At 38.1% G+C, this 532,509-nt stretch overlaps 2 protein-coding genes and 1 pseudogene across 5 annotated transcripts; 2 read left to right on the forward strand and 1 right to left on the reverse strand.

The window, feature by feature from the left end:
• The first annotated feature begins 169,723 nt into the window (after positions 1-169,723).
• On the forward strand, positions 169,724-482,522 carry PDE7B (phosphodiesterase 7B). 4 transcript variants are annotated; one of them, XM_055324719.1, is made up of 13 exons: positions 169,724-170,063; positions 266,329-266,389; positions 406,084-406,167; positions 442,057-442,208; positions 444,197-444,260; positions 446,089-446,184; positions 448,286-448,386; positions 449,824-449,955; positions 465,125-465,216; positions 467,566-467,710; positions 469,606-469,702; positions 474,138-474,218; positions 478,675-482,522. In XM_055324719.1, exons 1-13 carry the CDS (start codon positions 170,043-170,045, stop codon positions 478,908-478,910), a joined length of 1,362 nt encoding a protein of 453 aa, XP_055180694.1. In that variant the 5' UTR covers positions 169,724-170,042; the 3' UTR covers positions 478,911-482,522. The 4 variants fall into 4 exon arrangements, with proteins under 4 accessions (XP_055180694.1, XP_055180696.1, XP_055180695.1 ...); XM_055324721.1 differs by lacking the exon at positions 169,724-170,063 and adding an exon at positions 221,676-221,719; XM_055324720.1 differs by lacking the exon at positions 169,724-170,063 and having other exon boundaries at positions 266,308-266,389.
• A 30,988-nt stretch (positions 482,523-513,510) lies between these two features.
• Positions 513,511-527,641, reverse strand: MTFR2 (mitochondrial fission regulator 2). The gene is made up of 7 exons (XM_055324748.1): positions 527,377-527,641; positions 526,641-526,757; positions 520,827-520,931; positions 520,227-520,339; positions 518,613-518,848; positions 516,901-517,261; positions 513,511-513,911 (listed from the first exon to the last, which is right to left on the reverse strand). Exons 2-7 carry the CDS (start codon positions 526,701-526,703, stop codon positions 513,704-513,706), a joined length of 1,086 nt encoding a protein of 361 aa, XP_055180723.1. The 5' UTR covers positions 526,704-526,757; positions 527,377-527,641; the 3' UTR covers positions 513,511-513,703.
• LOC129509233 (60S ribosomal protein L32-like) lies at positions 520,977-522,474 on the forward strand (annotated as a pseudogene).
• Positions 527,642-532,509: the final 4,868 nt, after the last annotated feature.

The raw sequence follows: 532,509 nt of genomic DNA on the forward strand, positions 1-532,509 counted from the left end.
GATCCTATGGTTCTTGTTTTTTCTCTTGCCGATATGATCAATCACACTGATTGCTTTATGAGTGTTGAACCAGCCTTGCATCCTGGGGATAAATCCCACTCGGTCATGGTGAATAATCTTCTTAATGTATTGTTGGATCCTATTGACTAGTATCTTGTTGAGAATTTTTGCATCTGTGTTCATCAGGGATATTGATCTATAATTGTCATTTTTGGTGGGCTCTTTGTCTGGTTTTGGAATTAAGGTGATGCTGGCCTCATGGAATGAATTTGGAAGTACTCCATCTCTTTCTATCTTTCCCAACAGCTTTAGTAGAATAGGTATGATTTCTTCTTTAAACGTTTGATAGAATTGCCCTGGGAAGCCATCTGGCCCTGGACTCTTGTGTCTTGGGAGGTTTTTGATGACTGCTTCAATTTCCTCACTGGTTACTGGCCTGTTCAGGTTTTCTATGTCTTCCTGTTTCAGTTTTGGTAGTTTGTGGCTTTCCAGAAATGCGTCCATTTCATCTAGATTGCCTAATTTATTGGCATATAGCTATTCATAAAATGTTTTTAAAATCATTTGTATTTCCTTGGTGTTCGCAGTGATCTCTCCTTTCTCATTCATGATTTTATTAATTTGAGTCTTCTCTCCCTTCTTTTTAATAAGGCTGGCTAATGGTTTATCTATCTTATTATTTCTTTCAAAGAACCAACTCCTGGTTTTGTTGATCTGTTCCACAGTTCTTCTGGTCTTGATTTCATTGAGTTCTGCTCGAATCTTTATTAACTGTCTTCTTCTGCTGGGTGTAGGATCTATTTGCTGTTTTTTCTCTAGCTCCTTTATGTGTAAGGTTAGCTTTAGTATTTGAGTTCTTTCCAGTTTTTGAATGGACACTTGTATTGCGATGTATTTCCCCCTCAGGACTGCTTTTGCTGCATCCCAAAGATTTTGAAGGGTTGTATCTTCATTCTCATTAGTTTCCATGAATCTTTTTAATTCTTCCTTAATTTCCTGGTTGACCCTTTCGTCTTTTACCAGGATGGTCCTTAACCTCCACGTGTTTGATGTCCTTCCAAACTTCTTCTTGTGATTGAGTTCTAATTTCAAGGCATTATGGTCTGAGAATACGCAGGGGACGATCCCAGTATTTTGGTATCAGTTCAGACCCGATTTGTGACCCAGTATGTGGTCTATTCTGGAAAAAGTTCCATGTGCACTTGAGAAGAATGTGTATTCAGTTGAGTTTGGATGTAAAGTTCTGTAGATATCTATGAAATCTATCTGGTCCAGTGTATCATTTAAAGCTCTCGTTTCTTTGGAGATGTTGTGTTTAGAAGACCTATCGAGTATAGAAAGCGCTAGATTGAAGTCACCAAGTATAGGTGTATTGTTATCTATGTATGTCTTAACTTTGGTTATTAATTGATTTATATATTTGGCAGCTCCCACATTCAGGGCATATATATTGAGGATTGTTAAGTCCTCTTGTTGGATAGATCCTTTAAGTATGATATAGTGTCCCTCTTCATCTCTCACTACAGTCTTCGGGGTATATTTTAGATTATCTGATATAAGGATGGCTACCCCTGCTTTCTTTTGAGGACCATTTGAATGGTAAATGTTTCTCCAACCTTTTATTTTCAAGTTGTAGGTGTCCTTCTGTCTAAAATGAGTCTCTTGTAGACAGCAAATAGATGGGTCCTGCTTTTTTATCCAGTCTGACACCCTGCGCCTTTTGATGGGGTCATTAAGTCCATTCACATTCAGAGTTACTATTGACAGATATGAGTTTAGTGTCATCATGATATCTATTCAGTCCTTGTTTTTGTGGATTGTTCCACTGAACTTCTTCTTAAAGGGGAATTTTAAGAGTCCCCCTTAAAATTTCTTGCAAAGCTGGTTTGGAGGTCACATATTCTTTCAGTTCCTGCCTGTCTTGGAAGCTCTTTAACTCTCCTTCCATTCTGAATGAGAGCCTTGCTGGATAAAGTATTTCTTGGTTGCATGTTTTTCTCATTTAGGACCCTGAATATATCCTGCCAGCCCTTTCTGGCCTGCCAGGTCTCTGTGGAGAGGTCTGCTGTTACCCTAATACTCCTCCCCATAAAAGTCAGGGATTTCTTGTCTCTTGCTGCTTTAAGGATCTTCTCTTTATCTTTGGAATTTGCAAGCTTAACTATTAAATGTCGAGGTGTTGAACGGTTTTTATTGATTTTAGGGGGGATCCTTGTATTTCCTGGATCTGAATGCCTGTTTCCCTTCCCAGATTAGGAAAGTTTTCAGCTATGATTTGTTCAAATACATATTCTGGCCCTTTGGCCCTTTCGGCGCCCTCGGGAACCCCAATTAAACGTAGTTTTTTCTTCCTCAGGCTGTCATTTCTTTCCCTTAATCTATCCTCATGGTCTTTTAACTGTCTCTTTTTTCCTCAGTTTCCCTCTTTGCCATTAACTTGTCTTCTATGTCACTCACTCGTTCTTCCACCTCGTTAACCCTCGTCGTTAGGACTTCTAGTTTGGATTGCATCTCATTCAATTGATTTTTAATTTCTACCTGATCAGATCTAAATTCTGCAGTCATGAAGTCTCTTGAGTCCTTTATGCTTTTTTCTAGAGCCACCAGTAGCTTTATAATAGTGTTTCTGAATTGGCTTTCTGACATTGAATTGTAATCCAGATTTTGTAACTCTGTGGGAGAGAGGGCTGTTTCTGATTCTTTCTTTTGAGGCGAGGTTTTCCTTCTAGTCATTTTGCTCAGTGCGGAGTGGCCAAAAACAAGTTGTATTGGGAAAAGGAGAAAAAGAGAGGAGAGAAAGAAGGAAAGAAAAAAGAAAAAAAGGAAGAAAAAAGAAAAAAAGAGAGAAGAAAAAGAGAAAGAAAAAGAAAGAAAGGGAAAAAAGGGTGGGGGAAGCAAACAAATCAAAAAGCAAAAAAAAAAAAAAAAAAACCAAAAAACACAAAAAATGAAAAACAAAAACCACGGGGGAGTATCTTCTGATTCTGTAGACTTTAAGTCCCTTGACTTCCCCTGGAACTGGTCCGTCCAGCTGGTCTTCTGGGGGAGGGGCCTGCTCTGCTGATTCTCAGGTGTTAGCACTTGGGGGAGCTGCTCTGCCCCCCGCCTGCTGCAGGGCTCAGCGGGGGTTGTTTACCCCGTGAGGCCCCAGGAGGAACAGCCGCAGTGGCGGGGCCAGCTCTGGAGCCCTGGAGTCAGCTCCCGCAGTAACTACGGGGCTCTCCGTCTGCAGGGCCTGGAGGCTCCGGGGCGGGGCCGCTGATCTGCTCAGCTCGGGGCAGGAGCGTCCTTGCTGTCCTGGGCCCTCCCGGCCTCTGCCTGTCCCGGGGGAGGCCGGATCCTGGGCTGTGTCCCGGCGCCCTGTGCTCCGGGGCCTGCGCTGGTGGATTCGCGCTCCCGCCCTGCAGCTCCCTCCCTGGAGCCGCCGCCCGAGCCCCTCCGAGCTGCTCCGGTCGGTCCCTCCGTGCGAGCTGCAGCCCTTAGGGAGCTCGGCGCACTCTCCCGGGGCGCAGGTGCCTGTTAGTGTCCCCGGGAGCCCGAGGGCATCCCCGCTCTCCCGGGTCCTGCTCCAACTCCCTGCGAGCCCCTTTCCGCCCGGGAAGGTTGGTGCAGCTCCTGCTCCTCCGGGACGGGGCTCTCCTGTCCTGGGGACACTCGCCCCGGCCTCAGCCTGGCTCCTCGCGGGCCCCTCCCCCTCGGGGGCCTTTTGTTTCCTTATTTCTTTTTCCCGGTCTTCCTACCTGATAGAAGCCTGAACTCCTCTCACTGTAGCATTCCAGCTGGTCTCTCTTTACATCTCAGGCCGAATTCGTAGGTTTTCAGGGTGATTTGAAGGTTATCTAGGTAATTTTTGGGGGACAGGTGATTTGGGGACCCTGCTCTTCCGCCGTCTTGCCCCTCCTGAGAATGATAGTTTTCTATGGATATGTTTATTTTGGCCAACTTAATCAGCCTTCTCATTTTGTGTGATTCCCCTTCTCACCAAAAATATCAACTTGGAATAAAAACTTTAGTTTTTTCCCTTTTTAAAAAATTTTTCTGCTTGATTTTTTCAAATCTCATCCTAGAAGACCTGAAAGACATCACAAATTACTACTTAAAGAGATGCTAAATAGGATGTGATATATGATGTATAGTATATGGCAAGAGTTTCATCCCCTGTTGTGACTAAAAATGACCTTTTAGTTTTCTTTTATTAAAAAGAAAAAGGATAAATAACTTTGGCTTACCTTTAAAAAATCTATTATTTTATTTTCATAAAATTTTAAGACTCATAAGGCAAACAGAATAAGTTCTATGAAATAACTGGTCTCAGACAAAATGAAGTTTACTTTTTAAAAAATTAATTAATGAGTTAATTAATCTTTTTAAAGTAGACTTGATCAATTTAAGTTTGTTTCAAGTTTTTATTTAAATTCTAGCTAGTTAACATACACTGTAATATTGGTTTCGAGAGTAGAATTTAGTGATTCATCACTTACATACAACACCCAGTACTCATCACAGCAAGTGCTCTTCCTAATACCCAGCACCCATTTAACCCATCCCCCACCCATCTCCCTCCAATCCTGTTTGTTCTCTATCTCTAAGAGTAACTTGATTTTAGTTGTTAATTACAACACAAAGATTTATTGTCAATGCTGACCTCCCAAAATCATAAGCCAAAGCAATGTAAATAAAAATATAGCTTAGGATATGTAAAAGCCAAAGTTTTTTACATAAGACTTTGACAAAATAGTTTCTTACAGAGTGAGATGATTGGGCTTAAATATAGGTTTAGCAGTTGCAATATTATTATGCGTATGTGTTGGTTCCTCCATCTCTTTCATAGGCCTATATCTGGATAAAAAATTGTTTGAACAAAAAAGAATGAAATATACATGTGTAATATGAAACTGCTTGGTTTTTTGCTGCAAAAATATATAATTCTGAGCCAAATATATGAGGTAAGCATACATGTATTTAATTTTCCACTGTAAGCCGAAAACCACTGTCCTTGTTTTTGATGCTGGTTTAAGTAAGAAACACTCATAAGTGAAAGAAGTTAAAACCACAGCAAAATATTCACTATTTCCCTATAGGGGGCAGGATTCTCTGTTTATACAGAAATCCAGAACTTATTTAAGGCAGAGCACTAGCTGACATCTTGCGTGATGAAGCAAACTTCAACTCAAAGTTATTCATCCCCTCTCAAAGTCAAGTTCTCATTCTGAAAGGAAATCGTGAGAAAGGATCTCTCACACAGTGATGCACTTGGATTGAAAAGGAGAATACTTTCAGTGTTACTCTGAAGTTCTCTGGATGGTTTTCAATATGGCTTGAGACTTGTCCTATGCCCCTTCCCTCTCAAACCCAAGTAGCAATTAAAATATTTCAAAATTTCCTGTTGCAGTATGTTTTTTCTAAAGATATGATTTCTTTAAATTCAAGAATCTTGTCACTTGAAGTGAAGACATGTTCCTGGATCTTAAAAAGACTTGTTCAACTGGATAATATGATAAATGTTTGCTAGGTAGGCTAATTTCTATAGCCATTCTTCATCTTCAAAGCATCCAGCAAAATCTGGCCTAATAATATCTGGAAAATGCTCCTATAATTTCCTTTCAGCTCAAACACTGTTGAGAATGACCCCTCTGTTAAGTCACTGGATTTCTGTATATAGAGGCATAGGTACTCCCTTTCCAGATTTTTACACTATCTTAAATCTATCTTTAGTGAATTGGTCTTTGTTTTTTTTTTTTTTTTTTTGGTGTTGTTATTTTTTAAAAGATTTTATTTATTTATCTGAGAGAGAGTACAAGCTGGCAGAGGGGCAGAGGGAGAAGGAGGAATAGACTCCCCTCTGAGCAGGGAGCCCAACAAGGGGCTCAATCCCAGGATCCCAAAATCATGAGTCTATGGCAGGCTTGCTTAAGCAACTGAGCCACCCAAGTGCCCCCCTGGTCTTTGTTTATTAATAATTTTTATAATATGATCCATATATGTTTTCATTTCACATTCAAGCATTTTTGACACCAGTAGTTCTCTGAAAAGAAATCAGTATATTTTGATGTCAGTGTGAATATAGACTTTGGGTTGGCATCGTCAACACAGTTGCTGACGCAGTGCTTACAAAATAGAACTTCTGTTTTCAGATATGCACATAAACATCAAATGTATCTTGTATTTTACTTGTTTTGAGCAACATTTTGCGGTAGAAAAAATTTTTTAATTTCACTGTCATGTAGAAATCTTACAAATTCTACAGTGTGACATTTATTTGTAAAATTCATTTATCAAACTAGAGAGAAGCTGTTTATTTCCAGTTTATTATACAAAACCTCTTTAGCCTTATGTGACTTATCATCAATATGTCAACATATCATACTGGTTGAGAATGGAACTTTTTCAGTTTTTGTTCAGAATCTCACCTTCACATTTTACTAATCATAATTTTGCCTGCTACCATTAAGTTCTCATCAACCATGCAATTTTTTTCTAGGTTATAAATTATGCTCTTAATAATGCCTAAGTAGAGCAGCCCAGGTGGTTTAGCGCTGCCTTCAGCCCAGGGCCTGATCCTGGAGACCCGGGATCGAGTCCCATGTCAGGCTACTTGCATGGGGCCTGCTTCTCCCTCTGCCTGTGTCTCTGCCTCTTTCTCTCTCTCCTCTCTGTGTCTCTCAATAATAAATAAATAAAATCTTTAAAAAAATAATGCCTAAGTAACTTGCTTTCTGAGCCATTTCATTGAATGTTTTCAACTAAATCTTTTTTTTTTCAACTAAAATCTTTATTCTGTTTGAGATTCAAATTGCTTTTTAAAATAATCAACATCTTTTTTGTCAGATGGCTGTGATTTATAGGTGTCTTTCCAATTTTGCTAGAGTTATTGCTGCTTTTTTGGTTGTTTACCACAGAATGCTCCATACATAAGACAGATTGGATGTAAAACTCATTAAGTAGTTTTTGTCGTAAAGATGAACTTCCTTTGGGTCCCTTGCTGCACTGGTGCAGTGAATTGACTCAGAAGATTGTAATTTCTCATCATTAACCTTATCAAAACTGTCCATAGGCCTAAGTCTAGAACCTTCATTTCCACCTTGTTTGCATCTTTGCATCATCTTCAGACATCACCAGACTTGTCCATCAGACATATTTTTGAAACACTAATGCAAATAAAGTATAAAACAGAAAGGCACAGTAACAAAGTGAGAAAATCCTGAGAAATACTAAAACCTCAAATACAATTTACTTTTACTCTATGTAATCCACATTTTGCTGCATTTAATAGAAGAGCAGGTGGCAGGGGGCAGTTTATTGTTGGTGTGTATAATTGTCTTTAGAATGAAAACTTCCCTTTGATTTTCTGTTACACCAATAAAGCTCATTTGCTTCTAGTCAGTCGGTTGGGCATAAAGGGAGGTGGGAAGGCAATTTGAGAAGAAGAGGTTGATGTCATTCATCCGCCTTCCTTTACTTTGTGCAACAACAGCAGTCATCAGACATCAAAAGCCTTCCCTACCTGACATCAAAATGTGAGAATGGACTCATCCTAATGAACACTATCCCCCTACCCATTTCTGGGAAGGGCTGAAAATTCTGTAACAAAATTGCTAATAAGAATTTTCAGTCATAGCCCATTACATCATGCAGCATATGAAGCTCAAAAACTGATGTTTAATATTTTTTCAATCATTCTTTCACATAGGAGCCCTGGTGATATTTCACAGACCCTAGGATTCTGCAGAATTTTAATGGAGAAAGCCTGTTGAGATAGTCTCACCTACTGTCATGGTTTCACTTATCTTCCTTCACATATATGCCTCCTCTTAGTTCTGGGCATATAAGTTGCTTACTCACTGTTTCCACTTGAACATTTTATAAGTATATCAAACTCAGTATGCTGAAACCCAGATTCATAATGTGTCCCTTCTTCCCTCACCACTCATTTCAAAAAAGAAGATTGTGAGCCACTTCCAGTGTTGCCTGCTTCAACAAATTGACCAATATCCATTAATTGCACACATCAGCAACCTGGATGTCATTCTTTACTCAATCTCTTTAACCTCCATGTTTAATCAATCTCCAATTCATGTTGATTCTCCTTCCTAAATATCATTAAATTGGTCGTTGCTTTTATTCTCCTGTAGTCCAACTATTCTCCTTATCTGGGCTGAATTTTCAGAAGAGACCTTAAGTGATCTCCCTTATCTACTATTAACCAGTCCAATATATTCTTCACTATGTTGCCAATTGGGTGATTTTTAAAATACAAAATCTAATCATTCCTCTTTCTGCTTGAGATTCATTAATAACTATAAGTGCAATGCTCTTAAAATAAAGACCAGAATCCCTAATGAGGCATACAGTGATGTGTGTGATCTGGCCCCTGCTAACCTCACAAGCCTCACCTCTGACATCTCCCTTTTCCTCACTGCATTCCATTCATGCAGACCCTTGAATCTCCTAATCGGAATCTCCTAATCTTTGCACTTGAGGCTCATGCCAGCTTGCCTTTGCCCATGTACCTCTTACTACTACTTCATCTCACTTCTACCCATTCTTAGATCTGAGTTAAAACGTTGTTTCCCAGAGAAGCTGGAAGTTTCTCAGTACTGTGTACTTCTGCCTAATTTCACTTACCACAATTATTCTTTTAAAGATTTATTTATTTATTTATTTATTTGAGAGAGAGACACCGAGCAGAGTAAGGAGGGGCAGAGGGAGAGGGAGAGAGAGAATCTCAAGCAGACTCCCTCCTGAGCCTCCAACTGGAGGTTTGATCTCATGCCCTGAGATCATGACCTGAGTTGAAATCAAGTCAGACACTTAACCAACTGAGTGCACCCCCACTTACCACAATTCTAATTTCATAATTAATCGCACACTTTGTTGGTTATTATCTATCCCCAGTGTGACTCCAAGTTCTCCTAGAAGGCAGAGGATATATTTATTGTTTACTCCCTTATCTCCAGCATTAATACATGTAAAAACAATTGGCGGGATAAATAAGTTAAATGAATGAATGAATGCTTAAATTCACTACTTTGCTTCTTTCATACTATTGCTCTCAACTTCAAGAATAGGATGACTATAAGCATTACATAAAGGAAACCTAATTTTCTATTTTAGTCTTTTAAAAATTAGACTTTTTACAGTAAACAAATTTGTTTTTAACATTTGAAATTTTACCCCACCATCTCTTGTGTGTTGTAAGCTTTATGTGATAAAATACAGCTTCAATACACAGCAAAGTAACAAACAACATGAAATTTTAAGTCATAAAAATATCTGTGGCTTGAATTTATTAGCATGAAAAATCATCCCATTTATTTGTAAGAGCAAATATAAATATTGATTTGAGATTAGCTTTGCAGCTGTTGAGTATTTTGGTGCCCATTAATTATTGTAAGACAGTTTTAAAACGTACAAGAAAAATATGAAGATCATTTTATATTGTTATTTTTCTTACTATTATTTAGGAGATGGCATTTTGAAATCACTGTTTCCTATGAAGAAAAATGCCTAAATATATAGTTTTAATGCATTTGTATGCCAAAATTAATATTTATTCTCTTTTCAGTTTGGATACAAATCAGCATGGACATGAACTTAGCTCTTTTCTCCTGGGATACAAGAACACACTATTTAGATTCAATCAGAACATCCAGATGTAAATGAACTGTTCATCCAGAGTTCACAGGATGTTCACTTTGGCTTCAGTCCTTTCAGACTGGATCTATGTCAAGACTTAAAAAAAAATTAATTAGTAGTTCTGGCAAAATTAAAGAATATTGTTATTCCAGCTTGAAATACTTTAGATTGACTAGTAATTTCAAAAGAAAGGTTGTCGAGATGTGATCAATAATTATTTAAAGTATGAAGCTTAAAAATTAACCTCCTGATGTGGACTATAAGGTTTTATTCCCCCACTATATTATTGAAAAGCAGGGTAGGTATTTATCAGGGACGAATCCAAAATCAAAGGTAGAAAGGAACATGCCTTTTAAGGTCTTTTCTATCCCTCCTTCATCTCCTCTTCCTTTCAATATACTACAGTTCCAAGCTGAGACACTACTATGGCTGTTCATGGCTAGCTCCCTGCTGGTTGCCTGGACATGACTACCTCAGTTGTTGGGGTATTTTGACTAGAACAACCTACTATGGTCATGGGAAGTGTAATGCTTTGTTCTCACTAGTTCCAAGGGCTGAACTAGTGACAATCAAAACAAAGAAAATCCCCCAAAGAATGTCAGATATGCAAATTATTTATTTAAATTACCTGTCTGACTTCACATTCTTCTGGTGGTAATTTAAGATCAACACATTTTTAAAGTTTAGTCTCATCTTTTCCAAATGGCAACTTGTTTTCCAGAAGTTACTAGCCACTATGATTTGAGGCAGTGATAGCCTGGGATTTTCACAGACCCATTGAGCCAAACAGGAGTTTTTTACCCTCTAGTAAAATAAACCTGGATTTGTAAGGCCTGGACCAGAAATTCTTCTACCTTCTATTTAATATGTTTGGATTTGTGCAACACATTCCCTAGAAGCATTCTACCAACTACCCAATGCAATCCTAAGCAGGACAAACATAAAAGAACGTCATGCATTTCTAGGTACATTGTATTTATACAGAAGAAAATAAAAATTAAAAACAAATTTAAAAAATGACTAGAGGAAAAAAACATTACAAAGGAGAACAATGGGGATCCCTGGGTGGCGCAGCGGTTTGGCGCCTGCCTTTGGCCCAGGGCGCGATCCTGGAGACCCGGGATCGAGTCCCACGTTGGGCTCCCGGTGCATGGAGCCTGCTTCTCCCTCTGCCTGTGTCTCTGCCTCTCTCTCTCTCTGTATGACTATCGTAAAAAAAAAAAAAAAAAAAAAAAAAAAAATTAAAAAAAAAATTAAAAAAAAAAAAAAAAACAAAGGAGAACAATGAGAGATGGCCAAATTTCTAGGCCAGAAAATCTTGAAATAATATCTTTAAAGTCAATCAATGTAGAAAAAAAAATCAATCTAGAATTCAATGTCCGACAGAAATATCCCAGTAGTTGAAGGCAAAAAAAAAACCAAAACAAAAAGCCAGAAACATTTTCCAGTTGACAAAAGCTGAAAGTATTAGTTTTCAGTAAATCTATACTACCCAAAATGCTGAGAGGTTTTCAAGCTGAAGAAAAATGATACCAGATAGAACCTTAAATTTGCAGAATACAATGAAGAGAATCAAAAATTATAAATATTTGACTAAATATTAAAGAACATTTTAATATTTTTACTTTTAATACATACATATTTTCATTTCTTTAAGAATGAATTTATTATATAAAGTACTCATTTTAATACATACATATAAATTTTATCAAGAGTATATTGGTAGGTGAATAATTTAAGACACATTCTTAAAATACATATTCCTAAGTATTGTGATTAAGCAAGTAGTCAGTAGATTTCCACAAACCTGATTCAAATCTTTATGTGAACTCCAATCAACAGTGTAGACTCACACAAGCTATTTAATCTCTCTATACCTAAGCCCCTCATTCACAAAATTGGGATTTCAAATTAATCTATCTCCTGCTGCTGTTGTGAGAATTGGGATAATATGAAAACATGTTTAGTAAAATAGCAGGTGATAATAATACTTGTTTTTCTTGTTATTACTATTGTCATTAATTACTGTAGTTTGGAGTCAGGCATGAGCCTGACTTGTTCATCATTTACCAATTGTGTGATTTTAGATAAAGCAGCTAAGATTTCTGAGTCTCCGTTTATTTATATGTACAGTGATAAAACCTTCCAGACAGCAGCTGTGTTGTGCTTTCACTAGAATAATGCAAGTGTTTGTATATAGTAAATGCTTAAAAGATGGAGATTTTTGTTATCTTGATGTCTTCAGTATCTATTGATTTCTCTAGGATGGAGAAAGGAGGGTGTTGGCAATGCAACACCAAGTTGGGTAGGGGTGTGAAAGGGGAAAGGTGTAACTTTCATCATGAAAATAGTTTGTATTTGTCCAGATATATCAGGACAAAGGCATCAAAAGCTATAAGAATATTTTCAAGTTCCCGAAAGCTTCCAAGCGAGCTATAAAGAAGCAAATTACCCAGTAATACTAAATTTTAACAAAAGCAAATGACTTCAAAGACAATCTTAGGATTTTTTAAAATAGGCTTCTAATTATTTTGTAATTATTAATTTATTTACATAATAGGTAAATTTATTCAGTTTTAGTGATGAGCAATATGCTTTATCAACCTATCTTCATTCATTCATTCACATATTCACAGTAACACAGCTGTAAAACTCTCTTGTTATACAAAATAAGTTTAATATTGACTTTAGCTTAAAAATAAGCTAAAGTTATATGAAATTGTATGATTCATTAGATGTTGACTAATAGGAATAAACCTTCTTGCATTTAGAATTTTGTATTTTAATGGTAAAGTTGTAACCTTTTGACCCTGAGAATTAAATAATTTAATGTGTATAAAAATGACTAGATATATCTACAAAAGGTATTTCTTCTAAAAACTGGAGATATTGGGCACCCCGGATGGCTCAGTGGTTTAGTGCCGCTTTCAGCCCAGGGTGTGATCCTGGAGACCCCGGATCAAGTCCCATGTCGGGCTCCCTGCATGGAGCCAGCTTCTCCCTCTGCCTGTGTCTCTGCCTTTCTTTCTCTGTGTCCCTCATGAATAAATAAATAAAATCTTATATAAAAAAAAACCTGGAGATATTTTATTTTATGAATAAGGTTCAATAGATTCCATTCAACTAAATACAAGGAAATTTACACTGGCTTTGTTCTCTTAATGAACATACATATAAAATATGTCATCTGAACTGTAAAATCTACTGGCCTAAAGTTAGCTAGCTGTCTGTCTGATTTTAACCCAGGTAAGAAATGTACAAAATGTGTTGGCTACTCATCGGTGTGTATTGTTTCATAATGAATGAGTGATCTCTGTTGTTTTAGAGAATATATTGGCCAAAGTCCATGCAGCTATTATCAATTAGAGCATAAGGCATTCAGTCTACATTTCTTGTTTCCTAAGACTTAATCATCATAATTTGGTACATACTTGGTGACCATAGGACTTTCTGTGAGGACTAAAAGAAGTAAAAAAAGAACTTTCTCCCACATAAGAAAAGATCTAGTGGTGTGGACTCAAGAGAAAGAGTGAAAATACATATGAAAGAATGCAGAATGCACACTGAGGTCAACCAAGGACAATGGTCAGACTATTAAATGTGGTCTGTTCTGTTCAGACCTGGAATGTAGTGACCCTGCTTATAAAGGTGGACCAGATGCTAAGTACCAAATGATTCTAGGGCTGGTGAAATAAAGAGAGGCATTACCCAAAGAAGTTCATGAGTTCACTGGAAAAATGAGGAAGTAAAACTATTATCGTGAGTGGCCGGGGTCATAGCCAGAACAGATAGAATGTGCTCCAAGACTAAGGATAAAAACATAATTGTGATGGGCTGGGAGAGAAGCCAGGCCTGAAGCCAAGGGATGAAAAAAATAAATGAGGGGAAAGGTAATAAAAAAGTTCGGTGATTGAGGAAGCCAGGTCTGTGAACAAAGCATGTGTACCAAGTCCTTTCCTTCATGCAGTGCCCAGGGAAAGCTCTCTAGGGCTCGAGTGGCCTCTAAGGGCACCACTCTGCCAGGCTACACTGAGCTAAATGTAATTGTGCTGCTTTTTCCTTTGAGTGGGTGCCTTTGTGTACTGTTCATAATTCTCAACAGCTCAATCTTCTTGGTTCCATTCTTGAACTTTCAGTATTCTTATCAACAGGAACATGCCCTTTCCCTCCCTAGCCTCTTAGCATGGTGTCCCAGCATTTCTTGCTGATTTTTAATACTTGATTTACAAACAAAATATCCATCCCAAGCTCCCCCTTCACTACCCACCAAATCAAAAAGCCAAAAATGCGGTATTTCTGAGTCCAAGGAATGTCACAGTCGTCACCCAAAAATGAGGACAATAAGCATACAAATTACAACTCTTTATTTAGAACACAAGTCTGATATTCTTGAACTCATTCAACAAATATTTATCAAGTATCCTCAGATGGTTTCTGTTTTGGGTACATGCCTTGTATAATACCTGTAAGCCTTCTGGGATGTGTGTGCCTCTTCTGTGGCCTTTGGTTGGGAGAGAACACCAAGCTTTTGATTATCCACTTCATGCCAGCTCCCCAAAGGATGTGCTGCAGGCATAGGGTGTGACTTTACTGATTACTTGCTAATTGTGATCCTGCCATTTTTCATTAATGGGTATATTTCCATAAAAAGTTAGCATTCTTGAAATGATATTTTGTAGCTCTACTATGTAGTCTTTTTTCTAATCCCTGATATCAGAAGTTTTTATAACTGACTTTTGAGCTATCCTGCATTCCTTTTTGTTTCCTGGAAATGAATGTGGATTCATTAGTAGATGTTAGGCAAGTGTTACCTCATAAGTCATTTCTGGACTTTCAAGGTGAAATAATACTCCTTTAATAGAGTCTTAGGAAGAAAGAATATTCTTCTCTTCTTTCTTATTCAAAGAGACTCACACTATATTTCATTATTGGTAGAGATTTTTTATATTTAGTACAGCTGTACTGACTTTCCAATGCACTAAGAATATATGTTCATGGGTATTGGCTCTAGAGCAGTGCCTCTCAGACTTGAACGTGCATATAAATTGCCTGGGGATCTTGTGAACACACAAATTCTTCTATTCAGTAGGTCATTGGATTTTATTGAATTTGTGCAGCTCAAGAAGTCCTTTCCTGAATCCTGAACCCATGGACTATCGATCGGTGTTACCAGGAATTTGTTAGAAATGCTGACTTTTAGGTACCACACAGATTTACTTCATCAGAATCTGCATTTAAACAAGTTCTCAAATAATTTGTACATTAAAATCTGAGAAACACCCTGAAAATCACACAGAATTAGCTATGTAGTGGCAAAAGCAAAAGTACAATTACTGTATCCTCTCTGATTATATCTTTACTGTGACCTTCTCAGATTAATCTCTAAGGATGTATCGGAATATGATATCATTCATATCAAGAGAAGCATCCTGTCCATTCCTTTGTGTAATAAATTTTGAAACATTAATGTCATGTGTACTACATATAAATCTATATACCAATGGTTGCAAATTGGTGTGTAAGGGCTAGAACGAAGATATGTTTTGTTGGTCATTTTGTTTGTCCTGCACATGATTTAAAGGCAGTGTTACTGGGCAGATTAATACCTATATTCTTACATAGAACTCACATCTTACATAGGTAGCACACAATTGTCCCCCAGGCATTTGAGTTTGGGATCCTTTAGAGCAATAATTCTCAGTATAAATTGCATAGAACAGTAGTTTGAGAACAATAAGCAAGTATTATTTGAAAAAAAATGTCTCTGTGATCCATTAGGGTTTGATAAACAGAGTGAAACAAAAGTTTTTTTTTGAAAGACATTGCGGAGGCTTTAAGTTATCATGTATAATTTTAATCTTTGCTGCAACATTTCTCAAACTTATATAGTCATGGAACACTTTGTCACAGAGGATCTCAAAGGAGTAAAATTCTGTAGAATGTACTTTAGGCCAGGGGTTTGCCAACTATACCCTACAGACCAAGTTCATGCCATCACCCATTTTTGTACTGCCTATGAGTTACTTAAGCAGTTAAAAACCAAAGAAAATGGGCGCCTGAGTGGCTCAGTTGGTTGTGTCCAACTCTTGATTTCAGCTCAGCTCATGATCTCAGGGTTGTGAGATCAAGCCCCATGTTAGGCTCTGAGCTTAGCATGGCATTTGCTGAAGATTCTCTCTCACTCCCTCTCTTTGCCCCTCTGTGCCTCCCTCTCTGGAAAAACCAAAACCAAACCCAAACCCAAAGAAGAATAATATTTCCTGACAAGTGAACATTATGTGAAATTCAGATTTCAGTTTTCATAACTAAAGTTTTTCTGGGAACAACCACATTCATTTACATATTGCCTATGGCTGTTTTAATGCTACAGTAGCAGAACTGAGCAGTTGAGACAGAAACCACATGTTCTGCAATGATGAAAATGTTTGCAACCTGGCCTTTGTTGCAAAAAATTTGCCAACACCTGCTTTAGATGCTGCTGCTAAAAAGACCTAACCTCTCCATCTATAACAGTACTATATTTTGCTGATGAGTACAGTTGTGCTAAAGATAACATTCCATGGCAAGTCAGTGTTTTCTCACAGACTTTAAAATCAATGTAGACATGTTAAATACCCATTTTATTTAATTCATTTTTATTTTTAAAAGAATTTATTTATTTATTTATTTATTTATTTATTTATTTATTATTTATAGAGTGCAACTGACTGAAAAACCCAGGTTTTAAGAATATTAAGAATTTTAATAAATTAATATTTTTTCCCTTGAGATGCCTGGGTGGCTCTGTCAGTGAAGTGTCTGATTTTTGAGTACAGCTCAGGTCATGATCTCAGGACTGTGAGATCTGGCCCCTCATCAGGTTGGGCTCTGCACTGGGTGTGGAGCCTGCTTAGGATTCTTTCTCCCTCTCCCTGTGCCGCTCCACCCTGCTCACATGCTTTCTCTCCCTCCCTCTCTCTAAAAATATAAAATGAAATAAAATAAAATATTTTTCCTGAGGATTGCCAGGAATAACTTTCATTTTAAAATATATGTAGAGTTTAGATTTGATAGCAAATGTGCAATATCCAGTTATTACAAACTTTACTGAGTGTATCTTCAACTTATTTCTCTATTATAGCAGTTGTCAAATTTTTGATCTGAGGTACCCTTTACACTCTTAAAAGTAACTGAGGATCTCAAAGTTCTTTTATGATCATGCTTCACATTCATCAATAATTATCAGCTTAAATAAATGAAAACTGAGAAATTTAAAAATATTCATTTATTACTCATTTAAGAGTTAATATAAATAGCGCATGCTTAATGGAAAATAAAAGTTTTTCCAAAGAGTGCCATTGTTTGATATAATTTTGTAAATGTCTGTTTTAATAGGAAACAACTAGATTCTTTTCTATTTTTCCATTCCTCTGTTGTGATAGCATAAGCCTTTAAGCCTCTGGAAAACTTCACTGTATACATGTAAAAAAAATGAGAGTTAAAAAGGTAAATAATGTCTTGGAATTATTATGAAAGTACATTTGACATCAAGGACTCTCTGAAGAGGTCACAGGGGCATCTAGGGTTCTCTGTGCCACACTTTAAAAGCTGTTACTCTTTTATAACTGAGAATGAACAGTCATCAGGCACACACATGACACACATTTAATAAAGAGGTAGCACCTATGGCTTCAAATGGTTCCTCTATTGTAGCAGTGATCAACCTTTTTGATCTGAGGAACCCAGTATACTTTAAAAGTTATTGAGAATCTCAATACCCTGCACACAGGTTTACAGTGGTATAAATTATTGATGATCTCCAATTGTAGTATGTTTCAAAGTTTGTATGTGAGCAATCTGATTACTTGTTGAACTCAATTGACTTGCACTAATAGTATTTCAGAATCAGTCTATTTGGAGTGTTAAAGATTGTGTATGAAAATGTATCCAGAGTCCAAACCTGGATGACAGGAAATGACTTTCCTTGCTGACTAGCAATACTGTTGCAACTTCTGTCCCTGCTTTACTCCTCACCAGCCCGGGAAATTTAGAATTTCTTCAGCTCTGACCAACTACTGGGGCTCCCCCAGCCTGGGGCCAGAAGCAGGAACATGATGAAAATAAGGACTTGGGGTAGGTGATCAGAAAAATGATTTTTCTTCTAAGAAATGCAGGAATTTCTTAAGCATTTTTTATCCTATTGCTTTTGGGTTTTGGATCAAACCTTGTCTTCTTGTTTTCTACAAAGCAGAACTCAGTCTTACTGTTTTCTCCATATCCTCCTGTATTTCTTAAGCCTCTCACAACTCAAATTAGCTTAAAGAAAAGATAATTTATTGGTTCACATAACTTAAAAGGTATGAAAGGTAGAGCTAACTTCAGACATATTTAGATGTCATCAGAATTTCTTTTCTCTTTATCTCTCAACTCTACTTTCTCTGTGTTGGCATCATTCCTACTTAAACTGGTCCTTTCCATGCATTGAAAAAGTACTGCCACTAGCATGCATAGTCTTTCTAGAAGGAAAGAGAAGGAGAGAGAATTGCTTTGTTGCCAATGCTAACATCAGTCCCAGATTAAAGGCTGCTAATGCCAGCCCAGTTCACATGCCCATCCCTTAGTGGAAAAGTGGAGTCAGATTCAAAGTTCTCCTCAAACCTCATGCAGTGGGATGGAGGAAGTGCTAAAGGGATTCAGGGGACATAGAAGGGATAAAGTGTGCCCTGCACTTCTTGCTGTTAAATGAAAGCAAGGATATTTTGAAGTTTTCTGAGTATCTTTGCAGTTTTTCTTTAAGATATTTATTTTTTGGAGAGAGAGAGAGAGAGAGCGTGAGCACATGGGCGGCAAGAGGAGCAGGAGAGGGAGAATCTCAAGGAGGCTCCAGGCTCAGCATGGAGGACCTAGGGCTCATTCTATGACCCTGAGATCATGACATGAGCAGAAATCAGGAGTTGGCTGCTTAATCAACTGAGCCACCCAGGTACCCCTCTTTGCAGTTTTTAAATTGTAATTATTAAATTGAGTTTATTTGCTATCATAATTAATTGCTTTGAAGAAAACTGAGAAATAAGATGCCAAATGATAGGTAAGATATAGATTTTGAAATCTCTCTCTCTATTCCTAATCCAGTATTCCTCACCCTGGGCTAGGCATGGCTTCATACTCTGGAAAATATGTCCATTCTGTCTTGATCCTTCCTGAGACTGCTGCTCCCCTGTGTTCTCTCAATGCAGAAACCATTATACCTTTTTTATTGAGGGGAAAACTGAGACGCAGTAAGGCTAAATAATTTGTCCGAGGTCCTGTAAATGGTAGAACTGAATCCTTCTCATCCCAAGCTAGCTATCTTTCCACCATTGGTGTTACCTCTTTACTAAACATCTTGCTACCCAAACAGTCCTAAATGTATTTATTCCTTCACCAGATATTTATTGGTAGACACTGTTCTGAATGCTGAGGATATACAGTGAGCAAAATAGACAAGTCTTTGCTCTCAAGGACTTAATATCCCAGGAGGTAGACAGAAAATAAATGAAGTATCTATGATGTCACATGGCAACAAATACTGGAGAGAAAGTGATGGGAAAAGTGTACTTTTTAATTAGTGTGATTAGGAGCAACATCTCTGAGGTTACACTTGAGCAGGGACCTGAATGAAGCCAGGAAGCATGCCAGAGGGATACTGAAAGGAGGGGAGTCCCAGACAAGAGAACAGGAAGAACAAAGGTTTTTGAGTGTCAATGTTCTTGGCATGTTTGCAGGGAACAGCAAAGAGGCTAGGGGCCTGGAACTAATTTTGGGTAGGGGTGGGTGCAGTAGGGAATTAGGTCAGAGAGGTAGCCAAAGGACACTTTATCCAGAAAGATAGGAGAGATGGAAATTGTTCAACTATAAATTATCCTTTTCTGGAAGAAAAAAATTTATCATATTAAGGTGTTTACCTTGAAAAGATGAAAGAAGAGAATTCTTCATCATTTCTGCCACCAATAAGCAAGTATTCAAGTTTGTATGTTACATCTTTTTACTCTTTTATTCTTTCAGTCAACATTTATTGCTCACTCACTACATTCTAGATTCTTTTGTTTAAAAGATTTTATTTTTTTATTCATGAGAGACACAGACAGAGACAGAGAGAGGCAGAGACACAGGCAGAGGGAGAAGCAGGCTCCCCCACTCCCACCCCGGGGAGCCTGATGCGGGACTCCATCCCAGGGCCCTGGGATCACGCCCTCAGCTGAAGGCAGATGTTCAACCGCTGAGCCACCGAGGCGTTCCTACATTCTAGATTCTGAGCCATATGTTGAAGTTGTGGAAAAGGAAAAAGGTAGTTTTCAGTTCTCCAGGACCTATTGTATGCCATACACAACAAGAAAATGATCAGGCTAACAAGAGCATCTTGCATTGCTGTCCACACATTTTTTTTTTCTCTCCAGAAAGTGGTTTCCACAAGAACTAAGTGGAAGCCTGCCATTTACTGACATGTTGCTACAAATTTTTAAATTAAATGCTCTACTAGCAATGGAACCAGCATGGTAATGGATCCAGCTTACTACTGTTTTAGAAAGGTTTAAAAGCATTTAATTTCCATGTCACATTCATTAAAAATGCATGATGTCATGCACTCTGGGGAGCAATCTGTTTCATAATGTGAAGTAGGACCAACAAAACATGACTCAAAAAGGAAACGAAGGTGACAAGGTACAGAATAACATTAAGTGGTATACATACACCTATCATGAACTTTCCTGGGATTAAGTGTCCTGACAGAGAACAGAGAGCTTAATGGAAACAAACCAGAGAAACAAACTACATTCCATTTTCTCCAGGGAGAGAGAGAGAGAGAGAGAGAGAGAGAGAGAGAGAGAGAAGGGTAAATTAGAATTAAATAAAGATAATGTTATATGCAGAAAACATTTTTAGCATTGGTTTCCTCTGTACTGAAATGAGGAAAACAGCATAAGGAAGGCCAAGTGAGGGGACTGCATAATGAGCCGTGGGATTAGAGAGGATGCAGGTCTGTGGAGTGGCCTCTGCCTCTGCAGTCAGAAGTGCTGCTAGCCAGCTGGCACCCACCCTGCCCAAGGCTCTTTCATGTGCCTAGATTTCAGAATGAGAGAGGAGGGTTGTGGATATGCTCTCTCCCCAATATCCACTCCTCTTCCCTTCCATCTCCTTCCAACTCGTTTACATTTGTACTCACATATTTCATGTGGGTCATGAAAGACGGTTATATACTATGGCTGCAGAGTACTATATTACATTTTTAAGGGCAGAAAAGGGCTACATGTTAAGCTGCCAAGTCAGATCCTTGCCAAAGTGGTCCAAGCTAATGAGAAGGTTTGTAAATTACAGCTAAATGGATGAACTATAGAAAATCAGGAATACCATGGAGAGCTAGCAGATGGAATCACTGGGGGTCACTGGCTCTTTCACTGACATTTCTTCAGCATGATCTTAGATTAATTATTTGAGAATTTAAGCCTTTATGTATTAATGTCTTAAGAATGCCTTTAAATTTCAAGCCAGAACTAGGTCAGCTGTTCTTTAAACTAAAGGACCCATCACAATGTTTTGTGTAATACAATTGGTCAATAAATGACAAAATAAATAGGTAGGCAAATGGCAAATTGTAGAAGTAAGAAATCAGGGCAATTTTATCATTTGGGTCTGGGTTCCTGCCCTGCCTCATCCCCACAGTGAGGAGATTTTGTTAAATTTACAATTTTCCACACATCATGGTATGATTTAATTTTAGCTGGTGCTAACATTGTGTCAGCTGATTCACTGACCAGTTAATAGAAATCAGCTAGTTTTTTAAAATTGTTTTTTCCTTCTTTCTGAAGTTTTTCAAAGTTTTGCTTGCTATGTATTTGCATTGGAGTCAAACAACATAAAAAAATCAAAATCATAGCTCTTTGAGTCTTTGGACTATTTTCAAGCCATAAAACCTTTCATTTCAAAGACTTTCCCATTTTTGCAACTGAAAGCAAGTGACTTTAAGGATCCCTTGCAAAGAAATTCTTAGGAGTGCCTGGTCAGAAAATTAAAGCGGAAAAAGAATTAATTTCTTGGTTATAGTCCTTATAATTGGTTGATCAGAATAAGGCAAAAAAACCAATTTCTTCTAATTGGCCCAAGACATATTTTTACACATATTCATTAAAAAGCACAAAACATTTTTGTGATGGAATGAGTTTGATGAAATGAATGTACTTTTAAAACTAAGTTATTTCTTTAATAACGGTAATTAGAATGGACAGGAGAATAAAAAACATTTTAGTCTTAATTTAAAATTAATTTTAAATGCAGGTTATGGTAACTGCTTGGGATTTACCTGCACATCAGTAGCAAAATTAGACATAAAGCTAATTCCTCTTTCCTCTTGTCTTCTTCTGCTATTTAGTTATGCTCATTCTTAAAAAGAAATGAACTAAATATCTGTTAAATATCTAATGTATATGGAGTTATGCTGTGGTATCTACATTCCTTATTTTCAACCAGTCGAGTTGAAAAGAAAGAAAAACAACCTGTTAGGTAAAATGCAGTTAGTAAAAGCTTTAGTATTGATTTTGTGTTATATTTATTTTTTTTTATTGGTTGTTTTTGTGGCACTCATTATAAGGAATTTGTGTGACTGGGAATTAGTGGTAAGAATGGAATAGACCAAAAGACAAGGGAATAGGGAATAAAAGGAAAAAGAAAGGAAAAAAGGACTATGTTTCTGCATGATATGTGGTGGAGCCCAGTACAAAATGCTGTGGGGTTCCCTCTAAGGTAGGGTTGCCTTCACCTGTTGGAGTCAGGAATGGCATCCACAAAGAAAATGCACCCAAAATGAGTCCTGAGTAAGGGATAAGGTCACTAGGAAGACCATGGTGAGGGTGGGAAGAATGTTACATGCAGGCAGCAGTACCGTCAAGGCCCAGAAGTGAGTGAACAACTCACTGGAGGATGTGCAGGTAGCATACTCAGCAAACGTGTTGAGGGTTATTGGCAGATATTGGCTATAAGGAAAGCTGTGCCAGATGAACCCCTCATAGATCATGCCAGAGACTCTGGAATATAACTAGGTGGTATCAGAAGCCACTGAAGTTTTGTGTAGGATGTGGGAGTGAAGTATTTATGGCATAATCTATTTCCCTTAGAGGGATCCCTTCTGAGGTTTTATAGAAGATTGAAGCAGGGCCATCCTGAAGATGAAGAAACCAATCTGTAAGTGTTAGTCAGCATAAGTTAGGTTATAATGTGGTAGCAAACAATGTCAGTTGTTTAGTGCATTTAAAGGGTGATTTCCACTCTTTCTATAGGCCCTACACAAATCAGTGGGGGCTTTGTTCTATAATGTCATTCAGCGACTCCGGCTCCACCATGTGTTAGTTGCATCATCTGAGACACATGGCTTTTTTTGTTACCAAAACAGGGAAAAAGACAACTGTATGGTTGTGCAATGGCTTTTTTATGTTTGGGGATGAAAATGACACGTGCCATTTCTTCCTGCAGTCATAACTAGTTACATGGTTCAGCTTAAGCATGGGAGGTTGGGAAAATGGGGGAAAGCAGATGGAATGCTTGCTGAGCACCATGGTCTCTGCCACAGTAAGTTCAGGTAAGTAGATGAAAGCTGCTGTGGGCTGAAGAAGAGGCAGGCAGCTGTGAGAGGTCTTAGGGTGTTAGAAACAACAAATGATGAGGTAATGTGGTGGGGAGTGAGAGAGACTGGCACAAATGACTATTGGGTAAATACTAGGTGGTGCCAATATACACAGTTTAGTGAGTAAAACGGGCAGAGGAGTAGGTGTTGGGTAGAGAGTGATAAGAGGTTCTTATTGGCCAGTACTGGCGTCTAGAGAGCCTAATAAAAAAATGTCTAATAGTAACTGCAGGTCTGGAGCTCAAAACAGAGCCAGGTCTAACTATTGATATTTATATGCAATCAGACAAGTACAGCAAGAGATTGAAAATATGCAGATGGATGATTTTTGTAGAGAGAACATAGAATGAGAAGAGGTGAGATCGAAAAATGTTGAATTGTTCATGCAACCTGGAACCACAGTCATCATCCTCAAATTGATTCAGGAAATAGAGGGTCAGAATGTCTGCTTACACAAGACAATAATTAACTGGGTTTTGATGTATGGTTGCAGAGGCTAGAAACACACTGAGAGATTTATTGAGTGAAATATTTATTTGACACCTAAGGAAATAAAGCAAGTGTTCTTCTGAACTCCTGCAGAGATTTACCTTAGATAGTAAAGAGCAACTTGACATAGATTATTAGACACTGGAGGAGTTTATCAAATGAAACAGGTGGAAACACTGATTTTACGTCTTAAATCTCTTTCTCTGGTGCACTGGCTTTCAAACTCTTTCTCAGAGGGGCTTCAGGTGCAAGTGGAAGGGCTGCAGGATGCGAGGCAGGAGCACAGAGGGCCTGTGCTCAACCAGCTCACCCAGCTCTGCCATTACTTGTTTCATATCATAAGACTTCACTTGCGAATCAAAACTTGGCACTACAAACAAACGGAAACAAAAACATTTGTTTCCTCATCTACAATATTAAGAAGCCTTAGTCCTAAGAGGCTTTTATCATTTCTTGGTTGGATTATTTTGTTGTTCCTCCCATCGATTCCCCCTGTCTCATCCTCCCTTTATAACCCACCCCCCTACACTGCTCCCAAAATGACCATTCTCAGGCATAAATCCAATCCTGGCGTTTGCTTCAACAGGCATTTATTGACTTCCTATCCCCTTTAGTGTAATGTTAAACTTCATAGAATGGCACTTAGAAAGCCTTCGTGATTGGCTCGTTCTTGCCTTTCCCCAGCTCTTTTGGCAGGATGTGTCCGTCTGTTTCATGCGCGTCAGCCATAACAAACGATTTGTACTTGCAGTGTCCTGGAGGTCGAGAATGCCTTCTGCTTAGCTAATTCAACTTTTTAGTTTCAGCTTCAGCACAACTTCCCTTTAGAAGCCTCCCTGACACCTGCTAGTCTGGGAGGAGTCTTCCTTTGACACCCTGCAGCAACAAAATACTTCTCTGATAGTGCCTACCCCACATTATAGTATCAATGGATGTGTTGGTTGTCTCCTCACAAGCACCTTGGGGAAAGGGACTGGCTCATCAATTCAGTTCCCTCAGACCTTGGCCCTATACTTGGTTCTTGGCTTTATTATGAACAAGTTCATGAATACCCCTTTGTGGAGATTGTGAAAAGCAGTAGACTTCTATTTATTTGATTCATTTGAAAATATTTGGTCAATGAATCCAGACCAGAGGACATCTTAAGGTTTCATTTGTATTTTTAAAAATTCTTCTTTCTTGTTGTTTTTTATATCTTTAGAATTTAATAGTTCTTGTAAATATAAATTTTAAAATAACATTTTAGAATGTTCGAGAAGACTTTTTAGCTCTTTATATATGATAAAAAATATCATAAAAACGTTATAAAACAAAAATTTGGATAGAAAGCTCTTCTTTAATGGAAAATATCACTGCAGTCTTCCTGTTTCAAATACCTTAAAGCATAGCTTTAGCAGCCCAGCCACACATGTAATAGCACCCATTTTCTGCAAGACGAAGTTGAAACTCCTTAGTCTGATACCCAGTAGTCTGACACTAAATGACTTTTTCAACCACATTTCTCACTAATCCTTGACACAATTCTTTTTGGCCTCACTTAGATCTTTTTCCCCTTATATTTCTATTTATTCTATTTGATTTTTGTTGGATATTTTCAATCTGAAGAGTTATATCTTCTTATTTCTAGAATGTTCTCCATTTTTACATCTTAGAATGTTGTCTGTCCACTCTTGGCTCACACCTTTGGACTTTCTGTGAGGCAGATATTAGAGTTTCTGTAATTCCTAACTTCTTTTTTATATTCTCCATTGCTTTGTCTTTCTCCACCATGCTACAGATATATTCTGTTCTATCTTTGAATTTAAGTATGACTTGTTTTCTGTATAATCTGCTGAAATAAAAAAAATAATGACTATAATTTTGTCTTTTTAGAACTTGTTCTGTAACTTCCTGTTTTTATTTTACAGGTGCAAATTATTCCTTTGTATTTTAAACATCCTTTATTATAAACTCCCTTTCATGTTGTTCTACTGTTGCTAGTTCCTCATGTCCTGTGAATGTCTTTTTCATGTTGAGTGTTCTATTTTAGGGTTTTTGTTTGTGAGTTTTTTTTCAGAGAAAATTATTTTTTCTAGAGACCCAGATAACCACTCTGGGGAGATTTCCACTGGTGTGTCTATCAGTACCTTCAAGAAATACTCATTTTGAATTATTTTTTGTGTTTGTTTTTTAGCCTGGTATTTTCAGAGTGCATTGGTAATGAGAACTCAGTTCCTATTCCCATGGACAGCTTAGTCTTAGGGTTCTAATATAACTGGAAGACTTTTTTACTCACGGGGTGGAGCTCTTGGCTCATTTCCAGTGGCTACCTTGGATACACAGGCAGAGATGTTCTGAATCCTTTGTGGTTTGTGCAGTGGGGAGTTTCTGCTGATTTTCTACAGAGAACCTAGTTCTGATTCCTGCTGTGTACACAGAGACCCACACATGTTGCCCTCCTATCCTAGGTCCCAGCTTTGAATGGCCATGAAGACAACAGGCTTTGAGATTGTAATCTCTTCCTGCATTCTCTCTATATTTCTAGCATGTGGGGATTTCCTTTTTTGCTTTTGAGTTCCACTATATCTTAAAATTTGAAAACACATGTTGTCTTTATTTCTATATGTTTGGAAATGTTGTGTTTAATTGACTGGAAAACTATCTACTACTTTTTAGTATCCAGATATTTACTCTTTGGTTTCTATTGTTCTCTCCACTTTGAACAATCTCTCCAGTTATCTCTGCCTGTTGCAAATTTCTTCTAACCTTCCAGTATTTGAGGGCTTGCTAGAGGTAAGCTCTTCCATGTTTTATGCCCTCCAAGGACCAAATTAACCCCAAATTAGTTCCTTATTGGAACTCCTTTGGCATCCATTTGATACTTAATCATATTCAGTTAAAATTGTTTTCAGGCTATTATTTGTATTCTAATGAGATTATAAAATTTTTGAGATTTAGGGCCTTTTCTTAAGCTTCTTGGATTTCTCCATAGTGATGTATACATATCTGGACATTCAAATAAATACTTCCTAGTGGAAGAATGACGGAAAGAAAACATATGCTAGAATTAATAATAATTTTACAGTATTTTATATTAAAATGTGTAATTTAGATTAAAATAAAAAAGGATCCAAGCCAGTCAGGAAAACAAACAAGATTTTTTTGAATTTCATTTTCTGTTTTCTGCTTACTCATTTTAGTCTTGACTCATGAATTTATAAGGCCAGAGAAATTTCATATAAGGTCCTAGGTTACTGAAGGGGAACAGAAAATTTTATTTCAAGCAGTATAAAATTAATATGATAGATAAAATCTGAAAGGAATGTGTTTGTGCCAACAAAAGTAGCTTCCTTAAACCAGTGGGGGGAAATTGGCAACTTTTGTGGATATCTGTTTAGAATTTGGTCCTGAGTAAATGAACTAACAAGCAGTTGATTCTGAGTTACTTTCACAGGGAAATGTTTCTGAGTTCCAGTTCATAGGAGCTCAGGAAGGTATGGGATGCAAATTACATTCCAACGGGAAGCGGCCAATCAAGCCTTGAACACTTTTGAGGTCTTTGGCTTTGCCTGTGAACATGGGAACACCCAAGGGCACCTTCAAATTAGAAATAACACACTGTTCTAAAGAGTCCTGGATGTGTAATTTGGTAGAAATTTAAGGGATATCTTTTTATAGTAACAGAGTCTATAAAGAAAATAAAATTCAGGTAAGGTTAAGTCCTTTCCAGTCATAAGTGCATGTAAATGAACTTCACCTCTAAATTCAAATACTTTGGGCATTTCCCAACTGCCCCTCCCTCATACTTTGTTGGTAAAATACATGGTACAATATTTTAATTCCAGCCTGATCTTTATAACCTATTGGATGATATCACATCAATAAAAATAATAGCTAACATTTATTGTATAATTGCCTTATGTCATACTATATTCTTATACTTCACAAATATCTCATTTAGTAACTAAATAACTCTATGATGTGGCTATAATTATTATCTTCCATTTGCAGGTGGGAAAACTGAGATACAGAAGGATTCATTAACTTACCCATGTCACAAAGTAGGTAGTTTTAAACTACTTTGGAATTCTTACTGGTCTCCTATCCATGTCACTACTGTAGAAAACATATTCGATTAGGATTCTCTTGGAGAATTTATACTTTATTGTAATTAGAGGGAAAAACTGCAGTGTTGGTTAACTCATTACCACTTATTGCCATCTAAACTCAGCCTCGGGGATCCCTGGGTGGCGCAGCGGTTTGGCGCCTGCCTTTGGCCCAGGGCGCGATCCTGGAGACCCGGGATTGAGTCCCACATTGGGCTCCCTGCATGGAGCCTGCTTCTCCCTCTGCCTGTGTCTCTGCCTCTCTCTCTCTCTCTCTGTGACTATCATAAAAAAAAATAAAAATAAAAAAATAAACTCAGCCTCTTCCTTTTGTGTCATTGTTTGATTATAAATTTCCTTCTAAGACTCTCTGGAAACTTCATTATCACCATGAATCTTGGTTTTAAAAGGATGGGTGCCAGCTACCATCTGTAAGTGGACCTATCTAACTTGGATTAAATGTGAATTAAAAACCAATGACTCCAAAATACATCATTATCTGGCCCGTCATACCTGTGTACCTTATGCTTTCTTCACCCCACACTCTAATACAACTTGTCTTCTTGAAAGCCCTGATAGATCCTCTTGTTGGCTCTCTGGGGGCAGGCTACAATTATGCTGTGTGCCACCTGGAGTCCATGTTTGTAATTTTTTTCCTTAGAGAGTTGTATGCTTTAACATTGACTGGCAAAGAAATGAAGTTTGGAAACTATGACTTCTGAAATGTTTGTGTTTTAATATTTAGAGCAGATTTGTTTAAGGGAAGGATATGGTCAATGCTCTCTTTCCCTGTTTTCAATAAAGGCCTAGATATTGGATTTTATGTTTGTTTAAAACAATATTTTAAACTCAGAGAATTTTGGATACAAAAAAAAAGAAATGAGGTTAACATAAGTAAACTGTTTTAAATTAAATTATCTTAGCTACAGAATATATTACTGGAAAAGATTTTGAAAACTTCTCTAAAGTTCCTTAAATTTTTTTCACCTGTACTCCTTAAGATGGGATGGTGGAAGTGAGATGAACTCTGCTATTTTAAGCTTCCTTTTAGCTTTCTGTTGCTATTATTTATAATTCTACTCCAAATGGAAAATATAGGCCTTTCTAACATTGTATTAAGGGAAGAAGTAACTTTCTGATCTCTATAAATCCAAATATGTGACTATAATGGAAAAATTAAGGATGTTGGTGCCACCAATGCTCTATTCAAACTCTTAGATAAAAGAAGCAGGATACTACATTTTATTAAAATTTCTCAACTTTTGATAAATTACACTTACCTTAAAGAGCTTATAAAAGTACAGATTTCTGGGTTTTCACTTTCTACCCTCCCTTTCTGCCCTGAGATTCTAAGTTTAATTGCTTTGGATGAACCTGATGCATTAAATTTTATTGAATATATGTTTACCACACAGTAACTTTGGAAGACAGTGTGGCAGTTTCTTACAAAACTAAACATACCCCTACCATAAGTTTCAACAATCACCCTCCTTGGTGTTTACCCAAAGGAGTTGACAGCTTACATCAAAGACAAAAGCTGCAGACAGATGTGTATAGCAGCTTTTTTCATAATTGACAAAACTTGGAAGCAATCACAATGGCCTTTCAGAAGGTTAATGGGTAAATGAACTGGTATATCCAGGCAATGAAATATTACTCTACTAAAGAAATGAACTATCAAGCCATGACAAGGCATGGTGTAAACCTAAATGCCTACGACTAAGTGAAAGCAGCCAAGCTGGAAAGGTTACATTCTATATGGTTTGCCTTCTAGAATAGGCAAAACTGTGGCGACAGTAGATCAGTAGCTGCCAGGAGTGAGGATGGGTGTGGGTAGGGATGAATACGCAGAGGGCAGAAAATTTTTAAGGTAGTGAAAAATACTGTATACTGTATGATACCATAAAATAGGGACATATCATTATACCGTTGTCCAAACCGATAGAATGTACAATACTAAGAGTGAACCCTAATCTAAACTATGATCTTTGGGTAATAAGAAGGCGTCAATATAGATTTATCAACTGTAACAAATGTATCACCCTGGGTGGGTGATGGTGATAATGGGGAGCAGCTACAGGAGCAGGAGGCATATGGGAAATCTCTGTACCTTCATCTTAGTTTTACTGTGAACCTAAAACTGCTCTGAAAAATAGTCTTAAAAAGTCTTGGGCAGTTTGGTTGTGTCCAGTTTCTCCATTATTACTAAGATAGCAGAGAATATCCCAGGGCTTATTTGATTTCTGCCCTAAGCCACTTTCCTAAGTTGGGTCTCTAGAGGAAGGTGTCACATTCAAGGCACCCTATGCATTCAGTCCTGACTCTCACCTGGTAACCGTTTCATCTGCTTCAGCCTGAGCTTCAGCTCATTCTTCAGCTCTGCTGGCTTCTCGGTATGGTGCACATAGAACAGCTACATCCTTACCTCCTTCCTCTTGGTGTCATTCACAGCCTATGGAGAGAAGGAGCAGAGAAAGTGCTTGGTAACCAGCCAGGATGTGACTCTGACTTTAGCCCCAGCCTCCAGTCCCATCTTCTGGGCCTAGAAAAAGCCACCTGCAAACCAGGGCAGTCTTGTTAGCTGAGAATAATTTGTACCAGAATAAAGGGCATTTTAAATGAACTTAATTTTTAAAAACATGGGACGAAATTTCATAGTAAACTGTCGATTAAAAATGTGTTTGATTGGAGCTATACTTTATTTTATTTATTTATTTATTTTTTTTTTTTTGAGCTATACTTTAAAAAATGAAATTGAGGGGCACCTAGGTGGCTCAGTTGGTTAAGTGGCTGACTCTTGATTTTGGCTCAGGTCATGATCTCAAGGTTGTGAGCTCAAGCCCTGCCTTAGGCTCTGTGCTGAGCGTGGAGCCTGCTTCGGATTCTCTCTCTCCTTCTTCCGCTTCATGTCCCAAGCATACATGTGCACATGCGTGTGCTCTGTCAAAAAATATACACATATGAAATGAAATTTAAATTTGCAAAGTTTCTTATACTTAAAATAGGGTTTCTAACTGCAACTACACACTAATAATTTGAACAAAGCAGTAAGCATAATTCTTTTAAAATAGTATGACAGCATAATCAACATCCTTCACTTCCTGTTGGATTTCACAGCACAAAGAATCCTCCTTGTGCTATGAGGGCCTTAATTCATTTTTAAGAAATCTTTTTATCTTAAAATCTTGTCTTCCTGATTTTTTTTTCTACAATTAACTGACCTAAGCCTGCCAGATCCTAAGTTGTCAGTGGCATTCAGTACATAAAATCCTGCATCTTCTGCAAGACATGCAACTTTTCTCTGTAATCCATTTATACTGGACTAAATTTACATTGACTTGCCTGCAAAAATCAGCAAAAACAGACCTTCTCTATGTGCTGACTTACTGACTCATAGTTAGGATTAGATTTTGATGTTAAGGAGAAATGTTTGAAAGGAAACTGATCTTTTTAAGTAGTCAGTTCATAGTAAATATTCCATGACCAATGATCTTAATGGGTGGCAATCTTGGAAAGAGCTCTGTGGTGGGAGCCCACACATGACATTATTATTCAGCTTTGCAACTAGCTCTGTGATCTTGGACCACTTACTTGTTCCACAAATATGTATCTGTTACCTACCGATAGGTATAATAGTAGAGATATAAGATGTATACCCTTAGTTCTATATACAAAAATCTGCCCTAATGAAAGAGAGAGAGAGAGAGAGAGAGAGAGAGAGAGAGAGAGAGAGAGAAGGGATCCCACATCAGTACCATGGCAAAACAGGAAGCAGTGTCTCCCTGGAGGAGGAAAGAATAAGCTGAGAGACCCAAAGGATAGGCACTAAATAGACTAAAGCCATTATGGTAGTCACTAGCTATATGAAACTACTGAACCCTAGAAAAAGGCTAGTCTTGGGGTGCCTGGGTGGCTTAGTCGGTTAAGCATCCAACTCTTGATTTTGAGTCAGATCATGATCTCAGGGTCCTGAGACCCACACTGAGTTCCGTGCTCAGCAGGGAGTCTGCTTAAAGATTCTCTGTCCTCTCCCTCTGCCTCTCCCTCCACTCTCTCTTTTTCTCTCTCACTGAAATAAAGAAATAGGGGGGCACCTGGGTCAGTTGAGCATGGGACTCTTGATTTTGGCTCAGGTCATTGGGTTCCATGCTGGCTGTAGAAGCTGCTTGAAATTTTCTCTCTCTCTCTCTGCCTCTGCCCCACCCCTTACTTGCACATGCACTCTCTCTCAAATAAATAAATTTTTAAAAATCTTAAAATAAATAAATAATTATTTAAAAAAAAAGAAAAGAATGGGTAAGCTGAATTGATATGTGCTACATTTCAAAGAATCAATGCCAAAAAAGGAATGTAAAATATCTCAATTTTTATATTGAATGTGATTAAAATGATAATACTTTATGTATCTTAAGTTGAATAAAATACGCTATAAACATTTAAAAACTATATTTTTATGAGATATGAGATATAATGGAATATAATATAGTAAATATAATATATCTAAAATCTATCACTTTATTTACTTGCAGTTGAAGATCAATGCTCACAAAGGTCATTTATTTAGTTGTTTTGTAATGTCAGACAAATTCATGAGAAAGTAATGATGGGATATGAAGGATGAAAAATGAGAACTGCTCATTCTCTTCAAAATTTCCATCATTATATGTATTTTCACAAAAATTATAAATAACTAAAGGTAATCGTTTTGCCTAAAATTCCCAGTCAAGTTTAAGAACCTTTTTGTCTGAATTTCCTAATTCTTAGTGGGAGGTTGAATATTCAAATGGACAATGGGCAGACCATTATGAAAATGGAACTTTGATCCCAGTACTCTGGGATCACAACCTGAGCGAAGGCAGATGCTTAACCAACTGAGCCACCCAGGCAGCCTTAGAGGTCTATATTTCTGATACTTTCTGAGAGTTTAATCAATAACATTGAAGTGGAGCAGAGGAAATGCTCTTCTGTAGACCATATGAAGCACTCTAAAACTGAATTCCAAATGCTCATTCTTGACATTACTCAAATAATGTGCACATTTAACATTCATGATGTACTCAAGGAGCAAAACCCAAGTCATAACAATGATAGATACGATTTGTTGATATTGCTTTAGTCTTAGAAGAAAAGGTTTTGAGGCAATTTCATTCTAAAAGCATTACTGAGTACCTATTATTTTCAATTCATTGCACTTAGCAATGAACATAACAGAGATGCCGAAGCTCTCTTCTTTCTACCAATTCTTCAAAGGAAAGAGCATTTTCATTTTAATCAGGTGACATGATGCATTGCTAATTGTTCATGCCAATTCTCTGATCATTTGTAGTTGCAATATGGAGTCATAAAAGGAATCACAAAACCTTGTGACTTCACTTTTTCTCTAGTTTTATAAGACACCTGCTATAAATGCAAATTAACTTCAAGTAACTCCTGTCTTTTAAAAATCAGATGCGAACTAGTACTTCCCACAACTCTGATAATTGGAATTCTTCCATATGGATCATATAACTTCAGTAATTAAACACATTCTCAGGACACCTGGGTGGCTCAGCGGTTGAACGTTTGCCTTCAGCTCAGGGCATGATCCTGGTCCTGGGATCGAGTCCCACATCAGGCTCCCTGCATGGAGCCTGCTTCTCCCTCTGTTTGTGTCTCTGCCTTTCTCCGTGTGTCTCTCATGAATAAATAAATAAAATAAAATATTTAAAAAAATTAAGTACATTCTCATCTAGAATCTGTATAAAAAAAGAAACTTGTAGATATTTGGGTGGGGGTGGATTAGTGCATATTAGCACATTTTCTATGTCAATTAACTACTTTTAATGTAAATTTAAAAGTTATCAGATAAACAGAAGCATTGAAAAGAGTAAATTCAGAGCATTGTGGGAAGAAGAATAATCTAGTTGATAATTCAAATTAGGATGCCCTTTGGAATCATTGGGAAAGTTTTAAAAATGTACTGATGCCTGGGTCTAACCCCCAGTGATTCTGACTTAGTTGGTCTGTAGTATGGCACAAGCCAGGTGATGCTAATATGCAGCAAAATTTGAGAACCATTGGTCTAGAATCTAGAATCAAGTTTATTACTACTTTGGAGTCATGCCCCTCCTCCAGGCTTTTGGACCCTTTTCTGATTTCATAGGCTTTTAAAACAGTTTTGTGATGTTAACTTCATTTCCCGAGTAGGTATTCCTTCTAGGAAGAGATAGTATTCAGGTGGGAGAAGAATGAATCTCATAAAGGAGAGTGAGTAAAGCAATAGAAGTTTTATTAAGTGAGGATACAGAGAAAGCTCTCAGGTGAGAGGGGTCTGGACAGGGTTGCTAATGTGGGCCCCCACTGACAGTCTTTTATTTAAAACTGACCAGGGAGCCTGTGGCCTTATCATTTTTGTGATGTCCTGGTTTGAGTAAGGACTGGTGATACCATCTTTAATGGCTTCCTTTTGGATCTGGTTAGTCTTTGTTGGTCACAGGTGGCTGTCATTAAAAAAAATCTTCCCTACTCATACCTAGGGCAGGGTGGTCTGGTTTGTTCCCTTATCTCTGGTTTCCTTACATCTCAGCATTTTTGGGATTTTGTTTTGTGTGTCTGATTTCCTGGCTCCCTACCTATCTCTCCCTACTATTATAAATGATTAATTGATTTTAAAGTCAAATCAGGGACAGCTGGGTGGTTTAGTGGTTGAGCATCTGCCTTTGGCTTAGGGCTTAACCCCAGGTCCTGGGATGGAGTCCCACATCACACTCCCCACAGGGAGCCTGCTTCTCCCTCTGTCTATGTCTCTGCCTCTCTTTCTCTCTCTGTCTCTCATGAATAAATAAATAAAATCTTTAAAAATAAATAAATAAATAAAGTCAAATCAGTCTTTGGTGAATCCAAGCTGTGTAAAGTAGTGACCTCCTCTCCTACATCCCCACACCCAAGCAGATTGGCTTTGAATATACCTATGATCATCAAGATTCCAGACCTCCTGAGCTAGCAGGCCAACCCTAGTAACAGAAAAGATAACTGCCACACAAAGTCCATTCCATTTGTCAATCTGCTCCCCCCAAAGTACTACATACTTATTTCTTACATCTGCTTGATCATGCCCATAGTTCTCAATCCTGGTTGTATATTAGAATCACCTGGGAGAAGGATGCCTTGGTGGCTCAGTCTGTTAAGCAATGGATTCTTTATTTCAGCTCAGGTCATGATCTCAGGGTCCTTATATTAATCGATCCCCTGGATTCCATGCTAAGCCTGGAGTCTGCTTAAGAGTCTCTCTTTCCTCCCCTCCCCCCACTTAAAAAAAGACATTAACAGGAAAAGCCAACATGTATAGTTTCTGAATATAAGGGAGATACCCAGGAAAACTGAATAACTTTCTGAAACATCTCTAGCTAAAGAGAGAAACAAGATGTTGGGGTTTTGGGGTAGGAGGAAAGAATGCCAATTATGAAAGTTTGAGGAAATGGGTGGCAAGAAGCAAGGGTAATATTTTTATGCAGATTTATTTTGTTGCTTTCTGCACTGATAAATTCTAGAGATTTAGAGTCATCCTTTTGGCACTGAGAGGGAGACACTCTTATAAATGTAAATATTTCTTATAAAAGGGTAACTTTTATTATTTTCAGAGCTTCTACAATGTCTGCTGTTTCTTGAAAATAATCAGCTTAAAACAATCCTTATACCAAGAAACATATTTTGGAATGGCAAACATTGAGAACCAGTGTCTTAAGGTGTAATAGTCTCATATATTTACCTAAAACATTTATAAATTTGTGGGGTTTTGTTTGTTTTAGCTGATATTCTGAAGCTGCAGAAATGTGGATATGTATATCTTTTTAAACTTTAAGCCAAGGTGGTTTGTTTGATGACAGATATTATTAAAATTCTAAAAATATATATATTAAATAAAACTGCCTGGTAATATACTTACATAGCCCTTACTTTGGCCAGGAGCTCTTCCAACCATTGTCAATATAAATTGACTTATTTACTCTTTCCCCATTTTAGAGATGAGGGAACTTACCCAAGAGCACACACTTAGGGTTAAAGCCAAGATTCAAATGAGCCACTCTGGCTCCAGAGTCAGTAAGCTTAACCACGGTGACCAATGGGTGGGGTTGTTACAACTGCCAGATGCAATGAGGTAGGTAATGTTCTTACACTTCTGTTTTATAGGTAAGGAACTGAGGTACAGAGAAACTTTCCCAGGGCCCCACACCTCATAAGTGGCAGAGTTGGAATTTAAATCAAGCAGCTTGACCTTAAAGTTCATGCTTTGTCAATAATCTAGACTTCTTTCACAAATATTCAACTGATACAGCTTTTCAGAAACTTATGTTACTATATATTAGAATTTGATATTTCAAGTTTCATATGTGCTTCTGGGCTTATTCCTAATATTTTACCCAGGATTTTTACTCTCCTACTACTGCACTAGAGAAGCCAGTTATAAAGGATGATACAGCTGCTTTATCAATTTTAGCTCATGGTCTCAAAATTTCCTTGATTCATGCATATATTTGGCACCATAAGTTCATCAAAGCTTCATGTAAAAAGAAAAAAAGATTCTCCATGCCCCTTCCTAAATCTTTGCTAGTTTGCATAGCCAAAAATCCTTTAATTTCTTTTATTAGTTTGGTATGTCCTTAATTTAGTATTAAAAATCCAGATATCTCCCAGCTATTGGACATTTTCCATTTCAAACTTTTAGAAACTAATTATTCAGAATTTTACAGCAATAACTATGTAAATAGGACACATACACCTCAGCCCTTGGCAAATGGCAAGTGGCCTTGAGAATTGAAACAGTTTCACACTGTGGATTTCCGTCAATGTTGTAAATTTATTGAGCCTAGTCTGTAAAATGAACCAATTCTAGATTTTAAGAGATGGATTTAGAAGTTCCCTATTTCACATTTTAATGTGCAAACAGATCACCAAAGGCCCGCTCTTGTTAAAAAAATGCAAAAATCTGATTTGGGAGGCAAGGGATAAGATGCTGGGTTCCATATTTCTAGCAAGCTCCCAAGTGATGTCGATGCTGCTGGTCTGTGAACCACATTTTGAATATCAAGGACGCTGTGCTAGTAAAGTGGCTTTCTAAAGGAGGAAAACACAGCTTTGATCTGTTGCTAATTTCCATGATATAAGTATTCCCACAATGGCCAAATTCTGTATCATTGAAAACTAAGTTGGGAAGAGACATGCAGCATAATATATACAACAGGCTCTTGAGAGCAGGCATAAGGTCGCTTTAGTACTCCACTGGGTGTATGTGACTTTTAGCATATTCTATATCAAGATTCAAAATAGTAAGGATGCTGTTCCATTCTGCAAAGGTTAGGGAAACAAAGAATGTTATAGGGAAAATGACTAGAGATTAGTTAAAAAGTGTTAAGAATAGGTACAAAGTAATCTAGTTCCAAGGCTTTGGAGCATGTTTAAAGAGTTAAAATCCGTATGGGGCCAATACTGGAGACCTTGACAAAGATTTGATGGTTGTAATTTCACATGCATGGATCAGGAGAACATTCATAGAAAATGAAGTGGGGTAAGAATTGGCAAAATGTCTGATACAAAGAAGGTGAGGGAAACTTTGGCATTCCTGAAGAGTTGGGAATAGGATCATTTTTACAGGGGCTGAACAAAGGCCTCCTGCTTTCACAAATGTTTTATTTTTTGACATGTTTGGAGAATAAAATATTCAGATTAATCAAACATTCAAGTTAACAGAGAGTTGACATAGGTAGCATAAAGAGATATCAATGCTTAAGGAACAGAATACAACAAGTATACAGAACCTAATTTCTTTGTTCTATGATGGAGAAAGGACTTCTAGAACTGTCGTTTCATAGAGCTATCACTTTGAGCACTTTTGGTCTCTAATCTGGTAGAGCTGGAGATGAAGCATGGGAAGTTCCATTCCCCGTGTGCTCTAACAAGATCATGTTCTCATCCCCTTTCCCAAGGCTGCAGTGTAAAGCATCCTAGGAAAACTTATCCCATAGGCAGAACTTCTAATTGGGAGAAAGGCTGTCCTTTGCAATACATTGAGTCTTTAGGAGTCCAGGTTCAGCTTCTGCAAAATGAAGATAATAATAACTTCCTCAGGGATGCCTGGGTGGCTTAGCAGTTGAATGTCTGTCTTTGGCTCAGGGCCTGATCCCAGGGTTCCAGGATCGAGTCCCGCCAAGGGGCTCCCTGTGAGGAGCCTGCTTCTCCCTCTGCCTGTGTGTCTGCCTCTCTCTCTGTCTCTCATGAATAAATAAATAAAATCTTTTAAAAAAATAATAACTACCTCATATGGGTTTTGTGAGGATTAAATAAAATATGGTCAAGACACGTTGGTGCTCAATAAATATAAATTTCTACATTCCAAATAAGTGTGAGCTGTTTGAATGTCTACAAACTTCCTTGCTTCCCCAGCAGAGGGCTTTCCCCAGACCCTCTGACCCCTGCTTTAGTCAGCCAACCAAATGTAAGAGTGCCTTCTTACATTTCTGAGAACTGAATATGGATTTATTTTGAAAAAAAAAATTTCTTTTCTTTCCTGTGTCTTGGAATAAATGTGCTATTTCATTTTCTTAATTTGTACTCTGTTAAGAACCAGAAGAGGGAACTTAAGGTCAGTCAGTCTCTCAGGTTGAGAAACTCTTAAGCTATAAGCCCCAGAATCTTGTCTTTGTCTCTGATTTCAAATGGGCTTGTGGGGAAAAGTGATATAACCATGAGATCACTGTGTTCTTTTAGATGATTTCCTGTTTCCTGTGTATTTAAATACACAGGGAATAATCCCGCTATTAAAATGAGACCCTGTATGTGTGTATGGGCAGAAGTTCAATGAAAAAGGAAGAAAAATATGCTTGCCGAATACCAGATGTAGAATGCATAAATCCTGTCAGAACAAGTGGGGAATAGCTTTATGGCTGATTTGCAAGAAACCTAAGGGAACTGGGAAGTCAGATAGGCATGTGTCAAACAGACTTATTTAAATCATCCACTTCCTCAGCAAAATAAAAGTTTGAGAGGGTTCTGTTTTCTTTTGTGGTTTGAAATTACAGCTGTAGCCTCAGAGGTCCTGCTTGATTGAGGGCTTCTAAGCAAAGAAGTTACGCTACCAAGTTCAGCCTCCCAGCAACAGTGGGATCGCCCAGTGCCTCTAACTGAGGTCTCCAACCTTACCCTGTTTGTACTTTCTGTTCCTTGTCATCTTAGAAACAAATTGCAGTGCAGCTGACCACTGTTTCATGGCCCTCCAGCTTGTTATAGCTAAAAGCTTTTGCCCCTGGAAGAGAATGGTGCCCACTGGTTTACTTCTCAGACAGACCTCAGGTGACATCCCGTAGATCCAGAGCACAGCCCTTAGGCCTGCAGCCTTGGAAACTAGGCAACTCTTTCTTTCCCCAGCCTCATCCTGCTCATAGTTCTTATATTGTCGATGACCCTATATGCTACCAGTTTGTGTTGAGACAAACAAACCTGATTTAAAAACTAGTAACTTGTGTGTGCTCGGTTATAAGATCTATACTAATTTGTAGTAAGAGATAAAACCAGTCACTTTCCAGGTATGAGTTCCTGATGGGTAAGTTTTTAGGAGGCCACCTAATAGTTTGGTAGGGTTTTGGTGTGAATAGATGCAAAAGCAAAGGTGTTTAAGTAGTAACCATCTTCTTTGAGATAGGGTAGCTCCCTAAATTGTTTTTCTTGGGACATTTCTATTTTAAGATATCCTGGTGAATACATTATTCTGCCAAGACTATAGTCAGTAGAATAAAAAAAAATATGGTGCTGTGAAAAGGCCATGGGCTTTGTAGTCAAACAGACTACAGGACTACAGTAAACAGGACCCAGGTCCAAATTATTCCAACTCTACTACTTATGAATGTGTCAACTTGAACATGTGACTATACCTTTCTTGAGCCTCAGTTTCTAAATCTTCCTGTGGAGCATACATATTTAAAGGGCATTTATATAGAACCTAACACAGTTTCTGCTACTTTGGGAAACCCTAGAAAACTCCTAATGCTCATCATTTATCCATCCATTCATCCATGCATTATTTCACTAAATGCCATTTGAACACTTTTTTGTGCCAGCCACTGTTTCTCTTGGTAGAGCTACAAATAAGAGTAAAGTGTGAACTTTGACCTTAGGAAATAGTCTCACTGATTAAAGTGGAGGCATGTATGTATTTAAAGGCATGCATCAGGCACAAAGATGATACGAGGGAAAGTTCAGTTCTCTCTGGTTAGAGTGTGAAGTGTCCGGAAAGCATTAGACGAGGACATGATTCATAAGCTGAGCCTTAAAAACTGAGTGAATTTCCCAGCTAAATGAGGTGGGGTTGGGAAGGTTGGCAATGATGGCAAGGTTGAGCATTTCAGAAAGTACAGAGTATGCAAAAGCCAAGAGACAGAGAAGAGTATGGCACCTTTTGAGAATTACAAATCATTCTGTGTTTAAAAGCATAGGTCGTGGTGGGTATGGGAGGGTATGAATGGCAAGAAAGATGAGTCAGAACCTATCAGAGGCCTAAGGAGGCATGAAGAGGCATAATCTTTTTGTGCTGTGAACCCTTGTGAGCCATGGAAACTTTGTGAGCAGATGTGTGCAGGTCACTCTCCTGCTGATAAAACATTACTACAATAGAAGTGTTTATTAATTAGATATGTATAATTATTTTTTATCCCTTTTGATGATATTTGGAAACATGCCTCACGTGAGAAACAATAAAATAATCAAGTAACATGAAGACACGCTTTGGCTTTCAAAGTTTTTTTTCCAGGGAGGTGGTGGTGGCAGTGGAGGGCTTACATTGTTCTCTGCTCTTGTTTCACTAATGCAACAATCTTGTTAAAAGAGAATGTGCACTGCTTATATTTACTTCTATCTTCTTTACCTTCCTCTTTATTTCAAAAATCCCTTTCTTTAGCAAAACATCAAAAGGACAATAGGGAAAATGACTAAATTTTTGTGCCCAGTCTCTGTGTGGAAGGATCACAAGAGGCAGTTTGGGTTGGGTAAATATTGAGGTAATGGGAATTATGTTGGGTACAAAGCATGCTGGCAACTCAGTCACAGAAATTTGTGATGGGTGGGGAGAAACCCAGATTTGAGGAGATTCAAGAGCTAGGATCCCTGGATTGCCTCAGAGACTGGGCCTGTACTATGTTGCATCTGAAAGCAGGATGTCAAGAGCATAAGCATGAGCATTAGAACCAGCCTGATAGGAGGGCAAAATGTCCGGGAGAAGAATACCAGTTATGCAGCAGTAGGCATAATCCTCTTGGTTTATGGAATCAGTTTCTAATCATGCAGGTAAGAGTTCAAAGCAAGATTGGTGGTCTTGCTAGCAAAATAGTATCTTAGACACAGAAACTAGGTGAGAGCCCCAAAAGCATGGTGGATGGAAGGGAGTAGCAGTTTGGTGGCTACATGAGTGCAGCCTCATCTCTGGCACTCTGAATAAGGGCTCTATTGGCTTAGGTATGATTTCAAATCATAATGGCAGGAACAAGGTTGCTAGCTTCCTTCTTCTGTCAGGTGAAACAGCAACTGAACCAAAAGCAAATTATGATGTGTGGGTCTCAGCAGAAATTACACCTGGGGAGCATTGTTTTCTAGTAGTAAAAAAACTGGAAAAAAAAAAGTCTGTCACAGGGAATGTTTCTAAAGTTCCATGCTTTCCTGTATGTTTCAGAATGGCCCTTAGCAGTATGAAATACATTTCTGTCAGTTTTGAACTTTGGAAAAACTTCTGTAATTTTTTAAAAGTGCAGTTCCATTGAGGGACAAAGAATTTTTCAGAGTTAATACTACCAAATCACAAGATGGGGCTGGAGATGGGGGTGGTAAGTGGGCTGTGTGTGTGTGTGTGTGTGTGTGTGTGTGTTGAGGGGGAGAGAGAGCCAGAGATAAAGAGAGACAAAGAGAGAGACAGAGAAAGAAAGGGAGAGGGAGAGAGAGAACATGAAGGCTTTATAAGGTAAAGTGTTGAATGCTACATATCCTGTTGGCTGTGGACCCCAGAATATGTATGGTGAAATTTATTGGAACAAAATTTACATATTTATGAAAAGGATGCAGTTTAGAAAAAAATAGCTAGTTATGCTAGCATCCTTTTTCTTTGTTGATGTTGCAATGTTATATAAACCCTGAATCTCCCACATTTCCAGCTCTTATCTAGAAGTATGTACCACCTGTGTTGGGAGGAAGACGATGAATGAAACTGAGGAAGTAAATGGTAGGAAGTATCCTGAAAGAAACCAACTAGATATGTTCAAGTCAGCAGGTTCCAAGAAAAGTTAATGTAGCAATTTGAGAATTGTGTAAAGAAAGTTCTGACATATTTTTTCTCGCATGTTTTTCCCTCTTCCACCAGAACCTATAGTGATTACATCACTTCTCTTGACCTCTTCCTCTTCTCCAACTTGTTGCTTTAGAGGCTATGTGAGGTCATTGTCCCTGCAGGTGGAGCCAACAGAAAAGCAAGCAGTGATTTTGTGGTGAGCTTAGAGATATATCTATACTCTGGGAAGTTGTGGGGTGGAGGGTGGGGAGGGGCAAAGGATATATGTATTAGCTATCCATTGCTTCATTATAAATATACCAAGGGCAGACTGGGTGGTCAGTGATTTAGCACCAACCTTTGGCCTGGGGCGTGATCCTGGAATCCCGGGATCAAGTCCCACATCGGGCTCCCTGCGTGGAGCCTGCTCCTCCCTCTGCCTGTGTCTCTGCCTCTCTCTCTGTCCCTCAAGAATAAATAAATAAAATCTAAAATAAATAAATAAATAAATCAAAATTTAGCAGCTTAAAACAAACATTTAAAATCTCACACAATCTGATAGTCAGGAATGCAAGAACGGTTTAGATTGATTATCAAAGGATTAGAAGATAAAGCTAATTAATTTTATATGCTATTTTTACAACTTATTAATTACTGCTGCTAATTATTTAATTTCTGCCTTCTGCTTTTCATTTGTAAAATGAAGTAATTATTGTGTCTGTCTTACAGGATTGTAGTGATGACTACGTGATTTAATAATTTGAAAGACTTAGAACAGTGCTTGGTACAGAGTGTTAGATATTATTTTTTTTCTTTGCAGTTTTATACCTTTATTTGACAATCAGTGGCTAGTTCTTATCCACATTAATTGTAGATTTTTGAAAGTTGTGACAAATACATAGGTTAAAATATATGGAGCTCATTTGGTGAATCTTCATCCAATGTCTTTTGGACAACCGCACACAGATATGGTATGGAACATTCCTTATTCCTTTGGGGCAATCACCAAGCACTCTTGTGCTGTTAACACACATGATTTTACTGCATCTTTACAATATCACTGGAGGATAAGTATTATTACTATTTTCATGCAGCAGATGAAGTTTGGTAAGAGGTCATATTTACATAGCTAATAAGATTAGGAGTCAAGATTTTTTTAAATTTTTATATTTATTTATGATAGGCATACACACAGAGAGAGAGAGAGGCAGAGACATAGGCAGAGGGAGAAGCAGCCTCCATGCACTGGGAGCCCGATGTGGGATTCAATCCCGAATCTCCAGGATCGCGCCCTGGGCCAAAGGCAGGCGCTAAACCGCTGCGCCACCCAGGGTTCTCAAGAGTCAAGATTTAAACCCAGGTCTGTGTAATTCTGGAGTAGAGATTGGCAAATTAAGAATGTTTTTACACTTTTGGCTGTTAAAGAAAATGGAATAGGGACGCCTGGGTGGCTCTGTGGTTGAGCATCTGCCTTTGGCTCATGGCGTGATCCCGGAGTCTCAGGATCGAGTGCCGCATGAGGTTTCCCTCGAGGAGCCTGATTTTCCCTCTGTCTATGTCTGTCTCTCTTTCTGTGTCTCACATGAATAAATAAATAAAATATTTTTTAAAATAAAAAATAAATAAAATGAGATAGGGACTGTATGTGACTTTCAAAGTTCTAATATTTACATCTCGGCCTTTACACGTGTTTGCTGACTGATACTTTAGAGCCACTTTTCCTTCTATATTCTCAAACCAGCTTGCCTCCTGGAAATTGGATGCCTATTTTAACTGATAGAATAATTCACTTTTTCATTTACTCAACAGATATTTATTGACCATTGGATATGTGTGAGGCATCTATATAGATGCTCGGTCAGAAAAATAAATGAGATAAGGATATTGTATTAAGAAACTTATAGTAACATAGGGAATTCAGAGAGAACATTGATAATTGTGGGACATTATAACAGATATTCCAGTCCAATATCACAGGGTTTTGTGAAAGCATGTAGAAAGGACCATGAATATAGTATTCAGGGCTCAGATATGCCTGCTAGAAGAACTAATAGTTAAGATAAGTTCTGACATTTTAGTTTAAAAGTGTGTGTATTGGGTTGCCTGGGTTGCCCAATGGTTAGCATCTACCTTCTGCTCAGGGCATGATCCCAGGGTCCTGGGATCGAGTTCCACTTCAGGTTCCCTGCAGGGAGCCTGCTTTTCCCTCTGCCTATGTTTCGGCTTCTCTGTGTCTCTCATGAATAAATAAATAATTTTTAAGTGGGTATATTGTATTCTAGATATATGGAGCGGCAAAAGGTATAAAGGCCCAAAGACAAAAAAAGAAATAAAAAGAAAAATAAAGAAAAAGGTGAGAATTTGAGAAGCTACAGCTATGGTTGAAGTTTACTGTATGAGGGGAGAAGATAGAGGGGGTGCATGGCTGGAGATAAGACTAGACAGGAAGGCAGGGTTTGAAGCACAAATATCTTCCATATTATACTAAAGTTTTTGGCACTTATCTGGGATTATGAACATGGTCAGGCTATGGGACTGTTGGAAACTTTAAGCAGGAAAGGTATATTTAAATTTGCATTTTGGAATGATCCTTCTAAAAGCAGCATGGAAAATTTAGTTGAGGGAGTCAAGAGTGAAGGCAGGGCTTATAACCAGGAGTAAAAGAGACTCAATTTACCCTCCTACCTTAATCAGCTGTAAAACTGAACAAAACATATAAAAGTAATTCTTTTCAGACATTGTATAATAGTCAGCAAAAGACTGAATCCTGAAGGAAGGGAAATAAGGTGAGTCCTACAATTGCATAGGATTCCTTCCTGGAGGCACATTCCACACTACAAAGAAGAGAGGGAGATTCCAAGAAGGGAACAGTTATTACATAATTGAAGAGATAGAGCTTGATGTATAGGAAATTTGAAATGTCTTTAAATGGTGATTCAAACGTCTTCAGAGTAAGGAAATACATAGAAAAAGAGTGCCAGAAATATACAAAGTCCCAGAAGTCTTTGAAAATATTAAGACATGCATAAATAAGGTGAAACTTTATAAGGTTGAGCAAAGAACAACTAGGAGATTGTGAGTGGAACAGGCTTCCATAAGTCACACAAGCCTGGGAATCATTTGCATTATCACCAAATAAAATGGAGAGCTCTTATTAATCACTTGGGGTATGTTATAAAGACTCCAGAAACTGCTATACTTTACTACTAGTTTCCATTATTCCTGAAGTAAATTTTCCTCTAGACTTCCCCAAACAAAACTTTTTTTTCCCCAAACAAAACTTAAAACAAGCCTCAAAAATATCTAAATATATATATATTAGGAATGAAAAAAATATCAGTGATAAATTATCTAAGTTTATTAGAGTCTTCACTATAAGAAGCTAGAAAAAGAAGAGAAATTAAGGACAGGAAAATAATAAAAAAGGTAAGAGAAGAAATTAAAAAAATACAAAGCAAGCAATGAGAAAATTCATGAAGTTCTAAGCTGGGTCTTTGACAACATCAATAAAATTGATAAATATCTAGCTAAGTTGATGAAGGAAAAAAAGGGAAGACACAAATTACCAATGTCAGGAATTAAAGAGTAGACATCACTACAGATCCTATAGACTTTAACTGAATGATAAGGGAACATTATTTTAAAAATTTATGATAGCAAAAATATATTGTTGTGGTAAGTATCCAGTAGCCATTTAACAAAAGCCAGCATAACAACAACACAAACAAATCATTTATTAAGGAATTTCATGTGTCAGGTCCTGGTTTGGCAAGATAGAAACAAATGGAGACCAACCAAACGAGAAAAACAGACTATTTATTCAGAGCTAGCTATACCAAGGGAGTCAGCCACTGTCAATTGCATTTTTTTAGGGGACAGAGGGGCAGATGGAGAGGGAGAGAGAATCTTAAGTAGGTTCCATCCCAGCACAGAGCCCAACATGGGGTTTGATCTCACAACCCTGAGGTCATGACCTAAATTGAAATCAAGAGTCAGATGCTTAACGTCTAAGCCATCCAGGTGCCCCACTGTCAATGGTTTTGGCAGATACTCAGTTACAGGCAGAGGAGTGGGAAATCATTATAGATGAACTATTGGAACTTCATCAAGATAAGAAGCTTTTGCACAGCAAAGGATACAGTCAACAAAACTAAAACACAACCTACAGAATGTGAGAAGATATTTGCAAATAACATATCAGATAAAGGGCTAGTTTCCAAGATCTATAAAGAACTTATTAAACTCAACACCAAAGAAACAAACAATCCAATCATGAAATGGGCAAAAGACATGAAGAGAAATCTCACAGAGGAAGACATAGACATGGCCAACACGCACATGAGAAAATGCTCCGCATCACTTGCCATCAGGGAAATACAAATCAAAACCACAATGAGATACCACCTCACACCAGTGAGAATGGGGAAAATTAACAAGGCAGGAAACCACAAATGTAGGAGAGGATGCGGAGAAAAGGGAACCCTCTTACACTGTTGGTGGGAATGTGAACTGGTGCAGCCACTCTGGAAAACTGTGTGGAGGTTCCTCAAAGAGTGAAAAATAGATCTGCCCTATGACCCAGCAATTGCACTGTTGGGGATTTACCCCAAGGATACAGATGCAATGAAATGCCGGGACACCTGCACCCCGATGTTTCTAGCAGCAATGACCACAATAGCCAAACTGTGGAAGGAGCCTCGGTGCCCATCGAAAGATGAATGGATAAAGAAGATGTGGTCTATGTATACAATGGAATATTACTCAGCCATTAGAAACGACAAATACCCACCATTTGCTTCAATGTGGATGGAACTGGAGGGTATTATGCCGAGTGAAATGAGTCAATCGGAGAAGGACAAACATATGGTCTCATTCATTTGGGGAATATAAATAATAGTGAAAGGGAATAGAAGGGAAGGGAGAAGGAATGGGTAGGAAATATCAGAAAGGGAGAAGGAACATGAAGACTCCTAACTCTTGGAAACGAACTAGGGGTGGTGGAAGGGGAGGAGGGTGGGGGATGGGGGTAAATGGGTGACAGGCACTGAGGGGGGCACTTGACGGGATGAGCACTGGGTGTTATTCTGTATGTTGGCAAGTTGAACACCAATAAAAATAAGTTTATTATTAAAAAAAAAGAAAAAAGATTTTGCTTCATGTCCATCTTAATTGGAAGCAGTAGCCCAGCTACCTAGAAGCAGAGCATCTATGTGATTGGTTAGGAGTGCAAGTTTGGCTTTCTCTGGTTGGTCCTAAGTTAGAAGTGGTGACAAAAATAAAGGAAACTGTCAGTTATTGATCAAGTCCTGTCCATTTGGGGCTGGTCATGAAGTAATTGTTTAACTTCCTGGATTATTACTAAAAACTTCCTACAAGTCTGAATTATAGCAGGCTCACTTCCTGGACTATTTATTATAGATAAGGGGGTTGGTTTTATAGCCAGGTTGTGGGTCAAAGTTCTGTTTTTATATATGATCTGGCCATCATTTATATATTCAGTCTCTCAGTAATAAATAATATAGAGACACACCCTTCAATCTGATAGTATAATGAAAACAGTGATTAATCATAACTGGGAGTATCTGAAGAGGCTTTATAGTGATGGCATATTTGAGATTAATCTTGAAGCCTAAGTAAAAGGAAGATGAAAAGAAATTGCTACCTGAGATTACAACATTTTCAAAGAAACAAGCAGGTAGGGTATGATGAGTTCAGAAAGCAGTGACCTTTTAAAGAAGCTTGAGCATAAGAGGGTGGGGGCAGAAGATGAGCTAGGAAAGAACTGTTGGAACCAAAGTGTAATGGACTTGAATGCTGTCCTAAACATAATCTTGTGGACCCCAGGGGAGAGAGGAATGCTTTCAAGCCATAGTTATAAAATTAGATTTTAGTTTAAGTAATTTATGTATATTTCTGTTTTAGTAATTTATGTATATTTTCTGAAATATATAGGGGGTATGTCAGGAAATATACATGGCGTATGTGTATTATATATATATGGGGTATGTGTATATACATGGGGTATGTATATATACATGTACAGAAAGTATACATGGGGTATGTCAGGAAACTGGAAGTTTGTACACAAGCTAGGATGATATTTTATAAATTGGAAGAAATGGCCGTGAAGAACTTCAGCTGGGCGGGGGCAGGCGATGTGTATAGCAGAGGGCATATAGAGATGATCAGGGCAGCATCTTGGACACAGAATGAGTGCTCCATAATTGCATATGTTTTTGAGTGAATAGATGGAATATCTAGGAAGAATCGATTGGAGATTTGGTGAATGTTTGGATGTTAAAACCTAAGGATAGAAAAGACTCAAGAACTATTAAAGTTTTTAGCTTCAATGCTGATTATGCAGCAATGCCATGGGCCAAAGTATAAAAAATAGGGAGCTTGACACTTTATGGATGAAGATGCCAAGTTCAACTTTAGACACGCCTTTATAAACTTGGATAGTTATTGGCAATGTGGTGTGGAGGCAGGGGTGGGGGGTTGGGTCACTGGTAGCACATTAAGGAGTAGTTGCAATCATATGAAGAGGTATAATTGGTCAGAAAGACCTTTGAAAGCTGGAGAAGGAGATCTAATTCTTGAATAAATACACTGATTTTCAAGCAGTAGATGGAAGAGGAGGTATTAGTATTTGTCAACAGTTTATAAACTGTCCTTGTGCTCCTTCTTTGGTATTTTCCCTTTCAATTGCTTTATGCCATTTATCTTTTTGGAGGTAGGATGATGAACAGAGCACTTTTAAGAAAAACTGCAGAAATCAGTTTATGTGGAGTGTACAGAATTCTGAGGATCTGACTCTGAAGCATGGACCTCATGTGGGCAAATGGTCTGTGGCATGAAGGGACCTGAGTTGGAACCGAAGCTCTCTTAATTTATGTGCCCTTGACTGTATTACTTCTTTGAGCCACATATTAAGGTTAATTACTGCCACCTTAAGGAGTTTTATGGTTAAATGAGATAATTCTGTATAATAAATGTAAGGTGCCTACTGATACCTAGCACATAGTTTGTGCTCAATAAATAAAAGGTGCTATGACTATAAAAAGAGCTAGAAGAGTAACACTAGAGAAAAGTTGTAAGTATAATTTGTATTTTGTATACCAAATTGTTTATATCGTAGAGATAATTATGGGGACTTAATTTTTTTTTTCTCTTAGCTCTTCACACTTCAGGAAGAAGTATTTTGCGAGGCACCTGAGTGGCTTAGCTGTTAAGCATACAACTTGATTTCTGCTCAGGTCATGATCTCAGGGTCATGACTCCACATTCAGTGCAGAGTCTGCTTGAGATTCTCTCTCTCCCTCTCCTCTACACCTTCCCCTGCTCTCTCTCCCTTTCTAAGTAAATAAATAAACTTTTTTTCTTTTAAAGAAAGAAGTATTTTGCTTCAATAAAATCAATTTTGCTCTTTCCAAAGAAGGATGAAAAAAAAAACCTTCCAAAATAGCATTTTATTATTTCTTTGGTTCAATATATATACTTATCTTCACTCAAAATTACTCTTAGGATTATCTCTTAATATGGCACTTCTAGGTAACAAGAATTTATTGGATGTCCATCATGTGTCAGGTACTGTGCTGGGCATCAGAATACAAAGATGAATAAGGCTGCTTCTCTTGAGAAATTCATTCATTCAATAAAATATTTATTTACCACCTGCTAACGGGCATGTGCTTATTTGATGGTGGAAATGCAGCAGAGAATAAAAACACACAGAGACTCCGAGCTTTGGCAGGCTACATTTAAGTGAAGGGAGAGGCAAGAAAACAATAAGCAGGTAAAGAAAGAAGATAAATGTCCATGGCACTTAATAAAGAAAAGAATAAAGAATAATAGGTACAGAGTGACTGGAAGAGGCATGTATGGCCCAATGGTCTCTTTGGGGCTAGGGTGGGGTGAAGTGGAGGAACATGACAGCAATAATAAAAAAAACTGGATTATGAATTATTGAATTATGAAAGCGACTATTACAGTAGTTGGGGACAAGGGAAATATAGACATAACAAAAAAAAAAACAGTCCAGAGTGAGGGGGAAGCTATAAATGCTTTAGAAATAAATTACTTTGGAATAAAATTTTAGTCATTTTTAGGGGCTTTTATATGTTCATGTCTCTCACTTTACCCTCATTCTTCAACTGGGGTTAAAACTTAAGAGAGGAAAAAAAAATCAGCTTTCTTAGATTCTCCCAAATATTCACTTTCAGTAAGCATCTTTTAAAAAATTTCTTAATTTAATTAAGGGGAGGGGGCTTGAACTCTTGACCCTGAGATCAAAGCCTGAGATTGAGTCGAATGCTCAACCAACCAGCTACCCACGCACCCCCACTTTGGGTAAACATCTTGATTGCAAATTAAACTCAGGGATATTGGATATAATTTTTGTTATAAGCAATATTTTTATATCAGTGAATCTCCAATTAAATAGGTTTTCATAATATGTCTTTAAAGTCAAAGCTGAAGATCTTTAAGTTTTTCTTCGTTATCTAAATAGCATGTAGAATCAAAGGCAGTACTTAAAGTCATAGGGCTTTGGAATTAGAAAGGACCATTTTGTCTAAGTCACTCTTATTTTGCAGAAGGTGGGCTGGAAAGAAGGAAAGGAATGCAAAATAAAAGAAATGAAAAATGAAAAAAAGGGTAATTGGCAGAACAAGAACAGAAACCATGGTTTCTGGATCACTGGATCACCAAATCCAGTGACTATATTTCCAATTTTCTTATCCATTTAATAACCAAGTGCTTCCAATGTGCCAGGCACTATATTAGGCTCTGGGTACCTAGATAAGTAACAAGCTCATTGCAGGAAATTATTCTCTCATTCCCTAGGACTTTGTAGATTGCCAAAAGTTGTCTCAAGTAAGCAAATTTTAAGTTATAACCTCTCAAATAAAATAGGCACTATACAGAAAATGCCAAATTGATACATGAAAACAAGTCCTTGAACATGCTTATTCTTTATCCATCTGCATTAAGATTTTTTAAACTGTATTTTAATAGAGAAGGCTTTTGTATTGAGTTTAAATCTAGACTCAGAAACTTATAGTTTCTGACCTAGGAAAAGTTGCTGAGCTTTAGTTTCTAGTGGCAAATCATGACAAAAGTCACCAGCCCAATGCTAGGAACATATATTAGAGACTCAATGAACATTTACCTTTTATTTTGCTTTGTAATTTTATAATTTCTCACAAGAAGAAAATATGCATATAGAAAAGTATTTTCAAGATAGAACAGTAGGATCTGATTTATTAATTCATGCAGTGACATTTACTGAATATGACTTAATCTGACATTTAATTTTTTGCAAATATTATTACTCAGTTATTTGGGTTAATATGGTGATAAATAACTTTCTGTTATTGGAAACTGATTGTATTTGATTGGTTTATCTGAATTCCTAAACTTCTTTTAACTTTACCAAACGTGGACTAATTTTATTTGTATTTCATCACTATTATGACTGTAAAGGCCAAGTAACAGCAGAACAAAAATTACATTCTTCATGTATTTCTTTTCTCTTTTACACTTTCTTTTCTGGCCACAGAATATACTAAAAATAAGAACATTGATTTAATTATCTATGAAGCATTAGGTAGCCATTTGCAATAGAAAATCTATTTTTAGGGGCATCTGGGTGGCTCAGTTCATGATCTCAAGGCTGTGAGACTGAGCCCTGCATAGGGCTCCATGCTCTTGGGGCATCTGTTTGGGATTCTCTCCCTCTCCCTTTGCCCCTCCTCTGTTGGCTGGCTTGCTCTCTCTCTTGAATAAATAAAAAAAGAAAGGAAAGAAAATCTGGCTTTTGATCTTAGTTCTTATCCTTATTAAATATGTTATTTTATACAAATGACTATATTGTTAGGCTTCAGTAGTCTCCTCTATAACATGTGGATATTAACACCTGCCATAGGATTGATAGGAGAATTAAATGAATAATATCTCTAAAGCATAGTAACTGGCATGTAGAAAGTATTTAATAACTGCTTTCTATTTTTTACATCTCATTAGGTATTTGCTTCCTAAACAACTTTGATCTCCAAGAGTTAATTGCTACCTTCTGTTGATGTAGTTAAACTTTGATGAACATTTGAGATCTTATCTATCATTTATCACCTGGACAATGAGTATAGAGTAAGATTCAAATATTGTCCAGATTCTACATTTTATTTTATTTATTTCTTAAAAGATTTTATTTATGTATTTGAGAGAGAGAGTGTGAGTGCATGCATACAAGTTAGGGCGAGGGACAGCAGGAGAAGCAGACTCCGCAAGGAACAGGGAGCCCAATATGGGGCTCAATCCTGGGACCCTGAGGTCATGACCCAAGCCGGAGGCAGCTGCTTAACCAACTGAGCCACCCAGATTCTATATTTTAGAGGCTGTCAATTAAGAATCCCCTTATCTGCCACAGATTTAATACTTTTAAATGCCACATACCTTATGAGTGTTTGGTTTCTCTAAGGAACAATAAATATAAGGGAAGGGAGAAGAAATGTGTGAGAAATATCAGAAAGGGAGACAGAACATAAAGACTCCTAACTCTGGGAAATGAACTAGAGGTGGTGGAGGGGGAGGAGGGCGGGGGGTGGGGGTGAATGGGTGACGGGCACTGAGGGGGACACTTGACGGGATGAGCACTGGGTGTTATTCTGTATGTTGGTAAATTGAACACCAATAAAAATTAATTTATAAAATTTTAAAAAATAAATAAATTAATTAATTAATGAAGTATAAACCTTGACCTCAAAAGGAACAAAAACCACAATAATTAGAACACACATGGAAAGAATGATGCATATACCTCTTTTTCTTTCCCTATTTATCCTCCCATTCCCACTCCTGAAACTCTTCCACTCTGCCCTCTGAAGTTCACAGTCACTCATAAAAAAGTATTTTCTATATTCTCAATCTTTCTCTAATGGAAGCTTAGCTCTCATCTGACATGGCTTCCTCCACAGGCTTCTCAAGAACAAACTCTTTTCTCTCTATATCCCTGGCCCATAGATCTTAATGCTAAGGAAGATATCCATTTTGCTTCTCATTGCCACACTGTCCAATATGTCAGCCACTAGTCACAAGTGGCTATTTAAATTTAAATTCATTAAAATTAAATAATATTAATTTAATTCAGTTCCTCAGTTCTACTAGCCACATTTTTTTAAAGATTTATTTATTTTTGTTTTAGAGAGAGGGAGAGGAAGGGCAGAGGGAGAGGGAAAGAATCCTCAAGTAGATTTCCCACTGAATGTGGAAGCTGACATGGGGCTTAATCCCAGAATCCTGAGATTATGACCTGAGTCGAAATCAAGAGTCTGATGTTTAACCAACTGAGCCACCCAGGCACCCCAATTAGTCACATTTCAAGTGCTCAATAGCCACTTGTGGCTAGTGGTTACTATATTGGACAGAACAGATATAGGACATTTTCATCAATGCACAAAGTTGTATGGAAGCACTATTCTAGATTATTCTTTTAGCTTCCTTTCCCAAATCCCTAGCTTTTAATTTTATCAGCCTGTTCCATGCAGTGCTCTAACCTTGTGACAGTCATCTACATGTTATTCATTCTTTTTTTAGGAGGCAGCCCTAGACACTTTCAGACTCTACCTAAATGATCCTCCCCATGTGGTGGCATCTCAATTTCTTGATATCTTCTCCCCCAAATATTTTACTCTTTTTTTCTAATTTAGTGACCCTATTCCCATGGTCACACCCTAGAATTTATGTAACCTTCTACCTGTAACCTGTAACCTTCTACCCATAATATCAGCTTTCAACATCTCATTCTCTAACATTGCAACTCATTCTCCTTATTTCCCCTTCTTTAAACAGCTTAGGTTTCATGGCTCATCATTACATCCATTCCTTGTACATACTGTCAAGTTTCTTGCCCTGCTCTCACATTATATTATTCACCTGGTAAAACCCTACCCTGGAAAAATTCAATTCTGCCTCTTCTGAACCTATATTCTCCAAGATTAATACAGCTGAGGAATAACTACAATCCTGTTGACCAGTCTCACTTTAAATTTATTCACTATTCTTGGTCAATATTCCTTATCCTTTTACTAAACTCCTTCCCCATCCTCGTCCTCAGCTGGTGGCCTTCCGTCTGTCTCTTACCATTGTGAAATCAATCAGAAGAGAACTTTCATATTCATCCAATTAAGAAAGAAATCCCTCCCCTGATCTCATTTCTCCTCTTCAACTATCTGCTCATTGTCTTAACAGATAAACATTATAAAACTCTCTGTATTCTTTCTTCCTTTTAGCCATTCCACTTCTCCCTTTCTCTCTAGAACCATCTCCAAACAGGTTTTTGTCTCTATCTTCTTACTAAAATTTCTTTTATCACTGTCACCATGTATACCATATTGCTAAATCTAATGGTAGAGTCCCAGTTCTCATCTGACTTATCAGTAACATTTGCAAAGCTCATTACTTCCTGCTTTTAAAAATACTTTCTTTTACTTGGTTTCTCAGAAACCACTTTCTTTGGGGTTTCTCCTACATCACTGGCTACTTCTACTCTGTCTCCTGTGCTTGTTCCTTCTCATCTGTCTAACTTCTGAATGCTCTAACATCCTTTAGTTAGGTGTTAGTCTGTATAGGGCTTCCTTTTTAAATTTACATTACCCTTGGTAATTTCTTCCAGCCTCCTAGTTTTACATGCTATCTATACTCTCTCTCTCATCTTCAGAACCAAACCTTCTCTCAAGCCCCCAACGTTTCTAATTACTTACTTAATATCCTCACTTGGCATTTTTAAATTAATGCATTGCAAACTGACTTTCAGATTTCCTTCACCAGGTATCAACCTGTTGCCATCTCTCTACCTTACTAAATGCTGACTCCATTTTTTCAGGCACTTGGGTAAAAACTTTTATCCTTGATCTATTTCTTATACCTGACGTTTAATCTATAAGCAAATCTTTTTTCCATTTTCAAAATATATTGGAATCTTTTTCTTCACCACCTTCACTGCTTCCAGGTAGTTTAGCATCATCTCTCGCTTAGATGGAATAATAGGCACATAATCAGTCTCCTACTTCTATACTTACCATTGTACTGTCTATTCTCAAAAGAGCAGTCAGAGTGATGGTAGTAAAACATAAGTCAAATCATATGTATTTTCTCTCCCCCCAAATTCTCATCTGGTTTCCCATCATTCTCAGAGTAAAAGTCAAAGTCTTTATCGTGGTGTAAAGTGTTCCCTAGAGTCTGTCCACTTAAACTCTTTGGTTTTACCTCCGTTATTCTGTAACTCATACTGGCCACCTGCCATTTCTCTCACACACCAGGCAAGCTCCTTTCTGAGGGCCTTTGCACTTGCTGCTTCTTCTGCCTAAAATTGTTTTCTGTCACATGGATGCCAAGCTTACTCCTTCACCATTTTCATTGAAGGTTTCCTGACCACTTTATTTGAAATCGCAAAGTTCTCTCCAACCCCCAGCATCTTCCAATTTCCTTCTTTTTTTTTACATATTTTTCCTATATCTATCTATCTATCTATCTATCTATCTACCTATCATCTATCATCTATATTTTCCCACTGAAAGAAAATGGAGTTTTTTCCTTTGCTTTACTAAGTGCCTGAAACATAGTGTGTGTATATATATATATATATATATATTTCTTAGTATATATATTTCATAGTATATATATTTCATTTCATATATATTTATGTAGTGAATAAGAAGTGTTTTCTATAGCACTTGTACAATATATTTTTCTTTTAAAAATTGAGATGTTTTGTTTCTAAGTCTTTTTCTTTTCTCCTATTTTTTAGTTTCATTTTTAAGTTTGTATTTAAATTCTAGTTAGTTAATATATAGTGTAATATAAGTTTCAAGAGTACAATTTAGCATTTACTGTGCCTATTTCTTTTTAAACTCATTTTAATTATTTAGATAATAATAATAGAGTTATAAAGGTCAAAAATGGAGTGGGAAGATATATTTAAAACCACCTGTTACACCCCAAAAGCAAACAAACAAAAAGCATACAGAATTATTTTTACAAATGTCAAAAACAAACCATTCTGCTAAGAAAAAAAGAGGAAAATCACCTGAGGCTAGAGAAGAAAAAGTACATTAGAGTGGGAGCTAAAGCTAAGTGCCTAATGAATGGCAAGGCAGCACCAAATTAGGCAATAAGGTCTGGGGTTTCAGTGTCTGCTCTGGAGGAGGAGCTGAATGTATGCTGGAGGAAGTAAAGGGCCAGAGGGGAACCACCAGGGTAAAGCTGGGGGTGGAGTGTTATAAGGAGGGGATTGCTGAATTAGATCCACTCAATGAAGAGGAAGAATCACCATGGACTGAAGCCTGGCCCACATCGCTTATATGGGGTTCAAAATTGCACAATTTGTGTCGAGCAGAATCCCCAAGGCTCTAATTTAAGCCCAAGTTTGGAGCCATGAAACCCAGAGGGCCAGACTGTGGCCCATCAAAATCATGGTAGTGGTTGCCTCTAGGGAGAGGGAGGTGGGAGGGTTGTGGTCGAAAAGAACTTCAACTGTATCTGTAGTATTTGTTGGAGGGGAGAAAAGCAAATATGAGAAAATGTTACCAATTTGCAGCTGCTGTTGAAAACATGGGTGATTTTCTCTTATTCTATATATATTTTAGTCATTATTTTAATATATATTTTTAAGGATTTTATTTATGTGTTTCAGAGAGAGAAAGCAGGAGCAGGGGGAGGACAGAGGAAGAGGGAGAGCAGGCTCCCCGCTGAGCACGGAGGTTGCTATAGGGTTTGTCCCAGGACCCCAAGATCCTGACCTGAGCTGAAGACAGCCACTTAACTGACTGAGCCACACAAGTGCCCCAATATAATGTTTTTAATATAATTAGTTTTAACAGGAAAAAGTTTTAAAAGAAGTTGAATAGCTTCTCTAGCCTTTTTATGATGATTCTAGTGGCTTAGCTCTGTTTCTTATACATTTCATTTGGTAACATCAGAAGTGATTAAAGGAAAGAGTAAATTCCAACTTACATATATATATACACATATTTTTCTGTTTCTTGTAGGTTGTAAAAGTACTATTATTAAAAAAGTTATTAAAAGTATTAAAAAGTACTCTTAGGATAAAAGTAAAAAAAATATATCAAATCTAATTGTTTCTTTTGGTTCCCTTGATCAATTGTGATAGCACCAACTTGGAAGGAACTCAAACCCACAGGACTTCCCATGCAATTCACATCATATGGCATTTATAGTGAATGAGAATTGAAGCCAAAAGAAGCACTTAAATAGCCCTGGATGTTTACCTATGATTGTCAAGTAGACTTTATGTTGGATGTGTGGTTGTGTGTGTGTGTGTATGTGTGTTGCTTTAAGTTAAAAATTCTGAACATTTAGTTCAAGAAGTAATCCAAAATTTGTTCTTACTTAATGAAAGTTGCTCAAGTGCAAATCTAGAACATTTATTTGCTCTAAATCTTCCTGAAAATTTCGATTAGATATAATAATTTGTGCTGTTAATCCATATTAATATTCTGTACAAAAGGCAATATGTTTCTGATAGCAAATGGCCTCTCTGCTAACACTTCTGCATGAAAAGAGTCTTACACTTTTTTGAATGCTAACTTGGAATAAGAGCAGCTTTATTATTCTGCCTCATATATTCAGCCTCTGTGTGCTTTCAGATGGGACTCCTTAAATCTCACCTTAAAAGAAAAGTCTCTGGTCTTCAGAAGAAAAGAGTATTTCCTTTGAGAAATAATTCTACACTCAAAGTGTCATTTTAAAAAATATGATTTGAATCATCCTGTTGCATCCCTGTTCATTTTTTGTTTTGGCTCATGGTATATTTGAAAGCTGCTAAATAGATCTTACTCAAATTTTCCAAAAACAATTCTTTATTGGAAAAAGACCAAGAATCAGAAACATAAATATTTGGACTCAAAAACGTTCTTTAACATTTTAAGAATTTGATGAAACTAGATGTTTAAAATAAATTTTTTCTTTTATGGATTGAACTAACTTTCCATTATAATTACTTGACATATAATACATGTTTTAAAATGTTTAATTTTTATAAATATGACCTGCTTGGATCTTACATCCAATCTTGGAACCTGTGACCTGGGATGACAGTATGACAATACTCCTATTACTCTATCACTTACTACATTAAAATTATGTGAACGTTAATGCCTGCAGAGCACTTTGAGATATTCAGAATAAAAGAAGTTCATTAATTCCAGATTTGTGATCAAAGATGGGAATCTTTTAGAAGGGAATGACAATCAGGAAAGCCAGGAGATAGAATTAGAAGAAGCATTTTAACCAAGGGGTGATGAAGGAAGTTATGAAAGTACAAACATAGAGAAAAAAATATAAACAAAGATCTGAATCCAACATGATCCCTAGCATAGTATATCCAGGAGTGGTAATAACAGCTGATCACATTTTAAAATTCATATTCTTACCTGTCATAATTATGCTTGAAAATCATGCAGGGTACTAATAATACAGTACCAGAGACAGGCTTGAGGTATATGCCATTCTTCTAGAAATTTCAAAGGAAGAGTGTATAGCTTTCATGAGCGGAGGATGAGGCATGTATGCTAGTTTTCAGGCTGCCACGATTAAGCAAGATGATTATATTAATGAAAAAAGGACTCAATTAGAAATGTGCCCTTTGAGAGGAATTAAATCACCTTAATGAATATAATTAACTTTTGCACTGAATTAATCAAGGTTGAACTCTAACCTATAACCCCAGATGACTTGCTTGAATTCTGTCTTTGTCTGAAAACCAAATTTTGGAGCTTAGTTTTCGCATGGATCCATTATCCTGGTGTTTCCAAAACTTATCTAGTCAGCAGGAATGACTAGCTTAACAAAAAGATACAGCTTCATGACCTCTACCCCAGACCATGAATTCACAATCTCTAAAGTGGACTTTGGGGAGGGGAGGGGCAAGATGGCGGAGGAGTAGGGTCCCCAAATCACCTGTCCCCAACAAATTACCTAGATAACCTTCAAACCATCCTGAAAATCTACGAATTCGGCCTGAGATGTAAAGAGAGACCAGCTGGAACGCTACAGTGAGAAAAGTCCGCGCTTCTATCAAGGTAGGAAGACGGGGAAAAAGAGATAAAGGAACAAAAGGCCTCCGAGGGGGAGGGGCCCCGGAGGAGCCGGGCTGAGGCCGGGGCGAGTGTCCCCAGGACAGGAAAGCCCCGTCCCGGAGGAGGAGGAGCTGCACCAACCTTCCCGGGCGGGCGGAAAGGGGCTCGCAGGGAGTTGGAGCAGGACCCAGGAGGGCGGGGATGCCCTCGGGCTCCCGGGGACACTAACAGACACCTGCGCCCCGGGAGAGTGCGCCGAGCTCCCTAAGGGCTGCAGCGCGCACTGCGGGACCCACCGGAGCAGCTCGGAGGGGCTCGGGAGCGGCTCCAGGGAGGGAGCTGCGGGGCGGGAGCGCAAATCCAACAACACAGGCCCCGGAGCACAGGGCGCCGGGACACAGCCCAGGATCCGGCCTCCCCCCGGGACAGGCAGAGGCCGGGAGGGCCCAGGACAGCGAGGACGCTCCTGCCCCGAGCTGAGCAGATCAGCGGCCCCGCCCCGGAGCCTCCAGGCCCTGCGGACGGAGAGCCGAGAGCCCCGAGCCCCGTAGTTCCTGCGGAGGCTGAATCCAGGCTTCCAGAGTTGCCATAGCAACTGCCGCTGTTCCTCCTGGGGCCCCACGGGGTAAACAACCCCCGCTGAGCCCTGCAGCAGGCAGGGGCAGAGCAGCTCCCCCAAGTGCTAACACCTGAGAATCAGCACAGCAGGCCCCTCCCCCAGAAGACCAGCTGGACGGACCAGTTCCAGGGGAAGTCAAGGGACTTAAACTCTACAGAAATACTCCCCCGTGTTTTTTTTTTCTTTTCTTTTTTCTTTTCTTTTTGATTTCTGATTGCTTCCCCCACCCCCTTTTTTTTTCACCTTTCTTTCTTTTTCTTTCCCTTTTTCTTCTCTTCTTTCCTTTTTCTTTTCTTTTTCTTTTTCTCTTTTCTTTCCTTCTCTCTCTTTCTCTCATTCTCCCAATACAACTTGTTTTTGGCCACTCCGCACTGAGCAAAATGACTAGAAGGAAAACCTCACCTCAAAAGAAAGAATCAGAAACAGCCCTCTCTCCCACAGAGCTACAAAATCTGGATTACACTTCAATGTCAGAAAGCCAATTCAGAAGCACTATTATACAGCTACTGGTGGCTCTAGAAAAAAGCATTAAGGACTCACGAGACTTCATGACTGCAGAATTTAGATCCAATCAGGCAGAAATTAAAAATCAACTGAATGAGATGCAATCCAAACTAGAAGTCCTAACGACGAGGGTTAACGAGGTGGAAGAACGAGTGAGTGACATAGAAGACAAGTTAATGGCAAAGAGGGAAACTGAGGAAAAAAGAGATAAACAATTAAAGAACCATGAAGACAGATTAAGGGAAATAAATGACACTCTAAGGAAGAAAAATCTACGTTTAATTGGGGTTCCCGAGGGCGCCGAAAGGGACAGAGGGCCAGAATATGTATTTGAACAAATCCTAGCTGAAAACTTTCCCAATCTGGGAAGGGAAACAGGCATTCAGATCCAGGAAATAGAGAGATCCCCCCCTAAAATCAATAAAAACTGTTCAACACCTCGACATCTAATAGTGAAGCTTGCAAATTCCAAAGATAAAGAGAAGATCCTTAAAGCAGCAAGAGACAAGAAGTCCCTGACTTTCATGGGGAGGAATATTAGGGTAACAGCAGACCTCTCCACAGAGACCTGGCAGGCCAGAAAGGGCTGGCAGGATATATTCAGGGTCCTAAATGAGAAGAACATGCAACCAAGAATACTTTATCCAGCAAGGCTCTCATTCAAAATGGAAGGAGAGATAAAGAGCTTCCAAGACAGGCAGGAACTGAAAGAATATGTGACCTCCAAACCAGCTCTGCAAGAAATTTTAAGGGGGACTCTTAAAATTCCCCTTTAAGAAGAAGTTCAGTGGAACAATCCACAAAAACAAGGACTAAATAGATATCATGATGACACTAAACTCATATCTGTCAATAGTAACTCTGAACGTGAACGGGCTTAATGACCCCATCAAAAGGCGCAGGGTTTCAGACTGGATAAAAAAGCAGGACCCATCTATTTGCTGTCTACAAGAGACTCATTTTAGACAGAAGGACACCTACAACCTGAAAATAAAAGGTTGGAGAACCATTTACCATTCAAATGGTTCTCAAAAGAAAGCAGGGGTAGCCATCCTTATATCAGATAAACTAAAATTCACTCCGAAGACAGTAGTGAGAGACGAAGAGGGACACTATATCATACTTAAAGGATCTATCCAACAAGAGGACTTAACAATCCTCAATATATATGCCCCGAATGTGGGAGCTGCCAAATACTTAAACGAATTATTAACCAAAGTAAAGAAATACTTAGATAATAATACACTTATACTTGGTGACTTCAATCTAGCTCTCTCTACCCTTGATAGGTCTTCTAAACACAACATCTCCAAAGAAACGAGAGCTTTAAATGATACACTGGACCAGATAGATTTCACAGATATCTACAGAACTTTACATCCAAACTCAACTGAATACACATTCTTCTCAAGTGCACATGGAACTTTTTCCAGAATAGACCACATACTGGGTCACAAATCGGGTCTGAACCGATACCAAAAGATTGGGATCGTCCCCTGCATATTCTCAGACCATAACGCCTTGAAATTAGAACTCAATCACAAGAAGAAGTTTGGAAGGACCTCAAACACGTGGAGGTTAAGGACCATCCTGCTAAAAGATAAAAGGGTCAACCAGGAAATTAAGGAAGAATTAAAAAGATTCATGGAAACTAATGAGAATGAAGATACAACTGTTCAAAATCTTTGGGATGCAGCAAAAGCAGTCCTGAGGGGGAAATACATCGCAATACAAGCATCCATTCAAAAACTGGAAAGAACTCAAATACAAAAGCTAACCTTACACATAAAGGAGCTAGAGAAGAAGCAGCAAATCGACCCGACGCCCAGCAGAAGAAGAGAGTTAATTAAAATTCGAGCAGAACTCAACGAAATTGAGACCAGAAGAACTGTGGAACAGATCAATAGAACCAGGAGTTGGTTCTTTGAAAGAATTAATAAGATAGATAAACCATTAGCCAACCTTATTAAAAAGAAGAGAGAGAAGACTCAAATTAATAAAATCATGAATGAGAAAGGAGAGATCACTACCAACACCAAGGAAATACAAACGATTTTAAAAACATATTATGAACAGCTCTACGCCAATAAATTAGGCAATCTAGAAGAAATGGACGCATTCCTGGAAAGCCACAAACTACCAAAACTGGAGCAGGAAGAAATAGAAAACCTGAACAGGCCAATAACCAGGGAGGAAATTGAAGCAGTCATCAAAAACCTCCCAAGACACAAGAGTCCAGGGCCAGATGGCTTCCCAGGGGAATTCTATCAAACGTTTAAAGAAGAAATCATACCTATTCTACTAAAGCTGTTTGGAAAGATAGAAAGAGATGGAGTACTTCCAAACTCATTCTATGAGGCCAGCATCACCTTAATTCCAAAACCAGACAAAGACCCCACCAAAAAGGAGAATTACAGACCAATATCCCTGATGAACATGGATGCAAAAATTCTCAACAAGATACTAGCCAATAGGATCCAACAACACATTAAGAAAATTATTCACCATGACCAAGTAGGATTTATCCCCGGGATGCAAGGCTGGTTCAACACTCGTAAAACAATCAATGTGATTCATCATATCAGCAAGAGAAAAACCAAGAACCATATGATCCTCTCATTAGATGCAGAGAAAGCATTTGACAAAATACAGCATCCATTCCTGATTAAAACTCTTCAGAGTGTAGGGATAGAGGGAACTTTCCTCGATATCTTAAAAGCCATCTACGAAAAGCCCACAGCAAATATCATTCTCAATGGGGAAGCACTGGGAGCCTTTCCCCTAAGATCAGGAACCAGACAGGGATGTCCACTCTCACCACTGCTATTCAACATAGTATTGGAAGTCCTAGCCTCAGCAATCAGACAACAAAAAGACATTAAAGGCATTCAAATTGGCAAGGAAGAAGTCAAACTCTCCCTCTTCGCCGATGACATGATACTCTACATAGAAAACCCAAAAGCCTCCACCCCAAGATTGCTAGAACTCATACAGCAATTTGGTAGCGTGGCAGGATACAAAATCAATGCCCAGAAATCAATGGCATTCCTATACACTAACAATGAGACTGAAGAAAGAGAAATTAAGGAGTCAATCCCATTTACAATTGCACCCAAAAGCATAAGATACCTAGGAATAAACCTAACCAAAGAGGTAAAGGATCTATACCCTAAAAACTATAGAACACTTCTGAAAGAAATTGAGGAAGACACAAAGAGATGGAAAAACATTCCATGCTCATGGATTGGCAGAATTAATATTGTGAAAATGTCAATGCTACCCAGGGCAATTTACACGTTCAATGCAATCCCTATCAAAATACCATGGACTTTTTTCAGAGACTTAGAACAAATTATTTTAAGATTTGTGTGGAATCAGAAAAGACCCCGAATAGCCAGGGGAATTTTAAAAAAGAAAACCAGAGCCGGGGGCATCACAATGCCAGATTTCAGGTTGTACTACAAAGCTGTGGTCATCAAGACAGTGTGGTACTGGCACAAAAACAGACACATAGACCAATGGAACAGAATAGAGAATCCAGAAATGGACCCTGAACTTTATGGTCAACTAATATTCGACAAAGGAGGAAAGACGATCCACTGGAAGAAAGACAGTCTCTTCAATAAATGGTGCTGGGAAAATTGGTCATCCACACGCAGAAGAATGAAACTAGACCACTCTCTTGCACCATACACAAAGATAAACTCAAAATGGATGAAAGATTTAAATGTGAGACAAGACTCCATCAAAATCCTAGAGGAGAACACAGGCAACACCCTTTTTGAACTTGGCCACAGTAACTTCTTGCAAGATACATCCACGAAAACAAAAGAAACAAAAGCAAAAATGAACTATTGGGACTTCATCAAGATAAGAAGCTTTTGCACAGCAAAGGATACAGTCAACAAAACTCAAAGACAACCTACAGAATGGGAGAAGATATTTGCAAATAACATATCAGATAAAGGGCTAGTTTCCAAAATCTATAAAGAACTTATTAAACTCAACACCAAAGAAACAAACAATCCAATCATGAAATGGGCAAAAGACATGAAGAGAAATCTCACAGAGGAAGACATAGACATGGCCAACATGCACATGAGAAAATGCTCTGCATCACTTGCCATCAGGGAAATACAAATCAAAACCACAATGAGATACCACCTCACACCAGTGAGAATGGGGAAAATTAACAAGGCAGGAAACAACAAATGTTGGAGAGGATGCGGAGAAAAGGGAACCCTCTTACACTGTTGGTGGGAATGTGAACTGGTGCAGCCACTCTGGAAAACTGTGTGGAGGTTCCTCAAAGAATTAAAAATAGACCTGCCCTACGACCCAGCAATTGCACTGTTAGGGATTTACCCCGAAGATTCAGATGCAATGAAACGCCGGGGCACCTGCACCCCGATGTTTCTAGCAGCCATGTCCACAATAGCCAAACTGTGGAAGGAGCCTCGGTGCCCATCGAAAGATGAATGGATAAAGAAGATGTGGTTTATGTATACAATGGAATATTACTCAGCCATTAGAAACAACAAATACCCACCATTTGCTTCAACGTGGATGGAACTGGAGGGTATTATGCTGAGTGAAGTAAGTCAATCGGAGAAGGACAAACAGTGTATGTTCTCACTTATTTGGGGAATATGAATAATAGTGAAGGGGAATATAAGGGAAGGGAGAAGAAATGTGTGGGAGATATCAGAAAGGGACACAGAACATAAAGACTTCTAACTCTGGGAAATGAACTAGGGGTGGTGGAAGGGGAGGAGGGCGGGGGGTGGGGGTGAATGGGTGACGGGCACGGAGGGGGACACTTGACGGGATGAGCACTGGGTGTTATTCTGTATGTTGGCAAATTGAACACCAATAAAAATTAATTTATAAAAAAAAAAAAAAAAAATAAAGTGGACTTTGGGAATCTGGCTTGCTTTTGTACTCTCCAAGTGTTCAAGAACCCTTTTATGATGGAGATATGCCTCAAATATCAAAAAAAAATTTCAGAACTTTACATAATTTATTAACAGTTGATATCTGAAATAGCAATAAAATCTATCAATTATTTTGTATGTGCTGTGTGCCAGATACTGATGTGAATTTTTTTCCATATGCATATTAACATTTCTAGGGGTCATTATCCCCATTTTACAAACTAGAAGGTAAATAGCAGAGCAGGTCTGTTGCTTGCCCAAGGTCTTAGAGGAAGTAAGACACAGAGCTGGGATTCTAACTCCAGAATTTGTGAGCCTTTTAAAACAGCATGGATGTAATTTCTGATTCTCCATACATTGTCCTGACCTTGTGTATTAGATTTGGTTCTGGCATATTTAGTTAAGAAGAGTTTCATATTTATTTACAAAAAGTTCCAAAAGTGTTTGAGAAGAAACATGGTATGTTTTTAGGAAGCTGATATTAAAGAAAATGTCCAGTGGTAGACTTCTCTCTCTTTGCCTGCTTTCTACTCTTGTTTGCATACCGGCTAGGTTTTGGTCCATACCCAACAGGGCAGATGGCTGTAGGAGGTATATCCTGACTATGGGAGAGCAAGTTCACTATAGATAATAACCACTTGGCCTTTTCCACAACTATCTAGAGCTCTGAAAATTGGGAGGTTTGAGACCTTCCTAGTTTCTGGCCCATACCTTTAGGTTCCCATGTTTGTGGCCCATGAGTAAAGTATGTAAAGTACCTGCAAATTTGATGTAATCTATGTTGTATTGCAACGAACCACAAACCAAGAATTTCCTACTGTGGGTCTCTTATACAAAGGCAATGCTATGATTAAAAATCCTATAGGGGAGATCCCTGGGTGGCTCAGAGGTTTGGCGCCTGCCTTCAGCCCAGGGCGTGATCCTGGAGTCCCGGGATTGAGTCCCACTTCGGGCTCCCTGCATGGAGCCTGCTTCTCCCACTGCCTGTGTCTCTGCCTCTCTCTCTCTCTCTCTCTCATGAATAAATAAAATCTTAAAAATAAATAAATAAATAAATAAATAAATAAATAAATAAATAATAAAAATCCTATAGGAAATAAATCGGGCTGCATAGAAGCAAGAAAATATACTCATCTTTTAAATATAAATGTGTTAAAATGTTAAAGCAGAAAGGGAAATAAAAAAAAAATCAGGGAGCACCTGGGTGGCTTAGTTAATTAAACATCTGCCTTCAGCTCTGGCTGTGATCCTAGGGTCCTGGGATCGAGCCAGGCATCGGATTCCTTGCTCACAGGAGAGACTGCTTCTTCCTCTCTCTCTGCCTACCACTTCCCCTTCTTGTTCTCTCTCTCTCTCTCTCTCTCTCTCTCTCTGTCAAATAAATAAGATATTTAAAAAGGAAAAATTCAGGAACATTGAAATGAATGAATGATGTTTGCTCACAAAGGAAGGGCATTGGGATCCCTGGGTGGCGCAGCGGTTTAGCGCCTGCCTTTGGCCCAGGGCGCGATCCTGGAGACGCGGGATCGAATCCCATGTCGGGCTCCCGGTGCATGGAGCCTGCCTGTGTCTCTGCCTCTCTTTCTCTCTCTGTGTGTGACTATCATAAATAAATAAAGATAAAAAAAATCTATTTAAAAAAAAAGGAAAGGCATTGTTCTGTTTGCATCAGGCTTTTGGTTCCTAGGATCATCCTGCATATATGTTGAACTTCATTCTTTCTATTTTTATCTTTCTGCTGCATGCTGTGCACCCAGTAGAGATGGAAAATTATGTGCATTAGTTTGGAGAATGAAGATGCTTTTCTGGCAACCTGGCCGAGTGCTGGGAGAGCATCTTTCAGATTCACTTGTGCCACTCTTGAAGTAGTCAAACAAACTGCATACAAGCTGGGTGTTTACAGTTTGAGGCCACAGACAAGGGAAAATATTTTGACTAATGTGTGCTGACGTCAATGGCTTAAGTCCCAGTCAGTTGAAGTACTCTTGTTGCTTAACAAATGCCTGCCCACTTTGTAGTTCAGCTTAGGAAATGCTGACAGTTGTATTATAGGTTGTATTGGAAAGCAAGACTCTATCATAGAAGCAAAAAGTCCTTCGGAGAGTAAGCACATTGTGTGTGGTTAACTTACATATGTCTTTCATGCAAATGTGTGTATCTATTTAAATACTTATGGAATATTGATATCACAAATATCTATGTGAGAGAGGAACAAAAGTAGCATTTAGATTGTAGCCTGGCTGTGGGGCATATATAAAATAGAGATTCACTTGACCTGCCTCCAAGCTATCAGTGCAAAGTTTGTTTTTCTTAGTCAAACTTTTGTATCAAATAAAAGTTCAGTGTTTGGAAAGAATAAAGAACTCTCCTTTCTCTGGCCTTCTTCCACATCCTGAACTAGTCTTTGGTAATATTTCTTCTCTAGGGATCTGTACTCTGGCATCATTTGAATTGTAGAGCAGAACAATTCTGCTTAAAATGCCCAAGAATAGAATGATAAAGTTGAAAATGTCAACATTTCAGAAATAGATGCAAACATTCACTTCTCCACACTCATAGTTAAAATTAGCAAAATAAATGAAAACCATTGGTTTTCATTTTGTTTCTTTTCAAGAAACTTAACCACTGCATAGGGATGCAAAGATGTTTAGAGATACATTTATAGTACAAGTCAAATATGATAAAAAATATAAAAATATTTAAGAATATATAATAGGGATTACAGAAGATAAATACCTTATCTTAGGAAGGCTCCATTTCCATGGATGAGATACTCTAGAAACTTTCCAACAATATACTGGAAAGCTGGATAGAATATGACAAATTTCTTCTTAAATGCACAGTTGGTCATGCAAGAAAGTAAGGTAACTTTCCACAGAGCAAAAAATTAAAGAGGAAGTTTGAAATTAGAAAGATAAACTGACACTCAACATACTTTCCTATGCTGGGAAAATAAACCAGTCTCAGTAACCCCAAAGTCTTGGATTTTAGTGGATGCATATATGTAAGCAGTCAAGACTTTAGGACTGTCCAAGGCAAAAGGTATCCCTGCAGAAAGCCAAAATCCTCCAAAATCTATGTATTGAGTCAGCAAAATGGTGGATTGCCAAAACAAAAACATTTGGACTATTAATAAAGGCAAAAGAGAAAGAAACTTGTTTGTCTTCACATGGAGTATGCATGGGTGAAAATCCCCTTCTAAAATTTGGTAACAGCAGGCTTGTTCTTGTCAGGCAATTTGGAAACCCCAAATGGAGGCATTTACTTTAGGCAGTACTTAGCCGGCAGTGTCCCAAAGTTTCTGATAGAAAAACAAAATCTAACCAGTTCTTGAAGAAATACACCTACAATTTAGGCCTCCCAGGATTCATTCATATAGATAAAAGCCCATAAAAAACATGACTTAGCAATACAAAGGCAAGCTTACCCAGAGAAACAACCAACCTTGAGCTTGTTTAGCAAAATTTGACTCCAAAGACTTTGGATATTGTATTTACTATGTCTAAAATCTAAATGTGTTAAAATACTTTAGTAAAAGATATAGGGATTTAATAACATTAGAAAGGGAAATGGTATGATAAAAAAGACTGACATACGTAAGAACCAAATAGAACTTCTAGAAATTAAAAAAAATAATTATTATTGAAATTAATTCTCCACTGAGTAGGTTAAACAGATAAGATCTAGTTGAAGAGAGAATTAATGAAATGTAAGATCAATTTAAATAGTTTTTCCAGCATGCACCAGAAAGAAATGGAGACATAGAAACCTTGGAAGAGAGATTAAGGGACACACACACAAAAAATAAATAATTTGGTGCAATAAACTCCTCAGTATTTCAGAAAGTGGGAATTTAGGACAGGCAATGAGAGACTGTAATCCTTAATTTAGAAAGCAGAACAAATTCCAAAGAGGACAAGCTAAAAGAAGTGCATATATCTAAAAGTCATATCATACTGAATTATTATGATAAATTATGCAGAATATCAGAAACAAAAATAAAATCTTAGGCAGTCGGAAAGATAAGATAAATTGGGGCACCTAGGTGGCTCAGTCAGTTAAGTACCTGACTCGTGGATGTGGCTCAGGTCCTGATCTCAGATTCCTGATCTCAAGGTTGCGAGATTGAGCTCCATGTCAGACACTGTGCTCAGTATAGAGTCTGCTTACGACATTCTCTCCCTCTGCCCCTCCCCTGCACGCTCTTTCTTTAAAATTAATAAATAAATCTTTAAAAAAAAGGAAAGACAAGAGATTATTTATAAAAGATTGACAATTAGACCAAGGCCTGACTTCTCAATAGCAATAATGGAAGCCAGAAAATTGTGTAAAAATATCTTTCAACTTTTGAAAAGAAAAAGCTACCACCTTATATTAGTATGTTCAGAAAACTAACTTTCAGAATTGAAGGGCTGTCTATGACATTTTCAGATAAACTCAAACTGAAAGTTAATTACTAACAACTTCTATAATTAACATTCCTCTGAAAAAGGAAAAATAATTCCGGAGGAAAAGTCTAAGATGCAAGAAGAGGAAACAAAGAAATCTTCTAAACTTGTGGCAAGGCTAAATAAACATATTCTAAAATATATAATTTTGGAAGGTAAGGAAAAGACAAGATAACTATGGTAGGCAGAACCCTTGAAAATGCCCATGTCCTAATATTTGGAAATGTTACATTATATGGCAAAGGGAGATTTAGGTTGCAGAAAGGATTAAGGTTTCTGATCAGCTGACTTTATTTTTTTTTCTATTTTTTTATTTATTTTTTATTTTTTTTATAAATTTATTTTTTATTGGAGTTCAATTTGCCAACATATAGAATAGCACCCAGTGCTCATCCCATCAAGTGCCCCCCTCAGTGCCCATAACCCATTCACCCCCACCCCCTGCCCACCTCCCCTTCTACCACCCCTAGTTCATTTCCCAGAGTTAAGAGTCTCTCATGTTCTGTCTCCCTTTCTGATATTTCCCACTCATTTTTTCGAGGAGGCTGTTTCTTTTTTTTTTTTTAACTTAATTTAATTTAAACCCAATTAATTAACGTATAGTGTATTATACTTTCAGAGGTAGAATTCAGGGATTCACCAGTTGGAGAGAACAGCAGTGCTCCTGACATCACCTGCCCTCCTTCGTGCCAGTCCCCGTTATCCCCTCCCCCCTCCCCTCCAGCAACCCTGTTTGTTTCCTATGATTAAGAGTCTGTATTTCCTGCCTCTGTTTTCATCTTATTTGTTTTTCCTTCCCTTCACAGATGTTCATCTGCTTTGCTTCTTTTTTTTATAAATTAATTTTTATTGGTGTTCAATTTACCAACATACAGAATAACACCCAGTGCTCATCCCGTCAAGTGTCCCCCTTAGTGCCCGTCACCCATTCACCCCCACCCCCCGCCCTCCTCCCGTTCCACCATCCCTAGTTCATTTCCCAGAGTTAGAAGTCTTTATGTTCTGTCTCCCTTTCTTGATCAGCTGACTTTAAAAGAGATTATCCTGGATTACCTCTGTGGCCTAATGTAATCAGAAAAGTTTTTAAAGGTGAAAGAGAAAAAAAAAAGAAAAAAAATGAAGGTGAAAGAGAAGAGAGTCCGTTTTGAGATGTAACGGTAGATAAAGAGTGAGAGTAATGTAGGACTTGGCCAGCCATTTCTAGCTTTGAACACAGGAAAGAGCCATGCACCAAGGAATAAAGAAAGGGTGGCCTCTAGAAGCTGAAAAAAGCAAAGAAAGGAAAGCCATTCACAGCCTATAGAGGGGGATACATGTCTGCTGAAATCTTGATTTTAGTCTGGTGGGATCTGTGTCAGACTAATGCTCTATAGAATTTAAATGATATGATTTTGTGTAGGCTGCTAAGCTTGGGATAATTTGTTACAACAGCAATAGAAAACTAATACAGATACCAATATGTAAAGGAAGGGAGTAAGGCATTTGAAGCTAAACTATTTTAAAATGTCCTTTTTTGGTAGGAAAGTAGAAATACTGATTAATTTACTTAATGAACTGTGCATATTACACTTTTGTGACCACCACTGAATGAATAGCTAGGATATATAACTTTCTAACCACTGAAGGAAAAATGTAATAAAAAATTCTACAAATTCTAAGAGATTATTGATAGAGAAAACAAAAACAGAAAAAAAGATGAAATGGAAATTACAAAATAAGGTGGTAGAAATAATTTCAAGTGCATCAGTAGTGATAATAAGAATATAAATAGATCAAACTCATCAGCTAAAAATGATTGCCAAATTGAATGAAAATGTAGAGTCTAGCTATAGCTATTTACAAGTGATGTATCTAAAGCATAAACAAAAAGATTGAGAATAGGACTCCTGGGTGGCTCAGCAGTTGAGCATCTGCCTTCGGCTCAGGGTGTGGCTCAGGGCATGATCCTGGAGTCCTGGGATCGAGTCCTGCATTGGGCTCCGCACAGGGAGTCTGCTTCTCTCTCTGCCTGTGTCTCATGAATAAATAAATAAAATCTTAAAAAAAAATTAAGAATAAAATTAAAGAAAAAAGCATACTTCGAAAATACTAATAAAAGCATGTTGTTGGTTAGCTATATTAAAATCAGATCAAGCATCTGAAGGTAAAAAATTATAGGTTCAAAGAGAATCACCACATAATGATTAAAAATATAATCTAAATAAATACATGATCATTTCAAGCTTTTACATACCTAATAACAAACCCTTGGAACTTCCAAAGCAAGCCTTGGCAAATTTCAAAGAAAAATGAAGAACTTCATCATCATACTAGGAAGTTTTAACAGATTTCTTAATGATTGATAATTCAAACAGTAAAATTAAATAACTTGAACGACATAGTTAATAAGCTTGATTTCTAGAAAAGCCAATAGTCCCCAATAAGGCAATACATAGTATTCTTAATCACATCTTAGATATTTATAAGATGTTATCATTTACTTTCATTAATAAATCATAATAAATATAAAAGATTATATTACAGAGACTTGATTACCTAATCAATCAAATTGATAATCAATAATGGAGACAAATAAACCTATTCATTTGGAAACAAAAATTTAAGAATTTGTAATTAATTTGTGAGTTAAAAAACAGATCATAATGGAATTTAAGAAACATTTAGAACTGTACATTGTTATACCACTAAATTATAAAAATTTTGAGAGCTAGAGAACTAAATGATTGCATTGGAAAAGAAGAAAGGCTGAATATTAATGAGATAAACATTTAAATTAAGAAATTTTATGGCAGTCGGGTGGCTCAGCGGTTTAGTGCCGTCTTCAGCCCAGGGCCTGATCCTGGAGACCCGGGATGGAGTCCCACACCTGCTCCCTGCATGGAGCCTGCTTCTCCCTCTGCCTGTGTCTCTGTCTCCCTCTTTCTCTCTTTAGTATTTTTCTAAATAAATTAAAAAATAAAAAACCTTAAAAAAAGAAATTTTAAAAAGACCAATGGAAATTACCAAGAGAAGTTGAATTAATAAAGGTAAGACCATAAACCAATTCAGTATGTGACAAAGAATTGGAAAACAACACCAAAGCTCTTTTTGTAAAAAAGACTGATAAACAGACAAAACTGCAATAAATTTGAGCAAAGGAAAAAAGAAATAGAAGGCACAAATAAACAATATTAAAAATTAAAAGTGCAACATAACTACAAAAATAGCAAAGATTTACCCTCTCATAATATGATACAACCTTATGTCAATGCTTAAGAATTAGAAAAAAATCCCTAGAAAGATAAAATTACAAAATCAACACAAGTACAAATGAAAGACCTAGATGGAATTAAAATTAATATAGAAACTGAAATCGCTCATGCAACAGAGATTCACTGAATACTCACTAGGTTGTTTTCTTTCCCTAGAAATACACCTGCCTTCCAGTTAGGTTGAAGCCACAAGTCTGGTGTTAAGCAGTGGAATAAGGATAAGAATGAGTATAATCCCAAGACTGTCCTTCAAAATCTTTTTTTAAGGTTCTCCTGGCTTGCTTTCACTTGCAGCTGAAGGTAAAGAAATTTTAGATGGTGTGCCATGCAATAGAAAAAAATGGAAGAAAGCTATCCAGGATAGGTGCTAGACCAACCTCCAACTGCTTACACTAATGCTGAATAGAAGAAACCTATGAGGGAAGCATTTGAAATTTAGAGAATATTTTGAATAGTTGTTGTTATAATCCCCTCCATTGCAAAACACACATCCCAGATAATTACACAGGCAACTTCAACCAAATGTCAAGGGACACCTAATTCCAATCTTACATAAGTTATTCTAGAGAATAGAAAGAGGAAAAAAGGCTAAAATAACCTTAATACCAACACTTGATGAAAACAGTATGAGAAAGGAATAAGATTTATGAAACAGAGAAATGCTACATGAAATATTTGCAAATTGAATTCAACAAAAATAGATTTGTATTATATACATATGCAAAAAATCATTCATCATTTAGCAAATACTTTTGAGCTAATATGTAACAAGCAGCAGCATAACAATTTTAGATACATCCGAGAATAGACAAAAATATCTACACTTACAAGCTTACATTCTAACAGAAGAAAATAAATGAGAATCTGTAAAAAATAGAGTCCCTAGTATCATCCTTGAATGAGACAGCGTTTGTCTTAATGCTGCCCAAGATTGCCTTAGTTTTGTAAAACTACATCTTACTAATGACTCATACTGAGTTATCATTAAAGGGAGTTCCCCCACCTTTGTTTTGAATGAACTGTTATCACACCTCTTTACAATTAACTTATTATGACATATGTTGGATATATAAAGCATCAAAAAAGAATAAAATAGTGAATACCCAGATATCCACCCTCAGCTTAAAAAAATAGAGCTGTACATTCAGTTGGACCACTTGTGTACTCTTCTCTCTCCGATAATGTTTCCTTCCCTGCACAGAGAGCTACCACTAACCTAAGTTTGTTTCCATTTTTGCTATGTTTATATGTATTTTTAAGCATTAGAAAGTATTGTTTTATAGCCTATATAAATGTTTGTGGGATGTAACAAATATTTATCTAAAGGGTTTAGCATTAGATGGTAGATAAATCTGGAAAAGTGATTCACAAATTTGGCAAAACCAAAAAACAAAGGAATAGCAACTCTTTACTGCTTACAAAAAACACACCAAAAAAAAAAAAAACACACCAAAAACAAGAGGACTTTATATATTTAATTGAAATCACAACCATCATAATATAATAAGCATAATAGCAATTACCTGCAGAGTGCCCACTCAGGTCAGCATCTTCTCTAAACCCTTTGTGTGGATTCTTTTATTTAATCTTCACAATGACATTAGTCTTCTTAATGACTTGCAAAAGAGGTTTTTTGTTTTTCTTTTTTGTTTTGTTTTGGTTTTTGGTTTTTGGTGTTTTTTTTTTTGCAAATTAGTGAATTCTAAATTGTAAAGATCATGTAAATATTTGTAGGTTCCTAAGTATTTTATAATTCATTAGGATAAATGACATTATTGTCTTTAACATTTCATTTTCTGTTGTTGTTGCTGATTTTTATTGATGTAATGGATTTCTCAACTGATTTATACCGCCATCTATTGAACTCTCTAACCAATTCTATTAACTCTGGTAATTCTTTTGATAATTCTTGGGTTTTCTAAGAATGTAAGTATATTTTCTGTAAAACTGGAAGTTATGGTTCTTTATAATCTGTACATTTTTCTTCTTTATTCTTACTGGGATGACTAGTGCCTCTAGTTAAACATTTTTTTTAAGATGTATTTATTTATTATTTGAGAGACAGAGAGTATGATGGGGAGGGGCAGAAGGAGTGGGAAAGAGAATCTCAATCAGACTCTTTGCTGAATGCAGAGCCAGTTTCCAGGCTCCATATCATGACTCTGAGCTCATAACCTCAATGAAATTAAGAGGTTGGATGCTTAACTGACTGAGCCACCCAGACACCTCTCCAGTTAAACTTTTAGTAGAAACAATGATAAGGGGTATATTAGTTTGCTGGGGCTGCCGTAACAAAGTACCACAAACAGAGTGGCTTAAAGAACAGAAATTTATTATCTTACATTTCTGAATGTCAGAAGTCTGAAATCAAGGCATTGACAAGGTTGGTTGTAAACCAAGATTCCAGTCTTCTCCCTGGTTTACATGTCTGTCTCCAAATTTCCCCTTTTGATGAGCATATCAGTCATATTGGATTAGGATCTACCCAAATGGGCTCATTTTATTTTTATATTTATTTTTTATTTTTATTTTTTTTAAGTAGAACCAAGCCCAGAGTGAAGCCCAGTGTGGGGCTTGAACTCACAACCCTGATATCAAGACCTGAGCTGAGATCACAAGTCAGACGCTTAAGCAGCTGAGCCACCCAGAGGGCCCCCTTGTGGACTCATTTTAACTTCCTTCTGTAGGGACCCTATCTCTATATAAGGTCACATTCTGAAGTGCTGTAGGTTAAAAGTTCAATATATGAACTTTGGAGGGAAGAAGGAAACAATTCAGCTCTTAATAGTAGCCTTGTCTTATTCCTGATTTTAAAAGGAATATCAGTAACATTCAATTTTAAGTACATTTTAAAAATAAATGTTATCAGGTTAAGGAAGTTCCCTTTATTCTTATATATTTATTAAGGCTTTTCCCCCATACACATTCTTTTACTTCCACCTCAGAGCCAGAATGTGAAAGTGGGTCACGGGACTCTAGCACTCTTGAGATGACCACTATCCTAGGCTGGATCTCTATGTTAAACCCCTAGTTGACTAAAAATTAAGGTTCAAGAGATATTTACCTGGGAAATACCAATAAGAAGCAGCGGTAGAGTTTTGAATTTTAGACAAAACAATCGGAGAAGGACAAAATTATAGTCTCATTCATTTGGGGAATATAAAAAATAGAGAAAGGGAATAAAGGGGAAAGGAGAAAAAATAAGTGGGAAATATCAGAAAGGAAGACAGAACATGAAAGACTCCTAACTCTGGGAAACGAACTAGGGGTGGTGGAAGGGGTGGGGGTGGGGGTGACTGGGTGGCGGGTACTGAGGTGGGCACTTGACGGGATGAGCACTGGGTGTTATTCTGTATGTTGACAAATTGAACACCAATGAATTTTAGACAAAATAAAATGAAAGTAAACAGCACTAAAATGAGATAGAGAGTAATTTTATCATATCAAGTTATGACTCAGAATGATATAAATTATGAACTGTAATTTAGCATCAGACTATTAAACAAGTAGAAATTGCGAGAAACAAAATTGTTCAGCAGATTCTAACATACCTGTCTCAGCTTTTGGCAGATTCAATAGAATAAAGAATAACAGGGCATTTGAATAATTAATAAGTTTATATGATATATTGTTTCTGCAAGGCATATAGAAGATTAGTACCATTAACATCATAAACAAGGGCAATTTTGTTTCTCAGTAGCATATTTCTTTGATTACTACAAATTTGTAATATATCTTGAAATGTACTGACTTTATAAAGGCCACATCATTACCAATGAAAAGAGATAAGATTATTTTATAAATGATTCTGGGAAATTGCCTTTTAGAAAAAAATCAAATTGGACTCTCAACTTATATTACAAAACAAAATTAATTCCAGAATTGTTTAAAGACTTAAATGCAACAAACAAACAAACAAAATACAAAAGGCAACAAATATGAGTGGCAAATGGTTAAACATGATATGGCAACAGTTTTACAAATTGATAAAAAGCAAATATCCCACTAAAAACATAGATAATTCAAATAAGAAACACAAAATCCATTAAATAGAAAGGAGCTAAGCTCACTAGTAAGAAAAATATGCATACAAAGTTCTATTTTTTTTCCTCTGTCAGTATAAGAAATATGAGTAATACTTTTAATTCAGACAAGATTATAGTGATGTGACTATTTCTCACATTGCTGCCAGAAGTAGAAATTGTGCATCATTTCTAGAAAGCAAGCTTTAAAAAAGTCATACTTTTGACTCACTGTGAATCCAGCCCAAAGAAACAATTAAAAAACTATACCAAGAATTATCCATAAGACCTTTTTAAATTTTTATTTATAAATGAAAACTAGGAATAAACCTCTATTTGCAATAATAGAACAGCTGATAAGTACATTATAAAATCACACAATGGAACTTTTAGACTACTATTTAGTAACACAGAAAAATGTTTACAAAATAGCATTTAGGGGATCCCTGGGTGGCTCAGTGGTTTAGCGCCTGCCTCTGGCCCAGGGTGTGATCCTGGAGTCCAGGGATCGAGTCCCACATAGGGCTCCCTGTGTGGAGCCTGCTTCTCCCTTTGCCTGTGTCTCTGTGTCTCTGTCTCTCTCTGTGTCTCTCATGAATAAATAAATAAAATCTTTTAAAAAAATAGCATTTAGTGGAAGAAAAGCAGGATACACCTGCTTTCTATGGTATATACAGTAGAACCTTGGCATTTAAAAATGGAGCATTTGATTATTTAACATTCGCCTATTTGTGATGAATTTCTATGGTCTGTGGCGAGTATTATATTTTCACCTGGAGAAACTGCATATGAGAGATTGCAAATTCTTTTCTAGTCAATGTTTGTTTATATGTCTCTATATCCATCAATTCACTTTTTTTTATAGGACTCTAGAAAGACAGTCCTAAATTCTTTGATATCAGCATACTCGACATATGTGACTATTTAACAGATTTTGTTTTTCCTCAGGTCATTATCACCCATACCCACCATCCCTTTTCCCCATCCTTTTACCCAACTATTTACTGGATCCTACAGGACAGAGGTACATGTGCTGAGTTGGATACAGAGCACTTGATTGACAGAACTTGTTATGAATGTAAGAGGCCTCTGATGGCATTGTGCCCCAGCACCAGGTCAGTAAGGATGTGGCTGGTTGGGCTACAGGCAGGCAGCTGTCCCTGTGGAGTACACTATTTTAAAGCACAGCAACAAGAGGAATAAAAGAACACTCCAAAGCTTTCTTTGACTCATTATTCCAAATTCATTGTGGTTAATAGATCTCAGACTTGTATCAGAAAAACTTGTATCCATTATTTATAAATAATTGATTTGGATGAAATTGAGGTCAGAAACACTTTAAATGCTGCATGAGTACACAATCCCTACCAGCTAGCTAGCCTCCCTAACCCCCTCCTCATCTTTCAGGCCTCACTGGAATGCCATATCCTCCGAAGAGCTTCCCTGGACACCCAAGAAGTTATTTTCCCTTCTCACTCTCTCTCATAGCACCCTATTCTTTATCACAACACTGATTTGGAGATCAAACAACTTGCATTCAAACCCTGTCCCATGGTGTGACTCCGGGCAAAATATTTGACTCTGTAAGCTTCAGCTTTCTGGCCTATAATACCTATCCCAGAGAGAAATTGGTAAGAATACATGAGATCATTTATTTAAAGTACTTGATATGGTTCGTGGTGCCTGGTAAGCATTTAAGCAATGTAATCCATTCCTATAATAAGAATTTATAAATATGGGTTTACATGCACACTTATTTGCTTAAAATATTATCTCCATAAAGGCTGGGGTAATGTCAACTTTATTTTCTATTTTATACTCTCTGCACCTAGCATACTACTTAGCACCCCAGATGATACAAAATAAATGAGAGAATGAATGAGCCATATTGGAATGAAACTGCTTTAAATCCTAGGACAAACCATTTGTGTAAGATGAAATCTTTCTTGTTTTTGTTCATGAGTTTTCAGGTTCATCTCTTACATCTCTTATGTATTCATTCAGATGCAAAATGTGCATAAAATGAAGAAAGGGCCAGACATATTGTGATTACTTTGGTGGTTCCTGGCTTCTGCCATGGTGTCTTGGACAGACCTATTCTGGGAATTTGAAGCTGGGATAGATATATGGTCTTATGAATTCTGTCCATTTATAAGAATGTAAAACATGGGTTTTCTGAAAAATGACCCTAGGAGACATTAGGACTGAATGACTAGGAGGCATTAAAACCAAAAGAGCAACTGAACATAAGATTAACATTGTTAAAGTAGGGTCATAGAATGCACTTAAATATTTCGTTTGTATTTTTTCTCATGATCAACTTAATATAAACTCATTTAGAAAATATAGGAAGAATACACATGTAAAGAGAAAGAAAATATCACAGATACCTTCCTACCCAGAACCAACTAGTGTTCATCTTTTGGCATATTAATTTGCTTTATGTCTAGAAAAAAAGATGTTTAGCACTGAGAAACCCCTTAAGATTCACCTAAGGCTCACTCTAAGTCAGGTTTCCTGTCTCCCTGCCTGTCAACATTTATTTCTCAGCATCATAGGAAGTTGAATTTGTAAAGAGTTTGAACCGCCCCCCCACCTCAATTAGAACCTACTAGTAGTTGGTTGCCTAAATCAAAATCCTAACCACTTATAGCAAACCAAAGCAAACCAACCAAACATCCTGCTCATCCTGCCATGCACTTTATGCATCAAAGTGATCCATGAGAATTGCTGCCCAATTTATGTCTAAAATAGTAAATCTTTAGGTTAAAGCACTGCAGACAAATTTAGCTATATTTCTTCCTACAATTACATGATATTTCATGAATAAGTAACAAATACTTTGATCAAAACCCAGTGTTTAATAGGTTGGCAATTGGGACAAGATGATTTTACAAGATGTAAGATAAAGTGATTGTGGTAAATAAGGATGGGTAATACAGGAAATTATCCCCTTCCCCCTAAAGAAATTATTCCCATACCAGTAGTGATTACAGGAGTAAAAAATTAAAAATGATAATTTAAGAAATAAATAATTAATGTTTTATAATAAAAATTGGTTAAATAAATAATTGCATTTTGATAAAATGCAATGATGTTAATGAATATTTGGTAGCATGGAGATATAATCATATTTAAATCAAAAAGCTATAATAAAATATGTGCAGTATAATTCTATCTGTGGAAAAATATATTTTTACTCATAAAAGAGACTGAAAGGGTATACAAATGTTAAGCAGGTTTATCTGTGGGTGATGGGATCATGGTGATTTTACCATTCACGTGGATTCACATGGGATTATTTGTGCTTTTTAATATTAATATTTTCTAAATTTTCAACAATGAATATATATTTCAGCAGATTATCCTATCTAGATAACCTGATTTTTTTTAAAAAGATTTTATTTACTTGTTCATGAGAGACACAGAGAGAGAGGCAGAGATGTAGGCAGAGGGAGAAGCAGGCTCCCTGTGAGAAGCCTGATGTGGGACTCAGTCCCAGGACCTCAGGATAATGACCTGAGTCAAAGGCAGACACTCAACCACTTAGCCACCTAAGTGCCCAGATAATCTGATATTTTGAACTCAGATAAACCATCAGACATTCTTAACCTGGAGTACTTGGGCTCCATGGGTAGATGTCAAAGCATTTGTTAACCCCTTGAAACATTCTGTACAATGTTACATATTACATGTGTGTTTGTGTATATATTGTTCTTAGAAGAGGATCCATATCTTTCACCAAATTCTCACACTGTTATGTGGCTCCCAAGGCCTAAAGAAAACTACTTTCCAGTAACCTGTTTTGTTTTTTTCAAAATATATTTTATTTATTTATTCATGAGAGACACAGAGAAAGGCAGAGACGTAGACAGATGGAGAAGCAGGCTCCATGCAGGAAGCCTGATGTGGGACTTGATCCCGGGACTCCAGGATCACGCCCTGGGCCAAAGGCAGACGCTCAACCACTGAGCCACCCAGGCGTCCCTCAGTAACCTGTTCTAAATCCTGTTCAAAGTAGATGTCTCCACAATTCTCATTTCAGAGATGCTGAATTTATATCAATTCTTTGCATTAGCAGGCCTTTTACATTAAATTTTAGTCTTCTATGTACATTTGGAACACAACAGAATATTCATGGGAGTAAATAAAATTAGCATCTGCTCAAAACTAAAGCACAAAAGCTAAGTTATTTACTGTGTGATAAGACCTGTATCATACTATCAAAATTCTCTAATATAGTATACCCTGACCCCTTTAAATGTAAGAATAGAAATTTCATATTATAGGTAAATAGTGTAATTACTTGTTCATTTATAAATCCTTTTCATTAAATGCATTTTGAAGTACTACCTATTAAGGAAGAATTGAACTGTACTGTTTCTTGATCCTTATTTAAATAATTACATGACATAGATTTTTTTACTCTGTGAGTCTTCAAATGGTCTTTAGCCAAAATCCTAAACTGATCTTTAGAAATGTATTTATATTTTCCTCTTGTGAATGGAGATAGGGAGGTACTCATAACTGCTTGTGCTTTTTGCTCATGGAAACTAATATCTTATAGGGCAATGCCCACATGACCAGCATACTTGAAATGCTAAAGAATGTTAGTTTGGTTTTTATTCAAAAATTTTCTTGAAATATGTTTTCTCTTTGTTCCTACTCTTTCATTTTGGATAACTGTATACACAGACTCACATTTCTTTCATTCATTAACTGAAGAATTACACTCTGGCTACAAAAATACTAAGTTATAAGGAGAAAGAAGTGGATTCATTTTCATTTTCAATTTATTACTCAATAAAATTGTTATTTCTCATTTGGAACAGATAGAGAATTTGTGGCTCTTTTGAAATACCAGCCTGCAGCCTCACTTCTGTCCAGAGAACAGTACAGGCTTTTTGAGTTTGGTCCTATAAAGTGTTTTGTTTATTTGCTTTTTAATTCCAGGGTTGATTTTGCAGTCTTTATATATACTGTTTGATGGTGAGCATTGAAAATTTGGCTCCATAGTCTTTGGGGAAGAAGACTTTTGGTGGTTCTCCTTTTTAAAAAGTTCTTTACAATCCACAGCAGCCAGTTTGCATTTTGAAGACTTTTGCCTGAAACTGTGACATTTTGTGGATTTTTGAACATTGCAATGTCCCTGTTACTAACCCCCTGATAGAGGATGGTGCTGCCATGCTGTAGCACACTTATTTCTTGCTTCTTTTTGGTGATTGACCCAGACCTATCACATACACTACTGGAGTTTTTCTTATAAATCTTTAACGATTAAAGATTAAGAATTCAGTTATAAATGATGTCTTTCTAAGAAGTACTCCCTCGGGTCTAAAATAAGAATTATTATTAGAGTATTCTAATTGGGCCACTTATATAGGAATAGTAAGGCACAAACCAAGGATCTGATAACATATATCAGAACAAGATACCTCTGGAAATTTTCGGTGTTTGAAGGAATAATATTCAAGAGAAGAAATAGTTCAATTTTCCAACTTTTTTATTTTTAACTTTTCCCTAAACTTTAAACTATTGAAAATCTGAAACACAGGGAATGAGAATCAATGGATGGGAGAAGGCATCTATTTGGTTAACATGTCCCATTATACATTAACTATAGTTTTCAACTATTGATGTTCAGTAGATACAAAATTATTATTATGCTCACAATAAAATAAAATCAATATCATGTTATAATCATAACACATATCAATAATCAGTATCTTAATAGTAATAAAATTGTTATAATGTTCAATATCATGCGATATTATAAAAATCTTCAAATAGAAACCTCTTGTCTCTTTTTTATAGACTCATGAACCATGGAAATCTTCATGAATACTTTGTCCCTCCACATCCTGAATATCCCAGACTTTTCTAAGTGAATTCCATCTAACATGAGAATATTTATCCTTGATTTTCACAATCAGTTGATTTCCCAGGAACCACCATTTCTCCATAGTTTCAATACAGAGCACATGCCCAATCTTCATTCATTTTGTTAACACAATGACTTCAATACTAGTCTCGGTTTTTCTTCCAACTCTCTAGTCTTACCTCTATGATCTTTATAAAAACCAAGTTCCATTTCCATTCACTTTAGCTATTCTATTTATAATCATAACTTAAATCTCATCATTTATAACTACTTTGCTGCTAATATCTCAAACTCTAACATTTCCCTTTTTCCCTACAAATTTTATTTTCCTGCTCCATCTATTTCCTCACTTCTACTAATCAATCAGTATCTCTCTTTCCTATTTCAGGTTCCCAATGATCCTCCCATCTTCTAGCTTAGTGCCTCTCAAACTTTAAAATATATCAGAATCACTTGTTGAAAAAGCCTGTGGACATCCTCCTGGAGTTTCTGATTCCATTGGTCTGAGACAGGGCCTGAGAATTTGGATTTCTAACAAGTTCCTGATGATGCTGATGCTGTCAATCTGGGAACTCATTGAACCACTGTTCCTGTTCAGTAACAAAACTCTTTTTCTATTAGAGAAATAAGTGGCTAAGATTCAGAATACCAATACAGCATTTTTCACAGAGCTAGAACAAACACTCCTAAAACTTTTATGGAACTATAAAAGGCTCTGAATAGCTAAAGTAACCTTGAAAAAGCAAAGCAAAGCTGGATGCATCACAATTCTGGGCTTTAAGTTATATTTCAAAGCTGTAGTGATCAAGAATATGGTAATAATGGCATGGAAATAGACACATAGATCAAGAGAACAGAATAGAAAACCCAGAAGTGAACCAACAACTATATATGGCCAATTAATCTTCAGCAAATCAGGAAAGAACATCCGACGGGAAAAAAGACAGTCTTCAAACAAGTGGCATTGGAAAATTGGACAGCAACATGCAAAAGAGTGAAATTGAACCACTTTCTTATACCAAACACAAAGATAAATTCAAAATGGATTAAAGACCTAAATGTGAGACCTGAAACCATAAAAATCCTAGAGAAGAACACAGGCAGTAACCTTTTTGACATTGGCTCTAGCAACTTCTTTCCAGATATGTCTCCTGAGGCAAGGTAAATAAAAACTATTGAGACTTCATCAAACCAAAAAGCTTTTGCATAGTGAAGGAAACAATCAACAATAGTAAAAAACTGACAGAATGGGAGAAGATACTTGCAAATAACATATCTGATAAAGGGTTAGTATCCAAAATATAAAAGAACTTATAAAACTCAACACCCAAAAAACAAATAATTCAATTAAACATGAGCAGAAAACGTGAATAAACATTTTTCCAAAGAAGAAATACATTTTTCGAAAGAGGCCAATAGATACGTGAAAATATGCTCAACATCACTTACTATAAGGGAAATACAAATCAAAACTACAATGAGATATCACCTCACACCCGTCAGAATGGCTAAAATCAGCAACACAAGAAACATCATGTGTTGGCAAGGGTGCAGAGAAAGGGGAACCCTCTTGCGCTGTTGGTGGGAATGCAAACTGATGCAGCCACTTTGGAAAAGAGTATGAAGGTTCCTTAAAAAGTTAAAAATAGAACTACCTGGGTGGCTCAGTCAGTTAAGTGTCTGACCCTTTATTTTAGCTCAGGTCATGATCTCACAGTTGTGAGATCATACTCCAAGATGGGCTCCACACTGGGCATTGAACCTGCTTAAGATTCTTTCTCCCTCTCCCTCTCCCTCTGTCCCTCACTCACCTCTCTGTCTCTGAAAAACAAACAAACAAATGAGAAACCAAAAACTGCCCTATGATTCAGCCATAAAAAAGAATGAAATCTTGGCATTTGGAATGATGTGCTTAGAGCTAGAGAGTATTATGCTAAGTGAAATAAGTCAGTCAGAAAAAGACAAATATCATATGATTTCACTCAATTGTGGAATTTAAGAAACAAAACAAATGAGCAAATGAGGGAAAAAAGAGAGAGAGGCAAACCAAGAAATAGTTGTCTTAACTACAGAGAGTTGATGGTTACCAGAGGGGAGATGGGTGGGGGGATGAGTTAAATAGGTGATGGGGATTAAGGAGTGCACTTGTTAACTCGACTTACCTTTTTTGTGTTATATTATGGTCTCATTCTACTTTGGCTCATTTCTTGCTTACATTCTAATCAAACCAGGATAATCACTATTTCTGAATGTTGTCTTTATTACTGATGTTTTCTCTATCTGGGATTCCTTCCCTTTTTATTCATTGAAATCCTATGATTTACAGCCCATATCATCTGTCTTTTTTTCTTGGAAGTCTTTTCTCATTCGCTCTGATTTGTTGTAATCTCTTCCACTTTTAAATCTCCATAGATACTGTTTGACTTCTGCTACTCTCATTGCATTTGTATGTATCAATGATAAAATTTTATTTTTAAAACTAGAACAGAGAAGAAGAATGACAATTCCTAATGTTGGCAAGGGTGAGGGAAGGGAAAGTCTCAAACACTGTTGGTAGGAATTTTCAGAGTATAATTTGGCAACATGTATCAAAACCTTAAAAAAACCTTAAAAAGTCTTTGCATAACAATTTCCATTTCTATTATGTTTTTCCCTAAGGAAACAGCCAGAAATATATATATAATATATATATAATATATATAATTATAATTATATATATTATATATATAATATCACATATTACAGCATTTTTTACAAAACAAAAACACATTATAAAAACCTAAGTGTCTAGCAATATAGTTTTAGTTCAGCAAACTTTGGAATATCATAACAGAAGAGAATAAAGCCAAAAGAATCTCTTAAAAGAATACTTATGTAATAAAATATTCTCAGTATGAAAAAAAGACACAAAACAATTTTCCAGTATAATGCCATTATTTCAGAGAGTAAATATTCTAGAAAACACATATGTTTAAAAAACATCACAAAGTTATGGACCAAAATGTTAATGGTGTTGTGGGATTGTGACTGATATAAATTTTTTAAATGTTGTGTTTCCTATATTTTCCAAATTTTATATTTTTTTAGTGTAAGGAAAATTGATGCTAACATTTAAAATAGACTGTGGTATGCAACCCAGATTCTGCTTCCTCTCCCAGTGGTCTCATCTATTAGGAACTAAGCGGTCATATCCCTGCTACTCAAGGAGCTCTAGGCTGTTTGCTCCCAGCTGAAAGCTTCTACTCCAGCAATTGCCCTTCACTGAAAAAAAAAAGCTGCCACTGAAGAGAGTTGCCTCTACCAAGGTCACACCCCCTTGGGAAAGTATGCTTGCAATGACTGTAGATGTAGGGCTCCGTGGCCTTCCTCCCTTGTCCCAGCCTGAGAGAATGCTACAGGATGATCCAGCACCAGAGCTCCCTGTGTACTTAGCCAAGGCCTTTGTTGAAACTGTTCTGTAGCCCACCTTTTCCCTCTGCTCATTCCTGCTTCCTTTGCTCCCTCCACAGCTGTCAATTCTGAGAGCACACCATAATTAACTTTCTAGTTGGAAATTTTCATTTCAGGGTCTTCTTTCTAGGGTCTTTCTTTCTAAACCAACCTAGAACATCTACTACTGTTCAATGGGTGCTTTACATCTATTACTCCATGAAAGTCTTGCAATAAGAATTTTTGGGTAATTAATAGCAATATTTTGCAAAAAGAGAAAATTATGTTCAAAATATTTATGTAATTTGCGCAAAGCCACACTGTTACTAAATGTCATGGCCAAATTGAAAGCAGGTATGTTTGGGTATATGGGGCACCTGGGTGGCTCAATCGATTAAGCCACAGACTTTTGGTTTCTACTCAGGTCATGATCTCAGGGTTGAGAGATGCGGGTCTGGCCTCTAGCTCCATGCTCAGAGTGGAGTCGTCCTATGATGCCTTTCTCTGCCTCTCTGGCTGGTGCCCTCTCTCTCAAATAAATAAATCGAAAGGAAGGAAGGAAGGAAGGAAGGAAGGAAGGAAGGAAGGAAGGAAGGAAGGAAGGAAGGAAAGAAGGAAAGAAAGAAGAAAGAAAAGAAAGTTTGGGTGTAAAGACCATGCTTTTTGCAGTAAGCCAAATAGCTCTTTCTAGTCAGCCTTATGTTTCCTTATTTTTGTGCTTTTCTTGTTCTCTCTGGTAGATGGTAAATTCTTTAGCTGCAGGGATTTTGTCTTATCTTTGAATCCCCTGTAGGGTATTTCATGGTACCTTGCACATAATAAGTGCTCCATGTTTGTGAAATTGACTTGAGCTAGTCAAAGTTTAAAATGTAATTTTACTATTGTGCCCTAAAAAATGGATTCCCTTGGAGGAAAAGAAAATGGTAAAATATAATTGTAATTCAATTTGTTTCATGAAATAATTTCCCATAAAAAAGTGATACCAATGTTTTTCTCCTCCTTCCTCAGTATTAGATAACAAAATTCTATTTTCCAGAACTTTGCTTTTAATTACCAAAGTAAGGAAATCAGTGACGTGTAATACACTTACGTTGAACTTTGCTGGCAAATATCAGTTTTTACCTTATATCTCTGATTCAGACTTCTATAAAATCTAAGTTCTTTGGGAATAGAATCTACTAAAAGTAGAGAAATGTAACAAGAAAATTAGCTTGTTTTTAACAGAAAACTTGAAAGTGTATTAACAGAATTGAAATTTGGGTAGCCGCAGACAGAAATGTTTAGATGAGGTTTCTGTCCGGCATCTATTAGAATTTGCAATTGCAAGTTAAATGTTTCTTAAAAAGAAAATCTGCCAGATTTCTTATTTTTAAAATACAAATGAAGTGAATGTATTAATGATAGATTAAGTTTTTAAGAATAAATAGTATTAGATCCAGGTTTTGGTTTGGAAAAATAAACTGCAAAAGCACAGTAGAGAAAGTTTTCCTATTGAATAAAGATTCTTGTTCTTATATTACTAGAGAATCCATGTGACAGGGTATTTCTAACACAAAATAAAAGTCAGTTAAGTTAAACATCATTAATGCTGTAGGGTTTGGCAAAAATCATAATGAATCTATAGAGTGCATTATTGGTGACTGATGCAAAATATTTTATAAAAGTGACCAATACAGCAGCCTGGATACTCTACTAGTAGATTAAATACACAGCTACATAGGTGGGATGAAATCATCAGGTTCCATCACAACCATGAGCGGTTCAAACACTGTGAGCCCTAAATGCCACAATTGAGAATTTGTCATTTTGATTGATTACTCATTTTCTATTAAGATACATATCTCCCTACGAGGATAATAGTTAGCCATTCTTTAGTATTTTAATTTAGATTTACTCTAGATGTTCTCTAAAAGTTTCCCAATAAAATATAAGCAACCATCTCTAAGCCTAGAAAATCACTATATTGATTGTATTTTCCCCTGGACTCCAATTCTACCTTTAGAATAGAAATATTTTGGTCTTTGAAAAAACCTCCATACCCTTTCCCCCATTATAAAGTGCCAATAGGGGCCAAAAGGGGCCTTCTGAATACCTAAGTATTTATGTTGAAATTATTTATGAGCTATTATTTACTAACAAACTCCAAATGCTTTCAAAGAACCATAATTTGATTGCCCCCATTCTGTTCTCAGCCACACCCTGATAGCAGCTTTCTTTCTAGCTCTAAAATGAGATTGATGTCTTCTTGAAAAAGCTTATAAATTTTGAAATATCCATTTTATTACGTCAGTGGAAACTTCATAAATTAGTGGACCATTTAGACTAATAAATGTGTTCTTGTAAGATTGCAAATATCATCAGTCAAGAATAATTTTATAATCACTTTACCATAGCATAAATTATTTTCAGCAATTGGTTTATCTGAATTCCTACCTGAGATAATCCACTGAAAAAATGAGGTTCTAAATTTGAGAGAAAGAGACCACAGAGGATCGGAAGGCACAAAGATGTGGGAAATTCTTAGGGTAGCATGAAAACTGGGACTGGAGTTGAGAAAAAAACACAAAGTGGCGGCACATCAGCCTCTTGTTTCGAAATTTTGTCTAAGATGGGTTTTAATTAAGGTGAGAGAAATTCCAACATTTATCTCTTCTTGCTCTTTGCTCTCTACTTTTTTCTGCCCCTTCCTAAACTTACCCAGGACAAGTGTGCTTCTACCAATAGGATACTTGAACTAAGCCTGCTTTTACTAGAAATAAATCTAAATTACATTACCGGTTCACTGATTTTTGCAACCTGGCTCACAGTTATGGTACCCACTTTTGAGAAGAGATATCTTCACAAATCTGAACAACAAACACCTAGGAAATATTTTCAACAAATTGATTTCTAAGTTAGACTCATAGTTACAGACACCATTTTAACTGGAGAAAGTACCTACTAAAGTCAGCTGCCCATCAGATGATTTAAATAATTGTCTCTACTGAGCAAGTAGAAAAGAATGGTGAGCTCATCCATTTTATAGGCAGAGCATCCCCATGGGGCAGGGTGGGCCAAGTAAAGAGGAAAATGTGAGCTGTAAATATTTAATAATTATTTAGTGTATAAAAACTTTAGCCATGGAGATATTTTCTCAATTTAAAATTGTGTCTTTTATTGGAGTTTCAATGATGGGTATGCATTTGGGGATAAAAGGCACAAAATGTACAGACAGAAAATGAAATGAAACAAGGAAAACATGGCTCAACACACTCAGAAAAGCTACTTGGCAGCATTCTGTGAACTTTAAAAAGTATGTTTTGTTCATTGGCCTTGGTGGCTCTTTCACCTTGTTCCCTTGTCAATATTACCTGCCCCTCCCCCCCAAAAAAAGCCTCCTTTTATTTTTCTTAGAAGGCTATTTTTCCTAAGAGAATTCTGTACTTTATTTCCTCATTCCAGCATCTTTCTAGGGAGGATAGAGCATAAGAATGGTGAGTTTTTTTCTATACAAGTCATTAACAGTATTAGAACGACAGCAGATAAAGTCAGTGGGAGTCTTCCTTTATGATATGAACTCTGTCAAGGTCATGATTTCAGGCAAAGTCTATGGTTAGTGCAGAAAGGTTCAGAAACTTAACCATGACACTAGAGCATATGGAAACTGAAACTTCCGAAGGAAACTTTCCACTTCAATATTTGGCAAAGGAAATGAGACTGAGACAAGAACAAGAATTAGATCATGACACATGTTACTTGGCAAAAGAGGAAGTCAAAGAAAATACAATAAAGAAAAGCCTAAGAGACAAAACGTTGGCGTCACTTTTGTACCTAGGACTCCCCTTCTTTTAACTGGCTTCCAAGCTAGTTTTTTTTTATTATTCTTACATTCTTACTGTCTTTATGTTCTTCTATACTTCATAGTTAATGAAACTTATGTTGAAAGCCAGTTAGTTATCTGTTTTTCAAGGGAGTTCTTTCCCCAATTGTAGAGCTCTGTCTGATATTCTTGTTACTTTTCATATTCTTATTTAGTGTTTTTTGATTTAAGAAATTGACTAGTTTCCTAAGGCAATCTATTGTCTTATTTCCAGTTTTCAACTGTACTCAATTTTTGGATTATTCAAAAGAAGGAATATTTTGTTTCCTTGTTGGTGCTTTTCAAAGTATATATAACAAATATCTAAAAACACCAAAAACTAATGTAACATGTAACATATTAGCTTGGTAAATCTGTAAGTAAGAAACTGGAATGCAAAGTCACACTGCTGTTAAGGAGCAGAACTGAGTTTTGAACCCAGGTGGTCTTATTTCCCTCATGTTCATCTTGGAAAACATTTACTGAGAATATGATAGGTACAAAATACTGTAGCATGTACACTAATAGCTGTAACAGCCAACAAGTATTTGAAAAGATGAACATGACCATGATCAATGAAAGTGAAGCTAGTATGCCCTTTAATTTTTTTTTTTTTCAGTTAAAAATGTTTGGGGGAATGCTTGTGTGGCTCAGTCAGTTAAGTGTCTGACTCTTGGTTTTGGCTCAGGTCATGATCTCAAGGTTGTGAAATTGGGCCCTAGGTTGGGCTCCATACTGAGCATGGAGTATGCTTAAGATTCTCTCTCCCTCTCCCTCTCCTTCTGCCCCTCCCCCATGCTCATGCACACTCTGTCTTTCTCTCTCTCAAATAAATAAATAACATCTTAAAATTTTTTTTCATTATATTTAGTGGGGAAAGAAGAATTCTGATATAAATCTCAGAAACCCATTTGAGGGAGAGAAGTTTTGAATTGCTCTTTGCAGTCTGAAAAGGACAGTGACAAGCAGAGACTGGGGAAGGACATTCAGATGGGATAGCATAAGTAGAGGTCTGGACGCTGAGACTGTGGGTGGAATAGGGCTAAAAGGTGAAATTTCCCACATAATTAAGATTGAGGATGTAGGAAGAAGGCAGGATTTAGAAAGAGATACATGCAGAAATATAACCTGTAGCCAGATGGTGGAGAGCCTTGAATACTAAACCAAAGAGACTTGGATTCATTCCATATGCAGCCTGGACCTAGTAAAGATTATTAGACATATGTTATGTATCGGATGAATTATAGAATGAGATCTCTTGCAGAAAATTGTAGGATTACCTGGAGAGGAGGAAAAACCTTGGGGGAAAGCAAACCAGTTAGGAAACAAGTGGGAGTCTTCTACCAAAGAGAAAATATCTCCAAAATAGGGTCAACAAGCTTTGGCCAGTGATTTATTAAGGCAACAAATGGGAAGGAGAAATAAGAGATAAGCTCACATTTTGTACTCTGAATAGTGGAGAAGGTGCCTTTCTTATTGAGAGGGGACACAGGAGAAAAGGTTTGAAAAGAAAGATGTGTTAAGATCAGGAGTTTTTGTGAAAATGTGGAGCCTATAATAAATTTTCTACTTTTCAATTGTAATAATCAGCTCCACACAGTTTGGGTCTCTTTATTATATATATATGAAATATATAATTTTTTATTTATTTTTTAATTTCACCATAATTAATGCACAGTATTAATTCCAGGTCTAAGGGATCCCTGGGTGGCGCAGCGGTTTAGCGCCTGCCTTTGGCCCAGGGCGCGATCCTGGAGACCGGGGATCGAATCCCACGTCGGGCTCCCAGTGCATGGGGCCTGCTTCTCCCTCTGCCTGTGTCTCTGCCTCTCTCTCTCTCTCTCTGTGTGTGTGTGACTATCATAAATACATTAGAAAAATTAAAAAAATAATTCCAGGTCTAAGATACAGTGATTCAACAATTCTGTACATTACTCAGTGTTCATCATGATAAGTGTACTTTACTCCCCTTCACCCATTTTTTCCATCCACCCACTCACCACCCCTTGGGCAACCACTGGTTTGTTCTCTATATTTAAGAGTCTGTTGTTTTGTTTTTCTTTTTTTCCCTTGTTTGTTTTGTTTCTTAGATTCCACGTATGAATGGAATTATACGGTATTTGTGTTTCTCTGATTGACTTATTTCATTTAGCCTTATACCCTCTAGATCCATCCATTTATTGCAAATAGTAAGATTTCATTCTTTTTTTGTGGCTAATATTCCATATATATATTTATATATAATCTTTTCTGAGATATATAATATTATATATTGTATTATTATTATTATAGCCCATATTATATAAGCCTTCATAATGTTTGTGTGAACTGGAGCTTTGGCTACCAGCTTAGCATGTAAATTTGCTCATCATTATATCAGAAATCTCTATGATAATCCAGATCATCTTTTGCTGTTTTCATTGATCATTCTATCATTTCTAAAATACAAGCAATATTTCTGTCAGGTATTGACATAAATTTGAAATTATTAATAAGTAGGATTAATAGTTGGATGATTTTGAAGTGTAATAACATTTTAGTATAAAGAAGATATTTTTAGATATGAAACTTATATTTTACTTTCACATTAATCTTATGAAAGATCTAGTAACAGTTGTCTATGCATCATATATTACATCAAAAACTTTGCAGTTCTAGATTTAATGCTTTCTAACAAATAGATCTTTTGATTATGCTAGCAATATTCTATTCAAATGCTTCAGGGGATTTTATTTCTACATGTATGTCTGTATATTTTTGTACTTTTAATCATTTTTAAACTGTTGTTAATCTTGGAACTTCCTAAGATCTGGTCCATATTTTTGACATCTTTAAAGGACGCGGCACACCATTTACAGAGTACATTTTTCCTTTAAAAATTTGTGATACAAGTTTTATAGATGTATTGGGTTTATTTCTTCCTATCTTGGTTTAAAATTATCCTGTAATTTAAAGCGTATTTAGAGTCACACATCCCCTCCTTACCTAAGCTCAGTGGATGCCTGCCGTGTTGCTTCTCACCACAGCAGAAGTCTAGGGTTTTAGTCTCTGGAGAGGACTCTGAACTCCAGGATGCCATGCACATACACTGGCCTTAACTCTAACCCTAAATCTGATCCTAACTCTACCCCTAACCACCAACCTCTAACTCTAACCATTACCATAGCCCTATCCCTAAACCTAACGACTTGGAGAGATCTCTGACACAAGGCACATACTCTCACCCTAACTCTAACTCCAACTCTAACCCTAGATGTGAGAAAGAGAGTTCCTGAATACTCAATCAGAAAAGCTGAGAAACAGCCTAATTGTCCTGGAGAAGATTCAATAAAATAAAATAAAATTTTCCTGTATTTATGTTTATATATATTTGGCTTATGATAATTATGATGCATTTATAATGTGTGTCATAGATCTTTTTTGCCAATGAGTCTTCAATAAGTTATTCTGTAAAAGGAACTTAATTTTTATGTCCTTTAAGATGCTATCTATCTTTATGTGTCTAACCGATCAAGAAACTGAATCCAAGACAAAGGAACATTCTCCAGGAAATTAGTCAGATAATCCTGGCAATTGTTTTATAGATTGTATTATTGTGGAAATAATGTGCCGCTTTTTCCTACCAGGTCTTTAACCTGGCTCTTCTCTAAGCCCCAAAATTATGCATCCTGCCCCATTGACTTCAGGTTTGGCAATATACTTTGAGTCAGTGAAATATATGTAGAAGTAATATGATACATTTCCAAGCAGAATCCTAGAAGTAATTGCCTGGTTATACCATCATTTTTGTCCTCTCCTCTTCTAGAATAGCATATTACAGTGGGGCTATACCTTCTGCCTTGACCTCAAAATAAAGTACTCTTGGAGCAAAAGTGAATGAAATATAAACCTGTATTTTGGGGAGCAACTGAGATTTGCGGGTTATTTGTTAACTACCATATACACCTTAAACTGACTAATCCAAATAACTTTCTACATTCCTGATTCTTATTATCTATTCTTCATTTTGGTGCTGTTGTTTCCTTCTACATGTTTCCTATGTAAATATTAGTATGTTTTTATTAAAAGGTATAATACTATGAAATAATTATAAATGTCAAAAAATCCTTATTTTGTTTCACAGTGTATTGTGAACATTAAGCCAGATTGCTAAATATATATTTGTGTCTTTACTGATTAAATATTGTCCTCTTGATAGAAGGTAGTATAGAGTAGTGGTTAAGGATATGATACGTTCTACAGGACAAAATTTTCTGGGTTCAGGTCACTAGCTGTGTGACGGACTATAAGTAAGATATTTAATTTATTTGTGATCTAACATAACAGACTTATTTGCCTCATGATACAGTAAACCAATCTCTTACAATTGAATAATTTTTCAGTGTTTTTCTAAGAACATGTTGAATAGCATCGCTGGCACCATCTTTTCCCTCATCCTCACTTCTGTCTTACCCCAATTTCTTACAAACCAGATTATTTTAGTTTTGAAATATCTCTTTTATTTTTCCTTATATCTAGTATTACTGATACCAAATTATATGATCATTTAAATGTATGTAAAAGAGCATGAAGCATTTTATAAGATAACAACTACTCTTGACTTAATAAAAACTCAGGAAATGAGTGAAAAAGGAAGCATTACTAACCTCAGGAAGACTCTGGCAACATATCTCCTACTTGTGAAACATTAATGATATTTTCATTAAAGTAAATGATGGATCCAAGGTACCATCTGTTATGCCAGTACTACATCTAAGAAGCACCTCTTTTGGAAAATAGGTAAATTCAACTGTCTGAAATACCCTGAGCTGTGAATAAAATGGTCTTCAGAGGGTTCTCAGAACTCCCTCCTGATATACTCCATTTTGCCCTTTATACTATCAGTTAACCACTATAATACCTTTTTGACTATATGATAATACTAGTTAAGTGATCCATTTACATTTAATGCCCCAAATCTGACTGGCCATTAAGGATTTTCTATACATCAATAAGCATGTGTTGGCTTGCTTTCCCTACCCCAGATGAGGAGGCTGGATTAAGTGAGCCATGCAACAAGGTTCCCTTGGCCCCAGAACAAAAGCAGAATTGCCTCTTGCCTACAACTATGGATGTATGGATTGAGGGGAGAGGAGAGGCAGTATCGAACTGAATCCCAGAGATGGGTCTAATGGTGGAAGCCAGGGAACCATGCTTGTTTGTTCTTTACCTCTGCAAAGGCCCAGAGTTGCTGCATCAGTTGAGAGGAACACCAGGTAAAGAATGAAGGAGAGAAGGAGGGTTGCTAGAGTTTGCTACTTGGCCAAGGGGAGTCCAATCCAAGGCCAGTTCTTTTACAGGGCAATTTCAAATTCACTCAGTAGCTTTTCTGTGATTTCAAATGTACATGCATCTCAGATATACTCAGTCTTTTTGATTCATTGCTTGCCCATATTAAAATATTACAGGGAATATGAGTGAACACCAGAAAAGGTAATTAAAGAAGCACTTTAGCTACTCTGATGGATATTTTGAAAGCAGGAAGATAAACATGCATTACTAATCAACATTTTCAGAAGTGTTGCCAGTGGAAAGATATGAAATTCAAAACAAAAATGGGATACTATTTGATGAGTCAAAGTAGAAATATTTTCTTAAATGTTACTTTGTGTAAGCAGAGAAATGTTAAGCCTGGTACTGTCATACAAATAACTTTGGCCTCGAAAAGCCAGACAGGCTTTGTAGATTTGAAGATATGTTGACTCGTGCTACAGATCCCATCATCACCTACATGCAGATCTTAGCACCGAATCTCAAGGCGGTATGCCCAGTAGAGAATTTCTGGAACATGTGTCCATTGGTGCTGCAACGATATTTTGTTATGTAACTCAGCTGGCATGATCAAGCACAGAGCATGGAGGTTTGCAGAGCAACGGTTCTATGCTTCTATGCTATGAACACTCCACATCATTCAACCAATCAATCTACAGATAGATACGGAGCATCTGACATATGGATGGGGACTGAACTCATGCAAGTTTACCTAATATAATGTTTTAAAGAAAAACAAAAATATAGCTTTAGGTTTTGAGATTGGACTGCAGATGGTAGGAAAAAAAGAAAATTGTTGGGAAGACACAGAGTTACAAATAGGAATAATTAACTCAACTTCTAACTAAATTATAATCTTTATATGCAAGTAAAGATTCAATATGTAGGAAGTATTTGAGATTCAATATTGTAGATAGAGATCATATAAGTTCAAATAAAAAAAGCAATGGTTTAATTCCTTTTATTGTACAATCAAGGGCCATTCTACATTTGCAAGATACAAAGCAATTTTATACTTTACATGAATCTTTTTAAAGACAGAATTTGGCTTGACTCTGTGTGTAATGTGATATTTTACAGCTCTGTCTTTGAACAGAACTAAATTTCTTAGGTGGCATGTTTGACTTAACTATGAGTACATTTGTTATAACTCCAGGGATCTTTTCCAAATCATTTTTCTTTAGTTCTTGTATTGAAGGTTCCTGTAGACTCAAAGGCCTAAACTCAGTTTAACTCAGTTCATCAGAGCCAAGGGAAATCTGCCACTAATAACACAGTAAACACAGGGCACTAGAAGGGATTCTGGCTGAGAATATTCCTCCCGTGGGGGAGGACAGAGTCTATATCAATTATGATGGCAACTGTTTGTGAAAAAGCAACACTTTTATAACATTACCATTTAAAAAAAATCAAATTTCATAGCTGTCTACACATTCTGGATTATTTATAGGACAGAGAAGATTTAGTAAACAGCCATCTAATCCCAAATCATAAACATGTATCAGATAATTCTACAAATTTCTTACCTGCCTTCTACAAGTTTTTCTGATTTATCTTTGAATTTGTTGGAAACTCAATATTGGAAAGAAACAATGTCAGACATCTCTTTATTTTTACTGTCCTAGAATTGCAAAACTTAGCAAACAAAAGGTATGTTCCTATTGCCTCAACACATCATACTAAAAAAATCCACTGAGAAACTACCTATCACTAAGGAAAATCTTCTGTTTTCTTTTGCTTTATTTTAGGTTTTAAAATGTACCCAGGATTTTGGGGACATCTAGATGGCTCAATTGGTTAATTGTCTGTTTCTGGCTCGTGTCATGATTTCTCAGGATACTGGGATTGAGCCAGGTGTCATGCTCTGCTCATCAGGAAGTCTGCTTCTTCCTCTCCCTCTCCCTCTGTTTTCTCTCTCTCAAATAAATAAATAAAAATAAAATATACCCAGGATTTTATTTTTTTTTTCAGGTATGCTGAGGCCAACAGATCAGTGCATGATTGTCATGGAAAAGATAGTTTGAAATGCACAGTTCCAGGAAGGTTCTGTGGGCACACCACTCCAAATACCAAGGGAAGAACCAAGTCAGGAGGCAGAAGTGAGGGGAAAGAAAGTATGAATGAGAGACTTTGCTGTGGTTTTTGCAGGAAGGAAGGGAAGAAGCAGAGTAAAGCAAGCTGAGCAAGTTTAAAATTGGGTAGTTTGAATAATTTTAGCTAAACCTGAGCTACCGGAGTGGTTCCTGGTTGTCCAGTACTTTCAACCTGGAGGTGATTTACAGCAAGAGGCACCAAATCCCAGGATTCTAACACAAGGAAGCAGGTGGGGTTATAAATTTGGGATTGGTTGGTTTGTATATCAAAGATATGCTCAAGTGTGTTATCTCTAAGAATTAACTAGTCCTGGGAGGGGCAGTCTTTCCCCAGTCAGCAAGGCCCCGATTCCAGAGAATCAAGGATACAGAACATAAGAAAACATAGCTAATCTACCTCATTATCAGAGCAATGAGTAACCTATTAGGAGCTTCAACCCTTGAAAAATTCATTGATTAATATAAATAGAAAGTAGGTGCTAAATTCATTAATATAGTGGGATTTTTTATATATTTAATTTTCTACTCATTGTGCTCAGTATGTTTAAAAAATAGAAATTCGATCCAGACAAGCCTTACCTGTTCAACAGATATTCTCCTTATGTCACCACATCTCTGTGTCTTTCCTATAATTAGAGTTCCTCTCAAAACCATCTTTCTGATGACATTTAGTCAGTTATGGGCTAGACAGGTGTATTTAAGATTATACTTCATCTCTTGATACATGATACAAGAGGAAACCAGAGAAAGTTTTGAGAAAATAAAAAGTAGTCATAGAACAACTTTAGGTAGCAAAAGTTTATGATACAGTTGAGAATCTCTCTTAGCCATCTCTAGGATTTTAATCTTATAATTTCACTGGTCCCCTTATGGGTACAGTAAGTTTAGTGAAATTTTGTGTATGACCAAAAAGAAGCAATTCATTCCCTCAAAGCCAATTTTTTACTTATGCCCAATTACTTTTTTATTTTTTATTTTCATTTTAATATTAAAAATTTCTCCAGAATCTTATTGTTCTGTTTCTGCTATACAAATCTGTCTTTCATTGCTAGTTGCCTTAAATTATTATTATTATTTTCAATGTATTTATTTTTTAGTGAGAGAGAGTCATGCGAGTAGAGGGGTGGAGAGGGGCAGAGGGAGAGAGATAATCTCAAGCAGGCTTCATGCCTAGCATGAGCCCCTGGGAGGTAGCACTAGATCCCTTTTTTTGCACTATAGAGTTTGAGAAAATGTTAAGTCTCAGAGTAACTTTGAACATTTTAGTCTGTTGATCTTACCAAAAGCCATAAATTAATATTTTTTATTTATTAAAAATATTAAAAGTATTCATTCTTAATTTTTAGACTTAAAATTTTAGAACAAAATCAAACTAATTTGGGGGCAATTGGAATGCAAAATATTAAGAATGTTTACTAAATAGATGGTTATACAATTTCCATTAAATTTATATGTGAGTTACTCTCTCATGCAAGTCAGCTTTTTAAAAATGCTGCTTAAAGCAAAATAAATAAATACAACTCTGTAATTCTTTTCCTATAAAGGAAAGAGTAAACGTAAATGAAGTGATGCTTTGTGCATGTGTTTGTCCTAGCAATTTTAAAATGTCATTGTATTTTGTTCATGGATGCCTATTGAAGCTGTAAATGTAAATCCCATTTTTCTGGGGAGGAGCAGTTGTCCAGGAAGCACAATGTTATTTTGTCACATGTTCTGACATAAAACTCATCACTTTTTCCCAACACAGGTCATAAAAATATTCTATGATTTTATGCAGCCTACTAGTGAAATTATTTTTCTTAAACTTATACTTGCTAAAAGTGAGCCTTGGTCTTGGGCAAGTTCTGTTAGGAATGTGCAAACACAAAGTGCAACCACTTAAAATGTCTAAGATGATAACTATGCTTGTAAAATTTTCTTGTCCTAAAAAAGAACAGTTACCATTTAAAGTATGTATCCTGAGCATTCTCTCTTTAAAGACTATCATTAAACATTTTATCTTAGGTGCCAGGAGATTAGAGTTTTTAATGATCTTTTTGCCAAATCCTCATGTGTCAAAATCTGAATTTAGGCATATATTGGGAGCATAAATTGGTATTTTTAGACAAAGCCATAACTGATCCTTCTAATACTAACAATCTAGATATTTTGCTGTGCAGTTTGGGTCTTACATTTATGCTGTAGTTGATAAACACCTACCTGAAATTCAGCCAGGAGTATGTAAACAATTGAGAATATTATTAATATGAATAATAACACAGTTCCTTCCATAAGAATTCAATATCCACATTTTTCAAAGAGTTGTTGCCTAATATGGGCTAGAATCTCCTTATAGAGTGCTTTCAGCACAAACAAAACCAGCAGCTCTCAAGGATTTCACAGTCTAGCGAGAGAAAACTTTCCCCATTAAAATAGCATACTTTTTGAGTACCTACTATATGCCAGTTATTATCATGAGTACCTCTAAATTTGCTCACCTGATCCTCACAATAACTTGACTTTGACTAGGGGTTTCCATTCCCTCAAACGTGCTTGCTCTTTGGTCCTTGGAAACTCCCATTTATCCTTTAGAATCTTGCTGAGATGGTTCCTCTTGCATCTCTACATGTTTATCTATTACATAAATCATGTTGAACTAGAATTTCATGTTAATCTCTCTCTAGTGCAATGGTAAGATGCTTTGAGGAACAGGATTTCTCCTGTTTTGTTCAAGTAATACCCCACATTAGTGCACTGGATGAACCACTCAAATCTTCAAAGTTTAGCCAGTTGATATATTTCATATCTGTTTTCATCCTTACTGGCAGCACCTGAGTTCAACATCTAAACACACATTTCCTTCTAGGAAGCTTCTCTGATGTCCCAGGCTGATAAAGATTTGCCTTTGTCTGTATCTTTCTTAATGTTTATTGCAATCTTCTGAAATCACTCTTTTTGCTCTCTGCCTCCTCCACCAGACAGTAGGTTAAGAGCTAAGTCTCATTCGACTGTCTCTAACTGGATACTAAACAAAATCTGTGGGCACTCTATGAGAGCTTATCAACCGAAATCTTTCTTCTTACTCTACTCTCTACTCTACTTAAAAAAAAAAAGATTTTATTTATTTGTTCATGAGAGACACAGAATGAGAGAGAGGGGCAGAGACACAGGCAGAGGGAGAAGCAGGCTCCATGAAGGGAGCCCGATGTGGGACTTGATCCCGGGTCTCCAGGATCACGCCCTGGGCTGAAGGCAGTGCTAAACCGCTGATCCCCCCAGGCACCCCTGCCTGGCTTCTTTCACTCATTTTAATACCTATGAGATTCATCTATGTTTTCATATGTGGAAGTAGGACTTTGTATTGCTGGGTAGTATTTCATTGTGTGAATATACCATAGTTTCTTTAATCACTCACCTACTGAGGATGTTTGTGTTTTATCACTGTGTATTTTGTCTTAAAGTCTACTTTGTCTGATACTAATATAGCCACATTTTAACTACTTTGTGAAAAGAAAGCCAACCTCATCTTTAATGTTTATGCAGTTATTTAGCCTTTTTGGGATGCTGCATTCTCTCTTTTAGATCCAAGTTTTATTGGGATATATTTTCTTTTGGCCTTATAATCATCCTTCAGAATTTCTGGCTATGCAGTTGGCTGGTGGAAAATTTGCTCAGCTTTCATTTATCTGAAAACATCTTTATTTCATCCTGTTTTTTTAAAAAAAGATTTTATTTATTTATTTATGAGAGACAGAGACATAGGCAGAGGGAGAAGCAGGCTCCTCATAGGGAGCCTCTATCGCAAAACCCCGGGATCATGCCCCCACGTCGAAGACAAGCCTCAACCACTGAGTCACCCAGGCGTCCCTATTTCATCCTGTTTTGAAGAAAAGTTTCCCAGATATTGAATTCTCTATTGGCAGTTTTTTTCTTCTGGAACTTTGAAGATGTAATTTCATTGTTTTATGGGCTCCATTTTTTCCTAATGAAAATATGCAATAAATCTATCTCTTTCCCTTACATGTAATGTGTCCTTTTTTCCTTTGGCAGCTTTATTGGATAGTAAGCCAATTATTATTAATTATTTACCATATTTTCCTTTAATTTTTGAACATATTTGTAAAAGCAGCTTTAACTTTTTTATCAAGTTCATTATCTTGTTAGTCTTGGGTTAATTTCTGTCGTCTTTTTTTTTCCCCCTTGATTATGGGTCACTGTTTCTTTGTATACCTTAGGAATTGTTTATTGAACACTGGACATTAGAAAGAAGTAATACACCTTAGATATTCTAGATTCTGTTCTTTTCTCTATGAAGAATGTTCATTGTTATATTAAACAGGAATTCACTCATTTTGAACTCACATAGGGTTTGGTTTAATTCTAAGTCTGTTGTGATACAGTCCAGACCTCCTTCAGGAACCTGCAGAGGACCTCCACATAGAATTCTAAGATATTTCTTTCTTTTCCAATGTCAAACTTCATAGATTCCACCGCTTATGCTGTTTCATTTTCTTAATTTGACTTCCTTGATTCCTGATGGGTTATGCTAGGACCCGGTGTAGCAATTAAGAAATTATCGCTTAAGCAGAGATTCAGGGAAATAATGGGGCTGAGCCACCCAGGTGCCCCGATAACTTTTCTTTTAAAAGGGAAAATAATGAAGGATGGGAACAAGAAGGTAACAAAATCTACATAACTTGACAAAAAAGAAGTCTTTTGGGAGAGGAAGAATTAATATTTTCAACCTATGGAGCAAGTCGGAATCAGGTAAATTTATTAAATAAGAGATCCTTGTAGGAATTATGTGCTCCAGGACTGGTAAAAGTGATTTGTAATTAACAAATAAATTATGTGTAAGTAAATTTATATTATTAAATTTCTTAAAAGTACATAAATTGGTTTGTTTCAAATAATTTGAAGATCTATTTAAACATTTAAGATATTCTCTCAAATATCATTTTGTGTATGCCCTGTGTGTGTCTGTGTGTGTGTGTAAAGACCTTATTCCACAAAGAATGAAAAGGTACTGTGTAAACAAGCAAGTTGTGTTGAGATTTTCTCTTATCTAAGAATAATGGACCAAATGTTAAAAATGTAAAAATCATGAATATCACCCCTATTCCTAGACTGTAGACTCTCACTATTCTATAATACTGAAATAGAATATAGAATCTCTTCTCATTGAAGAAATATGTGTTCAAAACTCTTTTGAAGTGGCAAGAAATCTTCCTCTTACAGCATCCCCCAAGAAAAGTTTGGTATTCTTTGGACATAAGGAGAATTATTTAAAATTTTCAAGACACATGAAAACTCATGATAGGAACATACAGATTTAGAGTGTGCCAATGGAAGTAATTTTATATTTGGAAATATTATTTAGTCCCTTTCATGTGTTTTTTCCCCTGGCAATACATGAAAGCTAATATTAATATTCAGGCAATTCCTTAGTGGTTGGATAGCTAGCAATCACACTCAGAATGTTCTAAGTAGAAAAAAGTTCTATAGAAAGTTATTCATTGTAAATATTTTATTAGGAAGTTTTATTGGAAAATGAATAGCCAATACTTGTTTCGTTTTTGCACAAAATATTTTCACATACACTATTGCAATGAATCAGCATGCCAGGATGAGATTTTGTGGACTCATTTTGCATACTAAAACTTAAGTTAAATTGTCCATGATCAAATAAATAGTAAGAGTCTGAGCCAGAAACCACAGGCAGGTTTTCTGACTCCAATAGATAGGAATTCCAATTGGCAAAACAATCATATAAATAAAAACATAATGCTAACTATTAGCATATTCTTTAAGATTCTTCTTTCAAGCAGTGGACATTTTGGCCAAGTGGGAAAAAATAGGGAGAAATTTTATTTGGTTATGAAAGAAATGAAACATATTTATAAAAATAATTATATAGAATTTCTATAATTAAAAATAGCTGAAATGAAAAATACTCTGGATGGGCTATATACAAGGCACATTTCATCAGTTTTCAAAAACCAGTAATGTAGAGACTATCTTAAACAGAAAGAGAAAAAAGATATATTACATATAGGGGAACAAAAATAAGAGTAATCATGGAATAGAATATAAACCAGAAAGCTGCAGAGTAATATCTTTAATGTAATGAAAGAAAAAAGGAAATTGTCAGCCTAGAATTCTACATCTAGTTAAAATGCCCTTATTAGGCAACATAAAAGCATTTTAACACAAACAAAAGCTGAGAGAATGTGACACTCTTCTTCAGGTTAAGGAAGTGATACCAGATGGAAACTTGGATCTATAGAAAGGAATGAACCTCAGAAATATAAATATGTAAATAAATAATACCTTCTTCCCTTTTCTTGCCTCCTTTAAAATGCAATGGACTGTTTACATTAAAAATAATAAATCTGTATTAGAGGTTAAGGTATATGAAAATAATACTACAAAAGACAAGAGGATAGAAACAGAAATATATCTCACATGGAGGGGTATAATATTTGATAGCAGATCATGAAAATCAAAGGTTGAATATTGTAATCTCTTGAATAACCACCTACAAAATAAAGCAGTGAAGTAGAGCTAATAATCTAATACAGGATAAAATGAAATACTGAAAATATTCAATTAATTGAAAATAGAAGGAACAAAGAAAAATGGGACCTTTGGCTAATAACCACACTAAAAGATGGTTTTCATTCTTAGTCATCAGGAGAATGTAAATTTTTTAAAAGACTTTTTATTTATTTATTCACGAGAGATGCAGAGAGAGAAGCAGAGACATAGGCAGAGAGAGAAGCAGGCTTCTCACAGGAAGCCCGATGTAGGACTTGATCCCCAGATCCTGAGATCATGCCCTGAGCTGAAGGTAGATGCTCAACCACTGAGCCACCCACGTGTCCCAGGAGAATGTAAATTAATATCACAATGACATACCACCACACATCCCCCTGGAATGGCTAAAACTTAGGGGAAAAAATATCAACACAGATGTTTAAGAGATATGGCACAATCAGAACTCTCATTCATTACTGGTCTAAGTGTAAATTTTTACGACCACCTTGGAGAACTCTCTGGTAGTCTGTTATAAAGCTAAATAAAACCTGCTATATGACCACGTCAAAGTATTTACCCAAAACTTCAGTCTACTAAGTGACTTATTTGAGAATATTCATAGCACTTTATTTACAATAGCCAAACTGGAAACAACTCAAATGTCTATCATTAGGGAAATGGATAAAGATTTTCTGGTATATTCATATAATGAAATAATTGCAATAAATGCAGCCAACTTTGATACATGCAATAACGTGGATGAATCTTGAAGTCATTACAGTGAACCAAAGAGCCCAGATTCAAGAGTCTGTCTTCTGTGATTCCACTTAAATATAATTCTACCACAAGCAAAACTAGAGTGATAGGAAGCCTACCAGTTTTATCCTGGGGCTGAGAAAAGGGAGGTATGGAATTGAGTGCAAAATAGCAGGAGGGAACCTGGTGATGTGATGGACATGTTCCATAATTTGGTTTGAGTAGTGTTACATGAATGCTACATTTGTCAAATTCATCAAGTGACACATAAATGAGCACATTTTATTGATATAAAAATCATACTTCAATAAAGTTGATTTAAAAAAATCATAATACAATAGAATGTTTCATAATAAAAATGTATATAAATTAATATTCTGTATTAGCTAATATTGCCATTTATTATTTGACTCTCAAACTGCCTATCTGGAAGAAATCTACATTTATCCGAGGCAGTTAGTATCTTTAACTTTCTCTTTCCCTAGCAGTCCCTCACCAAAATACTAATGAATAAATATCTTTCAAAGTTTCATGTTAGTTACAAATAAAGTCACCACTTTCCCCAAGGGTCTTGGACAGTGACAGTTACGTGTTGTTGTGCCCAAGATTATGTATCCGAGAAGGAGCCAACACCGATGCAAGTACACGAGGGTTTTTTGTTTGTTTGTTTGTTTGTTTTTTTATTTATGATAGTCACAGAGAGAGAGAGAGGCAGAGACACAGGCAGAGGGAGAAGCAGGCTCCAAGCACCGGGAGCCCGACGTGGGATTCGATCCCGGGTCTCCAGGATCGCACCCTGGGCCAAAGGCAGGCGCCAAACCGCTGCGCCACCCAGGGATCCCTACACGAGGGTGTCTTAACAAGCTGGAGCTTGGGTCCAAGTGCACCCGACACAGCGGAGCAGGGACTTGGACCCGGAGGCTAAGAAGCGTAGCAGTTTTATAGGGGCCAGTGGCCAATGAGATTGTAACACACACAGAAAGTTGCACAGTCATGTCGGTCCACACGCAGGTGGCCAATTGAATTACATCTTACCCTATAGCGACCCTTTGAACTAGCCTATCACTCTGGTCAGAATTGGCGTGCAGGTTTGGTGAGCAAAAGGCAGGGTTTACATTCTTATGAGCCGGTTTCCGGTAAGCGTGTGCTCAGCGGCTTGACTAGGGTGGGGAGTGCCTTAAGCAATAACCAGGTCATGTAGGGGTCATACAGGAGATGGCGGGTGTAGCACAAAATGGAGTTAGTCCTGCTCTGCTTGTCCAGGGATAGGGGATTTTTGTTAGATTCCTTGGGTCTCACAATGTGTGGCATGAAGAAATTGTACTTAACAATTGTCAACTTGCAGCTTTTCAGACTATTTACAATGCATGGAGAGATGGCAATGAAATTTGCTGGAATTTGCCTTCTTGAGATAAGTCTGATCCGCTTCATGGTATATAGTAAGTATCATAATTGTTTGGCAGCTGAGTTTGAAATAGGACAGATGTAATGAATCACTGAGGTATCAACAAGGCACCTTGGCTCAGTGGTTGAGTATCTGCCTTCAGCTAGGTCGTGATCCCAGGGTCCTGGGATTGAGTCCCATCATCAGGCTCCCCTTTTAGGGAGCCTGCTTCTCCCTCTGCTTGTGTCTCTGCCTCTCTCTATGTCTCTCATGAATAAATAAATAAAATCTTTAAAAAAAATCAGTCAGGTATAAAGAGGTTGCACATTTAATTTGAAAGTAAATAAAAAAAATCGAACAGATCATTTTGTTTGCATGTGACTCTCTAGAAGTAAACATAGTTTGTTGTTGTAGACAACAGAGAAATACTAAAGGACCTGTTTGTCTGCAAGTATTTCTTATTTCTGCCCTCTGGTTTTGATTACTAATTAAGGGCCACTGAGTCTCATTATTTCGCTCCATTCCTCTCATCTGTATCAATAGGAAGCATGGAAAGTAGTGACTGAATTCATGTTTGAGAACAATAAAAATGTTTAACGATAAAAATGTTTAATTCATACTTGACAACAGTAAAGGAGTTTAATTGAAACTTTTCTCATTGGCACCAAACAAGCTATTAGACTTGTGATCAAAGAGTGAAATTTAATCATCAGAAATTTATTTTGTTCCCTTTCACAGGCACTAAGTAAGAGGTACCAAAGAACCAGAGGTCAGTTCATCTGTATTTTCCTTTCTCTACTAACTATTCAACTCTCTGACCCCTAAAATAGGTAGTTGATTTTATTCTTGAAGGACTTTCACTTTTATAATTCTTTGACTACATGAAATTGTTATGTAGAGTAGAAGAAAAGTAATACCAAAAATATTACCACTTATTGAGCATCCAAAAGTATTTTCCACCCAGCAATTGCACTGCTGGGAATTTACCCCAAAGATGCAGATGCAATGAAACGACGGGACACCTGCACCCCGATGTTTCTAGCAGCAATCCACAATAGCCAAACTGTGGAAGGAGCCTCGGTGCCCATCGAAAGATGAATGGATAAAGAAGATGTGGTTTATGTATACAATGGAATATTCCTCAGCCATTAGAAACGACAAATACCCACCATTTGCTTCAACGTGGATGGAACTGGAGGGTATTATGCTGAGTGAAGTAAGTCAATCGGAGAAGGACAAACAGTGTATGTTCTCACTCATTTGGGGAATATGAATAATAGTGAAAGGGAATATAAGGGAAGGGAGAAGAAATGTGTGGGAAATATCAGAAAGGGAGACAGAACATAAAGACTCCTAACTCTGGGAAACGAACTAGGGGTGGTGGAGGGGGAGGAGGGCGGGGGGTGGGGGTGAATGGGTGACGGGCACTGAGGGGGACACTTGAAGGGATGAGCACTGGGTGTTATTCTGTATGTTGGTAAATTGAACACCAATAAAATATAAATTTATTATTAAAAAAAACAAAAGTATTTTCCAATATGCACATTTGATGCAAATTTACTTAGAGAATTTATTACATTTTCTAAACAAATTTTATTCAGACATTTTAAAATATAGGTAGATAGTTAATTTGAATATCTAAAATGTGATCCATGACATTGGAATCATTTAAAACTAAGTTGATACTGATTACATTTTAGGGAAAAGCTAGCATATAGTTATAATAATTTCCATTAATACCATTGAATTATATAAGAGTATGAAAAACATAGGCATGTTACTTTTGTTTTTATTTCAGAGCATACTTCTATACCATTGAGTAAATAATAATCTTATGTTTCTTTGTGGTAATCAGAAAAAAATGCAGACTACTCTTATTTATGCTGATTTAATTGCCATATTTACATATTTCCTTTTGATTGGCTCATACATCTGTTCTTAATGTTTCTATGAAAATTATATTAAAACCACAAAGTCAAGGTTTTGATGAGTAGCTCAGAAGCAACCCAAATACAATATAAACATTAGAACATAATGCTTCTCATGGCTAGTGATGGGCAGGGCCATTTTTCATGGGGGCTGCAGAGCCAAAGAAGCCAAAAATTAGAAATATGTCAGCCTCCAAGGTTAAGATTTTTTTAAAAAGCTAAATGCTTCCAAATGTGCAAGTTTACCCAAAGTTATTTTGATTTTATTCTGTTCCTATACTAGGAGTAAAAGCTTCCAAAGATGGATTAACACTTTCTTGTGAAAATTCTAAATCATCTTAGGAAATACCAGATCAAAAATCCTGTTTAAAAATATGGAGTGGTAATGACAATCTTGCGTGTGAGGAACACAAAAATACAAAGGCATCTAGTGAGCTATTCAATGAACACATAACAAACAACATGTTAGATATCACGAATATATATTTCACCATATTTTGAATCTAGACTCATTTGAGTGGATTGTATAAATTTAAGAAGCATTGAACAAAGGAAAGGTATAAATCAGAAATTATAGATAGCACTGATTATTTAATCAGGAATATAAATTTGTCATTTGTCTTTTTTGCAGTGACTCAAGTACTTGTCCCATGTGGACATGAAAATGTTGTCTGTTAGCTTCTTTGGCCTTTGTCTTCACATCACTAATATGTAGCAACTCATATCATTAATATGTAGCAACTCAACTAGTCAGGCACAACGGACTCAAATACCATTATTCTATTATCCTGAGATATGTAATCTAAATAAGAAAAATGAACCAGATGACATCTCAATGTCACTTTCAATGATAAGATTCTTGGTCGTTATTGTTTGATTTTGTTTTGTTTCAATATTGAGACCAAATCATAAGGAATGTAAGCACCAAATAGACAGAAAATTTAATATTCAATAGGAAGGCATTACTCCCTAGTCATCTTTCTTCCATTCCTCTCCTTCAATAAGTTAAATCAAGTAAGAAAAGATAAAAGGGAAATAAAATTCTTTCTTTTTCAGTTCTAACTGCCTCTCTTTTCCTATTTAACATGACCAGTATTAGATAACTGAAATTTTTCAAAAATTCATAAAGAAAGATGTAGTTGTATAAAATGGCTCCACCACTTTGGAGAACATTTTGGCTTAATAGCAAATATCTCCAAAACATTACATTGAGGGGGAGAAAAAAGTGGCAGGGAGATACACTTGGTATGATATCATTTTTATGGTTGAAAAACATTTGAAGTTACATCATTCTTTTACTGGATACATACAGATATAAGAATAAAAATATGCATGTAACAATAAACATGAAATCAGAAGTGTTTATGTTAGGGGAAGGAGGAAAGAGAATAATATCCAGAGATAGATGGACACAAAAATATTTGATTATATTGGTAACATTAATTTATTTATTTTTTTACTAATTGTAGGTTTGGGGATGTGTATTACAGCACCCTTTGCCCTTTGGCATTTCTGAAATATTCCACAATAAAGTTTAAAGAAAGCAAGATTACTCAGCTTGACACTAAAGAAGTGATTTGGTTTTTTATGTGGAGCATGAGAACCAGCTATTTTCTGCTTCTATAAACAGAATTGGAAATTTAGGTTAAATATAAGGCTAACTTTCTCAGGTTAATGAATTCTTAAATATTACCATAGATTGCAAAGAAAGGTTTATGTGGCTCCTTTTGATCTTCTTAATAGACTGGGCTTTTATCTCTCTCCAGGAGCTTGGGTGGCCCTGGCTTAAAGTGGACTCATCACTTACTTCCATCTGACTTTTCACTTCTTACTATAAGATGGCAATAGTTTAAGATGAAGAAGGAGAGAAGGGAGGAAGGAACATTTATGAGTATACATATCAGAGATTAGAGCCCCCAAAGTAGGCCAAATAATAAACATCACAGAGAAATAGTCTCTCCTTTCATTTTTGTCCTTTTTGATTAGAAACAATTTCTAAGCAAATCAGACATATCTTCAGTATCTTTTCATTCAATGTTTTAAATTAATTTTTTATTTGTATAGGGGGTCTCCTGGGAAAGGACCTTTAAAATATCTCCAAATATTTAGCCCAATGATGGAGTCAGTTGGGAAGGTCTTGATCTTCTGGTCTTTCATTTCATTTATTTTCTTTTTTCTTTTTCTTTGGGTGGGGCATGTAAAAGGTGGTTTTATTAAAGCATAGGGACAGGACCCATGGGCAGAAAGAGTTGCTGCCCCGAGGTTGTTAGGGGTGGCTGATTATACACTTGGGAATTGGGGTAAGTAAGGAAAAGGGAAGTTTCAAAAGGATTTTCATAAGTTAAAGTAGACTCACAGGATACTGGAGGCTTTGCTATTGTCAAGTTAAGGTCTTTTTAACTTCTAGCAAGCATTAACATGAAGATAGTTGGGAGCTTCCTGGAGGAACATTACACTCTGTCCACTTCAACTATCTGTCAGTGGGCAGCAGGTTAATAAGGACACTTAATTGTATCTACATTTCCTTCTGGAAGCTAGGTTGTTGATAAAAATGCTTTGCTCTTGTAAATAACTAAGATGTTTGTAAACTGAGGGAGACTCATGTCTCCCATTTCTATGTCCAACTAAAATTGTTGCAGACCGTGCGTGATCATTACTTCCTTTATTGAGATGAGATTTAACATGATCCTACATCTGGAAATGGGACATAGATTGGACTTTTTACATTATGGTGTTTCTGGATGAGGGATGATATTCACAGACTCCATTTTCTAACTGTAGAAAGAATGAAGTTTTCTTCAATACCATTTATTAATTGTTAGTGTTTAAATTTATGCTTTGCTGTGACATTCCTGAAACACTGCTACTTCTGCTCCATGTGCAGAAATCAATCTGCATGTTTACATAAATGGAGTGAAATTTGGTTTATTTCTTTCCTCCTGAATATTCCTTTCCTAGGGCTGCTAGGGAACCAGTTAGAAAAAATAGGAATCATGAGTCCAAAGCTTTTTACATTGATCCCTTACATAGACACACTCCCCAGAGAATCACCTTTGTCAACTTTGATCAAGAAACAATGCAAAGTCCATGACTACCAGGATTTTTGTCTGTTTTGCTCACTACTATATGCCTGGTGCCTAGAATACTACCTGGTACAGAGGTGGCATTCAAAACATATTTGTTGACTGAGTGAATGGATTATGATGTTTTCATGCATGAATTCTTTCTACAGATTCCGGGAGATTTCCTTATTTCTATAAGTGTAAGGAGTTTAATAGATCTTTTTATTCTCACTAAATATAGCAAAAGTAGTTTTGGCCTCTCAGTAATAAATGTTGGTAGAATAAGTGTTTAACCTAAATGTTTTGTGGTGAATATTTTTTTAATGTTGGTGGAGTTTGGAGAATCCAGGATTGCTTGTCATATAATTCCAGTTATTTCTACGGTAGTATGAATTGCCATTTACATATGTATTACACACACACACACACACATCTGCTAGGGAGGAAAATAACATATACCTCCAGAATGGTTTACTCATCTATAAAACCTAGCTAACAATATCCATCCTGGCTCACTCCAAAGGCTGTGGTAAAAATCAAGTGGAATTATGAATTCTAAAATATGTAATTTTCTTTTGAAAATTGTAAAATATCAAGTGCTAGTCACTGTAACATACATTTTTATGTAATTTCATTGGGAAAGAGTTGTAAATAATGAGTTCACAAACTTTATTTAAAAAATTAAGCAAATAAATTTAATCACAATTTTTTGTTTGCCTTTATCATCATATGTTTTAAAAAATGACCCATTTCAATTATAATTAAAGAGATAACAAGCTTAATTTTTGACACCCAATTTGAATTTAGTAAAAGGCAGAGCTTATTCATACTCTTAAACCTATTCCACAGGTTGAAATAATGATCTTCACAAATTAGTTAAAATGTTCAGAAAAAGTCTGTATGTTCCAAAGCCTGTGTATTCAAGGATTGTCTACTTTACTAACAAATACATATTTCCCTACAATGCATTGTCATCACAGATAAATTAAATTTATGGTTGACATACTTCTCAACTATAAACATTTTGCCTGACTCATTAGGACACAATATATGTCTCTATTTCTGACTAGAAAATATGGGCATAATAATTCTGTTCAGTAAGGCTGGAATTTAATTTAACCAATGTTAATTGTTCTCAGGAACACACATAAATTTGTATTTGCAGGAGAGTTATGTTATATATATGTATATTTATATATTATATAATATATATGTATAAATATATATAGATTTGCATCAAAATATTAGGTTTTTAGCTATTTATTTTGTCAAAATACCATTTTTTAAAATTGTATTTATTTATTTATTCATGAGAGACACAGAGAGAGAGAGAGAGAGAGAGAGAGAGGCAGAATCATAGGCAGAGGGAGAAGCAGACTTCTCGCAGGGAACCCAATGTGGGACTCAATCCCTGACCCCAGGATCATGTTCTGAGCCCACGGCAGATACTCAACTGCTGAGCCGCCCAGACGTCCCAAAATAACATATTTTGAAGAGTACCTATCACTCTGCTAACTAATGCTTAATTATTCATTAGTGGAAAATCCTGTATAGCCTGTGTTTTTGTATTTGCATTTTAAAGCAATAATATTTGGTTGCAAAATAACTCAAACTATGAAACTCCACTAAGTATTCTCATTAATACATACTCATATTTTGGACATAATAAATATAGTTAATTCTAAAATCATCCCAGTGCTGTTAACATTTGTTGAGCATACAGAACTAGGATTGGGAACTACTGACTTCTGCAAGCACAAGATGAGAAATTTGCTTTAGAAAATCTGTCTTCTATTTCTTTATTCAACCTGAATCAAAAGTATGGTAGCAAGACAAAGATTTTTTTTTCCCCTGTGGTGATTTCATTGCAATTTTAATGTTTTAAAACTGTCTGAAACAATTTCCCTTGAAATTAATATAAATTGGCAAATGTGTAAAAATCTCTACATGTTTTGTTTTTTCTCCTTCAGAGCACAGTATTTCACAGCAGTTGAGTTCTTGGAATTGTAAAAAGTATATAATTCTTTTTAAAACAGTAAAAACAGAAGACTGTGTATATAGAAATGGTTCTACTAAGCCCATTAAGAAACAGTGTTACCTTTTTCTCAGAACTAATAAACAAACTAGCTGTGATTACAATTACTGGATGTAATCTTGGCAGATTTGAAGACAAATATTTTCCCAAAAGCATAGAAATAAGCATACCCAAATGTTTTCTTTCCAGCAGGAAAGAATGAAAAAAAGCTACATTCTGTAAACTTAAGTATACAGTGTTCAACTAGATTAATGTGTATTTCAGAAAATAATCTTGAAGTAATTTTTTTATTATTTAAAATAATTCACTTCCATAAGTTGAATTTATTTATATCTTTTTATTTGTTTATTAAACATTAAAAGACTTCATATTAACATTACCACAAATATTTAGCCAAGAATGCCAGATGCTGATTATAGGCCTATGACAGAAAATGTGGCATATTTCCAATCAGATGCCTCTACTGTATCCAAAACAGAGCATTTAAAAATATAGTGCTTCTCTGCTAAAGGATGGTTAAATCCCTAAATGAGCATATTTGAGAGAATGCAGTCTACACATTGTCTCATTGTAGCTAAAGCAATAGACCAGAACATTAACATAAAATGGAAAAGCAAGGATGTCTCTGGATGATGTGGCATTATTGAAGACAAGAGAGCCTGTAGTCATACGTATACAAACTCAAATACAACTCACATGCAGTATAACAATAGCTAACAGTTTTGAGTACTTACTCCGTCTAGGCTAAGTGATTTACATAGGCTAGCACATTTAATCCTCACAATCCTATAAACCAGGAACTATTCTTATCACCATGTTAGAGATAAAAGGAAAAAACTGTGGCACACGAGGTAGCCCCATTATATGTCCAAAGTCTTAAAAGCATTTTGAGTTCTGAGCCCATGATTTTACATCCCCGTGTTATGCAATGCTATCTCACATACATACATATTCTGATACAGAGACTAAAGATTCCAGCCAGACAATCCTAACATCAGATTAGGCATATATTACTCAGGAAGCAACACATCAAATGTGATATCACAAAGTTGATTGAGTGGCCTTTGTCATAACCCCCTTTTTGTCTTTTGCTTAATCATTACTGTGCCTAGAGCTGGCATTTATCACGTATTTATTTTTACCTTCGATAGATAAAACCCCATGACTTCAGAGTCAGTTCCACCAAGAAAGTATCTAAGCAAGAATAGAAAGGAGGAGGAAGTTGGAGGAGAGAGGAGTATCTCAGGTAGACCATAGACAGAAAGGATCTTAGAGAGAGAACATGACTTTTTTTTTTTTTAAACATTTTCAATTGTTTACTCATGTTACCAAAAGAACTGCAGTCTGATTTAAAAATGGGCAGAGGATCCAAATAGACATTTTTCCAAAGAAGACACACAAATGGCCAAGAGACACATGAGAAGATGCTCAAGGTCACTAAACACCAGGGAAATACAAGTCAAAACCACAGTGAGGTAGTACCTTATACCAGTTAGAATGGCTAAAATTAAAATGACAAGAGATAACAAGTGTTGGTGAGAATGTGGAGTAAACAAAACTCTTGTGCACTGTTGGTGGGAGTGTAAATTGGTGCAGTCCTTGTGGAAAACAGTGTATGGAGTTTCCTCAAAAAATTAAAAATAGAAGTACAATATAATCCAATTTTCACTACTGGGTATTTACCCAAACAAACAATACAAAAACATGAATTCAAAAAGATAATGCATCCCTATGTTTATAGTAGCATTATTTACAATAGCCAAGATATGGAAACAACCTGAGTCCATCAATAGATGAATAGATAAGGAAAATCATATATATATATGATTTTAATATATATATAAGTATTATGCAGCTATAAAAGGGGTGAGATCATATTATTTGAAACAATGTGGATGTACCTAGAAGGTACATTTAACTAAGTCATATAACTCAGACTGAGTTATAACTTATAAAGACAAATACCATATGATTTCCACATAAGTGAAATCTAAAAAAAAAAAAGAAGAAGAAGAATAAATAAACAGCAGAATTAGACCTATAAATACAGAGAACAAACTGATGGTTGTCAGAGGGAAAGAAGGATGGGGATTGGGCAAAATGATTGAAGGGGAGAGGGAGATAGAGACTTTCAGTTATGGAATGAATTAGTCACGGGAATAAAAGGCAGAGCATAAGGAATGCAGTCAATGACACTGTAAGAGCAATGTAACAGGACAGATGGTAGCTACACTTGTGGTGAATATAGCATGATGTGTGAACTTGTCAGATCACTAAGTCATACGCCTAAAATTAATATATCATTGTAAGTCAACTATATTAAAAAAATTCATCTCTTCTTGCAAAACAAAAGCAAAAAAAAAATGCACCAGATACACATATCAACATTTTTCTTCTATGACTTCAGCCTACTTCCACTCCACCAAAGGAGAAAAAAAAAACAATTCTGACTGGATTCACAGAAAATGACATCATAACATACTATAAGACTGAAGGAGGTATCATCTTCTCTGTGCCCAAATATTTCTTCTCTATTTCTTGTATGAGACAAGCAACCATCATTGAACATGCCATGAACCAAATCAAAATATATGTCAGCTTTCACTAGAAATGGCAAATATAGTAAAACTTGGATTTTTCCAGCAATATTTTTCTTTAAGTAATGGATATGTCCATTGGATCACATAATGAGGGAAGTAGTGAGCAAAATCTAACAGGTAAGCAGAGGCCAGATCATGTAGGACCATGGAAATCATGATAAGGATAGATCTTTTTAAAAATCAGCAAAAAAATCACCATTTCACAACCTCTTAACATAATGCACCAAGGTCACTTTTGTGCTATTTCTGCCAAAAATGTATAACTGTATAACCTGAGTTTATGAGGAAACATCAGACAATGCCAAAGTGGGAGACATCCTGCAAAGTAAATGACCTATATTCTTCAGAAGTAGCAAGATCACTAGAGCCATAAAAGACTAAGAAACTGTATGAGATTAAAGGCACAAACAACTAAATGTAAATTGTGGTTCTGGATTGGATCCTGGATCCATACCTTTGGTGGTTATATAAAAAAGAATGTGCTTATTTTTAAGAAACAGAATGAAGTATTTAGGAGCAAAGTGTCATTATTTCTCTAAGTTATTCTCAAATCAGAAAAATTATGCACACATACACGTACATACATGATAAAGTTCTGGAATATAGGTGAGGTCTGGAGCTGACAACCAAGAAAGAATTCTTGAGACGCCTTTGGTGCAAAATGGTGGTTTTATTAAAGCACGGGAACAAGACTCGTGGGCAGGAGTTGCTGCTGCCCCAGGCCTGTGAGGGGTGGCTGATTATATGCTTGGGAGGTGGGAGGGGTTTGAAGATAGGGCACTCAGTAAGGAATTTTGGAAGCAAGGTTTCCAGGACCTTGAGGGGGCTGGTTATTGTTGGGAAAAGGTCATTTATTACCATCTAATAAAACCTGAGTCATGAGACCCTTCAGATGTATATCAGTGGGCCATGTGCTTGGATGATTATTGCCAACATGTATCTCGGGGGTTTAGAGATAAATGGAAATTTCTAAAGGAATTTTTATACGTTAAAGTAGACTTCCAGGCTCCCAGAGATCAGGCTAAGGTTGGCTTTTGCCCTTAGCAAAGTATGAACACCAAGGCCGTTGAGTCTGTAGAGGAAGGTCCCTCTGCCTGTTTCAAGGACTTGTCAATGTGCTGCCCCAAGCTCCTGCCTTGTCCTCAGCTAGCCGTGTTCCCCCATCATAGAGAGAAAGCAATATGATAAAATATTAATTTGGGGAATCTGAGTGATTCCCCCAAAGAGAATTCTTTGTTTTACTTTTGTGATTTTTCTTAAGATTCATGCTATTTATTTCAACCTAAATTGAGACCATCTTTAACACTACTTGTGTGGAGTGTGTGTGTGTCTGCGTTATTTTATTTATATATATTAATTTTTGAAATCAAAATTGAAAGAAAAGTTAAAACACAGATTAAATTTTCCTTTCCATCCTAGTGTCTCAGTTTTAGTTTTCTCTTTGGATTTTTTTTCCCCTCTTGGTTCTCTGTTATACAACATGACTTCACTCCATATCCTTTCCACAGAACTGAGTTGCCCTTGAAAATTCTCACAAAATAAACAAATCCAAATGCAATCAAATAACCCTAATATCCATGAAAGACATACAATAGATCCACATTTTACATTGAGGCTAAAATTGAACTTGAATACATTATAGTCAAAACTATCCTAGAACAACCTTTAAATATCCTATTAAGTAGGGGCTCATTGATTCATATAGTCATTCTTATGCACGGTAAATTTTGACAACCACTGAGCTGAACAAAAGGAACAAAATAAAAATTTACATATAAATGAGCATTCAGATAACTGCCCTTGATTATCAAATCTTGAGCAGTCTTCGGGTGGGGACGGGGGTGAAAGAACGATTTTAAGTGGTTCTGCTTGCTGTGGAGTTGATTCCATTTGGTTTCATGTTAAGCTTCTAAAAACATAATATATGCAAGTAGATTTGTTTGTTGTCAGGATTAAACAGGAGTAGAACAAATAAATTGTACTTCCAACTATGATGAAGGAGCTGGTATCAGTAGGCCTTTCACCATTAGCAACTAGAAAATGAGAAAATATATATGAAATCACTGCTTTTAGACATTGAAAAGAAAAGCAGTGCAAAACTGCAATCCCTGAGGAAAGGGAATAAATGAGCTGTGCAATTATACCAGCTTCCTGCCTGGTGTCACGCTCTAGACTGCGGCTCAGGGACGGGTTGCCTAGACGGAGCACACTAGTCTCCCTGAGCCAAGGAAACACAGGTGAGAATGGAGAGCCAGTGAGGTAGCTGGGATTTGTAGGGCAAATTGCTGGAGAGACATGAGCTGTGCTGAGAAGGAATTCCAGAAATCTGAATAGGAATCCCCTTGAATCTTTGGCTGAATAGCAAGCAGTGTAGATGCAGGTTGAAATTCTGAAGTGAGACAAAGCATAATACTAGGAAAGAACACATCCTAAAGAGTTGAGGACTGAACTCCTACAGCTAGAGGAGCAGGAAGACCTTTGTGTTCTGACCTGCCACGTGAAAGCAATGCAGATTCAATAGAGAAGGGCTATGCCTTAGGAGTAGGGTACATCCAGTTCCAAAGAAAAGGTGACCTTTGACCTACCTAAGCAACAGGGCTGGAAAGAAACTCTACCACAAGTAATTTGACTGTCTATGGGAACAAACCCCAGCACTCTAGTAAGAAAGTCAGTAATATCCAGATAGTCAACAATGAAGCATCTATAATGTCCAGTGTATAATAAAAAAATTACCAAATATAGGGAAATGTGGCCCATAACCAAAATAAAAATTATTCAATAAAAATAGATGCAGAAATAACATGGATGACAAAATTAGTAGACTGTGTCTTTATGAAAGCTATTATAAAAATACTCAAAGATTTAAAGGGGGAAAAAAGAAGATAAAAGAAAATGATAAATCTCAATAGGGAAATTAAAGCTCAATAAAAAAAGAATATATTACAGATAAAAAAATTGCAATATCAAAAATTAAAACTCATAGAGTGCCTGGGTGACTCAGTTGGTTAAGCATCTGCCTTTGGCTCAGGTCTTGATCCTGGGGTCCCTGGATCGAGCCCCTTATCGGGCTCAGTGGGGAGTCTGCTTCTCCCTCTGCCTCTCCCACCACTTGTGTTCTCTGTCTCCCTGCTCACTCTCTCTCAAATAAATAAATAAATAAATAAACAAATAAATAAAATCTTTTTAATACAAAATAAATAAATAAAACATGTAAACCCTTCTACAAGTCAATGATAATAAGATGAACAACCCAATAAAAATAGATAAATTACTTGAATTGGTACTTCATAGAGAAAGATACATTAATTTTTTTAAAGATTTTATTTATTTATTCATGAGAGATACACACAGAGAGAGGCAGAGGGAGGAGCAGACTCCATGCTGGAAGCCCGATGTGGGACTCGATTCCGGAACTCCCGGATCACGCCCTGGGCTGAAGGCAGGCGCTCAAACGCCGAGCTACCCAGGCATCCCGCATGTAAAATTATGAGTACATGAAAAAGTCCTCAGTTTCACTAATTTTCAGTGCAGTAAATTAAAACCACAGTAAGAAACAGGAGAGCTAGGTTTTGTTCTCACAGAGTTGAAGCATGAATCTCACAAAGGAGAGTGAGTAAAGTTTGTTAAGCAAGGATACAGAAAAAGCTCTAGGGAATGAGAGGGGTCCCAACAGGGTTGCCACTGGGGACTTATAGAGTTGGTCTTTTATTGAAAGCTAACCAGGGAACCTAAGTCCTCTTAACATCTCTATTGATACCACCATTGAGTAAGGACTCAGAGGACTGCTTTGAGTAAGGAGTCATTAAAATGATAACACTTTCAATTGCTTATTTCCTTTTTGGTGTCCTGGTAATCTTTGTTGGTCACAAGTAGCTATTATAACAAGACCCCACCTCTGACATCTAGGGTAGGATGTCTAGTTTGTTTATCTCTGGTTTTCTTTCCATCTCCACATTTTTAAGATTTTTGTGAACCTGATTCTCTGGCCCCTTACCTATCTCTCCCTACCCTGACTGTCTCTTACTCAGTAAGACACCACAATGAACCCACTGAAATGGTCCAAATTAAAAAGATGGATAATACCAAATGTTGGAGGAGGTGTGGAGTAACTGAAATTTTTGTATATGCCGGTACATGCTGTACATGCTGTGGTATTGTTCCACAAGCCCCCCCAGTTCTGACCCCTGGCACACATACTATAGCTCCTTCTGCTGATTTGGATAGAGGGAAGAGGCATGGGGGCCACATCAAACTTCCAGGAGGAATCTTTCAAACTATTCTCCCCACTCCTTCAATATCCAAGATTCCACAGTGATCTCTGGGATGTGTTCGTCATGCCCTATAGCCTACACATGGAATCATTGAGGCACTGAACATATGGTGCTCCTCAGAGGTGCCAAGGTTGGCATGACATTTAAAGCTGTGCACTTTGACAACCAGTCCTGGAGGCCAAGGTGCATGCTATCCTCCATAATCTCCCGCACATGCTTTACTCCCTCTCTGACTCCCAGAGACACCCTTCTTCTCCTCTTACAGGCACTTCCTTCCAGAAGACTCCTATATGGTAACAGGGGTCAGGCAAGAAGTTTCTTAACATAAGGTGAATTTAGGATCCTGCTAAAGAAATTTTTTAAATGTCATTAAAAGTAAAACAGTAGGAGATAATGTTTAGCCAGCTTAATAAAGCACACTCTTCAACCATGTTTATAATTACCACTGAAGTATGAACCATATATATAAAAAAAAATGGTAAAATGGTAAAATGGCATATAACCAGTTTGGAAATGAATCTAGCAGTTTCTCATAAATTTAGTCATATATTTGCCCTATGACCCAGCAATCATACATTTGGACACTTGCCCAAGATACATGTTTTCTTGCGTGTATACAAAAAGATGTACAAAAATGTTCCAAGCAGGTTAATTCATAAATAACTAAAAACTAGAAATAATCCAAATACCCACATACAGAAGAAAGGATAAAGGAACTGGCGTATATTTATACAACATATTGATAAAAAGACCTAACTACTCATATATGCAACAATATGAATAAACTTCAAAAAATTATGCTGAACGAAAGAAGCCAGACATGAATACATACTGTATGATTCTGGTAGTCAATGACTGAGGGTATCAGAATAGTAGTACCTCTGGGTGAAATAGTAGTAGTACCTCTGCCCTCTGAGTAGTATCACTGGGCTCTTGTGATTGACTATGTACTCAAGGGTTAAAGTTACTAAAATCAGAAAACTCAAAACGATCCATAGGATATTATGCATAACTATTACTCAAGTTCACCTGCATGTCAAGTTAAACTGTCTCCTACCAGGCTGAATTCCTAATATATCAAAAAAATTTTCAGCACTTGCAAAAAGCTAAGCAAATCCGGGGGAGTTATCTAGCCTGAATTCTCATTTGTTGGGCAGCTTTATGTATAGTAAGATTCCTCTTGTGGTGGTTGTATATTTGACACTGAGAATTGGATTCAGAGCCTATCTTCATGTTCTGCTTCCCTGGGCTACAATGTCCACCTGGTCTGTGAGGGGCTGATAGTGCTGTCAAACCTCGCAATCACTCATACTGCCTACAGGTGTCTGTAATGTCTGTTGAATTCATTATGAATGAATGACTTTACCATACATTCATTAATCAATGAATGAAATCGACTCCTAGGACAATAAACAAAAATTGCAGTGCCCCAATTAATTATAGCAAGAGAAAGAAAACAAAACAAAAAACCTCCAATTTTTAAAAGAACAAAAACAAACACAAAAAAAGGCAAAAAGAGAAAAAAAGAAAAAGCAAATAAAAAACCAGAAAGAGAAACAAGATAATGAGAAGGAAAATGCACAACCACAGGCATGCTTTATGAAGCATATAATATCCCCTCAATCTCTATTATTACAAGATGCCTTTGAACACAAGTTGCACTGAATTTTTTTAAAACCCGTAACTCTGTTATTCACATTAAGAAACAATTTAAGTCTTTGGAACACACTGCTTTCATTCAGAAAATTCTCTCAACGGCACAGGAAAATTCTCTCAATAGCACAGATCTTTCTGCAAAAAATCAAGTTAATTAATAATCTAGTGAGTTAAAAATATATTTAAATCATAGCTTTATGTCCTCTTTTAAGCTGTCTAGAAAGCCATGTTTTTTGGAGGTGGCTACAGCTGTGAACTTTTTTAAATTCTTGATTCAAACATTTAAATTGTTTGTAATATTTGTATATCCTGTAGCTACTCCACACAGTAACATGGAGAATATTCTTACAGAATGCCTTCTGACCAAACTTATTATGAACTGGGTATTTGCTATTTTATTATTTTTTAAAAAAATTTTTAAAGATTTATTTTTTTAGTATATGTGCTGCCGAAGCGAGCACAAAGATTTATTTTTAAAGATTTTATTTCTTTATTCATGAGAGACAGAGAGAGAGGCAGACACAAGGCAGAGGGAGAAGCAGGCTCCCTGTGCAGAGCCTGGCGTAGGACTCCATCCCAGGACCCCGGGATTACCCATTTAGCCAAAGGCAACTGCTCAACCACTGAGGCACCCAGGTGTCCCTATTTATTTTAGAGAGAGGGGGAGAGAGAGAGAGAGATCAGAGGGGCAGAGAGAATCTTTAAGCTGACTCCCCACTAAGCAAGTAGGCTGCCTGGAGGCTCGGTACTGTGACCCTGAGATCACCACCTGTGCCAAAACGAAGCGTCCAACACTCAACCAGCTGAACTACCCAGGAGCTCCGGGTATTTCCTATGACAAAAAAAAAAAAAAAAAAAAAAAGACTGAATTTACTAAGTGGGATATTTCCTTTAGGAAAAAGGATAAATCACTTTCTGAAGGTCCTTGGTCCTTGTTGTTTGTTGTTTTGTTTTGTTTTTTCACTTTCCGACATCCCAATGACCCTGAAGTGTGGTCTTCTTTCTGTTTTGTTCTGTTACTCACATTTACAATTTTATCTGATAGTTTTGCATTCATTTATAGATCCACTTAGCTATCGATGCTCATACCTTCTCCCTTTCATTTGTTTATGAATCTGTCAAATAGTTACTGAGTGTTTACTGTTGTAAATACTGGTGACACAGCTGTGAACAAGACAGATGTAGTCCCACTCCGATGGAGCGTAGAGCATCTTGTCACACAAACAATTATACAAATGATGACTTAATTACAAAGAGGACCAATGTCATGAAGAAAAACCTGGTCGCATATGGAAATGTCATTAATCAAGTTCTCATCTAACGCCAGGAATTAGTTTAAATTTTACAGGTATGCTATTTTCAGGTCTAGTTACTTTGTGACAGCAGTGTCATTTTTTTAGTCCCAGGCCATCTGCTGGTGTTGAACAGTACTATAATGATTTGATACTTTTGCCCAAAGTAGAAATGGTTTGTATTGTTTGGATTACAAATATTATAATTTGATTTAAAATTTCATCTATCATTTTTTAGTTTGTTTTTCCAATAATTAAGTACAAAGTTAATTCTTATTTTCTGAATCAAAAAAAAGTCCACAGATAAAATACATCGTTATTAAATGCTAATGACATCTTGAAAGATAAGAAGTTTTGACCTTCTGAAAATTGTGTTTATTCATTCTTTAGGAGAAACAATGAAAAAACTTAGTGCTTTATTGTGCAAGATGCTAGGGATTGATATCATTCTGCATTCTATAACAATTAAATAATCTAAATGTTTCCTTATCAAACAACATATTATTCTTCCAAGTTTTGTTTGATTCTTTTAGCTACAATCTTACCGGCAGTGCAATTGTTACTTAATTTGCTTGACATTATTGACTTAGTCATATAACTATATTGCTAACCTATAATGCTATATAGCTGATACTCCTTAATTCAAAATAATTTAATAAATAAATATCAGAAAACAAGATTTTATTTAAAAAACTGTCTCAAACACGTGAATATTTTTCTTTACTTTCAATATCTTAGCAATTTCTACAGATCTATATATGACAATGAACTGTCTTGCTACACCTTATCTGAACATTCAAAACAATGACAAATCTTGAATGTCATTGCTGAGCTATGCCTATATTAGTTGTTTTAAGTTGGATTTAATAGATTTCAACAGTCATGTTCATTATATAGTGATATTTTAGAGAAAGACCTAAAGCCAAAAGTAATCCCAATTTTGAAGTACCCCAATATAGAAATTTATTTTGGAAAACTTAATAATGGCATTATCTTTATGTTGTACATTTCCTAATTGAAGAAAAACTAGCTAAGCTTTTTCAAGAAAATAAGTTAGTCATTGTATTAGTCTAGTCGGGCCACTATAACAAAATATCATAGACTGGGTGACTTAAACAACAAAAATTTATTTGTTCATAGTCCTAGAGAAGAGAAATCTAAGTCAAGGTGCTGGTTAGTGTTGGTGTCTGGTGAAGACTCCCCCCTGGACTTGCAGACAGCCTCTTTCTTGCTAGGTGCTGTTCTTTGGCATGTGTAGATGGAGAGAGAGTGAGCTCTTTGATGGCTCTTCTTTTAAGTACACTAATCCTATTGGATCAGGGTCCCACTCCTATGACCTTGTATACCGTTAATCACTTCCTTAAAGGTTCCATCTTCAAATATAGCCACACTGGGAGTTAGGGCTCCCATATGTAAATTTGGGTGGATGGCAAACATTTAGCTCATAGTAGTCATGAAAATGTCAGTTTCAATTAACTCCAAAATCAGTAATGCATTGCTTTACTTAACAAGAACGAAGCAACTTTTGATTCTCAAAGCTGGGGTTCTCATCAGTAACCCAGATTTGGATCAAACAAATAATTTCATGTTCAAGATGTTATCTAAAAATGATAGAAACTGTATATCAGAATAATATATCAGCAGAAGCTTATCTTGTTAGCAGTACTTATAAAAAGATATTTTAGTACCTTTCAGTGCAATACCCAATATATTAGGGATTGTTATTAGAGGAGGTATAACGATGAGATAGCAGTAAACCATATTGTAATAGATATACTTCACTCACTGCTCTGCAGGAAAAGCAAAAATAAAAAATTAGCACTGCATAAAAAATTAGCATTTCTGGGACACTTGGGTGGTTCAGTGGCTGAGCATCTGCCTTCGGCTCAGGTCATGATCCCAGGATCTGGTGATCAAGTCCCACGTCGGGCTCCCCAAGGATCCTGCTTCTCCTTCTGTCTATGTCTCTGCCTCTTTCTTTGTATCCCTCATGAATGAATAAATAAAAATTTTTAAAAATAATAAAAAATTAGCACTTCCAAAATGAAGGAGTGATTTGAAGCAATGTTATAGATATAGCAAAATAAAACTTGTTAAACTAGGAAACACAGGATTTGGCATGAATAGGTTTAGGTTCCTAATCATTTCCACTTTCACTTTAGCTACAGAGCTCTGGCATATCTGCCATGGGATACATCGCTGAGGATGCAGAGCCTCAAAAAGTGATGTCTAAACATGGACAACTCAGATGTCCAAACATGGAAGACATAAACAAGCCTGAAAAATACTGTCCTCAAAGAAATTAGAACTACAAAGAGATGCTTTCCAAAGTTGAAATTTCTATGGTGGAATAAGCACCTCATTCATGGAAATGGTAACTTCTTAGAATGGGTACAAAAAAAAAAAAGAGCAACTGTGTACATCTGGATGGCTGCTTGGTTTTCAGTGCAAAAGTTCTGATGTTTGTTTTTTTTTTAACCAAGAGATCAGAAAGACCCTTTCAGTTCTGATGGAGCACTCACCTGTTTGTGTGTGTGCACATTCTATGTGTAGCTCGGTTCTATAACCTGACACAGAGTCATAGAGCTCTCTTGGGAAGGCAGGAGGACAAGAAAAGATACAAAGAGGAGCCAAGGAGAATGTCTCCTGACAAGTAGAACATCAGTCAAGGTGCCATTCAGTGGGATTTTACAGGGCATGTTGGCACAGGGCCAAATTAGGTGGATAATTTAGGCATCAAAGGGACAAAAACCACATGGATAAAGTAGTTAAAGTTGAGTTTAAAGAATGAGACAAGATGCTTGCTGATGAAATATTTTCTGATAGGTAAAACATATTAAGAATTGGGGCTTTAGGGATCCCTGGGTGGCGCAGCGGTTTAGCGCCTGCCTTTGGCCCGGGGTGTGATCCTGGAGGCCTGGGATCGAATCCCACATCGGACTCCCGGTGCATGGAGCCTGCTTCCCCCTCTGCCTATGTCTCTGCGTCAATCTCTCTCTCTCTCTCTCTCTCTCTCTCTCTCTGACTATCATAAATAAATAAAAAGATTGGGGCTTTAGGGTTTTGTTTATTGATACCCATTGTGAGGTGAAGTGTTTCCATGATTTAGATCACTAATCTGATAAAATGTTAGTGACGGAGATAGTGTTTGGCTTTTTTTGGTTTGTTTTTTATTTTTATTTATTTTTTCAAGATTTTATTTGTTCATGAGAGATAGAGAGAGAGAGAGAGGCAGAGATATAGGCAGAGGAACCTGATGTGGGACTCAATCCTAGAACCCTGGGATCACGACCTGAGCCGAAGGCAGATGCTCAACCACTGAGCCACCCAGGTGCCTCCTGGTTTGTTTTTTCAGTGAGGTAGATCTGGAAAAATGAGAGCTGCAGCAAAGCCATTAGCAATTTAGCACCCAAATATCAGTTTTTGAGTAAAAGAAATAAAGTTCTAAACTTTATTTAATTATTAACCAAATTGTAAGTTATAAGAATTTTATTATACATGAAAAAGTGTCTCATTTTTCCTGACCAGAAAGTCATAAAAGTGAATAAATCCAAAGGAGTCTTAAAAAAAAATACTCACTCATACTGCTTGCATGTCATATAATATAATTTATTTAAAATTTTAGAATAGTTAACCTGGTTATGGAATGTTGCAAAGTTTATAAGAAACTCAGTTTCTTATAAAGAAAGGAAAGATGAAACTCATAAAACAAGGCAGATGTAAAGCAGCCACCTACACCATGCTTGTCACATAATAGTTTCCCTCTAAAGATTTGTTGACACATTGAATACCTGGCTTGAAGGCCATAAAATAGCACAGCATAAATTTTTTATGAGGGTGCTTTGTAAATATCTTGCATTTACCTTCAAAATGTAGCTTTTGCTATATTCTGTGACTGACTATTTTGTTATAGCTAACAGGTATGACCTTGAGTTATTAACTTTGCTTTGCTTTGCTTTCTATATTTTTTGTTAAATCTTTATAAGGAATAACATGAGAATATAATGTTTACATTTGGCATCCTCTAATTCCATCCTACATTCAGAGAGTGGAGAAAGAGCAACAGAAAATTTCATGTAGTATGTCTCAGCTCAAAGCCAGAACCTGACTGAGTTCAGAACTATGCTGGGGGTTGGGGGACACCTGGATGGCTCAGTGGTTGAATGTCTGTCTTTGGCTCAGGTTGTAACCCCGAGGTCCTGGGATTGAGTTCCATATCAGGGTCCCCACAGGGAGTCTGCTTCTCCCTCTGCCTGTGTCTCTGCCTCTCTCTGTGTGTCTCATGAGTAAATAAATAAATAAAATCTTTAAAAAAAAAAAAAGAACTATGCTGGGGAATGACAGAAAGGTCAAAGCTGGGTGGGAGGACAAATGAGAAAGAAAGATAATAGATTTGTAGATCTTCGTGAAGAAACCTATAAGACCTCAGGCTTTAGGTCATGACTCTACCACTCTACCTAAATGAGCCTCAGTTTCTTCATTTATAAAGTGGGGTTGATAATTTGAAGATTAGAAGCAATGTGATTAAGTTCTAAAATACAGTAGGGGCTCAAAAAAGGTTACCATTATTCCAAAAACTTTTAGTTACATAAAAATATAATAAATGTCATTCAGGAATCTTAGAAGATTCTAGGTAGATTATAGTCTAAACTCTACACCCAAAGCCTATCCATGCAGAAATGCAATGGGGCCAAGGAACGTTGGGAACTGTTGAGGTCTTTAGCATTAAGGAAACAGTGAGGAATGTTCTCCCACAGGATTTGAGGAGCTTGAGAGAAAACTCTTGCCCCCAGTGCTGAGACTCAGATCCAAACAGCTGGTTCCCTAGACCTGTGATATCAGCACCCACTCAACTGATTCTCACCTCAGTTTAGCAAGTCACTGCTACCTTCAGGCAGCCTAGTCCAGACCCCGCCTATGTTTTGCACTTTGGGGGCACGCCTTTCCACTGGGAAAGTGTGGGGCTGGGAAGAGTAGAGTACAGAACGTAGAGGCAGGTTCTCAGCCCTCTAGCATGCTTATTCTCCCAGTCCCACCATACCTGGCTTTCCCCACCCCCAAACTCCTCCTCCATGGACTGCAGAGCTCCTGAGTTTGTTGAAAAGACTCAATAAAGATTCTCATTATTGGTGCCCTAAATCCCTCTTTGGCTGCCAGCCATCCTCTAACTCTGTAGAGTTGGAACATTTGCAGTCTCCATCTAGATGATTAGTATAAACATGGAAATTTGGTTAGGTGCCCACTCCACAGATTTAGGCAGGACCCTTACCAATGGGTCAAGCCCACATTTCCACCTCCAGCGGATACGTGTAATGCTTGCTCCCTAATTTAGAAAACCTGAACTTTTAGTTTAAGTGGTTTGGTGGTAGGGCTGGAGCTGACTCATGGGCAGCCTGCTCTGGAGTCCACATTCCTATTTGGCCAGACCACTTCCCCTGGTTTGGGGGGGGAGGGGAAATAGGGGGATGGGGCTAGAATGGTAGGTTAGAGTTGGATAGTATCAAGTCTTAAAGCTAAACTAGGGAATCTTACCATGTAAGCAGTGGAAAATCAGAGAGGTGAAACAAAGAAGTTTTTGAGGAAAATTAATCTGTAGACAAAATGCAGAACTGACTAGAAGGAAGAGATTGAAAGACAGAGGGAATGCCTAGGAGAATATTACCTTAATCCAGGTGTAGCAGTGTGGGGACTCAGCCTGGGACATAATATCAGGAATGAAAAAAAAAAGTGTTAGATGTCAGTCAGGAAACATTGACACAACCTGGTGACAGATTGAAAGGAAAAGCAATGATTCTGGTTTTGAGACTACATAATAAGAAGAATTAGTCAAAACAAATACACAAACAACAACAAAACCCCCAAAGGTAACTAAGAAGTCAGTTAATAAATCATTTGGTCAGAACCAAAATTTTATATTCCTCAACTTAAATGTCCTCTTTGCTTGTTGTCTTCAGTTTAAACATTGCTGTTTACACTTTATACTAAATGATCCTGATATGATTGTTTCTCTCATTTTACCATTTCTCAAATATATATTTACATATAGGCTTATTAATGGGCAGAATTGGTGTGCTTGCCCTGTCCGCCATCTCTCTGTAAGTAAAAGCACAAAAAGGGATTCTGGAGATTAAAATTAAGAACAAGAATTCTCCTTTTTGAACTCTTATTATGTATCCACCTCTGTGCCAAGTTTCTTATATGTTTTATCTATGGGTATCTAAATACCCATAACAACTCTATGAGATAGGTTTCTTTATTATTCCATTCTATAGGGAAGAAGGAAGAGGTTTGGAAGGGCATAGGAACTTACTCAAGGTCTTAGAGCCCAAAGGGGTAAGGCCAACATTGTATCTTTTGACTGTCTCCTCCAGAGCCCACACTCTTAGCCACTATTGATCATGGTGTTTAATAACTGATTCTAAATTCATTTGAAAAAATATTCTAACTGGGAGGAGAAATGAGGAAAATTCTGACATTCTTTTTCACACACTGGCTTATTTATGCTATAATTTACCTGTCAAATAGGAATGTTTCCATGGTTTTCTTTAAGACTTATATGTGATCTGAAGACCATTACCACAATTTAATGCACTAGAACATGGCTACAACATATTTCCAAGAAAGAGAATTTGGTATGATTGAGAAAGTATTGAACTCCATCCAATGATTCATTATTTTTAATCCAGGTAAACACAAAGTAATTTCAAGGTGTAAACTCATGAACAGAAAGAATGTCAGTGTATTACAGTATACCTCATAAAGAGGTCTGACTGTATAAACAGTAAACAACTATTTTATGCCAAATTAATGAGAGAAGAGGTTAAAAAATGGGTACATAAATCAGAAATTGAAGTGTCTAGTGGTCAGTAATTTTAGTATGTTCATATTTTATTTGTCAGTACTCTCTCATAAGTGATTTTCAAATAAGCAAACACACATTAAAGGAGAAGCTAATTTGATTCATTTGCGAGGCAGAGTCAGTGAATTTCCTTATGCTGGTCCTTTTTGCACTTTCAGTGGAACAAACAGTGCAATTTTATCCCTTCTGTTTTTAGAGCAGCAGCTGTAAAAGTAATTAATGGCTAAAGAAACTCCAGCACGTCCTGCAGAAGGCCATTCTGCATTCAGCACAAGCTGTGGACCCAAAGTGGCCACCTCTTGTGCTTCTGGACCCCGAGGAAGTATCCTGGTACATGCTGGAAGACTCCTGCCTCAATCTGAGAGTCTCCTCTGCACCCCCATTAATTTTGGCCGTTGACACCTGTAAGAAAAACTTGTGTCAATAGATGTTTTCATACTACTTCAAATGATGACTTTGGTGGATAGTCAAAATTCTTTTAACCTCCTCAAGTTGACAATGATGACCACAGACTTCCTATATGTAATGAGTAAAGAAATGAGAGCAGTCGTACATTTTACATAAGTAAGTGCATTTCCCCCTGATATTTTTTCTCTTCCTTTTTCATCTCTACTTTTTTCATTTTGTTTCTCCACCTTTCTTCCAAATACATTTGTGCAAAAAACATGCCTGTGGTTAGGTAATGTCAGGTATAATGAGGAAGCCTGCCATGTGTTCCATCTGCATAGTCAGTGGACGCTATGTGGGATTGAAACCAGATGAGCTGGCTTCCAGGTCTTGGCAAGGCTCTTGCTACCTGTGATCCCAAGTAAATTGCTTGACCCTCTGGATTCTCAGTTTTCTGATCTAAGAAATAAGGATAACAATACTTGCCTGGTTTACTTCACAGTGTCCTTGAGAGGTAATCAGTGTGAAAGCACTTTTAAAGTACGATGGTTCCATACAAACATAAGAAATGATGGTGTTGATTTTGACAGACAAGGCTTTCCATAACAGTGGTGAGACTGAAGAGTTAGCCTGGGATTCCTTTGTTCCATCTCATTGAGTCACCTAAAAACACTGAGGTAAGGACTTCAGACTGTATTGTCCCTGGTGGGCTGGGAGAACACGGGTTTTTCCCTCCTGTTTCTGCCCCAGAGCTGAGCCATTCTGTATCTCCAGAGGATGTTATTGATCTTAAGAATGGTCAGGAGGCTCCCTTCATTCTGCCCAGCTTTGCTGCTGCTCCTCTGAAATGCTCTGCAAAGTGATGTTAAATTGTTATGGCTGTTGCCCCACCCTTGGGAGAATGCCCAGGGGATGTGGACCGCCCCCAGGCAGCCCACAGGAAGCTGGACCAGAAAGTGCAGAGTCACCGTGCACCCAAGCGCCAGCGCGCAGATCTTTTCTCCACTACGTGCATTTTCAGTGCACCCTCTTGCAAATGCCCGATATTGGACATTTCAAGAAGTTGGGAAAATGTCCTGTTAAGTCTTTTACTCACCATTAAGAAGGTAAGATAACATGTATCCACCTGGAACTGGATAAAATTGGTAGAAATTGTGACTGGACTGTAGACCTGGGACCTAAGGTTATTCTGACCATGGCCAAATAAAAACATTAAAAATTGAAAATGGCATTTAAGATATTTGTGAAGATTCATTTTAGGTTTATTTTTCCCCCTCTCTTACCCAGACTTGAGTATAAGAAGAATTAAAGAATTTTATAAAAACAATAAAAATACATCTGCTAAACTGATAAATGTGCTCATTTCACAAAAATGTCTTAATTTTTATGTTGAACCTAAAACAACAGTTCTCAAACTTCTTGGTCTCAGGACATTTTTAAATTCATAAATTATTTAGGACCCCAAAGAGCTTTTGTTTACAGGGATTATATCAATAAACTATTTACTGTATTAAAAGAAGTTTTTAAAATATTTATTAATTCAAAATTAATAGAAACAGGTTCATTACTTGTTAATATCAAAGCAATGGTGTCAGGACATTTTTAAATTCATAAATTATTTAGGACCCCAAAGAGCTTTTGTTTACAGGGATTATATCAATAAACTATTTACTGTATTAAAAGAAGTTTTTAAAATATTTATTAATTCAAAATTAATAGAAACAGGTTCATTACTTGTTAATATCAAAGCAATGGTGTCATATGTCATATAGTTACTAAAGACCTATATTGTTAATTCATGAGGAAGTGAAAGGAAGAAAGGCAAATCACCTCTTAAAATTGCTTTTTGATAACCACTTGGAGAACTTACTCTCCAATATTTAGATCTCCAAAAAAAGTGTAAGGATCTACAGTATGTTATTTGAAATTTTTAAAAGTTAGTTTCACCAATCTGAAAAAAATACATTTGTATTGTTAAAATTGTGGGCAATGAGTTTGAATCCTCATCCTGCCACTTACTGCTTGAATGACATTAGACAAGATATTTAAGCTTTCCATACTCAGGGACCTCATCTGTAAAATAAAGATGGTAAAAATATACCTAGTTGTGATGAACAAATGACCTTATACATGTGTATGAGTCACAATTTCCCAGAGAAACAGAACCAATAGGATGTATATGTATATATGTGTGTATAAGTCTATGGGTGTGTATATATACATACATATTATTATATCTTATAATATGATAAATTATATTTAATAAAACATGTTATATAATAGATAATAGATAAATATTTTATATTATATTATAAAAAATATATTTTATATCAGGGGAGAGAGGGAGGGAAAGAAAGAGGGAGAGAAACTTATTTTAAGGAATTGGCTCATGTGATTATGGAGGCTAGAGAATCCAAAATCTGCAGGGTGTACCAATAAGCTAGAGACTGAGGGAAGAACCACTGATGAAGTTCAAGTTTGAAGGCCATCTGCATTGAGGTGGTCAGACTTTTGTTCTACTCAGTCCTTCAGCTGATGGGATGAAGCCCACTCATGTTATAAAGGATGCTATGTTATTCTGAGTCCACCCACTTAAGTGTTGATTTAAAAAAAAATGAATTCAAAAAACTCTCCAGGGATATCCAGAATAGTGTTTGCTCACATATTTAGCTAAGTACCATAGCCAGCCTAGCTGATGCATAAAATTAACCATTACAGTATATTAAGCACTTTGTTTTCTTTTCCTTTGTTTTGTTCCTTAAATTCTACAAAAGAGTGAAATCGTATGGTATTTGTCTTTCTCTAACTTATTTCACTTAGCATAATACCCTCCAGGTCCATCCATATTGTTAAAAATGGCAAGATCTCATTCCTTTATATGGCTGAGTAAAATTACATTGTGTGTGTGTGTGTGTGTGTGTGTGTGTGTGTGTGTATGCTGCTTCTTCTTTATCCATTAATCTGTGGATGGACACTTTGATTGCTTCCATATCTTGACTGTTGTAAATAATGCTGCAATAAACATAGAGAGGCATATGTCTTTCCAAATTAGTGTTTTTGTTTTCTCTTGGTAAATACCCAGTAGTAGAATTATTGAAGCATATGGCATTTATTTTTTTTATTTTTTTATTTTTTTAAATTTTTTTAAATTTATTTATTTATGATAGTCACAGAGAGAGAGAGAGAGAGGCAGAGACACAGGCAGAGGGAGAAGCAGGCTCCGTGCACCGGGAGCCCGATATGGGATTTGATCCCGGGTCTCCAGGATAGCGCCCTGAGCCAAAGGCAGGCGCCAAACCGCTGCGCCACCCAGGGATCCCAAGCATATGGCATTTCTATTTTTAATTTTTTGAGGAATCTCCATACTGCTTTCTACAGCGGCTGCCCCAATTTGCATTCCCACCAAGAGTGCGCAAAAGTTCCTTTTTCTCTACATCTCCTCCAACACTTGTTATTTCTTGACTTTTTTATTTTAGCTATTCTGACAGGTGTAAGAATGTGATTTTGATTTGCATTTTCCTGATGATTAGTAATGTTGAACATCTTTTCATGTGCATGTTGGCCATTTGTATATCTTCTTTGGGAAAATGTCTATTCAGGTCCTCTGCCTATTTTTTAATTGGACTATTTGGAATTTTTTTTTATTTGACTTGTGTAAGTTCTTTATCTATTTTGGACATTAACCCCTTATTGGGTATAGCATTTGCAAATATCTTCTCCACTCAGTACATTGCCATTATTTTGTTGTAGTCATAATAGCTTACTCATGCTTTTGTTTTCCTTGCCCACGGATACATACCTAGAAAAATGTTTCTATGACCAATATCAAAGAAATTACTGCCTGTGTTCTCTTCTAGGAGTTTTATGGTTTTTGATCTCACATTTGGGTATTTAATCCATTTTGAGTTTATTTATGTGTATGGTGTTAGAAAGTAGTCCAGTTTTATTCTTTTATATGTTGCTGTCCAGTTTTCCCAGCACCATTTGTTGAAGAGACGTCTTATTCCCACTATATATCCTTGCCTCCTTTGCCATAGATCAACTGCCCATATAAACTTGGATATATTTCTGGGCTCTCTATTCTATTGATCTTTGTGTCTATTTTTGGGTCAGTACTATACTGTTTTGATTATTACAACTTTGTAATATATCTTGAAATCTGGGATTGTGATACCTCCAGCTCTCTTCCTCTGTACTGTATGTTGTACTTTGAAAAGTGCCTGACATAAACAAACTCTCAACAAATGTTAGCTACTATATATTGTTAATATTGTGTTGAATGTATTGTTTGATTTTAGATATTGTAGCATGAAAAATAAAGTAATGCATTAAAAAATTTTGTAAAGAGATGAAAAACCAAAACTCATATGAGAATATATTTTTATGTCAGTGTACAAGAAGATTCAGAAAAATTAATGATATAAATATATGTAGCCCAGAAATAGCGCTTAATATACATAGTGATATATGATAAAAGTTGACATCATAAATCATTGTGGAAGTTGACTCAATTATTCAGTAAGTAGTGTTTAAAAGTATTTAATTATTTGTTTAAAAATCACTTTGTATCATCACTTTATTCCAAATGCAACACAAATTTCAGGATTGGTTCCTAGGATTTAGAAATGAGATGCTGAAAAGACACACACACACAAATTCAAGAAATAATACAGATTCATCTATAGATAAATATTTAGCTTATTCCTTAGCAGGATTTCCTTAGCTTAGAAATCATTAAAGAAATTACAAAACATCAATATTGATTACATTTAAATTCCCAGTGTTAAAGATAACTGAGAAATATAATATACTATTATAGAATATATAATAGTATATTTCAAATATGATGAGCTTGTACAAATTAAGAGCAGTCTAAGACTCCAGGAGAAAAAAATAGCAAAGGGATCATATAATACTCTTAGCTTCTTTGGAGTCAGATGGATGAAAGAAGTACAAGTTACTTATTATACTGGAAAGATATGTAGGATTCCTGGGAATGTGAAGTTAAAGGAAAAAAATACAGTCCATTTGGATCTCACAATCCAAAATAGATTGAGCTGAATTGAAATAGCGGCTTGGCTCCAAAACCAATTATAACAATTGTTCAGTTGGTGAAGGAAACCTCTTTGTTTACCTTGCCTTTGTACTTCATAAAAACCAAACCTGATTAGATGTTTTGGTAACACTACATGGGTAAAAGAAGTTGATTTATGGGAACACATTTTGGAGAAGATTTATAACACCAATAAATAAAAAGTGGATTTGTTCTAGACTTTCTATTGTGTTAACTCCTATGCAGTGACTTATTTAAAATGTTTCTTTTTTAAATAATAATAAATTTATTTTTTATTGGTGTTCAATTTGCCAACATACAGAATAACACCCAGTGCTCATCCCATCACGAGTTTCAACCCTAATTCTCCCTTCCCCTTCTTTGGGTGAGATTTTATGGTCTCTCAACTATGGTCCTTTTCAGGACCATGATCCCATGACTGATGAAGACTCACCTACAATGCCATGCCTCTCAAAAGTGCACCACACACCCCTATGTCTCAACAACCACATAGAAGAGCAATTGCCTTGTAGGATTAATTGGTACTTTTTAAAAAGTGTTTGAAGATGGAGCCAAATTCCTGTTTCCAGAAGATGACTTGAACAGGTTGACTCTTATCTCTGGTTGCTCCAGACCAGTATAAAAAAACTCTGGCTTGATTCATGGAGATTGGCTTAGGCTGCTGGGCAAAAGAGCCAAGTCCTGATCCTGATCATTGCATAAGAGCCTGTGTGTGGTCTCATAGAGAACACTTGGCCAGGAGTCAGGAAATCAGAGATCTGCTCCTGGTCCAGTTTTGAGGACAAGTGGCAGGGCCAGCTTTGTTGGACTCTACTGGGGCTTGCATGCCTCTAGCCTTCAAATTTCAGTACTCCTTAAAAAAGCAAGACCTTTGAATCCACACATTTTTTGGGTTGAATTTCCAATCAACTTAGATTTACCTCTCTGGAACTCAATTTTCTCATTGATAAAATGGAGAAACAACTTATACCATGCCACCTAAATGCTGACTGAAAGAAATAATGTACATAGCATTGTACCATATAGATATGGCACTGTGCTTTCCTTATAATAATCTCTCTCAGATTATTCTCTCTCCTTCCTCTTAGAGATTATTTTACCACCTTGTTTCCTAACAAGCCCACTTTTAATTAATTTTCAGAAAAGATCATGTAAATCCAACTTGTGTATTATTGGCTAATAAGACATAATAAGTGCTCCTCCCCAAGTTTACTGGCATTTTGGAAAGGAAAAATGAGAAATTATAGCTGTAATAATCCTATCAAGGCAGCAAGGGGAGACCAATAGGGATAGTGTCTGGAGATTCAGAAGAAACTATCCAGGAAATCTTAACATAAAACATTTTGACTCAATCTTTTGTTTTAAACCTTCTAAAATTTAAATTGCCAGTATTTTGAAATAGGTAGTATATAAAGATCATTATCAGTCACATCTAACTGTGGTTTAGCTTTTCAGATCCCTTTTCAGAAGGGAAAACTTTAATCTGCTTGTGTTAGGGGGAGCAGGATGCTTGTCATATAACCTGGATATTTAAGGAATTAAGAAAGAAAAGATAAAGGAGAGAAAACCTTCACATAATTCATACTTGTACCCAGAATTGTAAGAGATTACTGGTATAAATAAGTACTTTTGCATAAAGTAGTTAAAAATGTTAATGTATGGTATTTTTATTTACTATTCTTTATTTTGAAATTTTCCATTCAAAGGTACATTTCAAATAATAGTCTTTATCATCATTATGGTCTCCCAGTAATTGTAAATACCCAGAGAAAGTCACATGTTTCCTTCCTGTTGAACTGTTACTCTACAAATCATAATATTTTCCTAGGATTTTTACTGTGTAAAATTTCATTGCAGTATTTGTGGTAAACTCTATTGTGTATGATATTACATGATAACAGCAATGCCTAGTGCCTAAAAGTTATAATGACCAGCTATTCTGTGGTCAGTAGGAGGAAATTATATAACATTAGTTGCCAATATGCTGTTAAGGGAAAAGTCTTCACATTGCTCCAGCCTACCTCCTGCCCCTGTCATTTACCACTAATAGTAGGTTTTGCAAATAGGTTGAGGGTAAGTGGCCCCTGGAGTACTATTCTCTGTACCCCCAAACCATGCCCAACCCTTCTGCTTGGTTATTTCCACTTGGTTATAAATCAGTGGTGGGCAAGTTTTCGTGTTTTTAATTCCCACGCATTTACTCTGTTCTATCACAATCTAGGTGTGTCTAGTACTCTCAATCTAGGCACTTTCATTATTTCTTTATTTATATAAAGCATTTTTTAAAAGAATAATTTGACCTAAGATACAGGTCATCTTGGACTTTCTTATCGTGTTTGTTTTGTTAGTGGTGTTTTTGTTATTTTCCTTTCTCAAGTATTTGCTATCTAAATTAAAAGGGACAGCAGCAATGGTCACTACTTCCATGTCTCCTTGAGCTTTACCTTTCACATTCACTTCCCTTTCACAAGTAATTGGCTTTCAAATAAGGTCTCTACTAATCTTCAGTGTAGGAGGCAGCCACTCATCCAGGGAGACCAGGCCCAGTCCCTCCATCAGCCTGTGCTGGCCACGTGCTTGCCCTGACCCTGTGTCTGGCTTGGGTTGCCCATGATTATGGCTCTTGCTGGCAGCTCAGTGGCCCATGGGTCAGAAAGCAGAAAAGGAATTTAGAATTACAGGGGGAAATGATGCTTAAAAAGGCAACAGTTTACTGATGTCTATTTTTTTTCCACTCTAAGATATTTTCATACAGTTTGTCCTCTATTTCCATCAAGTATGGTTGGTTGCACTTCTTAAGGAACTTTATTTCATTATGTAGTGAGTCTTGGGGAAATAATCCAAGAAGACTCTAAGAGAAAATATATCCATAGCTTTCTTTACTAAACATGGGACAGAACAGATACTGAGGATGTGAATTTTGAAATTTTTTTTAAATATAAGGAATAATATATTTTGCTTAGTTAATATGTTATTAAGCACATTATATTATTCCTTTAGTTCATGTTAATCAGTCATTTATATTCATTTTGTGTGTTCCTCTGAGTAGCGAATTTCTTCAAGTTCAATGCTTGAAAGGCTATGAAATGAACAGCGACAAAATAATTATGCCCATTGTTTTTATCACTACTTGATTTTTTAAAAACAGCCAATAATTTATCTAGTTTATAGAGTACCACGTGTAATTATTGGATCTAATATTTCCAATAATGAAAACTTTAAAACAGAAATTCTGTCCTTTACACTCTTCAAAGTGAATTCTTTATTGCCTTCCCTTTCCTCAAATATCAAGTTTTATCAGTAGTGATGCATTTTCTCGTGTGTTTCTTACCCTACCAGGCTTGATCCAGTCAGATTCACACACCTGAGATGAACCCCAGGCCCCCGGCAGCTATGAAATCATTCAGGAATGTAGACTTATAAGTAAGCAATTAAAGCAGGCTCTGGAGTCCTCTAAGGCATGTGGCAGTCATACTGGGCAACAGGTGATATATTTTCCGTCATTCCTTCCCCTTGTCCCAGATATCTTCTCTTAAAATAGATAACATGTTTTATTCTACCAAGTGTGTGTGTGTGTATGTGTGTGTGTGTATACATACATATATATATATATATATATATATATATATATATTACCTCTTCTTTCCTAGTGCTTTAATATACATAGGCAGGGAATAAACAATAACTAAATAAGAAATTTTAACTACTCATTATAATACACCACTGATTATATAATTTTGTAATATAATTCCTATTTAGGCTCCTGGGGACTTTGGATCCCCTATTTCTCCAGCCCTTCTTCCTTCACACTTTATGATGACTATTTACTCTATTATCTTTTTTTTTTCCTTCAGGCTTTCAAAGTATTTCTGTGTGGTCATTATCAAAACTCCAGAGCCACTTGTGTACTTGTTCAACATGTTCCTGATCCTCATTCTCCACTCACTGCCAACTGAATTGGATTCTCTGAAAGAGGGACCTAGAAATATGCCTTTTGAACAAGTACCTCTCTTCTCCCCAGGTGGTTCTAATGCATGTGAAAGTTAGAAAACAGGTCTTCTAGCATCACCTGCAACACAGTTATCTTTCAGTTATGACTCTTTTTTTTTTTTTGGTATTTTCTTCTTTTTTTTAGTGTCAATTCCTCCATTTTCTTGTTTTTCCCCTATTTATTGACTTATTTTTTTATTTAGGTATTACATCTTTTCTCCTCCAAATTTTTATTTAGATTCTCATTAGTTAACATATAGTGTAATATTAGTTTCAGGTGTAGAATTTAGTGATTCATCACTTGTATACAATATTCAATGCTCATCACAAGTGCCCTCCCTAATACCCATCACCTACTTAAACCATCCCACCACCCACCTCCCTTCCAGAAACCCTCAGTTCTCTATAGTTAAGAGTCTGTTTTTATGGTTTGTCTTTCTTTTTTTCACCCCATGTTCATCTGTTTTGTTTCTTAAATGTCATGTATGAGTGAAAACATGTGGTATTTGTCCTTCTCTAACTGGCTTATTTTGCTTAGCACAAGACTCTTAAGCTCTACCCACATCATTGCAAATAGTAAGATTTCATTCTTTTTTATGAAAGGATGCTCAGCACCATTCACCATCAAGGAAATACAAATCAAAACTACAACGAGATACCATCTCACACTAGTCAGAATGAACAACACAAGAAACAACAGGTGTTGGTGAGGATGTGGAAAAAAGGGAAACCTCTCACACTATTGGTGGAAATGCAAACTGGTGCACCCACTCTGGAAAACAGTATTGAGGTTCCTTATAAAGTTAAAAATAGAGCTACACTACAGTCCAGCAATTGCTCTACTAGATATTTCAAAGGATATAAAAGTACTGGTTTGAAGGGATACATGAACCCTGATGTCTATAGCAACATTATCAACAACAGCCAAATTATAGAAAGAGGCCAAGTGTCCATTGACTGATAAATGGATAAAGAGGATGTGTACATATATTCTATGGAATATTATTCAGCCAATTCCTCCATTTTCAAGAGGATTTGTGAGCCAGTATGAAGCAGTATTGCTTCATTCTGCCCACCAAATCTATATCTAGCCCTAGACTTTATCAATATCAACTTTCTGATTCAACAGAAAGATTCAGATCTGTCCTTCATCACTTAATACCATTTTATCTTATTTTTAAAAAAAATATTTTCTTTATTCATGGGGGACACACAGAGAGAGGCAGAGACATAGGCAGAGGAAGAAGCAGACTCTGCAGGGAGCCTGATGTGGGACTCAATCCAGAGACTCTGGGATCACACCCTGAGCTGAAGGCAGACTCAACCGCTGAGCCACCCAGGTGTCCCATTTAATACCATTTTAAAGAAGGTCTCCAGTATTCCATGGCTAGTATCACACCATTGGGTAGATCATTCTTTAGCATCATGAAGGTCTAAGTCATGTTGTGACATTAAATTGGACATAACTGAAATAACAAAAACAACAAAAACCCAATTCATACTTGCCAAGTTTCTCCTTTTCATGTCCATTTCTAAATTCTCCAGGCCATACAAGAGCTCTACATTCTGTCCTATGTCCCTTTCTCACTCTGACTTTCTGACACTCTCTTCATTCTTGTATTATTCATACATAGGAAACAGAATAGTGTCACACACGTGATCTGTATTCTATAAATTTAGTTATTATCATTATTAATACACTTTAAAACTACATGCAAGTAATATCTTGGGTAATATGCATCTTTAATGCATATTAGAGATGAAATGTGAAAGCCCAAAACCTATTTAATTGATTTATTGACATGCTTGTCCTATCCTCTGGAGCTCTCTGGGGACCCTGGTTTAGGCTTAACACCCTAGGTATACTTAGTTCTCACAGCTTAAGGAGGATTTCCCTGACCTTTTTCCAATGTTTTAACCCAAACCCTGAGGGCTTCTTAAAAGAGAGGACCAAACATTGTATGTCCTTGTGAGTGTTTTCAGTCTAGTATGGCTAACCTCCTTGAGATCATGAAAACATTTTTTTCTTTGATTCATTTTATCTAAATGTCTTGGACAGTTCCATAAATGGGTTTGTTGATAATAACTGTGAATGTGTTTTCTTTTAAACTATCTCTGATGAGTGTCTGGTGGCTTTAGAAATAGAAGTTTTTGCATATTAGTATGGGGTGTTAAAACCTGAAGGTTAAAAGGATGAGTCTGACTTTGAATGACCTTACCGTAGTAACGTGTGTGAAAAGTCTTATGTTCAACAAAAGTTTTATATTTGATAGGTTCACAAAAAGACTTTTACCACCCAGGGCAAGCTTTTGGAAGGACACAGGCTTATATTTCCATAGTGTCAATCCCAAGTCCATAAAGTTTCCAGATTTTCCAAAAGGATAGATCTATATTTTAGAGGTGTTGGGTAGGTGTAGCAGAAGGGTCATGGTTTATCATATGACAGGGCAAGACTCTTTGGTATCTGGCCTGACCAAAAGTAATTTTTAAAAATATTTTATTTATTTATTCTTGAGAGACACACAGAGAGAGGCAGAGATAGGCAGAGGGAGAAGCAGGCTCCCTGCAGGGAACCCAATGTGGGACTCAGTCCCTGGATTCAGGATCATGCCCTGAGCTGAAGGCAGATGCTCAACCACTGAGCCACCAAGGCATCCCCCAAAAATAATTTTTGAAGGGGACCTCTCTTTGCCATGTCACTTTTCAGTTTTTTCTCAAAACTATCTTTAAAGATTGCACTTTGTAGGCAACAAAGTGGGCTGCCAGTGAGGAGACCCCAGACCCTGAGCTGACTTCTGGCAGAAGAACTCATAAAAGGAACACAATGATCCCTTGATCTGAAAGAGTTGGTAGAAGAATTTAGAGAGTGTCAAGAACTACTTTTACCTAGGACAATTATCTGAGAACAATGATTAAGCCCCTGTGGACCTCACACAGTGAAGTGTACTTAATATTTACTCAATATGGTTTTCAAAAATAAATCAGCGACTGAATGAGCAATTTTGTTTATGTTAAATATCTGACCAGGACATAGGGCTCTATTCCTGAGCCAGACCAGGAGAGGAGGTTCTCAATCTGAGTTAGCAACCTCACAATATTCAGGGTCTTTAAATACCATCTTGAGTTTGACCAACAATTCCAGGAAGTAACTAGTAAACATTTCCCTGCCCCACCCAGCACATTAACCATGCCAAGGACAGTTTTGTGAAGCAGTGTTGACTACAACCCCCAACTTCAGGCAGTCAGTGGAGAAGCCTGCAGCTGAAGCCCCAGATTCATCTGAATATGAGCTAAGATACTAGCCAGGGCCTTGTCTGTCTTGCCCTTGAAAACATACCCAAGAAACAACTTGGTTAGGAATGCTGCCACTTGGAGGTGGGAGTGGGCTTGGTCCCAGGCTGAATTGAAGCTTTTCCTTAATGAGACGAAGGGCCCACATCTTGAGGATGGGAGTCTTCTCTTCAGGTTGACAGAACAGCATTCTCAGTGCACTGTCCTTACTGTCCTTACAGAATTGCCTTAGGCTGTTTGTGCTTGTGAAGAAAGACAAGTCTTAGCAGTGGTTGAGAAAAGAGGCCTTATACCATCTCAAAGTTTCTACAAGACAATTTTCCTGAGGACAAGACGAGAGAAATTGGAGAGCTAGACCTATGGTCCTTGACTCCATTCTTAGAAGTGGAATCCATTCTATAATTGATGACTATAAAACATCAATGTTATATATTCCAATGGCAAAAAGTCACCTTTCTGAGGAGTTTGGGGCATTCGGGATACTTCTGCCATGTGTTAACATTCCTCCCCTTCTAGTCTATTATTTCCAGGCTTACATATCAATGAATGAATTTATTATTTAAGGTTCCAGTTGAAGTGGGAAGGCAGGAATGTAAATGGGTAAGGGAGGTGAAGAGCAATCAACAGCTATATGATCCTTTGGGGGTTGGTAGGAGCTGGACCACAGAATGGAATGGGAAGTATTGAATGAAGCTCGATCTTGTACACAACAGTTACTGTGAGAGGAAGCCCGGAAGTAGACAGCTAGCATGTAGGCTATCAGAGAAACCAGGTCTGCTGAGAAGATATGTCTAAGAGAAAACTATTGCTTTACCAGAAGCTTTGACCAGAAATGGATGCTGAGGTGTCAATGTAAAACATACATGGAATCATTGGAGAATCTGTGGAAAGATCAGAATGAAAGAGGAGATATTGGGAAGCTCCTTTGAGAGCTGGGAGTAGGAAACAGTCGATTGGTATAGAGATTTTTAAAAACAGCTATTACCCCTTTCAAGAATTACTAATAATTGGGGCTCCTGGGTGGCTCAGTGATTGAGCATCTGCCTTTGGCTCAGGTTGTGATCCCAGGGTCCTGGGATCGAGTCCTGCATCGGGGTGCCCACAGGGAGCCTGCTTTTCCCTCTGCCTATGTCTCTACCCCTCTCTGTGCCTCTCTTTCCATATCTCTCATGAATAAATTTTTTAAAAAAGAATGACTAATAACTATTATATGAGGCAATGCTTGTGAACCATGCCATAACAAGAGTTGAAGAAATTGCCTGCTCAAAAGTCAAATGTCTAAAGTAAATATAATTTTGGAAAGAAAATGTTTTTGGGATGTCTGGGTTGCTCAGTGGTTGAGCGTCTGCCTTTGGCCAGGGTGGTGATCCCTGGGTGCTGGGATTGAGTCTCACATCAGGCTCCCCATGGGGAGTCTGCTTCTCCCTTTGCCTATGTCTCTGCCTCTCTCTATGTGTCTCTCATGAACAAATAAATAAATAAAATCTTTTTTTTAAAAAAAGAAAGAAAATGTATTTTATGAAGAAAATACAAAGTATGTGTGTGTTTTTTTTAAAACATTTATGAAATTAGCACTCATAGACCTTTTTTCCTCACACTGACTTATCATACTTAACTATTTAAAATTCAAAAAGAAATAGGTATATTTTTGTGTGTACAACTACCTAGAGTTGCATCTCTAAGTACTCTCCCCAATCCCTAACACACAAACACATGACTAATAACAGAGTTATTGTTTTGTAAAAGTTTGATGGTTTTTACTTCTTGGAAATTGGGTGTTACCAGTTTGTTCATTGCCTTTCTGGGAAATGAGGTCCACCTTCTATAGATGGAAATACTGTCAAAGTATCTTTTACATCGCTAAAAGGCTCAAGGGAGAAAATATATTTTATAACTGACAAAAGGTTAGAATCAGTCCTTAGTGCTTGCTTGGTAGTTTAAATTAAAACTTAAAACAGGGACACCTGGTGGCCTGGTGGTTGAGCAACTGCCTTAAGCTCAGGGCATGATCCCAGAGTCCTGGGATCGAGTACCACACAGGAAGCTTGCTTCTCCCTCTGCCTGTGTCTCTGCCTCTCTCTCTGTATTTTTCATGAATAAATAAATAAAATCTTAAAAAAAGAAACTTTAAAACTTAAAAAAAAATCTTAAAACATATCTAGTGACCATGTTGTTCTAATTAAAATACATTAACACTAATTCTAATTTCCACTGTGAATAGCCATACAAATGTAGCTCATCAAAAGAAAGAATATACGGATTCCATATAAATGTTGTCACTATCACTGTTTTTATTTTAAGTGGAAGATGCAGAATATAAGTGCAAATAAGATGCTATTTCTACTTTCAGCATCAATCCTTCTCAACATCAATATTTTTTTCTAGAAACCCTTGAAGAACTCCTGTGTTTCTCCATCACTCTCCACACCATTCCTAATTAGCTCCTCTGAAAGTTGACCGTTCATTTCTCCCCAGCCACACTGTGGTAACTGCAGAGGCTACCAGATTAAAGGATCCTGTCTCTTCTTTGACCCCTAGGGCAACCTAGGCTCTCCTTTGGTGTGTTGAGCTTGAATCCAAATACAGTACAAGAAAAACCCTCTCATGGCAGAAGCTGTGGAATGTAATTTTGGAAGGTATAGGCAGCCATATTGTCTGCCATACATGGAAAACTCCTCGACAGTGGAAAAGATTAAGATTGGCTTCCAAAGAAGAGCAAGGACAGGACATGGAGGAATAGTCCTATCAATATACAAGCTCCTGGCTCCACTTCTTTCTCTGGATCACTGCCTTTCCTGAGATTTGGTTACTTCAACTTTCTTGAGTTACCTAAAACAATAAATGCCACTTGTTCTACATGAGTATTGCTTGGGTTATTAGTCATTTAAATAAGGAGTCCTATTCAGATAATTTGGCCAGCTCCGTGGTGTGAATATGGAAACAAGTCTTGGGACAGATTATCTGAATGAACAGTAATTAGAAACACCAGTCCATAGCCACATGTATCCATGGCATGATGGATAAATGGGTTATCCCATTGGCCACAACCCTCAAATAGGGACTTTAAAATATGTTGCAAATTCTTTGACATTAAACCCTTCTTTCATAAGATGGGATACAATTTACTCTCCATTTGAATATAGACCCAACACAGTGACTTGTTTCTAACAAGTAAAATATGGAAGAAATGATGTTACATGACTTCTGAGATTAGGTCTTAAAATGAATAGTTTCCACCTCGCTTTCTCTTTTGTGGATCACTTCCTCTGGGAGAATGTAGACTCCATATTATGTATACAATCAGCCAGTGCTGAAAGAGGCCCACATGGAGAGGGACTGCTGCCCATACCTGGTACCAACCTGCCAGCCACATAAACAAACCATCTTCAAAATGGATCCCTCAGTGCCAGTTAAACCCTCAGATAACTACAGCTCTGATCAATGTCTTGACTGCAACCCTCATAGGAGACCTTGTACCAGAGCCACCCAGAGGAGCCATTTCTGAATTCTTGACCCACAAAGATAATAAAATGTTAAAAAAAGATAGTAAAATGTTTATTGTTGTTTTAAGTCATTACAGATATGGAAAATTTGTTACACAGCAATGGATAACTAATACTATGTCTAAGATTGAAGAGAATTCTTCTGTAGGGGTGAGTAAATCAGCTTCAATAGTAAGTGATGACAGAAGATCCCAAAATAGGTAACCCAGTCATAGAAATAAGCGGAGGTCATAATTTAGAAGTTGGGTCTCCTTAAATTAGGGTTCCTGGTAGAAAAATACAAAAATAGATCACCTACTATAAAAAAAATAAAGATAAAAAATTTTTTAAATGGTAGTTCAAATGCATAGTTTTAAGGTCAAACATATTTAGATCCAAATCTTGGCTCCATTAGTTTCTGTTTGAAGCTATTATTTGTCCATATTTTTTAGGGTAGTTTCAGGCTTACAAAAATGTTACAAAAATTATCAAGACTTTCAGTGGATCCTTCAGCTAGCTTCCCTAAATGTTAACCTTTTAGTATTAAAAAACTAGCATAAGAACATAGCATAGTAGAAATAGAGCAGAACAAATTAGAAAAAACTGTCCTAATATCAAATCTATCAATCATTTTTCTCATGACTGGCTGGAATCTCAATTTATATTCATAAAATGTATTGTATATTGTGCCAACTTGTTCTGCTCCTTCTTCTTTTTCTTGGTTCTACTTTTCCAGGGCATCTGGGTCTTTTTCTTCCTGCTGTGTCAAATTATTCTTTCCCAATGCAAATTAATGTATCCAAGCTTATTTCTCTCTTCAAAAGATGCAAGCATGAGCAAAGAAATCAGGGTGAAATTTCTCAATCTTAGTTTCTCAATATTTTAGCAAACAAATTTCCAAAATGAATGATTCTTGTCCACCACACCCACACCAAGAAAATTTGAGAAATTGATCGTGAATTTCTCAGAAAAATAATCACTTAAGAAAAGTGCAAGATACCACAAATTATCAATATATGTATCTTTTCAAGAAAACATTCCGTTTCATCTTATGACACAAAGGAATCTGTTTTTCAGAACTTGAACTTAAAAGCAGAAAAAATGAATCATTTAAGCTAAATCCAGCCATATTTGTATGTTGGGTTGTGCAGCTATCTTTTCCATCCTGAATGTCAGCTCCATGAAGACAGGAGCTATGTATAACTCCGTTCTGGGTCCTCTGTATCTCACATAGTGACTTGCATAGGAACTTTAATATGATAAAGAAGTTTCCTCAAAGTTTTACATTTTTCAGCAACTGATTCAAAAGTTGAATACACATTCTCTAAGACATCTATCTCAGAAAGGAAAAAAATTCTTTATAAAGAGTCACTGAATATTCATAAGTAAAGCTCAGCTGTCAGGTACATGAGCAGACTTTTCTACCAATATGACAGTGGGACCCCTTGGTGGCCCAGGCCATCCCCAGAAGCTCTTACCCTTCCATGTTACCTGAAGGCCCTGCGATGCAGCTTATCCCTGGGTAGCTGGTCTTCACAGCTGACTGCAGATTAGAACCTAGCCACATCCCTGGAATTGCTGCACCAAAGGGGAGTTAATGGCTCTCTCTCTACTTAAAACAGAAATTCGTGCTAATTATTGAGGAGAAATAAAAAACAAACAACAGACCTAGTGACATCAGTCACGGTCCAAATTCAGTTTCCCGAATTTGTGACTGAGAAAGAGCTTCCCGCACCTCCCAGCCTCCGTTCCAGCTTGCACTGCGCTCTGCTTGGTGGGTTCCTACCTAGGTTTGCAAGGTATGGAAGTGCATTCCTGCTTAGCGGGCATAGCACAAGGCAGCATCCACAAGGAATAAAGGTTTCATAAATAGTTGTTGAAATAGTAAGTGAATGAACCATTTGGCTACTTTTTTTACCCGTCTGGCTGGGGGTGGTTGCCATAAAAACACAATTAGAGTAAAGGAGTGAAGTGGGGGGTAGGGTGCTAGGGAATAAATGTAGTTGGGAGGGAGCAGAGAAGGAGACACAAGGCCAATCACTGACACTGTAAATGCAAAACCTTCTCAGTGGGAGTCTGACTTTCCCACATAGTAATTATGTGCCATATTGTGTACATCCTCCATAGCTTATTTCTCAAAACATATTTGTGGCTACATTTTTGCCTATGCTATTTTCATAAGATGTGTTCTACATAAATGGCCAAGAGCAGCCAAAAGAAAACCCACCGATTCCTGTTTTGTTTGTTTTTCTCTTTGCTAATAAAGGCAAGATTTAAGATAACTAACTACCTTTCCTCTGTAGAAGAGAATGATTTTATAAATTCTTCAGCTAGTCTCCAAGTAATTTGCTTTGACTTCAGTGGAGTTAAAAGCCCGAAGAACGGTTCTATTTTGTATGTGTGTGGTTACTGCTTTCTTGGCACTCATGGAGGATATTTTTGACTCTCTCTTTGCTGACATGAGCTATAGAGTGCAGTTAAGAAAACCTTCTGAGTGAAAACAAACAAAAACTCACCAGAACAAATTAGGGACAGGGGAACTTGGAAGGAGTGCAAGAGTTGTGAAACCATCAGAACATCAGGATTTAGGATGCTCCTTTAAAGTTTCTAGAATTTCTGAGAACACTCTTCGGGAAGTGTTTTGTTTTCACAGGAAAGTTGCTCCATGCCTGACAGATCAGAGAAGGCTGTAGCGTGAAGACTGGAGACTGTGAAAACATTTTCAGCAAAAGCCAATCTGGTAGCAAAAGTCTAAAAATTGTACTTTCACAGTGAGTGCTGTCAAAATATGCAAAACTTTCTTGTCCTTATCTATCATATGAAATTAGAAATTATTTAAGGCAATTGACACTTCTATTTCCTCCCCCCCCCCAAAAAAAATCCATTTTGCAGAGTTCTGGTGTATCAGTGCATGATTGTTTCAGATTATCGTTTCAGCTGCAATATGCTGTCATATCAAAGCTTGCCTGATTTTTGTTCATTCATTAGGTAAGTCTTTACTGAACTCTTATCAAAGAAGATAGCCATGGCCAACTTAATTAAGAGGCAGATTTATTTTTTTAATTGAGATATAATTGACATGTATAACATTGTATTAGTTTTAGGTATACAACATAATGCCTTGATAATTGTTTATATTTCAAAATGACTACCACAGTAAGTTTAGTTAACATCCATCACCACACACAGAAACAATGTTTTTGCGTGTTGAGAACTTTTAAGGTCTACTCTCTTATCAACTTTCAAACATATAATAGAGTTTTGTTAACTATAGTCACCATGCTGGACATTACACTCCCAGATTTAAATTTTTATCCAGTAACCATAGTGTAGAAACTTAATGAGGCCTATGCAACTCTAATTCCACCATTAATTTGTATCTGAAAGAACAAGCGGGATATATTTTAGTGTATCAGATAACCTGAGTATTAGCCATTTAGAATATGAAATAGGACTTACAGAAGTTGCAAAGATTTTGAAGTCACAGAGGGACACAATCAGATGCGTGAAAGCATATCTCGTATTTCTGGATTAGCTGCATTTTTATGCATGTCAGGTGAAATTTCAGAGGAAAAGGAAAAAGAATTTCAGCCATCAGTTTACATGAATAGCAGGGTTCAACCAATCTAAGTAGTCCCTGTCAGGCTGTGCCAGAATGCCCTTAGATAATCAAGTGTGGCTTTTTGGTACAGAATTATTATCCCAATAATAATTGAAACAAGCCCATTTGTGCTGTTGCACAGCACAACCTTTGGTGCTTTAACTTTCCCTTTCTTCCCTTAGAAGGCAGATCTGTGGCATACTGGAAAGGCACATGCTTTGTGGCCAGCCATGTCTGGATTTGAGTCCTGTTCTGATGCATACCAGCCAGTGTGTGATTTGTGTGTGTTTCATAGCTTCTGAGCCTCTGATTTCTACTGCATAAATGAGCCTGGTGATGCTCACTTCATGGAGTGAAAGGAGCTTAGATAACACACTAGCCGCAGAGCCAGGGTTTAATTCCTACTGGCTAATATTTTTGCAGAGACATCAAGGCCATTTCTTGTTAACCAAATGAACCAATTGGCGTCATGAGCCAGAGATCCCTCAGCAACTGGTTAGCACTAATTATAAACTCTTTTAAAATTAGTACTATCAGCATATAGTTAGGCAGTTACTAGCCACTAATTCTTTCCCACTTTCACATTTCATAACTGTGGTCTGTTTAGAGCAGTGATTGAAAAACAAAAAGAACTTCAGAATTTGTAAAGAAGCTTTATGTTGCTTTATTGGTTTCAGAAAAGGACAGTGAGTACTGTTCTAAGAAAAAAACACAGACACTTTTGAAAGTACTAGAAGTGCATTGAGTAGGGAAAGGGTAGAAGCACAGGAAAAAGTACATTATTTTAAAATACTTTTAAATCATATTAAAAGCCACATGCTAAGCTTTGTGGTTGGTTGGCTTTTTTGTTTTGTGATGTTTTTTTTTTTTTTTTTTTTTTTTTTTTTTTTTTTTTTTTTTGTCACTGTTTGCCACTGAGTGACTGCTAGGGTTTGTCTTTTCATTTGGTCCATGGAGACCCAGCTCCTGCCATTTTAGGAGTGAGGTGCATTAAGCTCCCATCTGTTGGATTCATTCTACCTCTTAAACTTATGTAGATAACAGATCAAATATTTTGTAATCTAAAGTAACTCAGTGGAAATTCTGGATAAGCATGACACTTGAAGCCCCCATTATCTCTAGCTGCTTCCCTCAGGCCATAAACATGCTAAATTCATCCCGTCCTAAGGTAACTTGATGATGACTTGGCATCCCCACTAAGTTGCTGCTGCTGCGGCCAAGAGCATGTAATCCTCTCTGACTGTACCCATTTTCTCCACTCCTATTCATATTCAACCTTCTGAACTTCCTGCCACTCTCTTGAAATTGTCCCTATCCAGCTAGAGGAAGGAGCTGCTTGCTTGGGGCTCATCATAGACTTAAGAGAGGGGACCATCCCAGAGCCCCCCACAGGGGTCTACCTTCTTCAAAGCTAATATTACAGGAACAGCCCTCTGCAAGCCCCACCAGTGGTCCCGCCATTACCAACCTTTTCCGGTGGAGGTAGGAAGCAGCAGGAGTTGAAGGGAGCTAGGGGATGGGAGCAGGAGTCATCCAAAGGACAAACGACCCATACCTGGAAGTCACTTGTTACCATGATCAAAAACAAACAAAAAAACAAAAAACAAAACCACTGGCCATTTGTCATCAAAGTCTGTATTTCTTCTCTGGAAATTCATTTGTATTTTAAATGTTCTATTTAAAATACAGATTTCTCTGGGGTACCTGGGTGGCTCAGTAGTTGAGCATCTGCTTTAGGCTCAGGTCATGATCCTGGGGTCCTGGGATCAAGTCTTACATGAGGCTCCCTAGGGGGAGCCTGCTTCTCCCTCTGCTTATGTCTCTGCCTCTCTCTGTATCTTTCATGAATAAATAAATGAAATCTTAAAAGAAAATAAAAATAAATGCTCTAAATCTCAAATTACCTGAGTTCCTTAAAGGTATAATGATCATATTCTCTTAGTTTCAATGAACAGATAAATTTGTTTGCTTTATGATGGCACTTGGGTTTTCGTTTGAAAAATTCAGAGGAAGAGCCCCTCTGACTTTCGTTCACTTCCTAATTACACTAATTTTATTTGATTGATAGATTAGGCTCCGGGGGAAAGAGAAAGCAGGGGCAGAGAGACCACAATGCAATCCCTTATTCTCAGCTCCAGACAGCACAGGAAATCCTCAATTAAATTGTACCACTTCCCTCAGCACTCAATAAAACACATGCATTATATTTAGTATCTTTCAACTCATTTATAATAATGATTTTATGTGAAATGGTGCAACAAACTCATTCCTTCTAGACCTTCTTTTTATTATTATTGCAAAATAATGCGTGCTTCTTGCAAAAAAAATCAAAAGTGGAGGGGAATAAATCATTAAAATTTAAAGTTTCCTTCTGTCTCCCTAAGGTTTTCATTAGAAAGCTTCCTGAAACAGTTGCTTTCAGTTTCAGGAGGTAGATAAGAGAACATCTCCTTACAGCAAGGAAACTATGCATTTCATATTGTGCTGGGGCTTCTTGACACTACAAGAAAGGAAATAAGATTCCTCTGGCCCACATAGGACGCAGATGCAGCAGCATAGCATCTCAGAGAGGGAGGAAATCTGGCTGTGGGTATGCTATAGAATTTTTTCTTCTGATGCAAGGTCTGACTGAGAACAATGTCTGCCTTGTACATACCCTCTCGGGAAGGGTTGACTGGACCCTGACAATTAGTAGCTTGGCACATAGCATTCTGAATTGGTGGCCCAATAAGGATCTGGAATGGGTTTTCCTTCTACCTCCACGCCCTGGCCTAGGCTGCCATAACGTTACAAGAGGAAGAACCCTTTGCTCTGGAAGGAGCTATCCACGGCCAAGCGGCACACCACCTAGAGGCCTGGTTGGAGCACAGCCATAGGGACTTGATTCTGTGGTGAGCATCTGAAAAGAACCATCTCCACCTCCAGGACCTGCTCAGCCTACTGTGAAGAGACAGACCAGTCCCATCTAGTTCCAGTGTTCTCTACCCTGACCTGGATCTAGGTGTATGATTCTTCTAGGACTGTGGGTGTCCCTGACACTCTGTCACAGGCAAAGATAGCAAGGCATCCGGTTCTGTCATCAGCTAGCCCTGGTTTGCAGGCTTAGCTGCCAGCATTAAGTCTGTTCCCGTCCAGGTAGAGAAAGAGAACTTTCAGAGAGACTTAGGACAAAAAAGGAAAAAAAAAAGGCAGAGATTCAGGGTAAAACTCTCTTCAGAGGTGCTATTTAATTTAGATGAATATTTTCTCCCTCAAAATGACAGATTGAGTTTTGGAAGGGTAGGATCCCTGACAAATACACCCCCTTCATACATTGTCAAAACAGTCTTAGAGATTGTGTTCTAAGAAAACATCATAATTCTGTTATTTTCCATATTTCCTTGGTTATGCTTTATGATGAAACTGGAAGAAACTGGTTGACAGGACACTATTTCTCAAAATTCTGTAATCCTGATGGTTTCTAGTTGGATTTCAAGTAAGTAAGAAGAAACCAGTAAACATCAGCATCCAGGTATTCTAATTATTGAATAAAACTTTTAGATGCCTGGTAAACTTTTTTATAAACTTTCTGGAAAAAAAAAAGCTTTTTAATTTTAATGGCAGTTTTCGTGTCAGAAGGCTATTTGGCTACAAAATTTGCTCAACAATTATTGTTGCACTTATAAAGATAATATGTTAGAACTAAATATAATTTATACTAATGAGAGAAAATTTCCACTAATTTTAGGATATATTGTATCTGCCTGATGACTTTTTAAGATATTTGAAATACGTTAATCGTCTGTATGGTTTCTTATACACCGAGAATATTTTATCTATCATCCAGATCATTGACATCAGACCTAAGCTGCCCATAGTAAAAGGCAGGAGAAATTTATCTTCTTGAACCCCTTTTATTTCAAATGTACCTGTACAAAGTGAGCGCTCAATAAATAGTTGATAAATTGGAAGGGACCACTTAAAGTGCCAAGAGTTTAAATAGTTTTACAATCTGACTTGTTAGGGACTTAATCTTTATACTTTGCTTTTGCATTTAGAGAGGAAATAGAAAAAAAGATATGCTATTTGGGGAAAGTAACATTTGAGTCTAAATCCTAGCTCCTAGCCATGTGAATTTGGACAGGTTCATGTTCTCTCTGGGGCTCTATGTGCTTATCTGTTAAAGGCAAATAATGATACTTTCTCAGAGTCAGAGGGATTGGTTAAGATTCCATATGAAAGCACCAGCTCAGGTTCTAAGTGTGTAGCAAATGCCATTCCCTTCCTTTTACCTTTATGTGGTCCAATCGACCTGTCCTCTACAGGTGTTAACAAAAGAATTATAACAAATATTGAAGCAGTATGTTCTTTCTCTTAAGTTACAATAGGAGGGTAACATAGATTTATTCACTCATACATTCTCCAGCTCATCCATTTAGCCTTTTAACAAACACTGAGTACCTAAATCTGCCAATCACGGTGCAAAGCAATGAGGTTTACAAAGAAATAAGACATGAATGACCCCTCCTTCCAAGAGCTTTTCAGTTGCCCCCACTGCAGTTCATCTGCTTTCCAACTGTGGAGAGAAAGGAGATATCGATCAAAGAGTTGGGGGAAAATAAAAAGGTAAAAACAAAGAGAAAAATTTGTTCTTTTTACATTCTTAAAAACTGGTGTAAAGGGACATCTGGGTTGCTCAGTGGTTGGGCGCCTGCCTTCAGCTCAGGTCATGAGGATCCAGGGTCCAGGATCAAGTCCTGTATCCGGCTCCCTGTGGGGAGGCTGCTTCTCCTTCTGCCTGTCTCTCTGTCTCTCTCTGCATGTCTCTCATGAATAAGTAAATAAATCTTAAAAAAAAAAGCTGATGTAAAAATGAAGAATTTATAAATAACAATTATCATTATTATTGTAGAACAAATTATGCTGTGTAGAGTGTACCAGAGAAAATTGTGCCATTATCTTCTGTTTGTAAGAGTCAAACCGAAATTAAGTTAACCTTTGGTGTATGGAATGTACTCTGAAGTTTTCATTGAAGTGAATAATATTTTGCTGTTTGTCTCATCCTATTTTTCTGAACGTTTCTTTGACTTGTTCTTTTCTGAGTTGACATATAATTTACAGGCTATAATTTGTTGATATCATCTGATTCATAAACTCTCCCTTTTCAAAAAATGTTCCCATCATTGAGGTGAGTAGCATTATGTTCCTTTACACTTACTTGGCGTGCTACTTTTGAAGCCAGGATGTGCCCAGAGTGATGGCTTCTGTAGTTCCCTTTACACATTTTTACTATCTTTTGAGAATATCTCTTTCCCCAGCTTTAAATTTCAGATCAGGAACAAAGCCTGTGTCTTTTTTCGGGCATAACTGGCACTGATGTACTACTGAACAAGAAATATTTGTTTTCACCTGATGTGGAAGGAAGGGGGAAGAGGTACTCATTAGAGTTGTTTCACAGTGTTGAGGAAGATAGGGTAAGCAAGATGGCTTCCCAAGACTCCTTTCTGTTCTTTCTACCACCCTTACAATGCAGGAAGGAGCTTGATTCTCACAGCTATCTGCAGGGAGGAATCTTTAGGCATTCTCACCTGTAGTTATCTGTCACTATTGGAAGCATGATTTTTAACATGGAAATAGGTGTTTTTTTAATGGAAAAAAAAACTTTTTATCTCAAACTTAAGTACATGATTTAGTGAGAGAAAAGAAGAAAGTCTGATAAGGTCCAATAATTAATATTGTTGGTGCTGGATTCTATTCTTGACTCTAATACAATCTAAGCTCATTTCTAAAGAACATTCTGTACCTAGCAGGTTACTCTTCTTTCCTGGAAAGCCATTAGAGTCCTGCCAGGCAGTCCCAACTGGCCACACTCAGAGCATGGGAGCTGAGAAATAGCCTTGGCACCATGCTCAAGGTCACAACTGCCAGCAGCTCTGACAGCCTCTGTAGAGCACTCATCTCTTTGCCATCTTCAGCTTTAGTCTCTTGGGTACCCATGCTCCAGCACCTCAGTGTCCTGCCATGGGGTCTTTGAACAAGGACAGTCATATCTGGCTCCTCACCCAAGGGTATGAGATCTACTATCTCTTCTTAAGTTCAGAACAAGCAAATAGCTAAGATGAAAATATGTCAGAAATTAGCTTTAGTGTATCTGCTGCTCTTAAGCAAGTTTAGGCATTAAAAGAGAACATACAAACCAACAAACAAGCAAAACATTAGGTAGAACAGTTTTCTCAATCATTTTTTAAGAATCAGGATCTTTTCCTTTTCGTTCATGGATACTACAATGTTGCAAGATTTCATCTGAAAAGAAGACTGCATGCTATATTAAGTTTGACTTCCTACTCAGGCTTCTCTTCATATCACATAAATATGTCCCCTTTTATTATAGTAATAAACATGTTTTCTGTTTTTATTATTTAAGGACGCAAGTAACAATCCACCAGAGCTTTAAGCAATACAAGGTGGTAAACGGATTTGCTAAGTTCTTGATGTTCCAACCAAAAATGAAGAGTTTTGACAATGTTGTTGGACTGTGAGGGCTTATCATTTTAATTTAGCTTTTTAAAGATGTAAAAAGAAAATTGCTCCAGGATTCTCACCCCTCTGCAATTACTGTTCTTACTGAACCCCGGTTTTCTGAACTTCTCAAGCTGGGTATCCCTGGTTAGAGTTCGTCAAAAATAGACTTAGGCTTTGACCTCCCCATTTCCTGTGGGTAGCTTCAGTTTCTGTGGGTTGATGTTCATGGAGCAGTCAAAATGATACAAACATGATATTCTGTCCTCCTAAAAGAACAGTTTTCTATTGCATGAGGTGTGCTAGGATTCTTACCATACATAACATCGGATGGAAAATGTAGGAGAAAAAAAGGACCAGGAAGATAAGGACCTGAGTTGAAAGAACGAGCAAAATTCAGTTCTCCTTATAGATTTTTTTCACTCTAAGTGCCATTCATAGAGATTTGGTATCCATGGAGACGAGTGCAGGGCATGCTAAGGTTACATATTCTCTGCAGATACAGAAAGCTAGCTCTCCAATCTGATGCTACGTTTAGGAGTAGCAGAGGGAAAGCATTTGGGAAAAGTGTTAAATAATTAATTGAGCACCTAACATGTGCAGGGAACATGATTTGCAAAATGAAGATACAAAATATACAATGAATGATGATAAATATGGAATCAATTATTTCCATGTAGGAGTCTCGGCAATCTTTAGCATTCTGGCTTTTCTTAAATTCATCATATTACCTATAAAAATACGAGAAAATGGTCCTGCCATAAATTTACATTTCACCTGCCGCTTTGGGAGAAAATAAAATATTATCAAATATAAGCAGAAATTTCCCTGAAAGTTATTTTATAATTGAACGATAAACAAGGAAGCAAGGATTCCCAGAAACTGAAGAAGATCCTAACAGCCTTGTGTTGCAGGATAGTGACCAGAAATGAGGCAAAGCTGGGGAGAAGGGAAAATAATTGAGAGAAGCCAGTGTTCAACAGAATGACAATTTAATCAGAGGCGAAAGAGCTGTCACCACAGAGTGCATTTGGAGGAAGAGAGAGTGAGGAACAGTCTGGAAAGAAGGACCCATTCAAAGAAGGGAATTATGACCAGGAATGGGAAGTTCATGGAACTTGCTGTGAAAGTCAGAGAGGAAGCACCCCTTGGGATGATAGGAATTCACTGGGCTACAACTCTGCCTGAACTCAAGGATGAATCATAGAGAAGACAGCTAGAAAGAACTCTGCTTTCTTAACTATCAGTGGAATTGGGCAAGAGCATTCTGGCATAGCCTTGGAGAATAAGCCTGGGTGTCTAGAGAATGAGGAAAATGAATTAAAAGCTTAACATTGTTCAAATTGCGCTTAGGGAATGATATATACGGATCAATTTTATAACCTTTTAAGAACCTAGAAAGTTTCTGGCTCCTGGTGCTTATTTATTTGTCAGTCCATGTGTGAGATACGGGTGTTTCTTTAATCTCTAGCAAACATGGAGAAAGTGGTAAAGTCAGTATTGATTTGAGATCATGCAGCACAGAAAATGTGGGGTTGCTTGTGCCATGGCAACAAGCAGACATGGGAGATAATAGGGAGAAAAAAATTGACCACTCTAGAGAAAAATGTATCCATATTTTCAGTCTCTTGCTGAAATATGTCCCTAGCCATTTTTTTAAACCTAAGAACGAAGAATATTTTCCTGTTGCCAAATATCTACCTCAATAAATAAAACTGCCCTGCAAGGCATTTAAGAGGCTGTATGCACATGTCTGCATGTTCACATACTAAACATTTGAAATAAATTTGATGTTACAAAAATAATTTTACATGTGATTTAGTTAACACTATTTGACTTAAACATTTTTTCCCTAAATTCTACTTAACACATCAGTTAAAACCAACATAGCAGATTCATACTGTGCCAGGCATCTGCACTTGCTCCTCTCTTGAGATAAATGTCCAAAGTTGTGATTGTGATGGTATGTCTGCAGAGGAAAGTCATTGCATAGCTCTGGGGTCTTTTATAGAGGGATTCTGTAGTATATGTGGTAAATGCTTAGCCATATCTACATTGATGCAATAATTGTAAAAGTTGGCTATTGCCCCAACCGGGAAGCTGCCAGATACATACACTTGTTCTATTTCTTGTTTCTTAAGATTGGTTAAAGTCATTTAATGACATTGGGATAAGAGACCTGAGGTGAATTAAATCAGCCCCTCTTTAATATAAGGATCTGTTTCTCAGGGAATATCTGACTTGCCATCATTAAGAGGCATCTCCTTCTCATTTCACTGTTTATATTCACACTGTATATACCAGTTCTGCATGTATCTTTGTTGTTCTCCTGTGGTTCCCCAAATAAACGTAAAGGTGGAGTTTCCTGCTGTTTGTAACCCTTCCTGAGACATAATTTCGTATAGCTCTTCTTTAATGCTAGGTGAAATATCTGCTCTACTGCCCTGACCACTAAAATCTTTGTCCTCCTGCAAAATAAGAACCTCATGCCTTGATCACTCAATAAAATATCCAACTTCTTTCCCCTGGGTTCACATAATCCAGATTCCCGATACAGTTTAAATGCTTTTGGCTTCCAGCATAGTTGTGTTGTTGTAAGGACGTCCTTACAGTCGTTTTGAATTACATCCTTTGACTCACATAATGCTTCTCCAGCCACTCCCATTTGCTTATCAATTTAGTCATTAATGGCTACAAACTGATGACTTACTGAATGTCGAGCACTGTGCTAGGTGCTGAGAACACATTACACAGCTAATTAGATCCAGTCTGCTTACTACCTACTGGTGGTATATCACTGACTTAAGAAAGGCATGTGTGTGCTTCCCTAAAATACAAGTAAAATATTTTCCTACTCCCTAGTAGGTTCCTCTAAGATAACATGTGAGTTGAGCCCTTGTTAATTGTAATTCAAGTTTTAAATGCCCTCATGCATGTAAATCTTATAAAGTTTATTAAGGAATCCTGTAAAGATAATAATCAAACTTTAATTTTTATTATGAATTTTAACTTTTGCAATGATAATTTTCTTAACATTGATCAATTTTACAATAACTCAAAAATTAAAGCGTTTAAAAAGGCAAAAAACTAATCTTTGCAAATGGAATCTATTTTAAATGCACTAAGGGTCATTGTTATTTAAAAGAATCTTGATATAACATTGCAAAGGAAGTAGTTAGCTATAAACTTATTTGTAATAAATTAAGATTTTTAAATAATAATTTCTATATTGCAGAAAGCAAAACCTTTAGCAATGTAAAAAAAATTAATCGACAAAAAACCAGAACATAAATTAGAGGCACAAATAGACATTGATATTATGATAAGAAACAGAAGCAATCCAACACACAAAATCCTTTACCTCTTATGTTCTAAAGAAGCAACTTTCCCCAGAGTCTTTGCCTTAGGATCTAAGTTCTAGTGTGTATTGGTCTGCTCTGGCTGCTGTAACAAAATGCCACAGATGGGGTGGCTTAAACAACAGAAATGAATTTCCTCTTAGTTCTGAAGGTTGGAAGCCCAAGATCGAGATGTCATAGGGTTGATTTTATTCTATGTCCTCTCTCCTCAGCTTGTAGATGAATGTTTTCTCCTTTTGTCTTCAGATGGTCTTCCCTCTGTACCCATCTGTGTCCTAATTTCTTCTTATAAGGACACAGGTTAAAAAAAAAAAAAAAAGGACACGAGTTACATTGTATTAGTGCCCATGCTGCTGACCTCCCTTTAACTTAATCTCCTCTTTAAAGGCCATTTCTCCAAATAAGGTCAGATTCCAAGGTACTGGGAGGTTAGGACTTCAACATATGATTTTGGGGACACACAATTCAGCCTATAACATGGCATGTCTCTAGATGAGAAAACTCCAGTGTGAAAGTAAATAGCCATTGGAGTCATGACGCAACCTTTTTTTTTCCTTCTATAAAAAAACTTTCATGTGGCTTAGGTTATCAGATAACTGACATGTTCAGAATAGGCACTTACTAAAGATTTGTTATTGACATAATAACAGCTCCACCTTAGACAATAGAGAATAGAGGAATGGAAAATGGATCCACAAAATGGGTGGAAAATGAGTGAAGAATGAGGCTAGAAAATGCTGCTAAGGAGCTGCCTTCTAGAAGCTATGCACACAGGGAGCTAGATGAAGACGAAGAAGGTGGTAGCTGCAGAGAAAAGGTTCCTGGTGTCAGTGGGCTGATGGAGAGTCCAGTCACACATAAGAAAGGGAATTATCAGGGCACCTGGGTGACACAGTTGGTTAAGCACTTGACTCTGGGTTTTTGGCTCAGGTCATGATCTCAGAGTTGTGAGATTGATTTCTGCATCGGGTTCTGTGATGATATGGAGCCTGTTTAAGATTCTCTCTTTCCTTCTCCCTTTGTCCCCACTCTCTCCCTCTCAAACAAAATAAAATAAATTTTAAAAAGGAGGTAACCAAAGCTCACAACCAAATTGTGATTCACAAATTTGCTCTGATGGATAATGGTTGATGATAGGCGTTAAATGATAGAGTTTAGAGGATTTTTTGCTTCTTGCCTCCAATTGTGCTTTCTATTTGATATTTTTGCTGTAATTCTAAGCTAAATTAGCACTTTGGAAACATGGTCTCCAAAGATAGTCTGTTGATTTGGGAAGCAGTTTTGGTGAAAGAACATTAGTGGTAGAAGCAAAAGAGAAAATAATTTGAAATGGGAACTTTTAAATTCAGAGAAAGAAAATCCAATAGTAGGGCAAATATTTCTCTCTTGTCAAGATTTAAGTAATTCATTTGTAATGAACTGTGCTGATGATGATATAAGCTTCCAGCTCATAATAGGCACTCAATAAGTATCTGTAAATATCATTTACTTTATGCTTGACAAAAATTTTCCTATGAAGAAGTAAAAATTCCATTTTTAAAGGCATTAAGATGTGCTCTTACTGCATTGTTATTCTATCACCAACAGGAAGGAGGACTCAAATTGGCAGATGAGGTTATGGTGAAACAGAAAGAAGGTGGCATGATGAAATTTACATCAATTGACAGAAATGTGGAGATGATAGATGAGAAAGGGTAGTGCACCAGAGGGTCAGTGCAGGACTCTGGTGAGGAGAACATTAAGCTTGAGGGCTCTATACCAGCTGAGAAGGGCTGAGAGAGAGGGTAATAGCCTGCCCCAGACTCCATGGAGGTTGTTAGAGATTATATCCATCTTAACTTTCAAAAGAAAATTTCTAAATTTTAAAACTCTGTTTACCTTTCTTGAAAGAAAATTTTCCTTGAATTCTACACTCTTTGTCCTTTTTTTTTTTTTTTTTTTTTTTAAGAGAGATGGCGCAGGGGAGGAGAGGAACAATGGGAGATGGAGAGAGAAAATCCCAAGCAGGCTCCACACTCAGTGAAGGGCTCCACATAAGGCTCCATCTCACGACCCTGAGTTCATGACCTGGGTAAGCCAGAGTTACTTGCTTAACCAACTTACCCACGCAGGTACCCCTCTTTGTCCATATTTTTAAAGGCTTCTCTTCATTTGCCTAGCCCCTTCAACATTGGTGTTCCTTTTGGCTTTTTTTCCCTGGCCATCTCTGTTTTATAAATCTGATGGAGATTTATTTACTAATGTGTAGTAATGTATATGTGTTTATATAGGTTGAAAATACCTTTATTTATAATGTATTTGATACAGCAGACTCTAACTTTGGCATAAGATGTTCTATCAATGTTCTTTGTTGTGGCTTTGGCTTTTTAAAGGTCTTTTCTACTTTGAGGTCATTATATATCCAGTCATATGTTTTCTGGCCACTTTATAGTTTTGGCTTTTCATGTTCAAGTGTTTATATTTGTAATTGGATTTTCGAATGAATCTAAGTTTAACTTACTTGGATCAGACAAGGGAGGGAGGGCACATTATCTATGACCATCTTCCTACTCCCAGGGTGTCAGATGAATCAGAAGTGAAGAACATGTGAGAATTTAGGAAATTTTGTGTGCTGACATGTTTGTCAAGAAGGACACTCCAGAATTATGAGGCAGTTGAGGAGACTAATGAAAATATTTACACAATCTCACAATTATAAAGTTTCCTTTCCCTCTCCATCTTGGGGAGCGATGATACTACTGTAAATGTATGTGTTTTTTTTTTTTTTTGCAGTTCACAGGGTATTAATATGTTGGAGTACTATGTAAATTTAAAGAAGTCATAAAAACATTTATTATGTTGGTATATAAAAAAATGGCTAGCCTTGTCCCCACATAGTTTCTGAAGTAGTCCATTCCTTCTTCACTCACTCAAAACACCACCTTTATCATATGTTAAACTTGGTATACATGTTGATTCACTTTTAGGCTTTGTCTGTTATATTGATTTATTTTTCTATTTATTTACACCTACATCAATAACCTGATGTTTTAATTTTATAGCAGTTTAGCAGCTATAAAAGATTTTGTTTTGTTTCCCTCTCAGCAGATATAGCATTATTAACTATATTTTACATCTTGAAACACAATTTTCCTTAGATTCTATAGATACCACATCCTCCTTTTTTTTTATGTTGCCACTTTTTGTCCATATTTTTATAGGTTTCTCTTCCTTTGTCTAGCTCTTAAATATTGTGCTCCTTTTGGTTTCTTTTCAGATCCTTTTCTATTCTCATGCTAGGCACACTTTCTGAGTGATTCCATCAGTACATATGGCTTATTTCAACAGTATAATGGTACTCAAAACTGTTCTCCTAACCTACGTTTTTCTGCTGAGTTTTATAACAACATATCTATCTTCACTTTGATATTGAGTTCCAGACTGAACTTATCATGTTCCCTGCCAAACCTAATTCAGTAAATGGCACCCATTTTCCATGGCTGAAACTTGAGTCTTGTCCTTGATTGTCTTGTTCCTTATTCTCATCCCATAGTAAGCCTTTCAGGTTTCACCTTCAAGCCATCACCAAATCCAAACAACATTAAATCTTCTCATATCTCTCCATCCACATTACCATCACCCTCATCCAAGCTACTATACTTCCCTCCTGGACCTCCTGTCTCCAGACTTCCCTCACCTAATCTACATAATTGCCAAAGTCCTGTTTCAAAATATGAATTTCATCATGTCCTTTATTGTTTGAAAGTTTTCAATATATCCCCATTTCTTTTAGAACACAGACCCAATTTCTTATATGACTAAAAAACCCCATACTGTCTTCACTTCTTTTTTTTTTTAATTTTTATTTATTTATTTGAGAGAAACAGAGAGTGTGCCTGCATACACGAGAGTGGGGAAAGGGCCAGAGGGAAAGAATCTCAAGCAGACTCCCCACTGAGTGCAGAGCTTGTCATGGGGCTGGATCTCAGGACCCTGAGATCATGACCTGAGCCAAAGTCAGATTGAGCCACCCAGGTGCCCCCTGTCTTTACTCCTTATCACTCCAGCCAAACTGAACTTGCTCGGGTCTCAGCAATGCTCATTTTCACCTGTCCATGTTTGTGTCATTTCATCACGCAATACTTCTGTCCCCTCCCTTCTTATTGGAGCAGCCTCTATTCATTTCAGGTATCCCTCCCTTTTACCAAAGTACCTTTTACTTATCCTTTAGAATTCATCTCAGATGTCATTATTTTCAGGAAGAAGCCTTTATTGAGTTAAAAATCTGGTGTTGATTTTTCTCCCATATACTCCCAAATTGCCCTGAACTACCCCTATCACATTACTCACTCCATTGTATTGTAATCACATGTTTGTCTTGTACTCAGCACTAGACCATTCAGCTCATAGGAATACACTACTGCTCATTCCCTACTTGCAAACCTTTGATAATTCCTCATTCCCTAATGAGTAAAATTCAAATTTTAGATTGAACTTTCTATAATTTTTCACTACCATGTTGGTAGATCACTACCTACCATATGTTGAGTTCACAATATATCATTCCCTTCCCATATTCTATACTCCCATATCCTTATACTTAACCTACAGGTCAGTCTCTCAACATAATGTCTTCCTGGTTCGGGACAAATGGAATCTCAGACATTATGCAAAGTCTTCCCCTTGTGAGAAATAATCTCCCCTTTCTTTGAATTTCCATTATGTCTTTTCCATCTTTAGAGCCATTATTGCATCTTTCCTCTTATTATTATTATAAAAACATGTATATTACCCTTAAAGTCAAGTATATGACTTTTAAAGGTAGAGATCACAACTGTTGATCCCTGTCAACCCCAGTAGTATGTTGAACATATACCACTGGGTTCTGCCAATAATTCAGTAAGTAGTCTTTGAACAAATTTAACATCTGTAAGATCACTGTGAAATTTATCTTTCTTGAGATGCAGCAGAAGAAGAATCATATTGTCTATTCCATTAATGGAGAAAATAGAGAGTTAAATTAAAAAGGAAAGAAAATGACTAAGAGTGGTCATTTCTATGAGTCATGAGCTATTTAAAAAGGGAATTTGGGAAGAAAATGAAGATGCTGAAGTAAGGTGGCTTACTGGATTATTTTTATAACTAATAAATTGCAGAAAATGTGGTCACTTCAAATGTTATGCTTCAAAGAACAGTCCAAAATATATGTTAAACAATGGTGCCTCAGAAAACCAGTTCGTATTTTAAACACAGTAGTCTTAGATAAATATTACTGTGTTTGATGGAGATGATCAGATAGATATAGACACAGACATAGATATATACTTAAAGGTTTTCAAGCTGCAAGTGGTGAAATATTTCTATGAGGGAGAGGAGAGTTGACAGTCACCTCTAGGAAACATTGACATTGTATATTGAATTTGTTAGAACTCTTCCTGTTATAAGGAACAGAAAGCTAACTGAAATGATTGCAAGCAGAAAACGAGAATTCATGACTCAGATAGCTGTATTAGTCCATTCAGTTGCATAACAAAGTATCATGTCTGGGTACCTAAACAATAGAAATTTATTTTCTCACAGTTCAGGAGATTGGAAGACCAAGATCAAAGTGCTAGCAGAGTTAGTTTTTGGTGAGAGCTCTCTTTCTGGCTTGCAGAAGCTGCCCTTTGGCTTTGTTCTCTCATGCTGGAGACAGAGCTCTGCTATCTCTTCCTCTTTAAGGGCACCAAACCTATTGGATTAGGTTTCCACCTTTATGACCTCATTTAACCTTAAATGCCCTATAGGCCCTATCTCCAATTACAGCCATTTTGTGAATTAGGGCTTTAACATATGAACTGCTGTGTGTGTTGAGGGTAGGGTAGGAACAATTCAGTCCACACCACGGACTGTTGGAACTTGACTTCTGAGAGGCCACTATCTTGGCGGTGTGTGTATCTCCGTGGCCACTTCCTTTCTGGTCTCCTTTGCTAGATCATCCTCAATTTCCCAATACCTAAATATTGGAAGATCCCAGAGTCTAGAATTTGAGTCTATTCTCATTCACCAAATGATTTCATGCCCTCCCATAGCTTTCAATAGCATTTAATTTGCCATTAGCTCCCCAGAATTATATCCAAACTGCCCATATAACATTTCTCTTTGGATGTCTCATGGATATTGTAAAGGTAACATGCTTTCTGGTATCACTTTAATTCATAACAACTAAACTCAAATAAGCCCCTAGTGCTCCAGGCCATCATATTATACTTTTGTGATGACCTGTGCTTTTATTCTTTTGGATGACTATTTCACATCGTCTCTCCTCAAACCTTCACCACTCTTTCCATCCTTTCTCTTAGCCAATAGTCCTAATTCCTATTTTACTGAGAAATCAGAAATCACAGAGAACTTTCACAATCTTGCACTTCCACCAATGGTGAGCAATACCTCTACTGTTTACTCTGCCTTCTCTTCTGTGGATGACTCTGTGGATCCAGAGTTCTGGATGACTCATCCATGCTGCTTTCTAAAGCCAATCACTGTATACTGGTGTTCCATCATTGCTGTAACAGACTAACACAAACTCTATTAGTTCATAGACCTGTAGGTGGCTTGGCTAGGCACTCTGTTTAGTCTGAAAAGGCTGAAAAGAAGGTGTCATCAGGATTGTGTTTCTTTCTTGAGGTTCTAGGGAAGAATTCATTTCAAGTTGTTCTTTCAGGTTGTTGACAGAATCCAATTCCTCCCAACTGTGGAACTAAGGTGATTGTTCCTTGCTGCTGCCAGCGGGGGACAGCCCTTAGCTCTCTCTCTGGTCCTTGCACAGGGTCCTACACCTGAGAACCAGTAACAGTGTGTGGAATACTTCTGATACTTGGAACTTCTCTAACTTCTTCTGCTACTTCTCTCTTCTGCTTCTAGCCAGAGAAAGTTCTATGCTTTTAAGGGCTTGTGTGATTAGATTTAGTGCACCAGATAATTTAAGACAACCTCCTTCTTTTAAGATCCATCACCTCCATTATATCTGCAAAATTCCCTTTTGTCATGTAATATAGCATACACACAGATTCCAGGGATTGGGCATCTTTGGAGAGCAATTCTGCCTATGACACACACTTCATGTGTTCCAACCATTTTCCCTCTCTCTTCTGCATCTTTCTTACTACCACATACAAAATGCTGACTTTTCTCCCATGTTAAAAAGACCTTCTTGACTCCACTCTCCCTTCCAATTAGTGCCCCATTTCTCTGCTCTCTGTGGGGAAAAACACCTTGAAAGAATTGGCTATACTACCTGTCCACACTTTTTCTCTTTACATTCTCTCTTGACCTTTCACCCTTTCTAGTACTGAACCTTATCTTGTCAAGTGCACAAATGATTACACATTCTAAATTCAAGGGTCAATTTTCAGTCTTCAACTAACTTTCATTTTACAAAACTGGCATTGAAAATTTCATTTGTCTTCCAAGATATCACTCTTGTGGGTTTTTTTTCTCACCTCTTAGAGGTTGCTTCCCAGTCTCCTCCACTGGTTCTTTCTCATATTCCTGACTACTTAATCTTGGACTGCCTGGGGCTTTTCCATCTGTACTCATTCGCTTGGTAATTTCATCCAGTCTCATGGCTTTAAATACCTTGAATATACATTGACTTCTAAATTCATATCTATAGCCCTGAACTGAACTCCAGGCTTATATATTTAAGAATCCCCTACTTCATATATCCTATTCAATCTTTTACTATATTGTTATGATCCGACTCCTTTCAGAAAAATCTAAGTTTCACGAGGGCAAGGGCCTTTGTGTTTGTTTGTTTGTTTTCTCTACTTCATTTCCAGAACTTAAAATAGTACTTAGAACTTAAAAATAGTAAATAGAACTTAAAATAGTAAAGTGCATGATCAATAAATATTTGCTGCTGTTGAATGAAGGCCCAGAACCACTTTTTATTTCAGCTCAAAACCAGGTCTTCTTCCAGTTACCCTCATATCAGTAAGTGGCAACTCTATTCTGGCTTGCTCAAGAGAGGATCCTGGGAGTTATTATTTTTTTTTTAGATTTTATTTATTTATTTATAAGAGAGAGAGAGAGAGGCAGAGACACAGGCAGAGGGAGAAGCAGGCTCCTTGCAGGGAGCCCGATGTGGGATTCTTGGGACTCGATCCTGGATCTCCAGGATCACGCCCTAGGCCGAAGGTGGCACTAAACTGCTGAGCCACCCAGGCTCCCCCCCTGGGAGTTATTCTTGATTCCTTTCTTGCTCTTACATCCCACGTCTTGAAATTCTGCTAATTCTATACGCATACACATACACACACACACGCACACCCCTTCCAGACTCTGGCCCCCTCACCTTCCCCACCTTCACCCAACATCAAGCTATTATTGCAATGGCCTAATTATTGGTCTCTCTACTTCTACCCTTACTCTTCTAGAGTCTATCTCCCACATAGAAGAAAGAGGAAATTCCTTTAGAATTTATGTTGATTATAGGCACACCTTAGTTCAAAACAGTCTAATAGGTTTTTCATCTTAGAATAAAGTCTAAATACTTTAAGTGGACTGTAAGATACTTCCTGATCCTGCCCCAGACATATCTAAACCCATTTCTTCCTTTTGCTCACTCTCTTCCAGCCACTCTATTTCGCTTGTTCTTTGAATATGCCAAACATTCACCTGTCTTGGGACTCTACACAGCTTCCTTTGCCTGGAATGCACAGATGATCTGCTTCTTCATTTCATTCTGGTCTCTGCTCCAAGTTGCCTTATCAAGTGCTTCTGTGATCATTACACCTAAAACAGCAAATACACACATACACACACACTACTTTTTGCCCTTTCCTTTATTTCAAAGCCCTATTACCAACGGATATTATATATTTACCTATTTTTATTGCCTATCTTCGTCTTTCCCCCAAATGTAAACTACATGAAGGCAGATACTATCTGTTTTGTTAATTGTTGCACCTTCGACATCAAAGATGAACTCTAACAATTACAGGCTTATTTAACCCAACCACATAGGCTCTTAGAGAGATATAAATACTTCCTTTCTCAAAGAATCAGTATTAATATTTGAAAAAAGACTCTGGCCTTTCTTGAGTGATGTGCCTACCCCTAAAACATTTTTTTGTGTCTAGTACAATGGCAAAACCTAATTGGTCAGTCTGGATCGTGTGCCCCTTATAGGTCTCTTCTAGGGTGGGAGTTGAGGGCTGGGGAGTGGGGGTGAGGGAGGCTATGCAATCCATAGATAGAGAAAAGAAAATTTCCAAAAGAAAAATAGAGGTTCTATTAGCAGAATGGGGCAGGGGGAGAAGGGAGAGAATATGGGGGAGGCAGAAACAACAGATGGCCACCACTGAGATTTTCCAGAGTAGGAAGAGAAATACAGGGATAAGCTGGGGCCCCTGGTATAAGAAGTATCCTTAAATAACTGTACCTTCACACACTTTGAGAGAGGACATGCTGAAACCCCAGGTATGCCTGTATGGGATCAGTGTGCCTTGCTTCTTGAATGACTCCCTGTAGGGAGTTGGAGGAAGGATCTCCCTAGCATGAATAATCCTGACGCTTTACCACAGAAGCTGGAGGGAAGATAGAAAAATCAGGGATCAGCAGCAGAAACACAATTTCTGTTCTTCACTGCACATAATATTGCTCACTAGCTCATTGGCAGAACTCTGCATCCATGACTATAAAGATCAACTAACAACTCATTTTAGGTAAGGTTGACAATGAGTTAGTTTGAAAATAAGCAACAGCTGGGAAGTGGGCATATGTACATAGACTCACATTTGGAAAAAAAAAAAAAGTAGAAATCCTGCCGTTATTATTTAGCTTAAGGCTTTTTGTCTATGTTTGTTTGTTTTCCATACACCCAACCAAATTTTAAATGTTTAAAATTTATTCCTGAATATAGAAAATGTTTCCTGGGTTCTCCTGAGAGAGGGGTGCCCTGGCTAACCACAGGCACACACACGTTCTTCCCATAGTACAGTACTTTAAAATTAATAGCACATGCAGAGGAAAAACTAAACCCTTTGACGTCACTCTTGAAATGAGGAAACATAAACAGAAAAGGCTCCACTCCAGTAAGCTGCCAGAGTTGAAGCCGATTGGTCTCTGCTTTTCCTTGCCTGTGGCAACTGACAGCACCTCCCAGCCTAGCAGGCCGGCTGCCTGCCTGCTCCCGGAGCCAGTCGGTGGGTCTGGGCACTGCAGCAGGCTCGGCTCTGTCCCAGCGCTTGCCTGGGAGAAAAGTGGTGGACTCACCCAGAGAGAATCTTTCTCCCTTCTTTCTTTCTCGATCTCTCTGTGTGCTTTTGTGTTTCTTTCTTTTCTTTTTCTTTTTTTTTTTTCTTGTTTTTACTTAATTATATTTCTAATCCTGGATGAAGTTGCTGGATTCTGCAGCACAAGTCTTCATGAACAAGCCGCACCGCTCAGAGATTTCACGGCATTCAAAGGTCACAGAACTGCCACTATGGTTAAATGTCTTGTTTAATGGTTGAGGTAGGTACAACAAATTTAAGCGGCAAGCTCATTTTTCTTGAGAGAACAGAATCACAGAGAGATGGCAGGAGTTTTATTTAAAATGAACCTGTACATATATATTTTTTGGTCTGTGATTGTTACTACAGCAACCAGCTTTTGAATTTCCTTCCTTTTTCTAGGCGAACTGACTAAACATTATCACTTACCCTGAATTAACCATTTCATTCCAACCAGCCTAATGAGAGACTCTGGGATTTTCACTGCACTTTGAGCCCTCATGGAGGAGAGCTCCTTTTTTTTTTCTTTTTAAGTGAATGTAGTATTTCGTCTTCAACATAAATCTTAGAGTTGGATCATTTTGCTTTTCGGTGGAGACAAAATAGGAAAATATTGGTACAGAGATTGGTGAGAGTTGCAGGACAGGGAAAAAGAAAATGAGTTTTTTTTTTTTTTCCCCTTGAGTTTGTCATGTTGGTTGATAGCAGACTTCAAGATGAAGACATTAGTAGGAAGAGAGGAATAAGGTGGTAGTAAAGTTGAAGGTAGAAAAAGGTAGAAAAATGAATTCCTGAGGAAAATGCATTTTATCATCTTGTTGCATTTTCAAAAAATATTCTGGACTTGGAAGTCAGCAGAGGAGGTGCAGGCACTGAGTTAGATGACCAATGGTTTAGAGCTATTATTTATAAAGGAAACTAAAAAGTTCTTTATTCACACTGTGAATTTGCTAATTATCTTTTCCTACAATAGTTAAAAGCAGAGTGAGATATTTAATTAGGGACTTTAGTGATTGAGCCTGGACTCTAATTAATCATCCATAGATTCTGTTCTTCATGTGCTTTAGCCAGAGTGACTGTTTAAGTAAACCTCTTTGCACCAGAAGGCAGGCAGATACAGTAAACACACTAAATGCTGCAGGAAGCAGGGCAAGTAACACAGAGTTAATGCTGTTTTCAATGGCACATTATTATTGTGCATTGAGGGGGACCTCTGCTAAAAATCATTTCTGTCCAAAGAGTCCATTTTTGCAAAAGCAATTCAAATAACACATGGTTAACATGGATTTCCTTATTATCCTACTCAAAGTTATGCAATAGCAAGACAGGATTATTTGAAACCATAACTCTATTTCCAAAATTTCTTACTTGATTTTTTTTAAAGGATTTCTAGTCCCCCCCTCGAGAAATAGAGATTTTAAAAACTAGGTCACATTAGCAGAAATATTCAGCAAGGTATCAAGGATATAGTGCATTTCAAAGGGTTAACAAATTTAACTGCATAAGACTCTAATGTACTAAGTTAAGAACTGCAAAAATCTTAGCTCAAATGCAGAGGATGTGCTGAGAATGGACAATTGCTTTTCTGCAGCGCCTAGTGGGAAAACAAGGACTTTGTGTGTTGCAAATGCGGCTCCTCCATTTCCTCTGCTTTATCTAGTATTACCGGCTGGGGAAACAAAGATGGGTGTCAGTAGTTGCGTCTTGATTGACATTTTCTCTAATAAAATAAAGTCGCTTTTTGTTTCAAGTAGAAGCCCAAAGTTAACTAGTTGCAACTCCAAAGACTGGATATCCTCTTTATAAGGATTTTTACCTGACTCTGTAAGCTGTCCAATTTCAGACTAGTACTGACTCAGTTAAACAACAGGAGACAAAATCAGTGGTGACTATATGTCAGCAAATTAGCTGGGAGAAACTCTTTTTTGAATCAAGTTACTCAGGGTGAGAATGGAAAAATCCAGGATGTGTGAGGAGCAGACATCGACTTAGGGAAAATAATTGTACCAGTACATCTTTTGGTGCTTTACATGGTGTTCAGCACAAAGCTACTTATTGTCAGTTCTCAATAAATATCTAGTAAAATGTTTGTGAGCATTTACTACCGTTCACATATTGTAAATTATTTAAATGATTTTAAAATATGGCATTTTCGACTGTCTTTGAAAAAAGCTTTTGGTGTTAGTCCAGCCTGACTTATAATCTAGAAATCAACACATCAATAGTACAGAGGAGGGCATTCCAAACGTTGACTTGTGTGATTTTCAGCCAAAGGACATCCTACTACAAACAGATGTAAAAGTAAATTGACCAGGTTTCCTCAAAGTGGGAATGTACCACGTTGAAAATGTGTCTGCCTAGTAATTAGTCTTCCAAAGTCTAATTTGTTATTAGCTGGGCTCAGAGCACAGGGGAAGCTGCTTGTCAACTTACAGAACATAGTGTTGGAAGGGATTTTTTAAGCAGTAAACAAATCTCAAGCAAGATGAAGATGGCTCATATATTAAAGAGAACTATCAAAATTAAGAATTAGGATAGATTTAAGAACATCTAAACGTGGCTAACAGGTATTCAAGTGTTCAACTCACACTGACTTTGGCGGGACAACTTATTGGGGAAAGTGGTAACTAACTGGGGACCCTCAACGTACGGAATGCCTTAGTCAAAAACTCCACCGTCCTATGGTGGATACACATGTGGTACTTCGCACATGTATCCCAAAGTAGCCTACAGACAGGTGGGAATCCCTCCTCTAGGAGATACATCTGGCTGAGGAAGAAGTGATTTGGCATTTGGACATGCAATGAGGCTCTCTCTAATAGTGCTTTCTCATGGTGGCATCTCCATGAACCCTAATGATGTGCCTTGGGGAGCACTTCCGTTATTCACTTAGGAGCAGCCTTGTGATTGGTACCATTGGCTTCTGCAAGCATCCTAGGTGGATTTGTTGACATACTAATTTTGATGCATGAGATGATGCATACTTGACATATTAGCAATCTATATAGTGATTGATGTGGAAATTTGGGGGAGTAAGGGAAAAGGGTTGTAGAAACCCAAACTGACTATCTACTATATACAGGTATTGTTAGAGATTTGAATACAGAGAGTGAAGTGTGTCAAAGTTGTAGTATGTAACCAAGGTATTTATACTCTCCCAAGAATCATTTAGGTATCTAAATGATTTAATTTGTACCTAGAAAGTGGCTCTATGGAATACAGTAAAAAGACCAACAGGCAGAGATGGGACCAGGGTGGGCATCGTCATACAGGTTCTGACTAGCTCGGTGACTCTGAGCTGCATGCTTACTCTTGACCTTGGTGTCATTATCTGTAAAGGAAACTGATTGTATTATGTTTCTAACAGTCCTTTTTAGATGAAACTTTTTATAGCGTTCTTCATTTGGAGTTTAAAAATAATATATATATATATATATATATATATATATATATATATGTGAAAATATCAAACCTTTGTTCAAAAAACATCACCATGTGTTTTCAACGTCAAGTGAATGAACATAAAGATAGATAAGTAATGATTTTCACCTTTGGGATATTTATATTTTGTTTATACATATAAAGGAATAGCAGTGTCTGTGTAGAGAAATGGAAGAACAATGGAGAGTTTGGAGGGATCTGGCAATGAAGGAAAATGAAGCAGAGGCGCTTTGGGTGGCTCAGTCGGTTAAGCATTGTCTTTGGCTCAGGTTGTGATCCTGGGGTCCTGGGATCAAGCCTTATATCGGGCTCTCTGCTCAGTGAGGGGTCTGCTTCTCCCTTTCTCTCTCTGTCTGCCACTCCATCTACTTGCTCTCTCTCTCCCTCTGTCAAATAAATAAATAAAATCTTTTTTAAAAAAGGGAAAAATGAAACAGAACAGGTGACTTTATGTAAACTGGAATTTAGGAAGAAAATTCAATTTCCTATCTATGTACTTATTTCTATTATTGTGATCTTTAGTATGATCAATTGAAAGCATTGACATTCTTCTGAATGAATACATGTAAAGATGGTCTTAAAAAAATTTAACATTAAAGACAGCCAAAGTTTTCCCCATTGGCTGAATTAAGTTACTACCCAGGCTGGAAATGGTAAATTAAATGAGTGATGAGTGAATCATCAATGGTGATGATTATGTCTTCTCTATCATCGCTTGAACTTGGAACCCTTAGGAGTCATAGAGAGCAGGAGTCCTTTGAGAACTTTAACAGAGCCTCAGATGCCAGCAGCCACTTGGTAGAAGCAAGGAATGGGTCACAGGCTATGATGGGCTTAAATATTGATGTAATGCGGTGGTGTTCTGGGAAATGACCTTACATGGTGGCTCAGAACTTCCACACATGACCCATGTGAGTCAGCACATCAAATCCTTTGATGGCTGCTTTATACATTTATTTGTGTGTTGTATAGGAGTAAGAAAATAATAGCCAATATGCCAGTAGAGAAAGTTTATTTCATATACTGAACCTTCCTCCTTCCCTCTCTTCCTTGTCTCCTCCTTTTTTTACCTTTGTATGGAAAAAATTAAGATTGGTAGTGAGATGTTGATGGAGTTTCCTTTTGTAAAATTTGGTGTAATGTTTGTTTTAGTTGGCAAATTCATACAAGATTTTTCTATTAAAATTCCTGCTCAAATTGTTTTTTTATTAATACCTTTTGTGTTTTACATTGTCATAATTAACATATAAATAAGAAATATATAAAATATCTTTTCAATGCAATGAAATTTATCATTACCTACCCACTGCTTCAGACATAAAAAGGAAAGATTCTGTTCAAAAGAAGAGTTATACAAGACTTAAATATACTGATCAATATTTCAGAGTTTTAAGGTCTGAGAATATGGCTCTTATGGGATGGGAGGTCAGGTCCACGGTCAGTCTGGAGTTGGAGCTGTTTCCATGGGTCCAGGTGTAGACATGAGGAGGTTAATATATGTCTGATTTGGTCAGAATTTGGTATCAAAAGATATCAAATGGTTGATTACTTACATATTCTTTGACTTTAGTAAATCTAAGAACATACCAAATTGTATTTATCTTTATATTGTTTATAATATTTAAAAAATTAGAAGCTTCCTGAACCCAATCACAGGTGAGTTGTTGAATATGCTACTTTAAATCTATGCAATAGAAAACCATATAGTTATTTAAAAGAATGTGCTAGATCCACATGCACAAATCCAGAATGATTTTTAAGATGTATTAAGTAAAGAAAAAGCCCACATTAACATTTCCACAACTATATATATACATATTCATATACATATGAATACATATATACATATTCACAGGAATATATATTCATATAAATATACATATATAGGAACTAACAAAAATTTCTAGAAATTCAAATAAAAATCTTAACAATGGATGCTTCTGAGAGAAGTTGGAATATGGGATAGGTATAAGACTTACTTTTCACACATATACTTTAGGATTGTTCAATGTTTCTCTCCTTTAGTTTATTACCTCTACAATGGGGGAAATGACAGATATTTATTTTTTATTGTGTGATATTTAAAATTGAGAAAAAACAGAAAGTAAAAGAAAAGTTTTGTTTTATTTTTAAAAGGCTTATTAGCTTCTTCCTTCGATTTTGTTGAGTTTTTTTCTGTGTCCCTTTGGCATAGTGAGGGAGGATAGCATGACCAGGAATAACAGTCCTGAAGTGAGGAGACAGGCCATCACTCCCGCTTAAGTAACTTTGGGCCAAACATCACTCTGAGTACCAGTTTCTTCGTGGACAAAACAAGGGGCTTAGTAAAGGTCAAAGTTCCTTCTAGCATTCACAGTTGTCTTAAGAATACTTTTTGGGGCAGCACAAGTGGCTCAGTGGTTTAGTGCCAACTTCAGCCTAGGGTGTGATCCTGGAGTCCCGGGATCGAGTCCCGCGTCGGGCTCCCTGCATGGAGCCTGCTTCTTCCTCTGCCTGTGTTTCTGCCTCTCTCTCTCCCTGTGTCTCTTATGAATAAATAAACAAAATCTTAAAAAAAAAAAAGAAAACTTTTTGGCCTGTTGCATTTGAGATTTTTCTCCATAAATGGAATATACATATTTTACTGTATGTATTGTATTGGTTTGAACATTTTACCTAAGTTTTCTACTTCCTAGTTTGTCAGTTTCATTTAATTTTTCGAATTAATTTAAACACACAAAATTTATATTTATCCAAATAATGTTTAAGGAAACCACTCATCTTTGATAGACCCTTAAAATGAAAATATACTATAACATCATTTATTCACAAAACAGTAGAAAACACTTTGTATAAAGATGTGTAGTTCATGTATAATACAAGCAAGTAGTGCTTCAGTTTGAATATGATTTATATATTTTTCAATTTTCCAGGAGGAAAGAAAAAGACTTTCATTTCCCTTTCTCATTATACCACTTGCCAGCTGTGTCCAGTCAGATGAAAGAACTCAGTCATTCACAAAGTGTAGAAGCATTCTCATAAAAGGAGATGCTGCAGTAATACAAAGGTCTAAAGAACGCCTTGATTTAGGAAAGGTCATTAAATTCAAGAAAAAAGTTGTTTTCCATGTAATAGAAATACAGTATATTTCTATGTCTTTAGTGTTCTTGTTTTTTTCAATTAAATGAAAACAATTTCAATTTGGTTTTCAATTTGATTGGGAAAATATAAGCCATTTTAGTCAATACTGCTTATTTTGTATTTCCTAGGCTTTTATTATTATGTTTGGAGTAGAGTCATCTTTAAGTAAAATAAAATGAAAGGGGTAGACATAGAACCGATAAGAATTTGTGTGATAGCAGTTTTTGAATGACCAGAACCAACATTCTAAACTTTTCTCCCTCTCTCTAAACTTTTTAATTATTAAAAAAATGATTAATCACTTAAAATAATTCATTGGCTTACAAATAAAACAATTAAGAAATACTGTCCTCTTTTTTATTAATATATTGCCCCCAAGTGCCTAGATGTGAGTTCATGAGAGAGAGGACCCATGCATGAAGGCAAGGACTTTCTCAAACTTGAAGACAAATGTATATAAAAGCTTTTTATGTGGTTATTCATGTCAAGAAGATGAGTTAGAGAATATATCTTATTGTAACTATCCCCTTTAATTTAATTCTTTTTTAAAAAAGGCAATAAATACATTTATTAAATTAAGAGGTAATAATGATAATTTTTTAAAAATTCAGTTTACATATTTTATGTGATGGAAGAGAAGGGACAGCAAGGGAGAAAAAAAATGAGATTCAAATAATTTCAAAGGGAATAAACTTGTAACCTAAAGCCCTGAGTTCAAGATCCAGATGCTCATCTTTCTGGGAGTAATATCTCCAGCAAGTTATTTAGGAATTTTGACTTTTGAGTTTCTGAAATGTAAATTTAAAGTGAGGTAACTTTAGGTTCTAAGATTTACAGGATTTACTTATTGTGCATGGCTTTTATACATAATTAGTCAGTCCGTTATAGCACAAGTGTCAAGTCACTTCATTCCTGAAACATTCCTGTTGGGAGAATGTAACTTCACAGAAGTTACAGCTAATAGAATTGGTGTACAGTCCCAGCTTTTTTATGACAATTGTTTTTATTGTTTTTATATGTTTAAAATGCTTTAGTTTAAAATTAATTTTTAGTCATTCTAAGCATGAGTTGAAAAATTTACGCAAAACCTAAAAATATCTGTTTCAAATGTTAAAGCAATCTACTCAATATATTTATTTACAGGATGTTCCAATATATAAAGGAACAACACTATTTCACTTTAAATACATTCACAATGGATGAATCTGACACTTTAAATTTCAGAAGTTTGACTATGAGAGGCAGTATCGTGTAATGGTGGGTGGTGTAGAATCTGTGGTTTGCTTATTAGCAAATATGAACCAGAGAAAGTTACTTAATCTCTTTGGGTCTCACCCGACTTACTAATAAAATAAAGGAATTTATAATTGCCTTATAAGATTGCTGAAGAGATCAAATGAGTTTTACCTGTAAAATGCTTAGAACAACGTGTGAAAGACAATAAGCATCATGTGTGTATGAGTTGGTACTATTTTCTTACAAACTATAAAAATTATTTCATGAACTTGTAACTATTTTGTGCATACTGCTGTTGGGTGCTTTAAACATTTAAGAGAATTATAGCTTTTTAATTTTTTTAACTTTCTACATTAAACAATAGTGTGTATATCAAAAAATGCCCATCATATAATATGTGTAATGATTCACTTATTATAAATGAACTTGTGCAACCCTTACCAAGCCAAGAACTAGAACATTATTACATTATTACCACCTCAGAAATCCATCATTAGTCCTCCATTCTTCCTTTCACCATTACAGAGTGAGACTCATTTGTTTGTTGCATATGGCTGTACTTTATTTTCATTATTCCATAATGTTTAATTATCCAAATATGCAAGGATTTGTTTGTCTACTCAACTGTGGAAAAACATTTGAGTTGTATCTAGTTTTAATTTAATTTAATTTAATTTAATTTTTATTTTTATTTTATTTACATTCAATTTGCTACCATATAGTATATAACACTCAGTGCTCATCTCATCAGTGTCTAGTTTTTAACATTATAAAAAATACTGGCTTGAGTATTCTTGTACATTTTTGGTGACTACAGGTTGTGTACCTGTAGTCCTATTGAATGTATACTTAGGAATAAGTCGCTGGCCAATGGAGAATATTAATGTTCAACCTTAGTAGAAAATTTGAGTAGAATTGCTCAAAGTGGTTCAAATAATTTACATTCCCACCAACCATGTAAGATGGATCACTTCCTTACTAACCTTACTTACTAGCATTTAGTAGGTGTGTAATGATAGCTTATCATGGTTTTAATTTGCATTTTCCTAATTATTAATTAATTTGAGCACTTTTTCACATATGTACTAGTCATGTAAACACCCTCTGTCAAATTTTTAAACAAGTCATTTAGATATTAATTTATAAGAATTTTTAATATATTTTAATACATTTGGTTGCTATATATGTTACAAATATTTTCTTCCATTGGTAAAATATTCTGTTTTCTTCTTCAAGATTATTTTGGTCATTCTTGGTTCTCTGCAATTCCATGTAAATTGTAGAGTTAATATAAGATTCCTCCCTATGAAATTAAACACTGTTAAGATATCGATCAATTTGGGAAGATTGACATCTTTCCTGACTCTTCAAATTTATAACCTAGTATATGCCTCGATTTATTTAGGTCTCTATTAAATTCTCTCAATAATGCCTTCTAGCTTATTTTGTGGCCATTTTACACATTTCTTGCTAGATGTATTACTAAGCACTTAGTACTTTGATATTCTAAATGTGTCTTCAATTTCAATTTTAACTTTTTGTTACTGACACATAAAAAAACAAATTTTTAAGTATCAAGCTATCAACCTTGCTAAACTCACTTATGAATTCTAATACTTTATTCTGTAGATTCCTTTCATTTTCTAGGTAGGCAATCTTACTATCTCAAAATAGTGACAATTATATATCTTCTTTTTTTTAAAAAAAGGATGTATTTATTTATGAGAGACACACAGAGAGAGAGAGAGACAGAGACATAGGCAGAGGGAGAAGCAGGCTGCTTCATGCAGGAAGCCCGATGCAGGACTCGATCCTAGGACCCTGGGATCACGCCCTGACCGGAAGGCAGTCGCTTAACCGCTGAGCCACCCACGCATCCCATATCTTCTTTTTCAATACTGAAACTTGTCTTGTACTGGCTAGAATTTTCAGTAAATTGTTGAATAAAGTATTGTTTCAACTCTCAGGAGAGTTTTCAATATATTTTTTACACTAAGTATAATAGTCTTTATATTTAAAGTTCCTTTCTATTTCTAGTTTGCTAGTTGTTATGAACGAATATTTATCAAATGTTTTTTTCTGATCCCTATCATATGATTTTTCTGTATCATTCTATTGTGATGGCGATTGATTTTACAATGTCAAATCAAACTTGAAGTCCTAGAATAATTGTAATTTGGTTATGATATATTCTGCTTTTTTTTCTAAATTGTTGCTATCTTGTTTCTAGATTGCAACTAATTTTCAGGATTTTGAAACTGTGTTGATGAGAAAGATTAGCCTAAAATGATCCATTTTGGTAACAACCTTAACAAAGTTCCACTGACCTCATAAAATTATAAATTTGAAAACCCTACAATTAATGCCTTAACTATTTTAATACCTCTCTAGAATTATATGCTGTTTTTAGGTATTTGATTTTATATAATTTAAGTTTAATGATAATTATCATTATTATGTTTTTATTACATTACTTCCTGCATTTTTGAGCTTCCATATAGGATTTTTTTAGTCTAGTGATAATTTGGTTCAGGTTTTCTTTGTCTGAAATGACTTTATTTTGCCCTTTTTAAATGTGCATGTTTCTTGGGAACAAAATCCTAGATTGGTAATTTTCTTTCCCCACTTCAAGACATTATTATATTGCCTTATAACGTTCACTGTTTCTGTTGATGTTAGAAAACAGTATTTAAAAGCAATATCACAATCTATCCTTTTTACAAAAATTTTCTTGACAATTTGTAATTCTTTATGCCTTCGGTTCCCAGTAGTATTGCCATTACTGCTTAGGCAGTAACCACCATTTCTTGTGGTTCTCTTTGCATTTATTCCTATGAAGATTTATATGATTTAAGTGTGCATCTTGATATCTTTCAATAATTTGGAAAATTACCATTAGTTATTTTTTTTAATATTGTTTCTGCCTCATTTCCTCACACTGTTCTTAATGGGACTCCAATTACATACATGCTTATCCTTGAATACTTCTACTCTCATTGTTTACCTTTGGTCTCTTTGTTTTTCATTTTGGACATTTTCTTTTGACCAGTATTTTATTTTCCTAATTCTTTCTTCAACTGTATCTGATCTCACACTTAATCCATTAAATGAGTTGACAACTTCTATTATGATATCTTTCAGTTCTAGAATTTTTAGCATTATTTTTTGTAGTTTCTAGATATCTTTCAAAATTCATAGTCTTGTCTTTCATATCCTTGAATATATTATACATACAATTTTAAAGTCTTTGTAACTGCTTTATTTATATCTTTTGAGTGTCGACATCTATTATCTTCTAGTACTCCTGGTTGGATCAAATTGTCTTGCCTTTCAAATGCCTGGTTCTTTTTGGTGGAGTACTGGATATTGTATATTAAAAATATGGGGATAACTTGAGGCCTGGTGTGATATTATCTTTCTCCCGATAAGATTTACATTTGCTTCTGTCATGTTACCAGTGCCAGTAATAAACTTGATTGTCTTAATCTCATTTTGTGTTGAATGAAAAACAGTGGCTGGCACAAAATAAGTACTGCACACTACTTTTTTTTTCTGCCACCATTCATTGTTTTCTCTAATGGTTGTGAAAAAAGAGAAAGGGAAGAAAATATTAAGGATAATTTATACAGCATTATATGCACCATGAGTAGATTCTCACTTTTTAAAAATTTTATTGCTTTTCTCTTATATTTGAAATAAATTTAAAAATGAGAAGTTGTATTCCTCAAAATCATAAACTAAATAGATAAAAATTAGTACGTGTTCACCTTCCATATTTCACTAAAGCCTTATAACCATTATGCAAAAGTTTAAAGAAAAACAGGAATTATAATCTCAACAGTGTAATCATTTTATTATATAATTATTATTTGCGAGTAGCACTGTGACAAACATTAACATTTTGGATATTGTTAATACCCTAATGAGATCTTGGGTTAAAGAACTATTTGTAATAGGCAGATTTTCATATGCACTTCACATTTCTGATTGAAGATACCTGCAGAACAGTATTATTTAATTCTTGATTTATGGTTTTTGTGTTTTTGTGCCTGGAGGCTAATGTTTTAGATAGTAGCTGATATAAATTAGCTACAATGAGCTATTAGCAACTTTCTTTATTCAAATAGTTTTACAATTTATACTTTCATACACACATATCTAATGTAATTGAATAAAAATGATGCTCCATATATGTTATATACACTCAAAAATTTTTATTATCAATACACTAGCTTGTCCTGTGGAATAAGCAAATTAATTATTTAGATAGTTGCAAACAAAATATTCCTGAGAATAATATGCTTAGATGTGCTATAATTACATTCTGGCCTAGTTATGTAAAACCAGATTTTTGGTGTTCTGTATTTATCTATTGCCTTTGGCAGTTTGTTGGCTTTTCTTGGTTGTTTGTGTCTTCCTTCTTAGTGCTACTCTATGCAGGTTTTTCCAGGGCTGGGATATTTTGGGCATAGGTGAACTTGATGTCAAAGCTAATAAGTGCAAAATATACCATGTCCCTAACCTAGACTCTAATCACTAATTATTTATGAGCAATTTTCAAATAGCTTGAAAATACATATTTTTAGAAAAAAATCAAGAAGTTAAGAAAAATGAACTTTATATATTCTCCTCTCTTGGTATTCTCTTTAAACAATGTATATTTTTATTTTTCATACCTTGTATGAAATTTTCTTTTCAAAATAGAGATGAAAAAAATTGAAACTTAAAAATAATCAATGCTCAATAATTTCAAATATATTACTAAGTATATATTAAGACATAAATTAAAACCATTAATAAGAGGTAAGTTTTATAAAATGTTACTATTTTAAAATGATAATATTCTACCTCACAGTAATAAGAAATAAAGGAAACTGACTTAATATTTAAGCCAAATAACTAAGTTTCAAGTGTTACTCCATGAATTTTTAAACTGGGAAAACATTTTCAGCACATTATAGAGGAATACCAAAGAGCTATTATAAACTATTGAGTAACTAAATAGCAGTTATGCAGGTTTTAATTGCCACTGCCTCAAGTTCTTCAGAAAAGGTACATGAGTTGTTTGTTCTGTTTAAACAGAACAAATATTTAATGTCTCTTCCTTAAAGAAATGCAAGAAGGAATCCATACATGAATATTTAAGCTAATTTAATGTGCTAATTTAAAATTTACAAACCTGGTAATTTTGACCTGCATTTAGGTTATTCATGCACTCTTGAGTAAGCAAGATGATTTCAATTATTTTCTAACTGTGAAATGGGCCTAAAATCTTATGTCATCTATCTCCAAAGAGGTTTGATATCATAGCTTTTTTTTTTTTTAGTTTTAGGCTGGGAACATTTTTTCCATGTGGCTGCGTTTCAAGTTCTACATAGTTAAGGATTCTTTGTCCTGGGCTCTTGTCATAGAACAGGGACAGAAAGGGGGATCCCTGGGTGGCGCAGTGGTTTGGTGCCTGCCTTTGGCCCAGGGCGCGATCCTGGAGACCCAGGATCGAATCCCACGTCGGGCTCGCGGTGCATGAATCCTGCTTCTCCCTCTGCCTATGTCTCTGCCTCTCTCTCTCTATCTGTGACTATCATAAATAAAAAATTTTAAAAAAAATTAAAAAAAAGAACAGGGACAGATATAGACTTCTGATTGTGAAACTCTCTCAATATTTGTACATATGACAAACTATTAATCTGTCCAAATTTTCAACATATCATATTCATAAGCACTATCTTCTTGAGGAAAATTCTAATTTCTGATTAAATCTCTCAAATCTCCTCAGAAAGTATCTAATATATAGGTGCAATTGTCTACTTTTGGGCAACAAAGTCAGACTTTCATTGATTAAAAAATTAGTCTAGGGATGCTTGGGTGGCTCAGTGGTTGAGCGTCTGCCTTTGGCTCAGCCATGATCCCGCATTCCTCGAATCGAGTCCTACGTTGGGCTCCCTGCATGGAGCCTGCTTCTGCTCAGCCTGTGCCTGTCTCTCTCTTTGTGTCTCTCATGAATAAATAAAATCTTAAAAAAAAAAAGTCTTCTGAAGTCACTACTTTTCAATAACAGAGGTAGGTTCATTCATTCAACCACTGGGTACTCTGGGACCTAATATGATATAGGGACTGGGGTTATGAATATAGAAAAAAACAAAGTCCAATACCCACAGAGCTTGCATTCCAGTGAAGAAGACTGGCAGTCAACCCGTAAACAAGTAGATAACACAGATCATTTCAGATATGGCTGAATGCCATGAAGAAAATAAAGCACAGTAGTGAGACAGCTTGGCTGCTGGCTACAGATATGTGGATGTGTGTTGGTAGGTCAGTGGAGTCTTCTCTGCACTCAGAGAAGAGAAAAAGGAAAGAGCAAAGCTCTGAGGGAGTGAGTTCACTGTTGTAGAGACAGAAAGGGCCAGTGCTGCTGCAACAAAATGAGATGGAAGGAAGGACGGAGATAAGTGGGCCTAAACTATGTGGTTTGAATCTTACTTCACAGGGCATGGTTTGAATCTTACTGTCTCACTGTGAATGAAGCACTGAAGCCAGTAGACAGAGAAGGGACACCAACTGATTTATTACCCTGTGTGGAACATGGGTTGTTCAGCCCAGGGTACAGTGGCCATCATAGGGAGCTGCTGGCTATGGTGGATTGCAGCAGAGACCATGGAATGGTGATCAGTGTTCATATGTTGAGTATCTGACAGTAGATAGATGAGACTGGATGATGGATAGAATGTGAAGGAGAGAACAATACATGGTGCTTATGATCCCAGGTTCTAGAGCCACGCTCCCTGGGCTCATATTCTGGCTCAGCCTCCTATCAGATTTGTAACCTTGGTCAAGTAACCTGTTCTCCAATATGTAAAACTGGAGTAGGATACTAATTATGCCTGCATTATAAGATTGATATACATATAGTGTGTGTGTGTGTGTGTGTACACTTAACAGTGGGTTCAGTAGTATGTACTTTGTGTATTGTGTCTGTGTTTGTTACATATAATAAATTTGAGAACAATCTATGCATTCTAGATTTTTAACTCACATCCCTACAAATACCATTGACAAGATGGGGAAGTTGGAAGAAAGATGAGGTTGGAGAAGGGGGTGTGCAGAGAGAAGTTAGGAATTCTGTTCAGGATGCATCTAGTTTGAGATGCAGTGTTCAGGAAAGAGATCAGAACTGAAGTTAGATTTATCAATGCATATGCTATTTAAAACCTTGGCACCTGATGAGATCACCTAGAAAGACAACGTAAATAGGAAGAGGGTGGAGGACCAAATCTTCCACCAGCATCCAGGGGTCAGGAGAGGAGGAGGAGCCAGGAAATGATTCAGATGCATACACATCTGGTTTTTACATGGTGCTGCCTATATTACTGGAGTGTTGCCAGAGCTCATGCTTCAGAAGACTCTATAGACATGAAAGCCTCTTTATACATTTCTAGTTGCGAGGGGCCAAGGCTTCCGGCTTGGACTCTGACGACAGGAATTTTCCATACATACTCGAGAGCAGCACAAAGAAACTGTGGTATAAATATGCTGTTCCATGTTTACTCGTAGATTTTTTTTTAGCACAATCATACTTAAATGTGGCCCCTGATGAGAGTTCAGTTGCTTTGCATGAGCTCAGATTTCTTCACACAAAAATATGGGCATCTCCAATTTACAAAGATTTTTGCTTCGATACAAAAGTCTAGAACTGAAAAAGAATCATCCCATAGATGCTGTATTATTTATGACAGTTTGATTTCCAGTCAGCCCACCAAAGCCTACGTAACCCACAAAGAAATGAAATCCAAGTGCAAAGAACATGTAGACCCTAAACAACACATGTGACAGGGTTTATGGAAATATCATAAGATAACAGGAACACATTTTCTTCTCCTCTTGTTGGGCCCAGCAAAGCAAGGATAAGAGAATTTCCTTTTGGGTAGGGATGGTTGGCATCAGAGGAAGGTGCTCACGTGGCCATGGTCATTAACATATATGATTGTGGAAAACATAGGTATAGGAATTGAGGAAAAGAATTCTCAGGAAAGATAGGAAACTTGAAATCTAGCTTTGGCTTTGACATTCACATCTGTTATAATACCAAGAAAGTTGCAAACTGTTATGTAGCTCAGTTTCCATTCCTTTCCTATTAGTTATAATAATCCCTCACAGTGTTGTTGTAAGAATAGATTGATAATATATATATATGTGTGTGTGTGTGTGTATGTGATATATATATATATATAATATGTTGAGATATATATGTAAAGTATGTATTCGCTGTGGCAGTGTGAATGGTGAAAAGACCTAGTAACTAATTACTACTATTCATCTTTAGTGTTCTTTGATTTTTATTTTAATAAGTGATTTTTAGGAAAATATGAATGCCTGGATTTTAATCATGTGGAACAATAATAGCAGAAATGAAATTTGAAAGAAAACTAATTCAAACAATTCAGAATAGCTTCTATTTATAATAACATTGTGCTTAGGTCACCTCATTAGCTTCTCCAATTTTTCCTAACAGATGCTTCAATGAGTTGTCAAAAATGATCTAATTCCAGCTTTCTTAAGAGCCTGAGCGCTTGCAGGGAAGATTTCAGTTGCCTTAGCAAATTCATCCTTATAATTTACCACCAGCAGGGGACCTAAAAATTCATTACAAATCATTATTTTCTATTTTAGTGCCACTTTGTGTGCAAAACCAGGAAGAATGCCTGTTTAGGATTTCATGATTTTATCAATGACTTCCCAGTAGCATGTCACTATTGAATGAAAATGCTGTTTCTCAGTTTTTCATGTCTAGCTCTTTCACTTACATTGTGGTTTTGAAAACCTTTTTGAACACCAGCAGATTACCAATATCTTGGACTGGATGAGAATTTTCTCAGTCTATATTTTATTATACAAAGAGAATGGGGTTCTATGTAACAGAGCAATTTTTGTGTCTTGGTGTTTTGTCTAATGCTTTAGTGTCTTGATTATTGATTTCAATCAATATTTTGTAATTATTTTTGTGTTAATGAATTAATTCTACACATATGAAAAAAACTTCACTCTGGTAACTATCTGTGTATCCAATCACTCCCTAAAATGAAGCTGTCTGATTATTATACTTACATGGAAGATGGAGAGTCAGAGCTGCAAGAAAAACTGATCTAGCGCTCTATCCATAAGTGGCAATTGTTTAACTTCATTCTTCTGTACCACAAACTTATAAATTTCCCCCATCAGAAAACACATCTGAATTCCTCATCCATCCACAAACATCAAATGGCACAATATAAGAAAATATCTAAAAATGGGAGCAAAGATGTCTTCCCCAAACATATTGTTGAGTGTCCTTTTGTCTCCAAGTTTTTAAACCAGACATTTGAATCCAAGAATATTCTCCATAATGTTCTCACTGAAAGAATACAGTGTCCTGTGAGTATATTTGTTATGGAGGTTTTTTTTGCCTAAATTATTTTTGAAGGATTTTTATTTTTATTTATTTATTTTATTTATTTTTTGAAGGATTTTTAAATGATCTTTCATACAGATCTTTAATATAGAGTGATATAGTTCTGGAAACTTCTAAAAAATAATAGGTGATTTAAAACAATAATAGAATTTACTGAATATGTGAACTAAGCTGTATATGATTTATTTTGATGAGCATTATTTATATCTTTGTTGTGATTATAAAACAACATAAACATGTTGTAAGTAATTGGAAAACATAAAATATAAATACTGGTAATCATTGTTAATACTTTGACTTCTATTCATATATGAATTTTTAGTTTAAAATGTTTGCATTTTTTTGAGAGAGAGAGAGAGCATGCATGCATATGTGATGGGGGAGGTGAGGGGGGGAGGGAGGGAGAGAATCTTAAGCAGGCTCCATACCCAGTATGGAGCCCACAGAGGGGCTCCATCTCATGACCCTGAGATCATGACCTGAGCCAAAACCGAGAATCACAGGCTTAACCAACTGAGCCACCCAGGTGCCCCAAAGTTTGCATTTTTAATTGTAAATATATCCAATGTACAGAAAACTATAGAAAACCTTATGACAGACATAAGTGTACTCACTACTTCTGTAGCTATAAAATCATTTATTCAACAAATAGTCTTGAAAACTGCTAAACTAGACACTGTTCCAAGTGCCTGCAGGTTCAGCAGGAAGCAAAACAGATACTGGGAGGAGACACAGACAGTAAGTTAAATGCATATGTAAAAGATAATAGTGTTAATTACTATACAGGGGAAAAAAGCAGGAAAAATGGTTAGGGAAGGTCAGGTTGGGTGGGGCTTGAAATTGTTTTTTAAACAGAGTGGTTGGGAGGCATCCCTCAGCAGGTGACTTTGTGAAAAAGACCTGGGGAGCAGAGAGAGTGAACAATGCAGATACCTGGAGAAAAAATGTCCCAGGGCACAGCAAGTGCAAATGCCCGGAGGTGGGAGTGGTGCCTGAAATATGGAGCCTCTCTATTTTTTTTATAACTGCTTCATTAATTTCTCTCGATGGATTTTTTTCTTCTACTGACTTTGGTTTACTCTACTGCTTAGTTTTTTTTTTTTTTTAAGCAATTTTCTTTTTTTTTAATTTATGATAGTCACACAGAGAGAGAGGCAGAGACATAGGCAGAGGGAGAAGCAGGATTCATGCACCGGGAGCCCGACGTGGGATTCGATCCCGGGTCTCCAGGATCGCGCCCTGGGCCAAAGGCAGGCGCCAAACCGCTGCACCACCCAGGGATCCCCTACTGCTTAGTTTTAAACTTTCTTTCTTTCTAATTTATATATTTCACATTGTAAATCTCCCTCCCAGTACCTTTTTAGCTGAATGTCATAATCTTTAAAATATGATATATTCACTGTGGCTCATTTCTAAATGCTTTGTAAATTCTGTGATTTTTTTTCCTATTCAATAATTACTTAGAAGTGGTTATTTAAATTCCTATGTGTGGGAGGTGGTAAGGAGATAGCTTTCTTTTGTTATTGATCTCTAAATTTGAGGCATTGTATTGAGGGAATGCTGCTTATGTAAAAAGATTCTTAAATATTTTTGAGAATTGCTTTGTAGTTTAAATCACTAATTTTTGTTAAAGAAAAAAAAAGTCCAGGTAAAAAAGAAAAGAAGATATTTTCTGTAATTGTTAGAAATAGTGTTTATATATAGTCCCCAGCTCAAGCTTAACTATGTTGTCAAAATCATCTATTCTCTTACTAGCTTGACAGCCAGATCAATGAGTGCAATAAGTATGTTAAAATTTCCTGCTCTAATTATAGATTTGTGAATTTCTCCTTGTAATACTGTCCGTTTTTGCTTTGCACACCGCAAGGTTTTCCTGATAAGAGAATGCAAATTAAGCATGATTATCTTCCTGCTGTTACTTTTATATCTGTTATGTAATCTATTCCATCTTTTAATAATATTTTAATATAAAACCTGCTATTCTGGTTCTTTTCTGATTGTTATTTTCCTGATGTATCTTTTTTTTTAATTTTTATTTATTTATGATAGTCACAGAGAGAGAGAGAGAGAGAGAGGCAGAGACATAGGCAGAGGGAGAAGCGGGCTCCATGCACCGGGAGCCCGATGTGGGATTCGATTCCGGGTCTCCAGGATCGCGCCCTGGGCCAAAGGCAGGCGCCAAACCGCTGCGCCACCCAGGGATCCCCTGTATCTTTTTTTTAATCCCCCTACTTTCAGCATTTCTGTGAGTACATATTCTTGGTGTGTCTTTTTAGATAACAGAGCTTAGATTTAATTTTTTATTATATTAAAGACTCTGTCTTTTAACTGTCAAGCTAAATCCGTATATATGTTAAAATTTATTTATTCAGTTTTAATGTTGCTTTTCTAATCATCACACTTTTTTGTTATTTCTTATTTACTCTTTTTCAGCTTTCTATTGGATGGATTTGGGCCTTTATTTTTATTCTTCTCTCCATTCATTTGGAGATTAGCCATTTTTTATGATTTTAATGATTACCCTTAAATAATGTTTAACATTCACACTAGAAATAAGATATAAAAAAGTATATCACCTTATCACCTCAAATCAGGTTCTGTCCACCCTCCAAACCATGTTGTTATTCTATTTGAGCTCTACCTCATTTTTAAACCCTGAACTATTATCTTTTTAAAATTTTTATAGTAAATGCTTATTTAAATTTACTGTTAGTTTCCAACATCACTCAACATTGTTTCCTACATCTCATTCCTTCTTTTTTAGATCCATGTTCTTTCTTTGAGGTCCATAAGTAATTAATACTTCCCATAGTTAGACTGGAAAATGTCTTTTTTTTTTTTCAAAGATTTTATTTATTCATGAGAGACACACAGAGAGAGGCAGAGACATAAGCAGAGGGAGAAATAGGCTCTGTGCAGGGACCCCCATGTGGGACTCCATCCCTGAACTCCAGGATCATGCCCTGAGCCAAAGGCAGGTGCCCCCAAGATGTCCTTTTTAAACTTTGTTCTTGAATGATAATTTAACAGGATATAGAATTCTCTAAGTTTCATTCATTTTCTCACAACATTTTGAAGATAATATTCACTTCCGTTTTGGTCTTTGTTGTTGCTGATGAATTTTTTTCCGTGAGTCTAATTGTTACTTTGTGGCACACTCTTTTCTAGTTGCTTTTCAGGTTTTCTATGTTCAGCATCTCTGCGAAGTACATCTGGAGACAAAGGTAGAAACACAAAGGATTTCTTGGGGGAAATGACCTGTGGAGGAGCCTTCACAAAGGGATCAGGGCTGGGCTATCCTTGATCCCACAGAGAAGGTCCGACTTTGAGAAAGGAGAGAAAAGGAAAGGAGTCTGGGGTAGGAAGGCTGAGCCTGCAGAGCGGCTCTGAGAGCCTGAGCCAGGCTCCTGGGGATCTCCCAAGCACAACTGCCTGTTAGAAGAGTTTGGCGTTGGGCCAGAAGGGCTCTGCTCTCCTACCCTAACCATGCCCAGCACTGGCTTGGAGCAATCTGGGAAAAGTGGCCTCCATGTGAACACTATTGTAGATCCTGAGGGAGCAGCTAGAGCCCTCAACTGATGCACTTTTTCTGGCAGGTCCTCTCTTGAGAGCTGAAGACTGCCACCCTCTCTCTCATGTTCCACAGGCTCACTGAAATATCTAGATTTACCTTTATGTGTCCTGCTCTGTCATCTCATATCTCTTCAATGCTTCACACATTTCATAAAATCTAGTAAAATTTCAACCACACTTTCTTTGAAAATTGCATCTAATACCTTTTCTCACTTTCTTGAACATCTGTTAAGTATGTACAGTTGTCATTCTCCTTCCATGATTCATTTTTCATAAACATTCTTTCATATTTACCGTATCTTTATTTCACTGTACTTCATTTGAAAGTTTTTCTTAGGTTTCTCTTCCAGTGCTGTAATCCATTGAGCTATGTCTAGTCTAAAAGGTGTTCAATCCATATTTGAGTTTTCATCTTTAATTACTCTTAATTCTCATTTCTAGAAGATATATTTATTATTGGCCATTGCTATGTCAGTGTCCTGTTCTTTCCCTATAATTTTGATCCTCTCTTTTATTTCCAATAATGTTTAACCTACTGTTTTATGGATTCCTTCAAGTTGTAATAATAACTTGTATTCTAATTATCCCGACTGTTGGCTCTTTCTTGATGAATTTGCTCTTTTTTTATTGTATTTTTTAAAATTGCTTAGCTTATATTAAGCAGAGATTTACTTTTCTCAGATCTTATATGTTTTGTATTTTCTTCCAAAGAGTATCCTAGGAATTTTGCCATTTTAAAAGCAGTTCATAAATTTATTTTTTACACTTCACATTCCTATATCATTTTAATGCCAGGTTCAGGTCATGGTTTTCAATTTCTCATGTGAGGTTTCTTTCCTTTGTATGACAGAAAGAGAAACTGTCTTGCCATTTCCCTGGAATGATGAGTGAAGACCTTTATTTCTCCTTTCTGTGAGGTAGAGCCCAAGGTTATGCTAATGTAAACCTCTTGGCTCCAGTTTCCTTCACTTTGGCTTCTCAATTAATGCTAAAATCTCAATCCTACACTTACAACTGATTAACATCTGTCTTAGTTTTGGTTCTCCCAAAAGTAAATCCTGAGACAAGAACTCAAGAGCATATAGATTGTTGATGGGCTACTCAGAAACCTACTAAGACAGAGGGGGAAGTGAGTGGCAGAGAGGTGAAGGAAACCCCTGGGAAGTGTGTATGTAAGCCAGCTGTGTCAGTGCACAATTAAAGTGGGAAACTCTGCAAAATGGTGCAAAACACATGCCTCATAATTAACCTACCACAAAGGTTTATATAAATCATATCTAGGGAATCATTGGTTGAGGCTTACTAGGGTGGGGGGGGAAGGAGAAATTTTTCTCTGGCATTTCCAACATGCCACATGCAGTCAGAGCAGCCTTCCAGAGTTGTGGGGAAAGAAAGCTCGGAGTTACAAAGATGTAGATCCTGGCAACTGAAAATCAGCAGAAACACCCTAAACAGTTCGAGGGGTATGGACAGGAAACTCCCAGCATCTGCTACAACATTCTGTTAGTTGCACAGATCTCTCATGACCAGAACACCTGGATTCGAGTTCCCTGTTTGCTCTGGTTCTTAGGGACTTTCTATTTTTTGTTTTATGCTTAATAAGATATTTACAACTTCTGTTACAGTCTTATCAAACCATTATTTTTAATGTGAGTTTATAGGTGGAAAGAGGTCTACCTAAATCAGTCCTCATGTGGCTAGAATGAGTATTCCAAGATATTCCAAGGTATACTTTAATTTTATAAAATAAAATCATACTAAATATGCCATCATAACTTGATTTTATACTTAAAATAACATTTTTTTCATAACCAGACATGAACATAGGTCTAACTCATTCTTTTAAATTTATTTTTCTAAATTCTTTTAGATAGATAACTGTTTACAAGATATCACTATTCAAAGAATGCAGTAAACATTATTTCATCTTTGCCCTTACATATTTATTGCTAGTATATTTCTGGAATAAAATCCTAGTAATAGAATTTATGGGTCAAAACTTTTAGCAGTTAAATTTTAAAAGATTTTACCAACTTTATCTAAGGGTTTTTTTTTAAATCATTTATATTCTTATCCATAGCAAATAAGGGTATCTTTTTCCCTTGTACTTACCAAAAATATTAATACCAATCATTTGATTCTTTGATAATTTGATGAGTGAAAAGTGATGGGTTACTTAATTTGTTTTACCTAATTATTGGTGAAGATAATTTCATATGTTCCTGGTCATCGGTAATCATTTGTATCACTTTGGCTCCTATTTTTATTGACCTGCTTATTTTTTATATTTGACTCATGAGAGCTTTTTTATATTATGCACACTAGCCCTTTGTCCTATGTACTGAATATATTTTTGAAGTTTATATTTCCTTTTTTGAATTTGTTTATTGTGTTTTCTTACCCATGTAAAATTTTATGTAACCGATTTCATACATTTTTTACTTTGTGGTTTCTCATTTTCATATCATGCTTTTAAAGGGCCTTATATAATTATTAATTATAAAAAGCATTTAAGTAGTTATTGGATACTTACTATGAACTGGGTATACTATGGCATGAGGGGGAAGGGACAACGATGAATAAGAAGCCTTTTATTGCTTCAAAAAGTATCATATTAAATATAAAATATTTTGTTCTGTAAAAGGAATGAAGTAAATAGACCTTTTCCCCTCTACAAACAAACAAGGGAACAGATAACAATTCTCCAAACTTGTATATTTTTTTAAAGAAAAACTCAAACCAGTCAAAACATCAACACCTATAGTAAATAATAATATTTAGAGCTGATCAGCAAGGAAACCAAGCCTAGAACTCAAGGTCTGTTTACATATAGATACTGTGAGGCTGTCAAACAGTGCCACTTCTTTATTAGCTGAGGCGAATTCTGCAGGACCTACAAAAAGAGAAGGTTTTTTTTTTTTTTAATGCACTTTAAAAAAAAAAAGTTTAACCAGGACTCATCTCAGTAGCATTTTTAGACACCTCCTATAAAGACCAGATTTTGCTCAGTGTTGATATAAGAGAATATTGGTTAAGACACAACCCCTGCCCTTGGGAAAATATAGTTGGAGAGAGAAAATAGGCATAAATGAAACAAATAATAACTTGAAGGCAAGTAGGGTGGGATATTCCCTGTGTATAAAGGCACACATTTTGACAATTTAGGGAAAGAGTGCCCAGTGACCCAGCAAATATTCATACCTTCTCAATGTAGAGATTCCCTAAGTTGAAAGCTTGTAGATCATATTGACATTTGCTAATATAAATGACTTTTGGACAGTGAGAAAGATATAAACATAAATAAATTTCTGTGTGTATAAATATGTAAATACCAAAAAATTAAAGAAATAGGGGCAACGAACAAGTCTTGACTTTTTCTGTTACTGTAGTGGGGCAGAACAGTGTGGAAGCCTTGAAGGCAGATGCTCTAAAAAATTCACCTATCTTTGTTTTCATACACATTCGAAAACTTCACCCATGAATTATATACTAATGTTGCTGACACTCATCCCTCCTACAGATGTGCAGTCAGACCCTCTTTGATGCCTAGCAACAAAATGGGGTTCAGAAGGAAAATCAAAAGAAAAAAATTGGACTATAGATAAGCCACCGAGCAGAAAATCTACTCCGGGAAGTCTCTGCTCTGATCCACATATTTTGGAGGCAGAAATATCGGCTTATACCTTGAAGTTCTCATGAGTTTATTCATCTATCAAATACTTACTGAATATACATCATGAACCAAGCACCAAATGTTTGAATGGATGGAATCAAAAGTCACTTTTTAACCAATTAGAGAAGGAAAATCTTAGGCAAGAGTATGTATGATAAGTTGGATGGTGAATTCAACATGTACAACTAGGGAAAACACTGCAGACAATATAATGGCTAGAAGGAGGTTTCAGATGGATGTGGGAAAACTGAAAGTATAACAAGGTTGAAAGTGAGGTGTGGGAGCACCATCCTGAGTATTAAGAAATAAATTTGTCTTTATTCCTCTATCCTGGAATATAAGAAAAAGAGAATTTGGAACTGATCATCCACTGGGCCCCGAAGTTGAGAAAGGCAAAGAAAGTTAAAACCAAGCTTCTTACATAAAAGAAATCCTTCAGCAAAGGGGATTTCTAACAGCTTAGCTAAATACTGTCCATTTGGGGCTGGTAAAGAGAGAAAAAGTTACATTTAGGGAGTGAAGCTGGCAGGAAGAAAGCAGTTGTCTGGATGCTTTGTCTACAACCTAGATCATATTAGAGTTCAGCAAATGATTATAACAAAATTCTAAGTTTGCTAATAGTTCCAATCCCAGAGATGCCTAAAAAGGAAAAAAAAAAATTTCTTTTCCAGGCAAGAGTCATGTCAGGGTAAATCTCAGATCAGGTTTGGTGTTTGCACATTTCCCTCAGTATATTTTGGAGCCTGGGAAGTACAGAGGCCCCACAGGGAGGGTACGCGTCATTTGCTTTTATTGCATTTAAGTCTTAAAATGTGCAAGTGGCCTGTTTTATCAGACTACTTGGTGGGGGAGGGGGGGCATATCTTTGACAGAGCCTGTATCAGAGTAACACTGTTGTAAAAAAGAAATACTAAGTTCAGTGCTGGACTCTGCACATTAATATATCCAGGTCCAGCAATATGTTTTTACTAACAAATATCTCCTATAATGCCCTATAAATCTAGAGAAGCTATAGGTATAAAGAAGGTAAGAGGCAATATGCCAATAAAGCCACAGTTTATTGTAGGAAAGGCAAAGTTGCCCAGACACTAGAAGGGAATCTGTTAGCAGCACCTCTGGACTTTTCCCCTCACTTGCTCTACAATACAGAGAAATTTACTTTAGAGAAACTCAGAATACTCTAGAAAAATGCAGTTGAAATAACTGCATGTGTAATTGAAAGAGTCATGCAATTCTTTTTGTTATACATTGTTTTAAAATGTTTAAAAATGTGTAGGAAACAAAGTTGAAGGAAGATTTGTTTACCTCTCTCATCCTACACTGGCTATCATTTGTGAAAAGGTTTAGAGTGAGTGTACTCTTTATTATGTAGACGCAAAATTCTTCTTCTGTATTTTTAATAAAATGCCCTGGAACCATTCTTCAAATCAGATTTAAATTTGCAAGTGATTAGGTTTGGGATGAAAAATGAGGCAGCTGGCCTGATTTGCCTAGGGGAATCACTCAAAGTTGAAGTGTGAGATTTGTGGCGAATTCTCCTAGTGGATATCCATAACACACTGGGTTCTTGTTTATTAGCATGCCCTGTGATCACCTGAAAACAAAGACAGTTGCTCAATTATCTCCGCTTCCCTGAGTTCCTTATAGTGCAGACTACAATGTGCTATGTAATTCAAGACAAAAAGCATTCAGCTGAGAAAAGATTATGTGCAACTTTGTTTCCCTCTGTGTTTCTCCTGCTTCCTGACCCAGTTTTTGTTTGTTGGCTTCTCCTCAACATCAAATCATCTCCCACAATGTTTCTTTCAGTTTGAATATTCTGTTTCTCCCTTTCCATTGATCAACCCTTCTGCCACTTTTTAAGTATTTCCTCCATTTAAACCTTATTCAGTAATAACTATACTTCGCAGACTGAACAGATGAAGGATATCACTTTTTCCCTAAGATTTCCATGTATAGCAATTTTCACTTCTCTAACAAAATAATGATGATGGATATGAAAGCGTTCAATCTTTCCAGAGTGTCTATGCGGGTTTTTAAAGCAGTTTTTGCACTGTGTGCACCATGCAACTTCGGAAGGCAGTCTCTGTACCACCTTTGATTTGTAATTTTTATTTCAATAACTGGATTGTTTGTATAGTGAGAATGAAGATGATTATCTTTAATACACTTTCTTTTTTAGAGTAATTTTTTAATTTGTAATTTTTTTTAATATAGTTGACACTGAATGTTACGCTAGTTTCAAGTGTACAACGTAGGGATTTAACATCTCTATAAGTTATGCTGTGCTCTCCACAGTGTAGCTAACAACTGTCACCATACAACACTGTTACAATATCACTGACTATATCCTCTATGCTGTACCTTTTATTTATTATTGTGACTTTTCATTCATAACTAGAAGGCTGTATTTGATACTCCCTATCACCCATTTTATCCATCCCCCATGCCCTTCCCTCCAGCAATGATCAGTTTGCTTTCTGTACTTACAGGTCTGGTTCTGCTTTTTGTTTGCTTATTCATTTGTTTTGTTTTTTAGATTCCACGTATGAGTGAAGTCATATGGTATTTATCTTCCTTAGCCTGACTCACTTCACATAGCATAACACCCTCGAGGTCCATCCATGTTGTCACAGATGGCAAGATGTCACCCTTTTATATGACTATGTAACGTCCAGCATGTCAAGTGTGTGTGTGCATGTGTGTACCAAATCTTCTTTATCCATTCATATATCAATGGACATTTAGATTACTTCTAAATCTTGGCTATTGTAAATAAGGCTTCAATAAAAATAGGAGTGCATATAGCTTTCAAATTAGTGTTTTTGTTTTCTCTGGGTAAATACCCAGTAGTGGAATTATTGGATCACGTGGTAGTTCTATTTTTAATTTTTTGAGGAACCTCCATTTTGTTTTCCAGAGTGGCTGCACCAATTCACATTCCCATCAACAGTTCCTCTGTCACCATATCCTCAACCAACATTTGTTATTTCTTGTTTCTTTTATTTTTACCATTCTGACAAGTGTAAGGTAATGTCTCATTGTGATTTGATTTGCATTTTCCTAGTGATTAGTGAAGTTGAACACCTTTTTATGTGTCCATGGGTCATCTGTATATCATCTTTGGAAAAAATGTCTATTTAGGTCCTCTGCTCATTTTTTAATTGGATTGTTTATTTTTTTTGGTGTTGAATTGTATAAGTTATTTATGTATTTTGGATAGTAACCCTTTATCAGAAATATATTTTTAAATATCTTTTCCCATTCAATTTGTTGCTTTTATTTTGATGTGGTACCAATAGTTTATTTTAGCTTTTGTTTCCCTTGCCTTGAGACATATCTGGAAAAATGTTGCTCACTGCTGATGTCAGAGAAATTACTGCCTGTGTTCTCTTCTAGGATTTTTATGGTTTTGGGTCTCACATTTAGGTCTTTAATCCATTTTGAGTTTATTTTTGTGTCTAGTGTGAGAAAGTGGGCAAGTTTCATCCTTTCCGTGTAACTGTCCAGTTTTCCCAACACCATTTGTTGAAGAAACTGTATTCTTCCCAGTGTCAAATCTTGCCTCCTTTGTCACAGATTAATTGATATATAAGCATTTGTTTACTTCTGTGCTCATTATCCTGTTCCATTGATCTATGTCTCTATTTTGGTGACTACAGCTTTGTAGTATGTCTTAAAATCTCGAATTGTGATACCTCCAGCTTTATTCTTTCTCAAGATTGCTTTGGCTCTTTGGAGTCTTTTGTTTCATACAAATTTTAGTATTATTTGTTCTGGTTCTGTGAAAACTGCTGTTGATATTTTGATGAGATAGCATTGATCTATAGATTGCTTTGAGTAGCATGGACATTGTAACAAGTCTAATTCTTCCAATCCATGAGCATGGAATATCTTTCCATTTGTTTGTGTCATCCTCAATTTCTTTTCTCAATGTTTTATAGTTTTTGAAGTACAGATCCCTCACCTCCTCGGTTAAGTTTATTATTAGGTATTTTATTCTTTTTTTGTGACAGTAAATGGAATGGTTTTCTTGATTCCTCTTTCTGCTACTTTGTTGTTATGTATAGAAACCATTTCTGTATATCAATTTTGTATCCTGCAAATTTACTGAATTCATTTATTACTTCTAGTCATTTTTTGGTGGAATCTTTAGGGTTTTTTATGTAATCATATACTATCTATCTTTATTTGAAATTTTCAATGACTGATTGAGACCTTAATATTTCACTAGATGGTCAGTTTGACATTTCCAGTCAATATAAAGTTTTCTGTTATACTGAAACCCATGTTTAACTTTTACTTTTAGTACAACAGAGAACAAATGTACTCTCCCTTTCACAAGGCAAACTATGAATCACTGGAAGACAAATCTCTCACTCTTCAGACTAAACATCCTCGATGACCCCAGGCATTCCTCAAATGTCAAGGTGTCCAGTCCCCTAGTGTTCATGGCTTTCTTTTACTGATATACTCTAATTTGTCAAGTTTCCTACTTAAATCTTGTCATTGATTTGGGAGGATGAATTGGTCATGTGTAATTTATGACCATCATTAAAATATTAATGTATATCCTAAAGATATACATGTCCATGATAGGACATTTTTCCCTAAGACCTGTTAAACACATGGCCCAAGAACATAGGCCACTATCAGCTAAAGAAGATGTGGCATCAATTGGACAAACACCTGTTGTCCTAATAGCTCCGCTGAATGCAATGACACCCAACCCTCATGAAAAGTCCTTGAAAACTGCCCAGTCCACATATGCTTGTTTTCTACTACTCGAATAATAGTAATTCACCACAGCTAAGTCATACACAGTGTCTTTTGATGTCTAATATTTTTCTTTTTTTTAAGAGAAGGGGAGGAGCAGAGGAAGAGGAAAAAGAGAATCTTAAGCAATCTCCACACCCAGCATAGATCCAGATGCAGAACTCGATCTCACAACCTTGAGATCAGATCTGAGCCAAAATCAAGAGTCAGATGCTTAACTAACTGAGCCATCCAGGTGCCCCTTGTTGTCTAATCCTTATTGATAAGATACATTAATCCTCCTAGGCCTTCAAGTCATAGGAAAATAAATTTCTTTGAAAGTGATTTCTAATTATGTCTGCAAAATCTGATGATGATTGTTGCTTGAAAAATGAGTCTGTAATAGACAGTGCTTTAATCAATGGAATACTTATAGTGAAGGACTTTTGTCAATGATATCAATGAGAAACCCATATCATTTATTCAGAGAACTTTCATCAAGTGCTCACATGTGCCAGCCACTGACCTAGGCTGTGTTCTCAGCCCTTGATCCAGACTCTTTCAGAGTTTTAAATATGGGTCAGAATAAACAAGGAACATCCACATAGTCCTATGCCACCAAATATCTTCCACTGAAACCAAAGGCATTTGTTTCAGGGCTTCCCTGACAGTTCTGAGGACCCCCACCAGGGTCCTACAGCACAGCACCCTCAGATCACCAGTAAAGGGAGGTGGTTTTTCATCAGGTTCTGCCCCACCTCACTAAGTTGAAGAGACATGACTAAATTTGCATGGTTGATTTTTCCATCAGCAAAGTAATTTGCTTTGTATTTTCTAATAAGAACTACAGAGAACATTAATACAGAGAAAATTATTTTGTAATGCTTTAGAAAAATCTCTGAATCTTAGTATATATCAATAAATCCTTACCCATTTTGAATCTTAGCAGCTCAAATCCCACACATTCACAAAATTTGGGTGTCAGTACTGTCCATGTGGAATAAATATAGGAATACCTCTATATATTTTATGGGGTCACACTAGCCTAATATTTTACTTAAATCTCTATATATTTTATGGGATGCCCAAGTGACTCAGTGGTCGAGCATCTGCCTTTGGCTCAGGTCCTGATCCCAGAGTCACAGGATCAAGTCCTGCAACGGGCTCCCTATGGGGAGCCTGATTCTCCCTCTGCTTATGTCTCTGTCTCTCTCTCTCTCTCCTTGTCTCAAATAAATAAATAAATAAATAAATAAATAAATAAATAAATAAATAAAATCTTTTTAAAAAAACAATAGATATGATTTAAATGTCTGTATTATATTGTAGTATTTATTGACTTTTCATCATTTTCATATTTCTCCTGATCACAGAAATGCTCCCCATGTTCTCTGGGTCTACCACGCTCAAATGGGACCTTTCTTGTACTCTTCCTTAGCCACCATGCTTGGATTTCATGTCAAAATCTGTACCCTGGTCCTGATATCTTCTTAAGGCCACTGGCATCCTATACACCAGATCCAGGAACCCTTGTTGGGTCTTTTTTTTTTTTTTTTTTAGTTTTTATTTATTTATGATAGTCACACACACACACACAGAGAGAGAGAGAGAGAGAGAGAGAGAGAGAGAAGCAGAGACATAGGCAGAGGGAGAAGCAGGCTCCATGCACCGGGAGCCCGACGTGGGATTCGATCCCGGGTCCCCAGGATCACGCCCTGGGCCAAAGGCAGGCGTTAAACCGCTGCACCACCCAGGGATCCCCCCTTGTTGGGTCTTATTCTCTTTTACTCACTGTGGCAGTTAATATGGCTGGCGATAGCATTTTCCCCCCCTGGAACTTCTCTCTTGTTCTTGGGAATACTCTATATTTCTAATCTTATTAGTCAATAGATACCTATTGAACTCTAGAATCCTAAGTCATGCATATCTTTTTCATTGTCTTCTTCTGCTGCTCTTTTCATGATTTCCAAACTCATATCTATTCTTTATCTTTTACTCTGCTTCTGGTCTGTCTGCCTGAGTCAAATTAGTAAAATTATAGAAATTCTGAGTTAGAAGGGACTATGGTGACCAGTTAACCCAAGTAGCATTCTACAGATTAGGAGCTTACTCAAAGTAAATTAAAGGTGTCCCTTATGATCTTGCAGCTGGTTAGTGGCAGAGCCCACGTGAACTCGCATAAAAGCCAGGAAGATTTCCATACTGGCTCTTTAATGTATATGGAATCTCATTCTGGATCTTCTGAAACTCTAGATCTAACTGATTTTCTATACTGTCATCACATTTCTATTCCTCTCTATTTCAGAGACTGGTTTAGTCATGTATGACATCTCCCAATTTCTCACTTCCCTCAACCCTTACAGCCAAATATTCACAATGTCCTGTAGAGCCTTTCTTCATGATCCCTTGAGAATTTGCTTTGTTTTCCCCTTTCACTACCATCCTCTTGGCTTAAACAGTGAAGCCATATACTCGTAAATGTCTTTTCAATGGTCTTCTAGCTTCCATCTCTCCATAATCAGTCAAATGTATATCGCAGTTTTTGAAATATCACTTTTCCTACATCAACCTGGCAAAAAGCCAGTGCTTTTCTCCATTTATAAATATTTCTTTTTAAAGGTTTTTAAATATTGGAGAAAATAAAAGACAGCCCTTTGGAGAGGCAACATCTGTGACAAATGGACCTCTATGGAACAGTAACAATATTGTTAAAGAGTATTTTCTTCCTTTTTTTTTTCTTTCCTTCCTACCTTCTTTCTCTTAGCCAGTATTTGCAAGTATGTGCTGAGAATTTGTATTGGGCAAAGCTTCATGCTAGGTCCTTGAAATATAATATGAAATCTTGCTTTGAGATATTTTACAGTTTCTTTGCAAATTCATTGCAAGAAAAAATAATTCTTCCTTACACTGTGGTCCCACGAGAAAAAAGTAAGAGAATATGAAAGGATCTGCTTAGGTTAGGAAAGAGAATATACCAGTTAGATTAAGTAAAGAGGACAATGCGGTATTGACATACTAAATATACACTTAGGTGTTGGTATTTATTTAAATGTTTGTACTACATTCTGCTTTCAAAATTGTTAAGCAAAAGCTTATACTTAGTAATTAACCAGTATTTATAAAGGCTATTTTAATTAAGGGCTTTCTTTTCTTGAAAAGGCTTAATTGGTTATGCTGATCTATACCCTCACAATTATTCACATTTGGAAAAGTTTAGTTAGTTGCTCCAAATAAGCATAACTTATAGCAGTTTCTGGTAGCCAAGTCTAAACAAGTCTCATATATTCCTTTTTCAATATATTCTCATTGTTTTTAGCACCAAATTCAATCTTTTAGCCTTATGTTTAGATTCCTCCATACTCTGGTCACAAGCTACCTTATGACAGTTCATCTCCCACTACTCTTCAATTATTTATTCCATTATGTTTAGGATTTCCCTGGATATTGCTTTGTGTTTACTTACATCATTTCTTCTTGGGAATGTTATCACTTAATTCTCTCCATCTCTAATGTTATTCACATTGAATTTTTACCACATGTCAGCTACTGCACTGAGTGCTTTTTTTAAAAAAAAGATTTTATTTATTTATTCATGAGAGGCACAGAGGGAGAAGCAGAGACATAGACAGAGGGAGAAGCAGGCTCCTCACAGGGAGCCTGATGCGGGACTAGATCCCAGGACCCCAGGATCACATCCTGAGCTGAAGGCAGATGCGCAACCGCTGAGCCACCCAAGTATCCTACACTGAGTGCTTTACCTGTTATCTTATGTAATCGTAATAATAACCTATGATCCCAATGAGTCTCATCATAAAAATTAAAAATATTGTGGATTAGAAGGACTAAATAATCTACCCAAGGCCACTCAATTAGTAAATGATAAGCAAAACTTGAATTAGATCTGTCCAGTTGCAAAGTGTAGGTGTATAATTCTGAATACCCAGAAGATAAATGTGATTAACACAATCTACCCCAAAGAACATACACTTAAGGAAAACATACAGGTATTATAAATATATCTAAAGTTGTTCCAGGTTTCTGGAAGTTAGAAGTGAATTTTTAAAAATACTCAATACAGATGATTTTTCCAATTATTCAACACTCTTAGTTAGAGAAAATATGTCTGGGAATAGTCTCAGTAATCTCAAAGACAACTTCAAATCATTAATTTACTTGCTACTCATTTAAACAAATAATATTCATTACCAAGTGTTTTAAGCTTGCTCTTCTCCTAGACTCAGGAGATACAATGATGAAAAAACAGAATTCTTATTTTCATGGATTTGAGAATCTGAGGAATAAGCATTATATCAAAAATCATGCAAATAATTGTTTACAACTGGGGTAAGTGCTTTAGGGAAGCTTATGTTATGCTGGAGTGCTTAAGTAGGGGGATGAATACTAGGTAAATCCAAAAGAACTGGAATTGAATTTACCTTCAATACTAGGTAAATTAAGAGACAATTAAATAAATGCAAACGCTGTATAGAAGTTGATCAGCTGAAGCAAGTTGGGGAGAGGTTTTGCTGACAGAGGAAACAGCACATATCTGACTTTAGAAGAGAAAGAGAAGGCCATTATGGTGGGACTTCAGAAAAGCAGAGCAAGAAGACTCTGAAGTGGCTCTAGACAAGGCTTGTGTTATGGCCTTCCAGGTTATGTTATGTTGTTCAGATTTTTGTCTAAAAGAAATGGGAAGCGATTATCAGATTTTAAGTGTGTGTATGTGTGTGCGTGTTAAAGGAGGAAACATGGTCAGATTTTTTATTCTAAAGATATTTCTCTGACTAGTATGTGGAGAATTTTGTGTGTGTGTGTGTGTGTGTGTGTGTGTGTGTTAAAGGAGGCAACATGACCAGATTTTTATTTTGAACATACTTCCTTGACTAGTATGTGAAGAATAAATATATAAGGAGATTCATGCACTCTGCCCCAGAAATGGTGACTGTACTAAGGTGAAGGGGAAAGGAGATGAAAAATAATTGACAGATTTGATACATATTGTGAAGGTAGAGTTAGCAGGGATTAATGAAAATTCAAATGTGGACTATGACAAAGAAAAGGTAACAAATGATTCCCAGGTTTATGGCTGGAGTAGCTGAGCATATGATATTATTACTTTGTTGGAGAATACTGGAGAAAAATGAGGAGGAAGAGTAGGAGGTATACAGAAAGGGAGAGAGGGATGGGGGAAAGAGATAGAATGGGAGAAACAGAGGAAGGAAAAAAGAAAGAAGGAAGGAAGAAGGAAGGAAGGAAGGAAGGAAGGAAGGAAGGAAGGAAGGAAGGAGAAGAAGAAGAAGAAGAAGAAGAAGAAGAAGAAAGGAAGGAAGGAAGGAAGGAAGGAAGGAAGGAAGGAAGGAAGGAAGGAAGGAAGGAAGATGGATGAGAAGCTCTTACAGGGAAGATTATTGTTCCATCCTGGCCATGATTCAGAATTTAGGATATCTATGAGCTATCAAAGTAAAGTTTTCATGGAGGCAGTCAGAATATTGATTACAACTCTGAAGAGAAGACAGAGTTACAGATATAAATTTAGAAATTAACATCATGTTTACTCTGACATTTAAAGTAAAATGATATGAATGAGAAAACAATAAAATGAGAAGTAAAGAGAATCTAAAAACCAAATCCTGAGAAACACCAACTTTTAAAAGTCAAGTGGAAAAGAGGTATCAACAAAGAAGACTGATAATGAGTGGCCAGAGAGAGGATGAGAAGCATAAGTCCATAGTGCCTAGAAGACAAAATTAGAGAACATTTCAAGATGGAGAAGATGGGTGGGACTTCCAGCTAAAGTGACATGAAGAGGTCAGTAAATTCTCTCTCCAGTACACAAGATTTACAAATAGCTAATATGCAAGTGAAAACATGCTCAATATCACTAGTTATTGGAGAGCTGAAAATTACAATCACAATGAGATACCATTACACGCCCACTAGAAATGGCTATCTTCCAAAAATCTGACAATACAAAATGCCAGTGAAGATTAGAAAAACTGGAAGTCTAGTATTTTTCTGATGGGAATGTAAAATGGTACACTCACTTTAGAAAACCAGCTTAACAGTATCTTTTTTTAATCATGTTTGCTTACCATATGGCCCAGCAATTCCACTCCTTGGTATTGATTCAAGAAAAATTAAAACATACGTTCACACTAAGACTTGTGTGAATGTTCATACAAGCTTTATTCACAATAGTCAGTAACTGGAAAAAATTAAAATATTAATTAGTTGGTGAATGGATAAACAAAATGTGGACAATCCACTCAATTGAATGCTCTTCATCAATTGGATAAACCTTTAAAACATGATGCTAAGTGAAATAAACCAGACAGGAGACCATCTATTACATGATGCCACTTATATGAAATGTCTCTTAAAAGACCAGTTTATGGAGACAGAACAGATGAGTACCTGCTGAGGCTGGAAGGCAGAATGGGGACTCACAACAGACAGCAACAGGAAATCTAGAGCACGATGGAAATGTTCTAAAAGTGGATTGGAGATGGTTGTACAAGTGAGTAAACAGAGTCATAGAACTTTAGACTTACAGCGAGTGAATTTTATGGTAATAAATTATACCTCAATAAAGCTTTAAAAAAAACTGAAATGGTACTCCTTGACTAACCCACAATGAAGCAGTCTCTATAAGCCTTCCTCCCTTCTCTCTAAATTTTACTATTTATTTAAAATCTTCCTTTACTATGGTAGCAATCTATTCCACTTGTTTTTTATTTTTATTTTTATTTTTTTAAAGATTTATTTATTTATTTATTCATGAGAAACACACACAGAGAGAGAGAGGCAGAGACACAGGCAGAGGGAGAAGCAGGCTCCATGCAAGGAGCCCGACGTGGACTCGATCCCAGGTCTCCAGGGTCACACCCTGGGCTGCAGGCGGCGCTAAACCGCTGCACCACCGGGGCTGCCCTCCACTTGTTTTCTAATAGAACTTCAGTATGGAGGAGAATTTCTTTTCTAGAGTTTGCCTGAGAATATAAATGGAATCTCTTCACTCAGCAGTTTGATCTCCATGGGTCATGCCAATTTGTAGGCTTTTATGAATGTCTTAAAATTTCCTTCAGGAAACTGGTTCATTCTGGAGTCCTGAGGTTTGGATAATATGATCTACAATAGAAGCCCCAGGCCTATATTAGAGTATAGGTCTAAACCAATTCAGGCTCTTGCTGAACCGTGGCCAGTTTGACCTGGGAGGACCCTGGCTCCGAGCCCACTCTGTCCAGCTTGCACCAGCTTGAAGATCTTATTTCTTTTTCACATCAGCCTCAGAGTGTGAATAAGGCAGGGATATGAAAACCAGTTATATTCTTTTTTACTTTGTAGTATACATGACTCACAATAATTAACAAAGTTGCTCTGATAAAATGATGACATTTTCAAAGAACAAGTTCTATTATCAGAGATTTCTAAAGAAACCTAATTTTGAAATATGGTAGACAAGTCACAACTGTTCTCGAGTCTCTGATTTATTAATATAGTAAATTCACTGGACAGGTTCTAGGCATTCCCTGTGGTATTTGGAGCTGTGGATCTTCTGTGCAAACAGGCCGAAGTGGCAAGTGAGAACACTGCTATTGATTTGTTTCTCTCTTGAATATAAATAATTTGTGTTCAGCAAAGTAGAATTTGTCCTACTAGAGATGAAACAGAAGGAAGAAATGTGCACAGCTTCAAAGATGCAGCTTAACTCCACTAAGTAACCCAGAATGGCCATCAGTATGTTTGGCATTTTTAAGTGGGCATGAGCACTCTCCAAGAAGTCAGCAGCATCATCCTTGAGATCACTATAGGTCTACAAAAATGAGTAGAAGACTGTGTGGAGAGGGATCAAAAGAGGCAGCAACTATAGCCTCACCTCTTTTTGGTGTTGTGAGACAAATTGCATTAAGTTCACAAAGCAGATAGACACTTTTTGAAGTCCATGGAGGAAAATGTGAATATTGCTAATGTGAAAATGTCCCTGATCATCTGCGTGCTGTGATATTTTGGGTGTCCCTGCTCTATGCATAGTTCTCTACTCATGAGCAACCCATTCTCCAAAAAAAACTACTGAAAGTTGAAGAGTTTATTCATTTATTATTTTCTAAACCAGTAGTAAAATAGAAAGGCATAGTTTCCTTTCTTGAAACTGAAAGCTACATGCCAACAAAGCCTTTGTTTCACCTGCTTGCAGGATTTAGAGGGTTTCTGCTACAAATGGGCTTTGGTTGCACATCTTCATGGAGTATCATGCACTTTGACTTTACTGTGTCACATTCCACAGATGATGCTGCATTTATAGGTACAATATATTTTCTCTCAGCCTAAGCCAAAGAGCAGAGACATTCCCACTTTCTCTGACAAGATCTAAACTATAATGTTGTGCTGTTAGGAAAATTAGATTTCAAGGCAGAAGCAATACTTAATAGTTTCAAGATGAGACCCCAAGAATAATAGAAAATGGTAGATGTGAAAAGAATCTGAGAGAGTGACACTCATTAAAATAAAAATCCTTGCAGAGATGAGCGCACATAAAGTCATAGATCATTAGGACCAAAGGAGGAATGTATATGCTAGAAATTACACCGGCCAGTTAATTTGATCTTTTCTTACCATAGGTTCAGAATTCCATCCGCATGTCTCATTAGTAATATTTAGAAAAGCAAGGCAACCTTTAGAGCATCATTAAAGTTACAAATGCATACTGTGAAGTCATAGCAAAACTGAGGCAAGAGATTCAAATGACTTCTAGACTTAGTTCTTAACCAGAGATCCATGCCAGAATCATCTGGAGAAAGCATTTCATGCCAGGGTTCCACTGCCAGTCATTTTCATTCATTTGAGTCTGGAGCGAAAGTCAGGCATATGAATTTTGACACACACACACACACACACACACCCGTGATTTTTATAATAACCTTATTAAGAAAAGAAAGCATTTTCTACTCTGTATATATATATGTTTAAATATATATGATAGAATACTACTCAGCCATAAAAAAAGAATGAAATTTTGCCATTTGCAACAATAGAGATAGACCTTGAGGGTATTATGTAAGTGAAATAAGTCAGACAGAGAAAAACAAATACTTGTATGATTTCACTTATATGTAAAATCTTAAAAACAAAAAGCACAGGAGCAAACAAAACAGAAAAAATCTCACAGATACAGAGAATAGACTGGTGGTTGCCAGAGGAGAGGTAGAGTGGAGGGTGTATGAAATGGGTTAAGGGTGTCAAGAGGTACAAACTACTAGTTACAAAATAAATAAATAATGAGGGTGTAATATACATCATGCTGACTACAGTCAGGAATATCATATTACATATTTAAAAGCTGCTAAGAAAGTCTCAAAAGTTATCACAAGAAAAAAATTGTATCTTTGTATGGTGACAGATGGTAACTAGAATCATTGCAGTGATCATTTTGCAATGTATACTATGTGATCACTACATAGTCACTGTGCTGTATCCCTAAAATTACATTGTGTATCAATCATATTTCAATTTAAAAACTGAATGCTAGGAATTTCATTTTATACATATGGATTTAAATTGATTTTTCTCTTTTCTGTTATTATCGTCCTTGTGGATTCTTAAATGTTGTTGAATGAACACATTAAGTTTTGAAGTTTAAACAGAAGTTATTTTAAGGGGATTTTGAGTGGTAATTGTAGAAATCAGTCTCATTACTTTACATTCATTCATGTTCTTTTTGGGCTTCTATAAAATACATCTTTGATTTTTACCAGGTTTGGTGAGAACAGCTCAATTGTACTTGCTTTCAGAAAATTGGGAATCAAAAAACTACCTGAAGTAACAAAACAAGCAAATACAGCTGATTCTATTACTTCAAGTACCTTCCCAAATGGCATTATTAATGGATCTCACCTCATAGGACTGCATAAGACTTTATTTTCATAACTGATGTATCAAAAAGCTATTTGAACCATTGATTTCTAAGGTCTTATAATCCTAATTCTATTTTGAGGAGATACTTGCATGTTCTAGTGAAGTACATGAAAAAAAATAAAAGCGGTTCTAGTCATTGATTAATTACTACAATCAATACAGACATAATATTAGATAAGGAGATATATTGTAATAGCCTACTTCTTCCATGTTATTCAATTCACTAATATATCAAAATAACTAGGAATAATAGAATTGATTGGTATCAGATATGGGTTGTTATTCAGGACTATCATCCAACTTTATATATAGAAGATATGATTTGAAATGTTCAATTAAGGGCACCTGGGTAACTCAGTCTGTAAGGAGCCAGACTCTTGATATTGGCTCAGGTTTCTATCTCAGAGTCATGAGATTGAGCCCCTATAGGGCTCCACGCTGGGTGTGGAGCTTGCTTCAGATTATTTCTCTCCCTCTCCCTCTGCCCCCCCCCCCCCCGCACTTGCTCACTTTCTCTCTCTTGGTAAAAGAAAAGAAATGTTCAGCTAGTCCAGCTAGTCACCTTCATATGAATTATAACAAGCTGAATATTTCTCAGTATTAAGGATACTTATGCTCTAGGTAAAGTTTATTTATTTATTTTTTCATTATGCACATCTCAATTTAATGATCCATGAATAACAGAGTTTGCATATGAAGATACTTTCTTTTTTTAATAATAAATTTATTTTTATTGGTGTTCAATTTGCCAACATATAGAATAACACCCAGTGTTCATCCCGTCAAGTGCCCCCCTCAGTGCCCGTCACCCATTCACCCCCACCCCCCGCCCTCCTCCCCTTCCACTACCCATAGTTCGTTTCCCAGTTAGGAGTCTTTATGTAGGTAAAGTTTATTTGCAATAGTTGGAAATGTGTAAGTGGAATATGTGCTTTGTTTTTATCTTCATTATTTAATGTATATTCTATAAAGTTTTTTCTGTCCCCCTTCTGTCTGTCATCTTGCCTCTCTTTGAACCCATATGTATTGATTTTGTAGCTCACTCACACACTTACCTTGCTGTCTTCTTTTAGGCGCTTTACCAAATTGTAAACACCTGTGGGGATGAGACATTTTTATTCATCCAGTGTCTCCTGCCATGACAAGCAGATAGCAAGCACACAATCATAGACTCTTTGAATTGATCATCTGTTATCTAGAAATTAAATATGACGAAATCTTCATAATCCCAAGAATAATTATACCATTGTCACTAAAGTAAAAAGAGAACATTCAACTTCAAAATTTGAAGTCTTTTAAAAATAGATGTTATAAGCTGATTTAAAGTGGATCTTTTAAACTGTCACCAAAGTCATTTATTCTAGTTAAAAACCTGATCCATTTTTATATTCATGCATAATTTATATCTCACCTACTTCCAAAAATTAATTGAAGGAGCCATCAACAACTATGGGGGCCCCTGGGTGGCTCAGTCGTTGAGTGTCTGACTCTTGTTTTTTTTTTTCTTTTACATTTGTTTTTATTTAAGTTTGATTTGTCAATGACTCTTGGTTTTCATGCAGGTCGTGAGCTCATGGGTAGTGAGATCAAGCCCTGTGTCAGGGTCCCCACTCACAAGGAGTCTGCTTGAAGATTCTCTCTCACTGCCCCTCCCCATCATGCTCTCTCTCTCTCTTTTTCTCTCCGTCTCCCTCTCAAATAATAAATAAATCTGTTTCTAAGAAAATGATGCCAAATATGAAATCTATAAAAATACCTATAATAAAACGAATCACATAAAGTATTATTCTCAAACCATCTTGGTATTTTTAAATGTTTTAGGTCATAATATTAACTACTCCTACATGCATCATCTCTACACCAAATAGAGTTTGGGGAGGTTTATTGTTAAATATTTTAAGGTAGTTACCAGTTTATTCTATTTCAAGTATTTTTCTTTTAATCTATTCCATTAATTTATGCAGCTATTTAAAATAGTATGAACTTTAGAGTGAATAGAATACACACACACACACACACACACACACACATTCAGGTGAAAAATATTTAACTCTTGGCTTCAAATGAGTTTAAATATGGAGAATTCCAAATAGTTGAAAAATCAAACACTTTAAAGTCTCGGTAAAGCCACAATAACAAAAATTATAACGTATTCCCATTTTCCTTAAAAGATGATGTGAGGAAACAAGACAGTCTACTCCAAGAAAGAAACCTGAGGCAAATGGAGACATAAGAAGAGAGAACACCCCAAGGACAAAAACCTTCCATATTCCCACCCTAAATGTGCTTACCAAATTACACAATTCCAGTGAGCTCTGCACAATTAACCTGTCCCGAGGAGTTGTGTGGCAGCCATTCAACTTCCCATCAGCTATACTAAAACATACGATACATCTTGAACATGTCATTTAAATTGAAAATGAAACATTTGGACATGTCAATATAAGATGGGTCCTGCTAAATATGAGAACATATTTACCCAGGCGGATTCAATCATAATTCCTACTCTGTGAATAAAATTTTGATCTAGCTTGCAAAACTAAAAATCATAATTTTAGAGGTTTTTTTAAAAGAAATTTTTCTCAGAAAAAGAATTGTAGTTTAATTTTAAATATTGGATAATTTGATTTCATGCCTTTCTATTTGAGATGGGACTACAATAAAAACCTATGAATGAATTCTTATAAATATATATGCATATATATAAATATGTTTTTTGAATGAACATATATGAAAATTCATATATATTTGACTGCATATATATGAATGTATTCATATATATATTTGACTGCATATATATGAATGTATATTTCATATATAATTAATATATAATTATATCATATATAATTTCATATATATGAAATTTCATATATATTCATTCATTTATATATATATATGTAGTCAAATCAGGTAGACAAATTCTGTTTATTCAATAAAGGCAATCATGTGAGAGAACAAAAAAAAAGCAATTAGATAAAACTTTTTTGAGGTTTAGTCTCTGAATTGACCATAATATGAAGGTTGACCCTCAGTATCCAGGAGGCACATATGCAATAAAGAACTTTATATCATCCAGAAAGAAACCATGACTAGAAATCTATTAATGATAATGAGTAGTAAAAGCTAAGGACTTTATGTCCAAAAATTGATGCTGTTTAATGATGCCCTGGGGAACAAACTCGAGTTTACTTCTAACACACCAGATGAAGTTGCTGCCAAATGTAAGGAGTCTTGATAACCTGCATCAGGGAGCAAAATAATCTGCTTAAGGACTAGAAAGAGATCTGATATCCTAATAGCTCTCTCTGATAACTGCCAATGTTGCTGGGCCCATGGGTAATTCAGTTACACTAGTTATGTCCATTCTTGACTCAGAAAGAAGTCCTTTATCCAACATACCTTAAATTCAATGCTGATCTGCCTGTAAGAGTTTTAACAAAGATCAGAGTGAAATGTGGTTGTAGACTCCTGCAGGGCTCTGATGAGCAAGAACACTTTGGGAATATTGGCTAAAAAGCACACTCACTATAGCCTAGGAATGGAAATAAGGCCTCATGGAAACAATTGAAACATTAGAACCAGGCAAAGCTTTCTACTTGTAAATAAAGGCTTCTGTTGCATACTGACAGGGCTTGCTAAGCCATTAGTATTAGTGTTCTTGGGGGTGCCACGGGAAAAAGGTAGAAAATAAAAAGAACACAAGGGAGATTTTGGCAGAAGAGACTCAGCCTTGCTTTTTGTACGTCTTTGTCAGCTAGTTCTGGCTCCATCAGCTTCCAGGTCTCATCCCAGGGTCTACTGAATCTGTCCCGAATGTTCCTTTTCTTCAGTTGTACCAATCTTCTTATTTCCTGAGAAACAGACATCTTGAGAATGTTTCACCCTTTTCCACATGTCTTTCTCTGTATCTGATGTATTTCTTTGTGACTAGCTACAAAAGTTGGTGCCACATACAAGAAGTTTAACTGTTGAACAAAGAGAAGACGATTTTGGTAGGGGCCAGGCCTAGAATGTGCCAAGTGATGGATATATGAGAAAGTGGGGAAAGGTCACTTCATTCTCCTTGCACTGATGAATTCCCAATTGGATGAAGAACAGGAGAAGAGGGGGGCAATTAGAGCTAGGGGTGGAGTTACCCTTTGAGACTTGCTTCAGATGCAACAGTTCATACCTGAATTGATTGACCCCGGCACTTGGGCCACAGACAGAAAAACTGTCGTTGGGGCTCAAGATAACTACTCTACGCCATTGCTCTGTAAAATTGGCCCAACCAATTTCTAAGCCCTTTTTTGGCCTTGTGACTTTAGTACTCACATCTGTGGCCCTAACTTCTTATTGTACACCTGTTCAAAATTGACCAAGTCAATTTTCTGCTTTAAAACCTTCAGTTATGGTCATTGCTACCTTGTATGGATACCTACTATATGCTTGGTAATGTGTTAGAGACTTTACATATATTTGCCATAATCCTTGCAACATACCTACTATGATTGGTGCTGCTGTAAATCATATATAGCTATCCTCATTTTGCAGATGAGTGAAAGTAGACATGAAGACTTAAAAGAATTTGCTCAGGGATGTCTGGGTGCCTCAGCAGTTGAGCGTCTGCCTTTGGCTTAGGGCATGATCCTGGAGTCCTGCATTGGGATCCCCCTGCATTGGAAGCCTGCTTTGCCCTCTTCCTATGTCTCTGCCTCTCTCTCTCTCTGTCTCTCATGAATAAATAAATAAAATCTTTTTTTAAATAAAAAATTAAAGAATTTGCTCAGGAGTGAAAAAATGGTGATATACCTGAGAATCAAACCAAAATAAGTCTGGCTCCAAAATCAATGCTCATTGCTCTAGAGCTCATACCATTCAACAGTTCCTCAGCTTGCTTTCCTCCACCATCCTGCTGCCGGCTCCATTCTCGCTCCTTCTCTGGCCCTCCTTTCATTCCACTTAATGCTACAGCAATAGTTAAATGCTTCTAATCCACCTCCTCCCCTCCTCTTCAGTGTGTATTCATGATCTTTCCTCTGCTTGAAATACTTTTCTCCAATCTAGCTTAGCATCCCTAATCTTTCTAGATGTGGGTTCCCTCAAGAAGGACTCCCAGGTGCCTCCCTCATGTACACAGCAGCCTACAGCCGTCCTTGTTGGAGCACTTGCAGTAGTGTGCTGTCACAGTGATCATTTTTAGATATGTTTCACCTACGCAGTAAACCTCGTGAGATAACAAACATGTCTTTTTTACCTTCACATCGAGAAAACCCAGGGCAGTGCTCGGCACAAGCAGGAACTCTGAGAGTGTTTGTTGAATGAAACTGTTTTGAAGCTTTAGAAGTGCTTTCCCATTAGGGTGTGTGTGTGTGTGTGTGAGAGAGAGAGAGAGAGAGAGAGAGAGAGAGGGAGGGAGAGAGAGAGACACAGACACACACACATTCACAAGACAGAGATAGAGAACAGAAGTGTGTGTTTTAATCTTCTCAACTTATTTCATGTTTTGAAGGTTAGGGGCAATGTCTTCTATTTTTATTAGTGTTCTCTTTCAAAGCTGCTTGACTGCTGAAGACAACAGAATGAATGACCCTGTTCATGTCAGTGTTGAATACACCCACGAAGGTGAACTACGCAGAAGAGAAAGGCAGTGAGGACAGATGGCAACAGAGAAAAGTACACATATACTTTGTATGTGAATTTTGCCAACTTGCTAAAGGATTTAAGATTCTAACGAAATCAAGCAATATAAAGCCAGGCAATTAGGAATAAATGTTGAACTGAGACAACATAAAGGGAAGAGAAAATTGACACTTGAAATGAACGACTTACTTCAGTTTGGGCACTTAATTTAGCAATGCTTCCTGACAATTAGAAATCACAAAGCATTTAGTACCTTGGATTATCAGTATTCATTTGGCTACAAATAATAGAAAACCTGGCTTACATATAGGGTTATTCTTTTCACAGAGGCCCGACATGGCAGCCAGCTCTGATTCAACAGCTGGGTTAGGTCAAGGTCACCATCTCTGCAAGCCTCAGTCTTTTCCTCAGGTTTCTCATCTGTTATGGTTGCAAGATTTCTGCTGCTGTTCCAGGCATTGCATCCAGGTTTAAGGCATATGGAAGAGAGGGAGACAACAAAGCACGCCTGCGGCTTATATCAGGAAAATCAAAACCTTTCCAGGCTCCTTCTTTTTTTTTTTTTTTTTTCCAGGCTCCTTCTTAAGTTTTATTGAACAGAGCATGTCAAATGGTTACTTATAGCTGGAAGAAAGTTTTAAAAAAGCAATATGTATTGGATAGACAACTCACACTGGTTACAGATTATAGATTTCGTTGATTGCCAATAAATAGCATAGAAACTCCAGAAGAAATTTGTCACACACTTAGTTTTTTGATAAATGAATAAGCACACATTAGATCCCCCTAACAGAAGTCTTTCAGAAAAAAAAAAAACACAAACTTAATTTTTCTGCTTATAAAGTGAAAATTTTAGAAAATATATGAAATTATAAGATTTAGGTATCTAGGCAGCATTCAACTAGAATATGTATGTTAGATTGATGCAAAACTTTTATTCTCAATATCGGGTTCTTTGCCACCATGAATCTGAATGCTCTTGGTTCTTCTAAAAGTCTTACCAACTCTTTTTCCCCAAGGACTTTTGGATGCCATAGTCTGTGCGGCACCAATGGCTACAGTGGGGAAAATAAGATCTTGGAACCACTTTTAGGACTGCTAGGAATCTGACAACCATCACAGATGTTTATCAAAAGAACTAAAGTGGCAACAATTGCTAGTGTATTCAAGTTATACAGTATAGACGAGATCACTCACTGCCAATAAAGAATGGTGCTCTTTAGCAAGAGACAGAATAAAGCAAAGCAGAAATGAGAAAACTCTACATTCATACAAAGCTTTTGTGGATTTAAATTTACAAGTCTAGTTAAATAATAGGCAATAAGCCATACCCAGGAGCAAAATAAATCTATATATTCTCCTATGTATGTGAGATGGATTGAGTCAGGTCAACTTCAGAAATCAGCTGAAATGTTTATGTGGGATCTTTTATTAGGTGGGAGAAATAGTAATTATCCCGTGTTTATTAAGTGATCCTTAAAGTTTGGATTTAAAAATGTTTTCAATAGCTGGAAATTTGCAGCCTAGTTCATGGTGAATATGCAATAAATATTTTTTAAATAAATGAATAAATGAATATTGAAAGAATAAGCCTGAAAGGAATGGGAGCTGAAGTGGAGTTGGGGCTACTCTCTTCTTCTTATTCCCAAGGGGTGGCCTCTCAGAACTATCTACAGTAGGGTACATGGATGTAAGAAGGCCCAGGTGAAAGGAACAAGCTCCATATTGATACCCAGAAGCACAGCAGGCAGCAGCACAGCAGGGAGCAGCTGTACCCAGCAGCTTTTTTTGAATCTCCAATTGTCTTTATGCTTATCCAATTCCAACACACCATGCTTAGTTTATCTCAGCAATTGGTAGCTTCTATAGTACACAAAAACCCTTCTTTTCAAAAACAGCTATTTCAGTGCTTGGGGTTTATGTAACAAGAGATTAGTGTGGAGCAATATTGATTATTATACTTCTTATTGTCCTGAAGTGTGTAGGAACTAGAAAGCAGAATGTCTGAATTCTAATCCTGTCTTGGACCCTGTCTGACCTTGGAAACATTTCTGAATCTCTCTGACTTTCAGTTTCCATCTCTTGAAAATGGAGGAATTGAGCAAGATCATCTCTAAAGACACTTTGGCTATAATATTCTCCAATTCCTTTTTCAGATGGAGGGGATGCTGTTCTCTTTACTGGACATTAGAGAAGGTTTATTCTGTGAATGTGGCTTTCAGAGTTCTATAGGTGTTTGTTTAGCTGTAAACAGGAAAATTGCTTATGTTGCTTCTACCCCCTACTGTAGTTTGAGATTAAAAGGGTGCATTTTTTTCAATATGTTCAGTTTTCAAAAGACATGCTGGAGGAAGTCAGCCAGTTTCTGCCCACACAACTTCTAAGTGACGTCAATGGAAGCAGAGCACACAGATCTCTAGGCAAGTTTTGGCTCATTATGTGAGAGGTTTTTTTTTTTTTTTCTTTTTTTTTTTAAAGAACAACTGCAAAAATGATTTCTCTCAACTCAAATTACACAATTTGTTCATCTTTGTGCCCTGAGTCAGCAATAGGCAAATGTGGAAAATAAAGCAAGATCTCCTTTTTACACATCAACTAAAACAGGACCTGGTTATGTGAAACATGGGAAGTTTGAGATTCCGGAACACTCTAGGCAATCAATATTCCTCTTGCCATGGGTTGATAAATTATCATCAGATGGACAACAGAAAAACATACTTCGCTAATCTTATTTTGATTTTAGATTTGATCTCCAATCCTGCTATTAATGTTACATATCTTGGATTCATGGCTTAAACCTTGCATTTTGTCTTCAGCTCAGCTTTACACAATAAAGTCAATAGATCTGGTAATCATAGTCTACCTAATATAAATATGACTATAAGAAAAAGAGTAGTTAACAGTCATGTAACTTAATATGTGTTAAGCACAGCCTGGTTCAATCCTTATGGCAAATGTGTGGGTTGATATTGTTATATTGCTGATTTTATGAATTAGAAAACTGAGGATCAGAGAAGTTAGGTAATTTGCCCAAAGTCACACAGCTGAGCAAGTGGCATTAAGATCCCAAATCATTCAGTCTGGCTTCAAAATCTAACCACTCTGCTACCCAGACAATAATTTGTTTATTTTCCCATTCAAAAAGCATTTACTGGTACCTAATTATTCTAGGTTCCTAGTATGGTTAGTTACTAGATAATGTGGAATAATGACCAAAAACCAGAATAAATACATGGGGAGGAAATTCAGATTTTTTTTTTGCACCTATATTGTACCAGACCCCATACTAGACAACTCACATGTATAAAATCTATTTGAAAACTGTATGAACAAAGCTGTGTAGTGATGTTTTATTGATGATGAAACTGAGTTTTAGGGAGGTTGTCACTTGCCAAAGATTACACATCTGCTAAAGGCTTGAATTTTAACCAGATTCTGTGTGTTTCTACCACTGGCACTTGCTTCACTACCCTGTGCTGCCTCCATGAGCATGAGTATTGTCTTAGCTAGAACAGAGGACATGTATAGGTGCCCCCAGTATTTGGGAAGATTTTAGAGTTACTTTAGAGGTGATAATACCAAAGGGAATTTCTAGATTTTGGAACTTTTTTTTTCTGTATTCCACTGTAGTCTGCATGGCCCAAATAATATTGGGAGGACTACGTTCAAGTGTAAATCCAAAACGGTCCATGGCCAAACTGGAACATAATTTTAATTAATAGTATATATTTGACCTAAAACAGCATCAAAACATTAAATTTCTTACTAAAGCAATTACAAGTGAATTTCCTGTTTTTTATATGTAAACTTGGCATTTTTAGAGGAACTAATAGAAATTTTTGAATGAAATTGCAGTTTTTCATGAGTATGTGCAGAAAGGAAAATTGGTATCCTGTATATGATATGTCCTAGAAGGACCATTCTATAAATATTAAAAAAAGAAACATCTGAGAAATATTAAGGAAGTACTTTAAGTCTTTCAAAATCAAAATGTAATATAAACTTAAGGTTATTTTATTATTCCCTTCTTTTTTGAATAGAACACTTTTCCTCAAAAAGATTACCAATTAAATAAGAGGCAGTTGCGGTTTAAATTGTCCTCCTTTCAAAGTTTGTTCACATCACACCAAATGTCTTATTTATATTTAAATACCACAGGGAATGGGCAAGAAATCTATGTTTAAACTGGACTTTTTCAAGGCTTTTAAGGCCAGAATATTTGCTTTGCCAAAGACCAAATTATTGCAAAGTGGAGAAAGGACCTGATCTTGTGGTGAGTCAGAATAAGTAAATATCTCCACCTGGAAGTGGAAACAAATGCTCCCAAGACAACAGGGGCACCCATCCGTTAGCCTGGTGACAGCTGTCCACTTGTTGGTGGCTTGGCCTGATTATACAGATTGAGAGTAGAGATCCCCCGGTGAATTTGTCTCTGTAACACACAGCCCACATCATTTATGCACTTGGTTTTGCAAAGTTTAGCGTCTTGAAAATCCAGAAACACTTACAGGTAACAGATCACTTCAATCTATACCTTCACCATATTTACATAGACATTTTAAGACAGACACTTTACAACATTTCTAACTAATTTTCAGCCCCCAAAGTTTCAAAAAACTGTTTTCCCAATCATGTCATAGTCTTCTGATAATATGATATTAGCTGTATTATAATACTACATGAAATACGATGATGTAAAGTAACTGTGTCATGTATGGGGACACTTTTAATCACAGTATCGGCACTACTTTGATACATTTTTTAACTTCTCCATCCTTCCTGGGATATATGGGGATCTCTAAATAGATCTGTGTATACTGAGATTGGCTGTTCCTATCACTCTTGCATGAGTAACACAAGATATGACTTAGTGTTGTGCATGAACCTCAAAGAGTTAATTTACCTTCTGTAGATGCAAAATTTCTTTTTCCTTTGTAAATCGGGTTATAGAACTTTTAGCTTCCTGAAAGTCATATTCAGGTCTGGATCTTGCACGTAGGACTCTGTGTAGTTGCATTGTATTTTCATTTTGTGCTAGGATCTGCAAATTATATAGCCAATCCTGGTCACATTATTTTGTTAATGTAGCAAATACAAAAGTGAAAGTATAAGAATTAAATGAAAAATTGACCTAAGTGCCACTAACTCATTTGAGAGTTTTTTTTATAAGATGTTCCATTTAGTAAATATATCTGGATTTTTTTGGGAGATAAAGTAATCCTATTTGCTAAACTGATCTAATTCTCAGTATATTATGTGATACATGCACACGTTTATCTGTGTGTATTTATAGGCCTTGAGCAATGAATACTTTGCTTTTACATAGTTGTAAGTAAGTTGAGCAGAAGGCAGTGAAAAAAGAAAGAAAGACCAACTAGATTCCATACTCTCTTAGTTTAGTTGTGGCTAAACACTTAAAACATTCAACACTGTTACCTGTCACTATAATCATTACATTGCTTCCTCCCCTTTCAGAGAATTCATAATCCTCTCTTATTTGTTTTTGGATTATTGTTTATAAAAAATGTAAATGTCACCAAAGTTAAGATTGAACATGGCCAAAGCCTGGAAGCCTTGAGCCCGAACGCCTTGATAACAGGCAGAGAGTACAGCCAGTCTTACCATGTGTGGGTGCAAGGGCGTAGAGAGTGGGCCAACATGATGTTAAATGCTCTATGCAAAAGCCAGCATGAATCCCAGGCCTTTTTGTGGACAGAAAGGACTGATTGTGTTGTGAGCAGCTGGAATGCATGCCGGTCACTGTTTGGAGTGGTATTAGCAGGCATCGTTTTGCTGGATTGTTCAAGGGAGTGACAGAACAAGGACAGAAGGCAAGGCTCCTTCTCTGTACTTCTGTGGCCCTGCAATTTTCTTCTCCTTTGTTCAAATTATAAAGAAGAATTCCATACGTATAGAATTCTTCAACCCTGATTTCTCAATTGGCTTACCAGTGCTCCAAAAGTGCAACCCTTTTCTGACTGCTTGGAAGCAAACTGTTCAGAAAGTGTGCCCAGAATGACAGGTGTTAGGGTTTTTGGCAGAACGGGCCTGTAGTGCAGACTCAGAGGGCATTTTAGTAAGGGTTTGTGGATAAGGCCTGAGGTGGCAAGTAAAATGCTTGTAACAAATAGCATTTTAGAAAACTTCTTTGTATAGAATGGTAAGGCAGAAAGCCAGAAATTTTTTCATGGCATTTTTTAGTTTATTAAACAATTCCTTCAAAATCTGCCACAAAATAACCAGAGCTCTACCCATGGACTACCTACAGATCTACTGGCTATAGTTTCACAAGGTTGGAGAATGCCTAAGCTCTTCTTATGTCCTGATGTTTGATACCTAGCCATTACTTGGTGTATCCAGGCCTCAGTCCTCTGAACATCTGTCCTGCCCACTTCCACCAAAACTTCCACCAAAAGCTGCTGCATATCCAGTCCCATCTGCTGAGCACAGACAAGAAATGTAAAACCTTATAAGAGAAGGAGATTCCAAACGTCTTCCCTATTTTGCTATTTTTGTAGGATTTTATTCTTCAACTTAAAATAAGAGAGAGTTAAAGTCCTTGATTACCTATAATCTCTGCAGGCAGATAGGATAAATTGTATGAATGTACTGCACACGGTGTCCTCCCACAATGAATCACACACATATTTTCAATAATATGAAAACATACATTTATTATTTTGACTTGGGTTTTGATTAGACTTTTAAAATATCCTCTGGGCTTGGGATCCCTGGGTGGCTCAGCGGTTGAGCATCTGCCTTCCACCCAGGGCATGATCCTGGAGTCCCGAGATCGAGTCCCGCATCCGGGTCCCCGCAGGGAGCCTGCTTCTCCCTCTTCCTGTGTCCCTGCCTCTGTGTGTGTGTGTGTGTGTGTGTGTGTGTGTGTGTGTGTGTGTGTCTCATGAGTAAATAAATAAAATCTTTAAAAAAAAATCCTCTGGGCTTTTCCTGGGATGTCAGTTTGGAAATGTAGTTAATGAGATTTACTTGAGTCGCATGCATTTTTGGCTTTCATATTTCCTAGGTAGCCCAACTGAATCAGTTAAATGGATTTTCATTCCACACCCCACCTATTCTTCCCAGCTCATGAAAAGCTCTTGAGTAGCTTGGTAAGGTAAGAGGAAATTAACTGATGAAGTCATGTACATGGTGAATGCAAACTCCATCTCCCTGCACCAGGAAATCTGTGCTAAAAATCTCCGCTCAGTTTTAGGTTGGCCTCCTTCCTGTGGCTTTCTGCTGCTTTCTGTGGGCTTCTTGGACACCCTTCTTGCACATGCGTAACTTTAGAGTCAGTCAGCAATTTAAGAGCAATTTGTGTAGAGATTTTAGGGTTCCTCTCATGTGGTGTTCCTCTCTTTGGAAATCCCTTCTCTTTCCAACTCTTCTTGTAGCCCTAAACTCTGACCTCTGATTCCTTAAGCCAATAAATGCTTTTCCATGTATGCTCTCTTTTCTGGCACCCCAAAGAAATTTTGAGCTTGCCTTTCTTTCAAGGATCATTCTCCTTCCAGTTTCTGCTAGCTTTGGTTGCTGTGCAGTGCCTTCAGTAATTGTTTGTTTACATTTTATCTAACTTTTATAGTTGTTATCAGAAGGAGGGTTCTATCTAGTACAAGCTATTGTGCCACACTTAGACCTGAAACTCCTGGATTACTACAATTAGTAAGAGAATATTAACAATTTGCTGGCTAAAAATAGAATATATAAAATCAATTGCATTTCTATACATCTGGGAAAAAGCAGTTGAACAATGTAATTTTAATTTAGTTTGCATTTACAATTTGATAGAAGGATATAAAGCACCTAACAGCTAATCCTACAAAAGATGTGCAAGACATTTTATACAAAATTGTAAAACTTATTGAATAAACAGTTTGGAATATTTTAACTATTACCTTAATAAACACATATGTATCTCATTCTTGGGTAAAAAAAATTCAACATGGAAAAAAATTAATTTTCCCATAAGGGAAAAATGGACAAAAGATTGGAAAGGAAACAAAATAGCTCATAAACATTTGGAAAGATGCTCAATCTTGCTGGAAATCCAGAAAATGCAAAATTAAGTTCCTAGGAAATACTATTCTACACTTACCAAATTGGCAAAAAATTTAAAAATCAGGTAATACTGGGCAGCCCTGGTGGCTCAGCGGTTTAGCACCGCCTTCAGCCCAGGGTGTGATCCTGGAGACCCGGGATCAAATCCCACATCATGTTCGCTGCATGGAGCCTGCTTCTCCCTCTGCCTGAGTCTCTGACTCTCTCTCTGTGTGTCTCTCATGAATAAATAAATAAAATCTAAAAATAAAATAAAAAATCCGATAATATCAAGTATTGTGGAGAGACAGAAGGCCTGTCAAACTCTTCTTAGAGATGTAAATTTGTCCAATGTCCTTAGAAAATCCTGACATTTTATCTATTTTACTCCTAGATATTTATCTGAAGAAACTTTTACACATATGTATGTATGAAGTGTTCATAAGACTATTATTACTAATAGTAAAAAAAAAAACAAAACAAAAACCTTGAACAACCAAGTATCTATCTATCAACAGCAGAATGGATTATAAATATATTGTGGCAGTAGAGTACCATGCCATAGTAATAATGAATAAAATACAGCTACATATGGGAACATGAAGGAAGCGTGAGAATATAAGTTTGAAAGAAGGAAGAGCAAGTATCCAAAACATTCAGTTCTAATTGCATAAAATTCAAAACCAAATAGCATGTAATAACATATTTCTTTGGGGATACCCATACAGATCGGTCTAGTAAGGCAGAAAAGGAAGAGTGTGATAAATTTCAGAATGGGCATTTCCCCTGGGTAGATGGGGAAATGTGAGTGGGGAAAGAAACAAAATGATCTCAAATGTATGATGCTATAATGTTGTCTTTCCCATGCTGGCAGTAGGTACATGGGTGCTCTATTCCCATTTTTTGAATTGAGCATAAATATTTACACATTTTTCTCTGTGTGTATTTCACAACAATATATATTATTTTGTATATATTTTTATCTTATCTATATAGATTTTTAAGAAAGCTGTCTGGAATTGCTGTGGAAGATAAAATGTCTGGGCAACAAGGGCCTATAAAAGGGTGGGGTGCAGAGCCCAGAGCTGGTGAAGACAAGAGTGCAAGGTGTGGTATTTGAAGGTCAGCACCTGGAGTGTTGGGATTCTCAGCGAATGGGCAGGTGTTATCTTAGGAATGGTTCTAGGCTTAATAGCCCAAATTTAGCACTCCATCGCTCTACCAGTTATTCTTATTGGAAGCATCCTCAACTGTTTATATAAACCAAAGCATGCTCCTGTTGCTTGCAACCCAAATCCCTAAGTGGTGTATTGTATTTGCAGTGTCTGTGGGAACAGGTGAAGATATTCAATTAGGCCGTTAGAAATACAAGTGTGAAATTTAGGAATGATATCTAATACTGGCATATAGGTGTTCCAATATACAGTCAAACTGACTACAGATGAGTTCACTAGGGAAAGTATGAAGCATGAACCCCACAAAGGACCTCCCACAACACCCATTGCTCCCATTTCTCATCTACTGACACTTTGTGCTGAGAGGACTTTGGGGCAATCTTGACATCCATGGATCCCACTCCTCTACAAACCAAGATTGCAGTCACTACTTGAGAATCCTAGGTACCATGTAAGGATATACCAGAATACTTATTAGGCAGATTTTTAAACTTTCTTTGGTGACATGACTTCCACATAGTCAAGGATATTATTTCATTAAATGAAGAAAATTTCTAAGTGACCTCATACTCTTAGAACAAATAAGAGCATTACTCTGCATAAGTACCTACATTCTAGTGTCAGAAGCCAGACTAAGAATCAAAAAAATAGATTATTCACTAATAGGTTATTATATAATAACTATATCATATAATTGTGTGATTTTATATATGTAATTATATATTATATATTGTATAATATTATATATAATATGATACTACTAGTGGTAGTAATTGTATAGTTGTTAGCACAAAACTCTATTCTGCATACATAAATCTTTCAGGAGAGATAAAATATTTGAAATGTTAGAATAAAAGGAAAATGTTAAAACATTTAACTATGAAAAAAGGATTCAGTAATTAAAGTGAACATCTCATTAAACATAGTCTGTATTTGCAGGAAGACTGGAGAACTCTAATTAAGTCTTAGCTGTCCCTATGAGTAATTAACTGTGGCAGGAAAATTCTAGGTGGTCCATTAAATCTTTATACCCACAGCTGTTCAAGGAAAAATATAAGCAAACCCGACATGTGCCCTGATTTTGAATGGGTGGTGAATTTTCTCTAATGGCTTATTGTATGGCCTTGTCCACCATAGGTCATGCATATCCAGAGCTGGTATTTTAAAAAGTAAAATATTTCATGAATAATTTTATATTCATTATATGTTGAAATGGTAACATTTTGACTGCTAGCAATATTTGACTACTAGAAATTTTAAAATGTTATATAGGTAGCTTACATTTGTAGTTTGCATATATTTATATTGGATGGCACTTTGGATTTGTGGGCCAAAAGCACATATGGGAATATTTTCAAAGAGAAGTCAAAGGGTCCTAGAGCCACAGAATTTCCTAGCCAGAAGAGACTTTCAAGAGTGAATAATGTAAAAGTGCTTATATGTTCTCAACATAGTCCTCATTTTCCACAACACATGCTCACACAAGTTTCCATGTATCTAAAACTGTGATCATGTAAGTAAGGAGTTGTTATGGCAGGTTGTGATGTCCCTATAAAGAATGTCCTGCCTGGTGTTCTAAATGTTCTATGAGCACGTAAGTTGGAGGGTCAGAAGAATATAACCGAGACTGAGCAGGAGAGATTATGGACAAAGAAGAGAAAAGAAAGTAGAAGGGCATTTGAAAAAGAAAAATAAAATGAGCCAAAGCGGGAAGGAAAAAATAACTGTGGCTCCCTACAATAGGACAAAGTGATATTGATAATAATCAATTTCTAGCTTTTAGACTACAAAGATTTCTCCTCAAGCATTGTTTCAGTTTATCATCATAGAAATCTGTTGTTATCATTACAATTTTACAGATACAAAATTTTAAGAAACTTGCCCAAGATCACAGTAGCCCCTGAAGAACCAGAACTTGGAGGATCGATGATCCTGTTTGCCTAGAACTGGGGTTTCACAGCACACAAGACCATCAGTGCTAGAAGCAGGAATGTCTGAGGCAAACCATACACTTAAACTCATATCTTCTGACTCTAAATCCTACCCTTTGCATTAATAACACTGATATTTATTGAATACTTTCTATGTGCCATGGACTATACCATAAGGGTCTCACATAATTATCCTTTAAATCTACAAACAACCCCATGAGTTAACTTGATTTTTCTCTTCATAATAGTCCAGATAAAGGCAATTAAAGTCTCAGATCATTGGTAACTTAACCAAAGTAACACAGCTGGTGAGTGTCTGGATTCAGGCTAAGGCTCTCCCAGTCCAGGTCTCACACCGCTGCCCAGCATGCGGGAGGCTCAGGACTGTTCAATAATGTAACTTAACTGAAATTACCACCCAGCTTCTACTGAGGCTACTCTTTCCTACATAAAACATTCCTCCCTGCCTATATCCGCCAGTCTCCATTTTGACATAACCAACACATCTCCTTTCTACTCTGTCTTGATTCAAGAAGTGTTCTTAGGAAATTAAAAAAAAAAAAAAAGTCTTTCTTTTCATTCACCATGTACCAACAAGAGTTGCCAGACAACTGGTCCTTAAAATTGTAAGCAATTATATTTGCTCTAGTCAAGTCCTACTTTTTCTTATCATGTACAATATTCTTTGCTCCTAAAAAAATGTTTCCTGAAAGAATATGCATTATTTACATAGAACAGAACTTCTTGACACCACTGAAGGCCTGAAAACAGATACATAAGTGTATCCATGACCCTATTTTTATAATGTGTGTTAAGATTAAATTCCTAGATGACAATGACCATGTCACTTTCTTTCTCTGTAACCCATCCATCATGGACACAGTGATCGACAGAGTTTTCCAGAAATGTAGAATTGGGTGGATTGTAGTGTCAGCCAGTGATCTTGCTGGCCAGAGCTGAGGCCAAGGGATTTATTTGATGCTCATTGCCTCTGGCTTTAAGCCTGTCACTTCTTTGTCCTGGTACCTTAGCTTTTGAGAGTTGCACCTCCTAAGTAGTGTTGGGATATAGCTGCCACTTCAAAAGGAAAAGCTGATGTTGAATGGTTGAATTATTTACCCTCATATTTATTTTATTGAATTATTTATTAACTTATTTTTTATTAGGGTATAATTTACATATTCTAAAATTCACCCTTTTTGAACTCATAATTTTGAAAAATAAACTGTGCATATAACACAATCAGAATATAGAACATTTCCATCACTTCAAAAAAAAAAACCTGTCCTCCTTTGTGTTGTAATTTCCACTCACTGCTCTGAGCCCCTGGCACCAGTGATCTTCCTAGACCTATAGATCTGCTTCTTTGATCCTGCAGTATAATAAAATATAAGTATATTTAATATACCACACATAATATCTTCATAATATATTTATAATGTATTTAATATACTCTATATTTTAATGAACATATTTTATAAAATACAAATGTTAAAGGTGCAGACATTTTAATTTGATGAAGTCTAGTTTATCAAAAATATGTTTTTCCAGTTTTATTGACAAGTAACTTACATATATCACTGTATAAGTGATGGTTTGATTTACATATGTGGTGAAATAATTATCACAATAAGTTTATCTATCATCTATCATCTCCTATAGATACAATATGAAGAAAAGAAGAAATTCCGTATTGAGAACTCTTAGGATTTATTCTCTTAACAAGTTCCCTATACATGATGCAGCAATGTTAGCTATACATTGTGTGTGTGTGTATGTGTGTGTGTGCACAGCAATGTTAGCTTCATGTTGTACATTACTTATTTATCTTGTTATTGGAAATTTGTACCTTTGACCACTTTCTTCCAATTCTCCCTCTTCTTATCCTCCACCTCTGGTGACCAATGTCTGATCTCTTTTACCATGAGTTTGTTTTTGCTTTTGTTTTTAGATTCCACATATAGGTGATATCATCCAGTTTTTGTCTTCTGATTTCTGACTTATTTCACTTAGCAGAATGCCTTCAAGATCAATTCACACTGTCAGGAATGGTGGGATTTCCTTGTTTTTCATTGCTGAATAATATTCTATTGTGTATATATACCATGGCTTCTTTATCCCTTCATTCATCATTGGATACTTAAGGTGTTTCCATGTCATGGCTATTGTTACAAATACTGCTATGACCATGGAAATGTAGATATCTTTTTGAGTTAGTGTTTTCATTTCCTTTGGATATATTCCCAGGAGTGGAATTGCTAGATCATATAATAGTTCTATTTTTAATTTTTTTGAGGAAACTCCATACTGTTTTCCATTGTGGCTGTACCAATTTACATTCCCACCAACAGTGCACAAGAGTTCCATTTTCTCCACATCCGTATCAGCATTTGTTCTCTCTGGTCTTTTTGATGATGGCGATTCCAACAGGTGTCAGGTGATATCTCATTGTGGCTTTAAGTTGCATTTCCCTGATGAGGAATGATGTGGGGGATCTTTTCATGGCTCTTGGCTTATTTGGGTTTTTTTGCTGGTGAGTTATATGAATTCTTTATATATTCTGCATATTAACCTCATATAAGATATGTGATTTGCAAATACTTTTTCCATTCCATGGTTTGTCTTTTAATTTCTTGACAGTTTCTTTTACTGTACAGAAGGTTTACAGTTTGATGTAGTCCCACTTGTTTATCTTTCATTTTGTTGTTTGTTCTTTAGTTGTAATATCCAAAAAATTGTTCTCAAGGCCATGTCAAAGAGCTTTAATCCTATGCTTTCCTCTAGGAGTTCCATGGTTTCAGATCTTACGTTCAAGTCTATAATCCATTTTGAGGTAATTTTGTAAGAAGAGAGTCCAGTTTCATTCTTTAACATGTGAATATATAATTATCCCAGCACCACTTACTGAAGAGACTGTCTTTTCTCCATTGAGTATTCTTGGCTATGTCAAGTATTAGTTGACTAATATGCTTGGGTTTATTTCTAAGATCTTCATTCAGTTTTATCAGTCTGTTCTTCTATTTTTATGCCATACCATACTGTTTTGATGACTATAGCTTCATAGTATAACTTGAAATGAGGAAGTGTGATACCTCCTGCTTTGTTCTTTTTTCTCAGGATTTCTTTGGCTTTTTAGAGTCTTCTGTGGCTCATAATTGGTTTTTTGAGTGTTTTTTCCTACATCTGTAAAAAAAAAATGTCATTCGAATCTTGATAGGGAATACATTGAATCTATAGGTGGCTTTCAGTATTATTGACATTCTAACAAATTAATTCTCTCAATCTATGAACATCAGGATAACCTTCTATTTATTTGTGTCTTCTTCAATTTCATTCATCAATGTCTTACAGTTTTCAGAGTAGAGATTTTTCACCTCCTAGGTTAAATTTACTGCTACATAATTTGCTGCTTTTGATGCTACTGCAAATGAGACAAATTTCTTTATTTCATTTCATTTTCAGAAAACTTATTGTTAATGTATAAAAATGATACTGATTATTGCATATTAATTTTGTATCTTGCAACATTACTAAATTCATTGATTATATCTAATGGTTATTTTGAGTCTTTAGGATTTTCTATATATAAAATTATGTCATTGTTAATAAAGACAATTTTACTTTCCTTTCAATTCTGATATTGCTTATTTCTTTTTCTTGCCTGATGCTGTAACTAGGAGTTCCAGTGTTTTATTGAATAGGAATGGTGAGAATGGGCACCTTGTATTCCTGGCAAGGTTTCAACCTTTCATCATTGAGTATATGATGTTAGTTATGGGCTTGTCATATAAGTCCTTTATTATGTTAAGATATATTCCTTCTATGCCTAATTTGCTAGGTTCTTATCATGAAAGAATGTTGAATTTGGTCAAATGTTTTTTCTTATTTTTTTGTAATGATCTTATGATTATTTTCTTTCATTCTATTAATATGATGTATCACATTGACTGATTTGTGTATGGTGCATCATTTTTGTACCCCAGGGATGAATCCCACTTAATCATGGTAAATGATCCTTTAATGTGCTGCTGAATTCTGTTTGCTAATATTTTACTGAGAATTTTTACATCTAGATTCAGTAGAGATATTGGCCTATAGTTTTCTTTTCTAGTAGTATCTTCTTCTAGTTTTGACATCAGGATAATGTTGGCTTTATAAAATGAGTTTGGAAGTATTCTTTCATCTTTAATTTTTTAAAGAGTTTGAGAAAGCTTGGTGTTAATTCTTTAAATGCTTGGTAAAATTCATCATGAAACCATCTGCTCCTGGGCTTTTCTTAGTTGGAATATTTTTGATTACTGATTCAATCTCCTTACTAGTAATTGGTCTTTTCAGATTTTCTATTTCTCCTGGTTCAGTCTTGATAAATTGTATGTTTCTAAGAATTTTTTCATTTCTTCTAGGTCGTTTAACTTGTTGACATATAGTTGTTCATGGTAGCCTCTTATGATCCTTTAGATTTCTGTAATATTTATAGTAATGTCTCCTTTTTCATTTATAATTTTGTTGATTTGGGTCCTCTCTCTTTTTTTCTTAGTTAGCCTAGCTAAGTGTTTGGAAAGTTTGTTTATCCTTTCCAAGAACCAACTCTTAGTTTTGTTACTTTTTATATTGTTTTTTCTATTTTATTTATTTCTTCTCTAATCTTTGTTATTTGCTTTCCTCTGCCAACTTTGGACTCAATTTCTTCTTCTTTTTCTATTTCCTTAAGATGTAGAATTAGGTTGTTTATTTGGAGTTTTCTTGCTTCTTTTTAAAAAATTTATTCATTCATTCATTCATTCATTCGAGACACAGAGGCAGAGACATAGGTAGAGGGAGAAGCAGACTCCCTGCTGGGAGCCTGATGTGAGACTTGACCCCAGGACCCCAAGATCATGACCTGAACCAAAGGCAGACACTCAACCACTGTGCCACTCAGATGCCCCTTTTAAAATTTTCTATGAAACTTCCTCTTGGAATTGCTTGTGTTGCATCTATAAGTTTTGGTATTTTGTGTTTCCTTTTTCATCTGCCTCAAGAGAATTTTATTTCCCCTTTAATTCCTTCTATGATAAGTTGGTTTTTCATAATACTGTTGTTTAATTTCTATTTGTGATTTTTCCAGTTTTCCTCCTGTTATTGATTTATAGTTTCATACGATTGTGATCAGAGATAATACTTGGTATGATTTCAATCTTGTGAATTTGTTGAGACTTGTCTTGTGGCCTAAATGTGGTTTATCATAGAAAATGTTCCATATGTACTTGAGAAGAATGTGTATTCTGCTGTACTCAGAATTATCTGTACCTGTCTATGAGATCCATTTGGTCTCTGTTGGGGTAATCTATCTGTTGTTGAGAGTGAAGTATTAAAGTCTCCAACTATTATTGTATTACTGTTTATTTCACTTTTTTTAGCTCTGTTAGTTTTTGTTTTATATATTTAGGTGCTCTAATCTTAGGCATATAAATATTTTCAATTGTTATATCTTCAGAGTAAAAGTAAGGATTTTCAGCTCTGTCTCAGCATTTAACCATGTTCTGGGGAAAGACTATGGGCCCTAAACACCCATATTTATCATTTCTGATAAATAGCTACCCCAGATATAATATCTTTGGTTGACAGTGTTTTTTTCTTTCAATAGTTAAATTATGTCATCCCATTCTTCCTTGGCCTGAAATGTTTCCTTTTTTTAAGATTTTATTTATTTATCCATGAGAGACATAGAAAGACATAGGCAAAGACATAGAGGGAGAAGCAGGCTCCCACAGTGAGCCTGATACAGGACATGATCCCAGAATCCTGGGATCATGACCTGAGCCAAAGGCAGACACTCAACCACTGAGCCACCCGGGTGCCCTGCCTGAAATATTTCTATTGAGAAATCCACCAATAATCTTATGGTAGTTCCCTTATATGTAACTTCTCTCTTTCCTCTTGTTGCTTTTAAAATTCTCTTTTGCCTCTGACATTTGACAGTAAATTATAATGCCTCTCAATGTAGACCTATTCAAGTTCAATCTTTTCAGAATCTTTTGGACCTCAGGGATCTGAATGTCCATTTCTCTCCCCGAGTTTGGGAAGTTTTCAGTCATTATTTAGTTATTTTTATTCAAATATAACTAACATACAGTATTATATTAGTTTCAGATATAAATATAACAGCCATTATTGTTTTAAATGTACTTTCTGACCTTCTCTTTTTCTTCTCTTCCTAGAATTCTCACATGTGAACATTGTTTCTTTTCATTGCATTTTATAAGTCTTTCACTCTTTTTAATTCTTTCTCCTTTTTGCTTCTCTGATTGGATAATTTCTAACATCCTCCAGGTCACTAATTCTTTCTTCTGCATAGTCGAGTTTGCTTTTGAAACTATTGAATTCTTCAGTTTGGTGGGAGTCTCTAGAATTCTGTTTGTCATTTTCATTGTTGTTTTGATAGTCTTTATTGCTTTGCTAATCTTTTGTTTGAGAATTGTTTTTATAATTTCATTTCATTGTCTTTGTATCCGTGTAGTTCATTTAACTTTTTTAAGAGGAATATTCTGAATTCTCTGCCTGAAGTTTCATAGATCTCCATTTCTTTAAGATCAGTTAGTAGTTGCATTAGTTTCTTTCGGCGGTGCCATATTTACCCAGTGCTTTGTAATACTTGATTCCTTATGTTGGTATCTGCACATTTGAGTAATCAATTTCTTCTTCAGACTTAACAGGTCTGCATTGGCAGAGACAGTTATTTTCCAGTTGGCTCAGTTTGGGTTTCTGAGTGCATCTGCTGGTAATGGTTCAGGGCAGTATGGCCTACTATTATGGTCTAATTTGAAGTGAAACAACTTTCTGAGTTCTGAGATTGGGGGGTGGGGCTGTGTCACTGGTTCTGAATAGTTGGGTAGGGTTGCTGGTAGCCACATGAGTCTATCAGATGGGCTCCATGGTTGCCTGGATTCTCTGGTCAGGCTTACAAGATAGTTGGGACTGGGTATGTGTTGCAGATGGGGCTATTAATTAGCTTTCCTGCCCTGGCAGAGCAGCATGACGGGTCCCAGAGCCTGTACAGCTTATGTTGTTTGGGCATCCAAATCAGTCAAGAGAGCGTAGTAAATTCCCTGGTCAGGTGAGGCCATTGGTTTTGCTCTGCAGATTAGGAAAGCCACACCTTGTGCTTTCTATTCCAGTGTCACTGTCAGCAGGACTGTTGGATGGCCTACACAGTTTCCCATATGTTCTGATTAGGTTCCCTGGTCAGGCTGGCTGGAGACTATATTCAGTAATAAGCAAGGTTATGAATTAGTTTCCTAGTCTGGGTGCAGTGGGAGAAGTAGCTCTAAGGCTGGTAAAAACTCACTGTTATCTTAACTCAAGGTAACCCACCCCCAAGGTTCCCTGACTTTGCTCTGCAAACTATTAGCTGTCTCTCCTTTCAAATCAAGTGCCACTTGGTCACACAGTTTCCAGGCATTCTCACCAGCTCTTCTGGTTAGATCGGGCCAGAAGCCACAGTAGGTAGGTGGAGCTTTGTCTCAACTCCATTGCCTAAGCAGGAAAGGGAGGGTTCATTCCAAGCAACTCCAAACTTCCTAAACAAACTCTTCATTTGAGAGGGGTCAGGAGCTACACCCAGCCCTGGCTATAAATTAATTTCCCCTGCACAGGAATGTTCCACTGCTGGTACTGGCTTTGCTTCGGAGGTGATCAGTTTTGCCTGCCTGCCTCTCTACTCAAGTACTGCCAGGCCACACAGCTTTCAGGTGTTTCCACCAGCAACTCTAGTCAGATGTCACTGGGAGACACGCTCCACAATGGGAGGAACTGTGACTCAATTCCTTGCCTCAGTGGGGCAAACCAGGCTCTAGGACTGGCAAAGCTTTTCATTTGACTCTCCAAATCAAGCAAATCTGCACCCCACTGAGTTCCTTGTTCAGAGTGCATTGCACACTCAGTTCTGCAAATGAGCAAAACCCACTATTTTGGATTATTGTTTGGGCACTGCAGGTATGTCAAGATCCCTGTGCTGATTGTTGCAAGCCCCTCCCCCTCTTCTCCTTCACAGTCAGATCCCTAGTAGTTGAGCCCTGCAGATTCCCCCGCAATTACTCTGGGGTGAGATCAGAGTAGTGGCTCTCATAAAGTGACCCATATTCCTAGGATATGTGGGAGGCTGATTATCCCCTGGGTTCTTTTTTCCCACTAGAGGAGCCAGAGGCTTGGGGAAGACCTCTCAGCATGGCCTGGGAGAGTGACAATGAAGTCAATGTGTAGCTGCTTCTCTTACCCTTCTAATGCTGTTTGTTTTATTCTCTGTGGCACAGGGGGTAAAGCTCTACTCCTGTGTTTTGGGATTCTCTCAGTGATACCTTGTTCTTGAATATTGTGAGTGGGATCCCTGGGTGGCGCAGCGGTTTGGCGCCTGCCTTTGACCCAGGGCGCGATCCTGGAGACCCGGGATCGAGTCCCACATCGGGCTCCCGGTGCATGGAGCCTGCTTCACCCTCTGCCTTTGTCTCTGCCTCTCTCTCTCTCTCTCTCTGTGACTATCATAAATAAATAAAAATTAAAAAAAAAAAGAATAGTTGTGAGTTATCCTTGTGAGTGAGAGTGAAGTCAGGAATGACCTATGTCACCGTCTTGGTGATGTCACTCCCTTCGAGAGTGTGTTGATAATGGAATTGTTTTCTTAATTTTATTTTGGATTGTTTATTGGTGGTGTATTGAAACACAACTAATTTTATATGTTGATATTGCACCTTTGATGAATTTGTTTTTTAGCTCTGGTAGCTTTCTTTGGGGGGGGGGGTGAAATCTTTGAGATTTTCTATATCCAAGATCATGTCATTTGTGATTAGAGATAGTTTTACTTTTTCAGAAAAAAAAAGTTTTTATAGTTAGTTCTTTATTCTATGTAAGAAATCTATGCCTATCATAACATAAGGTGGCAAATATATTCTATGTTTTCTTCCAGCAACTTTTACATTTTAGTCTAAGATACATAAATTTATCTTTGGTGTGCATATGGTTTAATAATACAACATTATCATGATTACTGCTGCTTTATAGCAAATCTTAAAATCAAATTGTCTTCAATATTGTTTTTTTTTTCAGGATTGTTCATCAATTCTAGGTCCTTTGCATTTTCACATACTTTTTAAAAATTGTAAATTTTTACAAAATCTGCAGGAATTTTTTTAACCTTTTTTCTTTTGTGCCTCAAGTTTGTATAGTTTTTGTTTTCCAGTTTTCAGTGTTTTTTCTGCCTGTGTATCAAATCTGTTATTAAGCCACACCAAGTGAATTTTTCATTTAGAATATTGTATTCTTCAATTCTAAAAGTTTCAATTGGTTGCCTTTTACAGTTAGAAACTGTTTTCCACTAAGACTTGTTATCTTTTACTCATTGTATTAATCTTTTTCCTTTGGATTCAAAACATGGTGATAATAGCTATTTTATTTTGATTTTTTTAACATAGTAAACTGTTATGCTGAGGCTAAGCCCTGAGCTTTTGGTGGCTTCTGCTGAGCAGGCTACTGGAAATAGATTATATGGCCCCTGCCTTCAGAAAGCTTACTATGCATTTAAGTAGAGCAGATCTATTACACCAAGGTGGAAGGCTTACTGTGCAAACCACCTCTCTAAGGCCAAACCCTTCAAGATTAAGTAAGATTTAGGTACACAAAAGAGGTAGTGTCAGGGTATTAGCTTGTCTGCTAAGCCCAACATCTTTGTCATTTCAGAGGCAGCCCTGTTTTCTTCTGGTTACAGATTAAATTTTTTTTATTCCTTTGTACATCTAGTAAATTTGGGGGGTTGTGCTAGATATTGTGAATCTTAACATGTTGAGAGTCTAGATTTTATTGTCTTCCTTGAACAATTGTTAGATTTTGTTCTAGCAGGAAGTTAATTTACTTATATATCGGTTGACTCTTTGAGGGCTTGTTACTGAAATTTGTTAGGGCCCTTTGCACTACACTGGCCTTCTTCCTCAAGTGTGGTGATTTCAGATCAGTTGTATGCCCAGAGTGTCAGTGAGGCCTCTCCACTGTGGCTGGTCAGGATGCCTGCTAGCTCTAGCTCTGTGTACCCCTGGCGTCTTCAGTCCACTTTCAGGTCCCTAGTAGCCCCATTCTACTATACCTCATAGAGTCTTAATTTGGACATGAACAGGTTAGTATTTGGCCAAAATCTTAAAAGATCTTTTAAGCAGATTTCTATAGTTTCTTCTCTATTCAGTCTACCTTTCTCTTCTCTCTAGGAGCCTGCTCCAAAATTTTAGTCACTCCATCAGTCCCAAACTCAGGTATCTGCTTCCTCAGGTCACCAAGACTAGTAGGCATTAGTCTTTGACTCTACCTCTCTCTGTGCCTGGGGAGAGATCTGGGATACTCAGGGAGGTCTTTCCATGTAATTCCTTTTCCTAAGTGGCCACGGTTCTGTGTCTTTAAGTGTCTTTTAATATCTGAAAGCAGTTGCTTTAGATATTTTGGCATTTTTCAATTGTTTATGGTCAGAGGAGCTCATCACTACCAGTGACTTCATTGTGGCTGGAAATGGAAGCTACCCATATCATTTTTAAAAAATATGGCAACAAAGTATGTTAAGCCTTAGGCTTAGACATTTTCTTCATGTTTCACATTTGGTGTCATCTTTGAAACCAGAATGTCAATTTTGTTTCTTCACTGCTACTAATACATGTGCAGTTCTGAAGCAACGTAAAAGTATCTGCAAAGGATAGCATATGTCTTGCGAAAGCATTATCTTCCTATAAGATGTAATTCTAATGTTAGGATGCATTTTATAGGAGAACTTTGAAAAAAATATTTGGAATTTCAATTGTATTTAAAGCAAGTTCATGTTTTTATCATAGGTAGTTCCTCTGTGTGATTTGTACAGATGACACAAAGGTGTTCGTTTAAGTAGAAATATAGTATCTATGGCATTTAAGGCATTCCATTTCTGCTTTGGCAAAAAGTACAGATTCCTATCATGTTTGAAATACAACGTCTAACATTTTACAATGAATTAAATATTCCATCAGATAAGTTCTGTAAGTCTGCTGGTATGTCTTAACATGAGGATTATTTTGTGTTATGTGTATTTCCACTATGGTCTTATAGGAACTTTTTAAAGCTGTCTTGTGTGCTAATTTAAAACACTCCCTAAATTATTATTCCTAATGGGGAAATATGAAAACATCAAGATATCACATCACATTTTCAGGTCAGCTGCATATGGGAGTCACTCTTCAGGGTGAATGTGTGTTCTGGTTGTGGAAAGAATCACAAATGTTTTCTCAAAATAAAAGAACTCCTCTGGCTATAATATGAGAGGATAACAATCTGAGCAGATCTTTCCACTTGTGCCATCAAACACCTCCTTTTTTGAAAGTCTCTTACTTCAGTTTCAGTTGAAAATTAAAGGCAACAGATAATGCTTTATTCAGTTTGACCTAACATGGAGCCTTTTAGGAGCCTCACCAAAGGGTCCAGTCTTCCAGATGTTTAATCTTTAACTTTCTGGCTTATTATGACTTCCTGAATATTGCCAAGAAAAAAGAAATCTAAGATACAGCCACCTAATAAAATGTTTTTGAAGATTATGTGATTTATACATGTAAGTAATCATAACCTTGCTGTGAATTGGTCTATCACTTCCTACAAATACTTATAGACTTATTTTTTTCTCAACATGACAGTGGTACATCCCTGCTGTGATTACATAAGCTCCATTAGAGTACTTGTGCTGTATTTATTACATAGGCAGTCTTTAAGCAAAACACACTGTATTTTTTTCCTGATATTTTGGTGTATACTTTACAGTAGAAGTAACTCCAAAAGCAGGAGACTCAAGTTTAAATTCAGACTCTGCCACTTAATAACCAAATGACCTTCTGCAAACTATTTAACCTTTCTAGGACTCACTTTTCAAACCTTTTGTAGCTTGGCCTCCTGAAAGACTAGTCTGTCTCTGGGACTAATTTTGTGTGTTCTCCATGTAATAGGCTCCTCAAACTTTTTTTCTTTCCCATTGCAAGGCTCCACTACTCAAAGGAACTTTAAGAAGGAGATTCACTGAAGTATTGGTAATTATAGTTAACTTATCAACCCATACAAAAATAATCAGAGCACATGAAGTTCTTTTGAGATCCTTTTAAGTACTGATTTAGACTTGGTCTGTGATTTAGGTTACTTTCCACTTCTTTTAAAAGCTAAACATAACCTTGGAAAGGAAAGGTCTTTGAAGTGAGAGCTGGTTGACCATTCATTTCCTGCAGAGTGTCCAAACCAGTTGAAAATGTCCTGGAAATGTCTCCAGATTCATCAGCAAGTGCTGGGGGAAGACGTCACTGTGGGATTTCTACCGAACTTTATGTTCTGATAAACAATGTGATGCTGGTCATCACCACTGGTAAATTCTTTTCTCTTGGGAGGAGCCAGCCAACTTCCTTATTCATTTTCAACCTTTATTTAAAGGGCAACAGAGACTAAGACAGAAAGAGCCTGAGAGCGGTCAAATGCCAAGGAGGACCACCTATTAAAATCAGTGAGTGCTAAGGACGATATTGGAGTTTCGTTCTATACCTCTTTCAGTGCGACCTAAATAAATAAATGGAGTTTCTTGGAAAATAAGCTATTTCAAACTAACCACCACTTATGTCCTGTTCTAATCTCCATCCTAACACTTTGTGGTAGAATCCAGATGGCAAAGGTTATCTTGGAATTAGTGCTTCTCTTAGATGAATGGCTGTATTCAAGAGGCTGATAGGGTGACATACTGGTGGTGAAAGCTGCTCCAGCAGCAATAACAATGAAAAAAACCCAACAGGCAGTTTTGCAAGCTCTACCCCTGAATGAAAGTCAAGAGAATATATTGCTTGTCACCAAATTCAGAATAAAAATAATACTAGAATGTTCACAGAAATGAGCACATGAAAATGCCCTGCTTGTAAGCTGTTTCTATTATGATGTGGTTCCTCATATTAAAATTTTCAGGGTGGAATGCACCCTATCATCTGGGCATTCTAAAGGATTTCATTTTATTTTTCAAAGAAAATTACCTAAGTAATTGTTGTTTATAGAAAAGGATTTTTATTTTTTCAAGAAACAAGGCTTATGTGCCAATAAAAATAAATAAATAAAAAGGAGCTCACCATCGCATTCAAATACCTTTAGAGAATTAATCTAGGCTACAAGTAAGTAGGTCATGAGAACTTCAGAATTTGGAAGAATATTATCAAACCTCAAATAACTACAACCAGAGTCTCTTTCTAACCTGATCTCCATGTCCCTTACAATGACCAAAAAGAAAAATAAATAAATAAAGCTTTGAATTCCCCCTTATAGTCTCATCCCAGCCTCTCATTTCAATGTTCATCCCCTCTCCGACCCTTACTCAAAGCAGCTACAAAACAATGAAAAATAAAATTCACTGAGTCTGGCTGAGAAGAAATGGTTTACAGCTTTCTGTCTCCTACAGTTCAACATCCATAAAATGAGCATCAGTGTTAGAACTCAATTCATGAAGTTTATTTTCACTATAGTTTCTATTAGGTAAAGCTCGAATCCAAGTTTCTACTGACTGACATTGTTCACTGTAGTTCCTATTTCCATTTTCTCTCCTGCTAAATGTCACTCTAAGATCCCTCACATCAGAAGTCTTTATTTCCTCTTTTACAACTCTGGATAATGTAAGAGGAAATACTAGCCCAGGGTGGTATGATTCAGTAAGGTGCTCCTGTGTCCCAAATGGCATGGGAACCAGGGAATCATTTGAAGTTACAAGTTTCTGTAGTGAAACTCCATAGCTTTCTAGGCTCTTATAAAACCAGGGCACAGCTTCTTGTCTTCCTAACTTGGTTTGATGTACTGTGAATTCCCAAGGGGATAAGTCTCTCTCTCTCTCTCTCTCTCTCTCTCTCTCTCTCATTCATATGTGAGTACAGGAACCACTCCAAAACAAAAATCAGTTGGAGTTTATCTGTGATTTTAAATGCCCTCTACCACTCGATTATGCAGAACATCCAGAGCTGACTCTCAGCAAATGTTTACCATATTGGAGAGGAATTATATGACAGTGTTTCATCTTTTGAGATATTAACTTTATGACCACGAATATTCACTATGATAAGATTGCCAGGGGATTTCTTTTTCTGCTCTAAGAATGTTTCACTGAATGTGAAACCAATAACATGAAGAGAGAAAAAAAGTTAAAAGAGTTGATTACAAAATATCTTAATAAACAGGGTGTTATGTCTAGCCTATGAAATAGAATTATTATATATCTCTCTTGTTACTTACAAGCTTACAAGAACATCATAAATTACCTTGCTTTATAGGATTTGATGGGGCAGAAAGATCTTCCCTGTCGGTCATCAAATTAAGATATACTATGACTTTACACCTTGTTCCATCTCGGACTTTGGCTGTGTTCTAACTTTGTGATTTCCCAGAGCCAACCACTTCAGGTTGTTTGAGTCTCTGCCAGTGGCTATGACACAGATGCTTTTAATAAAGGGATCCAACCACCTTCTGGAAAATCTCCTTGCTTTATTAGAACTTTCAGGAGATATCAATCCTTGTTTTGTTAGTGTTTATTTAAAAAGAAAGAAAATATTAAAGTAGCCAACACGGTCTATGTAGTCTGCTTTGTTTTCCTTCTCTTATTGAATCAAATAGAACACTTCTCATAAAAAAGTTCACGTGGTTCACAACTGTATGTTGAATGGCTATTGTGGGTCAAACTTTGCACTTGGCAAAATAAATATAGACAAGATGCATGACCTTGTCCTGAAGGAGCTACACATACGTAATGTTACTTTTTTAAAAAAACTTAATCAATCAGAATTAATCTGTAATATGTGTAGAGATATTTGTATAATGTCATATTTGGTAGAATATTTAAAAGTATATAAAAGTGAGGTTAAGTGACTTTGTTATATATGAAATAACATAGTGTGTGATCAATAAGGCTTCACAATAATGAGAAAGTAATAGATTATTCAATGAATGGTATAGGGAAAACTGACTATTTAGAAAAAAATATAAATGATACCAACCTCAAACAGAACACCAAAAAAAGGTATATTAATGGTTAATTGTATTAAAGACATATAAAGTTGAAGGAAATGTTGTATATATGTAATGATCTTAGGATAGGGAAGAAGTTTCTAGGTCTAAGTCATGGAGGAGAGAACAAATGTGAAATTTGATAATACAAAAAGGTAGAAGTATAGAAACTTTGTAAAATTAAAACACAAGTGATAAACTTGATAAAATACTTGCAAAATATGGCAACTAATAAATACCCCTAATAACTGAATATTTCATTTGAATCAACTAATATTGCTAGCTATACAGTGGAAAAATAATAAATGAGATAGAAATACATGGTGAATGAAATTCAAAGAAGTGATGAGTGTGAATATATATATATATATATATATATATATATATATATATATATGTATTTAAAGATTTTATTTATCCATTCATGAGAGACACAGAGAGAGAGAGGCAGAGACACAGGCAGAGAGAGAAGCAGGCTCCACGAAGGGTGCACGATGTAGAACTCAGTCCCAGGACTCCAGGATCATGCCCTGGGTGGAAGACAGGACACTCAACTGCTCAACCACCCAAAGCGTCCCAAGTGTGAACATATATTAAACTTTATTGGTAATCAAAGAAACCTAATTAAAACAGCAATAATAAATATTTACCTATCATATTGACAGATATTTTTAATATAATAATAATACTATGAAAGTTCATAAGCAATCCCATTCAATTCTAGTTGATACTAGAACAAATTTTCTGGAAATCTGTTTAATATTAAGTATTACAAAAAATTTTAAAGTTATTGCTCTTTGATCTAATAATGCCAGTTCTAGAAAACTGTCCAAAACTAGTAACAAAATATTTATGTAAAAATATGTGCATCACAGTGTTTATTATTTTCAAAATTGGAAGAGACTTAATTTTTCTGTTTTAGGAAAATCAACACCTTGTAGCCTATCTATAGGATAGAATTAATTTTTTTCAAAATAACTTCATGATAGGAGGGAAAGTTTTTGAGATACTGATAAGTGAAAAAAATCTTACGTACACTAAAATAATTTTAAGAATTCATGTATTCATTCAACAGATAAAATTAAACACATACTACATGACAAGCAATGTTCTAAATGTTTTATGCACTTTATCTCTTTAAAATTCACATAAGTCCTATGAGGTAGGTACTATTTGTATCCTGGTCTTAAAGAGGGAAACAAATAATGCACTTGCTTAAAAACTTGCCTGAGGTTGTCATATTTGGAAACAGCAAGGTCCCTATTCTCATACAGCCTACAGTCTAAAAGGAGAGAAAGATATTAATCAAAGGTATCAAAATAAATGTGAAATTATAGCAGTGATAATTACTCATAGAGTAGAGGTCAATTCTAGAGGGATTGACTTAGTCTAAGAGATGAAAAATGCTTGCTTCAGGAGACAGTGATTTAGCTGACAATTTAAGCAAGAGTAAAGTGTTAACTGGAAAGAGAAAAATATTCCAGGAGGAGGAACAGCATGCACAAAACCTTTCTGGCAGGAAGTTGCATGGCACAATGACGAGAATAAAGCTAAGACAGAGTTGGAGGCAAGAGAGGAGAGAATATGATGTGAAACAACCTTTAGAGCACAACCAGGGATCCAAGATGCTCATTTATAGGTGAGCAATTCAGGAGCTTGAGCGGCAGGATGACTGGCCCAAAGTTGCACCATCTACCTGGTGACAATCTGAAATCAAACACAAGTCTTCTGGTTGCAAGACCAGAAGTTGTTCTACTACATTATGTTTGCTTTAAAGCAGACATTTTCAAACTTTTTGAGTAGCAGAATCTTACACAAAATTTCCAGTAAAGGAAAGAGATCAAAACATTGTAGTAATATATAGTTTTTTTATTTCAAAGTATAATTTTTACTTGTGAAGTCAGTCAGTGAAAAGAATGGAAACTGTTATAATAACACAAACATATGAAGAATGAGTGATGGGTCATATTTGCAGTTTTATACTAAACTCAGCATACATTATATTTCTGTATTTTTTTCTGTAATATGGGGAAAACCCTGTTCCAACTGATTAAGCAGCTGAAATGGTAACAGTTTTAACAGTTGTGTGGCAAACTTAGAAGAGTTTCAATTAAAGTGTAACTGAAGCTGAAAGGAAAGTAGAAATTCTTCTATTTTAAAAGTAAATTGTTAAAAATATCTAACAAATATTATATTCCTTCACTGCCAAGAGTTCAGCTTGGAGAATGTCAATAACAGATTCCTCAGATCTTCAGTGAACCCTGGTGAATGTCATTTTAGTTTGTGCAAGCTGCTATAACAAAAATACCATAGACTGGGTGGCTGAAACAGAAATTTATCTTTCACATTTCTGGAGGCTGGGAAGTCCAAGACTGGCACCCCAGCAGATTTAGTGTCTGGTAAGGCCTGTTTGCTGGTTCATAGTTGGTCATCTTCTCACTGTGTCTTCACTTGGGAGAGGGGGACAAGGGAGCTCTCTGGGGTCTCTTTTTTTCAAAGCACTTATCCCATTCATGAGGGCTCCACCCGCATGACCTAATCACCTCCCAAAAGTCCCACGTTGTAATACCATCATATTTGGAGGTTAGGTTTTAACATATGAATTTAGGGTGACACAAATTTAGTCTATAGCAAGTGTTATAACATTATGAGACATTCAAGATGTCATTTAAAAAAAACCCCTCAGATTATCCAGGAATAAGATCTCTCACTCTCTGCCTTAGATAGTCACATGTGTTTCCAGTCAAATGTATTTCATTGCTGACACTTTCTCTGTGGTTTTAAGCATTACTGTAATGTGATCCTGCACTGCCAAATTGAGCTTGTAATGTTGCTACAAAAAAAGTCAGCAAAGTATGCAAACCAGTGAAACAAACTTTTGAAAGATATCCCACTAGAGGAATTTTGAAAAAATGAATTCTTATCAGCACCTTTCCATAAAACACCCAAGGAACTTTGGTATGAAAAAATCGAGAACTAACACTGCACATATTGACATCTCCCTACCAAAAGCCCTGTGATTTTAAAGACAATGTCTTAATAGTATTCACAATTAGATTTATCTTAGTGTTGCCTTGACAGATCTTTTTAGCAGCGTATGTTCTCCTATGACACATATATAGCTTTTCAGAAATAGCTTTATGCAAGGCACAAGACACTGTTTTTCCCTAACATTCTTTTTATGCCACCTCTATAGCTTTTCTAAAAAAAACTTTTATTATTTTACTTTTTTTTTGTCATTTTGTTTGTTGGTATGTGAAAAACCAATCTACTCTTCCAACCTAACCGTTTCTTCTGTGTGACAAGTGTTTAATAAAATACCATATTTTTCTAGTAAAAACCTACTGAACAAAGAAAGAAAAGGAAAATCAGTGGTAGTGATGTCTTGAAATGTTGAATTTATAAATATTATACATAATCTTAGTCTTTAAATAAATTTATTACTTTTGTTGTATTCATGATCTTGGACTATTTTCTGAGTTATAACATTATGGTGCTAATTGTCTAATTGCCTTTACAATAGCAGCCTACTCATCTATTATACTTGTTAGCACACGGTTTAATGAGCATTCTCTGGAGAAAACTGTATCTTCCCCACATACTATATAATATTTTTTGTCATTACTCCAATTTTTTCCTGTAATATTTATGCTAAATTAACCTAAGAATCTTATTTTTATGCTTACAATGTTTTGTTTTAAAATAGCACTGTAAGTTGACAGAAAAGATAGAACCACTGTGCAAAAATTTCACAGCCTAAAATACCTTGAGGACCTGGGTGATTTCTATCCCTGCAAAAAGTGAATCCTGTAATTAGTAACACTCAATGCAAGTTCCAAATGGCTCTCTGGGAGATTCTTGTGCATATTTCTTTCATTTTATTCACAGTGTGGTGACAAAATCCATTGATGTTGGTATATCAAGTTCTTGTTTGATTTCTATGCTCTTGTCTAATCCACTGTCGTTTTCTTTCCAAATTTCTGGTTTTAAAAGGTGATCTATTTCTAATTTAAAAGTTCTTGTTATATCATATTTTTAAAAAATGATAAATATAAAACTTGACTCAAGAGTACATAAAACTTACAATGCGATTACGGGAAATACAAATTAAGACATAAAAACACCTACTAGTTCACATATGAGTGTTGTCTGTAACTGTGCTGTCCACATGTGGCTCCTGATTGAGATTTTCTGTAAGCATGAAATATGCACTGGATTGGGCACAAAAAATTTGAAATATTTCATCATTAATTTAATGCTGAAATAATATTTTTGATATCTTGGGTTAAGTGAAATATACTAATTAACTTCACTGCTTCATTTTCCTTTTTTGTTTCAGTTTTGGTTTTTCCTATTTTCCTTTTTATAAAGTGAGCATTGCTATAAAACTTAAAATTACAGATGTAGTTTGAATTATAGTTCTAATGCGCAGCACTGATCTCTAATATATCATTAGTATTCGGTCACTTACTCTGCCATGCCAAGAGCATGTGTTGACCAAATGTGCCTGAATTTACCTGGCATTTAACTGAGTGAGGTACACAGGGGCTATAGTAATGTACCTGCTGGGTTAACTTCATATGAGCAGACACACACCAGTCTGCAAGAACCATCATTGTTCTAGTAAAGGAGACACGCATGAGAAGTTCAAATATAACACGAGAGATGGCAGGAGACACTCTATTCCTGACCTTACAAGTAGCTTGACAGTGATCTATGTTTTATAGAAATTGTTAAAGAACTGTTTAATTATGCATATTTTATTACATTTTTAACTACTTAAAAGTATTTTAATTGAAATCTTTGTCAAGTAATTGGTACTATCCCTGAAATGAAATACATCTGAAAGCCACATGGTTCCACAAGACCTATTTGAAAGTTACTGCTTTAGAAAAGTCGTCACGTGTAGTTTATTAGTCAAGTACATGTATCAATCTCGCTTTAGCTTTTTTCCTCTCTCTTTGATTTAGATTAATAGTGTTTAGACTCTTGTGTGCAAGACAGTATAGAGACTAATTCAGCAGGTCTATGGACATGTGGGATGGGATCTGAAATGTTAATAAGCTTCCACTCTGATTCAATTAGTCTACCTAATGAGAAACCCATTGAGGCCAGTGTTGACAGCCATCATTGAGGTCAAAGTCTTATTTATCTTTAATATCTCTCAAAATGCTGCCTTTGAAGTCATTAAGTGGGATCCTGAGATAGATTGCTGGGTCTGAGAAACAATGGCCAACAATTCTTACAAAAAAAGCAACAGATGTCCCTTTTGTTATTGTTCAGAGTAAATTACTTAGATTTTTTTAATTAACTTGTGAATTTTGGAATTGAGTGCACAAGTCATAAATCCTAGTGCATGCAGAAAGCCATTGTGAGATAATGAATGAAAAGTGAAGGAGAGTATCTGTCATAGAGAAAGCCCTGCCTTCTCTCTTTTTCCTTGTATGTGGTGTGTGTGTGTTGTGTGTGTGCATGTGTATTCAGAAGAGAAATTCTTTGTCAATAGTACTCTTTTAGCAGATATGTATAGAAACTAAAAAGTTCCTATCTTGAAGTAGAATAAGGTTTTAGTTCTAGACTATTTCTCGAGGCTACAATCTATAGTACAAAGTACTAACATGAGCCACATTTTATTTTTAAACAACTCTTTGTATATTTATAAAAGTATAGTAATTCCTGTGGTTTATAAGGTTAGTTATGTTTGTTTATATTTATCTTGGGAGGAGAAAATTTAGTTGATAGTATATTTTGACTATTTTTCTGAAGCATAAAAGCTGACAAGTTGAGTAAAGCCTTACAGAATTACTGGGAAATTCTCTTTTTGCTAAAGATATGTGAACTCTGCAGATTATAAATCTGGCCATTGCAAAGTAACAATTCAAATTCGTTTTCCTAATCTCAATGATTTTTCTTAAATAGGGTTATTATTAAGAAATAAGTCAGAGGGGGATCCCTGGGTGGCTCAGCGGTTTAGCGCCAACCCGGGGCATGGTCCTGGAGTTCTGGGATTGAGTCCCTCATTGGGCTCCCTGCATGGAACCTGCTTCTCTCTCTGACTGTGTCTCTGCCTCTCTCTCTCTCCCTATCATGAATAAGTAAATAAAAAATCTTAAAAAAAAGAAATAAGTCAGAATACATAGTCAATAAGGGGCTTAATCCTTAGAGAATTAGTATCCTTCTAGCCTGACAGCCCTTCTATATCCTTGACTTACTTTGCTTGTGGCCAAGTCTATAAAGGGAAGTACGCAAGAACTATAGGAATAAATTCAAATAATTTTGAGATGGAAGGATGTTCAGTTGTGAGAAACCTGCCTAAGGTCATCAAGCTGGACCTGGAATGCAGAGTACCCTAGCACTTGGGGCAGATTGGAAGTGTACTCTCTGCTCATTACTAGACTATGTTTGGAAGAAAATCACAAAAGAAAAAAAAATTAGGACCAGAAGAAGTTGAGAAACATCTAGTCCAACTCTCCTGTTTTCCAAGGAAACACTAAAGGGCACTAGTATCAGCATCATCAGGGGGTGGTTCTTAAGTGTTTAAATCCCTTGATCCCACTATTTTTTTCACTCTCATAGTAGGGGACTGTCCATTTCAACAGACACATCAAGTAACTTTTATACCAACTAGAATTTAAGAATCAATGCATCCTACATATCATACTTTTAAAGAAAAATGCAGATTATGTTTATATACAAAAATATAGAAAATAAAATATATATTGAGACAGGCAAATTGGAAAACTGATCCAAATTAAGAGAGATTAATTATAAGAGCCTTCTTGGAGGAAAGCAGGTAAGACAGTGAAAAGTGCAATGGTCCTTCTTTATTGAGGTTTGATGAAGTAAGAGTTCATCTTGGATGAAAGCACAGAAGTGGGTATGAATAAGTACCCCCCACACACATATGGAGAATATTACATCAGTGGGATCTAGGAATCATACTGGGAAGTGAGAGAAAAATAAGGCTGCATGAAAGGGATTTTCACAAAATAACTGTTACTGTTTGCCAAGTTTTCGTGCTTCTAGACGCCTTAGAATTGCACAACTGTTTGTTATTGGTAATGAAGCGAAATACACAATAGCAAAACAAATACATGTTTCTTATTTCTCTTTGTCAAAGCTTTAATTTAAGAATTAATTGCATTATCTAGGTCATGCTGGGGATTAAAGAGGAGAAATATTTCCATCCTGTTAAAAACTTAAAATCTAAACAGGAGTGGTGAATCTTAATATAAAAATACCACTTATAATATAAGGCAGGCAATGCTAACTATAGAAGGATGTAAATTGGCACAAGGATTTGGAGAAGGGGGATATCACATATAGCAAGCAAAGCAGTGTGGTGGGGGTGGGGATGATTCACAGGAAGGTGGTCTTTAAGCTGGATCTGGGTGGGCAGGTGAAATTTATTTATATGCATTGGCCACTGTCACTGCTTAAAATTGAATTTGGGTCTTAAATTTCAGCCATTTTAAATGAACTTGCCTTGAACAGAAAGTGTATATTTTTTTTAATTAAATTTGTTTTTCCAAAACAAATAAAATTTCCTTAACTGATGGGTTGGGAGAAAGCAAGAAAATAAAACTCAGTTCAAAAACTATAACCATAAAATTAGCATAATAATTATCAATATTAAAAACTTGCAAAGGATTAGATCTTTCTTCTCATAAACATTTTTAATGTCTTGTACGATTTTTCAGCGATACGTTTAGTTACATATAATATGGGCCCCAAAATATATTAGTATGTTGATACACAGAAAGGAGGCATTTGGGCAGCCCCAGTGGCTCAGCGGTTTAGCGCCGCCTTCAGCCCAGGGTGTGATCCTGGAGACCTGGGATCAAGTCCCACATTGGGCTCCCTCATGGAACCTGCTTCTCCCTCTGCCTGTGTCTCTGCCTCTCTCTCTCTCTCTCTCTCTCTCTCTCTCATGAATAAATAATTAAAATCTTTTTTAAAAAAAGAAAGAAAGGAGGCATTTAATCTTGAAATTTGATTGTGAGGTTTTTTTTTCTTTGATACATCTAAACTTCAGAATGCCAAGAGATCATGAAGATTATGTCTCCCTATTTACACGAAAGCAGAGGTCCAAGAATAAAACCAATCCTCCTACATCAGATTCTGCTCTTTTCCAATAACACTCTTTTGTGCTAATGACAAACAAGAAGTATGCAACGCATCTGCCTTACTTCACCCCAAAAGTCTTTGTCCTCTAACAATTCTAAAACTATGGCATCAAAAGAATGTCAAGGATTTTTATGGTTTGTTTGATTGTTGTTTGAATCCAGGTTTTCTCATACTTTGGATATCCAGCACTGTTTTTACTTACTCTTGGATGACTACGTAGACTTTTGTGGGGGGGGTCTCTTTTGTTCTATTAGAATTACACATCCTTTTATCCCTGTTTCCTTCTTTGCTATCTTTCTTCATTCAACAAATATTTATTAAGTACCAATTGAGTATGAGACACTGTAGCTGGAGATAAATTAGGGGACTTATCTGCCTTTTAGTCTAGGGAACTACGTCAGTGTGATTCATGCTTCTATAAAGGTCTATCTTGAGTGCTGCCATGGTATTCAGAAGAGGCACTCACCAGAAGTTTGGAGGTTGAAGAAGGCCTCCTGGATGTCCTAGCTGTATGCTGAAAGACAGATAAGGAGGAGCTCCCTGGCAAAGATGCAGAGACCTACAGGTACACAGAATAGTGAAGCTTTGGGAGGGTAGCTCAGTAAGCCCACAGCAATGTATGACTGGGGAGCAAGAACCAGAAGCTGCATGACTTTTCTGGGCCAGACTAAGAATTCAGGGTTATTTAGAGGGGAAATGTAACCATAGAAAGCCTCTGAGCAGGGAAATGACCAACTCAGACTGTAGACCATTCTGGCTGCTATGTGACGATTAGACTAGTAAGAAGGGAAGATTTATTAGGCAGCTGTGCAGAAATCTAAGTGCATGATGAGAGCGCTGTGGAACTGGGTGCTGGCAGTGGGAAAGATGGATTTGAGTTGAAGCAAAAGGACTTGAAAAGTCATTAAATTGTTTTCAGGCTGAGGGAAGTAAGAGTGGAAGGTAGCAAGAGAAAGGAAGAAATCAAAGAAGACACTGAGGATTCTGGCCTGTGCAACTGAGCAAGAAAACAAGGGAGAAATCAGAAATGTCATAAAAATTATTTTCAGGATATTTGCCTTCCATATACATTAGTTGTGCATGCATGATCAAAACTTTAATTTACATTTACTTTATCATCCACCATATCATTTCTGGGGCCACTTGGAGTTACATGTGTAATTGAAAGTTTGCATTATATTTCACTTTTTTAAAAGTATCATTTGCCAGGGCTCTTTGGCTTCCTTACCCTGATCATCAAAATAGTTTCCTCATGCAGAAGCATTCTTGCCAACTCACCTAACCACATGTTTGAAACATCAGTTGTTAATAGGTTGGCTGGTATTTTATCTTCCTTAAAATTTGCCTTACATTAATGGTTTTGCACGTTAAAGGTCAGAAAAGATATTACTTTTCCTTTTTTAGGCAGTACAAGGCACTAAGATCTGAAAATAAAATAAAAACTTAGTAATTAACTAACTAACTAACATGTAACTAACATGTACACCCAGTGAATAGTTCACATAAAGATACTCAACATCAGATCCTGGTTTCAGAACTTTATTTTGAGACAAATTCTATAATTTCACTTCCTTATACATCAGTTTCAACTAAGTGCTCTCTTAAAAGAATAATCTTCTACGATCTGATATGGACAATAGTGTATGAAGTGCTGATGGCCTGCTTGTGGAGATGAAATCAAGAATGCTGTCCAACATCAAGATTTCCATTTTGAAAACAAATCAAAAAAAAAAGGAAATACTCTTGGGGTTTAGATGAAGAAATGTTTCACTAACAAAGAGCTAACTCTAAAAGAACATTGGCACAGTGAATGTGAAAGGTATGAATGGTGGCAGGCCAAGAAAGCAACTGAATATTACTTCCTTGATTCCAAACGTTGAATATTTTCATTTGTAATTACTGAGTAACACTGATCAAATTTTTTCCCTGAAATCACAGCAACAAAATGTATTACAGGAAATATCATAAGAGAATGTCTCTCTTAATAACTTCAAAGTAAACAAGAGATTTCAACACAAAGAACTTTATTCTGCAGTGAGGTTATTAGCACTGTGAATTAAGTGTTATTTTTTGGAATATTCTGAGCTTTCAGTCCAGACTTTAAGATAGGGGCAATACCCTTTGCAATGTATGTGTGTGTATAGGTGTGTGTATTGGGGTAGTGATTTGCATATAAACATGCACATATGTGCACAAAAAGAAATCTACATCTACCTCCAAATCTTTGTACAATAGGGCAGGGTCATAACAAGATTTTAAAAACAGATGCTTCTTAAAAAATTTTCATGACCACACTCTCAGACACACACACGTATACTATTGCCGAGGCTGAAAGGGATATATATGGAATATAAAAAGCAGATCTGGATTCAGGCCTTAAAGACCTCATGGTCTAATAGACTAAGTAATAAAAATGTGAACAAGAAAATGGAAAGCAGCTACAAGGATTATAAGAAATTCAAGAAAGAGAAAGATTAACTTATGCTCAAAAGTATCAGGAAAGCTTCATAAAGGATCACCGTGTTATCTGGGCCTTGAAGAATATGAACGATTTGAACATATAGAAAAGAGAGGGTAGATACTGAATGGAGAAGTGGTTACAAAGCTACGTTGGTGCCTATGTACATATAATAGCACCCTGGAGCCAGAAATTTACCAATCATGTCTAATCCTCAGGTCCTGAGAACATGTGGCTGGTAAATGCCATCCACGAGCTGCTGGACTCCATAGACCAAGCTCTCTGCCACTCCCTCTTTGTGCTTCCTCAAACATACAGAATTTGTGCGACAAAGGGTATAGCAAAAATTCACTTTGATTGGAGGGCAAGGTGGAAATGTCCATTGTGGAAACTAAGACTTTTTCCTTTTCTGTTTTCTTGACTGTGGTGAAGGTTGGAGTGTAAAGGTATAATAGTTACAGAGGCGTACACTGTCCACTTCCCCTTATGTACTGGGCACTGCACTAACTTCGCGTGGGTTACCTCATTTGATCTCTTAACACCTCATTGTCTCAATTTTTCAGGTGAGGAAACAGAAGCTTTGAGATAAAGAATAAGCCATTTCCCAAGGTCAAAGTGCTGGGAAATGGTAGGGCTGGGATTCAAACTCATGGTTAATGAGACTCCAGACAAGAACCTGAACTCTTAACCACCAAACTACAGCACAGTAGACAGCAGTTCTATGATAAGCATCGTGTGTGTGTGTGCACGTGCGTGTGTGTAAGGATGTTATACACATTTCATGCTAAGAATGATATCCAGAAAGTCTTGTATTGACATGTTTGAGTTTAGTAGAGTTTGTTTAACTGATTATCAGAACCTCAGTATGTGATATTTTCTTCATTTGGCCATGCATGAAAGCATTTATTAGGCATTTGCTTTGTGCCAAACATCCTGCTTGATACCAGAATTCAAAGCTAAGACACAGCCCCTATTCTTAAATAGCCCAGCCTTTTGAATTTAAGACTAGTGAATTAATACAATGACTCTATAAGCATTGTTTTACTTCTAAGGTCATTTGCTATTTTGTGTTCAATTTCTTTCTTGCTAGGCTGAAAACACACAGAGAAAAGAGTTTTATGTCATTAGGTTAAAAAGATTCAGTAGAAGCAAAACTCTGCTAGTTCGCTAAGTGTTAGTGAATTAATAAGCATTATTAGTAGATGAATTCATGTCTTATTTGCAATGTCAGCTACACAGGCTGATTTACTGGGGAGTTGATGAAGCATGATCTTCAGGATTCCTGGAGTTCACTGACACTAACAATGAAATCTCAAATCAATCACCTCTACTTTTAAGAAGGCCGAAGACTGTCTTGAGGCAATAAAGTGATTAGAATGAGAATTAGAAACCATCAACAACACAGCACCTACTACCCCAAGTAATCCCCAAGTGACCTTTATACAACTTTTCTCCTTCAACACTTGAAACACTAGGCTGGTTTAACCCTTCAAACATATACTAATGAGATGGCATATAGATATTACTTCTATTTCCTGATTCAAACTCTGACCGGATTATTTATTTTTTTAAGATTGTATTTATTTATTCATGAGAGACACAGAGAGAGACAGAGACACAGGCAGAGGGAGAAGCAGGCTCCCTGCAGGGAGCCCCATGTGGGACTCAATCCCTGGGATCCAGGATCACACCCTGAGCCAAAGGCAGATGCTCAACTGCTGAGCCACCCAAGCGTCCCTGACCAAGATGATTTAAAAACAAATTTTGATTGTTTTATTACTTAATTTTAGTAACATTTATCAGTGGAAAGAGCTGCTGGTTGAAAAACAAAGTATTGATGATTCTTGCTTTCCAAGGAAAATTATGCTTCAAAAATATAATTCTTGGAGAAATCTTTGCCTTTGGGTTGGACTCCACTTAAAGCATTCATGGTAGATACACTGCGCCACCCCAGATGCCAACTTCTTAATGGAGTGATGCCATCAAAACTTGCAATATGAGCTTCTTTAAATTTTATATACAATTTTGCTCACTTTTCTTCTCTATTTTTATTTGAAATTCCACCATCTCACAGTCTTTTGACTGGACTGCCATATAGTAATGAGTGGATTGGGTATATCTTTGCCCCAAATCATTTGTTCATTCTTTGTTCAAGCAATATTTATTGACAGCCGAGGATATGACAAATGATCTAGGTGCTGGGGAATAGCAGTGAACTAGACAGAGTCTCTACCTTCATGAAATGAGGAGGTGACTTTTTAATACTGTTCCTATTAAAGTATGTTGTAGGGTGTAGAAGCTATATCAAAGCAGAATATAGCTGTTCGCAAAATACACACTATTTTCATTCTCACTAGTAGCTTATAAGGCCTGTCAGTTATTTCTCCAAGACATTGAATTTTTCAGCTCTAGCTTGGAGTTCCCATTGATTGCCAATAGAACTTACAGAGATCCCCTTTCTGAAGCCAAATCCATGCCTCAGAGCTGTCTATATGGAGATGGCCAATACAATTTGACCAGTAATAGTTTTTTGATTGTCTGTGGGAACATCTGGATCTTTGACCTCACAAGTAGTCATACAACAAGTCCTTATCCCTGTGGAAAAGTGTTTGTTCCTTTGTGGCTCAGAGGCCCTGTGTTTGCATGTTGGGCTTCATCAAGTCATTTTCTGGAAGTCATTTTCCCTAGCACTGGGGTTATTTAATTCCAAGGACTGGTTTGTATTTCTTTTAAAACTATAAGTGTATAGGATTACATTTAATTGTTGGTTTATGTGCAGGAACTTTACTGCACTGAGCTGCAGGAAGCACATTTTAAGTACTCCTCTCCTTTGTCCTGTGTCAATATTCACTCAGTTATAGTCTGGATGAGGTCCCATAATCTCTGAATCATGATGCCTGGCCAATGATTTTGAGGTATTCCTGATATTATCTATGAAGCTTTTGCTGTTTATAGGGTCATATAAAGTAGCTGGGAAATTGCACTGTAAATCAAGAAACCCAATGTCTAAAGCTTGGATGCTTCTTCCAGATGGCTGGAGTTTAGCGATTGTGAGTACATATTATTGGCAACACACAGGTCAGACAAAAATGTGGTTGTTACAAGAGCTCACAGTGTCGGCCTTCCAGGGGCAGCAGGGGGACAGGCCACATGTTGTGGCAGCCTGAAGAGCAGAAACATGGTGTCCTGTGCTGGTTCAATTTTTACTCTGAAGGTGACAGTGGAATAAAGGAATGATTTTCTTTGAGTGCAGCATGCTTTCCCAGTAGTGTCTAGGAGGAGATTTGCATCTCAACTACTGAGAAGGACTTTGGTTCCACCATCTTCTGGATCCATGGATTTGACTGCTAATCCCCCCTTCACTGTGATCTCAGTCTACACCATATGTGTGACTTCAAAGATCCTGCTCTTTATAATATATTCTTGCTAGATTTGGAAATTTGACAAGCCACATTCTTAGTTCCATGATCTACCCTTTGTAAAGGCCCTATGGACTACACTAAATCTAAAGAAATCTGTGAACACCCTGTGTGTGGAAGTGCTAGAGAGTCAGAAAAAGTGAACAGTTCTGGTGGTATTCCTTAACTTCGTTGATTGCCAAAACTATGACTATTAGGGGTAACAAAGATAATGTCATCAAGTATCAGGTGGTGCCTCACATAGCAGAACTCTTTTCTCACCTGAAAATACTGTCAATTAAAACAAAAAAATACTGCCAAATATGGTGAAGAGAGACATCAGTCAGCAAACAGGGCTGCAGTACCATATTCCCATCACAAAAGCTTTCCAAACACTTTTGGGATTCCTCTACTGCCTTGAACAGATGGCCTGTGACCTGCAGTGACTTCGTTCAGATCCGTGGCCTACCCAGGCTCATGTCCAATCACTAAATGGAGTCCTACGGGGCCATGTGCAATCTGGTCCCTGCCAACTTCCCCAGCCTGGTGAACACTGGGTGCCTCTCCCCCACCAGTTCTCCTGATTATCTGAGCCCCATCCCTTTCTAGATATTCCTAACTTAGCCATTCCTAATTTCCTTTATTTCCTCAATCACTTTTCGGTTTTTGCACCCACAGTTTATTACCCAGAACAAACACCTTTCTAGCTTATCTCATACCTTTAAGTCTCACTGAGGACTTGTTCAATATTAGTTTCTCTCTTACTTATCCAATCAGAATACATTATTCAGGAACTCTTCTATACCCATCAGAATGTGGCCAGGGTATCTGGGCACCTATGAGAAATTTCTTTCCCAAACCCATGTGGGTTCCTCCCCCTTCCTCAATGCCAAGGACAGGAGTACATCAGGCACAGTCAGTCTCTGGGCACTAAATGATCTATAGAAAATTCCTAGAGTCAACATATCCATATACAAAAAGTCTGCTTGACCCTTTTTAATTAGGACTTTAAACACACACAAATTATTTGAGAATAATATAATCAAAATAGAGATAGCTTCCACTGAATTTAATGAATATGCAGCAGAAACAGCTAAATATAGATAATTACCTCTGCTGCATTGGAAAGCCCTCTGTGAAGTTTTGCTGAATGAATATTTTGAATGAAATATTCAACAAAAGTGAGATTTTAGACTTGAAGTCCTTCCCTATAGCTATAAGCAACTGGAGATAATTGTCTAGGAAGGATTAGTCCCATGTGCAATCTGCTCTTTGCCCTCTGATTTCCCATTCATTCTTTAAACAAACACTTTTTGCCCACTCCCATCTAACAGATGGTGCAGCAGTCTGTCCCTTTATGCATCCTTCAGGAGCCTTGAGGTTACTCAATGTCCAAATTAAGGAGATAACATGGAGTAACATTGGATGGCAGTTGGAAAAACCATGGTTTTCACGGCTTTTCTGCTTACAAATAATTGTATATTCCTGAAAGTAATAATTTGTTGGGTACTTACTTTCACCAGGCACTATTCTAGGTTCTTTACAGATAAAGCATCTCCTCATGTGATCCTCATGATGAACCCATGGAATAGGCAGTAATGATATCTTCCTATGACATATGAGGAAATTGAGGCAAAGAAGTACTGAGTAATTTGCCCAGGGTGATGCATCTAGTAAATGTTTTTTTTAATATTTTTTAAAGTGTACTTTCATTTATTTATTCATGAGAGACAGAGAGACAGAAAGAGGCAGAGACACAGGCAGAGGGAGAAGCAGGCTCCATGCAGGGAGCCTGATGTGGGACTCGATCCCGGGTCTCCAGGATCACTCCCTGGGCTGAAGGTGGGCACTAAACCTCTGAGCCACCCGGGCTGCCCCCTAGTAAATGTTAATCATCATAAGACCTCAAAATGGAAAGACACCTAACTCCATTAGGTGTTACATGTTTGTTACATCTAGAAAGTGACTTGCTTGGCCTCAATGGTCTCTCAGATCCCTCCCAAGTTAGCAGTGCCTGTTTCTGGTACTGGAGCTGCCTTGCCCAAGCCTCAGAGCTGTGCACAGTCCCCTCTTCTTTTTCCTGACTTCTTTCAGATCTCCACCTTATACGAGACTCTGTTTCCTCTCTTTTCTAATGCGTTCTCAAAGGCTGCTACTCTACCCGGCCTGAGCTTACCACCACAAACCTGCCCTGCCAATCTCTGTTCTGAAAACGACTCTGGCTTTGCAGGTTACCCTGTGAGGGAATGGTGCTCTCCATCATGGATGGAGGAGGAACATTTTTCTCCTCACAAATCCCATGACTTATGCAGGAGAACTATGCTTGATATCTTGTATGCAGCCCCACCAAAAGCCCTCTGCACCTTCTACCTCCTTCCTTCCACAAAACAATGTACACACAAGGCCGCATTACAGGTTTCATACATATTACATTAATTCTTTCATTAAAGGGGGAGAGCAGTGTTACTTCCTCTCCTCTATAAGGAGGTTCAAACAGATAAGTGGTAATATGCCTAAGATCACACAGCTAGAAGGGGTACATTTGGAAGTCCCTCTAACTTCTTCCCACTAAGAACACCAATCTCTTCTCTTTCAGTATTGCTTGCTGCTTTCTCTGACACGGAGTCTATGGACTTCATCTTTAAAAACTCACTATGTAAAAGTTAAATATTTATGCCATCACAGAAATGCCCTTCTGGAAAATAGCTGTAGTTGCCTGTCAACACCTGGGGTTCTGAGAAAGAAAATAGAAGATGAAATTATATTGCAAAATTTTGACATAATTTTTGCTATCTTTATCAAGATTCATGGCATAGGTTTTTGTGTTGGATATACGGGAATTCTCAGAGCCCATACCAAAATTATTCCCCAACTGCCTTGGAGCAAGATGTCCACTTGGTTGCTCTAACTGGGTCATTAGAGAGATACCCTAGTTACATTCCACATACCATCAGCCTTGACAGGTCCAGATTCTGCTAACATTATGCTTGACCTGAAGCAATAGCCATTGCTTTGCACAATGAAAAATGTGATCTTCGAAATGCATTTCAGTATGTGCAATGGAAGTCAAGAATAAAAGTGCATGGAGAAAGTCTGCAAATACTGGGGAACACGACATAACACAAGGCACCTCTGAACCTGTGCATCATGTGACTCCAGGATCTCCTTAAAGGGGCGGGGGGGTGGTGTGTGGTACGGGGCAGGTGGGATCAGGAGAGGGTGTCCAACAAGATGTTAGACATATAACCTTTCTAGTGCCCTCTACTGTCCATGGCTGAAATGACAGAACACTTAGTTCTGCATTTTGGATGTTTAATTAATAACAACAATAAAAAATTACTCTTGGGCTGAAACCAGGTTTTCCAAGTTTTGGTTCATAATAAGCAGTTTTTAAACATTTAAAAATAGGAGTGTATAATAAAATGCTGAGAGACTCTCTGGAGATTGCTGCTGGCACTTCTCTAATAGAAAGCATACGCCATTGAGCTAACATTTTGTTCTTTGACTGGAGAAAACAAAGCTGTTAAAAGCTTGGTAGGCTCATTTTCCAATAGCACTAGCATTAATATCTTTCAAGTCACTCCTAACCATAGCTAATTAGAGGTTTATGAGGGATGGCCCTGCCTGAAGGGTCACCTCAGTTTATGTAGCCCATGGATTGATTTGTTGTTGACTGTTGGCAACAATGGATTTGTAAAAAGTTTCTGCTCAGCTCGAGGTGATTATCTTTTTTCCCTTTTGCTGGTGTGTCTCCTATTTTGACTGGGTGAAGTTGGGTTGGACAATGAGGCCCCAATTCAAAGACAGTGCCAGATTGGTGCTGGAGACCTACACTGACAGATTGTTGAAAATTTATTAATCTGACGTTTTAACAGCCTGCAATGGGATGGAAATCTGCCCTTTCACTGGAAAAAGTCAGAAAGGAAAACATGAGCTTGAGCTGAAATCAACCCCTGTTCCAAATCTGCCTCCTCTGGCACCAGAGAGTCAAGGGCTGCCACGGTGTTAGAGATTAAGGCCTGGCTATGCCACCCATACGGTAGATGGGACTTGCACCACTGTAGGAGTAGGAGATTCTGGAAATGCACCCTCTGGGAGCTGGGGAAATTGTGATGTCGTCAATGCTAGGTGCTAATGGCTTCAGCAGTAGCAACAGTCAGCCTCACATGAGACTTCAACTGATTGGTTAGGGACTGTTCTTTTGGCTGTAACCATTGTGTGTAGTAATTCAAGAAAAGAGAATAAGGAACACCACAGGCTTGGTACCCTCTTGGAATTGGAAAGGGACAAACAATTGCAGTCAATACTGTTGGTGAGAGATATCTAGGACTGCAATATTGCAATTATCTGTTACAATACAAAAAGAATTGATTACGCATCCTGGCTCTTCAAAAGCCAACTCGGCCTCTCTAACCAAGCCCAGAATTTTTTAATCCCTGCTGGCCCATACTTATCTACTGTCTTGCCTATGACTACCACTTTAATTAAGCCCTCTATTCTCCACCACAGCTTTGCTCTCCTCCCAGGCAGCTACTGAAAGGGTCCCAACAGAGTTTCAGGACTTTGCACCGGCAGCTACTCCTGTCTTTTCCTTTGCCAGCCAACTCTTTCCTATCAGACCTGTGGTTATCTCTTTTTGGAAGTGGTCAATGATAGCCCTGGGCAGCGCTGGGGGACACACTGAGGGTGCTCATAGTCTCCTATGTTCTGATTTCAGACTGAGCTATAAACTTCCTGAGAACATTTAGCGTTCCTAAAACTCATCTGTATTCTAGACCCATTTGTATTCACGCTCATGGTACAGTGTCTACGCAGAGTAGGCACTCAATAATGTCTTTTTGAATGTTCGTTCATTCATTCATTCACTTATTTGATAGGCAATGGAGTCCCAAATTCCCGCACCCTTGTTAGACTTTGGGAGTTCAGTTTCTTAACAGAAGCTATCTTTTAAGATCTACAAACCTAAATCCTTTTCTCTCCAGGCCTATTTTCTGAGATCTGGTTTTGATTAGCAATATTCTGTTTATTGTGGGGGGAAAATGTGAGATAAGAAGTGACCCAGATATTATGAAATGTCTTCTTCTTCTTTTTTTTTTTTAGAGTAGGGTTGCCCTTCACCTAACAGTAAGAATGGTCTTTATTTTTAAAAAAAGATTTTATTTATTTATTCATGAGAAACACATACACACAGAGAGGCAGAGACACAGGCAGAGGGAGAAGCAGGCTCAGTGCCGGGAGCCCGACGTGGGACTCGATCCCAGGTTTCCAGGATCATGCCCTGGGCTGAAGGCAGCGCTAAACTGCTGAGCCACCCGGGCTGCCCTGAAATTTCTTCTCAATGTCATATTTCCTCCTTCATCACCCTATGCAGCTCCCCATTGTGTAGCTGCATCTAATGGCAACACTTACTGATTGTATGTATAAAAGTCCAGAAAAAAATTCTTTTTCATCTTATCCCAGATAATCTCAAATTTCAAGTATGTCCCACAGAATTACAGGAAAGAAATATTCATTCATTCGCTTAATTAACACCAGGAGTGCCCATAATGCACTAGTCATCATGCTAGACACTTAGAGGTTCAGAGGTGAACAAATAGAACAGATGCATCATCATACAGGCATTTGCCTTGTTTACTGAAAACCTCACTAGAGAAATTCCTGGATGGCAAACTTGCAGAATCAGAGTACTCTGAGATGGGTGGAAGGTGGGGGTGAAGACAGCCTGTGCTGAAGCCTGGCCTACTCTCGGTTGGCTCTGTTGTTTCTACTACAGAGGAAATGTGCTTCATTTTCTACCAAAAAGCAACCATGGTTAGCGCTTATTCAGCTCAGGAAACTTTTTTTTTTCCAAAATAGGTCTAGGCCAGGGCTCTTTTTGTTTTATTTTGTTTCGTTTTAATGATCAAGCATAGTCATGGGCATATTGGATTTTTCTGCATTTCTGCATTAGCCTCTAGCATTCAACCCCTAGCTCCATGGGTATCAAAAGGCAGTCATGCCAATAGCTTTCTAATCTTTGGATCATGGCCATGGTGGTGTGCTCTTGAGGCTAACAATTCCAATGATGCCTCTTGCTTCTCCACTTTCCCAGTTGTGGCCCACCATCAGTTCTTCTCATGAGCCAATTCTGCATTTTTGAGACTCATTTCTAGTTGCCCAGCCTATAGTCTGCTCCTCCAATGAGTTTACAGCCACCCAATTTCAAGTATTAAATGCCTTTCTCCTTAAAAAAATAGCTATAATGATGAGAAGAAAATAATCAAAGAAGAACAGCCTGTTAATTATTTGCCGATAGCATTTACTATTACCTACCTCCTGAAAACAGCTATTGTCTCAGTTGGCAATGGGGCAAACCACCCCAAGCAATGAGGAGCTCTGTTTTGGGTTTTGTTTGCTAATGTTTCCTCCCATCCAAAGATATTAAGACATTTGCCTTAAAAAGATTAATTGAGTGGCACCTGGGTGGCTCAGTGGGCTAAGCATTTGCCTTCAGCTCCTGTCCTGATCACAGGGTACCGGGATCAAGCCCCACATTGGGCTCTTTGCTCAGCGGGGAGCCTGCTTCTCCTTCTGCTCCCCACTCGTGCTCTCTGTTGTATCTCTGTCTCTCTCTCAAATAAATAAAATCTTTAAAAAATTAATTGCTGGAGGCCCGCTGAGAGACTAATATATTCAAGTGATAGGAAATATTCAGAAAAATAAAAAAGTATCAAATCTTATTTGAAGCAAGAAAAATATTAACTGATTTAAGAATGCTAGAAGTGCTTGCTGCCACTTGAATTTCATTATTTTTAATGTTTTTTATATCTTTTTCCAAGTGTTTTTTTATTTTTTCAAGTATAATAGTTGCTATTATTAATATTTAAATATTTTCATTTCAGATATAAATTTCCCTTAAGAAAAGAAGTTGCTGAATATTTAGTGTGATTTTTAAAAATTATAATTAATATCAATTTTTCATGACTAATTTTATTATGAAAGTAATGAAAAAATATAGTTTACTTAAGAGAAATATATTTTATTTATATTTTGCAGAAACATTTAACTAATGGAAATTAATTTTTTAATTAAAACTACTAAGAATGATATAGTATTTTATATATTTATGTTATATATATTCTATATATCATCCACCTTTTTCTTACTAACAGGAAAATTTTAGATTTAACATAGAAAAATTTTAATAGGGACACCTGGGTGGCTCAGCAGTTGAGCATCTGCCTTCAGCTCAGGGCGTGATCTTGGTCGGGGGATTGAGTCTCACACTGGGCTCCCTACGAGGAGCCTGTTTCTCCCTCTATCTCTCTACCTCTCTGTGTGTGTCTCTCAGGAATAAATAAATAAATAAATCTTTAAAAAAATTTTTTAAAAAGAAAAATTTTAATATATAGGAATTAGCAACCAAATTGTGAAATATTCTGATTTTTTAAATTAGAAGTATTTCTTCATTTTAAATCCTCAACAATATGAGAATCAAAATATAATTTAATGAATAGGTTAGATTTATTAATTTTTATTTTTGTATTACAACCTCATCTATAGTAATTTAAATTAGTACATTCTTGTTTACAATGAATTAAAACTAAACATAATAATACTAAGATGTAGACAAGATTGCCTTGTTTTACAAATGAGAAAGAAATTTCAACTTTACAAATGAGAAAGAAAATTTGACAAAACTAGATAAATTGTCCATGATAGTATAATTGGAAGTGAAGGCAGTAATAAGATTTGAACTTAGATCAATCTAATACAAAGCCTGTGCTCTGATAGGTTGAAACTCAGGTAAACAGCCAGTGCCTAATGAGTGAGGGAAGAGGATGTCTGTCAATGGACATAGTCTACTAGACCAAGGCAATGAGGAGACCAATAATAACCAATATTTAAGCATCTGTATATACTAGTCAAGCATTAGGTAAGCTTTCATTCTCTCACTCACTGGAGGGGAGTACTCTGTACTGAGTGGTACTCTGTGCCTCAATTTTCTACTCTCTTTCAAAGAGTATAATGAAAGTATAAAATAGTAGATATGCAGAACTTAGATATGCTTTCTTAGTTCATAGTATGGTCTGAATCAATGTTAGCTAGTACACTAAAAAAGCTAGCCTTTTTTAAAGACCTGGCAAGTATAAGGCATCAGGATTATAATAATGAGGCATGTTAGAAACACTAACAATGAAAGTGGTTTGATTCTTCATGTCTCTGAGGGCAACAGGCATTACATCCATGAGTTCACATGCAGCAAATCCTCTTGTGCTATAGAAGAAGAACATGTAAAAAAAAAAAAAAAAAGAAGAAGAAGAAGAACATGTGCCAGGATGATCTGTTGCTAGCAGGGTTCTAGCCACTTGGATGGAGATTCCTATAATTATGTCCTATTGTTTGGGGGCAATGTTGGCTCAGAGAGATGGACAGGAACAAGGAGAGTAGTATATTAATACATATGAGGCACAGAAGCAAAGATGGAGATCTGTGGAAAAATGGGATTTTGAGAAGTAGGCAAAGCCTGGTGATCAGAACCAGGTCAAAGTCAGGATCATCCAGTATCAGAGAGCTTAGATGGGAAATCCCAGCATGCATGACCAGGTAGAGCCATGAGGAGACAGCTGCATAACCTGAGAACCCAACAGGGCACGAGATCTTCCCCCATGGAAGGTCTTACAGTTTTCTGAGACTCAGATCCTGTGGCTTAGCCCAATTAATATCTTAAACTGGGTCATTGCCCTAGGTTGCAGAGCAAGTATAAGCTTGGCAGCCAAGGCCCTATAAACCCTGATATCAATGAGAAAAAGCCCTGGAAAGAATCTGGTTTCTTTCAAGTCCTGAGAACAATCAGATGGGATACTATCCCGGATTTGTTTATGTCTAGAAAAGATAGTAAGACCCCATGGCACCACCCACACCTGAAATCACACCCATCTTCCTCTTTAGGGACATATATAAGGTTGCCCTTGGGTTTGGGTAGCCATGGAAAGTCATGCAACCTCCACCAACCATCTGCTTCCAGCTCCTGTAATGAAAGAATGAAAGCTGTTCTATCCCAGAACATGTATGGCTTTGCCATAAACAAAGGATAAAGAAGCACTCCAGAGTTGTTTCCTTATAGGACCCACGATACAGATTGATAGAGCTCTTTAGCACTTTGGTCTGAGCCAAGAAGTTAAAAACATTTTAGAAACCTCTAATCTTGGGATGCCTGGGTGGCTCAGCAGTTGAACGCCTGCCTTGGGCCCAGGGCATGATCCCGGGGTCCAAGGACTGAGTCCCACATTGAGCTCCCTGCATGCAGCCTGTTTCTCTTTCTGCCTATGTCTCTGCCTCTCTCATGAATAAATAAATAAAATCTTTTAAAAAAATAAACCTCTAATCTTTCCTTTAAAAATAATTATTAACTCTTTCAGGTAATAAAAATACCACTTAAGAACCGGGTAATGCGGAAATGGATCCTAGCAATTTGAATGAGTTTAACCTTTGCCAAACCACAAACAAAACTGGAACAGACAGACCAGACTCCACGGGTTGTTAATCCTCACATTTGCTCTCCAATCTGACTTTGTGGCATATATTAGCATCTCCATGTTACTTACAGAGAAATGAAGCATGAAGAGATTAAATAGTATGATAAATATCACATGATATTTAGGTCAGCAGAGTAGCCAAGGAAAAAAACACTCACGATACAAACTTTCCTCCTGATATTCATTGCCTTCTTGCAAACTTCAGGCACATCCAACCTTCCTGCTCTGCCCTCCATTCTTTTGATTCACTAGAGCAGCTTGCTTCCCTTTCTGGGCCCTGAGCCAAATGTCCATCTCTCTGTGCATGACATAGGTCATTCCAGAAAATGGATTGGCTTGAATGTATGTGATCAAATTGTCCTTTCCCCTCTTAACCTGCCCTTCTTTGTACCATAAGATTTCATAATTATGAGTGATGACATACATCCCCTGTGCATTGTCCCCCTACTTTGAATTTGATGTTTATTATTCATTGACTATTTTTATGCTTTTTCTATAAATTAATATATCTACAAATAATATGTACTATTTTTAGAGATCTTCAACTTCATATAAAATGGAGACAGTTTTGGGCAGCCTGGGTGGCCCAGCAGTTTAGCGCTGCCTTCGGCCTAGGGTGTGATCCTAGAGACCTGGGATCGAGTCCCACGTCAGGCTCCCTGCATGGAGCCTGCTTCTCCCTCTGTTTGTGTCTCTGTCTCTGTCTCTCTCTCTCTCTCTCTGTGTGTGTTTCTCATGAATAAATAAAATTTTTTAAAAACTGGAGACAGTTTTTATGTTTTATATGATTTGAAAATTATATGTATTTGCATGAACACTACAAATTTCACAATTTGATTATTTTATATTTACATGTACATGTTACACATATATAATTTATGTTTTTAAAGTATGCATAACACTAATTCATTCATTTTAACTACTGTGTAACATTCTAGTATATGGATAATATATTTATCTGTTTTGTAGCAGGATGTTAAATTGTTTGAGTAAATTTCTCCAGTCATCAGTCTAGAAGATGACTTGCTATGTCATAGGATGTGCACATTTCAACTTTACTAGATTTTGCAAATTTTTTCTACAAAGTGATTCTATTATTTTATATTCCAACCTCCAGTATGTGAGAGTACTCTTTTCCCTACATTTTTGATAACAGTTGTTCTTAACAGACTCCTAAGTTTTGCCACACAGATGAATTCAAAATAGACCTCATTTTATCTTTAATTTGCTGGTTCTTGGTTATTAGTGTGGTTGAATTTATTCTCTGTGTTTGTTGACCATTAAGATCCCCCCCTTCCATGCATTGCTTGTTCCTTGATCCATTTTTCTAATGGGTTATTTGCTATTTTCTTCTTGATTTTGGAGGATTTATTTATATTTTCAGGTACTAACCATTTGTCAGTCATATACAGATATGTAGTCCTTTCTTAATAGCTGATTGTTATCTCCAGAGTTTACCTTGCACAAAACTTTTAACAAGCAAGTTAAAACTGAGATATAGATAAGAAAGTTGCTATTTCCATGAGTCTGTGAGTTCAGGAAGAGCATAAAGAGGGCCACTTTTTCATTTTCTTACTTGTTTCCTTCAGGTTTAGAGAGTTCATTACAGGCCACCTAGTTTTGTGCTTAAAATGCCTGTGTTTGATTGCAGAGTGGGTAGTTTAGAATAATTTCAGTCTGAATAAGGACCAATTTTGAGAATGATTGACCTCAGATTATTAGATCTAAAGATTACAGATCTCCTACTGAAAGAAAAACATCAGACACCCAATGCATGTCTGACTACGACTCCTCAGAACACAAAATAGGTCCCCGGTAGAGACAGGCACGCGGCATGAAGGAACAATCTATCCCAACTTACTTCCCAAATATTTTACTACCAGGAAAATCTCTACTCATGACACGAATCCTTGGACTCAACCAAGCAAAACATGAAAAATAGACTGAAGTTATGGTGATGTCTGGTTGCATAGACACATTACCTTGGGAACACTGATATAAAATCTTAAAGTAACTATGACTTTCTCTCTCTTTCAGAGGTGTGGCGAAATCTTGTTTGAAAACCCTGATCAGAATGTCAAATGTGTTTGCATGCTAGGTAAGAAGGCTTCTCATTTTAGATATGTTAAGTATATTGATGTAATGTGGACTTTCTGTTGTTCTGTTGCCTTCCTGACAGTCTCTTGTTGCTTATTCCAGAGGCATATAGGCTTTTTTTTTAGATGTATAGACAGGTATAATACATTCATATGTGGAACACTTGAAGATAAAAAGAGATTTTGATTTTATTAACTGTCAGAAAGTCAGGAACCATGCTTCTGAGTCTGTCAGAATTATTCTCAAGTCGTCAGCATACATAGAATTGGGTGCTTTGTATTGAGGCAAATGTGATGAAAAAGTAAGAATTGCACTGTAATTCCTAAACTAGAAATAATACGTTAGGTAAGTAAACTATTAAGTATTTACATCATAGCACAAAACTCTCACAGTGCATGGGAGAAATATACACATGAACTAATTTATAGTTAGCACAATTACTCACATTGCATTTGTAACAAAATTGCAACATTGTAATGAAAAATCATTTGTTCTTGTAGGATTATGTATCATCAATGCCTTTTACAAACTCTTTAATATATAATATTCTGTTTAGAAATGAAGTTAATATGATTTTCCTCATTTTATAGCTTAGAAAACAAGTACAGAGAATATAAGTGATGCACTTCACCTCAAAGTGAAAAATTGTCCAAATCATGACATGAGTGTTTTTAAACAGTAAAGTTTTAGGTACAATATTTAGATCTTATTTAAATCACTAAGCTATGTCCAATAAGCTTTCAGTTAATTATTAAAATAGAATAAAACAGTAGCTTGGATAAATAAAAGTAATCCTTCAATATGACTTTCACCAAAATACCCTTGTCCATTCCAATCTTGAACAGTCTCATTAGCAAAGAACAAAAAGATTCATTCTAGCTTCTTCCATTTTCTCTGGCTAACTCATATGTTGGCAACCTACATTATTGGTGAGATGATTCAAAAGCAGTCATCAAGATAGAGGCATGGGAAGGTCTTGGTAATGTGTAATCGGAGATAATTGGGTAATAGTAACCAAAGATTGCTCATGGCTTGAAAAACAACCAAAAACACAAAAGCAAAAAAACCAACAAATAAAAACAGATACCATATTTTCCCAACCTCCTGATGTTCTTCATTTCCTTGTACTAGTGTTTAAAATCTCTTTGTTGCACTTCTTATGTTTTCATTCTTAATTCGCCACTTAAGGTGGTGGCTAAACAATAACATATCCTTTGGAAAATTAGTATCTTACTGGAAGTGTATAACAATGAACATAGCATAGTATCCATACAGCCATTTCAAATATTCAGTATTCGTATCCATTAAGCATGAAAATGGCTCAAAAATGCTGATGAAATTGATGATATATAAGCAGAAAATATTCATTTGTCCAGCCACATTATGTCTCAACATTAGGTTTGGGAAGACATCTCACCACCACATCAAATCTATTCATCAGTTAACTCATTTAATTTTTGTAATAATAAGATGCAGTTGGTACCATTATTATCCTCATTTTTTAGATAATAAAATTGAGGTAAATGGTCAAACAGGGTACCTTAATACTATTAAAATACTATATGATTATAGCTTCTACATAACCTAGTCATTTCAATCAATTTTTTTTAACTCATAATGATTTTAAGCACATGAGCACATCATCTATTTTGCATGAATTTTCCTTTGTGCTGGTTCCCCTATGAGTTACTTGTTTAGTTTATAGCTAGGACAAGGACAGCAGCAGATTGTCTACTACTGCCTATAGACTTGTCTTCCCTTAAAGTAAAGGCAATCATCTTCTCATCTCTTCTAGATTATATAGAATTGTTTATATAGCTGCCAGATCACATTCCTGTCCACAAAATGAGTCTGCAGTAAATCTGCCTGATTACGCAATATTCAAATATTAAAAGCATATTTTATTAATCAGTTCTGTATTACTCTTACTGTCATAACAATTATAATTAATTGAGCACTTGACTATATGACAGGTGGAGTCGAACCTAAACACCTTACATAATTAGATGATTTATTCTAAGCAAATTAAAGCATGATCTCTCTTGCAAAATATGAATATCCTTGACAATATAGTATATTATTAAGCTTGTAGATTTCATTAGTTTATTAGATTTCTATTGTGTTGTAGAACTAAATAGTAAAAAGTAATTGTGAGAATGGAAGTTTTTATTAATTTGAGAACACAGGGAAAGTAGACAAACTGGGAAGAACACTTGTGCATTTTACCTTTAAAATAGACGGTAGAGGGGATCCCTGGGTGGCGCAGTGGTTTGGCGCCTGCCTTTGGCCCAGGGCGCGATCCTGGAGACCTGGGATCGAATCCCACGTCGGGCTCCCGGTGCATGGAGCCTGCTTCTCCCTCTGCTTGTGTCTCTGCCTCTCTGTGTGTGTGTGTGTGACTATCATAAACAAATAAAGAAAAAAATATTTTAAAAAAATAAATAAATAAAATAGACGGTAGATATTTATTTATGTGGTGTCAAAAAAAATACCATGCCTAGAGAGCTTGATTTATTCACTATTTCACATAGTGAAAATTGTGCCCTCAAGGAGCTTACATCGAAGAAGGCTTAGACTTTTTTCCTACTTATCTTTTTAAGAGGATTGCTTCAAAATTTAATTGAAATGTTTACAAAGTCCTTTGAAATCTTAGATGAAAGACAGCACCAAAAACAAAAACAAAAACAAAACAAAACAAAAATAAAATTAAAAAAACAAACAAAAAAAAGAAAGACAGCACCAAAATGAAATTGTTAAAGTATTATGGATACCAGTACACATGGAGCCACCCACTATTAGCAGATGTCCACCTGAAGCCCAGAGGCCACCATTTCATATCAATACCGGCAAGACAATAAGAAAAGAAGTGAAGTCAAATGGTTTATTCCCTTAAAACAAGAGAAAATCAAGTTATGAACCTGTAACTCACCGTAAATGAGACCATATATTATATTTCATCAGGAAAAGACATTTATATTCATACAACAAAACAGCTCTTCACCATTGTCTGAAGTATTTGTTGCTTCCTTTGAGAGGAACCTGCGATCATGCATTATGACCTCTTAAAGCATTTCTTGAGAAAACAGTATATTTCCAACAGCAAAGGATATACTCTGATATTAAGGGAATATTAAGTTTTCTAAGTGTTTCCAAGTATGATCATAGTTAGTATTTTTGCAGGTAATGTTATAACATTTTTGTGAATAAATCAACTTTTTCCAAACAAGAAAACCAAACCAAACATTTCCAAACCTTTACTTCTGGTCTTTTTAACTGCAATACCTAAGGAAGGCCAACCTGAGACATCCACGGTTTTAAATGGTGAAGTTTGAAGCTCACTTTAACACCCAAGATCCCCCTCTTTTCCCACTCACATACCATGTCTGGGGTGTCTGTCCAGCTCCCAGCTGTGCTCTGGTTTCCACACAGTTGAGACAGAATATGGAAGAGGGTCATTAGCCAGGGACACCATTTGCCATTCTCTTCTCTCCTACTGGCATGTCCCCAGATCATTATGAAAAATATTTTGAGTATATGTGTTAAGGTGTGTAGCTCCTGACTTCCATACCTAAGCCACCCTCACCCAAGGTTATGCTTCTGGCTCATTACATTAAATGAGACATAAGTGTAAAATTCACCTTGAGTTACTCTGAAATACGAATTCAATGCAGTGTTAAGTGGGAGCAAACTTCTGTCATGTATAGGTCTTACAGGGAATCCTTTCTGGTTTCAGGGGAATGGTTTGTGTTGGATATGAAAGTAAATAAAGATGCACTGCAAGGGTGGCTACACTATTAAGTATTCATTCCTTAGAATTCCCTCAGAGAGAGCAAAAGTGAGCAATTGAGTAAAGCACCAAATTGTAATAAATGTTGCTTTTTTTATTCCTTCATCCATAGGGCATGTGTAAAACTCCAACATCCCCATGTTCCTCCTTTTTTTTTTTAAGTGTAGCCATAAGATTTCTCTTAAGCACAAACTGACTTCAGAAGCTCATATAACTATATCAAAGGGTATATAGCAAGACTTGTACCTTAATTAGGTATAAGGAACTGATACCAAAGGGAAAAGGGAGTGGAAGAGAATTTAGTTTTGATTGCTCAAGTAATGTATAAACTATGATTAGTTACTAAAATGATTTTACATTTTAAATATAATGAATTAAACTGATTCACAAAGAGCCAAGTGTATTTTTTAAAATTACATAAAATAAGCAATGTTGAATCACTTCTTAGTCCACTTGCTAACTTCATTCCATGAAATGATAAATCTTGGGAAAAGAAACTTTCAAAAAAAGAATTCCCCATCAGACTTGATGCCTCTTATAACTACTTCTTCCTCCTTATTCTTAGAGGGAGATTCTCTTAAATAGCCAAGTACTCTTAATTTGTTGTCTTTGGGGTGGGGAGTGGTTCTAATATTTTTAAATTATTTTATTTGAGTATTCTGACACACAATGTTACATTCATTTCAGGTGTATAACACAATGATTCAACTTCTCTATACATTATGCTCTGCTCACCATAAGTGTAGCTACCATCTGCCATCATATATCATCATTACAATATCACTGACTGTTTTCCCTAGGCTGTGCCTTTTATTCCTGTGACATTCATTCCATAATTGGATGTCTTTATGCCCATTTTATCTATCCCTCCACCTCGCGCCTCTGGCAACCATCAGTTTGTTCTCTGTATTTATAGGCCTGATTCTGCTTTTTGTTTGTCTTTTTATTCATTTGTTTTGTTTTTTAGATTCCACATCTGAGTGGAAATCATATGGTGTCTTTCTCAATCTGACTTACTTAGTCTAATACCCTCTAGGTTCAGCCACATTGTTGCAAATGGCACAAATTCATTCTTTTTTGTGGCTGAGGAATAGTACATGAGTATGTATGTACACCACATCTTCCTTATCCATTCACCTATGGATGGAGACTTAAGTTGCTTCCATATCTTGGCTATTGTAAATAATGCTGCAATAAATCTTTTTTAATTAGTGTTTTCATTTTCTTTGGGTAAATACCCAGTAGTGGAATTATGGGATCATATGGTATTTCTATTTTTAATTTTTTGAGAAACCTTCCTACTGTTTTCCACAGTGGCTGCACCAGTTTACATTCCCACCAACAGTGCATGAGAGTTCCTTTTTCTCCACGTCCTTGCCAACACTTGTTATTGCTTGTCTTTTTTATTTTAGCTATTCTGACAAGCATAAGGTAATATCTCACAGTGGTTTTGATTTGTATTTCCTTTAATCTGTAACTTAAGGGTTTTTTGTTGGCTCAATTTTTCCAACCTTTTTATCAAGGTTTAATTTTACAGTTTGAAATTTTCAGTGATCTTGCTTTTCTTACATGCTTTTTTTTTTCATGCTAATTGGTGTCTTATCATCCGAACATAAAATATGCACTTTTTTACCCACCATAGCTTAGAAAAGGGTGTTCATATTGTCAGGCTTTTTGGTTGAAGTTTATTATGAATCAATTAAAGAAGTTGCCAGCTTCAAAGCAATAAAATACCATAAAATCAATGTTATATTATCATTTGACATAAGCATAGAGAGACTTGCTTTCTAGTCCCACTAAAAAATTAACTATGTACACACAGAAAGTGTTTTGTGTTTTGTCTTTTAGGCTTTAATTTATAGTTTTTCTGCAAAGTAGAAATAAAAGCATCTGTTCTTCCCAGTCGAGGGGTTATTCTGGTGATTGAATAAAATGTTCCATGAGGAGACATTGCCTCCTGTAATGTTCTAAACATTGTTTATGCATCAATAAATTGGTAAATAAATAATAAACAATTGAAAATAAATTGATGACAATAAAAAACAAATAAATTATCTATTGATGACACTAAGATGTTTAGAAAAGCAACTGAAAAGCTGAAACATTATATAAATGTGAGAACAATTGTTTAAAGTATCAAATACAGGGAAGCCTGGGTGGCTCAGTGGCATCTGCCTTTGGCTCAGGATATGATCCCTGGTCCTGGGATTGAGTCCCACATCAGGCTTCCCACAGGGAGCCTGCTTCTCCCTCTGCCTATGTCTCTGCTTCTCTCTCTGTGTCTCTCATGAATAAATAAATAAAATCTTAAAAAAAATAGAGTATCGAATATATTCTTCAAAACTATGTGGTTGCTCAAAGGCATTCATTCAATACTCATTCAACAGATATTCATTGACTACCTATTATATGCGAGGTATTGTACTGGGCACTAGGAATGTACAGCCAATGGGACTTGGGTCTGGCCTTCAGAGGGTTTACGGTCCAGGAGGAGTTCCAAACCCTGAACACCCAAATCTGCAGCATCAGCTTGAAAAGACACATGATACCAAAAAAAAAAAAAAATAGTAATAGTAAAAATGAAGCATTTGGGGACTTCAGAAGATGAGGAGGGTACATACCGTTGGGATATGAAGACACGTAGATTTAAATATACAGAGATTTAGATATGCTGAGAAAATGACAGCATTGTAGGTGAATGCAAGGCCATATTCGAAAGCCCAGATAAAAGAAAGCTAGGGAATAGGAGGGAGCAGGAAGTGTTCAGGCCACAAAGATGATGAAAAGATAAATTGAAAAGGAATTCGAGGCCTTACTGTGGATAGTTTACTGCTGTCATTGGCTCTGGAAAGAGCTGTAGTATCAGATAAGAAAGACTTCTGGTCTTTTATTTAGAGAGTGCTTCTTTAGTTATAAAATTTTATGGAATACTCTATAAACAAATTTCTACTAGGTAGTTGTTAAGTACAGCCATTCACCGGATCCCTGCGAAATTAAATAATTTTAACTGAACATATATTTGAACCTGATGACCTGAATTCTAGGTTTGATATTTTTAAAATATGTTAATTTAATCTTTTCCATTTGATATTAAATCATAGTATCTTATTTAAGAAGTAAAACAGCTTTGCCATCTTTTATACTAGAGAAAATTGATACTTTTTTCACTTTTTGGAACTTTGTCATCTAATAAAATGGAAAGTTTTTTATATTAAAAGTTTGCTTTTGTCACTAGCATCAGCCTATGATTTTTGTATGTGGACAATTTTGAGGTCCATAAATTTTTTCTTAAAATTAATACACAATCTGTTTTAGAGCAAAATAATATTTGATATCAAAGTGGGCCACTGTGGTGTAGTAGAAAGATCAGAGTGTTTAAAGATTTGGTACCAGCTAAAAACTGTGGCAATAGGCAAGTCACTTAAGGGTTGTAAACTACAGTTTACTCTTCCCTAGAAAGGAATAATAAATAATAATAATAATATTATGTACCTTATCAGATTTGTTGAAGATCAAATAACAGAAATATTAAAGTACTCTGTAAACTTTTAGAAGTAGTAGAAATATAAGTATTATTTGTATTAAACACGAATAATTTATTTGTTCTAAGTACTTCCATCTCCTCTGATATTAGTAGTACTTCATATATGCAAACTGGCAGCTTTGATATATTGCAAATATTAAACTATCTCAATTTGGCAGTGTCTTTGTGGCTTAATCAGTTAAGCTTCCCACTCTTGGTTTCCACTCAGGTCATGATCTCAGGGTCATGAGATAGAGCCCTGTGTCACCAGCCCCATGGGAGTCAAGCAGACTCCCACACTCTGCTTCTCCTGCTCATGTTTTCTCTCTCTCTCAAATAAATAAATCTTTGAACTATCTCAATTTTGGCTCAAGTGAATAGATATTTATTTATTTATTTATTTATTTATTTATTTATTTATGATAGTCACACACAGAGAGAGAGAGGGGCAGAGACATAGGCAGAGGGAGAAGCAGGCTCTATGCACCGGGAGCCCGACGTGGGATTCGATCCCAGATCTCCAGGATTGCGCCCTGGGCCAAAGGCAGGCGCCAAACCGCTGTGTCACCCAGGGATCCCTGAAAAGATATTTTCAAATGCATATTTGCAATCTAGAAATAAGCATATTATTCTCGTAGGTTATTAAAGAAAGTTTATTGTAAGAGCTATTTTATGTGTACTTGACCTTAAAAGTGAAGGCCTATGTTTAAAAACAAAAGCTTCTAGTTGCTTAACTTTGATTTATGAAGATTAAAATGCCTCAGGAATTTAAATTAACTTTACACTTGCAAAGCACTTCATTCATATCATATGGACAAATCAATTCCCTTTTCCTGTATGCCTGTTAGTTGATGGTTTTCTACCTTTCAAAAGAGAGCAAATTGAGACCTGGATATTTCCATTAAAAAGCAGTGGGGGCATTATCCCCAACACTTACTCAGGTCTACCTGGTTTTACTCTTCATTGCACTTATCACCAAATGTCATATTTTACATTTCTCTGTTTATTAATTGCTGTGCTCTAGCATTGCCCTACCATGCAGAATATGAATATCATGAGAACAAGGACTTAGCTTTATTCACTGCTGAGTGTCCAACATCTAGAACAGTGTCTGGCCACCTAGCCTGTAATAGGAACCCAATATTTGCTGAATGGATACCTGTCGATGCATTTGTGAGGGCAGCATTACCATCTGCAGAGTGCAGCCCAGATGTATCAAAAACTGATTGGTGTAGCATGTAAAACCGTCTGCTCCCTCAGCTGAGTGACAGGTCAGCTCCTACAGGGCTAACTGGCAGTTTCCCAAGCATAGTCCTCTAGGTTACGGGATGATAAATATGTAGTTCTCCTAAAACAGGCAGTTAGAACCTAGCCTAAGGATCAGATGATCAACAAATATTTCTTAAGCCCTCCACATGCTCAGCCCTCCGCTGGGGTACTCTGAGAGTTGATTTAATGAGCAAGTTAGAATCCCTATCGTGACAGTTTATTCCTCTGCAGATGGAACATTGTGTTGAGAAAACAGGAGGAGGCCCATTATTCTACTCTATGTTTAGAGGAATATACAGAAAATTATTTTACCCTGAGGTTTATGATTTAAAAGTTTTTCTACATCATCTTACTGACTTTTAAATTTTTTATTTGGAAGTCATTATTGCCTTGCCTAAGAAAAATAAGTCTCCTAGTTTCATGGCTGCCTCCTGCAGAATGATGCGGCATCTCCACAGCAACGAAAGACCACAGTTCTGAATGCAGCTGGGAGCCACAGCTCAGATAAGAGCTAGCTAAGAATAACAATGCAAGCAAAAGGCATACCAGAACTGAAGTTATCAAATGCCCAAGAGATAGAAGTGTCAGTCTTGTATTAGTTTCATTTTCTCTCTGAAAGCAGAGATCCTTCATCCAAAGCTACACTTCAAAAAATGTTCAATCAACAAATATTTATAGATCCCTATGATGTGCCATCATAGGGATGTGAAGATATTGAAGTTCTGGTGCCTGCCCTCAGGAAGCTTCCAATCTAGGGGGGGCACAGAGGACTACATAGACAGAACAATATAGGGTGATAGACCATAAAAAGGATGGGCCAGGGTCTGGTGGAAGGGGAGGGAGGGAGTCATGTCAGAATGGCCGATGCGAGAGGAGATAAGGAAGTGAGTATCAAAGAGAAGAAGCAGACAGCCCTGTGAGGCTGGGAAGGAGCAGGCTGCTGGAAATGACATTGGCATGTCTAGGCAGAAGGAGCAGCCGGTGTGCTTAATAAGACCAAATAGAGAAACTCTAAGTCATTATCCCCAAAGAATAGAGTCAGAGGAAAGAAATGATAAAATAATCAAGGTGGAAAGGAAGGTGAGGCAGATTTAGAGGACCTTATAACAGGACAAACAACCATTTAAGGATGTTCAAGCCAAGGAGCTGCAGTGTGAGACACATGTTTCAGGTGGATCCCTGGGTTAGCTAGGGAATGCCCTGGAGGAGGACAAGACTGGAAAAAGAGAGGCCAGTTTAGGAAATCGCAGTAATAATCTGGTGAAAAATGATGAGTCCTACCCAAACTGAGACAACATCAATGAGGAGGGCTGACACAAAATTCAGGAGACTTTGAAAGGGACTGATAGAACTTTAGAATGGATTGAGTATAGGAAATGTAGTTAAATAGAGGTGCTATTTCACCCACTCCCGGACAACCTTCCCCAGTGGACAGTACAAGAAAATCAGATTTGCAACCAGGAGAAATGATGAGTTAAATTTTGGAAGAGCAAATCTGAGATGCTGAAGGAACTCTCAGATATAGTGGAGTGTCAAGCTCAGAACAGTGATCTGAGGGAAGGAATTGGTGACAATGTATCAGTGGTGATGCCACCAGGGAAAGGTGAAAAGGAAGATGGAGGTTCACCTCAGAATGCTTGGAAGCAACACACTGAAGGGTTGAGCAGGATAGGATCAAAAGGAATCTCAAGAAGCTTAAATAGGTTGGAAGTTAAGGAGTGGACAGAGAGACGGAAAACAAGTGAGAATGGCATTGTTTTAGCCATGAGGAAAGAGTTTCAAAAGGAAGATCATGATAATGTGAAGTACAGTAGAAGTCAAATGAGAACAAGCTTAAAAGGCATTCATGGGACTTAACAACCTCAAGGTAGTGTCAGCAAGAATATAACTAGTGAAGGTCAAAGGTGAGGAAGGTGGTGGTATGGAGTCAATGAGCAGATAACCAAGGAGGGGCACTAATCTGTCAGGAAATTTGTCTGAGAATGGAAGGGGAGAATAATGACTGCACCTGAAAAGAGTTCTTAAGATGAGAATGATTTGAGAATGTCTTGATTCAGAGGAGAAAGAGCAAGTAGAGGAAGAAGCTGAATATTTCTGATGATAAAGGGAGGAACTGTGAGCTATGTCTTCCCATTGCACGGTGCTTTAAGGAGGCTCTTTTCAGAGCTGTCTAAAAAGAGATGACCTCACATCCACCTCCCAATAGTCAAGGAGACCAGAGATGCTAAGTCATTTGAGCTCTGAAAGTACTATTGTCTCCTGAGCTGGGCCCGCCTCTGGCCTCTTCAGGCACTCCTCCACTGGTTGGTTTCCCTTGATTACAATTTTTATTCAAGGCTTTGCTCTCAGAATGAGCTCACCTAGGGATCCTTGTATACATCAGACATATTTTTACAATGTTCCAGAGAGAGCATCATTTCTGTTTGACCCCAAAATTATGCTGGACTTCTTATTGAAAGGAATACAGATTTTAATTGTATTTCATTGTGAATTTATATCTTTCTAAACAAATTATTCATGTAGACTTGTTATTCAAGGTCCTAAACCGTCAATCTCAAACCACCTTCCTTGCTAGCTATAAGTTTATAATCTTTTCTAATGTGCATAACTAATAAACATGCACAAAACAGAAAAATTTTCAAAGACTGAGACAAAGTGATTATTAAAAAATACACAAAAAGATAATCTTAAAATAATGAAAAAAATGTATGTGCTGCCAAAGGAACTCTCAGTACAGAAAAATAATGAAAAAAAATAAATACTTGTTCCCATTGTATCAATTGCCTGTTTGCACTGCATCATTTCTTTGTTGAGAAGAAATAATACCAAAAGATATTTTATTAACTTTTCAGGAGATCTATTCCAAAGAGGTGGCTAACTGGTGGTCTAGAAAGTTCGGTTTGCATAAGCCGCAAAGTTTCATATCTGACAGATTAATGAAAATTTTTAACTTTTGTGAAGCTAGTTTAGGCACTACCAAAATCACTGATTTTAAAGACAAATCTAAAAGTAGTTTTTATGTAACAATAAGCAAATGCAAAAAATTTGCTTTTTTCCTATTTTAAGGTAGTCAAACACAAATGATTTTAGTACATTTGGTTTACAGTAAATATTTTAAAAATTTGTGACATAACTTAATGAGATAGTAACATTATATGCTTATCTTGGCCTAAATTCTAGTCTGAGGGCTCTCATCCCAAGTGGCACAGTAGAAAATTGGAGGTTTCATTCTGAAAACAGCCCTCACATTCCTAAATATAAAAGAATTAAGCCAGAAATGCTAATAGGATGTGGAATTCCATAATACTGGTGAACAACAGTATTTATGTTGTTCAGTGATAATCATATACCACAAATTAAGAATTTTTGCAGTATGTGTAGTAATTGATGAAAAGAGTTATCATGCCAATCTGTTTTCTAAAATGTGTATTGCAATGTCAATAAAATGCATTACAATATTTCTAACTTCTTTTAGACAATCAAATCTTTGGGAAATGTAATTGAACATTGTGTAAGTACATATTGAATTCAAAAATACATTTTCCACATTTCTTAGGAAAAGTTTAGCATCTTATTCCTTAGTTACTACATCCTTTATAGGTTTGTTAATAATAATTAACTCCACTAGGTAGCCTGTGTGATATCTTATCCTATCTGCTATTTCAATTTATCTGTCAGTGAAAGTCTTCTTTCAGGGATCTCATTTATAAAATGGTTGACTAATAAAATGCCAAGACGACTCTGGGTAACATGATTGTGATTTGGATAACTAGCAGACATTTAGAACTTATTTATCTCAGAGTCTTAAGCAAAACTCTCAAAATTTGAAGGGATTTAGTTCTTTCAGATATTGCTTTCATAGGACTTTAAAGTTGGAAACAGCTTTGATGGTCAAGTAGAAAACTGCCTAATCCACCTGCCTGACCTCTAGAAGTTCAGAGTCAGATTTCAGATGTGTGACCACACAGAACCGTGTAAATTTTTAGGCCATTCCAATAAATAAAGGATTTTCCCTCTATAGCAATTGTACTGCTGAAAATGGAAGCATAGTCAATTAAAAAAAAAAACACACACAAAACTGTGTGACTGTGCATGTCTATTTTCTTTACTTTCCTGAAGGGAAAGTATCTTGGAAAATTGGATTCAAATGTTAGCATCTTTGAAAGAGCAAATTTTCAGTTAATATATTTAACATTAGTTAAACATAAACTAATATGTGTACATGTGTCTAAGTTTATATTTATGAGTAACCTGATATTCCCCAACAGTTGAAATTATAGCTCACATATTTATTGGCCCTTCTAATTCTCCTACTATTAGTCTATTTAGTTATTAGTTTATTTAGATAGAAGTATTTTCTTACTTTTTTACTGAAGTACAATTTAAATTCTGAGAAGTAGCCAGTTCTTAAGTGTATAGTTCAACGAATTCTTACAAAGTTAATATATCCATGTGAAACCACACAAATCGATATAGTTTCTCTCATACCTCCTCCAACACATTACCTCCCCAAAATTCCATACTGGCTCATTGACTTCTATCACCATCTCCTAATTTGGAAATTTATATAAATAGAATCAAAGAGCATTTTCTATTTTCAATCTATCTTCTTTAAGTCAACATTGTCTATGAGATTCATCCCTGTTGTTTCACAAAGCTACAGTTCATTCTTTTCTTGTTTATTTCACTGTAGAGCAGATATCCGCAAATTATAGCCCAAGGGCTAAATGTGGCCTTTCATCTGTGTAAATAAAGTTTTATTAGAACACACATATGCCCATTAATTTCTATATTGCTTATCGTTGTCTCCACACTACATTGGCAGAGTTGAATAATTGTAATAGAGACCATATGACTCCCCAAACTTATCATTTTACAGAAAAAGACTGCTGACCATTGCTATAGAGTATTCATGTCTTTCTTTCTTTCTTTCTTTCTTTCTTTCTTTCTTTCTTTCTTTCTTTCTTTCTTCTAGTGGTAAGGAACATTTACCTAGTTTTGAATTGTTACAAATAATCTCTATTTTCGGAGTGTTAAAAATGATACTGCTATGAATGCTCTTGGAAGTCTTTTTGTGTACAAATACACACATCTTCTCTTAAGTATTTATCTAGAATCACAACTGTTGGGAAATAGGATGTGTATGTGTTCATACACATTCATTCTGCTAAATTGTTTTCTAAAGTGGCTGTATCAATTGACCCTCCCCCATGTATGAAAGTCCAGTAAATAATTGAACACTTGATAATTATCTCTGAGTAAAAGTTAGAATGCCCAATTCATCGTTCAACTCCATACAAACAACATTGCATGCAATAACCTCTAATGAGATCATGTGTCATTTACATAAACAAACATCAAGTTTATAATGGTAGTAGTAAAACATGTATACTTAATTGGCTGATTAACAATATTAAAGGGTTGGAGTTTGTTGCATAAACCAAACTAGTAGTTATTTTTCATTGAACACTTGGAAATAACTGTCCCACAAATGATCCTAATAAGTGTTTCTCACCCAGGGTTTCAAACCCTGGTTTCAAAGGGTTTCAAACCCTGGTTCCTAAATAAAAATTCTTTTGTGCTGAGATAATGAATTTCCATTTTTTCTTTTACTACAAAATACAAAATTAACCAATTTTGAGGTTATAGTTATGAGGTTATAATATGAAAATTATAGTTATCTAATTCTGATAAATCAATGGTCTAGTCACTAGCAGAGTGATCCTATAAAATCACACAGCAGAGTGATTCTAAATTTACCTGTCACATATTGTTTCGTGGATTTTGTTCACACTTGTTTTACGAATAAAGCAGCAAAATATTTTCATTTTCCCTTTTTACCAATTTCTCTTAATTTGGGTATTTCCAGGCAGAGCTAGAAAAGCAACCTTTAGCCAATATTACAACTGAGAGGAATGAGAGGATTATAATTTCCCAGTATTCAAGATGTTTTCAGCTTTGTGGATGGTCGGATTACATAGGATCTTTATCTCCTTTTTCTAAATTTCTCTATATTTTCTAAGTGTTCAGCAATGGGTAATTATTGGTTTTATAATAAGAGAGATTTTAGGTTGTTTTTCTAAAGGTACAAAGCTTGTTTCTTATAGTTTGTTTACTTTACTAAAACCTATACCTGACAAGTGTCAAAACTTTAAGAACTTATTCTAGTGGTGAAATGGGGACCTAGAAGGGGGAGGTGTTGGTAATATGAACTGTGCCTTGGGGTAACCAGTAGTTTGGTTGCTACATCTTGGGGAGAAGTTGTGGCTTTTATTAAATTCTCTCTCACAAAGTCAATTTCCTCCAAAACAAATGGACTTTCCGAAGTCAGCCATTCCGTTTGCAGAGTGCATGTAATGCCAGCAATCCTCTGCCTTGTGTCATAGCTAAAAGCCCATGAAATAGCACAGAAGTTACAAAACAATATGAAAGTCAAGGAACTGAGGTTTGTGGTTCCACAGCAAATGGAAGCCTTCCAGAACAAACATGCGCAGAGTCTATTGCACCAGGGATGGGAGAGGGCTCATTGTACAAATGCTATGAAACATATTGGAACAAAACCCTGTGTGAATTCCTTAGGTTCTCAGAATTGTAGCATGCATACAGAGTCGGCCTGCCTCTGCCTCTGTCTCAGACACCCTCTTAAGGCTTAATTATGCCAGGAGAATTTGTAACTTTCATTAGGCAAAAAAGCAAACAGGGACAATGCTCCTTTCCAAGTTCAAGGTCTGCATTTCATTCCTTTCTTCTCAACTGGGACCCAAAAAGCACAAGGTTTTTGTCTAAGTGAATAAAGGTATGCATGCAGTTATTTTACACAACAGTTATTTTACTTTCTGTATTCAGAGAGAAAACAAGGAGAGATGTTTAATGGCTCTGCATGTCCTGAAGTCTGTCTCAAATATAGGAAGATCCTGCTGACATAAAACTTATAAATATCTACATATGTACCGGGGTTTTCCAAACATGTATAGTTGTATATATGTGCGTGTATTTATATAATCTTTAGTGGTAGGAAAAAATTAACTTTATTTGATTCCTCATATTTTTTCTGTATTTTATAGCTTTCCTACCATCCACATCTATTTGTTACTTTTAGAGTAGGAAAAAAAACATAAAAAAGAAAAGACCTTTGGCAGTGAAATTGCTGTGTGTTACTATCATGGTGGATTCATGTCATTACACATTTGTCCAAACTCACTGAATGTATGACACCAAGAGTGAACCCTGATGTTAAGTGGAATTTTGAGTGATAATGTGTCTATGTAGGGTCATTGGTTGTCACAAATGTACCAGTCTGGAGGGGGATGGTAATAATAGGAAGGTCTGTGCACATGTAGGGACGGGGGATATATGGGAAATATCTGTGTTTTCTACTCATATTTGCTGTAAACTTAAAAATGTTCTTTTAAAAAAGTCTGTTTAGAATGGAAGGAAGGAAGGACAGACTTGCTGACAACTTAAAAAAAGAAAAAAACCTTAAAGAGAAATAAAAAGAAATGGGGGAAAGCTGAAAGCAGTGTCCAGTTGTGGTCCAGTGTGCTCTGGAGAACCTCTGAGAGGTTGTTCAGGGACAGGACCCTGATGGAGAACTTTCCTGAGAACTGAGAGACAGATGAGCCTTTGTTCCGGGCTCTATCATCTAGTTTATTGTTTTCTCACAGGAAAATTAAAATGTGTTGTGACCCCTTTAGCAATCCATCTGTTTTTCAAATAAAAAGGTTTTTTTGAGTCTATTTTTAAAGTAAGCCTTCCACTGGAAAGAAATTCAGTGGCTTCTCTAAAATATATAGCTTTTAAATTGTATCCATAACCATGGTCATTACAAATATTTCAAATGTACAATTATAAATTAATAACAAGAGAAGGAAGATATTGTTCTGTACGATATTTTGCTTATAATATGAGCCCAGTTAATCCAGAGCTCATATCACATAAAGCCCTATGGCTGCATGATCCAATAATGCTGACTCATCCAACAAAAACAGGCTATTGAGTACCTACCAACTCTTCTAGAAAGGGGGAAGCAGCAGCAAATAAAGCAAAAAACAAAATTCCTGTTCTCGTGGAGCCTAGATTTTAGTGGGACAAGGACACTAAACAAGATAGATAAGTGATTTATAGACTACAAGGATGACAATGGAAGACGTTCTACTAGGAAAGAACTAAGGCGGGGTGCCTATGAGAAATGGTATAATGATGATAGGGCTGGGAGGTACAGATTTTAACTAGAATGGTCACAGTTTCCCCTGAGAAGGTGAGCATAAGCCAGTTCTGCAGCAGGGGGTCCTATGTAGAAAAAATAAGACGTGCCAAAGCCCTAAGGAGGAGTGAGCCTGCAGTACCCCAGGAGCAGAAAAACACATGCATGCTGAAGGCCAGGAATGAGGAGGAGGAGCTGAGAGGTCCTGGGAGCCAGATCACATGAGTCACTATGAGGACTCTGGATTTATTCTGCAGGAGATTAGGAGCCATCGGAAATTTTTGAGCATGGGTGTCATGTTTTATAATTTCTTTTTTTTTTAAGATTTTATTTATTTATTCATGAGAGACCCAGAGAGAGAGAGGTAGAGACACAGGCAGAGGGAGAAGCAGGCTCCCTGCAGGGAGCCCAATGTGGGACTGGATCCTGGACCCCGGAATCATGCCCTGGGCTGAAGGCAGACAACCGCTGAGCCACCCAGGCATCCCAGGTGTCATGTATTAAAACACTGGATACATTATGTCTATTTTTCAAATTTGCCAAATAAGAAAAGAGCGCTTGCATTATGGTTTTAGAGACGCATATTCCCATTGTCCTCAAATGGGTACTGAAAGGATGTATTTGGGGAAATAATAAACAGATTTAGTGCCATGTGTTATATATGTTTCAGATAAATTTACGGTTAATGTTCATCCAACCTAGAAAATTGTACTCGGGAAAGTATTACTCTATGGTGGTTAAGACTTAGAAAGGAAAAATGACTGACAATCTCATCTTTAAAAAGTTTTTCTTACTGAGGAAGTTAACTTGATTTGCCTTCAGAGAGGCCTCGTTTCTCATTCAATTTTAATAGAGGGGCTCAGCTCTGTTTTAGTAGTTCCCCCCTTTGACTCTTTGCCTAAATCATAGCTTTAGAATCATAGTTAATGGTCTACTCAGGAAACTGGTTTCACTAAAAGGCAAAAGAAAGAAACTTCTCCTTTTTTCTATCATCTTTAAAAGTAAGTGTTTGCAAATATTAACAGAGTTAAGCAGGCTCCCAGAGTCTTATTATGGCAAACAGCAGGGACTTTGGATTCTTGGAAGGCTATGCACACACAACCCCTGTAAGCCAGTGCCTAGACTACAATGTGCCTGCTGCCCCTTGGAGTTGCAGAAAGCTCTCCAATGGATAGATAGAATTGAGAGTCAGAGGCCTGATTTCCTGTCCTGTCTTTTCTCCTAAAATCTATTTCACCATCTCTCGCTGTCTCTGATTCTGCATCAGTTGTGCCCAACAACCCCCTAAAAACTCCTCTTTTACACTGCTTCTGAATTTGAAGATAAAATAAGGTAGGATGAGTAAAGTATATGGTGGGAAAAATAGCCATCTAGGCCAACACCAGCTGAATGAAAAGTATGGTCACTTTTTATCTGGAAACCTTGGTAGCTGAGTGAATTAGCTTTTGCTTTAGTTTGCTTTTGGTGAAACACGACTAACTGAATAGAATTACTATCACCAAAATTTCGGCCTTCAACAAACTAGGATAATGCTCTGAAGGGGGTAGTCTTGGGATTAGAAGTAACAAACTCTCTGCTATAAGGCACCAGTAGCAGACTTGCTCAGCAAATACAGCTGAAATTAATGTCCTTTAGGGTCCATGTCCATATGTGATGTTTTTAAAAAGCAGCGACGGTTAATTTTATATTAGACTAACTGATTTGGCTTATCTTTATTCCCAAAAAACTCATTGTAACACTGTAGGAAAGCTTTGGGCAGAATGAGCCTGAGGTACAGAGGAGACAACAAGAAGTTGTGGGAGAAGGGACATGCCTGATAACTATCAGGGAGCCAGGGCCACTTGCATAGGACCTGACAGGCCACTGAGACTGCAGAATCCCAGGCCAAGGTAGCTGAGGAAAGAGAAAGTTAATGGCTCCTGAGGAAGTATTCTCTTCAGAAGACTTGGCAAGAATGTGGTGGCTTTTGGAAAAAAGGCCTGCTTTTGGCCGCACTGAAACAGATTAAAATTCACATTGAAACAAATGACTGAAGAATTTCTTAAATATAAAAGAGTTTCTTAATATATATCAGATACCTATATTAAAATATACATTCTTCCAGGGACAGTTTTGAAAAGAGCCTTCCCTGTGATGAAGAAGTAATCAGAACTCATTGACAATCATATTTCAGAATCTTCCTTGGCTCATTAGAGAGCAAAAATGTCTTACAGATCAAGAGATATGTTCACTGTTTTGTAAACAAAGCTTGAAATGTTGCAGCCATCTGTGCTCAGTCTACTGCCAAGATTTTACACTAAGGTTGCAGTTTTCAAATTGCCTTTGATTTCAAAATCTTCAAGTCCAGAAGCTCCAGCCAGCACCTGCCATACAGTAAAATCATTATTAAGCCTGTATTATTTCATGTTGCTTTGCAAGTGGAGTAGAAATTGCCTGTTGCGTGACTCCTGGCCATTTCTATGGTATTGTGTCATGGAAAAGAACCCCATGGCTGTTCCAGTGAAGAAGAAGGAAGATAGGATGAGAAAGGAAGGAAATAACACGAGTGGGAGAATCATGAAGAGTGGTGATTTAGTAAAACACCATGCTCTAATCAACAATATCTTGAGAGTGTTTTACTAGAGAAAATAATTAATCGAATCATCAAACCAAAAAATGATCTATCCTGTACCAAAACTGGAGATACTTACTTTTTCAGCAGATACTTATTGGAAACCTACCAGGTACCAGTCATTCTTCTCTGCTGAGGAGGAAATAGCAGTGAATAAAAGAAGATCTCTGATCTCACGAAGTTTACATTTCACTGGTTGAAATAAAGTTCAGGTAAATACATATGATTTTAGGCAGTGATAAAGGCCATGCAGAAAACAAAGTAACAGCCTAGAGGGCCAGGGGGTGCTTTTTCAGATAGGATAGTCTCTAAGAGGGCATTCTGGACAGACAGAGACACAAAGGGTGGGAGAGAGCCAGAAGGGGCGTTGAAATGACATGGACAAGAGTGAGCATGAGTGGTGGAAAGGAGCTGAGTTCAAAGACACAGGTAGGAAGACATCCTACACGTTTCTCCAGGCCAGTGTTTCTCAAACTTTAAAATGCACACAAATCACCTGAACGGATTGTTAAAATGCCATTTTGATTCTGTAAGTCTGCAATATAGGGCCCAAGAGTCTGTCTGGGTAGCAAGTTCCCACATGGTTAACCCAGTTGCTGATCTTGCTGATCACCAGACTTCATTTTATTTTTTTTTTTTTACCAGACTTCATTTTAAATATCAAGTCCCAAATCCATGGCAAAGAGTTCAGATTTTACCATAAATTCAGTGTTTTGAACAGAGAGTATCATAACATAACTTATGTTTTAAAGAGATCACACTTGTTTCCATGCAGAAAATAGATTCTGAGTGGGTACTGGGGGCAATATGAATGGACAGTGACATTAGTCTGAGCAGGACATTAGTGGTTTGGACTAAGAAGCCCATAGTGGTGAGAAGTTTAAGTTCAGGCAATATTTTGAAGGCAGGTAAGGAAGGCTGATAAAACTTACTGATGAATTAAATATAGTGAGCAGAAGGAAAGAGGAAATTGTGAATAGTTGGCCCAAGCAACTAGGTTAATGGTGATGCCATTAACTGAGATGAGGAGCAGGAAGATAAGGGATGGAGAGTAGCATGACAGTAGAAGAGGCGGGTACTATAGATCAGGTTGTGCCCCAGCCTCCCTAGGCATTCATATGCCTTCCCCCTTGCCCCCAGTACCTCTGAATGTGACCTTACTTGGAGAGAAGGTCTTTATGGAGATAATAAAGTGAGATCATTAGAATGGACCCTACTTGGAATAACAACACTGGTGTCCTTATAAAAGAAAGAAATTTGAACACACAGACACACATACAAGGAGAGGGTCATGTGAACATGAAGATGGATACACACACACACACACACACACACACACACACTAAGGAGAGGGGCCTGAAACAGATCTTACCCACCCCACTCCAAGGAATCAACCCTACCATTCAGGGAGGAGCCCAGCCTCCATCAAGGGGGGCTGCACTTGCCTAGAAGAACCCCATCTCATTCAGGAGTCTAACCTGATTTTGGACTTTAGGCCTCCAGGACTGTGAGACAATAAATCTTTATTGTTTATTGAGTGATAACTCAGTGGTATGCTGTTTCAGCAGCACCAAATGGAGGTAGGTGTGTTGCTCTTTTAGGCAGACCCTTTCTGCAGAGTACAATGATCTGGGAAGGAGCATTTCAGGAAGAGAGAACATCTTGTGAGCATGTATAAAACCTCTGATAACAAAATAGGTGGTACCAAAATCAAAATTTTATTTTGGATTCCAGAAGGTAGTAACACTATTTTTTTAAAGATTTATTTATTTATTTATTTATTTATTTATTTATTTATTTATTATAGACATAGAGAGAGAGAGAGAGAGAGAGAGAGAAGCAGAGACACAGGAGGAGGGAGAAGCAGGCTCCATGCAGGGAGCCCCACACAGGACTCGATCCCGGGACCCCAGGATCACGCCCTGGGCCAAAGGCAGGCGCCAAACCCCCGAGCCACCCAGGGATCCCCAGGTAGTAACACTATTGAGTTGTAACACCAAATTTGAATTCAAAAGATGTTGATGTGACCTCTAACTCTGCCGCTTATTAGTTGTACTGTTGAGCATGTCCCTTTAACTTCTGAACCTTAGTTTCTTCATCATAAATGGAAGCAACAGTGCTCATGCACCTGTCCCACCAGGCTGCTAGAAGGTCCAAATAAGACAAAAATGCAAGTGAAAGTAGCTCACTAAGTACAAAATGCTATGTAAATGTTAGTTGTGGCAGTTTTTTTTTTTTTTTTTTTTTTTTTTGTGGTTGTTCCTGTTGTGATTGTTCCCACCCCAGTGGAGAACGTGCTGAACTGCTATAGTGAATGGATGTAAGCACCCCTCAGACATGTAACTTGAGGGCCATGTGCCTTGATATTTTGAGGATGCTCCATGTGTCTCTAGGCAGCCATCAAGTCATCCATCATATTTTTAGAAGCTAAAAATTCAAGTTCATATGATTTTAATTATAACCATATTTTTATTTAAGTGGGAAGTGACGGAAGATTGCGGTAGCATAAATCACAAGTCATCTAATCTCATTTATGTTCCATAAAAACAAGATGGAAATCTTTGAAGTCAGTGTGTTTATTTGCTAATCCATCCCCCTCCAAAACAAACCCAAAAAATCACATTATGTTTCTTAGAACTGTTTGAAGGGGAAGTACTTTTTTTTTTTGCAGGAATTTCTATTTAAAAATAATCTGTTCAGTGTCTATGCTATAAATCGGTACTAGGTTGAAAGTGAACTATCTTAGCTACCACTGTTGCATCAAATTGTGCAGCTCATTGAAATAACCAAGAGGTTTTCTGAGTTTTAGTGAACAAAACAGATAAGAAATCCAAGGCAGATACTGATAAGATGGTGTTCTTGATACAGTTAAGATGGAATGGGAGTGGTTATGGGGAGAAGAATGTGCAGAGATTGCGTATAAAACAATCTTCCACTCCCCCCAAAAAAAAGTCTTGGGGCTTAGTTTAATGCACTTAATATTGTCCTTTATTTTCTGTGATAGACTATGTTTCATTAGAAGATGCCCAGGTTATGGGTGCCTCTCTCTGTGTGTCTCTCATTCATGAATGAATGAATAAATAAATAAATAAATAAATAAATAAATAAATAAATAAACTAAAAAAAAAGAAGATGCCCAGGTTAGTTGCCTCATGAGAAGCAGTTACCAAACTTTGGCACCCCCAGCTACTTATGCTGTCATGTTTGTGTCCCCCCAGTAGGAGCAGGAAGACTCTTCAGGTTCCATGCTCAAGGGCCCTTGGCTCCTGTGCCGAGACTCAAAAATTACAAACTGGAGAGTGACACTAGTCAATAGGCAAGACGAAATCATTCCTAACATCTTGATAATATGGTGTTCAAAATACGTTCTTTTCAGATAAAGCTAATCACTTGCTATCAATTATTACTTGATTATTTTTAACAATTTATAACATGTACTGGGCACTTTTAGAAGCCAGGCTGTGTTATGTGCTTTCTGTGCATTATTTCATTAATCCTCAAAATAACCTTGCAATATTTTAAATATTATCTTCTCACTCAAATTTAAATATACATATTTCATCCTCTTTATCTTTAAAATACAGGACTCTCCTTACTTTTGTTCTTTTAATATATTCCTTTTTTTTAAAAGATTTTATTTATTTATTAGCAACAGAGAGAGAGAGAGAGAAAGGCAGAGACACAGGCAGAGGGAGAAGCAGGCTCCATGCAGGGAGCCCGATGTGGGACTCGATCCCTGGACCCCAGGATCACGCCCTGGGCAGAAGGCGGCACCAAACCGCTAAGCCACTGGGGCTGCCCTTACTTTTGTTCTTATGAATATTTGCAATGTTCCCTAAGACAGTGACCCTGAGATATTAGGCAATTACACAGATGAAAATTGTAGTGATTTATATTCAAAGATGAAATGTTATAATATGTAGCAGTTTAAGGTGAAAAAAAAAAGAGAGTAGATGATTCCTCTCCAAATGGCTTATATCGAACAAACTATATGCAGTTCTCTGGCTCTCTTTTACAGGATGGGTGTTTGTGAAGGATGTGTCATTTCTTAGAAGCATCCCTGATAAAATCACTCGGCACTTAAATCCCAGAAAGTGTATTCTCAATATGTCAGGAATATGTGACAGACACTTCTTGTACTTAAACTAAATCAAGGTTTATAGCTATCTTTAATAACAGCAACACAATCACTGCAAGACTACAGTCCTCCTGCTGTAATCTTTTCTAATCCAAAGATTCAAAGTCACATCAATTCAATAAGCATATGTCGAGTCTTCATTATCTTCAAGACATCGTACTGGTGATTTTAGGAGTAGATTTGCAGACCTGCAACATCCCTCTCTAGATATTCTCCCAGAGTTCACACATTCAGATGCCTCCAGAGGCTGGGGGGTGGGGTTGGGGGTGAGCAGGGGTAGGGATATGTATGAGAGTGAAGTTGTGTTCAATGTAAGACACAGTGGTGGTGCTGAGGCCACCCAGAGAGCAAATGCCCCCCACCAAGCATGCAGTTGTTGTTCAGCTTCTGCCACAGGGAATGCCATGAGGGAATGCAAGATCCATGTAGCCATTTCCACACCTTTTTTTTTTTTTTTTTAGAAAATTCAGATATGGTTGTAAATGTCCTGGCTTGAGGATCCCTGGGTGGCTCAGCGGTTTAGCGCCTGCCTTTGGCCCAAGGCATGATCCTGGAGTCCCGGGATCAAGTCCCATGTTGGGCTCCCTGAGTGGAGCCTGCTTCTCCATCTGCCTGTGTCTCTGCTTCTCTCTCTCTCTCTCTCTGTATCTCAAATAAATAAATAAATAAATAAATCTTTAAAAAATGTCCTGACTTGTAAATATTGGCAGCTAATATAAGTTTCCTTTCTTTAAATGCAGGGCAGCCAGGTTCACTAGGCTACCTCTTTACAGCTTCTCTTTAAAGGTTCTCAGTGGGGAAGAGGTGTGTCAAAATATTCCTACCCCACTCCCCTCAGCAGCTTTTCCCCTCTGCCCTCTCACACTGAGAGGGATGCCATAAGCAGCACCTCCTTTCATCCAGTAGGTAGGGTATGAGCTTTGGGAAAAGTGAAAAATAAGTCCTTAAAAGAAGTTTGCACTTCCCCTTCCCTCCTGCCTTTGGCTAGAGCTGCAGATACTGTGACACCATCACAGACAAGAATGCATGCACATTTGAATTTCTCCACAGTAGGAGAGCTCTATATTTTCCGGAGGCCCTTGCACATCACTCTGGGACCTCTGACTGAGGGAAGGAAGTCAGAAGAGTGAAGAAAAAGATTTCCTCGTTTTCAAAATATTGGGTTCAGTGGAATAGTAACACTTCCACATTAAACTACTTAAGAGATTTAGAGTAGATTTTAAATGAGGACCCTGACTAAAAATTCTAGATTTGGAGGCTATGGGAATAGAACAATTAAGTCACAAGAACTGATATCATTCCCAATGGAATTACCAAATATGATATCATGGGCAGGCCTGGCAGGATTAAGAAACAGACCTGCACTGGACCCACCCACAGTAGTGAGATATTACAGTGAGCTATAGAGGACATCTCCAACCAGGCAAAGGAGTGAATGGCAACAGAAAACAGGACTGGTTAACTTTGGGAACCTCTGAATGAAGATTTCTTATAGAAAAGCAAAGCCTAGGGAAGCCAGAAATAGTGGTGTTTCAGTATCCAGACTGCAGCAGACACCAGAGAAATCTATTTATAGTGGGCCCTTACAAATAGACTATTAATTAGATCCCAGAAAATCAAACTAGTTAAAAATGAGTTGGTATACTCAGAGAAGGCAGGGAACAATGTGATCTCTTTAGAATGATTTTTACCAAGAATGATTAAACTGAAAATGATTTCCTTCTGAACGTTTACTCTTTATTCCTCCACTAGGATTCTCTACAGTTCAACTTTTGCTTCTCTGGGTCACTTTGGGGAGAAGAGGGAGCAGAGGGAGCTATGAGGGTCCTCAGGTCATTGTCACTGTAAGGTTCTCAGCTCTCATAATATTCTTCAGGGACCAATTTTACTGTTTCCCCAGTGACCACTTCTGGGAGCTCTGTTTTTTTGTTTGTTTTTTTTCCCTCCATCTGGCTAACCCAAGACAGCCTCCTGGGCAGGGACAGAGGTATTCAAAGGCATAGGTCCCAGAGCAAGACCTGGCCACCCCTGCCCCTTCCCCACGGAGCCCTGGGCTCCCATATCTCTCCCAGGGAAGACACCTGTTAGCAGAGAAGAGAGGAAGCAAATACAACAGACCTCAAGGATGATGTAGGACAGCTTTTCATTCTTTCTTTCAGGTCTCAAGAGTTTGTTATATCTTTCTCTGGATCATCTTATGGAAAGCCATCTAGAGTGCTTAAATTGTAAAATATAGAAGATCTCTTCACTCATCTTTTAAGCAGCAGCAAATGCCAAGAAATATTTTAGAGGTTCTATGTAATTTTTTTAGAGAAAAAAAGAGGGAGAATTGCAGAGGGAGAAGGGGACAGAAAATCTTAAGCAGGCTCCAGGCATGGCTCAATCTCATGACCCTGGGATCATGACCTGACCAAAATCATGAGTTGGGAGTTTAACCAACTGAGCCACCCAGGCATCCCTCTAGGTGATTTCTTTACCCGGGGTTCCATCCTAGGGCTACTTTCTCTAATTTTTTTGTTGTTGTTGTTTGTTTTTGTTTTGTTTTGTTTTGCTTTGCTTTGGCAGTCAAATTCCTTATGATGCCCCCCAAAAGTCTGTGTTATCCAAATAATGTAGATGTGACTTTAGAGATGTCATCCTTGACCTTCTATTGGTTTGATCTTCTTCCTGGTTCACCCAGGCTATATCAGGTCCTGAAATCACATAGACCCCTTCATTACCTCCAGGTTTCCACATATAAGCACTAGATAATGGTCATTGTGACTTTACCTAGCATTGGATCTCTATGAGTATGTCCAAATATGGGGAGAGAAAAATCCGTCCCTTGAATTCTGTGTATTCAAAGAGAGCTTAAGGCCAACTTGTTACAGCTACCAATATTATGGCTAACATGAAGAGAAAAAGTGAGCTGAGACCAGTTGGAGCAGAAAGTCGGGCCCCATATAGAAGATGCCAATAGTCTATATCATCTGGTCCAAAGAGATGGAGTCATCTTGCTTCTGGTGAATCTAGTGGTAGTAGCCAACCCATAGGAATAGATGAGCAATCTGAAGTATAGAAGAAGGACTTCTGGGAGACTCATAGTGTCAGTGATGGCTATGGGATCATAGATCTGGAGATCCAGACTGCTCCTGTGAACATGGGTGGACACATTACCCAGCTCCAAAGACATGGGCTTGAAAGAATTTGATGAGGGGCCAGGATCCTTTTGCCATTTGCTGGGATTCAGATTAGGCTCCAGCTCCACCAAGAGAACCAAAGACCCAAGGAGAACAGTTGTCAAACAGACTGGCTTCTCTTAGCATTAAGGATACCACTTCCCATTCACTCCCAAACCCTAATGGTTATTAGGGTCTTCTGGCTCACCAAAAAGGACGTAGCAACAGAGCAGCTTCCAGACTCTAGCCAAAGCTGGAGATGGGTCTTCTAACCTGTCAGATTTAGCTCTCATTGGACCAAGGTGGGGACAGAGACCAATTCATTATCACTAAGAGTTGATGAGGCCAGCAACAGAATCAATGAACAGGATGAGCCAGGAAAGGGAGAGAAAAGAAGGGTAAATGGTGGGTAGTATTAAAAAACACTGACCAACTCAGATGACTCTCTCCCAAGTGCTCCCAATTGGCAGTGAGATTGCCTGAAACTAGCATAAAAATATACTCCAAAAGATTCAGAACAATGCTTCAGTTCATTAGATCAGAGGGTCTGAGGAGCATTCACACATAATGAGTATATTATCACTTATGCCTATTCAGGGGAAATCAGGCAAATCTGTAGCTATATTTTGCCCTCTACCTGCATTCCCTTTCTAGATCCAGCTCAGGTTCATGCCATTTGCATTTGTTAGGGCTCTTGGTCCTGAGTACCAAATATAATGCCAAGCTAGCTTAAATACAAAGTGGAGGGATTATTATAAGGGCCCAGGGGTGTTTTGTGGAACTTAGGTTTACTAAACCTCTTGTCTAGACTTGGGACAGAAAGGGAAGTAGGAATTAGAGAGCCAGTGTCTGTGTCTCTGAACATCTGCTTCATTTCTCAATCTCTCTCTCCCTTTCTCTCTCTCCAAACAGGCTTTCTCTGACTCTGAGGTGGTCCATCCACATATTATTAGTCCCCTTCTCCCTCTCCTTTTCCCCCTTCTTCCTTTCCCTTCCTCCCTTTCTCTTTGTCCCTCTTCCTCTCCCTTTCTTTTCTCTGCAAGTGAACCTAACTGGCCCAACGTAAATCCAGCGTACATCTCTTGTCCAATCAAGACTTCCTAAGAGGGGGCTCATGTAATACACCTTAACTCAGAGAAATCTGATCTTAGAGACCTGCGCTTTTCAAACTTCAGTGTGAATATGAATCACATGGCCATCTTGTTTAAATGTAAATTCCGATTAAGTTTGGGATGGAGCTTGAGATTCTACATTTTTCAAAGGTCTCCTATAAATCAGCCTGTAAATCACATGCAGCAAAGTCCTAGAAGATGGGCTGGCAAATTCCCAGTGCAGTATGACCATTGGTTTTCTTGTGCAAAATGCAGCACATACATTCTTATGTCCTTCTTCTGGCCCCTGGATGTTCATTCCCCTTTGTCATGATGTTGGGTATATGCAGGTGTGCTTGTCCTTTCTGAGAAAACCTGGTCCTTTAAATATTTTTTCTCTCACGCTCTTCTGATAACTGACCTGATCAAAATTGCTAATCACCATTTGTTCTTATCTAGTCTTCATGGGGAAAAGTGATCTGATGAGCAAACCTGTATCACCGAGAGTAGTTTAATTTGCAAAGTATTAATTAAATCGAAAATATTTATGAGGGGGCACCTGGGTGGCTCAGGGGTTGAGCATCTGCCTTTGGCTCAGGATTCCAGGTCCTGGGACTGAGTCCCACATTGGGCTCCTCACAGGGATCCTGCTTTTCCCTCTGCCTATGTCTCTACTTCTCTCTGTGTGTGTGTCTCATGAATAAATAAATAAAATCTTTTTTTTAAAAAAAAGTGCACAAACTTCAGTTGGAGACTACAGAATCCATGGATTCTGGTGGTCATGCTGGGCTATTGCTGGTTCATCAATACGTACAGTGGTCGGAAGCAGCTTCAGAGCCATTAGTAGTAACCAAAGAGATCTGGCTATATCCCAGCTAGGTTATTCAGGTTATTTATGCAAAATCTATTTTTTATGTTAGAAATTGTATTTTGCTGTGAATGATATCAGCAGAGCATTTTCATAAAGAAAACTACCTACATTATATAAGCAAGTAGTCCGCAGATGAGTAGGCCAGGGCAATGCTGCGCACCTGAATTCTGAGTCAATGTAGGGTTTTGGAAGTGTCCTAACTAATTATTGAATTTGTCTTAAAGCCTATAAATAATTTCTCTTTTTAATCCAAGGTTAAACGAGTTGGTCATAACATGAAACCTTTCTAAATAGGAATTGTTTTCTTTTTCCTGTCTCATATCTGAGCATTTTAATAAAAATAGTTCTGAAATATCCTATAGGCATTTCTCTCAGCCTGCCTAAACAAGAGATTCTCTGCAGACTATGTGAGATTTCATTGATTCTTAAAGATAAAAATGAATTGGTCTTATATATAAACACCTAGAATCCATTGCAAAATGCTGCAGGGAGGGTGTTGCCTTTTGCACCCAGGGACCTAAAAACCTTGGAAGATGGTGGTTGCTGCCAGCAAGGCTCTATGTTTACTCAGAGTTCCTCATTTCCCATACGTATGTTCTTGCATGCCAAGCCAGGAGCATTTACTCCCATCATTAGCAACTTCTTGCAAAGCTGTCTTTCTCAATATAGTACAAATTCTAAAGGAATAAGAAATGAAGCCAATAAGGCTGATGTATTTTTCTTCAGAACCAGATGCTCCTGCAGTGTGTTTTTTGGCAATTCTTTCATCCACCTATTAGACCAGCTGGAATAGGGAAAAGAGGCATGCTTTGAGTAAAAATACAACAATTGCAGGAAGATTTTTCATCAGCCAGGATTGTTGATGAAACAGTCAGTTTGAGGTAAGAAGTGACGCATATTGGAGTCCCTGCCTAAGACATCAAGGTTACTCATCAGAGGACCTAAAGTAAATTGTAGTCTCCCAATTTTTTTTAAAAGCTAATGTCATGCAGATGCTAACACACAGCACACAGTCAGGAATGATAGTGCCTGGTTTCTGCTAGCTTAGAACCTCTCATACCATATTTCCATTAATCTTTCAAAATATTTTTCTCTAATTTGATATAGACATTTTCAGTTTGAACAGTTTATTTCCCCTAACCACAGAAATTGGTTGACAAATGTTTAATTTTCTAATTGAAGGGGTAAATTGGATGACTGACCAGTGGTATCCCACATGGCATGTGGTGGCTTTTATACAGATCCAATCCAGGGCTATTCCAGGCTCGCAAATATATTGAATTTTCATACAGAAAATAAGATTTAGACTGGGGCTTAATATGAGAAAAACGAAAAGAGTAAAGATGATTCTTTATTGTGGTAGTTATAGACCTGGGTTCTAGAATCAGACATGAACTTGAATTCTGAAAACAAAAGTTCCTTATCTGTACTGTGCTAGGTTCCTCACCTACAGTTGTGGAAATAGTCACTGTAGGGATACACTGAGATCACGTGGGAGATATATATACAGAGTATGCACTTGAGAAGAGCTCGAAGCCACTAATGCTGGCACTACACATCTTTGATACCTTCTTCCCAGCTCCACTCAGTCTTCATCAGTCCCAAGGAAAAGAGAACACAAATAAACAAACAAAAATGCAAAGGTTACATGGGAGAGAGGCTGGGAGGAAATTTGGAGAACTTTCTAGAATCACTGCCATCCCCATAAGTAATGGCATGAAATTAAAGCCTTGCATAAGCGAACTGGGTACCACCATCCTTTTCCCCTCTTTTTGCTACCAGGCTAACCCTGTTTAAGCACCAGACTTTATACTTCGACTATTTGCATTCCTTTCTCCTTGACTCTCTAGAAAGGAAGGAAAGTGTCATGTTACTGTATTTTCCATAAATTCAGGGGAAAACCCACTGGGAAAAGAACAAAACTCTCCAAATAGCTCTATTTCCCCTATTCAGCCGCACTGCCTTGTAATGCCATCCACCTTGTAGCTGAGCTGAACCGCGCTAGTGGACTCCTAGGTTGTAGCTTTCTGTGATTGGATGGGATGAGATGACTAGAGGTCTTCAGACTATACTAGAAATGTCACTTGTCTGGGGGGCCCAAAGTTTTCCATCATTTTTTTCTAGATAGGTAGAAAAATGAAAATAGATAGGGAAGGGGACTGGAGAGGAGCAGGAAGATTAGCCCAAAGATTATCTTTCTCATCTTAAAAGGGAATGATTTCCTTGGACATAGACTCCATGCTAGCAAAGTTGCTGCATTAAAATCAAAACTAAAGCTACTGTGGACAACCTTAGTTCCTTTAACCATATTTCTTGCATACACACAAAAGATAAGACAGGTAAACATAGTTTAGAGTACCCAAAAGTATTTCTGTTCCCTGGGAGGATTTGGACTATAGGGAAAATGGGGCCAGTTATCTCTTAGCTAGCTCAAGCTGGACTTAATTCCAAGAATTTCATATTCAGAGCAACTGGAAGCTCCTCGATGCACTGGCAAAGTTATGCCTTAGAGAAGCACTGGCCATCGTAGTCCTGAGCAATGTAGCAGTGTACAGGAGCCACTGAGCCCTTGAGAACAGTTTTTCCATCTTCAGATCCCCTACAGCCAGGGTGTTTGGGAGACTCGTTGCTCTGACACCCAGATGATGCTCTCAACTCCCCTCCCATCCCACTGCTAATAAAACTCCTGGGATCCAATTATAATGTAGCTACTGCTCTAGCAGGGATTTTTAGCTCTGTGTTTTATAGAAGGTCCCCATACTGCTCACCAGAGACCCTAGCATCAAAGCTCTGTTCAGTGTCTGCCCGTGTTCGCTGCAGCTCTCACATTCTGTAAAGAACACAAACCTAACTTTCTTCAAGTATAGGCAGATAAGGCTGGTTGATGACAGCAGGAGCTGCCTTGACTTGTTTACCAAGATATTTCTAAAATGAGAGTAATTTCAGTAACTGTGGAGATGACTTTTTCCTTTGAGCCCTCTACTCTCAATGCATTGTGTGAAAATGTCTAAACAAACGAAAATGTTGTTCCTGAGCATTGCAAAATGGTGGACTTAAGAACAACTTATTAATATTGTTTACTTAAGGGAAAACATGAAAGCGTAACAGCCACCTAGCTAAGCAAGCTTTTTATAAACTGGATACAAAAGAAAATCAAGCTTTGCTTACAGAACAGGAACAGATTAGTGGTTAAGTTAAAATATAGTTATGTTTTCAGTGTGGGCATCCTCACTTGATGGCTCACAGCAACATGTTCACATTTCAATGCTAACTATGACCTGGACAGCTCCATCTGCCAGATCTGAAGAACACAGGATTGAGAAAGGAGAACAATACAATTACAGCTCTTTACCTGCTGATATAAGTCTGCATTAGTGTCACTTTCTTGGAGAAGCTCTTTTCAGAAAAGGATATTATGAAGGAAACAAATTCTGAATGTTGATGTTCCAGTAAAATATGTTTTATATTATTTACCAAAGTTCTAATTATTAGGAGAGTCTATTTTTTTTCTTCCTAAGCTCCAGTCTATATCAGACCAAGAATCTGATGAGATTAGTCACACCATTTTAGGGGAAGAGATTAAATGATCAGCCCCATATTACATAAAATTTTGTTATACCTAGAACACAAGAAGAGAGAAAAGAAATGAGATTGTTTGTACAATATTGAACTCTTGAAATACTCTTGAAAACTTCTCCTAGGAGAAAACTATGATAATCCTGTAAACTTTCTGCTCTAAATAATTGAAGGAGGTTATGTGTAGACCTAATAACTTGAAAACTATATTTTTAATCCACAGTAAATTATCTTCACAAGTAACTATAACTTTCCCCCAAATAACACCGTGATCCTTATTTAAATGATAAAATGGAGGCAAACACTATATATCAAAGCAACCTATATTTACAGTCATAGAAATTCTTGCTTAACTAAGATATTGATTTTTTTCACATAAAATTCCAATTTTAAGTCTTATAATCTTAAAAAGCGAAAATTCATTAAGCCAGTAGATTTTCAAGGTATTTGTATATTTTTAAAATCCACAGTGATTATATCAAATATTCAAAATTATATTTTCCTCCTTTTATTAACTCCATTCATGCTGTCTAGTCTGCTCAGGCTGCATAATGAAAAATTGTGGGTTAAGTGGCTTAAACAACAGAAATTTATTTTCTGTTTTGGAGACTGAACATGTAAGATCATGGTGCCAGTGTGATTGGGTTCTGGTGAGGGCCTGTTTGCTGAAGATACCCCTGCTTGCAGAAGGCCACCTTGCACAGACCTCTCGGCTATGCAGAAAGGAAGAGAGAGCAAGCTCTGTGGTGTCTCTTTTTGTTAGGGCAACAATTTATGAGAGCCCCCCCCCCCCGCCCATGACCTCATCTAACCTAATTACCTCTCAAAGATCCCATCTCCAAATACCATCACACTGAGGTATGAATTGGGGTGGGAACCAGACAATCAGCCCAGACCCATGCATAATACAGTTATGAATTTTCACAAAATCCCAAGAGGTACTATTCCGTGTATTATGTCCAATCTAAGTATGATAGATCATGTGGAATAATGGAAAGCAGGACTGTATCTAGAAGAAAGAAATTAACAAGTCAAAGTCTTAGGAACCTTTGAGTTGAAGAACCAGAGTTAAGGGAACCAGAATTCCTTGAAATTAAGAAGGGAAAACTAAGGGAGGACCTCACCGACAAGTACTTTTTGACTTCTTTGTAGTTTCAGAGTGTGAAATAAGTGGAGGATAGAAGGAGGTAGATTTTAGGAAAACATAAGGCAGAACCTCCTAAGAAAGAGAGCTGTCCCAAATTATAAAGTGGTAACATCTTCAGCACTGAACTCATTTCAGACCAACAGTCTTCTTTCGGGAATGTTCTAATGGAATGTCTGAATTCGGCAGAACTTGAGACCAAATCTCTTCACAGTCCATTCTGACTCTTAGATGCTTTGACTAATGATAATTAGTCTTTAAATGATTCATATAGGAATAGGAGAAAGAATTTAAAGACCAAAGTAACACACAATATTATCTGGGGTTAAATAAAGGGTAGAAAAGGGTAGCCAAAATGTGTTCTTCCTTAGAGATGTATTTAGGATAAAGTATTAAAGGAAATAGAATGTTCTGTTCAAGTGCCTAAAGAGAATTATAAACCTAACAATTGGCTTATAATTAGGAAATCTCACCTTAAGAGAATTATGAGCCAAGAGTTTTGTTGTCATTATTACTTTATGTTGTTTATTTTAAGGGCTACTTTTTGTTTATTTCATAGACTGTACATTTCCTATGGAAAGGACAGACTGACAGATGTTTGTGACCTATAAATAGTTACTAAGCCTGTTGCAAGAAAAATTAATTTTAGTTAATCCAAACAAGATTGGTCTCAGTCAGTTATCCGCCATTACTAAGGAAATGTATCCTTTACATAATCTCACTTGCTTTAATATAGTCAGCGTTCTAGAATAAAGCACTCTGTCTCTCTTTTTTTATGTCAGAAATATGTAATATTCACTTCCTTTTTTTAAGACTCATGTCTTCTAACAAAGATACCTGTTTCAGATTAATTCGCTCTGTCTTCTGAAATATTCAGTCTTGTTTAATTAAACCAACTGAAAAATCCAACCCACCTAATGGATATCAATCTGAAGAACCTGGTAAAATGCATGTGATTTTAACAATTGACTATACTTACTAGAACTTGAGATAATGAAGGCAGAACAATACCTATCTTATCCACTACCGTATTCTTTCTTGCCCTTAATGGTGCCTGCCACCAAAAGGTTCTCAATAAAAATCAAATTAATAAAACATTATTTTTAGAGAGCTAATTATTCTATTGATGAGATATATGAAAACGTCAATAAACTCTCAACAAGAGAGTTGCTTCAATTACCGTGGACCATGTTGATTTCTCAAGAGCTAAACTAACTACTTGATGTATCACCCAGAGCCTCTGGTTTCTTTTTTTCCTCCTCCTGTTTGCTCCTTCATTATTGCATGAGCAACAGATATTTAAAAAGATGTCAAGTTCAAATTAGATTTGAATATTGATTTTGCCTCTTCTAAAAAGTTCAGTCGGTAAGGTTCTAGACTTAGGGGGAGATTTACTAACTAATTCCATTAATAGAAATTTTGCTTTGATGAAATCCTTATGGATCAGACACAAAGGTTGTATAAAGCAAGCATAAATAATGTGGATTATATAAGGAGTTCATTGCTGCAGACTATGGTCATGGTCTGAAAAACAGTTGAAATAAAAAAAGGTAAACTTGGATGCCTTGAGATGAGAGAATGGAATGTACAGTTTCATTACACAAAGGTAGAGAATTTACTCTGGAAAAAACTGACCTAGGAAATAGGGAACCTTAGTTTTTCATCAGGATATTTGGCATCATTTTGCTCAGAAGGTAAGTCTAAAGCAATGGTTCTCCAATTGTTTTCCTTCAGTATTACTTAAGAATTTGTTAGAAATGCAAATTCTCTGGCTCAAGACAGGACCTATCAAATCAGAAACTCTGGAACTGTAATCTGTTTTAGCATTGCTCCTTGTGATTCTGGTTTACATTAAATTTTGAGAACCATGAGCTTCAAGTTCCCTTGGAAACCTGTGGTGAGGGCTTTAGATGCTCTCTGTTCCCCTCTACTCCAAACAGCTCTTGAGACAGGGCCTCCTACAACCTGGGCAGTAGCATCTGGCTGGCCAGGAGTTGAGGTTAGACATGAAGAAATTAAGGGTGCCTGGGTGGCTCAGTCAGTTAAGTGTCTGCCTTCATTCAGCTCAGGTCATGATCCTGGGGTCCTGGGATCAAGCCCAGTGTCAGTCTCCTTGCTCAGTGGGGAGCCTGCTTCTCCCTCTCCTCCCTGCTCATGGTCTCTCTTGCTATCTCCTTGTCTCTCTCTCTGTGTGTCTGTCTCTCTCTCTCAAATAAATAAAATCTTTAAAAGAAAAATAAAAAAAGGAAATTAAGAGTCCTTCTTCACTGCTCTCTACTTCGATGCCCTACTCTTCTGCTCCCTACACTCCTATTCACCAGCGCAACCAAATTGTCCCCAAGTGGCTACTCACTTCCTGCTTGCTCACCCCTGAAATTCCTTCAGCTAGGGGAAAAGCCTTTGGATCCACAATGAGATCAATATTTTTATGTCTTAATATGCTGGTAATATATTGACAATATGCTAGTAATATTATGTACTATAATAATAGATTAAAACAACTCCAGATTGAGATAATATTTTCCATGAATGCTTTTTAGTTGTGCATAACAAATCAACTTCCAAGTGTGATGACAGGCAAGAGAATAGCAGCTGAATGGTTCCAAAGATGGGGGTGACCAGGAATTATAAGAAAAAAGAGGCTGTGAACTTTTGAGACTACAACCATGCCTTGAGGTACCTTCAACACGCATATTCCTTGAGAAGACCTTCATGAGAATAGATTTTTTCCCCTATAGCTACAAAATCAAGCTGCTCTCTTTCATGTGATTCTTGAGGATTTGTAGTTTGTTTTGGTAGTTGTTGTTAATTCACAAAGAATTTGTGAAATTTGGCAATGAGTTTGCCAAAGAATTTGTTAATCAAAATGCCAGCATAGTCTATAGTTTATTCATCATCATAACTATGACAAATTTAAGCAAAAATTGAAGGTGGCTGTCTCTCAATTCCTTCCAACAAATGTTAGCCTAGAAATTTTAACCAGAGCAGTCTCTTAGTTCCATTTCACTAGAGTTCTGTTCATTTTTGGTTTCAAATATGTATCATTTATTTGCACTTCAGATTTATAATCTTTTAAAGTTCATATTAAGCCTGGATTGCACAATACCTAACATATAGTCATGGGCAGTAAACATTTAATAACATTTGTGATAATACTTCAGGTTTTCTCTGTTCTAGTTTTTAAACAGGTCATATTTCCTTTTTACTTAATTATTACCTGTAGCTAGATTTCGTAGATGGTTTATCATCTGGATAAATGATAACAAATGAAGGAAAATATGATGCAAAATATTAGCTACATATCTATTTGTGTTTCATCTACAGATATTAAATTAAAGGTATTTTCTAGTGTTTAGTCCATGGAAAGAACACATTTAAGATACTTTGAAATAACAGTTACACAAGTGGCAATACTCTCTTCTATGAAGTGTGAACTTTAAGTTTATAAAGTGCTTTCAAGTACACAATCTCATGTGACACTCCCAATAGCCTTGTGACATAGGTGTGAGATTATTACCTTTTATTTGCTTGACTGGAAAAAAGGGTCTGGGAAGATTCGATGACTTGCCCAATGTCACACAGTGAGTTGTGAAACCAGTTATGATTCCAGACACTCCTGTCATCCATACTCAGTTACCTTTTCCATCATCATCATTAGCTGAGCTCCCTCTCTCCTCCCAGAGTTGGGTCAGTTCCAGATGCATTGACCAGGTCATATTTCAGTAGGTGACATAAGAGGAAACTCTAATGGATTCATGTTTGGTTGGAGGGAGGTGGAGGCTATCCTGTATCTGACTCTGAAAGTAGACATTAAAAATCTAGTCTTAGTTAACATCTCAGCATGCCACAGTAGAGTTGAAAATATCAACTATATCATCTTTCAGAGGATTGTATATCTTCTTGCTCTAAAGCTCAGTGGTTTTAAATCCTGGCTAATCCTTAGAATCACCTGGGAAGATTTTTTAAAGCTCAGATACTCCAGCCTCACACCCCACCTCCCCATCTCCATGAATCTAGGATGGGGCTCAAGCACTGATAGTTTTGAAAGTTTCCCAGGTGACCCTATATATGTAGCCAGGATTGAGATGCAATGATATAGTTGAAATGGAAGCAAGACTGTTACAAACTAGCACAGAAGCAGCCCTTTTCCCTCCTCAGTTTAGGTAAAAAAGAGTATGTCTGTTGACATTCCCAACCATTTCCATGTGGAGGCCTTGTATGATTTCCAAACAAGCCAGAAAGTTGTGTCTATGAGGGAATTCCTGTGGGCTATTATTGAAGGACTTATGGTCAACTGATGGGCTGAATTAATAGTGAGCCCATAATAGATTGAACCTCAAAATTTGGGCAGATTAACAAAGTGACCAATATGAAGGTCCAGATTTCAAGTTTAACATTGAGTTTCCTATCTCTCACAAGACAAGCACTAGTGGTAATAAAAAGAATGCTTTCTTTCCTTAATGGGTCAAGTGTGCATGGACCAGCCCTTGTAAAAACTTGAGTCTATCCAGATAGATATAGGAGGAGGGCTATAATTACCTTGAGTAAGCAAAGTAATAAAGAACAGCCCGAAAAACAACTAGAAATCTAAGAGGGACCTAGGGTCTATCCTTAAACTACCTCTTCAATAATCTCCTGTACAAGGAAACCAGTAGAAATTATATTAATAGCTAAAGATTCTTCTCCCTGTATTGGATCCAGTTTTGAGTGTAAGGGCTGGGGGCAGAGTCTCACTGAGGAAACACTTAAGAATAAATAAACTTGTTAAAGTGGATGAGTTAGTAAGAAATAATGCATTTCAAATAAAAATGAGATGAGTGTATCATACAAAGTTACATTACTGAGTAAAAATTGGATGGTGCTCTCCTTAACGGGACTGAATATACAAATAGTACATAAGGTTTCTGTTTCACCAAAGATACATTTGACCCCATCCTACCTAGAGTAAAAGGATGTATAATTATTCATTGATCTTTTGCAGCTAAGTGCATGTATATAAATGGATTCATAATCAGAAAACCATTAACTCATTCAAAACCAACTTAAATGTTTCCTCCACAGTTTATATAAGTCAAGGGTACACATAAACCCGTAATTCACACAAAAAAATAATCGAGATATTTTAAATTCAAAAGCTTGCCTTTATTATATTAGAATGGTTTCTTTAAAATTTCATTTATCCATTTGTATTTAATAAGTACTTCTTGAGGATCTGTCATGGGTTTGGCATTGTTGAGAGTAAAAATAATATAGTGCTTCCTCACAATAACTATAAAACACATATTAAATGGGTAGAAAATGCTACTAAATAAAACAGAACTATTACATAAGACTTCATATATTAAAGTTCTCATTTAAATATATGTTGTTATCAGAAAAGAAACATGGAATAGAAATGGTAAGTAGTGTCAGCAGTTGGAAGAATAAAAAAACAAAGTTGATCAGAACCATAGGCTGTTTAAGTCCTCATTCCAGCAAATCTTCATAAAACAGCACTTTCATCAGTAGAAACTATTGGCCGCCCATTCCCATTAAATTTCTTCACTCCACAATCAAGAATGATTCAGAACTGGACCCATCCATCCTGACTTTTTTTTTGGGTCCCCTCCCAACTCTGCATTCTTTTGTTGGTCAGACCATGTCCCTTCAACTGTTTTGTAGCCCTTCTATCCTGACTTTAATCACACTGGCCCTTCCTCCAGGTCCTCAGGCCACCCGACTCCCCTTCCCAAACCTTAACTCCCTTGCTCACCTCCCTTCTTCCCAGTGCCCCTGGTTCCCACATGTCCATCAAAATCAAGCCAAAAGCATGAAAGTTTTGCTGACAAATCCAGGAAAAAGAAGCCTTTTATATCAATGGAAATGTGTCTGACTCCCTCTATCTTGAAAACATCAAAGATTCCAAGAGATTTTTTTTTAAGTTTCACTTCTGAAAGAGATGCAAATAGTACTTTTTTGTCAAAACTGATCTCTAATTCCTGCTTAATCAGTCAATAAGGACACTCCCTGTGAGCCAGTTGAGAGGTAACAGTGGAAAAGGAACACCATTGTATACAAATGGAAATTCTGTCTTTTCTGAGGAGCACAGAAAATTGTTCCCCACTGTTAGAAAAGATAGCCATGGTGAAGTTCTTGAAGGTGTGTAGAGTGCCTATAATCCCTGCTACATACAAAACAAGGTACTTTCTGTTCTGATAAGCTGATTGGTCTGAGAAAGACAATCTTACCAGCCCAGGGACACCAGTTCAAAGACCTGGCATATCTATTACATGTAAAAGTATCTTACTATAAAACCATCTGAGTGAGTTAAAAAGAAATACTCTAGTTAATATATTTGTCAGGGAATAATTAGGAATACATGAAAATAAAAAGTAGTGAAAAGAGAATCAAAATAATCCTGGAAGTTTGTTCTCTTTAAGAGCCTATTGTACTGAAATTGTTTTTAAAATGTAATTGTTAACACTAATTTCCCAGTTTTCTTTAAATAAAGAGATAAACACAGAAAGATTTTCTTAATGTTTCTTCAAGTTCATTGACTCTCATTTAAAGCTCATCCTTAACTAAGAAAAACACCTCTATCTGAAGGTGACATTGCTTAGATACAGGAACCTTCCCATGAGGACATAAATTCCTTAGTATCAAACATACAAATCTAAATATATATGTTGAGAAAAATGGCACAGAATTTTCTAATTTCAAAATCATGACTTTACAATTTGGCATAATTATTGTCTCGCTTATAAACAAGCAAGACAAGCGATTAGTTTGTCTTTCAAACTAATTTTTCTAGATTTCTAGATTTATTCAAATAAATTAAGCAAAGATACTTGCTCTTATTTAGATCATAAATATTTTTGAGCCAAAAAAAATCATATCACTCAGAAGCCCACTGATCTACCAAATGATCCAGCAACTAGCTGGATAATACAATATATTATACAATATAATACTGTATAATATATTATACAATATAATAATACAATATATTATTTTGATTTCCTTTTAATTAAATATTATACAGACTCCCCAAAACTTAGAAGAAAGTAATAACACAGTTTTCTATGACTACAAAGGGCAGGAAAATGACAGAGACAGAAGTACAGATTTTTATCAATATAGGACAAGGAGGAGCATTTTGTAACTTCATTCTCTGTCAATTTAACCCATTTAAACAATCTAGCTTTGTTGCAGAGAGGAGTGTCCTCTCTTCCTTTTAACTCATTCTCAGTCTCATTCTGGAATGTTAAACAGTAAAAATATACTCATTTGACCCAAAATGTAGTCTTTAATCTTAGCCCAGTTGTTTTGATCCAATGCTGAGGAGAAAAATCCATCTGGTTACCCTAATTCTTTTCCAGTGTGCACAGCACATGTATAAGTAAATCTGAAGGACCCCGGGATGAATACAGTAAATATGTTTTTCGGTGTTTTCCCTCGCTGAGAAATAACAACCCCCACTTAGAGCAGAATGATGCTGTGAGAATTAGTAACAGTAAATTCCAACCACAGTTCCTTGGAAATATGATACTGCGGCTAAATATTAAGGCTGTTAAGAAACAGCCCATTCCCCAATCTTCAACTGGCACTTTAGCAACCAGGTCCAGAAGGAAGCTGGAAGTCATCATCCTCTTCAAGCTTGTGACTTTATTTCTGAGCTCATCTGTGGTGGTGGTGGTGGTGCTTGTTTACTGACTATGTGATAATTTCAAGAAGCAGAGGAAGTAGTTCATGTGGTAGTGAGAACATGTACACGTTTGTTTCTTTTCTGTAATTCTACTACTAAGAATCTCTCCTAAGAAAATAATCTGAAATACAGAAAAAAAGCTTTTTGTACAGAGATGTTTTGATAGCATTATTTATAAAAGATAAAATTAAGTAATAATCTACATGCCTAAAAATTGGGGAGAAATGAATTTGTCATAGAAACAAACATATGGGAGGAGGGGCAAGATGGCGGAGGAGTAGGGTCCCCAAATCACCTGTCCCCAACAAATTACCTAGATAACCTTCAAACCATCCTGAAAATCTACGAATTCGGCCTGAGATTTAAAGAGAGACCAGCTGGAATGCTACAGTGAGAGGAGTTCACGCTTCTATCAAGGTAGGAAGACGGGGAAAAAGAAATAAAGACACAAAAGGCCTCCGAGGGGGAGGGGCCCCGCGAGGAGCCGGGCTGAGGCCGGGGCGAGTGTCCCCAGGACAGGAGAGCCCCGTCCCGGAGGAGCAGGAGCTGCACCAACCTTCCCGGGCGGGCGGAAAGGGGCTCGCAGGGAGTTGGAGCAGGACCCAGGAGGGCGGGGATGCCCTCGGGCTCCCGGGGACACTAACAGACACCTGCGAGCGCAGGAGAGTGCGCCGAGCTCCCTAAGGGCTGCAGCGCGCACCGGAGCAGTTCGGAGGAGCTCGGGAGCGGCTCCGCGGAGGGAGCTGCGGGGCGGGAGCGCAAATCCAACAACACAGGCCCCGGAGCACAGGGCGCCGGGACACAGCCCAGGATCCGGCCTCCCCCCGGGACAGGCAGAGGCCGGGAGGGCCCAGGACAGCGAGGACGCTCCTGCCCCGAGCTGAGCAGATCAGCGGCCCCGCCCCGGAGCCTCCAGGCCCTGCCGAGAGCGCCGAGCCCCGTAGTTCCTGCGGAGGCTGAATCCAGGCTTCCAGAGTTGCCATAGCAACTGCGGCTGATCCTCCTGAGACCTCACGGGGTAAACAACCCCCGCTGAGCCCTGCAGCAGGCAGGGGCAGAGCAGCTCCCCCAAGTGCTAACACCTGAAAATCAGCGCAACAGGCCCCTCCCCCAGAAGACCAGCTGGACGGACCAGTTCCAGGGGAAGTCAAGGGACTTAAACTCTACAGAAATACTCCCCCGTGTTTTTTTTTTTCTTTTCTTTTTTCTTTTCTTTTTGATTTCTGATTGCTTCCCCCACCCCCCCTTTTTTTTTCCACCTTTCTTTCTTTTTCTTTCCCTTTTTCTTCTCTTCTTTCCTTTTTCTTTTCTTTTTCTTTTTTCTTTTTCTCTTTTCTTTCCTTCTCTCTCTTTTCTCTCATTTTCCCAATACAATTTGTTTTTGGCCACTCCGCACTGAGCAAAATGACTAGAAGGAAAACCTCACCTCAAAAGAAAGAATCAGAAACAGCCCTCTCTCCCACAGAGCTACAAAATCTGGATTACAATTCAATGTCAGAAAGCCAATTCAGAAGCACTATTATACAGCTACTGGTGGCTCTAGAAAAAAGCATTAAGGACTCACGAGACTTCATGACTGCAGAATTTAGATCCAATCAGGCAGAAATTAAAAATCAACTGAATGAGATGCAATCCAAACTAGAAGTCCTAACGACGAGGGTTAACGAGGTGGAAGAACGAGTGAGTGACATAGAAGACAAGTTAATGGCAAAGAGGGAAACTGAGGAAAAAAGAGATAAACAATTAAAGAACCATGAAGACAGATTAAGGGAAATAAATGACACTCTAAGGAAGAAAAATCTACGTTTAATTGGGGTTCCCGAGGGCGCCGAAAGGGACAGAGGGCCAGAATATGTATTTGAACAAATCCTAGCTGAAAACTTTCCCAATCTGGGAAGGGAAACAGGCATTCAGATCCAGGAAATAGAGAGATCCCCCCCTAAAATCAATAAAAACCGTTCAACACCTCGACATCTAATAGTGAAGCTTGCAAATTCCAAAGATAAAGAGAAGATCCTTAAAGCAGCAAGAGACAAGAAGTCCCTGACTTTCATGGGGAGGAATATTAGGGTAACAGCAGACCTCTCCACAGAGACCTGGCAGGCCAGAAAGGGCTGGCAGGATATATTCAGGGTCCTAAATGAGAAGAACATGCAACCAAGAATACTTTATCCAGCAAGGCTCTCATTCAAAATGGAAGGAGAGATAAAGAGCTTCCAAGACAGGCAGGAACTGAAAGAATATGTGACCTCCAAACCAGCTCTGCAAGAAATTTTAAGGGGGACTCTTAAAATTCCCCTTTAAGAAGAAGTTCAGTGGAACAATCCACAAAAACAAGGACTGAATAGATATCATGATGACACTAAACTCATATCTGTCAATAGTAACTCTGAACGTGAACGGGCTTAATGACCCCATCAAAAGGCGCAGGGTTTCAGACTGGATAAAAAAGCAGGACCCATCTATTTGCTGTCTACAAGAGACTCATTTTAGACAGAAGGACACCTACAACCTGAAAATAAAAGGTTGGAGAACCATTTACCATTCAAATGGTTCTCAAAAGAAAGCAGGGGTAGCCATCCTTGTATCAGATAAACTAAAATTCACTCCGAAGACAGTAGTGAGAGACGAAGAGGGACACTATATCATACTTAAAGGATCTATCCAACAAGAGGACTTAACAATCCTCAATATATATACCCCGAATGTGGGAGCTGCCAAATACTTAAACGAATTATTAACCAAAGTGAAGAAATACTTAGATAATAATACACTTATACTTGGTGACTTCAATCTAGCTCTCTCTACCCTTGATAGGTCTTCTAAACACAACATCTCCAAAGAAACGAGAGCTTTAAATGATACACTGGACCAGATAGATTTCACAGATATCTACAGAACTTTACATCCAAACTCAACTGAATACACATTCTTCTCAAGTGCACATGGAACTTTTTCCAGAATAGACCACATACTGGGTCACAAATCGGGTCTGAACCGATACCAAAAGATTGGGATCGTCCCCTGCATATTCTCAGACCATAACGCCTTGAAATTAGAACTCAATCACAAGAAGAAGTTTGGAAGGACCTCAAACACGTGGAGGTTAAGGACCATCCTGCTAAAAGATAAAAGGGTCAACCAGGAAATTAAGGAAGAATTAAAAAGATTCATGGAAACTAATGAGAATGAAGATACAACTGTTCAAAATCTTTGGGATGCAGCAAAAGCAGTCCTGAGGGGGAAATACATCGCAATACAAGCATCCATTCAAAAACTGGAAAGAACTCAAATACAAAAGCTAACCTTACACATAAAGGAGCTAGAGAAGAAGCAGCAAATCGACCCGACGCCCAGCAGAAGAAGAGAGTTAATTAAAATTCGAGCAGAACTCAACGAAATTGAGACCAGAAGAACTGTGGAACAGATCAATAGAACCAGGAGTTGGTTCTTTGAAAGAATTAATAAGATAGATAAACCATTAGCCAACCTTATTAAAAAGAAGAGAGAGAAGACTCAAATTAATAAAATCATGAATGAGAAAGGAGAGATCACTACCAACACCAAGGAAATACAAACGATTTTAAAAACATATTATGAACAGCTCTACGCCAATAAATTAGGCAATCTAGAAGAAATGGACGCATTCCTGGAAAGCCACAAACTACCAAAACTGGAGCAGGAAGAAATAGAAAACCTGAACAGGCCAATAACCAGGGAGGAAATTGAAGCAGTCATCAAAAACCTCCCAAGACACAAGAGTCCAGGGCCAGATGGCTTCCCAGGGGAATTCTATCAAACGTTTAAAGAAGAAATCATACCTATTCTACTAAAGCTGTTTGGAAAGATAGAAAGAGATGGAGTACTTCCAAACTCGTTCTATGAGGCCAGCATCACCTTAATTCCAAAACCAGACAAAGACCCCACCAAAAAGGAGAATTACAGACCAATATCCCTGATGAACATGGATGCAAAAATTCTCAACAAGATACTAGCCAATAGGATCCAACAACACATTAAGAAAATTATTCACCATGACCAAGTAGGATTTATCCCCGGGATGCAAGGCTGGTTCAACACTCGTAAAACAATCAATGTGATTCATCATATCAGCAAGAGAAAAACCAAGAACCATATGATCCTCTCATTAGATGCAGAGAAAGCATTTGACAAAATACAGCATCCATTCCTGATCAAAACCCTTCAGAGTGTAGGGATAGAGGGAACTTTCCTCGATATCTTAAAAGCCATCTACGAAAAGCCCACAGCAAATATCATTCTCAATGGGGAAGCACTGGGAGCCTTTCCCCTAAGATCAGGAACCAGACAGGGATGTCCACTCTCACCACTGCTATTCAACATAGTATTGGAAGTCCTAGCCTCAGCAATCAGACAACAAAAAGACATTAAAGGCATTCAAATTGGCAAAGAAGAAGTCAAACTCTCCCTCTTCGCTGATGACATGATACTCTACATAGAAAACCCAAAAGCCTCCACCCCAAGATTGCTAGAACTCATACAGCAATTTGGTAGCGTGGCAGGATACAAAATCAATGCCCAGAAATCAATGGCATTCCTATACACTAACAATGAGACTGAAGAAAGAGAAATTAAGGAGTCAATCCCATTTACAATTGCACCCAAAAGCATAAGATACCTAGGAATAAACCTAACCAAAGAGGTAAAGGATCTATACCCTAAAAACTATAGAACACTTCTGAAAGAAATTGAGGAAGACACAAAGAGATGGAAAAATATTCCATGCTCATGGATTGGCAGAATTAATATTGTGAAAATGTCAATGCTACCCAGGGCAATTTACACGTTCAATGCAATCCCTATCAAAATACCATGGACTTTTTTCAGAGACTTAGAACAAATTATTTTAAGATTTGTGTGGAATCAGAAAAGACCCCGAATAGCCAGGGGAATTTTAAAAAAGAAAACCATAGCTGGGGGCATCACAATGCCAGATTTCAGGTTGTACTACAAAGCTGTGGTCATCAAGACAGTGTGGTACTGGCACAAAAACAGACACATAGACCAATGGAACAGAATAGAGAATCCAGAAATGGACCCTGAACTTTATGGTCAACTAATATTCGACAAAGGAGGAAAGACGATCCACTGGAAGAAAGACAGTCTCTTCAATAAATGGTGCTGGGAAAATTGGTCATCCACATGCAGAAGAATGAAACTAGACCACTCTCTTGCACCATACACAAAGATAAACTCAAAATGGATGAAAGATTTAAATGTGAGACAAGACTCCATCAAAATCCTAGAGGAGAACACAGGCAACACCCTTTTTGAACTTGGCCACAGTAACTTCTTGCAAGATACATCCACGAAAACAAAAGAAACAAAAGCAAAAATGAACTATTGGGACTTCATCAAGATAAGAAGCTTTTGCACAGCAAAGGATACAGTCAACAAAACTCAAAGACAACCTACAGAATGGGAGAAGATATTTGCAAATAACATATCAGATAAAGGGCTAGTTTCCAAAATCTATAAAGAACTTATTAAACTCAACACCAAAGAAACAAACAATCCAATCATGAAATGGGCAAAAGACATGAAGAGAAATCTCACAGAGGAAGACATAGACATGGCCAACATGCACATGAGAAAATGCTCTGCATCACTTGCCATCAGGGAAATACAAATCAAAACCACAATGAGATACCACCTCACACCAGTGAGAATGGGGAAAATTAATAAGGCAGGAAACAACAAATGTTGGAGAGGATGCGGAGAAAAGGGAACCCTCTTACACTGTTGGTGGGAATGTGAACTGGTGCAGCCACTCTGGAAAACTGTGTGGAGGTTCCTCAAAGAATTAAAAATAGACCTGCCCTACGACCCAGCAATTGCACTGTTAGGGATTTACCCCGAAGATTCAGATGCAATGAAACGCCGGGGCACCTGCACCCCGATGTTTCTAGCAGCCATGTCCACAATAGCCAAACTGTGGAAGGAGCCTCGGTGCCCATCGAAAGATGAATGGATAAAGAAGATGTGGTTTATGTATACAATGGAATATTACTCAGCCATTAGAAACAACAAATACCCACCATTTGCTTCAACGTGGATGGAACTGGAGGGTATTATGCTGAGTGAAGTAAGTCAATCGGAGAAGGACAAACAGTGTATGTTCTCACTCATTTGGGGAATATGAATAATAGTGAAGGGGAATATAAGGGAAGGGAGAAGAAATGTGTGGGAGATATCAGAAAGGGACACAGAACATAAAGACTTCTAACTCTGGGAAATGAACTAGGGGTGGTGGAAGGGGAGGAGGGCGGGGGGTGGGGGTGAATGGGTGACGGGCACGGAGGGGGACACTTGACGGGATGAGCACTGGGTGTTATTCTGTATGTTGGTAAATTGAACACCAATAAAAATTAATTTATAAAAAAAAAAAAAAAAGAAAAGAAACAAACATATGTTGAAACATCATACAGCCATTAAACACTATATTTGCAAAAAATTATAATGACAAGAATATTTATCTACATTAAGTGAAAAAGAACACAAAATGATATAATGCCAGCTGTTATATATACATAATATATAATATATGCAGTATGCATCTGTATAAGACTATTCCAAATAGAGGGGTAACAGGAAATGTTAGCAATGTCAGTAGGCAGGGATTATACATGATTCTTCCCTTCTTAGTATTGTCCTTTTATTCTCCTCTTACTACAAGAAGCATTTCTCACATTTTACAAAATACACACACACGCGCACACACACACAACCACTGAAAATGGAGCCAGAAAACTTATTTTCCAAACTATCTTACCATTGTAGACTGTGTGACATTTGGAAAAACACTACCCATGCTTCATTCATAGACTCTTGCAATTTTATCTCATAAACTGTGCTAGACTTAACTGATAAAATATATTTTAAATCACTTTAAGAATAGAAGTTCTATATAATTACGTTACGATGTTTCATGCAAGTAGAGAAAGAAGACCTTCCACAGTCATTCCAGGTCAACCTATATAGTGAGGAGAGAGTTTTGCCATCATTCCTTCTGCCACTGGTTGGAATTTTGACCACATGAAGGAAACGGTGTAGCCTGTGGTGAAACCTAGTTCCTATAGACTAAGCAAAAAATACATAGTGTAAGTTATTTATCATAATAAATAATATGTTTCAGTTTAAATATACAATATGATATGTATTTTGAATTATTTTTTAACCCTGCCTTAAAATTCACAGCCATAACTTTAAAACTCTAAAATGTGATGCTAGGATATTATAATTCTCATTCTTTTTCTATTTCTGATCCAAATAGTGGAAGTAATGAAGGAAAGAAAGGAGGAAAAAATAGAACTCAGAAATACAGCTCCAAAATCTACTGCAAGGGGGGGTTGAAAAATATAATTTTCCTATGTACTAAGGAAGAAGAAAAAAAAGAACAGTGAGCATATCATCTTTTCTCTGCCACACACTCGTAGGTGAAGAGAGAGATAGATTCCTCAGAGCCAGAAGCATCAGAGGACTTTAGCCAATAAGTTGCCTGTGGTTCAGTACAGTTTGGGAAGAGTGCGAATATTGTATAACCTGAGGGATACTTCATAATCAGATGATATATTTTAAAAAAAGAAATCACTGGGTTCAAAAACTATGGAAACTATGGAAACTTTGATTGTTTTTTGAAGTCAACCTTTAAACATTCTTTACCAGGGTTTAGGAACTTCCACCCCACAGGAGCATGGGTAGGCATTGGACCTGATTCCATTCCTAGACCCTCGTTTATTTCAGTTCACATTCTAGTTTTTCTCTTATCTCCTAAAAGAAGCATTTCAGGCTTAGCAGATACTTTGACAAAGCTAACAAGATCTGAAGTCAGTTTCTAGTATGCAAGCCAAGTTGAAGAAAGCAAGAAGCTGCAAATGGAAAGGAAAGTCAGAAACACAGTAATGAAAACTGGATTCCATACCCGGGATCACAGAAACATAAGAGGTCAGGGTCAAGAGGTTAGGGGAAAACATCAAAGTCCTGGAAATAGGGCTAGAACAAGATCAGTTCAGAGAAACAAGTCCAAAAGTCTAGCCCCTGATGGCCTGGTAAGGGTGCACATGGAGCTTCCAGATTTCCTGCAAGGGAGGTTCATTCACTTGTAATTCTATCTATGCCATGTGCTGAGCAGCCCACCTCTCAGTCAAATGTTAACATTACCAAGACCCTTTGCCTTGGAAATTTATGCTTTACACACATCTCAGACTCAATCACAAAACTGGGATTTGTCTGTTTTACTCTCACAGATGGTTGATAGAGAAAGAGATTCATCCTAATAGTGATTTTTCACTTCTAACAGCAAGAAAAAGGGGGAAAAAAGTTTTTTTTTATTTTCCTTTTTCTTTCTTTACAGCAGAAATATGTATAGAATCTGCCCTGGATCCCTGGGTGGCTCAGCGGTTTAGCGCCTTCCTTTGACCCAAGGTGTGATCCTGGAGTCCGGGATCGAGTCCCGCATCGGGCTCCCTGCATGAAGCCTGCTTCTCCCTCTGCCTGTGTCTCTGCCTCTCTCTCTCTGTCTCTCATGAATAAATAAATAAAATCTTAAAAAAAAAAAAAAAAAGAATCTGCCCTGGATTCTCAGGCTGCTCTGTTAGCAATATTCTACGGCTCCCAGTATGTAGTCACCTCCCTTCTCAAGGGCATATTATATAGAAAGAGCATCTTTCTTCTCAGAGTGAGACTGATTTTAGGTCACCAAGCATCTGTTTATCACTACTTATTTGGAAATACTACAGGATATGAATCATATAGCCAAAGTATGGTAAATACAATTATTTCATAATAGAAATATTTATTAATAGTTGCTGTGTTGACCAATCTTGGAATCACTCTTTCGCATGATTACTATATCTCTTTGTCCAAATGTGGATCTTGGTCTTTTGGATATTCTCTTTTTTTACCCAAATTTGTCTGTCTTTGCTAACCAAAGCTTGCTGTGGACTGATCAGAGTAGGGAAGCATTAGAGTATGTGTATATTTCTAAGTGTCTGAATTGACAAGGGATAAACACTATGGATAGTGACTAATGTGATGAACAGTTCTCAATGTGAGAACAGGTCCTCACCCCTGACAAAATCCAAGCTGGCTGGGCTTGGAATTATAGGATATGTAGACAGCTGTCATCAGGTTTCTGTTTTCATTTTTTTCTTTAAAAAGGAAGTTGAAGAGTGTAAATTTTATTGGATTGGGGGAATTGAAGTTCTTGAGAAATTATAATGATTTAGAATATGGTTTATGTGTCTGCCTTGGATGAGAATTTAAGGTCTTTGTTTTGTGTATATCTCTATGGTAAGGTAGAAGAGCCAACTCTAGGCTATTAACACATTTGCAACAATTTGATAAAGGAAAAATAAACCAAAAAAAAAGCACTTGAGCAACCCCTTTGACTTCCCCAATTTAACAGCTTTAGCTAAAAATATGCCACATCTCCCCTCTCTCAACTCATCTTACTCCCATGGGGTACCCACCTCCTTCCCAGCCCATTGTCTACAGTCACTTTCCCATCTTCTGATTGCTCAGGAGGAGCCACTACCAGCAAAACGAGGCCTTTAGGACTCACTTTTTCCTGAGACACTGTGTACTTTTGATCTGTTGATGGTCCCCACACTGTGAATTGTAGGTCCTCCTCATCATCAGCAATGTCCAGAGAATGGGAGAAATCAAGATGCCTTCAGAGACTGACATGCAGTCTTAGCCTAGAGTCTTAGCCAAGCTGATGTCAGTAACTTCATTTTGTCCCAACGAACTCATTTTATGAATGTCTATTCACAAATAGTTTTGGAGTCATAATATGGAAAAGTTAGGGAGTGAGCAATGTGTGTTTAATGTCTTTTCCATTTTTTTGTGAGTACTCATGGAGCCAAGTTTCAAAAATACAAGGTTTTCAGCAATTCAGTCATTTTAGCTGGGAATTGAGAAAGGGGTGTGTGAAAGTCTATATACAGACTATGTATTAGTTAAATATATAAGAAAAAGAAGGTTATAATTCTTTTGGTTAAAAATAGTACCCTGACAATTAAGCTATAGTATGAAAATAAGTTTCTCCATTTTCATAAAGAGCCAGTTAACATCTATTTTCTAGTATTAACTTTTTTTCCCACATTCTCTTCACTGTGGAGAGTAAAATTAGCTCCATTCTACAGTTAGGAAAATGGAGATACGTAAAATATTTTCAAGGGTCTCATCCAGTAATAGAAGAGCCAGACAAAAGCTAATGACTTACAGATGTAGGATATTTTTCAAAGAAGAAGTGACAAATCATGTTATCTTTGATGTAACATGTGTAGAACTAACACAAATGTTTGCCATTGAAACTTACCATAGTCAGAGGGAAAAAAATCTTTTTCATCCTTTTTATTTTGAAATTCCTTTGTGTATGTAGTCACTTCTCTAAGACTAAGCCAAGTTATTTTTTTTAATGGATAACCAAGTTATGCAGCAAGTTAAATTAAAATTTCCTTGTAATAAATCTTAAAAGTTTCTTTCTCTTTTTCACCAATTCTTTCATGGGAGAAAAACTTAGGCATGATAAGTGGCCAATACTAAGGTCTTCTTCTTTCTCCACAAACAATAGACAGGAAGATTTGTTGAACTGAGGAAGTCAGCCCTCTGGTGAATCACACTTACTGTGCACCAGGCACAAAAGTTTCTGCCTCCAAATGGCTTTCAGACTAGAGGTGGTGAATAAAACAAGTGTGGTCTTAGGAGTGAACATGGACAGCCACAGAAGCATATGTAAAGCCTTCAGATTTGGTCTGGGGACCAGGATATGATCTGTGAAGAAGTGAGAGCCAACTAAAATATGTGTAAGAATTAGCCTGGTAAAGGAATGTGCCTGGTGAAGGATTGTGGGTAACATTTCGGAAAGGTGGAACCAGAATGTGAAAAGACCCAGAAGGAAGAGAGCCTGTAGCATTGTAGAAGAACCTAAAGAAATCCAGTGTGACAGGAGTGATGGCGAGTGGGAATAATTTACCTATTGGAATATCTTTTTTACACTTTATGAATATATTAAACTTATGGACACTCAGTAGTGTGCTAGGTTGAACAGATAAGATTAGATCTAACTGCTGACATACCACAGAAACTTGGATAAATAGAGAGACTTTGGATATGGCCAAAGATTTGAGTGTTTTCCTTTAATGATAGATTTTCCTTGAGCTTCCTATTGTAAACTGGGTCCAAACCCAAGTACTATAATTTTTATAGAACTTTAAGTACTGTATAGTACTCTTATACTACTTAAAGAATTCAATGGATTTTTATTTTCTTAAAAGCTTGTTTGCATTCTGAGAAATCTCCTTCTTGTCCAGTTAATTTTTATAAAGATATCTATTGAGATCATTTTCCTGATTTTGGAAGTGCTACAAATTCATTCCAGGAAACTTGGAATATATAAGAAAGCTATATTTATATAATATATACAAGAAAATAAACTTACCCAAAATACCACCAATGCTGATAACCACTATCAATATTAACTTCTATAGAATATTCATTATTATTTTCTAAGCTTTTCTATAACTATATTTTTCTCAATTTGAGTGTATTCCTCCTTTTTGTGTATACATATACATATAATATATAGTCCATTCATTTTAAAATTAATTTAATTACATAATTTACAAATATATTCTTCTTTTGCATGCTTTTATAGAATTCTATATCCAGGGTGTAACTTTTAGCTCGGTTGAAATTAATTTGTAAGCTATAAAGCTGTTGTATTTTTTTTTTTATTTTTATCTATGATAGTCACAGAGAGAGAGAGAGAGGGGCAGAGACATAGGCAGAGGGAGAAGCAGCCTCCATGCACCGGGAGCCGGACGTGGGACTCGATCCAGGGTCTCCAGGATCGTGCCCTGGGCCAAAGGCAGGCGCCAAACCGCTGCGCCACCCAGGGATCCCTAAAGCTGTTGTATTTCAAAGAGATTGAGGATCGTGCAGACCTCTATTCATTGGTTTTAAGACACCACTAGGAAATGAAGTAGGTGGCAAGTATTATCACTATTTTGCTGATGGGGCATCCAGAGCAAACAGTGGTTGCAAAACCAGGACAGGGCTAGAAATAAATGGGTTATTTTGAAAGTAGGTAGCGTATAAACTGTAAGTGAAGTTTAAAAATGATGATGTGTATTTCTATTGAAAACCTCATCTCTTTGAAATAAAAATGCATAAAACATACTAGCCCTCTGTTACTTTTCCATAAATTAAGACTCAAACCTGACTTTCCATGAGAAGTCTACATGGATATCAATGGAAAGTGAAGCCAATTGCATGAAGCTGCATTGCCAGAACCTTACCTGAAAGCTTACACAGTATATTAGAGCTTCTAAAAGATTAAGTTGAATACGGATGCTGAAGTTAAAATACACATAAATGCATGTACATGCAAACACACAGACACACACACAGAGAAAGAGAATTTTAAGACCAAAAGTAGCACCAGAGCCAACTCCATGATATTTTTATTAGCAATCTTTACTTGGGCACAATTTTGCTTGAAGCTGGTGGGATTCTTTTTCCGGAGTCAAGCCGGCAGAATCAAGCCTGTTGGGAGTCAGCAAACCACAATAGACGTCATCAGATCTCTGGTGCTTCAGGATATACATACTGATCACTGCAGGGGTCAGGGAAAGATTTTTTTTTTTTTTTTGCTTGCGTAAGCTTGCAAAATTATCAGCGGATATAACCCTTGCCTTTCTTTGAAGTGTGAGCTATCAAAAACTAAATAAACCAGATGGAGCTGTTTTCTGATTCAAGGTGACAGAGCAAACCAATGCCTGAATGACATTTATTTTTAAAGATGGAAATAGAATTACAAATTTACTACATCTAATTTGCACCTTCCTTTGAAAATGTGAAGCCCCAAAAGGAATTTTCTCAGGTGTCCTTCCTCCTGAGGATAAGTAATAAAATTGAAAATAAGAAAAAGGTAGGATGATTGACCACACAATACATGAAGTTAGCCAGAGCATGAGGGGAAATTAGCCACCCAGGAAAGAAAGTGACAAACACTGAGTGGGTGGCATTCAGATAACTCCTATTCTCCCTGTGACCAGATAAATATACATTCTTGATTCCCAAATTCCTTCCATTCTTGGTGCAATACTTGAAAAAATTTTGACCAGGTTTTTGGCATTTTTATCTTTTCTGGGAATACTTCTAAATGACCTAGGGGAAATTTTCTAAAACAAAGAACAGTTTTGGCAGCAAAAACAAGCCTCAGTATGTTTTATGATTGAGACGAAGTAATTTAGCCTTTTACTCATGCAAGAATCTATGAGAACTTCTATTTAGGATGAATAAAGTGAATTTGATATTATGGAAAAATGTTTTACATTATATTATTTTAACTGTATAAATGAAAATGATGATTGATGATTCGGTAATAAACAAGAAGAAAGTAACTAGATTATTAATATCATATCAGTGTTGTAATTTACTCTGATAGAATTAAGTTCCCGACTTTATTCTATTTGTTCTATTTATTTTGCTACTTTCTCTGTTAGCATGTAAAAAAAAGTATAAAATAACCCCACTGAGCTTTGTTTTTCTCATCTGCACAATGGGGATAATAGGTCCTATTCCAAAGGGTTGCTGAGATGATCAGATAATATAATATAAGTAAAATGTCTAACCCCATGGCTGTACATAGTAGATTCTTTCCGATTCATCTCTTTCTACCTTCTTGTTATTTTCTATGGCATTTGAGAAAAGTGTATGAGGACTTCAGTGGATTAATTGTGTAAAGTCCAACTAGCAAGAGCACAAAGTCAAGTCTAAAGGAGCTGCCATTTAGGGGTGCTAACTACGTACCTGGCATATAATAAATGTTCTATAAATATTAGTTATCATACCACACACTTCATTTTATCCTCACAATAACTCTGGGAAGTGTTTATTTTCATTCTCATTTTCCAGCTGATGACACTGAGGCTTGAGAGGTAAAGTAACTTGCCCAACATCACACAGCAAGATTATGACAGAGCCAGAATTGCAGCTGAAATCTGCTCCAGAGCTCCTGGCCTCTCCACTAGAACCACGCCACAGCTACTGGAATATTGGGCAGGAAGGCCTAGGGCAAATTTAACCATCTCTGGAACAGAACAGAGAAACCAGAAGTAAGCCAAAAAGACCTCTGGAAATAAAAGGCAAAGTACCTGAATTCTCATCTATGCATTCTAAGAGAAATTATCAGTAGCTAACTATAATCCTCCTTATTTACAAGACACTAAACCAGCTGGTTTCGCAGCCTCTAAGATGGTTTAAAGCAAAAGAACTGAAGGTGGGGGACAAGTTACTATAGCCAATCATCTTAAAAACAATAAAAATGACTTCTAAAAACCTGTCAAGTGTTGACCCAAAACTTTTAAAAACCATAATAGCCCGAGCCATTTATCATAGGAGCAAACGACCTGAAAACACCAAAAAAGTCCTTGAAGTATAATTGATATTTATCATAAAGTCATTTAAATTATTAAATTGTTAAAGTAGAACAGAAATGTATCACATATTTCATATTCTAAAAAAACAAATTTTAAGGTACCTGGGTGGCTCAGTTCAAGTGGCTGCCTTCCAATCAGGCAAGATATCAGGGCCCTAGGATCAGCCTCTACACTCAGCAAGAAGCCTACTTCTTCCTCTCCCTCTCCCTCCTGCTTGTGCTTGCTGTCTCTCACTCTTTCTCAAATAAATAAATAAATAAATAAATAAATAAATAAATAAATAAAATATTTTAAAAAAATTTCATCCAAATATATTTTTTTAAGGTCAGGGGCTTAAATAGGAAATACCAGTAAAGATTAAATACACCTCCTCTGATGACAGTATTAGTTAGAGGGCTATGACAAAATTAATTTTTTCATCATTAACTCAGAAAACTTAACACAAACTTTAATCTTCAGCTTTACTGGACACTCTTGCATCTTATATAAATTTTTGAATTGTGTGATCAAAGTTGTGATCAAGTCTTACATCAGGCAATATACAAACACCTCTGACTAGCATGGTAAATGAGTTCTTGCATGGCTTAAGAAGGAGTTGGAAAAAAAAAAGAAGGAGTTGGTAACTTTTAATCTCACCACTAATATTTTAACATAAAATGTAGTCAGAAAGAAAATGAATACATTTTCTGGAAATACACAAACTCCTAAACATTCTTACCCTAGGCATTTTTTGCTGAACCTGTTACATTTCAACATCTTTACGTTACTTCCATTACACTAGGTGGTTAAGGACTATGATGGATACTATCGGGAGTTAAACTTTCAGTGGTATTAAACAGTGACCTGAGATTTTGAAAGGCACAGTTATCTTTTGACTCTTATCTGTAACTCTTCAGACATCTTGATCATTTGGGACAAATCATTTGATCACCAGAGGAATCCCAATCTCAGCATGACTGGTGAGACAGAATATATTCAGCCCCACATTGCAGATCACTGAATCCAACATAAGTCAGGGAGACACACTCCCACCCCCAGAATCCTTGGGAAACCCATAAATGAGACAAAACAGCATTTGAGATAAGGACTGATTTTTCTTTCACCTGTTTCTTCATTGAGAGCATCACTTCTGCACATTCTCTATTTAGTCTCAGACTCGTATTATGTAGTCTTCTTTCACGGTAGCTCCATACAGATGGGATCAATATGTGATCTTTCTGGGACCATATTCTTCACCTGAAGACTTTAGGTCCTTCTCCTAAGTGGTATTGGACAAGCATGGAGATATCATGCTTAGCATGAGTATGGACTTAGCATATGAGCATTATGGTCAACTTGACTAACTACAATTAATTCCTCATCATCACAAATAATCTTGAATCCAATCCAGTCAGAAAAAGAAGGCCATCTCTTGGCATGAATCTGGACTATCATGCTATTGAGTCAAATGAAAACCTTTGAATACTCTAAGCAACGAAAAGGACATGGTGCCTTCAAAACAAAACAGTATGAAATCCTAAATTGCCTTAAATAAGTCCAATAAAGTTCTGATGTTTCTTAAGATATTTCCATACTTTAAAAATATATATATTGAAAAACACTCCAGGGTGCCTGGGTGGCTCAGTCAGTTAAGCGTCTGCCTTCAGCTCACGTCATGATCCTGGGGTCCTGGGATCAAGCCCCACATCAGATTCCTACCCAGTGGAGAGTCTGCTTCTCCCTTTCTCCCTCTGCCTCCCCCCCCTGCTCCTGCTCATGCTCGTGCTCTCTCTCCCACTTTCTTTCTCTCTCTCAAATAAATAAATAAGTAAATAAATAAAATCTTTAAAAAAAGAAAAACATTCTCATTATAAAAAAAATGTTGGTGATTCTATTTCACTGATCATTTAGGACTTAGCCTATTAACTGATTTTTGTGACCAAGCATCTCTCACCTTCAGTGGCACATGCCTGGGTTTCCCCCTTCCCTCGGTAGACCCAGAAATGCTTCATGGCCACCCACTCATCTTAGTCTCTATTTTTACAAAAATATAGCCTCTAGTCTCTGCTTGCGTCCACTTCATGAAGTCTTTATATATCTTACTAAGTGTTCTTTCAAATACAATCATAGAAGTAAATACTACAGAAATACAAAGTATTATTCTTAAATTGACTTACTTCTGAGGTTAATAAATGATTCTCTGGGAATAAAGTGCTCAACCAAGTAAGAAGAATAAAGTTAAGGACAGTCTAGGACTATGTAGCCTATATTCTTCTAGTATACAGTGTGCCTTGCAAGAATGTCATTGTTTATACGATTCAGAAATTAATTCCCAGAAAACAAATTTTTCCATATTAATTAATTAATTAGTTAATTTTTGTTTATGGTAGCACATAACCACTGAATATCTTCTTGTTAATGTATTTGTGTGCTTGTGTATTTACTTTCTGGCTCTTCTTACTGGAATGTAAAATCTGACTTGTTCAATGCTTCGCGTCATGCCTAGATGAGGGCTGCCTTCTGTGGAAGGTGCTTAATAAATATTATTCAGCACTGTCAAATTTACTTTCCTGTCTTGGCTATTGACAAGCACAAGAGGAATGAAGTCTTGTGGCTCTGAGACCACCTAGAAAAACTTTGTCACCTAGGGTCACACTCTCATAAGAAATCTCAGAGTTCTTTCATTATGGGCACCATCTCATGGCAAAAAAAAAAAAAAAATTAATAGAAGATTTTGAAATTGCTTCATTTTTTTTCAGGCCATGAGGATATCATTTAGAAAAGTGCTACTTTGGGACGTCTGGGTGGCTCAGCATTTGAGTGTCTGCCTTTGGCTCAGGGCATGATCCTGGGGTCCCACCCAGGATCAAGTACCACATTGGGGTCCCTGTGTGGAGCCTGCTTCTCCCTCTGCCGGTGTCTCTGCTTCTCTGTGTCTCTCCTGGATAAATAAAATCTTTTTTTTAAAAAAAGAAAAGTGCTACTTTAATGGCCTTAATGATGTTCCTAAGGCCTAAATAGGTAAAGGAATTTCCAGAGTGTTTTATCTATCTACCAGCCAAGGACATGCTTCTTACAATGTCCTAAGGGACTGACTTATAGGTGACAATGCCTTGCCAAGAAAGTCTTTGATAATTCAGTAACTACAGTAACTTTGATAATTTAGTAACTAACTCCTTTGATGGAGAGTGAAGAAAGAATGGCTATCTATACAGATCAAACTAAAAACATTTATTTTAACCCATTTTATAGAATTAGATCTGAAGAATCTTCTAGATGATCTGAAACACATACTAGAAGTTAGAACATGAAGGATAAAATGATAGCAGACCAATATTTTTTCTTCTTCTTTTTTTTTTCTTTTTAAAGAGAGAGAGAGGCAGAGACACAGGAAGAGGGAGAAGCAGGCTCCATGCCGGGAGCCCGATGTGGGACTCGATCCCGGGACTCCAGGATCGCGCCCTGGGCCAAAGGCAGGCGCTAAACCGCTGAGCCACCCAGGGATCCCCCAGCAGACCAATATTAAAATGAAGGGCCCAGTGCCCATAACCTCCAAGGTGTTGGAGTATCCTTTAAGATCATTGCTAGTGAAAACCTGTAAGTTTTTTCTTTTATTTTTTTTATCTTTATCTTCTTTTCCCCCTATCTCATTGACTGCTCCACACTAAACACATAATCTCTATTTTTCCTTACTTTACCTCTTCTATCTTTTTTTCTTCATATATTACGTTCTGGGTTTCTTGATGGCACCAGGGCTTACTGGTGCCAGGACCACAGAGAAGAGAGCAGATAATTTGAAGGAAATGATAATATCTGGCTTTTGTGGAGTGCCAACTTTGTGCCTGGCCTTGTTCTATATACTTTCCATAAATATTTTCATTTAAGCCTCTCAATTGACACAAAAACTCAGTCTAATCTTTCCAACACCCTGGTTCTATTGGAGAATAGAGGCTATTTTGTTTAGTTTCTGAAAACTCTGTCTTCAAAGGTTCCAAAGGAAAACTCCCAAGAAATGGCAACTTGAAGAAAACAAATATAGTGGCACATTTGGCGAATAGTTTAGAGATGAGAAAGATGCAACAATTAGGGGAATCTTAAGTGAAATCTCAAGTATTTTTATATAACACATCTTCTTCTCTTTCTTTCTTTTTTTTTTTTTTTTTTTAGAGAGAGAGAGAGAGCACATGAGTGGAGGGTAGAGGAGCAGAGGGAGAGAGAGAATCTTAAGCAGGCTCTATGCCCAGCACAGAGCCTGAATCAGAGCTCGATCTCACAACCCTGAGATCATGACCTGAGCCAAAATCAAGAGTCAGATGTTTAACTAACTGAGCCACTCAAGTGCCTCTATAACCCATCCCTTTTATTTATACATTTGTGTTCTTGAAGGAAAACATGACTTTACTAACCATGTTAATGGGGTGAAAGTTCTAACCCTGAGGTAATTTCAAGAAAACCAATATATAGTTTAGGTCAAAAAGAGTACTTGATTTTGCAACACGAAGTATCCTTTCTGAGGTTTCCCAAAAATGCTGTGGCTGTCCCACACAGAACGTTCTCCATATTTTTCCACAGAAACAACAGTGCTATTTCAGCATTCATTGGGATCAAGACCACTTTGGGAGGCACTCTAAGGAAGCTATCAAAGAAATAAACACCTGTACTCCTATGACCTAATGTGTCATAAACATTAAAAGCAAATTTTACATGAAAAATTGACCTAGAGGCAAATGCTAGATAAAATAAGACATCAATTATAATGTGTAAAAAGACATGGAATAATTAGATTTAATTGAATTTAATCAGGCAAAGATTTGGAGTATTTACTGTTTTTTTTCCAAATAAGTGAATGAATTTGTTAATTATTACTGGGTCCAGAAAAGGGGGAATACTGAAAGTAGTTGAGCATCCTGAAGGTCAGAATGATTTGCCCAGGGTTCATACTTTCTTTTTTTTTGGAATGTTTCTGAAGAGCCAAGCCCTTCTGTCACTTTGCAATGCTTTTATAAAAGAAGGTGCGAAATGGGCACTCAACTCTACGGTCAACTGATATTTGACAAAGCAGAAAAAGGATATCCACGGAAAAAGGACAGTCTCTTCAACAAATGGTGCTGGGAAAATTGGACATCCATGTGCAGAAGAATGAAACTAGACCACTCTCTTACACCATACACAAAGATAAACTCAAAATGGATAAAGATCTAAATGTGAGACAAGAACACATCAAAATCCTAGAGGAGAACACAGGCAACACCCTTTTTGAACTTGGCCACAGCAACTTCTTGCAAGATACATCCATGAAGGCAAGAGAAACAAAAGCAAAAATGAACTATTAGGACTTAACCAGGATAAAAATCTTCTGCGCAGCAAAAGAAACAGTCAACAAAACTAAAAGACAACCTACCGAATGGGAGAAGATATTTGTAAATGACGTATCAGAAAAATGGCTAGTATCCAAGATCTATAAAGAACTTATTAAACTCAACACCCAAAAAACAGAAAACCCAATCATGAAATGGGCAGAAGACATGAACATACATTTCACCAAAGAAGACATAAACATGGCCAACAAGCACATGAGAAAATGCTCCGCATCACTTGCTATCAGGGAAATACAAAACAAAACCACAATGAGATACCACCTCAGACCAGTGAGAATGGCAAAAATTAACAAAACAGAAAACAACAAATGTTGGAGAGGATGTGGAGAAAGGGGAACCCTCTTGCACTATTGGGGGAATGCAAGCTGGTGTAGTCACTCTGGAAAACTGTGTGGGGGTTCCTCAAAGAGTTAAAAATAGACCTGCCCTACGACCCAGCAATTGCACTGTTGGGGATTTACCCCAAAGATACAGATGCAGTGAAACGCCGGGACACCTGCACCCCGATGTTTCTAGCAGCAATGTCCACAATAGCCAAACTGTGGAAGGAGCCCCGGTGCCCATCGAAAGATGAATGGATAAAGAAGATGTGGTCTATGTATACAATGGAATATTACTCAGCCATTAGAAACAACAAATACCCACCATTTGCTTCAATGTGGATGGAACTGGAGGGTGTTATGCTGAGTGAAGTAAGTTAATCGGAAAAGGACAATCATCATATAGTTTTATTTATATGGGGAATGTAAGAAATAGTGAAAGGGATTATAAGGGAAAGGAGAGGAACTGAGTGAGAAAAATTAGAGAGGGAGACAAACCATGAGAGACTCCTAACTCTGGGAAACAAAGGGTGGTGGAAGGGGAGGTAGGTGGGGTGATGGAGCAACTGGATGACGGGCACTGAGGAGGGCACTTGATGGGATGAGCACCGGGTGTTATACTATATGCTGACAAATTGAACTTCAATAAAAACAAATTTTTTTAAAAAAAGAAGGTGCTATGTAAAGATGATGTGAAGTTTATAGGCTTACATTTCCTAGCAGAAGGACTGTGAATATAAATGACTAAATAACCACATTTACCATGTGGAAGTGAAGCTAAGGAAAGGAACTGAGGCAGAAAACAGAAGATCCCTGGTCTGCTGGAAACATGGCTGTCCTCAGCTTCCTCCCTGGTCCAGTACTCCAGGATAGAAATCAGCTGGACCAGCTTTGAATTTCCCACATGTATCATCATCCATGCAAAAAGTGACCCAAGTTATTTCCTTAACACTCGGAAACACTTAAGGCTCCTTCCTCCCTCCCCATTTTCTGGCCAAGCTGTCTAGCAAACACAGATGCAGCTGGCATAGTGATACTGGAAGAAGCCTTGCTAAATAGCCCCCAAAGGGAAATATCTCTCCGGCCTTGGATAAATCTAGTGGACTCCATTCACCAATTCCACATCATCATTCTCTAGTTCTGCTGCAGTTATGTTTAAACAACATAGAAACTCCTCTGATTGTCTTTCATCACTACTCCCAGATAGTTCCAGTGCATGGCAAATGGCAATCACAAGGGGTAAATCAAGTCACTTTTCATAAGGAATAGAGTTACTTTAGTAGTGTAGGGTTTGATTTGAAGAAACCACCCCATTTTGGGAGGAACATTCATCTAAATTTTTAAAAATGTTCATGTGCATTATGTTCTTTCTCCCTGGTCATACTGAGGAAGCAGGACTTTCTTCAGCACTTCCTGGACACAGGTGTAGCAGAGATCTAAAGAAAGCCCAACCTGACAGTGACAGTCATGACCGCATGGCAGTGAATATGGCTTGCAGAACACAAGATGTAAACCTGCCATGAAGAATAGCTATAGAAATAGGTGCAGGGGTCATAATTATTTTTTCTTTCCTTCTGTCTTTCTTCACTTAAGTGTTTATTGTGATAGAGCCAGACATAGTTACAGTCTATGAATCAAACAGAGTTCCTACTGCTTTATCCCATACCTTAGCCACACAGGTAGTATAGCACAGTGTTAAGAGGGAGTGCTCTATAATCAGCCTGCTGTGGTTCAAATCATCCTTCTAAAGCTTGATAGCAGATGAATTTTGAGCAAATTACTTCCATGGGGAGGGGGGGAGAGGTTCATGATAGTACCTACCACATCTGGGTTCTCATAAGGAGAAAATAAGGCATTTCACTTAAATGCTTAGTACTGTGACCAAGTCCATAAGCACTCAGAGGAAATGGCTGTGCTCAGGTCTGTGGGAATCCAGGGCTTAAGGTATCTGGGTAATGCTTCATGATTGGTAAAACTAGAAAATGATCTGCTATGGACTGAATGTTTGTGTCTTGCCAAAATTCATATGTTAAAACCCTAATTCAGTAGAATGGTATTAGGAGATAGGGCCTGGGGGAGGTATCTATGTCATGAGAGTAATCCCTTATGAATGGGATTAGTGTCCTTATAAGAAAAGACTCGAGAAAGGTGACATCTCTCTCTTCTATGAGAGTACAGTAAACAGCAGTCCCAGGACGAGGACCCTCACCAGAACTTGACCATGATTTCAGACTTCTAGACTTCAGGGCTTTGAGAAATAAATTTATGTTGTTTAAGCCACCCAGTCTGTGGTATTTTACTATAGCAACTGAAGCTAAGACATAATCTAATTGAAATTGTTAATTTGTTTCTAAAGTCCCTTAAAACCCTAACGCTGAGTGATTTGTCTTTCTTTGCTCTCTTAGAATAAGAACTACCATTAAGCTACCATTTGCTAGCAACATGATATCAACTCACCAGAGAAAAGTAGTAAAATTATTCTTGAAATGTTAAAATCATTACAGCTAAACTTCTGAAAATTCTATCAGCAAATAAAAAATAATCAGCAAAAATATAACCAACCACTCATGTTTTCCTGGCTAGATACAAACTCTGTATAATATAGTTCACAATTTTTTAAAGTTTTATGTAGATTCCTACACCTTGTCTTCACTGTCAAGATATGGAAAAAACGTACTGAAAATACTTGTTCGACATCATTCTAATAACAAACACAAATTGTGACTGTTGTGTCCACATTTACATTGTAGCCCTACAATTCATTGTGCTTTATAGTCATATGTGTATCTGTTTCTCCCTTAAATTTGTAATTAATTTTTAAGTATAGGATCCAAGTTTGTATATATCAATCACTTAGCATGGGGCACTCAGTACATTGAGAACCACTCGGATAAATGCCCTGAATGAATCAATAGATAAATGAAGAGTATATCACGAGGACTGTATGTCACAAAGTATGAAATAATGGTCCCTTCTGTCTAAATTGCAAGACAAGACAGAGCATCAGAGGCAAATAGTGATACAAATGAAGTTATCTTGCAGATCAATAAAATGGTTAAGAGGTGCCTGCTTTGTTTAAACAGAGAGGTGATCTGAAGTGGAGCACAAAGCTTTCATAAGGAAAAGGAGACTTTTTCTGACGCTGATGAATGGAAAAGTCTTTCCCAACAAAGTGAGCGACGATGTATTTGTTTCCTAAGGTTCCTGTAACAAATTACCACACATTTAGTGGCTTAAAACAACATATGTTTCTTACAGTTTTGAAGATGAAAAGTTTGGAATGGGTCTCACTGGGCCAAAATGAAGGTGTCCACAGGTCTTCATAACCTTCTGGAGGCTCCAAGGGGGAATCTGGTGTTTGCCTTTTTTTTTTAAGGAAAAAAAGAAGCTGCGCTCATTACTTTTCTAGAGGGCTCCTTTCTGTCTTCAAAGCCATCAATGCCCAGTGAGTCTTATATCTCACCACTGTGACACTGACCCTCCTGCTTCCCTCTTTCACATTTAGGGACCCTTGTGGTTTTACTGGGCCTGTCTGATAATCCAGAAGTGTTTCCCTATTTTAATTAATGTCAGCATTGGCTGACATAGTCATTGCATCAGCTACCTTTATTCCTTTCTGCCATGTAACCTAACATATTCACAGGTTCTAGGCATTAAGAAGTAGATATCATTGGGAGGCCAATATTCTACTTACCATACAAAATATAACAGCACCTCTGGCATGTCTGGACAACAGTATAATTTTCACAGAAATTTTGTGTGTCAAATGTAAGCTCAGTGAGTTTACAGAACTAAGTGAGCAGGGAACCTATTTTTGAAAGCATTAAATGGCCCATATAGGGATTTGGACTATATGTATAAGTAATAATTCACATTGTGTCAGATTAATATTAATATTTTCATCGCTTTTCATTTGTTACATATTTGAAAATGACAAGATCATAAAATACGTCCAATTCACAATGCTGCAACCATTAAAGATAAATAAGACTTCACTGAGTTTTTTTTTTTAATGGTTAATGAGAGGTTTGAAAAACACATTTTAATAGTAGCTCAAATCAATTGATTCCTCAAAGTCTGAAAGCAGAAAAAAAGTAATAACAGCATTGAAAAGGCATTTACTAAAAGGTGATTCTGGAGTTGACCCCTTATATGCTAATCAAAATACACAGATGTAAGAGTAGCAAGGTATGTGAACATACACAAGTCAAAGTTAAGCATATTTTACCTTGCACTTAAAAGAGGCAACAAAACATTAACCTCAAAAGCAATGGTGGATTGGAGAACAAAGAATGCAAGAAGTCTCATTATCAGACTGTGGAATGCATTCAGGAAGGTGGTCATGGAGAAGAGAGTAAGAGGACTCAAGGGTTCAGATAAGAAAATAGGATGAGACCGGTTAGTAACCATATGCTATGGGCAGAAGGATATGCAATCATTTTAGATAATGTATGGAATAGAAGAAGCAAATGTAGTCAGCATTTGAATGTGGGCTGGGAAAGAAAGTTGCCCAAAGGAAACTCTTAAAGAATCTTTTCATGATGAAGACCTGATCCATACATCAATGTTTCAGATATTCTAGGGTGCTAGACTTTCTTTCCTCGATAATGGTGCCGCTATTATTCTTCCAGCAATGCTACATATCAAGAGGGGAGGGGCGGGAGAGAATGCCCGTATTGTTCTATACAGCGAATGCCTTACACACGGTCTGTATGCTATCTACTAAGTGGCCTCACCTTACCTTGATTCTCCTTCCAATGCAGAGGAAGACAGGGTCCCAGATCATCTAAAATAATAACCATGATATATATTAGTTTTAATCTACTATCTTCCATCTTTCTCTTCCCTGTTTTTTTCAGTTACTCCCTGGGAACAACAGGAAATATAGGTGCTCATAACCATAGCAAAGCACTTAGCCTGAGAAAGAAGAAGGAAAGACAATGGAAAAACAAAACAAAACAAAACCACCAAACTGTGTTTCCAATTACCAGCAGATGCTTTCATTTATTCTAAGTGTTCTTATTTAGTTAACTGTACAATTTTTTTAACTGTACAAATTTTTAATTACGTAGAAGTGGTGGTGTTCTAGCCTCGTGCTCTTGATTACCCTTGTCTTCCAGTTGATTTCACATGCCTCTTGACTCTGGCACCACTTTCCCACAAATATCATGCCTGGAGCTGCATAAATTCTGAGCGATACCTGATAAATAGTGCAGCCTGTTGCAGAGTTTATCTTATTTATCTCTTGTGTTTTGTGTTTTGCTGTGGTTGTGACATTGCAGTCTATTTCTCTGAGTCAGCAGCACCATGGCTGTAGTGCTGTGAATGCCTACTTTCTTTTTTTCCATCTTTGCTTAGTGGAATCATCTGGCCACCATTCACTTGTGCCTGGAATATCACAGTGGGAAAGATTACCAGGCTTCATCCAAAGACCACTTTACATAGATGTCTAATAAGTCAAATGAAGGAGCAGGTCTTGGTGAGAGTATCGCTAATGATGGAGATCAAACACCCGATGACTTTCCTGCATATTCTGATTATTCTGAACATAGCAATAGGAGACCAACAAAATATTGAAAAGAAGGAAGAATGGCAAAATTGGCCTAAGCAGATTTTGTTTCACATTTGGTGAGAAAAGATCTTCAAAAGTAGCCATTTGCTTTGAAGTTAAGAGTCCATCATATATATTATTCATCACAGTGGCTTATACTCGACCTTGAACCATATTTTTATAGCTAATTCATAGGGGGAAAGAAATGAATGAATGAAACAAAATTTAAAAGCCAAGTAGTTGTTCAATGTCATGAATGTCACTGGACACAGTCCTGCTCTTACACTGTGGTTCTGGTTGCTTATTTCCAATTAAGAGTGTTTGACTTGAGCCAGTATTGATTGTTTTCAAGAGTCCTAATATGTGTATCTGTAAAGATTAGGACTCCAGCTGCATATTCTTTCATAAATAACTAATATGGAAGAGACAGAAAGTATCTGCTACATGGTAGCCCTCTAGCCTTGGGACTGAGAGTGTGGTCCACCACCAGCAGCTTTGTCAACCCCAGCGAGTCTGATACAAATGCAGAGTCTTAGGTTCCCACCCAGAGCTGCCCAGACTGCACTTAATTGGATCTCCAGATGATTTGTATGCACACTAAGCACTTGAAAAGCATTGCTCTGCAATAGCACCTGAGAGACACCTGCAGGCATAGATATTTTATGTAATTCATAACCACCAGGAGGTAATAAGTGATAGGGGAAAAAAATAAAGAATACTTTGAAGAGGCAGTAAGATTATACTCCCTACACCTGTAGTAGTTGAAATTTCCTTCTTCTGAATTGACTTCGAACTCCATAAACATAAGCGTTAATGAATGTCAAAGGAACCAAAAGCTCCTGTTAGAAGATTTTGTTTTTTTTACCACCTTCTCGTTTTCCTTTTATGTTATGTTATATTGATAATTTCTCTATGTGTTATTAGTGGTCTAGCTTTTATTGTTATTATTATATTAAGAGAGAGAAAAACCTCACTCAGGCATTCCTCAGCATTTCTTTGAGGGCTGTCTAGATCATCTGTCCTCCAGCCTCCTTGAGGTCTATTCAGCCTGGCCTAATTCTTGAGAGCTTCCAAAATTCATAGCTCCCACTGGCAAAAAAAAAAAAAAATGTAGAAATGTATTTCTGACTTTGCTTAGGCCACTTTTTAAACATTATATTTGGTTTTACACACTACACTTCTTTTAAAAGCACATCAATTAAATGGAGACTAGCAAGGAGCAATCAAAATTATAAAAATGTGGGGCTCCTGGGTGTCACAGTTAGTTGAGTGTCTGACTCTTGGTTTTAGCTCAGGTTATGATCTCAGGGTCGTGAGATCGAGCCCCATGTTGGGCTCCACACTCAGCACAGAGTCTGCTTGAGTTTTTCTCTCCCTCTCCTCTACTCACTCTCTCTCTCTCTCTCCCTCTGTCTCTCTAAAATAAATATATAAAATCTTTTAAAAAAAATTATAGGGGCACCTGCATGGCTCAATTGGTTAAGCACCTGCTTTTGGCTCTGGTCATGTTATTGGGGTCCTGAGACTGAGTTCCCCTTCCGGCTCCCTGCTTCTCCCCCTCTCTCTGCTCCTTCCCCACACTCATGGTCTCTCTCTCTCTCTCTCTCTCTCTCTCTCTCTCTCTCTCTCTCCCTCTCTCAAATAAATAAAAAAAATCTTGAAAAAATTTGTAAAAATGCTTGAGAATACAGACTCCCAAGCAAAAAATGTGAGGCCCATTTGAGTTAGTGTAGGGGAATGAGGTCAGTGGAAGGCTTAAACACAAACGTTCACAACCACAGCATATGACAGAGCTGTACAGCTCATGAACATCAAATATACTATTAGTCATTATGGGCAGAAATTGAAATTCCCAAGCAAGAGAACCTATACAGTACTAACCAGAGCACTAAATAATAATGATGCAGGCTGACACTGTAGGTATGATTCATGGGCTGTTTTAACACTTCCAGATGGCAGGTACAATATTTATTCTATGAAGACACTTCTTTTTTACCACTTATTTTGTCCTTTATCTATTCTCATCCACGCTTCAATCATTTTGCTTACTTTACCCCACCTTTGTACATTAAATCCCTCACTACCTCTCCCAATGGACCACTGTCCAGTGCTCTGATACCCCCTCCCCACCTTTGATTTACGCTGCTTCTGCATTCTCTTGGGGAACACAAATTTCCAAAGTAGGACCTACCACAACAGTTGGGTGGTTGACTTTTCTGCTTTCTAATAAATCCCAGGAAAACATGGCTAAAATTTGAGTTTAGGTAAATTGTCAATTATAATATCTTATAGCTTAAAACTAATCATTTAAAAAAAATTCATAGCCCATTACAATTTTAAATTAACTCACGGGTTAGTCTTATTTTACTTTTACAAGATCCCAGTGTGACAGGTAAGGTAGTTATTGGCATCATACCCATTTATGGAGAAGTCACTAAGTTTGAGGCAAAGCTCAATGGTGAGTTGAGATCGAAACATACTTTGTGTAACCCTAAGTAGTCTTAGAAGGCTGTTGTTTTTTAATTAATAAAGAGGGTGTATGTTTTCAAAAAAAAAAAAAAGAAGGCTGTTGTTTTGGATATTCCATTGCTGTAGCTATTTATTCAGAAGTTGATGCACTAGGATATGAAATTATGAAAAGTATACTCCACTTACAATCTTCCACAATTGGAAATAAGTTCTGAAATCCTAGAAAGGTTTAAGTCAGAGGAGCATTGTCACACAGCAAAACAACAGGTGTTCAGTAATGGAGAGAATAGCAAGGGATGGAGGAGTTGTTTATTTGTTTTGAGGTGTTTTTTTTTGGGGGGGAGGGTTGTAACTACAAAATAATGTCTTTTTAAATGTATGGGTTTTCAACAGCAGGGAGGAGGAGCAAAGTGGAGAAAACCAAGTCCTGCCATTATGTTCTCAACCTCTGTCTTATTGGACTAGTTTGTTGTAGGTTAACTGTCAGAGACAGTAAACTTAGCATTAATTAAGATGTCTGAGATCCACGCTCCGGGGTGGCTCAGTCGGTTAAGCATTAAAAATCTGCATTCAGTTCAGGTCATGATCCCAGGGTCCTAGGATCGAGTCCCGCCTCTGGCTCCCTGCTGCTAAGGAGTCTGCTTCTCCCTCTACCCCTTCTCGATGCTTGTGCTCTCTCTCTCACCCGTACTCTCTCTCAAACAAATAAATAAAATTTAAAATAATAATGATAATAATAATAAGATGTCTGAGAGCCAAGATAGAGATCTCATGTTAGCTAAAACCCTGTTTTCTCTCTTTAAATGTGTAAAGCAAAGAAACAGAAGAAGTGGTAACTCACAGTGAAAACCAGAACCTGGGTTGAGGAAGCCAGGCAGGTCCCCGGTGTCTGAAAATGGTTAGACAAGAGGCTCTCCCTTCTGCTCTCTCTTTCATTATTAATACATATCTGGAAAGTGAATAAGAGAAGCCTTGGTCGTAGTTTAAACACCTGTTATGAAATCAAACTGTGAATCTATTTTTCCTACCTCATCGTGCCCCATCTACTCTCCTTCCTCCCTTTCCATGTGACAGTGGAGATGTGTGCTGCCTTATGTGGTTGGTCTGCAGACCAAGTCTCTCTCCCTATTTGCTGGCACCGTTCCTTGAGATTAGTTAAGGCTGAAGTTATTACATTTCTATTTCTTTTGAAGGTCACTGTAAATTGTTTGAGCTTCTTCTACTTAGACTATATTAAACAAAGTTGAAAGACCTGGTTTTTCCCTCCTCACTCATTTTGAACTCCATTTGAATTGCATTTGTGAAACCAAGGTGGTTTTGCACGTGTGTGTGCATGTGTGTGTGTGTGTGTGTGTGTTTACATCTGTATTTTAACTGATGGAGAGGAAAGCCAGGACAAAATTAATAAACTCTCTCAACAGTTTGAAATTTTTCTTTAAAGATAGAGGTAGGGCAGCCCGGGAGCCTCAGCGGTGTAGCGCCGCCTTCAGCCCAGGGCCTGATCCTGGAGACCCGGGATCCAGTCCCACGTCGGGATCCCTGCAGGGAGCCTACTTCTCCCTTTGCCTGTGTCTCTGCCTCTCTCTCTCTCTCTCTGTCTCTCATTAACAAATAAATACATTAATTAATTAAAGATAGAAGCAGAATGGGGTTTAATAAGTGTATAAAGTATTGCCAAAATATCTAAGTGAGAAGATGTCTTTTAAAAGGAAGTTTTGTGAAAATCTGTTAAAAAATTCGAAATTATAAAAAATCAAAATAAGTATATATGTCCAAGTTTCTGTTTAAAAATATATTTCTTGGGGCACCTGGATGGCTCACTCCCTTAAACTAGGGACCCCTGATTTTGGTTCAGGTCATGACAGGGAGTCGGTTAAAGAGCCTCTCCCTCTGCCCCTCCCCTACTTGCAGGCACGCATTCTCTTTCTCCCTCTCTCCCCCTCTCTCTCAAATAAATAAATAAATCTTTAAAATACATATTTCTTAAAATGCTTAGAAATTTAATATTGTTAATATCTCTTTTTAAAAATCACATATAGGGACGCCTGGATGGCTCAGCAGTTGAGCATCTGCCTTTGGCTCAGAGCGTGATCCCAGTTCCGGGATCGAGTCCCACATCGGGCTCCCTGCGAGGAGCCTGCTTCTCCCTCTGCCTGTGTCTCTGCCTCTCTCTCTCTCTCTCTCTCTCTGTGTGTGTGTGTGTGTGTGTGTCTCTCATGAATAAATAAATAAAATATTTTTTTAAAATAAAAATCACATATAATAATGACTTATCTGCTTAATGACTAGAACACCCACAAATCTACAAGACTTTTACATAGCCCCAGAACACTAGAAACAATCTAGGTTTTAAATCACTATGTCTCTGAATCTTTGTTCTTGGCCATACACTTTAATATTGTGGTTACGAATTCTTTCCTTTATAGCTGCAAACACATAGCAAAGTATTTTTGGTAGAATTAGGTATCCATTGGAACAAACTGTCTTTGATTTGGTTAGTTCTCATTACATCTCTTTTACACAAGAAAAGAACTATCCTATTTGCCTTTTAATGGAAAGTTAGGTTGGCTCCCAATGCCTGAAATTAAAAATGAGATTATTTTGGAAGTTTAAAATGTCCTCTCTGTAGCACAATAAATCCAGATATTAGGATTCATAAGAATCCTTGAAAGTCACATAGATGAGACCTCTTTGCTCCATGACTCCATTGGATACAGAACCCTATCACCAGTCCCTTTTCCCCATCCCCAGTGATCCGAACTTCTGGCTACGGGTCCTATATCAAGTAAATGATGTTCACTAAGGAAGGTTAAAATCATAGGTTTATAGGCATGCTCTTCCAAAGTCACTACCTGAAGGAGCAATAAAATCACAGCCTATACTAGATATGAAATGTAACAAAACCACCTGTTAGAGAATGTATGTGGCATAATTTTAGTCTGAGTACCAGCATCTTGTCAGTTTATCCCAATGTCTTGAGCCTACAATTGAGCCAAAAATCTCCAGAGCCAAGCTTTCCCGCAAGATTTCCTGTACTTCCTGTTTCTATGTGAGACAGAAATACCATGAGAATGACCTTTCTTGTGGTATTTTTGCACTTCTACCCTGGGATGGAGATAATCCCATATTGGAGAGAATTTTTTTAAAATTCTGCAACCTTTTCCATTTTCAAATCTTCAAACAAAGTAGATTCCTTCTTGAGAATGAAAATTTGAGATGGTGTTTGCTTGGCCTTAACTCATCTCCACTAGGAAGTATTCATGTTCAATGATCCAACATTTTGTTAACTTCTCTAAGATATTTTTTCAAGGAAATATTGTAAAACAATACAGAGAATATAGTGGAAATTTATATGCTTGGATTTTTAAAATGTCATTCTTAAAGAAATGTTCCATGAAGAGTTGTATTCTTAATACATTAGTGTCTGTGACATATTATATCATATATTTGTTTTCTTTGTTCTTAACCCCTTTGTTCCAAGGGTCAGGATATCCTGATGTTAAGTGCTATTGCAAAATAACTGAACAAAAATAAAAATAGTCGAACACTTAGGAAACTCTTCAGTTGTTATGTCAAGGAAGTTTGTGACTGAGGAGTGAGTTTAAGACATTATTCAGGAAATATGCTAATGGAGTGCAACAGCCTACATGTGCTTATTAAATAAAATCATTTCAAATCTAGAGAGCCTTTATGCCCCAGTCTGATAGAAGTGCCAGATAAGAACTGGAAGGGCTGTCAAAAGTGGTGGAAGTGTCACACTGATGCTTAAATCCCTTCATCCCTTAACAAAGAGGGAAGCTCAAAAAACAAAAAAGAGACGCATCTTTCTCATAAGTGGATCACTGATTATCCCCTAACTGGGCTGAGTGGATAGCTGGCTGTTATAAGAGGAGCTGCTTGATCAATATTCCAATAATGAAATTCACCAACAGTAGTGTCTTCAACATCTTTTATTGTTTGATACCCTCAAAGGATGTTGACACTTCTTCACCTATTAGGAAAGAGAGTAGACTTACCAGCGTATTTTTCCATCCAGAAAAAGAGAAAAGCCACTTAACTCAGTGTGGAAGGCTAAACTTACTAACCATAGGCTTCAAGGAATGATAATAACAACAACAAAATTACGGTAGCCTTCACTGGTTTCAATTCGTAAAAAATGAGGTGAGGACGATGAAAAGAAAACACACCTTGTGGCAGTCTTTTTCCTTTTCCCAGAGTATCCCCTCCCCTGATGAAACATCAAATGAGTGTGTGATAAACCTGCCCCACAAGGAATGTAGAGCAGAAGCAACAGATTGTACATCAGCAAAACAAAATGCCAAGCAAAATAAAGCACTTTGCAATGCAGAGATGTTGAAGAGGAGAAAAGGTTGGGCTTGTTGCAATGGCCTCCAAGAAAACAGGAGCTATCCACATGAATTGTATCCACATGAGTTCAAATTGTTCCTACAAACCCAATTTGCTGACAAAAGTGCCAAACACAATACCACCCCACTTTCATTTATGCCTGGGGCTTTTCACAGAAGCTACAGGGGGCACCCCCTTTCGCTGAATGGGTTCTGACTTCCAGGGTCGGTGTCTCCACCTCTGAGCCGAGCGACCCAACTGCGGGGCGCGGGGTTGTCCTCGACTGAACCGCGCACAGGCAAGGGCACGGCAGTCAGTGGCCCACACATGAAGTCCAGGCGCTGTGTCTGTGCAGTGGACAGGCAACACTCTCTCCTTTCTGTTCAGCGCCAGGTATGCACCCCCACACGCATGGCCTTTAAAAGGATCATGGTTTTCCTGCGAAATGGGCTTTTAACGGTCCCAGAAGATGTGTGCAGACGACGCAAGCCCGCCGCACGTTCCCAGGAGGATCGTGGTGCTTCCCTGATTCACGTCTTTCAGAGTCAGCTTTGGAATGTGATTCAATGTTATTTCCCCTCCAGCTGAAGGGCAGCTGAGGTTACAAAGGGACTTGACTAATAGGCCAAAGCCCAGTTAGGTTTGCAGAGAAGCGAAAGACAGCAGAGGGGGTGGGGGGCGCGGGAGGAGGGGTGTGAGTGTGAGCGCTGGTGCCAGGGTCCACCGCGGAGCCTTCGGCCTCAGCCCGTCCCGGGGCCGACCCAGCGGACAGGCGAGGTGGCCCCCGGCCAGGCCTTCCAGAGCGCAGCAGCTGCACGCTGGTTCTGCTGGTATTCGGTTTCCCGTTTTCCGAGAGCTCCCTGGGACTCGCGGGGCCCGGAGCCCAGGAACCTTCTAGGCTTCCTGCACCCCGGGGGCGGGGGGGGGGGGGGCTCCTCACCTGACCCCCTCAGAGAAGCGGCCCCGGGGCACCCCTGCGAGAGGCTGGCAGAGGGGAGCCCCGCTTCCTCGCCCCAGGATCCTAAGGGCTGGACAAGCCGCTCGACGAACTTTGACGGGCACCCGAGGAGGACCGAGCACAGATGGGTCCGCGGAGGAGAGGCAAGTCCTAAAGCCGCGATGGCCGTCCCCGCTGCCGCCGTCCCCCCGCGGCCTGGGATTCATTAAGCGCCGCGCAGCCGGTGCCCGAGAGGCCGGCGGGGCGAGGGCTCGTCCCCCAGGAGGGCGCGCGGGCACGCTCGTCGCCGCCCCGCAGGTTTCCGAGGCCCGGAGCGGCGGGCGGGCTGGGCCAGGCTGGAGGAGACCTGCCTCTCCCGAGCGCGAGCGGCTTTCGCGGGGCGCAGCGTCCGCCTGCCCGGGAAGCCGGTCCCCGGCGGCGGCGGCGGCGGCGGCGGCGGCTCGGCGGCGGGGGCCCCGAGCAGGATGCCCGTGCTAGGGCGCTATTTCCACTCGGCGGAGCCGGCCAGGAGGGGCACGGCCCCCGAAGGTGCGCGGCGGTCCCCGGCCCGCGGCCGCCGGGGGTGCCAGCAGGGGCCGCTGCCCTGGGACCTGCCCGAGATGATCAGGATGGTAAAGCTGGTTTGGAAATCCAGAAGTGAGCTGCAGGCGACCAGACAGAGGGGCCTTCTGGAGAACGAAGATGCTCTCCACAGCTTCGCAGGTAAACCGGCCGTGAGGTGCAGAGGTGGCCCGGGCGCAGGCCGACGGCTGCGGGTCCCTTCCTTGCAGAGCCCAAGGCGGAAAACCGGGAGAAGGGAGGTCTACAAACTGCAGCCCGGGGTCCGAGGGCTGGGGTCGAGGAATGCTTGGCTCATTGTAGAAATGCATCTGAAAATTAAGAAGGACGTGGTAGGAGGAGCATTAATAGACTGGGGATCGAGTAACCTGGGCTCTGGGCTCAGCTCACACTTGATCGCTCAGAGGCTTAAACAAGTGAAATCCCCTGAACTTCAGTCCTCAAAAAAGGTGGGGACGAACTGGATGTTCTTTAACGGCAGTCCTACCTCTACAGTTCCTTATTGACAAACCAGAGTTCTGAGACAATATTCTTCTTGGGCTGCTACTTATAATGCTTTTTATAAAGTAAAACACATTTTCCAATTTTTGACTATGAGGCTAGGGTGTGTGTCATGTTCCCAGGGCCGGGTTGGCCTGGAAGCTCTATATGTCCTGGGAAAGTTGGCAAACTTCCTTGCCTCGGTTTCCCTTTTGGACACAACAGCCGATAGATAATACAGATTCCCCCATTGACACCAGGAAAAATCAACTCCCTCACAAATGTGGAAATGATGACTCATAGGGACTTCGTCATGTTATAAGAATGTACTGTGTTTAGGACAGTTGCGGAGAACCTTGCCATGTCTCTGACAGCCAGCAACACAACCACAAAGACACCTAGGGTCACAGGTTCTGATAGAACCAGAAACTAAGAAAGTATAACTGGCCACACGGTGCTCTTTTCCTTTAGGGAATGTGTTGGTAGATATTTCAGAAAGTGGTCGCTCACTTTAGAAGAACAAATATGAGCATGAGTGTTTATGCATTTGAAGGCTTGGCCAGCCCTGTGCAGTGGAATCCTGACATACCATTGGTGGTGAGAGGTGGGAGCCGAGTCAGGAAAGATAGACCAAAAGTGACCTCTCTCTTCCCTCGTGGAAAGGGACCGAGAACAAAAAAAGATTTGAAAGGAAGGGAAAAACACAGTGTTGGTCTCTAGTAAACAATGAGTACAAAAGAAAACCAATAAGACTGAGGTTTATGTGGCAAGTAGGAGACGGATGCCCCGGGAAATGGGTCTTGGTCAGAAGAAATGAGGTAACACCAAAGCCGTCCCGTATTTCATGTGAGTAGTGCAAGAAAAGTGGAAAAACCCACCTGGACAGAAAACTTAACTATGACACTACAACTATTACCACTCTTGGTTTGTTTTAGTAAATTAAGTAATTGAAATTCATATCTCAAATTATGCCTTTGCTAGAACTGCCTAATTCAACAGACATTAGCACGTGTTGGGGATAGATTTCTGTTATTAGTTATATTATATGTCAGTGGGGGGGTCTAGTTCTTGAAAAAGCAACACTACAGACATAAAATAGAACTCCTGTAACTTCTTATCATTTAAAGGGACAGTTGACTAGAGGACTCTTGATTGATCCCTGGGCCACTGCCTCACTCTCTGTGGAATCTCTCAGCAGCCCCTTTGGGGCCCAGACAGGCTGCTCCCTGGTCTGCTGTCCCCCTTTATCTTGCCTGCGGGGAGGCAGATTCTACTTCAACACCCGCTCAAAGGCCCTCTGCCTCCTCTTCTTCCTGCCCTGCCTTCATATTCTCAAGGAGATGAGGGGTTCACACTTTCTGGCATGGGCATGAAACCTTCTCATCCACAGATGCAGCAGCACGGGCCCATAGGATGCAGCCCCACTTCCAAATTGTCCTGTACTTCCTCTCATCTTGTCTCTGATACTGCAGCTCCTCCTCATCTCAGGTGCTCTGTGCCTTTCTATCCAGAATAGCCTGATGGTGAGGGCCTCGGGAACACTTAGAAAATAGTTCCAAAAATCTGGCATGCATTCATTTTTAGAAAGAGATGGTTTAAGCTGTGTTCAATTAGTGTACAGGGTTTTATGGTAGAAAGATTGTAAAAAAAAAAAAAAAAAAAAGGAAAAAAACAAAAGCACCAAGACACATGGTGATCTCATGCTCACACTCACTAACTCTCTTTCTCCCTTTCTCTTCCCCTCTCTTTCCCTCTATCTCCTTTTCTCTCTCTCCCTCTCTCTCTTAAATCTGACCCTTGTCTCAGAACCCTCAAACAATTCATGCCTTGGCAATGCTAAACAACTTCCTGTTCCTCAAAATGCATCAAGTGGTGCCCTACCTCTGAGCCTTGCCTGATGCTTTGAATGTCTTTCTTTGACTTAGCCTACTAAAAAATCTTTATTCAAACTACAAAGTCCAGCTCAGGCATCCTTTTCTTTGTAATGACTTGCCTGATCTCCACCCCTGTGTCCCCGAATTGTCCCCCAAAGTCATTTACTTCCTCTTTTCTGCTATCTTGACTTGTATAGATGTTACATTTATCGCACACAACATATTTGCCACGTCATAACTGCACATGAGAAAACTAAAACTATGAAATTATAAACAATTTATAAATTTAAAAATCATAGTATTCCATGTATATTTTGACTGCTTGTGATAACAGATAAATAGGTTTACGTCTTTTAAAACCATGAAATTGCAGAAATTCTGAATTGAGCCAACAGTCTTGAGGACTTTAGAGATGGGTGTCACTATTTCTTAATGGGTTGAATATAACCTTAAAAGTTGCAGCTTTTCTTTTCCTTAGTGAGGAGCATAATAATTTTCTCTCATACTTCTCAGACAAGACTGATACACTGTTTCTCACAAGTGAAATGGAAAAGTGTTCTGAGACTTTGCTTAAGTAATAAAAGGAAGGAGCAAAAGAATGTATGGGAAAATAAATGTATAAATATGTATTTGTGAAAGGTTTTAAGATAAGATTTACTGAACTGTGAGTAATGGCAGACAGAGGGGAACAGTGTTTCCTGAAGAGAACAAGGACATACTAGGGAGGACGTTACACATGTGAACATCTTCCTGCCACCTTCATAGGAGCCTTGGCTGGAGACTAACGGTGGCTATCATGGCAACAGACTCGAGGAGAGAATCGGGGATGACAGGAGGAAGTGGGGCTCATCGTCTTCACATGTCAGGATGCCTGCATCTGGGCTTTGGTAAAGGCACTATTTGCCTTGGAGAGAGCTCTGGAAATTAGCAGCATGCCCAAAGTTGGAGCACCAACTTGGTTCATTGGATTGTACTCAATTATTTAATTTTTTAATACATCATTTTCCCTTTATGAAACAAAGAATGGTCTAATTATCTAGTTAATCCAAAAAGGTGAATGGTACACTAAACAATTTGTCCAGGGTCGCACACAAACACTGTGTTAGAACCAGATCAGCATCTCCATCACCCAGCTGTAGATCACAGAACTGGCATAATCGAGCCACATGCTGGGTAATTTAAATTTAAACCCAGACATCGATTGAGGCGATCGGGGTGCCTGGGGGGCTAAGCGGCAAAGCATCTGCCTTTGGCTCAGGTCATGATCCCAGGGTTCTGGGCTCTTGCTTCCCCCTCTGCCATTCTCTCTCTCTCTCTCTCTCTCTCTCTCTCTCTTTCCCATTAATAAATAAATAAAATCTTAAAAAAAAAACTTTAAACCAAGACATTGCTTTATTGATATAGAGGGACAAACATAGAAACTCATGATGTAGTATAAATATTGGTCAAACCAGAAAAATTATATTACCATGTAAAATAAGTCAGGTGATTGGGCCTTAACATTTTTCTACTTATTCTTTGGGTTTTAGTTTAGCTTCAAGTGCTAGGAAGGCCCAGGGGAAGATTCTCCATCTATTATCAAAAGTAAGTAAGCTTTAAAGCATGGTGGTGGGAGCATCCTTGGGAATGGGGGCAGGCTGGGGAGGAGATAGAAGGACAGGAGATAAATAGGCAGTTTCTCAAATGCTGTGAGTGCAAATATTAATCTCATTGTGATTCTAGGCAGCATCCTAAGGCTACACATCCTCTAACATAACTCATTCTTAGTTGAATAAATAATTTTATTTTGGAATTCAACCAAATAGCTACAAAACTCTGTTGCCATAGAACTTACCTTTCTTTTGGTGTCTCCGGTCTAAATTTTACATTGTATTTTACTTATCTATTAAGCTTGTTCCCGTTTCAATAGCCTTTGGCTTCAGAAAAATATAAAAAAACACCTACCTCCCTTTAAAAAATTATTTTCCCAGTAGCCATTATAACTTGTCCAGCCTTTCCAGGTAATAAAATATCAGAAATTTGCTTTATACATAGCTCTAAAAATCAAACCACTTCAGAAGAGAAGATCTCCAAAAGGATTCTTTGATTCCAGAACTCTGCAATTCAAAGTGACATACAAAGTGCTATTTTAAAATATCTCAAGTATCAAGCATAATATAAATTAAATATATTTAAGATTGAAGGTTCCATTTATGGTAATTCAAGGAACATTACTGGATGCCTAGTGTATGCTAATGACTGTCCTAGGCACCAGGGATTCCGGGAGGAACCAAATGCTTATTGAGAGAAGAACAATTATAAATTGGTGAATCAGAGTTCCAACTTCAGCGAGAAAACCAGGTTTTGTGAGTTTAAACCTGTCAATTCAGAATATTAACTATCAGACCAAATTCAAAAACATTTGTAAAAATTCAAACACATCTTCAAGCATTCATCAATATTAATGATATAGCAGGACAAATTGCTGTGATCAAAGAATCAATGAATCTTAACATTAGATACCTTGACATTAATGCATAACATTTTTCTAAAACCACATTTTGTAGACATTAGCCTGCACTCAATCTGTAGCTATACTGCATAATAACCATTGACCCTTCAATCTGTTCTTAATGTGATTGCACTGTTGAGTGAAAACTGGAGGGATGCCTGGGTGGCGCAGCGGTTTGGCGCCTGCCTTTGGCCCAGGGCGCGATCCTGGAGACCCGGGATCGAATCCCACGTCGGGCTCCCGGTGCATGGAGCCTACTTCTCCCTCTGCCTATGTCTATGCCTCTCTCTCTCTCTGTGACTATCATAAAAAAAAAAAAAAAAAAAAAAAAAAAAAAAAAACACTGGAACACATCATCTCACCTTCATGAAATCTAGTCCTTCACCTGGTTTCTTTGTTTTCATAAATGACATGACCCCTGCAGAAACCCAAGTTCAAAACCATTCTCTCTAACTGTCCAATTCCAAAATCCACAGTATAGATCAAGAGTTCCAGAGTGTTGTTGCAGTGCTGAGATGTTCACAGTCTTAAGTCCTATGTTCTCTGTTACTGAACTGTGTGACCCTGGGCAAATTACTCCACCTCTCTGTACCTGTTTCCTCTTCTATAAAAAAGGAATAACAATAGCACCTTCAGGAAACCCTGGGTGGCGCAGCGGTTTGGCGCCTGCTTTTGGCCCAGGGCGCGATCCTGGAGACCCCGGATCGAATCCCACGTCGGGCTCCCGGTACATGGAGCCTGCTTATCCCTCTGCCTATGTCTCTGCCTCTCTCTCTCTCTCTCTCTCTCTGTGTGACTATCATAAAAAATAAAAAAATAAAAAAAAACAATAGCACCTTCTCAGGAGGTGAAGATTAAGTGAGATAATTAAAAAGTGCCTAGAAAAAGCCCTACTACATCCTCAGTAAATGTTCACTAGTATAACTATTGGTCCTGCAACTATTTCCTCACTAAGTACCTCACTCTTATCATCTACTTTTCCTTTGGTCCCATGGCCCTTGGCCAAGTTTCACGTTTTGTCTATTATCTCGTGATAGCTTCTGACCCCAGTACTCTCTCTACCCCTTCATCTGTGATTTAGATCAATAACATCAAAAGAAAAATCAGAATATGTCTCACCCCTCTTAAGATTCCTTCAGGGATTCTCCACTGTCTACAGAGAAAATCTAAATTCTTTTATCCTGAATTTAAAGCTCTCCACTTCCTAGAACTAGTTCACTTTTTCCCTATCTGATTTGTCATTATTGCCCCAAAAGCACTTACATTGGACCCAGACAGGGCAAGCAACCCACACCTACACCTCTGCTTTCTGTTTATCCTTCCCAGTGCCTAAAATGACATCCCTACAAGTTCTCGACTTCTACCATTCCTTAAGACGCCATTCATATGCCACTCCCTACATAAAGCCTTCCTGAGCTTACTGAGGTTGTTTTTCTCCTCCGAAGTCTCATAGAACTTTCTCTGTATTTGTTTTGTAAGCAAATCACTTTGCTATAATTAATGTACATTTTCTTCCTTCCCCGCTGGATGTTCAGCTTTTTGAGAACCTGGAGAACATTCTATTTTCTTTGTGTTCTTCCTAGCATCTTTTGCACATCAGCCACTCAATACACTTTGATAAGTGAAAAAAAGGAAATTATCAGAAAGAACAAAATAGCTTACAATTTGCCATTAAATGCATGAATGAACATTTTTTTCTAAGCACAGATTACTCAAGAAATAGGAATTTTAGTTATTCCTTTTAATGGAATCATTTTTAAATTTATATTCTGGTAGAGGATAAGGATTAATCATTATAGCTTTTAAAGTAAAAGAAAAAATATACAAGAGTAAATTTCAAAACTATTAAAAAGTTATAAAGTATGTGCAAAACTAATATGAGACAGTTCCCTTTTCATACAGAGAAGTTGAAATGTACTGATAATTATAAAACTTTAGAGCAAATGCATACAAATTATGAATGCTTTTATATACTTTTAAAATAATTACTCTGTTCATGCATTTTGGAACATTTTATATCAATTAAAGTTTTAAAAGTTGCTTTTTTTTTTTTTACAGATAAGAGTCTGTATATTCCTCAACGTAATTTCAAAAATAGAATACGGAAGGTGTGTGTTTACCCTACACATGAGCTTTTGAGGGAATGGAGTTGAATGGAGGATGTTATTTCCACGTGCTCTGCTCTTTGCCTGGAAACAGTTTCTTTTTTCTTTATCTTTTTCCTTTTTTATTTTTCTTAAACCAGGCTGGTTAACTGAACAGCAAAATATTGACTTTTATATCTGACTAATTTCTAAAAGAAAACATTAGAAGCTTTATTGTAAAAAGACCAAAAGCTCCAAATTATTTTTTCAACTCACAGAAGCAGCATGAAGGAGTGTATGCTCTTTTGTACTATCTGATTTTTCTCATTCTTTAATTATCAGTACACTTCATGATACATAGTAGGTACATATCAGCATATCAAAAAAAGTAAGCAAAGCTCAAAGTACTTGTGATTTAATACAATGCCCTAACCTAGATCTGTACACAGTGTAGACATTCTTTATTTTTCTATTTATCTCTCTCTCTGCCTTCCCATAAATTCCTCTTTAGAATTGACTTCAATATCTAAAATTCTAAGAGACCACCCAAGAGGAGAGCTTTGTATCTTTACATTTGTCTTAAATTTCCTCAAACTACAACATTATTAAAGATCCTCCCTTCAGAGTACTCCCCCTCACCTAAAAAATCCACCTGGCATACTGTGTTAGAGATTATAAACCAAGCCTCTGTTCTGAGCATTTTGTTATTTCCTCAGCTCTCACACACATGCTAAGGGAATACTGAAGAAGAGCCTGTAGGTCATGGTCCTTATCATTAGTAACAAGATAAAACTTAAAAGTTGGCCTTGTATGTAATTGGAAAGCATAGTTGACAAAGACAAAGCAAGATTTAGTTGTGTATGGCCTTAAAAGTGAGTCCAAGGGGCCAGGCTTACTGCAGAAAAATAAAATCCCCAGAGAGAAAAGGATAAACTTCAAGAGAGACTGAGTAGCAGTTGGTATGTATTTGGCAGTAGAAATTGAAAAGTAGAAAACCATAAAATGGTAAAATAAAATCAAGGTGAGAAATAAATATAAATAAAAAGAAATAAATGTAATGATAAATGTAATAAATGCAATGAAATAAATATAAATCTTAGTTAGGTATTGAAAAGGAAAATTAAATAAGCAAAAGTATTAAGACATGTATAATGCGATAATTAGAACTTTTCCCATTGCATCCTCTGATGTTCCTTACTTCTAGAATTAAAGCAGAAGCACAAGATTCTTTTCTTGCTTCCTTCTGCATCTCTTTTTGGATGGCACCCAAATATCTCACACAAATCTATACAACCTTGATGAGAATTTCTGAAAACCAAAAGGCGTATTTGTTTAGAGGCTCTGTGACAAAAATTCACTGAAAAAAAGTTGATAGATTTTGCTGAAGAAAATGATTTAGAAAGAGAAGGAAAAGGGAAAAGTAAGGAGCCAACCATGGAGTACCAAGGTAAAGGAAGTGAGATGAGATCACTACAGAGAAAATGGATTCAAGTGTAAGAAGTATAATCAAAAACATATATAGAAATGAAAAGGAAACAGTCACTGTTAAAAATAATTGTAACATGTCTGTTACAATCTCAAATGTCCCCTCTCAAATGTGCAATAAAATCTAGCCTGTTTCTCTTCTCCAACTAATCCACTTTAGCCCACTCTAATGGGATAAGAAAATTTATATTTTCTAATCATCATGGTAGAGGTCAATCTTTTCCAGATTAAATTATTATTTTTTTGGATGAATACTCCCCCTACCCTCACCCCCAGCCCTTGCTCTTCCACAACATGGTTCTGGGTGAACATGTACCTTGGGTTCCCACACGCCTACCTGAATGTGCCTACTGCACACAATGCAAAACGCCAGCCTGAGATGGGGGAGCCAGGGCAAGTCCTCTGGCCGCTGGGTTCTGCCTTTGACTCTCTCCCACAATTCTCCAGGGTGTCAGGGGTAGATGGCCTTACCTTGTGCCATATTCTCCTCCCCAGGAGAAAACCTCAATGTGGATGGGGCAAGAAACCATATCTTCAGGCCTAACTCTCAATGTTAATGGGATCTAATGGAAGAATGTAGAGTCCCTTTATCTTTCCATAAAGACAAGTTTTCAAGTGCATTGCTCTGCTGCAAACTCACACGCACAACCAACAAATGAACCAAAACAACACACAAAATGTAAAGCAAACACCCTCTCACTCTGCAGGTCAAATGATGAATACTGATTCTCTCTTCAAAGAACATTACCTCCATTATACACTGATTGATCTATCCTGCTGGGCCCTGTACTTGAGTATGCATACTCAATGTTATTTATTTTAGTTACATTCCTATGCATATGCTGAACCCAATTATTCTACCCTATTACCTCTCTCTCCCTCTGTTAAAATATTCACATGCATTTCAGCAACCATCTCAGGATTTTGACACTGAAAAGTTCAACTGAATGACTGTCATGCATGGAACACAATGTGTACAAGTCCCACCTTTCTGATTGGTTTCCACATCAAAAGCTAAAGTTTTATATCCAATACAAATTGGAATTGTCATCATAAACATGCAGTGCATTGTACTCTGCCCAGGTCTGATACGTTTTCATTGCTTGAACGTACTCATCGGAAATTTCTGGGACTTATTCTCCTTTCTGTGCACTCTATTTCCTAGAAAGAAGGGGTGGGAGACACCAGAAGAAGTGAGGATGACGAGCAATAAGGCTGTTGATGCTGTAACTGGGATCACTGTTTTCTTCTAGCATTGTAACAGGAACCATTATTACATCTTCCATGGTAGCTGATATGAAGAAACTGCTGCCTCCTCCGTGTCCTTCACTCTATAACTCATTCAAGGTTTAGATACATCAATCTTTTTGCTCTCACTTTCACCTCTGAATATTAGTTGAGTTACATAGTGCTTTTCTTGGTTCAATCTCCAATTCTACAGTAGGACAAAAGAAAAGATTTCCTTGTCAATTAAATTGGTATATAAAAATTAAGAATTGTGAATTCACCAGATTTCATAAACTCTAAAGCAATTTCTACCCTCTTTAGTCCTAAATGTCATATTGTTTGATCTGGTGATAAATGATTGTAGATCGTAAACAGACAAAATTGAACTAAAAAATTTTTGTTTTGAAAAAATGTTTTGAATGTCTCAACCCTCCAGAAATAATTAGAAACAAGCTAGGGGGTCACAGAATGGAAAATGATGTTTTAATCTTACATACAAATATTGAGCATCTTCTACTACACAATAAGTATCAATTGAAAAAGGACTTATCCCCAACTTAGAAATAGAAAAAATTGAGGCCTACATTTACTGCTTATTTATTCGAAATATTCAGAAAGAAAAAAAATTCAAATTTCTAGGGTCTTCTTGCAAAGCAATTCAATTGAAGAATTACATTCTGTCTACTCAATGCATAGCATTGTGCTATGTGCCTAGGAAGAAAGCAGAAGGAAAAGAGGTTATGACCTGTTAGAAGAAACAGATGTATAAACAACTCACTGATATCAAGGCAGAAGGGCATATGTCTCATGATACAGTAGAAATAATACTCTGTCAGAACATTGAGAAAAGACAAAGACTGCTTATTCAAATAAGTTTATTTATTGGTTATGGTGTACCAGATACTATCTTGATTCCTTAAGGAAAAAACATTCATGAACCAGGAAAGTTGAGGTAGATGGATGAATGGAAGATGATTGATAGATAGATAGATAGATAGATAGATAGATAGATAGATAGATAGATAATAGAGCAAATAAATGAGTGAGTCAGTGAGTGAGTGAGCAAGCTAGGCAAGTGACATGCTGCACAAGAAGCACATACAGAAAGTCTGTGCCAACACCCAAGAGTGTAATTCTGTATGTGTGATGAGTGTTAAAGGGTTTTCAGAGAGGAGGTGATTTTTGAGGTACCATTCAATGTAGGTTGCATTTCTCCAAATGAAAAAGAGATGGAGGACAATGCAGGAAGAAGAAACAGTGGGACCAAATGCAAGAAATTTTGGTGAATGCCATGTCCCAAGATAGGAAGTATATCAAAAGGAGGGCTAGAGATGAGACTAGAGAGATAATCTGGAGGTCAGATTGCCCAGGGCCCCATATGGCTGTCTAAAGAGTATATCTTCCAGATAATGAGAAGGCTTCAAATAATTTTAGTGGGAAGTCACATAATAAATTTAGATTTTATAAGAACTGCCCTAAAGGTGGTGTGTTAGACTTGAGGTAAGGATACTAATGGATTTCTAATTGGTGTTTGTTGACATATTTAGTAAATATCAAGAATTTCAATACTTTCCCTTTCACTTAGCATTATAGCACTTTGGAAAAGTTGGTTTCCCAAAGTGCTATAGTATTTTATACAGAACCACAAGAAATAATATATAAATCATCAAGTCGAAGCCCTTTAACACTTGATAACAACCTGTCCTGAAGGATTTATATTCCTCATGTTCTTCCATCCAGACCTCTCATTCCAGCTGTGCTCATCACTTCCCCAAATTCAAGAGCTGACACTACTCATCCTCACTGTTTCAAAATAGTCTATCCCCCCTACTTTGCCAAGTCATATTTATTCCTGTCTTCAGGATGCCATTTTTTAAATTAATTATTTCAAGGTTAAGTGCTACAGCATGGATGAGAAAATGTATAAGAAAAATACAGTCTTTATAATGTAGTGAGTCTATAGCTTATAATGTAGTTAGTTAGATAAAATCACATACTCAAATACAAACCAAATATGTGGGGTGCCTGGGGGGGGTCAGTCTGTTAAGTGTCAACCCTTGATTTCAGCTCAGGTCATGATCTCAGGGTCATGAAATAGAGCCCCTCATTGGGCTCTGTGCTGGGCATGGAACCTGCTTATAATTCTCTCTCTCTCTGTCTGTCTCTGGGGCACCTAGGTGGCTCAGTCAGTTAAGTGTCTGACTTTGGCTCAGGTCATGGTCTCAGGGTCCCGGGATTAAGCCCCGCGTCAGGCTCCCTGCTCAGCGAGGAGTCTGCTTCTCCCTCTGCCATTCCCCCTGCTCATGTTCTCTCTCTCTCTTTCTCTCTCTCTCTCTCTCTCAAATAAATAAATAAAATATTTTTTAAAAAAGATTCTCTCTCTCTCTCTCTTTCTCTCTCTCTCTCCCCATCTCTTCCTCTGCCTATTCCCCAGCCACCCACCCCATCCCTGCCACTTGCATGCTCTCTCTCTCTAAAAAAACCTAAGCCAACCAAACAAACAAACAAACCAAGTGTGGTAGATACTCCATGAGATCTCATTTCAACTCATCCCTCTCTAGAAGAACCAAGGAAGGCTTAGTGTGACTGGTCATTGCAGCTCTATGTCTTTAAGATCATTAGATCTCAGCAGGATATGACAAAGTGACCTTCCTGGTGAAGGAATTAACATGACTGTAGGTACAAAGGCAGAAAAGCAGAAAAAAAATGATGATGGAGAAATGGGAGATTAGTCAAGTTAGCTTGGTATGATGTTTGGAGTAAAAAAAAAAAGAGTAGGAAACAGAGAACTAATGGGACTGGGTTGCATGTGGATAAGAACCCTTAACTTTTGTAGAACCACTGAAAAATTTTAAGTGGAAGAGTAGCAAGGTCTTTAAATTTTATAATGGAAAGTACCTTTAAGTTAAACCACTACACTATTTTTAGACGAGAAAAGTGAGACCCCACAGAAGTTACACAATTCCAGGTCCCTCAATGCCTCCATGTTGTTGATTCAGTAATGCTGCTGGCTATGGTCAAACTCCAAAAATGCCTGTCTACCTGATAGCTCTCTATATCTCATTTTCTGTCCCTTTCACTTTCAAGCACTGTGATTGCATTGTATGGGTGACATCTATCTTACACAAGCAAGAAATATGTGTGTACCCATAAATGCATACCTGTAAGTGTATACTCGTATTTTTCTTGTTCCCAAACTTAGATTATAGATTGTTCTGGGCAAGCCATCTCTTTGTGAATTTCTCCATCCAGAGTGCCTGCAATGTACTAAATGGGTAGTTGTTCACCAGAAAAGAATACCAGATGTAAGAATTTAAACAGGACTGTGAGGTTAAAGGGAGTTATGTATGAGATAAATAGACACAGTAGCTGCAGGCTGCTATGACCATCATAAATCAAATGTTACCGTCATCCTATGTAATAGGATGCATTGTTGTCTGCATTGTTGTCTGGAGGTAGAGTGGGCCAGAGAGGGCCAGTGCATGTGACTGTTGAAAGCTTGGGTCTTACCCCTACACCACTGAGGATTAACCCCTTAACCTCTCAGGCTCTCTTTGCAAACATAGTGCTGAGCTCAGAAAGTATGTTGAACATTTAGCAATATTTAGGCAAGATTTGTAAAGCATCCACTTTTTTTTCCTTTCCTGTTTCTGTAAGGTGTTTGTATTCCCAAAAGAAAAGTATAGCCTTTGGTGCCCAGTTTTCTTCCTTTTTGCTCTGAAACTATATCCCCTCCTCTCAAAAACCTTCTTAGCTGCCTGAATTATGCTGTTCACAGCCTGCCTACTTATTACCACCCAAATAAGGTAATAGTCAGAAATACAATTGAAGTGGCTTCTTCTTTTTAATGAACAATAGATATGTTCCATTAAAAATAAGACCCTGCTCTGAACCATTACAGACACGTTTTTTGATGTTAGAAGGAAAATGTCAGTAACTGCGAAGGGGTGGGAGTGTTGGGGGCCGACAGAGCTTTCTGATGTTATTCTTAATTATTTTTACTTCATGCCTCCTGTACCTCTGGCTCTAGCTGAGGGAGAAACGGTGAAATGCCATAAAATAACCCTCTCTCGAAGTATATTTGGCCTGACAGGAAACAGGAAATACCAGAAAAGATCACAAGAAAAGCTGTAATCATAAGATTTCTAGCCTAATTCTTTTGACGTCAGCAGTTTAGATAAGTCAGATAAGCAATCACAAGCATCCGTGAGCTCCAGAGTGCCAATCCAAATACCCAAAGTGCATCTTCAGCCCCTTTGAACTTGCACATTGTTGTTTTGTCCCTCTTCCCCTTCTACTCTCTTCCCCACAAGAAGCATATCCTGAAATTGTGAATTATGAATTTGGTGTCAACATTAAGGTATTTGGAGACGTTACACAGAGCTTCTAAATTGGTCTTAAAGCAAATTTAGCTGGCTTCATGCATGATAAACTCTGGATGAAGATGACTGTTGATAAGACTTGAGAAAACTAACTCTGGCTTGCCTCAAAAGGAGTTTGCTTCCTAAAGTTTAACTGCCAATCTGGACAACGAAGCGAAAGCTATGATTTGTCTTGATAATACGGAAAGAGCTCCATTACCATCTCCAGAATTTACTAAAGTATTCAGTAACCCTAACTGTCATTATTATCAACTTTCTTGGCCACCATCACCTCCATTGCCCATTGAAACAATATATTTTTGTATTGTTTAGTTATAAATGGTATGGGGCATACAGTCCTGTCTGAGAAGTTTTCATAACTTCAAAACCAGAACTATAGAACTTGACCATTAGATAATACACAGTGACATATGGATAGGCTGTTCAGAGGATTACAGAAGAGATTAAATCAATATTACATGTAAATTGAAAAAAAAAGAAAAGCTTTAAGGGTAAGAACTTACTTACACAACATCTACCTGTTTCTAAAATGATTTGTAAGTCTATAAAAAAGCCACAATAAAACAGAAGAACATGAAGACATAAAACCACTCTGTCAAGATTAAAGACAAAACTGCATAGTAAAGTAGGAGGGAAGGAGACAATTGAGCAAAACTGAGATCTAAGCTTCTTATCAGACAGACCAAATGGGGGGAAACAATAATTATAGCACTCATGATCTCCAAGAAAATTGCCTGGGAAGAAAACCATTTTTCCCCAGCTTTGGGTACGTAAATAGGGCTCTCTTATCATGATGATGATGATGATGATGATGATGATGATATGATGTGATATTTATAATGCAAGATGATAACGGTATGATATAGATGATATGATATGGATAATAGGGGGTGATATGGTACAATGCGGATGACATGGTGTTATAATGGAGGGTGTCCTTCCAAGATCTTTAAGCAGATATGAAGAAGTGTGCCACCTAGGGACAATTTTACAGACAGTGAAAGAGGCTGTCATACAGTTCATTTGGGAGCCAAACATGAGGTGACCCCTGGTTGTGGCTTCGGAGTGGTCTCACATAATGAGGAGTCAAGAACATGTACACAATCACAGGGAATGGGGATAGAAGAGTCCAGCCTTGAGGGAAGTGCAAGCCTCCACAGAGGTCTGCTCTTGTGAATGTAAAAAGATCACAGGCCCCCAGACAATGGAGTTCACACAGGTCTACTAATTTCATAGTGGGCATTCCTACCCTTATAATCTTTAAAATAGGAAGAGTAAAATTAAGAAACAAATGCCTCCTCTTAGATGGTAAGAATATTTTTATATTTGCCCTTGATTGTGCCAGACATTTGATCCTAATTAAATACACGTGGACAAAGTGTCCCAATTAGCTCATAGGGTTCCTCCTGTTTTCTGTTTATTTGTTTGTTGTTTGTTTTTACCTGCTATTCTGTCTTGAATTATACAGCTAAGTCCTTTACTTCATCCATGTTTCCTCAGTGTATGAACATAACGCAGGTGCTCAAAAAATATGTTACATTAAATGTTCAAGATAACTAATATCTGAACGTATTATCATTTTATTTGAATCCATCTCCCACATTCTGCCTAATATTCTGTTCAGTGAAAACCATCATCAGATTTCCCAAAGATTCAAAAAATTTGGAAGAGTATATGTATTTAGATTAAAAGATAAATATTATATTTAAGAAAGCCCGATAAGTATGAAAACAAGCAGATTTCTTCCTATTTAGTACAAAAGCAATGAGAAGCTGGGTACTAAGTGTATCCAAAAAAACTTATCAAGGAGGGTTTCCAGTTGGGTGGAGGTGGTGCTAAAGGAAGCAGATTACTGACAGAAAGAAAACAGGTCCTTGCTTTGTCTATCATGCCCTGGACAACGATCTTGCAAAGTAAGTAAGGAAAGGAGTGGAAGACTAAAAAGATGACAGGAGACACAATTGGGCAGAGTAATACCTGCTTTCTGCAAAAAACAGTGGAGTCTAGAAAGGAAAGAGAAAGCCTGAGCCAGATAATGCCAAAGGTGGCTCAGAGAGTAGGAGGAGGTGTCTGGACATAGGAGAAAGACTTGTGACATATTGTATCTTCTGGCCTCTTAGAGCTGAGCTGCTCTTCCTGACAGCTCACCAAGGTCAAGTTGAGGTTTTAACTGTCAATAGTTGCTATGCATTTGTATCGTCAGTCTTCGTCAGACTAGCCAAGTTGAATAACCTTGTCCTTTAATTGGAAACCAAGCATGAACTAAGGATCAACCAAGAAACATGTGAACACAGTCATGCTGTATATTTGCTACCATAAAATTACTTTGAATCACGTTAATGTGCTTCAAAGGCTTCTGGGGCCACCAGAGGTTACTGAGTTCTTTCTAGTGTTGTCCTTATTTGCTATTGCCCTGCAAAGCTGAAAAGTTAAATGATATAAAGAACTGCACTTCTCAGGAAGCCTACAATTCTCAGCTCTTTTGGAAAAACTGTATCCATTTTTATAAATTTTGTGGTTCTGATTTATGTTCTTTTTTTAAAATTTTATGAAAAATTAATAACTTCCTACTTTCCTGTGCCTCTCCCCCTTTAGCCCTATCACTGGGGATACTTCTTTTTAATTCAGAATTGGTAAATGACAGGCTCTGGAGTCAGACTTTGCATCTTTACTAAACTCTTTGACCCTCAGTTTTCTCATCTGTAAAATGGAAACTCCGTTATGGTACAGCTTCGAGAATTAAGTCCTATGATCCATGTAGCATGCTGCTAGTGCTAATGATTATTATCCCACACTTGTCTTGTTTCTAATAATTACTCAAAAATAATAAGTTGCCTTTTTATCTTGAAGAGCAAGGAGCGCTTACTCAATTCACATTCCCTCTTTCAAGGTTCCTTACTCTGAGTTAAAAATAAAAAGAAGAAAAGTCATAGAAAGTCATTGAAATTTTGACTTAACTGTATTTGCAATTCTAGTGATGCAGTCTAGGAAGTAGTCTACTTCTGATTTGTAATCCAACTTTCGCCCATTATCCATCAGTATGTACAGTGAAAGCCTAGTACTTCTAATCATATAATTGCCAAAATGTTCAAATTGGTTTGGAGTGAAGATACAGAGTTGAAGGCTTGGTTGAGTAAAGTATATGCAAAAGTAATTTCTAAAAGGATGTTGAATTTGCCAGTATTGGTTGTCAACTAAACTCTTTGTTAAAATAAGTTAAAATGTGAGAGGCTTGTATTCTCATTTTTGAGAAATCAATTGTTTATGGTATGAATGGCCACCTAATGTCAAAAACCTAGTCACCAAGAGTTTTTGTGATTTGAATCCAGTCTCTAGATTACCATTTTGTTGGGATGATATCTGCCCTGGCTTTTTAATGCAGAAAGCCAATTCATAACATGTTGCCATTAGAATTCCAGCCACAGCTTTTTAGGAATCAAGATTGATCACTCTTGACAAGCAGCAGACCTTTCCAAAGCACCACAGGGAGAGAAACTTCTCAGAAACCAGGGATTTTGTAAGGAGATTGACATAATAACTTGTTTCCTAATGAAACTGGCAGGAGCTGATGTTATGTTTAAGAAAACCATTAGATTTACTCATGAGATTTCAAAGTTTGGATGACCTTCAATTGGAGACAAAGGACAACCTGAAAACACATAACATCTGCTCATCCCAATGTCCAAAGAATGTCCAAAGAAAACTGAAATTATTCAGAACTACCAGCCTGTTTGCTGAATAAAAACCATCTCACCTCCAACATCTATTTTCTGGGAATCAGAAGCAAGGTAGAAATAGTAGTCAAAGGGAATTTTTAGAAGACTGTCTGGTTAATTGCTTTTAAAGGAATAGAACTAGTCAAAAGTATCCCACTTTGGAATGTACTACCCATTAGCAGTCCTAATATATGATATTCCAGTGTTATAAGCAATAATAGGTTCAGGAAGCTTAGGTACCTCACTTCTTATCAACTCAGGTGTTGGTCGGTGACCTCTCAGGCTAAACAATATGTAGATTTGGGAAAGATGAAAGGGAGGGAATGTGGGCTGGGAGTTGGCGGCATTTTAGAGAATTTAGGAAAAGATACCATACCATACCATACCATACCATACCATACCATACCACGCTCATTTATTTTATGTGTCATTAGACCTCAAAGGGATTCCTTTAAGAACACTGATTTGAAAGAAGAAAAGTGATTTATATAAAGAATAGTCTAATAGAACATAAGGCTTTTAGATTCTGCCACGAAAATATCACAAATAGTTTTGGAAGTCAGCAATCTAAAAACACACAATCCACTTTCCAATTGCATGATTTATGAGCAAGCTACTCTAAGCAGTTGTTCAGCATGAGCAGTGCTGACATGTCAACTTGACCTGTGCTTTGGATCAAGGATGGTCTAATAGCAACTTTAGAGGGCATGAGTTAAAAGTGACTCGTTCCTGAGGCAGACAGAAGGCAAAATGAATGCAGGGGCGCCTGGGTGGCTCAGATGGTTAAGTGTCTGCCTTTGTCTCAGGTCACAATCCCAGGTCCCAGGATGGAGCCCCACATCGGGCTCCCTGGTCAAGGGGGCTTCTGCCTTCTGCTTCTCCCTCTGCCTCGCCCCCTGTTTGTGCTCTCTGTCTCCCTCTCTCTCAAATGAGCAAATAAAATCTTAAAAAAAAAGAAGAAGAAGGATGGATGGATGAATGAATGAATGAATGCAGACTCCATCCTTGGCTCTAATCTCTCAGTAGTTCCTTAATGCAATTATACAGAATTAGTCAATCCCTGGACACAGAATCAAGAGGCTAGGCGGATGTAAACTTTCTCTCTCTGCACCAGAGCCAAAGTGTGAGCCATGGGGATCTGAGCCTTGATGGAGCCATGCCGGGAGGGCACAGTCACTTGAAACAGAGCCCATGTTTGATTTAAGCTAAGAATGACAACTTTGGCAAGAGCGGGTAATGGCTTTGCTGCATTTGAGCAGGAAAAGCCTAGACGCTAGGCATAAATTTCTAAGTTTTAATTATGCAAACCCAAGAACGTAGTGGCTGTTTGAATACTATCCTAAAGTCCACTTGATTAATCTTTCCAAAATCATGCCATTCTGTTTTCAAGACTAGTTCATATTCCAGATTTTATCTCTCACCTCCTCATAGTTGAAATAAATCAACTGCTTCCGTATATAAAAAGCTAATCCTACATTTTAATTAAGAAAATAGTGATGCTGGTAGGAATATCAGACATCACTCTACAGAAAGTGTTTGCCATAAATTGACCATTCCATCCATCAGAACTCAGACATCAGCCAAGCTTAGAGAAGGATATGGAGAAATCTAGAACAAGTTACAACCTCTTCAAAATTTACAACCCAGCTTGGAATCAAAGAATCAAGCAGGAAAATTAGCTAATAGTCCAAAACCTTATATTGTGATGTCAAATATTAGCTAAAAAGTTAGAATACATCTGAATCAAAATAGATATTAATTTTAAATCTAGTTGATAAAAATAAATATCTAATATATCCCTCTTTTTCTTTCTCTTAGCTTATCACTATTTGCAGAGCTTTTTCCCTGAATAAGGATTATATCTAAATCTGGGTCACAATCCCAGACCTTCACCTTGTCCCTGACTAATGGAGGAAGTACAGATTCTTTTGCTTCCTTTTGATTTATGTCATTTATCTTTCTGTGTTTTCTTCCCTGCTGTGTCTCCTTTTCCCTTTCTTCTTTACTGCCCACTTTAAGAAAACTTAATACATTAAAATTCATATTTATAAGAAAAAAGCCAAATTAGAGTAGATATTGGCTTCATAGAAGAAGCATGTAAATAAGAGCCTAAAATCATCTTATTAGCAGAATAAGAAATACAATAAATCAGAAAAAGTATAAATTGCAAGAAAATCTAAGCTGTAGTTATAAAAACAGGTTTGACATAAAATTTTAGAGTATAATAAAAAAAATTTAGAGTATATATATATATATATCCAAATATCATGTACATCTTAAATATATAAAATTTTTACATGTCAATGAAATCTCAATAAAGCTATTTTAAAAATTAAAAATACTAAGAATAAATGAGTAGGCTCTGCACAATACCTGCCACTGAGTATGTGCTCAGTAAATTCTAAATTTTACTACTGTGAAACAGAGCTGAGATTATAACCCTCTGCTTCTGATTATAAGTCTAAAGTTCTTTTCACTTTATACATATCCACTTCTTTAAAAAAGAAGTCCATTGAATTACTTTGGTTACTCTTTCAGAGCATACCGTGGCAGGAAGATTTTTGTACTATTTTCTAGAACATTGTGCTATGCCTGGTGGCTGCTATACAGATGCACAGTAATGATTTCTCAAATGCATAAATTCATGTATATGAATTAAACACATGCCATGAAGTTGACTGCCACCCTCTGTTTTATTTTACTCTTAAATAAATTCACTTATTAGCTAGTAGCATAACAAACAGCTTTACTTTTTAATGAACCAATATTAGTGTTAATAGCATTGTTTACAGTAGAATCTACTTAGAGTTTATAAAAAATTCTGCACTAATTCAAGGGTAGTTGTCCTGGATAGAAACCCTGAGAACGAATCTGGGATCAGGAACTTGTGAGCAATTAACTTAACCTTAATGACCCACCTCCTCTCTCCCTCCCTTATGTAAGGAAAAAGGATAATGTTATCTGCCTAATCTGAAAGTCACAGAGATGTAAAATTGGGAAGACAGTACCCCTCAAAGCTTTCAGTTTCTTAACACTACACCACATAGGTCATATGAAATGTGTTCAAACTCAACAACCCGTGGGGTAAAATCCACCAAACCCACCCATCAAGCATTAAATGAGCATCAAATCCAGGCTGGGCATTGCACCAGGCCCGGGGGGTACAAGATGACCACGATTAAGATACAACAGGATGGTGATCAAGACAGCAACTCAATATACCTGGCTTTGTGTCCTGGTCTGTTGCTTACTAGGTATGTGATTTTTGGCAGACGAACCTCTCAGACCTCAGTCTTCTCATTTGTAAAGGAGCACTGTTCCTGCTAACATTATTGGCCCTCAAACATGAGATGTTAGCATTATTGTACTGGCTCAGTCAAGTTAAAAGAGAAAAATGGAAACAATAAAATACTGTCTTTTATTTAACAAAAAATACTATGTTAGAGTAGGACAGAGTTCTGTGAGAACTCTGGGTGGGGACTGGAGGCCTAAGGGTATAGACTGGTTAGGAACTGCATGGTGTTCTAATGCTTTCTGGGTGATCCTTACACCATCGTCATGAGGTAAGTCCTGTTACAGTTGCCCATGGGGGATGCATTCCAAGAGCCCCAGTGGATGCCTGAAATCATAGATGGTACTGAACCATACATACACTATGCTTTTGCCTGTATCTACCTACCTATGATAAGCTTAATTTATAAATTACACACAATAAGAGATTAATAATAATAAAATAGAACAATTATAACAATATACTGTAATAAAAGTTATGTGAATATAGTCTCTCTCAAAATATCACACTGTACTCATCCTTCTCCTTGTGATGATGAGAGATGATAAAATGCCTATGAGGCAAAATGAAGTGGAGTGGTGTAGGCACTGTGACGTAGTATTAAGTTACTATTGACTTTCTGACAGTGCATCAGAAGGAAGATCACCTGCTTCTTGACCATGGATAACTGAAACAATAGAAAGTAAAACAATAAATAAAAGGGATTATTGTATCCTATTTTGTCTAAAAATCACACAGCTAGAGAGGCCGAATTTGAACTCACATCGGGGATCTCCAGAACACACACTATTAGTCAACATGGAGCACACCCTCTTTTCATGGAGGCTTTTCAGATCAGAGAATCACCAAGCAAACAAAAGAGAAGAAGTCCATTTCAGACCTAAGAATGGCAGCTCTGGGGTCCTGAGAGATTCCCTTCCCTTCTTATCACCCCTTTCACTCCACCTCCAATGCCCGGTTACGCTCTGACCCAACCTAAACATCCAAATCCCTCTCTAGAATGGATCTGAAGTTGTGTCCAGGGTCTTGGGTTGACCTGAAGGCTGAGTTGTGCTAGGAATGCACAGAATCTACCATTGATTCTAAGCCATCTTGAATTCTTGGTAGGGAGGAGAAATGGAGAAGAGAAGCAAGGGAGCGAAGACTGATCACACTTACTTGAGTTTGGATTAAATTCCCTACTGTTATTGTAGATTCTCAGGACCTTAGTAAGGTCAAAATTGAGGCAGGTTGAAAGACAACAACAACAACAAAAAAAATGAAACAAACCTTCAACAGGTTCTTTGTTATGGCCCTGGCAGGTTTTCTGTAAAAATAAAAACAAAACAAAACAAAACAAAAAACTAATACTAACTACCCTAACTACAAAAAGAAGGTTCTAGAAGGGGCAGTATATGTGAAAATGAATTTCAATTAAATATGTGGAAATAATAACGAAAGAACTTACAGGATTGTTGCCAATGGCCTAAAGAGTAAGCAGAGTTGAGCTAATGCCATATGATCCACCTAGGGGCACATGGAGAATTGGCTCACTATCTGATAAAGCTCATAGATGCCACCTTAAAACCACAATTGGTACTTTGAGATTAAAAAATAAACCAGAATAATGTCACAAAAATCAAAGCAGTTATGTACAGCCCATTACTCTATCCCATCCACATCCTCCTGCTGTTTCTTACACCACGCTGGGAAGTCACACCCTCCCTATTTCAGACAATCCATTGCAAGCATCTCCTGAGTGCCCTGTTTTCAACATTTCCTAAAGGTAAATCCATACTAAACAGGTTACTCTTTCCAAAGCATAGCTCTGCTTATGCCAGTCTCCTAAAATCTTCCAGTGCTCCCACCAACCTGGCATCTAAGACCAACCATGAGCTGGTCCCATCCTTTAGTTTCCACTTCTCTGCCTCACTTTCCCTGAACACCAACAAAACAGGACATGTTTGTTTGTTTGTTTCTCTTACTATTATTTCCCGCCTCTGAACATTTGCTCAGAGTTGTCCCCCATGGACATTCATGATTCATCCCCACCCCTCTCATTTCCAAATTCCCTTATCCTTCAAGAATCAACCCAATTACCACTTTCATATAGCCTTCCCTGATCTTTCAGTAATCAACAGCCCTGTACCTGGAACCCACAGCATCTCTAGCTAATGCTGTAGTTACTATTGTATATTTCATATCTCCTGACTACATAATACATTTCTCTCTAATGTGCATTTGCCCAGGTAGGTTCTTATTAAAGTGCATTTAATTAATTAACAATATTTAATACAATGTGTGAAATATCATCTGCTTTAGGATTCTGTTAACATGTGAGAAAACTATGAAAATAGTCACAACTCCTTGATTGTATATCTTTTTACTCTGGGATTCTTCTTAGTGTGCAGCAGAAGACTATTAGTAGCTAAAACTGTTCTGAAAGTGCAGCTGTATTAACATTGCAGCTGTAAAGAAAAGCACAAACAGGTCAAACATATGCTGTGAAAGAAGAAAAACAAGACAAATTATAATTATTTCTGTCTGTGCCCGAGGAGCCAAAAATCACCAAACAATAGGCAAAAAAACTACTTCGGCTTTCTATCTCATAAATGCAACACCTACCCACTTGCTTCTCTGTTGGTGGGGAATTCATTGAATAAGAGGCTAAGGACAAAGGTCTCAAAAAGGAGGAATCAACAAGAGGCCACCTGTTCCCTTTAATGTGGGTCCTTAATAGACACAGTTCTCTTCTTGAATCTGTGAGGGTCTCAAGCTGAGCCCTGTCTGGTTTGCTTGCCTGGTCCCAACTCACTTCTCAACTGTCTCATGTAATTATCTCCACCTTCATATCTGGAACCTTCACCAAGAACTTTATAATGCAGATAAGACAACCAGCTCCATTAATCTCCTTTCCTTCTAAAAAGGAGTCAGTTCACATGACCCATAAAACATTGTTTTCATTGTCTTTGGCTTATTTATCACTCTTTTCATCCTTTCCTGATGCCCCTAATAGATTAGGCCCTTAGTACATGCTCATATTGTATGTACCCTTCATTCTCTTTCACGACCCTCAACATTATATGTTTAGGTTCTACCTTTTTCCTGAAACTACAAGGCCCTTACAAGCAGAAACAGTACTGTCATTTCTTATGCCGGGGCCATGGTAGATGCTCAACAAATACTTGTTGTAAACGAGTGAATAAACAAATCCAAGTAACAGAGAATTCAGTGGCTTGTAAGTTTATGAGAATGGCACGTGTTTGTGTGTGTGTAAGGATGTTTATCCCTCATCCTTACAGATGACCCATAGCCCAAGTACCACAAAGCACAATTTCACACATGCCTAGAAGTGAGTGAAGGAGATACCTACTTGGACTCATCTGGGAACAGGAGGACTTGGCAGCAACTACCTGGGAACACTGCCAAAACCTGAGCTTATAGAGTGTTCTCAGTTTACTTTGAGGACGTAATATCGTCATGTGATTAACTATTTCTCTGACACAACTATTTATAAATAAACTTACCAAATTAAACATTCACTTCACAAAACTACCTTTGAGACTGTGACAGGAGGGCAATGGTTTGAAGAACTGAAAATGTCAAGTCTTTTCTCTCATATGAGGAGCCCTGCAAATGCTTATGAGTGCGAGCTAACTTAAAGAAGAGAGCTGGGGCTTGGTCTGATTTTGTGAGTCCATTGCTTCTACTGTAGCTAATGGTGGTGATCTTCAGTAAGCATCCAAGTTACTCTCATGGCTTCAGGAGCACTGCTCTTTTAACTCCAGTTTAGGGAACATTGCAGGATCCTGTTCAGAATCTTCCCATTCCTTGCACACATCCTAAGGCCTTACAGGTTGCCTTCCAGAAGGACCAGACTAAACCCAAATAGCAAACAGGGGATCTAGGGTACAGAAATGTATGCTAAATAACATTATTAAGTTATACAGTGCAGTATACCTGATTTGATTTAATGGTGTTTATGTGATGTTCTCTTCTAAATATTTTGTTCTGGATTAAAAAAATGTCTGATTAGGCATAAATTTCAGAAAGATCAGTTTTCTAGAGTAGTAGCTGTCGTTGAACAGTTAATATTTTAGATTCAAGTGCTAAGCTATGCTCTCTTTTTTTCAGTTCTTATAATATGAAAATAGTATTTCCCCTATGATTTTCAGAGTTCTAACTAGTGGTTTACAATCAGGTCATGGATTTCACACATCACTGCCACAAGGGCTTCCTCAAAGCTTCTCACATTCCAATGTTTCCATAAAAGTTTCTCTTCCCCCCCTTTTTTTAAGTCTTATCCAAGTATGTCTACATGTAGCTCTTACCTTATTTTTAGTCAGTCTTATTTAGTTACAATCCAGAAGTAAGTGACTGCAAGTCAACACAGCCTTCCCCTATGCCCATTGCACAGCGGCTGAGTACCACACCCGGGATTTTATCCTGGCTCCCCCAGGATGACTCAGTAAGCTCTAAGAGCGTATGCCCTGTATTCCTTGTTTGCTCTTCGAGTTTCATTGGTCCTTCTACAAGGCCATACAGGTGTATGGTCAGAGTATGTGGGATGATTCTGAACTCAATCCATAACAGAAATGAAACCTCATAGCTACTCATTTGCAAAGCCACCACTTTCTTATTGGAGCATCTCTATCTTGTGAGAAATGCAAAGCCCTCACAGAGTGTTGACATTTTGGACAAATCAGTGGAATAATCCTGGCCTGGGCTGCAGACAAAGAATAGCTCTCTCACTGTGCAGATGCAAACCAATTATAGGAACAGGTATCTAAAGTAAAAGAAAAGTTTTTTAAAAAATGTCAGGTTTGTGGGATCCCTGGGTGGCGCAGCGGTTTGGCGCCTGCCTTTGGCCCGGGGTGCGATCCTGGAGACCCGGGATCGAATCCCACGTCGGGCTCCCGGTGCATGGAGCCTGCTTCTCCCTCCGCCTGTGTCTCTGCCTCTCTCTCTCTCTGTGTGTGTGACTATCATAAATGAATAAAAAAAATTGAAAAAAAATTAAAAAAAAATGTCAGGTTTGTAGTATATTCTGTTACATAAAGTACCACGATAAATATTCTTTAAAAAGGAAAAAAAAAAAAAGTAACACAGCATCACTTAGCAACCGAAGTGCAAGAGATGGGGAGATAGAGCATGAATCTGAAGTCAGAGAAATATGAATTCTGATTGCATCTTTGTAGATGATTCCCTGAGTACTCCTCTGCACAACCACTTCTGATCTCTGTAGGAATTCCTTTGCGCAATGGAAATAATATATCTTCCTCCCTTTTGCACAGAAATGTTCTAGGTAATAAGATGAGATATGCATATAAAATTTTTCAGCTTAAAACCTCTTTAATAGTAACAGTTTACCTTTTTTTCCTCCAGACTAAATGATCCCAGTGCTAAGTGAGACCACATGAAGTTCATTCTATTTCTAAATGCTAGCCATATATACCTCTTTTGTTTTCCACCACCACCCCCTCAGCTAGGCTACACACTCTGTGAAGAGCTGCATACCAATGCTGACTATTAATATCTGTGATTGAAGTCAATGAAAGAAAGGTGAACATTACTTAAATTATAAAACCTAGGGACGCCTGGGTGGCTCAGTGGTTGAGTGTCTGCCTTTGGCTCAGATCATGATCCTGGAGTCCTGGGATTGAGTCCCACATCAGGCTCCCTGCAAGGAACCTGCTTCTCCCTCTGCCTGTGTCTCTGCCGCTCTCTCTCTCTCTGTCTGTCTCTCTCTCTCTCTGTCTCAGTCTCTCATGAATAAATAAAATCTTTTTAAAAATTATAAAACCTAAGGCTCTATGGGATATTCTAATTAAGACTTGAATAGAATAGCAGTATGTAAGGATTTCTATGCACAAAGCACAACTAGAATTAAGGTGTTTTACTTCTTTGGTTGTTCATTTTATTTGTTTTCTATTTCAACTATCGTAGATGTGACTTCAATCAGGATTTCATGTTGATATAGATGTGGCTTCACATCTAAGCAATGAAGGTGTTTTTCAAGTTATTGGAAGAGAGCTGCCCAGTATTTCCCACACATTGAGCCCTGTTTTTTCAACACCTTGTGGATCACTAATTAGAGTTTGCATAATCTACCACTAAATTGCAAGCATTCCTTTGAAATGAGTGCAGCTCACACTTCCCTTTCAGAGTCAATGAAAAGAGAAGGTCAGGAAGAGGAAAAACAGCAAACAATGATCTCTTAATTAATTTAGAACTGAATTTCTGGTTCTTGATTCTCTTCAGGAGAAGAAAAAATAGAAATGCAATCTGAAAAGAAGTTTGTGGTTTATGTTTTAATCCTAAAAACAGTTCAATGGTTAGCTGCCCACATCGTATTACTCCACATAGCAGAGGAAAAACAATTTTGAAATGACTTGAAAATGTACTCTCTATGAAACTTTAAAGGCAGAGAAGCTGGAAGCCAAAAGGAGGCAGGAACAAATCATGAGAGAGAAAATGCTCTGTGCATGCAGGGAAATAACCTTTAAACTATTTGAAAGCCTGTGTGTGACTGCACATGCATGTGTAAATACAGACATGTGAGGTCATGTTAGATTGCAGTCATGATGGAATTAGAAAATAATCAGCAGTGAATGCATCCTCAGACAGAAAGTTATGATTTTCCCCTCAACTCCAGTTCTTGAAATAGAACAGTTTAAAACTGTCTCAGAAATGCAAGACTGTTATTTAAAAAGCATTTGACTGTATAAATGTGCAGAATTTTACAGGCGTTCGAGAAAGCAACTGTTAATATACTATCTTAAATGGTTTAAATTAATATCTAGCCAATTAAAATAAACTGGGTCTTTTGAATGAATCATTTCCAGCGTTTTCAAAAACTTAGTTTTTAAATATACAATTATAAAATATGAAAAATGATTTTAAATTTGTGTTTGTTTCTTGCGCTTATTACTGTTTTATAAAATCATGAAATCTTCATCAGGAAATAACTCAGAGATGAATTGCCGTGATAAAAATATCACAAAAATAAATGTTAAAAAATAAATCCAGAATGGTAAATATAATGCTAAAATATTCAGTTAGAGAGGTAGCATATCTTTCTCTCTACCTATCGATCCATTGACCGATCATCTATCTCTCCTCTGAATCGACATTAAAGAAAAAGTGTCCAACAGCAAATCTAAGCTAAAATGAACACAAAAGACCTCAGCCTTTAAAGAATATTAAACTGATAAATAGCAAAAATTAGAAATCTCCCCCTCCCCACTCTACCCAGTGGTCAACTCTTTCTGAGCATACATATTACATTACAGACAATGGAGCTATCAGTTGAATACACTGCACTGTATTTTAAAGAATCACAGCCTTAAAAAGCAAAAGCAAGATTTTAAACCAACTTTAAGAAACAGCTACCTTAACTCAAAAACAGTTGATAACATATCATTTTGATGTGACACACAGATTTTAATTAGAAATGGATTGAGTCTTTAAATTCTAACTGAGCAGGAGAAAAGTCCATCACATTTTAATTCATTTGGATTAGAATCAGTAAATTAAGCCAAATTATTTATTTCACAATGATATCCAGGTAGAATATTTATTAAGTTCTATGAATACCCACTCAATTTGTGTTCATTTTATGTGATTATATTCATATGAAATTCTCAAATCATTAATATAGGCATAATCAAGTCTCATGAATGACACATTATTCAAAGAAAAAATTTAAGTGTACTCTAACTTATTTTATTTTAGAAGTTCAGTAATTGAACTAGGTGGGATAGCATTTTATATATTTCATTTATGCCATAAATCATTTTAATTTTAAAAAACACTAATTTTTTATACTTTAAAACGCTAACACATATATCCTCTCTCCCTCTCTGTTTCTCTCTCTCTCTCTCATTATGTAGAATGTCACTTTTTGCCTTTTTCTAAAAATTTGCAAAACACTGACTTTTTATTATCATCAAACTAAAATACTACCATGGATTGATTTTCCTATGTGATCATATTACTTGAATACTTACAATTTAAATCCAAAAATCTAAAGTCAGTAGAAAACAAGTTATTTAGGCTTACATAGGAATCAAACCCAAACTCTTGCCCAAATGAACAATTGAAATTCCTGTTGAGGTTTGAAAAAGTCTCCACAACCCCCTCAAGTGTCCTACTTTTCATGAAGCTCAGCACTTCGCAACCGAGCCAGAATGAGGAGCCCTGAGATCCCTGTGGTCGGCTGTTTCCCAAGTATTCCAAACCCACGCCTGGACCAAGAAGCTCCAGGAATCTCATCAGAAGCTTTGACCCCAGGAGGTTTCTAACTCTATTTCCAAACCAGAGAGGTTTGGAAAACATCTCATTGAACCTTCGACCCACCCATGACTTGCCCATCAGTATTTCGGTTTCAAGAGCTCACCTAGGAGTACTGACTACTTTGACTATAGCTGCCTAGTTAATGTGCCATTTGCACTAGAGAAAACTTGGCTGGAGACAGTCAACATGGTTCAGTTTAACAACCTAATAAATATATTGAAAATAACCAATGAAAACAAAATTACAGAGACTGTCTTGTAGCTAAGCTGCCATAGTCTCTGCAGCCAACCTCAGCCTTCACTCAGCATTGCTCAAAGTTTAAAATCACTAATGCATCAGAAAGGTTGAACAATAGGAAAAATAAACTAGAAAAAAAAGCCATACATAATATATAAAAAATTGAATTTCAAAATATTGGGAATTTTATTTTCGAAGTGCTAAAGAGGGGAACAGAGAGAGATTTCTCAAGAAGTACAGAAACACTGAGATATGATACTTCTCTGGGCCTTGGTTTTCTCAGCAGAAAAATGGTGTTCAGAATACATCATTCTAATGTTTTGAGAATCAAATGAGATGAGCCTATGACAGCACCTTTTAAGGTGAACAACAGGATAAAAACTGAATAAACATTAGCTTGTTTCCTGGGTTTCTACTGACATTTTTCATTAATGCAATCATTCAAAAATATTTATTGAGCATCTATTAAATGGCAAGCATTAAAATTGGCTCTAAACATACAATGGTGAATACCACGAAGATAGTTCCAGCCCTCACGAAGACTACAATCTAATGGGGGGAAACAGCAAGTAAATACTGAGGGAGGTGGAAGGGGGGAGGACCGGCCAGCAGATAAAAATTGTCATTACTGTTATGAAGAACTGAACAAATTTCAGTGATAAGAAATATTAAAGGGGAAGCACCTGGTAAGACAGATGTTTGAATTTTGTTTTTCCTGTTGATTTTAATAAAGAACAAATGCTTTCTAATAATCATATTTTAGGGATCCCTGGGTGGCTCAGCAGTTTGGCACCTGCCTTCAGCCCAGGGCGTGATCCTGAAGTCCCGGGATCGAGTCCCATATTGGGCTCCCTGCATGTAGCCTGCTTCTCCCTCTGCCTGTGTCTCTGCCTCTCTCTCTCTCTCTCTCTCTCTCTCTCTCTCTCTCTGTCATAAATAAATAAATAAACAAATAAATCTTTCTAAAAAAATCATATTTTACCTTCATCATTTTAGCATAAGTTTCACAGTGTCACATTACCCTTTAAAAAGATAGTCCACCTTGTAGGACAGAGTATTTTAGACAGAGACTATACCAATGAAGACTTTTCTGAACATGGATGGTCAGGCTAACTTTCATTTTGTCATTACTTTTCCTTTTCTGAGAAAGGTCATAGGAGAGGTTCTGACAGAGTGATGCTGTTGATATTTAGAATCCTGACTTTCTGGCTGCTTGTCAGTTGAGCTGTAGACCAGCACGTGCGATGGAAACTGGCCTAGTTGCTATGGTGGATAATGTCTTGACAACAGACATGGGTCAGGTGTCCATTTTGGATCTTTCAGCCTTGTCAGCAGCTCTTGAGAAAGTTGATTGTGTGGTTTTTATTGGCTCACCTATACATTCTGGTGGGAAGGGCTAAGAGTCACTCAGTGCATCCTTCTCTTTTTGGAGAAGCCCCAGGGAGTAATGTTGCTTATGGCTGGTCTGCTCTGAGAATGTGGTTGGTTCTTATGTTGTTTTGGCTTCCTCTCCTGGTTAAAATGTGTTGATGGAATATCTGAGTTAGCAATGTCAACAGAGGTGGCTGCACTTGAGTCTGCCTTCTGTTTCACAATCCAGGTCACTGTTGCCTTGTTTCCGTACAGCAGTATCACTCAACTAGGGCCCCAACCAAGGACCCCCTCCTGAATGACGTTAAGGGGAGTGTACATAACTCAACATGTACTGCTGAGCTTTCTATGTGTCAGCTACTGTGATAGGTCTTAGGGCAACAGATATTAAAAACATGCCACTCCTTTTATGTAAAGAATGTGATTGGGTTAAATAGAGGTGAAATCTATCTTCATCACAAAATTAAGGGCATCTGTATTAGTTTGCTAGGACTGCCATAACAAAGTATCACAGACAAGCTGGCTTAAACCAGAGGAATCTATTTTCTTACAGTTCTGGAGGGTAAAAGTCCAAACGCAAAGTCTCAGTAGCTTTGCTGTCTTCTGAAGCCTCTCTTCTAATGGCTTATAAATGGCCAACTTCTCCCTGTGTCTTCACATGGTTTTCCTTCTATAACTATCTTTAATCCAAATTTCCTCTTCTTAGGAAGACACTAGTCATACTGGAATAGAGGCCACCCTAATGTCCTCACTGTGACTTAATTACCTTTTCAAAGACACTCTGTGCAAATGCAGTCAGTCATATTCTGAGATACTAGGGCCTAGGATTTTAACATATGAATTTGGGCAATAGGGGCATGATTCAATTCATAACAGCATCTGTATAGCCACATATAGTATAAATCCAGAAATATATCATCGAAGTGCATCAAAGTAGAAGTAGCCATGGATAATGATAATCTGTGTCTTTCCAGCTGAGAATCTCAACATACTTTATGAAAACCTGTTATGAAAGTAAAATGCAAATAAAAAATGATATTTCACCATAAGTCTTATATCTGAATCAAATGAGCATTATAGTTCTCAAATGCTATTATATCTGAATCAAATGAGCATTATAGTTCTCAAATGCTACCCAAAAGACATAATTCTTTGGTGGAGAATTCATTCCCACCCCATTCCTTTTTTTTTAATACATTAATTTTTATTGGTGTTCAATTTACCAACATACAGAATAACACCCAGTGCTCATTCCGTCAAGTGTCCCCCTCAGTGCCCGTCACCCATTACCCCCACCCCCCGCCCTCCTCCCCTTCCACCACCCCTAGTTCGTTTCCCAGAGTTAGGAGTCTTTATGTTCTGTCTCCCTTTCTGATATTTTCCACACACTTCTTCTCCCTTCCCTTATATTCCCTTTCACTATTATTCATATTCCCCAAATGAATGAGAACATACACTGTTTGTCCTTCTCCGATTGACTTGCTTCACTCAGCATAATACCCTCCAGTTCCATCCACGTTGAAGCAAATGGTCCCACCCCATTCCTAATGCAAAAAAGAAATTGGGAAACAAGAAAGTAGGAAGAGCTAAAAGCCACTCAGAAATCAAAGTTTAGAATCACTAAGTCTTCATAAAGGTTGGACAAGAGGAAGCATAAACTAGAAAAAAAAAAGCCATACATAACATATAAAAGTTGAATTTCAAAATATTGAGAATTTTATTTTCAAAGTTCAAAAAAGGGGAAGAGAGAAATCACTCACTCCACAATAATGACACAAGATCTTTCAGTTGTTTCCTCTAATGAGGAAAAAGCTCTGAAATAAGCTCACTACATTAAAGATTTTGGTTGACATTTGTTAATGAATGAAAGGTTTTCAAGACGCCACCTTCTGTCTATGTCTCTGACTATTTCTCCTTTCTGAGTACTTTCCCTTAGCCGCAGCAAAAGCATATATTAGACTCTTTTAAACTGGAATTGTTGAAAGCATTAAAAGAGAAAGAAATCAGAAAATTATCTTCATGTCTCTGGCAGCTGTGATCATGTAGATTATTATAACTGATGTACCAGCATTACCAAGTGTTAGGCAAAAGTCCCCCCCCACCCCCTCCAGATTCTCACAAAAAGGAAAGCATGTTGAACTGTCCTGCTTAGAGCTGTGGATGACTTCCTCTCTTGGTACATAGTAAATGAGATGTCGCAGAGCTGGCACAGTAGCTGGGACACATGATCATGATGCTCTTCACTTTCCTATTAAAACGAGGACAAGCCGTGTGCTATCTCTACCCCATCTGTATGGGGGGTTATGTGCTCTAATGTGCAATGGCAGCACTGTATCATTTAAAGACCTAATTCCGGGTGAAGTGTGGTTACATATTGCAATTCATGCTTATTGCTTGATGGCCTTTTTTTCTCCCTAATTGCCCCTTTCCTTTCACCCTTTTCCCTTTCCTTGGAGCACCTCCTATTAGAGTGGTCCCTGCAAATGGTACTCACTATAGAGAAGAATTACAGGGGTTGCATAACAAACCCTCACAGACAATGCCTCAAGAAGAAGCACACTTGTCAGAGGTAGGAAAACAAATTCTAGCCTTAACACCATGACTTGTTTATTTAGTATTTTGATTATGTATCTTATTATCTGTGTCTCAGTTTCTGCATCTATGCAATGATATCATGTTTTGTCTTTATTTTTTATAGGGTAGATAAATGTGGTAGATTGAACATGCCTGTTTATCCCAAAAACCTATGATAGGGCAGCAATTAAAAAATTAATAAACCCTCAAGGACAGAGTATAAAAGGAAACATCAGTTAACAAAAGATACACTTGGAGGACAGAAAGTGGATGAGCGGGTAGTGACTGAGCTGTGTCTACCTCTTTGTACCACTAGGAGCATGCAGAAGGAGGAAACGTGAATAAGATAAGCTGACTGGGTCCTCAAACCTTTGAAAAGCTCAGGAACTGAAGACATCAGGGAACTGTAAAAATAGGCAGCAAAGCAGAAAGGAGAGTACTAAAACTAAAAGAATTCATTTAAAATCCATATAAGTTGCAGTTAGACCCTTCGATCTTATCCCCTACCTCATGTGCCCAAGCTAATACTCCTCTCCCACCCTGACAGAAGACAAGGGTCTGTTCTCCTAGGATATTAGGCCAGAGGTTTCTAAACAACAGAACATGGCAACACTTGGGGAAGAAGTAGGACATCATTGTAAGATCATGGGAACAAAGTCAAAGCATGTCTACTAAATGGCAGCACCAGATTCTTTCAGTGTGGATAGTGACCCAGCCAAAAAAAAAAAACCTAAAATTATTCAAATTTGGTGGGGAAGGGTCCCCTGGAAAAAAAAAAAGTCAAGTTCCTCTTGATCCCTGAGCATGAAAGAAGATGGAATAAACTATATGCAGATATGTAAGATGTCAACTATTTTCTTCTTATGTACCCTTTGTCAGAGATTTTCAAGGGGATGTGTTCCCCCAAAGTGAGGATATAAACAGGAGGGAGTGAGGGTAAAAAGTAGAGAATCCAACACAGGAAAGAAAGAAAGGAAATGACCCGGAGGACACTGACAAATGCCACACAAAGGAAGCCTACAGGCAGAACCAATTAGATAAGAAAAGTCTCATACCTATTGTGCTGCACAGTTTTAATGTGTTTTATCATGATTTCGAATACACAGAAGACAAAGTAATCTTTAAAAAGAGGAGGTATACAACAACAAAAAAACATAATACTCAATATGGCTCAGTTGTGAAAAATTAAAACTGTAATAATGGATATGATTTAATCCAAATTGGAATGATAAGAGAACAGAAAGTAGGGGCGGGTGGTAGACGGGGATGAAGAAGAATGTGTAAGAGAACTAATTCCTAATTGTCTCTGATGTCCAAATCTGAAAAATCAAGTGATAATACTATAAATATATTATTTAGAAACACAGAGGTAAATGCCACAAGTAACTGTTGTAAGTAACTGCCAGTGAGGTGTGTAACTGGGGACTGAGAAGTGGTGAGAAAGAAGACTGTTCTTTGGTTGTTGTAGGCTTCATAGTATTGACTTTTTAAACTATGTACGGTATTCCTCATATAAAGGTTAAAATTAAATTTAAAATATTAAGTTAGTTAGCCCATATGAAGTATGTATTTCAATCTGTATCTTTAAATTAATGAGCATTTTAATGAATATTAACCTTAAAGGCTTTTAAGAGGTCTTCCAAAAAGCAGAATTTTATAAATGTAAACTTCTTCCCACTATTTTTGCATTATGTGATATTCCCGCAACTAGGCTTGTGAAAGAGGTTCCATCAATCCTGGATTCTTATTTTTCATATGTACAGTATATTTTCTTTGTTGTTTATTCAAAAGCTGAGCTACTTAATAATGAGCACAAATGTGTTCCAGTGTGTCTCACATAGAGGCACACAGGCTTCCATGATTATTTTAAATCCTATGGAGTCATCCATTGCTTATTCAAATCTGGCCAGAATTCCTGATTCTAATCTCATCTCAGGGTGAATTGGGGTTAGCTGCTAGATGAAATGCTCAGTTCAGTTGAATGTGAGCCTAGTGCCAAGCTACATGTCAACCGAGTGCTTCAGGGAGCCAGGTGATAAATGGAGAAAAGAAAGATCACAGGAGGCTGATATTTTGACACGTGCACATGGTCTTCTGCAGGAATATGGAGCAAGGTTGTGGCTCAAGGTACAAAGAGGATATGGCTTTGCACTATAAAAGGCAGCTCTCAAAGGACTGATTAGGCAAAAAAAAAAAAAAATGCCAGTGAGGGCTAAGGTTAGGTATGCTCATCTTTGGATAGTTGTCTGATGAGTAACTGTATTCTTGGAGTGCCTTTCCAACATTTAACCAAGGCTACTCATTCACAACACATTTAACTTAAGGAAAAGGGATGATTGCCCATCTGACAACTTTGATGATCAGACATTGCCTCCTTTCCCCCTCACCCTTGCAGGACCCATTCTAGGCCACACCTAATTGATTCCCTAAAAAGCTTCATTGTTAAATTGGGGTCAGATTTGGATGTCTGAGCATCCTAGGTCCACATGAGTGATAAGACCACAAGGGTATCTTAGAGTGCCTGTGGTGATGAAAAACTTTAAATACCCTGGAAAAAAATAGCTGGTATCTAAAGGAGAAAAAAGGAAAAAGTATCTCTTTGGATTCTCTGATTAGCGAGAGTTATACACAAATTTCTGTGCAAAATCCCACCCACTCCCAAATATTCTTGTCTTAGGCAGTATGGATTATATCATAGGGGTAGCTGAAATTATATATATTTATAATTATATTATATAATTATATGCATATATATTTAGAGTAAATAATGTTGAAAATGTACACTATAGACTCACAAAATAGCCTTAAGGTTTAAAAAAGCTATACATGCTTATTGAAAATATTAAAAACAAACAGTGGGATCCCTGGGTGGCTGAGCGGTTGAGTGTCTGCCTTCAGCTCAGGGCATGATCCCGTGGTCCTGGGATCGAGTCCCACATTGGGTTCCCTGCATGGAGGCTGCTTCTCCCTCTGTCTCTGCCTCCCTCTGTGTGCCTCTCATGAACAAATAAGTAAAATATTTTTTAAAAAATTAAAAAAAAATAAAAACAAACAAAAGTGAAAAGTGGCCCAAATCCTATCACCCAGGAAAACTCTGTTTTGTGTATACCTTTTAGGCATCTCTGTATGGACATATACGCAATCTTATAAATAGAGGAGGTCATGCCTTTCATACTGGAGAACTATGTATTCTTAATGAGTAGTACCTTGGCTTTGTTGTTCTCCTTAAAGATCACCACTTTTCTAGCTCAGTATATCTGTTTACACATTAAGACCAAATCTTGAAACTATGCTGTCCAATATAGTATAGTCATTAGCCGTGTGTGACTTTTTAAATTTAAGTTCATGAAAATTGAAAAAAACTAAAAATTCAGTTCTTCAGTTACAGTTCAAGGGCTCAACAGCCACATATAGCAGATGACAACACTATTGGACAACACAGAATTGTTTCATTGCAGAAAGTTCTACTGAACAGTACTATTAGAGCCAGATTTTCTTTAGAAACAGACCACTTAGATGTTGGGGTCTTATTTATAGACATGAACTTTCCAAGCATTTTGACTTTTAATTAACTCTTGCCAACATAAGGCTATATCCCAATTTTAGCTGCCACAAATCACAACTCAAAGACAAAACATTTGGATGAAGAAGGCAAAGAGAAAGACTTTGCTATCGTTTCTAAATATTTCTCAAAGATCATGGCTTCCAACTGTTCTGGTGACTAGAACAACACTCTTCATAAGAATCTGGTTCACTGAGACATCATGGCTCTTACTCAGTCAGAATGAATGTGAAAATTTGAGGGTAGGTCCTCTGGGGTAGATTGGGATCCATCCTACTTCAGCATGAGAAAGTCACTCCAAATATCAGAATATAAATAAAACAAGGACAATTAATGAGCAGCAGGGTCTGGGAACTGGATCCAAACCAACCACCCACCTGCACTTCTTCTAGATCTTATGCTACAATGATGAGAAAAAAACTGGAAGGAAAAAAAAAAAACTTGTATTCAGTATCATGTTCTCAAGCTGAGCAAATAACTCCTCCCCTATAGCCGTATAGAACATAACACAAAATTGAATTCTAGGCTTGTGCCAATAATTTGAGAAGATAGACATTCAAATTTTTATAATTTATGTTCAACTTAATAAACACCTAAATTACATGCTTTGCAGTCTGATACAAACTCCTCCTCCCATACCCAAATCTCTGGAGGCTGAAAGTTTGGCAGTGAGAACAAACATTCTCACAGAAGATTTCTTATCCTTCCTCTTTCCATTTCAACTTTAACTTCCTCAGAATGACCTTTGGGGTTTCATTTCAACACATTTTCCCCCAGTCCTAGTAGTAGTATGGAAATATGAGGAGAAATAACAGCATGAAAATAGATTTACAATTTCTGTAGGTTTCCAGTATGGTTCAGTTGGAGGTCTGTGGGAAGACTTGGAGTCAGTTTTCATTTAATGTGAACTGTCTTATCTGTACTCATGAGCCATTTTTGCTTAGTAGATACTCATCTGACATGAAGATCTTTCTCAACTCTATCCTCAGGAGTAGCTTTTGGAAGGACTACTATTCTATACTTAGTAATTCATTCTTCCCTTTGCTTAATCAACATTTATTGAGCAGCTGCTGTGTACCCAGGAAAAGAGCCAAGTGTCATGTTTACATACATTAGTAAGAAATGGCTCCTGTTCTTGAGAAGCTTTAAGGAGAGGGAGAAGCCAGATGTGATGAACGTTAGGATGGAGTGCTGCACAGAGTGGGGACACCCGATGCAAAGTTGGGGAGGGGGGATGTGGCCTAAGAAAGTTTTCTCCAGGAGGAGAAATTTGAACTCAATTTTAAAGCATAGCTATGAGTTAGCCACACAGTGAAGGTGGGTAGGAATATTCCAGCACAGTGAAAGGGGAGAATGGCACAATGTTTACAGAGGACAAGCAAATTGGTGAGGTAGATACAGTAAACCAGGCAGGCAAAAAGCCTGGAGAATTAAGCAGGGTCAGATAGTGAGAGGCCCTCTGTTTCATTTTGAGGGTAATATAGAACCATTGAAGGGTGTTAAATGTGACAATGACCAGAGAGTCACAATTTCAGGGCAATTAATGTAGCCTATTTGTAAGGGATGGATTATAGAGAGTGACATGTGGAAAGAGAGAGACAGAGCCGCCAAATAGATGTGACCTCAGACAAGACTGGATGCTTCAACTAAAGGCATATTGGAGAAAGTACCCAATGAAATAAATTCAATAAAGTGTAGAAGGTAAAATTTTCAGGATCTGATAACCAGGCAAACAAATGGAAGAGAGCTAGAATGGTTTCAGGGACAACTGAGTACTTAAAAAATAAACTAGTCCTGTAAGACTTGTTTTGAGGGAGGGCTGGTTATTATCAGAAGATCTACATTCTGAAGACAAGATTAAGAAGAAGAGCACTTTTGGGCTTTTCTATGCACATCACAACTAATTCTTTTTATCCTAGAAAGCTTTGCCTCTCAGATCACTGTCCTATTTTCTAGACTTCAATAACTCTCTCAAACACAAATAAGCAAAGAAACCTAAGACATCATTTGTTTTTGGAATATTTTGAATTTTGGTATCAGCCTATATAAGACCCTTTCAGTCATTTAGTCAACAATGTTTACTGAGATTTATTATGTGCTACACATTGCAAATATAAAATGAGACAGACCTACTCAAATTGCTCTTTATCCCATTTTATTGCATATTTATGTATTTGGTTTTTTTTACTTATATCTAAATATCCTCATCAAATAGTAGAGCAGTGGTCTTCAAACTGTGGCATGAATAAGAATCATGTGAAGAGCTCGTTAAACTAGTTTCCTGGGCTTTAATCTCAGAGATTATAATTCTGTAGTGGGTCAGAGTAGGCCCATGAATTTACATGTCTAGTAATTTTATAGCTGTTGCCAGTGTCGTTGGTCCAAGGACCACACTCTGAGACCTGTTAGTTCACAGTTTTGAGAGTAATTCTGACTTGTGGAACAATGTAAGTTTCTTTCCTGTGTCCTAAAGTATCCATAACATGGGATTGACGTCAATGGGAATTACATAGGCCACAAAGGTGTCACACTGAGCTATTAAGTGTTTATGACCAGCCCCTCACCACTAGCTCTTGCCTCCTGTTTTTCAGCTGCATTTCCCACTGGGCATTGCTGTTGCTCTTGGTCTGTAAGTTGCTGCAGTTACGGCTCTTGATGATGTCAAACAGTCCCAGCTGGAGAGACTTGAGAAATGGGAGCAAATGTTCCTCTGTCTGAACTTCTTTTATCCTATCTGAACTTAAAAGTCAAAGATTAATAACCTGATCACCTAATGACCCGGAGAAGGTGGTGAGATTTCCAAATAGTACCAGACACTGGAAAGGCTCTGATGGTCAGCTCAGGGACAGTCATGCAGTTAGCGTGGATCACAAAAAAGATAAATGGGTAAGAACCTGTCTTACTATAGCATTATGAATTTAATGGCTTGCCAGTGGCCTTGGCTATGAATTCATTTTCTTGTGAGTGGTTTCAAGTTGCCTATCTTTCCTAGGTGGAGTTGAGTCTCTTCTGTTTATTTATATTTGGGAGCTTTTCTTGTCTTTGCCTTCAGGTATATATTTCTCGATCTCATATACAGAAAAATAAAGCAGGAAATTATTGAGTAATTCAGGTATCAAGTGAAGAGAGAGCAATGGGAGTGGGACTAAGGGACAAATGTAAAAGATAATGTAAAGCAAATGGTAAAGGACTTGTCTTCTCCCACAGGGATGATAGGGGATGAGAAGAAGTATATGAAATTAACTACCAACTCTTTTGACTAGGAGAAGGATGGCATAAGTTACATAAATATGGAGATTAAAGAGGGACTTGTTCAGGTAAAAGTGCTGAGTTCTGTTTTGGACAGCCAGGTGACGGGGGAGGGGAAGTGTTTTGAAAAAGTTGGAAATCTGGAGTTCTAAAAAGTTGGAACTGGAGTTCATAGGAGAACAGTAACTTGCTTGGGGAATAGCATTGGGACACCCTTACTTAGAAGTGAAAACTGAAGCCCTGTCAATAAGGAATTCATTGAGAGCGGTCCATAATGGGATAGTCAGAGGATTCAGGACCGAACCCTAACAGTCCCTCCAGAAAGATTCCAAATAAGTTCTTCTTGGATTTGATACTTTTGTGTATTTGCAGTTAGTGTTTTGGTTAAAATGTAAGTAGTATTTATGGAACACAGTATAGAGTTACCAGTGGAGAAATACCCCGTGTGCCCAAGGATGTGCACATGTCCAGTTCGCATATGTCTACCTGTATAGAAAATATGGCTCAATTTGCATGGTTTAGAGGTTGAACTGGAGGGCATAATAGACTTAAAAGGCATAATAAAATATGCATGCTGAATGAAATGGCATGCTAACTAGCAAAATGTCTCTAACTTTTCTCCCTTTTTTCCATATCATTCATACCACATGATACTGATGTGGGGATACTTTCCAGCCACATTTGAAAAGCCTCCCCTGAAGTTGAAAACCCAATGGTTTGGAAGAGATATTTCAAATAACTCAAAATATACAATGTAAACAAACTGGCCTTTTAGTATGAAGTGTACTGAATTAAAGAAACCAGATGCTTTGGTTGGCTTGGAACAACTGGATTATGATTGGCTCTCCTTCACTAACCATTTTCTTTGGAGTCTCTTCACCTCCTCATCTTCCCCCCACGCCACTCGTCACCCTCTTCCTCTCACTTTCTCCCTCATCCCCCAGCCTTCCTATTCTGTCTGATTTTTGTTTTCAGGCAGCCATAAGCTCATCAAATATAGGAGACATATCTCCCAGATATCACATGGTTTCTGAAAATAGAGTTGTTCATTTAAATCGTTTGCCTGTACTCATAAAAACTTGCTTACTGGAAACCTGGTGTGAGCATCTGAATTACACCTTTTTCATAAAAAAAGGACTTTTTTTATGTAGCAACTTTATTTGACTTGAAAATTAAACGTTAAAATATTCCTCTTTCAATACTATAACTGGAACATTTTATAGGGATCCATAAATCTCTAAGTTATTCATCCATATAAAATCATGAAGCTTCACAACCCTCTGAGAAAGGGGTCCAGACCCAAATATCCCAGTTCATTAAAAGTTAGATGAACCTCGATAAAATTGAGTGGCTTTTCCTGATACACAGAAGCTTTAACTGGCCAAATCTACACTATCTCAAATCACTGATACCATGGGAGATTATTCAGCACAGGTGGAGTGAAATCCACTTTCACACAAAATATCTAGAGAATTGTACCAGAAATTTGTGTTCAGCTTGAACCATAGGGATAAGATCCCAAGAAAAGGAAAGAAAGAAAGGAAAAGATAGGGAAGAAAACTTTCACACAGCCTGAAAGGTAGACACTGTTGTCTCAATAAGTTTTTGTTCTTGTTATTTTTAAAAAATGGACTTTATTTTGAGGGCACCTGGGCAGCTCAGTTAAGCATCTGACTCTTAATTTCAACTTAGGTTATGGTCTTGGAGTTGTGAGATCGAGCCCCACAGGTTCCACACTGGGCATGGAGCCTATTTGGGATTCTCTCTCTCTCTCTCTCTCTCTCTCTCTCTTCCTGTGCCCCTCCCTCCACACTCTCCCCCTCTCTCTCAGATAAAAAAAAATGTTTTAAAAAAATAAATAAATACTAGACTTTACTTTTTAGAGAAGTTTTAGGTTTACAGCAAAATTGATCAGAAAGCACAGTGAGTTCCCATATATCCTACCCTCTCACCCTCAGCTTTACTTACTTATTGACATCTTGCACAAGAGTGGTTACATTTGTTGGAATGAATGAACTTACATTCACAAATTATTATCACCCAAAGTCTATAGTTTGCATCGGAGTTTACACTTGGTGTACATTCTTTGGGTTTTGACAAATATAGAGTGACACGTATTCATCATTGTAAGCCTTGATGATTAATACACCATATATTTGGAGGCAATTTTGTATTTCTGTGATTTAAGATAGACACCAGTAGTCTCTGTCAGAAGGCTTAATTATGGCTTAGCTAATAAAGGTGGTCATGAAAGACTTCGCCAGTATAAAGTGTTCTATAAGTATTGGGTATAAAAAGCAATTGCCAAACGCCACCTCACAACTGTGAATCATATTGTATTTCAAATGGAATAAAGGAATCTTGTTGTAGGGCTAGGGCATCTAAAATGCACAAGTATCTATGTTCTCCCTTTAGGAGGAGATTTTTGTTGTGCTTTAGCAAGTCAAAGCCTAGGAATGGCACTGGTTCCAGACAATTGGGAAAGTGGGTGGTAATTTTATTTCATTTCAAGGAGGTGGAAAAAACACTCCAGAAAATCTCCACAGCCTCTTTTTGGCTCCAAAATACCCATCACTACCACCCTTTCTTTCCACTCTTCTTTCCCTTCTGGGGTTCAGCTCCAGGCCAATGGCTGGCCACTCTGGCTTTTTTCTGGCACTTGCTAGAGAGTTGGGTCAAATGAGCAGGACACATTCTGGATATGATAGTTCCAGTGCTCTTACCACCCCAGTTGAGCTCGGCAATAAATCTTTTCAAAAATGCACTATTGCATTAGACACTTTTTAGAGGGTCTTAAATCAGTAGCTAGTGCCTCAGAGACATGGAACCTTTTTGTTGGCTAGCCTTTCATTTCTCAGTTGTGGAACAGGAACAGAAAGTGAGGCCTACTGCTCTCCCCTGCTGTACCACTCTCTCCTCAGAAGCAGGAGAAAAAAGAATTATTCTTTTCAGAGAAACTACACTTCCAGGGAATGAGTCAGGAAATTCTTTTTTGTGCCTTGACTTTGCATACTTGGGCTAACAGTGCTGTCCTGGTACTACTCTGTTTTGATATTTGGGGGATTTGCAAAAAAACAAAAACAAAAGCTTCTGAGCTGGTAGCTCAGTTTGTCTTGCTTCTGTAATACACTGGGACACAGGGTGTTCAGAGAAACAGCTCATGCCTGACTGACTTTGGGGTGATAGCATCAGTTGACATCCCCAGGCACATATGGACTCTTCCCCAGGGGATGCAGGGCTAAACGCAAGGAGTTGAGGGAAAACAGCAAAGTCAACACTGAAGAGTAAAAAAAATTTCCCAAGGTCTCATCCTTTTTCCAGGACAGCTTACTTTTGCTTTATTGGCTGGGTTTTGCCACCTCCTGCCAGGCTGTGACTGCTTCCTTTTTACATAGGTATTTTTTTTAGCATTTGCCCAACAGATAGTTATTCTGCAGCACCAACAGGCCCCACCAAAATGCATTTTTATCAAAAGAGAACTTTTCCCATTATTTTGTTTTCTGTGTTTGGATTATGTCTCTGGGTAACTGGAGTTATAACCTCTGTGTGTGGGGAATATCCTAGTACTCTTCACCATCCTGAATATTCTGTACCTTTTTTTTTTTTTTGCGTCTACTCCTACATGAGTATTCCTTTCATGTCTACTATGATGCTACTCACACTTTCGTCCTCTAGTTCTTTTTTTAATGACTTTTTAATAGTATATGCTATCTGCTTTTTTCCTTTGCTCACTCTACTTTTATTCCAACTTGGTCCTGTCTTGAAGCTTTTCCAAAAGGGGCACATCATAATATTGATAGATGCGGGAATCCAATGTCTTTTCCCAACCAACGCATCCATGATAATTTACAAAAACATTGACACCAAGTTGACTACGAGCGCATTTCATCCTAAAGTGAATTTTTGTTGCATCTCCTTTGACCATGGATTAAAGATGCAGTTATTTTACTTAGAATTTAAAAACGTGAAAAAGAAAAGTACTGTTATGGGAGATACTCGGCAAGAGTTTGAGAATGTCAGCAACTGAAACTGTGTGCAAACGGCGCCAAGGTGGATGGAGCAGCCGCTTTGGAAGAATATTGAGAAGCCAGCTGTTATTCCCATTGGCACAGGAATGTGCCAATCACCACCCAAACTGCAGGAAGCCTTGGCCAGATTCTGGGAGAAAGAGCACCTTCACATGCCAACTAGAAAAGAGCTGTGATGTTTCTGTGTGTTAAATATTACATCTGTGGTGACTTATGTACTTTCTCTCTATATCCAACCATTCTCCCAGCATAGGTTAGAATGAGAAAGAAAGCATATTGAGGGTGGAAACATCTTTCTCTTCCATCTTATGTCGTCTTAACAAATAATTTTATGATTTAAAAGTTGATGATGGCATGGCGGGGCATCTTATTTTGATTAATGGTGCAAGCATAAACAAATGCAAATGAATTTCAGAGGGTGAAATGTCCATGTGGATCAGTCAATTTTCCCAGGCTTGCTATCGGGAACCAGGAATTTGGGCTGACAAAAATCAGTACTTCAAAATTCCCCTAGGAAAATTTTTACCTAAGCAGAAAGAGAAAAAACATTTCCAAGTTTGTTTACCAGAAAGTATGAAGAACAAGACAGGTTTCCCCCAAAATTTATTCTGACTTGGAATTTAAGTCAATTCCATAAAAATGAGGCCTAGTTAACTTTCACTTTGACTGTATGTAAACAGATTTTTGAGACCTGAGCTATTAACTTAGACAAGCAATCAGGAATAATTTCGCGTCCTACTTTTTAATATGTGTGAGGCATGCAAAATTTCCTATTGAACAGCAGAGTCTTCTCTGTTCAAAGAGAGGCAAAAAAAAGGCATCATTCATATATATATATATATATATATATATATATACCCATACTTTGAAGACTATATATACAAATATATATATATGTATATTTCTAATTTGAGAGCAACTTGTTCTCATATGTTAGTTTAGAGGTTGTAATGTAATATAGCTATGTAGCCAGGTTATGTTCTACTACTGAAACTGATAAATCTTTTACTCTTAGAACTCCCCCAGAAATTCAAGTAAAAAAATGCAAATGATTTGATTTTCCATAGTTTCAAAAAGTCAATCCTGGTGGGAGAAAGTCTTTTTCTGTAAATCACACAAGGAAGAGTGGACAACCAGTGGGAATTCTGTGGGGAGATCCATCCCAATACCAGTACACCAGTTCAACATTACCCTCTAATGGAAAAAGGAGACTGCTACAGAGCATTTCTGAAAATTGGACAGAAGAGAAAGAGGACAGATGGAGATGGATGTAGTAAGACTCAGGGCAGAAAATGCGCTGTACATGTACTACAATTGCAACATGTTATGCCAGAGGGGAGAGAGAAGAGACTATGATGTGGGAGCAAAGCAGTGTGACCTTCTTTAGAGAGATGCTACAGACAACTACTCTTGGCATTAAAAGAGAAAAGAGAAATTAGTTCAAAATTCACAAACACTAATTGAAGGTATGCTGTCTGTATTATACTATGGTATGTTTTCCTGACTCAAGGAGGAAGGCCAGAAACACACTAAAAGTTTTCAAAGCACAATGGAAGATGTCACAACCACAAATGTCATAAGGCAAAATGAGATTAAAATCCCATTGAACAAAAGACCACCAAATGTATGACTACATTTATATGAAATATCTAGTATAGGGAAATCTACAAAGACAGAAAATAAACTAGTGGTTCCTGACCCAGGAGTGTAGGATGGGGACCTAGGAAGGTGAGAACTAAAAGGTATGGGGTTTCTTTCTGAGGTGATGAAAATGTTCTAAAGTTGACTTATGGTAACAGTTGCACAAATCTGTGACTATACTAAAATCCATTGAGATATACACTCAAATTGGTGAATTATATGGTCTGTAAATGATAGCTCAATAAAGCCATTATTTTAAAAATGTAAGATCAAGGGACACCTGGGTGGCTCATCGGTTGAGCACCTGCCTTCAGCCCAGGGCGTGATCCTGGAGTCCCGGGATCGAGTCCCACTTAAGCCTCCCTGCATGGAGCCTGCTTCTCCCTCTATGTTTCTCCCTCTCTCTATGTGTCTCTCATGAATAAATAAAAGTGTAAGATCATAAAAAATAGGGAAAAAGAAAAGCTAAGAAAATGGAAGGAGAAATAAGTACTCCTAGGAGCAGGGTCTCCTTCCTCAGTACCCCTGCCCTAGCCCATACTCCTTTACCAGCTACAAACAGGGAACAAAATGGCGGGAATGCTGAAATATTCTTGCTTACCTGGAAACCCTGAGACACAGGTAAAACTCTTCAGAAAACACAGGCCCCTTATTTTTCTCCCACAATTAAAGCCCACTTAAATGCAAGGCTTGATGGGGTCCCAATTCTGTCCTAGGAGAACTGTGAGCTTGTGATTATTGTCCAACTTCTTTTCCAGATAAAGGGGCTTTAGCACAACAACACAAACTCTTGGATTAAAAAAAAAAAGTAGGCATTCAAACTCTCTGAGGCCCTCTCATAAATAACAAAAAAGACTGGCACCAGGTCGGTTGTACCAGAGACTACAGCTTTTACAAAGTTCTTCTATTTGAATTTATTTCAAGCAGTCAATAAATAAATGGTTCCATGCTATTAAATATGGAGAAAAGAGAAGACTACAAACATGTGCTTCTACCTCCTGCAATTTGGTCCACTTCCCCAGCTCCCTTCTCAGAGAAAGATGCAATTGTTCATTTGATGACCCTGGTACCTAGCATATTTTCTTTGGGGCCATCTTTTGAATATTATTTTTGTTTAAAGCCAAGTAAATGAATGGGGAAGTTGAAAAACATAATCAGAATGTTATATTGACACTGTTGTAGATTTTCCGAATACCAAAAAACAAGAAATGAAGGGAAATGAGTTTGCCAAAGAGAACATTTTATGCATCTTTATATAGGGCATATTCCCAAGTGGGAAAAAAGTACACTTGGATAAAATAAAATAACAAAATATTTATTGAATATTTTAAATTTATGACATATATTTGTCATATTGAGACAGAACACTCACCCTCAGGGACTTAAATTCTTACCATTTATTTCTTTGCGTGTGTCTTTTTCTTTCTTCCTTATTTGTATCTCTAGTGCTCAGAAGGCACTTTTAGCTACTTGGTAGGAGCTACAAATATTCTGCCCAACTATAGGCATATAATTCCCCTGGAACCATCTCTCTTTCCAAACTCTCTGTCTTGATGACACACCCAGTGATGGCCATTGGTTGTGTAGGCCCTCGGAGATAGTCTAAGACACCAAGTGAAACATTTAAACTGACTCAACCAGTCCTATATTACCATTAGCCTTGAGTGACCCAGAAATGACTGTTCACTTTGTACCATGGCAATACCGTCAGGGATAACATCCTTCCATTGGCAGAGTAGCATGGGCCCTATACATAGCCATGAGAAAGGCTGGCCATGTATAGAACATCAAGGTGTGGAGAAAAAAGTTGTGCTGAACATTTTAGAAAAGACCCAGAAATAAGTCCTCAATAAAATTGGTGGTGAGTTATTACTAAAGGCCTATTACAAACCTAAAGTTCCTCATTTAGGAATTTGGAGACTTTGTGCTTCTAGTTGAAGAGATTACAGGGATATAATATTGCTTCCCTGATGTTATATAATAGGTTTTGTATCATTACCTGTATTTTTCTTCAGAATTTGAATTGCAACTTCCATATACTAAACAATTTGAAACATATCTATATCTTTTTTATTATGATTATTAATTTTCTGGCCCCCATGAGCCCTGCAGAAGGTATTCCTGGGCTCAGGCCTCGAACTCAGTGGTCCAGAGGCCAGTCAATCCTATCTGCTCCCTGCCTCCTTGGCGTCCTCAAGCCAGCACCAGGCACATGGTATAAAGCACATGGGAAGTAGCTGAAACATACCTATATCTTATTGTGCTTTTTTTTTAAGATTTTATTTATTTATTCATAGAGACACACACAGAGAGAGAGAGGCAGAGACACAGGCAGAGGGAGAAGAAGCAGGCTCCATGCAGGGAGCCCATCACGGGCCTCAATCCCCCGTCTCCAGGATCACAACCCGGACTGCGGGGGGCGCTAAACCGCTGCGCCACCGGGGCAGCCCTCTTACTGTGCTTTTATGCTTGTCAGTAAATATTTTTCAAAGATGATCCATTGTATTATTTTTGTTATACTTTCGCCTTGAGTATGAATAGATGGTTGTTGACAAAGTCCTTCCTTAGCTCTGATTGCCCCATTCAAGGAAAAAATGTTACCCTTCTGAGTCTGAACCAGGCCATACACAGGGTGCTCTAATTTTTGCTCAACAGCCAAGCTTCTCATTGCAGGGCCAAGAGTCCTTATCTTTCATTCCTCCACTCCAATCTCACCCCAAGTCCCCTTTCACCAAATAACCATTCCACCACTATTCTCCATTTGCTGCTCTGACCCTTCTTTTTGCCAATCTATGAATTCATACTCTATGCTTCCACTACCTTTTTCTTTTCAAGATGTTCTACAAATCAGTTGTTCCATAAAATTTCTCCTCGCTCACCAAAGCAGTGTAAATACATTTCTCCAACTGAAGTGTCCAAATGCCAACAAGACACAATTCAGAAATACCCAAAGATGATGCATATTATAAATATTTGCTTTCTGTATGATTTTCTTTTGCCTCATGTCTCATCTTTATTTTGCTAAACAACTGTGCTTTGCAGTGTGTCCTTTCACATGTGTGTTCAGTTACAGAATGGGATATTCATAAGTGGTTTTCAACAATGTCTCTCTGGGAATCTTTGTAAAAACACCTATACCCAGACTCACTCCGGACCAATTAAATCAGAATATCTGATTGAGAACAGCTGCTCTTACAAGGTTGTAAAACAGGAGAATGTTAGTCTAATTTTTCCCTCACATCCTGGGATAAAGAGGAAAAATCCTGACCAGTTTGAAATTATAATGGGAAAAAAAAAAGAGAGAGAGAGAAAGAGAGACAGAGGCAGAGAAAGTGTTCTGTTGAATCATATGATGAGAAGGTTAAAGGTAAGCAAGAGCTTATCTTTTTCCTGGTCACTATCTTATAAAATTAATAGGCAACTTGTGTGAATAAAGTAGCCACATGGCCCTGTGCCATTATCCATTTTGGGTGAAGCCAGAAGAATATTTATTGTGGTTTAGCACTCTTGTATAGAGAGGCCCTGCACACCCAGGCCCTAAGAGAGCACCTGGTCCCCTGCTGAGTGATAAAACCACCCATGGGGATAGGGAAGACAGGAAGTGCATACAGTGACAGGGCTGTAGTGACTGACTGGATTTGCCATAACCAGAACACCATACAGGACTTGGGTTATTGGGAAAGACAGCACATTCATTTTGGGATCTGTTAAACATGTAAGTCTCCCCAATAGCCTATTCTCAACAGAGCAGAGAGTGCAATCCTTTAAAAACATTAGATCATATTGCTGTCATTCAAAGCCTTCTGTGTCTCCCTGTTTCCCTCTGAGGCCCTAAACTGTCTACCACTCCCCTCCAGCCCAGCTTTTCTTGCCTTTATCTCGTCCTGTTCTCCTTTCACTCCCTCTGCTCCAGGCTGCTGGCCTCCTGGGCCTTTTCTAGAACATGCCTAGTGTGTTCTTTGCAGTTCCCCAGGCCTGAAATGCTCCCCCCAGATGGCCTTATACTCTTCCCCACTTCATTCAAGCTTTTGCTTCAAGTCACTTCAGAACAGTCTTCTTAGACCCTCCTCTATAAACTGCAGCCCACACCCACCCACCCAGACCATCCAGCATTCCTTCACCCCCTCCTTTCCCTGCTTCATTTTACCCCACAGCATCTATATCATGTCTCTAGGTAATTTATTTGTTGATTTAGTCTGTTGTCTGCCTCTTCCCAGTAGAAACTTAAGCCCCACAAAAGCAGCTGCGCTTTGTCTGTTTTGTTCACTGATATATTCCCAGGCTCTGTAACATAGCCAGGCACGTAGTAAGCAATCAAAAAAAAATTTTTTTTAATTTTTATTTATTTATGATAGTCACACACAGAGAGAGAGAGGCAGAGACACAGGCAGAGGGAGAAGCAAGCTCCATGCACCGGGAGCCCGACGTGGGATTCGATCCCGGGTCTCCAGGATCGCGCCCTGGGCCAAAGGCAGGCGCCAAACCGCTGCGCCACACAGGGATCCCTCAAAAAAAATGTTTAAATTAAATTTTCTTAAGTATAGGGATGCCTAGGTGGCTCAGCAGTTGAGCGCTCACCTTTGGCCCAGGGCGTGATCCTGGAGTCCGGGATCGAGTCCCACATTGAGCTCCCTGCATGGAGCCTGCTTCTGTCTCTGCCTGTGTTGCCTCTCTCCCTCTCTGTGTCTCTCATGAATATATAAATAAAATCTTTTTTAAAAAATATATAAATAGATAGATAGATAGATAAATAAATAAATAAATAAATAAATAAATAAATAAATAAATTTTCCTCAGTGTAGTTGACACACAATGTAAAACTAGTTTCAGGTGTACAACATAGTGATTCAACATCTTTATATGTTACGCTATGTTCACTACAAGTGTAGCTAGCAACTGTCACCATACAACACTGTTACAGTACCATTGATTATATTCCCTGTGTGATACCTTTTATTCTTACAACTTATTCATTCCATAACTAGGAGCCTTTATCTCCAACTCCCTTTTACCCATTTTGCCCATTCCTCCACACTCCACCCCTCTGGCAACTATCCCAGTTTGTTCTCTGTATTTATAGGTCTGATTCTGCTTTTTGTTCGTTTATTCATTTTTTGTGTCTTCTAGATTCTATATATAAATGAAATCATATGTTATTTGCCTTTCTCAGTCTGACTTACTTCACTTAGCAGAACACCCTCTAGGTCCATTCACATTGTAGCACATGGCAAGATCTCATCTTTTTTTAAGGCTGAGTAATGTACCTCAAAAATATTTTTGAGGAATGAATGAATAACTATTCAGCTGATCTATAGCCTAAAAAAAATTGGAACAAAACATGTAGATTTTGTCATACAGGACGAAAATTAAAGAGGTAATGGTACCTGATTAAGGAAGTCGACGACTTCTAAGGTCCTTACAGTGCTAAGACTTTGAGCCTAGTATTATATACACACATACATACACATCCCATATAGAGCAAAATATACCCAATTATTTTCCTCAAAACAGTTATCTGAGAAGACACTTAAAAAACATGTTCTGTGGACAAATGTGTTTGGGAAATGCTGTGTGATTTCACCCTCTTGGATAATTCACAGAGAACAAATATATTGAAGAATCTGAAAAATCTTGCATGACCCTAATAAGTCAGGGTTCTCCAAAGAAATAGAACCCTGACTAATACGAATTTAGGTACCAAGAGCGGTTCCAGAGGAGCAGAATAAGAATGAGTTTCTACATTGGTCCTGAGTTCTCTGGAACTGGATCTCTAATTTGATTAGATTTAAAGATGCTAATTAATCTTTTTCCAGTAATAAATAAAGCACTGATAATGCATGTTGTGATGTGACAATAGACATGAAAAATATCAACTTTGGATATCCCTAATCAAACACATAACAAGAGACAAATTTCTGGGTAACTATATGTAAGATTCATTCGAACATTTTTGTCGAACTAACAAGTATAATGAGATTGGCTCGTTGTTCCTAATGTTGCTGGACAAAGTGGGGAAAGAAAAAGAGGAGCTGAGGGTTTAAAATTTCCAGCTCAAGCATCACATAAATGATCCACAAGCTTCTATATCTGCTCTGAAAAAGACTTATTTCCCATTGTTGTGGAACTGAGATTCCTGAAAACTAAACCCAAAATCTCATCATGATAGTGGCTGAATTACAGAATAAACTGAATTCCCACATTGCAGGGTGTCTACTATTAAAGTGAGGACTTTGGGAAGGAATGGGATCCTGGAAATTAGAATGGGGACATATGGGAAGCCCCTGATGAAGCTGGGACTGAACACCTAAATTCTGATGAGTTTTCTTTGCCAGTAGCAGCAGCCTCTTCACCCTGTCATTACAAAATACCATAGACTAGGTATCTTAAACAGCAGAAATTTTTCTCACAGTTCTAAAGGTTAGAAGTCCAGGATCAAAGTGTCAGCATGTTTGGTTTCTTCTGAGGCCTCTCTTCGTGGCTTGCAGATGGCCACCTTCTTCCTGAATCTCACATGGTCTTTCCTCTATATTCATCAGATTAATTAGGTCCCACTCTAACACCCTCATGTTAACTTGATCACTGTTTTATTTTTTTTTAAAGATTTTATTTATTTATTCATGAGAGACACAGAGAGAGAGAGGCAGAGACACAGGCAGAGGAAGAAGCAGGCTCCATGCCGGGAGCCCGAGGTGGAACTCAATCCTGGTCACGCCCTGGGCCAAAAGCGGCACCGCTGAGCCACCTGGGCTGCCCTTGATCACTGTTTTTAAGGCCCTAACTCCAAATATGGTTACACTCTGAGGTACTGAGTGTTAGGACTTCAACATATACATGGCGGGGGGGGAGGGGCACACACAATTTAGTATATAACACTGCCATCTTTTAAAAGATTTTTTCTATTTATTTGAGAGAAAGAGTACAGAGGAAGAGGGAGAAGCAGACTCCCCACTGAACAGAAAGCTCAACATGAGGCTTGATCCCAGGACCCTGTGATCATGACGTAATCCAAAGTCAGGCACTTAACCAAATGAGTCACCCACGTGCCCCTATAGCACTGCAATTTTTTTTAAAGTTTAAGTTTGTTAAAACTCTGCTTCCCAAGAGTCTTTGACTATAGCACTCTTAATACATATGTTCAACTCCATATATGAAAGAATGATGTCCTCACTTTGAATATACTTTAACACTGACCCAGATTTAGATAGCAATACCAATAATACTATTTAAACAATTAAAGTATAATAATACAATATAGAATTTATATAATGTCTTTTAAATTTATTTAATATTTATATATCAACATCAATAATAATATTCTTAATAATAAAAGTTCATTACAAAGTGACAGAGAACTTTTATCCATGTGATTTCATTTGATTAGATATACAGGGTAGATATTATTATCTTTACTTAATGAAACAAAAGATCTCATAAAGAGATCTAAGACTTACCAAGATCATAGAGGTAGTAAATAGCTTCTCACACTACTGATTTCTTTACTTTGTAATACGGTTTTTAAATACTATATAACACCCATCCTCCTTTACCAATATATCATGGATCTCACTACAGTTCAAGACATACTTGAATGGGGATGGTACCATATTAGTTAAGAGCACTTGCTTTGGAGCCAGTCACCCTAATTTCAAAACTGCCCTTCACACTCACTGGGCCATGTCATCATGGAAAAGTCATTTAATACCTCTGGCCTTGAGGTATGATACTGATAATAATACTTATCTAAGAGAATTATTAAAAGGATTACTTAATTCATGAAAAATACTTCAAATATTACCTTGCACATACTAAATGCTAATAAATGTTAGCTATTACTACAGAGATGAGAGCTATTACTGGCTTAAATAGCAAAATAGTATCCAATAACATGGATTTAATATAATCAAGTTAATCATTTCCTATTGAGTCCATTTTTGTCATGTTTCACTTCTGAAAAAAAACAAAAAATGAACAATGCTTGAAGATTAAAAGAATCCTAAGTGTCATGTTGAAACAGAAGTGAATGAAGAACTCCCAAATACCGCCTGGCCCTGAGCAGATTTCAACAGGGATTGTGTGGCCCGATGGACCTTCTGAGATCAGCAGACTTAGTGTGGAAGTCTCTTAAGAACATGCTATCTCATGGGACTTTGAGTATTTCCTGGCCCTGATCAGCAACATCTTTTCTTACAGTATTTTGGCAGGTTTGTCCTTGTTCCCAACCAGATTCAGGAAGTTCAGAAGCACATGAAAACAAACAACACATTAAAATGCTTCTCTCAAATTATTCAAAGTTCAAAAAAACAAGAAATTATTCAGCAATATTGGGACTTAGCCAATATTTTATCTTATTAATTATATTTATTCATTCTCAATGGATATGCCCATCGTTTTCTTCGCAACAATTACTTTTCTTTGCAATGATTTTCATTAAACATTTTTCTTGAACTATATTTAAGTATAGGAAGTGACTAGACAGGGTATCAATGTATTTTCCAAAAATTTACAAGCATTTTCATGACTTGGACTGTTTTGTCCTTTGTGCAACTCTCCAATTATGCTTGTTTTGTTATTAAGATCATTTTTAGTGATTACTATTGTTCTGAAGATCATCATGATTTTTTTCCTAAAAATCCATTCCCTTGATTTCAGTTATCATAGTTGGATGAATCACAAGCCAACAATGTAACATGCCTTTTTCCAAATTTTACTTCTCATTTAAGATCTGTCTAAATATCTGCTCCTTAATATAAAAAAAATCCTTCCCAATTTCCCAACTCCACATGATATCCAAACTAATTGGCTTCTATTTCTTATTATAGTCACTTGACTAAATTCAATGGATTTGTTTCAATCATCATTTCACTTACCCTTTCAGGAAGATTTAATTGAAAACCATTCCCTCCCTCTTGAATTACTATCTTCTGTGACACAACAAGTTTCTGGATTTCTTCTTACCTCCATGGCTTCCCCTTCTCCTTATAAACTCCTCTTCTAACCAGACATTAAATGTTATAGTTGCTTAAGGCTGGATGTTGGACTCTATTCATTTCTCACTTCACTTCCTGGACAACTCCTTACATGCCCATAGTTTTATTTGACTTATAAATTTATATCTCCATCCCAGACATTCAGACCCATGTATCTAGCAGTGTACTTGACATTTTTGCTTTGAAATCTCAGGAACACATACATTCTATGTGACCAAAGTTGAGTACATGAACTTCTCCCCAAATCTGGTCCTTCTAGAATTCCCTTTTTCTGTGATAAGCACAATCAGTCATCCAGTTATGCAAGCCTGAAATCTAGGAATAATCCTTGATATTTCCTTCTCCCTCAGCCCTCATATGCTATTCCTCATCATGTGTCAATTTTACTAAATATCCCTAAAATCTATTCATCTCTCTACCAATACCACCACTCTACTCCAAGCTACCATCCTTTCTCACCTAGACTATTATAATGATCTCTTAACGTATCATTCTTGCTCCTCCCAATCCATTCTGCATAAGTTGTTTTTTCAGAGTGCAAATCTGATAACATCATCTTCCCCTTAAACTCATCCATGACTTCCTAATTCTCCTGGAATAAAATCAAACTCCTCAGCCTCCTTTGTCCTACAAAGTCCTGACACCTGTCCAACCTCAATTTACACCATGCCCCATCACACCCACTTTGGTCTTTTTGCTGTGATACACTTGGTCTTGTTAGGGTACCTCAGATATGCCATCCTCCTGCCATAGGACCTTTGGAATTTCCATCTGCCTGGATTGCTGCACTCAGGGTGATCATGTAAGATCCAGTCACTCAGAAGTGTGAAAGGGGGTACTATTACTGATTACTCCAAGCAAAAACAACAGGTGTAAAACAAGCTTTTCCAGGTAAAACCAGGACATATGTTCACCTGAAATTAACTTGCATTCATTCAACAGGTCCCAGATCAAATGTCACCTTCTCAGGGAAGATCAAAACAACCTCCTTGGCAAGGTGAAGTCCATTTTAAGTTTCTTAACACAACATCTCTCTTTTTTGTTCCACTATCTGAAGTTGAAACTTTACACTTACGTGCATAATTGTTCTTTGACGTCCTCTCCAGTAGACTAAACTCCATGAGACCAAGACTATTCCTAAGGTTCTTCACTATTGGATTGTTTGCCAAAATTACCGTGTATCATAAATATCACATACATTAAATATCATTTCTCAAATGAAGAACATAAAATGATGCTTCTTTGATAATTTCCTTTTTTCTGTGATTGGCACAACCAACCATTCAGTGATGCAATGCAGAAATTTAGGAACTATCCTTGACACCTTCCTCTCCTTCACCCCAGAATTCAATTTCTGCTCATGTCCAGTTTCTCTGTACCCTCCTCTCTCTTCTCTTTGGCCTCTGCCTCTCTCTCTCTCCTCTGCACCTCTCCTGCTGTGTTTGTATACATATATTCTTTTTTCCAGAAAGTTAACACACTCATCAGATACAAAGGACATCTCTTCAGAAACAAGTGGTTTCTGAAACTAGCGCTGTTCATTTAGGTCTCCTGTCTGTAAGAAACTTGCTTACTGGAGACCTGGTATAAGAGTCTAAATCACTCTTTCAACCAGGGTCCTAAAATGTGAAGGGCCTTTCAATGTAAAAAATTATATTTAATTTAATTACACTTATCATAACAAGCACTGAATAATATATAGAATTGTTGAATCACTACCTTATACACCTGAAACTCATATAAAACTGTATGTTAACAATACTGAAATTCAAATTTTTAAAAAAATTTAAAATGGTATTTAATTTAAAAATTAAACATTAAATATCTTTCAATGTTATCAACTAAACATTGCTAGGAAGCCATTCGAGGCATAAAAATTTTCAAGTTACTTATCTATATAAAATCATAAATCCTACAATGCTTCTGAGAGAAGGATCCAAACCCAAATATTCCAGTACCATTAAATGTTAGACTCCTCCAGCATGTACCGTATTTGCTCATTTCTGTGACTTTCTTCTAGATGATTAATTATCTGAGTGCCAAGATGACATCCTATGGACCTTTGTATTTCCCTTTTTCTCACGTACTTTCTAACACTTTGTATAATGTTATGAATGAGCATTTGTTGAAATGAACTGAATTAATCTAGGGTCTCCTCAGAACCTGCCCTAGAATTGGCCCTTTTGCTGACTCACTTACTCAAAAGTTTTACTGACCTGCAAGAATCCTAGATCTCCAGCAGGATCCGGAATTCCTGTGGTCTAACCTGCACCAGTTGGGACTTATGGGCTCCCACATCATGGGTCACATCATTCCTGTCATACTGGGCTTCAATGCTCCCGTGAAAAAGCACCAGGATAAACATTTGTCTTTCCTCAGGACATTGCTTTGGTACTCACTTTTATAACTCTAAACTACCCAGCAGACAGAGGAGAAATAGCTTGGGAGATCAAAGGAAACCATGAATAATGTCATGAGTGATCGCACTGGTCACTGCTGTGGAAAATAGAGATAGTGACCCCGTATAGCAGTGGTTAGAGACCAAGTCCTCCTGAGGCCACCTGGCTTCTAATTCCAATTCAGTCACTTGCAAGCAAGCTCTTTGCATTCCTGGATACAAGGGGGGATAATACACACACCTCCTTCAGGAGAACTGTCATAAGGACTAGACAAGCTCATACATGTACAGACTTTAAAACAGTTCCTGGGACGCCTGGGTGGCTCAGTGGTTGAGTATCTGCCTTCAGCTCAGGGCTTGATCCTGGGGTTCCGGGATCAAGTCCCCCATCAAGCTCCCTGTAGGGAGCCTGCCTCTCCCTCTGCCTCTGCCTGTGCCTCTGCCTCTCTCTGTATGTCTCTCATGAATAAATAAGTCAATCTTAAAAAAAAAAAAGCTTTAAAACAGTTCCTGACTTAGAAATCCTCCTAAATAATACCGACTATCGTGGGAGGGGGAAAAGAGGGAGCAGGAACCTCAAACGAACAATACCTAAGTAAGAATAATAGTTACTATTTTTTGAGTGCCTACTTTGTGCCAGGCATGATGAAGAGGTGGGGATGAGCAGGTGCAGATCTACAGGTATAGCTGTAGCTCTACCACTTATTTAAAAACGACAAACTTTGCTTTGATGAGATTCTAGAATTAAAGAGCATTATCCCAGGAATAAGTGAATAATGTGCAAGCTTACAGTGGTGTTTTCATTACTTAAACAGACCCAGATCACATATTCCCTAAAATGACTCTGCAGATTATTCCCTTCATTCTTAATCTTTATAAGAAGACATGTTCTTTGTTTTCTTTCATAGCTTCTTGGAATTCTCTTCAGGCATTTCTGCTGCTGCTTGTTCAATATCTGTTTTTATTAGACTCCTGTGTTCCTGGTGATTGTAACTTTTCCCCCCTCACCTTTTTTTCCTCATATTCCCTCCGTAAAACCATCAAGATGAAGAACATCTAGTCTGAGTTGAAACCTACCTCACCTACTTTAGAAAATTAAGGCAGTATTACTTATATATTCACTTTTGTAACATTTGGGTCCCGAGATGCACCTTCATCATAAAGTATTTAATAATTCTAAGCCAAAATTGCAAGGTAGTATATATACTATTATTCGGGCACTCCAACTTGGTGAGATTTCTCTTTTCTCTAATTTTGATATAAAGATCAAGGTTTTTAAAAAGAAAAGAAAGAACTTTTTTTCACATGCAAGGAAAACTTTATTTTGTTCCTTTTGCCAAAAGTGTGGTTTTGGACAAGTAACTCCTGGTTTGTCTCTTTACTACACGTGAAGAAGCCCTCTCAGCAACCCGTGGATGCACAATTAGTGCAACAGATCAATAGACAGGAAGCCTCAAACTCAGCCAGTTCAACACATAGTCCTTAGTGACCAGACAGGTCCAGCCTTACTCAAAAAAGAAAAGCAGAAGATTGAAGCCCCAAATGGGAAGTCTTGCCTAATCAGCCATCCTGGATCTCCTGCAAGCTCACAACACTCTGAGCAGTCATCTCTGCCTGAGTTATCTAACCTGGCTGCCTGTACTGTCCCATAAATCTACAGAGCGATCAAATCGCACAGCCTTCCTCCTCTTTGGCTAGATAAACATCTCAGGAGAAATAACTCACTTTGCTAATTGAGAGTAGTCATCTGAAATATTTGAAGCCACCAGCTGAGGCAGTGCAGCCTGGTGAAAGCTCCTGGCTAAGATTTGGGGGTCTGGGTTGTCTCTGCCTTCATTTTGCAAGTTTATTGTAGTGTCATGAATTAGTGCTGTCTAAGGAAGCTCAGAGGAATACCTTTCATGAGAGCCTCTCCTCTCCCACCGTATTTGGGCCACTTCATGGTGGCATCTTTCTCACACCAGCACCAGCTCATCTTCCTCGTTCACAGGGGCACTCCTGCTGTGACTGTCCCTCTGTGTTTCCTGCAGCTGTTATCATTGCCTTCCTCATCATCTCAGATGCAAGAGGAGCACAGTAGCCACTGCTCTATTCCTTTCCTCCCCCTTTTCCCCACCCTGAAATGACCTTGACCCCACGCCTGGGGCTAGCGTCTGGTTCTCGTCCTGTGGGTCCTGTGGCCCGTGCTTCAGCCACTGTAGGTTGTCATCGCTGCCAGAGCCTCCACCATCTTTGCCGCTTACATAAGAGGCCACATAACGTCTGCTCCCAGCGCAAACTTTTATTAAGCAGAGACAGCCCGAGACGCCAAGTGGGCAAGAGGTCCACCCCGGAACCACGGCCCCTGGGGGGGTGAGGGGCTGTCTCCGGGTCTTGGCTCCCACAGCCACTCAGCTCAGCTCTCTGCCTGTGTTTACAGCCTTAAATACTCAAGGACGACATGTTATGTTTTCGGCCTGAAGAGGCAAAAGAGAAGCAGCCCTTTCAAAATAAGAATTCCCCTGCTGTTTGTGTCATTTTGGAACACAATGAGGACAGGCTGAGGACAGGACTCTGAGCTGTCAACACTTCCGACCCAGCTTCCATAGCACCTTTCACTTGCCAGAGAAAAAGTTGCTTAAGTTAAACAAGGGCCTAATGAATAGTCAAAATAATTGTTTAGCTTGGATATAAGGCCTTAGGTAAATAGATGATTGCCTGAGACCATAGGCCAGAAAAAGCAGTTCAGCAGGACGCCACTTGTTCTGTTTTTCGGACATCAGCCCAGTGGCCTCTGCTTCTCCGGGGACGGTTGTTACTGAATTATTTCTCTCTTCCCACGAGCATACTGAAGCAATTTAGTATCAGAAGGGGCTCATAAAAGCAGAGAGCAAGGAAGAGAACTTTCAAACATGAATTTCACCTCAGTAGAGTCTCCAATAAATAGAAGGCTCAAAATATGGAATGTTTGGCTTGTCTGAATTTAAATTTTCATGTTGAAAAATTTCTAAAATGTTTTGTTAGCCCACTTGCCATTGTCCTGCCTCCTGCCTTACTAGTATTTTTAACATGATTTCATCCTTTTTAAACACTATTATTTACTACACCTAAAGACCATCATTAGGTTTATGAGTAATCCACTTCCAAGACTGTAATTGTAGCTATAGACAGAGTAAGCATTGAAAAGGAACCTTTCAGGTATAGGTTTTGCAGTTTGTTGTTGTTACTGTTGATTTGTTTGGTTTTGTTTGTTTAAGTATCTTTGCTATCAACTTGCTTCACCGCTTCTTTTTCCTCAAAATGGTGTTACATCATGAAAATTTTATTTAATTAAGAGCTTGATGAGATTAGTTGCTAGGTAATTTCAGTTCTACTGAATAATATTTTTAATAATTGCTTTCCATCTTTTACTTGAAAATAATAGAGCCTTGTTGATCCAGAACAGGATTTGGTTGTCTTACTCTTCATGCCCATTTCCGCTGCACTGCTATTCAAATAAACAACATCTATCTGATTGAATCTCAAATTCATCAAGGGGGTGGATCCCCCTGGCATTCAGGTTCCAGGAATCATGATGAATATATCTTTGGTTTATTGGCAAATAGCAATCAAAGCATACACTGGACAATAAAAAGGGAATGCTTAACTATTTGTACAATTTTTTACCCTGATAATATAGGAGAGGGGTTAAGAACACGGGATTTATGGGTGGCTCAGTGGTTGAATGTCTGCCCTCCACTCAGGTCATGATACCAGGGTCCTGGGCTCGAGTCCCACATCGGGCTCCCTGCATGGAGCCTGCTTCTCCCTTTGCCTGTGTCTCCACCTCTCTCACTATGTCTCTCATGAATAAATAAATAAAAGCTTTAAAAAAAGAAAACAAGAACAGAGGGTTTAAGAGTCAATTTTGAATTTGAGCACAAGCTCCACACTTACTAGTTTTGTGAGCTCAAACAAATTGCAAAATTTCCACTGGCTTGAGTTTTCTCATCTGCAAAATGGTCCAATAAGAACACCTACTTCCCTAGGTTGTTGGGCAGATGATATTCAATAATGCATCTGAAACGCTCAGTACATTGTAAGGATTCAATAACCGTAATCCATCACGGTATTTTCACGCATTGTAATTTTCTCATAACAACCCTCTGAGGTAAGGAAAGCTGCTGTCATTATGCTAATTAACTTAAATATTAGAAAACCAGACCTCCAAGTGGTTATTGATTTGCTAACAACCACCCAAGATGGTGAAATCCTCTCAGTAACAGGAGTCGAAATTACTCAAGCATTGTCTTCCCTTTATCCATTCTGCCATGTGGTGCTGTCTCCTCGAGGTTTCCCTAAACCCCTAAAGCCTTATAAGATAATGGGCATCCTCTGCCGTAGACTGTCAGATGGACAAACGGTATAAATTTTGGCAGATGCTTTAAAACCTCTATTGATATTACAGACATTTTCTGAGGAAATGATACCTTCTGAACTACAAAGTCATAAAGAATGCTTTGCTAATACTGAGAAAAAAAAATCCCTCCTGGACAAGGGATTTCCAATTGGTGAGCCTGAAACCCCTCAGAGAAGTCCTCAGGGATGACACAACAGGTCAACAAACCTAAAGCCTAGCCAGTTTTGTAAACCAAATGAATACAGTCTCATCCATGCATAAGTTTTGAAGTATATGTCTATCTTACTGTCATTTATAAAATATACATCATTTAGACAGTGCTGAATTTATTATATCATTTTGACATGCTGTATTTTCTGAATGGCTGCTAAATTTCACCTTCTATCATATGGGGGTCTGTGATTTATAAAAGAAAACAGATGTGCACACTCCTTAAGGTTAGAAACCAATGGTATTGGGGAGAGAGCTCTGCATTAAAGTTTAGCAACCTAGATTTAAGGACCAGCCCTACTAATTCTAAGCTTAAAGGACCATAAACTCAGGCAGTCAGTTAAAGGCAATAGCTAACTACTGAGTGCCTTTAAAGATTTATTTATTTATTTATTTATTTATTTATTTATTTATTTATTTGAGGGGGAGGGGCAGAGGGAGAGAATCTTCAAGTCTATTCCCCACTGAGTGCAAAGCCTGGTGTGAGGTTTGATCCTGGGACCCTGAGATCATGACCTGAGTCAAAACCAAGGGTTGAATGCTTACCCAACTGAGCGACCCAGGCACCACAAATGAGTGCCTTTAAAGAGTCTGAGCCCTGAGCTGGAAAAGGATAGGTGAATAACAGTTCTTTGCTTTCTTCCCTGAGTCCCCTTTGTCTCACCTATAAAGTAAGGAGAACACAAGACTATTGTGAGTATCCAACGAGATAAACAAGAAAATAAATATCCTGTGATGTTTATGAAAGTGCTTTGTAAACTCTCTGGAGTGTTATAAACATGGGGTGTTCAAGACAAGCTGCTGAAGACAGAAAAACTCTTCAACTCTCTCCAGTGGCTTTCCTATAACTGCTGGCCATCCACCCCAGGAACTTGCCAAATGCAAACAGCGTTCTCTTCTTTAATGTCAGATGATTTTCATACTTATAAAAATATTTTTCTCTTTCCTCCTCTTCCCACTTTGCTTTATTCCATAAATTGTAACATTCTTTAATATCAGGATGGCACTATAATATCCGATTATATAGAGCATTAAATAAAGTACCAATAAAAGATTCAAAGCACAGAATAGCCTGGGCTCACAGCTTGCAGTCTGTAAGCCCAAATACACACAACATCCATCTGTCAGGGATATTTTAAACACTGCCGATGGTGTGGGTTACTGCTGAGGGGAATCTCACCCAAGCCTGCTTAACTCCAGGAGGTAGGAATGGAGGAGAGAAAACTCTCTCCTCTACTCATAGGCTGACGCCCCACGGCCACCTCGCATCTGGGAAAGAGTGGTTTATGGGAGTGGACTCATTACTCATGGACCTGAAACCTTCTCTGATTCAGTTCTTCCAGAAATAGAGTAAATCTCATGTATTTTTACCTCTCCTCTAATTCCATATTTTATGTACCAATTGGCAAATCTTGTCTTTATATTTATTTATTCTTGCCAACAGAAGACATTCCCTTAGAGTCTGCTACGTGCCATACAATATACAAAGCACTACGGAAAAACACAAAACACAAAAATATGCATGATCCTTGCTTTGCAGGAGTTTAGAAAGAAGTAAACACAACATTTATTGCAAGGTAGTAGCAAGTGTTATTTTAGATTCTCCAACAAATGACACTTTAAGAGAGGCAGCTGAGGCTAGGAGAAATAAATTTCCCAAGATCGTACAGGTAGCATATTACCCACGGTCTGTTTCATTCTAAAGTTGGTGTTTTGTCCATTCAACTTCTTTACCTCTCTTGATCGGGAAGGCAGAGGACACATCACAAAGGAAAGTGAGCGCAGACATTAAGGGAAACCTACGAATGAATGAGTTCTGCAAAACCCTATTGACTTGTTATGTACACAGGTGACAAAGTGTCTGAAGTCCCTGGAGCTGGGCTGGCCTTTAGAAACCGAGCGGATTCTAAAGCAGATCAGTGGTACAGCCTGAGGAACAGGACGGTGGACACCAGTCAGAAAACAACTGTGCTAGAACCAAGAGAAATAACATTGGGCAATTAAACATTCTAGTAAGAATTAACACTATCATCCCAGGACACCATTTGTCCTCCCACATTCAGATGTCTCATCTATGTGGCCCTCAGACGATGGAAATTTTGTAGATTACTAAAATTTTCACAGATCTATCTTCTAGGCAAATCTAAAAGGGAGCAGGGTGCTGCCTTGCTTGATAGAGTATTGCCAATTCCATTACACTCAGCATTCATTAAATATCCCTTCTCGAATATAAGGGAAGGGAGAAGAAATGTGTGGGAAATATCAGAAAGGGAGACAGAACATAAAGACTCCTAACTCTGGGAAATGAACTAGGGGTGGTGGAGGGGGAGGAGGGCGGGGGGTGGGGGTAAATGGGTGACGGGCACTGAGGGGGACACTTGTCGGGATGAGCACTGGGTGTTATTCTGTATGTTGGTAAATTGAACACCAATAAAAACTAATTTATTAAAAAAATAAAATTAAATTAAAAATAAAAATAAATAAATAAATATCCCTTCTCATAGCTCTCTCTCATGCAAGGTAAATGGAAATCATTTTCCTCCTGACATTTGGTGTCGGTTCCAGTGACCTAAGTGGGTAAGAGCATTTACAGAGGAAAAGTGAATACGCTTGGCAACGTTTTTAAACATTTGTTTGGATTTTCTGTTTTTTAGGAGATGTACGACTAAAGGGTCAGACGGGGGTTCCTGCTGAACGCCGTGGCTCCTACCCATTCATTGACTTCCGCCTACTTAACAGTGAGTAATCAAGTGTACCTGGAAAGGAACAAACGTTTTCTTTAAAAAAAAAAAAAAAAAATCTCACTTCCTTCTGAACTTCAAAACCCTCGGAGGTCTGCCTTCCTTCCTCCAGGTCTCCCCTCCCAAATGGAACTTAACCCTTTGTCTTTAGATTTCCTCCCTAGTGAAGTGATTCTGGCACTGCCAGACTTCCAGCCTTTTAGTGAGAATCAAATGAGATCATGTAAGCTTTAAAAATGTTAGTCTTATGTTAATTAATTAGAATTTAAATAAAAATTTGGGGGGAAAATGAAGTTTAATAGAGTGGGAAAAAAATAAAATTAAAAAATCTAAGTCTTAAGAACTGTGAAGCCCTATACAAGGAAGCTTATTCCTTTCATTAACCAGCACCTTCTTTCCACCCTCATCCAAGATTAGACCAGATGAGATTCTATTTTATTGTTAAAATCCTACAGGGAAACCTATTCTATAGCTCTTGTCAGATTCTCACCTTCCTTATCTAACCGAGGTCCCTGAAAGGTGGTTCTCACGTCTCTGTGCTTGCTGCTTCATCCATTACAAATACCTCAGAAAGTCATTAATTTGTACCTTTCCCCTTCATATACTAATCCTTATTTGGAGTTTTGCTCAACCTCCAGTTCATAATTCTGTTAATCTCAAATTCCTTTGGAAACCCAAACCAGTGACCAGTCACCCTGCCTGCTTTCATGTCTTCTAACTGTGGCAACCATCCGGCACTTTGGACTTAAAGGGCCAATGGAGGGAAAAAGTGGATAAATTTCACAGTTTGCTCCAGATTTTCAGTGTTTGGTTCTCACATCACTTCCCATCTATAAATTTCAAACTGCTGGCTTGCACTCACGTAGCATTACTTTCCTTTGGAAGAAGCAAGTTCAGCAAAAGAACTAATTTGACTTACCTTGACCCCTAAAAATTACTAGGAGAAGTCAAAACTTGCTATCTTTAGATCCTCAAAAGCTCAGTAGGGAATGGAGATGCTTATTCTCTCCCTCGCTCATTAAACTTCCATATCAATGTGCAATATCTATTTTCTCAGCTCTTTCTGGGACACAGAGACTTGGAGAAACCTTTCCATACTAGAGATAACCTCCTCAACCCAGCCCCAAACAATACATTCTAGGAGACACAGTTGATTTGCTAAACCAATGCAATATTGGCTATATTGGGGAGATATAGTGGGGAGCTCTGATGGTATCTGTTACCGTTCCTTATAACCTCCAATAGGCTGTTCCAACTACCCATGGAAGTTACTCCTTTGACAGTCACTAGACTGTACTGATTTCCAGTTCCCAGGCATATCGTTCCACCAGACAAGATGGGGATGAGCAAAGGGTCCGTTTTGTTCACTGTCTCACAGACACCAGGACTCTCTAATGGCTTCATCCACTAAGTGTGAGATGGGGAAAATAACCCAAAAAGCCTCTTTCAATATTAGATGAGATGTTATATCATGGTTTCAAATATAAGGCATGAACAAATTAGGAATATAGGAGATACTTCTCTTTATAATTCCAAGGTTCCAATCTATATAATCTGTTTCTAAATTATCTTGGTGTTGTTAATAAGCAAGATCAGCTAATAGCAGTCATCTTTGCAAGTGGGATTATGAAATATTTTACATCATAGTTTTCTGTAACACTTGGATTTTGGGTTTTTTTACAATTATTTGTTTTACTTTTGTAACATTTGCTTTACTTTCAAAGCATTTTTTAAAAACGGGAAAAAATATTAAAAATTTAAAGAGAAAACCAGTGCAGATAATGTTTCACTACTATATTATTCACTATATAACAAATAACTTACAAGCAGGTGCCATTCTGTCACCCATCTTCTGTAGGTCCACCAGAACTTCCTGGACTCATGCCCAGCCTCCTTCTCCTGGCGTGAGATGCTCTCTGCCCCTCCACCCCCATCTGTTGCTCATGACCCTCCACACATTAAGTGACAGTGTTGGACATCCATTCTGAATTTCCCCTTCTCCTCTGCTCAGCACACCACTCTAGATAACTCTAGATAGTGCCTTCACTCATGTCTCTTCATCAGTAAAACATGCTAAGGCAATATCAATTTACCTTCATTGTATTTTGCTTTAAAGTGGACTCAATTTTTTCCTAGATGTATAAAACACATCCCCAGATAGACTATAAGATCCCAAAGATCTGACTTCTCAGTAACTTTTGTTAACTTACCAATTAGATCAAAAGATCCCCTCAAAAAGATGATATTAAATAATTATAAATGTCAGTCAACCTCCATATTTTGCTCAACAGCTCAGATAGGAGTGAAGGTCTCTGAGATGTTTCCTTATTTGTGGTACTGTCCATTCCATTGTCAAATGCCTGGTATACCTGGTTAGTGGGTTTAAAACAGAATCAATAACATTACTGTGGTGACTCCAATTTTTCTAGATTAGGCTGCAATTACAGCAGTTTATCACCAGGTAGCACCAGGTGGGTGGCTATCTGTGTTCCATACAGTCACTTAAGATGTAATATTTATGTCACATCTTTCTATAAAACCTATTTAATTCTCTTTAATGTCATTCATGTTCTGTTGACGCTTGCCAGCCTGAGTTGTTAGTGTGTGCTTTCTGCCTAAAAGGAAACATTTTAAATACAATTCTATAAAAATGTAAAAATAAACTCCAAAGGAACATTTTTGGGACTTCCTCCTAAAATTTTTATTTTTACCAACTGATTCCAATTCTACACAGTAAGTACCAGACTAGCTTAAAGTGAGTTTTTGTATCACTTACCTTAATTTTGAGTCACTTTTTTCCAAGTTTAGGCAGAGACTGAAGACTTTATTTTCCTCAAGTGCTTGCAGTTTTGCTCTCTCTGCCAGGAGGATAGGGCCATTTTTAAAAGACCATTTATAGGAAAAACCAAATCGCCAGAGCCTCTATCCTCTGTGTCTGCATCCCAGCAGCCTTTCTTCTATAATGCTTAATGAGACCCACATGGCTGCCACTCCCTGTCCAAAGTGTCCCTGGAGGTTTACCTTCTACCACCCACTTCAACATATGTCTTGAATGGCTGAAACATGCGTAACAGAAATGTGCATTAAATGGTAAGGCCCACTGCATTTCTCCACTGGCTTCACCAGGTACTGCCCCAACCTGCTATAGTGGAACAAGATGTCAGAATTAACATCTAAAATAACTTTTATTCTTTCAAAACAAAGTTTCTAGACATTGTAATAGATAACCAGAATGAGATTGTGCCGTCACAATCATTGCAGTAAATCTATGCTCCCAACCATGTCTGTCTCATAAATAAGATTTTATTGGAACCCAGCCATGTCCTTCATTTATATTTCAACTATAGCTACTTTCCAGTCGAGACCATACGGCCCACAAAGCCAAAAATATTTACTGTATGGCCCTTTACAGAAAAAAGTGACTATTCCTTAAGTTGGATTTTTAAACAAGATTAAAAGGGTTTATGATGACATCTCCATAGGTACATTCAGCCTGGTCTATTTTCTTTTGTTAGGGTCATTTTTTTCTTTTCAATCCCCCCCGCCCCAGTGCTATCACTTCACTTTCATGAGTGGACTCACATTGACTCAATTTACATGAGATAGAAGTATAAACAGCAAGGAAACTTTCTTGAGGATCCAGATATTAAATTCCACAGTTACAACTTCTAATTGCACAAACATTGTGCTGGGGGCAGTATTCCTTTCTCCCTATTTCTTGAAGACATTGTACTACTATGCCTACATACTTGTCTACATATAAGGTGACGATATATACCTAGTTTGCTTGGCATAGTCAAATCTGCACCTTTTGTCTAGGCAAACTTATTAATATAGTTTCTCACTCCCTAAGTATTCTGGTTTAGACAATAATTACAAGGCCAGTGGATTTTTATAGGTTTTCCTACCAAAAAAGTTTCCTTCAAGACACCACCTCTTAAATGTCACTTTCAGTCCAAGAATGAAGATCAGAAAATCCTCCTCACAAGAGGCGTATTCAGATCCACACATCTCTCTATTGAGAAATACGTAAGACAAAGTTACCTGTTGACAGCCAGTTTATATTTTATACAATTTAGAGGCATTTGTACGAATTTTGAGAAGCTTTCTGGATAAGTAGCAGAAAAATGTGGCTTCAGCATCATTGTGGGGGACTCAGGAATCACAGACCTTTAAAGAAGAGAATTATCTTTAGGCCTAAGCATGGAGGGGCAGAACAGAGTGAGAGCAGAGTGACAATTTATTTTTATTCTACATGAGATACAAAAACAGAGACCTGGAAGAGGGCAGGAGGAATGGGAATGTAATGACTCCATTATCCCAATGCCAGCGGCCTAGAGATTTGTGTCATTCATCACCTCTGTTTGGAGGGAAGCAAGAGAAGAGAAAATGGGGAGACAGTGTTCTGAGAAATGTTGGCCACAGAGGCGAAAATGTCGCAGAAGCAATCACAATTTTCTGCAGAACAGGTGGCTACAGCGCCCCTTGCACATTCCGCCTCCTGGTTTAATATAATCAGTAGGCTGAGTAGATAATAACTAGGTGGAGATGTTCCCATGGCAACCATTTCAGAGCAACACTATGTGATTTCCACACTCGCTCTGCAAAGGAAGTGACATACAAAGCAAACATTCCCAGTGACTGTGGAGCTTGAAGGAACGAGGCAGCTTCGGCTGGAAGGTTTAGGGCAGCATGTTTCAGCTGCCACAGAGAGCCTGGAGCTCCAGACCAGCTCTGGGGCTTTGCAGTAGTAGGTTAATTGGCTATTTGGCTTTTCCTGCTGGTTAATTTGCTAATCTTGATCTTTAAAGTTCTATTCCTCCAGATATGCCTCTCCAGGCAGGGCCATTTTAACTGCACAAGTGTGAGGTAATTTTAGCAGAGCTACAAGAAAGATTTTCCTTTGCTCATTATTTTTGAAATAGAACTAATAAATACTGTATATTTGTATCTGACATATAAATATATATGTATAATATATACATATATTAAATTATATATTATGTTTATTCTATATATTTACAACATAAATATAAAATAATATATAAATATAATATAAAAATATATATTATGATTTTTTTGTACAAGGAGAAATGACCAGAGACTCAAATGCTTTTTTAAAAGCTGCCATCTAGGGGATCCCTGGTGCCTGCCTTTGGCCCAGGGCACCATCCTGGAGTCCCAGGATCGAGTCCCGCATCGGGTTCTCGGCATGGAGCCTGTTTCTCCCTCCTCCCGTGTCTCTGCCTCTCTCTCTCTCTCTCTCTCTCTCTCTCTGTGTCTATCATAAATAATAAATAAGTAAATAAATCTTTAAAAAATAAAAATAAATAAAAGCTGCCATCTAAAACAGAAATAGAAAATATGTTCATAGAAAAACTGTCAATCAAAAGGCACCCAGCATGTAACAAACCATCTGGTACTAAGTGATGCCCCCCTCTTAAAGAGGAACAATTTGCTTACAAACTCAGTTTTCTAAGAAAGAATTCCTGGCAGATGGTGACAGCCTGTCAGTCATCTTCTTAAAGGTAATTCTTAATGTTACCAATGAGAGACATACAAAATGTAAAGAACCTAAATTAAAATGTTACAGGGTGAGATATTGTTTAAGGGTACAAGCCTGTAACTAGTAGATAGATAAGTCTTGGAAATCCAATGCACAGCACAGTAATTGTAGTCAACAGTACTGTATTATAAACTTCAAAGTTGTTAAGAGACTACATCTTAATTATTCTTACCGCAATAATTAAATGATGATTATATGACCTAATAGAGGTGTTAGCTAACACTGTGGTAATCATACTGCAATATATAAACGTATCAAATCAAACACCTTATACATTCAAGCTTACACATGTTACATGTCAATTATATCTCAATTAAAAAGTAGAAAGAGAGAGAAAATAAAACAGCCTTTAAAAAATGTTACGAGATGGTCTGAAAGAAGTCATGTTCAGAAGATGATATCCAATTCTCCCCAAAATTCAGGCCCTCAGCCCTGTGCCTTGCAAACAAAGAAGGGAGGTGACAGCTGAGACAGCTCAAACTTCTTGTGAGTGCCAGGGTAACCCTCCACAATGTCAAAGTTCAAAATTGGTCTTCCCATAGAAGAAAGACAAGACACTGACTGAGGTCATGGTTCCTTTCTGACTCACCTGGATCATGCTCCATGATGTGTGCCCACGGGTTTCTGGCTACAAGCTCCCCAGTACTTCACACGCAGAAGTGCCAAACCAGTAGGATGGTTAGCCAGTGAAATGCTATTGCATTGCAGAAGACACAGTTGATATTGTCCTCACTGTTTTACTCATTCCCTGTCACGATTCATCAGTGACCATCAGTGGAGCACCTCCTGGGGTAGGCAGTGAGCCAGGTGCTAGAGATGCAAAGATAATGAGACATAGCCACTGTCTTTGAGGAATTTATAGAGACATAAGCCTATACATTTTTATGTGGTCTGATGCATTTAATAATACATGCATGTACAATTAAAGTATACATAATATGATAAGCATGTTTGTGTATTCAGGATCCAGAGGAGAGCATGATTACCTTTGGGGAAGTTGGGGAAGGGAGCCATTAACTCAGCCTTGGGAGAATAGAGAAGGTGTTCTGGAGGAACTAAAACATGAACAGTACTGAAGCAACAATGAAGTGAAGGAGGGCTGTACACCAAGGCCAACCATTTTAAAGCCGTTCTAAGATGTGCTTCAAGACCCAAGGAACCAGAAAAGAGTCATCAACAACTGTACTCAACCAGATATAAATTTTATTGGGAGATGGGGTATTCAAGTAGAAGCCAAAGAAGCCAGGATAGATCATTCAATATACCTGACTTTCTGGGGAAACCATAATCAAAGAGAAACAGTTTTCACCTTCTAAAGCTAAAACTGAAGACAGCCATTGCCTTTTGTTAACCTGGCTGACATCATTTAATGGATTTATTGTTTTTTATATGAATGATGAAAATAGAAAATTGAAATAGGGAGCCCAGTATTTCCTCTAGGTTGTCATTCATTCATTCAACAAATAGAACATCTACTCTATGCCAAGCAGGCCACGAGGCCAGGGTGGCCTGAGCCACATCAGTAACCACGGGACTGGGACAGCTCCTCTCTCAGACAGCCATGGGACTGGAGTCTGCCAAAGACACCAAACACAAATATCAGAACAATTTCTTTTGAGTCAACAAGAACTGTAGATAGTAGGGTGGCACTTGGGCTAAGGATTCTGAACACTCAAAAGGAAACACTCAGATATTATTTTACCCTTAAAGACCTAACAATCTCATTATATAGGCAAGACAAACATACATTAAAACAAAGACTATACAGGAGCATAAATTATCTAGTTCTAAAAGAATTGACTGAGACAATAAATCGGACAAAAGAAGGCAGAGATGACTGAAGTGCTCTGAGCAGGAAAAGAGGGCTTTATGGTCTTGTGCTGAACTCTGAGAGATAAGATAGAGCGTTGTCTAGTTAAGCAATTGCTTAAAAGTAAGACCAAGCTGACATATGGGAGACATTAAGTCATTAAGTAGGAGAAGGTCCAGAAAGTAGTAAAGTATGTTGACTAGAGAGAAAACGAAAGGCTTAGAATGCCAAGATAAAGAATTTGAACTTGACTCATTAAGCAAAAAGGGTCACTAGAGAATTTTGAGAAAAACATAGACAGCATAAAATAGTGTTTAAGAAAATTAATTAACACTCATATATAGGTGGGTCAGACTCAGGAAATCAAGAGAAACATGACCAGGCAGCAGACTATGATGGAAGTAGAAATAAGGTATCAATCCAGAGATGATGTGGAGAAAAGGAGATAAAACCTGATGATATTGAATGCTGGAAAATCCCAGGGTTGGTCTGGCCACCTGAAGAGGAGACCAGCCATGAACAAAGTTGGAGGGTGAGTTGGGGAAAGACAGTGAGCTCAGGGACAGTTGTTTGTAAGAATTAAGTAGAAATGTCCGAGAGAGCTTCAAATAAAGGATTGCAGTGCAGGTCAGAAAGGCCTGTTTTGGAAGTTCCATTGGGAATCACAATCATCCATGAGCCATATGGCCAGAACAGGGATCAACAACTTCATTCAAGAGCCCCTATAATTGTAGTGTATAATAAGTTTGATTTAGCGAAGCGTAGGACTACTGATAATAAAACCCACAAAGAATTCTGTCTCATCAGCAATTTCTTTTCCTCTGTGAGAAACTCTTTAGACACCACAATTCAAACACCACCCTACCTCACATCATGGACTCTGTTTCGTACGGACGTGGTTGCTTGTGTCAGAGCACAGTGGGTTTGCTAACTCGCTTGAGTGTTAGCACAGAGCAATGACAATTTTTCTACCACAGCACTTCCATGAGTAAAACCCTGACCCCTTCAGAATCTTTCTGGTATAGTGGCTTCTCCGGATTTCTGGAGAGAGTCAAATATAGAGGGAAGCAGGAGTAAATTAAGTTTCTTTTGACTGAAGTCACTGAGCTAGAATGAGTTGTTCGTTAAATAAAATTAAATTCAACCTCCTACCCAGAAGGAAGCATGGCCTATCTCTTGTGACTTCATTAATAAACAAAACGAAGGGTTTTGTCCTATCATTGCCAATCCACCTTCAAAGTCTGGGAAGATTTAAATGACTTACCATGGTCCATATTTAACTATACATGGGAAAAAATAGAAAGTGTTCCACGCTTAGAATCTTTGGTGTGTTTCCAAACTGAGATCTCAGGGTTAACACACAAGATCAAGAAGATGGTTTTCTTCCTTAACTAGCAAACTAAATTGCCTTGAGGCACCTGGGTGGTTTATTACTCATAAGTAAATCTAAGAGGGGAGGACAGTAGAACTGGTGGCAGCAATTACTGAGGAAAGTCCCTAAGGGGAACTGGCCGGTACCATGACACCTAACAACAGCCACCTCAACAGGTTTAAGGTGGGAAGTGCTCAATGCCAGGTACAGGATGCAGGAGGCCAGGTGGAAATATCTCCCAGGCAAGGCATCCCAGGGCTATATAGATCCTCTGAAGGCCTAGAAGCTAAGAGGGCTGCTGTGAACACCTGAACGAGCAGAGGTCCTTCCCACCTAACCACAGGCTGCTTCTCTGCCTGGGCCCCCATGGTTGCCCCGCCCAGAGCCCCACGCACACTGCACTCCCACTGCTATGCACAAGCTCTAAACCATGGTCAACAGAGGAAGCTGGCAGAAAGACAGACAGCTTTGAAGCTGGACCTGGGTTTGAATCGTACTTCTTTTGTGAGTGTGGGAAAAGTGCACAAACTATTACTGTCCGCACATATGGAAGGAGATTGTAACACCAGGCTCCCTAGGTTGAGGTGAGAAGTAGATGAGATTAGTGTGTCCAGCAGCCTATCTTGCTCATAATAGGTCCTTAGCAGATGTAGTTGAACTTTGGATGTACCTTCTTCCTCTCCTGAGTACACCTCTCCCCAGCCACCTCTTCTCCTAAGAAGTTTCTATTCATCACTCAAGCCCTCTCCCAGCATTATGACCTCTGTGATGCCTCCTTCAAACCTCTCAGTGGACCAATTACTATTTCCCTCCTCTGAACTCCCACCACATCTCTGCAAAAGCATCCATCACACTGTAACTGGAAACTTTTTGAACCTGAATCTCTGGAGAGTATTTTGCAAAACATCCTGAGGCTACCTGATGCAGCCAGCCTGGCTCTGGACCTTCCATGAGTCTTAGGGAACCACTGATATAAGTGAATTATGCCACACACATATTATATCAAATAATAATAATAATAATAATAATAGCTAATATGTGTGGAGCTCTTAGGTTCTAGACATTGCTTTACATGCTTTGCCCAAGACTGATGCATCTAATCCCACAAGATCCCTAGGAAGTAAGCGCTGTTACTTCAGATGAGGAAGTAAGGCCCAAAGAAAAGAAATAATTCACCCAAGAAATAATTTTTAAGTCCGAGTTCAAAGCCCAAAAATCCAATACCAGAGCACAAGCTCCTAACCATAAGGTACTATAATTCCTTTTTAGAGATGAATGTTCATGTTCAAAGGTAATACATGTATGCAATATGCTCCTTTTCTGTGACTTATATGTAATTACTCATATTAAATATTTTTCTCACATTATAGTAGTTATTTTCTTTTTATAGCACATTTAGACTCTTTTTTGGTATAAAGATGCCTCAATATCTTTGAACAAATATTTCTATAACTTAAAGAGAAAATGTATACTCAACACATCAGACCTTAGATTTTGCAACTTTTTGAATATATATATTCCTTCTGTTCTGGTGGAAGGTGCCAAATGACAAATTGCTCATTTCACTATCTGACCTTGTATTCTTTGATAAGAAGAGTGTGGTGGTGACAACAGAGGACACTTGTACGCCATCTCTTAAGAAGACGGAAATGGAATTGCTATTGGGACGAAGTCAGATTGGAGGCTGTCACTAGTTGCTTTAATTTTTCTCAAGGGGAAGTTGGTTACTTCCTGTCACACAAACTGTGCATCACCAAAAGAAAGCTTCTTAAAACGTTTATAATATATTAAATAAAAAGAAACAGGAATCTCAAAGATCTCAGTTATGTTTTTTTTAAATACATCAAAATCTCAATAGGTGTTGTTTTGAGATGACTATTATTTCTTTCACCCTGCTATTCCATTTTTTTCTACCCAAAAATGTATCCCTCTTATAGTCAGAACAAAGGGGATTTTATTCAAAAGGAAAAGCAATGTCAATCTGAAATGGGATCTTTATTTTTTTTCTAACTAAGGTAATATCAAGATGCAGAAAATTAAGCTGCAGCGATGGGCCAAAAAACTTTATTTACAAGGCCACCTTGGAAAAAATTATTGGAAATTGTGAAGCTAGGTACTTATAAAAGCGATGTATGATACTCACAGTAATGGTTTGTCATTTAAAGGTGAAATTTATTCCAAAAAGCATGAAATCAAAGTTCTAATCCATGTTTAAAGAGCACCTTACATTTAACAAAACTTTTAAATGAGGGCAGTCAAGTGATCTTTTAACGCAGTTTCTCAGTTTTACAAGCAAAAAAAACTAACAACTAACTAACTAACTAACTAACTAAATAAATAAATAAATAAATAAATAAATAAGAAAACAGAGATGCCAAGTGACTCACTGCTAAGTAATGAAAGAGTTAAGATCTAAGGATTCAGGTCTTTCGACATTCCATTTTTCCACTCAACCATAGGCCTTCCTTATTTAAACTTTACTTTATGTAAAAGTTTTTATGTAAAAAACTTTTATGTAAAAAACTTTACTTTATGTAAAAACTTTAAACTTCCTTATTTAAACTTTATGTAAAATTGATTTTACCACTTACAATGAAAGAAAGGATCAGCCAAGGACTGCCCCTGATGGTGGTGGGCATTGGTTCCAGGACAGTTGCCTGGATTTGGATTCTGGCAGCAGGGACTGTCCTGACCTCTCTGTCCTCCATACCTCCCAGGGCCATCATGAAAGGCACTAAGTAGAGTGTGTATAAAGTGCTAGCACAGCACCTATCACGGTGTAAATTCTCCATAAATGTGGACTGTTATTATCACTGGCATCTCTCTATTTCCATTTCTCTACGGCCATATGTAGAAGTACTTAGAAGATTATGTAATACATAACAGTACAGGCACTTGACTCATGTTGAAGAAGAGAATGATTTATTCCCTTTTCAGTTTACCATTCTTTCAGTTTCAGTGACTCATCCTTTCAACAAATCTTTATTGAGCTCCCTCTACAATGCCAGATGCATCTCTTTCCCAAGTATGGTTGTAAATAAAGTGGTAGAGAGAATATGGGGTAGGGGAGTCTTGCTGGTCTTGTTTTTTTGCAAAACATTTAAGCATGCTGAAATTATGGTGAGAAAGATCCAGGTGAGAAAGAACAACCAGCCCTATGGGACAGGGAAGTCACAACTGAGAATATAGTGTCCTGAAAGGTGAGAGGGAGACTGGTCTTTCAAAAGGAGGCATATTTTCTAATAGAACAGGTAAAAAGAAGGAAAGAATGGCTTTGTGGTGGGAAGTTTTATAGGTTTTGTAGCAGAAAAGTAAGGAATTTCCTACCTAATGCCTTCTAGTTTCTCCCTAAAGTAGGACGCAAGGTGGGGGGGTCATGGAGGCAGTGCAATGGAGGACCCTTTGAGTTTGAGGGTCGTGTATCTGTTGCCCAGAGAGCTAGTTCTGTGCTCCACCTGGCCTCCAGCCCTCAGCAACAGAGCTCCCACAGCTGTGGTACCACTAAAAGACAAATTCCTGCAACAACATGGTGGCCTGGCCCCACCTTTGTTGGCTAAGTGCATGTCCCATTATTTTCCCTTATTCTCACCATGTGAGCCATTATAGAAGCCCATCGCTATTTCTGCCCTACCCCACACTCACATCTCCCTGACATACAAAGCAGCAAAGAAAAAGAGAGAGAGAGAGAGAGAGAGAGAGAGAGAGAGAAACCTCATGACAGAGACTCCTCTCTCACCTGTGCTTATTTGTGCCCTTGGGTAATATAATCTATAAGGAATGTGTAGCCATGAAAATAAGTTTTACCTCCATATCCCCGTGCCTCTGTCACACACACCTACCCCACTACCATCCGGAGGTGATGCATTGCATAAAGACAGCTGTGGCTGTTGCCATTTTTGTTCTAGGCAGAGGCTGGGCAGTGTTCTCTCCTTGCTCTTCTTTCCCCATTGGCTCTGGTTCCCATTAGCAATGGAAAGACTTTTAGCACCATTTTTCCCAAGTTGCCAAGAAATGAGTCAAGTAGAATGTACTTACCTTAGGTTAGATTATCAGCCCTTTATTCCCTTCCCTCTCTCACTATTTGTTGACAATCCTTGCCATGTGAAGAAGGAAAATCCTCCATCTCTTTTCTTATTCTTTTCTCATTCTTTCATTTTTGTGCCTTACCACATTAGCTCTATTTTCTATTTTGGAAACAATTCTGGTAAAGACCAGAAAGCCAAAAATCTATGCCAAAAATCTCCTTGGAAGACCTAGATTTATTCCAGGTCTTATTCTTTTTTTTTTTTAAAGAAGAAAAAATGAATTAGATCAAACAATATTTATTGAGCAACTACTGTATGCTAGACTATGAGTTATAAGAGATGCAGGATAGGGGAAAAACATTTTAGGAAATGCTGGCACACAACTCATAAACACCAGATACACTGACAGGTGCCAAGGAAGTTCCAATGAAAAGATCACTGGAAGTATGCCCAGGTGGCTCAGACAGTTAAGTGTCTGCCTTCAGCTCAAGTCATGATCCCAGGGTCCTGAGATGGAGCCCCACACCTGGCTCCTTATTCAGCAGGAAGCCTCCTTCTCCCTCTGCCTGCTGCTTCCCCTGCTTGTGCTCTCACCCTCTCTCTGACAAATAAATAAATAAAATCTTTAAAAGAAAAAGAAAAGATTACTGGACATTCTAGGGAAGGACTTCATGGAATGATTAACATTGGCACTTGGACAATGATTGAATTTTTGTAAGTGAGATTTTTTTAAGTGCATGCAAATTAAGATCAGGGGTGAAAAAATGTTGGGTACATTCAAAGAGTAAGTGCCTTCAGGTCCTAGAATGAACATAATGATTAAGGGAGGGAGTTGCAGTTTTGGGAGGAAAGTAATGAGGATTGATGTTAAAACTAGTCTGAAACTTTTACTACATAATAAGGATTGGTTAGAATAAGAACAGGGGGATGCCTGGGTGGCTTAGCGGTTGAGGGCATGATCCTAGAGTCCCGGGATTGAGTCCCACATCAGGCTCCCTGCATGGAGCCTGCTTCTCCCTCTACCTATCTCTCTGTCTCTCTCACTCTGTGTCTCTCATGAATAAGTAAATAAAATCTTTTTTAAAAAAAAGTACAAGAATAGGGACCTTCTTAAATGGAAGTTTGTCATTTACTCTGTAAAATGTAAAATGGAGAATCACTGAAGACTTGTGAGTAAAGAAAAATACATTTTCTCTCCCTTGTATCTTGCTTAGCAAGTGGTTGTTTCTTGCTAATATTAAAACTAAATTTCAGAAACATGGTTCATTATTCCTGGATGTGCAATGAAAATGCATTCTCTATCACATCAACACCTTTAGTTCAACCTTCTATATCTTAGATCGACACTTCTTTATCAACATGCTTCATAAAAACAAGATACACTGGTCTCAGGGCTCAATTCTATTTCATATTTCTTACATAGAAAAGTCCAGGATCTCAAGCCAATATCAATACACAATCTGTAACGGTAACTCTAAAATTAGCTGATATTTATTGAAAGTGTTCTATGTGCCATGATATGTATATATATATATATGTGTGTGTGTGTGTGTGTGTATGTGTATATATACACACACATATATATATATATATATACCTTATTTATGATACACATACTATGGCTGCTGGGATACTTTTTCATTTGTTTATTCACTGAATAGATATTTATTGAGAACCTATTATGTGCCAGGCACTGTAATAATAGCTTAGCTCTTGCAATAAGAAAGAAGCAAAGTCCTTTCTTTGAAGGACCTCTTTTCTTAAAGTGTTCTCTCTACCACATTTATCCCTCCAGATTATAGCAGTAATTATTCTTTAAGGGTCAATATTAGGTTTCCAAAGTGTCAATATTGTTCTTGATACCTTTGCTAAAGTGTCTAATACCCATGTAAAAAAAAAATCAGAGGCAAAGAGAATCTAACACCTGATAGGGAAATCTCTCGAAAGATTAGAATTGATTAATATATTGAAAGATGAGCATTATCCAGTCAGTCAAACATTTTCTTGACTCAGAATTGCCAAATATGGACAACCTGTTTTGAAAGAATTATAACATAACCAAAAACTCCTAACACAAAAACTATTTGAGGGTTTAACTTAATTTTTCTTCAGTGACTCATGACTTCTCAGAATCTTGGAATTCTTTAGAGCCAATTATTTTAAACAGCAATTATTAACTGGAACTTCAAAGCAATCTTTGTGAAGAGTTTAGCTTTCTTATTTTAAAAATTTCCATTAGCTGAACCTATAAAGGTCAGTCGTGCCACCTGAGATTTTGAAAATAATCTAAAACACTGGGGTTTTATTCAGTTGTTTGGAAATGACTAACAGGGTAATACAATGGATGAATTTTATCAAACATTCATAGCTGGATAAGTAAGAAACACCCACTATATGGAAATTAACAATAAGACATGTCACCAGAGTCTTATGACAGGAATGTTCTCTCTGAGTATTGTGAGCTATTAAATAGCTCTCGCTGCCTTAAATCACCTTTAGTATTATTTTTTAAGTGTCTTAAATAGAGAACATTTAAAAGAAGGAACAACTTATACTCCTTTAAATGATAAGAAGCACTGGTAACGATTAACCAATGATATTAATGGCATGAATAATAGAAAAGTGTGACTCAAGGTGACTTAAGGACAATTTTAAGTTACATAAGAAAAATGAGAACTTGGGCTGAAGTATTAGCAAATTCTAAAATCCATTCCTTAAATTGTGGAATAGAATTTTAAACAGTCCCAAGAAATATGTGCAAAGCATCAACAAAATAGTATACTGTGAGACAAGCTATACAAATAAAAAAAAAACTAAAATTAATTTGCTAGACAAAATGAAAAGCCAAGGACAGTATCGTGTGTGCACATCCTCCGACGCCAAGCTTGGGCCATCTGATCGATCTGGAGTTTAATGCTGTATTGCTATCTATTTTCTTCTTGAGACTAATGGAAATTAATTTTGCCTTTATTCTCATCTTACATTAATGAAATATAAGCTCACAACGAAAGAAAACTCTATTTTGTTCACTGCTAGTCCTAGTGCCTAGAACAATGTCTTGCACATAGTAAGGGCTTGACAAATTCAGCGAAAAACAAATTATTGGGCAGCCCGGGTGGCTCAGCGGTTTAGAGCCACCTTCGGCCCAGGACCTGATCCTGGAGATCTGGGATCGAGTCCCACGTCCAGCTCCCTGCATGGGGCCTGCCTCTCCCTCTGCCTGTGTCTCTGCATCTCTCTCTCTCTCTCTCTCTCTGTCTCTCTCTCTCTCTCTTTCTGTGTGTGTATGTGTCTCTCTCATGAATAAATAAAATCTTTTTAAAAAATTACTTAAGGTGCTTAATCAGAAAGACTTGTTGCTATGGATGGCATATTCTATTCTGACTAAAGTTAAATTATACATAATATGCTTATAGCAGCAGCTGGAGAGTTTGCCCTGTTACAAGGAATTTTTGAAATGAGTTTAGTAAAGAGTATCTTCACAAAGATTATCAATATTACTTGGTAATTGACTTTAAATAATGTTTTCCAAGCCAGTAATCGTCATTACTGTATACCCGTTATAGCACTGGTTCCCAAAGTGCACGAAGCATACAAAAGGGTGTACCAGATGATCTTTTTGTTACAAAAAAAAACAACCTTCTTTCCTTCACTTTTATAGCTACACACTTATTTTTTTAAGATTTTTTAATTTATTTATTCATGAGAGACACACACACAGAGAGAGAGAGAGGCAGAGACACAGGCAGAGGGAGAAGCAAGTTCCATACAGGGAGCCCGACGTGGGACTCGATCCCAGGTCTCCAGGATCACGCCCTGAGCTGAAGGCAGGCGCTAAACTGCTGAGCCACCCGGGCTGCCCATACACATTTATTTTTAGGTATAATAGGAAAAAATGTAATAAGCACATCCAATCTGGTTTTTATTGGTATCAAATTTATAAAAGATATAGGTAAGTAAAAAGGAACTTATTTGATTTAAAGAAAGAGATTAAATAAATGGTGGTGTAGGCAGGTATTGTAAAAACTGTAATAGTGGCATGTAAATGACTAAGTTGGGAAAACTCTGATCTTGGTTCCTGCTTGGAGCAGTAAGGCTCAGATGGCAAATCCTGTGTTCTTGTAAGGATCTTCCTGTGCTGATAGGAATCTGTTACTTTCCCTATCAGCTAGGATTTCATCTAATAGAACAGCTTTTAGCCCTCTCAGATCCAGTGTCTCCTTTTTATAGCAAATATTTTTTAAGGTCCTTCTCTACTATCTTAAAAGCCTCCCTCACTTATGTTCCAAAAAAAAAAAATCAATCTAAGGTCCTAGCTGTATTATAAAACAGAATTACAAGAAAAGCCATCTGTGACTTAAATCAGTTTTCAATATGTAAGTGCTTGGACATAAGCACCTCAGAAGGCCCAAGGATGTAGTCACATACCGCGCCTCTATGCCAAATCATTGTGAGTGTGACGGCTGCTAATGCAGATCGACACAGGTGTGTAATATTGGTAACACAATCAGATATCATAAGCAGTCTTGCCACTGGTGGTTTTCTAAACTAGTCCTGGAAAATCCTATCCACCACCCCTCCCTGCCAAAATGACATCCCTCCCTTAACCTGCATATTAGTTGCAGTCCGAAAGAGGGAAAACTGAAATTGCACAAAAGAATATTAGGTACTTAAGGAGGGCACTTGATGGGATGAGCACTGGGTATTATATGTTGGCAAATTGAATTTAAATAAAATATTAATAAATTAAATAAATAACAGTCCCGTAAGCAACATCAAAAAAAGAATACTTTGTGCCTATATGTAAAGCAGAGGAATAGGGTTAGGTTCCAGGTTCAGATCATTATAAAAAGGCTTTCCACCTACATGAATACCCGAACAGCTGTTGAAAAGTTGAATGAGATACAGGACAACCACTTGATGTGTAGAATTGTCCCACACACTTCAGGACATCTAACGTTCCTGGCTCCCTTCCACCATCCAGTAGGGCCCTTTCCATCATTATGACAACCAAAAATGCCCCCGAAACACTTCCCAAAGGCCTCCCACACTGATTTCATAAATCTAATAGCACTCTTGGGTTGTTTCTTAAGCTCCTCATTACTAACTACTGTACAGTTTATTAATCCACTTTGGGCTTTTTATTTATCAATGGAAGCTTTTGGTTCTAAAGTATCTTAAAAGATTAGCTCTATGACTTCTAAAGCTATTATAAGGATAGTCCATTTTTTATTATTATAGAAGTTTTATTGTTTTATGGCTTGTTAGATGTAAAATTTCTCTTTGGCTTAAAGTTGGTAAAGAAATAGTATTTTTTTTTTTAGTTAGAAACATTTTTTATTACATTCTTGTTAAACTCTGCACTACATGCCTTATAGAATGGGTAAGAAGATTTAAGAATTTAAGAAAACTCTAGGGATGCCTGGGTGGCTCAGTGGTTGAGCATCTGCCTTTGGATCAGATTGTGACCCCAGAGTCCCGAGATCGAGTCCTACATCAGGCTCCCTGCATGGAGTCTGCTTCTCCCTCTGCCTATGTCTCTGCCTCTCTCTGTCTGTGTCTCTCGTCAATAAATACATAAAATCTTAAAAAAAAAAAACTTAAATTTAAAAAAAAAAAGAATTTAAGAATACTCCAAAGGAGGAGTATTCTTAAAGCAAATTTCAGAAACTTTGGTTGCTTTTAAGGAAAAATATTTCAGAGTTGGGGCTCCTGAAAGAATATGAAATTCAATATAGCTAGAAATCTGGTTACTGAAAATCAGATACTTCTTGAATTATCTAAGCCTCCCAGGGCTGCAAATTTTGACAGCATAACTTCCAAAGCAGATTCTTGGCATGATTTTGAGTGAGCTTTGACCAAGTCATGCTAAGAAATTTGCAACTGCAGCATTCATTGGGGTGTATAAGAAAGAGAAAAAAAATAATGAAAACTTTCCAGGGTGAAAGACCTTAAACTTAACTGAACTTCTGAACTTTACACCCTGTTGTGATTTTTCTGACACTTTGAAGAATTGTTCTGGAGAGCCTCCAAATAGCACACTCCTCACTCCATTCTTAAACAGTGTGAAATCTGTCAACCCAACCAGGTCATCAAAAGGACAGGCTGTGACTTGTCTTTACTGAGAGGGATATTCTCTAGGACACTGAAGAAGATGGGCAGATTTTGCTCTTTACCAAGAGGTAGAGCCTGGTATTTAGAGAAAGACTGGCTCCCACTCATTCAGAAAGCTGGCTTAGCGCGTGGGTTTGATTCAAATATGCCCTATGCAAGTTACCAAAGTGATGACTTTGACATCTATCCTCTTAAATCTTACCAGAAAGCTGATCTTTGAAAATAACTGACAGAGTTTTATCTGCAAAGATGGAAAGTTTAAAACACTTGCCTCAGCTCAAGATAGAACCTGATTTTTTAAAATTAATTCTATTGTGTGCGACAAAGAAACAATATCAGTTAATGAAAGGCGTGGGAACTCTTGATTCCTGTTCTACATTTTAAGTTTTTTCCACCGAGTTCCTTAACCTTTTGTTACTGTTTCACTGCTTATAAACCTGGGACAATGATAGGTATTATTAGCTCAAGCTATTTTGTTCAGAGAACTGGGACCCCTGGGCAAAATTACCAAGTCAATGTTTTTCTTTGACTTTTATACCTTCTTTCACTCATTCCAATGTGCTAAGTGTTAGGGATTAACAGGTAAGTAAAGCATAGTCCCTGTCCTCAGGGAACTAACAGTTAAGTGGGTGAGAAGTAAATATGCCAATTCTGAGATACATGAATAACTGTTTTGATGAATATAAATTGGGGGCGGAGTAGCTGTGGGAACCCAGCACAGAACATCAGCAACCACTGGGAAAAACAGGGAAGACTTTGCACCCAACTACCCTCTTTCTCCTCTCTCTGCCTCTCCACCCCACCTTCCCACCCTCCCTAGAGCAGAGCCTTCCCCATGACTTCCCTTCTCAGATAAAGCCCCAAATTTTAGACTGTCCTTTCTGCCTTCTTCCATCAGAATTAATCTACTGAAAGATATTAAGTATCAAATCACAAACTAATTCAAGCTGAGGTATTCACGGGTTGGTTAAGTGAACCCTTTCCAGATGATACTTGCCTTCTGACTGGGGCTGTCTTTATACATTCTACCAATCTTTATTGAGCATGCACGGTATAGGTAAATTTCAGTTCTTTTCCCTAAGACTGATGAGTGGAAGAACCAAGACTTGAACCTGGTGGTCTCATGCTAGGCTAAGGGACCTTTCCTTGGAATGACACTTTTTTATCCCTTCTAATTATAGTGTGCAGGCTCTACCTACCTTGACAGCCCTACTGGCTGAGACTGGGTGAAACAGTAGGATGGTGGGCTAAACATGGCTCACCTAAGTGAAGATGCAACAGATACCAGGGAGAATGGCATCTCTACCATGGAGTCACAGCTGCTCCTGGAGATCCAAACCCCATGAAGGTACTGCCTGTCTACTAGACCTGTTGCACAACCAGTCAACTAGAAGGGCAGCTGAAGGACTGAAGAGAGTGCAGATACATCCCCCTACACACACTCATTCTCAGGATAACTGTTTTCAGCTATGTTTCAGCCATGAAAGAATAGGAGTAAGCCTTCCTCTTGACAGGGAACTCTCTGGGAGGAGGTGTTTCTGCATCATTGTTCACCACCAGCACTGCCCAGTGTCTGGACCACAGTAAACATTTAGTTAATGTTTGAAGAAGGAAAGAAAGGAAGGAGGGAATAATGAGAAAGGAAGAGACGGAAAGGGAAGGAATGGGAAGGGAATTAAGGACAATTCTCTCTGATCATTCCACAAGTCCTGTAATTGCCAAATCTCTACCAGCTTTTCCGCCCTAGCCCCTCCTTCAGACACAGCAATTAAACTCTTCATTCTGAACAATCCAATGCTAATGATCTAGGGCAAAAGAAACCTCAGTACAAATACTTCATATGTTTCTTGGTGCATTTCAATTCCACCCCACCTTCACTCCCTGCCATTTCATCCCCATAGCTCCTACTTGAATAAGACTCTCTACAGCTTTAGTAAGTTTTGTGTATATTAATTTTTTTCCAAAACAGGCTTTTATAAGCTTGTTTTTAGAGCTCTATGGTCTCTATGTCCTAAGAATAGGAATGTATTTCTGACTAACTACTTTACCCCTGCCATTAGGTTTCACCTTATCTGGACAGTCATGCAAGACCCCATCCATAACCAGAAAGAACACAACCTCACTGATGGCAAATCTCAAATCCATGTGGGATTCAGAGGGTAGTGTAAAAAAGTCATCACATTTTTGTCTCAGATTGGCTTTTATTGGTAAAGAGTCCACCTCCAATGGATGCTTGTATGCCCCTTCTCTTTTTTGATATCTCCTCTTCATTCCTTTTCTCCTGTCCTGTCTTCTGAGCCTCTCCACCCTTCCACATCCCCTCCATATATGCCAGGAGCCATCTTGCCTCTATCCTTGGTGGGATATTTGACTCCTCCAAGGGCAAGGGGCAAAGTGAATCATCACATTCTTGAGTGGAACCCACTAAACAGAAAACCTTCCTCTTGCTCATATTTCCCACTTCATGTGATAATCTCTAGGCATTTTTATACCAAAATATCCCTTATCCATCACAGCTAAAGCAGGAATTAAAGTAGTGAAGACAATACAAAGGTCCATTCCACCACCTTCCTCTGGATATTTGACATCAGAAACACTGTCTGGAAAATGTTGTATATTCCAGTACCTAGCACAGAGTCAGTGCTCAGTAAATATTTGTAGGTGGAATCTAACCAGTGCTTACCACACTGCTTATATCTACTCACTGAGACTCAGAAAGAACAAATAGCCAACTCATGATTAAAGGGCTTCCATTTCATTCCTTGACAGCTACCAAAGAATATTACATGTTTATTAAATATCTGTTCCTGAGTAGAATGTCATTTCACATTATAAAAGTAATTAGAAATATTAGGAAACACATAAAAGCCATATATGTTTTCTGGGGCAAGGAAGGAGGGAGAGAAGAGAATGCCTGGGAGCACATCAAACAGGGAAGATCAAGTCCTCAGACCACATCTCTGTCAGCAGATGTCCTTCAGGTAAAACCTTAGGTGACCTGAAAGCCTGGTTCTGAAGTGGTTAAACCAGAGGCCTGTGTGCATCCTGTCACGATTTTATTTTGAGCAGCCTGTTTGCCCGAGTGCCTCCCACTCTTTCCCTTACCCAGAAACTGCAGCTCTGTTCTATGTCCACAACAAAAATGTTTGTCTTTTCCAAAGCTTGAGGTACTAACCAAGGCCTGCAAATTTCTTTGTGTAATAACATAATAATCAAATCACATTAAGTCAGTGTCAGTAATGCATGTGTTTTCAATTTGAAAGCTCACAAGTGATTTATTATTCACCTCCTAATATTCCATTTGTATGTTTAGTGAGAGAAACGGGAAAGTTACATACATAGAATCACTACCAAGATCTGCTATGAAGCTTTCTCTGACAGTTCTGTGGTTATTTTACAAGTTTCCTTTCAGTATTTCTTACTGTGACATTCCTGTTCAATGATACATATTCTAATCTTCAACTTTTAAATCTTCGTGGATTTTAAAACACGTGTGCTTATGAATTATATTAACATTTCCTTTTATTGCTTTTGTTTTACTAACTATGCTTTTTTAAAGGAAAGGAATCTAGATATTAATCTTTGACTGTACCCCAAGGAAATAGGGTCCTATGCTGGACTCTCACATGTCCCCTACTCTTCGTCTGTTCCTAAAAGGAGTAGAATAGTAGGAACTCTAAAGCCAAATCCATGGCTTCATCTGTAAAATATACCTATTACTATCAACTTTACAATACCCACTTTTATGAAAATTAAAGTGTGACAAATGTATACTACCTAGTAGGTGCTCAGTATTTCCTAGTTCCATCGCTCTCAGCCTCAAGCCCTATTCATGCTATGGATAGAATCAGTGGAAGAGGAGGCCAGTTGCATTTGTTCTAGATGAAATACATCAGTTATACCTTTGGAAATAGTTTAGGTACCCATGAAGATAGACACTGCAGTAGTCATCTAAAACAATTATTTCTTCCCTCTGATTTAACCCCATGTGGGAAAAAAAAAAGCTTTCTATGGCCTGAATTAATGGTATAAGTCTTAATGGAAGCTTATTCCTTCCTTAAGAGGCTGTTTCACCAAGAGTTATAGATGTGATTATATCTAAGGTCCTACTTTAAGACATAGAGAGCCATGGACCATAAGAGACAAATCTCAATGTGCATATAAATATCTCAAGTTCCTACTGAACTAGGGTAGACATCTACATTTAAAGAGTTATACTCCAACCACTTCTGATACCCACTTGATTCAATCCATTAAATCAAAGGATTCACTCAGGTAAAATATAATCAAGTAATCTTTTTAACCTTTGAAGAAAAAGGACTTCACTTAAAATGCACCAAGGAACAAAATATAAAGGATCCTTTTCTGGTCATTTTTCAAGATACAGGTTCCTATCCAGGCCTCTACCAATGAATAAACTTAGACTAATCTACCACCCTTCTCAAGATGCTCTTATAATCATCACAGAAAATCCAACAAAGGCAGAAAAGAACTAGAAGTTCAAGTTCTTCTGAACAGGGGAACAGTCCTGTTATCTGTTGTGTTAGATGAATGAATCTTTCCTGTTCTGGATAATTCATTCAGTTCTATAATCCTATGGTGGTGCCAATTGGGAGTAAGGTAATGTGCTGCGATAAGACAGGAAAAATCAAAATCTTACACCTCAATTGACAATCACCTCATCCTTTCATTCCTGCATTCAAACTGTCTTAGCCAGGAACCCAGATATATTAGATATTTCCATCCCATGACAGGGCTTCCAGTCGCATGCACAGCATCTGCCATACCAACTGCAGTGCATTAGGAGGACTCCCAGAAGAATCTGAAGACCCCTGACTGAGGGGTGAGGAGGAAGTATTTGAGGTGGGCTATTGAGCGGTGGACAGCATTTCAACAGGTGAAGATAGTACTCTATGGAAAAGGAATGTACAATTGGTACAGAAGTAGAAAACCATGGGGGATCTGGGAGGGGGGACCAGGAAGGTCCGAGACCTATTTATCTGCAAGGGGACTGGGAGGAGATAAAAATGGAAAAATAAGTTGGCATCACATTTAGAGAGCCATGAATACCAGAATAAATAATATGAACTTAACTAAGTAGACATCGGGGAGCCATTGAAGAATTTGGAGCAGAGGGCTGACATGGCTGGGGTTGTGCTTAAGGCATAAATCTGTCCGTGGGATGGGAGATAGATTGGAGGGGACAACTGGAGGTGATCAGAGGGTTTGTCCAATATCCTGGGATAGGAGAGCGAAGAACTAGCAGACTGAGTGAAAGCAGAGGAGCAGATGCACATTACAACATACATCGGGTATTTTTGTAGTGAAGTGGAACCGTTCAAACACATCTCTCCAGATAAAAGACCACACTTATTTTAAATACATGCTGAGAACGAGGGAGTTAATGCAGCAGTTTTTAACCTCTGGAGACAGAATCAGCTGCAGTTCGGTCACTTCAATTTGCTCACCACAAACCATCGCCCTCAAAACTCAGGATTTACGGGATCCCTGGGTGGCGCAGCGGTTTGGCGCCTGCCTTTGGCCCAGGGCGCGATCCTGGAGACCCAGGATCGAATCCCACGTCGGGCTCCCGGTGCATGGAGCCTGCTTCTCCCTCTGCCTGTGTCTCTGCGCCTCTCTCTCTCTCTCTCTCTCTCTCTCTCTCTCTCTCTGACTATCATAAGTAAATAAAAAAAAAAAAAAAAAAAAACTCAGGATTTACTAAACATTTCAAACTCCGAGAAGCGGAAGGTTCAATAAAACCACATTGTGCCTGGCGCGTACTCCTTCTTTCGGACTGAGGAAATTTGATCCGCTTCTTACTAATTCATTTAAATTTCATTCAAACCGAGATTTTGAAAAACCTCTCTATTGCCCAAAGAAGTCTTAAGAACTTGTTTTTAAGGCCTTCCCCCCACCCCTTACAAAAAGGAAATAATAGTTTTCCAACCATCCTTGAACCCTGGAAGTTAGAGATTCGTGATCCTTGGGTTGGAATGGATTCTACAGTAGGCAAAGCACATTTTGCCAAACACCAGTGTGTTGTGTGGCTGAGGACAAGCTTTTGACCCTCAGGAATACTTTCTGAGCACATTTCATGGCGCTGCTGCAGCAGCAGGTGTGGGGACAGGGAAGTGGGGAAGAAGTTCATTCTGTTCTGTGACTCCTGTCAGCCATGCTGGTGTCCTCTTCAATGTCAAGAACAGAAAAGAGAAATGGCAGTTGAAAAAATAAACATGTTAAAAAGTGCAACTAGAGAAACAATTTACCCTGTCTTGAAGAAGACTTTCCTCTTCCGCCTCCTCCTCCCACTCCATGGCAGTGTTGAAGCCAAGCTCTTCTTCTAGTGACAGCCATCAAGAAGTCGTGAGTTTTCGTTGTATATAGAAGAGCTAACAACATCGGGCTTGGATACGCCTCTATTCGAGACCTGATTTTAGAGAACTTAAAATAACTTCCTAGCTGCTTTTAAGTCAAATTGATTTCCCAACTCCAAGTTACATTTTACAGTGATGGTGTACTTTGGTTTGAGTTTCTTTTCTTTTCCTTTCTTTCCCTTCTTTCCCACAGTGTTTTGTTATTGCTGTTGTGGAGGTCTATTATATGCATTCTTGTTTATTAGCTTTTTGATATCATAACTGGTTTTCTTAGTTTCCTATTAAAGACTAAGCCTAGAAAATGCCCTAGATGTTAAGGAATTTAATTTGTATTTTATTTCAAGCCAACTGTTCAGGATTTCAAAGGTAATTTGCAATGACTGTGTCTTAAAAACACGTCCCTTCATGTGAGCGCAGTCTCCACATGTGATGTTACAGTCCAGGTAATACCGTGGGCTGTCATCAGCTCCCACCCCCATTCTCTGAGTGCTGGGAATGTATACAGGAAGAAATAAACAAATATGGCCATTTATGCCCACTGACAATTTTCAAAAGACTGGGCTAGAAATAGTAACATATTTTATAAGGCTTTTGGGGCAGCTGTTTCTTTTTATGAATAAATGCAGACTTCGATGTCAGAGATGCTAAACTCTGAAAGGTGGAATTTGAGTGCTAAAGTCATTACAGCCAAGTCTAAATTATGAAATTTGCTAAAAAGCACATGAAAATGAATTGAAGTATTTAATACATTGAAAGGAGCACTAGTCTTATTCAGAGGCTGGTATCTTTAGCACCTCATCAAGAAGACTCTAAGTCCATATTGTACATTTTAGAAATTCATCGATATTATATTTTATATATGACATCTTTAGTTTTTTCACCTTTTAAAGTAGTCTACTTAAAATTGTATCTACCGAGCAACTGCATCTTAGAATAAGTTGTTTCACTCTTAAAATCTCATTTTTTTTTTTAAGAAAATTGCCATCCTGGGCAACTCTACTGTTTCCAACTTTGCAGGGAACCTGTACCCTGAATAGTAGAATTCATAGCAAGGGAGAAAGAGCTGTGCTATAAATCTGCAATTTGTGCTTCAGAACACCTAAAATCAAATGAATTAACTTTTTCTCACCTTTTAAAAGCTACACATTTAAAACTAGAATTTCAATCTTATTTCTTCAAGACTTCTTGAAATGGGAACTACAGCACAGACACAAGAAAGTTTTTCATTTCATCATCATGTATTTACCATCAAAATGACTTGCAGGATATTGTCAAAATTCAAAGAAAACGAGGAATCTGGCCTCCACATCTTTACAACCTGATTAAAGCATCAGATGTGTAAAAAGAATGAATTTGCAATCATACAGACAGAGCACAGTTGAGTGTTAGAGTGGGAGTCAATCAGCAGGTAGTGGTGGCAGAAGGATCTGGGCCCTGGAACTCCATTTGAGGGTTGAGAAAATGATTTAAAAACTAATGTAAGTTTTAGCATCTTTGGACTTTATAAATTGACTTATTGGGGCCCCTGCGTGGCTCAAGGGATGAGCATCTGCCTTTGGCTCAGGGCGTGATCTTGGAGTCCCGAGATCAAGTCCCACATTGGGCTCCCTGCAGGGAGCCTGCTTCTCCCTCTGCCTATGTCTCTGCCTCTCTCTCTCGCTCTGTGTCTCTCATGAATAAATAAATAAAATCTTTTAAAAAATAAAAATAAATTGACTTATTATTTAAAAATGGCATTTGATGGTGATATTTCTGTAGACTGAGATAATTTATTCAAGTTAAATCAACAAATTTTGCATGGAATTTCCATTATGTGCAGGGTTATGCACTGAATACAAGGGATTTACTGTTGTGTGCCGGTCTCAGTCTATCAATAACTAATGTCGTGGCTGAACCAACACTTGTGGTTCTTATTATGATTGCAAGACACCCTTCAGCAATAACCATCAAGAAACATTGAAAAAAATAAAGGCTTATTACTTACGGGACCTGGAAATTGCACGGCATAACTGGGACCACACAGCCAAGTCATAGGTAGAGAGTGTGTGAGCGTGGCTGGGGTTCTTTTATGGGGGTCGGGGGTGGGAACCTAGGGTTTTGCAGACTCACTCTTTATTGGTGAATTTAAAACATAAGAGTGGAAATTTAAAGCACAGGAAAAGAAAAAACAACTGTCCAAATGGTTAGTTATCGAAATCAACCAAGATCTCTAAAACAAAGGCGCCTCAGTGGGAGAGAGGTGACCTGGCTCTTTATTTAGTAGTAAGGCTGGCAATGTGTTTATTTGGAATAGCCTTCTTTGAAGCAGATGCCCCTTTGAAGTAGATGCCCTGCCCAGCAAGCAAAGTTTAAGTCAAGCACTTGCATTACCAAAACAAAATTTAAAAAGTTATCAGGGCTTACACTACAATTACAGAATTTGATCAGATGATTTCTGACCTTGGAGGTTAATATGTTACTTATACCAATAATTCTATAGTACAAGAATGTGAAAAATTCTCTAAAGGAAGAATAAACAAAGCAACAAATATCCACTAACCCTGCAAAGAATTTCATTATAATTATTATATAATTATAGGTATTATAATCATTAGAAGTACAATGATTTATTTGCATTTATTAGTAACACATTATTTAAAAGATTCAGGTAGACTGGGGCAACCAGGTGGCTCATTTAGTTAAGTGTCTGACTGGTTCAGGTCATGATCTTGGGGTCCTGGGAATAAAGCCCTGCATCCAGCTCCGGCCCCGTGCTCTCCAGGGAGTCTGCTTCTCCCTCTCCCTCTTCCTCTCCCCCCAGTTCATGCACTCTCTGTCTCTCTCAAATAAAAAAAAAATGAAATCTTTTTAAAAAATTTTTTTAAAAAGATTCAGGTGGATTAATGCTCTGAAAGTATTGATATTAGGTTTATGGAGTTGGGTCTCCATGTTTGCTTGAGGCAAGTTCTGCTCTCTTAAATATAAAGGCATTCTTTGTTCTTAGTATCACCTGCACTACTTCTGCACCAATTACTAACCATTGAAATTCAGGAAACAGTTGCTACAGACCTTGCTGAAGGAATCAGGTATACAGTTGACAGAAACAGCCTCATCATAGTAGGTATGCTCATAGATTTTTTTCCCTAGCTATTTATTCTGGGTTTAAGGTTTCTCCTCGTACCAAAATTTATCAGCCCCTATAAAGAGAATATGCCATAAAGAAGGTACTCGAAATGAAAATAATTTTTATTAACATTTTTTGTATTTAAGCCAACCGCAACTTGTGAAATTTAAGAATTACCATATCAGCAGTGCCAATATAAACTTCATAACCCTAAATTAGTGCCTACATAGTACAGAAATGTGTTAATATATACATATTTGTGAAATTTATAAAAGAACAAGTGAGCAGAAAATGAATTTCGTAGTCCAGGTCAATGCACGCATAGATTAGGCAATTAAACTGTTCTGTAGCACCATTTTATGTTTTATGACTGTTGTAAGTGAAAATTCAGGGACTGAAAGCCCATAAACAATAAAATCCAATCAAAAAGTACCATTAAGATAACTGTGAATGGCTTAAAATAATGACTTTTTAATTACATAAAGATATTAAATAAACAGCATTTAATTATTAGGCACATTGCTAAACTCTAAATTTTCACAAGCTGAATTTAAGTGAACTATCTCTAAAATGTAGTTTAGCTAATGATTTAAATTTCTATCCAGACAGACGTATCACTATACCCCTAGTTATCAAAGTAAACATACTAGTTACTCACTGAGAGTCCCTTTGGAAACACATGTATCCAATCTTATTCACTAATTGTATAACACATTTCAACACTTCCAAAAGCAGTGCCTGGGACTAGCATACAGCATGGCAATTTATTCATGAATTGTTCCTTATATGGATTCTTTTCTCCCAACTATACCTCCAGCTTGTATCCTAGTTTGTCATATCTCACATAGCACAAAGTGCTCCGTAAATGCCAGTGATAAATAAGCTATTAACATTGTTTTAAATAAATTTCTTTTTCTTGCTCTATTGAATGTTCTTCCCCTTTAAAGTGCTAGCTTGAGAATTTTTTCATTTAGCTTTATGTATGTCTTCAAATAAGAAAATTAAACATTGTTTTCATAAATGGCCATGCAACATCAATTCTGAAATATTTTCTTTTCAATTAAAGAATAACCCAGATGAAATTGCTAAATGGTATAGTCATGGCTTGCCTTGGTATTTTAGAAAATATTGGCCACCTGCCTTGGCAGTTATCTGGCCATCACAGTAAGTTTGAAATTGCACAAAAAAAGGAATATACCTCATGATAACCAATTTGTTCCAAAACTTTGAAAATCCTCACCATGAATAATATTAGATGCTACCATTTTTTAAACTACACACTACCATAAAAAATGAACTGTGAGAAGTTTTATTATCTAGATTTACTTTAATATTGAACATGTTTTACATTATCTGAGTTTATGCACCTAAGATGCAAGCAAGACAGGGTGGGAACTAGGGCAGTGAGGCACTTACTGCATACTCCGAATTTGAGAGGGTGCCAAATAACTCAGTGATCAAGGTATACCATATTTTAAAGCAATATTCTTTAAGTAAAAATTAAGGCCAAAAATATCAAAAATTTAAATAAAGGTCAAAAGAGATCTACATTCTGGCATATCGGTGGACTGTTACCTGTTTGATCATAAGGTGAAGAAAGTAGATGGGGAAGAAGGGGATTTGCTGTTTTCTTCTTTGGTTTAAGGGTAAAATGGATCTAAATTAAAACTTAATACCTCCAGGGACACTTGGGTGGTTCAGTCAGTTAAGCTGCTGGACCCTTGGTTTCCACTCAGGGAGAGGGTCTCTCCCTCTCTAGTAAGTAAGTAAGTAAGTAAGTAAAAGTAAATAAATAAATAAATAAATACATACATACATACATAAATAATCTGCAAGCAAGCAGATCATGATCTCAGGGTTGTGAGATCCAGGCCCCCTGTCCCTTTATCCACCCAATGTGGAGCCTGCTTAAGATTCTCTGTCTTCCTCCCCCTCTGCCCTGCTCACTGAAGCACACAGGCTCACTCTCTCTCACTCTCTCTCAAAAACAAGCAAAAAGAACAAAAACAAACAAAACAAAAGACCATATAATACCTGCAGCTCAAAGCATATTAGCAATATTTTAGTCAATCTGGTAACTTTAGTGAATAGAAACCCTTATCTCCTATCATCTATATTTATTGTATGTAACTTAAGTGTCATTTTCTTATGACACTTGAATATTTGAATCTATTTGGGGGAGAAGACTTGGTTAGAGATATACATCTGGGAGTTGTCAGATGAGATTACCTAGGGAAGGAGTATTTATGCAGATGTGAAAAGCATCAGAGTCTGAGTTCTGCAGTGTTTCAACTTTGAAAGTAGAGAGAAAAGCAGAGAAAATCAAAAGAGACAGGGGTATTTGAATCTATGAATCTATTTGAAATATTACATCACTTGGAAAGCTGAATGGAAGTTTACAAAGGAATACAGTTGATACTTGAACAACACAAGTTTGAACTTCGTAAGGCCACTACCATCTAATATGCAGATTTCTCTCAATAAATACAGTACAGTACTGTAAATGCATTATCTCTTCCTTGTGACTTTCTCATTATCATTCTTTTCTCTATTTATTGTAATAATATAGTATGTAAATACACATAACATATAGCATACATGTTAATTGGCTATGTTATCAATAAGGGTTCTAGTCAACTGTATGCTATTCACAGTTAAGTTTTGAGGTGTCCAAAGTTATACGCAGATTTTCAACTGTGCAGTGGGTATATACCCCCAGCTCTCACACCGTTCAAGGGTTCACTGTAATTCATAATTTGAATTTTCTATATTTGTGGCATATTTCCATCATTCAGGCTTACCTTGTTTACTTCTGATTCTGTTATGTAAATACTTTCAGCTGCATAGATTTTTTTTTAGTACTTTAGAATGGAGAACTTTTCATAGAAAGCTAAGACAGGAATAGACCATTGTATGGCTATTTCCTATTAGATTTCTACACAACATAACTCATTTCATTTACGTATTGATACAGTTAATTTCATCCTATATAATTCTACATCGAAACATGTAGCAAACTCCTTGGGTTGTCTACACTTGATACTGTTGCCTGACATGTCTCTTATCACTGTCTCTATTCTTAAACTCTTTATTATAACATATCTTCAAATTTATAAAAAAAATGTTAAGGATAGAACTTTCATATACCCTTTACCGAGAGGAATCAAGTATTATTTTAACCTGTTTGTCTTTGCTATATATTTTTTCATAAACACTTGAGAATTTGTTGTACATTCCTTTATCCCTAAGTATCTCAGCATTTATTTTATTTTATTTTATTTTATTTTATTTTATTATTTTTTAGGAAAAAAAGAGAACCTCTCTTGAGCCCAAGTCAGACACTTAATCAACTGAGCCACCCAGGTGCCCCTCATCACGTGCTTTCTAAGGACAGGAGTCTTCTTTGGCATAACTATAATTCAATTATCAAATTCAAGAAATACATAAATAGAATTTGACTATCTCATATACATACCCATATCCAAATTTCACAAATTATACTAAAAAAGTAAATTTTGGAAATTTTCTTCTGATCCTGGATCCCATTTAGAGTCATGCAAATACATTTAGAGTACTATATCTGGTATCCGTTATCCTAAAACAATACTGGAGGCTATCTCTGTCTTTTGCGATGTTGACATTTTTTAAGAATACAGGCTGATTATTTTGTAGAGTATCTTTCAACTTGGATTCTTCTGATGTTTCCTTTTTCTGGGGGTTGGCTGTGCACTTGGAGCAAGAACATAACATAGGCAGTGCTGTGTCCTCAGTGCACTCCACCAGAAGCATGTAACGTCAGCTTCTCCCATTATTGGGGTTGTGAACTTTGATAAGTGAAGGCGGTGCCCCCTTTACATTTGTCCACTAAGAAACTATGCAGTTTTCCTTTCCAATTAGTACCTCTATGGGGCGATATTTTGATGCTATAAATTATCCTGTAGTTTTTTAAACTTTCACTGAATAATTTTAGTGTCCATGTATGATTTTGGCCCAAAGCAGTTATCACCACCATAAAAGTTGCAAAGTGGTGGGATGCCTGGATGGTTCAGTCGGTTAAGTGTCCGACTTTTGATTTTTGGCTCAGGTCGTCATCTCAGGGTGGTGAGATTGAGCCCCGTGTCAGGCTCTGTGCTTGGTATGGAGTCGGTTTAGGATTCTCTCTTCTCCCTTTCCCTCTGCCCCTCCCCCTGCTTCTGTCTCTAAAAAAAAAAAAAGAAAGAAAAGAAAGAAAGAAAGAGAGAGAGAGAGAGAAAGAAAGAAAGAAAGAAAGAAAGAAAGAAAGAAAGAAAGAAAGGAGAAAAGAAAAGAAAAGAAAAGAAAAGAAAAGAAAAGAAAGAAAAGAAAAGAAAAGAAAAAAAGTTGCAAAATGGTAATTTTCTAACTCTATTAGTTCTCCTACATTATGAGTTGATACTCTACAAGGAAGATCTATCCCTTCTCATTTATTTACTTACTTGCTTACTTACCATCAGTGTGGATTCCTGGATTCTTCTTTCTGTCAGTGGTTTATAATCAACTCTACCATTATTCATGTTGATGCTCACAGATTCCCATATCATCTCAGAGGGACCCTCTACAAGTCATCTCTTCTGCCATTTTTAATGACCCCATCATTTCTCCAGCTCTCCCTCCTGTTCCAGCATGACAAGAAGTTGCAGTCCTTCTTGTACTTTGCTCATCCCAGTCCTGGACTTGGTCATTTCACTGAGATGGTCTGGGGTATTTTATGAGAAATTGTGTTTTAAAAACAAAATCTGGGGCTAGATATGTGACTCAGGTGTTGTTGCTTTTAGCATCGAATAAAATGTGCTCTATCAAGAGCATAATTCAGTGAATTTTGACAAATTTATATACCCCTGGTCAATTTTCAGTCTTTGTTGTTCTTGTTCTATTAGCAGTATTTGATACTGAGAATCTCACCTTCCTCCTGGCAACATTGTCTTCACTAGGCTTCTGGGAAATGATGGTTTTTCCTCAGCCCCACTGAATATCCCTCAGTGTCTTTTGATTTTCTCTGCTTTTCTCTCTATCCCTTTCAAAGTTGAAACGCTGCAGAACTCAGACTTCTGGTGCTTTTCACATCTGCATAAATACTCCTTCCCTAGGTAATCTCATCTGACAACTCCCAGATGTGTATCTCTAACCAAGTCTTCTCCCTCAAGCTCTAGGTTTTATATCCACTTATTTCTAGCCCAAATTTCCAATAGACATCCAACATGTACACAATTGAAATCCACCCCACACTGGCTTTCCCATCTCAGGGGATGGATGGCAGCTTCATTCTCCCAGTTATCTGGGCAAAAACTTCAAGGCACCCAAAATATGCTCCAGATGCCTCCCTCCACTTTCTGGTCCCTTCACTGGTCCCCCCATGGTCTGAGCAGCCATCATCTCTCGCCTGGATTATTTCAATGGCCTCATAGCAGGTGTCACTACATCAGAGCTCTCTCTTACAATCTGCTGCTCAACACAGGATGACCCTTTTTAAATGTGTGATCACATCACTCTTTGCTCAAAACTTTGCAGTGGAAGGGCACCTGGGTGACTTAGCTGGTTAAGCATCTGACTTGGGCTCAGGTCATGATCTTGGGGCCTAGGATAGAACTCTGAGCTACTGAGCAAGGAGTCTGCTTGTCCCTCTCCCTCTGCCCCTTCTCCCACTCATGCTCTCTCGGTCTCTGTCTCTCTCTCAAATAAATAAATTAAACCTGTAAAAGAAAAAAAAAAACAGCAACAACTTTGCAGTGGCTCCTTATTTCATTGAGAGTAGAGCCCAAGCTGTTACAATGGCCTACCAGGATGCTGTATAATTCTCAAGCCTTCCTTTGCTCTGAGACCTCATCTCTTACTTCTCCCTCTTCCTGTCCTTCCCACTCACATGGAATTCCTGCTGCTCCTCCCACACAGCAGCCTGCCAGCCAGGCTCCCACTCTAAGGGCATTCAAGCCAGTCCCTCTGTAAGGAAGGTATTTCCCCAGATATCTGAGCGGCCAGCTTCCTCCTCTCCACAGCTTGATCAAATTGTACCTTCCATTGAGGCCAACCCTGACTATCCAAACACAGAATTCCTGATCCCTCATTTTAGCTTTCCTTGCTTTTCCCCATTGTACCTACCACTTTGCAACACCTTTTTATAAATTACTTCTGTTTTGTTTGTTGGTTATTGCATGTTTCCTTGTGCTGGAACATAAACTTCAAATGCAGGGATCTATTTTGCTCTCTGAAGGATCTAGAACCAAAGGATCTCACTGTACATCTATGTTTTAAATAAGTGAATGAACCACTTTATCCTGAATTTTGACTTGATACATTGATAGAGATGTATAAGAACACACCAGTAGAATTGAGTCCACATATACCATTTTTAATTTGGATGTGTGTCTAACACCCAACTTCAGTTATACTCCTCTCTTTGAATAAATATGTTTGCCTCTTTCTACACATGAAATCTATATCCATTTTAAAAATAGAAAGCATTTCAGTCAAGTGGGATTTCCAGAGAACAGTGGGTTTTGCCTGCCCTGAAGTAAGACTTTGCATGCATAATACAGCCTAGGTAACAAACTGCCCATATCCCTTATGGTCCTACATTGCCCACTTTCCTCTGCTTCTCTATCCACTGTGATTCTGAGTTCCCTAGAGTGGAAGAGGTGATGGGAGGAGACATGAAAGAATCCAAAATTTCTTTATATATGAACTGTACATTTTCCTAGTAGACTGTTCAATTGACTCTGGATTCAAAAAATGGGTAGCAGATGTCACTTATATGGCCCTGGAGTGATTCATAGAATTTCAGCTGAGGTAAGACATACCTTGACAAGCATTCAAATATGTGCCTGGGGTATTTCTGGACAATTACATGATGTCAACAGTCAAGTTTTGAAAGACTCATGTGACATGAGTATTAAAATATCTCTACTGACAGGATCAGACTTTCCTGGCCACTAGTAAAAAAGAATATACTCCATTAGAAAGTACACTCTCTCTCTGCTTCTTGTCAGGAAAATCTAGGTCACCTTTGTACTGAGATTTTTGATTCCCTTGCCACTGATGTTCCTGGGACATTAGAAAACATTTTCCTCATGTCTAAGCTAGCGTTTTCTCAGCCCTTTTAATTCAGAGAGTGTAGGATGAGAAACTGGTTTAAATTTCGGAGGCTTGGTTTTAATATCACAGAAAAAAACATAAATGTTCCTTTCAAATGTATGCAAAAGTATGCGGATTTCACTTACTAAGCATACTAGCACCATTAATAAGAAAATGAAGATTTTAATTTGTGTGTTTCATGTCTTCTAAAATTACATTCAGAAATACCTTGACATTTTAATGAATGTAATATAGAAGAAAGGTTATTTTTGTTCTAAGACAACTTCAAATGTAGAGTTAAATAGACTGTATGTAAGAAAGCACTGAGAGTGTATTTTAAATTTATCTCCCTTATTATACATTGTGTTTTTACATAGTGGAGAAAACAGGGCTTTTTAAATATACAATTTCTGTATTTGATTACCTTCTGCAGATACAACACACTCAGGGGAAATTGGCACTAAAAAAAAGGTGAAAAGACTGTTAAGCTTTCAAAGATACTTCCATGCATCGAGGTTGCTTCGTGGAATTATACCACAGGCCCCTCTCCACCTGCTGGATGAAGACTACCTTGGACAAGCAAGGGTGAGTTAGTTTCCCCTCTCTCAGCTCCTAGGAGGTCAGTGGCCTCAGCTGATAGTACCTGGATTGGAGTCCAGCTTCTGCCACTGCGATGCTCTGTAACTAATCAACACATCTGGACTTTTTCCTCAAATATGAAATAAAGTTAATAGAAGCACCCACCTCATAGGGGTGATGCAGAGATTACATGAGGTGAATCATGCTCACATGTTTCATATATTCATGCCTAGCACATGCTAGCTATTTTTATTCTTTTTTTTTGCTATTTTTATTCTTATACACGAACAAAACATATTTGCATAGCACTAAGTAAAGCAAAATTTTGGACTGATTGATTACCAGTGAGAGAATGACTAAATCTTTAAGCCCATTGAATAATCTCATTGAAATAGCTATGCTGAAATTAACCCAATAATTACCAACTCTGAATTTCACTTCTGTCTACTAATATGGTACATCGTCCTTTTTTATCATTTTTATGTATTTAAAAAATTTTCACTAATTTTACAATTATTTTTGCAACTCGTTGATCAAAAGTTGAAATGAACATGTGACAATCAAAAAAAAAAAAAAAACAGTTCACAGGTTATCTCTAGCCCAAACTGTCACAGGAGTTTAAATTTTGAGTAAACTGCTATAGTTTAAACAGAAGTCAGAAGTAGTATCTTAGAGTTTACATGCTAAGTAATATTGTGCTATCTATATACTACTAAGAAATATATACTATTAATGTACAGTATTAATAACTAAGCAACAAGTAATATCAGAAGAACAAATTCTCAACTTTTGGCCTAAAAAAGGAAGAAAAAAAATTACTCCTAACAACCCAAGGCCTGAGATTGAGTGAATGTTTCTTTGTTTGTTTATTCATTTGAATGGTTGGTTGGTTGGTTGGCTGGCTGGTTGGTTGAAGAAAGAAGAACAAGACTCAGTTCCCAGCGCTGGGGCACCAGTGATAGAGCACTCCTGCTGGGTCCACTCTCCAAGAGAGGTGGCTCTGAGATATAGAAAAGACTCACAAGTCAGGATATCAGAGATCAAGTCTTGATTCTGCTTTAGTATTTGAATTGGATAAAATGGTCACTCCTACTAGATCTCACAGGTGACCTATGATTCCTTCATTTTTCTGATAATGCTGTGAAGGTTTTTGTGTGCTATGACAAGGCCCTTTACTGTAAGATGCAAGGAAGACATTTAAGGACAGGAAGAAGAGAGCGAGCTTGTACTTACTGAAAGCAGTGGCTTTGAGAGGAGAGGAAGGCCAGTCGCAGAAGCCATAGTGAGGATAAAATCAGTGACCACAGCTTTGCATCTGAGAGTTCAAGACCATCTAATTCTAAGCATGGCATATTTTAAGAAGAAAAATGGAATAATAAGCCCATGTTGGACAGTAGACCTTTAAATTACCCAACATTTTCACTTGCCCACTCTAGTTTCCTGTCCGTTAGAGTGGTTCATGTCACGTTTCATCCACATTGAGCAGAGTAATGTACCCAGCAATCATCTTGACTTCATTTTTTAAAAATTTGCTGTAAATTCTCCTTAAGTATAGAGTAGTTTGCGATGTAGAGACTTTACTGAACCACAATTATAACAGATACCGAATTTTATGTGTGCTTATTATATACAAACACTGTCCTAAGCACTCCACATATATTACCTCTTTTAATCCTCGCAAAAATCCTCTGAGGTGGATAATATTATCAGCCATATTTTCCAAACAGGAAACTGAGGTACAGAGAGTTAAAGGGATTTGGCCAAGCTCTCACAGCTGACATGTGGCTGACCCTGAACCAGATAGTCTGATTCTAGGACCTGTCCCTTTAACACTGTTGTTATTAGCACGTAGAGCAAAAGATTTGTTTTCCCAGAAACCAGACAGCAATATGCTACTATTTTCAACTTTTTAATTGTTTAATTCACTGTCTCAAAGTAAATGTTTGAGTCTCCGATATGATTCATTGGAGTGCTGTTTCTTGTTACCTTTTCAGCATATGCTCTCCAAAGTGGGAATGTGGGATTTTGACATTTTCTTATTTGATCGCTTGACAAATGGTAAGTCACCCAAAAGATTTCCGTTTCCAAACACTGTTATTCTCTTTCTCTTCTTTTTCCACTTTCCTGAGTCTACAGCCACTCAAGAAGGGCCAGGGCAAAGGAAAATTAATTCAGATGAAAAAGAGGGGCTGAATTTGGCCTTAGAACCCTAAGACCATTTCCTTCTGGCCTTGATGGTCCCAAAGGAATTTGGAAAGCACAGATTAGATTCTTTTCCTCGCAGAATATTTTGGCCACATCCAAATGGAGGAGGTTCATTGTCAGTCAGCAAAAACTAGAAACACTGAAGCTCACCTGAGTAGTCCTGACCTATACAGGGCAAGTGTCTGTTCATTTTTATTGAGTGATCTGGTCTCCTTCAGATATGCTCCACATCATCAGCTGATGACAGAGTGTAAAAGTGTAGGCTGCAGCTGAAAGGGAAAGTAGACATTCCCACTGGTTTCACTTTTAAAATCTTGGTGTCTATAAAGACTTTCCTTAAGAAAAAAATACAATTTGGTTATATATCCATCTACGCATTAAACAAATGCTGATAGGCTTAGGGGAGCCAATGAAAGACATTATATCTGACGCTGACTTTCACATGTCCCAGCATATACCAGGCTTATACTTTAAGTAATTAGGTGATGGTTTTCTCACCATTCAGTTACTTGGCAAATAACATAGAGTTAAGATATACAGCTCATGGAGCCGAGCTGTACACTGTGGAAAACTAAATTAGACCACATAGGGAAGGATCCCACAATCTTGTATTTCATTTTGCTTGAATTGACTGAGAAGTGGGTACCAGTAATGAATGAAAGTAGCTTTGAGTAAAAAGATTTGTTCCAAAGAGAGTATAATCATGACTCTCACAGGAATATGAAATGAGCATGAGTCAAAGATTTAACTCAGTATAATTAGAGATCCAGTAAGATGCTACAACTAGTTCAAGGGAAAATTCAAAGAATGACACATATATAAACAGTAAGAAATGCTGAAGTGAATTTATTAATAGCTGTAAAACTGGGAAGAGGAAGTCCACTGTATTTTCACCTGAGTGAGTTTGTTTTCATGCTGTGGACAAGAATCACTTGCAATGCTATCAGTTATCTACAACTTTGGGAGTTGTAAAATAGTTCAAAGACAATGGAATCTGCATAAACACAGAATCAGGTGCCCCGGAAAAGTGTGCTTAGGCAATACTTAGTTTTCCACTTAAGACATCCAGTCATCATCTTGGTCCATTTCAAAGTCTTTCGTAAATTTTCTAATGCTTTTAAAATTCAAAATCATTATTCTTTTAGTGAATAATATTTCCTAAATGCTTGCTAGTCATTATTGCTTCCATTTTGCATCTCTTTTGGCTTAAGTTCTAAACTAGCTCATGGTCAGATCTCATCTTGGGTGATTTTGCATGGGAAGAATAAGCTTGAACTATTAAGGAGTGTAGTGACTTAGATACCCCTGTAAATGTGAGGATCAATTGGAAGCATTTAAAGCACATTGCAAGTGACCACTAAACTGTGTCTTTAAAAAATACACAGAAACATACACACCCACCAACATGTATACCCTGGTACTACAATAGGTAGACTCAATCTAACTGTTAATGCTTTCATTACCCCTGGTACAGAGAAAGGTCTCACCTAGCTTGTTTCACTTGTACAATATGAGAAAACCTAAGACCAAACCATAGTAATAATATCCTTTATGATTGAAAAAATTCAAATCTAACAGGGCAAATGAGACCTTTCATTACAGAAACTTTAGATCCTTTTGTGAATCTTGATATTTTAATGGTGATAAAAATGAGTTAAAGCAGGTGACTATTTTCCTATAGGAAACAGCCTGGTAACACTGTTGTGCCACCTCTTCAACACTCATGGACTCATTCACCATTTCAAGTTAGATATGGTGACCTTGCACAGGTTTTTGGGTAAGTCTTCGTTTCCATATTTCTACCTCTTTTCCCCTGAATAATGGTAGTCTATAATATTCTTTAACATAAAATGACAAGAATGATAGCACAGAAAATGAAGATCTCAAGCTAATCTTAAATTATTTCATCTTAACTTTAAAATATGGTTTACCCATTTTAATTAGTGAAAAAAATATTTAATTGATTATTATGTTTACAGTAGATAAAAACTATATAAAGAAAACCACCAAGAGCATGTAACTGTTAAAGAAATTACTGATCTGCTTACATATCAGCAAAATCCCAGTAATGTATGCCTCAAATAATTCCAATCTGGACATGAATTGTTAAAAATCTTCAATAATCTTCATACACACACACACACACACACACACACGTATATATATGACAAACTACCATTTACATAGTGCCCACTCTATGCAAGATGCTCTCAATATTTTATTTCTAACTGTTTCAACAACTCTGCAAGTTGGGTGTTGTCACCATTGTTTGACTCACAGTTACAGAAAAGTAGATAGAGTTTTTGTAAGTTGCTCAAGGTCAACAACTTACAATTGGCAGAGCCTCAGTCCAAGCCCAGGTCTATCTTATTTGAAAGGCCCCATGTTTCCACTCAACTCTGCTCCATCGCTCTCTATCAAAAACAGCCCCGGTTCTTACTGGACTGTTATGCACATGCTTATTTATCTGTCAAATTCTCTAGGGCACATTTTTCATCACCATATAACTTCCTGCTGTCACTTAGCATACGTCTGGCTTCTGTGATGTGCCCTATGGCTGTGCTTTGAATTTGGAAGCCAACTTGATGCTTCCAGAGTAAAGCAACAGTGACATGAGAGCAACAGCACTAATGACAACCAGGCCTAAATGGTGCTTAAATATCTTGGGACTAAGGACTTGCAAATATTAACACAGTTCATCCTTACAGCAGCTTTTTGAAATTGGAGCTATTGCTATCCCCATTTCATAGAGAAGAAAACTGAGGGAACTTATGCTTAAGTAATTTTCCCAACACAACAAATAAGTGATAGCATCAGAGTTTAAATATAACTGTTTTTAGAAACCATAAAATAATATGTGACACAAAAGAAATTTTTGAAACCAGCTACAGCATGGCTCAGTTGCATAAACACAAACAACCTCAGGCTAATTGAATTTAGATTTCTTGAGTGAAGTAATGGCCACAAATGGGTCAAATAATTTTAATTTGTCTAAAGAAGGAGAACACAGATACTTTGGGTATGTGTGTGCCTGCAGAACAATGTAAAGAATGAGAAGATCTGATGACAGAAATGATACCAGAATTCAGAGCTAACCTCGTAAAACGGGCTGACAAAATACGGCCACACTTGCAAATCGGTACATTCTATACACACTGAATATATTACATTCTAAGCCATGGCTATTAGCTAAAGCAGGTTAATGGTTTCAGTAATTAGTGAGACAAAATCGCCTTGCTTATGTCTCTGTTCGGTTCCAAGCACACGCTGGTCCTTACATTGGAAGGGCATGAGAGATGCTAGCTTCATCTGAATAAGATAGAAATAAAACCAAGGAGTTCTCCATTGGATCAACACAGTATTTTGAGTTTCTGCCTGAAGAAGTCTCAGATTTGCTTTGGTCAGTCTTTGCTATTCAAGGACTAAACCAATTTTTGGATATCAAGGATCTGATGCTACTAGGGCTCTTTAAAAGGACACCTCTTTTATGGCATATTATTCATAAATGGCAGCAAACTTAAATAATTAAACTATAGTGTGAAAGAAAGTTGTCCTTTTTCTACATATTTATTTTTCCTATGAATGAAAGCCTTGATGAACGCCAGAAAGGGCTGATTTATGAAGGTGGTGAGCAATCCCAAGGGCCTCACAAATCCTTTTAGCCTTTATCCCGTCTGCCCTCCCTCCCCCTCCTCTTCACTAAAAACAGCCCAGGAGAACTGCCAAGCTTGCAAACCACGTTTATTTTTAAAGGATCCCCAGGCTGCACATTTTGGAGACGCTGATATTTTTAAGCAAAAGGGATCTTCGATAGATCTGAGCTAGTCTGCACTTCCTGTTTTGGTTTTAGCTGATTGAGTTATCTGTTTGCCTCCTAGTCATGGTTCAAGAAGATTACCACAGCCAAAACCCATACCACAATGCTGTCCATGCAGCCGATGTCACCCAGGCCATGCACTGCTACCTGAAGGAGCCAAAGGTAAAGCAAGACCCAGCTGCCACCTCGGCCATCTGGAAATGCCAAGCAAACTGCCTGCCAAGTCCCAAATCACCCAACCTATCAGGATAACTGTGTATGGGTCATTCACAATATGAATACAAATTATTTCTATGAAAGTTCCCATATCAGCTCTTGAAGTTATATAATACACCTGAAAGGAGATGTAAATTTCCTGAGGGTTTTCTTTTTTCCTGTAATTTCTGTACTTTTCAAGGCTACATTAGGACAAAACAACCCTCTCTGTGACAATCTACGTCTTAGATAGCTTCCGAAGCCTCAAGCAATGAATTGTTTTGCCTTGGACCTCTGCCACAAATGGTACCAGCAGTGAAACCCTCTGGAAAAAGTCTCCCACCTCATGGTTTATGATTGACAAATGGAATCAAAACTCCTCAAGGCTTAAGCTCCATTTCCTACTAAGCCAATGGCGCATCCTGATTCAGGCCCAAGAAAACTTGTGAACATTAAAGACCTCAGAGCAAGTGCGCTCTGATTCAACAAACCAATCCAAAACTAAAAATAATAATAATAAATACTCATTACTTGAAATTTAAGCATTTCTTAACCATATAAAACTGAATTGGTTTAACATATAGAATGCGTTTTCTTACATTTTTTTCAAAAAGAAAAAAATAGCCTAGCCCAAGTCTCTGTTTAGTTCAATCACTTTAATATCAGTCACTGAACATACAGATGCCAGACAGGCATTCCCAAGAGAAAACTGGATAGATGCCTCATCTTGATAAAATATCCCTTTAAATGTTGTGTTTTTTAATTTGCAAATTGTCTGAAAGTTGTAATATATCACACAGTAATAGTTACCATTCTCCTGCTTGTTTTCATAGCTAACCAGAAAAAAAAAAAGATAGATTCTTACACATTCCCACATTCCCCCACTATTATGACACATTGAAAAAATATGCAAATTTTGTAATTCAACCCACTCTTGATTCTGTATCAAAGTGGCAATGATAGAGTGGATGGTTGAAATACACAAATGATTTTTTTTAGTGTGTCCATAACTTTGGCTTTAAGATTTTCCTTCATTCACTGCTTTCTCTAGGAGCAAGGCTGACATCAGGCTCTGCCTTGTCCTGCTTACCAGAGAGCAGTCTTGCCAACAGGCAATAATACCACCTTACCAAGAAAAAGAAACGAGAGCAGTAGGAAGAGGAGGGTAGTCGAATGAATGATACAGAAACATTTGACTTGTGTAATTACTTTCCACACTGTCCTTTTATTCCCCTGCAATTCCATGTGGCTATCACTTCACTGACTGCTGCTTCAAGAGGGTAAAGGTCAGGATGAAAAGCCTGAAAAATATTGTCATAATTCATACCATTTGACTTAGCCAAAACAAATGCTAACCTGTGTGGGGAGACACCAAGCAATCTTCTGATTTGATTTTTTTAACAGCTCGCCAGCTTCCTCACACCTCTGGACATCATGCTTGGACTGCTGGCTGCAGCAGCACACGATGTTGACCATCCAGGAGTGAACCAGCCATTTTTGATCAAAACTAACCACCATCTCGCCAACCTATACCAGGTAAGGGAGCCCAATGTTGAGTCAAGTTCAGCCAATTGGCTTAGGCCCAGTGCCAGAGCCTGTGTCTCACCTTTAGCGATAGCCTTCCTTCAAGGTCAGCCTCAATGATGACCACAGCCAAAGAACATGGATTTGAAATAGGTCCAGGATATTCTCCAAGGAAGATTAAATTTGTGTACAAAGGTATCCAAGGAATTCAGTTCTCTCCAAAGCAGATTTGAAATTGTGCAAAGTAAAACAGGATCTCTGAGCCTACCCTCTCAGGATCTGAGGATATCCATCTCCCTGGACAACATCTCATATATAATGGCCAGCTGAAGCCAGTCTTTGTAGGACTTCTGTATATGATGGTTCCCAGATGCAATCCTAATTCAGATTTATGTCTCTAAGACTATTTCTGAACTTGAGTGGCCTCTAGGTCGGAGGTATGTTATCAAAGACAATAGGCATATTTTGTTATTCTAAAATAGTTCAGCAGCATGAGTAGGTCGACCTAGAGATCTTTTATTTCTGATGTTATTTAAGATCGTAAACTTCATATCATAAATGAATAACTCCCAGAATTTTCAGTGTGGTACTTTGGAAACCTTTGGTTGTCATTCACAAAATCATTGCATACATGGTAGTCATTGATCTCAATTTTAGTAAATCTTTTGAAAAAACACATTGCTAAAAAATTCCTCACAGATCTCCATAAAACACCTGCATTATACAAGATGCTACAGCTTGAGGATGCAAGTATCTCCAATAAAGCACAATTAGAGCATGAGAAAAAAGCCTTTCTCCAGCCAGTTGATTAGCTTTTAGTGTAGGTAGGAACTGGCATTCCAACATTTCTGATCCACCTGGTATGTTTCCAGCACTGGACTCTGTTGAGCAGCCAGCCAGCACCAGGAGCCAAGACAGATGTAGCCACATTGAGGGGACAAGATGACAAAACTAAGAAAGCCTTTGATGATGAGCTACAAACTAAACAAAGAAAAATAAAAACTACACCTAACTTTCTAAAACACCTAAGAAGCTAAATTTAATTCTTGAAAAAAACATAGACATGCATGACTGGACTGAATGCCCTCAGAGAGATTTTCTATTCCTGTCGATTTTGATTTTTTTCAAATGTCTTTTATTAGACAAAGGAAATCAGTCAACAAATTGGCTATTTGATCCATTCCCATATAAAGTAAGTGCTTACATAATTCTGATTTCTTGTCATCAAATAAATCATGTTAGTGAGGTTTAAGAGAGTTTCTGCTGCTACTAACCAATTTGTACATAAAATAAGAATCATAAAAGTGTACTTTGACATATAGTATGTATAAACATATAATGGATTCACATTAAAAAGAAATATACCAGATGTTAAAAACAAGAAGGTCATTGTAGAATTTCATAAGAATTAAGTATTCATTGCTAATTAACAAAAATTGATTCTCAAAATAAAAACACTCTAGTCTACCTTGTTCAGATATTAGAACTGTTCTCAAAAAAAAATTGATTCCTTACTCAAACATTTGAAATGCAGTTAATTTTAATAGTTTTTATTTTAATCTCTTTGTTAAAAATAAATATTTCAATATTGTGATGCTTGGTGGCTCAGTCAGTTGAGCATCTGACGTTTGGTTTTGGCTCAGGTCATGATCTCAGGGTCATGAGATTGAGCCCTGCATCAGGCTCTGCACACAGCACGATGAGATTCACTCTCTCTCTCTCTCTCTCTCTCTCTCTCTCTGTCTCTCTCCCTCTTTCTTTGCCCCTCCCCCACTTGCAAACACACACTTCTAAAATAATTAAATAAAATCTTTTTAAAAAATAAAGATAAACATCCCAATATAACCAAATTCTGCAGCCTTTTCAGTACAACATATAGTCTCATATATTTTTAACCAGCAACTATTTATTGCATATATCATATGATATGCTAAGATCTAGGAGTACAAAGATAAATAAAATATAATCTAAGCCCTCAAACATTTGTTCAAACTCAGATGCTCAAAATGTACAAAGTCTAAAAAGACTTAACCTCAGTTTGAAAAAGCTTTGGGGAGTTAGCTAAAGATATAGATATAGATATAATTTTTTAACTCTTTAAAGAGTAAGGACCTGTTCTGTTCTTTGTATTCAAAAGTGTTACTATAATAATATGGGGTATTATTTTTTCTAGCAGTGAATTTATCCATTTGAACTGTCTGGCCTGATTCTTGATAGAAAAGACAAGGATCCTTTTGATAATAACTAGAAAGAAGTTGGGATATGGGACTTGAAAATCACTAGCAGGTTAATATTTCCATCAGTCTCCTGCTCAACTGGTCTTAGGAACTCTTGAAAGCTAGATAGAGACCCTTATCTTTAGGTTTTAGAAAGAGTCTTTTTAAAAAAAGGAAAAGAAATAGTGTTGAAGGTAAACCAGGATCACACAGTATCATAAAGATATTTCTACTATCTTAGAGCTCTCTAGGATAAAAGCTGAAATTTTATCACCCAAATTGGGACATAACATGTTAAAATTATTATGAGGGCCTGAAAATATAAGATTTCAATTCTGTCCAAAAAAATTCTGATGCCTTTTATATTTTGCTATATACTATCATTTATTAACTATCAAAGGGGATTTCAAAAAAATCAAGAAAATTCTATGTAAAATACAGTTCAACAAATTATATGACTTACCTTTATTCAATGCTTACTGTGACTTAAAAACTGTGCCAAGTGCTTTTGATGGATCATACGATTTACTATGCACAATAGTCCCATTAGGCAGGTACATGATATCATTATACCAATTTTGTAGAAAGGGGAAAATTGATACTTGGGAAATTTGAGTGTTTTTTCTGAAAATAAATAGCTAATTAATGGCAAAGTGGAGTAAGTCTTTTGTCTCCAAAGCAGAAGTGACTTAGCACTATCCACACCGCCCCTCAACTTCCCATGGATCACCTACTTTCTATCTGCCAGACAGTAAGAGCTCTCCACCAGGTTCCTATTGCAGGGAGAGAGACAAAGGGGTTAGAGCCTAGTGGCTTCAAATGGGAGGGACTCTGTGAAATACTCTTTAGGGCATAGCTACAAAGTGTGATGGGAAGACAGAACTGATTCAGCAGATGGCTTGAGGGGAGGGGGCCTCTTGGAGGAATGGTCAACTGGGTCTTGACACTGAATGTTTAGGGTAGTAAAGCTGAAGGATGACACTAGAGGCGCCGCGAGCTGGTGCACTTTGGGATTAAAACCTCCAAGTTCAGAAGAGCTGAAAACAGACTGTTTCTGTGGCCATTAGCTGGGCACGGGTGTGTCATCACCGTCCTCCTGCTCTCAGATCAGTGTCTGGGGTGTATTTTCATTAAGCAGATAGTCTCTCTTTTGTAGAAACTTCTTCTGTAGAATAGCTACCTAGAACTTGACCTGGGTCAGAAAAAGTCTCTGCTGTGCATCAAGTTGTAGATGAGGAACTAGTATCACTTCAGGTTTTCAACTTCAAGAAAACAAGATTATGTTACATAATATATAAACTGAGCAAGACCTCTAACAACACATTATATTTAAAACCTTTGCAAATGTAGACTTTCAGCCTACCAAGAACCTGTTGGTCAAGACATAAACAAACTTTCAAGAAACTATGTGCAGATTTTCAGAGGATATACCTCTGCACTTCTTTCTGGAGTAAGGGCCCATAACTTACACTCCAATTTTAAAACAAGTTATAGATTCTGAAAATATTAAGAACCATGGTAATCAGTAAAAAATATATATGTATATATATATACACACAATATATTGTGTAATATATATATTTTGTGTATGTGTGTGTATATATATATACACACACACACACAATGTATACACACCCATGATACACATTTGGTTAATGAGAATCCAGTAGAGAAAATGTGCCAGGAATTATGTGGGCTAAGAACATACTGTGTGTGACTTTGCTACAATCTAGCCTTACTATAAATGAGATAAAATGGAAGAGAGCTTCTTCTCCCTCCTTTTGTTGGCTGTGCTCTTTTAATTCTAATAAGTAAGAAAATCACTGCAGAACACCCAGCCTGGAGATAAAGAGAGAGCCCGGGCAGCTGGAGTGAAGGCCAGGTCAGAGGGCTCCTTCCCATTGTCTGCTGTCTGGACAGGACTCACTAGCTGAACTGCCAACTCAAATTCGACGTGAAGGTGATAAAAGCACTTCCACCTGGCCCCTCCTCTCATCAGACTGGAAGCCATTCAGATGTCCCTGGTGGACTGATAGAGAAAGGAAATGTGAGATATGGAACCGAGCATTTATCTGCTATCCCTCTACCCTGCCACCCCCCACACACAGGCTCAGCAATTGGGCAAAGTAAGCATTAAATCATGATAGGATATTGGTTATTACAGTAGAAAAAGGGATCACTTTCAGCTCAATTTCAAATTTAATTCCTTTTGATAGAGTCTACATCTTAACTAGTGACAGAGCAACCTAATGAATAAAATCATCAGTCATTGTTCCTTAACAGTGTAATATAATGTTTTGTAATATTAAATTCTATACTGTCTTACCCGTTTGTAATCACTTTTCTTAGTCTCTTATCACAAGCACTTAGAGCAGATTAGCATTTTTAACCATTTTTTGTTCTTAATGACTCTGAGCCATAAATAGGAAGTTGACAGAGCCAGAAGAAACATTCCTGCCACATGGCCCTATGACCCCTCCTCAAACAAGCAATAGCAAAGATTATACATAACCTCATAATTCCTGCAGTAGAAAAGGTGTTTTTGGGTTTTTTTGTTTTTGTTTTTTTTTTTTTAAGAATTATTTATTTATTCATGAGAAACACAGAGGGTGGGCGGGGGCAGAGACACAGGCAGAGGGAGAAGCAGGCTCCATGCAAGGAGCCTGATGTGGGACTCGATCCCGGGTCTCCAGGATCACACCCTGGGCTGCAGGCGGCGCTAAACCGCTGCACCACTGGGGCTGCCCAGAAAAGGTGTTTTTGGCAAGGAGTGTGAAATTTGCATGAAGGAGTCTCAGATTGGATTTTTTGTTTCATAAAGTTTCTGCTGTTCACAGTGAGGTAGCTGGCATGTGGCCTGTCCGTGGCCCTCATCTGCACTCGGGCCTGCCCCTACAGACAGGTTCCTTGGTCTCAGAGCAGGGTCTTGGGCAGATGCAGATATCACAAGGGAAAGCTGTCTTCCAGCAAGCAGGCAGTACAGGTGGCAGTGCTATTGCTTAATCAAGAGTGGAATGTTTAGAGCTCAGGGAGCCTCTGAGCCCCCCTGGGCTGGAGTGCTTGCAGCATTACATAGGGGACCACCTGGCTTGTTAGGGAAGAGCCCAGGAACTCCATGATCTCCTAGAGTCTTGCTTCCCAGTGTCAGGAGCAAGTAAGAATGAAAACACACACTATGCTCCTATTGTTTTTCTTCCTGTAACCTCTGTTTTAAAAGGTGTCATTAACTGACTCCTGTGGTACACCAGACTCAATTTATCAACGTATTTTAATCAAAGAGAGTGTCTGATAAATAGCGGGGAAACAACTTAAAGTTGCCTCGCATGATAGCAAATCTGTTCTGCCAGATTCTCTTTGACAAGCAGACTCTTGATTTAATTTGAAAACCTGTGTTGGTGGTTTATTAAATGCTCAATGTGATATTATTCAGGAACAAAGGGATTGTTTTGTTCTCAGAGTGGATAGTACTTGATAGCATCAGGGGAAACAGGTTTTTCCACAGGGGTTTTAAGAGTTTTATTTTTTCCAAATTAAAAGTCTAATAAGTTATGTTGCCACAAAGGTAGATATGTACTCTTTCAGCTTTAAGGTAAAGATTACCTTTAAAACTACAAATATAAAGAGTTTAGGGACATGAGAACACACTGTCAGTGGGATAATGCAAAAGTGCTGAGCCGATGCTTCTTCAAGGTAGACAGATGTGGTACCGAATGTGGGACTCCAAGCAGGGCAGGGATTTCAATGGATATTAAAGTGGTATCATCCTATGTGCGATCTTTAACAAGCATTTAGGATGATTTTCATCTTCTTTCAATCTACCTTTTTCTGCTATTGGTTTTTGAGCCACTATGAAAGCCAGATGAGCCTGTTGGAGCAGAGCCATCCCTCTGCTACTGAGGACACAGATAACTCTGGCCAATTCCAATGAAGCCCCAGGATGTCCCCACCTGCTCACTGCAGCCTTTCCGCACCAACATTATCCTCTTGTCTACACACAGCCTTGCCTGGCTCTAACCCTTCTTCCACTGTGCAGCCAAGATGAGTTTCCTGAAACTCAAATATGATCCCATAGGTGACTGCTTAAAACCCCATTGCCCTCAGGATCAAGTCCAAATGCCTTAACACAATTTACAAACCCTGTTGTGATCTGGCCCTGCTAAACTTCCCAGCTTTGCTCTCTGCTATTACTCACCTAGGCCTCTATGCTTCACCCAGTCTGAACTACTTTTCAATTCCCAAACATATCACTCATTCTTTTATTCATTCAACAAATATTCATTAAGAGCTTGATACATATCAGGTACTGGGAATATAAAAGATGAACAAAACAAATAAAAAATCCCCACTTTCTATTGGGCGGGGAAATAACTGAGTAAAATATGTAGTGATTAGAAAGTGATAATTTTTAAAGATTTTATTTATTTGAAAGATGGGAAGAAAGGGAGAAAGAGCATGGAAGGAGAAGGAGAACCAGACTACTTGCTGAGCAGAGAGCCCAATGTGGGGCTCGATTCCCAGGACCCCGAGATTGTGACCTGAGCTAAAGGCAGATGCTTAACCAACTGAGACATCCCAGCGCCCCAGAAAGTGATAATTTTAATGATAATAACTAAAACAGGGAAGGGGAATATAAAATATCCCTCTTGCTTACAGGTTTTTGCACACATGCTCTTCCATGTGCTGATTTTAGTGAAATATATTCCTCTCCACTGACTGTACTCTGATTCCTCTCTACCTCATATCATTTTCCTGAAAGCTTTCTTTTTCTTTAAAAGTCCATTTTCCCTGCTCCTTCTATAAAATTTCTCAGCTCTGGGGTGCCTGGGTGGTGCCTGGGTGGTTCAGTAGGTTAAGCACCTGCCTTTGGTTCAGGTCATGATCCTGGAGTCCTAAGATCAAGCCCTGCCTGCCACACCCCCAATCCTCCTCACTCCCACCCAGGCTCCCTGCTCAGCGGGGAGTCTGCTTCTCCCTCTCTCTCTACTCCCTCCCCCTGCTTGTGCTCATGTGCACACACTCTATCTCTCTCTTTCAAATAAATAAGTAAATAATCTTTAAAAAAAAAAAAGATTTCACAGGCCTTCATTACTTACCCTGTCTTAGACACAGTGTTCATGTGTCTAAATTACCATTGCCTGGTTGGATTTCCATACACAGCCCCCCACATCGTCTGCAAGCTTCTGGTACCTACCTCCTTCAGGGCTGTATCCTCAGCATCTGGCACAGTGCTGGTGTCAGTGAATATTTGTTGAGGAGTAGGAGGCCTGCTAGAGGAGTAAGTAGGAGGATGGACTGATGGAGGAACAAACTGGATGCATGCAGCAAGAAAGACAGAACCTGAGTAATACTGAGAGATCAGGAATATTGGCAACAGCAAGGACATACAGAGACTCTGAGTGGAGATCTGCCAAGCAGAGGCAAGGGAGTTCGCCAAACTAAGGCATGTGCTTCCACTGTCCACTTCCTGTTGGTTAATCCTTACTACATGAAGAATGAAAAACAATGATTGAAAAATTCTTTATAATCATCTTGTTTATCTTGGAACTGACAAATGCTATCTGATAAATGTTTTTCCTGGAATCATTTACTTGATCCTGGCTATCTGCAAATGAGTAGTGGGAAAGAGCCCATCACTGTAATAATTTTAAAAATTTCTTTGGCTTCCACCTAAATCTAAGGATTTCCCAAAAGAAGACCCCAAGTCTGGCTTCCTTTGGATATGCCAAAAAAAATTAACAGAACTCTTTTCTTTTTACAGTTATTTAAGCTACTAAAATTTTAGGATTCAGAAATTAATTAGCCAGTATCCATTCAACTAATATTTACTTGTTTAAGTGGCACTTATATATCCTGGGGCACAAAGATAAATAAGATATGCTCCCTGTTCTCAATAGCCATCATGTATGGCAGGAGTTTTCAGACTTGGCCTGAGCGCCCATGGGGATACATGAAGATTTTCCATGGGGTACACAGGCATGAATAGTGCTAACAGAATCCATTTTGAGGTCCTTAAACCAACCTGCCTGAATGTGCTTGCAGGGCAGCCAAGCCAGTTCTATGTTTCTCTTATTCTCACTTTGCAAAAGAAGAACATATCTCTTACCCATTCTGTAGACTTCATATGACCTCAACTGTACCAATATTGCATGTTGTCCACAAAGGAGCAACTAAAAATATTAAAGAAAGTCTCCTATAATTGAGATATTATAACTTTCCCAGCCAACACATAAATAGATGTATTGCCAGAAAATATTTATTCTTAAGCACGATTTTTTTTCCAAGTTTGCAATTTACATGTATTTTGATCACTTATTACTAATAACAATTGCATTGTAAGCTCGGCTGGGAAAATATTTACTACTCAGAGCCCGATGTTAGAAATATGTGTTAAATTAAATACACAGGGATCCCTGGGTGGCGCAGCGGTTTGACGCCTGCCTTTGGCCCGGGGCGCGATCCTGGAGACCCGGGATCGAATCCCATGTTGGGCTCCCGGTGCATGGAGCCTGCTTCTCCCTCTGCCTGTGTCTCTGCCTCTCTCTCTCTCTCTCTCTCTGATTATCATAAATAAATAAAAAAAAATTTTAAAAAAAATAAATAAATAAATTAAATACACAAATACAAATACAAAATACAAATTAAAATTTCAATTTGTGGACTTATTTTGGTTGCAGAGAAACACGATAAGATGACAATAAGAGAACTTCACACACAAAAATACAAAAAATCAAATTCTGTGGGGAAATAGAATGGGAATATACGTTCTAGAAGAAAAAGAATCAATTTAAAATTCTAACTCAAAGAATAAATTATTCAGATCAAAACATTGAAAAGGTCTTTCATTAACTTTTCCAAGGTGATATGGTAGACAATAAACTAACTTTAAATTACTTGGTGTCGGGACGCCAACTCAGCAGTTGAGCATCTACCTTTGGCTCAGGGCGTGATCCTAGGGTCCTGGGATGGAGTCCCACATTGGGCTCCATGCGTGGAGCCTGCTTCTCCCTCTGTCTATGTCTCTGCCTCTCTCTGTGTGTTTCTCATGAATAAATAAATAAAATCTTTTTTAAAAAATTACTTGGTGTATTAGCGACTAAAGTACAGAAAAACTTCTGTATCTCTATTCTCCATCAAAGAAGTCTGGAGATTGGTAGTTCAGAGCAGGCACAGGTGCCTCACAAAATTAAGAATGAGAGGACCAAAGATCCCTTTAGTTCTAGCAGCCACCATCACTAGGGTGTGACACTTGTCCTCATTGGCCAAGATGGCTGCCGGAGCTCTAGCTATTCCTCCTGCATTCCAAGCAGTAAGAGGGAAGAATGGGAAAAAACAAAAGAGGCCTTTGTCAGAGGAGTCGGTTCCCTTTAAACAGGCTTCCAATAAATAAATAAATAAATAAATAAATAAATAAATAAATAAATAAAAATAAACAGGCTTCCAAGAAATCCCACACAATATTTCTGCTTATATTTATTTAATGAGTGAGAATTTAGCAAACTGATCCCACCTAATTATAAAGGAGGCTGGAAAATGTTCTCTTTGAGACAGCCATGAGACCATCTAAAAACTGAGGCTCTATGGATAAGGAGAAACGGAAAACAGATTGAGGGGATGAACACCTAGGAGTGTCTGCTACACCTTATGTTTTTTACAGCGGAGACCACCAGAATGATTAATTCACATGGCCTTTCCTTATATGTAACATCCTCTTTCCAGTCTGTGATTACTACTACACTCATGCGACTATTTTATTTTCCTTTTGTTGTTGTTATTTGGCTATTTGATATCTCCACTATGATGTCCATGTGTCCAACAGATACCTCGAACTCAACATGTCCAAACTGAGCTCCTGTAAACCCGCTCCACCTGCAGCCTGCCCTTCCAGGTGCTCAGGCCAAAAACATTGCAGTCATCCTTACAGATCCAGGTTGCCAATTCCCACCACTTCTACCTCCACTATCCAAGCCTCCATTAGCTATTGCCTGGATGACTGCTTTTACCCCCAAATGGCCTGCTACACCTGCTTCTACACTTACTCCCAACCAAAGTTCACCTTCAACATAGCAGCCTAAGTTATCTTATTTGAGTCTTATTTCCTTCCTCCCAAACTCCTGCAGTGGCTCCTTATTTCTCTGAGTAAAATCAAAATCTTTATAATGGCCAGAAGGCCATACATGATCTGGTCTCTCATTGTCTGTCCAACTTCTTATCCTAATACTTCCCCTTTCACACTCCCTTCTACCTCCAAGCCTTTGTTTAAATCTTACCCAATTACCTTAGCAGCCCCACTTCCAAAATCTCTCAAATTCCCAGTATTCTGCTCTATTTTTTCTTCTTTCCATGCATTGACTGTGGATGATGGATGCATTTTTTCAGAATTAAAGTTTTTATTCTGTTTATTATTTTTTATCTGTCCCTCCCCATCCCTGCCACCAGTAGTTCCTTGTCTGTTTTGTTTGTTAATATATTCAGTGCCTAGAACATAGTAAGTGCTCCTTATTTTTGTTAAATGAAATCAAATAATTTGTTCAGCAACTTATTTTGCAAATTAATAGAAAGCACTTTCTCTGTGCAAGGCTTAGAGTGGAGTAGCTACAAAAGGAACAAGACAGGTTTTCTACTCACATGTAGCATATAATCTGGTAAGTGCATGAATAACTTTAATATACCTCAATGGCACTGAATCATACAGGACTCAGGACTTGAAAAATGCCCAAAAAAAGAGCTACAGTACTCAGAGCAAACCAAGTTTGCCTCTTACTGGAATGACTCCAGTGGCTTTGTGGATGGAGTATTTGAAGTGGACTTTGAAAGACAGGTGATAGTTTGATAAGTAAACACAGAGAAATTGGTGTTTGAGGATTCTAAGCCACCTTGAAAGACATGAAACTAACAAAAGAGCACTGGGTGTTATTCTGTATGTTGGTAAATTGAACACCAATAAAAATTAATTTATATATATAAAAAAAAAAAAAAGAACACTGAAAAGAGGGCAGCCCCAGTGGTGCAGCGGTTTAGCACCGCCTGCAGCCCGGGGTGTGATCCTGGAGTCCTGGGATTGAGTCCCACCTTGGGCTCCCTGCATGGAGCCTGCTTCTCCCTCTGCCTCTCTCTCTCTTGTTCTATGTGTCTTTATGAATAAATAAATTTAAAATCTTTAAAAAAACACTGAAAAGACAATCATATATTAATATATTAATAATTTCATAATTATGTCATTAATATGTTACCCTCTTATCAATGTGGCATCATTTATTTGGACTATAAGAACTTTATAGGAAAGGAGAGATAATGATATTCATTTGTCTCAAATGTGTAGGAATGGGATGCCAGTTGAGACAATCTTTTGAGAGCATTGAATGCTGAATTAAGGAGTTAGGGTTAATTTATCTGATAAAGAATTCATGTAGAGTTTGGAGCAGGGCATGAGAGAAAACAGATGGCATAATCATACTGAAGTTAGGTGAACTCCTTGAATTAAGAGCAGCAATTTTGTCTTATTAGTCTTTCATCATAGCACCTGGTATATTAGTAGGTGCTCAAAAAATATTAGTTTATATTTCAACCAATGATTTGACGAGATGGTTAAAAAAAAAAAGTCAAGTGAACAAGTCCCATTCTGGCCACTGTAGGAAGGATGGATTGAGAGAGGTTTGAATTAAGGATGATAAAGCACTGAAATATGTTCACTTCAGTGAAAGGAAAGGATGGGCATAAGTGACACTATGCTAGAAGAATAGGTCTCATCAGATCTGCAGGCTAAAAGTGGCTGAGAGATTAATTCTTCCCCAACACAACTTAAATCTACTCAGCTCTCAGCATTCCAACTACAGGATTTTTTGCAGTGAAACCAAATTTAACGGTAAATGCAAAGATTCCAATGTGGGGTTAGAAACTAACATCTCATTAAAACAATCAACCATAGACTTTTAAAGCAGCAACTTACAGGTAATTTTTGGAAAATTAAGCATAATTGCAGGCATTCATCAGTTTATAAATGTCAAGCTTCTGAATGCTTGGATGTGGCCACACAGAGGAAATTCTTAGGAGGCAGCAAGGGGTGTGTGCAAAGCTTCGGCCTTGAGAACTGGCAGGCTTAGGCTTAAGGCCTCCCTTAACCACTCACTAGCTGTGTGGCCCTGCAGAGAAACCTGAGATTATAGTATCTGTGAGTTAATGATAAAAATAGTAGAGAGTTATGTGAGGATTGAATGAGATCATGTAAATGCCTGGCACAGAGTAGGTGCTTCATAAATGTTCATCCCCTCTGCCTTCCTTCTCTTATTCTCTGGAATCTCTGGAACTACCCCTACTTTCAACACAGTTCTGGCCAAAATATACTTTTATTTATAATGACTGCTCGGTGAAAATTTGTGTTTGTAATCATGTGTTCTATTGTCTTTTATTCTGTGCCAGCTTCCAGGCTCACTCAGTTTCCTTTCCCAGAGCTCAACTCCAAATATGGTTTCACCAGCAAATTTCCCAAGTATCCTTTTATCCTGTCTTCAGGAAGATTATTAATGAAGGTGTAAAATCAGGCTGGCATGAGTAACATTGCTTAAGGCAATCCTCCAGACACTTTTGTCCTACTCAACAGGGATATGGTGTCATTTATCATTAGGTCTTGTTACAATTTTCTGGCCCCTTGAAAAACTTATTCATGTCCACATCTGCAGGAATGAATCTTGTAAGTGAAGGCTTATGAGCAACTGGATTAAATGTCATGACAGTATAGAACATCTGTTATATCACACTAACCTATCACTCTTTGCTCTCATAAATCTTTACAATCAAAACAAATTAGTCTGGCATGTTATTTCTAATAAACATTCTCTTTTGTTGTGTGTGGCTCATGCCCAAAAGGAGATAACAGACTAGTTGATAAAAGTCACCAAATCTCATCACCAGTTCAAGCATGGTCAAGTGGTGAATAAAGAATAAATAATTCCTTGGCAAGGAGAGAAATAAAGAGCAACAGAGCAGCCTATACAAGATGCTGCCTGTGAAACTCATTCTACAAAGTCTTGGAGGGAAATCATTATCTGGTTTTAAAACCAAGAAGAGTTGAGGTTTTCTTGAACTTGCTTATTCCTAATGACCCTAGACTATATCACTCATAGGGCGGGCGGGGGGTGGGGGGTTCTCTGCTCCCATCTGCTGAAGAAGAGCATTGCATGTTACAGTAGGGCATTGGGAACACAATGAAGGAATAGTTTCCAATCTCTCTCCTGGTTCCATTTAGTCTCTATATTCCTTGCTTCTTTCCTCTCAATTTTTGTTTAAATTGTGGCAAAATGAACATTATATAAAAGTTCACCCTCTTAACCATTTTTAAATGTACAATTCAGTGGTATTAAGTACATCACCACTGTCTATCTCTAGAACTCTTCATCTTGCAAAACTGAAACTTTGTGCTCATTACATAATAATTCCCTATTCCCCCAGCCCCTGACAACCACTCTTCTTTCTGTCTCTATGAATTTGACTGCTCTGTACCTCATAAGCAGAATCATACAATACCCTATCATTTTTAACAAATGCTATCTTCCTATATTTTGTGGAAGTTTATAACCCCATTTGAAACAAAATGGAGAATAAATAAATAAGAAAAAAAGAGCAAAAATATTTCCTGGGGACTAGAAGGGTTCAATTCTATAACCATCAAGTCAGTGGCAAGGTCATAATGCTTGCTAGTTAGAATAAAACACAATGAATTGTAAGAAGTAATTGTCATTTAAACAGTTAGCTAATGTGTACACGAGCAGCATATTTAAGATAACAATAAAGTCAAAGGAGAGATGGAACATGGTAGAGGTTCCCATGAAGGAAGAAATATCAAGATCATTGAACAAGGAAGTAACTGTGGATTGAAACTCATACCTAGGGGTGCCTGGGTCACTCAGTCAGTTTAGCGTCTGCCTTCAGCTCAGGTCATGATCCCAGAGTACTGAGATCAAGTCCCACGTCAGGTTCCCTGCTCAGTGGAGAGTCTACTTCTCCCTCTCCCTCTGCCTCTCCCCCAGTTTGTGTTCTCTCTCTCACTCACTCACTCTCTCTCAAATAAATAAATAAAATCTTGAAGAAAGAAAAGAAAAGAAACTCATACCTCAAAGGCTAACTGCAATATACTGATTAGGTCATTGATAAAGCCGCTTCCATGACAGTGGTTCTCAAATTACAGTTAACAAAAATTACTCACCACAAACCGACCAAATCAAAACTGTATTGACTGGGACTCAGGAATCTGAATGTGCACCAGCTGCCTGACTGGTTCAGACGCAGAAGGTTCTTACCAGCATTGAGAAACAGCAGTGAGGGGATCCCTGGGTGGCGCAGCGGTTTGGCGCCTGCCTTTGGTCCAGGGCGCGATCCTGGAGACCCGGGATCGAATCCCACGTCGGGCTCCCGGTGCATGGAGCCTGCTTCTCCCTCTGCCTGTGTCTCTGCCTCTCTCTCTCTCTCTCTCTCTCTCTCTCTCTCTCTCTGTGTGTGTGTGTGTGTGTGTGTGTGTGTGTGTGTGTGTGTGACTATCATAAAAAAAAATCAATTAAAAAAAAAAGAGAAACAGCAGTGAATGCAGTAGATCAGAGGCCTGCCTCGGTTCAGTAAAGTAGTATAATCTTCGATTATGTTATCCATATAGCTGCATGGTATCCATTACTACCTATTCTTACCTGCTTCACTTTTTTCTCCTACAGTGAGTGCTACCTGACTGAGCTACCAAAAATGGGGATGGTGGCCGGAGAGAATGACCCACCAGGGTCAGCAAGAACCAGCCCTGACACTGTCCCACCTCCCACCACCATTATAAGCCTGTGGTTGTCTTGTATTTTTCTCATCTGCATCTTTGTCACCAGCTATAAACTGGCTGGAGGGAAAATAATGGCCTCAGTGAAACTGTGTTCGGTGTGGAAGATCAGACTGACTTCACTCTCATTTATAGCTTTAATTTTCTTTCTTTCTAGAATATGTCTGTGCTGGAGAATCACCACTGGCGATCTACAATCGGCATGCTTCGAGAATCAAGGCTTCTTGCTCACTTGCCAAAGGAAATGACGTAAGTGGTGCAGAGATGAAACGTACTAAAGTCCACGCGTTAGAGATAAGCCACTTTCTCTAGGGCATGCTCGAGACCCCAGGGTTAATGGCAGGGAGCCAGCCGGCTGGGCTTCCGGCCTGCGCCTGCTTGTCGATCAGAGGAGATTCAGTGTCCGTTACCGCAACCCAGAATCTGAATCTCTCTGTGAGCTGTGAAAGGCCCTTGGATAGTCGTCTGTGGCCTAACATCAGAAAGAAGGATAATAAACAGCTCTCAGCTTTCACACTCTTCAGCATCAATGCTCTGCTTTGTCAAATTCCTGTCTTTTATGTTAGCAACATTGTCCTTCCATGAAGCTCCAAATAATAAATATTTATCAAGAAGGAACACAGGAGATCTCAAGCTAGATTTAAGACTAGTTCAATAAAGTTTGTTTTGTAATGGCCACTCTTAGCAAAAGTAAAAGTCAGAAATTCTTTTCTGAAATGTCTTTTGTTAAGTAACTGAATTGGCCCCAGCCTTTTTTTGGCCATTAATATATCTATGTCTCTTGCATTTTAAACAGAAGGGGAAATACTAGTTTCCTGGTCCACTGTTCGTTAGCCCAGGGATTTAGGCCAAGTCCTATTGAATCCAAGGCCAGTACCCCATTTTCCACATGGCCCCTTGTTAACTGCTGTAACATCTTCCAAGGCCACCACTAATTTTGAGTTCAATTAAATGCGCAGAACCCAAGATAGCTAGAGGAGAGTAGATAGATAGATCCCTGCACCTTCTTTCCGAAGGGTGCATCAGTTAAAGTCAAGTGCTAAGTTGCATCTCCACAGAAGAGGCAGTATGCCCTGGGCTCCTACATTTATTCCTGGCCCTGTGATACTATCTGGTGCTGTTTCCAAGCACCCAGAGTAATGTGACATCTGCAGGAAGAATTTCAGTTCTGATAGCGTTTTTACCTCCTAGAATGCAATAAAACCAAATCATCATGCGTGGATTAAAAACCCGTGCCTTTTGCTAGGACTGTTGCAAAGAGCAAAAGAACTAAATACAGAAGAACTAAAAACTCGAGTAAGAAATCAAGTGAGAAGGAGAAGAAAGGAGGAGGCTAAGTAACAGGGACAGCTAAAGAAAGAAAGAAAAGAAGGGAAAGAAGGAGAGAGAGGAGACAGAAAAGAACAAACCTAAAGGACAAAAGAAAGGAAGGACTCAGGACCAGATTTGTCTCTGTAATACTGCCTTAATCCTGCTGGTTGCTCAGTTATCTTCATATCCTGAGATTGCCTACTCATCCCTATGGATTCCAAATAAAAATGCCATGTTTGTTACATCTTTGTGGGATGCAGCATTATAAATCGCTTTTGTAGGAAGAATAATTGCTATGCAATAATATGAAAATGGATGGGGGGGATGGTGCAGGGGTCAGCCCTTGCACTCAGCTGCCTGTACATTCGTGTTCTCAACCTGGCTGGGGACTACAAATATTTACTTTATGCCTATTCATTAAACTCTGTGTGCTCTATGCACTCTACAGAATAAAAAGGTAGAAAGTATGACACCATATACCTAAAATGTGGGGAGCAGAGGAGTAAAGAACAGGTTCATACCCAAGCAACCATCAACTTCATATAGACTGCTATCTGCAGAAGATGTTATATACCAACCAAAGTATATTTAATTTTTAAAGATTAATTTTCAAAATAGTTATAGATCTTTTCTACCGATTACCTTCTATGTGTGAGGTAAAGTTCTAGTTTGCTTATTTTTCCAAAATATCTCACCTGCCCTATTCCATTTGTCAAGTAATATATTGCTTGGTTTTTAATGGAGCCTTCATTACCCATTATTCTTTTTTAAGTTCCAGTATCTGTCTCCGACCTGTTTTGTTCCATTGGTGGATCTTTCCATGCCGTAGGATCAGTCACTATATTGTCTTCCTTATTATTACTGTCACTATGCCCTTTCTCTCCCTATGCCAATCTGAATGTTTGAGCTGGTTTCAACTCTTTAAAAACACAACCCAAACTCCTGTGATTCTATCAGTCTTACTGCATCCCACCGAAAGCATGCATTTCTAGTTGATTTTCAGTTTTTAAACCCAAAGTTACCATGGAAATGTATAAACTATCACCATTTTGTACACCTAAGGCTTCAATCACACTGTACAGTTATTAGCACACCTCCTGTCCAAAGACAGAAGTAACAGTGGGTGAGAGACTCCTCCTTGGGCTCAGAGGGACAAGACTCTGTGAAACAAACAGAATCAAAGGCAGAGATGAGATTACAAGCTACTTGATGGTGGCAGAAGCAATCACCCTCCTCAAAAGGATTTGCTTTGTGTGTGTGTTTTCTCTTTCCCTCTTGTGGATGCAGACAGGATATTGAACAGCAGCTGGGCTCCTTGATCTTGGCAACAGACATCAACAGGCAGAATGAATTTTTGACCAGATTGAAAACTCACCTCCACAATAAAGATTTAAGACTGGACGATGTACACGACAGGCACTTTATGCTTCAGGTAATCAACAGCCACTACAGAGGTGCCATCTTCGCTGAGTAAAAAATTCTTAGGGGCATGACCAGTCATTTTAGCACACGTGAAAAGGAGTATCCCCATGGTAAAAGTTAGAGCCATGGCCTAATTTATCAAAAGCTCTGAGACACATGAAATTTTTCCATGGTTTCCAAGCAAGCAAAATGGGGTTTTGTGTTATTATGTTCCTGATGTATCACTTTTCCTTGTCTGGTAGCTCTTTTACCACAAAGTTGCCCCACTGGGCAATTGTATGTGGTAAGAATCTACCACCATCTATGGTTTGATATAATAAAAGAGGTCACTGTGATACCTGGGCGATTTTAGAAATACTGTTTCTGGGACACAAAATTAGATGATGTTAACCAGAGTAGGAACAAAATTGAAAAACAAGTAACCTTCCTTCGTGTAAAACCTATTTAATCGAACCCTGCTTTACTTTCTTTTACTCCTGAACTCATATGCTTACCAGCATGTTTATCTCATCTTACCAATTTTCGACACCAGTCAGTAAGTTCTGTTAAGCTTAACTGAATGAACTGAATCGTATCGGGCGCAACTCTTTCTGCTTCATTGCACAGCAAGAAGCCCCTTGGAACATGAGAACAAGAGGGCGAGTGAACCTCAGAAGTGGGAGTCTGACCTGATGTCCAAACCAGAGCCTTTTTCTCAATCTTGTATCTTGTCTTTTTTCTTTCCTTTTGGCACAAAAGACTGGATGGATGGACCCTGGATTCATCTAGAGAGAGCAACAGTGTTTTGTGTTCCATGCTTTCATGGTGCCCTCCGTAGCTGCCCAGAGTGCTCCATCCTTCCTAGGAAATTCCTCCCTCCCAGCTGTAGCACCAGTAGCACCATATGTCTTGCTCCTTCTTTTTTTCCAAACTAGTCTTCTAGTCTCTGAGTGCCACAGAGATCCAGGTATCTGGTTTTCATGACTCCAGCCAAGTTAGGAGAGGCTGAAAGAATTGGCCCAAACACTTGAATTTCAGAAGGAAGGTTCACTGAGGCCAATGAATTCCCGACGGGCAGAGCCTGGAGGGGACTTCTGCCCCTTACCCACTCCAACACGTACTGGCATCTCCATCAACCAGGAAGTCAAGAAATAATGACATTTGTAAGTTAATATGATTGGGGCTTTCCCAGATGCTAGCACTGCCAGTGATTCTGTGATGCCAAAGAACAGGGATCAAAACAAACAGACATGGCTGGTAGTAGGTGGGGCCCAGTACCAGGAGCCAATCACAGCAGTTGGTGGTTAAGGGAGAGAATCTACTTTTCTGGGAATTCAAGGTCACCCTCTAAGAGTCAGCATTATTAACAAAAGCTGGCATCCCACACTCAGGACAGCAGGAGGGAAGCTTTCAATTTGCCTTGCGAACAACACACCCCAAGATTTGGTGTGACTTAGCTCCCTGGCTGGTGGTCTGAGCTTGCTTCTGCTCAGACACAGGCACGAGAGCACACACATGACTGAAGTGATATCCAGAGTCTGTCAATGTGGCCACTGTGAGTGAGGTCCAAGTGATCTCACTTGAGCCTGGCTGGGGCCCCTGCGGCTTCCCTGCCCACCAGGGGTGGAGCGATGGAAGGAGCCAGGCCACGGCTTTCCTTGGCCTGCCCACCGCAAGCCTCCTCCAGGAAGCTGTGTGTCTTTGGACGGTGGCTCTTCACTCCTTCTCAAAGCTATAAAGTGGGAATTCTGAATGAATGTTTTGTGCAGTGGTGAGTAAGGGCTGTTTCCTGCAGAGGCGCTCTGTCAATGCGGGCTTGGTACCATGAGGCGACTGGCGGGTGGGATGACAGCCCCGGGAGCTGAGGGGGCATTTGCTGCTGAAGGATCGTCCTCTGATCATCTCTCCCCACCCTGTCTTTCTCAGATTGCCTTGAAGTGCGCTGACATTTGCAATCCTTGTAGAATTTGGGAGATGAGCAAGCAGTGGAGTGAAAGGGTCTGTGAAGAATTCTACAGGCAAGGTTAGTAGTGATCTGACAGCTGAGTTTTCACTGCCCCTCTTCCTGTTAGGCATTTATCCTAAACAAACAGGAAATGGCTAATCTAGGGTGACATTTGTTCTTTCATCAACTCTTATTATCCTAACCTTTCTCTTTAACTCTCTTACAAACCAGCCAGCCCTTTTCTGGAAATTATTTAAAAATAAATAACACTGTCTTACTCTGAAAACAGGTAGTAATGAGCAAAAGTGGGAGATAAATGTGTGTGTGTGTGTGTGTGCATAAAATTTTTTAATGGCTTCCCTCTGTGGATATAAGAATGTGAGGGACAGCTCGATTTGTACTCTTTCATTTTAATGAGTTTAATGCAGCCGAAAGGCTAAATGCCATTTGAGGTCAATGTTTTCTGCTCTGATGGGCCTTAGACTCCTCCCATATTTCTTCCCCTGGCTTTCTTAAATAAAGTGAATAATGAAACAGAGCACAGCTGACCAAGAATTGAGCTCATCCTCTCAAACATATTCAGTGAGAAGAGAAATGGCCCCCAGTGAGGGCATAATTTTTAAGAGATTAACTTCATTCAGAAATAAGGCTATGAATGAGTGAACAGGATCTTGATGCTGGGTGGGATATGGGCCTTTAAACATAGCCTTGTTTCTTCAGGCCTGGTTTCAATGCTCAGGATGTTTGTGCAGGCACAACAGTGCCCTGATGTTAGTGACAGGATCAGGTTTGAGAGTCTAAGGACAAAATAAAGCCCAAAGTGTCCCACATACCAGCTCTGTGAGGAGGTCAAATCGCAACAGTGAGCCTTTTTGGAGAAGCTTCCATCGAAAGATGTGTCGGTGACATGGAGATAGTCCAAAAGACAGAAGACAAAGCAGAACTGATTGGGTTCATGTAGGGCCAGAAGGATCTGCTCACCCTCTCTATTGCTCGGAGCAAAAGTGCTCATGGAGTGCCCACAGCTCTATATGACTTCACTTCAGTTGAGTGTGAGTGGTTAGAAGTCAAAAGATCAGTTCTTATTGCCCATGATATAAAATCTCCACCGAGAGAAAACAAAAGTAAATATGATGAAATTGGGACAGAGGCTTAGATCAGATAAGTATTTTCTTTGTGATCTAGAAAATATTGAAATAGCAGCACGAGAGAAAGGCTAAGATCCTTGTGCTTGGAAATCAAACGATGGGACAGAAAAGAGATTCTACTCTGTCCCTCTTGGTTTTGATTCAACCATGTGCTCCTCCTGGCATTGATTGCAATTTAACCCTTTCCTTTTCTTAACATCCTATTTGTATTATGAGCCACTTGAGGCCGGGGCTGTGTCACATGGGCAGATAGAAAGGCCCACGAAGCTGGCGAATTGAAGTTATCAACTACATGGAGTGAATAGGATCACCCAAGAAAGGGAATCCATAAGATCTCTTTACCAAAACTGGTTGTTGTCCTAACAATACATGCACGTGCTCCATTATAAGACAGAACAACCTAGAACATATGTAACTCTGACCACAAAAGGTGAGCCTCCATGCACTTTGCCCTGGCATGTCTCCTGGCAGAGAAAGGAATACAGAGAGGGTATGTCAAGTCCTTTTTATTTAATAGCGTTATGGTTGAGCAGAAGTTCTGTCTGTTTAAAAGGAGAGAGAAAGACTGGACTGGTCAAACTGCCTATCCTCTCTACTGAATTAATTATTTTTAATTTTATAAGCACAATTTGTATCATTTTGGTTCATCTTGTTTGGGCTTTCAGTTTAGGATATGGGTTTCCAAAGACTGCTCATAGTCTTAGCCAAAGTATCTTTAATGATTCATGTTGCTGAGCAAAGGAAAACCTTTAAAATTAAGGGTGAAGACTTAGGGAGAAAGGAAGATGACATCCCATGAATTAGGAAAATAGCATTAAATTCTGGGACATAAATTATGATTCTGAACATCATCCAACTCCCTCCCCTCCTTGTTTTAAGGAATTAGAATCTCTGTCCTGTTGTAACCACCAATTGATATCTTCTCAATCAATCAAGATTCCCCAAAATTTTATTGAACATCTGCTTCCAGCCTTGTCTAAACTTTAGCAAAACTGTTAATTTTCCTGTGTACAAAGGCCCATGGGTTTTGGGGGGGGGGGTTGTGAAATATAAAAAGAAGTATCATTTCATAACCTCATAATAGGGACGCCTGAGGGGCTCAGTGGTTGAGCATCTGCCTTTGGCTCAGATCGTGGTCCCAGGATCCTGGGATCAAGTCCCACATTGGGTTTCCCACGGGGAGCCTGCTTCTCCCTCTGCCTATGTCTCTGCTTCTCTCTGTATCTCTCTCATGAATAAATAAAAACAGAATCTTTAAAAAAAATAACCTCAAAATTTACTAGGCAGTAAATTTCCCGGAGGAGCAAAACAATGCAAATTTCCTCTTTGTATTCTCTACATTGATTCAACAAAGACTCGGAAATGTACAGTGCTTTATAAGTATGTGTTGCATAAGTAAATGAATAAATGATTTAATTGGATGATCTTTCATGGTGGAGGTCACAGAAGAAGATCTGCTGCTGAGGACATAGAATCTGAACTGAATGAGTTGGAAGATGTGCAGTGTCTTATATTTTCCAATAGGATAGCCATGAAGCACATGTGACTAGTTAAATTTAAAATAATTAAATATAATTAAATTTAAATTTTAGTTCCTCAATTTTATTGATCATATTGCAAAAAGCTACTATGGTTGGCAGTGCAGAGAACATTTCCATCATTGCAGAGTCCTGTTGGACCCTGCTGGTCTGCAAAGGGAAGAGTAGAAATGGACAAAGGCATTGAAATGGGGACCTACTTCAGACAGCAGCCTGGACCATAGAAAGTGAGAATGGAGGATTTGTGGATTTGTACACCAACCAGGCTCAAGTAGAGAACATGACAATGACAGTCATCTTAGAAAGTGCAATTGAGGCAGCATATATAATTGAAGTAGAAGAAATACTGAAGGAAGAAAACTAGCTAAGAAGCAAACACTAAAAGTGAGTTATTAATAAGCTAGAATGGAGTCAGGCAGAGTGTTAGTAGGGATAAGAGACACTCCAAGAGAGGAATAAACAGGATTTGATGCCTCAATATGGAGGCTAAAGGGAAGGAAGAAATCAAAGACAATTCCTCCAAAGTGTCAAGCCTCACTGAAAAATCACAATTAACAGAATTATGGAGGTAAGAAGTAAAACTCATTTTAATATTAGAACTCATTTTAATATTAAATGTCATGCCCTGTTCTCAGAAAGCTATCATCATCTGGCTTCTCTGAATTCCTCAGGTTAAGCTGGACTGATGTCCTCACCTCAGTCTTGAAAATAAACCAGGGTCCAAGGGTCCAAGGGACCACAGGAGGCGTGGCTACAGGCTTAAAACAAATGACAGAGGGTAGCATCTCATAGGTTCTAGCTCAGCTGTTAAGTGCAGACACTTTGGAGCTGGACTTTGTAGGTTGGAATCCAGGCTCCCCCCCTTTACTAGCAGTGTGACAACTTGGGTCAAAATATTTACCTTCCCTTCACCTCAATTTCTTCATCTGTAAAATGGGTTTTACAATGAAGATGTTATGGGGAGGAAATTAATTAACGTATGTAAAATGCTTAGACTAGTCCCTGGCACACACTAAGCACCATATAAATGTTATATTTATATCTCCTCTAGTTGAGAGGTATATATTCACAACTGTGAACTTAACTAATGTTTCTGAGCACCATCTTCTCTACTGATTAATCAGACTGTCCCAATGCAAAATTTACCCATAATTTTTCACCCCTGAAGGAATGACAAAATATTCTGATAAAGTTTTACATGGTACATTTCTTCTTTGGTCTTCTAGCTGGCAAAGGCATCAAAGAGAAATATTTTCCTGACTTTTATACTTTTTTTAAACTTTAGTTACATGAGGTGCAGCCAAGTCAGGTTAAAGGTAATAACCTTTATTTCTGCTCAATACTATAGCTACAGATGGAGATGTTCCTCAAGCGAGATTTTCTAGCACCTCACCCCCACTTCCTCCCTACTTACTATTCCTGGTTGTCCAGAGGAAACCAGACCAGGCTCAGGCAGAGTGAAAGGCAGGGGGAGCACAAAGAGAACAAAATCAGTTCTCTTAACCTCTAATTTAAAGCCAGAACTTCCACTTCATGTAGGAAGTTGTTCATTACTTATATCCTTGCTTTTATTGATCTTGGTCAAAAGTTTATTCTAGCTCCAGAGCATACCTATTTACAATGAGCCTATTGTAAATGGTCATTGACAGTCATATTTTTAAATCTTCGTGGAAGCTACCAGAGCAAGCAGGTGCTAGGGAGTTCCTCATGATAAAAGGCAGTGAACGGTAATTCCCAGAATAACTTCTTTGAACTAGATCGCTAAAACTAGCAACACTCATTTTAACAAATTCTAGATTATCAATGTGTCTTCTTCTTTCTCCTTAGGGGACCTTGAACAGAAATTTGAACTGGAAATCAGTCCACTTTGTAATCAACAGAAAGATTCAATCCCTAGCATACAAATTGGTGAGTTGAATTCAGTTTTAATTTTTTTTTTCAGTTTTAGTTTAACATAAATACTTTTGGCACCTCTGCCAGAGTCACAAAGAAAAGATCTACACACAGCCTTTGAAAAATCCAAACTGGAGGTTTAACGAATGACTAAGTCCAAATAAACACCCTAATCATCACTAATCTACTAGGTCATTGCCAACTGAGAAATTATGAAAAATGGAGTAAGGGCTTTGTTACAGACTCTTAACTAGTCTGTGTTAACTTGGTAGTTCAGAATCTAATCAAAACCCAATAGAGTAGAAGGGAAGTAATAAGAATCAACTCTTTGCTGCTGAGGAACAGATAAGTTCAACTCTGTTTAGGACTTGAAGAGTAGGAAATTGGCAGAATCAACCTTTGGGACCCTTCCAATCTGCCCCACTACCCTTCGTCCCCAGTGCAATTCCAAGGGCCCATGCTCGGCAAGCCATGCTGTCCCTGGTGGTCCCAGGAGCCCCATGCTTCTCGACTCTCCACTTCAAAACTTACTTTCAATCTTATTCTCAAATGTCAGTTGCAGTAAACTATTTAATTGTGGTGCCAATGCATCCAAAGTAATGATTACTCTATGTTACGAGTCAGATCATTAAACAAATCAGACTATGGAAATTTTAGGCACATAGGAAATATTTTTGATCTAGCAAGAATTTCTATCAGTTCTTAAAACACTCTACCAATTCCATCTCCATTAAAAGCAAGTCATTCATTTCCTTGCAGCTCCTTCCAATTAAAACCAAACTCAGAACTTTAATTCTTTTCCTCATAAACTATAGCCCTGACATGTACCAGTTCCCACAGATCTCAGAGAGCTTAACGCACTCACAGGGCTGCAGACCTCTGCTAGGCTACAGCTGAAAGCCTCTACTTGGGAGGGAATGGGGCATTGGAAAAAAATAAGCTGAAAAGTAAGAAAAGCGGAGCAAGTTAGTCAAATAATAATATGCTTATAATCACTAAGAGCCAAATCTAATCCACAAAAGAGTCGTAAAGTCATCCCAGGAAAGAGAAACAAAATTAACCTAGTTACAACGATTTGAATGACGTATGCAAATATTCAAATAGATACGTTCAAATTATGGGATTACTGGACATCTATTTTTTTCCAAATTGTCCTTAGTATTGTTATGTTGTTTTTACAATCACACTGATTCTTCTGCTCAAAAAAGGAAAGGGTGGGACTGTTATTAAAAAACAACAGCAACAACAACAAGAAGCCAGGAAGAATCCGTGTGATGACATGGCTACAGGATCCTTGGGGCCGCGGGGGACTGGGAGCAAGGAGAACAGGAATTCAGCCTCGGGCTCCCTGGAGCCGGTTCCTCCCTCCCGGGGTGCTTTAGATGTGGGGGTTCTGCAGATGCCACTGCCAGGAAAACACCCTGACCGAAGTCCTGGCCCTGGGGCCCCGTTTGTTAAGCTCTGGCCAGGCTCCTGTTAAAGACATTTTGTGAAAAGCATTCACGCTGTTAAGCACACAACCTGGATTTGCAAGGCAAACCTGATTTTAGAGACCCTACCCTGTTGTTGTCATGAGAACACACTTATTTTGTCAGATCATATGTCCTGGTCTTCAGCACAGGAAAATGCGGTTACCATAGATACCTGTTTTTACAATGGGGTGGGGATCCAGTGACTAGGAAAGTCTCAGGGATCCTACACCGGCACAGCAGTAATGAAGACAAAGAGAAGGTGATTATAAAACAACCTGCGCACATAAATCGTCCTCTGTCTCTGTCCCCCGCCTCCCAGCTCTGTAGGGGCAGGTGGGGAGGTGTGGCGTGAGGGGGTACATCAGGCTAACCTGGAAAAATCCATAGATAAACGCAGTCTGATGGGAGCTGCCAGCTTCAGCCTCCCGGCCAAGGTTTTTGCCAGTGGGTCCTAAGTGATACAGCTATTTCCTTTGCCCTGATTCCTCTGGAACCAAAACTGTCCCCTCTCTATTTCCTGTCCCATCCCCAGTCAGAATATCCCGAGTGCTGTCTCGGGTTTAGATCTGGTCTTCTGTTTAAGTCATTCATGTTAACCCAAGTGGAAGTGGGATTTAAAATCCCCTTCCCGGGTGGCTCAGTGGTTGAGCGTTTGCCTTCAGCTCAGGTCATGATCCAGGAGTCCTGGGATCGAGTCCTGCCTGGGGCTCTCTGCTCAGCAAGAAGCCTGCTTCTCCCTCTCCCTCTGCCTGCCGCTCCCCCAGCTTATGTTCTCTCTCTGTCAAATAAATAAGTAAAATCTAAAATAAATAAATAAATAAATAAATAAATAAATAAATAAATAAATAAATAAAATCCCTTTCCCTGTCTCCACCAAATTCTGCATTTTAGAAAGATGTTAAATCGAATGACTTTCTAATTGGTGAAATCTGTAGAAAGAGGAGCAGAAAGAGACTTGCCTTCAATCCTTCTTTGCTGAGGCCACCATGTCTCCCTTCCCCCACTCCTAACCCTCCTTTGATTTTAGGTCAAAATCTAAGCAGTCAGTCCGTTGCTTGAATAGAAGAGAGAGCTTGGCGTAATGCCCCAGGAACGGATGGAACAGGTTCCCAAATGTGATCACGCACAAGTCACTGTCATTTGAAAAACTACCTCCTGGTGTCGATGCAGACTTCAAAATGACCTTTCCTATCCACTATAAGAGGTCTTTATATCGGACAAGTAGAAATAGACAGAGGAATAATTCCCCAGTAACGTCAGGAAGATTATGAGTTGATTTTTAAGTGTTGGATTTGTAGCTTTTTTATATTAAAGGTAAACTTGACCAACATTCACACTTTAAACATTAGTATAATTTTGTGAACTATCTTTTTAATATCAAATCTCTCTTATAGTAAAGGATATTAGAAATTAGTTATAGAGGTTATGAAAGAAGTGAAGAAAATTCAGGAATAGCAAACAAGAAAATTCAATGAAATCCTTACTTGCTGACTCCCTGTATAAACCTAATCCTTGGCTTAAACTTTCCTCCTCAGGTTTGGGTGATCTAAAAGGATCTCATAATACTTAAGTCATATTTAACATACAATGAGATAATGCAGAAATGTGAAATATCATTTTGCATGATATTTTGCATCCTTTTTCCATCTCTGTAGCATTCTCAAAGGCCAAGTATCTGCTGTTTGTTCAATAAAAAGATAATCAAATCAAGCCTTATAATCCACAGCCTTGTAAACATAAAGTGTCAGTTATTGGAAAATTCATTATACTGAAAAACACTTGCCTTTTCTCTTCCACACCTATGTTTCTTTTTTTTTAATTTTTTTTATTTATTTTATGATAGTCACACAGAGAGAGAGAGAGAGAGAGAGAGAGAGGCAGAGACACAGGCAGAGGGAGAAGCAGGCTCCTTGCACCGGGAGCCCGACGTGGGATTCGATCTGGAGTCTCCAGATCGCGCCCTGGGCCAAAGGCAGGCGCCAAACCGCTGCGCCACCCAGGGATCCCCACACCTATGTTTCAATAAAACCTAAATATGTTCAAGTTTGTGATGATGTCAAAAATTCCAGCCTAGACTGAAAGTCGTCCTGGCTTTAATAAATCATATTTAGAGGCACCTGGGTGGCTCAATGTTTGAGTCTCTGCCTTTGGCTCAGGTTGTGATCTCAGGGTCCTGAGATCGAGTCCCACATCAGGGGAGCCTGCTTCTCCCTCTGCCTATGTCTCTGCCTCTCTGTGTCTCTCATGAATAAATAAACCTTTAAAAATAAATAAATAAATCATATTTAATATGGAAAACACGCTAACACTGAAATATGATTAGAACACAAAGAGTCTAAAATAATTAAGAGAACAGACATACCTAATATCAACCAATCCTATCTGGTCATTTAAGCGGGGATTTCATGCCCGTAAAAACCCGTATTGAAGGCGAGTGAACTTTTATTTACCTACGTTTAGTTGTTTAATGTAACTGAGAATAAGACAGAACTGTGAATCAACACTGTTGAAGAAATATCCTACAGGGTGGACATATGCATTCCCCAGACGAGTCTAAATCAGCCCTGTGCCCCTTCCTCATATCATTCACCCCTTCCTGCCCTCCTCCAGCCCCCTCCCTAGCTCCAACACACTTTCCTATCTCCCTGTGTACATGTCTTTCTCCCTCAGCAAATAATAACATGTATTGAGGGTTTGCTACGTTCTAGGAACTTTCTGAGCATTTCACCTGTGTGAAGTTATTTCCTTGTCCTAACACCCCTGTGGGTTTGGTACTCTTCCTAGCTCCGTTTCACAAATGAGGAAACTGAGGCCCGTGGGTCAAGAAACAACCCAAGGCGACATACCTGGTGCTCTTAAACTGTGGGTGGGGACCCCCTCATCTTCTGCCTCCACATCTCTGGGTCGGGCACAAGGTGGGGTTCCCAGTGGATCTGGGAGGGAGGGCCACATAGGTTTGACCGCCTTCATGCTGCTGAGCTTGGCCTTGCGTGTCCTAGGTTTCATGACCTACATCGTGGAGCCACTTTTCCGGGAGTGGGCCCGTTTCACTGGGAACAGCGCCCTGTCTGAGAACATGCTACGCCACCTGTCACACAACAAAGCCCAGTGGAAGAGCCTGTTGCCCAAGCAGCAGAGAAGCAGCAGCGGAGGTGGTGGCGGTGGCGGCGAGGACCAGGCAGGCCAAGGGACGGAGAACGAGGAGCAGACTGGGACCATAGGCGACGCCCCGTAGTCCTGGCCGGCCCGCCCCTGCTCTGCGCAGAGAGAGAGAACCTCCTGGAGCAGAGGCCTCCTGAGGGGGTGGCAGCTCCGGGGGGGGGCAGTTCTGGCCGACGAGCCCAGGCACTTGCTGGGCTTTGTCCGGGGGGTCTCTGGAATGCCACCCTCCTTCCACTCACCTGCCTCCCCTCCTTTTTCCAAGTGTACAGAAGCCATCCGTCACCTCAGCATTAGCTGCCGAAATGAGCAACTCCATTCAGGAACGTGGGAGCTGATTCTCGGGGCAGGGTCGCCCCTCAAGGAGAAGATCCGGGGAGTAAGAAAGAGGTGCTCCTGCCATGTCCCCCTCGGGCCCTGGGTCACACTGTGACAGGCAACCAGTGGCTAAGTCCAGAGCATTTTAGCATTTGCCATCTGACTGCTGATCTGCATGACAAAAACACCAGCATAATCCGAACTCCAAGGAGATTGGTCTTCAGTGCAAGAGCACAAGCGAGAGCGTGAGAGAGAGGACCTTCTATTTTAATAATAATTGTTATTATAAAAATAATAATAAATCTTTTTAACTTTTCTATTTTATGCACTAGACAATGGATCTAAAACTTTGGATTAAGATTTCTCAGTGTACCCAAACTTGAACAGGGGGTTCATTGTTTCGTTACTGACTTTTTGCCACTTTGGGTCAGAGATTTGGCGTCTGCTCAACTTAAGAAACCACGTTTCCTATCCGATCCGAGGGGAAGGTGCTTGTACGGTTCATTCCTTTGCACCATTAGCCAATCTGTCTTTTATCAATAACTCAGATTCAGTGACATGTTTATATGCACACATGTACATTTCCTGTAAATACCAAGCGCTACTGATTCCCATGCCAAAATACATGAGTATTATGGGATTGCTACCTGTATAAACGATGGCACTGTGAACAGAATACTGTTAGTTTTAATACAAGAGAATGCGTTTGTAAATCTGGTATAGAGTTTATTAATATACTATTGTTTGCAGATAAAGGCCTTAACTTTAAACATTTTTCATCTTCTGAGAGCTGCCCGACTTAAATCCTCACAGGTATCCTTCTGAACTGCCTTCCCATGTCCATCTTTGTGCTTTCCAGCTAAAGTCGAAAGCCAAAACTGAATAAAGTCTTTGAGGAAATATTCTGGAAACTTCACACGCATTCCACTTGAGACCATAGTGTTTAATCTATGGCACCAAGCACTGTTTCCTCAGATTAATGAGACCTTTCAACAAGCCTGAAGTCACTTTTCAACACAGTGCTGTTGCACACTCTGTTTTAACAAGCCAGCTGATAAGCTTGTGTTTATGTGACTCTTGTCTTGGACCATGGCGATGTGTCAACCTTGCAGGAGACACAGCAGGTCTCACAAACTTTTATGACCCTGTCATCTAACCATCAGGGAACTCCCTGCTCTCCCACCACACTTTTGTCTGTTACGGCTACAGTACCAAAGCACCTTTGGTTTATGGTTGGCGTGCACTTCTTTGGTGTTCATAGTTAACTGGATTTTTCTTTTTCCTTAATTTCATGTAAACAACTACTCAATTATTTAGCTGAAGTTAACTCTATTTAAGTAGAAAAAACATTTCAGTTTTTTGACCGAATTCACCTTTCTGGCAGGTCATCGTGGTTAATTATGGTTCTAGCTAACAGAGTCACCTTGGAATCTGGTTGCCATTTTTTCTGCAGACGCTTGGTCAGAAAATCAGTTTGTCCACAGCATCCTTCTCTAGTGACTAAACTCTGCATTCAACCGTTTCCTCAAAAGTTCTAGCATAAGCAATGTTATGTGAAGATTGGCGTGTCCCTTTCTTCTCACCTTAAATAATGTTGTAGTGGGAGGACGATAATACCATTTCTGCCTCTATCAAGCTACTTTGCAAGGTGACAAACCAACAGCTAACTCTCGTTTCCTACATGCAACTCTTGTGGGGGTTTTTTCCCACCTAATATACCAATGAAATGTTAGAAACTTGACTGGTTTATAATAAGTTTCTGTAGAGAGACTGAGGTTTGCAGAGTTAGGGTTTAAGGGAAATTTTGGAAAGTTGGTTATATTTGGTTATATTTTCATTAAAGTGGGAAAGATTGTCAGATGGTACTAAAGAAAGTTTGAAGACCTCATGAAATGGGTGGATGATAAATTGAAATTGTTGATCTGGGTAAGAGAGAAGTTGTGAAATCTTAACACTAACTTTTTTTTCTCTGTAATAACTATGAACTGACACATGATTCTTTATTGCTTTAATCCTCTGAAGCTCTCATCTTGATGAGGTCCCAACAGAGAATATGTTGAATGTATTCCTGCTTCCAAATCTCTCTTACTTTGGTCTGATGATGCAGAGAGAGCTTTTGAGTGGTCTGTGTTTAATGTTCATGAGATTGAACGAAGGAAAGCAATTGCCAAGGATGATACAGTGGAGAAAAGAGAGAAGATGCTATTTCAGCAAATGGGGCCTCTACCTTGGGTTTAGGAAATGGACTTTGTTTAAATTATATTTATATTGTAACTTAAATGAGATTGGAGGCATTTTTAGTAGTTCCAAGTTTCTAGAACAAAAGTCTATGTTACAATTAGGTCTTGAAGAAACGCTCTCAGAGAAAACCACCAAATATCCTACAGTTAAGTCTATGAAGCAGCTACCAGTACAATCAAAATTTGAAGTCAAATGAGACATGATGCATAAACGAGATGCATTTTTGTCCTTCTTTCAACCATCCGGAGTTTTCTTGAGTTTCTTGCTTTTTGGCAAAAATGAAGAAGAAGAAGAAAGAGGGAAGAAGAAGAAGAAGAAGAAGAAGAAGAAGAAGAAAGAAGAAGAAGAAGAAGAAGAAGAAGAAGAAGAAGAAGAAGAAGAAGAAGAAGAAGAAGAAGAAAGAAGAAGAAGAAGAAAGGGAATGGGAAAGCTTTTTTTTTTTTTCTTGCCTGCTAGTGGCTCTCTTTCAAAAGAAGAGTTCAATTGCTAGTTGAGATCTAGCTATTGGATCATCCATGGATTTTATCTTTATATTCTTCTCCTGGTCCGTGGACCACCAATAGCTGATTTACCAAGTTTAATTCTGTCATCACTTGAGAAGAAAGGAACCAAAGGGCTATTTTTAGTAAGCAAAATAGAGTTCAGATCAAATTAAGAGAGAGAATATATATCACTGCCAGGCCTGATCGTCAAAGCCTGCTTCTCTTTTAACAGCATCTGTGAATAGTCAGAAACTTGTTCATGAAGCCCTGACCTACCCATAACTCCTCTATGCCGAATAAAACTCCCGCTCTGTTTCTACCTGCATAAGGCTTCCCACAAAGGCATTTGGAATGTGTCCAGCAACACTGTCTTCAGATAGTGCTTCCTACAAAACACAGACTTGTTTTGTAATCTTTTCTCATGTTGAATCAATCAGATCTGCTCACTGATTTGAATTTGGTTATGAGCTTGTGTCTCACTGTATTTCTTATGCTTTGTTCTTTTAAGCAAACCCTTAAAATTGTGTTGTTTTGTGTACACATGTGAGATTTAGAGAAAAAAAAACCACCTTGTGAGTTTTGCTCAAAATGTGGCCTAAATATCCATTGGCATGCCTAGATGAACAATTGAAAATAAAGATAATTTCTTAAAAACATCAAAGTATGAAAATATACTGATTTTCACCAGGTAACATGTTACCAGCAAACCAATCAGATTCAACAAAAAAAAGCCCACTGCTCAAGAGAAGAAACTTTCAAGGGAAAAATGCACAAATACAGACATGGTCTCCATGTGACTCATTCTACTTGGGGCTACAGAAATAGCCATGTCCCTGAAGGCAACACTTGCCATTTAGTCCCAAGTTAGGGAAAGAGGGCTCACTTTCTCCCACCAGTCAGTTCTACACTTCCCCCGACTCCTGATATTTTTCTGTTTCACATTTGTCAAACTCATATATGAATGAGAATGAGGTAGAGTGGTTTAGATTATTATTAAGACAAAGCAGACTGCATTCAGTAATTACCTGTGAAAAATATAATCTTGCATTTCAGGACTGGAAACCATCAAGAACAATAGAATAGTTCAGGCAGGACAACTAAATGTCTTAAACCCATCTGGAAATAGATGAGGAAAAAAAAAAAACACCACCCTTTGTTTTCTAGAAATAACCTTGTATCTCCATAGTCTCTTCATGTCCCATTTATTAAAACTGGATTCAGAATCTTACAGATTCCTTCATGTTTCACTACATCTGAATACAAAGCCATGTTTGCATTTGTGGATGCTCGATATCATAAAATCAAAATCAAAATTGAGATGCCAGAGGTTTTCCAAGTGAAAGTGAGATGTGATTTTTAAATGTACCTGGGAACCTAACTGAGACATTGTGAAATAAGTCAAGCCTATGTGAGCAATTGAATTTCTATTAAACAAATATTGATTGAGGATCTACTATGTTCCAAAGGGTGCACTAGGCACTTGGAATATAAAAAGACTCCATTTCCTCAGGAGCATTCAGACTGCATCAGAGACGGGCACTGCCAGTGAATGCTTCTTAGAGAATCTGTGAGAACATCTGTAAAGGCTCAACCACAGCTAAAGCCTCTCTCCTGGAGTATAACATAACAGAATGCAGATAAGCTTTGGAGACTGTAGCGGCCAAGGGCAGGCTGCCCCAAGGTGTACCACTTGGCCATATTGATTATTTTAAATAAAAGTTACTTGAGTGACAGCCTGTGTAAGAAGGACCCTCAGACCCTCCTCTGTCCCCCTGAATGCAGGAAATAACTCTTCCATGTGAAAAGTACCCATCCTGTCTCAGGAGGTGAAGACATCCCTGTCACCAGAGATGGGAAATTTAGAGCCAAGAAGGCTGTATAGACAACCTTTCTCACTTTTTTCTAATTTACTACCCCAGCCCAAATTCTGTTTAGCGTTTTTTACTAATTGAAGCTCCCAAAGTTTTCTTCATCCTGTCAATTCCTTATAGATCTATTACCTTAGTCTAATCAGTATAAAACTACCAGCCTTGATCATTTCTTTAGGTCTCAATTTCATTATTGGGCCTCCAGGTGCACATAATAAAACTCTGGGTTTTTCTCCTGCTAATCTGTGTCATGTAAATTTAATTCTTAGTTCATCTAGAAGAACCTGGGACTAAGGAAAATCTCTTTCTCTCCTTCAAAACAAAACTGGGTTTCAATCTTGATTCTGTCACTGAATTTTTCTGTGACTTCAGGAAAATTACTGAATATCTATAAAATTATTATTTCCAGAAGGGGCACCTGGGTGGCTCAGTCGGTTGAGTGTCCCACTCTTGGTCTCGGCTGAGGCCCTGATTTCATGTTGGGCTTCATGCTGGGTGTGGAGCCTACTTTAAAAAAACTTTTTTTTTTTCAGATAGTAATATCTTTTATAGCATTGCTGTGGCAATTAAAAGAGACTGCATACAAAAAGCACCAAGCATTCTGTGTGGTATGTGGTAGGCTTTCAAGAGATGCAAGTTCTTTCTTCGTCAATGACAAGAAGTTTGGCAAACAACCATTCACACGTGGGTAAGAATGTGAAGAAAAATGAGGGGGAAATTCAGTGAAGAAACACTGGTGAGGGGGATCCCTGGGTGGCGTAGTGGTTTGGTGCCTGCCTTTGGTCCAAGGCGCGATCCTGGAGACCCGGGATCGAATCCCACGTCGGGCTCCCGGTGCATGGAGCCTGCTTCTCCCTCTGCCTGTGTCTCTGCCTCTCTCTCTCTCTCTCTCTATCATAAATAAGTTTAAATAATTAAGAAAAAGAAAAAGAAAGAAACCCTGGTGAGTTTATATTAGGAAGTAAATTCATTTTTACATTTTTAAAAACAGATTGGTTAACTTAGGTACTTGTGTATTTTCAAGGTTGGATAAAAAGATTACCCCTTTAATACGTTGCCCAAAGAAAGCGCTGCCCCAGTTATCCATGACGTTTGCTTAGCCTTCTATACTCTAGAGTGGAAAATAGCATATCTTCTGTTTGCTGCTCTGTCAGAAATTTCTGTGAAGGAACCAGCTCCTAAAACTCAAATAAGAATCATTTCTCTCCCTTGCATCTCTGCCCCCAAAACCCTAATTCTGGCTGATGATGGCTCTGTTCCCCTATGTCAGGCCCTGAACGGTTTGCTGGGCTTTCCCAGGCTCCATCGTGGACATGAGTTGGTGCCTCCTGCATGCACACTACCAGACACATTCTCAGCCAGGGCTCACCGTCTGTCATAGAGCAGGTCAGAAAGCAGAGGCCCTTCTCAAGTAACATCCTGCCACAGAAGGGAGAAGACTGTCTTGCTTCCATGAGAATGTAATGGATGTGGAGTTATGATTACACAAGGAGCTTTCAGCTACAAAAAGCCCATGATGGGATTGTTTTTTTCAATTAAACCAGAGAGACCTCTAGAAAAATTTTAAATTTCAGCAGATAGGATCTGAAGATGCATTATTGCCTTGTCTCAGTCATCTAGGCAACGGTGTATCTTTGATTCAATTGCCTGAAATGTTAAATTCTAGTACTACAAGATGTAATCTTTAGTAATTTTCCCCCTTTTAAGGAAGCAATGCATTAGAGTTTTAAAAATATGAACTTTGGTGTCAGACAGACAGGATTCAAATCCCTCATCATCACTTGCTGCTTAACCCCAGGCACATAATTTAATCTCTCTGAGCCTCCATTTCCTCACGTGCAAAATGAGAGTAACACCTGTCTTCCAGAGTGGTTGTGACATCAAAATTAGAAAACATGCATAAAACACATAGCATAGTTTCTGGCGGAGGGGGGGTCCTCAACAAATGTAAACTCCTACATTGTTTAAAACAAATCTATAGGGCGCCTGGGTGGCTCAGTGGTTGAGCATCTGCCTTTGGTTCAGGGTGTGATCCCGGCGTCCCAGGATCGAGTCCCACATCATGCTCCCCACAGGGAGCCTGCTTCTCCCTCTGCGTGTGTCTCTGCCTCTCGCCCTGTGTCTCTCATGAATAAATATATAAAAATCTTTTAAAAATTAAAAAAAAAAATCTACTAAGTGAGAGTGGGATAGATCTGTTGCTTTCTCTAAGCTGTACAGTTTTTGTGCAAAAGAAAACAAGAACCATTAATAAACATTGGGCACGATTATATCTATAGGTGACCAGCTTGACCATGAAACAATCCTTAGAAAATATGGACAAAATATTTTCAAAAAATTTACAAAATATTGTAAAAATGGCTATAAAAGAAGACAGTGTTCTTGGTGCACTAAGGATACACCAGTAAGACCAGGCAATATAAGGAATTGTCTTTTCTGATTATAAAGTAAATACTCTTCAGCCCAGCCAGAAACGACCATCTGTTTAACCTAAGCCCTTCCCAGAGTTGATGATGATACAGTCCTGGCTGGAGAGGAGGATTAGGTAGCAGACAAAAGTTGATAACTTGTCAAGTTTGAGGAACAACAGTTTAAACACACAGGTTTCTCTTCTGCGGGCTCCTCAGAGCCTCCCATATGCCAATGGACATCTCCAACAAGATGGTTTGGATGATATGGTTTGTTTAGATCTAATATTGATGTCATATCATGAAGTCTTCTTAGACCACACCAACCCAGGATGATCTCCCCATTTGTCATTTTACTGCACCAGTATTGTTAGTGACTATTAATTATTTGTTACTAATGATGTGTGTGTGTGTGTGTGTGTGTGCATGTGTATCCTGCCTAATTTCAGACGTACTATATAATTGTGTTTAGCTTGCCTGGATTTATGGCGTGATTTTGCCACTTACTAGATGTCTGACCTGAGGCAAGTTTCCCAACTTTTCATGTCTCAGCTTTTGCATTGGGATAATAAAAATGTGACCTATTTCATAGAGTTTCTGATGATTAAAAGAGTTCATGGATGCAATGAACTCTAGACAGTGCCTAGCTCATAGAAAGCACTCAGTATTGACAAAAACCAACATCTCCCTTGCCCCTGCATCACTCCCTCAAAGCACAGGAGATCCTAAATAAATAATTCTTAAATGAAAGAATATATTTTGATTGATAAGTTGAGAATAATATCAGAATAATAGGTTAACATTTAAACCCAAGCAAATAAGTTCCAATTGCAACAATAAATGTCCTAGTAATTTGAATATAGAGGTCATTTTTCAGCAACATAGATTACTACCTGGCAGACTTTTATTCTTTCCAAGAACACAGTTCAGGAAAAAAAAAAAAAAAAAAAAGGTTTTTCTCCTCCTAGTATATGAGTCTACTTTTCTGAGTGATGAGAACAAAGATCAAGTCCTACAGGTTTGAGGTCCAAAGACCTCTAAGTTTTTCCCAACCAACTGGAGAAGCAGCCTATGGAAGGAACACTAAGGAATTTCCTCTGCAGGGAAAACAGAAGTTCCCTACTGTATCACACAATCCAAGAGAGAAATCCCAGTCCTCATCTTTGAAAGGGAATATGCAACTAGCAGATGAATCTATTTTATCCTTGAGACTACACATGGCCAACCCTTGTTCTTCTTCCCAGGAAGCAATCACACATGCATTTGAAAAGTTGTCAGCAGAGTAAGTTAATGAACTAAAGTGAAGGGTCAGCTTTTTCTAATTATTTATTTTTTCCTACTTCTCACGGCTCTATTTTGTTTGGAACTGTCTAACAGGAGAGTCAGACTTTACACTTCAATGGGCTTTCACGCACACACACACAAAAAATATAAACAAAAACAAAATGTTGATCATGTCATAGACTAGCATAAGGGAGAAGCGCATTCTGTAATTACAGACCGATTTTCTAGTGTTAACCTGTCTTAGATGGGAAACAACAAGTTCCAACAGATCTTTCAATACTTTGGTTATGTAACCTGCTATGAAATATTTCCTAGATGCTTCCACTGACTTTAGCTTTTAAAAATGTATTATCATCCCACGTAAAGCTTCTCAAAAAAATATCCTTTTGAAATGAAGTTTTCTTACCTTAAACTCTAACAAGAAGCTTCAGATTTTTCTTCATGCTCATCCACTTCTTTTTTGAACAGCAGTTTTCCAGTCCTTAGGCATGATGGAAGAAATGTCCAGCCCCACCAACAACCTGCATAAGTGGCAGGCAGGCAGGCCATTGCCACCATGTTGGTTGTCAGGTCCTCATTGCACAGACAGTGAAGCCCGGGGCACCACCACCAGCCTCTGAGCAGCATCAGTCATCTGGAAATATTTCAGAGTAGAGCCTTTAGTGGGGCAGGTGGTCTACAAAGCAAGGGCTGTATGCCACAGCCTCCGTCTACTGCCAGCTTGGGTATATACGAGTACCATGTTAAATTGCCCTGGGGTTGTGGGCGAAAGGGAGAACACCTGACTTGAACATCTAACGTATTTACTGCATGTTAATAAAGTTACGTCCAGGCTAGCAAACAATCCAGAGATCAAGCAATGACTGAGCATGATTGTTTCTTCTTTATCATATTCATAGCTAAGTGTTTTTAGGGATACTTGAATGTTTTTTACACATGATTGGGAAAGGCTCTGGCCAGATGTCAAGTATGTCATTACACTTTTTGTCCAGAGAGATCACAGCACTTGTAAGAAGTGACCTCTGAGACTTAATTTCATTTCTGAAACTAATAATACAGCCTACTTTGCAAATCTGTAATGAGGATTTGGGCTGACGAATGTGGAGCACCTGAAACAGTGTCTTACCTACTCTGTCACTTAGTAAAGAGAAGGAATCATCAACCAAAAGTGACGGTGGTGCTGTTTTCCATTTGCTGCAAGAGATTATTTAATTCTTCTTCTAACTCAGATGAAACTGTCAGTGGATATAGGAGGCAAGGAAGAGACGGTGACAAGGGGAGTAAGTGTATATTGGTTTTCCTTTAACAGATGGGGGAAATAAGCATCAGGAAAGAATAATAACCAAGAGGAAACAAAATTACTAGTCTCCTTGTGTATTGGTTTCCTAGGGCTGCTATAACAAAGCACCGCAAACTGGAAGCACTTAACACAAGTTTATTCTCTCACAGTTCTGGAGGGTAGAAATCTGAAACCAAGGTGACAGCAGAGCCATGCTGTCTCTGAAGTCTCTACGGAAGAATCCTCTTGTCACCTCTTCTAGCATCTGGTGGTTGCCAGCAATCTTTGATGCTTCCGGGCTTGTGGCAGCACACCTCCAGTTTCTACCTACATCTTCATAGGGCTCGCTTCCTAGTATCTGTCTGTCTTCTCATCTTGTGAAGACACCAGTCTCGGGATTAGGGCCCAATCTCATCCAGCTTAACCCCATCTTAACTCATTACATCTACAAAGACCTTATTTCCAAATAAGGTCCCATTCTGAGCTTCTGGTTGGACATGAATATTTCCCCTTCTGGGGGGGAGTGGGCTGCTATTCAGGCCAGTACACCTCGACATTCCTCATTCATCCCCTCCCTACTTTGCCTCCCATCTCCTGCGCACACACGCCCCATCTACACAACAGGCACGTCTTCCAGATTTCTCCTGAATGATGCTATGGAGACAGATTTCTTCAGGTTTGAGATAAGATTGTTTCTACAATTCCATTCCACTTTGCCCTCTGGGGCTCCAAGTCCAGCAATCCTACCGCCATAGATTCTGTGTGCAGTCTGGAGGCAGTAATAGGGTCTGTAACTAACAGTTTTCAAGCCTCCTTTGTACTGTGTCCCTAAAGGTCAACCGAGAGCCTAGGCAGCTGGGTGTGACAGGGAGTGCTAACAGGCCAACATGTCCGTTTTCTGGATGAAATGGAGACACATGATAAGTTTGGAAAAATAGAAAGAAATTTATCCCTAACCAATTAAATGGGCCATTCTTTAATGATGGAGAACACCATGGAGGAGCAGAGGCCCATGCAGGGACTGAAAGGTAAATGATTTTTTAGTAAAGATTTTCAATTACACACTGGAGATGCAAGCAAGTGTCCTATAAAGTATAAATCAAGAATATCCAATTTTAATCTAAGTTCAGGGTCTGTGTTCAGGGAAAAGAGGGAGTGCCAGAAAACAGCTAAAAAAAAGGGGGCTCCACTCAAGCCCCTTTCCATTGGACCAGAGTTGGCTCCCAAAAAGCAATGGAGAACATGAAGAAAAAAGAGATCATTCGACAGCATCCCCGTTGCACAATAATTTCTTATTAACATTTAATTTAAGAAATAGACCATTCTCAGAATTTGAGAAGTTGCTAGAAAATAAAATATCTCTTTTTCCCTGAAAGTGACCTTGCTGTCTAGAAGCCTCCAGCCTTCCTGGAATTTTTATTTAGAATTCCAGAGAGTGCCATAAAAATTTTCAAATGCAACCACATCTTCTACTAACATTATATGCAGGGGGCTTCTTCCTCCCAAAATCACAGGGTATGTAATCCAATATTCCCTAGAAATAAAAGTTAAATGCAGTAATTCTACTATGAACAGCAAGCACCAATTTCAACCAGTTTAATTTCTAAATCAAGACCCAAGTCAGCAGTCGTTGTGCTAAAACATACAATGTACTGAAGTTATTCGAGCACATTGGGTTAGTCCTGAAAGATTTGCAAGAAAAGTAGAGAATGGCCTGATTTGGATGGTTACTAAAACTTCTGGAAGACTTTTCACCAAAAGAATTCAACATTTAGAATGTTACTATCTACCCGCCCACCACCCCTCTCATACATTTAACCAGCAGTTGTCCACCAAGCAGTTGTCCACTAGCAGTAATTTCTAGCAGCAGCATAGAGGGATGGTTACAGATTGCCTCAAATTGAATTCTGGCTTAGTCACTTACTAGCTGTTTATCCTTTGGCTGGTTTCTTTATTTCTTTTTTTTTTTAAGATTTTATTTACTCACTTATTTACTGGAGACAAAGATTAGGGAGAAGGAAAGGGAAAGGATCCCAAGCAGTAGGATAAGGGGATTCCACTTGATAAGGGCTTGATAAGTTTTTTACATGTTTAAGTGGTCATATGAACAGGAAACATGGAAACATGCTTTCCTGACCTTCTCACCTTGCTCAGAACTCAAGAAAGGAGGGTAACTGTTTGCAATATCTCCTTTTTTTAAATTTTTTTATTTATTTATGATAGTCACACAGAGAGAGAGAGAGGCAGAGACACAGGCAGAGGGAGAAGCAGGCTCCATGCACCGGGAGCCCGACGTGGGATTCGATCCCGGGTCTCCAGGATCGCGCCCTGGGCCAAAGGCAGGCACTAAACCGCTGTGCCACCCAGGGATCCCTGTTTGCAATATTTCCAGTATGTAATTTTCATATGTATTTCAGTATGTGCCCAGAGGTGCTTAGAAGTGTTTTTGCTCCCGTGGTAGGTGTTGCCCGAGTAGCCTTATAATTTTAGAGTTGATGTTCCCAGATACCCAGATACAGTCTTCTATAAAACTGTCTAATTCATCTTTTCAAGGCTAGGATAGATCACAGTGCCTAGCAGAAAACAGGTCCTCCACAAATGATTGTTCAACCAAACTAAACCTCAGACAAAATAGTTCTAAAAGCCTTAATTAAAGGAAATCAAAAGGAGACAAAGTTCAAAGAATGGGAATATCCAAGAGTGTCAAACCAACATCTGGACAGAGTGGCATGTAAACTAACACCTGGGAGTAGAGGTGCAACTCCCAACTCCTCCTAGCAGCATCTTCTAGTTGACCATGCTCCATACATCATCATTGGTCCATGCTGGGAAACCAGGCCAATAACTAAGCTTATTAGAACAGAGCCATGGAAGCTACCAGGAATAATTAAGGCAGATTTGAATGTCTTGGTGACATGTGGGCAGAAGCACATTTGGAAGAATCCCAAACAAGCCATAGACAGCAACTACAAAGGAAAATGGAGCCCTCTCTGTCTTCACTTCAGAAAGTTCTAAGCAAACTGCCAGCCACCTCATGCTCTTCTCTGATTTTTTCCCGTTTCCTACGATGTTTATATGCCTGTTTTTTCTGTCTCCAGAGCTCTGACATTTCAATCCTAGGGTCGCTCATTTTCCAATCATGTAGAAAACATGTAAAGGAAGAATAACCATCAGAAGCTTGCACAGTTTGTGGAGGGGAGAATAAGAAAGAACTGCTTCCTTAACCAGACTAGAAAAATGGCTCACTCCAGAGCAAACTGGAATGAGCGGTCACCCTACTCTTCAATCTCCTTTGAAAACCTCATGTCTTCCACTTGCTACTGAAATGTCAGCGTCCCAAGCGCTCCACCATTGGCTTTCTGTCTTTTCACCGTATAAAGTCTCCTTGGTGGCTTTATCCAACTCAAGGCTTTGAAAACCACTGATATCTTTGTGAAATGGTTATCAAATCTATATTTTCTCAAAACCCAAACTGCCCAGATTGCTTAATGCATCAAAAGAGAACACATCTTCCCCACAAAGCTTGCTTCTTATTTCCTATCTTGGAAAGTGACTGAAACATCTGTCCAGCTAGTCAGCCAAACCAAAACAAATCAGAAGTTGTCCTTAATTCCTTTCTCTCTCACTCCTATTGATCCCACCCCCTAAATATTCACCCTCTTGTTCTCATCCCTCACATACAGCTTTTGTTCAGGCTTCATAATTCCCCACATGAAATATCACAATCCACTCTGCCAACCCAATAAACTCTCTAAAATGCTAACTTAATTAACCTTTTTGCAATTATTTAATGGTTCTCCCTGTGGCTTTTCTGAGTAAAATTCAACTCCTTCGCTTAGAACCCTAAGATCATAATCTGGACCCTGCCCATGACTAATAGCTTTCTCTCATCCACTCACCCCTTTTATTACCCCCCTTCACTCCAAGTTTTCGGTCTAGTCATTGAAAACACTTGCAGACCTCTGAAGCTCACAAGCTAGTTCCCACCTGTGAGCCTTTCCCTGCAGTTCTCTCCTCTGGGAATGCTCCTCTTCAACTCACCCTTCCTGGACACTTCCAATTCAAATAATAATGGTACCTGTCTGATTGGTGACAGAAGGTCCTTCATACAACCAAAGTACCTTTGTCTGACGAGCATCTATTGTTTAGTATTCCCATCCTTGCTTATGTGCATTTTCTCTGATTTTGACCAACTTGAGAATATAATCCATGTGTTACCTGCTGTTGGAAACCCAATACCTCAAACAACAGTGCTAGTTAAAATCAGTCCAATGAAAGAATGAAAGAATAACCCATGGGCAAATAATTTAATACCTGAAACATTACAAACTTGCTTACATGGTTTCATGAGATTTATTCCTTAAAGTTGGTATTTGCCACATTTCCTCAAAATTGTAGAAGCTAGAGAAGTTTCCAGAGTATGAAAATGAAGCCATTTTCCCACTGATGAGAAAGAGTATGTGAAAGGAACCTGGTTAAAAGTATCCATGAATTCATAAATCAATAAAGCAATCCTTGTATGGCTGCCTTTGACCCTATGTCAGCTAAGGAAGTGAGCACACACCAGGAAATGTTCTGTAGACAGGGAAGAGTAAGACATAATCCTCGCCTTCCGGGAGCTCACTGCTGTTTGAGGAACAAGGCATACAAATACACAATATGTGAGATAGCATTTGATAAGGACTTCACCAAAGAGAGACTTGTTTCTTTGGTCCAGGTCAGAAAAGATTCTATAGAGGATAAGGTCCTTTAATTGACTTTGAGAGGGAATCTAAATGAGGTTAACAATGAGAAAGAAGAAATATACATCAGAGGGTAGAAAACAGCCTCACCACAAAGAAGGGCCAGAATTTGCCACCATGCTCACCTGGTGAGGAATGCATCATCCAAATGAAGCTAAAAGTAAGAATGAGCAGGATTGGCCAGCCAGCCTGCCAGCCAAAAGGCCACAATAGACCCAATTGTGCTGTGCCTTGAATGTCTACCTAGAGTCAAGGGACACGGTCCTGCTGGAGTGGTGAGGACAGAAGAGAAATGGTGTTGACTCAGCAAGTGGCCCTCAAACCTCCTGAACAATAAATAAAGAAATATCTTTATTTCTGTTTCTGTAGTACTGTAAGAACTGGCAAGGGGAATTGGAATGCTTTGTCTACTAGGAGCCCTCTTTGATAGGAATGTCTTAGCAGTGGGTGAAAGAGGATGGGGTATCAGAGCAGAGGAAGTATCCAAGCAGAAGAAATCCAAATTCTCCATAAGAAGAGTCCATATTTATGGAAGACATTCTTGTAAAAGAGAGAATGCATTATCATATAATCAAGAGAATGAGACCGAGTTAGTAATAATGAAAACATAAAAACTACAGAAGTTACCAGGTAGTAACAAAGGGGGACTTTGATGCCATACGAGGATGGACGCAGAGCTGAGCTCTCCAAATAGAAAACATGAGCGCGTCACTGCCATTGTCGGGTACTACGAACGGCTGGTCCCTGGGGCAGAACTCTTCCTCCCAGGGCATCTGGCAAATCAGCAAGTCCTGAGTGGTGCAAAGGCAAATCCACAGAGATGAGACAAGAAAACTTAGGCTCCTGCCTTAAGCTTAAGCACACAGAAAGTTTATTTCAAAGTGCAAAATACTGCGGCCATACCACCCTGATCTCGTCAAAGTGCAAAATGAGTAAATTCATATTTCCTTGTGCTTGCTTTCACGTACATTATTTCACCAGAGTTTCAAAAGGACTTAGTCATGTAGATTGGGTGGGAATCATTATCCCCATTTTATGGCCAAAGAACCTAGGACTCAACATTAATAAATTACTTCCCCAAGTCCCACAGAAAGTAAAATATAGAGCTAGATCTAGACTCCAAATTTCAAGTTCAGTTCTCTTTCTCCTTTAACAGTGGCCTCTCTGATTCAAGCCTCACCCTAGAAAAACAAAAAATAAGAGCCAATGAGGGGTGAGGGGAAGGCCTGCAGGGTTGGAGCTCAGGACCCCATGCAAGAAGACAGGGACAGTTAGGGCAGTGTGACCCAGGGAGAGTCCTGGAAGAAGACCAGCAACCTCGGCCAGGTGTCCTTCGGGGTGATAGAGTGGCAGGGTGATCAACACACTCTGGTTTTAAAATGGGAAATCCTGCATCCCGGGGAAGCTCCCTCCCCCTTCTCAGGCAGACCCAGATGTTTGGTGGCCCCTAATAAAACAGAAGCTCTAGCATCAGGAAGAAGGGCAGGGATTCAGACTGTGCTCTGTCACTTAACAGCCTGGGTGACCTTGGATACATCACTTAACTCTCTGAGTTTCAGTATGGAAATGGAGTGGTCATTAGTACATGGTTTTTCTGTTAAGTAAAGCCTTTTGAGATTGATCTTTTTTTTTTTCATCAAAAAGGGCCATGTATCATTACTACACATTTACCTAACTGTACTCAGAAGTATTAGGTAATAGTATTAGGTATACTTTAGAGTACAGTTAGTAGGACAGAGGAGATTTGTATCTATGAAAATGCTTGGTAAACAGTAAAGAGCTTATAAATATGAGTCATTATTTTTATTGCTATTATTACTATAAAATGACCCTTTATTTTCTTTTTTTTTAAAGATTTTATTTATTTATTCATGAGAGACACATAGAGAGATGAGAGAGGCAGAGACACAGGCAGAGGGAGAAGCAGGCTCCATGCAGGGAGCCTGACATGGGACTCGATCCCGGGTCTCCAGGATCACACCCTGGGCTGAAGGCAGTGCTAAACCACTGGGCCACCAGGGCTGCTCCAGACCCTTTATTTCCAATAACTAAGTGGACCCAGGCCTGGAGTGAACAAAGGCTTTATTCCATGGGGAACCCTTTTTGTTTTGTAATATTTTTTAAACTTCCAAGAAAATTACTACTCTTTTAAATTTTCTTGTGTAAAATTTTTTCCTGCCCAAGATTAATGGTCATTCTGAAGTCCACCAGATAATCAGAGAACAAACCAACAAAGCCAAAAGATTTTTTTTTTTTAAGATTTGGTTATTTACTTGAGAGAGATTGAGAGAACACGAGCAGGTGGGGCAGAGGGAGAGGGAGAGAGAATCTCAAGCAGACTCCACGCTAAGCACAGAGCTGGACACAGGGCTTGATCCCATGACCCCGAGATCATGACCTGAGACAAAACCAAAAGCTGGACTCTTAACCAACTGTACGACCCAAAGCCAAAGATTTTTGACATCTGGTTTCCCCTTAAAACAAGAACATTTTTCTAAAATTGTTCTCTTAGATATGTATCACAATGGAAATAAATAAATATATTCATGAAAAGATGGAAGCCAGAAGTAAACTGCAGAGCTGATGCTACGTGGCTCACTGGGAAATGTTTTGGGAAGTAGAAAGGAGACCTCCGATTGCTGGAGACTATGTTAACCTTCTGCCATCCAGAAATATGTGTGTAATTAATTGAGGGGGAAATGTCTCAGGACTGCTTTGATGTCATATACACCCAACAGGTGTGCAGAATCACAGACAGTGCCCTATTCCTTAAGAGAAAAAGTAAGGAGCAAGAAATGAAAGCTCCACAGAAAGGGCACAGTCTATCTTCTGGGCCAGACGTGAGCTCAGTCAGGGAGAGTGATTTAGAGCTATTGAAATAAGCCCCTTTGGCCAAAGGCAGCTCTGTGAACTTTCTCCGAATTCACAAAACACAGGCTGTCTATAACAAGTACACAGCTTCTAGAAAATCTGACTGCTTCAAACACCCGCATTGATTTTGCAAAAATGACATAAACAAAAACTACAAACAGAAGCCCAGGGCCCCCAGCGAGTGGTGTTGCCAGCCACGCTGTGATGAGAAGGCAGCTACCATCCCCAAGGCCTCCATGTAGAGTAGAAAACTGACCATACTCACACAGCTCGCATCTGCTCTTTGAATTATATTTATATGACTCGGTACTGATGTGTTAATTCGCAAATAATGTCTTTGTTCCCTTTGTAACATTGAAAATTGTCATCGCCTTTAGGAAAAGAAATTTTTCTAAGCTGTGATGGAGCGGCAAACCGGTTTATACACATGCAACATTTAACTAACTTTGAGAGTTAATACTGCTGCCAAAACTGTTTCATGGTTTTTCTCGTGGAAAATGAGGTCTAGAGCCAGGCCAATTAGTCAGTAAGTGGAGACACCTCCTCCTCCTTCCCACCACTCGTTTGCCAGTGGCAGCACCCTGGGAAAGTCTCTGCAACTGGCCCCCAGCTAGGACTGTCCAGGAAATGAGGCAGACACCTCCAGTCACCCCACTGTAGGATGGTGAACTATCCACACCACTGGCATCTTTCTAAAGGCAGAAAAGGAGTCCCTCCTGGAGAGAAGCTATAGTACAAGCCCAAGGGAGTCTCAAATTTTGGAAGCTAATCAGTGGCAAGCTGTAACAGGAAGCATAATGAGACCTCATCCCGAATACTGGTCCTAACTGAAATCCAGGGACCTGAGGACCTAAATCAAAGGATCTACATTGTGAAAGTTTCTCAGGCCTCCCTAAGGTTCTCCGAAGTCACGTGATGATGGTGACAATGATAGCAGCTAGCATTTTATTAAGTACTTATGAAGGCATTGTTTTAAGGGCTCTGCACGAACTACAAACTACAAACCCTGTGAAGTGAGTCCTAGGATTTCTTCCTGTGTCCATTAGAAAACCGAGAACCAGAGGGTTGGATCGTTGTCCAGAGTCCATGAACCAGGCCAGCTGGCTCCGGAGCCTGCCAGTATTGGGGGGGTCTCGCAAATGCTCCCTTAAGCGTCCCCTCTGCTTGAGTACCTCCAGAGCAGGCAACTCTTCCTATTACCAGCCAGCTCTGGTCAGTAACTTCATCTGCATGAGTGTGCACCAGTGCGCACACCCTTTTTATCAGCAGTTGCATTTCCAGGAATTTAATACACAAATGTTCGTGCAGTTATTTATCAGTGTGTCATTGAGGTTTAAACAAGTAATAACCCAAATTTCCATCAAGAGGTAACTAAATACATTATGGTATAGCTACCCAGGGCGCTAGTCTGTAAAGCTGGCTCCTCTGCTCGGTCCTCCTGCAGCCTTGCAGGCACTTGTAGCACCCTGGTAGGAAGTAGACCATGCCTTTCCTCCCAGCGGAAGCATTCCACTTGCACGGACTGCAGGACACTTGCACAGACCTCACTGCACGTGACAGCCTCTCCAACCCACACTGAATCACTACCCAATTGCAAAAAAAAAAAAAAAAAAGAGGCACACCTACATACCTACATCCACACATAGACTATGCCTAGACCATCCCTGGAAAACTCACAGAACCCAGTGATCATACTCAGCTCCCAGGAGGACACCTGGAGAACTGCGGGTTGGGGTGATGCACTTCTTACTTGTAAGTCTTTTGGTCATGTTTGCATTTTTACAGCCAAGCATACCTTAAAACAGCTAAAATTTAAAATAAACTGCTGATGGGGCACCTGAGTGGCTCAGTCCATTAGGCATCTGCCTTTGGCCTCAGATCATGATCTCAGGGTCCTGGGATCAAGCCCCAAGTCGGGCTCCCTGCTCAGTGGAAAGTCTGCTTTTCCCTCTCCCTCTGCCCCTCCCCCACCCCAGCTCATGCTTGCTTAAATAAATAAATAAATAAAATCTTTAAAAAATAAGCAAACCAATGAAAAATAACATATCTGGTATGACGATCACAAACAAAATACTAGAAAAAACAATCCAAGTCTCCAGCAATGTGGGGAATGGATAAGTATTTCAGCAGCCACCTGTTCAGTAAATTATCACACAGTCATTAAAACCTGAGGACGGGGATCCCTGGGTGGCGCAGCGGTTTGGCGCCTGCCTTTGGCCCAGGGCCTGATCCTGGAGACCCGGGATCAAATCCCACATCAGGCTCCCAGTGCATGGAGCCTGCTTCTCCCTCTGCCTGTGTCTCTGCCTCTCTCTCTCTCTTTCTGTGTGTGACTATCATAAATAAATAAATAAATAAATAAAATTAAAAAAAAAATAAAGGGAAAAAAACCTTTAAAAAAAAAATAAAAAAATAAAACCTGAGGACGTAGCAGCCACGTAGCAAAAAGGAAGAACACGTGGATGATATTAATCAAAGAGCAAAGTACCACATCACCTGTGCAGTGTGATTGCAATCACCATAATAGGAAGAGAATTCTCTCCTCTTAGCAGCTGGAATGAGCATTTCTCCTAAGGGTGGGGAGGGGGGACACACCTTTGTTGGAAAGATGGTTCAATAAGCTCTTTGGGGCAGAAGCGGAGCCCTTACAGCTTCTCCAAATCCCCAGGGAAAGTGTCAGTAATTTCTACTTCACTCCCCAATGACATTTTAAAATGAATGAATTCTTTCCGCAAAGACCACGTAGGCAGCCAACCCTCATTATTCTACAAAGTACAAATAAAAAAGGGAGAGGGGACTAAAATAAGCTAGGGGAAACTGCTAAGTAGTCATATTAGCAAAGGGTTCCCCCAATTCTCTTTATTTCCTAATTTGGAGTAATAGGATTTTATTGCCTCTCTGCTTTTAAAAACTCAGTGCTTAGGAGTCCACAGGAAGAAGCAATGAGAAGCAACGCCTTCCCAAGCTGTCAAAGGCAGTTGGAAGTCATGCAGAGATTAACAGGAAGCCCTAGCAACGAAATCTCCATCTTTCTCAGATCCCAGGGGTTTAGGTTCCTTCTGCCCTCTCAGTTAAAAGGGAGTCTGAGGGATCTCTGGGTGGTGCAGCGCTCTGGCGCCTGCCTTTGGCCTTTCCTGGAGACCCGGGATGGAGTCCCACATCGGGCTCCCGGTGCATGGAGCCTGCTTCTCCCTCTGCCTGTGTCTCTGCCCCTCTCTCTCTCTCTCTCTCTCTCTCTCTGTGTGTGTGTGTGTGTGACTATCATAAATAAATAAAAATTTTTAAAAAAGGGAGTCTGAGCTGCGGGGAGACAGGGCAGGCAAACAGGAGGCGACACCTCCCAAGCAACGACTGATGCTTTTGCTTAGTTTTTGAAAACAACTTGCTCTCGGAATGCATCTCAGATAGATAACTCACATGATGCCCTGAAATAAAATAAGTTTCAGTAAAGGAACAACAGGATTTCCTGAGAATGGGCCATAGAGTATATACCTCGATGGTCTGGAGGCTGATAACCCTGAGAACACGCTGTACGGTCCCATCTGACATCTAAGTAGGTGGGTCACTAAGCTGATAGTAGGTGAGAAGCCTTGTCTTTAATCCTCTTGCCTCCGGTACTCTCCTTCATCCTCAGCCTGCAGCCGATCACGGGGTTTGCAGGCAACGTGTGAGCCCCAAGCCGGCTGCAGAACATACCGTGACCCCCCACATTACGTGAGCTCTCTAAGCCTAAGAATCAGCATCCATAAAATGGGAATGATAACAGTCCTTGCCCTTCAAAGTTCTTTCAGACATTAAATGAGATGATGGATGTGCAGAGACCCCTTAGCATATTTTAATCTTATCCGAAGTGAGCAAAGTTTATACTGTTCCAGAAAATACAGAATAATTTCCCTCGAGTAATATAAATGAATAAAACACACAGTTTGGGGATATCATGTCATTTGAAAGCATTACAGTTTAAATGCTGTTAATAAACTTAGGACTATAGATTGCCTTCACATTTTTCTTTTATTTCCATGTGTACTTATAAATAGAATCAGCATAAAGGCAAATGGGCTCATTTGATTGTCTCTTTTGTTAAGACCCCTTAACAAGTAAAAAGTAAATACATACATACACATACATACACATACATACATACATACATGTCCTTTGAAAGAAAGTCTGTATAAAAAGGAGGGTAAGGGGGGATCCCTGGGTGGTGCAGCGGTTTGGCGCCTGCCTTTGGCCCAGGGCGCGATCCTGGAGACCTGGGATCGAATCCCACGTCGGGCTCCCGGTGCATGGAGCCTGCTTCTCCCTCTGCCTATGTCTCTGCCTCTCTCTCTCTGTGTGTGACTATCATAAATAAATAAAAATATTTTTTTTTAAAAAAAGGAGGGTAGGGGATTCCTGGGTGGCTCAGTGGTTTAGCACCTGCCTTTGGCCCAGCGCGTGATCCTGGAGTCCCAGGATTGAGTCCCACATCAGGCTCCCTGCATGGAGCCTGCTTCTCCCTCTGCCGGTCTCTCTCTCTCTCTCTCTCTCTCTCTCTCTCTCTCTCTCTGTCTTTCATAAATAAATAAATAAATAAAATCTTTAAAAAAAAAAAAGGAGAGTAATGTCACTTTCTTGAAGTCACCTTCCCAAATGTGGCAGTGCTGCAGTCTGCAGCCTGAATTTAATAAATAAGTCAGTGATAGCTGCCTGAAAGGTTCACGTAGCTTAATCAGAATATTTCCCCTGGTTCTTTAGCTGATTTTTCCAGGTAAAAATGTTCTAAGTTTACCTTTCTTATTCATTAGGTTGACTACCAGTGCATGCACAGTATGAAATAATAAGCCGCTGTGTCCTTATCATTACTGTAAATAAACATGCCAATCAATTGAAAGTGAATATTCTGAATGAAGTGCACCTTGACGTCAAAACCAGGTCCTAGAGCCATCAGGCACAGCCTGTCAGAGAGGTCCAGATGGGGAGCTCGGGGCCTCACAGCATCAGATTGTATGAGCTCCTCCTTCTAAAATAGACATCCTACTCCCTTAGCATCCCAGTCAAACTCCTCTGGATGGAATATAGGGGGACAATTATCCCCCATGGATATGTTATTCCCAGCATCCTCTAAATGTTCAGTGGATCTTTCTTTATGAGCAGATATTACTTCTATTGTTTGAAAATTTTTTTAAAGATTTTATTTATTTATTCATAGAGACAGAGAAAGAGAGAGAGGCAGAGACATAGGCAGAGCTCCGTGCCAGAAGCCCAATGTGGGACTTGATCCCGAGACTTCACGATCACGCCCTGAGTGGAAGGCAGACACTCAACCGCTGAGCCACCCAGGCATCCCAGTTTGTAACTTAATTTACATACATTTTATTGTTTGTTTATTTTGAGTGGAAAAGATTTAAAAATCTTAATCTCCTGAATCTAATTATTAAGTATCTTCAAAAAGTAGGGGCACCTGGCTGGCTCAGTCATTAGAACATGTGACTCTTGATCTCGGAGTTGTGAGTTCGAGCCCCAAGTTGGGCGTGGGACCCACTTTAGAAAAAAAAAAAAAAAGGAAACCACAAATCTCTACAAAGAGCAGGAGACCTCTAAAAAATTCTATGCAGGGGATCCCTGGGTGGCTCAGTGGTTTAGCACCTGCCTTTGGCCCAGGGCGCGATCCTGGGGTCCTGGGATCAAGTCCCGTGTCAGGCTCCCAGTGCATGGAGCCTGCTTCTCCCTCTGCCTGTGTCTCTGCCTCTCTCTCTCTCTATGTCTATCATAAATAAATAAGTAGATCTTTGAAAAAAATTCTATGCAGTGAAAGCTAGGATGATCTTCCAAATATATTAGTTAAATGTCTTGGAAATAGATCAGCTGGGCTGGATAGAGCTTAAGTAAGAAAACTACTTCAGCTAAATTTACGACTATGTTAAGCTAAGCAAGAGTTGCAGTTGGCGTGAGTTTTCAAGTCTTTTATTCTGTCACAAGGACCTGGCATATGGCAGGCATTTGGGGATTGATCAGATGGTATTCTAGATGCCAGGGATATACCTTTGGATAAAACAGGACAAAACTCCCTACATTTGTAGGAGGTAACTTCTGCACACCCACTTGTAAGTATGTATATGGTGGTAATATGTTTCAATAAATCAACAAAAACAAAAATGCAGAAATTTATGGTCCCTCCCACATCTCATCCAAAAGAACAAAGCAGCGTGATTATGATTTTAGAGGCACGATCACGAAACAGAAATGCTTCATAGTTCATTTCCCTTAAGGGATCATTGATGTGCTATGATTTAATTAGGCAGGAGGAAATATTTCAGGCCTTCAAATAAAATAAATATAAGAATGAAAATCTCATCTTGGACTTGTCTATGTAACTAAATGGGGTCAGCATACTTGGTCATTTGTTCTACTACAGTGATAGTTAAATGATATAGCCTTTTAAAATACACATTTTGTAGTCTCTAAATATTTAGTCATGGGGTTTTCTGCAAAGTCTTCATTTTAAAAAGAAGGAAATTGAGGTCAAAAGATGTCAAACCACTTGGCTAATATAATGCAATAAATTAGGATCGCAGGGCTAACTGGAGCTCTCCAGGCCCCAGAGCCCAGACTCTCTAGTCCCAACTTCTCTCTGTCACGTCTGGACCCGAGGGAAAGGGGGGGTGAACCGTTATGATGGAATGCACAGGAGCCGGTTTTAATATGCTTTCCTAAAACTCGAGACCTGAAAATCAGCTTGAAAGCGGCAAAAGCTGGAATTCTTACAAAATAAAGCTTGCACTAAGACCTATGCAACTCCCACTGCACACAGCCTGTAGTAGGTGAAACGCTCAGAGACGAGCAGAATTCAACACAATGCTGTTTTCATTCGCTTCAAACTGATTATCATCGGTGTCAACGATTTATGAGGTTAGAGATTCCCAGCAGCAGGCATATGCCATTAAAGGAAAAGAAATTAGCATGTGCGATATTTCACCTTCCATCTACTTTTTTAATGACTAAATTTGGTCATAACGTTCAGCTCCAATAGAGAAGAGCTGATAGGTAGAAAAGTCCCACGTATACCACAAAGAAATAGAGGAAAACAGGTGTATTTATGATGTAATACTTCAGCAGATTTTGTCAAAACTAACCTGCTTTAGACTTACAGAAACAAGAATATTTTCATCTCCATCCAAAATTTTACTCTATCACCTGCTAAAACTAACTTTTAAAATCTTGGATCCAAGACCCTGACCAGACAATATCAATCAGAAAATGTATTGATGATGTAAAAGTCCTATGACTGATTTACTGACACTTCTACCAGAAATTATATATTTAAAAAGCGGATTGTCCTCCCAAATGTCATCCTGGGTAACACAGCCTGTGTAGCCATTTCTCGAAATGTTTTTGGAACCAGTCTTTAGGAAACGCCTTCAGAGCCAGAATACAATCCTGGCAAGAGAATGGCTTGAATTGCTTGAAAGTCGTACCTCACTGTGACCAATTGTGATATCACCCAGCTTGGTCACCCACTCATTCATCAGATATAGCACTTATTTGGCTATTTCCAGAAATCCAATTCATCCTTAAGGAAGAACTAGTTACTGTTGCTGAAGTAGTTTTCCAAAGACTCTGAGCCAAGTCTTGGGCAGGCTGTTCTTTGACACATGCCGGGACAGCAGTTACAGAACGGGAGGAACATCTGGACTGGGCAGAGAGACCTGCTCACTGGGGGCCCACGGTGCGGTGTGGTAAGCAGGCCCCGAGGCTGGTGGTCCCGTGAGAACCGAACCCCACCCCCCTCCGCCCACTGCCGCCCCACGGATGGTTCGGGCAGTCAGTGGTTTCCTGACCCATCTGGCCCAGGAGCCCTGGCCTTAGAAAAATCTTTCCCTCCAAACATGGGCCACACAGGCTGGGAGCAACAGCCCTTGGCTTCAGTAGCCCTGGGTTAAATCCCAGCTCGGAAGTCTTCTAGCTGTGCAAATTTGAGCCGTTAGCCTGCATTATTTTTTGTACTTTTGGATAAAGTCTGTTACAAAATAATAGGTGTAGCTTTCACTACATAAATTGACATCAAGGCCACATTTAAATAAGTAAACAAATAAATTGACATCGAGTCTATTTTTTTTATCACGTTTGCCAATGGAGAACCCTGCGTCTCCTAGTGCCACACATATGCTCTGAAGTCAGACGGATCTGGGTTCAATCCCAGCCCTTGCACTAAGCAGCAGCTGACCTCAGACAAGCTACTGGAGTTCCAGAAGCTCTGTTCTCATCATCTATAAAAAGGAGGTAAAAAGATCTCTCTTGAATGGTGTGATTAAATGAGATGGCCTATATACTTAATGTCATCCTTAACACATCAAAGTGCCCACTAATTAACATAATAACATAACAAAGTGGTCATTGTTTATATGTAGGAGGAAATGAATAACACCAGCTTCTACCCTCAAGTTGTTCGAAAGAGCCCAGTGGACTTGGGGAGGGACAGACTGGGAAGCAATTATAACTACAACGAATCCAGCAGCAAAGAGAGGCGCATGGTTCTGTGTGAACCAAAGTGGGAAACACCTGGAAGGGCTGGGGGAAGGACAGTCAGAAGAGGCTTCTGAGGAAAATGCTCCTTAAACTGTGTCTTGAGGGGCACCTGGGTGGCTTAGTGGTTGAGCGTCTGCCTTCGGCTCAGGCCATGATCCCGGGGTCCTGGGATTGAGTCCTGCATTGGGCTCCCCCAAGGAGCCTGCTTCTCCCTCTGCCTATGTCTCTGCCTCTCTCTCTCTCTGTGTGTGACTATCATAAATAAAAATCTAAAAAAAATAAAAAATAAAAATAAAAGTAAAAAATAAACTGTCTGGAAGGATGAGCAGAAACGACCGCGTGATGGAAGTGGTAAATGCCGAGGTTCAGAATTAGGGCAGCATAGTGCTCCGGGGACCGGGTGAAGCTGCACGTTGCTTCTGGAAGTCAGATGCGGTGCGGTGGTGTTGATAGCCCTGGGGAGGGGCTGGCTTATGAGTCAAGGACTGAGACTCTGGAACCCCGAGTTTGAATCCTGGCTTCACAGAGTAGTATGACCTTGGGTGAGGTCCCTCTTCCTCAGTTTCTCCATCTGTAAGGAGGGAGTCTGACTTAAACTACTGTGTGTAAGGTGCCTAGTGCAGTGACCAGAACAACGTAGGTCTCCAAAGCGAGTCTAGCTACGGTGGGTGCCGTCGTTACGGATCACAGGCAGGCGGCGCCAGCACCGAACGCAGGAAGCATTAGCACAGTCCCCCCGGCCAGCCGCCGGCAGGGGAGGCTGGAAACCTGCCCACGGGGGACGAACTGAAGAGCCCTTAAACCTGGGGGCGCCGGGCAGAAACCAAGCGAAAGCCGAAGAATCACGCGGCTTTCACTCGGGGCGCACCCCCCTGAGCGCCGCGTAGCCCCACGCGCAGCAGCATCCGCGTCCCCCTCTCTCCAGGAGCCCCTGACACAGCTCACCTCAACTGCAGGAGGATGTAGGACTGACACGGGAGGGAGGGAAAAATGAAAGCAGGACCATCTTTTAGACCATGACAGTATCTGCCAGCGCCGTTATGGGGTACATTATAGAGATTCCACCGTGTTAAAATACCGATCTTGACCGGACCACAAGCCCAAACTGTGATCCTATTACTTATAATAAACCTTGGGCTTTCCTCTGGTAGTGAAACAATAGCTGTACTCAAACTGCAAAACTTTAAAAAAAAAAAAATCTCACTGCAAATTTTAAGCTTAACAATTAAGCAATATTATCTCGTGTTTTTATCGTTGAATTTTGGGATTTTTGTTGGGAAAAGAGTTAATTAGCCTTACGACATCAGTCATCTCAAAGACGTGGCCATTTAGAATTCATCAAACATCCTTTAAATAAATCTTCTTTTGCAAATGATACTAAATCTAATTTCGTTTTGTCCATAACCTTTCAAAAATCTGATACCCAAGTGTGGCGGTAGCAGGTTTAAGATCAGCCTGCGCGCTCTCCGGGCTTATACTGCCCTCTCGTGTGAATATGGAAAACTGCAGCCTGAAGGGTTTCTTTCCTCTGAGTTTCTGGTTACGTTATCCTACCTTTTTTTTTTTTTTTTTTAAGATTTTCTTTATTCATTTGACCCAGAGAGAGAAAGAGAGAGAGAGAGAGAGCATGAGCAGAGGAAGCAGCAGAGGAAGAGGGAGAAGCAGGCTCTCCGGTGACCAGGGAGCCCGGGATCATGACCTGAGCCCAAGGCTGGAGCTCAATTGACTGAGCCAACCAGGTGCCCTGGCCTGACTTTGCATGTTCTCGCCCAATGCCTTAAATACTTTCTGGAGTAAGGCAAACTCTAAATAATAGGTGAACAAATTTACAAGATGGGCAGTGTTGCCTAGGGGTTAAAAACATGTGAAAACACGTTAAAAACATCTGCTTAGGCTCAAATAAATACTAGCTGGGACACTTACAGACGTGAAAACCATGGAGGGTTACTTAGGCTCTGCAGCTAGTTCCTCATCTACAAAATGAGGATAACCATAGTAGCCAGTGCTGTTACAAGGACTAAACGAATCAATATATGGGATCACTAAGAACAGGAGCTGATAGATGAGGACAAGTGCCCCTAAACATGAACGCCACTGCCCTCACCTAATAGGTAAGTTACAGCCCACTCCCACTCCAGGGTAACAGAAGTTCCCGGTGATCCACAGGCCACCTCCCCACCCCGTCTAACTCAGGACCACATCTCCCAGGTAAGAATATTTAGCACAGGAGTGCAGAAATGAAACTGGCAACCACATTGGGCTACCGTTCTGCCTCTTTTCCCCAGCAGCAAGTAAGTCACAGAATGTGAACATGTGTCCTGGACCTTGGCACACTCCACTTAGCCACTTCATTTGCCAGTTGGGGAGCTGGACCCCCAGATAAGGAGGTTTTCCTGGCACATTTCCAGCATTCCTTCCATTGGCCCCCAAACCACGAGATGTGATAACTGCTTAATGCCTCTGGCTCCTTGTCAACCGAAGTAATATCCATGAAAAGGCCAAAGCAGTGACTGACCAACCACAGGTTCCCGACACAGAAACCCGGAGGACAGAAGGGCAGTGGATCTTTGGGGACAGACAGGCTATCTCACCCCTACTCCCCGAATTTTAAAATGCAAATATTTCCTTGAAAGTAAGGGTAAGCACCAAGCCAGTGAGGATGTCAGGGCCCAGAACCCCCTCCAGCCCCCCTGCCCCCTTGCTCCCCTGCCCCCCTCCTGCCCCCCTGCCCCTCCTGCCCCCCTGACCCTCCTGCCCTCCCCCACCCCCCTGCCCCTCCGGACCCCTGCCCCCCTACTGCCCCCCCTTCTCCTGACTCCCCTGCCCTCTGCCCTCCTGCCACTGCTGCCCCCCTGCCCCTTCTGCCCCCGCTGCCCCCTCCTGCCCCTCTGGCACCCCTGGCCCCCTCCTCTTCCCCCCCACCGCCCCTCCTGCCCCCCCTGCCCCTCCTGCCCCTCCGGCCCCCCTACACACCATCCCTGCAGGGTCTTGCCCAGAGCAGCCCCAGGACAGCTTCCTGCACAGGAAACTCGGGGGCCGCTTCCCAGGGCTCTCGCAACAGCCCTTTTTTTGATACAAAAATCCTACACTTCGTTCCCCTGCCCAGTGTTTTTGTTTTCCGTTTGAATCAAATCCAATTGCTTACTCAGCCTCTCCAATCTAAGGAGCGTCTGCGTTTAATATCCAGCAAAACCTATTTAAAACTCCTCTTTCCCCAGGATGCCTGGGTGGCTCTGCGGTTGAGCATCTGCCCTCAGCTCAGGCTGTGATCCCGGATCTGGGATCGAGTCCAACATCGGGCTCCCCATAGGGAGCCTGCTTCTCCCTCTGCGTATGTCTCTGCCTCTGTGTCTCTCATGAAGAAATCAATAAAATCTTTAAAAAAAAAATCCTCTTTCCCCATTGCTATCATATAAATGGCTGCATCTCCCCATCAACCTAATTCCTATTTAAATTTAAAACACATATTAAAACACAAATATATTGTCCCTATTAAAGCAAGGCTCTTGGGTACCCCCTACCCACATGGTCCCATACTTTCTATTTGGGGCCACAGATTTTAGGGCACACCCCTAGGAAGCCTCTCCCCTCACCTAGCGTGCAACCACCACTGGCCTCCTAGGCATGTCTCAACTAGTCAAGACTCTGAGCATTAACTTCCTGTGGTCCCCATTATAAAACCAATACTTGCTCTTCATTTTCCATATTAAAATCTTTCTTCAAATACCCTTGCTCAGAGAGGCCCTAGTTTGTAGGGACTAACTAGCCGCCAATCGGGAAGAAAGCAACCTCGTTGAAGGCATCTGAGGAGAAGAGAGGGGTCTCTTCTAGGGCGGGTGGGAGAATACATAACATTTAGTGTTAGACCATGCGCTACAGGTTCCTGAAGGCCCCCACGGAGTCCCTAAGCCTCGGGAGCTCCATGGTAAACCCCACAGTCGCCCGGACACCGGCTCTTTGGGAGGCTCCCTGAAGAATTTCAGGGCATGTGGTCACATCTCCCAGGGCACCAGAAGTCATGCTTCTAAACAGAGGGGAGCCCGAGGCCAGCTCAATCCCCATGTGTCTTGGTGCTGAAAAGGCAGGAAATTCATTCTAACGTAAACAGAAAAGCCCCCCATACAATCAGCTTGAAGTCTGTCAAGAAACATACTTTACTTGACCAAGGATGGCATCTTCCGAAGGTTCCTTCCGGTTGTTGAAGAAGGATTGTTCATTATGCACTTTTGAAAAAGGAAGCTATAAAACTGAAAATGCAAGACTTCCTTGTGGGTTAAAAAGCCATTATTTCAGATGGAGGAAACCTCTAATGACGAGGACAATGGAGGACAAAAGGCAGGTGTGGGGAGAGGATATACAGGAGCGGCAGGAACAACAGCAAGAACCGAGTTGAGAACCAGGTAAGGAGTATCAGAAAACTACACAGAAGGAGTAATGGGCAGGTACCGAAGCTATACTGCCACCCGTGCTGTGTCTTATGAATGCTGACAGCTCAAGTCACAGAAAACCCAGAAAATCCTCATGGTCACAAGATGGCTGCTGCTTGGCCATGGCAGCAAGGGTGGCCAAGGAAGGTGACTGGGGAGACAAGGGTGGGGAATGAAGGCAAGCCAGGCAACCGAATCTAGCACAGCAACAAAAAAACTGTTGGCTTTTCTGAAAGGGGAAGAATCTGGCAAAACAGGTGGGTGCTGAGTCCATCCAGATGGTCACAGAGGCTGAAGGATCTAGGGGAACATGTAAATTCCCACGTGACATTAGAATATGGGCAAAACATGCAGAAGAATGAAACTAGACCACTCTCTTACACCATACACAAAGATAAACTCAAAATGGATGAAAGATCTAAATGTGAGACAAGATTCCATCAAAATCCTAGAGGAGAACACAGGCAACACCCTTTGTGAACTCAGCCACAGTAACTTCTTGCAAGATACATCCATGAAGGCAAGAGAAACAAAAGCAAAAATGAACTATTGGGACTTCATCAAGATAAGAAGCTTTTGCACAGCAAAAGATACAGTCAACAAAACTAAAAGACAACCTACAGAATGGGAGAAGAGATTTGCAAATGACGTATCAGATAAAGGGCTAGTTTCCAAGATCTATAAAGAACTTATTAAACTCAACAGCAAAGAAACAAACAATCCAATCATGAAATGGGCAAAGGACATGAACAGAAATCTCACAGAGGAAGACATAGACATGGCCAACAAGCACATGAGAAAATGCTCCGCATCACTTGCCATCAGGGAAATACAAATCCAAACCACAATGAGATACCACCTCACACCAGTGAGGATGGGGAAAATTAATAAGACAGGAAACCACAAATGTTGGAGAGGATGTGGAGAAAAGGGAACCCTCCTACACTGTTGGTGGGAATGTGAACTGGTGCAGCCACTCTGGAAAACTGTGTGGAGGTTCCTCAAAGAGTTAAAAACAGACCTGCCCTATGACCCAGCAATTGCACTGTTAGGGATTTACCCCAAAGATTCAGATGCAATGAAACGCCGGGACACCTGCACCCCGATGTTTCTAGCAGCAATGGCCACAATAGCCAAACTGTGGAGGAGCCTCGGTGTCCATCGAAAGATGAATGGATAAAGAAGACGTGGTCTATGTATACAATGGAATATTACTCAGCCATTAGAAATGACAAATACCCACCATTTTGCTTCAACGTGGATGGAACTGGAGGTGAAGTAAGTCAATCAGAGAAGAACAAACATTATATGGTCTCATTCATTTGGGGAATATAAATAATAGTGAAAGGGAATAGAGGGGAAGGGAGAAGAAATGGGTAGGAAATATCAGAAAGGGAGAAGGAACATGAAAGACTCCTAACTCTGGGAAAGGAACTAGGGGTGGTGGAAGGGGAGGAGGGCGGAGGGTGGGGGTGACTGGGTGGCGGGCACTGAGCGGGGCACTTGACGGGATGAGCACTGGGTGTTATTCTGTATGTTGGCAGATTGAACACCAATAAAAATAAATTTATTATTAAAAAAAAAGAATATGGGCAAAGAGGGACAAAATACCTACATGGAGGTCAACCCTACATGTTTTTCATTTGATGACCCTAGGCACTCTTGCTACAGAACTCTTTCCCAAAGGAGAAAACATAAATTTGATTTGCTACAAAACATAACCAAGTTCAAAAAGCAATTTTCAAAGGTACATAGTATAAACATAAAAGGGAGCAAAGCAAATACAATGATAGGCATTCATATTTACATAGAAGTGTAGGCAAAATTTATCAAGATTCTTTCAAGCATTTCTACTTAACAATCAAAATAAGTTTCTAAGAATTTTTTTTTTTTAAGATTTTATTTATTGGGACGCCTGGGTGGCTCAGCAGTTGAGCCTTTGGCTCAGAGAGTGATCCTGGAGTCCCAGGATCAAGTCCCACATCGGGCTTCTCCCACTGCCTGTGTCTCTGCTGGTGTGTGTGTCTCTCATGAATATATAAATAAAATCTTTACAAATTTTTTCTAAAAGATTTTATTTATTTGAGAGAGAGAGAACGAGAGAGCACTAACAGGGGGAAGGGCAGAGGGAGAGGGAAAAGCAGACTCCCTGCTGAGCAAGGAGCCTGACCCAGGGCTCAATCCCAGGACCCTGGGATCATGAGCTGAGCTGAAGGCAGACGCTTAAGTGACTGAGCCTCCTTCCCAGGTGCCCTCCTTAAGAATAATTCCTGATCACCTTCAGAAGGATTTTTAGGAGACTTAATCTATATGATTCAATTTAGAGGTTCCTGAAGCCAAGTAAACCAGATCACTATCAATTTTTAAAAGACTCAAAAATTGTTAAGTTAGAAAGTCATAATTAAGAGATTATTTTTAAGAATCCAGATATACTATCATTTGCTAGGTACTACAATACATACTTAGTTTAATTTCTTAATCCACTAAAATGATTTGTTATCCTCTAATGAGACCCTGCTGCTCTCTGATGGGAAACATTAAGTCATTTACTACTTAGCTCTTAGGAAAATCACTCAAAACAAATATCCAGCTTTTAATCATGCTTCGATACATGGAAAAAGAAATCCTTACGCCTATCATCGACAGCCAGTTAACCGCTGGATCTCCCAAGAACAGAGACAGGTGTTCTGAAGAGGCAAGGCCCTTTAGACCCCTGCACTAATATATCCCAGTGCATACACTTCATTCAACTTCATTAACAGTTGAAATCCTTCCACATGTAGGGAGAGGCATGCTGGAACACTTCTGCACTCTTTCCTTGCCAGTGTAGACTCTGGGCACACTGCACCTTGGTCAACACTTTTTGTGTCAGTTCTTCCTTTAGTTCATTGTCCTGTGAAATGTGACGCCCAGACTGAAATAAAGCAAAAGATTTACCCAGAAATGATGCTCATGTAAAAGAATTTAACACAACAACCTAACAATCCCTGAAGGTTTAATTCAGTCAACAATAAATAGGTCTCTGAGACTGTGTGTCAGGCATCATGGCCAGGGCTGAAGACACAAACTGGCTGAGCTCCCAGTCGACTACAACTTGAGTCCTCGTGTGTCCAGTCTTAAGCACGGTGCCTTACAATACACAAAAAGAAAGGATTCTTTCTCTAAAGTGCTTGTGGTTGGTTGGAGATAAAATGCTGAGGAGTGAGCAGTGTAAGACAACCTGCTTAGGTAGTAACTAACTACATAGTTACTACACAGTAACTCCCCCATTCATCTACCATCATTGGGAGCGTGTCCCTCACAAGCAACTTACCTAACCGAAGGTTTTCAGACATCCTAACATTTTAATAAACCAAGCTCCAGTCACTGCTCTCCCAATGAGATGTGGGGTTCCAAGCAGATTCCGTCAGCGCTGAGGCCCACTTCCTCAGGCGTGAGACAGGTAATATGGACTTATTTTTCTTATTTATTTTTAGGATATTGCTGAGAAGATCAAACGAGGTGAGCAAAAAGGTACTGCGGGTTATATATTTCTACACAAATGTTAAACATTTCTTTTTAGGCACATCTGTGCCTTCTAATGGTAAAGATTCTAAAGTAAAAACTATCCTTTTTTGCCTTCTTCGAGTTACGAATTTCAAGAGTCAACAAGATTAACATCAGAGGCTGCGCACGCAGCTGAGAGTACTCAGAGACTACAGATGCTGGCAGGTGAGTGGGGCTGTTCCTCCCTTGGAGTTGGCTCCCTGCTTCATTGTTGTCCCATCTCCTCCTCTGCTGACTGTTCCCCTATGCCATGCACTTCATGTTACACGCCTCCCTCCTTCTCGGTCCTCTGGCTCCCAAGGCTTATTCGTATGTGCTACTACCTCAGGTCAGCTGTGAGATGGCAAAACCACCCCCAAAGTAAAGTGAAATTAAAGAAAATTAAATTAAGAAAAGAGACTTCAAATAAGAGGTAATCTCAAGAGTTAAGTGTGTCCTTCTAAACAACCAAGAAGCATTGTCATTGAAGATCATTGCAATGTCACTTGCTTTTTTAAAAGCACTGTTCACATTCTATTTAACTAAATAATCCAGTCTTTATATTTGAGAAAAATACTGGGAATATTCATTTAACTGCTGAGGTTGAATGTGTCACCATCCTTCTCTGGCCCCTCCAACTTTCAGACATCCCTTCCAACTGCAGACAGCAACACCACGTAGGCCCTGTTCAGGATAAACCTTTACAAACTCATCATGCACAAGTATTTTTCAAATCAAGTGTTTTATTTCAAAAAACTTCATAGTAAGTCAAAAGCAAAAAGGAATGTGTGAAAGTTAACAGAAACAACAGAAACATTAGCGGTACCAGCAACAACTGTATAGCCCGTTCTGCACAGGTACTTTAAAAGAACTTGAAGGCAAAGATCTATCATGAACAATACACTTTAAAAAAAAATCAAAACATTAACTTCACATTATTATAGCTCACTCTTGAAGTTTCTGGACTAGAAAATGGAGAAGATTCCCACGACCTATTTTCTTTCTCAAAGGAATCATCTTCTTGGAAAGCAAACTTCTCCTTAAGTGCATGGGATATTAAAGACACTGGATCCCAATGTGAATCTTGTCTTTTCCGCTTATGAATGGGTTTACCGCCAGGTGACCTATTTAAAAAAATTTTTTTTAAATTAAACTCTTGTGCAATTTATGCTCCTTGTTGACAAACATACCAGAAATATAAGCATAATATATTACAATCTAATTATTCTTCAAGAGCGTGAAAATTTTAGATGAAGAATAAGGAATCTGAAGGCACAATGAAATAGGAATCAGAAAACCAAGAAACCATGGGGGTAGGGCTCCACCACAACTTCGTTATGAGCTGAGATTATCAAATATCTTGGGGATTGAAGATCTTTATTTTTAATTTTCCAATTTTCCAGTGGAATACTTAAAGAAATATTTAAGAACCTTTAAGGGGACTATCAAATTCATGAAAAGTAAACCACTGGCTAATCATTCATTCAGTCTTCACTTAATGCCTACTATCATACCAGGCTCCATTTTACACTTTGAGAGTAGAGCCGTATCCTAACCTCATGGAACACTCTGGTGACAGGAAATCAATGACCAAGTGAGATCACTGCAGAGAGCAATGCATGCTAAGAATAAAATTAAGTAGGTAATGTGACAGTGATTGGGACAACAGGACCTTAGGTGAGATGACCGGGAAAAGTAAAGAGGTTGCATCCTCTTATAGATGACTCAGAGTTGGTGTCAGTATAAACAAACAGGAAGGAGTTTGGCATGTGTGAGAAAAAAGAAAAAAACGGTACAGCTGGAATGCACAAAGTGACATGGGAAGAAGGACATGAAGTCAGAGAGAGAAGCAAGGGCTGGATCCTGGGGTCAGTAAAGAAGCCACAATAGCTGTCTGGATTATGTTCTAAGCACAATGGAAAACCCCCAAAAGGGTTTTAAGCAGGAAATGGACAGATCGGACTTCAAATTTTATTTATTCTTTCGTTTTCTTTTTTTTTTTTTATAAAGGCTTTTTTTTTTTTAAAGATTTATCCATTTATGATAGACATAGAGAGAGAGAGAGAGAGAGAGAGAGAGAGGCAGAGACACAGGAGGAGGGAGAAGCAGGCTCCATGCCGGGAGCCTGACGTGGGACACGATCCCAGGACTCTAGGATCGCACCCTGGGCCAAAGGCAGGTGCCAAACCGCTGAGCCACCCAGGGATCCCCTATTCTTTCGTTTTCCAACATCTTATTTTTAAGTAATCTCTACACTCAGCATGGGGATTGAATTTACAAACCCAAGATTAAGTCGTATGCTCCACCAACTAAACCAGCCAAATGCCCCTGAACTTCATTTTTTTTTTTTTTTTTTTGGACTTCAATTTTTAAAGGATCACCCTGATTACTATATGGAGAAAAGATAAGGAAACAAGGACACCGAGAGATGAATTAGGAGGCTACTGCAAGTCCAAGCTAAAGATGGCTTAGACTGGTGGTGGCAGCTAGATCGTGAGGGTACATACATTTGAGCTGTATGGTGATAGAAAAAAAAAAAATGAGAAGGAAAAGGATGATTCTAGATGTCTGGACTGAACAGACAACTGGGTGATGAACTGGGTGATGGTGCTGCCATTTACTGAGATGCATAAGACTTGCAGCAGAACAGGTTTTCAAGGTGGAGAAAGTGGACAGGTAGGAAGGAACACTTCTGTTTTGGACATGTGAAGCCTGAGACAACTGTGAGACAGGCAAAGGATGTCAGGCAGGCAATGCGTCAGGTAGGCATGGGGTGCGGAGGAGAAAGATCAGGGATAGAAAAATAAGGGTGAAGGTCATTAGTGTATCACTGGTGTGCACAGCCATAGGACTCGGTGAGATCACCAAAGGAAACAATGTGTATATAGAAGCAAAGGGGCTGAGACCTGGGCCTCGCACATGCCGACATGCAGAGACCAGGCCCAGAACAAAGAGTAAGCAAAGGAATAAAGAGTGGACGGTGAAGTAGGAGGAAAACCAAGTGTGATTTCCTTGAAACCAAAGAGTGGTTCCAAGGAGGAGGGAACCACAAACTGTATCAAATACTGCCAAGACATCAGGTAAGAGGAATAAGAATTGACCACTGGGTTTAATTTAGCCAGAGAGTCACTGGTGACCTTGACAAATGGCAGTTTTCAGAGCAGTGACAGGGACAGAGACCATATGACAGCTGGTAGAAGAGGGCAGTGAGAGATGCAAACAAACAATTGACAAGAATTTCTACCAGGAAGAGGAGCAGAGAAACAATAGCTGGGGATATAATGTGTTTTGAAGATAAGAAATAATCAGGTGTAAGGAAAACAGAGAAGGACAATTTGATGATGTAGAAGACACAAGGGATAGTTTTAAGTAAAATCCTTGAGAAGGTAATAGAAGGGGAACCAGTGACCCAGGGGAGAACCTGGACATGAACAATGACATTTCATTCACAGTGACAAGATAGAAGGCAGAGAATATGAATAGTGATTCTGTAAAGATGGAGGAAGTCTCATCTGATTCTGCAGTAATGTATAATGCAAGGTTAGCTGTAGAAAAATAAGAGTTTGGGGGTGGAGGGGAGAGTCTACTGGCCTCCTTGCTGTGTCTCAGGTCATGGTAACAGAGTCACCATGTGACACTGACTGGGCCCAATGATACCAGTCAGCCCTCTTGCTGGAACAAGTGTGCACATCTAGCCACATTTTACTCTGTACCCGGTGCCTCATACAAGGATCAAATCATAGCCTCATTAATAATGAAATGATGTATCTTCCCTAACACTATTACATGGAAAATATATTTACTTTCTCATTAAAAACCTCACTGAAGGATTTTCAGATGAACACGGCAGCTCTCTGGGAAATCCTACTAAAAGCATAGTGAAGGGACACCTGGGTGGCTCAGCAGTTGAGTGTCTGCCTTTGGCTCGAGGCATGATCCCAGGGTCCCCAGATCGAATCCCACATTGGGCTCCCAGCTGGAGCCCACTTCTTCCTCCCTGTGTCTCTGCCTCTCTTTGTGTCTCTCATGAATAAATAAGTAAAATCTTAAAACAAAACGAAACAAACATCATTAATAGAATTTCGGTTCATTTCTCAAGTTATGCTAACATACCGTTCAATAGCCCGAAGCTTAACCTTATTCAAGTCCTTTAGAACATCCAACATGTTTGGAACATCTTGATTTTCCTGGTTTTTGGAACGACTGTAATTGGTCTTACTGTTGTCACCTGGGTGCTGTTTTTTCATTTCATTGGCTGCATTATCCGAGTCACATGTATTTTTCAACCCTGACTGTGTGAGAGAACACAGAGGCTGTGGAGAAAAAAGCTGAGGGGGCAGTGGAGGAGGAGGCGGAGGAGGAGGAGGGAAAAGCATTGAACTTGAAAATGGATCCGGTTGGGCACCCAGTTCAGCAGTCCCTGGTGATGGCTGTTGTCCCAAACTGCTAGGCTCGTCATTTAAGTCAAAGAAGCCTAAAAACAAAGCAGTCTGTTGAAAAATCATACAAAGTTCTCTTCAACATAACACATAGCACTAATTAGAGAACCAAAACAGGAACAATTTCTGTAAGGCTACTAAAACAATGATATGGTGGCCAGGAAAGAGAAGCAATCCCATCTGCTTAGTAATTTTTTTTATGAGTCAAACCGAAGAATAAACTTAATTTTAATCCAATTAGGATTGTCTGTACAGGCCTTTAAAGGGAGGTAGGGTGAGAATGTCTTTTAAAAAGAAATAGAAAGTGTTTTTTCAGTAATTAACATATAATCTGAATTTCATCCTCAATTTAAAAAAAAAAAAAACTAAAGCATAATCAACAACTTGTAGCTAGAAATACTCAAACTGGCATATTCTCTTTATGATGACACTGTAGAAACAAATTATTTCCTAGGCAAGAGCCTAGGATGGGTACTGAGTATTTAACTTTTCCACAACAGATTTGTTCCCAAAAGACTTGTGCTCTTTAACATGACTGCTAAAAAAAAAAATGTATGATGTATGTGTGTATATCTCACTTTAATTGCTATTTTTATTAATATGTATTATATTTTATATATATACTATATAAACATTCCATGTATATGAATTATGTGTATAAGGATATGTATAGATACATGTATATATTATGTGTGTATTATGTAAAACAAGTCATATCTCTAAAAATTTAGAAAAGGATCATCTGGACACATTATTCAACCTGAATTTGATAGAAGGACAGTAGTAATAACTTCAAACTACAAATACACAAAGCCTCAAATTTACACTCTTCTTTCAAATTAATACATCTTTTGTCATAAACTGCAATGCTTTTCTGAAGAGGTAGAAAAGCTTCCTTAGAAAACAGTCTTTTGGGGGTGCCTGCGGGGCTAGGTGGGTTAAGCCTCAATCTTCTGCTCAGGTCAAGATCCCAGCCCCCTGGAGGGCTCCCTGCTCAGCAGGGGAGTCTGCTTCTCCCTCTTTCCCCCCTTGCTGGAGCTATCTCTATCTCTCTCTATCTCTCTCTCTCTCTCTCTCAAATAAATAAATATCTTAAAAAACAACCACAGGCTTTTTAATAAAAAAGCACAATCTTCAGCAGTATAGCTGGAACCAAAGCCTTCCGCCTCACCACAAATGTGTCTTAATTTATTCTAAATAAAAACCATGGATAGTAATTTCACATCCCGACTTCCTAGATTTATGGAACGTCATTCACAACATGTGTTCGCATAGACATTCCCCTTGGGAAAAGCACAGACGGAACTGCCAGCCCAGCACCGAGCACTGAGCACCAAGCACTGAGCACTGTGCACCATCTGAAACAAACAAGGGCACACGACTCACTCTCATGTACACTGGTTTTGGGTCCCCGCCTCCCCACGATTGCAGCAATCTGGGTGCGGAGGAAAGTGAGCTCCTCTTCCAGGGCGGCTATCTTTTTAAAGGCAGCTTCACCTACAGACCCATCATTTTTCATTCGTTTACTCTGTCTGAGAGCAGGTGACAGTGGATTCCAGACTGGTTGCAAAGAATGGAAAAATTCAGTTTTCTGTTCTTCTTCATGTTTCCATATATTATTTCTGTGGATGGAAGGAGGAAGTAGACAGTGATGGTCAGAGAGAGGGAGAGAGAGAGAAATGGAGAGAAATTTTCCAAGAGAAATAAATTCTTTCAGTCAAAGAGGAATAAAGACACAAAAACAAAAATCAGAGTACCTCTCTTTATCCCACAATTGTCTCTCCATTGGCTGAGGACAAGCACATCCTATGTAACTTTGTATTTTCAATATTAGAACACAACGGTTGCCTTTAATAGGTCACCAATAAGTGGTAAGTGAATAAAGGAAGAAATCTTGCTTTTTGACCATTAAACAAAAATAATTATCCTGGGGGCACCTGGGTGGCTCAGTGGTTGAGCATCTGCCTTCAGCTCAGGTCATGATCCTGGAGTCCTGGGATTGAATCCCGTATCAGGTTCCCTACAGGAGCCTGCTTCTCCCTCTGCCTATGTCTCTGCCTCTCTCTTTGGGGCTCTCATGAATAAATAAATAAAATCTTTAAAAAAAAAAAATTATCCTCTAACTGTTCTACGTATTAGGTTTAAACACAGTACAAACTGATTTATTTAGAAATAAAATTTAACAAAAAAAAGAAATAAAATTGATTCACTTAGAAATTCTACATATCCTGAAAACAAGGTACTACAGAGCCTAATATAAAGTTTTATGTTAGGAGTAAGTTTATGGCATTCTAACTTTTTTTAAATAGATAAACTAGGGCAGCCCAGGTGGCTCAGCGGTTTAGCACTGCCTTCAGCCCAGGGCCTGATCCTGGAGGCCTGGGATCGAGTCCCACATCGGGCTCCCTGCATGGAGCCTGCTTCTCCCTCTGCCTGTTTCTCTGCGTCTCTCTCTCTCTCTCTCATATGAATAAATAAATAAAATCTTTTTTAAAAAAAGTAAAAAATAAAAAATAAATAGATTACCTAGTCTGACACATAATAAACTTAACCAGAATATTTGAGTAATTGACTCTTTTTGTGCTTAGAGCTTATTATCTGAAAATACTAACACATAAGTTGGTACTCCCAAGCAGTAGTATTTCATAATTTTAAAATATATTTAACATCATTGCCTGGCACATAGTAAATATAAGTTTTGGTTATATATTTTAAGTAAATAAATAAATATAGTATCCAGTGTGGGAAACACCTTTCTTCTAAAAATGGTCATACTGATTCTGACATGCTTTTAATATCATTCCTTCCTAGGCCTGCATTATGAGAAATGGGAAATAAATGTGAGAGACACCCAGTCATCCATATTAGGAAAATATTAATTAGTAAGACACAGGGCAGTACAGAGACAAAAGGCTCAATTAGTATGATCAAACTGCAACATGTACAAGAATTCAGATTACAGCCCATACCCATTTTCCACAGTTAAGTATATAAAATTACCGAAATCTGAAATAACTGGCTTCTTCATCATTTGCCACACACAAAGTATCAGCAAAAGATGGAACTACAGATCCACAGTTAGCAGAGTCTACAGAGTTCAACAGTGGGATCAACTAAAGGAAAAAAGGCAAAAAAAAAAAAAAAAAAAGAAAAAGAAAATGTCAGAGCCCTGCAGGAGTCGGGGGCAGGAGTAGGACACATGCACATCCATTAAGATTACATAAATTAAAAATCCAAGGGTGAAAAGGAAAAAGGATATTCAAAACAAAAGCATGCACCTGTTAGCAAAAAGCAATACTGAGGAAAATGTTGTTCTTAAAGTCTATAGCAATATTCTCTACCCTGGTTAATGTCATCTATCATAAAACACAAACCAGAAGAATAAAATAAGGTATTCAGGTGTTGCTTTGGACCTGCCCAACTGTGACTATAATTACTTAAAGAAGTAAACACAAAAACATATAAGAAATGACTTGTTTCCAGGAATAAGCTAAAGGTTTTTTGGCTTGCAGGAAACATTTCTTCTTCTTCTGTTCTACTCTATCTCTAGGAGTACCTACGATTATTTTATGCATAAACAATGCATGTTGACAGACTTACCTCAAAATTAGGCCTGGGACAAGGTTCTAGAGGAAGAATTTTCCCGATGATACGAACAATACTTCGAGCTGATCCATAGTCTTTATTTTCTCTAATCTGCAAAACCTATTTACAACATAGAATGTTGTTTAAAAAGTACTCTGTTAAAACATGTTTATCTATGAAGAAAAGCAGATGTAAAAGATGCACTCTTATTTTGTTTTTGTTTTTGTTTTTTTTTTTGTTTGTTTTTTTAAAAGATTTTACTTATTCATGAGACACACAGAGAGAGAGAGACAGAGACACGGGCAGAGGGAGAAGCAGGCTCCATGTAGGAAGCCCGACACAGGACTCAATCCCAGGATCCTGGGATCACCACCTGAGCTGAAGGCAGACGCTCAACTGCTGAGCCACCCAGGTGTCCCACTAATTCTTATTTTGAAAGAGAAAATAGAGAGTGAAATACTCAAAGTATTTCCTTCAAAGATTAAACTTTATTCATATTTGTCTTAAATTTTTAAAAAAAGGGCTCTTCCTTGGCGCTGCCTGTGGAGGTGGCAGCCATCTATTGCTGGGCAACACGGCTGCCCTCAGACCTCTGGTGAAGCCCAAGATTGTTAAAAAGAGGACCAAGAAGTTCATCCAGCACCAGTCAGACTGATATGTCAAAATTAAGCAGAACTGGCAGAAACCCAGAGGCATTGACAATAGGGTACACTGAAGATTCAAGGGCCAGATCTTGACGCCCAGCATTGGTTATGGGAGCAACAAGAAAACAAAGCATATGCTGCTCAGTGGCCTCCGGAAGTTCCTAGTCCACAATGTCAAGGAGCTTGAAGTGCTTCTGGTGTGCAACAAATCTTACTGTGCAGAGACTGTTCACAATGTATCCTCCAAGAACTGCAAAGCCATTGTGGAAAGAGCAGCCCGGCTGGCCATCAGAGTCACCAATCCCAATGCCAGGCTGCGGTAGCGAAGAAATATAAGACACAGCTTATGTGCATGTCATTTGTGTCAATAAAACCATAAAACTACAAAAAAAAAAAAACTTTTTTAAAAAGGGATGGGAGTTAATCTATATAATATTCCAGGAAGAAATTTCTTTTAAGAAAGCACCACAAATTCATATTTGTCCTATTTCTGATAATGGCAAAATACCTTTGGGAACTTTATTCAGAAACACTGCCTCCCCTCCTCCCAGCTAAACATATCTTTTGGCCCAATTAAAGTGCACAATTTCAGTTTCTCAAGCAATGAGGCAGTACAGAGTAAACTCATGTAATTCCCTTTAAAGGTGAGATAAAGAGGAGAATAAATTAATCAGGCACTAGACAATTTAAGAATTCTTTACTTACAGTGCAATATATCTGCTAGAAAGCAGTTCTTAAAAAGATGATAGAAATGAAATGTGCTACTATAATTCAAATACCACTCTGTCTTTTGGCTCAGCCTTTCCAGACCGATTCAAACTATTCCCAAAAGAACCTCCCCCCAAAATATGATGTAACATTTCTGCTCTTGGCAGAGATTTCAACATAAAGAAAAGACCTTCTCTCTTTAAAAAGCATTAAAACTGGGATCTCTGGGTGGCTTAGCGGTTTAGCGCCTGCCTTCCACCCCGGGGCGTGATTCTGGAGTCCAGGATCAAGTCCCATGTTGGGCTCCTTGCATGGAGCCTGCTTCTCCCTCTGCCTGTGTCTCTGCCTCTCTCTCTCTCTCTCTCTCTCTCTCTCTCTCTCTCTCTCTCTGTCTCTCATGAATGAATAAATAAAATCTTAAAAAAAAAAAAAGCATGAAAACTTGGACTTTTCATTTTTCCTAAGATCCTATAACAAGGACAAAGTTTATCACAAGAAACAGAAATAGCACCCTATCAGCATCTTCTTAGAAATACCCAATAAGCAGGTGGATATATAGTTCTAGAACTCAAGGGGAAAAAAATCTGGGATTTAGATGGATTTGGGAATCATCAGCAGACAGAATATAGGATAGGTGAAAATGGAAGCCATTTGACTAGTTGAGAAAAACTGGGGCTAGCGAGGAAAATCCAGAAACTATCAGCACACAGAATGCCATTTCTCTGCTTTTAAATAGTAAGAGTTCTAAATGTATCTGATCACATCCAAACCCCTAAGTCTAGCATTCCATACTGATTCTATCAACTAGCCTCACAACCATCCAGCAGTTCTGTTATCTCAGTCTCCAAGACGTCCTCCATGAGTTCTGTATTCATTCTCCGCTCACCCTTAAAGGTCCTCTGCCACCTGGCCCTGTTTTATCTATCTGACTGAATTATCCACAAGTTCTTTTCGATTAAGGGATTTCCCTCATCATCTCAAAAACAAGCCGATATTCCTCTAACTCCTAAGCACTGTTCTTACTTACTAAGCTCTGTTCTAACTTAAGCCCTGGCACCAGCTTTTCTCACCTTTTATTTTTTTTTTATTTTTTTTAAGATTTTATTTATTTATTCATGAGAGACTCAGAGACAGACAGAGACACAGGCAAAAGGAGAAGCAGGCTCTGTGCAAGGGGCCCAATGTGGGACTCGATCCTGGGACTCCAGGGTCACGCCCTGAGCCAAAGGCAGACACTCAACCGCTGAGCCACCCAGGCGACCCTGCTCACCTGTCTTTTAAAGCCAAATTCACATTCCTCTACACGTTTCATTTTCTCTGCTCTCAGGAGCTGCCTAGGCTCTGAATTCCTAAACTTAGTTCCAAAGGAGTACTATACAATAGGACACCTGACTACATATAACTTTGTTTCATTTGCAGTTTTCTCTTTGCTCCATTAGATTGCAGCAATCTTTACTGGCAGAGACAGGTCAGTGTTGCTTTTCAAATCCACAGGGTAGTTAGTTGTTGTAAACCACAGGTATACTAGTATCACCTTGTAAGGTGGTTTCCAAAAGAAATGAAACACAAACCACATATGTAAAATAAATTTTCTAGTAGCTACATCTGAAAAGGTAGAAAGAGACAGGTAAAATTAATTTTCTTAATATACTTTATTTAATTCAATACTCTATATATATATATATTGTTATTTCAACATGCAATCAATATTTTTTAAATGATGGCATTATTTTACATTCTTATTTTCATACTAGGTCTTCAAAATCCATCATACATTTCACACCTATGGTAGATCTTAATTCTGACATTTCAAGATGATATCTGGCCAGTGGCTACAATACTGACTAGCGCAAGCCTAAAGTATACAGATCATGGACCTACTAACACTAGAATTTCTCCCTGCCTGAGCAGTTATATTTAAAGTGTTCTCTAGACCACTCATATGCACTCTTCCTACAGGCCTAGAGGTTTTGCTGCAGTGAGGGCTACTCACTGTACATAAATAGCCACCCATCTCTGGGTTAACTTGGATGGTGCCGTCCTGTCTTACTCCACAAGTTCCACCCTGACAAACTCCCTGTTTCTCTCATCCCTTCATTGCCATTGACCATCTTCACCATCCTGATGCTTTCCCCTCCTTCTATTCTTGATCCAGGGCCCTGATTTTTACTTTACTGATGTGCTTTTCCTACCAAGCAGAGAATTTCAAGTTAACTGTTTCAGTGAAATGCACATTACCACTCAAAAACTACTCATCCTTCAGATATCACGTGTTCTCATATTACTAATGGATAAACTACCCCAATTACTCTTAGCAGGAGAAAAGAAAGCACATATTTCAAAAGACTACAAATCCATGCTGACTTGAGTGGGGTATTCTGCACAGGTATCCTGCAACCATGTCAGAACATGTTTTGTTCTCTACTGTGTTGCCCAAAACAATAGCCAGTCTTGGGCCCCTGGGTGGCTCAGGGGTTGAGCATCTGCCTTCGGCTCAGGGTGTGATCCCGGACTCTGGGATCGAGTCCCACACTGAGCTCCCTGCATGGAGCCTGCTTCTCCCTCTGTCTATGTCTCTGCATCTCTCTCTCTTTCTGTGTCTCTCATGAATACATAAATAAAATCTTTAAAAAAAGAAATCTCCAATCTCTGAAATCTCCAATACCACCATTTCTGTTACTTGCCAGTGGCCCTGACTTTACTCTTAACTGAGGAAACCAAGAATGCCAATTTGACATACCTCAACTTTCATTTCTCTTCATTCAAAACCTCTCCACCATCTCTCACTTTTATCCTACTCAACCTATCCATCTTCTTTCCAAGTCTTATTTATTTATATTCCTTGCCCAACTATCACTTGCTATTTCATTTGAATCTTAAATTTTTGTCTTGCCTATGAGGTTCTTCCCCAGTGCTTGCAAACATGAAGTTATCTCTAACATTGGCAAGAAAACAAAATTTCTTTTTTTTTGTATATTTATTTTTTATTGGTGTTCAATTTGCCAACATATAGAACAACACCCAGTGCTCATCCCATCAAGTGCCGCCCTCAGTGCCCGTCACCCAGTCGCCCCCACCCCCCGCCCACCTCCCCTTCCCCCACCCCTAGTTCGTTTCCCAGAATTAGGAGTCTCTCATGTCCTGTCTCCCTTTCTGATATTTCCCACTCATTTTTTCTCCTTTCCCCTTTACTCCCTGTCACTATTTTTTATATTCCCCAAATGAATGAGCAAAATTTCAGTTTGATGGTCACTTTTGACCTCTTTTCAAAAACTTTTCAAAAGGAGGTGCTGATGCTACCTCCCTTCTTCAATCATTCCTCAAAATACAAGGCAGCTGCCACTCTCCACCTACAGAAACCCCTAAAGGCTTCAGTAATTTAACAATAAGCAAATCTTCAACTATTACTCAGTGGCCATGATCTTCGATCCCATTATTTCTGAAATTCAAAATGCATCCGTAACATCCAACAACATCTTCCATTATGTCATCAAAGTCCATGAATTCAAATATCAAAAGAATGTAGACAACTCCAAATTTGAATCTCTTTTTCCTACATTCTAGAACCATTTATCTATCTGCTGGATATTTGTATATAATCCAACAGCACAGCTGGCTCATCCTATCTCTCCAAACTAGTTCCTATACTGAATTGCCCATTTATAATAATATTTATCATATAATAATTGCCTATTTAGAATTTATAGCCACTCTTCAGCTTACTTTTGCTTAAAATCTTGAAAGAATCCTTGACTATTATTCTCTTCTAATTCACAACAGCAATGATTTGCCCATTCTGTAAACCCAACTATCCTCTTTCTTATATTCAATCTTGTATTATAGTTACCTCCTATTATAAGCATCATGAATACAAGAACCATGTACCGCTACTCTGTATCACTTGCAGAACCAAGCATATTGTCTTAGAAGTAGTAATGCTCCCTAAATAGAGAAAACTGGATTTGCTTATAATTTTCAGACCTATGTCATCCTCTGTCAAGATTTATTCTGAATTTGTTGAGCTATAACTTGCCATTATATATCCAAATACCAAACTTAAATTACATTAAATAAAACCACTAGCTAATTAAAATATTTTTTACCTATGAAGGTCATATCTATATTTTGCTGCATTTGCACCTTTTGCTCACATTTGACCTATCTGGTAAATAAGTTCCTGATAATCTTATTTTTTTTTTATTTTTTTAAGTAAACTCTACCTCCAACATGGGGCTGGGACTCACAAGCCAGAGGTCAAGCAGGAGTCGCATGCTCTACCAACTGAGCCAGCAGGTGCTCCTAATCTTATCCCTTTTTTTAGCTCAAACTACCAAAGGTATTCTATTGCAAACTCACCCTTTGTTACACCCAAAAGGAGGAACAACTTCACCTTAAATGTTTACATATAGATCATTTTCAAAATAAGACCCAACAACAAATACAATAGGTTGATTCAAATCCATTAAAAGACATTTACCTGATCTATGGGAACACCAAAATATTCCAGCATTTCTCTCAAGATATTCCATATGAGTGACATTGATGAAACAAATACATAAGCGAATTCAAGGAAACATTCTCAGTTTCTTGGTACCTTCACAGGAAAAATAATTCAGAGAATATTACTCTCAACAAAAGCATAAAATGACTGCCACAAAACTGTATTAAGTAACCTGGAGGAATCCCTTCGTTCCACATTACGCCATCAAGTAATTTCTTTTGGCCAGTAGTATTTTGAAGCAAGTCAAAGGTGAGGGGGAGGGGGAAGGGCTGGTAAAGGAAACTACAATCCATCAGTTAAATTGCATTAAAAGTTCATAGGATGTTTAAGCCTTCATTAATAAATCTCAACCAACAAGGGATTGGCAGTTGGCAGGAAAGCCTTTTAGGTTAGTTGCCACCGCGAAGTCCCCGCTCTCCTGAAAGCTCTGGGCTTTGGCGAGGGGGTTCAGCTCAGCCTTGAAAGAAAAGGAGGCAGAGGGCCGTCTCAAGGCTTTTAACCAATGAACAGCAGCTCTTCCTCACAAACGATCGGGGTACCATCCATCCTCCTCGTCCGTTTAAAAGATAAGGAATATGAACCCCAGATACACGATGTGACTTAGTCACCCAACTAGTGAGTAAGAGGCCGAGACTAGCGCCCCGTCGCGTCACTCGCTTGGGCCGCTGCCTCCTCAGGGTCTCTCCTAACCCAGCGTGATCGCCTTGCTCACCCTCCTCCGAAGTCGAGCCTCCAACCAACCGCCGGAACATCAAGCTGCCTCGAATCCGCAGTCTACGAAGCTGGTAGTGCGCTCGTCCCGTACAGGAGCCTTCGGACGTCAACCCGTGTCTGCCCACGCGCCTGTTTGCAGCCCACGGACGGTAACGACGCCCCCACCGACCAGGGGCCCGGCACTGGAGCCCCCTCACTCAACCCGGGGGCTCCCGCAGCAGGCGCGGCCCCCAACTCGCGGCCCCCACCCACCCTGCCGCTAGCCCCCAGGACAGGCGCCAGCTTCCGCGTTCCTGGACGAAAATCAAACTCCGCGGGCCAAAGCCGTGCCCGACCTCATTGGGCAAGCCTAAAAACCGCTGCCTGCGATTGGCTGCGGAATGACGTCAGGCTCGTTACGGTCTTTTGGACGGGCTCCTGGGATTTTTCCCGTCATCTTCTGGAGGGCGGTCCTCCCGCGAGGCAGCCAATAGAAGCCCAGAAGCAGCTGGTGGGAGGGGCGGGGCGGGGCGGGGCGGGGCGCGCGAGGTGATGGCGACGCACGCGCAAGACGCGTCCTTCGGTTCCTCCAGGCTGAGCTGCACGTGGACGGTCCGGCGCTTAGGAGCCCTTACGGGTTTTGAGCCAAGCGGTCAGTCCGGAGTTCGTGCCAGTTCGCAGAGAAAGTGTATCGTCCCTTCCACCCAGACCCTAAGCGGGGCCGCTCTCCCAAGTCCTCTTGCCGTGGGGTCGCTATTTTACCGTTTGATCGTTCCATTCAACGAACATCTATTACGTGCTTACGGGACTAGCGGAAGCTAGCTAGTAAGCAGGCCTCGAGGAACGTGTGGCTTTCCAGTACTAGAACGTTCACTACCCAAACGCTCCTGGTTATCTAGGCTACCAGATGGGTGCCACACATTAACTGGGCCTAGCCCGAGGATACCAAAAGTGGAGCTAAGGGGATCCCCTGACCCGGGGGGGGGGGGCGGGGGGGATATTCAATTTCTAAAATTCTGACCTGGGATTACTGGCTTCATAAGACAACAGCTTCCCTTTTTTATGTATTTCAGGGAGGAATGAAATGGAGTGACGTAAAATTTAGTCAATTGCGCCCAGGGCGGTATTTTTAAACTGATTTCTCTATGGCCCACATTTATTCAACACTGAATGTCTGTTAAATGTGCCAGGCACACAAGGAACACAAAATGGGGAAGGCCGGTAAGGTCCTTGCCCTTCATCCTGGTGGAGACGTTAGGATCTCCCTGAGATACTATTTTTAAATAATAATATCTCTCTCGGCACTTATTGCCATGTATATCCATGCTCCCCCTATCGCCAAAACTAGAATGTAAACTCCACAAGTTACTTTTAGACCCATGTGGTTTCTATAGCTCTTTAGAAATACCTAATGTATGGCAGCGCGGGTCTGGCTTAGTGGGGCATGCAAGTCCTCATGAAAGGTCATGAATGAGTTGGGCCTCTGCCTTGGTGTAGAGCTTACTTAAAAAAAAAAAAAAAAGGTGATAAAACACTCAGAAGAGTGGCTAGTATATACAATGGGCAATCAATACTTGGTTGAATAAAGTAACTGGATACGAGATGAGGGAAAACAGACACCAGAAATGACTTTTAACTACAACTGGCAGACTACCTCTATGGTCCAAACTAGATTAAAGGATGAAATTAGGAGGAGAAGGCTGTTGGACACTGTGTAAGTAGAAGGCAATTAGATTACAATCCTACATGCAATCAGTAAATTGCAATTTTCTCAAGTTCCTTTTTCTTCCCATTTGCCCTCCTAAGTAAATAAATCATGATCTTGTAAACTCTTCCCTTTCCAGTCTTATCAAACAGCACCTAATAAGGCCAGAACACTTCCCTGGAGAACATCAGAATAGGAGGAAGCACTAAAGCTGCCTTCACCCCTCCCCTTCACATTCAATTCTGATTCTGATAGAAAGATGGGCCCCCCGGTAGGGCAGCTCAGGTGGCTCAGTGGTGTGATCAGTGGCCCAGGGCGTGATCCTGGAGACCCAGGATCGAGTCCCACGTCAGGCTCCCTGCATGGAGCCTGCTTCTCTCTCTGCCTGTGTCTCTGCCTCTCTCTGTGTGTCTCTCTCAGGAATAAATAAATCTATTTTTAAAAGTTTAAAAAAAAAAAAAAAAAGATGGGCCCAGGTCAAAACGCTACACCTTCTATGAATGCTTTGCTGACGATCCAAACATTATTCAGAGAGCTTTCCTTCATTTTGTTTACTAAGCATTCATACATACTACATCTTGATAACCTTTACTAAGATTTGACATTAATATTTTTCAATTGCTCACATTTACATGAAAATTATTTCTTGGCCATTTATTTTTTTTTTAATTTTTATTTATTTATGATAGTCACATAGAGAGAGAGAGAGAGAGGCAGAGACACAGGCAGAGGGAGAAGCAGGCTCCATGCACCGGGAGCCCGATGTGGGATTCGATCCGGGGTCTCCAGGATCGCGCCCTGGGCCAAAGGCAGGCGCTAAACCGCTGCACCACCCAGGGATCCCTTTCTTGGCCATTTAGAAGGATGTTAGATTGAAGAAAACTTTAGTTACCTTTTCTGTTGTTTTTGAGTAGTATTCAGAAATTTGGTGGCTTGCTTTCTAAGATTTTCCTGGTTGTGTTCCCCTCCCCTAGTTTGACCTAGGCCCTCTCCTACTGTCTCTATCCTATTCAATGACTACTTCCACTTTCAGTACGTTCTCAGTGTGGGGTCCTGTCCTTAAAAAGGTAATCTTGTCTTGACAGGTCTGTTTTGAGATTTCACTGGGGTAAACTCCAATCTCTTCAATCCTTACTATGGGTACTTTGCAATGACCTACGGAGAGGACAAAAGTCCAATTGAGTAATTTGAGATTCTGCTTTTCCCAAGTCATTCAGATGCTACTGCAGTTCTTCCTTCTATTCATGTAAAAACCGTTACTAGGCAGATTGGTGGTTTCCCCAGCTGCTATTTGGAGGTTTCATCACCTAGTTTAACTGCAAATGATATCCAAAGGTATTTGGTTTTTGCCATCCAAATGTATTTTTCCAAAACTACTAGTACATTATAGCTAATCATCATACTATGTTCTGGATCCCTAACACCAAGAATTTTTTATTCATCTTTACACCCAATGCCAGGCATACTTTTTCAGGGAATAAATGAAAGGAAAGAGGCTGCAGCTGATTTGGACAATGGCTAGAAAGTTATGTGTACCCAATCTTGCCACTTGCCCAGCAGAGCCCCATTAGCTTGTGCCACAAGTCTAATTTTCTGGTGACAGGCAAACTCAATTATCTTTAGTGGGACAGAATACAAGTTAACATTCTATCAAAGTAGGAAATAGCTTCTCCAACATCAACGATAGGGTCTCATGAAAATGTGATGTCCGAATTGGGATGTACCTGCTCAGAAAGTTCATTTAAATAATACATTTCAAAAAGAAAAATATTCAGGCCATTTTCCTTTTGTTCTGCCTATGCTTAAAGCCCCTCCTTAGAGGTAGTACTAAAGCAGTACATTAAACCAACCAGTGCTATTTAAAAGATGACACACCTTTTAAAATTAACCAAACCTTTACAATTATTTATTCAAACATTTTAAATATCGAGAGCAATTAAGACCAAGATCTTCCTTGATATTAAAATATTTTAAACTCTCCTGAAAATCCCGTTTTGTATTGACAGAAAGTAATAGGAGTTGAGACCTAACTGTATTTCAATGTCTACTATATATCTATATTAATATCTACACTATAAATTGCTATTTGCTTGCAGTGATATAAAGTCTAAGTTAAATTTAGTCTAAAAGCAAGATTTCTCTTTATTTCAACCTTTAATTTATTTGAAAGAAGATCTAGGTTATGCTAGTATTTGAATCCAAAAGTCTTAAGCAGACCTCTTTACTCATTCTACTTTTGAACAAAAATAACTACAGCTAGACTTCTCTAAAAGCATAATGGTGAACTGCTGCTTGATTTTTCTGGTTCCCTTTTTTAGAAGATTCATATGACTTCATAGATTCTGTAATCTGTTTTCTGATACAATGTTCACAAGTAGGTAAGCCTTGACTTGTCAATCACTTAAAAAGAGTTGGGTAAAACCTAGAACACAGAAAAAATAGTTAAAGGATGACCTTCCAGTCTTAGTCCACTTCTGAATCACCCAGTCAGCTATACATCAATGCTCTTTGCATTTAGCCCTTTTCATTTTTAGCAATAATCAACTCATAATTTTCAATACTGTCATGGCCCCAGTAATTGGAATAAAAATATTCTAAGTCAAAAATTCCAAGTGACTGATTTGGAGTACAGCTAATCAATTACAGCTCTAACAAGCTATTTGCCTTCCAAAGACTTGATATATATCATAAAGAAAATGGCATAAGTCTTAAAAAACAAAAGGTCTGGTAACTACATTCCTATCACATCACTGAGGAAATGTAGCAATATGCAGTATTTCTTTTTAATTATCACTTGTAACTTTAGGTGATAACAATTTAATAAAGCAAGCACCTGAGAGTTAAAAGGTAGCTCTTAATCTTAAGTAACCCAGAGAACCAGGAAAAAAAGTTCAGTTTCAGGCAGTACAGCATTCCTGACAAGAGATCCAGATTCTCTATACTTCTCTAAGCAGAAACCTTGCTTTCAGAAGCTAGCTAATCTACTTGTCAGGGCACCTAGGTAGCTCAAGCAATAAAGGTTAAGCATCCAACTCTTGATTTTAGCTCAGGTCATGATCTCAGGGTCAAGAGACTGAGCCTGGTGTGGGCCTCCATGCTCAGCAGCAAGTCTGCCTGAGATTCTCTTTCCCTCTCTGCCCTTCCCCCAACTCATGCACACATGCTTTCTCTCAAAAATAAAACATCTCTTTAAAAAAAGAAAACCTAATTGTCAAATATTAACTCATTGAGTTAATATAAGTCTATACACCTATGGCTCTGGTTCTATCCTCTAAATATGGAACATGCTAAAATGATATGGCTGGACAAAGTAATATAAAAGGTTCTTCCTGGTCCTAGAGAATTTCAATTTCAATTTCAACTCTATTTCCTCTTTTAAGGGAAACCCCTTTAACTACTTGAGGACTGCTATCAAGGACCCATCTCTCTCATCATTGCTCTATACTA

The sequence above is a fragment of the Nyctereutes procyonoides genome, unplaced genomic scaffold (genome assembly GCF_905146905.1).
Source record: "Nyctereutes procyonoides isolate TBG_1078 unplaced genomic scaffold, NYPRO_anot_genome, whole genome shotgun sequence".
Classification (NCBI taxonomy): domain Eukaryota; kingdom Metazoa; phylum Chordata; class Mammalia; order Carnivora; family Canidae; genus Nyctereutes; species Nyctereutes procyonoides.

Excerpts from the sequence above, each read along its gene's own strand:
- PDE7B (XM_055324722.1), top strand. The coding sequence starts at position 341,396 with ATGCCCGTGCTAGGGCGCTATTTCCACTCGGCGGAGCCGGCCAGGAGG. Across the intron at positions 341,634-406,083 it reads TGCTCTCCACAGCTTCGCAG|GAGATGTACGACTAAAGGGT; the intron begins GTAAACCGGCCG and ends TCTGTTTTTTAG. Across the intron at positions 446,185-448,285 it reads GACCTTGCACAGGTTTTTGG|TCATGGTTCAAGAAGATTAC; the intron begins GTAAGTCTTCGT and ends TTTGCCTCCTAG.
- MTFR2 (XM_055324748.1), bottom strand. The coding sequence starts at position 526,703 with ATGTCACTCATATGGAATATCTTGAGAGAAATGCTGGAATATTTTGGT. Across the intron at positions 517,262-518,612 it reads CAAAACCAGTGTACATGAGA|GCTTCTTTGACTTAAATGAC; the intron begins GTGAGTCGTGTG and ends CTTTGTTTTTAG. Across the intron at positions 513,912-516,900 it reads AAGCTTCGGGCTATTGAACG|GTCACCTGGCGGTAAACCCA; the intron begins GTATGTTAGCAT and ends TTTTTTAAATAG.